Here is a 576,716-nt window from a genome sequence, read left to right as displayed (position 1 = left end):
TCACAACATTCTACATCCTAATCTATAATTTCTGATTACAGTGTGCTGCATGTGTAGTTGTTCTCGCTTTAGGCTTTTACAATTTAAAATGGCTATGTTAATAGTAAATACTTCTGTTTTATGAGTGTACTTTTCAGTGCTGCACAACAATATGTCATCCACATTGCCTTCGATTAGAAGAATTACGAGCAATGTTCAGTACCATTTTACCAAAATGGAAGAAAAAGGAAAATGTCATTACTGTCAGCAGATAATTGGCATGGTCCATGGCTCATCTTCAAATCTGAAGAGACATCTAAAATCGAAGTACCTCTGGAACGATGTGGTTCAGGAAACCGATCAAGATCGCCATCAGTCGATGTAGAAATTCGAGAAATCATTTCACTTAAACTATCCTCACTGACATCTGCTTCCACCTAAGGTGGAAAATGGTGTCTCAAGCTGTATCCAGCCTACCGGTGTTGTCTGGTTCTGGTTTATTTAATTTTGTGGTGCCCTCACCCTCAACTGCTTTTCATTTATGACAACCAAAAAGTAATAATTTTTTAATATTATAAAGCTGCCCATATTAAATAAAAGTATGGGTTTAGATGCACAGCTTTTAAAATGATTTGCGGAGAATAACATCATTTCTCTACAGTTGAAGAGACAGAATTTAATATATATATATATATAAAACATCATTTCTCTACAGTTGAAGAGACAGAATTTAATATATATATATATAAAACATCATTTCTCTACAGTTGAAGAGACAGAATTTTATATATATATATATATATATATATATATATATATATATATATATATATACATATATATACATATAACATCATTTCTCTACAGTTGAAGAGACAGAATATATATAATTCTGTCTCTTCAACTGTAGAGAAATGATGTTATTCTCTGCAAATCATTTTATACATGCACACACACACACACACACACATATATATACACACACACACACACACACACACACACACACACACACACACACACACATATATATATATATATATATATATATATATGTGTGTGTGTGTGTGTGTGTGTGTGTGTGTGTGTGTGTATGCTTTGCCCAAATTATAATTAACCAAGTTGAAAAACATTGTGAAACTCTCTAATGCCCAGTTCGCATCTTGAGGGTATTTGATAAAATTAAAAATGATTTGACCACTGCTAAGGCAGTCTGCCTTTTGTGTGATGTTTGTATGAGTGTAAATGTCATTAGTTTCTATATACTCACTGTACATTTCATATATGAGAAGAGTGAACTAAAGTCATACCTTCATGTTGCTCACAATTAGAAGACAGACTCACTGCAGAAACGATCTCAAACTGAGTAAAGTCTGTTATCCCAAATACAATATCTATTTTAAAATCACTTCCATAGTAACAGAAGATGCATCAAATATGAAATTAATCACCACTATTCTGAAACTTCCACATTCCTACACTTTGCACATTCTTACACACCTCACTGTGCAACACGCAATTCAGAAGTCCATACAGAAAATTGTTGAAGAAGTCAAATAAGGTGTTATCCTTCTTAAGGAGAGACCCTTTGTGCTTTAAGCAAACTTGCCGAAATGCAAGGAAATTAAAAAAAAAAGACCGACTGAAATTGAAACAAGATGTCCCAACAACATGGAATTCTACTTACGAAATGTTGGAAAGATTTACCTTAAATGAAGATCCCATAATTTCTTACCTCGCTATTTTAGGTGGAAAGTCGATGGCCCTAAACTTAAAAGGTACAGACAGGAGATAATGCAACAGGCTTTAAGAATTTTGAAAGTTTTAAATAAGACAACCAAATGAGTGTCCTCAGAGAAAACAGTGTCACTTTTAAGCATGAAAATTTTGTCAATATTAATGAAACAGCAAGTAAAATCTTTTAAAATACCAATAAAGATAATTTGCTTAAAGAGTTAACTGAGTGGTCTTGGATTATCTCCAGCAACGAACTGATTTCTTTAATTCTACATCACAGTGTACTTTACACAAGAATCTACTAAAGAGACTGCCTACTGTACGCTTGTCCACCCTCTTTTGGGGTGCTACAGTGCGGTGTGCGTTTCTTACCAGATAAGACTAATGAAGTACACTGAGAAAGTTCAAAGAGTGACATCACGTTTTGTACTATCGAGAAAGAGAGGAGAGAGTGTCACAGACATGATATAGGATTTGGGATGGATATTATTAAAACAAAGGCGTTTCTCGTTGTGGTGGGATCTTCTTACAGAATTTTAATCATGAAATTTCTCCTCCAAATGCGAAAATATTTTGTTGCCGATAACCTATTCAGGGGAAAACGATCATCGTAGTAAAATAATGGAAATTAGAGCTCATATGTGCAGATATAGGCGTTCGTTCTTTTCTGTGTGCTGTTTGAGAGTGGAATAACAGAGAATTATTGTGAAGGTGGTTTGATGAACCCTCTGACAGGCACTTAAGTGTGATTTACAGAGTAGCCATGTAGACATAGATGCAGATCTTAACACTTACTTCTGTTGAATGAACACTTTGCTTACTTCAAATACACTATACTAGAATACAGGTACACAAGATAACAGGCAGTGAAAAAGTTCAAAATACATAGGCCAACCACTTATCAAGACCAGCAACATGAGAGATGCTTCTAAGGCCGAAACATAATGAACTGAGATTTTTGATTACTATTTCTGATGAGTTGACTCTAATTTCATTTGCTATCGAACTGGGCTTCAGAGAATTTTACACAGCTTACTTTATTCAGCGTGTGGCCATTAACTTAACATTACTTCCACGATTAGCAGGTCAGTTTCTGTTCAAAAAATTTTCCAGTATGAGTTTTTACTAGATTCAAATGTGAACCAGCTGTAAAGAGTCTCTCATAAGAACCCCAGTTTGAAATGTCCGTTATTTTTATTTATTGTTATTGGAATAATTGTTTTTGCCTACTTTGTTATCAGTGAACATTGAGGTTGTGTTTTAGTGGTGTGCTTTTTTCTTCCAGGTCAACGTTTGTGGATTATCTGCATGGAAAGGTATAATATGGAAAAGTGAGTGCTGATTGTGAAAACTCACTAAAAGAATATAGAAAGTTTCTCAGAAATTGTTCAGGAACTCTGTACTATTTTTGGACACAACAATCCCCCAAATGAATCCACTGTTCAAGAGATTTGAAATAATAAACGGTGCAATGATGGACATCAAAACCCTGGACGCCTCCCAAGTGGCCAGAAAAGGAAAATTTGTTGATGTACGTGTTTCTGTTACAGTGAGTCTGGGAAGATCATGTCGCTGTCCTGCTCAAGAACTGTGCAAGTGTCCAGCAACAATTCACAGAAACTTAACAAAAGATTTACACTTATTGTTAGACCCATAGAGAGTTCGGTTAATACAGGAACCTAAACCAGCAGATCGTGGAAAACGGCGGTTGTTTGTGCAATGGATCCTGGAAAAGGAACAAGAGCGCCACGATTTCACAAGTACATCATTTTCTTATATAAAGCTCACTTCGATTTAAACAGCTTCATGGACAAACATAACTCCCGAATATGGGGATCAGAGAACCCAAGAGTAATTCACAAAACACATATGCACACTCAGGGAGTTATGGTTTGGCGTGCGATTTGGACTGTGGGTTTAATCAGTTCTTACTTCTTTGAAGATAAACTAGGAGGCATTCCCTGGCGAATGGAATTCGCTATTATGCGAAGCTCAATACTTCCCTTTGGTCCAATTTGAATCAAATGAACATCGAAAATTTATGGTTCCAACAAGCCAGTGCAACTTGCCACACATCACGACACACAATCGCTCTGTTAAGTGAAAAGTTATCAGACAGACTAATCTCGTTACAAGGAGACCAAACCTACCCCTCAATCTTGTGATCAGACACCTTGTGACTTTCCTCTATGAAGATACATCATTAGTTTACCACAACAAACCCTGTAATCTGTTGGAACTCAAACAAGAAATTCTATTTCCTTGAAGAAGTTGTTGGGGAAATGTGTAAATGGGCGATGGTTAATTTTATAGACCGAGCGGTTGTGTGTGGGAGGGGGGGGGGCAATTAGGGTGCGGGGGAGGGGTGTTATACGCCCAATGTAGTACTTCATGCTTAAACTTTAAGCTTCAACATCTCCTGAAAAGAATGGTGTTTTTTTTTTTTTTTTTGCTTATTTCAAATAAATAAATGTTTTACAGTAGCTTCAATTCCAGGGTTCTTTTTGAGAAACTCTTTAGATGTCGCATAGTATTTGCTGTTGCTGTTATGTAAAATAATTCGTTTGGTTTCGTGATTTACAGTAACATTTACATTTTTTATGTTCACGTATTTTACTACCAATTAGAGGATCGCATGAGCATTTATCTCTCTGTTGCCATCTCAGTTTCATTTGTCACCAAAGAAGAAAGAATAAGAAATTTGAAGATGATGTCAGAAAATCAAATCAATCTCTCTGTTGCTGGAAATGAGACTCAATGGAAATTTAGATCCTTGGAGGACACAACAGTTCTTAATTTGCAGGAACATACTATTTACAATAAGCTACACCTTCAATGTCCTACTATGTTATTCACCTAAACGTCACAGAGATCCATGGTCCATCACATTTCAAGAACACACTCGCTTTACACTGCCTGGTGTAATGTTCTCTTTGCCAGTGAGGCCAATACAACACATCAATACACACACTCAGTAAATGGAACAACATAATCTGGTAGGTTACACTGTGTACTTACAATAGGTTTGATTAGTTCGCCCCTTGGGCTCTGTCCAGATGCTAGAGATGGGAAAAACTGTTCTTTTCAGAGATTTGATCAGAACTGGTCTGTCACTGAAATGAACTAACTCTTTCTCATGACTCAACACTCACCATTCACTCACAAAAATAAGTAAAAGGAAGGTATATTGCCTTTTTAATTCAGGTTACTAAACTTGTGTTTTTATCTGATTTGGTCCTACTTTGAAAGAACGTATAAAAAGGAGTAATAATTTTTTGTTATGTCCCTAATAATTTTCTGATACAGAAGTTTTAAATTTCGTCTACCATAAAAATTACAAATATTACAACAAAACCATAAATATGTTTATGAACTGGAAAAATTTTAAGCATGAAGGCTTATTCTTGTTATACCTTAATACCTTTATTGAAACAATATAGTAATTATAACAACTGTAACTGAAGTGTATCTGTGGTCACCACTTACAGTCAATATTATCATATACATTTCCATAAAGGAAAACTTAATCAGTATTACCATTTATAAATAAAATTTGATCCATTTTAGTCGAAGTAAGTCTCTTTCTCTTCTTTGTGCACCGTTGCCCAGATTTTCAAAATATTCGTTCTCAGGCTACAGATGTTGCTGTGATACATAATACTTTTAGAATCAGTTGATACAGAGTTGGCCACAGCAATTTTCTGGTTTCCTACCAGTTTAAGCAAAATTCCTTCCACTAAATGTTTGTCTAGTTCGAAAATTGCCGCACTTTCTGGTCGTGACTTGCTTGAAGCTGCCAATAGTTCCATTGAACTCTTCCTAGATTGAAGAAGTCTCATGTGGCAGAGTGGTAACTGACTGAGAAGTGAGCTCTGTTTTTTTCTTGTTGAACAACCAACGTTTTGATTTCTGCAATATCCTTCATGTAGCAGTCCTGAAATGTTTTTTCGTCTGAAAATCCTTGCCTTTGAATCAGGGGTCCAACGTCACCATAGATGTGTCATCCTCTCAGCCACACATTTACCACCTTCTTATGACGACTCAACGATGGAGGTCGGAACCGTGACATCCGACGTTGAAACCACTCAGGGTCTTTTTGGTGGTCGAGGAGAAGATATCAGATATATCGCCGCTCAGAATCAGCACGAAAAGGCCTGAGAGTGTGGCATTAAGGACATCAATGAAACCATACCTTTTCCTGGGGCGTCGATTTCGCCGCATTTCGTGGTGGAGGAGGACAGTTCTCAGTGCGAAGAGCAACAGGACGAAGTTCTTGACAACCTTTGACGCTGCTCAAACCACTGGACGTTTCAACCCCTCTCTGAGGACATTGTGGAACTGAGTCTCCATTGAATGTGATCACACCACTTTGGAGTGCTGCGTGACGGAAATTTCTGCTCTCGTGTACAGGTTATAACCACTAGGGATTGTTCAAAATCATTCGACGAAAGTTGAACGAGATCCGAAGCAACAAAGAGTGCCTATGCTTTTTCAGTCCTCCTGTTTCATGCGCTCCTGTGGCGTGATCGCTGAGGGGTGCGACATTGACACATGTTTGGATACAGTGGCAAAGAGTCCGTCTAGGATCCCGCAATTCGACAATATCGTTGGTGGCCCCTGCCCACAATGATTGAGAACTAGTAGAGGAACCGGACTTTGCTCATGTATTTATTTATAGCTGTATGTCCACACCCGTACCAAGCAGCGACTGGTCTTGTGCTCAATTTTTTTGGCGTCATATGTTTTGAACTATATGCTGCAGAGTGATATAGCTTTGTAGGTACATTCAGCGGCATAATTTTGCAAAATGTGTTGCGAATGGAGTTAGTAGCAACGAAGTAATAAATTTAAACGTCATACTCAATGCGGCAGTTTTTCACGCATCTCACTGTCTAAGACGTCATTCCTCCTGAGCTATGTGCCACACAAGAATATAATATTGTAGGTACATTCAGCGACTTATGTGGATACTGTCTGCGAAATTTATTGCGATTTGAGTTAGTAGCAAATAAGTAACAAATTTAAACGTCATGCATGATGAAGCAATTTTTCACGTATCTTGTTGTTTGTTGTGTCATATCTGCACAACAATGTGTCGCACAATGACATAATTTTGTAGCCACATTCAGTGCTGTATGGGCATACTGTCAGCACAATGCGCCGCTAATAGAGTTAGTAGTAAAGAAATAACAAATCATAACTTCTTTCCTCATTATTAGTGTCGTGGGCTAGGCTTATTTTTCACACCCACCATTACCCCTTTGATAGTCAGTGCTTCTTACTTCCACAGCAGTATATATGTACCAAGTTTGGTTGAAATCAGTCTAGTGGCTTAGGAGGAGACATGGAGAAAATGTGCCTTTACAGAGAAAACGTGTGAAGTAGCCCCAGGCACTTGCAGGCAGGCAACCACTTGATGTCCCTGAGATGACAGTTGCCTGCCTACAGGCATATAGGGCTGTTTCGCATGTGCTCTCTGTAAAGGCAAATTTTTAAAATTCTCACTCATTGTTGGCGGGGACCACCAGCGATATTGTCGAACTGCACGATCTTAGACGGACTCTTTGCTATTGTATTCCCACATGTGTCAATATCGTATCCTTCAGCGATCACGCCACAGGAGGGTATGGAACAGGAGGACTGAAAAAGCATAAGCACTCTTAGCTGCTTCAGATCACGTTCAACTTTCGTAGAATGATTTTGAACAATCCCTAGTGGTTCTAACCTGTACACGAGAGCAGAAATTGCCATCACACAGCACTCCAAAGTGGTGTGATCACATCTAATTGGAACTCAGCTCCACTATGTCCTTAGAGAGGGGCTGAAACGTCTGGGGGTTTCAGCAGCATCAAAGGTTTTCAGGAACGTCGTCCTATTGCTCATCACACTGAGAACTGTCCTTCTCGGCCACGAAATGCGCCGAAATCGACGCCCCAAAAAAAGGCACGGTTTCATTGACACCCTTAATGCCATCTCCATAGGCCTTTTCTTGTCGATTCTGAGCGGTGATATATCTGATATCTTCTCCTCGGCCACCCATAAAAACCTGTTTGATTTGAACGTCGGATGTCACTGCTCCTATCTCCATCGAAGAGTGGTCAAAAGAAAGGGGGGAAATATGGTTGAGAGGGTGACATGTCCATAGTGGCATTGGGAATAATTGTAGTGAAATTTGGTGCCAATGCCGCATCATTAACCCACCTTACGTCACATGAACTTCTGAACTCTGACCTTTTTCCACATTTGTCGAGCCCAAGGGTGACATCGCAGGGCGCCATACCTTTGCACCATTACAGAGGAAGGTTGTAAGTAGCTTTGAGCCTAATTTCCAAGTTCTGCGTCGCAATAGAAGACAGTGGCGAAGTTTCAAAGAAGTGATTCTTTAATTCTGTTGTGGAGTGTGGAAAACCTCACATTTTGCAGAAGCGTTTTTTAATTCATACACTCATTCCCAATACATTGACACCTTAATGAATTTTATTGCTGATGATAAAAATCAGTTTCACCTTATCTGTGATCCACACAGCTACAGTAAAAGACACAAAAATAATTTTCAAGCCTCTTCATCTAGAATTTATAGTGGAGTTAGGTTCTCTGGCCAAAAGTATTGAACAAGCCCTGATCAAACATATAGAAAGAAATGTGGTCTAGTAACCAGTTCAAAAAAATAAGTAAATACATAAAAAAATACTTCATTAGCCACTCTTTCTGCAAATTATATGAATGTCTGGATTCACTGACTGACAGTGTCTGTTGTAAAGTTGTGTGACAAGTGGAAATATGCTGTAAACTAGGATTTTTATTTACAGATGTAGGTCAGCTTTTTCGTAGAAGGATATCTGTTTAGTCACCCAGATATTAAGCTACCAACACAGATAAACAGCAGCTGTTTAGTATGACTGGGTAGACAAAAGTTTTTTCAGGGTAGCAGCTTTGTTTCTTACTTACTTGGTTACATTGAGAAGGAAAAATCATAAACAAGATGAAGCAGTATGTATATGGTTTAGTGTTAGTACAATACAGAGATTAAAATTCTTTGATATGCATTTATTTTGTTAATGAGTACCTTGATTCATTCAATATCCCTGCAGGTTCTTCTTTTTTGAAAGACTTTAGATAACATGATGAATAAATGAAGAGGTGAGTGAATGTGAAATACATTCAAAAAGTGAGAGTTTCTCAGCAGGCAATGGAAGACGCATGTTGTACTTTCCTAGGAGAAATGGGAAAACTAAGAAATAGATCACAGAATAATTTAGAGTGGAAGGCATAATTATGACCATAAGGAAACTTGAAATGTAGGTGGATAGCAAGTGTATGGTTGGTGAACCAAGGAAATATTTTTTTTAGATTCAAAGAGAGAAGAAAAGACCATAAAGACAGCTTAATTGATGGTGGACAGATAGCATTTGGAAAGATTCAATATGGATGGATAGAGATAAGACAACAATGCTTGGAGAATTCTAGAGAAAGCCTTTATCCAACAGTGTATGCCAAAATGATGATGATAATGATGATTTAGATAATATGGAAGAAATTAAAAAAACTACATAGTTCACCCCCAAGAGCTGATAATAAATATGCTGATAATAAATATGTCGTTGTTACAACTAAGTCTTTATTATGACTAGCTACAACCTCCAGACCCTCAACAGACATTTAAAACAGCTTTCAAACTGACATGAAACTTATCGCATCTTAAAAGGTGGGTGTTTTAGCTGTTTGAGACATATTTTAGTCAAACTCATATATCAAGCTCATTTCGAGTAAGAGACTGCTGTGATGAACATACATTTTTAAGGAAATGCCTAGTTTTCGAGCAATAAGACTATGCATACATGAGCCAGGATTTCTATGCACCAGGGATTGCATGGCGACGACTTTGAACGTCGTGTACATTTCTGCCACTGAACACAAGAGAAATTACGGGACAGTGACAGATTTTTTGCACCCGTTCTATTTAGCGCCGAAGCGTCATTCAACAACAGCGGTAACGTAAACCGGTATAGTACGCACTATTGGGTAACGGAAAATCCACGATGTCTGCGGCAAGTGGAACATCAGCGACCTTGGCGAGTTAATGTATGGTGCGGCATTATGGGAGGAAGGATAATTAGTCCCCATTTTATCGATGGCAATCTAAATGGTGTAATGTATGCTGATTTCCTACGTAATATTCTACCGATGTTACTACAAGATGTTTCACTGCATGACAGAATGGCGATGTACTTCCAACATGATGGATGTCCGGCACATAGCTCGCGTGCGGTTGAAGCGGTATTGAATAGCATAATCATGACAGGTGGATGGTCGTCGAAGCACGATACCATGGCCCACACGTTCACCGGATCTGACGTCCCCAAATTTCTTTCTGTGGGGAAAGTTGAAGAATATTTGCTATCGTGATCCACCGACAACGCCTGACAACATGCGTCAGCGCAATGTCAATGCATGTGCGAACATTACGGAAGGCGAACTACTCGCTGTCGAGAGGAACGTCGTTACACGCATTGCCAAATGCATTGAGGTTGATGGACATCATTTTGAGCATTTATTGCATTAGTGTGGTATTTACAGGTAATCAAGCTGTAACAGCATGCGTTCTCAGAAATGATAAGTTTACAAAGGTACATGTACCACATTGGAACAACCGAAATAAAATGTTCAAACGTACCTACGTTCTGTATTTTAATTTAACAAACCTACCTGGATCCAACAGTTCGTCTAAAATTATGAGCCATACGTTTGTGACTATTACAAAGCCAAAAAATTGGTCCAACTAAAACATTCATATTTCCTTGCATACTACACGAATATTTTATAAAAAATGGGGGTTCCTATTTTAAAAAGCGCAGTTGATATCCGTTTGACCTTGTAACCTCCCCACAAAAATTTTAAATATAAAGACAATATTATTTAGAAATCCTAATGGACATTGCGCTAATTGTAACCTCGCCCACAATGAGAGGTACTGACAATGGCAACAAAAATGTGAAATTCGCAGTCTGACTCAAATATAAATTCCTCACAAAAAATTAAAGTCCATTCAGTGATAAGAAAATTCAATTAAACCGAAATATCGGTCTTTGGCCCTGTGTAAAACAATCAGAATTAAAGTCTTACCTCAGAATAACTGGATGTCAAATTTCTGCTCTTTTTCGTGCGAACGGCTTGGAGGAACTGCATTGCAAATAATAATATTCCTTTTTTTTCGTGATTTTACTGAAATTTTTCTTCAAAAGAAGTGGAATGAAATGGGAAGTGCAACGAAATTTTTAGTTCAATAAAAAATTAAATTTTTGAAAAAATGCTTTTGAAATAAAAATTATTATTGGGGCACTTGTTGGAGAATAATTACAATAAATAAATTTTTACATTATCTAATGATTATATTAATTAACAGTATACCTTATTCAGCATCTTGACCAGTGTTGCCGACCGCCTACATCACACAACCGCACTGGGCTGCTACTACTGACCGACCGCTCGCAACTAAACCGAGCTACCGACTGCCACGACTACAGACAGAGTACTGCTCTGCATAGTGACAACTAGCGAACTGCTCGCAACACTCGCGCGGTCAAGCGCATACCCTCTGGTCAGAGACGCTGCAATGTCTCGCCATCGCTGCTATGTTACATACGTGTTTCATAACCCTCCACTGGGGGGGCAAAAATTTGGCAGCGATGGTGAGTCATTTGGACTTGCCAATCGCGGCAAAATTTTTCTTTAATTAATAAACTTCTACAATTTACAGAATATTTAGATACATGAATTAAATGTTGTGCACACGCACTAAGTACAAAATATATCAGACAAAGACAAAATGTGAGTACAAAACATAGTAACAAATCAGAAAAATGTATATACAAATTATTTGATAGATAACAAAGTGCACACGCACTGAAAAAATTCTTTGGCATATTCAGAACAAATAAACAGACTGGCAAAAAATATTATGTTGACAAGTGACATGAGTGCAGATGCACTGGAGTTGAGAACATATCAGCAAACGATGAAATGTATATACAATTAGTAACAAATGACATAAGTGCAGACGCACTGAAGTATTGAATATACAGAATGAGTACAATCATATTGAAAAATGAAAAAAAACGCACAAGCACTGAAGTTCAGTAGAAAACATATTAACACCTAACATAAGTGCACATGTACTGTAGTTCAGAACATATCATTAAAATAAAAATGTATAAACAATATAAAAGACAAGAGTGTACATATACTGTACTTGAGAACAAATCGAAAAATGTCTTTAGCATTTTGGCAATAAATAAACATAATGGCAAAAAAAATCATGTCCAAAGTGCACACGCACTGAAAAAATGTCTTTAGCATTTTCAGAACAAATAAACATAATGGCAAAAAAAATCGTGTCCACCAGTGACATAAGTGTACTCGCACTGGAGTTCAGCGAATCGAAAAAAAATGTATAACCCACGAACATAAATGATGTTACCAAAAAATGATTTTCATTATGTGACAAGAATTAGGATAGGAAAGGGAAGGATTGCATCATGGTTGTAGCACTTTAGATTGCACACAGCTGCTCTGAAAGTCCATATCTTTCCACAGAAGTACAACACCAAGTGACACAACTTGAAGTCCTTTTCCCATCAGAATTTATCAGTGTAGCCAAGACACTGAACTGTCGTAGTAATGTTCCATGTTTTCATTTTGGCAGTACATTAGGTACACCAAACAGTGGGACCATAATAACGTCTTCATTGCTCATGGTGGTGGACAGCATGTCGTGTCAACACCACGCTCTTACAAGGCACACCAACGTAGAATTAGTGCAAAACCAAATATAGTGCTCCATGATCACTAGGATAAACAGGACAAATGGACATTGCAGTAATTCAGGGTAGTCAGCTTATGAGGTGAAGGACATCAAGTCACATAATATTGACAATTACAGACTTAATTAGCAGTTTGTGGCATTAATAGCCTAGTTATTGAACATTTCTGTACCAAGTATGTAGTATTACAGAAAAATGTTCATTAATTGTTTTACATAGAATCAGTAGCCTTCTTTTCCTAGTTACAAAGCATTATGAAATAATCGCATTCTTTTCCAGTTACAAAATATAGCATAATTAATTAATCATCAGTAGCCTTCTTTTCCTAGTTACAAAGCATTATGAAATAATCGCATTCTTTTCCAATAACAAAGTATGGCATCGTTAATTAATCATTTGTCATTTCAATAGTAATAATCATTAGCCTTCTCCTAATTACAAAGCATTATTAAACAGTCACATTCCTTTCCAGTTACAAAGTATGGCATCGTTAATTAATTATTTGTCATTCCAATAAGAATTATTACCCTTCTCCTAATTACAAAGCATTATTAAACAGTAATTAAGATTCATTAGCCTTCTAATTACAGAGCATAGCATCATTTGTCATTTCAATATAGTAAGAATCATATTCTCTTCCGGTTACAAAGTATAGCATAGTTAATTAATTATGTGTCAGTTAATTAATCCTTTGTCATTTCAATAGTAATAATCATTAGCCTTTTCCTAATTACAGTTAATTAATCATTTGTCATTTTAATAGTAATAATCATTAGCTTTTTTCTAATTACAGTTAATTAATCATTTGTCATTCTAATAGTAATAATCATTAGCTTTTTTCTAATTACAGTTAATTAATCATTTGTCATTCTAATAGTAATAATCATTAGCTTTCTCCTAATTACAGTTAATTAATCATTTGTCATTCTAATATAGTAAGAATCATTAGCCTTCTCCTAATTACATAGCATTATTAAACAGTAATTAAGGTTCATTAGCTTTCTAATTACAAAGTATGAACATTGAAAACAAGAGCTAATTAATGGCATAATTAATAACATAATTCGTTGATTGACATTAATTATTGGCACTCAGTGGCCAGCAAGTATTGAATAGAACAAAACATAGTTCATCATTCAGTATTATTCAGATCATTACGAAGTCATTATTAAAAATCAGTTAATTACAGTCATAGCATTAATAATCATGGGCATTACAAGTAGTCACATTACAATAAACAGTGTTTCTCCTTCAGTAGTATTCAGATCATTACAAAGTCATTATTAAAATCAGTTAATTACAGTCAAAGCATTAATAATCACGGGCATTATAAGTAGTCTCATTACAATAAACAGTGGCAGTTATTAACTAGTGACAAAGCATTATTAAATATATATACTTTTTTGTATCATTAAGAAGTCATTACTGAAGTGACATACTATTCAGAGTTGATCAGTATTATTCAGAATTTTCTCAAACTGGTGTCACTATTTGGGACTGGTACTACATTTTTTTTGTTAGCAATGCGTTGCATTGGGATCGATAATTAATTGCTGAGGCATAACACTATTTGTTTTTGACCTATTGCTGCAAATGAGGATAGGGAACGTCATTCGTCATGAGTCAGCTGTAGCAAGGTTATGCAACAAGGCAGTATATGTGATCACATTCATAAATGATAAACACAAATGGGTAAAAAAATAAAAATGCAAGTACTAGAACAGGTATAATAACTAACAGGTTTAGTAAGTATCATGAAAAACTTCTCCTGAAAAAATATACAAAATGGATTATTGACCTGAAAGAAGAAACGCACACTATGCTGAAAAGTAGTGAACTTCGAATTAACAGGTAGTGAAATGTGTATAAAAATGTGTTCCATAGCTGTTCTTTCCAAAACTTTCCGTCATCCTACTATGCAATATAACACCTGCTGTGAAAGCAAACTGCAACAAATACTTAAATAACTACATAGCATAAATACACAACTTCAACACTATCCTCATCTGTAAAGAAAAAACTTCATTATCCATCACTTCATTATCCACATTACCATAACTTCATTATTATCATCACCTACAAAGAAAAACTTCATTATTCATAATACCATTTCCTTCATCATTATTCATCAGTATTCATTATCATCTGCAAAAAATAACTTCATTACTCATTATACAACTATTCCTTATCTCTAGCATATTTCATCACTAAAACTAAGATGTGTAGTTCAGTCTGACAGCCTGCATCAATCACCTTGTATTCTGAAAGAAAAAATTAGTTAAGACTGCTATTCTATGATGAGTATAGTATATTCTTGTTAATGCTTGTTAATCCTGATCCATTTACTCTTCCTCATAAAGTTATTGCATCTTCTTTTGTTTATTCCGTAGGTGAAATTCCCCATTTCTGTTGAATTTATCTCTTACACGCATCATTTCTTTCTGAAATTGATGAACAAAGATTAATGTCTTGCATTTAAATCCTATACCCACTAAATAATGACTGGTTTATGGTGACACAATTAACCTTACAGCATAACATGACAGAAAACGTAATATGTCAAAGACATTGACAGTGTTCAGATGCAAAAATGTACACAGAATAATACGATGCAGCAGCAAAAATGTAAAACAGTCACGATGTTGAGATGTCATAAGGCAAAAGAAAAAATGTCAAAGTCAACTGCTGTGTGTTATATCTTAACTATTTCACAGTGCATATAAACAAAACTGGAATACAATCGTACATAAAAAAAACAAAACGTGACGTTCGTTGTGTTCAGCTTGTATAGTGTGTAGTTAATAGAGGCGAGAATTAAAGCCTTTAATGGAAAAAAAATGTAATAAAATTAACATGTCATTAGCTAACATTGCATAATTAGTCATAAAATACGTAAGTTCGTCTGGAAAAGTATGCACGGTCTGATGTGTAACGACAAGAAAAACGACCTGCTAACCTTACCTTGTCGGGCACTTGCCAAGAAAAAATACGATAATCATCAGTAATTAGTCAGGTGAAGTAATTGCATTAGTAAATGACATCATAGTGTGTTGAATCATACAGTGGTTTCACTCAATAAACGGTTTAATGTTTGAGATATGGTGATTGCCTTTCGATTTTCTGGTTCTCAAAGTTTCGACGTGTACAACATTGGGGTGAGGAATGCTGCAAATCCGATATGGACCTGCGTATAGAAGTTCAAATTTACTGCACTTACCTTTTAATTTGCTGGATAAGTAGTGTGTACGTACTAGTATCTTCTGTCCAACGTGAAAGTCGCGGCGTGTACAAACCTGTTTTTGCTGTCTTCTCCGGCGGTCTGCGGCACGTTTGATGTTGTTCAGCGCAATGTTAATTATTTCGTGGTGTCGGAATGCATAATAACCAATTGTTGCTGTCAGGATGAGAGCGGCGAAACAGAATGTCATTACGCACAGTGTAATGGTTTCTAATCGTAACATTATTCTTATCTTGCCAAAGGTGTTTAATTTCTTTCCACACATTGTCTTTATTTTGTTCTCGTGCTATGTCCTGTAATGACGATGAAATAAAGTTTTCAAATGCAACTTGCTGAATGTACATGACACTGAAATTTGTTTTGCAGAAGTTGGTTGCTACGTCTTGTTGATTGTTGCCGAGAGAACGCGATAGTGCGTCTGCTATAACATTTTGTGTGCCGGGAATGTGAACAATCGTAAAATTAAATTCTTGTAAATATAGTTTCCATCTGCTTAATCTGTCGTGAGTGAATTTAGCCGAAAGTAAAAATTGTATCGCTGTGTGGTCTGTGTAGACGGTGGTATGTCTGCCATAAAGAAAATGCCTAAATCTCGTAAAAGCCCATACAACACATAATGTTTCCAATTCTGTAACAGAGTAATTTCGTTCAGCAGATGACAAAATGCGGCTTGCAAATGCGATGTTTTTAATTACTATTGAACCATTTTCTTCAATTTCCTGGAAAATATGTACGCCTAAAGCGGTATTGGAACTGTCGGTGGCAATGGAAAAATTTCTAGTAAGATCTGGGTGCGATAAAAGTGGAGCATTCAACAGAGCATGTTTCAGGTTCATGAATTCAGAGTGTGCTTGCTTATCCCAAGACCAAATACTGTTTTTACCTGTTAATTGGTATAATCTAGGCGTGTCTAAAGCGGAGTGATGAATAAATTTACGAAAAAAGTTAATTAAGCCCAAAAAGCTGCGTAGTTATTTCTCCGGATCAGGTGCAATGCCTTCTGCTGAAATTACGTGTCCAAGAAATTTTGTAGAAGTTTTGCCAAAATGCGATTTACTGAGGTTAACTGTAAGTCCTTGTGCATGGAAAGTTTGTAACAGACGTTCAAGAATCATATTGTGTTCAGACCAGTTAGCTTCTGCGATAAGAATATCGTCTACGTACGTCGTAATTCTGTCCTTAATGCAAACGTGTGTCGGATGGCGTCAAAATTAATAACATCTTCGTGAAGAAGATTCTGCGTGTCAAAATTATTGCTTACGTTACTGGAATATGAAACCTGTACTGTGTCTGGTCAAATTCTGTCGTACGTGCTACTATTTACGGGAGAATACTGTGGCATATCCACTATGTGAACTGTTCTGTTATTTCTTACTGACGTGTTACGCTATGGATGACACCTATTGTCTGTTTCATTCATGATTATTTGTTGTTGCTGATGTTGTTGCTGCTCATAAGATCGACTGTTATTAAATGTACGCTGAAAATTGTGCTCGTTATTTTTTTTTTTTTTTTTTTTTTTTTTTTTACGTCTGTCATGATAGTAATTTCTATACTGCGCATTGCGATGCGAATTGAAATGGTGTGTTGTCTGTACGTAGTTATTTCTTTGCTGCTGTGCGTTACTATTTGTTGGAGCTGGGACTATACGTGCACGCGGCGAAACATTAAAGTTTAGTTGACCTTGTAGACTGCATTGTTGGTTAGGTATGCTAAGCGGTTGACTTTCATGCTGTTGCGGTGAAAAACGTCTATTGTTACAAAAAAAAATGCGTTTGCTGTTAATTTTACACATACTGATGATTACGATTTTATCTGTAATTAAAGTTACGGCGGTAGTTGTCATTACGGGAGTGCCTACTGAAAATTGTCACATTCGGTAAAGATTTGTCATATCGGGTTTTCATTACAATGTTTCTTAATACTAGGTAGAGCAATAGTTAAAGAGCAGTTTTGATAGATATAAAGGATAGTAGAAGAGAAGGCAGCAGTGCAGAAAACTAAAGATGAAACAGCACTACTACAGCTCGGGGCCCTATGCTCGCTACGGCACATATTCATTAAAGCGTAATGAATCCCCTGAGGTCTATTACGCACTGCAAATAATTTTTAGCTTTTGTGTTATAGGCAATGGCGGTAAAATTCCAAAAGTAAATCGCTGTATTCTTGCTAATTCCAGTTTCTGCATAATACGTAATGCTGATGAAAATACAATAGCAAATTGTTGCATCAGGTTCAAAGCTAGTTTCTCCATTACAGGTAATAGCGGTGAAAGTACAAAAATAAATTGTCGTATACTGTGCAAATCGTGTATCTGTGTTCTGCCATTATTAAATTCTTTACATTTTCTTGCGGATAAAAATTGCTCGTAATCTACGTTCTCGTCATTGAATTTGAAAACACGTTCGGGTTTGTGAGTGAATCTGTTCGTCTGTGTCATTTCATACTTCAAGTCGCGTAGCTTTTCAGATTTTAAGTCGCGTAGCTTTTCGGATTTTACGTCTCGTAGTCTCTTTAAATTGCTCACATAATACGCGCTGCGTAAGTCTGACAAATGTTCGCAAAGTGGCGGATTCTGTGACGTATTGGTGACTGAAATAGTTTTCAACTCTGTTACTGTAACACTTTCGTCAATTTGGTTGATCTGTCGTGCAAATTTCTCGTCAACTTCCGTATTCGGAGTGTGTGAAACTTCCACTGACTCTAAATTAAACTCGTCGCGTATCTGTACTGCGTTTTTAGGGCATTGTTCAGTGACTGCATTAATTTCGTCTTTATGTGATTTTGTTGTGCCTACACGTGTACTATTTAATTCTTGTGCAACAGTGCCAACCTTTTCATTACTGTTATTAGCACAAGTCTTAGTATTCACACGTAATTGTTCTTTAATGTCCTGGCATTGCACGGTAACAGCTGTATTCTGTTCACTAACTTGTCTGTTCCGTTCGTTAAGGTTGTCTTGTTTTTCGTTCGTCAGTTTAAAACTTTCATTAATTATTTCGCGAAATTGTTTGTTCCGTTTATCAAGTTTTTCATTAAGTTGTTTGTTATCTTCCCTAAGTTGTTTGACCTGTTCATTAAGTTGTTGTTTGAAATTGTTGTCTATTTTCTCACTTTGCTGTTGTAGCAAACTTTTCATAATTCGTACCAAGTCAAAACTAGCGTTTATATTCTCTGTGCTGTTTAGTGTTGGATCTGGAATTGTCTCGCTTTCCGTAACCATTTGGTTATTCTGAGATTCACCAAAAGGTTTGTCAGTCAAACATACACTGTCAGTCCCTATTTCGGAATTAAATAAATCCGTCGTACTTTCACTACACTGACCATTTTCATTCGAAAAATTTGTCTGTATGTTACTTGAATCTTCCAAACCGGTTGTGTTAAGCTGGGTAGCGCTCATTACAATAGAGCGTCCCGCGTCATCAATTGTCGTCAAATTAACAGAAGAGACAATTGAGTTCGTTTGTTCAACATTAAGGTAAAAGTCATCACTAGTGGTTGGAATGCATTGATTGTCAGTGAACGCAGGATTGTCATCATTACACTGCGTGTCACAATTACTATCGGTCACGCTGTTTAAGTCGGTAATTTCATTCAAAATACCTCGCGATACACTATTCACAGTCTTTCGCGGCATTTTTACAATAGTCACAAATATTCACAAAACAAATAAGCACAAATGCAAAAAGGCAACAAACAAATACAACAGAGCAACGAATTGCCGTTGACCTGTAGAAAGAAAGTCACAATATTAGTAAAAGCGTTGCGCCAAATCCTAATTATACTTAAGCAAATAAGAGCAGATATCTGACTGTTTTTCAAAAGATTCTCAACGAAATACGATCCTGGCAGGGTCGCCAAGTGTAACCTCCCCACAAAAATTTTAAATATAAAGACAATATTATTTAGAAATCCTAATGGACATTGCGCTAATTGTAACCTCGCCCACAATGAGAGGTACTGACAATGGCAACAAAAATGTGAAATTCGCAATCTGACTCAAATATAAATTCCTCACAAAAAATTAAAGTCCATTCAGTGATAAGAAAATTCAATTAAACCGAAATATCGGTCTTTGGCCCTGTGTAAAACAATCAGAATTAAAGTCTTACCTCAGAATAACTGGATGTCAAATTTCTGCTCTTTTTCGTGCGAACGGCTTGGAGGAACTGCATTGCAAATAATAATATTCCTTTTTTTTTCGTGATTTTACTGAAATTTTTCTTCAAAAGAAGTGGAATGAAATGGGAAGTGCAACGAAATTTTTAGTTCAATAAAAAATTAAATTTTTGAAAAAATGCTTTTGAAATAAAAATTATTATTGGGGCACTTGTTGGAGAATAATTACAATAAATAAATTTTTACATTATCTAATGATTATATTAATTAACAGTATACCTCATTCAGCATCTTGACCAGTGTTGCCGACCGCCTACATCACACAACCGCACTGGGCTGCTACTACTGACCGACCGCTCGCAACTAAACCGAGCTACCGACTGCCACGACTACAGACAGAGTACTGCTCTGCATAGCGACAACTAGCGAACTGCTCGCAACACTCGCGCGGTCAAGCGCATACCCTCTGGTCAGAGACGCTGCAATGTCTCGCCATCGCTGCTACGTTACATACGTGTTTCAACCTATGGCAGCGCCATCTACCGGGCCACCCATAGCGCTACCTGGTTTCCCCCTTCAGGCTAGCTTCGTTCTTTGCAGTTTTATTCGTTTGACGCTTATTTTGTGAGATATTTGGCCTGGTCACGATCAATGGACCACCCTGTATAAGTAGATAGCAGGCCCGTAATTTTAAATTTCTCTAATAATATTCAGATAGCTCTCTATGTATGACCCTTTTGCTTATTCTTGTTGCTTTCTTTTTTTAAATACATATAACTGATTCACCACCAGACGTTATTTGATAATATGCTATGCTTGAGTGCACAGTAGGTATGTAGCACTATTTCAATAATATTTGAATTTTTAAGCAGCCTTAGGACATGTCCATACTGATTCAATTTTTACCGTAACAATTCTGCATGTTTCTCCCATCTTAAATGTTCGTGAAGCTTCGCTGCTAACAATTTCTTGTTTAACATTTCCGTATGTTTTCTGACCATACATGTTTATCCTGCCACACTCGAAAATATAGAGTAGGTGGTGTTAGTTCCTTTTTACAATGCTCAAAATTTACTGTAAGGTTACTTCCTCGGTTGTTCGTCATATGGCTGAAGTTCATCCAGATTAGGTTTTGTTATTAAAAATCAATATGTTACCTTAGAATCATCTGTTTACTTGTTTTACACTGGTCGTATGTAAAATCCACCAGTGGCAAAAAACAGTCAATACAGTCACTGTGCGATAGTGATGGAAATGTTACCGATGATGGTGCCACTAAAGCGGAGTTACTAAATACAGTTTTCCGTAATTCCTTCACGAAAGAAGATGAAGTAAATAATCCAGAATTCGAAACCAGAACAGCTGTTAGCACGAGTGACGTAAAAGTAGATATCTTAGCTGTTGCGAAACAAATCAAATCGCTTAACAAAAGGCAAGTCTTCCGGTCCAGATGGTATATCAATCAGGTTCCTTTCAGAGAATGCAGACACAACAGCGCCTTTCCTAGCAATCATATACAACCGCTCACTTGACGTATGATCTGTTCCTAAAGACTGGAAAGTAGCACAGGTCACACCAATATTCAAGAAACGAAATAGGAGTAACACATTGAATTACAGACCCATATCAATGACCTCAATTTGCAGTAGGATTTTGGAGCATATACTGTACTCGAACATTATGAATCACCTTGAAGAAAATGACTTATTGATACATAAGCAACACGGATTCAGAAAATATCGTTCTTGTGCAACACAGTTAGCTCTTTATTCCGATGAAGTAATTAGTTCTGTCGACAAGGAATCTCAGATCGATTCTGTATTCTTAGATTTCCAGAAGGCTTTTGATACCGTTCCTCACAAGCGACTATTAATCAAATTGCGTGCATGTGGAGTATCGTCTCAGTTGTGTGGCTGGATTCGTGATTTCCCCTGAGAGAGGTCACAGTTCGTAGCGATAGACGGTAAATCATCGAGTAGAACAGGAGTGATATCTGGCGTTCCGCAAGGTAGTGTCACAGGCCTTCTGCTGTTCCTGATTTACATTAATGATCTAGGTGATAATCTGAGCAGCCCCCGTAGATTGTTTGCAGATGACGCTGTAATTTACCGTCTAGTAAAATCATCAGACGGTCAATTCCAATTAAAAAATGATCTAGAGAGAATTTCTGTATGGTGCCAAAAGTGGCAATTGGCACTAAACAAAGAAAAGTGCGAGGACATCCACTTGGGTACTAAAAAAAATCAGATAAATTTTGCGTATACGATAAATCACACAAATCTAAGGACTGTCATTTTGACTAAATACCTAGGAATTACAATTACGAGCAACTTAAATTGGGAAGACCACATAGGTAATATTGTGGGGAAGGCGAAACAAAGACTGAGCTTTGTTGGCAGAACACTAAAGAGACAGCCTACATTACACTTGTCCGTCCTCTGCTGGAATATTTCTGCGCGGTATGGGATCTTTACCAGATAGGATTGACGGAGGACATCGAAAAAGTGCAAAGAAGGGCAGCTCGTTTCTTGTTATCGCGCAATAGGGGTGAGAGTGTCACTGATATGATACGCGAGTTGGTGTGGGAGTCACCGAAACAAAGGCAGTTTTCTTTGCGGCGAGATCTATTTACGAAATTTCAATCGCTAAATTTCTCTTCCGAATGCGAAAATATTTTTTTGACACCCGTATACATAGGGAGACATGATCATCGTAATAAAATAAGAGAAATCAGAGCTCGAACGGAAAGATTTGGGTGTTCCTTTTTCCACGCGGCATTCGAGAGTGGAATGGTAGAGAAGTAGTATGAAATTGGTTCGATGAACCCTCTGCCAGGCTCTTAAGTGTGAATTGCAGAGTAACCGTGTAGATGTAGATGTAGATGAAGTACATCGAATGAAATTGGCAAAAATTTTACGCCCTCGTGTCGACATGTCACCTTTGCACTATCAGTGCCAGCTGGGAAGTGAAATTGCGCCGCAGCGTCACACATTTACCCGTCGGCTGTCGAAGTTTATAATTTTGCATTTTCCGTCGATACCTGAATGAATATCAATTTGTGACCAATTTGTATAACTCCTTCGTGGTGCGTCGTTTCTTTTGGTTCAAATGGCTCTGAGCACTATGGGACTTAATATCTGAGTTCATTAGTCCCCTAGAACTTAGAACTACTTAAACTTAACTAACCTAAGAACATCACACACATCCATGCCCGAGGCAGGATTCGAACCTGCGACCGTAGCGGTCGTGCGGCACCAGACTGTAGCGCCCAGAAGCGCTCGGCCACTCCGGCCGGCGTCGTTTCTTTTGTCTCAGAGCATATTATTCCACGTTACAACACTGATGACCCAAAACATTATAACAATCTACACTATTGGCCATTAAAATTGCTACACCACGAAGATGACGTGCTACAGACGCGAAATTTAACCGACAGGAAGAAGATGCTGTGATACGCAAATGATTAGCTTTTCAGAGCATTCACACAAGGTTGGCGCCGGTGGCGACGACACCTACAACGTGCTGACATGAGGAAAGTTTGCAACCGATTTCTCATACACAAACAGCAGTAGACCGGCGTTGCCTGGTGAAACTTTGTTGTGATGCCTCGTGTAAGGAGGAGAAATGCGTACCATCGTGTTTCCGACTTTGATAAAGGTCGGATTGTAGCCTATCACGATTGCGGTTTATCGTATCGCGACATTGCTGCTCGCGTTAGTCGATATCCAATGACTGTTAGCAGAATATGGAATCGGTGGGTTCAGGAAGGTAATACGGAACGCCGTGCTGGATCCTAACGGCCTCGTATCACTAGCAATCGAGATGACAGGCATCTTATCCGCATGGCTGTAACGGATCGTGCAGCCACGTATCGATCCCCTGAGTCAACAGATGGGGACGTTTACAAGACAACAACCATCTGCACAGTTCGATGACTTTTGCAGCAGCATGGATTATCAGCTCGGAGACCATGGCTGCGGTTACCCTTGACGCTGCATCATAGAGAGGAGCGCCTGTGATGGGGTACTCAACGACGAACCTGGGAGAACGAATAGCAAAGCTTCATTTTTTCGGATGAATCCAGGTTCTGTTTACAGCATCATGATGGTTGCATCCGTGTTTGATGACATCGCGGTGAACGCGCAATGGAAGTTTGTATTCGTCATCACCCGGCGTGATGGTATAGGGTGCCATTGGTTACACGTCTTGGTCACCTCTTGTTCCCATTGACGACACTTTGAACAGTGGACGTTACGTTTCAGATGTGTTACGACCCGTGGCTCTACCCTTCATTCGATCCCTGCGAAACCCTACATTTGAGCAGGATAATGCACGGCCGCATGTTGCAGGTCCTGTACGGGCCTTTCTGGATACAGAAAATGTTCGACTGCTGCCCTGGCCAGCACATTCTCCATATCTCTCAGCAATTGAAAACGTCTGGTCAATGGTGGCCGAGCAACTGGGTCGTCACAATACGCCAGTCACTACTCTTGATGGTGTGTGGTATCGTGTTGAAGCTGCATGGGCATCTGTACCTGTACACGCCATCCGAGCTCTGTTTGACTCCTATGCACTCAAATTGCGAGAGTGGTTTATTTAAAAATGTATCCTCATATTCAGTTTAGCCACGGAAACTCATCAAGGAGAAGTGAACAGTAGTGTCCCAGCAGGCATTTCGTTGTCTACCCTTTCTTGTTTAATGTCAACGAGAATGCTACACTGTGTGGCGGCCAGCACTACGAAAGGCACACATATGCCACCTGTGCTGTTGGTCTGCACAAGCAGTAGCAGGTACTCCATTTAACGCTCTGGCGTGAGTTACCTTCTTCCGTATTTCCTTTAATTAGTGTTGACACCAAGAAGCATTCCTATTGACAATGCCTTGACTGAGCGAGGTGGCGCAGTGGTTAGCGCACTGGACTCGCATTCGGGAGGACAACGGTTCAGACCCGCATCCGGCCGTCCTGTTTTAGGTTTTCTGTGTTATCCCTAAATCGCTTCAGGCAAATGCTGGGACGGTTCCTTTCAAAGGGCACAGCCGACTTCTTTCCCCATCTTCCCTAATCTGATGGGACCGATGACCTCGTGTTTGGTCCCCTACTCCAAATCAACCAACTTATTAACAATGCCTTAAGTTTTTTTTATGTTTGTAACTGACGCAGTGTTACACAGTGCAAGTAAACTGCTAATAGAAAGTGACTCGGGCGTTCCAATTGTGTACATCAGTTATTTGTGTAATGAAGTTTATTTCCTCTTCATCTAAGCTCTGCTTGCACTAATAGAAAACGTATTGCTCATTTTATTGTATGAGCTGCTCTCAAACTTTCTGTTAGGTTAATAGAAATAGGTCATATTAAGTGACTTGACGTCAGTGGAGCTTGATTTTGCAAGCCCATATTGGAATCGGTAGTCCTACATTTTGAGTTTGGGAAGTTCCAGAGCACCCATACCAAAATAGACAGGCTTCATGAACTCCACTGAAACCTTAGCCATCTCCACAGTGACTAGTCCTTCATTGAAGATCGTGAGCTACTTAAGGTTTGGCCTAGTGACGTTATTTCTTGCACTGTAATGCCCGTCCCAACAGTAAACTAAATGGGTTTCATGACTGTTTCTAACATTCTTCATCGTCTTGATGAAAACTGAGTTGTTCTTTAATCTGTAAAAATCGTTTTCAAAATCACATATTATGAGAGATCTCTTTTCCATATTAACATCAGCGTAATCCTTGATCCATGGATGCAGGTTGAAGAATATGCCCTGGGTGGTTCTAAGAAGTCACATTCCCAATCTGATACATTGCTGGAGGTTTCTATGGTGTAAAAAGTATCTCTGCTTATTCACCAGCATTGTCATCAGTTTGGGGGCAGAACCATTTCGTGGGACTAGGTGCTCTCGACACAGCGACAAGTAACTGTACTTGTTATGGGAATTGGGAGGATATTTCAGGCCTGCTTTCAGAACATATTCCCTATCACCATCAGCAGCCATAACCTGGACCTTATCCTTCAGTCTAATGATTTAACTTTTGGACAGCCATTGGCATACCATATATATTGTTTACAGCCAAGTAAAGGCTGTAGCTCAGCTCATCAGATGGCCTGTGCTCCTCCACGCTCAATCGCAGATTATTCGCCTTGGCTTACCTGTGGATGCACTGGCAAAGTCCCACGAAATACTACATTTGAAAAAGTGCAACATGTCAACGTCAGTCAATAGTCCAACGTTGAAATGTGTCTTTTTTAACATAGCGTCCCACAAAAGCCATGGTGTGGTGTAAAAGAAGGAAGGCTCCCGAGAGTATGTGCTCAGGCATATACTCTTGAGTTTCTCAAAAACGTCTGTGAGGAATCGCACATCGGTCTCCATGTACAATTTAACATATCCCTCTAAATGTGTGATGTTTAACTCCTGCCGAACATTCACCGCAAGTCTATGCTATGCATCTGTTATAGCAATGCCTGTGAGTTTGCTGGTGAGTGCAGCTATATCAGGCAATGTGGTTTTGCAGTGTCTCCATTGCATTCAATTATTCGTGAGGGATGACACACTTCTTCGTTACAAGCTGGAACTTGACATCATCAGCATATGCAGTTCTGGTGATATGCATATCCTCCTGACACATTGTCTCAGCAAGTTTCTGAATAGGTATCTGCCTACATCGTAAGGGATCCAGGAAATAAAACACTATTCTTGGCGCTATTTGCTTGGGCAATGAAATGTATTTTTCTACATTCTCAGGTATGATACTGACCTTGTTCTCCAAACCAATAACACCTAAGTGCTCAACAAGAAAGTGAGCATCATACCTTCTCAAATTATGGAAGAAGATGGGTATGTAGTGTGGCAATTTGTACCTCAAATTGCATGCGTTGTAAGCTGCATTACAGAACTTTCCCACTAGATGATAATGGTCTCTATGTGGCGTTCCCACTTTACAACCCAAAGGCAGCCTATAAGTATGACATTTCACTGTCTGCTTGTATAAGGTATCACCCTCCTGTGACTTATTCACTGGAATGCTTTTTCTGTAAAGAACATTAAAATCCCATGCAAGTTTCTCGAGTATAGAGAGCAACCATTTTGTAGAATTATCCCCGACATGTGAATTTGTTATGACTGGAATCATATGAGCATACAGCTTGATACACTGCTGCATATGGTACATGTATTTCCGTGAAAGTGCTGAGAGAGACTGGGAGGGGGGGTCACCTTCAAAATGCGCTATAGGGACTAGTAAGCATTAAAAATCAGTGTATACAAAAAAGGGAAAGTGTTCCTGGTGGTGAGTATTGTTAAAATTGAATAACTTTTTGTCCCTAGTAGGCATATCCCCATGTACCAGTTTCTGGATAAAGCAGTCAGAGATGTGTCTTTCAACATAGTCATGCATAGTAAAAGAGATGAGACATCTAAGAAAAAATGCAACTTACACTCAATTTTATTCAGTTGGAAGGAAAGTAGATGGGACATGTTCTTGATCCTGACATACTAATGCTATATGTGGCGAACAGCAGTAAATCTATGTGTTTAGGATCCTGATCAGTTGCTTTCTTCAACTACTTTATACTGCATATCTCATGGTTTACTTCTTTCCTCATCTACATGCAGGTCATGCATTGTAGTTGCTGTGGTCTTCAGTCCTGAGACTGGTTTGATGCAGCTCTCCATGCTACTCTATACTGTGCAAGCTTCTTCATCTCCCAGTACCTACTGCAGGCTACATCCTTCTGAATCTGCTTAGTGTATTCATCTCTTGGTCTCCCTCTACGATTTTTACCCTCCACGCTGCCCTCCAGTACAAAATTGGTGATCCCTTGAAGGTCATGCATATGAACTGAATAATTTGGTTTCTGCCATTCGAATTTTCGCAGGATTGAGATTTTGATGGGAAATGAGATGTATTTGAAGTTATAACACCTCAGACATCCCCACCACCAAATTCGACAATTCTTTTCTCTGCAGCATCATTACTGCCTTCTTTATGGGGTTTATCAGCGTATATAGATAAGTGTTTGCTCCTGATGGCAGTGAATGTTGATGATTTGAGGGAGATTGCTTTCGAACACTACTTGGCATGCACAAAGGAAGGTGGTTGGATCTTGACACCCTGAATTAGTGTTAACAACGTGGCAATGCAAGATCATATCCCTGAATGCACCAGCTATCACAGAGTAGTCTAATGTGGTTGTGTGATTTTGCTGGTGCTGGCGAACAAGACAGACTGTTTGGCTCCTACTGCTAGACTGCAGAGAAGGTGATGACACTGACATAGACATTGGTGGCCACGTAAATGAAGGTTCTGCCCTGCTACTACTAGGTTGAGGTTGTAGCCAGACAGGCCACATGAGATGACAATAACATAGATGTCAATGGCAACACCAGCATCCTATCTGGTGGGGGTGCTGTTGCTTGAGATGACTTGGCCTGCAGAAGTCAAAGTGAAGCAGAAAGCCTGGTCCTGGATACATCTTGCAAAGGTGGCTATACCAGGTTGTCAGGTAGTTCTGAAACACATACAACACAAAACAAACACACACTATATATATATATGCAAGTATTTACTATAAAACTTGACTGAATGCATCCTCTCCTAGTTTTCTTCTCACCTGAGAATCTCATTTGGGATGTTATGGGTAGAGGCAATAGAAGTGGTACTTCATATTTGTTAACCAGCTGTAGAAATGCTGCATGATCATTGCATATTTGAGACACTAGAACAAACAAACATGAATTTTTTCTAAGAACAACAGCTACAGTATTTGTCATCATATGCACACACATACACACACACACACACACACACACACACACACACACACACACACACACACACACACACACACACACACACACACAGGTTCATCCACTCATACACATATACTACATACACTAATCATTGATGGCAGGTATCTGGGATGGTGTGACTTAAATATTAATATATGGATTTACATCCACATGCCATCCGCTGAATCTGTGAATGGTGATGGTGGATGGAATCTGCAGTTAGAAAAAAGACACTGGGAATAAAAAATACAGACAGTCGTATATGTTTAGAGAGATATGTTACGTATCAAGATCAATTACATCTGGTCCCTGATTCATCGAAAAATTATCAATGAAATCTAAAAACGACATAATAGTCAATACATATTGTGGGAAAAAATAGACACACACATATAATAACTACTACTTGCATGCAATATCACCAATTTGCAATAATTCTACATATAATGTGTCATCAAGAATGGGTGTTTGTGGATCCCCACCATTCTCAAAGTGGGCATGTTTACTTGCTCCATCACCATCAGCATGTGCAGATCATTTCATGGCTGAGTCTGATTGGACTGAAATGAATAGGAGCTGTTCAGTGCTGGTTGCATATAGGGGGAGGGGGGTGGCCAAGGTGCAGGTGCGTCTGGTTACAGATACATGTGTACCAAGAGAAATCATTAGGCAACCTGCCACTTCTGTGGGGGAAAAATCGCTGTGCACTGCTTCTTTCTGGCATATGTCACTGCTCTTGCTGTGACCGACAGTTGTCACACAATCCCACAGCAAAATCACTGTTGTCATACATTTTCCTGTGAATGTGGTGTGACCAGGATCCATCATGCAAAGCGATTCTGGTAAATAAACAATGTTGCCACACGTTTTTCCTCGCACATCGCTGATCCTGGTGGGTCCAGGATCTGTCACTCATTCTCACAACCATGAATCTCATAAAAAAGATACACCCATTTTTTCCGCAATTGCTGTGCACTAAGTGTGGCTACTGTATTGAGACAACAGTGGAGGTGCCACGGTGAGGCTGTGGTAGAAAATGAGCGCAAGGCGACTGGGCAGGTTTCTTCTGGCTACCAACGACACTGTGCCTGCTAAGACCTGCTGTCACAACCTGAGAATGGCTGAGTCTGCAAGGTGTTCCTGGTTATTGTCCAAGGTTACACCGCAATGGCTGGCACACCACTGCAGTGCAATCTGGGAACTGATGAAGATTTGGTTATCACTGAAGGCTACAGCACGTCTGCAAGATACATGGGCACCAGAAAAAGCGTTCATTTTCCAGACAATAGATGTACATGAAGTCACGTATAGGATGATTAACGTTTCACCATATACAGAGAGGTTCACAAGGGCCTCTAGATGCAGTAGCAATTGACCGCTGCCGCTTCCATCATTGTAAAGACTACGTTTCTAAAATTATTTCTCGTATTCTTCAAGAGGGGCGCAGACAGTGTATGTTAAATACTTACCTGAGGCCTGCAAGTGAGGAGGCAAAAAAAAAAAAAAAAAAAAAAGTGAATACATAAACCAATTAAACAGTAGTTGTACATTTTCGGAAGCGTTCATAAACTCATGTTGTTCATATCTCTTCTTCAGCTACTTGAAGGCAAGAGACCATTGTGTTTACAGATACTGAAAATGGTTTAAATAGCTCTGAGCACTATGGGACTTAACATTTGAGGTCATCAGTCCCCTAGAACTTAGAACTACTTAAACCTAACTAACCTAAGGACATCATACACAGCCATACCCGAGGCAGGATTCGAACCTGCGACCGTAGCAGTAGCGCGGTTCCAGACTGAAGCGCGCGGAACCGCTCGGCCACACCGGCCGGCGATTAGTGGTTTATTGCATATCACGGTTTAGTCCATATCATTTCCTTGCCACTTTGAGATGTCTATCGAACAATTCGCCTCCATGTTTGGTTTGAATGTTGTCAAGACATCAATCGGTTCCAGTCTACAGCAGTTGTTCAAATACTTCCCCAACCTCCTTCTCTATCTCTACCTACAAAGGCGGAGACCAAGTGAATTTGGAATATGTGTCTATGATCATTAGGTTGCACTTGAAACAATTACTCAGTCATGAATATTCTCTCATATCTAAGAGATCAGCTTGCTGTAAATCGTCCAATTTTTGTATTCTCTTGTATGATCTGAAAGTCCAATAGCTGGAGCACATATGTTATTGGAAGTAATGATCCATTCTTCTTCTTCCAGTTGCCAGCATCATCACTGCAGGACCAGTCACTTACTAAAAGACCTTTGTGATGAGGCTGTTTCGTCCACTTAGCAGATAACACACCTATGGATCTTAAACTTTAATTGCAATTTATAAACACAAACATATACATGGGTATACAAACAAACTTCAGTTAGACTGTATTTCTGCGTTTGCACCTGGGAAAATTGAATCATGCATTTCCACCTCCATTGAAGCACAGCATGTTTTGTAGAGTTCAGCTGTGGTTTGTTCGTATGGGCAGAGAGTTTGGCGAGCTAACGCCAGCAGATTGCTCCACAATTTCACATGGAATCGGTGGAAATATGGCTGCCACCTCAGTTGGCACTCTGTCTCTTGCTGTATTGCATAGCTATTATATGTTAATCTCTTAAAAATCTGCTCCTGTAGACATATGCACTCATTGTTTTCAAATTTTTTAACTGTTACAGGGGAATTCCCTATAGAGGTAATATTGTTGTTCAGTATCACCTATGGAGAGTGAACGTTTCTGTTGGGCAAGGCTGAAATCTACACTGACACATCAATAGTTGGCATCATTTATCCATGGATAATATTACCCTGATATCACTAAATCGAGGGGGTTCAAGTGCTACCACAGGTAGAGCTCCCAATTTGATAGTATACTGACACTGATATGCTTACAGCCACTAGTGTTCAAAGAGTAGGTTTGATTGAACACCATTATTTTCATATCAGATGGCTGTTGCTGGAATGACTTCACTTTGCCTGGAAGGAAAAGAAACTGTTACTTAAGAATATATTTGATTTTTGGAATGACTTCACTTTGCCTGCAAGGAAAAGGAATTGTTACTTAGGAATATATTTGATTTTTTCACATAGATTCCTATTTCATCACCATCGGCTTTAATACTCTCATTGCCTCAAGGCAGGGAGTATTGATGTATATCTTGACAGTTTTACCCTTCGACAGTTCACTCACGACTGGGTAAACTACTTATCGATAGCTGGTACTGTACCTACTATTCATAACCTCTACTCTCAGTTCATCAAGGTTATTATTATCTTTGATACTAAATTAACAGTGATGGTGCTCGTTGTGAACTTATAATTTTTGAATGCAGTTACCCATGTCATGTATGAGTTGTTTAAACATTTAACGAAGTATTCTGGGCAGTTTGTGTGTGCTACAGTCGCAGCTGCAGCTGTCGTGATATATGCCGAATACTGAATATCACGCTGTGTGGCTGAACAGCAACTCACAGTCTGAGGTGGTGCATTCACACAGTGTGTCATGCTTGGTGCCGTACATCTAAAGTCATTGATACACCATCACAAGTGAGGTCTGGTGTGTGACTGATTGGATATATTTATTCATGTAGCAAAAATTTAGGATATACTTCTGATTGCACCCTATTGACGCTGCTGCACTGAACACCTCCATTTCCTGGTCCAGTTATAGCTCTGGTAGAGCCATACTAATAGCAAAAACTCCAAGTATAATAGCACACAAACACAATAATAATAATAATAATTGTTATTACTATTGTTGCTGGCACTTATTACATGGTTTGTGACTGGAAAGACATTTTGGGCAAAAAATTCAAACATAAGACCCATCACTATGTGTATGGAGCCAGGCAGGTAACACAACCTCTTGCCATTCTGGTGCATTGCTGTTACTTGTTGAACAGTATTTCTTCTCCTGTCTACAGTCATATGCTCCACTGCTATTATGATTTTCCATTCTTGATGCAGAATGTAGACCCTGGGGCTATCCTCCGTGATATGCTGCAGGATAGTTGTAAATTTGACAACCAGATCACAGTGCAGGGTGAATGTTCATTCCAGCTTTATGTCCACTAGATGTTCGCAACAAGTAGACTTTAAATTCTTCTTTGCTCAACGCAAGTATCTTGCCAATTGAACACATGAGACCCACTTACACAGACATTATGTGTTTTACATATTAAGTTACTCTTGCGACATCAGAACTGAAGGTTTCACAAGATCATAGCTTCTATACAATACTGTGATGGGAATACTGCACAACACAGAAAATTGCTTGGTCGGACTTGCAGGCAATTGGCTGACAACATGATGATATCAATGAGTGGAGGTGCAGAGGAAGGGCATGGGTGGATGGGCACATGGGGTTGTAGGAGTGGGGTAGGGGTGTACGGTAGTGGGGGCACAGGGGTTTGGGAGTGGGGGCAGATGCACAGGAGATGGAGGTGTGAGTGGTTGGAACACAGTTATTGGGGGTGGCATTAGTGATAAAAAATGTAGTGATGCTGGTGTCAGGGTTCCCAGAATGGCCTTGGGTGGGGGGGGGGGGGGGTATGTGGCCAGATGTGATGATAGCAGAATTCTGGGAACAGCCTTGATGATAAGAAGGTGCTTATGCTGATGTCAGAGCTATTAGCTAGAAATGACAGTGACCCACTACTTACCACTACACATCTGGCTGTAACAGACTGCTCATATATTATGTCTACACTTGCAGTGTACTGCACATCTAGCTGCAAAATTCAGACAACACACACTTTACATGTTCAAATGGGACAACCCTTCCTACGAAAAAAATGGTTCAAATGGCTCTGAGCATTATGGGACTTAACATCTGAGATCATCAGTCCCCTAGAACTTACAACTACTTAAACCTAACTAATCTAAGGACATCACACACATCCGTGCCCGAGGCAGGATTCGAACCTGCGACCGTAGCGGTCGTGCTGTTTCAGACTGAAGCGCCTAGAACCACTCGGCCACACCGGCCGGCCCTTCCCACGACTTTTGGCCACTTAGTTTAAATGCATTAATTTCAGTGAGGACATCTATTGAATTATATGTGGTGGCGTGTTAGGCAGTGGGGAATGCCAGGAGCTAAAAATTTTGTAGTCCCTGGGGGCTATCCTCTGTGATATGCTGCAGGACAGTCGTAAATTTGACAACCAGATCATAGTGCACAGTTTCAATCCACGAACTCTTTCAGACCACATTTAAAAGTGTGGAGCGAGCTGTTCGCCTGTGTGTTCTATTGTCTGTTTCTCTGCTCCACAGTCACACGAATTACTTTCTCAATAACTCCACTTCTTCAACATGTTGCTACTTTTTCCATGTCCCATTTGGATGTGGTGGAGTGTCAACCATTCCTGACAGGAAGGCCAAACCCTGCCACCTTCGTCGTTGGAGCTCGAATTATGTGGGCGTGCAGGGTGAATGTTCATTCTAGAGTTATTTCCACTTTTTGGTGACACTGGAAACTTTTGTGACCTGACCGAATCAAAATGTCTTTCGTGACTTCACGTGTATGGCAGGCGCATTCTGAAAAGTGCTACACTGTAGTAAATTCTTATGTGTCTCTATCTCGTTTAGAATTTGCTACATGCCAGAGGGCACGGCAAAGCCTCCCCAAAGATTGTCGAAACGAGAATTGGATATCCCATGGGCAGTGGTGTAATACTGACAAATTATTCTATGTGGGTGCTGCTGCGCAATATAGAGAATATGCAACAAATTTTGCCTTGACAACATTAGATGTGAGGGCGGGCTTATTTTCGTGGTGAAAGAGAACTTTTTCTTCACCATATGGGGTAGTTTCTTTAACAGTTTCTTATGAAACTGATCTAGTAATGTTGCCTAATATGAACTAGAGGTCGTTTAACTCTTTTTCCATGTAGTTTACAAAAATCACATCCTAGGAATGTCAAAAGACATTTCCTTTAGAGTACTTTTGCAGGGTGAAATTCACTACTCAGCTTGTTGTTTAATCTCAGACTGAAAGGAATGCAGCTGGTTCTCTTTATTGGAGCCATGGAGGCAACGTCACTGCTGGAGGACGTGCGGTGCTGATGGCAATAGACAGTGAGGCTCTAAGATTGATCACTAAAAACTTTTAAATGAGTTTAGAAATAGCGAGATTTGGACTCTCAAGGCTGAGGTCTTCTGGGAACCCAAAAGACTTTGCTAGTACCGGAGGCCGTAAATATGATGGTGTCAGTTCTAAAGTACAGACCTACTAAGAAAGGACGGAAATCTCAATCAGTAAAAACATGAGGTAGAATATAGATACAATTAGTCAGTTGGTAGAGTTATCGTAATAATTATGCAATGAACTGGAAATGCGTCCTCTGAAAATAGCCTCCAAATGAAATTATTAAATAATTCTTAGTGTAAACAATAAAATGTTATTAAACTAATCCTGATCATGTTGAGTACCGCAGATTAGGCGAGCTGTGCTAAAATCATGTCATAAATAGTCTGACTGTCATACGTAATGCAATGTCGTTCTTGAATTTGATCTTTAACATTGCATAGATCACCAGACCATTTGTGCCTTTATTTTAGTACAACATGCCTAATTTCCTGTACTGTTTTAACTGCAGACAACCTGAAGATGGTCTGCGAACGAAACAGGACAGAAAATGATGAATGTGTGACAATACAACTGAGGTAGTTTTCATTAAACGTTAACAATGTTATGAAATTTCCTGAGAGATTAAATCTGTGTGCTAGACCAGGAATCGAACGTGGGCCCTTTGCCTTTCGTTAGCAAGTGCTCTACCAACTGAACTATACAAGCACGACCCACCACCTGCCCTGACAGCTTCGCTCCCTCCAGTACCTCACCTCCGACGTTCCAAACTTCATAGAAGTTTTCTCACATACCTTATCGGACTACCACTCCTGGAAGAAAGGATAGTGTGAAGATATCCCTTAGCCACAACCTGGAGGACTGTTTCCAGAATGAATTTTCACTCTGCATCGGAGTGCCCGCTGGCAGATTAAAACTCACTGCAATGCCGTTTTCTTTAGGAGTGCTAATCTTACAGGGTCTGCGGGAGAACGTCTGTGAAGTCTGGAAAGTAAGAGATGAGTTACACGCGGAAGTAAAGCAGTGTGGACGGGTTGTGAGCCCTGTCTGGATAGTTCTTGTCGGCAATGGCCACCCTCTACAACAAAAAAACTAAGTGAAGCTCTTATCGACGAAATCTGAAACATATTCTGCGACATCCGTGCGGAACCACCAATGACAAATCGACGAAGAAACATATCGAGAAAAAAGTCATTAGAGCACATGGCCGAGATAGGCAAAGGTCCTGTAGTTGAGACAGCGTAGGAAGATCCTTGACACTTCGCCGCGCTGTTGCCAGCTTTCAATTGGGAAGCGCGACCGACTGCAGGAGAAAACAGTAACTGTCTGCAGAGATGTGACAACATGATGCGTTGTAATTTCCGTAAAACGTGCAATGAAGTGCTGGGTTGCTTCCTGTGAAAGGACATGGCCAGTTTCCTTCCCCAGCTTTAGAAACTTCCCAAAATTGTGCTCCATTCCTCATGGCCTCGATATCGGCGTGATGTTGAACCCTAATCTACTTTCCTTACTTTGCCGCCAATTTCGTGAAGTTCACAATATTTACAAATAAACTTAGTCCAAGACATATACACCTTTCTCACAATGAGTCCAGAAACGAACTACTACTTTGAAATTGCACATGGTGTCATCTTAAATGGTGAGTGAGAAATTATGAGTTTTACATTTAAATGGATTAAAGTAAAAAAGTAACAATCCAAAGCGTTGCGTATAATCATTGGATAACTCACTTATGTTCAGATAATTTTAATACAAATTTAATTTCATTTGGATTTCATTCTTTAAGACTTAAGTGGGCCTCGTGCCAACATTTTCACATGAAAGTAATCTATTTCAACAAATTTTAATTATTTTTTAACACAACTGTTTCCAAAATCTGCAAAAACATTGGTGATTACGTTATTTTACGTCTTAGTAACGAAATATGTGATTCAGAAAAGCATGAGGAAAAAAACTATGGGCTAATTTTTAAATAAGACAAAATTTTAAATACGAAATAGTAAACAAACGCAAACAGAGTATGTGATACTTATTACATCATGTTTATAACAGCCTTTAAATTTACTAGAAATGTTATTCTCACACATGTGTCCGCAAGGGGGGGGGGGGGTCAAGAGAGGCCACTTTTTACCTCCTGGAATCTGGGGTAGAAAAATTCTCACACTGGCTGTTCTGCCTGCCGCGGTGGCCGAGCGGTTCTAGGCGCTTCAGTCCGGAACCATGCGCCTGCTACAGTTGCAGGTTCGAATCCAGCCTCGGGTATGGATGTGTGTGTGATGTCCTTAGGTTAGTTAGGTTTAAGTAGTTTCTAAGTCTAGGGGACTGATGACCTCAGATGTTAAGTCCCATAGTGCTCAGAGACATTTGAACCAATTTTTTGAAGCTGTTCACAATAAAGTGCGCCTAATCTTTGGTGTGGCGGTGATTTCGGTATTGCCCTGCATTCAAGGTGGTTGTGAAGGAGAACACTGCCAACATAGTCCTCAGACTTATGTGTCCCATCCTTATACAGTCTTCACTGTGCTGCAGAAAGGGACACGCCGGCACATTTATTACGGTGCCTATTCCCAGCGTGAAGTTAACATGGTTGCAGTACACAGGGTGAGTAACTAACTATCGCCACTTAGAATAATTCCGAAAGTATGATAGTAGCTGAAAATTTTGTGGGAAAAATGTTGTATGAGACAACCAGGGCCATAATATGAATTTGGGTTTTTGTTGCTAGGTGGAGTGGCGTCAGAGATATGAAGGTCAACTTCGTTTTTTTAAATGGGATGCTATAGTTTGGTACTTGTTTTCTGATAGCGGCTATAGAGAGGAATCCATTGATGTGTAACAGTAAGATCTTTGAAGGTCAACGAAGGTCAAAAAGGTGGCATGAACATCCATTTATAGAAGGTGTCAATGCAGTGCTGCAATCTTCTTATCTTGAATTGAGTGGTATTCCTTGTCACTTTGGCACTTATCGAAGTACATCCTCCGATAATTGTCTCTCGTATATCGTACAAATAGTAAATATTCGCCGAATACGGCGTATCCATCCATTGACATGTAAACAACAAAAGACGGTTTCGCAATACAACACTAATAGGAACAGTAAGTCTAGTATCATCGAATCAAGCGAATGTGAATCATATGTTCCTTCGAGGAACAAGTCGATATGCTTCTCATTTACGGAGAATGCCAACGAAATTCAGTGGGCGCTAGAGATTTACACGCTGAAAGATATCCTCAACGTACTCACCCTACACGTCGTACATTTAAATATGTGTATGATAAATTGAGAACAACTGGGTCTTTAAAGCATCGGAAACGTATCTGGCAAAGGAAAGTTTCTAACGTGAAAACGGAAATTGTTACTCTAGCCACTGTGATTCGAGATCCTTGTGTTAGTTCGCGTCAAATCGCAAGGGAATCCGACATGAGCCAGAGTAGTGTTGTTCATGTTCTGCATCGACTTAAATACCATCCTTACCATATCAGTCTCCACCAAGAATTAACTGGTACGGATTGTACGCGTCGCATTGAATCCTGCCGATGGGCTCGACTTCAGATGCAGAGGGATGACACATTTATTAATTTGATTTTATTTACTAACGAGGCTACATTCACGAACCATGGAAATGTTTATTTGCATAACATGCGTTATAGGGCTACCGAAAATCCATGTTTGTTGCGGCAAGTTACACGTCAAAGACTGTGGTCGGTGAACGTATGGTGTGGGATTCTGGAGGACAGAATTATAGACCCCTATTTCATCGAAGGAAATCTTAATGGTAGGAAGTATACAACATTCCTGCAAGAAACATTATGTCTGTTACTGGAAGAAATACCTTTCGGAACAAGGAATAGTGTGTGGCATCATCACGATGGATGCCCGGCAAATTTTTCGCTGACGGCTAGAAATGAATTGCAGAGACAATTACCAAATCGTTGGGTTGGACGCGGAGGACATGTGTCGTGGCTGGCTCTTTCGCCAGGCTTGACGCCTCTGCATTTCTTCTTGTGGGGATTCGTAAAAGAAATTGTTTATAAGGACGTTCCAACTACATCTGAAGATATGCGAGAGAGAATTGTCAGAGCGTGTGTTTCGATAAGCGCCGATGTGGTAAGGAATACCACTTAATCCATGATGGTAAAATTGCAGCACTGCATTGCTACCAATTGTCATCACTTCGAACTCCTTCTATAAATGGATGTTCATGTCACCTTTTTGACCTTCGATGATCTTCAAAGAACTTACTGTTACTCGTCATTGGATTCGTCTCGATAGCCGCTATCAGAAAATAAGTACCAATCTACAGCATCCAATTAAAAAAAAAAAAGCAAAGTTGACCTTCATATCTCTGAAGCCACAAAAAAACCATCATATTATGGCCCCAGTTGTCCGATGCAGTCTTAGTCCCACAAACTTTTCAGCTCCTATCACACTTTCGGAGTTATTCTAGGTGACCAAAATTGTTAGTGGCCGGCCCTCGTGACCGAGCGGTTCTAGGAGCTTCAGTTCGGAACCGCGCTGCTGCTACGGTCGCAGGCTCGAATCCTGCCTCGTGCGTGGATGTGTGTGATGTCCTTAGGTTAGTTAGGTTTAAATAGTTCTAAGTCTAGGGGACTGATGACCTCAGATGTTAAGTCCCATAGTGCTTAGAGCCATCTGAACCATTTAAATAGTTAGTGAATTGCCCTGTATATGCTCAACATTTGTCCTCAATTCCCACAAAGATGAACCCTCCCCCAGCTGTAAAACCTATTCACATCAGTGATTCGCCTTTTGTTTGTAGTGAAAGAAGACCCAACAGGGCTTGTTGAGACCACAATCAGTTATAAAATCGCAGAGCTACTGTACTAGATTGTAAATGTCAACTTCTTTGCACTTGTTGCTGTGTTCATCTTTACCTCATCTATGGATCGAAACGAGAAAACTCCATTTTCGCGTCTAGAAGAGAGGGGAAAAACAGGAAAGTCAAGGTCGAAAAGATATACACTATAAGAAATGAAAAAAAAAATTGTGGTAAGATCCTAAGGGACCAAACTGCTGAGGTCATCGGCCCCTAAGCTTACACCCTACTTGATGTAACCTAAACTAACTTACGCTAAGGACAACACATACTCAACGATGCCCGAAGGAGGACTCGAACCTCCGACGGGGGGAGCCGCGCGGACCGAGAGAAGGCGCCCTAGACCGCGCGGCTTAAGAAATGGGTTCTTCCCAAACTTCACAGGGGTGGAACATAGTATAACAGGTAGTGATAGAGCTACGAAATCAGCAGACGAGTTGCAAACTAGCACAATAATGTGACAAGTTGGTGGGGACAAGGGTAATCTTGGTTCAAGTTCTTAAAGAGTTGATTGCAATGGCGAACTTGTGATTGTTTTGAGAGGTTTCAAACATTCACATCGTCGACTGCTGGCCTTAGTTAACTTTACCTAAACCACCTCAAAACGTAGCTTTCAAAACTTTTTTTAAATCATTAATTTTGCCGGTCAAATTAAAAAAATGGAAGGCTTGAAAATAATGCAGTAAGTCTAATAAAACGATGAGATGTGTAGTTTTGTAAGTAAACAGAAATTCCTACGTTGAATAAGAGTCTTTAATGTTTATTTCTTCTTACTTTGAGGTATGTTGATAAGTGGCAGTTTTGCTAGTTATTATTGTTGATATTCAACTGAAATTTCTCAAGGTTTCTAATATAAAAGAATGGCAACCTTAAAATGTTACCCCTCTTGTAATAAATTTCTACAGACCGCCATGTTCTCAGAATATGAATTATATAGTGTATAAGAAGTGCTAAACAGCATGTGAAAGCATTTTGTACAGAACAATTATTGTTGAAATATTAACAACGAAATGTGACTTAAATACAATTTTGGTCATAGATAAATAATGTAGATCTAAATAAATGAAAGAAACTAAACGAAACGTGCAAATAAAGAGTGTCACAGCACTCAGAAATTACAGACATATGATTTTAATGTAAATGATAAATTTGTGTCAGATTTCAGAAATTTAATATAAACTTCATATTTACATCTAAATTAAGATTCTAAATGGTCAGTGCCATTATATAGTTCACAACTGTACACGCTATCATGAGTAATCATTTCGTTGTCACTTTCCGCAACTATTTCAGAATTCCAAATGAGTGTTATCCATTCCTTCTGCCTTGTTCAAACACAAATCTGCCAAAGCTGTATCAGACTAACATTGTATCCCCTACGCCTTATCCATTTATTCTTTTATCACAAAGTGATAAATTTGGCTACTAATATATACTTGTTGTTTGTGGTTCAGCTCTCTCTGTGTGTTACTGGCTCCTTTAGGCCTAAAATTAAGGAAAATCAATGATGTAGTGAAATGAAACTTTATGGTTGCAGAGACTTTTTCAAGTCTCAAACATCTACGATGTATGTATGCAGACTGAAGGATCCCCCGTTTCTTTCGTCGTTGAGATGTAATCCCAGCACAGTTGGATAGCCTCTGCAATGCTGTTTGACTTTAGGGTGAACATCAAGTGCGCTAGGTGTGAATGGGAATTTGGATAGGGGAGGGAAGCGTTCTAGAGTCGTATGTGCAGTTGTGAAGCCCACTGTGCGGGGGCGGTACAGTGGTTAGCATATCTGCCTATAGAGCAGGAGACCCAGTTCGAATCCCAGCCTTGAGATCAATTTTCATTTGTCGCTTCAGTCTGCATATATACGAGTACATCGAAGGTGTAATAGCCGTGTTTGGTCTGATTGGAACACGAAGCTGCTTTCTGCTTTTTTACTATATGCTTTACTCCACTTTCTTATCCAAAGATTGTTGCTAACAACGAATGAAAGTCGTCACACAGTGATGAGACATGGGTCTTAAAGAACGGGTCAAGTGATATCTCCACTTATGGACCACAGAAATGTCGTTAGGAACGTAACTGAGAGTAGCGCATCGGCTTAACCAATGAGCCGCTTTCTTGGGAGCTATTTACGGCTCAGCAGACCCACAACGACGAAGGGGCTGCACCAGACATCGTCACACCATGGGCCAGCAAGCAGCGAGTCAGCAAGCAGCCACTACAAGCCCAGTCAACTGCCACCATCCTTTATGTCGCAGCACCAAGCCCTTCTCCTGGCACTTGGTGCCTCTCCACTGACAGGCCACTGCGAGGCTTACTCCCACAGCTGCTTGATGCCCACTCAGGGGCCAATGGGTCATGGCTGTGGCAGTACAGCCACTCTCCCTTCTGCACTGGTGCAGGCATTGTGATGCCTCGCAAACACCACTCATGGAAGTGGTACTTGCCAGTGGGTGTCTGGCATCCCCTGTACTTGTGACACCTCCTGTACTCAGTGTGGCATTCCTAACTGAAACTTTTGCTGCTGGTTCGTCACAGGCGTTAGCAACCCAGAGCGCTTACATCAAAGTCTACTGGCTGATTGCCAGTCATTACGTGCCATACTTGCCTACCACATCACGCACCTAGGAGGGCGTGGCAGCCACACCGCGACGTCAGAGTGTGATGAAAAGATTGTAATAAGATGACTGACTTATTAATGTAGTTTCACTAAGTTGTCATCGGCTTGTATCCTCGCCACAACTGTCCAGTCCTGCACAGAAGCAGCTCATCACCCATTGTTCGACTTCAGTAGATGCCACAAGTGAGATGAATTAGGAGAATGTTGATTTTACCTGTGTGTGGAACAGATGAGGTCTAGCTGGGAGAAACATTAAAACTTGAATGTTGTGTTAGTCAAACCAGCAGAACCAGCTGAGTGTCGCAGGTTCGTGGTGACAGTAGGGAACACTATTTGCAGATGGTGATACGTTCTCAATGCAAAATGCTAGGGTGTAGTTCACCATGTGCAGGCCAGTATCAGGACAATGTTTTATGTGTCACCATTGTGGCCATGCTGCTAGGCAGTGTACTGAAACTTGGTGGTTGATGGTAAGATGTAGATTAAACTTGACTGTAATTCTGAGTGTAAGAGTTGTTGAGATTACTACTATTTTGTACTTGTTTGTGAATAGGAGTTAAAGATTCACAATGGCAGAGCTGGAGACACAGGGTGTTTTCAAGCAGGAGTCGTTGCATGTGTTACTGGATAAGGTAGCACAGCAGACAAAATGGAGACACAAGGGCAAACAGCAATTATAGACGAGCAGTTAGCATCAATCTGGCCAGTCGAGCCTAAAGTAGATCCATTCGCCGCCAGTTTAATCACGCCCTTTTCTGGTAGGTCAGCTGAGGGTGTGGTGTATTTCTTGGGAAACCTCAAAAAGTCTGCAGGGATGGGAGGTTGGTCAGATAATCAGCTACTATGAGTGACGAAATCACTGTTGGTAGGCGAAATGAAAGTTTTTGTCAGGCGCACAGAGACATTAAAAAAAGCAAAGGTGTTTGAGGCATCTGAGCAATGCCAGCTACAATTACGCAGGAAACAAAACAGTGCGAAGTTTTTTCGTGAGCAATTAAGTGGGATCAAAAAGGAAGTTGACATGATAGTTGCAGCCATGTTTGTAGCGCACACATAGTTTGGCCAGAGATTTTGCCCTGCAAATGTATGTCCGTCATTGAGCTCTTTGTTCTGGTGGTGTCTTACGAGACTGCCATGATGGAGCTGAGAATGAAGGGAGGAGAGGGAGCTGGTAGTAGACAGGCTGTGATGGCAAAGAGTTCACACAGGGCAGACCTGGCTGCTCGAGCAGTGGCCGCGTGTTTGGAGCGGGTGGAGTCTTGGCGGAGTGTTGCAGGCAAATAGTGAGTCGGCCGCTGTGGCAGAGCCGTTCTAGGCGCTTCAGTCTGGAACCGCGCTGCTGCTACGGTCGCAGGTTCGAATCCTGCCTCGGGCATGGATGTATGTGATGTCCTTAGGTTAGTTAGGTTTAAGTAGTTCTGAGTTCTAGGGGACTGATGACCTCAGATGTTAAGTCTCATAGTACTCAGAGCCGTTTGAACCATTTGAGCAAATAGTGAGCTTGGGGTAGTCAGTTGCTGTTGAAGAACAACGCAGAAGCAGTGGACCGTATGGCTGAACTCGGTTTCGCTGTGGCAATGTGAACTGCCTTCAGTGTTCAATCCATGTGACCTATTGCACACTCCCACTGAGACGTCTGTGGTGCCGCCTCACCTTGCTTGAGTTTGGTTCGCCGCCCCACTGGCTACTGCTGTTTTTTTAGGTAGCTGCTTTATCCGAACATTACTGGCTCTTTATTGTAATTCGATTCTGACCATTAGTGGTTACCCTTAAAGCGACCCTGCCTGCAGTGTACTGCATTCTTACATATCTCGTCGGAGTGGGCTGTTATTTTGTTTGACTTTGTTGTGCCTGGGTTCTTCATCCCCATCAGCGAGTCAAGTTCTACGGAACTTCTTGCTTACTAATTGATAATATGGTGTTCGTAGTTCAGAAACCTGTGCCCCTGTACTATGGGCGATCTTTTAAAAGAGGTTTTGTTCACCTTTTAATGGTGGCTCGGTATAATTTTCTTTTTGCTATGGAGAATATTTGCCCAAAGTTTTGAAAAGTTTTAATTCACCTCTTAATGGTGGCTTAGTATAATAATTTTCATTGTGAACATTGGTTCAAAGTTAAGATTACACATTTCCCTCTGCATTCTTATTAGTGGTTGTGTTAAAGTCAAGTAACAGTCTTGTTTATTTGGTTCACACTGAGTTCTATATCTACATCTACATCTACATCTACATGACTACTCTGCAATTCACATTTAAGTGCTTGGCAGAGGGTTCATCGAACCACAATCATACTATCTCTCTACCATTCTACTCCCGAACAGCGCGCGGGAAAAACGAACACCTAAACCTTTCTGTTCGAGCTCTGATTTCTCTTATTTTATTTTGATGAACATTCCTACCTATGTAGGTTGGGCTCAACAAAATATTTTCGCATTCGGAAGAGAAAGTTAGTGACTGAAATTTCGTAAATAGATCTCGCCGCGACGAAAAACGTCTTTGCTTTAATGACTTCCATCCCAATTCGCGTATCATATCTGCCACACTCTCTCCCCTATTAAGTGATAATACGAAACGAGCTGCCCTTTTTTGCACCTTTTCGATGTCCTCCGTCAATCCCACCTGCTAAGGATCCCACACCGCGCAGCAATATTCTAACAGAAGACGAACGAGTGTAGTGTAAGCTGTCTCTTTAGTGGACTTGTTGCATCTTCTAAGTGTCCTGCCAATGAAACGCAACCTTTGGCTCGCCTTCCCCACAATATTATCTATGTGGTCTTTCCAACTGAAGTTGTTCATAATTTTAACACCCAGGTACTTAGTTGAATTGACAGCCTTGAGAATTGTACTATTTATCGAGTAATCTAATTCCAACGGATTTCTTTTGGAACTGATGTGGATCACCTCACACTTTTCGTTATTTAGCGTCAACTGCCACCTGCCACACCATACAGCAACCTTTTCTAAATCACTTTGCAACTGAGCCTGGTCTTCGGATGACCTTACTAGACGGTAAATTACAGAATCATCTGCGAACAACCTAAGAGAACTGCTCAGATTGTCACCCAGGTCATTTATATAGATCAGGAACAGCGTAGGTCTCAGGACGCTTCCCTGGGGAACACCTGATACCACTTCAGTTTTACTCGATGATTTACCGTCTATTACTACGAACTGCGACCTTCCTGACAGGAAATCACGAATCCAGTCGCACAACTGAGACGATACCCTATAGGCCCGCAGCTTGATTAGAAGTCGCTTGTGAGGAACGGTGTCAAAAGCTTTCCGGAAATCTAGAAATACGGAATCAACTTGAGATCCCCTGTCGATAGCGGCCATTACTTCGTGTTGTCTGTTAGCAGAAGCAAGAGAGTAATGTATTAATTGCAAGTTTGTGCATTTAGTCGAACAGACTAAGTAAGGCTTCTGGAAGCTACTACATGTGTAGTTGCATGCCTAGACCAGTTAAGAAGCGCGTGATGGCAATTCCATGCATTTAACACCCTAATAGAAATCTTTGTCTCTAATCATTGAAACAATAATTTATGGAAATCTGAAGCTTATTCTGTGGCAACTTGAGTCGTATGCATACAAAAGATTAGCTTTGTAAACGTGCCATACACTACTATGTGTTTCGTAAAACCCTAAGTAAGGTTATTTATCTTATATGCAAGTATATATTTTAAGTATCTAATTTTTCTGGAGGTTTTATTCTACTAAAATCTTTTTAGTGTTTTGTTGAATTTAAGTCCCATCGATTGTTACCTTTAATTAAAATCTGCCTAAGCATTTATTCTGGTTCTCTGTATTTTTTTTCTTTTTTTAATAACACCTGAAGTATGTGTTATCTGATAGTGATTCAGATTGCTGAATTTATTCTGCAGAAAATTTTTCACTCAGCTACTCTCTGCATGCTACCAGTGTATGTTGTTTGGAATATTTAGGTAAAATAAGAGCTATATTTTTGGTGTATCCTCTGCGGTGGAAAACTTTGCCGCTAAATTACGTAAAATTAATGCACAAACGTTTGCGTTAGGGAACAGCGACCAGGCAAATAAGATTATGCTGCAGGAATCCAAGCATAAGGAGCTTGATGCCTTCCCGAGAAGCCTGTTGCCCAATATGTCGAGTTGAGTTAGGACCGGTACCCCCAAAAGTCTATATTCTGCTTTCAGGTTGGCAACAGGATTTGAAGAGATTGATATGGCAGCAGGTACACGGTAAATGCGGAGTGTCTGTCACTAATGTGAGATGCTATAAGACTCAATGAATGGGGCATGTCCAGATGTAGTGTTGGCAGCCTTAGTGGGAAGCAAAGGGTGGATACCAGCAGTAGAGTGGTGGAAGCAATAATAATGGTAGACAAAGAAGAAATGGAAAAGAGTTAAATGCAAGAGGGGAACTCTAGGCGCTGCAGTCTGGAACCGCGAGACCGCTACGGTCGCAGGTTCGAATCCTGCCTCGGACATGGATGTGTGTGATGTCCCTAGGTCAGTTAGATTTAACTAGTTCTAAGTTCTAGGGGACTAATGACCTCAGAAGTTGAGTCCCATAGCGCTCAGAGCCATAGATGTTGTTTTCTCAGGCGGAGCATTGTACATGTACAGGAGAGAGACGGTGGGATAGTGGTACCATTGATCTGGATAATTTCGGTACCAATGGAGTAAGGCTAATAAATGGACTGTGTACTAGCAAATCTGGTCATCCTCGAGGAAAATGACAGGGCCACATTGGATATGAACCAATGAACTGATAAAACTGCATTAAGTAGAAAGGAAACAGAAAGGTATGAAATGAGGAATTACCACTGGAGTTCGAGGACTCGCTTCATTCTCAGAGTCCATTGCCAACGACATCTGTGATGCAGCGCTGAATTTCGACAGGAAATGAAGCACAAGTGTGTATCATGTACCTCACCGTTTACAGCCAGTTAAGGATTTCATAAATCAACAGTTAGCCAATGGAACAACAGAGAATAGCAGCAGTCCATGGGGTCCGTCTTTGTGGTCATGCCCAGAAAGTCAACAGAAAGGTTCCAAGAAAGATTCTGCTGTGACTATCGCCATCTTAATAACAAGAGGATAAGCGACGTGTACCGCCTGCCCTTATATCACGTAGGCCATCGATAACTTGGGTCAGTGCTGGTGTTTCTCTACAGTCGATTTAAGGAGTGGGTATCATCAGTTTGAGGTGATTCTGGAGAATAGACCGAAGACAGTGTCCTTGGTTCCTTGGGGTTATTATCAATACTGAAGGATGCCGTTCAGATTACAGAACGCACCGGCAAAATTTCGACAGTTGTTGTATAGTATACTAAGGGGATTAAACCTCAACAGCATTTGGTGTATCTTGATGATCTAATTATGTTTTCATAGGTTATGGAGGAACATATGCAACGACTGAGAAAGATTTTTAAAGGATTACAGGCCATACATCCATCTAGAGCGCGTAGTAGTGTTATTTTTCCTTAGCGGTAGTAGGTTACCTGAGACATGTAATTAGCAAGGAAGGGGAAAAGGTAGACCCAATGATTATACACGTAGTACTGGATTCTCTCGTTCCTAAGTTGAACAAAGAGTTACAGTCATTTTTAGGACTCTCAAATTATTACCAATATAGGAAATGTGTGATGGCGTTTGCGGATATGTCACTACCGCTCACACTACCATTGAAAAAGGACGCGAAGTTCGACGTGGACAGAGGAGCAGCAAGCCTCATTTGAAGGACTGCAGAAAGCTTTAACACAAAGCCCTGTTTTAATTTTCCAGACTATCAGAAGGAATTTGCGCTGTCCTGTGACGCATCCAATCAGGTGTCAGGGTGTGTTTTAAGTCAGGAAAACTGGGAGCAGCAAACCAGATGATAGCTGGAACTGCCAGTGTCTCACTAAACTAGATTGGTATCACACTTGAGTAAACATCAAAAATAAAAGTTAGTACTTCGAAAAATAAGGAAATGAGCAGAACTCGGAAGAGATATTTAGAAAATTGCTCTGGAAAAACAGAAACTGAACGTGCAATTGATATTTGTGAAATAGACGCTGCTCTGCAGTGTGAAAAATCATAAGGCCTCAGGTGTGGGTAACGTATTACTGGAATTATTACAAAATTTGGGACCAAAAGCCAAAATGTGGTTGACAAGATTCTTCATAGAAATAGCTGACACTGCAAAACTACCACAGATGTGAAAGGAGACAAAGGGGACTAAAATACTGAAACCAGGAAAAACAGCAGATTATCTGAAGAACTTAAGACCTACCGCTCTGTTGTGTGCAATTTACAAATTGTTTGAGTTGGTATTGGGCTCCAGATTAATGCCGCTTTTCGAAAAGGCGCTACCTATGTAACAGACTGGTTTCAGGAAAAATAACAGGTGCTGTGGAAAAGTACTGACGGAGACCACATACATAAAAAGAAGCTTTCAAAATTCAATGATGACAGGAGCAGTGCTGCTGCACCTACCATCAGTGTATGACACAATCTGGGTCAGAGGGCTTTTAGGTAAACTCGCAGAAGTCACAAAATGCATGCAAATGCTGAAGATAATGAAATATATGCTACTGGAGAGTACTTTCAGAGTCCACCTGAGAGATACGATAAGCAGTGTCATAGCACATCATGGTGGCCTACCTCAAGGCTCAGCACTCGCTCTCTTACTTTTTTCTTACATATTTTCAATTTACATCTTACATCAGATTTACACAACACACAGTGACACAAATTAGCCTGTGCCAACGATTTAGTAACTGCCACACAATGAAAGTAATTTGAACAGTTAGACGCTGTTCTGAACAGTGTTCTAATTTCTCTTCATGAGTATTATGCCAAACGGCACTCGAAACCAAATCCTCCAAATCTGTATCACTATGCATCTCAACAATAAAGAAGTTAACCGGAGCTGGACCTTAAACTCAATAGAGAGCCAAGTATACCTGAAAACATGCCTCTAAACTTAGGAGTTAAACTTGACCACACGCTTTTCTACAGGCATCACCTTAAAAAAGTGAACCAAAAACTGAAATTCAGAAACTCTATACGAACCAAAGTAGCAGGTAGTTCATGAGGAAGCAACGCAAACACATTGTGCACATCAGCATTGACATTAGTATATAGTACTGCAGCTCTGGACAAGATTAAACAGGTTAAGAACTGAAATGGATCGGTGTAGTAGCTTGACAACAAAGTGGGATCTTGCAGCTGATTCTTTCTATGGGTGTGGTGAACATCAAACTATGGATCATTTGTCAAACTGCGTAATTTGTGGTTACAAAAGAGGAGGAATTAAAGACATCACTATGTCTCTGAAGAAGCTCTCCAGTGGCTGAGTAGTCTTCAGTGCGCTATTTGATTCTAGTGTGTATAGTTTATATCTTATCTCATTAATAATTTTTTCAATATTTCTTTTACATTCAGAATACTTAGTACTTTTCAATTCATATCTGCTATTTGTTTGCAATGTGCTTAGCGTATTTTCCTATCTATTTATTACTTTTTTCTCGTATCTTATCTGGTTCGTTATGATTCGTGTCTTTTACATAGCGGTGTATTTTTAATTTCTGATATTGTTGTCTTGATCACGTCGAACGAATATATGAGTAACTGCTTTGTTTTAACGATTATTGATCACTTCGCACGATATGTGGAAATGGTCATCACCTCAGATCTGTGGGCCGCTACAGAGGGGCAGTGTCATTGCCAACAACTGGTTGTTTAAGTTTTGTGTGCTTGAAACGACGACAACGGTCCAAGAGAAGAGTTTCATGCCGGGGTTCGAAAATTAAGAACTAGTTCACTGCACACAAAGACTAATGGTAGTATGGAGCAAGTGCACCTTACTATTGGCAGAATGTTGAGTTACTATGTGAACACTCACCATAATCACTGGGATAAGTAACTGTCATTTGTGTGGAAGTTTGCAACTCGAGCATTCACACTAGTAATGGGCTATCCTCTATGAGGTGGTGTATGGGAGGAAGATGCTATTCTCATTTCATTATGGTTTGGTCAAAAACTGGCAAGGATGGAGACTCTATTCGAGAGTTTACCAAAAAAGTAAGAGAGTTATGGCGGCATTGGCGGAAAGCAAATATTAAGGCCCTGGAATGGCCAGATGGAGCAGGGAGATTACCATATTATAAGGTAGGACAGTGGATGATTTTGTCAAGCCTGTACACCCTAGAGGGTAGGATAAAATAGTTTGTCACGAGGTTCTCGGGACTGTGCGACGTGATAGAGATTATGACACCAGTCAACATCAAGCTGCAGTTACCAATGAGAACGAAAAGAACGATAATAATTCATGTTCAGTGTCTATGATCATTCCAAGGCACACCAGATTCGCTTCCACAGGTATCTGAACCCAACCCTGAGAAGAAGGCGAGAAGAAGTACGTTGAAGAGTGAGCGTAAGGATGTTGTGCAACCCATACGAGAGGTACCATATGGACCGAGGTCAAGAAAGCGTGGAGACGCGTTAGACACATTATTTTTTAATATATGTCAGTGTAATTGCACAGTAAGTTGACTTGAAGGTATTATGTTTAATTACTGGAAGGAAATATTTTGTTGTGATGTTGTGTAGGGAATACGTTTTGTTTGTCACAGTACTGTAACATTTAGATTAAAAGTTTATTGTCATTTCATGTGAGAGAAATATGGCCTGTGACAACAGACTTTTCTGAAGAGGATAAGGGACAGTAATTGCAGTTTCCGTACTCTGGTTGCCGTACACCAGGGATTAGAAAGAAGAGAGTTCTAACCGTGGTAGTGCTTCACCTGTTCGCTGAGGACAGAGAGAAGGAGCTGCAGGATCGGCGGCGGAGTGCTTTTCACCAGACAAGAACATGTGATGATCACCATCCATCGATGGACACTGAGGTGCAAGGGGATTGAGAAATGAGGTGAGGGTGTGTCTTCTGGATTATGATGGGCTACAAAGAGATGATGTGTACTTGGAGAAGTTCTGGGATACTACGATAAGTTGAATATGTTTAGGAGCATTTACAATGCAAATGGAGCATGCAATAGATATAGTGCTGCATGCTTTTTGATGGCATAAGAGGGGTTAGGTACTGGGAGGTACTATGTTCAGACGAGAGTGGCATTAGCGATCCGAACAGGACTATAGAAAAACTGAAGGAAATGGTAAAAGGCAGTAAGTCAGTAGCAAAAAAATGGTTCAAATGGCTCTGAGCATTATGGGACTTAACATCTGTGGTCATCAGTCCCCTAGAACTTGGAACTACTTAAACCTAACTAACCTAAGGACATCACACACATCCATGCCCGAGGCAGGATTCGAACCTGCGACCGTAGAAGTCAGTAGCAGAACTGCGTACCACACAGTTGACAAGTTTGAAACATGAGGTACCGAATAATGTGTGTATGGTACAGAAATTGAAAGGTATCGGTTGACACAGTGAGTAGGGATCTGGGAGTTATGCAGGCTCGAGTGGATGTGTTTGATGCAAGGGTCACAATTGCGAGGCTATTGCAATTACTAACAGACAGCATTTGAGATGCATGAGTGGTGCTGACGAGCTCGCAGGAAGCCGTTCACAATGCAGTACACTGGCAATTGAGTTAAATGCTACTAACACCAGAACAGTGTTTGATAGGGAAGCAGAAGGCGCCAGAGGAATTGCCACCTGAACTGAGGCCCATTGCAGAGCCTGACAGGCAAAATTTGCTGGTATACTATCATGTAGCATCGATAGAGGCTGTGAAGGGCCAGGAGCTGTACTGGTTCGGTTCCTGGTGGTGGATAGTGATTTAAGGTTCAAGTGTTTCACTGTTCACACTTACCTGTTAGAGTGAGGGATCCTAGGAAATTCTTGCAAGTGAGAACAGGCGAAATATTACTATTTTCGGAAGAGGTGGATGGGCTTATGGTAATGTCGGCAGAAGAACTCTGGAACTGTCAGAGGGAAAGGATTACGGTGTGCCCAAGCTGAGTAATCCAGATGGGTATCATGGAATCTAAACCCTGCTTCCAACAAGCAGGGCTACAGTGGACTTAGTCCATGTGTGACACCACAGGGGTGGTAGCGAACTGCTATGAAGAGAGTTGACACACACAGTGGTGAAATGGTTCGAATTGAACGGTAATAAGATATTAATTAATGGAATAGCGTGCATTATAATGAGGCCAACATTCCATGTGTCCCCTATGATTACAGGATTATCCACTAGAAATGCAGGGCCCACAACGAACCTGTTAGTCACACTAATCGGCTTGTCTACGACACTACGTGAACGCTCGGCTCTGTGGAGGGTCCACAGGAAATCAACATGTAATTGAAAAGGTATCCACTAAAGGTCTTAACTTTGCCGTGTGCTATCGAGACCTAGCGTGCATTGAAACACACAGCCAAGAATTTTTAAATTCGTCTCAAATAGTTCTGCTCCTCAATGGAGATGGCTGCTGGCACTCCTGAGACCTACAGTGTCACCTGCTGTGACGTACGCGCCATGCCCTGTCTTCCTGGTGGGCCTCGCCACAGTTGTACTGGACAGACGACCCTCAACAACACATTGAAACAATACCTGATCCACTCCCTGAAGCCGCCAGAAGCAATGTAAGAAGGGTGTGTACCAGTGGAAAAGGTGTGTGGCAATATCGGGAGAAATAGCATCGTACAGCCGTAATCTTACATGTCACTACACCAGATGTCATAGTAGCTATGACTCTGTTCTGTTCAGCTTTCATCTAACTAAGGCGGAAGTGCTCCTTGCCCCCCCCCCCCTTCCCCACTCCACAGTAATGCAGATCTTGGTCGACTGGAGCGCAAATCATGCTAAGTCATGCAAGATGGTGAGTGAGAACAAAAGTGATCGTATGCGGGCATTATAATGTATGTAGTAGTAAGAAATGTGTTTAAGGGGTTATATGGTTCCTGAACACGCCTTGAGGACCTTGAAGAATAAGCTGAGATGTCAACGGGCATACCCAATGTTTAACTGGATGTATAAGTAGAGGGATGCTAGTAGATGTTGTGTTATGCATATGCATGAGAACCAATGGGCTGTTGATTAGTGTGACACAGATGTAACCTTTTACTTGCGTTTAAGGATTTAATGGGCTAAGCATTGAAGTGTAAAATCACAGTCTCTGAACCTTGTGGTTCAAATCACCTAGTACTTACAAAGAGGATATTTTTGTAAATATTGTTCATTGGTAGCCATGCATGTCAACTTTTGTTGCAGATCGGTCCAGGGTAGAGATCCGAGGGCCCAGTCTTCAAGGAGAGGGGTAATGCAGCGCCATCACTGTTTTTGGCGAGTCTGCTTAAGGATAGCAATGCAACATTGCAGGAGCATTAGGCAGCTAGCGAACGCATTATGGTGGCATTCCGGTCACAGCAACAGGGCTGTTTACGCATTGCGCTGTTTTCACATTTGTAATCTATGTGGGAGGTACAAATGGTACTAGGAAAGTTTTGCAATACGACGCAACAATAAGTTGCAGGACGTTGATTGTTGCTGTGTCCTGAGAATACTTCATACTAGCATTGTAGCCGCTGTGTCAATTCTGTGGGCGCAGTCGGTCACTAGTGGGATTAGTTTGGAGTGCTTGCTATGACATCGTGGTCACTAAGTGAGATTCGGGCAGTTTTGCGGTACAACTTCGCTCGTGTTTTAAACATAGACCAGTGCTTTGAATAAATGACTCTTGCACTCGGCGATGTGTGTCCACATCGTACAAATATGTTGAAGTGATACAGAGAAATCCAAAGAGGAAATTTCACTCTGGAGGATGCTGAGAGGACGGGAAGGCCACGATTATCAGTTACCGAGGAAAACACTGTTTCTGTGAGGAAAGTGTTAGACGAAGACATGCGAGTGGCCTATAGGCAGATAGAGTATACCCTAGGGCTAAATGCACTAGCAATGCGTTCGACTCTGCATGATCATTTGGAAATAAAGAAACTTTGTTGTCTCTGGGTGCCGCATAGACTGACAGAAAAGCAGATGGCACGACGTGTGACTTGGTGCTGGGAGATGATAAAGAAGTTTTCTAAGAGACGTTCTCCATAAGTGAATAATATCGCGACAGGTGACGAGACTTGACTGTACTATTATGATGTGCCAGCTAAGAATCAAAACAAAGTTTGGGTCTTTGAGGATGACGACACACCCCTAGCTGTCAGAAAACCCCGACGTTTTTTTTTTTTTTTTTTTTTTTTTTTGGCGCACAAAAGCCAGCCAGTAACAGCTAAGTGGTATACTGAACAGTGCCTATCCAAAGTCATCCAATCTTTGATTTGAAAAACCTACTACCGAAGTCAAGGTTGGACACTTGATTTCCCCATCACGACAACAGTCCAGCTCACAGCGCCAAAGCATCCACCGAATATTTGCAGAGTACAGGACTGAAACTTCTTGAGCACTCTCCTCATAGTCCACACCTTGCTCCTTGTGACTTTGCACTGTCCCCGCACGTGAAAATGAAGCTGAAAGGAGTGTAGTTCTCAAGTGATGATGACCTCCTGAGGGCTTGGGACAACGCGTGTGCCTTGCTCCTTACAGAAACTTGGGAGAACTGGTTTAGGGATTGGTTTCAGAGGATGGATAGGTGTATTCAGTGTGGTGGAAATTACTTCGAAAAAACTGAATAAATGAAGTTGCAAAACTTTCTTAGTACGCTTTGTACTGTTAAAGATATTCTTTTTTTGGGGGGGGGGGGGGGGTGGTAGATTGGTGTCGTCCAGTCGCGGAATCCACGTGCACACTGAAGTTCTCTGTAGCCTCGAGAAAGCTCCTTATTGCGTGGATTACAGAATATCTAGTAGACGGGTTGTAGAAGCTCCGTTTCTAAAACTTCATTAGACTATCTTTGGGCTAGCTTTCCCATCGGCGGAGTAGACTTTGCGGTACTATAGTGGGAGATGCAGTAGCAGAGAGGACTGTAAAATTTTAAGAGAGACTTGTCCATGAAAAGCGGAGGAGGACACTCGATTGGATGATGCGGACTAGAGGTACAGACTTGCATTCGAGAATCAATTCGTCACTCTGACTGATGAGTTGCTGCCGTCAGCATGCCGCAGAAACCGCAGCTTTTGTCGCTCTGAACCGCCGACTCTGGTGACAATAGCTGGTAGCTTTGGACTGTCACGAGATGAGAATACTTAGGTGCTGCCGATTCGTTTCGTTTCAAATTGATTGGTCTATGTGACTTGATATCTCGTAGCAGAGGGCTCATCCATGATCGACGGGATTTAGATATTTCCTAGTGGAACCTATCTCGTTTTCTGGAATGATCGGAGCAATCGTTACGCACTCAGTAGTGGTTATGTATTTCAGGTGGATAACCTGATGAGATGATTGTCACTCTTGCCCTAAACGTTCCTTGCGGACTTGTTAAACAGATCTAAGAGTCTGTTGAAGTGTGCCGATGTTCACGACTCGCATTTGCAATTGTTTTTGAATTTTATTAATCTCATTAACTCTCCCACTACCATGAATTTATTGTTTCACGGAATACCATTGGGATCTTAAAGACCACATGTATTTTATACGGGATATATTGGCAGTCTTTTAATGAACTAACATAAAAACATAAATAACACTTGTTCAATGTAGCAGTCATCATTCTATTTCCGTAAGTACTAGATTCAAGAAACAAAAAGAAATTTAGATTGGTGTCATATTGAGCTGAGTGGTATTGTATTGTAAACCGGGGACCTAGAAACGACGCAATGGTCCACAACCCCACAACGACTACTGCAGTCCACTTCACCCCTCCGCTGCCTCACACCGAACACCGAACCCAGGGTTATTGTGTGGTTCGGCCCCCGGTGGACACCCCCCCCCCCCCCCCTCCAGGGAACGTCTCACACAAGACGAGTGTAGCCCCTATGTTTGCGTGGTAGAGTAATGGTACGTGGAGAACTTGTTTGCGCAGCAATCGCCGACATAGCGTAACTGAGGCGGAATAAGGGGAACCAGCCCGCACACGCCGAGGCAGATGGAAAACCGCTTAAAAACCATCCACAGACTGGCCGGTTCACCGGACCTCGACACTAATCCGCCGGGCGGATTCGTGCCGGGGAGCAGGCGCTCCTTCCCGCGTTGTAGACCGCACGACCAACCGGGCGGGAGAGCTGAGTGGTACTCAGTGCAAAACACCATGTAGAAATTTTAATATAACGTAAATGTAAAACTTAGCAAAACACCACTGGATACTATTGAGCATGAGGGAGAGAGTCATATATTTAAAAAATAATGCCTTTGAAAACAACGGTTGGTCCCGGCGGAGCTCCGAGTCCGCCCTTGGGCATGGGTGTATGTGTTTGTCCTTAGGATAGTTTATGTTAAGCAGTGTGTAAGCTTAGGGACTGATGACCTTAGCAGTTTAGTCCCATAAGATTTCACACACATTTGAACATATTTTGAAAACAGGGGAGATACTAATTCCATTGTGTTTATGGAATCATATTAACTGCAGTGGTACCAGGTAGGATACAACAACAGCTGAGGCAAGAAACACCAACAATGGGTGCAAAAACAAGTCGGAAATAATGTTTTCAAATTTGAAGCTGTTGAACGCAACACTTCTCAATCTATTTTCATAAATGTTACATTCATGAAACAAACAAACAATTTAAACTGGAGTCATATTGACCCCAATAGTACTAGGTACAAAAACAATTAATAAGTTTTAATGTGTTGTAAATACAAAAATGAACAAAACATCATGGGATATAACTGACTAAGCTGGAGGAAGTCATATAAAGGGTGATTCAGCTGCCTCTATCACTGATTTTATGCAACCCACAACGCCTTCAAATACACTACTGGCCATTAAAATTGCTACACCAAGAAGAAATGCAGATGATAAACGGATATTCATGAGAAAAATATATTATACTAGAACTGCCATGTGATTATACACTCCTGGAAATTGAAATAAGAACACCGTGAATTCATTGTCCCAGGAAGGGGAAACTTTATTGACACATTCCTGGGGTCAGATACATCACATGATCACACTGACAGAACCACAGGCACATAGACACAGGCAACAGAGCATGTACAATGTCGGCACTAGTACAGTGTATATCCACCTTTCGCAGCAATGCAGGCTGCTATTCTCCCATGGAGACGATCGTAGAGATGCTGGATGTAGTCCTGTGGAACGGCTTGCCATGCCATTTCCACCTGGCGCCTCAGTTGGACCAGCGTTCGTGCTGGACGTGCAGACCGCGTGAGACGACGCTTCATCCAGTCCCAAACATGCTCAATGGGGGACAGATCCGGAGATCTTGCTGGCCAGGGTAGTTGACTTACACCTTCTAGAGCACGTTGGGTGGCACGGGATACATGCGGACGTGCATTGTCCTGTTGGAACAGCAAGTTCCCTTGCCGGTCTAGGAATGGTAGAACGATGGGTTCGATGACGGTTTGGATGTACCGTGCACTATTCAGTGTCCCCTCGACGATCACCAGTGGTGTACGGCCAGTGTAGGAGATCGCTCCCCACACCATGATGCCGGGTGTTGGCCCTGTGTGCCTCGGTCGTATGCAGTCCTGATTGTGGCGTTCACCTGCACGGCGCCAAACACACATACGACCATCATTGGCACCAAGGCAGAAGCGACTCTCATCGCTGAAGACGACACGTCTCCATTCGTCCCTCCATTTACGCCTGTCGCGACACCACTGGAGGCGGGCTGCACGATGTTGGGGCGTGAGCGGAAGACGGCCTAACGGTGTGCGGGACCGTAGCCCAGCTTCATGGTGACGGTTGCGAATGGTCCTCGCCGATACCCCAGGAGCAACAGTGTCCCTAATTTGCTGGGAAGGGGCGGTGCGGTCCCCTACGGCACTGCGTAGGATCCTACGGTCTTGGCGTGCATCCGTGCGTCGCTGCGGTCCGGTCCCAGGTCGACGGGCACGTGCACCTTCCACCGACCACTGGCGACAACATCGATGTACTGTGGAGACCTCATGCCCCACGTGTTGAGCAATTCGGCGGTACGTCCACCCGGCCTCCCGCATGCCCACTATACGCCCTCGCTCAAAGTCCGTCAACTGCACATACGGTTCACGTCCACGCTGTCGCGGCATGCTACCAGTGTTAAAGACTGCGATGGAGCTCCGTATGCCACGGCAAACTGGCTGACACTGACGGCGGCGGTGCACAAATGCTGCGCAGCTAGCGCCATTCGACGGCCAACACCGCGGTTCCTGGTGTGTCTGCTGTGCCATGCGTGTGATAATTGCTTGTACAGCCCTCTCGCAGCGTCCGGAGCAAGTATGGTGGGTCTGACACACCGGTGTCAATGTGTTCTTTTTTCCATTTCCAGGAGTGTATTTTCACGCAATTTGGGTGCATACATCCTGAGAAATCAGTACCCAGAACAACCACCTCTGGCCGTAATAACGGGCTTGATACTCCTGGGCATTCAGTCAAACAGGGCTTGGATGGCGTGTACAGGTACAGATGTCCTTGCAGCTTCAACACGATACCACAGTTCATCAAGACTAGTGTCTGGCGTATTGTGACGAGCCAGTTGCTCGGCCACCATTGACCAGACGTTTTCAGTTGGTGAGAGATCTGGAGAATGTGCTGGCCAGGGCAGCAGTGGAACATTTTCTGCATCCGGAAGGGCCCGTACAGGACCTGCAACGTGCGGTCGTGCATTATACTGCTGAAATGTAGGGTTTCGCAGGGATCGAATGAAGGGTAGAGCCACGGGTCGTAACACATCTGAAATGTAATGTCCACTGTTCAAAGTGCAGTCAATGCGAACAAGAGGTCACCGAGAAGTGTAACAAATGGCACCCCATACCATCACGCCGGGTGATACGCCAGTATGGCGATGACGAATACACGCTTCCAATGTGCGTTCACCTAGATGTCGCCAAACACGGATGCGACCATCATGATGCTGTAAACAGAACCTGGATTCATCCGAAAAAATGACGTTTTGCCGTTCGTGACCCATGTTCGTCGTAGAGTACACCATCGCAGGCGCTCCTGTCTGTGATGCAGCATCAAGGGTAACCGCAGCCATGGTCTCCGAGCTGATACTCCATGCTGCTGCAAACGTCGTCGAACTGTTAGTGAAGACGGTTGTAGTCTTGCAAACGTCCCCATCTGTTGACTCAGGGATCGAGACGTGGCTGCACGATCCGTTACAGCCATACGGATAAGATGCCTGTCATCTCGACTAATAGTGATACGAGGCCTTTGGAATCCAGCACGGCGTTCCGTGTTACCCTCCTGAACCCACCGATTCCATATTCTGCTAACAGTAATTGGATCTCGACCAACGCGAGCAGCAATGCCACGATTTGATAAACCGCAATCGCGATAGTCTACAATCCGACCTTTATCAAAGTCGGAAACGTGGTGGTACGCATTTCTCCTCCTTAGACGAGGCATCACAACAACGTTTCACCAGGCAACGCCGGTCAGTTGCTGTTTGTGTATGAGAAATCGGTTGGAAACTTTCCTCATGTCAACACGTTGTAGGTGTCGCCACTGGCGCCAACCTTGTGTGAATGCTCTGAAAAGCTAATCATTTGCATATCACAGCATTTTCTTCCTGTCGATTAAATTTTGCGCTTGTAGCACGTCATCTTCGTGGTGTAGCAATTTTAATAGCCAGTAGCGTACAATGCACAAGGTTTTTGTATTCTTTCGCTCACTGTGAGCAATCTATTGGTCCTACAAAAAATGATCAGGACCTTTTTGTAGAAAATTTAATGTGTGAAATTTGGTAGTGGGATGCGGATTCGCTAGAGGCCCTAGTTTTCGAATTATTCAAGATAAACATACAGAAGTGAGCTTCAAATGCTTTTTTTTTAGTAACACTAAAACCGTGTCTCCATCGAAAACTTATGCCAGTACAAAATTTAACTGCATTAAATTTCCTAAAAAAGTTCCCATTCGTTTTTTCTGTAGGACTAAAAATTTTCGTTTTGTGATCGAGAGAAAATGAGAATCTTGCACGTGGTATTTGAAGGTGTCGCGAGGTCGCATACTTGTAAATATGTGCACTGAACTGTTGGCAGCACTGTCAGCATAAGTCACTTTCTAAAAGTGCTGTGCTGTGGGTACCAGTTCCCACTTTTTGTTGAAGATTTAATGAACATTTAAACTGAAAGTGAAAATGTTACATGTTTTACAGATTATTTGACAAAGAACTTAATAGAACAGTGGTAGTGAACCTGGTCCCTAATGCCCACTAGTGGGTGTTTCAGCTTTCATGGTGGGCAGGCGGTAGGCATTTTAAAAATATTTTCATTCGGTTTTCATAAAATTTTGACATTAAGCGTTTGGTAAGTAACTGTTATTATATGATTGGTTGGTTGGTTCGTTGGGGAAGGAGACCAGACAGCGTGGTCACCGGTCTCATCGGATTAGGGAAGGATGGGGAAGGAAGTCGGCCGTGCCCTTTCAGAGGAACCATCCCGGCATTTGCCTGGAGTGATTTAGGGAAATCACGGAACACCTAAATCAGGGTGGCCGGACCCGGGATTGAACCGTCGTCCTCCCGAATGTTATTATATGATTTAAAGTGCTGCAACTCTGTTTTATGAATTTTATGAAGCAAATTTAAGTTCTTGTTTTACAAATCACCATTAATATGGTCCGGGAGATTTACTTTCCTACTTCATAAATCGTTATTACTGTGGAACCCGTTAGAATATTTTACTACTAACAGAGATACAGAAGTGGGCGTTAAGTAAAAAAATGTCGACTACCGATGTCATAGAATGTGGTCTTCCAATACTAATAATTCTGAAAGAACAGCCAATGCTTGTAAGGCATTTCACAGGGCTTTAACGAATCCTGTTTAGCAGTCATAGAGAGCAGCACTAAGTCTCTGAAAATTGGAAGGAAAATGCAGTAGTACCAACTTAACTTGGCGTATCCTCAACACGGAGCTGACATGATTAAAAAACTGACCGCCACGCACAGATGACCTATTTCGAAAAGTGACCGCGCACATAGTTGACCATTCAAAGAGCAAGTAAAACTTTGGGTCTGCGCGCAGTCAGGAACACATGTATATTATTTCCTCCACACACTCTTTGCGACTTTTTTAATCACTGACTTCGTCGTCCTCTATTTTCTCGTTTCCAAGTGGGGAACATCCATGCTATCAATACAAGCCCGTGTCTTTAATGTCCTTTCAACTTCAGCAACAACAACAATTTCTCTTCCGCTCATAACTCTGCCACCACTGTCGCCACACATTTCACCGCCATTAAATAGCGTTAAAAATTTCATTTTGTCTGTTTATGTTAGTAGTGATACGGCGATTATAACTTGTTCTTTACGTTCAATGTTTTTTTTCCTATTTTGTGCACCACTTAGCTTTCTTGGACAGAGTATTTTTAAAAAAGACTAGTAGCTAACATGCGCTATGATAAAAACTGGCAACAAAAGCACTAATAAACGAATCTACGAGTGTCACAAAATTAACAATAGTCTCTGTTGATCCACCATGGACAGGCGACATTAGCTGTTGAAGTAATTATCAATGAAATTCACCCACAGACATGAAATTGAGATGTTATTTTATTTTATTTTGACTACCATTTCCGGCATTCCAATATGCCGTCTTCAGGTCCAATATGCATCTCTAAAAAATAAACGATATTGTCATACAGTGCCATATATTCTTCGATGCCTTGAATTCAAATCCGTATCCCATGTGCTTCATTCGAAGACTTGAATGCAACTCGCTTAGTGGCATAGCAGAATGCCGAAACTCGTTGTCAAAATAAAATAAAACAACATCTCAATTACATGGCTGTTGGAGAATTTCATTTATAATCAATAAATTAACATAACTTTTTCAGATAAACTCAACATTGAACCAAAACAGTATTCTAGCTCCACTGATTTTGATATTTTAGGATAACCACAATTTTTTTAACGATTTTAGTGTGGGCATTACTGTTTCAAATGTAGTGAGAGTCATATTCATATTACTGTGGTTATTTGTAATTGATAGTCTGAGATATTTCATGGAAGCATTTACTAAACCTGATAACCTCATCTTTTCAGTAAAAATTATGAAGGGTTTGTTTAAAAATTTTGCAACGTAGCACATATCTGTGTCATAAGCTGTTAAAGCTTTTTCCTCCTCGTCGTCTCTGATTCTACCACTCTATTCCATTACGACATTCCATAGTGCCTTTATTATGTTATACGTGATATGACCGTATTTTTCTCGTAATGCATTTCCTTCAACGCCTGAATTATTATCTGCAATATTTTGCAACACACCTTGTAATGAATTATAGTAACAACATCACAGCTACTTTTGACTAACAGATATAATTTCTTTTTCCTTATTCCTCGTGCAGTCGATGACTTTTTTTGTAGACTCTGGTCTAATATAGGTTATGTTTGGGGGATAACAGTTTTACAGTAATGTGAGGTCATCGTTAGTGAAGGCGTTGCATTTATAACATAAGCTGTATATACCACTACAGGCCATATCTTTGCGCAATTTCCTAAGATATCAATGTTTAGCTTACTGACAATGCTCCGGAAGTCAGATTTAGGACCAGTATCATCTTGTACTTATTTCATTCCAACGCTGGTAACAGCCGATTCCATCGGTAAGTTGTGATTGTTCTGGTAGTTATATTGTCGCATGCTGGCCCAGGTTACATTTTGTCCAAACATCCCAAAAATGTAGCTTTCAAAAAGCATTTTATGAAACTATAGTTACGCTAGTGAACTTTAAAAATCAGAAAGCATGAGAATAATACAATAAACCAATTACGTGATTGGATGTTTTGTTAATAAGCAGTTTCATAGGCGACATACGTTGAATAAGCGTTTTTAAAGTTTACGCCATGTTACGTAAAGTTTATTCCATGTGACGTTTTTGGAGAATGAACGTCTCCTTTATAAAAATCGACATGGATTCTGCAAAGATCCTGCGAAACTCAGCTCGCTCTGTTCGTCCATGAGATCCACAGTGCAGTGGACAAAGGCGCTCAGGTTGAGGCCGTCTTCCTTGATTTAAGTAAGGCATTTGACACCGCCCCGCATTGCCGTTTAATGAAAAAAAAAAAGAAGAAAACACGAGCTTACGAAGTATCGGAGCAGACTTGCGACAGGATTCGAGACTTTCTTGCAGATAGACCTCAACACGTCGCTCTTAACGGAACAAAATCGATAGATATCCGGAGTGCCACAGGGATGTGTGATAGGACCGTTGCTGTTTACAGTATATATAAATGATCTAGTAGAAAGCGTCGGATGCTCTTTTTGGCTATTCGCAGACGATGCAGTTGTCTATACAAAAGTAGCAACGCCAGAAAATAGTAAGAATTTGCAGCACGACGTGCAGACTCTGGCAGCTGACCCTGAACGTAAGTAAATTTAACATATGGCACATACATAGGAAAGGAAATCCACTACTGTGCAGCTACACTGTTGATGACAAACAGCTGGAGACAGCGTCTGTTGTAAAATATCTAAGCCTAACTATCCAGAGCGACTTTAAGTGGAATGACCACATAAAACAGATAATGGGAAAAGCAGACCCAAGACCCAGATTCATCGGAAGAATCTTAAGGAAATTTAACTCATCCACGAAAGAAGTGGCTTATAAGGCGCTTGTTCGCCCGATTCTTCAGTATTGTTCATCTGGGATCTCTATCAGGTAGGACTGATACAGGAGATAGAGAAGACCCAACGAAGAGCGGCGCGTTCCATCATGGGATCGTTTAGCTGGCTATTATGTAGAGTCTGTAAAAAAGGAAATAATCATTTTTCATTTTTGTGTTTGAGCAATATTTATGTATCTGTATTTTGCAGATAACGTCTGTGGTCGGCGAGTGTGGAAATCGAAGCAGACAATGATAACTGAAAAAAATTAAAAAAGGTATTTGCTAGCGTACTAAATTGATTATAAATAGTGGAGCCTTAAATGTTATTCTCTCCGTCTTCTTGTAGCCGTTAAAGCTGTAAGAGCCTGTGACGCTCCCTTGAACGCTTGGGCCGGCCGCGGTGGCCGAGCGGTTCTAGGCGCTTCAGTCTGGAACCGCGCGATTGCTACGGTCGCAGGTTCGAATCCCGCCTCGGGCATGGATGTGTGTGATGTCCTTAGGCTAGTTAGGTTTAAGTAGTTCTAAGTTCTAGGTGACTGATGACCTCAGATGTTATGTCCCGTAGTGCTCAGAGCCTTGAACGTTTGGTTAGCTTTCTTTTGTTCTTTGATCGAGAAAGGTGCCATTGGAGGCTGATGTATAAAAAAGGCGTGCACTTTGAATTTATGTTGATTTTTGAATATAGAAATTGTTAAAAATACTCATTCCACATTTTTAGCCGTTTTCAGCATATTCAGAATTTTTCATGAAGCAGAGCTGTGCAGCGATCGCGAGAGCCCCTGCCGCGGCAAATTCAAATTAAATTAAATGAAAGCAGTTTTCCCGCAATTAATCGGCCACGTAATGGTACATTAAAATTATTTCTTTCAGCTTCCCGGAGTCCTCAGAGGAGAATTGTGGACTTTATTATGTCATTTTTAGGTGGACATGGGCAACTACTATTACAATCTCAGTGACGCAGGTAATTTACGTCAATCAGACTGTTAAAAATTTACTTGTGTGATATCAAAGACTGTTGTGCTGAAACCTGTTCTGGCTAATAATAATATTAAAATCAAATTTCATTTTTTGTTTCATGATCTCGCGTTAGTCGTGGCAACCAATAGTGTTCATGTGTTAAAACATCCACTGCAGCTTTTGTATTTAACAAACATAGCATATTGTAACTCCTGCACGTGTAAATAAGAGTAATTTTCAGTGCATTACAGAGTAGAAAAGGACATGTTTAATTTCATAATTAGTTACAGTAATGATATCGTGTTCCATTTCTAACAGACCAGATCAGGGTTATATGAAAATAGATTGCAAATTAATGATCACACATTCACAGCAGGAAATCTGTTAGTGTTGTGCGTATCCACAAATAATAGGTCGAGGTGCACAAAGTTAAAGTTTTTTCAACTGCAGAAACTAGTAGTGAGAATCGCATATTATCTTTTGTGCTCGCAAGTTATGCAGGAAACTGCAAAACTGCGCGATGGGGAGACGTGACATAGGACAACATATTACTTCCCCCCACATACATCTCGAGTTTTAACCACGAGGAGAAAATTCGAGAAATTAGAGCCATCGCAGAGGCTTACCGACAATCATTCTTCCCACACACTATTCGCGAGTGGAAGGGTGTTGGAGGGACCAGATAGTGGTACCGAAAGTACTCTCCACCACACACCATTAGGTGGCTTGCGGAGAATGATGTAGATGTAGATATTACTTCACTTTGAGAAGAGTTAATTAATGGACCTGAACTGGTTACTTTTATCAATAGCAGGCAGTAATTTATAAAGGTTTCTGATATCAAATATGGCAATTTTACAGACTTGCTCCTCTTGTATAAACTTCTGAGACGCCCATGGTGCCATGCTGTGTGGTAAAGAGATATCTACATCTACTCCTCTAGCCACCAAGCGGTGTGTGGCGGAGGGCACAATTCGCGTCAAAGTCATATTTCCCCCCGTCTGTTCCACTCGCGGATCGCGCGAGGGAGAAACAACTGTTCAACGCCTCAGTACGAGCTCTAATTTCCCTTATCTTTGAATGGTGATTATTGCGCGATCTGAAAGTTGGTTTTTAATAATATATGCTTTACATCCTCGGCGAAGATCGTATTCGGAACTTAGTGAGCAGCGCCTTCCGCTTAGTGTGTCCCACTTCAAACTTTCTGTGAGATTTGTAACGCTCTCGCGATGGCTAAATGTACCAGTCATGAATCTTGTCGCTCTTCTTTAGACCTTCTCAATCTCTTAAATCACACCTAACTGGTAAGGGTCCCATAAGATGAACAATACTCTAAGACTGGACGAACTAACGCATTGTAAGCTATTTCCTTTGTTGAAGGACTGCATCGCTTCAGGATTCTACCAATAAACCGCAATCTAGAGTTAGCCTTGTCCGTTACTTGTGTAATCTGATAAATCCATTTGAGATCATTTCGAATAATCACACAAAGATACTTGACGGATGTTATCGCTTCCAAAGACTGGGCATTTATTTGGTATTCGTACATTAATATATATTTTCGCCTTGTTATACGCAGTAGGTTACACTTACCAATATTGAGAGATAAATAACAGTCATTACACCACCCGTTTACACTACTGGCCATTAAAATTGCTACACCAAGAAGAAATGCAGATGACAAACGGGTATTCATTGGACAAATATATTATACTAGAACAGACATGTGATTACATTTTCAAGCAATTTGGGTGCATAGATCCTGACAAATCAGTACCCAGAACAACCACCTCTAGCCGTAATAACGGCCTTGGTACGCCTGGGCATTGAGTCAAACAGAGCTTGGATGGCGTGTACAGATACAGCTGCCCATGCAGCTTCAACACGATACCACAATTCATCAAGAGTAGTGACTGGCGTATTGTGACGAGCCAGTTGTTTGGCCACCATTGACCAGACGTTTTCAATTGGTGAGAGATATGGAGAGTGTGCTGGCCAGGACAGCAGTCGAACATTTTCTGTATCCAGAAAAGCCCGTACAGGACCTGCAACATGCGGTCGTGCATTATCCTGCTGAAATGTAGGGTTTCGCAGGGATCGAATGAAGGGTAGAGCCACGGGTCGTAACACATCTGAAATGTAACGTCCACTGTTCAAAGTGCCGTCAATGCGAACAAGAGGTGACCGAGACGTGTAACCAATCGCAGCCCGTACCATCACGCCGGGTCATAAGCCAGTATGGCGATGACGTATACGCGCTTCCAATGTGCATTTACCGCGATGTCGCCAAACACGGATGCGACCATCATGATGCTGTAAACAGAACCTGGATTCATCCGAAAAAATGACGTTTTGCCATTCGTGCACCCAGGTTCGTCGTTGAGTACACCATCGCAGGCGCTCCTGTCTGTGATGCAGCGTGAAGGGTAACCGCAGCCATGGTCTCCGAGCTGATAGTCCATGATGCTGCAAACGTCGTCGAACTGTTCCTGCAGATGGTTGTGGTCTTGCAAACGTCCCCATCTGTTGACTCCGGGATCGAGACGTGGCTGCACGATCCGTTACAGGCATGCGGATAAGATGCCTGTCATCTCGACTGCTAGTGATACGAGGCCTTTGGGATCCATCACGGCGTTCCGTATTACCCTCCTGAACCCACCGATTCCATATTCTGCTAACAGTCATTGGATCTCGACCAACGCGAGCAGCAATGTCGTGATACGATAAACCGCAATCGCGAAAGGCCGTAATTCGACCTTTATCAAAGTCGGAAACGTGATGGTATGCATTTCTCCTCCTTACACGAGGCATCACAACAACGTTTCACCAGGCAATGCCGGTCAGTTGCTGTTTGTGTATGAGAAATCGGTTGGAAACTTTCCTCATGTCAGTACGTTGTAGGTGTCGCCACTGGCGCCAATCTTGTGTGAATGCTCTGAAAAGCTAATCATTTGCATATCACAGTACCTTCTTCCTGTTGGCTAAATATCGCGTCTGTAGCACGTCAACTTCGTGGTGTAGCAATTGTAATAGCCAGTAGTGTATTTTCTGCAAATCCTCACTGATTTGTTCACAACTTTCATGTGATACTACTTTCCTGTAGACTTCAGTATCATCGGCAAACAGTTAAATGCTGTTGGTAATACCATCAACTAGATCGTTTATGTAAATCGTAAAAAGCAGCGGACCTATTACATTGCCCTGGCTGGCCGGAGTGGCCGAGCGGTTCTAGGCACTTCAGTCTGGAACCGCGCGACCGCTGAGGTCGCAAGTTCGAATCCTTCCTCGGGCATGGATGTGTGTGATGTCCTTAGGTTAGTTAGGTTCAAGTAGTTCTAAGTTCTAGGGGACTGATGACCTCAGCAGTTAAGTCCCATAGTGCTCAGAGCCATTTGAACCATTTTTTAACACTGCCCTGGGGGAGAACGCTCGAAGTACGTCGTTCGGTAGGCGGCAGTCAGCTGAGGTGGCTGCGCCAAAGTAACAACGGGTTGGAATTGCCCAGTGCTCAGGGCGAGAATGGGTCCGCACAGGTGCCACGTTATTTTGCGCGAGCTGCACTCAGCGAGCCACGGGTCCGAGCTGACGCCTCGATTTTCAGCGATGAAGTCCTCACCGCGCCGTCATTCGTGGAGTGCTTCGATTGCCGTAAGGCATGTCCCGATAGCATCGTCTCCCAAGACCGTAGTGGGCCGTGAGTAGCCGGGATAGCCGAACCGGAAAGACGTGCGCGCGCTGACCTCCGCGGTGTGGCCAGCGGACTGAGCGGCAACAACGGCTGTGTGGCGCCGCGTCGTGCGAGCGTTGGGCAACGCGGCCCCGAAACGGCGACGGAGGGACGCCGGATCCATCTTGCGAGCCGTTAGGACCGCTCCGCCAGTTTCATCACTTTAGCAGAAAAGCAGACCGTCGTATCGCTTCCGGTAGCAGCGGCACGGTCACCTGGATGCTTCCCTAGGCCGCGGCGTAGTTTCGCTCATTTGTAGTCGATTTATAGCTGCAGTTGACGACCTCACCTACGACTGGACTGAGGTCTCTGGAACGCGTTTGCGCAATATACCGAGCGAGCTGTCCCAATCTGGTGCGGGATGCGCACACACGTCCTGCTTTCACATCTGTCTCTGTTGTTACTCAAATCGATCTGAAGACTGGTTTGATGCAGTTGTCCACCTTAGTCTATTGCCAGATATACTGAAGCGCCAAAGAAACTGGTATAGTCAACGTGTTCAAATACAGAGCTATGTGAACAGGCAGAATACGGCGCTACGGTTGGCAACGCCTACATATGACAAGTGTCTAGCGCAGTTGTTTAATCGGTTACTGCTGCTACAATGGCAGGTTATCAAGATTTAAGGGGAGTCGTACGGCCCTATCTCGACAATGTTAAATTGGCTATATAAACGCCCCGTTTTGGTTCAGATGGCTCTGCGCACTATGGGACTTAACATCTGTGGTCATCAGTCCCCTAGAACTTAGAACTACTTAAACCTAACTAACCTAAGGACGTCACACACATCCATGCACGAGGAAGGATTCGAACCTGCGACCGTAGCGGTCACGCGGTTCCAGACTGAAGCGCCTAGAACCGCACGGCCACACCGGCCGGCCGCCCAGTTTTCTCAGGAACAGTTGAGTACATAAATGTGGTGTTTTTATCACATGTGTAAGTAGGCTGTTTAGGTTTTTTTATTGGTAACGCCACCTCTGTATGAAAATCACTGGCTGTGCTGTGTGCAGTCTGTGGCTAGTTTGCATTGTTGTCTGCCATTGTAGTGTTGGGCAGCGGCAGCTGGCTGTGAACAGCGCGTAGCGTTGGGCAGTTGGAGGTGAGCCGCCAGCAGTGGTGAATGTGGGGAGAGAGATGGCGGAGATTTGTAATTTGTCATGAACTGATATATATATTAAGACTTGTGATGATATTAAGGTAAATACATTGTTTGTTCTCTATTAATATCTTTCATTTGCTAACTATCCCTATCAGTAGTTAGTGCCTTCCATAGTTCGAATCTTTTATTTAGCTGGCAGTAGTGGCGCTCGCTGTATTGCAGTAGCTTGAGCAGCGAAGATTTTTGTGAGGTAAGTGATTTGTGAAAGGTATAGTTTAATGTTAGTCATGGCCATTCTTTTGCAGGGATCTTTGATAGTCAGATTGCGTTGCGCTAAAAATATTGTGTGTCAGTTTAAGCACAGTCATGTATAATTGTTAAAAAGGGGACGTTTCATATGTCGACCCTTAGCCTAGGATACCTCACTGGAATCTTCTGATTTTTTTCTTGTAGTTTGTGCAATTAGTGTAGATTTTGTTTATTGCTAGCGCGTAATTATAGAGAGAATTTCCTTTGTAGTTGCAGTCTTTCATTGTGGTACAGTAAAACAGTTGTAGCATGCATGCAGTTTTACACCAAGTATTTCTCAGCAGCGCGTGCAATTAACTAGATATTTTTTCAGTGTTATGTTAATGTGTTCTCTTATTTTTGCTCTTCAAATTGTGCTTTTCTGTGTTGTCGTGTGAAATATTGTGACAATAATGGCGTGTGAAAAACGTAATACTAGGCTCCAAAGTAAACTGAGAAATGACGGTGAAGATGAAAGCAGTGTGTTAGCGCCGCAGAGTAATGAATTAACAGACATTCAAAGTAGTAATTTGGTAACTGTGCATAGGGAAATGGAGCGGGCGGCAAACAATGGCGTGGACAGTGAAACAATTAGTGAAGAGGGACGCATTATCGAACGATCGGTCGGCAACAGCTCGCCTCAGGAATCCGAAATGACAGGAAACAATCTCGCAAATACTGTAGATTCAGGTTTTGGTTCCTCACCGTTTTCTCAAATAAGTCAAGACACATTTTCTGCTTGTCAAAATGTGAATGTTGCCGGTGCAAATTCACTGCCGAAAAGCACTGAGGAACATGTTCCAGACACCAGTGCATTGTTATTACAATTAATACAGCAAATGGGACAAACACAGCAAAAGCTTCAAAAGTTAGACACAATGGAACAAAATCTTCGAAAGTTAGACACAGTGGAACAAAATCTCAAAAAGTTAGACACAGTGGAACAAAATCTTAAAAAGTTAGACTCATTGGAACAAACTCTTGAACAAACACGTGAAGACTTAACTACTGAGTTACATAACATTGAATCGAAATGTCAAAAAGTCTGTAATGACGTAAAAACACAAATTTGTGAGCATTTTCAACCTATTTTTTCGCGGCATGAAAATGCATTACAGAATCACGAAGCAGCCATAAAAGAACTGCAAATTATTGTTCATGAAAATCATGAGACCTTGCAAGCTAAATTTGACTCAGTTGCATCTACCGATTCGGTTACGCAACTTGCAAAAACTCAGGATAACTTAAAGGACACAGTAGATTCGATTTCAACACAAATGGACACTCTGAAACTTGGTTCAGAAAAACACACTGAGGAAATGTGTTCATTATCAGAGAAAGTAGTTCAACTTTCGGATCAGCTAAATAATTTATCTACGAAGGTAGATGATAATCTGAATGACGCAAAACCGGTAGTCTTTAATGACACAGAACAGAGCGAACAAATTAGGAAACTGAAACAAAATCTGAATCAAATTGATACGCAACACCAAAGAGAAATCCGGGAAGTACAAGATCAGCTGACACAGGTAATACAAGAATTACGTATTTCAGAAGACACTCGCGCTCCAACACGGGAAGAGGAACTTAGAAATACGCAAAAGCCACAAAATAATAACACAGGGCATTTCGGTAATTATGAAAGAAATTGGCAAGGTACACCGAATTTTGAGATGGAACCGCCGACACGACGTAACTATGACCGAGATGCTACTCGCAGACACGATGATTTTGACTATAAGCTGTTCATTACTACACGTAAATTCAAAACGTTTAAGAATTCTGCCAATGACATTCATCCACAAGCGTGGCTCCATCAATTCTCTCATTGTTTCCCTCCCAACTGGTCATTGGACACAGGTTAGAATTTATGTGTGGCTACTTAGAGAATGAACCAGGTGTAAGAATGCGATCGGTCATTCACGATTGTCACAGTGAAGGAGATTTTTATCATGCCTTCCTCTCAGCGTATTGGTCTCAAGCTACACAAGACCGTGTAAAACATAGCATCATGATGATGAAACACTTTGAACAATCTGAATTTTCCAGTCTTGTCAAATATTTTGAAGACATGTTGCATAAGAATCAATATCTATCAAACCCATACAGCCCCTCAGAACTCATCCGTATTTGCTTACTCAAATTGCCTGAACATTTACGACATATTATTTTAGCAGGACGCTGCAAAGATGACATTGAAGCATTTCAGGGTCTGTTACAAGAACTGGAAATTGACACTGACAATCGGGGAACGCGGAAACAGGAGCACAACAATTACAGGTCACATCTGTCACAATTCCACGATGAAAGAAATAATAACTGGACACGACAAGGCTATTCTCACAACACATATCGTGACCAAAACAGACACCACCCGTATGACAACCGTTGGCAGAGTAGTAATAATTACAGGGAAAGATCACCTCTCCGCAGTAATGACTATCACAGAGACAATCAGAGAAACAGACAATATGGGAACCAAAATAATTATTATCAAGGGAGACAGAATAACTTCAGACGCAATGGTCCAGCGCGCAGTTACGATTCAGGGAGAAATTCTCCACCACGTGACCGACAAGAAAGATACTATCAAATCTACCGACATGACGACAGACGATATGATCGTAACGACAGACCTGAATTGCATCAGAACTGGCGAGATTTAAACAGAGCAGGGCCCTCTCGAGGAGGTGAATTTGTAGAAGTTAGGTCTCCAAATCCCAATAACGACGCGCGCCAACAAAGAGACAATAGGCAATGACTCACACCGCTGGCAGCCACAAAACATACTTATGAACCTGACGACGCAGCTGCCGTAGCTAGTAATTACGTAAAAATGGAAGACATTAGGGACATCTTACTCCAGGAACACGACATAAAACATAACAACATTGCATATCCTGTGGTTCACATTACAGTAAATGACATAAAATTTACGGCAGTACTTGACTCTGGCAGTCCCATTTCAGTAATCAGTGAAACAGCCTTTAGCAAATGCAACAAATCGAACGATTGCCCCACACTTCCGTTACGTAAGATTAAATTACAAGGTGCAATCTTTGGAAAAAGTGTAGATGTACGCCAACAAACCAACTTAGAATTCTTTTGTCAAAGCCACAGCTTCTCTATGAACTTTCTTATTGTTCCATTATTGTCGACGGAAATTATACTGGGAGTAGACTTTTTAAATGAATACAAAGCAATCTTAAGCTTTCACGATGCTGAAATAAGTTTAGAAAAAGAAGGTAAGTCAGTAGCTTTGAAATTTGAAGATTGGCTCTCAAACCATGACGAGGAAATTAATCGGCTTTACCTTCCGTTAGACAACAGTTCGGAATTTTCGACGGAACTTGACACTAACAATAACTCTGCAAGTACTGACAGGGATGACATCGACGGCATATTTGAAATTAATGAGTTAATTCAGAATAAAATTCAAGCAATTGAGAATTGTAATGACACTGATAGGCAGGACCTTTTTGAAATTTTACAAGCACATTCCACAGTTTTTACTCACAAAACAGGAACAATCAAGGGATTTCAATACCAATTTCGTGTTCGTGAGCATACTAAATTTTGTGTTAGACCATACGTAATTCCAGCACATTATAGGGACCGTGTTAGAACAGAAATACAATCTATGCTTGACGAGGGCATTATTGAGCCTGCAGTAAGCTCATACAACAATCCGTTACATGTTGTTGAGAAGAAAAATGGATCGATCAGACTTGTCTTAGATTCGAGACAAATCAATACTATCATTATTCCTGAAACAGACAGGCCGCAGACGATGGAAGAACTTCTTCAAAATTTTAATGGTGTAAAAGTGTTGTCTTCCATTGATCTCAGATCCAGCTTTTATCAGATCGAACTTCATCCAGAATGCAGAAAATACACAGCTTTCCTTTGTTTCGGCGTTTGTTGTCAGTTTCGGAAACTTCCCTTTGGTTTGAACATTTCTTCGGCAGCATTCATTCGTGGGTTAAATTCCATATTACCTGAGTTCTTAAAACGTCACATCACCTTATATGTGGACGATATTCTGATAGCAGAAGCTTCATGGGAACAACATAATCGCATTCTCAACAGTTTGTTACATATTTTTGCAGAATCTGGAATTACAGTTAACTTGGAAAAGTCTGAATTCGGTAGGACAAAAGTGAAGTTTTTGGGACATATTATTTCTTCTGAAGGCATTCAGCCGGATCCTGAAAAGTTAGAAGCAATCAGAGCCATTCCAGTTCCATCTACAAAAAGACAAGTCCGCAGTTTTCTAGGTCTCGTAAATTTTTACCGTCGTTTTCTGAATATGCAAATTCTTGTTACACCAAAACTTTGTTCTCTCACTGGAAAAAATACTATTTGGAACTGGGACGAACAAGCACAATTGGAATTCAATTCTTTGAAAGAAGCGTTACTTCACGCGCCAATCTTAGCTCATCCAGATCTGTCACAAAATTTCTGCCTTAGCACGGATTCTTCTAAAGTCGGTCTTGGTGCCCATTTATTTCAAGAAGCCATAGAAAATGACACTACCGTTCAGAAAACCATTGCTTTTGCTAGCCGAGTGCTAACAAAATCTGAAAAAAATTATTCCGTTACTGAATTAGAAGCTTTAGCTATCGTTTGGGCATTTAACAAATTCCGTTTCTTTCTTTCTGGTAAGCACGTAAAAGTATACAGTGATCATCGTGCATTACAATTTCTTATGTCCTCAAAATTAAATCATGACAGGTTAAAACGTTGGGCATTGTTTCTGCAAGAATTCCGCTTCACAATAGTCTACATTCCCGGCAAGGAGAACATTGTTGCGGACGCACTGTCACGCGCACCGGCTGGGCTTGAGAAAAGTAACACAGAAGGCAACCTCGAGAAAAATTTCAGTATTCTTTACATTCAGAAAGTCGCCTTTGAAAACTTCATCACCACATCTTTAAAGGACATTGCTCATGAACAAGATAAAGATCCGATTTGGAAAGACATCAAGAGCAAATGGCATGAAAAGACACACACACAGATTCGGCATTATTATCTGGTTAGAAACAACATACTGTTCAAACGCTGCACTGTTGATGACAAGCTATGGGTACTTTGCATTCCTGACGATTTTGTTAATAAGCTCATTTGGTACAGTCATTTCAGCTACGCACATTTTGGTCCACGAAAATGTTATCATATTCTTGGAACGACTTGTTATTTTAACAATATGGAAAAAAGAATTCGAAGAGTCTTGTCTATTTGTAAACTTTGTCAAAAGGCGAAACCATCTACTGTCTCACATCATGCTCCGTTGTTTCCTATCATTCCTTCTAAATTAAAAGAATTTGCTGCTGTTGATCTCTTGGGACCGCTTGTCAGAACATCTAATGGATTTTCGTACGTTCTAGTCGCTGTTGAACTTACTTCAAAATTTGTTTCTTTCACACCGTTACGTAAAGCCACTGGACGGTCTGTATCCAACGCCTTTGTTAAAAATTTCTTACGTAAAGTTGGACACGTTAGTAAAGTCATTTCAGATAACGGACCGCAATTCAGATCTGCTGTTTGGTCACGCATGCTTCGCAACCATAAAATCAAACCTGTTTTTATTTCATTGTACTCACCACATTGTAACCCGTCTGAACGGATTATGAAAGAAATCAATAAGCTTTGCAGACTTTATTGTCACAGAAAGCATCAGCATTGGGACAGATATTTACACTTATTTCAAAATGTGCTGAATGAAATGCCTCATGATTCCACTGCTTTACCACCTACTCTTGTACTAAAGAATGAAGAACCACCGAACAGAATCAGAGAGCTTGTACCTTTCCCAAATACACGTAAACTTCGACACAAAGACATAATTGATTTGGCTCTTAAAAATATAAAATCTGCAGCAGACAAAAGGAGAAAACTACACGGTAAAGCAAATGCAAAGAAATTGTATATTGGTCAGAAAGTTCTCATTAAAGCTCATTCATTGTCACATAAGAAGAAACACTTGAGTCACAAATTCTTTCTAGTTTACAATGGACCTTACAGAATCCGACGTATACCACATGATAATTGTGTTGAAGTTGAAACTCTGCGTACTAGGAAGAGTAAAGGTTTACACCACATTTCACATGTAAAACCATTTATTGAGAGATAATCTGTCTTTTAACTTTGTCTTTGCCATAAAGCGTTTCACTTCACGTTACTAGTATGCTTTAGAAACTGTTACCATGCAACAATGTTTGAAGTTAAATATCCAGCCAAGAACCAAGAGAAATTATTTAAACAGAAATTACGAATGCGTTGTTATTGTGGACAGACGACACAGTGTTATTGTGTGTGTGCATTCTTGCTTGTTTGTTGCACGATTACGTAACGACTATAAAGCTCACATACTTAGAACATTTACCAGTACTGCTAATGAGATTTTAATGCAACATTTTGGTTTATTTGAAAATACATTCTGAATTTAAAGTGCTTTCTGAGAGATACCAGATGACACAGAGGTTAGTTTATGTGACAGCTACACGATTTTTATCACGACGCTGCTAATGAGTGACAATTTACAATGTTGCTTTTGCGGTGTTTCTGTTTTATATCTGCACAGTTTTCTGAATTCTTCTGGAAAGAAAAACATGTTTTAGTAGTAACTTTTGTGGTATAGCAACAATGAGACAGCCTTTTTCGTGGCACAACATTACGTTACTGTACAGTACTTTCTTCATCACGCCAATAAGCATAATAACTACGATATCTATACGCAAAGCATTTCACTTTTGTTTATCATGAGGTAAGTACATTGGCTTCTGCAGAACGTAGCTTTCGGAGGAAAATAACTACGACACTTCCACAGAGATTATCTTACAACAAGATGCACATTTAGCGCTACAGGACACGCATTTCAGTGATCAATTTTATACTTAAAACATTTATTTTTAAAGATTTTTGAATTACAAAGAAAGTTTTCCGTGATATATTTCATTTCATTGCTGTAATCTGTAACACCTGAGGGTATAATTACATTAATCCTCAGGGGGGTACATGCTTACTTTGTGTACCATGTGTGTGGCAACCACAAGGAACCCTAGCTAATATGGTATTTGCTTATACAACTTTACACATCGGTACCATATTTCTCTAACACACAATTTACACAGCTATCTGATCATTTAACTGAGAGAGACAAACATTTATTTTTACTACATCAGTGACACATGTTTACGTAATTACACCGTTGGATAACTTCACACTTACGAAATTGTATTTTGTCTGTACTGTGTGAACTCTTCATATTTTTTTGGAACCATCGTGATACTATGAGAGCTTTGAATGATGTATTTGGTAAAGGGATTATGATTTTTAAAGTACGTTTGAGGCAGATGACACTTTTGACATGAGCAGAGAATTTTTTTAATTATTGGAGGAAGCTACGACGATTTTGAGATTTGACCGAGGTGTTATGATGTTATTTTTACGACGACGATGTGTATTATGCTGCTGAGGTATGTTTACGATTAATAGGCTGAGGCTATATGAGTTATTTGATTATGCTTCATATTTATAATGACGAAATATTGACGAGTGTCGATGGATACGTATATGTGTAATAAGGTAAGGAGTAATGAATAGTGGGTAGGGACTCTTGACTTGTGAAAAAGGATGTTGGAAACCAAGAATCGTACTTTAAGAGTTATGACATGTGTGAATCATGTGTGAATGTATCACAATGCCACTGAACATTTTTTGGACACTGTTATATTCATAGGATTTTGTTTCTACAGATTTGCAACGCTAATTCTTGACCTGTGAAATATTTTTATGTGAGGCTGTCACTGTAGCGGTAAATATTTCCGTAAGAAAGTTAAGTGACCACCTGCACGTAATGCGTCGCGGGCACCCAGCTGTGTCAGACGCCTGGAGAAAAAGCCATTATTACGAGCCCTTTTCAGCGGCACAGGTAGAAAAAAAAAAAGGGGACGTGGGACGTGTCAAACACCTGGAGAACAAGCCATTAGGGTGTGCCTTTCATCACTAATGCGACACCCTCGTTACTTGAAAACATATGATTACTCGCACTTTGTGCTAATTACTGAAATGCTTATGAATTGATGGGAAATATTAGTACATCTGCACACCTGATTACGACAAGCTTCTTTCTACGAGAGTTGAGAGAATTTCTACTAACTTATGAAATGTCACATGACTATTGAATGATATTTTTATGCTTTGGTTTGCGTAACTGCTTATTTCATTTGATACCTGTTTTTCAGCTGTGTTGCAGCATTGCTTTTATAAAATGAAATGCATTTGCTAATGTGAACACTTTCTGTCAACAGATCTATTAAATAATTATTTTATGATCCACATTCTTTAAAAAAAAAGGAGCACTTGGAAAGGAAAGAACAATAAGAAGGAACTAATAACAGTAACACATAATTTTCTTTTCAAGTACTTGGTAATTTCTTTTGTAGAATAAATTGTGATGTATCACTCTAATGTTATGATGTGACATAGGTATTAGACATGGCCATTTTAGTGTAATATTTTTTCTGCTTGCGCTATGTCATGTTTAGGTATAAGTTGCTGCTGTTTGCCAGGCATAGTGTTATTGAATTTGACTTTTGCTCATTTATGCTGCTAGCTTTGCCAATTTGCATTTTTTGCATTGCTGTTTATAATAATTGTTTTACGTGCTGCTGCATTGCCTCGTCCCTTAGTTTAGCATCTGAGCTCAGTAGATTTAAGTTAGCTTAAGAGGGGGTAGACTATATGAGAAACTGACTATGGAGAATAGGTAAAGAATGCATTGCGAAGTTATATAAAAAGGATTTGGGCCCAAATGAGTATTGTACAATCAGAAATAATTATTTTGAAAGAAATATGAACAGAATACAGAAAGCATGCTTGGATAAGATTTTTTTGGGGGAAGCAAAGGTTGAAATAAGACGAAAGATCTATAGAATGAAGTTTTGGGTTGGACTGCAGTACCAAATGTTACACTGAAAACGAACCCTGTCCTTTCCTATTGGTGTTATCCCACTATGTGTTTGTGTACCCTTGTGTAGTTGTTTTCTTCCTGTCTCTGTGTAGTTTCATAGAATTTTTCCCTCTTTTAATATTAAGCTACATTCACTATGATGAGGAATACTGTTATCATCAAATATAATTGGCATTAATAATATGTTATTTACTTTGTAAAGATATTAGACATTATTCATTCTGTTTAAATGCTTATGTGTGAAGTTGATGTTTCGAAAGTTATTCTGATCTTTTATGTACGTACTCATGTCATAATTCCTGTAACACTGATGTCTATGTTAGTTCGATTCTTTTGTAAAGCCTGTACTACAAATGTTATCTGTATTGTTATGTTCTTTAATGATGTATTTTGTACCTTTGTTATTGTATTCTTCTGTTATAAAATTGTAATTGTCACCAGTTCATGATATTATTAACTTGTAAGTTACATTTCACTGCACACGTTTCTGTTGGTCATAGTATATGGACAATATGTGAGAAGTAGGGACTGATAGTGTTTGCACGTGTGTTAATGATTCAGTAAGGGACTGGATAACAGCATTGCTGGTTCTAAGGACAATTTCAAAAACTTTGTGAGTGCACAAGTGGTGGTTTATGGACTTGCTATATTATCCGCAAGACTCTTTAACGGTGATTGTGCACCTGCACAGTCACAACAGATGGCTGCTGGCTGTCTCTCCAAGGACTGCAGTGGGTCTGCATCTTTGATGACCCACCAGTACCATTATCTCTACAAGGACTACAGTGGGTCTGCATCTTTGATGGCCCACAATTACCATTATCTCTACAAGGACTACAGTGGGTCTGCACCTCTGGTGGCCCACCAATACCGTAATCTCTACCAGGACTACAGTGGGTCTGCTCTGTGATGACCTACCTACCAATACTCTTCAAAATTTCGACTGACTCTGCTGTGGGTTTGCTCTGTTGTGACCCAATACTTGTCTGCATGTCGAGAGTCAGCACTGTCTTTCCGTTGGAAGGACAACACTACTTCTTCAAGACTGCATGGAAATCCACTACTTCCGTGTGCATTTTCTTCTACTGCTCAGACTTTGAGAAAAACACTATATTCTACCGTAATGAATGATCAGGACTGTTTTTATGGACTGTGACAAAATTTAAGCTTTTGACCAACGTTGTATCAATAAGTGTGTGCATTTGATATCTTTGTTATTGTAATTATGAAAAATTTTTTCAAATCTGTATTGGCCACTGCCCAATCCAATTTATAAAATTTTTTGTGGGGAGCATGGGGGCTATGTAAGTAGGCTGTTTAGGTTTTTTTATTGGTAACGCCACCTCTGTATGAAAATCACTGGCTGTGCTGTGTGCAGTCTGTGGCTAGTTTGCATTGTTGTCTGCCATTGTAGTGTTGGGCAGCGGCAGCTGGCTGTGAACAGCGCGTAGCGTTGGGCAGTTGGAGGTGAGCCGCCAGCAGTGGTGAATGTGGGGAGAGAGATGGCGGAGATTTGTAATTTGTCATGAACTGATATATATATTAAGACTTGTGATGATATTAAGGTAAATACATTGTTTGTTCTCTATTAATATCTTTCATTTGCTAACTATCCCTATCAGTAGTTAGTGCCTTCCATAGTTCGAATCTTTTATTTAGCTGGCAGTAGTGGCGCTCGCTGTATTGCAGTAGCTTGAGCAGCGAAGATTTTTGTGAGGTAAGTGATTTGTGAAAGGTATAGTTTAATGTTAGTCAGGGCCATTCTTTTGCAGGGATCTTTGATAGTCAGAGTGCGTTGCGCTAAAAATATTGTGTGTCAGTTTAAGCACAGTCATGTATAATTGTTAAAAAGGGGACGTTTCACATGTTCTCCCATGTTTTGTGACTGTATTGCTCTACAATCACTTTAAAATAACGACTGGGAAAAAGTTATGATTTTTTCCCTAAACATATAACTTTTTGGGATAAATTTTCACAATTTTAATTTCTTGAATTTTAACTATTACAGTAAATACTACTAAAGTAGAGCTACAACATCATTTTACTATCTATGTTATGTGGTAAACAGTTCATTGATGTAGATTCAGATGTTTCTGAGAAAAAGGGGCTTTTATACTGAAAAAGTCATATTGAGAAAATTGCGTTGAAAGAAAAAAATTTAATATACAGCCAACTGATACATAAAAATTATGTTAGAATCCTCCAGGATGGTAGTCCTCATCTCCTCCTTCATCTTCCTCACCCAGTTCTGTCCTCCTTCTCTTGGATCTGGCTTCTTTTGACATATTGTTTGCTGCAATCTCTGCCTTCATGATTCGCAGTTGGTCTAAGTCCATCACACTTTTAGTGGTGTTGTAACCTTTATGAATGCCAAGATATTCCAAAACCTGTAGTCTTCCAGAATAGCCATCATTAAAAATAAGAACAGCATCCAAAACACCAAGTTCAAAGACTGACCTTCCAACAAACGCATTTTTTGGTATCCTTGACCATACAACATTGTTAAATGATTCATTCGCATTTTCTGTTTTGCCCTTGAGACATTTCTTCAACAGCTCTGGTTGGGAAAGATCTTGAAACACAGGTTTCATGGCAAGCATAACAGCATTTGGTATAGTAATTTTGTGTGAGAAAGTGTCTACTTTGCCCTCCTCTTTTGCCTTCAAGTATTTACACCATTCAGTGGAACAAAGGTTGTTTATTGGTTCTGCATCTGTAGACAGCTTGTGAAAATAAATTGCCCAAACAGCTCTCTTCATACCATCTAAATTATCTCTGTTCCTTCTAATAGCCATACCATAATATTGTGTAATCTCATCAATTTGTTTTATCAGTCAGTCGACGTCTTATACTTAGACCATCAGAAACCTTGATACTTCCCAACTGCTGTTTGAGCCTACTTAGTCTCGTGCCCATCCTCTTTTGCACATGATTAATGCACTCTAGTTTTGTAACTGACAAATCACCTTAGGGTTTACTCTCCACCACTGCCTTATACGATCGTGAGTCTCCATCCCCAAGAAAACTCATGTAGCGAACAGCACGGTCATACTGGGAACGTTGGAACATTTTCACTGCAGAAACAACCTCCATCCCTCCACTAGTTCCTTCATAGTTTCTCTGACAATTCATTTCATGCTTAGTTTGCTTTTCAATACTCTTGCCTGCTTTCCTACAAGCCTGATAGTACATGGTGAACACATCAACATCCAACACATTCCCATTGTCGATGTTGATAATAGATGCACATGAATTCTTTAACTGGAAACCTCTTTTTTGCCAGGATCCATCGAATGGTATTGCTATGTCAGAACTACAATTTTCTGCTACAGCCTGCTCTGCTGCTGTGGTCATTGACTCCATAGCACACGCCTTGACACTACTTCTTACTATGGAGTTGTATTTGACAGATTTTGTAGGGGGACTAGGGAGGTTCAGCAAGCCACAAACAACCTTACCAGCATAATGGCCTTTTCCTATGCGTCTAAGTCCGTAGAAGTACCTTAGATTAGTGTCATTCTTTACATTTATTTCTGAAGTCTTGAAAGTCTTTTCGCTTTTACAGTTCAAACACATTATTTGTAAAGTGCACACCAGACCATTGCGTTGAGATAGTTTTTCAGAAATTTCAATTTCCCCTCCACATACTGTTTCACACAAAGCTGAAATAAGTACATGGAGATTAATAATGGTATTGCAGTTTGTTTCACTATCTGAAGCTGCGTTGTATTTTACATCATTACCTAGCAGTTTTTTCTTGGAAGCACTCGGAGGAGTAGAAGGAATGTCACTATTTACAACCAAATTATCACGCCTTTCGGCGCTAACCACTCTTTTTACTCCTGCTATGTTTGTTCTGTAGTATCTGTTTCCTTTGTTTCGTATTTTTTTAAACACTCCTTTTGGTTTAGTCATGACGAAAACTATCACAGGAAACACAGAAACTAAAACGCGGCTAGTGGGTAACTGTTGTCAACACAAACAAATGTACAGTTCAAAGAGTTTACTGCGAAGTACCGCCAGTGTAGGCAACTTATGAAACGGACAGTTCTCTACAAAACAAAAGAAACCACAGCCTACTAGACTATATAGTTCCAGAGAAAAATGCCCAATATGCGAAATGATGGAAAACAAAACCCGGAAATGTCATTGCATGATTCTTTTCAAATATTTATTTAAAATAGTAACTAATCGAATATTTCAATAAAATTAAGCATAAACATCCATATTTTTATAATTTGCATAAAAGTAAAAATGTCGGATTTTGTCATTTTGGGCGGTACGACTTCCCTTAAGTGAGTTTGAACGTGGTCTTTTAGTCGGTGCACGAGCGATGGGACACACCATCTCCGGGGTAGCGATGAAGTGGGGATTTTCCCATATGACCATTACACGAATGTCCCGTGAATATCAAGAATCTGGTAAAACATAAAATCACCGACATCGGTGCAATCGGAAAAAGATCATGCAAGAACGGGACCAACGACGAATGACGAGAATCGTTCAGCGTGACAGAAGTGCAACCCTCTCGCAAATTGTTGCAGATTTCGACGCTGGGCCGTGAACAAGTGTCAGCGTGCGAGTCATTTAACGAAAATCATTGATATGGGCTTTCGGAGCAGAAGGCACACTCGTGTACCCTTGATGACTACACGACACAAAGCTTTACGCCTCGCCTGGGCCCGTCATCACCGACACTGGGCTGTTGATGACTGGAAACATGTTGCCAGGGAAGGACGAGTCTCGTTTCAAATTCTATCGAGCGGACGGACGTGTACGGGTATGGAGACAACCTCATGAATCCATGGACCCTGCTTGTCAGCAGGAGACTGTTCAAACTGGTGGAGCCTCTGTAATGGTCTAGGGCGTATTCTGTTAGAGTGATATGGGACCCCTGAAACGTCTAGATACGACTCTGACAGGTGACACGTTCGTAAGCATCGTGTCTGATCACCTGCATCCATTCGTGCCCATTCTGCATCCCGCCGGACTTGGGCAATTCTAGCAGGACAATGCAACATCCCACACGCCCAGAATTGCTACGGATTGGCTCCAGGAACACTCTTGTGAGTTTAAACACTTCCGCTGGCCACCAAACTCCCCAGACAGGAACATTATTGCGCATGTCTAGGATGTCTTGCAACGTGCTGTTCAGAAGAGATCTTCACCCCAGCTTTCTCCTACGGATTTACGGACAGCCCTGCAGGATTCATGGCGCCAGTTCCCTCCAGCGCTACTTCAGACATTAGTCGAGTCGATGACACGTCGTGTTGCGGTACTTCTGCGTGCTCGCCGGGCCCTGCACTATAATATACAGGTGTACCAGTTTCTTTGGTTCTTCAGTGTATATCCAATATTGTTCGGTGATCCTACTGGTGACAAATTACAAGGAATTAGTAACTACCGTAAAATATCTACGGGTAACCATCCAGAACGACTTAAGGCGGAATGACAACAAACGGTAGGAAAAGCGTATGTCAGACTGGCAAGCGGACTTTATGGTTCCGGAAATTCAGTTCGGCGTAAGACTTTGCAGGTCAGTTGCGTGCCCAAGTTCCACCCATAAATGTTGTATAGTGAATTATCCAGAAGATTCCGAGAAAAAGGGCTCAAAAGTCTTAAGTGCAGGTCATATGCCGGCCAGTTTATACGCTTTGGCAGCACAGCGAAACGTCTGCGCTTCTAGCGGACTTGTTTGCCACACGGGCGATCCAGGTCCGGTCCTAACTTCGGGTAATTTTTGTTTGTTTTAAAAATTATAACAAATTTTAAAAAAGTTAATGACTTAAATATCATCGATTAAATCATGAGAATTTTATTTTACTGATGAAGTGACTTACTATTGTCATTAAAATATTATTACAAATTTGACGATACTATAAACTGTAGAGAGGTTAAAAATATTCGTTATAAATTTGAAGAACCGCTTTCTACAGTATAGCTATTGTCCTATTATAGGTAAAAATAGACGGATGATCCGTAAGTGACAAGACCCACACTAGACTAACGACCAACGTTCCTTACATGCTACAGTATGTATATATATTGCATTTACCATTATTCCTTTACAAATTTGAACTAACGTGCCAGTTAATCCTTGGGTTTCCCAGAGATTTGGAGATTTGGATGGACAAGATAAGCTTGAACTGTATGAGGAAATCTTTCAGGAAGACGAAAAATGACCGACATTTACAATTAAAATGGTTCCTCCAAAATGTAAACCTCTTGTTCAACCCTATGATTCCTATTTTTACAGACAGATAAAAAATCTAAAAAGTGTATACAAAGAAGTGCTCATCTGATTGAAAACAATAGAGAAATAAATTCCCGGGAAAACTGTATAAACATACAATTAATAGTGCCTCATCAACTGTGATTGCCAAGTTTTAATGAACTGATCTGGTGTGCTTCTTACACTTCTAGGCTATCTGGTGACAGAAAAGTTTTCATGAATGCTAATGGAGTATGTTTTCGAACATACCTTTTAAAAAAGGTGGTTCGTGTAAACACTCGTCCCTTATAAACTCAGCAAGACGCCACAGATTTTTTGTTTTCATTGTTTTTATGATAATTATCAATCCGATGTTTGTATGTAAAATATGAAATTGACAAATAAAGACGATATTGTAAATTTTTTAAATATAAATAAAACCCTACACGAAATTTTGTTACAGTGATAATTAAAGCTTTAATTTACCTCCATTAAAACGCATTTGAAATCATTTAACTTTTTAAAAGAAAATATTAATTGTAATTCATGTTTTATGTTAATTAGATATTTTTAGATTTCCAGAAGACTTTCGACACCGTTCCTCACAAGCGTCTTCTAACCAAACTGCGTTCCTACGGAGTATCGCCTTAGTTGTGCGACTGGACTCGTGATTTCCTGTCAGAAAGGTCACAGTTCGTAGTAATAGACGGAAAGTCATCGAGTAAAGCAGAAGTAATATCCAGCGTTTCCCAAGGAAGTGTTATAGGCCCTCTATTGTTCTTGATCTATATTAACGACATAGGAGACAATATGAGCAGCCGTCTTAGATTGTTTGCAAATGATGCTTTCATTTACCGCCTTGTAAAGTCATCAGATGATCAAAACGACTTGCAAAATGATTTAGATAAGATATCTGTATGGTGCGAAAAGTGGCAATTGACCCTGAATAAAGAAAAGTGCGAAGTTATTCACATGAGTGCTAAAAGAAATCAGCTAAATTTTGATTACGCGATAAGTCACACAAACCTGAAGCCTGTAAATTCAAATAATTACAAATAACTTAAATTGGAACGATCACATAGATAATATTATGGGTAGAGCAAACCAAAGACAGCGATTCATTGGCAGAACACTTAGAAGGTGCAACAGGTCTACTAAAGAGACTGCTTACACCACGCTTGTCCGCCCTATTCTGCAGTGTTGCTGTGCAGTGTGGGACCGCATCAGGTGGAACTGACGGATGACATCGAAAAAGTACAAAGAAGGGCAGCTCGCTTTGTATTATCGCGAAATAAGGGAGATAGTGTCACAGACATGATACGTGATTTGGAGTGGTAATCATTAACACAAAGGCGTTTTTCGTTGCGACGGGCTCTTCTCATGAAATTTCAATCACCAGTTTTCTCCTCCGATTGTGATAACATTTTGTTGGCTCCCAGTTACACAGGGAGAAATGATCATCACGATAAAATAAGAGAAATCAGGGCTCGCACAGAAAAATTTAAGTGCTTGTTTTTCCGCCGTACCGTTCGAGAGTGGAACGGTGGGGAGACAGCTTGAAGGCGGTTCATTGAACCCTCTGCCAGGCACCTTATTGTGAATAGCAGAGTAATCACGTAGATGTAGATGTAGATGTAACTGTCAGTTCATAAATAAAATAAAATGCTGTGTGATTTAACTGATAATATTTTAGGTCATTAACTTTAATAAAAAATTGTCACAATTTTCAAAAAATGGCTCTGAGCACTATGGGACTTAACTATTGAGGTCATCAGTCCCCTAGAACTTAGAACTACTTAAACCTAACTAACCTAAGGACATCACACACATCCATGCCCGAGGCAGGATTCGAACCTGCGACCGTAGCGGTCACGCGGTTCCAAACTGACGCGCTTAGAACCGCACGGCCACACCGGCCTGCACACAATTTTCAAAACAATTAGGAAAACAAAATAAAAGTTAGCCGAAGGTAGAAAGGAGCCTCGATCGCTCGCGATACGTGTGAGTCAGCTACAGACGCAGCCATTTCGCTTTGCTGTCGGAGCATATACACTGACGTGGAAAAAGTCATAGGATAGCTCCTGATATCGTGTAGGACTTTCTTTTGCCGGAAGTAGTGCAGCAACTCGACGTCGCATGGACTCAAACTACTGGTTGGAAATCCGCTGCAGAAATATTGTGCCCTGCTGACTCTACAGCCATCCATAATTGCAAAATTGTTGCCGGTGGAGGATTTTGTGCACCAACTGACGTCTCGATTATGCTCCATCAATTTTCGATGGGTGGCCAAATCATTCGCTGGAAATGACCAGAATGTTCTTCAGACCAATCGCGGACAAATCTTGTTCGGTGACACAGCACATTTTCATCCATAAAAACTCCATCGTTGTTTGGGAACATCAAATCCTTGCATGGCTGCAAATGCCGAAAATATCATTCAAACATTATCACATGACTGTGGCCCAAGATATGAGAAGATTATCGAGCCATTAACGTTTGACTGGATTTCCCAAAACGTCGGATTAAAGGAAGACGCTGAAGCAAATCATAGTCATAGTGCTAGATTTGTCACGTGAGTATTACGAAAAATGTCTGTGAACTTCAATGGGAAGCCCTGGAGGGAAGATGACTTTCTATTAGCAAAACACTATTGAGAAAATTTAGAGATCTGGCATTTGCGGTTGAGTGCAGAATTCTATTGCCTTCAACGTAAATTTCACTTGACAGTGACGACAAGATAAGAGAAATTAGGGATCGCACGGAGGCATGCAGATAGTCTTTTTCCACTCGCTCCAATTGTGAGTGGAACGGGCAAAGAAATGTCTAGTAGTGGTAAAAGCTGCCTCAGTCACGCATCGAGTGGTGAACTAACGGAGAGTTGTTGTAGTGTACACTCGCACATAGAGTGGAATTACTGCCTAAGTCGTTGTGGATTTCGTTACGATTATCAGGCGACGCTACTTTCCTACAAACAACGGCATGCACGAGTGATAATGGTGTTGAGACATGTTTTGTGAATTGGGGACATTATAGTCTAACTTAAATTAGTTGGTACCCGCAGTTTAAAGTCGAAAGTTTCGACGTTGTCACGATGAGTACTGTCTGCGGGCAGTCCCCGCAGGGCTCTGCTCTTCTTAGCGATAGAAAATCGTTGTATAGACTGTATCTACTACAAATGTCACGTAAAAAAATATAAAATTCACGTGAGACATAAATCTATACAGGGCGTTTCAAAAATCGCGCCGAAAAACTGCGAGGAGGTGTAGAAGGTGTCTTGAGGAACAAAATGATGATATGACCGAGCGGTTCTAGGCGCTTCAATCTGGAACCGCTTGACCGCTACGGTCGCAGGTTCGAATCCTGCCTCGGCCATGGATGTGTGTGATGTCCTTAGGTTAGTCAGGTTTAAGTAGTTCTAAGTTCTAGGGGACTGATGATCTCAGATGTTAAGTCCCATAGTGCTCAGAATCATTTGAACAATTTTTGAAAATGAGGATACGAACCCCTGTACGGTAACGTAATTCAACAACGCTACAGAACATCGAAGTTACAGGCGCCGGGGCTTGTATATATTCGTGTATACAGGGAGATTCCGTGATGATGTTACAAATTTTCAGGGATGATAGAGAATATTAAATGTAACAATTTGAGGTAAGGTAACCTAGTCCGGAAGAAGAGCGAGTCGAAAGCTATAAGCGATAATCGTTCTGATACCTCTGACAGTGGAATATATGTACCGAAACTGATGTTGTGAAGACTGTAGCCGGCCGAAGTGGTCGTGCGGTTCTAGGCGCTGCAGTCTGGAACCGCGAGACCGCTACGGTCGCAGGTTCGAATCCTGCCTCGGACATGGATATGTGTGATGTCCTTAGGTTAGTTAGGTTTAACTAGTTCTAAGTTCTAGGGGACTAATGACCTGAGAAGTTGAGTCCCATAGTGCTCAGAGCCATTTGAACCATTTTTTGGAAGACTGTAGGGTAGGCAAGTTTCAGAGGTGGCAGTATGGACCAAAACAAGGAAAAAATATCTGGTAAACATGGTCTCTGAAATGCCTGCCTTAAGAGCTGTGAGCACTTAGTCAACAGAGGAGATGTGCTGGACAGAAGTGAGGATGAACAAGTGCTGATAACTCCTAAGATACGCATTTCAGAGTCCTTGTTGAATGGACATTTGTTTCTTGTTTTGATCTATACTACCACCTCTGAATCTACAACAGTACTGGTACATGCAGTGCACTGTCATAGATATCAGAAAGATTTTCGCTTATAACTTTCGACTCCTTCGTTTCCGGACCAGGGTCGGTTACTTCAAATTGATACTTTTGCCCTTCTCTATCGTCCCCGAAAGTTTGTAGCATCACCACGGAATCAGCCTGTATGTAGATGCATATACAGGCGCCCATGCCTGTAACTTCAACGCTCTGTATCGTCGTTGGATGACGTTACCGTATACGGATTCCTATCCTCAATTTGATCCTCAAGACACCTCCTGAATCCCCTCTAAGTTTGTCGGTGTAATTTTGAAACACCCTATATAGATCCATGTCTTACGTGAATTTTACATTTTTTTACGTGATATTTGTAGTAGATACAGTCTATACAACGATTTTCTATCGCTACGAAGAGCAGAGCCCTGTGGGGGCTGCCTGCAGACAGTATTCGTCGCAGCAACGTCGGAACTTTCGACTTTAAACTGCAGATGCCAACTAATTTAAGTTATACTATAATGTCCCCAATTCACAAAACATGTATCAACACCATTATCGTGGTATCGATAGCTACGATGCCACAACGTAGGTGCGGTCTGCTAGGTTGGCACTACGACACCGACGACAGCGCCCTCTGGCCAGTGCTGTGGAGCTCTACGAGCTCCGCTCCAGTTTCAGCCATTTGATCAAGAGCAGACGGCCGGGACACTTCGCTTGCTATTGAGACTATGTACTACTTACGACGGGTCTAAGGCTTCGCACCTCGATGTAAAGTTACGTAACCATGTATTAACTTCTTTTTTGACTATAGTAAACGTCTATAAGTTGATACGCAGTACCGACGTGTTTTACCTTTTCCTGAACCTACTCACTTCCAACATTTGGCCTACCCTTCAGTTTACAGGAGTAGACCCACGCGCTGCCTTCCAGGCGGGATACAAAAATTATCACTCGTACATGCCGTTGTCTGTAGGAAAGTAGCGTCGTCTGATAATCGTAACGAAATCCACAACGACTTAAGCAGTACTTCCACTCTATGTGCGAGTGTACATCTACAAAAACTCTCCGCTAGTTCACCACTCGATGCGTGACGTGGGTACCTTGTACCACTACTAGACATTTCGGTAACGAATCTTTCCGAAGTTGCCTATCGCTTTATATTTAGTGTGAATAACTTTCCGTGAACGGCGTTTTTTTTGGAACTTTGTTTATCTTTGACCTGTAACAAGTATGATGTTCAGTGTCTCTATCTACTACAAACAATCATATAAAAATTCTGAGATATAGACATCGTTTAAATCTCATTGGCCCTAAATCTGTTTTAATTTTTATTAGGGCAATAATTCCTTTTTTTTCTGAAACAGGCAAAATGTTCGCACCTACGAAAGCTTCCTACTTGAGAACTGACAGGCATAATGTTTTGTGCAGCGGGAATACCAACACAGCGCGAAGCGAGAGTGCGAGTTACGTATTGCTATACTGCTGACAGGAACAACCCACACCCATAGCAATAAGATGACGAGTAATTTAAATAGGCCTCTCTCTCTCTCTCTCTCTCTCTCTCTCCTCAGGTGGTTCCATGAACAAAAGCACACTAATTTCTTCTGTCCTGCATTATCTCCCGACGACTTTCCAGATAGGAATCTACTACTTCTATAATGCCATCACTGTATTTCATTTTTTGCCGTCCTCTTCTCTTCTTGCTTTCGATCTTGCCCTGAATTATGGTCTTTTCTAACAATCATGTCTTCTGATAAGGCGCCCAAAATAGGTCATTTTTGTTTCAGTGTAAACCTCCAAAGGAGGGCTCTGGTTTTATTTGCTGTAATACCGACCTATAGGCATGCATGCAACAGTATGCGCTACCAATATGTTCCAAAATGCCGCGCATAAAAACGGTTTATTTCAGGGGCTCATTCTTCGGGTTCTATTGGTGTTAGAAAGATAGGGTCAATCGTTTTCGATAGCCCTTGGGCCAGGGACCAGTTGTGTTCCCAACAGAAAGATCGTCATACTGTAACTATCTCACAGTACAGGGTCAGTTCTGAATATTATACACTTCTACATCTACATCTGCATCTACATCTACATCTACATTGATACTCCGCAAGCCACCCAACGGTGTGTGGCGGAGGGCACTTTACGTGCCACTGTCATTACCTCCCTTTCCTGTTCCAGTCGCGTATGGTTCGCGGGAAGAACGACTGTCTGAAAGCCTCCGTGCGCGCTCTAATCTCTCTAATTTTACATTCGTGATCTCCTCGGGAAGTATAAGTAGGGGGAAGCAATATATTCGATACCTCATCCAGAAACGCACCCTCTCGAAACCTGGCGAGCAAGCTACACCGCGATGCAGAGCGCCTCTCTTCCAGAGTCTGCCACTTGAGTTTATTAAACATCTCCGTAACGCTATCACGGTTACCAAATAACCCAGTGACGAAACGCGCCGCTCTTCTTTGGATCTTCTCTATCTCCTCCGTCAACCCGACCTGGTACGGATCCCACACTGATGAGCAATACTCTAGTATAGGTCGAACGAGTGTTTTGTAAGCCACCTCCTTTGTTGATGGACTACATTTTCTAAGCACTCTCCCAATGAATCTCAACCTGGTACCCGCCTTACCAACAATTAATTTTATATGATCATTCCACTTCAAATCGTTCCGTACGCATACTCCCAGATATTTTACAGAAGCAACTGCTACCAGTGTTTGCTCCGCTATCATATAATCATACAATAAAGGATCCTTCTTTCTATGTATTCGCAATACATTACATTTGTCTATGTTAAGGGTCAGTTGCCACTCCCTGCACCAAGTGCCTATCCGCTGCAGATCTTCCTGTATTTCGCTACAATTTTCTAATGCAGCAACTTCTCTGTATACTACAGCATCATCCGCGAAAAGCCGCATGGAACTTCCGACACTATCTACTAAGTCATTTATATATATTGTGAAGAGCAATGGTCCCATAACACTCCCCTGTGGCACGCCAGAGGTTACTTTAACGTCTGTAGACGTCTCTCCATTGATAACAACATGCTGTGTTCTGTTTGCTAAAAACTCTTCAATCCAGCCACACAGCTGGTCTGATATTCCGTAGGCTCTTACTTTGTTTATCAGGCGACAGTGCGGAACTGTATCGAACGCCTTCCGGAAGTCAAGAAAAATAGCATCTACCTGGGAGCCTGTATCTAATATTTTCTGGGTCTCATGAACAAATAAGGCGAGTTGGGTCTCACACGATCGCTGTTTCCGGAACCCATGTTGATTCCTACATAGTAGATTCTGGGTTTCCAGAAATGACATGATACGCGAGCAAAAAACATGTTCTAAAATTCTACAAGAGATCGACGTAAGAGATATAGGTCTATAGTTTTGCGCATCTGCTCGACGACCCTTCTTGAAGACTGGGACTATCTGTGCTCTTTTCCAATCATTTGGAACCCTCCGTTCCTCTAGAGACTTGCGGTACACGGCTGTTAGAAGGGGGGCAAGTTCTTTCGCGTACTCTGTGTAGAATCGAATTGGTATCCCGTCAGGTCCAGTGGACTTTCCTCTATTGAGTGATTCCAGTTGCTTTTCTATTCCTTGGACACTTATTTCGATGTCAGCCATTTTTTCGTTTGTGCGAGTATTTAGAGAAGGAACTGCAATGCGGTCTTCCTCTGTGAAACAGCTTTGGAAAAAGGTGTTTAGTATTTCAGCTTTACGCGTGTCATCCTCTGTTTCAATGCCATCATCATCCCGTAGTGTCTGGATATGCTGTTTCGAGCCACTTACTGATTTAACGTAAGACCAGAACTTCCTAGGATTTTCTGTCAAGTCGGTACATAGAATTTTACTTTCGAATTCAATGAACGCTTCACGCATAGCCCTCCTTACGCTAACTTTGACATCGATTAGCTTCTGTTTGTCTGAGAGGTTTTGGCTGCGTTTAAACTTGGAGTGGAGCTCTCTTTGCTTTCGCAGTAGTTTCCTAACTTTGTTGTTGTACCACGGTGGGTTTTTCCCGTCCCTCACAGTTTTACTCGGCACGTACCTGTCTAAAACGCATTTTACGATTGCCATGAACTTTTTCCATAAACACTCAACATTGTCAGTGTCGGAACAGAAATTTTCGTTTTGATTTGTTAGGTAGTCTGAAATCTGCCTTCTATTACTCTTGCTAAACAGATAAACCTTCCTCCCTTTTTTTATATTCCTATTAACTTCCATATTCAGGGATGCTGCAACGGCCTTATGATCACTGATTCCCTGTTCTGTACATACAGATTCGAAAAGTTCGGGTCTGTTTGTTATCAGTAGGTCCAATATGTTATCTCCACGAGTCGGTTCTCTGTTTAATTGCTCGAGGTAATTTTCGGATAGTGCACTCAGTATAATGTCACTCGATGCTCTGTCCCTACCACCCGTCCTAAACATCTGAGTGTCCCAGTCTATATCTGGTAAATTGAAGTCTCCACCTAAGACTATAACATGCTGAGAAAATTTATGTGAAATGTATTCCAAATTTTCTCTCAGTTGTTCTGCCACTAACGCTGCTGAGTCGGGAGGTCGGTAAAAGGAGCCAATTAATAACCTAGTTCGGTTGTTTAGTGTAACCTCCACCCATAATAATTCACAGGAACTATCCATTTCTACTTCACTACAGGATAAACTACTACTAACAGCGATGAACACTCCACCACCGGTTGCATGCAATCTATCCTTTCTAAACACCGTCTGTACCTTTGTAAAAATTTCGGCAGAATTTATCTCTGGCTTAAGCCAGCTTTCTGTACCTATAACGATTTCAGCTTCGGTGCTTTCTATCAGCACTTGAAGTTCCGGTACTTTACCAACGCAGCTTCGACAGTTGACAATTACAATACCGATTGCTGCTTGGTCCCCGCATGTCCTGACTTTGCCCCGCACCCGTTGAGGCTGTTGCCCTTTCTGTACTTGCCCAAGGCCATCTAACCTAAAAAACCGCCCAGCCCACGCCACACAACCCCTGCTACCCGTGTAGCCGCTTGTTGCGTGTAGTGGACTCCTGACCTATCCAGCGGAACCCGAAACCCCACCACCCTATGGCGCAAGTTGAGGAATCTGCAGCCCACACGGTCGCAGAACCGTCTCAGCCTCTGATTCAGACCCTCCACTCGGCTCTGTACCAAAGGTCCGCAGTCAGTCCTGTCGACGATGCTGCAGACGGTGAGCTCTGCTTTCATCCCGCTAGCGAGACTGGCAGTCTTCACCAAATCAGATAGCCGCCGAAAGCCAGAGAGGATTTCCTCCGATCCATAGCGACACACATCATTGGTGCCGACATGAGCGACCACCTGCAGATGGGTGCACCCTGTACCCTTCATGGCATCCGGAAGGACCCTTTCCACATCTGGAATGACTCCCCCCGGTATGCACACGGAGTGCACATTGGTTTTCTTCCCCTTTCTTGCTGCCATTTCCATAAGGGGCCCCATTACGCGCCTGACGTTGGAGCTCCCAACTACCAGTAAGCCCACCCTCTGCGACTGCCCGGATCTTGCAGACTGAGGGGCAACCTCTGGAACAGGACAAGCAGCCATGTCAGGCCAAAGATCAGTATCAGCCTGAGACAGAGCCTGAAACCGGTTCGTCAGACAAACTGGAGAGGCTTTCCGTTCAGCCCTCCGGAATGTCTTTCGCCCCCTGCCACACCTTGAAACGACCTCCCACTCTACCACAGGTGAGGGATCAGCCTCAATGCGGGCAGTATCCCGGGCAACCACAGTCGTAGTCCGATCAGGGGATGCATGGGACGAGCTGGCCGTCCCCGACAAACCCCCATCCCGACCCCCACAGTGATGCCCATTGGCAACAGCCTCAAGCTGTGTGACCGAAGCCAACACTGCCTGAAGCTGGGAGCGAAGGGATGCCAACTCAGCCTGCATCCGAACACAGCAGTTGCAGTCCCTATCCATGCTAAAAACTGTTTTGCAAAGAACGTCTGAACGAATCTACAGAGAGCACAAACAAATCGACAAAATTTACATGGTTATTAAAATACATGATTGCCTAGTAAATGTAGTAATGCTGCTACTTGCGCACTGCTGACACTGCTCGGCGGCGGAAGGAGACTAAGCGAAATTACACTATTCAGGTACTAAAACACGATGCTACACTCTCAAATACTATAATACGCCCGAAATTTATGAATTAAACAATGCAAGTACCAAAAACACGCAAAGAAATTAAGAATTAAACTATGTAACAAATGAGTGAGCTAGGGGTATACGACTTGCTGCTGCAGCTGCTTATCCAACGGCGGCAGGGAGCACACTGACTGCGACCAACCGACACTGGCCGTTCAAAACAAAACAGTAGACAAACGACTACGCGAATTTACACTATTCAGGTACTAAAACGCGATGCTACAACTCTCAAATACTATAATACGCCCGAAATTTATGAATTAAACAATGCAAGTACCAAAAACACGCAAAGAAATTAAGAATTAAACTATGTAACAAATGAGTGAGCTAGGGGTATACGACTTGCTGCTGCAGCTGCTTATCCAACGGCGGCAGGGAGCACACTCCAGATGAGGCAAATGGAACAAATCGGTTGCTCCATTTTGCATTAGATGTGGTCCACGGTGCATCTTAAGGTGGTTATGGAAGCACCATTTGGTTCATGGGCGGCTTCTGAGAAAACCATTTCTTCGTCGTCAGCAGAGGGTATAGAAATAATAACTAATAGCGGCAATTGTTCACATTTTAACAGCATATTCTCTAGGCATTTATCTAGAAGTACCGTATTGCCGTTTTAAAAAATCTTTATCCGTTATCGAGAAAAACTCCAAAAACGTAGTGTTTGATTACCAAAACCGAGCCGCGGACTCCAAGATGCCTATGCACAGAAAATGGTTGTAATTTTTACGATATATTCCTAAGATCCCGATCTTGGACAGTCTTAAAAAAATTTTGATATCTTTTCGAGTTACAGGGGTTCAAAGTTACCCTATTATTACAGTAAAATACACACGTAAACTCCGGTGTGAGGCGAAAATGTGGTTTACAAAGTGACGTAGCCCGGAGAAATATGCTATAAAGTGTCTCCGTTATCATCAGAATGGTTCTGGGAACACCATGTGGTATATAAGCACATGCAAAATTTTTGAGCATATAAAACCCGATCTGACATGTAATATTAGTTTTTCATTGTTTCAATTTCACGCGACTAAACTTTTCATATGAGTGAATTTCCCTGCAATAGCAGGGAAAAGAAGAGAATCAACGGAGAAACGCTCCTATCGGAGCATAGAAAAGCCGAATATGCTCCTTGCGCCGCTGTTTAAAAGACTCAGACTTAAAAGTAGGGTACCAGCTATCTCATCCTACCTTCCTCACCATCTTTCAAAATTTTTCCAAAAATTTTGATATACGAACATATTCGCCCTCTTTTTTAACATGAAACTAAACTCTCACTCCCACATGTTTCCCTAAGGAAAACCCTCCTTGCCCACTACTCAATCGCTGCAAGTCTCTCATACTCATTAACTACTTGGCCGTTATCACTCTCTCGTTCAGCGCAACTCATTGCCATTATCTCTTTGTATCTCCCTAACTGTCTCCTGTCTCACAGTCTCAGTCCCCTTCGTCCTGTCCTATTACTACAGTGTCCTCTCAGTGTCACTGTCTCCCTCTTGCTCTCTCTTATTGCTACTACCTCGTTCATTCCTTCTCACTGCTCCTGTCTCTATGTCTCTCTTCCTCGTCGTCATTGCCATACTGTGTTACTCATAACCACTGGCTGTCACCCATTTCCACTTTCTTCTCTTTATTCATCTCCCATTGGTGCTGTCTGCTTCACTCCCGCTCTAAGTTTCCTCCAACACCGCAATTCAAAGGAGTCTAGTCAGACTTTTTTATGGTCCAGGTGTCACATCTGTACAGCACAACTGGAAAGACCATAGACCTTGGTTTGTTGATGATTTAAGTCTCTACTCCTTAAAACATTGTCAACGTTGGACGTTGCTTTTCTACCAAGTAAGAAGTGTCTCTTGATACCATGGCTGTAGCGACCATCAGAAGAAATCTCTGAGTCAAGATTGTTAAACAGTGAAACTACCACCACTGTTTTTTCTCCGAAATGCCATGAAGTTATAGGTGCAGTGGACATAATTTACGTTTTATCTTTTTTTTTTACATTGAACATTATCGGACTATACACTGACGTGATAAAAGTCATGGGCTAGCGATATCCACATATACAGATGGCGGTAGTAAATGGTTCAAATGGCTCTGAGCACTATGGGACTTAACATCTGAAGTCATCAGTCCCCTAGAACTTAGAACTACTTTAACCTAACTAACCTAAGGACATCACACACATCCATGCCCAATGCAGGACTCGAACCTGTGACCGTAGCGGTCACGCGGTTCCAGACTGAAGCGCCTAGAACCGCTCGGCCACACCGGCCGGCAATAGCGGTAGTATCGCGTACGCAATGTATGAAGGGGTGGTTTGTTGGCGGAGCTGTCATTTCTACTCAGGTGATTCATATGAAAAGGTTTCCGACGTGATTATGGCCGCACGACGGGAAGTAACAGATTTGAATGCGGAATGGTAGTTGGAGCTAGACGCGTAGGACATTCCATTTCGGAAATTGTCAGAGAATTCAATATTTCGAGATCTACAGTGTCAAGATTGTTCCGAGAATACCAAATTTCAGGCATTATCTCTCATAGCGGACAACGCAATGGCTGACGGGGTTCTCTTAACGACCTAGAGCAGCGGCGTTTGCATAGAGTTGTCAGTGTTAACAGACAAGCACCAGTGCGGAAAATAACCGCAGATATCGATGTGGACTGTACGACGAACATATCTGTTAAGAGAGTGCAGCGAAATTGGCCTTTAATGGGCTATGGCAGCAGACGACCGACGCGAGTGCCTTTGCTAACAGCACCTCTCCGGGGCTCTTGACCATATCGGTTGGACCCTAGACGACTCGCAAACTGTGGTCTGGTCAGAGGAATCCCGATTTCAGTTGGTAAGAGCCGATGGAACGATTCGAGTGTGGCGCAGACTGCACGAAGCTATGGACCCAAGGCACTCAAGCTGGTAGTGGCCCATAATTGTGTGGGATGTGTTTGCATGAAATGGTCTAGGTTCTCTGGTCCAACTGAACCGATCATTGACTGGAAACGGTTATGTTCACCTACATGCACACTATTAGCTGCTATTCAACGGTGGCATTTTTATGAACGACAACGCCCATGTCACCGGATCACAATAATTTGCTATTGGTTTAAAGAACATTCTGGACATTTCGAGCGAATGATTTGGCTGTCGAGATGGCGAGACATGAATCGCATCAAACATTCGTGGGATATAATCGAAAGGTCTGTTCGTGCACAAAATCTTGCACCGGCAACGCTTTCGCAATTATGGACGGCTGTAGAGCAGCAACGCTCGATATTCCCGCAGGGGACTTCTAATGACTTGTTGAGCCCATGCCACGTCGGGCTAATGCACACGCCAGGAAAAAGGAGAACGGACACAATATTAGGAGGTATGGTTCAAATGGCTCTGAGCACTATGGGACTTAACATCTGAGGTCATCAGTCCCCTAGACTTAGAAACTACACTACTGGCCATTAAAATTGCTACACCAAGAAGAAATGCATATGATAAACGGGTATTCATTGGACAAATATATTACATTAGAACAGACATGTGATTACATTTTCAAGCAATTTGGGTGCATAGATCCTGACAAATCAGTACCCAGAACAACCACCTCTAGCCGTAATAACGGCCTTGGTACGCCTGGGCATTGAGTCAAACAGGGCTTGGATGGCGTGTACAGATACAGCTGTCCATGCAACTTCAACACGATACCACAGTTCATCAAGAGTAGTGACTGGCGCATTGTGACGAGCCAGTTGCTCGGCCACCATTGACCAGAAGTTTTCAACTGGTGAGAGAGCTGGAGAATGCGCTGGCCAGGGCAACAGTGGAACATTTTCTGTATCCAGAAAGGCCCGTACGGGACTTGCAACATGCGATCGTGCATTATCCTGCTGAAATGTATGGTTTCGCAGGGATCGAATGAAGGGTAGAGCCACACATCTGAAATGTAACGTCCACTGTTCAAAGTGCCGTCAATGCGAACAAGAGGTCACCGAGACGTGTAACCAATGGCACCCCATACCATCACGCCGGGACATACGCCAGTGTGGCGATGACGAATACACGCTTCCAATGTGCGTTCACCGCGATGTCGCCAAACACGGATGCGACCATCATGATGCTGTAAACAGAACCTGGATTCACCCGAAAAAATGACGTTTTGCCATTCGAGCACCCCGGTTCGTCGTTGAGTACACCATCGCAGGCACTCCTGTCTGTGATGCAGCTTCAAGGGAAACCGCAGCCATGGTCTCCGAGCTGATAGTCCATGCTGCTGCAGACGTCGTCGAGCTGTTCGTGCAGATAGTTGTTGTCTTGAAAACGTCCCCATCGACTCAGGGATCGAGACGTGGCTGCACGATCCGGTACAGCCATGTGGATAAGATGCCTTTCATCTCGACTGCTAGTGATACGAGGCCGTTGAGATCCAGCACGGCGTTCCGTATTACCTTCCTGAACCCACTGATTCCATATTCTGCTAACAGTCATTGGATCTCGACCAAAGCGAGCAGCAATGTCGTGATATGATATACCGCAATCGCGATAGGTTACAATCCGACCTTCATCAAAGTCGGAAACGTGATGGTATGCATTTCTCCTCCTTACACGAGGCATCACAGCAACGTTTCACCAGGCAACGCCGGTCAACTGCTGTATTTGTATGAGAAATCGGTTGGAAACTTTCCTCATGTCAGCACGTTGTAGGTGTCGCCACCGGCGCCAACCTTGTTTGAATGCTCTGAAAAGCTAATCATTTGCATATCGCAGCATCTTCATCCTGTTGGTTAAATTTCGCGTCCGTAGCACGCCATCTTCGTGGTGTAACAATTTTAATGGCCAGTAGTGTATTTAAACCGAACTAACCTAAGGACATCACACACACATCCGTGCCCGAGGCTGGATTCGAACCTGCGACCTTAGCAGGCGTGCTGTTCCGGAGTGAAGCGCCTAGAACCGCTCTGCCACAGCGGCCGGCTATTAGGAGATGACTTTTGACACATCAGTGTATAGGTCCCAGTAAGGGTTCTTGGGGCACACACGGTGTACTCTTCGTACCGAAGCACATTCGACCTCTAGTATAGCGTACTACGTTATGTTAGTCAAATACACTGAAGACTACAACAAGTGAACGACTCCCGTACAGGAGCAAAGTGGAACTAGTTTGGCCGGCCGCGGACTGCCTCGTGACGATGGACGCGGATGTTTTCGGCCGAAGCGCTGTCCCGGCTGCGGGTGAGTGAGACTCAATTAGGAGCCGTGTTCCTTGCTGGTCCGGCGCTTACGGTTTGGCAGCGCCCATTTGGAACTTCTGTATCTCCAGCCTCGTTCCCGACATTCCAAGTTACGTCTTCCCTCACATTCTTACAGACCTCGACTGCTTCTCTCTCACGTACAGCGAGCGTTTCGCCTGTTATTTTGTTTTACGGGGTGTCGCAGGGGTACAGGAAATATGTGAGTGTAGAAAGCACTCAAAATTTTTTTGATTAATAAATAAATGTATTGTCTGAGCTGCGCTGTTGTATGGTAGTAGTAGTCAGCGTGGGCCGTACTGGTTCTGTCGCCGCCGGAGTATTGATAATTCTTCGTGTTTTACTGTCACTGTTGATACACATCGATAAAACGACTTTCGAACTAGACTCATTTGCGACCACTCTATCGAATGGGTACACAAAACTCCGCTTCAAAAATCGTTTTGTTTGTACCTTGAAACCAGCCAATGTTTTCCGCAGACAATGAAAGACGTAATGAACAGTAGCCCCTGTTTGTTTGGGCTGACTCCAGCTACACCCCGCAAAAACGAATTTCCAAATATCTGATAAGACATAAAGAACAGTTAAGATGGTGGTTTCAATCCTGCAGCTTTGCAACACATTCTGTCCACCCACCCCCTCTTCGCCGCCGCCTCCCCGCCCCACTCGAGTACAATGCCAAAACGTTCATACAACCATGTGAAACTGTTGGAAAAGTTCATCTTTGGGAAGTTGTTTAAGAGGACCACACTGTGGTTCAGGTCGGAAAAAATCGACTTTCGGTTTTCATCATATTCCTATAGATTAAGGTTTTATTTAAGTACTCTGAAAAGGAATTTGCTGAATAATTTTTTTTTCGAGCATTTAAAGAGCATTTTCCTACCACGTGTGTTTATCTGTCACGCCCACTTTTCTGTCACCCACTTTTCTGCATATATTTTAGATCTTTATATCCCCTACATTGAACGTTGGGGATTTTTTTTTTTACTTCCGAGTGTGTTGGCTATCCTTGGAATGCAACGGTCAATATTCTTTGTTTCTGCTGTTTGTAAACAACACGCTTCCAAACACGCGGTTAGCTTTGTTGAAGTGTGATTGAGAGTAGCTGTTATACTTAACGTTTGCAGTGCTTGTTTACGTGTGTTTTGTTGTGTTTATTGAAGAAGACGAAACGTAAAGACAATTTCAAAAAACGACAATTTAGAGGAAACAAGTTTAGAAAGCTTTCTGTACAAGACGTGGTGCAAATACAACAGGTCTCAGGCAACAGGACGATCTTATTCTCACCAGCATTGTCTTCCTGCTCTTATTATTACAGCAATTAAACCTATTTTCAGAGACTTGACTCATCCTGACCTTCTAAGGAAATGTCTGCATGGGCAGACACAGAACCCAAATGAATGTTTCAACAGCATAATTTGAAACCGCCTTCCTAAAACTGTATTTGTAGGCATGCACACAATGAAACTAGGACTTCATGATGCTGTTATTACATTCAATTGTGGTAATGTTGGAAAGTGTTTGGTACTGAAAAAGCTGGGAACTAATCCTGGTGGAAATATGATCACTGGGCTGCAACATTGCTACAAACTGAGGATAGCCGATGCAGACAGGTCTGCATCTAATATGGCCAAGAAAGCAAGACAAACATCCAAAAGGTGAAAAAGAAGCTGGAAGACCTGCTAGAGGCCAAAGAAGGACCATCATATGCAGCAGGACAGTTTTAATTCATTGTAAGTAACAAATTTCAAAATTTTGTTCTTTAAAGTCAATGTCCCACCAACTAAATTTTCAGTACATGTGCCCTATTATATCAGAAACTACCACAGATAAATGAATGAAATTTTCAGACCCTGCAGAACATAAAAAGCAACCTCTGGTACTACATTCACTAATATTCCCCCATTAGGAAATTCATAAAAAAATATTTTCTGCAGAAAAACTTTAGTTTTTGTTAATAAATTTAAAAAAGGATTTTGTTAAAAACTTTAAAATGGATAAAGTAGATTTTAGTACAGTATAGTAAAAATATTAAGGTCCTGCATCAAATTGTTTTTTCAGAAATGGATCAAATACTTGACCAAATTAACATGGGTTAGATAGCCAGGGTGTGGTCCCCTTAACTCGCCTGGCACATTGGCCTGAATTTCGGTTTTGCGTTGATCTTTCAAGTCAATTTCTGTATGTTTGTCGTTTTTTGGTAGATTTGTATTGATAACACCAAGACTCACACCAGATGAATTCTTTCGGAAAAGAACTGTCCACATTTTGGATTTCAGTCAAGTCGCGGCAGGCATTCACGCATGGTTGTATTTGTTCGGGAATCAAGGTGAATGGGACAAACTTTGACCAGACTTCTCTCTTCTTTAAAACATTCTAAAGAATGTCTTCAACACTTGATTTAGAGATGTTGTTCCACTGTGATTTTTGACACAACAGTGTTGACGCACGATGGCCCCACGTGCACTACGTAACACTGCCTGCTCACAACTGACTGGTCGAATGCATACCTGTTGTTAGCAGTTGTTAGTTCAAGATCTCACCGTACGTACTGCGCTGATGTTGCTTATATGCCAGGAATAAAAGCAGTATCGCCTTTTTTGGACAGGGGGTATATATACTTTAAGACAAAAAAATAAAATAAAAAAAAGGGACGCACTACAGTGTAACTGTCCAAATGAGACGGAAACGGGTGGGGATTAGATACAGATACAGGCAAACAAATAATTACAATTAAAAAAAAGGATTTATTTAAGAGCGAGAGCTTTGAACAAATCAATAGCGCGTTGGACGACCTATGGCCAATATGTAAGCAGTTATTATGCTTGACTGAGTTGTTGGATATCCTATGGAGGGATATTGTAACAAATTTTGTCCAATTGGCGTTTAGATCGTCACAATTCGTAGCTGGTTGGAGCGCGCTGTGCATAATGCTGGCCGAGGTAGGGTTTGGCAAGCGCCAACGCAACCAGTAGAAACTGTCACCTATGCGGACGGGTGTAATCTTGCTGAAATCTAAGCTCAGGTTGGCCTGCCATGAAGGGTAACAAAAAGGGGCGTGGAATATTGTCGACGTATCGCTGCGCTGTAAGGACGCCGCAGATGATAACAAAAGGGGTCCTGTTATGAAAAGAAACAGCACCCCAGACCATCACCCCCGGCTGTAGGGCCGTAAGGTGGGCGACATTCACGTTGGTACCCCACAGTTGTCCGGGGCGTCTCCAGACACGTCTTCGCTGGCTATTGGGGTTCAGGTCGAAGTAGGACTCATCACTGACACCAATTCTACTCCATCCAATCAGATTACAGGTTAAAGATTGTCGCGGGATTGACCCTTGTTAATGAACATCGCAAAAGTTGCTGGAAATGGCCTCCATTAATGTCGAAGCAGGGCTGTGCTCGATTCAGCTTCTGATGTAAGGAAATATTATTATTATTAAGCATCAGACTGAGAAGGGGAAGCAACATTTACTTGCGTAGCTCCCTTTCCCGTTTAGAAAGTGCCGCGTACCATTGTGGAACAGCGACGCTTTGTGCGAGCGGTGTACGATTTGAGAAGTGAAATTTGCTAAGAAATTCCCGGACGTCACTCGCACTGAAAATGTACCTTAGGGCCAGTTCACAACAGAGTTTGAAGAATACTACGAGGGGGAGAATAAAAGTAGTACGTTAACGTCGGCCTCGACTGTTCTGCCCACACAATGACACCTCGGACACGGTTGGCTCTGTGAAAAAAACTTCGCACATAGAAAGTAAATGATTAAGGTTGTCCAACAACTAAAGCAAACACAAATTTAGAGTAATTGACACTATAATTACGAGCTTGGATTTGAAACACATATAACACGTTAACACTTACGTCAATAACAATGACAGAGCCTGAGTGGTTTATTATGTCCATGAAAGTTTATAAATCATGAAGAAATGTCCATTCATTAACCACTCTGTTTTTCACACATAGTAGTCTCGCAAGCAACAAAATAACAGTATTTCTCGATAGATTTAAACAAATTACAAATCTTATAATGACGCCTATGTTATGTTGCGTCCGTATTATACAGGAGATAGAAAGAGAGTGATATCGTCCAGCAGTGGGCGATGGGTTGCGCGCTTGTTTTTTTGTAATATTCAAATGTCTTCAGAGTCTGTCTTTAATATCGATGTTTTTACATGCGTGCTGAATTAGTCTGTAGTTTCTTTGGGGTGTCGGTAGCGCTGAATTCATTTCTCTTTGTAAATCGTCAAAATACATCATTACAATGCGTATTATATTATACATTGGCAAATATATGGTTCTAGGCCTCTTTCATTACTGAAATAAGTGTTTTATGTGACGAGATGTGGCAATGTGAAAATACAACATCTCAAGCTCTGCTTGAGGGATAACAAAAATAGCGTTTTCAGTGTAATGCTGTAGCTCTTCCATTGTGTGGGTATGTTTTCAGTACAAATGACCCTTCAATTTGCCCCACACATAAAAGTAACAGGGAGAGAGGTCAGGCAATATAGCCAGGAGATTACACTGCCTCTGCTAATTGTAGGGGCCGTGAGTGCTGTTGCTTCGTCTTACTGAGAATATCCACACAGCTGTTCATATTGTGTGAGCTGTGCCCCACATGGAGTAAACATTTCTTGACGTAAAGGCTACCATTAACACTTTGGTGAAACAATCGCATTACGATGCAGACACTAGACAGAGCGGAAAAAAAGCCGTCTTGAGATTACGTAACGCCTCTTCGTAGTAGTACTGACAGCGAGTCTCTGATGAATAATGGCGTATGTTCTATGAGTTTATATAACATGACTAGCTGAATCAAGCCTCATCTGAAACATGAAAAACTGGGGATCCAATGGTTCTGATTCCACTTCACTCAGAAACCATCGGCAGAACTCAAAACACGAAAGCTCGTCTGGGCGCTTCAACTTATGCACAAAGATAAATTTGTAAGATTCAGATACAGGTCCTTTTCGATAACGTTTCGACATGACCGTCTCTTAATTCCCAGTTGGACAGATAAACGGGGTTGAGATTTCGTCGGACTTTGTTCCAAGCTCTGCTGCACTCTTTTTGCGTAGTTACCGTTATTGTTAGCCACAGAGCCCGTTTCATGCCAATTGGCCATAAGTTTTGCATTCCAGACATTGCTGGAGGTTTTGTGAAAATACATACATCATTAAACTCCCGCACAAACAGTTCTGCACATGTTTTCCACGAATTGTGCTTCGCATAATACTCGACAGTGAACACACGCTGTTGAATCGTGAGCATTATTTCGTGTTTCATTCAGCTGGTCGCTAAACACTACTACTCTGACACACTCAAATGGAATGACGCAGTGAAGTACTTGGGACAGAGCATGGGGGACATGCACAAGTGCAGACAAGTGACAGCAGCTGATCGGTGCATCGAAATCACATTTTCCAGCATTATCTGCGATGAACAGCTCCCTGTTCATTAACAGGGGTCGGTTCCCCATCAGTACTCTACCAATATTTTCATTTATGATTGCAATGAAAATAATAATAACAATAATAATAATAATAATAATAATAATAATAATGACAGAAATAAAAATATTATAATAGTCTCACACACACACACACACACACACACACACACACACACACACACATATATATATATATATATATATATATCCTTACACTGTATATATACACTACTGGCCATTAAAATTGCTAGACCACGAAGATGACGTGGTACAGGCGCGAAATTTAACCGACAGGAAAAAAATGTTGTGATATGCGAATGATTAGCTTTTCAGAGCATTCACACAAGGTTGGCGCCGGTGGCGACACCTACAACGGACTGACATGAGGAAAGTTTCCAACCGATTTCTCGTACACAAACAGCAGTTGACCGGCGTTGTCTGGTGAAACGTTGTAGTGATGCCTCGTGTAAGGAGGAGAAAGGCGTACCATCACGTTTCCGACTTTGATAAAGGTCGGATAGTAGCCTAACGCGATTGCGGTTTGTCGTATCCCGACATTGCTGCTCGCGTTGGTCGAGATCCAATGACTGTTAGCAGAATATGGAATCGCTGGGTTCAGGAGGATAATATGGAACGCCGTGATGGATTCCAAAGGACTCGTATCACTAGCAGTCGAGATGACAGGCATCTTATCCGCATGGCTGTAACGGATCGTGCAGCCGCGTCTCGACCCCTGAGTCAACACATGGGGACGTTTGCAAGACAACAACCATCTGCACGAACAGTTCGACGTCGTTTGCAGCAACATGGACTATCAGCTCGGAGACCATGTCTGCGGTTACCCTTGACGCTGCATTACAGACAGGAGCGCCTGCGATGGTGTACTCAACGACGAACCTGGGTGCACGAATGGCAAAACGTCATTTTTGCGGATGAATCCAGGTTCTGTTTACCGCGTTTGGCGACATCGCGGTGAACGCACATTGGAAGCGTGTATTCGTCATCGCCAGACTCGCGTATGACCCGGCGTGATGTTATGGGGTGCCATTGGTTACACGTCTCGGCCACCTCTTGTTCGCACTGACGACACTTTGAACAGTGGACGTTATATTTCAGATGTGTTATGACCCGTGGCTCTACCCTTCATTCGCTCCCTGCGAAACCCTACATTTCAGCAGGATAATGCACGACCGCATGTTGCAGGTCGTGTACAGGCCTTTCTGGATACAGAAAATGTTCGATTGCTCCCCTGGCCAGCACATTCTCCAGACCTCTCACCAACTGAAAACGTCTGGTCAATGGTGACCGAGCAACTGGCTCGTCACAATACGCCAGTCACTACTCTTGATAAACTGTGGTATCGTGTTGAAGCTGCATGGGCAGCTGTACCTGTACACGCCTTCCAAGCTCTGTTTGACTCAATACCCAGGCCTTTGAAGGCCGTTATTACGGCCAGAAGTGGTTGTTCTGGGTACTGATTTCTCAGGATCTATGCACCCAAATTGCGTGAAAATGTAATCACATGTCAGTTCTAGTATAATATATTTGTGCAATGAATATCCGTTTATCATCTGCATTTCTTCTTGGTGTAGCAAGTTTAATGGCCAGTAGTGCATATCCTCCTTACGTTCTTACACCATATATATTCAGTTTTCAAATTTATACTGAATTTTGATCTCCCTATATATATATATATATATATATATATATATATATATGCAGAATATAGGGAGATTAAAATTCAGTATAAATTTGAAAACTGAATATATATGGTGTAAGAACGTAAGGAGGATATGCACTACTGGCCATTAAACTTGCTACACCAAGAAGAAATGCAGATGATAAACGGATATTCGTTGCACAAATATATTATACTAGAACTGCCTCTCTCTCTCTTTCTCTCTCTCTCTCTCTCTCTCTCTCTCTCTCTCTCTATATATATATATATATATATATATATATATATATATATATATATATATATAGGGAGATCAAAATTCAGTATAAATTTGAAAACTGAATAAATCATGGAATAATGTAGATAGATAGGTACAAATTGACGCATGCTTAGAATGACATGGGGTTTTATTAGAAAAAAAGTACAAACGTTCAAAAAATGTCCGACAGATGGCGCTTCATCTGATCAGAATAGCAATAATTAGCATAAGAAAGTCAGACAAAGCAAAGATGATGTTCTTTACAGGAAATGCTCAATATGTCCACCATCACTCCTCAGTAATAGCTGTAGTCGAGGAATAATGTTGTTAAGAGCACTGTAAAGCATGTCCGGAGTTAGGGTGAGTCATTGGCGTCGGATGTTGTCTTTCAGCATCCCTAGAGATGTCGGTCGATCACGATAGACTTGCGACTTCAGGTAACCCCAAAGCCAATAATCGCACGGACTGAGATCTGGAGACCTGGGAGGCCAAGCATGACAAAAGTGGCGGCTGAGCACACGATCATCACCAAACGACGCGCGCAAGAGATCTATCACGCGTCTAGCAATACTTCGTTGTTTTTTTTTTTTTGTTCTAATAAAACCCCATGTCATTCCAAGCATGTGTGTCAATTTTTGGCTCTCTATGTACATTATTCCGTGGTTTATTAAGTTTTCAAATTTATACTGACTTTTTGATCACCTGTGTAAGGATATAAGTGCAGATATTTTTGTATGTGGTACCTTAGGTTGTTTGTTCTTTACACCTACGCCTGTCAGTATAGACTAATTGCCTAGCATTCATGCATCCTCTTGTCAACAACTGATTTGCTGTCCAGGGGAAAATAAACATTAATGGCTGGCTCTTGCCACATGTACTTGGAGGTACTAACCAATCTAAAATCTAGTACTCCTAAAATATATAATTACTAGTCTTCAAATGACATAAATACTTATGTAATGTTTTTCAGTACATTTTACTCAGTTACTGAAGTATCTGCACTTATACCTGTTACACCCTGTATATATTCAGGATGTTAGGGGTAAAGGTACAGATATTGAGATAAGTGGTACCTTATATGTACCCACTTCAGTATATTAGCATTTTTTTCTGCATCTAACGGTATTTCTGCAAACACATAACATAATTTACTATCTGACATTTCCCACGCTGTCATAGCCGCACCACAAAATGGACTACACCTGTCATTGCAGACTATCCGTTCTGCGTCTATGTGTCCATACTTTGATACCTGACCAACTGCACAGGGAAAAACAGACGTTAGGGTCTTGTTTGTGACTAACCAACCTAAAAACATACAGCTCATAAAAGCTGTAATTATTAGTCAGTAAATGAAATAAATACTGCTGCAAAGTTTGTTCTGTATACTGTCCTCAGTCAAAATAGAAATAACTGCACTTATAGCCCTGACATGCTGTATATATGCGACACCACTAACACTATTACAGTGTGGCGGAGGTGAGGGGAAGTGACATTTAAAAATAATTGAAACCAAACTTCATTGTCGTCGAATCAATAGCTTTCTTGCTTACTGTGCTGAGTGATGAGGGATGAGGATGCCTGTATGATGAGGGATGAGGGTGCCTGTAGAACGGGATACACGTAAAACATAACTAGAACGCTTGAAGCCTTTTCAGTTCAACATAATACAAGTCTTTTAGTCTTGTAGTCTTTTTTTGTACATACGACTTAATATCCTGTCTTGTATATAAGAAGTCTGGTAGAGTTTATATCTCTTCGCCTCACCCCTAGCAGTGCTAGAACAGTCTTGCCTCAACAGCATTTTCCCACAGTCGTGTATGTACCTAGTCTGGTTAAAATTGATGGTTACAGGTTATGATATTCCTCCCCCCCTCCCCCCCCCCCCCCTTCACGAACAGGGTACAGGGGGTGCCTTACATCCACAGTACTTTATCCTAAATAGAAAGTCTGTAGTAAACACTAATGTATTTTGAGGGTGAGAGTATAACTGCTCTGCTTTGAGATCAGGAGAAAAAAAATGCACTATCAATATAAGGTTGATTAGTTATTGTCAGACCTGTTGGGGAACGAGATTTTCACTCTGCAGCGGAGTGTGCGCTGATATGAAACTTCCTGGCAGATTAAATCTGTGTGCCAGAAAGAGACTCGAACTCTGGACCTTTGCCTTTCGCGAGCAAGTGCTCTACCATCTGAGCTACCCAAGCACGACTCACGCTCTGTCCTCTCAGCTTTACTTCTGCCAGTACCTCGTCTCCCACCTTCCAAACTTTACAGAAGCTCTCCTGCGAACCTTGCAGACCTAGCAATATCCTTTCTTCCAGGAGTGCTAGTTCTGCAAGGTTCGCAGAAGAGCTTCTGTGAAGTTTGGAAGGTAGGAGACGAGGTACTTATAGAAGTACAGCTGTGAGGACGGGGCGTGAGTCGTGCTTGGGTAGCTCAGATGGTAGAGCACTTGCCTGTGAAAGGCAAAGGTCCCGAGTTCCAGTCTCGGTCCAGCACACAGTTTTGACCTGCCAGGAAGTTTCTGTTGGGGAATGTTTTTACTGTATCTGCCAATTGTATCTGCATTGTTGTCGTGAGTGAATTGTTAAATTTTCTTATTCGAGGAATGCTGCAGTGGAATGATCAGTCGCAATTGTTCAGCACAGAGGAAATTGGATAATTTTTTGTGTCGTCCGTTTCAGTTGTATTGACATAAAATTGCTGCAGTGGTTATCGGTTTTGGGCTGACACGCCTATTCTCCATCTACCCACCTAAAATAACACACCTACAATTACACACCTACAATTAGAAAGTACATATCGTACAATAATGTGCACTAAGAATATGGATGTCCGAGTTACAGGTGCTTACATGCTTACAGACATAGATTGTTATTAATCGTAACTACTCACATGCTATGGTGCCAAAAAGCACTAACAGATTTTGCACAGAAAGGTAAACTTTTGGCAATAAGTATCCTCAATGATATTAGCCCATGTGTCTTTTGCACCTAACTGACTTAACCAAACTGATATGTTACTAGTAGTAGTCAGGAGCAACTGACACACAGGCTAATATCACTGAGGATACTTATTGTCGAAAGTATAACTTTCTGTAAAGGTGCTATCCATGCATTCTGGCACTATATTGTGTAAATAGTCGCGATTAATAAAAAGTTATCTATAAGCATATAAGTACCTGTAATACAGACATGCATACTGTATGTACACATTACTGTACGACATTTACTTCGTAATCTTAGGTGTGTGGACTGAGAATGGGCGTGTCAGCCCGAAACCGGTAACCTCAGTAGCAATTTTATATCAAAGCACCAAAGACAGACGAAATAAAAAATTACCTTATTACCTCAAATTATTAAATATTTCACATGACAGTGCAGGAATTGAGTTGCTTTGAAATAAGCATTTCAAAATACTGGTTTCTCCAGTGAAATTGGTAGAGAGGAAATGTTCCTTATCATTCGGAAATGCACTTTTTGTTGCAATAGAGAAAAGATAACTGTTCTGACAGAGATTATGACTCACCTGCTTGGAGATGAGGCCAACAGAAGGTGCTCCACACATGGTCGATCTGTTATTTGAGACCTATCAGCAAATATTTTAGACCCACCTTGGATCCAGCTAACCTTGAGCTCTATCTAACTCGCGCCATCACTAGTATTGTATATCCACAACTCCTGTGCATATACTTACCTTGCAGTCTTTTGTGGTCCAGAGTGTAGGTCCACAGCTTCTTATGTATATCTGAGAAGATCTACAACCTTAATAAATAACTAGCTCATAACCCACACATTGTCTGGTTATTTATTTATTCCAATCTTTTATAAATCCATCTCCTCCTGTATCCTCTCTCTGTCCACCTCGTCCTCTCCCCTATTACAGTCCATTTCTCATCCCTCCTCTCTCTCTGGCCATCTTTTTTCCTTCTCTCTGTCCATCTCTCCTCTCCCTCTTCATTTGCACAGGTCCACTATGCCTCTCCATTTTCCACCTGCCTTCTACACCTCCCCATCTTTGCAGTCTCTCTGTATCACTCCTGCTCCCCTCTCTCTATCCATCCTCTCCTGCCACTTCTCCTGCCCATCTCCACCTCAGTGTTCTTTTCCATTTCCTCATCCCCCTTCACTTGGGCCATCTTCTCCGCCCCCACACCTTTGTACAGCTCCTCCTCTCCCTCTCTCTGTCTCATCCTCCCGATTCTCTCTCTGTCCATCCTCTCCTTCCCCTTTTCCCTGCTCACACCCACCTTTGTCCTCTTTGTCTATCTCATCTTCCCACTGCTATCTGTCCATCACTTCCCTCCACTTCCATCTCTCTGTTCATCTCTTATGCCAGTCTATACAGATACCCCCTGGAATATACTGTGATACTACCCACATAACATATCTGTTGCGCAGGGCAATGTAGATGTCAGAGGTTAACAATCCCTTTACATCCCCACTCCACCTGTATGGGAGCTAGATGGTCCTTACTGCTGCAGTACTTCATCCCAGATAATAAGGAGCATGTGTTCCCAGTTTGTTTGAAAAGATCTAATTGTTTAGAAGGATATGTGGAATGTACACACTCACAATCTCTCTTCCTCCCTCCCTCCCCCCTCTCTCTCTCACTCACACACACTGACATATACAAACACACAGAATAATCTTGGTTTAGTTCTGACTGTTCAGAACATGACATCGACGCACTAAACGACTTGTGAGTCAGTGCTGCTGCCTTCACCATATGCAAAAACAATGCACTGCCATCTTATAACCATATGCACATATTACAAATTATAGAGTGCAGCAATCAGTCGTCCTTTTTTAGATTTTATTACGCAAATCCAGATTTCGGCTAGTGGCTAGCCAATCTCAATGCACTATTTTCTGTTTTCGATGCATGCAAGTCGCTTTTGTTCGGGCTTCAGTCACATTTCTTTCTATACACAAACAGGGACTCATTTGGATCTAGAATAGAAAATAGTGCATTGAGAATGGCTAGCCACTAGACGAACTTGGGATTTGCGTAATAAAACCAAAAAAAAAAAGGACGACTGATTGCTACTGTCTATAATTTATAAGCCACATAACAGTCGCTGAGTGCACCAACTTTCCGAATGGAAGGTAACCTGATATGCACATCTGCTAAAACCCTCACAACGAGAACCTCTCACGTTAGTGCTACTGCCAAAAACAACCTCTCTTCTGCTAACGCTGCTGGTTTTATCCTACGGCCTAGTGACCTCGTCCCCATGGCGTCAGATAAACCCTACATCAGAATTACAAAATGTCTAATGTTTCAAATTATTAAATATGTAAATTGAACTATGTTGGTGGGTAACAACGCAGACAGATAAACGTATCCAGACGACGTCCCTCACAGACTGCATACAAATTGTGTTTACCATGTTTTGATGGAACTGTATTGAAGAGGGTTGAAAGAGCTAAAAACATCAAAAACAAGAATTGCTTGAAAAATGCTGAAATAAAAATCTAACAGTATGTTACTGTATGGTTAAATGATGATGGCGTCCTCTTGGGTAAAATATTCCGGAGGTAAAATAGTCCCCCATTCGGATCTCCGGGCAGGGAATACTCAAGAGGAAGTCGTTATCAGGAGAAAGAAAACTAGCGTTCTACGGCTCGGAGCGTGGAATGTCACATCCCTTAATCGGGCAGGTAGGTTAGAAAATTTAAAAAGGGAAATGGATAGGTTAAAGTTAGATATTGTGGGAATTAGTGAAGTTCGGTGGCAAGAGGAACAAGACTTCTGGTCAAGTGACTACAGGGTTATAAACACAAAATCAAATACGGATAACGCAGGAGTAGGTTTAATAATGAATAGGAAAATAGGAATGCGGGTAAACTACTACTAACAGCTTAGTGAACGCATTATTGTGGCAAAGATAGATACGAAGCCCACACCTACTACAGTAATACAAGTTTATATACCAACTAGCTCTGCAGATGACGAAGAAATTGAAAAATGTATGATGAAATAAAAGAAAATGGTGACGAAAATTTAATAGTCATGGGTGACTGGAATTCCCTAGTAGGAAAAGGGAGAGAAGTGGCTCTGAGCACTATGGGACTCAACATCTTAGGTCATAAGTCCCCTAGAACTTAGAGCTACTTAAACCTAACTAACCTAAGGACATCACACACATCCATGCCCGAGGCAGGATTCGAACCTGCGACCGTAGCAGTCCCGCGGTTCCGGACTGCAGCGCCAGAACCGCTAGACCACCGCGGCCGGCGTTGAGGGAGAGAAGGAAACATAGTCGGTGAATATGGATTGGGGCTAAGAAATGAAAGAGGAAGCTGCCTAGCAGAATTTTGCACAGAGCATAAGTTAATCATAGCTAACACTTGGTTCAACAATCATAAAAGAAGGTTGTATGCATGGGAGAATCCTGGAGTTACTAAAAGGTATCAGATAGATTATATAATGGTAAGACAGAGATTTAGGAACCAGGTTTTAAATTGTAAGACATTTCCAGGAGCAGATGTGGACTCTGGCCACAATCTATTGGTTATGATCTGTAGAAACTGCAAAAAGGTGGGAATTTAAGGAGATGGGACCTGGATAAACTGACTAAACCAAGGTTGTACAGAGTTTCAGGGAGAGCATAAGGGAACAATTGACAGGAATGGGGGAAAGAAACACAATAGAAGAAGAACGGGTAGCTCTGAGAGATAAAGTAGTGAAGGCAGCAGAGGATCAACTAGGTTAAAAGACGAGGGTTAGTAGAAATCCTTGGGTAACAGAAGATATATTGAATTTAATTGATGAAAGGAGAAAATATAAAAATGCAGTAAGTGAAGCAGGCAAAAAGGAATACAAACGTCTCAAAAATGAGATCGACAGGAAGTGCAAAATTGCTAAGCAGGGATGTCTAGAGGACAAATGTAAGGATGTAGAAGCGAGTATCACTAGGGGTGAGATAGATACTGCCTACAGGAAAATTAAAGAGACCTTTGGAGATAAGAGAACCACTTGCATGAACATCAAGAGCTCAGATGGAAACCCAGTTCTAAGCAAAGAAGGGAAAGCAGAAAGGTGGAAGGAGTATATAGAGGGTCTATACAAGGGCGATGTACTTGAGGACAATATTATGGAAATGGAAGAGGATGTAGATGAAGATGAAATGGGAGATACGATGCTGCGTGAAGAGTTTGACAGAGCACTGAAAGACCTGAGTCGAAACAAGGCCCCGGGAGTAGACAACATTCCATTAGAACTACTGACGGCCTTGGGAGAGCCAGTCCTGACAAAACTCTACCATCTGGTGAGCAAGATGTATGAAACAGGAGAAATACCCTCAGACTTCAAGAAGAATATAATAATTCCAATCCCAAAGAAAGCAGGTGTTGACAGATGTGAAAATTACCGAACTATCAGTTTAATAAGTCACAACTGCAAAATACTAACGCGAATTCTTTAGAGACGAATGGAAAAACTAGTAGAAGCCGACCTCGGGGAAGATCAGTTTGGATTCCTTAGAAATGTTGGAACACGTGAGGCAATACGGACCCTACGACTTATCTTAGAAGCTAGATTAAGGAAGGGCAAACCTACGTTTCTAACATTTGTAGACTTAGAGAAAGCTTTTGACAATGTTGACTGGAATACTCTCTTTCACATTCTGAAGGTGGCAGGGGTAAAATACAGGGAGCGAAAGGCTATTTACAATTTGTACAGAAACCAGATGGCGGTTATAAGAGTTGAGGAGCATGAAAGGGAAGCAGTGGTTGGGAAGGAAGTGAGACAGGGTTGTAGCCTCTCCCCGATGTTATTCAATCTGTATATTGAGCAAGCAGTGAAGGAAACAAAAGAAAAATTCGGAGTAAGTATTAAAATCCATGGAGAAGAAATAAAAACTTTGAGGTTCGCCGATGACATTGTAATTCTGTCAGAGACAGCAAAGGACTTGGAAGAGCAGTTGAACGGAATGGATGGTGTCTTGAAGGGAGCATATAAGATGAACATCAACAAAAGCAAAACGAGGTTAATGGAATGTAGTCGAATTAAATCGGGTGATGCTGAGGGAATTAGATTAGGAAATGAGACACTTAAAGTAGTAAAGGAGTTTTGCTATTTGGGGAGCAAAATAACTCATGAAGGTCGAAGTAGAGAGGATATAAAATGTAGACTGGCAACGGCAAGGAAAGCGTTTCTGAAGAAGAGAAATTTGTTAACATCGAGTATAGATTTAAGTGTCAGGAAGTCATTTTTGAAAGTATTTGTATGGAGTGTAGCCATGTATGGAAGTGAAACATGGACGATAAATAGTTTGGACAAGAAGCGAATAGAAGCTTTTGAAATGTGGTGCTACAGAAGAATGCTGAAGATTAGATGGGTAGATAACATAACTAATGAGGAAGTATTGAATAGGATTGGCGAGAAGAGAAGTTTGTGGCACAACTTGACTAGAAGAGGGGATCGGTTGGTAGGACATGTTCTGAGACATCAAGGGATCACCAATTTAGTATTGGAGGGCAGCGTGGAGGGTGAAAATCGTAGAGGGAGACCAAGAGATGAATACACTAAGCAGATTCAGAAGGATGTAGGTTGCGGTAGGTACTGGGAGATGAAGAAGCTTGCACGGGGTAGAGTAGCATGGAGAGCTGGATCAAACCAGTCTCAGGGCTGAAGACCACAGCAACAACAACATGTTACCATGACATACACCAAACGATTTCGTTTGATCATAGGATTACAAAATTGGTTCGCTGCCACCATACTGCTAAAATACTAGTAGACAGACAGAATTTTCCCACTTCTCTGGTGTGCTCCCATGTGTGCTTTCAATCGTTGAATCCTACACGGTCAAAGACCTTTTATATACACCTTCAAGCAGTTGTATTTTCCGTGGAAAGCATTTCTAGTCATACGTCCATATGACCCTTTTGCCCCTTAACTGGCTCAAATGGTTCAAATGGCTCTGAGCACTATGCGACTTAACTTCTGAGGTCATCAGTCACCTAGAACTTAGAACTAATTAAACCTAACTAACCTAAGGACATCACACACATCCATGCCCGAGAAAGGATTCGAACCTGCGACCGTAGCGGTCGCTCGGCTCCAGACTGTAGCGCCTAGAACCGCACGGCCACTCCGGCCGGCGCTCCTTAACTTCTCTGGTATTCTTTCCTTCAGTTTGTCCTCACTTAGCAAAATTACCCTGAATACAGATGGTCCCTCTTAGGCATTTTCAAGTCGTACACTGTTGATTAATAACCCTCAACGCAGAGGTTGAAAAAAATCAGCCAACGAGTTGCAAACCAAAGATTTACTTAGCCCTTGACCTAGGTTTCGATATTTCTAAAAATATGTTCTTCAGGAGTGGGCCCTAAAAATGTATGTAATCTGTAACAAAAATTATTTTTTACATACATAACAAAATATTAATAACAGAAAAATGTTTGTGAGGTAGGCGTACTCACTTGTTACATCACATGGTGGTAGATTACATTAGCTGAAGCCGAACGGCTCTCGTAATGTACAAAACTGATATGAAAACCAGAAACATCACATGCCATAGCTTAAGACAGCAGCCAGATTATATTCAGCGTACTTCAGAATAAACGCACAAATGCGTAGCTAACTTGTGGTGAGCACTCCCTATACGATTTACGATTGGGCGGATCGGATGCAGGTTCTTGTGAAGCTTGAACTGACTTCTTAAATGGAGTCTTTGGATTCACGTTCACTAACAATTTTTTCTAAGATTTCCCAAAGTAGTTTTCAGTGGTATTCAAACAGTTACGAATTTATTTTTGTAAATAGGGCTCTAGCGTCTGCACGCTTAATTTATGTCAGGTATTAGTGTAAGCAAATGTATTAGAAATTTTATACGTAATGTATACCTGTAAACTCATTGTATTTTTAGTAACCTTGTAGATGAAATTTCATTCTTACTTTGATGTAAAATGCCGTTATTTAACATAAGCAATGCGTAGTTCTTACGCGCATGCGTTTACCGCCCTCTGCAGCCCGATTTTTACAGGTCGGTTGAGCCGGTACCTTTGAACAGTTGGCCTTTGTCTCTGATATGTTGAATTCTTCGGTCTTGCAAGTATTTTATCCTTTGACGCTTGTTATAAAGTTACAGTGACAAGAGACTTTACGAGCTCTGAATGTAATCTGGGTGCTGTCTTAAGCCATGGCATGTGAAGTTTCTGATTTTTATATCAATTTTATATATGACAAGAGCCGTGTGGCTTCAGTTAATATAATCTACCACCATGTCATGTAACAAGTGAGTACAACTACCTCATAAATATCATCTATTATTAATACTTTGTTATGTCAGTAAAAAATAATTTTTGTAACCGGTTACATACAGTTTTAGGGCCCACTTCTCCTGAAGAAGATATTTTAGAAATATCGAAACCTAGGTCAGGGGCTAGATAAACCTTTGGTTTGCAATTAGTTGGCTGAGATTTTAACCTCTTCGGTTTATACAGTTGGTGATCCACAGCCATGTATAAGATTTTGAAACCCTCAACGTGCATTTATTTTTAAATGCGAACATTTTAGGTTAGGCTTTACCGTGATTGTTATTGACCTTAAATGAAACAACAAGTTTACTGTTACCAGTCACCGTTTTATTTATTTCCACGACGCGTTTCAAAGGTTTAAGCCTCCATCATAGGGTGGCAGCTAATATATGTAGCATGTAATCGTAAGCCCCTTGCCATGTAAAGTTTGCTCTCATACAATCACTCTTTCCAACCCCCCCCCCCCCCCTCTCTCTCTCTCTCTCTCTCTCTCTCTCTCTCACTCTCACACACACACACACACACACACACACACACACACACTTTCTCTCCCTCTTCCTCTCCTTCCGCCGCCAGCCTGCCACATCTGTCTATTAATCCCAATCAAATATTGTCATTTATGTATAATTTTACTGCTGTAGCCAATATGATTATTGTACTCAAAGTCTGTAACATTTCACCTGATTGTCATTAACAAGTATGAAGTTTAAGCCATTTTAACAATTCACCTGATTGTATGAAAAAGTATGAAGTTTAAGCCGTTTTAACTTGTCAAAATCGGATTTATATGCCACCTGAAGTACACACACATGTATTCGACACCTCAAAACAAACACCTCCAAATCCTTTAAATAATTATTCTGTAATAATATTGTTACGATGTATATTCTTTGTACTTTGCGATTATGTCTTCTCATCTGCTATACGAACCTTGCACCCAGAAGATTCCGGACGCCATGTTTGTTTACAAATACGACAGTATACATGTGATGTGTTACGACAGCGAAAGGAACCTGTGACCACTGGAGGTACTCTATTTTACTTATTTTATGTTTACTGTTAGATATCAGTTTAATTTTTGTCAGAAGAAACCCACTGTCCAATAGACAGTGCCACAAGTTCCTCCAAAAAATCGTAACACAACTCACACACAGATGTCATACTAACTTATGTAAATCCACACGATGATGGAGGTTTAAACCTTTGAAACGCGTTATGGAAATAAATAAAACGGTGACTGGTAACAGTAAACTTGTTGTTTGATTTAGTGCATTTATTTGTTCTGTAAGAAAGGCAATTTTCCTAATACAGCAAATTTCTAACAAGTTTTATATCTATAACACTGTTTTTTCGAGATTTACTTTGTCCTTCACAGAGTGTTTAAGTTCCCGCTCTGCAGCAGGCGATGGTATGCTCCACTTCGCTGTTTAATTGTACAAGCCTTGGAGACTAGACTTCACATTCAGCGACGCTACAAGTATCGTCTTCATTTTTCATCAGTTACAAGTGGAGTCGTCGAACTGGAAACTAGTGGTAGTCGCAGCAGCACAGCCATCACTCTCTGCAGTTCGTCTCTTACAAAAATAAAATTTGTGTGATTAAGGCCTGCTCATAGATGTTACGACTCAAACTCCACCCACACATGTTGCATGGACGATTCCTGTAAGAAAAACTCAATCTACGCTAAATGTACTTAACTGCAAATTCTATAAGTTATTTTCTAGGCTTCATAACCTATCTTACCAGTAACAATTTTTACTGACGCCTGATAAACTGTATTCCAATGCCCTTGAATTGCGAAAGTTAACTGTTGTCACCACATACTACAGTCAGATGCGAAATTAACTGGGTCTGTCGGAAAAATGGCTTCAAGTAAATTACAAATATTACTAATTTAAGTTGAATTAATAGCCAGCAGTGGTCCGTCAATGACTCAGAATGTGTCCTATCAACAGATCCCTTCTTTTAGGCTGTTGTGGCAAAAATTCGTTTCTTCCCCATTTCTATCAGTACCACCTCATTAGTTATTGATATACTCATCTGAAGTTCAGCGCTCTTCTTAAAAGTTACGTGTAAACGGAACTTCCAATTTTTATTACAGTTTTTTTCCTTTAACTAGCGATCAGGTGTTCGCAACCTTTCACGAGGATGTTCCGTAACCAGCATCAACATGAAGTGTAGACTCTTTATGTTGTACGATATTGGAGTGCGTGTGTTTTTCATAAATACGATGGAATACTCCTTCGGATAAGCATGCATGTCCGAAGGCACAGGTATTATGGCCACTGCAGCCGCTATGGAATACATGGTATGTATTCGCAGGTGCGAATGTGGACATCCATTAGCTGTACAATGGAATGACGGCTATGAAATTTTGTGCCTAACCGGCATGTATGCATGTATGTTCGAAGGAACATTGCATCGTATTTTTGAATAGCACACAAACTGCAGTCTGGTATTTACCCGCCGATACCGGGCAAGCGACATTCAACTGACATGACTCCCCTGTACGGGGTGTTGTTGTTATTGTTGGGGTCTTCAGTCCAAAGACTGGTTTGACGCAGCTCTCCATACTACTCTGTCCTATGCAAGCCTCTTCACCTCCGAGTAACTACTACAACCTACAGCCTTCTGAATCTGCTAACTGTATTCATCTCTTGGGCTCCTTTCTACGATTTTGACCCCCCCAAGCATCCCTTCAGTACTAAATTGGTGATCCCTTGATGCCTCAGAATGTGTCCCACCAAACTATGCCTTCTTCTAGTCAGGTAGTACCACAAATTTCTCTTCTCCCCAATACTATTCAGCAACTCCTCTTTAGTGACGTGATCTACCCATCTAATCTTCAGGATTTTTATGTAGCACCACATTTCAAAAGCTTCTGCTCTCTTTTTGTCTCAATTGTTTATAATCCATGTTTCACTTCATACATGACTTCACTCCTTAAAAATACTTTCACGGAAGACTTCCTAACACTTAAATCTACGTTCGATGTTAACAAATTTCTCCTCTTCGAAAATTATTTTCCTGCCATTGCCAGTTTACATTTTATGTATTCTGTACTGCAGCCATCATCAGTTGTTTTGCTGCCCAGATAACAAAACTCGTCTACTAGTTTAAGTGTCTCATTTCCTAATGTAATTCCCTCAGTAATTTCTGAATTAATTCTACTACATCCAATTACCCTCGTTTTGGTTTTGTTGATGTTCGTCGTATATCCTCCTTCCAAGGAACTGTCCATTCAATTCAACTGCCCTCCCAAGTCCTTTGCTGTCTCTGACAACGTCAAGGTTTTTATTTCTTCTCCCTGGACTTTAATTCAAAATTTTTATTTGGTTTACTTTACTGCTTGTTCAATATACAGACTGAGTAACATCGGGGATAGGCTACAACCCTGTTTGACTCCCTTCTCAACCAGTGTTTTCCTTTCTGCCCTTCGACTCTTATAACTGGCATCTGGTTTCTGCACAAATTGTAAATAGCCTTTTGCTCCTTGTATTTTACCCCTGCCACATTTAGAATCTGAGAGAAAGTATTCCAGTTAACATTGTAAAAGACTTTCTCTAAATCCACAAATGCTGGAAACGTAAGTCCGTCTTTCCTTAACCGATCTTCTATGATAAGTCGTAGGATCGATATGCCTTTCATATTCCTACCCAGACTGATATTCCCCGAGATCGGCTTCTACCAGTTTTTTATTCTTCTGTGAGGAGTTCGTGTTAGTATTTTGCAACCGTGGCTTATTAAACTGATAGTTCAGTAATTTTCACACCTGTCAGCACCAGCTTTATTTTTAATTGGAATTATTATATTAAGTCTGTGGGTATTTCACCTGTCTCAAACATCTTGCTCACCAAATGAAAGACTTTTGCCATGGCTGACTCTCCCAAAGCTATCAGTAGTTCTGACGAAATGCTGTCTACTGCTGGGACCCGGTTTTGAGTTAGGTCTTTCAATCGTCTGTCAAAGTCTTCACACACTATCGTATCTCCAAATCTCATCTTCATCAACGTGTTCAGATAGCCTATTGGAAGGCAACCGCTCGCGATAACCGGGAAAATCGTGTTCAAGTCCTGATCCGGCACAAATTTTCACTGTCGTCATTCCACTGCGCAGCTGATAGTTATCCATTTTCGCAGCTACGAATATATTTCATGTCCTTAATTGTGTCTCTCTGAGGCACTGAAGGGCACTGTGTATACCTGTGAAAGAGCTTGCAGTTAGTTTGGGCCATGTTTTGGAATAAGTTAAAAATACTTGCGTTCCTAGGCGCCGAGCGATGAGCTGTAACAGTTCAGAGGTGGCGGCAGCAGTTCTGAGGTTTGGTGAGAACGTTTCAGTTATTAACAGTGACAGGTAATACGAAAGATTTTGAATCATTTCATTTGTGTAATATTCGTATCTTATGTGATACTCATATGGCACGGTTTATTTTGATAACAGTCCCCGTGCAAAACTTGTGATGAATTTCGAAGGTAAACTGATGGCTAGGCGCGAGATATTACAGGGGTTCAGGGTCATTGTGCTTTGTATTAGTTGGGAGCTGGTTACTGAATCGTGTTGTAATCATTCTGTCCAAAGCGTTACGCGCTCAACTTATCATTCCCTCCTGCATTTAGATTGTTCTACGCCTTGGTGGGAATCGTGCACATGAAACTTGAATACTAGTGACTGCTAGAATTTCGATCTTTGTCTCACGTGTATAGTCAATCCCACATTGCCTGGGTCCACTGTTCTTTGATTTGAAGGCGATACTGACGCGTTCCACGGCCTTGGAGATTTGCCCCTAAATTTGGTCCTACGGAACTAGACGTGTAAAATAAAAACAAAAAATACAGATAATTCATTTGCTGCAGCTCATTTCTGCTTTCCTGCATTATTTACTACATATTTATACGTATTTATGGTGCATTTCTTGTTTGATGTCATCTTGTGCGCACCTGTTCCAAGCATTTACCACTTGCCCATTCAGTAAGAACTGACTGACTTCGAAACAGGAGGGCTGAAAAAGTATAAGTACCCTTTGCTGCTTCAGATCACGTTCAGATTTTTTCTGATGGTTCTGAACGGCCCAGAGCTGTATATCAGGCCAAAAATTGCCGTCGCACTGCTCTCCAAAGGGTTTAGGTCATTTTCGATGGGACTGCAGTTCTGCGACGTCCTGAGAATAGGATTCAAACCCTCAGGGGGGTGCCAGGAATGTTGCACGTTGTCAAGAATATCGTCCTATAGCTCATCGCACTCCAAACTGCCGTTTTCGATCGCAATATACGTGGGAATCGACGCCCTAAGGGAAGAAGGGCTTTCATTAAGGCCCTTTATGTCACCATCTGAGGACTTTTCGTGGCGATTCTGTGCAGCAGTGTGTCTGAAAAGTGCTGTGTGTCTGAAATGTTTTCCTCAGCCACCCATAACAAAATTGCGTGTTTTCAACGCTGGGTGTCACGGTTCTGACGCCCATCGCAGAGGAGGGATGAAATGTGGGTAAGAGAGGGTGGGACGACATTTTCATCTTGTTACCCGTCCACGATGGAGTTGGGAGAACTGTCGTGATATTTGGTGCCAATGTGGCGTCATTAACCTTGCAGCTCACACGAAGTTCTGCGCTGTGTCGATACTTTGCTGTTTCAAGCTTCGCCGAGCCCGAAGTCATACACATTTCTTTTAGGATTGTTACCAAAAGCACTCCGTGAATAACTTGTCACACATTTCAATTGTTTTTGTTTTCATTCTGTTTTCTTTAAAGGATTTCGATTCTGTATACTATTGACCTGCTACTCACAATTACATTTCTGTTCATGTATTGTTGTAAAGATGTTATGTTGTAATGATGTAATGTTAATAAATAAATAAATTACAAAAAAAAGCTTACGTCCCTGGGTACCATGTCTTTGCACCATTACAGAGGAAGGTTGTAGGCAGCTTTGAGCCAAATTTCAAACTTATGCGTCGAAATGGGAGACATGGGGTTTCGAAAAAGTAATCCCTAAATTGTGATGCGCAGTATATTTGAGGTCGCACGAGCGCTCTATGCAAGGTTATATTGCGGCGGGTAGCCTAAATGATGCGCGAATCCAGCCGCGACTACATATTTAAGCCTAGTTTACACTGGATCGAACACAAGCGAACGCTTGTCAGAGAAGGAGAATTCTCCCGGTGTAAAAGGTAGGCGAACGCAAGGGATCATCATTAGGTCGCGATCCGCAAGGATTCGCTGGTGGCTCTTTCCTGTTCCGCTGGTTGTCGATCTTTCAGCAAAACATCAAAGGAAGTTCACGTCATTTCCACCTCGGTGCAGAGAACAATTATCTCCTGTTTCCTGTGCGAACTTCTTTTGTTGTTGATATGATTTTCATGACCGAGGGAGTGGTCTGAAGAGAATGTTAATTGCCGAATCACTTTAACGTCCAACTGAGGGCGTGAAGAAGACGATAAGTTCATTAGCTGCTTCCGTCATGCAGTTACGGAGTGAATAAACAAAAAAAATGTATTTCTTTTTATTATAAAGGAACGGCACAGCGAATTTTTTTTAAGTAAACAAACACAAATATGTTTCTATTATGCTTACTAGAATTATATATGTGCGAAAAAACTGAGCATTCTCGCTCCTTACCTTCATTGTAGCCGTATCGACATGGCTGATGTAACATTATTTTACGGGTTCTTGATACAACAAAAGCTAAAGCTCCGGTTAATGACACTGCCATACAGTACCGACCGGCCGCCGCTTCGTCCTCTGCCAATGGCGTCATTCAGATCATGTATGGAGGGGTGTGGGGTCTGCACATTGCTACCCCGGCCGTTGTCAGTCACCCACACTTTGGAGCATCCTTTTCTCAGCTAGATAACTCCTCAATTGGTATCATGAGGCTTAGTGCACCCAATACCAGTTCTAGCAGCAAAGAAAAATCCCTGACAGTGCATAGACTCAAACCCCAGTCCTCCGCATAACAGTACACCCTGAGCACTTAGTTACAGAGAAGGACCTTGATGTAATCACCGAAAACATAAAAATCCTTTTCCCAAGATCACAATATGTGCCATCCAACAAATATATTGCAATTTTTTATATAACAGCTTACTTGGCGGGCTGCATGTGTATTCCACATTTCATTAATCATATTTTATTGATATTGTCTTGCTTACACATATATCAACAAAATATTTGAAATGCGTCGTCAATCTCGTTGCACACATCAAGATCCATTAGAGATATTGCAGCTGTTGAAATGTGAAAAATTACTGACACAAATATCTGCAGTCGCTAATAACTAGAGTGTAAATGTTAACTAGATTTTCTTCAAGGTATACAGCATGTCACCTAATTAGTGTCCTGCTTTTAAATTCCCCACTCAGATGCAATGAAGAACAAATGTCAAGCGATATGCATGCAAGATTATGGAATAATGTTAAAGATAGTTGGAGCTGAAATGCTGTGATAAGTTCATTAGCTCGACGCGTTTCACTCTTGCATAAAAATTGAGGCACCTATATTTTTATTTTCTGTCGAAATTATGCTTCCTTCGTCAAACAATGTTTGAAAAAAAAAGAAAAAAGTCTGTCAAATGTTATGTGAAGTGATTTGTCTAAAAGTAAGACATAAAATAGTTTAGAGAAACATTTGACGAGCCTTTGAATGGTGCTCGAAATCATGAACAGCTTTTCACGTGTGACAAATGTTTATTTTATCTATTTTATTTCTAACACTTAGAGAAATCATTTCAGGAAACGTTTGACCGATCGATTATCAATTTTTTTTTTATTTTCAAAATTTGTTCAGAAAACATGAAATATATTTAAATGTCACTCTGTATTCCTTTATTATTAAAGGTATATAGTTCAAGAGAAAAGAATTTTCAATTTTTTATGTGCAAAATAGTTAGGCCTAGAAGAAATGATCTTTTTCTTCATTGACATAGCCAGCAAGAACTGTTCGTGAAATATTGTAATTTACCCTCAAAACACTAATTAAACTTTTCTTAAGTATCCGAATTACTTTGATGCATTTTTTTTCAGAACTAGACCTCTTTCCGATCGGTTTGCTGCTTCATTTGTCCTTTTCCTACTCTCCATGACAATTCGGACAAAAATCTTGCTAAAAATCGATAACTGAGTTTTTCTAAATTCCCCAGATTACTTTCAAACAAATAAACTCTTTCGCCAAACTAATCCTCAAGCTGGTCAGTTTGATACCTTTTTTGTCCATTTCCTACTCTTCGTTCTGTCATGAAAATTGTGTAATTATTTCTCAAATACTAACTAATTTTTTCTTAATTATCCTGTGTACTTTCAATAAATTCTTTTTCGCAAAAGTAGACCTCAAGCTGGTCAATTTGAAACCCCATTTGCCTACTTCCCATTCTTCGTCTGGGTCTGCACAAAAATTTACTCTCAAATCACTAATTAATGTTTTCTTAATTACCTTGTGTACTTTAAAGAAATTAAACCTTGTTTTGTAAAACTACACTTCAAGCTGGTCGATTTGATAATCCATTTGTCGATTTGCCACTCTTCATTTGACTATGGAAATTCGGACAAAAATTTTTCCACACGTCACTGATGTTTGTTAATTAATCTGATTAATTTCAAGCAATTAAACCTTTCTTCGCAAAACCAGACCTCATGGCGGGCAATTTGTACACAATTTGTTGGTTCTCCACTATTCATCTGACTACGAAAATTCGGACAAAAATCCATTGCGTAATTTGCACAATCTTCTTCTCTCTCCACTCGAACATGTGACAAAAAACAGTGTATTCACCAGTGCAAAGTAAGCCTATCTGAATATGAGACTTGTGGAGTATGGCTATAGTTAATAGCGTTGCATCGATTGGAACCTATGAGCTAAATTATTAGCCCCGGAAGAACAATAGCGCACCTTTCGTAGGGTTGGTATGCTATGCTCTTTGTGTCTGTTCTTCCCGTTTCCACAATGTATAAAGTTGCTACAGGTACAGGCGTGGGGGGGGGGGGGGGGGGGGGGAGACATGGCGAATATTCTGCGAATACCCGTTCACATGTGTTCGCTTCCATTCGTTCCGATTTAAACGAGGCTTACGTTGCGGTGCGTACACGCTTGTGAGACGAGGGGTCCTCGTGTAAGGAGGAGAAATGCGTACCAACGGGTATATACATGCAGAATGTCATTCATATATAGTAATACCTTACGGCTGCAAGGACAAGACAAGTATAAACATTTCTGACCAAATAAATAACTAATTACACCTAACTAATTATAGGTCACAATCGTCAGTTTTGAACAAAGATGCGATCATTACGGCGTGTAATGGACATGACGCCACGCTTTAATAACGCGATAGCTATATCCGAACGTCAGAAAGAAATGAAAGCATATGAAACCACAGTGCTCTATCGGAATTTCGCAAGTTCAACGGTTCGACAGGGATGCACGTCTCAGTAAACTACATCAGTAATTTACGTCGATTAAAAGGATGTGTTTGAGGGACTCTGACACTCTACTCTACATATTCTGATACTCTATTTCGACATGTGTTACCTTCCACTTAGTTTTTGTTCAATGACCAGTGTCATGTCTGATTTGTTTCCTGCGAGCGGATCAGGAAGAGGGAGCTAGACACTAACCTGACTGAGGCGGAGTGGGCTCGTCCAAGTCGTAGTTCTCGAGCAGAATCTGTAAAGCTGGAATAACTTCAAAACAGGGAACTCGGTGTGATTGTAAATAAGCTTCTAACGAAGAAGACAGAGAGTTGGAGTAAACATACTCAAGCTTACGAGGCACTGACATCTGAGCTAAACTGTGGGACGTGTTACTAACATGTAACTACTACTCTTGCAACTAAGTGCCGCGAGAGTTTTAAGTCCCACCCCCTGAGCAGAGTAGCACAGCGACGACGTCGGAGGCTGAATACCATCGGAATCCCTGTCAGGCTGTTAAGCTGCCGCATGTATATAGTTTCCTGTGACGTTACTATCATCCTCGCCTTATTTGTACATTATCAGCCTCCTTTCACTATTTGTCCATCTCCTCCCCCCTCCCGTTTGTCTTCACCTCCTCTTTCCTCCTCTCTCTGCCCATTTCCTCTTTCCCCTCTCTATGTCCCTTTACTAAGCCCATTTCCTCTTTCTTCTTTTCGCTGATCTTGAGTCTTGTTTACTGTTATAGTCAACGAAATCCTCATTGGGACTGAAGTCCGCTTAAAATGAACGGATAAATCGGTTGCTATCATTGGTATATGGGGATATGAGAGATCTCTCCAGTTGTTGGACCTGTGTATAGTTTTAATCTGCAAACGGGTAGGATTACAAATTTTCGGACGATTCACTTTCCATAGTAGTATTATAATCACAAGACCGCAGTCAACAGACGAGGTCGGCCTGTACGGTTTTGTGGTGTACGTGTCCCTTCACGTTTCCACTTCACTATCACATCGGAAACAGTGGACCTAGGGATATATAGGAGTGAGGAAATCTCGAGTACAGACGTATGACAAAAGTGCCACCCAATCACCTGACCAAGTTCGAAGTCCGTGAGTTCCACGGAGCGCCCCATTCTGCTCTTTCACGATGTCTAATGACTGTTGAGGTCGCTGATACGGAGTACCTGGCAGCATAATGCACATAATATGAAACACGTATGTTTTTGGGGATGTCCGGGTACTTTTGATCACACAATGTACTATTGACAATTTGTTTATAGAAAATTTCGTGGAACGTACCTTGGAGTCGGTGGCTTTGAAACCTGCGTGTTTTTTTTTTTTTTTTTTTTTTTTCAGAATTGGAGACGATACTTTTGTTGTTTGGCCGCATGGCAGTGAGAATTCGAACGACTTTTCTGAACACGTGAATTCAATCCACCCGAATATTCGTTTGACGATTGAGGTGGAAAAGATGATGATGATGATGAATTGTGTTGAGAGGGCGCTCGACATCACGGTCATCAGCGCCCTGACGAAAAGTCAACATGAAATCTCACGGGTGGGGACGAAGGCTGTCCCCACATGCAGAGCAGTTTATAATGTACTAAAGCCTGCCGCCCTTCCCCACCAGTTTAGGGATGAGACCTGATAGTTCACTAAATTTCACCTCTATTAACACTGGTATCGGTATCTGCGAGGACGGTGGGCAGATCTCCAGCGAGACCAAGGGCTGCCCTAATATCAGTATACAGGACACACGTATCTACAATATGCTGAACTGAAAGCGGCACGCCACAGACCTCACTGAAAGGTGGATCCTCCCCCCGGTGGAGGAAGCCATGTGTGGAAGGGCTATGCCCGATGCGCAGTCTGGTAAGCAAAACCTCCTTCCAGCGGCGAGGCTGACACGAAGTCCGCCAAGCTTTTGTGGTCGGTTTGAGCGACCGCAGTTTGTTGTCCGACACCTCCAACCATTCAGTCTGCCACTGACGCGTGATGTATCTGTCAGGAAATGAGGTAATGGCGTGCAACGGGATGGGTCATTGATGGACAGCACCACCCCAACATGCTTCGTTGGCGGCTTTATCAGCCATGTCGTTACCCTGTATCCCAACGTGACCAGGTACCCATCAAAAGATCACCTCCTTGCCACGGCGTTGGAGCCGCTGTAAGCAGTCATGGATGAGCCGAATCAGCAGGTCTACCGGATACATTTGGTGAAGCGCTTGCAGTGAACTAAGAGAGTCGGAACAGGCAAGAAAACTCGTAGGGTGATGTCTGTGAACCCTCTCCAGTGCCATTAGAATGCCATATAACTTCGCATCATAATTTCTAAATTGTTCTGGAAGACCCACTTCAAAAACCCTATCAGGGAAAACCACAGAATAACCGAGAGCATTCCCCTGCTGGGATCCATCTGTATAAATAACGATAAAACTATGGTACATACTTAAAATAGACGAAAACAAAGTTGTAAAAACCATATCTGGAGTACAATTTTTCGGGTACTGCGTCAAGCTCAAGGTACAAAGAACACACTGTGATAGTAAACGGTGAGAGAACTTTCACAGCAATTGCTTGGATGGTCGTGGTAAGAGGGACAGGAGAGGAGTGGTATCTGTCATCAAGAAAAACAGCCACTCTACCTTTAGCCCTGCCTACAGTAGTATCGTCTTTCCTGTATATATGGCAGCCCCGTAATGTAGGTGTGTCTGTGACTTTAAGATGCGTTTCTTGTAACCAGATGCAGATATGTTTATCCTGTACCAGCAGCTGCAGTTCTTCCAAATGTAAGCGATATACATTCAAATTCCACTGCAACACAGAAGTCCATATGGAAGCCATTGGTTAGCGATGGTGGTTCTCCCCTTTCTCCCTCGGAGACGGTGATTTACCGGGAAGGTCGGGGGGGACGTTAGCCGGTTCCGCGTTCTCTAGTTCCTCCGATTGGAAGACCATATCTTCAAGAGCATATTCGCCATCAGAGACGGAGAGCGCTCGCCGATCCGAAGGCTTACGTACCGTTTTCTTGGACTTGGAACTACTTTTAGAAGGACGTTTTTCTTTACTTACAGGAGGAGGAGGCTGCCAGGGTTGCTGGGATGGCTCAGGTGGCTTTTGAAGTTGGGGAGTGGTATGTGGCTTAGGTGGTAAGTCTACTGCTGACGGCTTCCAAACGACATCAGCGGCAAGTGGAGCGTTTCCCCCACAGGTACAGCGACAAGTGCATGTGCTCGAACTTGAATCTATGGTCTGAGTTTGTGTGAAGGCATCACACTTAGCTATTGGTGTTTTAAGGGCTGATGCAAAAGAAGTTGCAAAAACCGGTAGCTGCATGGGTTTGTAAGCCTTTTTAGCTTCAGCATAGGGTATGCGTCTCTGCACTTTCAACTCTTGAATTTTCTTTTCCTCGTTGTAAACCCTACACTTTCTGCTCCACGCTGGGTGATGCCCAGAGCAGTTAACGTATTTCGTAGGAAGTATACAAGAAGTCCCTGACTCGTGAGCGAATCCTCCCCAGTTGCCACACGTAGCCTTCCCGTTACAACCCATAGTGGTATGGCCAAATCTTTGACATTTATAGCATCGCATGGCGTTAGGAACAAACGGGCGAACCATAAGGCGGATATAGGTGGCAAGGATATGTTCTCGTAATTCGGGAGTACTAAACGTTAGAATAAGCGTTGCCGATTTTTTCAATTTGCCATTGACTCTCCTCATATAATTCTGCATCTCCGTGACGCCAACATGCTTCCACTCTTCACGCAACTCCTCGGGGTCCATCTCCATTATATCGGAGCAGGTAATCACGCCCTTACTATAGTTAAGGGTGTTATGCAATTCAGCCTCGATTGCGTAGTCACCTAAGGCCTTACATCCCAGAAGCTTAGATGTTTGGGTGGAATTGGCAGTTTCAGCCAAAAGCGTTCCATTACGTAATCATTTGACACTTTTCAGAGACCCAGCAATACCCTCCAATGGCTTGTGAATATAGAAAGGGGATATCTTCTCAAAGCTTCCCCCGTTTTGCTTGATTACAATGAAAGTGTTATGGCACACTAATGCCCTGTTACTATTACTCGGAGACTTCTTTTCGGTAGGACTGACTAACCGAGCTCTCTTTGAGGAGTGGGTGTAGGTGTTGCCTGACGGTACACCCATCCTTTCAGGAGTAATAGTTTCATGAGACAGTTCCATAAGGATCCCACGAGACGCTAGGGAAGCAACCGTCGACCCAGGCAGACCCCTGCATGCCTGAGCAAGCCTGATTCAACTGGGGTGCTGCAGGTGCCCCAGAGGTTGCTCGCTAAAGACTGTTTCACCTCAACAGCCATTCACCTCCTCAGCACGTAGCACACCTTGAGGTTGAGAGTTTTCTTGATAGAGATGGGTACCTCCTCGCAGTCCAGGCGGTGAAGCCAAGACCCCCGTTCTCCGAAACACACAACATTCCACCGCTGTGCTGCACGGTGGTCGTTGAAGTATGACCAGAGCCTACGGTGACAGAGGACCGGTGGCTCTTACCAGTCCCCAGCTCAGGAACCCCGGGGTCGCCAAGCCCGTACTCAGCAAACGAATGCATAGCCCCTGAGGGGGGAGTTGGAAAAGGATGGCCATCTTCTAAGCGTGACGTGTTGTTGAGCAGGAAGGTGGATGGCACGTTGGGAGATGCTCTTAATAGGAAGCCTACTCACACTTATTTGTATCTGCAGGCTCATAGTTGTCACCATCCGCCTTAACGGGAAGGGGTGCTTCCTATCTTTGTTCAGATGGCCCATTTCATCTCGGACCCTGTCAATTTGTCAGCTGAATTAGCCCATGTCGAAGTCACTTTTCGTCAGATTGTTATAGTCAAAGAGCTGTTAGATATATTTGTTTTGTAAACAAAATCGCGTTTTCCTGATGCCACTTAATTTATTTGTCCCAGACGCGTTTCGCCTTTTTCATGTTCTAGGAAATCATCAGTGGGATCTATAACGATAAAGTTTTGTTATTTTTAGATTATTAAACCGTTCGCGCCGTTACGTTAAAAAGAAATTACTTACGATTTACTGATCTGTGTCTCCTCTCATCTGGGGATCCCATTGGTCCCGTTGTCCCCAGTTTCAGTAGCCTTATCAAATACTTTTGTAAACCACATGGAACAGATCATTTTCACAAAAATAGTAGCAAAAGAATACAACATATTATATGGTTTCAGGTATAAGGATGACATCCTTTGCTTAACAGATGATCCACAAACAAAAATTGAAAAACTACATACTGACATCAACAAGATACATAAAAATAAAAAATTCACAATTGAAAGAGAACAGAACAACCAAATTAACTTTCTGGATACAACAAGCGAAAAAACAAAACCATAAGCATGTGTTTGAAATCCACTGTAAACCCACAGCAATGGACATTACCATTCCTCAATCCTCTAACCACCCACACTCACAAAAGCAAGCAGCTCCATAGACTCAACACAGTGCCACTCAGCAAACAAAGCTACCAAAAAGAACTGGACATAATAATGCAGATAGCACAAAATAATGGTTACAATAATAACATGGTCTACATCTACATCCATACTCCGCAAGCCACCTGACGGTGTGTGGCGGAGGGTACCCTGAGTACCTCTATCGGTTATCCTTTCTATTCCAGTCTCGTATTGTTCGTGGAAAGAAGGATTGTCGGTATGCTTCTGTGTGGGCTCTAATCTCTCTGATTTTATCTTCATGGTCTCTTCGCGAGATATACGTAGGAGAGAGCAATATACTGCTTGACTCTTCGGTGAAGGTATGTTCTCGAAACTTTAACAAAAGCCCGTACCGAGCTACTGAGCGTCTCTCCTACAGAGTCTTCCACTGGGGTTTATCTGTCATCTCCGTAACGCTTTCGCGATTACTAAATGATCCTGTAACGAAGCGCGCTGCTCTCCGTTGGATCTTCTCTATCTCTTCTATCAACCCTATCTGGTACGGATCCCACACTGCTGAGCAGTATTCAAGCAGTGGGCGAACAAGCGTACTGTAACCTACTTCCTTTGTTTTCGGATTGCATTTCCTTAGGATTATTCCAATGAATCTCAGTCTGGCATCTGCTTTACCGACGATCAACTTTATATGATCATTCCATTTTAAATCACTCCTAATGCGTACTCCCAGATAATTTATGGAATTAACTGCTTCCAGTTGCTGACCTGCTATTTTGTAGCTAAATGATAAGGGATCTATCTTTCTATGTATTCGCAGCACATTACACTTGTCTACATTGAGATTCAATTGCCATTCCCTGCACCATGCGTCAATTTGCTGCAGATCCTCCTGCATTTCAGTACAATTTTCCATTGTTACAACCTCTCGATACACCACAGCATAATCTGCAAAAAGCCTCAGTGAACTTCCGATGTCATCCACCAGGTCATTTATGTATATTGTGAATAGCAACGGTCCTATGACACTTCCCTGCGGCACACCTGAAATCACTCTTACTTCGGAAGACTTCTCTCCATTGAGAATGACATGCTGCGTTCTGTTATCTAGGAACTCCTCAATCCAATCACACAATTGGTCTGATAGTCCATATGCTCTTACTTTGTTCATTAAACAACTGTGGGGAACTGTATCTAACGCCTTGCGGAAGTAAAGAAACACGGCATCTACCTGGGAACCCGTGTCTATGGCCCTCTGAGTCTCGTGGACGAATAGCGCGAGCTGGGTTTCACACGACCGTCTTTTTCGAAACCCATGCTGATTCCTACAGAGTAGATTTCTAGTCCCCAGAAAAGTCATTATACTCGAACATAATACGTGTTCCAAAATTCTACAACTGATCGACGTTAGAGATATAGGTCTATAGTTCTGGACATCTGTTCGACGTCCCTTCTTGAAAACGGGGATGACCTGTGCCCTTTTCCAATCCTTTGGAACGCTACGCTCTTCTAGAGACCTACGGTACACCGCTGCAAGAAGGGGGGCAAGTTTCTTCGCGTACTCTGTGTAAAATCGAACTGGTATCCCATCAGGTCCAGCGGCCTGATCACAAAACTAAACAACAAAATTAAAAATGAAATAAAGGCAGAAACCACCAAACCACAGACAACAACACAGCAGAACCAAACACAAACACTCAGTCCCATAACAACTACACAGGATGACTAGAAAAAGATGAAACTAAACACAAGATGGTACACAAAGACATACAAACACACTCACCCATAACATCACCAACATTTCAAAAGACAGGGAAAAACATAGCATACACAACGGACAATTCTATACAAAAATACACCCCAAAACTGACAAAAAATAGAAAAATATACCAGAAAGTAGGTATATGTCAACTACAGTGTAACACTTGTGAAGGCAGATACATAGGACAGACTGGTAGAACATTTGATGTCAGATACAAAGAACGTATGAAAGCCTGGAAAAATGGACAAAGACATTTGCAGAACACTTAAATGAACATGACCACAAACCAACCACTAGAAAAGATGACATGAAAATAATTAGAACCAACAATAAAAAACACCTAATCCTGCAAGAAAATTACCACATACAGAAAACCAAAGCAGAAAAGAAAACTCTGTTAAACGATCAAGTACATGTGCCAAGAAATTCATTATTTACACTAATAGATAACATAATAGCATAACGCTCCCAAAGAGGATTAACATAATAATACCATCCAATATAATAATAATAGTAGTAATGCCCAGCATCTTTACACTCACTTATCCAAGAACCCCACTAGAGAATATAGAAACGAAAAGTCAAATCATCAGCTGTCACCAAAGTTTTCAACCACTCGCTAAGAGCTAGTACAATCATATTCAACACGATACACATCAAACCACCAACATCTCGCCCCCCCCCCCCCCCCCAGAAACCACTCTTCAGCTTTCTCTCTCTCGCCCTCACACACACACACACATACACACACACACACACACACACACACACACACACACACGGACATCATGGATAGAAGTTAGTTGTGATTTAATTACGGGATATAATTCTATTTACAGTAGAATATTTGCTTCAAATGGCTCTGAGCACTATGGAACTTACATCTCAAATCATCAGTCCCCTAGAACTTAGAACTACTTAAACCTAACTAACCTAAGGACATCACACACATCCATGCCCGACGCAGGATTCGAACCTGCGACCGTAGCGGTAGCGCGGTTCCAGACTGAAGCGCCTAGAACTGCTCGACCACTAGCGGCCGGCGTAGAATATTTGTTTTGACATTTGTCTGGCTTTGAATTGCGTAGATACCTTTATTGAAGTCTTTTCGATTTTCACGTCAGAGGAAGGTGAGATGTAAGCGCCGTGTTTATTCCGTGGACAGAGGAGAGAGCGCTTTTGCTTTATTCTGTTTTGTTGGACGAAGACGTGTGCATGAATCAATAATTCGACTTTGTGATTGTCCGTATTATTTCTAGGGAAAAGTGCTGCACTGTGTAACTGGTACATTAATCCAGTTCTGTCGCGTGATAACGTCGACGAAAGTAGTTTAAAGTCATAGAAAGAACACAAATAACACTTTGGTATAGGACGCGCTCAGGTGCATTGTGTGCGATTGACTTTGCCGAATTAATTGAAAACACACAGATTTGAATAGGCGCGCGATAGACAATAGTGTGGCGCGTAAATAATTAGCGGAGATTTAGACTCACCCGTGCTAAGTATTAAAATACTGAATTTTGAAATAATCGGCAATACGGAGTAGCTTATTGATTCCGTTGATAGGTTGCACCAATCATTCAGCACAATTACACTATTTAAGATGAGTGGATGCAAAGTGACTGCAGTTTTATTTCAGAAGGATCAATAAACCGCAGTTCGACATATTCAATGTTGTTCGATTTTCTTAAAGTAAATCCAATCTTTTGAACTTTGAATGCCAGTACACTACATACCTGTCCGAATTTTGGTGAGGGTGAACAGACTTTCACTTCGAGAAGAAAAAAAAAATGAATTAAAAATACAAATCCACACTAGGACACTAAGTGAATAGTCACGCTTACCGAAACTCTACGTGCCGTTCTCCCTCGCTCCTTCCCTGAGACGAGTAAGCCGGAAGATAAGAAGACACGACACCAAACGGTTCAAGTGGTGATGCGAGAGAAGGAGGGGAAAAAACGGTGCAGTGTACCTGTTGTGCTCATCAAATCTATGAAAAAAACTACGAGCTTATGCATCATCCCAGTACACTGGTCCGTTTTTAAACAAGTGATACGGAGAGACAGCGGATTAATGAATAAAAAATATGGCGTGCTATTGTAAAAAAAAAAACATACTGATGTTCAGATCTCCGTAATAAACGAAGTTGCACCAAAAGCAGCCATGCTTGTTGGTGGACAGCTGGTAGCTACATTTGTTGATACTTACATCTTTTTTGCTTTTGTTTCTGGACAAAGTTAAAGCAAGTATTGTTCAGTATTATGTTTTCTTTCAATATAGGGCTGACAAAAGTCACGGGATAGCGATATGCACATATACAGATGGCGGTAGTGTCGCTTATACGAGATACGAAAGGGCAGAGTATTGGTGGAGTGTCATTTGTACTCAGGTGAATGTGGCGGCAAGGCGGGAATTAAAGGGCTTTGAACGCAGAATGATAGAGTTTGACGCACGCGATATTCCCTTTTGGAAATCGTTTGCCAATTCAGTATTCCGAGATTTACAATGTCAAGAGTGTGCCGAAAGCACCAAATTTCAGGCATTACTTGTGACCACAGACAATGCAGTGGCGACGACTTGCACTTCATGACCGAGAGCAGCGACGTTTGTGTAGAGTTGTCAGTGCTATCACACAAGCAACACTGCTTGAAATTACTGCAGAAATCAATGTGGGACGTAGAACGAACGTTAGCACAGTGCGGCGAAATTTGGCGTTCATGGGCTATGCTAGCAGACTATAGCAAGTTGAAAAAGAGGGAGTTAGAGGGAGATACACTCCTGGAAATGGAAAAAAGAACACATTGACACCGGTGTGTCAGACCCACCATACTTGCTCCGGACACTGCGAGAGGGCTGTACAAGCAATGATCACACGCACGGCACAGCGGACACACCAGGAACCGCGGTGTTGGCCGTCGAATGGCGCTAGCTGCGCAGCATTTGTGCACCGCCGCCGTCAGTGTCAGCCAGTTTGCCGTGGCATACGGAGCTCCATCGCAGTCTTTAACACTGGTAGCATGCCGCGACAGCGTGGACGTGAACCGTATGTGCAGTTGACGGACTTTGAGCGAGGGCGTATAGTGGGCATGCGGGAGGCCGGGTGGACGTACCGCTGAATTGCTCAACACGTGGTGCGTGAGGTCTCCACAGTACATCAATGTTGTCGCCAGTGGTCGGCGGAAGGTGCACGTGCCTGTCGACCTGGGACCGGACCGCAGCGACGCACGGATGCACGCCAAGACCGTAGGATCCTACGCAGTGCCGTAGGAAACCGCACCGCCACTTCTCAGCAAATTAGGGACACTGTTGCTCCTGGGGTATCGGCGACGACCATTCGCAACCGTCTCCATGAAGCTGGGCTACGGTCCCGCACACCGTTAGGCCGTCTTCCGCTCACGCCCCAACATCGTGCAGCCCGCCTCCAGTGGTGTCGCGACAGGCGTGAATGGAGGGACGAATGGAGACGTGTCGTCTTCAGCGATGAGAGTCGCTTCTGCCTTGGTGCCAATGATGGTCGTATGCGTGTTTGGCGCCGTGCAGGTGAGCGCCACAATCAGGACTGCATACGACTGAGGCACACAGGGCCAACACCTGGCATCATGGTGTGGGGAGCGATCTCCTACACTGGCCGTACACCACTGGTGATCGTCGAGGGGACACTGAATAGTGCACGGTACATCCAAACCGTCATCGAACCCATCGTTCTACCATTCCTAGACCGGCAAGGGAACTTGCTGTTCCAACAGGACAATGCACGTCCGCATGTATCCCGTGCCACCCAACGTGCTCTAGAAGGTGTAAGTCAACTACCCTGGCCAGCAAGATCTCCGGATCTGTCCCCCATTGAGCATGTTTGGGACTGGATGAAGCGTCGTCTCACGCGGTCTGCACGTCCAGCACGAACGCTGGTCCAACTGAGCGCCAGGTGGAAATGGCATGGCAAGCCGTTCCACAGGACTACATCCAGCATCTCTACGATCGTCTCCGTGGGAGAATAGCAGCCTGCATTGCTGCGAAAGGTGGATATACACTGTACTAGTGCCGACATTGTGCATGCTCTGTTGCCTGTGTCTATGTGCCTGTGGTTCTGTCAGTGTGATCATGTGATGTATCTGACCCCAGGAATGTGTCAATAAAGTTTCCCCTTCCTGGGACAATGAATTCACGGTGTTCTTATTTCAATTTCCAGGAGTGTATTTACGAAGGTAAGTCAATTATTATCTACAATTGAGTTATATTTTTGTTTATTTTGTTAGTGCTGTAGTTTTACCTTGATGATGCATTCTTAGCTTATTTGTTGTTATAGCTTTGCAATTTTCAAGCTGGCTAGGCTAGTTTCGTTATGGCTGCCGTGCTGTTAATCATGGCTGCTCCGCTGTCTGTTTGCACCAAAGAAGAGCAACGTTCAGTGATCCTTTTTTTTGTGGTCGGAAGGCGTATCAGGGCCGAAATTCATGGAAGACTTTCGGTGCAGTACAGGAACAGTGTTTTTTTGCCACAACGGAGTGTCTACGAATGGCCTGAAAAATTCCGAAATGTCGCACAAGTGTTACGCACGATAAAGGAGCCGGAGGCCCATTTTACCGCCACAAATGAAGAAACCATTGAGCGTTCACGTGAAATGATTCTCTTAGACAGACGATTAACTATTGACGAAGAGGCACATCGTCTGCAAATTAGTCACGGTTCTACCTACGAAATCATCCACAACAGACTTGGGTTTCATAAAGTTTGTGCAGGATGGGTCCCAAAACAACTCACACAGCTGCATAAACAAACGCGGTTGGACATCTGCGAAAAACATTTGGATCGCTATGGTAACGAAAGGGAGAACTTCGTAGACAGGATCATTACTGGTGACGAAACATGGATCCATAATTACGAGCCGGAGGGTAAACGGCAGTGTATGGAATGGAAACATCCAAATTCGCCGTGTAAGAAAAAGTTCAGGACCCATCCGCCCGCAGGAAAACTGATGCTTACGGTGTTTTGGGACGCACGAGGTCCAGTACTGGAACATTATGGGGAAAGGGGCACAACAATAAACAGTTTACGTTACACTGAGATGCTTACTGCGCGGCTGAAGCCTGCAATTCGAAGCAAACGCCGTGGATTGCTGTCAAAAAGGTGTTGTTGCACGACAATGCCCGTCCGCATACTGCTGCCCACACTGCTGAAACGCTCCAGAAACTCGAATTTGGAGTACTGGATCATCCTCCATATAGTCCCGACATTTACCGTTCTGACTATCACTTGTTTGGTCCACTCAAACAGGCATTAAGGGGCCGTCGATTTGCCTCGGACGAAGCAATGAAAGAAGGGGTGCATTCCTAGCTCGCAAATCAACTGAGAACCTTCTTTTATGAGGGCATCAGGATGCTTGTGGATCCGTGGACCAAGTGCGTTGAAACGCAAGGAAACTATGTCGTAAATGATGTTCTTGTAAGTTTCCTATTTGATTACAATAAAATTTTATAACTACTTTGCGGATAATAATTGACTTACCCTCGTACATGCGTGTATGATAAATCCCATCCCTCAAAAATATTTTACTTCTTCATACCTCCTCAGTGTTATCACAGATGACGTGTCACTGATGTCATTTGTGCTAAGATTGCAGTACACGAGTGGTGCCTATTGGCTTCCACCGCCCTGATTGGAATGCATAGGTTCTAATAATTGTTCACCAACCTGCAGTCTTCTACAGCTGTTCTCCCCTGCGCAGAAAGTCGTGAAACCGTTACCTTGAAGCTGTAAGAAATTCTGCACTCGCTTTTTATTGACAGAACACGAGAAACTGCACAATTAAATTCCATTTTAGTCACAAATGATTTTTATTCTTCAATTAATTAATGAACCGTATATTTCCGTAATTAGTATCACACTGTTCTCCATTGTATGTCTAAATAACCGTACATTTCTAATAAACCTTAACTAACACCGACCGCGGCAGGCAATATGTCTGTCCTCCGAGGCTTCCCAACCAGCTCTATTTTTACAAAATTTACTAATGAAATCTTAACGGACACTGACCGCGGCAGACAACATTCTCTCCTCCGACACTGCCGAATCAACTATTCACCAACTAGACATTGCAAATTAGGTTTTAAATAATACTGCAGCGTACAACATGTCCGTCCTCTGAACTGCCGAACCAGCTCTGATCTTACAGGCGAACCACTTCACCCGCCATCCAAGTTAGGCGCGATCCGAAGATCACCTAAGGGCTTCGTCTGCCTTTTCGTTTCGCAGTTGCTTATTATTCTGCTGGTTATTAATACTTGTGAAATAATGGAATATAGCACGCTACTGAGAGATACTTTAATTTGAAATTCAAGTAAATACGCTGTTTAAATTGTCTAATATTAATAGCAGAAGATCGTCATTTTGGTGCGCCAATACCGAACGCAGCAGCCAATCGCGGAGAAGGACCACAATTTAGGCGGTCTTTCTCACGATACCCGTACCGAACAAACCATCTGTCATCGGTACCTCACACCACATTACGTCATCTTGCTAGTGCTGCCTTCTCAACTGCTCTAAAAATAGCTTCTTGTAGACGAAAATGATGGCTGCAAAGACGACCAGTGCTAGGGCTTTTCTCAACAGCACATCGCCTGCAGAACTTCTCCTGTGCGCGTGATCATATCAGTTGCACAGCTGACGACTGGAAAACTATGGTCTGGTCTGGTGAGTCCCGATTTCATTTGGGAAGAGTTGATGGGAGGATTCAAGTGTGGTGCAAACTCGACGTAGCCATTGAGACGCTCTGCTTAGCCCGCACGATAGGACAGGTACTTTAAATTGTGGAAAGGGGCCAAAATAAGAGGCTGTCAGGTACACTCGAACATACAACTTTATTATTTGATCAGACATTACAAGAGCTCCAAAAAAATTTTTTAAACACACAGCTTTAATCTCTGGGACTTAATTACCGGCTGAAAGCCACTTTAATTTAAAAACGGCTGAAGGCCAATAACTTAAAACGCAAGCATAATCAGAAATTTAAAAGGCAAGCCTTACCTTACAACAGTTCTTTATTTAGGCTGAAGGCCCAAAGAATCTGAGATTTTTAGAGCAACAATTTGAATTCAAAATCGGCTGAAAACCCAACACTTATGGCTAGACAAGATTAATTAAAAAAAACAACAAAGGCCTTACGTAAAACAGTTCTTAATTAGGCAAAACTCAACCAAAACAGAAATTTAAAAGGCAAAGCCTTATTTTAAAACAGTTCCTTAGTTAGGCCGAAGGCCCAAAGAATCAGACACTTCAAACACGTTAAATTCAAATCGGCTGAAGGTCTAACACTTAAAACTCCATAACATTATTTTTTTTAATACCAAAGGCAGTACGTGAAACAGTTCTTACATTTAGGCTGAAGGCTTTAAGAGCAAAATAACTCCAACTCAAAATCGGCTGAAGGCCCAACACTTAACTTTCAACAACATTAAAATTTTTAAAATGCCAAAGGCCTCACGTGAAACAGTTCTTTGAACTAGGATGAGGGCCTTAAGAGGAAAACAACTCAAACTCAAAATCGGCTGAAGGCCCAACACTTAAAATTCAACAACATTAAAACCTTTAAAATGCCAAAGGTCTTACGTGAAACAGTTCTTTAAATTAGGCTGAATTCCTAAAGAATCTTACACCTTAAGGGCAAAACAACCTTAATTTTAAAAGAAATCGGCTAGAAGCCATACAAGTACAAACAACAAGAACAAATAAAAAAAGGCAGTACACCCAAGGGCGCTCAGATGTTCGAGGGTCGGCCTGGAATTCAAACACTAACGCTCGGCTAGGTGAGACAGGCAGTCGGGCCAACCTTTCACGATCCGACGACAACCCAACCGACCGACAGTCAACGGACCCACCGACAAGATAACTTCCACTTCACCCGATCAGGGCACAACATGGAGTTCAACGGAATAACGTAGATGATATAGCCAATCATACATGGAGGTGTCAAACTACACACCGTGCTGGACAGCAACAACACAATGAGGAAACTACACTGCCTGAAATTTACGTCAACGGCCACAGCAGCTAACCGGAACATTAACTGCCACAAGGCAGAAGATTCCGCTGGTGCACCTCAATTCAAATAACCAAATACAGTGAAACTCCACCGGAGGGTGGGTAGAATTTTCCAACTTGAAAACCACGTTGTTGCTCGCTGGAATATCCCAATAGCCGACAACGAGCTCCAAACGATACAGTGTAAACAGTCTTGACCTCCTGGTAGATTAAACCAAAACTCAACTTTCGTGTCCAGGCTCGGTGAGCCGCGTACCTCGTAGTAATGGGAACAGCCCCACACACTCCGTGTAGAGACCACCAGCAGCCCTGGCCAAACCACGTCCTGCGAAGAATTTCTCGCTGCTCCACGCCAACCGACCGACTGGTCGCACACCGCCCAGCCTGAAACTGTAAGCACCAGGTCAAAGATAGTCCAAGGTGCGAATGTCCGTACACACCACTGCTGCCGCCCGCGGAAGGGGAGGATAAGAGCATAATCGCGATAACCGCGGGAGACTAAACACAGAATCGCAACGAAGGTTTAATCCAGTGCATAGCATGAGCCAGCCACGGCTCAGCCATAGACCTAAGCTGTCAACAAGGCACTATGCAAGCAGGTCGTGGCTCCGTAATAACGTGGGCTGAGTTTACATGGAATGGATTGGTACCTCTGCTCCAGCTGAACCGATCATTGACTGGAAACGGTTATGTTCGGCTGCCTGGAGACCAATTGCAGCCATTCATGTACGTTATGTTCCCGAACAGCGTTGGAACTTTTATGGATGAACTGCGGCCTTGTCATCGGGCCACAACTGTTCGCAATAGATTTGGAGAACATTCTGGACCAGGACAATTCGAGGGAATGGCAGCATGACTCACCTATGATCTATTGGGTCATTGCAAATTTTGGTGGCAGAGCATGCACTGAATGAGACCGACCACGTAATAAAATTCGCCGACACGGAAGTTCTGGCTGTAGATTTATTTTATTTATTTAGCGTATGGCTATACATGCAACATTAATACATCAAGTGTTAGACATTAAAATCTTATAACAATCATAAATATAATTTATGTTTATATTGCTCAGTTAAAAGGTTATATCGAGGTTTGAGATCCATTCTAGCGCCGATGGGGATGCCTCCAGGAAGTCGGACCAGTTCCCTGCATATGCTCGCAAGGAGCATTCACCATGGATGTGTTGGATCGTCTGTCTAGGGGCACCGCAGTCGCATTGTGGTGACATCGCTCTTCCCCATTTGTGTAGTGAATCCGCACACCTGCCATGTCCAGTACGTATTCGATTTAATTCGGACCATGTTTTCCGTGTTAGTTCCATTCCAGAGATGTTGCAGTTATAGCTCTCAAACCAGGTCTGTAGTTGGTCATTTGTCTTTTGGTTCCAATCTAGTCTCCATTGTTTCATGTGGTCATAGTTATTATTTTGAAGCTGCTCAGCTGTGCGTATGGGTGGCTTTCTTGATTTCAATCGAGTGTGTCGCAGTTATGAGAATTCTTCTTTAATTGGTAGTTCTGGTTTTGTCTCAATCTTTCTGAATTCGTGCAGTAGGGCCGCTTTTCTACGCAGGTCCGGGGGAAGGATATTACATAGCACCGGTAACCAGTGCGTGGGCGTTGATTTAACAGTTCCAGAAATCAACCTCATTGTGTTATTTAATTGCCTGTCAATAAGTTTGGTGTGACAGCTATTAATCCAGACTGAAGCGCAGTACTCAGCCACAGAGAACACTAAGGCGATAGATGAAGTCCGTAATGTTTTTGCGTTAGCTCCACAAGTAGTACCGCTAAGTTTTTGGATGATGTTATTCCGTGTTCCAATTTTTGCAGTGGTGTTCTCCAGATGTTTTCGGTAAGAAAGAGTGCGATCCAATGTTATACCTAAGTACTTTGGAAACTTATTATGTTTGAGGTTGGTGTTTCCGAGTTTTATGTTAATAATTTCATTTGCCATTTTGTTATTAAGATGGATGTAGATACTTCAGTTTTGTTAGGGTTTGGCTTGAGTCTCCATTTCTTGAAATAATTGTATAGTATTTCAACGTCATTATTAAGGACTTCCTCTGTATTGAAGAGATACTTGTCTCTGGTAGCCAGTGCTATGTCATCCGCATAGCAAAATTTTCTTGACTTTGTGTTTGGGAGATCTGCTATATAGAGGTTAAACAGAAGAGGGGCCAATACGGAGCCTTACGGAAGCCCGTTGTTAATAAGTTTTGTTTTACTTGTCTTTCCGTTTAGGGTGACCTGGAAGGTTCTGTTACTCAGCATATTATGTATTAAGGATGTTAGAATCTGGCAAGGAGTCCCTCTTAAGAGTTTGTAAATTATTCCATCTCTCCAAACAGTATCATATGCAGATGTTAAGTCTAGAAATACAGCACTTGTTTTCAATTTCTGTTGAAAGCCAGCCTCAATGTAGGATGTTAATGCCAGAACTTGGTCACAGCAACTACGACCAGGTCTGAAGCCTGCCTGTTCTATAGGTAAGTTCTCCATAATAATGCCGCTAATTCGGTTATGGACAAGTCGTTCGAGAAGTTTGTATGTACAGCTAAGAAGTGCTATTGGTCTGTAGCTTAGCGGTTGGTCTGCTGGTTTCCCTGGTTTCAGCAAAGCTATTATTCTTGCCTTTTTGAATTCTCTAGGGAGATGGTTTGTAGTCAAAATGTTCGAAAAGAAGTTTGCCAACCATTTGACTACGTTCTTTCCAGCGTAGGTTAGAAATTCTGGATGTATGTTGTCAAAACCTGGGGCTTTGCCCGGTTTCATATCCTTGAGGGCAGTAATGACATCATCCTCAGTGAATGGTCTGGAAAGCTCTGATATATTTGGAGTATTCTTTTTTAGTGTTCTGAGTTCGCGCTTAATCATACTGGTATGTGGTTTGTCTCTCGGAGCTCTTGACATTTCGACAATGTTATTTGCAATTTTCTCTGGTGTTATGGTTGGATTTTTCTGGGCTGGTCTTGTCGTACCTCCGAGTTTACGTAACAAACTCCATGCATTCCTACTTGATTGAGTGAAATTCATTCTTTCAGTTGCTCCAGTCCATCGTTGTCTTCTTGCGGAATCTAGATTGTGGAGGAGGTCATCAGCTATATCTTGGTCACCACTACTAGTAAAATCCTCATATAGCTGATGGCATTTTGCATCCCATCCTGGGATGTATTCTTTTCGAAACCCCCTAGGGATGTGTTTTTTAGCTGTGGTAATTATAGCTTTCCTGAAACGATCGTAGCATTTAGGTAGTGACGGTATAAACCGGTTGCATTTGTCAAGGTCCTCTGAATACTTCTCCCAGTCAGCTTTTTGGAAATTCCATCTAGGTCGAGGGAAGGACCGTATCAGGGGTATAGTGACACCGATGTCTAAAATAACAGGCCTATGCTGGCTGTGTGGGAAATCTGTGGCAACCCTTCTATGTATAGGCACTGGTTTTCCCTCGTTATCGGTAGTTACAAAGCAGAGGTCCGGATTGTAGTCCCTGCGCCAGGCGGCCGAGTGGAATGTGCCCCTCTCCTTGGCATCGAATATAAGATGCAGATTGTTCTCGTCGGCTCATTCCACCAGCGCTTCTCCATGTTCATTATTTTGGGTGTATCGCCACATTTCATGATGGCTATTAAAATCACCGGCATATATCGTTGGGTGTTCATGTACGGGTAGTACAATACTTGGCCAAATTTGGTTTGGTGGTTTGTGGACATTTATAAGTCTTACGTTGTCTACTTTTATATCAACAACATGGATGTTGTTTTCTGTGCTTGTGGACAGCAGGTGTGCATGTTCAATATCGGATCGTGCATATGTGGCGGTGCCATAGGCGTGATGATATGTTGCGCCTATTTGTTGGAAGCCTTGAATACGTCCTCTTCTTTGTAAGTCTTCCTGCGAGTCGGTATGCGTTTCCTGAAGGAGTACCACATTGATGCTATTGTCCAATAGAAACTTTGAAAGATATTAAGATTTGGATCGACTAATTCCCTCAATATTTAGCTGGCAGATCCGGACTGATGGTCCCAATCTTCTAGTCGGATGGTTCCCAAAGGAATCGTTCGTTTGGTCACTTCGTTGCATGTTTGAATTACCAGGAGATCCCAAAGGATAGTCTGGTAGCCAAGTTTGTAGACTATTTAGCCGCGATATAATCACGTTGCCCGGGGTGCACCACGTGGAGGCTAGTCTACTACGCACCCCTCTGGCTGTAGAGAAGCACTATCACACGCGCTTGTTCAGAGAAGCTGTAGAAATCCAAAAACATGCGAACAGTTTCGACAAGAAAGAGGAAAGCCTTAAGGTAAACGGATCCTGGCTGCCCGTACTGAAGCGAACGACCGTCGCAGGTAGCAAGAGGAGAACCGCACCGGAAATGACCGCGGAGAAGCCCTCGGACGTTGGCGCGGCAGGTACATATAGTCTGCGGCCGCGAGCTCGCCTCCAGTTCACCACCGGCAATGGAGGGTGAAGCTTTGACAATGCCAGCCACTCGTGCTGGCGAAACGTCAGAAAAATCGTTAGGTGAACGTCGGCCGAAGAACCCGAGACAGAAGCCAATAGGCAGTTTGTCAAATTTTGGTGACATACATCTGAGTAAATTAGCTTACCACGCCTATTTTCATTCTCTGCTTTCCTATGGCATCATATTCTGGGGTAACTCATCATTGAGTAAAAGAGTGTTCATTGCACAAAAGCGTGTAATCAGAATAATTGCTGGAGCTGATCCAAGATCATCCTGTAGACACTTATTTAAAGAGCTAGAGATCTACACTGTAGCCTCACAATATATATATATATATATATATATATATATATATATATATATATATATATATATATATATATTCACTTATGAAATTTGTTGTTAACAATCCGAACGAATTCAAAAGTAATAGCAGTGTACACGGCTACAACACTAGGAGAAAGGATGATCTTCACTACTCAAGGTTAAATCTAACTTTGGCTCAGAAGGGGGTAAATTATGCTGCCATGAAAGTCTTTGGTCACTTACCTAATAGCATCAAAAGTCCGACAGATAGCCATATAGCATTTAAAAGGAAATTAAAAGAATTTCTTAATGGCAACTCCTTCTACTCATTAGATGAATTTTTGGATACTGTAAGTGGTTAAATTTCCCTACCCCCACAAAAAAATTAAAAATATTAAGTGTCACGTAATATTTTGTGTAATGTAATATCTTGTACAGACACCTTTTATTAACCTGACACGTTCCACATCATTACGAAGTGTCGTATTCATGATCTATGGGACAAGTACTAGTCTAATCTAATCTAATCTGGATGGGACTTCCAACGACTTGTTGAAACCATGCCACATCGAGTTGCTACACTATGCCGGGCTAAACGAGGTCCGACGAGATGTTTCTGTCTTCTCAGTGTATTAGCGCAACTATGATGTCACAGGCTACATGTCATTAGTCACGGGTCAGAGTCGACGTCCGGTATCGGTAGGTTCAATTGACCCGGAAGGACGTTGAGGGAAGAGGATAGCGCGCTATCCCGACGCGTTCTGCATTGGCACCTGCAGCTGTGCAGGTGCGACGGAGACAACGGGAGGCGGGTCGCGGTCCGCGTGTTAATCGGCGAGCAGAGTGGCAGTGTGGGGGGCGGGGCGGTCACGTGACCAGCTGCCGGCGCAGTCCGGCGGGCTGGTGTGGCGGCGGTGGCAGCGGCAGTGGCGCTCAGAGCTCGGCGCTCAGTCAGTCCGGCGCAGCGCGTCCCAGCGGCGCGCAAACACACGCTCCGCGCCCTCCACTGCAGCCGCCGACACGTACGAGACGCCGGCGCCGCCGCCCTTCGACGACCTCTCACCGCGACGCTGTCCCACAACAGGTAAGCCCGTCGCCCCTGTCGGTGTCTTCGAGTCTCCAAAGGAGTCGGATGCAGCTTTACACAATTACTTCGAAATCGCAATCTAGACTGATCGAGTGCAAGTGCTCTACTCTCTGGTCGAGGTCACTGGTTGCACACCCGTCTTCGGCATGGGCGCGAAGTCTAAATGAAGTGCTCTTGTGTTTCTATGTTGACTAGTTGCTGAAACAATGAGAAAAATGGATAATTTGTGACCTGTGAATTTCTGCCACTCTGAGCTTCGAGCCGGTGTTTCCTGTGCTTCGCGAGCTGTCGCTCTAACCTTTTCTTCTAACGGGATTTGTTTCAAGAATTCTTGCTTTTCGAACAGTGACCCCAACCACTTTTTTATTATAATTTTTTTGCTGTGGCTTGGTGAGTCGGTGGTAAAGTAATTATACTGGTCACTGGTTGCACACCTGTCCTCGGCATGGGGGTGAGGTCTAAATGACCCGCTACGGTCGCTGGTTCGAATCCTGCCTCTGGCATGGATGTGTGTGATGTCCTTAGGTTAGTTAGGTTTAAGTAGTTCTAAGTGTTTCTATGTTGACTAGTTGGCAAAACAATAAGAAAAATTGATAATTTGTGACCTGTGAATTTCTGCCACTCTGACCTTCGAACCGGTATTTTCTGTCCTTCGCGAGCTGTCGCTCTAACCTTTTCTTCTAACGGGATTTGTTTCAAGAATTCTTGAATTCTTGCTTTTCGAACAGTGCCCCCAACCACTTTTTTTATAATAATTGTTTTGCTGTGGCTCTGTGGGTAAGTGGTAAAGTAACTATACTAACGATTCAAAGATCTTGAGTTCGGCTCCCAGTCAGTTCCAGCATTTTTTATCTCCCACTTATCACTTCTTTCATCTCTGACAATGTTTATTGATGTGAAAAATGGCGTACAGAAACAACTGAAAGAGCTGAAAGAGAATAAGACGCCAGGTCCTGATGGAAACCCAATTCGATTGTACAAAGCATTGGCCCCTTACTTAGTAGTTGGAGCCTTAGTTAGCTTGCATTTATCGCGAATCTCTCACCCACCGCAGAATCTCAAGCGACTGGAACAAAGTACAAGGTAGGTTCGAACAATACGTAATTATTACGCAGATGATTCGGGAACTCAAACGGAAATCACTCGAGGGAGGGCAAAATTCTTTTCGAAGAGCACTGTTGACAAAATTTAGAGAACTGGCACTTGTCGCTGTCTACTGAACGATTCTACTTCTGCCAACGTACATTTCACCTAACAAGTACTAAGGTAAGATTGAAGAGATTAGGGCTCTTGCAGAGCCTTATAGATAGTCGTTTCTCCAGTCGAACAGGAAAGGAAATCAATAGAACGAAAAACCAGTCCAAGTTGTAAATATTTTATTTTTCATTCGATGACTAGTTTCGGGCTGAGACCCATTTTCAAATCAACTTGCAGGGCAGAAAACCAAATTTATGCTCATGCATAAGCCAGTTATTACCAAATTCTTAGGCATATGCCAAACATACAGAACATATCGTTTAACGCTTACATAACAAAGTCGAAAACGGCATTTCCGAAAAGTCATAAAATGTGTAATGTGCGTTTACAGTGAATACAGATAACTGAAGTTTACTTCTTCCTCTGTCGTAAGGAAACCTCGGGAAGGGGGGCGCCCTATCAGGATATAGGAAACCTTTTTATTTATGAAAATGTGTTCCAACTGTCAAGAATACAAAAATCCATACAATAACCGCATTAAGTTCACAACAAAATTAATACTTTTTAAAATTTTGACCAAAAAGAGTAAAATACTTAAAATCACTGACCAGTAATACACGGCAGTGCCACATACAGCACGTATTAGAAAGTTGTATGCCATATTGGTATGTAAAAATCATTAAATGTGAACAGCAACATTACCATTACAAGAAAACACAACAATAGGAGTATATTTTAGAATCTTTACCAAAAAGAGTCGAATATGTATAAGCACTGACCAATAATACTTAGCAGCGAGCCGGCTGCTGTGGCCGATCGGTTCTAGGCGCTTCAGTCCGGAATCGCGCTGCTGCTACGGTCGCAGGTTCGAATCCTGCCTCGGGCATGGCTGTGTGTGATGTCCTTAGGTTAGTTAGGTTCAAGTAGTTCTAAGTCTAGGCGACCGATGACCTCAGATGTTAAGTCCCATAATGCTTAGAGCCATTTGAACTCAGCAGCGCCACATACGATGCGTATTACAAAATTATATGCCATGTTGGCGCGTAATAATCATTAAGTGCGAAACCGTGAAAGTCAACAATAAAATTATTACTTTTCAATTACTTTGGTTTTTTGAACTGTAGGTTAATTTGAAAATGGGTCTCGGCCAGAAACTAGTCATCTAATGAAAAATAAAATGTTTTCAACTTGGAATGGTTTTCCTTTTATTGATTAACAGAAGTTGCCGACCGAAGCTACTCCAGCATGCTGGAAGTTCGTAGAAAAGGAAATGACTACTAGTGGTACAGGGTACCCTCCGCCACGCACTATACGACATGTAGATATGTAGAGTTGCAAAGTGGTTCAGAATACACTTTGATTTCTGTGTCCCTCTATAACTGGTTAGGTAAGGTAGCTAAATAGTCGGAGGACGACAAGGACATGATATCTGCAACATTACCATACCCACTAAAGCACTGTGGTATTACAAACAACATGCGCTTGATGACAGCTTTATCTTACCTTTATTTTTTTCAGACCATCGTCGGCGTAGGCTCTTTGGTCACTGAATGTTGGCGACCACCAGGGAAAACTAAGGCTTTTACTTTCAGCTAGTGGTTTTTAAAGGATTAAATCTTGAGATGAAAGGAAAATCTAAAGTGTATGGAGTTCTTAATTTGGCATAATTGCCTTTGAAATATAAACTTATTAATTAAAAAATACGCTATTCAGGAGAGCTAAGAAGAAATTTAAGGGAACTGAAAAAAACCTCATTACTTAACTCGACTCTAAGATTAAAATCTTTTTCTTCTGGAATGAAGTCCGTTAATTTTTAAAATTAAGAGCTAAAACGATGCCTCAAGGGCACTGGTTATCTAAAAATCAGGATTTGATTCAGTTCACATACTGCAAGTCTCTTTAGTTGAAAACTGAATCATTTGGAACATTAGGAGAAATCTGTCCTATGTTACCAATTTGTTGCTAGAACTTGTACGAGCATTAATTTTATAGTGGTAGGGGTATGAGCAGGAAATTTTGATATTTTTCTTTATATTTTGGATGCTTTTTACTTAGAAAATGCTGAATTATTACATAACAGTCACGGAGTGTAAAATTCTTATGGCTGAGCACATAGTACGCAAAATTTTGTGCCAGCCCTGAGGAGGCACTGCATTAGGATATTGGAAATACGCGCCAATAGGAGTGAAATATCTCTTGAGCGGTTACGTTGCCATCGACTGTTCTTCAGATGAGCGCGCTTTTCTCTCTTCCTTCAAAATTCTCTTCCTTTCAGTTAAAAGCAGCTAAGATGGTGTAGTAAGTGCAGAAGGACATCCATCGTAAAACAGTTTTGCGAAATCTCTCTCTGCAGCTGGAACGTCTCATCCATTAGGCTACCTGATCACGCCTACACGCATAAATCAAACTTCCATTTTCACTGATGTTTCCAGCTATTATTTACGAACATTGCAATCAGAGTTTCTCCCACGCAGTACCTGGGAATAGCTCCTCTAGGGGAACGGAGTGTGCCACCAAGGGATGTATAAATGAAACCCATTAATTTCACTGAAATAAGATTAAGACCGAGCGAGGTGGCGCAGTGGTTAGCATACTGCGCTCGCATTCGGAAGGACGACGGTTCAAACCCGCGTTAGGCCATCCTGATTTAGGTTTTCCGTGATGTCCTTACATCGCTTCAGGCAAATGCCGGGATGGTTTCTTTGAAAGTGCACGGCCGGCTTCCTTCCCCATCCTTCCCTAATCCGATGGGATCGATGACATCGCTGTTTGGTCCTCTCCCCCAAATCAACCAACAAAGATTAATTTTGAATTGTTAGTCGAATTCTCATTAAACTGTACTATGCACACTAACGACAATTTTGTTGATGTGACGTAATAACACGATTGCCAACCTAAGGTGGAACACTTATTCCTGAAACCAAGCGGTTGCAATCGAATTTACTTTCAGGTAATAAACAGTAACACGCGTATGGGTGACGTTGGTCATTAGTCAAGCGACAGCTAAGTTGTAAAATCCAAGTTCATAGTGAAAACTGCAGTCTTCTTTTAACAAATTATTGACAAAATTGGAAGTGACTGAAGTACTGCATTATGCTACGCGGAAATAATGACGCAGCGTAAATTCACTGTAATCTTTACTGTTACTAATTTGATTACTAACAAATCTTTCCAAATAATTACAATTCACTCTGAAGAATATTACAGGTAAATGTGAATGACTTCAAAACAACATCAACATCAAAATGCCATGGCAGCCTGAATACGACAGCCAAGACAACAATATGTCGATTTAAACGCATAAAATTGATTAGTGTAGTCGAGAAAAACGAAATATTTATTATGATTTGGCAGATTGGATGATTTAAGACATATCATAAAAACAATTCCAAAAATTATTCATGGTGGTTGCAGTTAAAAAATTAGGCAAAGCCTTTGATTAATTAACAAGAAATTAAATTTGAAATCGAGAGAAAAAATTAGTTATACTTTCAGGAAGAGTTGTGTTTCACGTTAATAGATCCTTTCATTCATAATGTGATGCTCGGAACATAGGGTAAGATGACATGGACGCTGTTGTAGGTGACAACGGTTTGGGTTAATGATGATAATGAATTTATCATTAAAATTAACACGAATGTTGTATTGTCATAATAACCAAACACGCTTGTAAGCCTGTTACAAAACAATAAGTGCTGCAGATGCGAAGTAGTGCCTCAGCAGCAAAAATTGCGATAATCAGGGCTCGTCTCCAAATGCAAATTTGTCTTATTCGTGCTCCGGCCCAACCACACACTCTATCGTCATGTCTCATCGGAGCTAAATAACTTACTGTCTCTCTACTCTCCGCACGCACTCCAAATCGTTTCTTGCATATAATCAGACATTATCACCGACTATGCAAAAAAAAAAAATATCTGTCATTGCCAGCTTGTCTACTATGCAAAAGTTGCAAAAATTGTTTTTAATCGTTTGTAACCAAATTATTTGTCATGGTTTATTTAACAAAATTTACACAGCATTGAAGCTGACAATATTTAAAGCAGAAATACAGAAAAACTACATTAGTGAAAAGGCATTGTCAATAATTCAAAAATAATGTTCTTTCATAGCGTGACATATTTAACTGTATTGTCACTAGCGGCAGATCTGAAAGGCCCTAGTCACACAACATTTACATTTTTATCTTCAAACTCATTTTATATCGAAACGGTCTTTATCCACTACTCCCCTTCTGCAACCTCTAGAAGCCTTTAAAAGGAATTGTGAAATACCTTGAATATCGATAAAAATCGGAAGTGCTGATATTACTAATGAACTCTTTGACCAGTCTTGATTAACTCTAGTGAGACATCAACGTATATCGCAGAGATGCATGACGAGAATTGCAAAGGGAGACAGGACAACAAACAATTGCATAAGGTTCGAACAGTCGAGATTAAACGGAGGTTACATGGTTGATGACGACGTATGACATGCCAGAGCTGTATAACTGAACGTCTACACGTAACACAGGCCGCTATCATTTTACCAGGCTTTGAGTGTCCTCCACTATTTCAGGATTGCGTTATCACAGCAGTGAGCCCACGTGTTCAAGTTCCTCTTGGACTATGGGTGTGGGTTTTAAATGCGCCGTTGTGTTAGTTTTGTGTGTGTGTGTGTGTGTGTGTGTGTGTGTGTGTGTGTGGAGAGAGAGAGAGAGAGAGAGAGAGAGAGAGAGAGAGGGTGAGAGAGAGAGAGAGAGAGAGAGAGAGTGAGAGAGAGAGTGTGTGTGTGAGAGAGAGAGTGAGAGAGAGAGAGAGACAGACAGAGAGAGAGGAAATGGGGGAAAGAGGCAGAAAGAGAGAGAGTGTGTTTCCGCCGTTCTTGGAAAAATCAGTGACACAAATGGGAAGATTTGCCTGTCATACACAGTGATGTATAGGCACACACAATCAGTTGTATTCTTTCGTAAATGATCCAAATACAGCTGATCAATTATTTTTCACGTACGCTCTTCATCAACAATCAGCAATTGTGCCATCAACTCTTGTTGTAAATTCTTCATACGAAATGTGAAGCACTTATTCTACTGACATGCCTGTGCCCTCAGCAGTCTAACACGGTTTCAACGGCTGATTTTTCCACTAAGATATTGTACATTTTCTCGATATTTATATCAATAGTTGCAGTTATAGGGTAGCCTAGATATCAATTATGTTGAGGAGAGGTACGGTCAAATTTGAATTGAATTGCTCGTTTATTAACTGTTGAAAACGAAGAAGCAGACCTATTGCCAACCTTCAACAACTTTAAATGTATTTTCTTTGGTGGCACTTCGGCAGAAACAAAGACATTTTAGACGAGACAGTGCAAAGTTCTCGACTTTTTACCGACTTCTGGTGAGCTTTATACATATGAAGGGCTTATTTCAATAGTGCTACAAGTCCATTTTTGTTCATTTTGAGATGTTGTTGTTGTTGTCTTCAGTCCTGAGACTGGTTTGATGCAGCTCTCCATGCTACTCTATCCTGCGCAAGCTTCTTCATCTCCCAGTACTTACTGCAACCTACATCCTTCTCAATCTGCTTAGTGTATTCATCTCTTGGTCTCCCTCTACGATTTTTACCCTCCACGCTGCCCTCCAATGCTAAATTTGTGATCCCTTGATGCCTCAGAACATGTCCTACCAACCGGTCCCTTCTTCTTGTCAAGTTGTGCCACAAACTCCTCTTCTCCCCAATTCTATTCAATACCTCCCCATTACTTCTGTGATCTACCCATCTAATCTTCAGCATTCTTCTGTAGCACCACATTTCGAAAGCTTCTATTCTCTTCTTGTCCAAACTATTATTTCACTTCCATACATGGCTACACTCCATACAAATACTTTCAGAAACGACTTTCTGACACTTAAATCTATACTCGATGTTAACAAATTTCTCTTCTTCAGAAAGCCTTTCCTTGCCATTGCCAGTCTACATTTTATATCCTCTCTACTTCGACCTTCATCAGTTATTTTGCTCCCCAAACAGCAAAACTCTTTTACTACTTTAAGTGTCTCATTTCCAAATCTAATTCCCTCAGCATCACTCGACTTAATTCGACTACATTCCATTATCCTCGTTTTGCTTTTGTTGATGTTCATCTTATATCCTCCTTTCAAGACACTGTCCATTCCGTTCAACTGCTCTTCCAAGTCCTTTGCTGTCTCTGGCACAATTTCAATGTCATCAGCGAACCTCAAAGATTTTATTTCTTCTCCATGGATTTTAATACCTACTCCAAACTTTTCTTTTGTTTCCTTTATTGCTTACTCAGTATACAGATTGAATAACATCGGGGACAGGCTACAACCGTGTCTCACTCCCTTCCCAACAGCTGCTTCCCTTTCATGCCCCTCGACTCTTATAACTCCTATCTGGTTTCTGTACAAATTGTAAATAGCCTTTCGCTCCCTGTATTTTACCCCTGCCACCTTCAGAATGTGAAAGAGAGTATTCCAGTCAACATTGTCAAAAGCTTTTTCCAAGTCTACAAATGCTAGAAACGTAGTTTTGTCTTTCCTTAATCTTTCTTCTAAGATAAGTCGTAGGGTCAGTATTGCCTCACGTGTTCCAACATTTCTACGGAATCCAAACTGATCTTCGCCGAGGTCGGCTTCTATCAGTTTTTCCATTCGTCTATAAAGAATTCGCGTTAGTATTTTGCAGCTGTGACTTACTAAACTGATAGTTCGGTAATTTTCACATCTGTCAACACCTGCTTTCTTTGGGACTGGAATTATTATATTCTTCTTGAAGTCTGAGGGTATTTCGCCTGTCTCATACATCTTGCTCACCAGATGGTAGAGTTTTATCAGGACTGGCTCTCCCAAGGCCGTCAGTAGTTCCAATGGAATGTTGTCTACTCCCGGGGCCTTGTTTCAACTCAGGTCTTCCAGTGCTCTGTCAAACCCTACACGCAGTATCGTATCTCCCATTTAATCTTCATCTACATCCTCTTCCATTTCCATAATATTGTCCTCAAGTACATCGCCCTTGTATAGACCCTCTATATACTCCTTCCACCTTTCTGCTTTCCCTTCTTTGCTTAGAACTGGGTTTCCATCTGAGCTCTTGATGTTCATGCAAGTGGTTCTCTTATCTCCAAAGGTCTCTTTAATTTTCCTGTAGGCAGTATCTATCTCACCCCTAGTGATACTCGCTTCTACATCCTTACATTTGTCCTCTAGACATCCCTGCTTAGCAATTTTGCACTTCCTGTCGATCTCATTTTTGAGACGTTTGTATTCCTTTTTGCCTGCTTCATTTACTGCGTTTTTATATTTTCTCCTTTCATCAATTAAATTCAATATATCTTCTGTTACCCAAGGATTTCTATTAGCCCTTGCCTTCTTACCTACTTGATCCTCTGCTGCCTTCACTACTTCATCCCTCAGAGCTACCCATTCTTCTTCTACTGTATTTCTTTCCCCCATTCCTGTCAATTGTTCCCTTATGCTCTCCCTGAATCTCTGCACATCCTCTGGTTTAGTCAGTTTATCCAGGCCCCATCTCCTTAAATTCCCCCCTTTTTTCAGTTTCTTCAGTTTTAATCTACAGTTCATAACCAATAAATTGTGGTCAGAGTCCACATCTGCCCCTGGAAATGACTTACAACATAAAACCTGGTTCCTAAATCTCTGTCTTACCATTATATAATCTATCTGATACCTTATAGTATCTCCAGGATTCTTCCATGTATACAACCTTTTTTTATGATTCTTGAACCAAGTGTTAGCTATGATTAAGTTATGCTCTGTGCAAAATTCTACCATACGGCTTCCTCTTTCATTTCTCTCCCCCAATTCATATTCACCCACTATGTTTCCTTCTCTCCCTTTTCCTACACTCGATTTCCAGTCACTCATGACTATTAAATTTTCGTCTCCCTTCACTACCTGAATAATTTCTTTTATCTCATTATATTTTTCATCAATTTCTTCATCTGCAGAGCTAGTTGGCATATAAACTTGTACCACTGTAGTAGGCATGGGCTTCTTTCTCCTGATAACGACGTCCTCCTGAGTAGTCCCCGCCCGGAGATCCGAATGGGGGACTATTTTACCTCCGGAATATTTTACCCAAGAGGACACCATCATCATTTATCCATACAGTAAAGCTGCATGCCCTCGGGAAACATTACGGCTGTAGTTTCCCCTTGCTTTCAGCCGTTCGCAGTACCAGCACAGCAAGGCCGTTTTGGTTAGTGTTGCAAGGCCAGATCAGTCAATCATCCAGACTGTCGCCCCTGCAACTACTGAAAAGGCTGCTGCCCCTCTTCAGGAACCACACGTTTGTCTGGCCTCTCAACAGATACCCCTCCGTTGTGGTTGCACCTACGGTACGGCTATTTGTATCGCTGAGGCACGAAAGCCTCCCCACCAACGTCAAGGTCCATGGTTCATGGGGGTGGCATTTTGAGATACAGAGTCCTAAAGTTAAATGAGCGCTGAAAAATCTGCAGTTGAGATACCAGAAATATTCAAGCACATGGCTTCTTGCTAGAGATGAACCTTTCTTACTGTTTGGATCATTAATTTCAGAAGCATTATAGGCAGAAAAGTGGAGGTAATGGACTTGTACCACTATTGAAATAAACCCTTCATATAAGACTGTTATTGAGTCACTTGCTGGAAGATTAAAGCTGTGTGCCGGGCCGAGATTCGAAATCGGAACCGTAGCCTTTTGCGGTCAAGTGTTCTACCGAGTGAGCTACGCAAAGACGACTCACAGCATTACATGGGATGTACCTCATCTCCTATCTTCCAAATTTCAAAGCATTTCTCATGTGAAACTTGCAGGACTAGCACTCCTGGTTAGCCACATCTAGAGGAATGCTTCCAGAATGAAGTTTCCACTCTGCAGCGGAGTGAAAATTTAATTCTGGAAACAACCCTAGGGTATAACTAAGCCATGTCTGTGCAATATGCTTTCTTCCTAGAGTGTTATTCCTGCAAGTTTCGCAGGAGAACGTCTATGAAGCTCGGAAGGTAGGAGGCTGTGAGGACGAGTCGTGAGTTTTCCTAGGGTAGCTCAGTCGGCAGAGCACTTGCACACGAAAAGCAAAAGTTCCGAGTTCGAGTCTCGGTCCGGCACGCAGATGTAACCTTCCTGGAAGTTTAATGTCAGCACACACTCCGCTGTAGAGGGAAAATTTCATTTTGGTATTGAGCCAGTCAGTTGATGGTAAAAATGCAGTATTAAGTGTCCACATCTTCAGAAACCTTCGATGTCACGTTGTATTTTTATTGAGTTGTGATTAAAACTTTTGTAAAGGTAAATTAATTTTTAAATTCACGCTGAACTCAAACCCAACTTTATGTAGCAGTTTGATGATAAAATCACCGGTAAGAAAAGAGAATTGTTTGGAGGAGTATTTTAATCATAGGTAAATCACGTAAAACTATGAGGTACAATCGGTGAAAGGCATAATGTGTGACGTAGGTGAGTTAAACTGCTGGGATGGACGGAAAGGCGGCGTCACAACATAAGAGAATGGCCTAGATCGCAGAGTGGTGGACGACGACGAATGATATGGGAGTGCTGTAGAAATATTGGGATAATTAACAATTTTCGATAGAATTCTGTGCACACAAGATAGATGTGACTATTCGAGCAGAAAATTGACTAATAAGTTATAATTTTAACGATGTGTTGAATATAGTGCAAAATGTGGTGCACTCAATGGTAATATTTTATGGTAATAGTTGTTGCCATAAAAGAAAGTGAAAGTAATAAATTTCATCCAAAGGTATAACGGTAGCTCCTTATTTCATTTAATCAATTAGCTACGAATCAATGTACAGGATGTCTGTATGAACTCAAGTGGAGCTAAACATCATCATGAAGGTAATTCAGAGCATATTATACTCATGTGAAGCAAGTATTTTCACAGTGTAGAAGATACATCGTAACACTGTTTCAAGATAAAGACGCGTGAATTTCAGTGGCCAAAATTAAAGTTGGCACGTCACCGATTCTCTCACTAACATTTCATTCCACTCAGATTACATAAAGTAAGAAATTAACCCTTAAAAGTTCAAAAACAGAAAAATTTAATAATTAGCACGTTACAGTAGTGCTTATAGACTCTGCTCTTAGTGCCCTCAGCTTACTCTTCTGGACTCAAAGTAAAGTTTGTACAAAGTGCTTTGACTTTAAGTATGGTAGCTAGCGGAGAACATGTCAAGCATGAATATAAAAGTTATCGACATGAGAGTTCACACCGTTGGTTAGAATGAAGAAACCTGACGTTGCTGAGTTGCTGCTTCAGTTATTTAGTTATTCAGACAACAGAAACTCTGAAATTGAGGCCTTGGCTAGACTGTCACATTTACGCAGCTCAGCGTCCGAGATTCAGGCCACTATGACATTAAGGAATTACGGAAAGCATGATGGATACGGTAAACGAGCGTGAAACCAGCTTGTCACACTCCACTAGTGACGTCTACAGCTGTGGCATGCTGCAGGTGATTGCTTTGCTCGTCCCATCCCTCGATTGAATGCTTCGGATACCAACTTCCAGGTACATACTTCTTCCTGCCTGTCTGGGTAGTGGCTTACACAGGGTGTAAATTTTAAGTTGAGAAACCAGAATAACTCGAAAAATAAGCTTCACACGAAAAAATGAGTAGAATAAAAAGTTGATTATTTTCGAGGGGGTCATCTGCTGGTGCTAAAATTAGCCCGCCACCCCCCAGCCCCCTGGGGGTGGGGCGGGAGGCAACTTAAAAATTTCATATGCAAACCCCCATTTTTTATTGAAGAATCAGATTCTACATAAAAAACTGCTCACATTTTCTCTTAAACATTTGTTTTGATCCTTGGTAGTTGGCACTGTAATTCAAGAAAATCCGTGTTTTCATTTTTGCGCGGAAAATGGTTAGTTTTTTAGTTAATGAGTTCACTCGTTAGTAAGTAGGATGTTTGGTTAGTTAGTTAGCTAGTCAGATGATTTGTTTGATAATTAAAAGTTGTGTGGCCTCATGACCACGAAACAAACAAAACTTATCCGACTCTGCGGGAAAAATTAATATTTGGGTCAACATTTGTAAAACTCTAATTCTTCTCTCTCAAACCCCACAGGGTAGTTGTGGGAAGACAGGGAGCGTTTTAGTTTTAGCGAATCAAAATTTACAAAGTAAATAAGTATTTTTTATTTATCCGTAACCATTTTCCACGCATAAATGAGAATATGGAGTTTTTTGTATTACAGCGCCAACTACCAAGAATCAAAACAAATGCTTAAGACAAAATGTACGTAGTTTTTTATGTAGAATCTGATCCTGCAATAAAAATGAGGGTTCTCATTTGAAATTTTAAAGTTGCCTCCCGCCCCACCCTCAGGATGCTGGGGTGGCGGGCTAATTTTAGCACCAGCAGATGTCCCCCTGGAAAATAATCAACTTCGCATTCTACAAATTTTTGCGTGTGAAGCTTATTTTGCGAGTTATTCTGGTTTGTCCACTTAAAATTTACACTCTGTATAGTCTCTCTGGCTCTGTATTCGTTCGCATTATTTTTCGTTTTCGTTTTGTATTTTTGTTTATTACTGTGTCCAAACTTTGCTGCTAGTGGGAATGATCTCTGGCATCCCAAAAATTAACATGTTTAGCATCACGATCATATCGTAATAAGGTGAAACCGATGAGACTATTTCAATGCAGGGTATTGTCTCGTCCGTGGCTCTGGCTCTGAGCACTATGGGACTTGACATTTTAGGTCATCAGTCCCCTAGAACTTAGAACTGCTTAAACCTAACCAACCTAAGGACATCACACACATCCATGCCCGAGGCAGGATTCGAATCTGCGACCGTATCAGTCCCGCGGTTCCGGACTGCAGCGCCTCGAACCGCACGGCCACCGCGACCGGCGTCTCGTTCGTCCCGGGGGATGTTTCGACAGATAAAGTTCACAGAATTTCTGTGTGTTTTGTATACGATATCTCTCTCCGTCTGTGAGCTTCAGAAAAAGGCTGCAGGACGTGAAACTAGCCATGCTGGTCTACTGTTTCCGTGTGCCATAGTACTTTAGATATGGTGAATAGGTAACCGCATGGAAGGTCCCACATTGTCCACTTTACTTTTTCGTGTCGGCAAAATTTCTGTTAAGATTTTTCAGCCAAAATTCGGGCCTCATCCAGTGCTTAATTTTTGTCAAACTCAAGCCAGTGGGCTGTTCTCATGCTACTTTCGGGGTAATCTGTGGAAAGTGGTCGCTGGACGGTGAAACCACGAAGAGGCGGCAAACTGTCTAATGTTAAGGAGTCATCCCAGAACGTTGAGATTGTAGGTTTAACCACTCTTTAAAGCAGAATAGGTGGCAATCTGTGGCACATCTGACGAAAGATATCAGTGATGGTATTGGCACAAGGGCTTTGAGCACGCCGTTCAGCCCACACTGTTGGGCATGGAGTTCTGCAGCAAACCACCCCTGCATGTTCCGTTGTTTACCGAACATAGGTACGATTTCACTTGGTACGTCGGCCGTTGTGGCCGAGCGGTTCTAGGCGCTTCAGTCCGGAACCGCGCTGCTGCTACAGTCACAGGTTCGAATCCTGCCTCGGGAATGGATGTGTGTAATGTCCTTTGGTTAGTTAGGATTAAGTAGTTCTAAGTCTAGGGAACTGATGACCTCAGATGTTAAATCCAATAGTGCTCAGAGCCATTTGAACCATTCACTTGGTACGGGATCACCGAGATTGGGACCTGGATTAATGGAAAGCGTTCGCCCGGTCGGATGAATCACGTTTCTTGCAACAGCAACTCAGATATCGCGTCCGGATACGCCGTCATCCAGGCGAACGGCTGTCCGAAACACGCAACACGCACCGACCTATGGATGCAGGCCGGAGGCCGCAGTATTACGACTACGGAGGACATTCAGCTGGGAGTCCATTGGACCCGTAGTAGCAATCTAGAGAATCATGATACATGTCTGCTAAGCGAACATTATTGCTCATTACCTGCACCGCTTCACGCATGATGAGGAAGGGATGTTCCACCAGGATAACTGTCGGTGTTAAAAGGCTAGAATCCTACAGTGGTTTGTGAGAAACCTGATAGTGAGCTCGCGTTATGTCTTGGCCACGAAATCGCCTTATCTGAACCTTATGGAAGTCGTCTGGTACCCTAAAGGCCACCAGCTCTGTTCCCACAGACCGCCGCCCCGTAATTCCCTGAAGCTGCGCGACCTGTTTGTAGACATCGTACACGGGGGCGTGCTGTAAAGTAATGCCTCGAAAAATTTTATGTGAAAACTCTTAAAGCGTTTTAAATCAAAACAATAGTTCTTAACCGTCTACATCTTTGTTCTTCATGTATGCATGTTTATTTCTCAACATAGTTGAGAGGCCCCGCTAATCTGCAGGACAGGACAGGTAGTTTAAATTGTGGGAAGGGGCCCAAATAAGGGGCTGTCAGTTACACTCGAACATACAACTTTATTATTTGATGAAACATTACAAGATGCCAATTAAAAAAAACACACACACACACATACACACAACTTTAATCTTTGGGACTTAGTTACCGACTGAAAGCCACTTTAATTAGAAACGGCTGAAGGCCAATAACTTAAAGCGCAAGCATAACCAGAAATTTAAAAGGCAAGCCTTATCTTAAAACAGTTCTTTAGTTAGGCAGAAGTAACAATTTAAATTCAAATAGGCTGAAAGCCTAACACTTAAAGCTGCATAACATTATTTTTTTTAAATACCAAAGACCTTACATGAAACCTTTCTTAATTTAGGCTGAAGGCCTTAGAAAAAACTCAACATCGGCTGAAGGCCCAAGACTTAAAATTCAACAACATTAAAATTTTTTAAATGCCAAAGGCTTTACGTGAAACAGTTCTTTGAACTTGGCTGAACGCCTTAAGAGCACAACAACTCAAACTAAATAATCGGCTGAAGGCCAACACTTATAATTTAAAAAGCCAATGTCTTAAGCGAAACAGTTCTTTAAACTAGGCTGAAGGTCTTAAGAGCAAAACAACGCTAATTTAAAACAAATCGGCTAGAAGCCATACAAGTACAAACAACAAGAATAAATTTTAAAAAAGGCAATACACTCAAGGGCGCTCAGACGTTCGAGGATCGGCCTGGAATTCAAACGCTCGCTTACGTGAGACAGGCAGTTGGGCCAACCATTGACGATCCGTCGAGAACCCAGCCGACCGACAGTCAACAGACCAATGATCAAGATCAGTTCCGCTCCACACTTGCACCGGAACTCTGTGGACTGTGGAACAACAAGAACGGATCACAGACAACCCATAAGCGGGGACGACCCAAATACACGTCGTCTAATCAGACGACCGACCAAACAGCCAAGCAAGGCCGTTGCCACTCAAATGTGTGTGTCGGCCATCGTCGGGCGAGTGATGGCTATCCTGTCCTTCCTCGCTACTCCACGCCAGCCGACCAACGCTGAGCCAGTACGCCGAGAACATTTAACTTGTCAGTCAGAATCACACAAACTACACACAGTTTCACGAGTACCTGCACGAAGAATTCGACGATGCTAACGGCAGTGACTGAGCAATAACAAGGACGAACCACGAGTCGACACACACAGCCAACCCATAAGCGATCGCCGGCCAAATACACGTCGTCCGACAAGACGACCGACCGACGATGAACCAAAGTCGTCCCCACTCAAATCATGTGTGTCGGCAATCATCGGGCGAGAGATGGCTATCCGCGCCTCCCTGGTGCTGCATGCCCCACTGGTGTTACGTCGCGACTGCGCCAACCGACCAAATACTACACATCAGCACGGCGACAGAACTAAAATAACTGGGCAGTCGACATCATAAGCTGCACACAATTTCACAAACACTTGGACAAAGAACGCGACCAATGCTAAAAGCAGTGACTGTGCAATCACAAGGACGAACCACGACTTGAGACACACACCGCCAACCCATAAGCGATCGGCGAGCAAATAGACGTCGTCCGGTAAGACGACCAACCGACGATCAGCCAAGACTGTCCCTAGCCATGTGTGCCGGCAACGGTCGGGCGAGCCATGGCTATCCGAACCTCACTGCTGCTCCAACCCGACCGAACCTCTGCCGCGTCCCAACTGTCCGACTGGCAGGTCCGAACTCCACTGCTGGCGCGTTCCAACTGACTTCATTGCCCGGTCCGAACTGCACTGCTGGCACGTTCCATCTCCTTGAACGACACACGACGACCAGCAAGTAATAGCAGTCGAACAAGGAGAACACGGCAGGGCCCATATCGATAAGCGCTGCTGTTGCCGCTCACGGGCAGTCAAGGCAGCAACTCAGTGACACCAGTAATTGACAATTAACATAACGAGGCGGCAGTACGGTAAAAACAGGGTGTTAAATAAAAGATGGCACGAACACAAGCCACGCACGACTCAATAGTCACCTTGGCAACGAACAACGAGAGACCAATTTGTTGTTACCGGCACTGTAGAATGTTTTTGTTGACGGAAACACAGCTTCACCTCTGCTTGCACTGCTTCATGGCTATAAAAGTGAAATTCTCGGTGTTATTTAAGTTTTGGGAACAGATGGAAATCGGATAGGGTGAAGTCAGCACGGTATGGAGGATAATCGATGACTCTCACCCCACTGAGTCGGATTGTTGCGAATGTCGCACCGCTCGCGTGTGGTCAGGCATTGTCATCCTGAATAAGAAGGTGCTCCATGTGTGAACGAACTCTTCGAATTCGAAACTCGATTACAGCACTCTGTTTCTCACGCACCGGCATAGTTACGGTACACACTGCAATTTTACACACTGCAATTCGGAGCCCTCTAGCGGCAGAGGTCTCCAAACCCGTAGAAATGAAGGGTAGTGATGTAGAACGTTAATAACATTTGTTTTTTAAAAAAACTTTACGAGTTTCCACATTAAAATTCGGAGACGTTACTTTTCAGCACAACCTCTCACCTCCAGAAATCTACTAAGAACTTTTTGAGTTTTGGATGATCAGTGTGTATGAAAACTACAAATGCAAAATGTGACTGCTGTCGACACCATCTCAGCGCCAGGTCGAGTATGTCTATTTACTACCGTATTTTCAAAATGGTTCAAATGGCTTTAAGCACTATGGGACTTAACATCTGAGGCCATCAGTGCCCTAGACTTAGAACTACTTAAACCTAACTAACCTAAGGACATCACACACATCCATGCCCGAGGCTGCAATCGTAGCAGCAGCGTGGTTCCGGACTGAAGCGCCTAGTACCGCTTAGCCACAGCGGCCGGTTACCGTATCTTAAAACTTAATGTATCCTGCATGCCAGAATGTACTTCGCAATGTACCAAGTTTTAATTTTGTTTTCATTCGCGTATAGCATACGCGAAGAATGACAGCTTAAATTCCTCTATGCGTGCTGAGAGTAGTCCACGAAAATGATACGTAGGGGGATGTTGTATATATCTGGGTTACTCGTTCCATTCTGGTTCTCAGAACTTAATAAGTATGCTTTTGTGAGGGAGTTGCCACACATCTTCAGGTTTCTGTCATTTTAAGTATTTCCATGAGTTTTCCCATGGGCCAGACGAACCTGTGTCCTTTCGTGCTTCCCTTGCTTTTTTACGTTGAATATTTTCTGTTAGTACGATTTAGTATGAGACCCACAGAGTTGAGCAATACGCTAGGATGTGTTGCACGATAGTTTCGTAAGCCATCTCCTATGTAGGCTAAATGCATTTTAGGGTTCCATACCTCAATCGGTAAAAACGGAACCCTCATAAATTCACTTCGCTGTCCTTGTGTCTGTCTGTCGGACTGTTAAGATTCATTTTTCTCAGGAAAAGGTACACGTATCAAGTTCAAATTTAAGTCACGTGCTAAGATCTACGGTTGCTTGACGGTTTAAAGAATGAAGCTTCTAAGTTAGTGCAGTGAAAAGATACGACCATGTATGTCACACATTTTTATACTCGCAATCTCATTCATCAAAGCCCCCCGTCGGAGATTCGAGTCCTCCATCGGGCATGGGTGCCTGCGTTGTCTGTGCCGTAAGTTAGTTTAAGTTAGATTAAGTAGTGTGTACGCCTAGGGACCGATGACCTCAGCAGTTTGGTCCCATTTACCACAAATTTCCAAAACTCATCAAAACCTATAAGGTACTACGTGTTGGTCTACAATCATGAAATTTGGCAGGAAGCAAGATTTCACTGTAAAAGTAAAGAAAAAAATCGGACACTTTGGATTTGTAATTATATGAAACGAAAAAAGTTGTCATTTGTTATCCGACTGTCTGTCTGTTCCCCCGTCAGTTAAGCCCCCTTTTTCTCAGGAACGGGTAGATGTATCATTTTCAGATTTATACCACATTCAAATTTATACCACATAGTCTATAGTTCTTTGGAGGAATTAAAACGTTAAACTTCTAAGTCAATGGAATCGAAAAATACGGCCATTTATGTTACATATTTTGTTATTTCCAAACTCACTCATTAAAAGCTATAGGGTACTTCCCTTGACGCAGAATCATGAAATTTGGCAAGAAGAACGATTTCACAGTACAAGTAAAGTAAAAAAAGAATGTTGTTAATTTGTAATTATATCGCACGAAAAAATCTTCTTTCGTTGTTTGTTGTCCGACTTCGAACTTGAAATTAAAACAGTATCGAAAGTCTTGGAATCCCTGGGACAAATCTCTTGACAGTATCAATGTCGATAACAGGCAAAAATCTTCAAAACCCTCGATTCCCGGAATAAATGAAGAGTCTACATACATAATCAAGTTTGTACGGAACCCACAGTGCGTGAGTCCTACTCACATCTGGCCGATTTTTCCAGTAGCCTATGAATGAACCGAAGTCTACATCTCGGGATACCTACTTCTGAACCTATCTAATCATTCCACTTCAGATCCCCGAAAATCTTCACACCCAAGTATTTTCATCAGCTGACTGCTCCCATTTGTGACTAGTTGATTTGTACCACTTTGAAATCCTACGACGTTCTGAACGTATATTTGTGCAGTTTTTTCCATATATTACTTCAGTATTCGTAACCGAATAAGGTACGAAAAGTGTGACGTTATTATTAATACTGTCTAATAGGTGACTGATACACAAATGAACTGTAAGAGCCCGCACTCATTTCCCTGTGACATTTCTGACATTACTTGTACATTTGTCGATGCCTCTCCATCCAAAATAACGTGCTGCATCTTCGCCAACAAGTAATCCACAATGCAATTACAAATTTCGTTTGGTACTCCATATGAGCAAACTTTCGTTAGTGAAATTTGCGGTGGTAGCGAGCCAAATGCTCTTTGGAAGTCAAGAAATACTGCATTCACTTGATTGTTTTCATGGAAAAAGCACATGGCACGTTTCGTATGACCGATGTTTCCGGAATCCTTGCTGCTTGGCAAGGAGGTGGTAATTCTGCCCAACATAACTCATTACGTTTGAGCTAATACTATGTTTTAAGATTCTACAACTTGGTGTCAATGACAGTGACCGAAGGTTTTGTCGATCATTTCTGGCCCTTTGTTGTAGTTGGGTATGGCCAGTACTTTATTCCAGATATTTAATGCTTCGTTGGGGGTTTAATCTTGCTCCTCCAAAAATTCAAGTCCAGTTCCTTATCTAATAGGTACTTGCTCGCCGTAATCACGAGCAAACTGGACAACGGAGCGTGGGTTCCATGTGCCCCTGCGTGGTTTACTTCCCTGCCTAGCAAGCTTAACTCAATGCGCTGTGTGTTATGCGAGCCGGCCGTTAAAGTAGTAAAAGGCGGGATCTTTGCAGTAGACGCCAGCCAGTTACATTACGAGAAGAGACTGCTACTTCTGCGCGATAAAGCTAGGCGGCAAGATCGCTGTACAAACGAAAAACCAGACAACAGGACTGTGGCAACGGGAAATGGATGCATCCACAGCGACACTTAAAATTCACAGTATACACTGCCGGACAAAAAATAGTACACCGCTTAACAGGTTTCCAGTACAGTCAGGGTTTATTGTTCCAACGGTGCATGTGGAGTACATAAAATGATTACCTTTATAGTTCAATAGAACAAGCGGTTCTGAGGTACCAGGTATCGACCCGTGCTGAAACACCCATATTAGTACGTTGTGTAGCCTCCAGGGGTGGCAATGCAGAATCTGACATTCAGTACATCGTACTGTTGGCGAATACTGTCCTGGGATACGTTTTGCCACGCCTGCTCGTCCTGTTTACACAGTTCTGTAAGAGGTGAAGGCTGACGAGTCGCACGAATCATTTCTCGTCCCATAATATTCTAAACGTGCTCGATTAGAGGCAAGTCTGGAGACCGTGACCGGCCGCGGTGGGTGGCCGAGCGCTTCTAGGCGATTCAGTCTGGAACCGCGCGACTGCTACGGTCGCAGGTTCGAATCCTGCCTCAGGCATGGATGTGTGTGATGTCTTTAGGTTAGTTAGGTTTAAGTAGTTCTAAGTTCTAGGGGACTGATGGTCTCAGATGTTAAGTCCCGTAGTGCTCAGAGCCATGTGAACCATATGGATACCGTGCTGGCCAGAGAAGTTGCTGCACGTTGTTCAGCGGTAGTACTTAGCATGGTTTTAATCTGCGAACGGGTAGGACTACAAAGTATCTGACGATTCAGATTCCGCAATGGCACTATAATCATAAAAGAAAACTTTCACATTCTGTTAAAATCAGCTGCGAGGAATAAAAGGAAACAGCACATTGTTGTGTAAGCAAACTTTGTTTAAATTTATATATAAGAGGTAAGAATGTATCTAGGAGAAAAATTTGGCCAACGGTTTAAACGCTCTGATATTGTTGTTAAAACTAACTGCAAAAAAGAAATCTAAAACAGCACTTTTTTCTTTCAGTCGATTTTAACAGAAAACGAGTACAGCGTTGTTTAAAAAAATGTATAGCATATGTCCATCTAAATGTTTATTGAGCATTGTGCAAAAATTTGCAGTAAATCGGTTTTAGACATTTTTGCCATCAACGTTTGCCTATTGTATCTTTTATATATATTTATATGCTACATATATTTAAACAATATATTGGCTATGATATCCAAATTTTATTTAGAGTACCGGTAAAAATGTGAAGTAAATAGATCAGGAACTTTTTTGAGATTTTTCGTAACAACATTAGACAACGACTTGTCTTTGTATTGCAGTCCGAGATTTTTCGTAACAATGTTTCCCCTATATATAAAGTGTAGATATTTATATATAATACATGAAAAAAGTTATGTCTATGTCTGTCCGAATCTGTATAAGAATATAGTGTCAAGATTTGAAGTAAATTGGTGAAAAATATACGTATATGTACCGAATACATTAAGAAAATATGTTGCCTATGTCGTTCAAACGTTTCTTGGAGTATCGTGTAAAAACTTCAAGTAAACCGCTCAAGAACTTTTCCAGATTTTTTACCAGCAACTTATCTCCTTTAAACAGTATATAAACATTGATATACCACATATACTGAAAAATATGTAGTCTGCGTCTCTCCGAAAGTATTTTACAGAATTGTGAAAAAATTTGAAGAAAATCAGTCAAAAACTTTTCGAGTGTTTTGCCAACAACGTTTCTCATGTATTTATATATATATATATGAGAGAGATCCACTTCAAGTTTCTACACGATACTCTCATAAACGATACGCTCTAATATATATATATATATATATATATATATATATATATATATATATATAAAATTAATGGTGTAAACGCACACAGTTGAAAGTACACGATACTAGAAGCAAAAAAGTCTCAGTAAACATAGGGTCGAATATGCATACCTTATGCATATTAGTAGTATGGACCAAAACAAGAAAAAATGTCCAGTAAACATTTGCTCTAAAATGCATACCTTAAAAGTTATGAGCAATTGTTCATTAGAAGAGTTGTGTTTCCAAGTAGCGAAGACGAGCACTTTCTCTTAGCTCTTAAGGTATGCATTTTAGAGCACATGTTTACTGTACATTTTTTTCCTGTCTTGGTCCACATTACCATTTCCCAAAATATGGAAAGCAAAGAGCTTGCAGTAGAAGAGATTTGCTTAACAGTATCGAAGATGAAAAATTGCTCATAGCTGTTAAGGTATGTATTTTCGATCCTATGTTTACTGAGACTTTTTTGCTTCTAGCATCCTGTACTTCTAACTGTATACGTTTACGCCATTAATTATATATATAGGCCTATATAATTTAGAGTATCGTTTATAAGAGTATCATGTAGAAATCTGAAGTGGACCTCTCTCATATATATAAATACAGACTGATATATATAAATACAGCCTGACTAGAAGAAGGAAAAGGTTGAAAGGACACATTATGAGACATCAAGGGATCACCAGTTTAGTGCTAGAGGGAAGTATGGGGGTGTAAAAATCATAGAAGGAGACCAAGAGAAGAATACAGCAATCAGAATCAGAAGGATGACTGTTGAAGTAGTTACTCGGAGGTGAAGAGGCTTGTACAGGATAGAGTAGCATGGAGAGCTGATTAAACCAGGCTTCGGACTGAAGGCCACACACGACAACAGGTACCTGAATTTACAGTCTTTAGATATGTGTGTTTTTTCACCCGCCAGGGTAGCTGAGAGAGCTAACGCGCTGCTTTATGGACTCGGGTAGGCGCGCTGGCCCCGGATCGAATCCGCCTGGCGGATAAATGGCGAGGGCCGGTGTGCTGGCCAGCCTCAATGAGGTTTTTAGGCGGTTTTCCACATCCTGTTAGATGAATACCGGGCTGGTCTCCACGTTCCGTCTCAGTTACACGGCTCACAGACACCTGAACACATTCACACTCTTCCATGGATTACACTAGATGCAGACAGTTGGGGTACACTTATTCCTTTCCGGGGGGTACGGGCTGGCGACAGAAAGGGCATCCCTTAAAAAAAAATTAACATGCCTCATCCGATTAATCAGCAGACCCCGCGAGTCGGGATAAATGCTTGGAAAGAGAGAGATACGTGTGTTTTATCCTTTAACTGAAGTTTAGCCGATTACTTCTAGCACTCACGTGGATGACTTCACACTTGTCATTGTTTAGAGTCAGTAGCACCATAAATACAGCCTGTCTAAATCATTTTACAGTTTATTTTATCATCTGATGACTTTAAAAGATGGTAAATGACAGCATCATCTGCAAAAATTGTAAGAGGACTTCTCAGATACAACCTAAATCATTTATGTAGATCAGCAAAGCAGAAGGCCAGTAACACTTCCTTGGTGAACGCCAAATAGTACGTCGGTTTTGCTTGATGACTTCCCATCAATCACTATGAACTGTGGCCTTTCTGACAAATGGCTCTGAGCACTATGGGACTTAACTCCTGAGGTCATCAGTCCCCTCCTTTCTGACAGGAAATCACGTAACTCTCACATCCAGAAAATAAAGTTACATCATTTAATTTTGCTTGTACAGAGTCCTGGTACACACAGAAATATAAGCACCACATTACCGCAGCACACAGGTAGGGACGTCAAAAAATAAAGTCAGAGATAAAATGGAAATATGTAAACTGAAGAGGGAGGGGACGGAAAGGAAATGAAAGGGAGGGAATTAATGACATCAGCTGAATCGGAACATTGTGCGGGACCAGCGGTGATAAGTGAAAACATGTGACAGACGGGTAATATATATATATATATATATATATATAGGGTGATCAAAAAGTCAGTATAAATATAAATTTGAAAACTGAATAAATCACAGAATAATGTAGATATAGAGGTACAAATTGACACACATGCTTGGAATGACATGGGGTTTTATTAGAACCAAAAAAATGCAAAGTTCAAAAAGTGATCGACAGATGGCGCTTCATCTGATCAGAATAGCAATAATTAGCTTAACAAAGTAAGACAAAGCAAAGATGGTGTTCTTTACAGGAAATGGTCAATATGTCCACCATCATTCCTCAACAATAGCTGTAGTCGAGGAATAATGGTGTGAACAGCACTGTAAAGTTATGGTGAGGATTGGCGTCGGATGTTGTCTTTCAGCATCCCTAGAGCTGTCGGTCGATCACGATACACTTGCGACTTCAGATAACCCCAAAGCCAGTAATCGCACGGACTGAGGTCTGAGGACCTGGGAGGCCAAGCATGGCGAAAGTGGCGGCTGAGCACACGATCATCACCAAACGACGCGCGCAAGAAATCTTTCACGCGTCTAGCAATATGGGGTGGAGCGCCATCCTGCATAAACATCGTACGTTCCAGCAGGTGTTTATCAGCCAGGCTGGGGATGATGCGATTCTGTAACATATCGGCGTACCTCTCACCCGTCACGGTAGCAGTTACCTGCTGTCCAGCGCCATCTGTCGGACATTTTGTGAACTTTTTTTTTTTTGTTCTAATAAAACCCCATGTCATTCCAAGCATGTGTGTCAGTTTTTACCTCTCTATCTACATTATTCCGTGGTTTATTAAATTTTCAAATTTATACTGACTTTTTTATCACCCGGTATATATATATGCATTTTGCTCTTGGTCGTAGCGGACGTCCATGGCATCCGTTGAAGTTCGTTGTTGATATCTTTACTCAGCCGGCGCTTTCTAGGCAGCTGCGTTAACCACTGCACCACCCGAACACAGTGTCTGTTGCAAATGCTCGGACTATTTTGGCATGCTCCCCGGCCGACGCACATTCTCACTCAGAGCCACCTGTCTGCAGTGCCCGCCCATATCCTCTATGCTCGCTAATTTTAAATTCCTACTGGAGGTCGAACGTAAATGTGTACCCGCACTGAAGATTGTGGATTCATTGCCAATCGGGGCGAATCAGTTGTATGAACGCGATGTGTCTGTTCTTTCGGACATATGCGAAAGGATAGACACCACGCATTCAAATAATGTGTGAAATGGAAATAGACTGCGCCGTTTTGGCGCCTCTAGCGGCGTACTGCGGTACTGTTGTGCGGGTATTTCCGTGTGCGTACGAGGACTGCATACAGGTACTTCAAGCCAAAAAAAAGTTGGTTACCTAACTTATTTTTTCCTGCTGATAATTAAGACTTTACGACTGCCCTGGTAATAAGGTAGCAAGCTATTACGCGTTTCAAGAATACAGGTGGCGTGTTGTGCGCGGACGGCGAGATGCTCCCGGCTTCGCAGCTTGGCTCGCAATTAGCTCTCGCGCGGCGAGGAAGGGCGTTGTTTGGCTGCTGGGGACCGGATTGCCTTTGCTGGCGTCACGGCAGGCACACTGGTGACCTAAAATATGCGTGCATGGCGATCAGCGCCCCAACCGGTCCCAGACTGCAACGGTTCTCCAACTAACGGGCGCCGCTTCGCTCCTTAACCCGCGGATCGCCGCGTCACCCGCAAAAAGACCGGCACAGACTTTCCTTGATTGCCGCGCGCGTAACTTTCAGTCGCCAGGAGAATCAATTCCTTCCTGTTGTGGAAAGCCTTCGTAACACCTATCAAACGGTAGAGATGACTGTTTAGCGCCTCTTTATGATCATTTCAGCATTCGAGGAAACTTTTTCTAACATATTTTGAGCTACGCAATTAGACTTTTCAACAGTAGCTGCTGCTAGCCTGTTAAATGGCTTATTTGTAGTTGTATCATATATTTATTGCAAAATATGAAGTGATTCTCTTTACCGATCGACTAAATTGGTATTAACAAATTCTTAATTAATTTTATTTCCTATCGTTATCAGAAAAAGAGGTCAGAAGACTATATGAAACTTACGGGAACAATGCTCTAAAAATTTTGGGCCAGTGATGAAAGGAGAAAAAATGTTCAAATGTGTGTGAAATCTTATGGGACAAACTGATAAGGTCATCAGTCCCTAAGCTTACAAACTACTTAACCTAAATTATAGCCGGCTTTGGTGGCCGAGCGGTTCTGGGCGCTACAGTCTGGGACCGCGCGACCGCTACGGTCGCAGGTTTGAATCCTGCCTCGGGCATGGATGTGTGTGATGTCCTTAGGTTAGTTAGGTTTAAGTAGTTCTGAGTTCTAGGGGACTGATGACCTCAGATGTTAAGTCCCATAGTGTTCACAGCCATTTGAACCATTTGAACCTAAATTATCCGAAGGACAAACACACACACCCATGCCCGAGGGATGACTCGAACCTCCGCCGGAACATGAAAGGAGATCTAGCTTACGAGGAGACCACCCGGAAATTCGACAAAAATATGGTTCAAATGGCGCTAAGCACTATGGGGCTTAGCATCTGAGGTCATCAGCCCCTAGACTTAAAACTGCTTAAACCTAACTAACCTAAGGACGTCACACACATCCATGCCCGAGGCAGGATTCGAACCTGCGACCGTAGCAGCCGTGTGGTTCCGGACTGAAGCGCCTAGAACCGCTCGGTCACAACGACCGGCGAAATTCGACAATTATAAAATTTTATATTTATGGCACGGGAAGTTCAGAACTCAATTTCTCATGGCATTTCGATACAACTTTCAAAAATTCTCTAGAAAATTAACATTGAAGTATACCGGGAACTTTAATTCACTAAAAATGAAGCGATCCTCGTGACGGACTGCGCAGTTCGCTCGGTAGTTTTGAAGAATGGTAATCGCTGGATCCCTGGTTTAAATCTTGCTAAGGTCTTTATTTACTTGTTTTTTTTTTGTTTTTTTTTCCTCGTTCAGTTCGATACCTACCTCATTTAAGTATAAAATCCTTTCTTCAAATGTAATGCTAATTAACACATATCGAATAATCCTTTTTTATGAAAAATGCATGTGTTTTGGTTTGCAATTACATACCGCATGCAAAATTCCGGCTCCCGTTGCAAATATAAATTCCAGTTATCGATATGTAATAAAATGGTCAATGAATTTGCGATTTATTAAAATTTAAGCTACCTTTTATAAAATGTTGGTAATTAATAATCACACTATGTGATCAAAAGTATCCAGACATCCCCAAAAACTTGCGTTTTTCATATTAGTTGCATTGTGCTGCCACCTACTGCCAGGTACTCCATATCAGCGACCTCAGTAGTCATTAGACATCGTGAGAGAGCAGAATGGGGCGCTCCGCGGATCTCACGGACATCGACCGTGGTCAGGTGATTGGGTGTCTCTTGTGTTATACGTGTGTACGCGAGATTTCCACACTCCTAAACATCCCTAGGTCCACTGTTTCCGATGTGATAGTGAAGTGGAAACGTGAAGGGATACGTACACCACAAAACCGTACAGGCCGACCTCGTCTGTTGACTGACAAAAGACCGCCGACAGTTGAAGAGGGTCGTGCTGTGTAATAGACAGACATCTATCCAGACCATCGCACAGGAATTTCAAACTGCACAAGGATCCACTGTAAGTACTATGACAGTTAGGTGGGAGGTGAGAAACTTGAATTTCATGGTCGAGCGGCTGCTCATAACCCACACATCACGCCGGTTAATGCCAAACGACGCCTTGCTTGTCGTAAGAAGCGTAAACATTGGACGATTGAACACTGGAAAAACGTTGTGTGAAGTAACGAATCACGGTACACAATGTGGCGATCCGATGGCAGGTTGTGGGTATGGCGAATGCCCGGTGAACGTCATCTGCCTGCATGCGTAGTGCCAACAGAAAAATTCGGAGGCGGTGGTGTTATGGTGTGGTCGTGTTTATCATGGAAGGGGCTTGCACCCCTTGTGGTTTTGCGTGGCGTTATCACAGCACAGGCCTACGATGATTTGTTAAGCACTTTCTTGCTTCCCAGTGTTGAAGAGCAATTCGGGGAAGGCGACTGCACCTTTCTACACGATCGAGCACCTGTTCATAATTCACGCCTTGTGGCGGAGTGATTACACGACAATGACATCCCTGTAATGGACTGGCCTGAACAGAGTCCTGACCCGAATCCTGTATAAAATCCTTTGGGATGTTTTGGAACGCCGACTTCGTGCTAGACCACACCGACCGACATCGATACCTCTCCTCAGTGCAGCACTCCGTGAATAGTGGCCTGCCATTCCTGAAGAAACTCTCCAGCACGTGATTGAGGGTGGAAGCTGTCATCAGGGCTAAGGGCGGGCCGACATCATATTGAATTCCAGTATTACCGATGGAGGGCGCCACGAATTGTAAGTCATTTTCAGCCAGGTGTCCTATACCTTTTATCACATAGTGTACATTTTCATTGTATGCAATATGTAATTAGAAAAATGAAAAAGTGCATTTTTTGAACAAATTGATGATCAGCTATGTGTTAACTATATGTCTGACGAATTTTATTTTTAAATTATGTAGGTATCCAAATTCAACGAAAAAAATAAAACAAAAGAAGACCTTCCCAAGTTCTGAACCAGTGATACACTGACTACCAGTTGTCATTCTCCGACGCTTCTGAAGGAGCCACACGGCGCATGAGAGTATTGCCTTCACTTTAGTGAATAAAGTCCCTCAGACTTTTTCGAAATCGATTTCCTTGAGAATTTTTGAGAGTTTGATCCGGTTTCAGATATTAATATTTTAGTTTTGAACTTCACGTATCATAAATATAAAAAATTACAAAAATCTAACTGCCGGCTGGTCTACTTATTAGACATAAAGAAGATTCTACCAGAAGGCGAGATGATTGGTAACAAAGATGAACAAAATGACTATAGTTTTACGAAGCTTTATTGAGCGTAGTCTGCTGCAAAACGTAAACTATTTGTATAGCTTCGCGCGCACTGCTCTATCTAGAGAGACAAGGAAGTAAGCTGGACTCGAATCAAACCCACGCGGTGGACTAACGACCATTGATCAGGTACGCTGGTTGGCCTAAGTTGCCGTTTACCACGCAGGTTCAGGAAATTACTGGACTGATTCTCAATGTCCATCTCAGAAAGCGCGATACACAAGCAGATCAAGTACGATAACACACGGGACAAAGTTTACATGATTCACAGACAGATGGCTCCCACCACTCCTCCTTCCTACATTACGTTAACTGACGACTGTTGTAAAAGATGCGCACCCAGAAACAAACTTAATAAAAAAAAAAAGCTTTCCAAATCATGAAAACGGCGAATCCGGTACAACGAGATAAACATTAGGTGGCATATACTGCTGCAAAAGCTGACTTTACTAAGAACTGAAGCGAGAGCTGATAATTACATTTTCTTGCAAACTAAGGGTACATACCGAAGTGTGTACCAACCTCTCATATAGACTTTCACGCCGAGGATAAGTCTTGATGGATCGCTTTATAGGAAAGAAATATGAGTGAGTTGGTCACCAAACCGCCATGTGGACAGTTCTGTGTATCTCATTCTCTTGTTGTTGTTATTGCTATAGTCTTCAGTCTGAAGACTAGTTTGATGTTGCTCTTCACGGTAGTCTATCCTATGCAAGCCTCTCCATCGCTGAATAACTACTGCTACCTACATTTATTTGTAATTGCTTTCTGCATTCATCCCTTGGTCTCCCTCTACACTTATTATCCCCCATTATCAAATTGACTGTTCATTGGTGCCTCTGGATGTATCCTATCAGCAGTTCCCTTCTTTCGGTCAATCTGTACATAAATTTGAATTTTCCCCAATTCGATTCAGTCCCTCTTCATTTTTGTTGCTCTGTCTACCCGTGCAATCTTCAGAATTCTTCTAGAGCACCACATATCAAAAGCTTCTATTCTCTTCTTGTCTGAACTGCTCATCGCCCACGTTACAGTTCCGCACAAAACTACCTCTATACAAATATCTTCAGAAAATGTTTCCCATCACTTAAATTTATGTTCTATGTGAGCAAATTTCCCTTCGTCAAAAACGCTATTCTTACTTGTGCCACTCTGTATTTTATACCCTCACTTCTCTGCTAGCATCAATTACTTTGCTGTCTAAACACGAAAAATCATCTTCTACTATTAGCGTCTCATTTATTATTCTAATTCCCTTGGTTTCGCTTAATTTATTTCGGCCACGTTCCATTAACCCTGTTTTAATTTTGTTGACGTTCATCTTACAACTTCTCTCCAAGACGATATCAGCTGTGTTCAACTGCTCTTCCAAGGCTTTAGCCGTCTCTCGCAGAATTAAAATGCCATTGCCAAACCCGAAGGAACGTATTTCTTATGCATAAACTTCCATTTCCTGCCCAAATTTCTCCTTGGTTTCCTTTACCGCTTGGTCATTGTACAGATTGTTTAACATCAGGGGCAGGCTACGACCTTGCCTCACTCCCTTCTCAACTTTCATGTCCTTCGACTTTTATAACTGTGGTCTGATTTCTGTACAAGTTGTAGATACACTCTCTCTTCTGTATTTTATTCCTGCTACCTTTCGAACTGCAAAAAGTGTATTTCAGTCAACAACTTCAAAAGGCTTCGCGAAATATACGAATGTTCTAAAAGTAGATTTCCCCTTCTTCAGATCATCTTGTAAGGTAAGTCGTAGAGTCAGTATTTTCTCAGATGTATTTACATTTCTCTCCTAAATGATCTTCCCTCGTGTCGGCTGTCTCCAGTTCTTCCATTCTTCTGTGTCAGTATTCTGCAGCAACGGCTTGTTAAAGCTACAGATCCGTAACATTCGCACTTGTCAGCACCTGGCGTCTTTGGAATTGCCATTATTACTGTCTGATATACGTCTGAGGGTATTTCACCTGTATCATATTTTGCGTACTTGGTTCAAGAGTTTTATTATGACAGATTCTTCCAAGGATCTGAATAATTATGTGGGAATGTTTTCTATCCCAAGGGTTTTCTTTCGGCTAACGTCTTTCAGTGCCTTGTCTAATTCTTCTCGCAGTATCAAATCTCCAATTTGATCGTCCTCTTCTATAATATTCCACAATTTCATTTCCCTTTTATATCCTTTTACATATACACCTTCCATCTTTAATATTTCTAATATTTAAAGAACTTCTCTCACACCGGCCTGATTTAGCTTCACTGATCAGGATAGTAAAAACATGCGTATATTAAGGTAATTTTCATTGACAAAGCAGACTTATCACATTCACACAGTTCAATACTGTTCTGTCCTGATTAAATTAAGCTTACCTTAAATTCCATAAGGCAGTGAAGCAATTTCGAAGTCTCGGTGCGACGAAATTTGTCAGTCGATCTCCTGGAAACATTTGTAATAATTATTAACTTTCGGTGATCACATGGGGAAGACCGGAGATCTGCTGGTAAGACCGTGTTAGCCTATTTATTTGAAGTAACTGGATATCTTGAGCATTCAAAACGGCAGGTTCGTCCAGTGTAAATCAGACGTTCCCCACTGATCCCGTGCAACACAACGTAGTAAGCAGACACTGTCAATAATAAAAATCCGTTAAATAATACGCGAACACACTTACTTTAGTTTAGTTCATGTATTAAATTCCTTCTCATACAGAATCTCATCAAGATGGCGACTCGCTCAGCAATACGTACATATACGAGGTGCGGCTAGAAAAAAACCGGACTGATGCTGGAAAAAACATTTATTTACAATTATTTACAATTTCATGTTATCTCCTTCAATGTACTCTCCTCCTCGGTCTCTACACCGCTCCATACGAATTTTTCACTGTTCATAGCAATGCTGCAGATCATTTTCGGTAAGTCCATACATTACTTCCGTCGCTTTTTCTTTTACTGCTTCAACAGTCTCAAATCTAGTTCCTTTCAAAGCTGACTTGACTTAAGGGAAAAGAAAAAAGTCACAGGGGGCCAAATCAGGTGAGTAGGGTGGATGATATAAGATGGGAATGTTGTGTTTTGCCAAAAACGTCTTCACTGACAACGCACTGTGAGCTGGGGCATTGTCTTGGTGAAGGATCTATGACTTTTTTCTCCACAAATCGTTCCGTTTTCTCCGTACTCGCTCACGTAGGGTAGCCAGGACGCTAATGTAGTAATGCTGATTTACTGTTTGTCCCTCTGGTACCCAATCAGTGTGCACAATCCCTTTGATGTCAAAAAAAAAAAAACAATCATCATTGCCTTGAATTTCGATTTTGACATTCGTGCTTTTTTTTGTCGTGGAGAACCAGGAGTTTTCCAATGCATCGATTGGCGTTTAGTTTCGGGATCGTAAGTAAAAAACCACGATTCATCGCAAGTAATAACATTTTGTAAGAAGGTGGGATCACTTTCAATGTTTTCCAGGATGTCAGAACAAATCATTCTTCGGCGTTCCTTCTGTTCAATTGTGAGACACTTTGGAACCATTTTTGAACACACTTTGTTCATGTTGAAACTTTCATGAAGAATCTGCCTAACACTTTCCTTGTCAACTCTTGTTAACTCAGACACTGTTCTGATTGTTAAACGGCGATCTTGTCGAACAAGTTTACCGATTTTTTCAATGTTTGCATCAGTTTTTGCTGACAATGGTCTGCCAGTGCGAGTGTCATCACTGGTGTCTTCGCGGCCATCTTTAAATCGTTTAAACCACTCAAACACTTGTGTTCGCGATAAACAATCATCGCCGTACACTTGTTGTAATTACAAACGTTTCACTTGCAGATTTTCCTAGTTTGAAACAAAATTTGATGTTAACACGCTGTTCTTTCTGTACACTCAACATTTTCCGACGCACAGACAAAACGTCAACTACTTAAAACAGACGCCACGGGCAGACTGAGTGCAGGAGGCAGATGAAACTCGAGCAGTAGGCGGAGCGAGAGTCACGTGACAGGCCACGCGACTTTCAGCCTTATTGCATTCGTTTTATTGTTTCACCAGTACTAGTCCGGTTTTTTTCTAGCCACACCTCGTAGATCCTTCTTTTACGACTCATCGGCAAGAAGTTCCTATTCTTTTCATAAGAGAAAACATAGATAGCAGAGAAGCTATTCCATGGAGTAAATGGACGCTCCAAGGAATAATTGGGCTTGAAACTACTTTGCATTGATAATCGGTAAGATAAGAAGAGATATTTCGAGATATGTACTGAGTTATATAATTTATAAAATTTCTGAAAATATCGTGGAGAGACCGCTGCAAGAGACATTACACATCTTTCAGCTTTCCCTTCTATGTTTGGTGCTGCCTTGCCATATGCGCTCTTAACATTCGTATCGCTGCTTCACTTTTTTCCAAAGGTCTCATTAGGAGGCGTTCATCTTTTTCAAAGCTGTGCCTAATTCTGCAGCCTTGCATTTGTCCTCTAACCATCATTCTTTGAATTTTTCATTTTATGTCAGTCTGTATACCAACTACCCTTCTGCCTGCTTCATCTGCTTCGTTTTCTATATTTTCCCTTTTCATTGGTTAAATTCAATATCTTGTTTGTAATTCATGGATACCTAATTGTATTTTTGCCTATTTGATCCTCTGCTCCCTTCAATAATTCAGCTCTGAAAGGTAACCATTAGTCCTGTACTGTGTTTCTCTCCCCTGTGTCAGTGACTCGTTGCTTAATGGTTCCTTTGGAACTCACGGCAACCTCTCGTTCTTTTAATTTACTACTTATAATGCCTACATATATGTGGTACTACGATATGTGCAAATGAACGTTCATTTCTGTTCGAGAACCTCTTCACCCTCTTACCACTCCTCCCGCCACCTCTAGCCACATCACAACACCCGCCCCATCCTACTCCCTGGCATGTGTACTGTCTAGCGTATGAGAACCTCTGTTATACGTAAGTCGACTCACTGCTGGATTTTACGTGACCGCGCCAACTTTCTCCTTCATCGGCTACGGTCTGCTTCTAATTCGCTTTCAACTGTGAGATGCAATTGCCAAAGTGCTAATCCTCCCTGGTATTTTTTTGTGATGATTCCCTTTGCTTTCCCACATAACCTGGACACATCTGTGCAGCTGACGTAAGCCATTGTAGAATCCGGTTGTACCCTTCATTGATGGCAACACTTCCAGACACAGAATGACGTGATTAGCTGCAAGCCATTACAGCTCATATACGGGGGATATGCCTGTTGTTGAGTAGCACAAGAAAACTTCTGCTACGGCAACCACTTCGAAGGCAAGGAATGTTGATTTGAAAAGTGATGAACATTAGAACATAGGGTCACCACTGGGCTACACTTCGAAAAAGAAAATGTTGATCTGAAGCTGAAATGAGGATCTATTATTTCGAACCTCTGGCACGCGAAACATAAGACTTTGAGAAATAGCAGTTCAATAAAGGGCTGCACAAAAATCCTATTTGCACCGTAAGTTATTCCACACAACCTCCCACAATCCATATACCACCGAGAGAAACTTATTACTCACGAATAATTAACAACAAAATTTATAAGCAATATGTATCAACCGATCCCATTCTCTGCAACGAGAACACGCCTTTACTATCAGAGCCCGGCAAGCAAGTGACAGAAGCTGCGATTCATTCTCCCTGAAATTCAGAAAGAAAGTTAAAATTTGCCAGTCAGCCGAAATTATTCTCCTTCCGGAAGTTTCTAAACATTTATGTGACTAACAAGCTGTAATGTAATGAAACTGATACTGCCGTCTTGTAATGGCTAACGAGGGAAGCGAGAATCGTATTTTCAACCAATATGATCTAATTTCATATACTGTATGTGTAGTGCTTCTCATTAAAACTACGATCCCATGAAGGCGACATGCAATAGACATGAAACTGGCTTGAACTTGGATATGCAAATGCTCAACATTTCAGCCCAACAGCACAAAAAAGGTCAGAGTAACATTATCTACAATCTGCATGTAAGGAAATACTAGACAGCTGGTTTCTCATTCAGAAATCGCGTTTGAATGTTATTTGTTTGTGAGATGACGGTGTTTTGCCTTTTGCAAGAAGGAGAAACGAGTACCACCATGTGTCGTAGTTCTGCAGGATCGTGGACCACCTACACAGCAGATAACAGTTTTCGAAACACATCAAGAAAAGTTTTGCATCACCCCGGTTCCCAGAACTCCTGAAGATAGACGTTGACTGTGGGTATTGTATCACAGACACAGTCCCTTTGACTGTTCAGAGATGTCACTAAAACCGCCCGAAGATGTAAACAACTATGCATGAGCAGCGCCTATTAGACGGAGGAGGGGCTGATGACTTCATAAGTTAAGCCCCATAGTGCTCAGAGCCAATACAGAGGAGGTCCGACAGCCGATCAGTTCCAGTCATTTCATCAGGAAGGAGGCACACGGCCCGTGTTGTCTGTAGTTCAACCATACCTAAACGGTCAATACCGCGATTCGATCGCGTCCGCAATGTTACTTTGTGCCAGGGAGGGCTCTCAACAAGGGAAGTGTCCATACGTCTCAGTGTAAACCATAGCGATGTTGTTCGGACATGGAGGAGATACAGAGAGACAGGAACTGTCTATGACATGCCTCATTCAGGCCACCCAAGGGATACTACTGCAGTGGATAACCGCTACCTACGGATTATGGCACCGAGGAAGCCTGACAGCAACGCCACCATGTTGAATAATGCTTTTCGTGCAGTCACAGGACGTCGTGTTACGACTCAAACTGTGCGCAATAGGCTGCATGATGCACAACTTCACTCCCGACGTCCATGGCGAGGTCCACTTTGCAATCGCGACACCATGCAGCGCGGTACAGGTGGGCCAAACAACATGCCGAATGGACCGCTCAGTGTGCTCCCTGCCGTCGTTGGATAAGCAGCTGCAGCAGAAAGTCGTATACTCCTAGCTTACTCATTTGTTACATAGTTTAATTCTTAATTTCTTTGCGTGTTTTTCGTACTTGCATTGTTTAATTCATAAATTTCTGGCGTATTATAGTAGTTGAGAGTTGTAGCATCGCGTTTTAGTACCTGAATAGTGTAAAATCGCGTAGTCTCCTTCCGCCGCCGAGCAGTGTGTCAGCAGTGCGCAAGTAGCAGCATTACTGCATTTACTAGGCAGTCTTGTATTTTAATAACCGTTTAAATTTTGTGTCGATTTGTTTGCGCTCTCTGTAGATTAGTTCAGACGTTCTTTGCACAACAGTTTTTAGCATGGATAGGGACTGCAATGCTGTGTTCGGATGCAGGCTGAGTTGGCATCCCTTCGCTCCCAGCTTCAGGCAGTGTTGGCTTCGGTCACACAGCTTGAGGCTGTTGCCAATGGGCATCACTGTGGGGTTCCGGATGGGAGTTTGTCGGGGACGGCCAACTCGTCCCACGCATCCCCCGATCGGACTACGACTATGGTTGCCCGGGATACTGCCCGCATTGAGGCTGATCCCTCACCTGTGGTAGAGTGGGAGGTCGTCTCAAGGTGTGGCAGGGGGCGAAAGACATTCCGGAGGGCTGAACGAAAGGCCTCTCCGGTTTGTCTGACGAACCGGTTTCAGGCTCTGTCTCAGGCTGATACTGATCTTCGGCCTGACATGGCTGCTTGTCCTGTTCCAGAGGTTGCCCCTCAGTTTGCAAGATCCGGGCGGTCGCAGAGGGTGGGCTTACTGGTAGTTGGGAGCTCCAACGTCAGGCGCGTAATGGGGCCCCTTAGGGATATGGCAGCAAGAGAGGGGAAGAAAACCAATGTGCACTCCGTGTGCATACCGGGGGGAGTCATTCCAGATGTGGAAAGGGTCCTTCCGGATGCCATGAAGGGTACAGGGTGCACCCATCTGCAGGTGGTCGCTCATGTCGGCACCAATTATGTGTGTCGCTATGGATCCGAGGAAATCCTCTCTGGCTTCCGGCGGATATCTGATTTGGTGAAGACTGCCAGTCTCGCTAGCGGGATGAAAGCAGAGCTCACCATCTGCAGCATCGTCGACAGGACTGACTGCGGACCTTTGGTACAGAGCCGAGTGGAGGGTCTGAATCAGAGGCTGAGACGGTTCTGCGACCGTGTGGGCTGCAGATTCCTCGACTTGCGCCATAGGGTGGTGGGGTTTCGGGTTCCGCTGGATAGGTCAGGAGTCCACTACACGCAACAAACGGCTACATGGGTAGCAGGGGTTGTGTGGCGTGGGCTGGGCGGTTTTTTAGGTTAGATGGCCTTGGGCAAGTACAGAAAGGGCAACAGCCTCAACGGGTGCAGGGCAAAGTCAGGACATGCAGGGACCAAGCAGCAATCGGTATTGTAATTGTAAACTGTCGAAGCTGCGTTGGTAAAGTACCGGAACTTCAAGCGCTGATAGAAAGCACCGAAGCCGAAATCGTTATAGGTACAGAAAGCTGGTTGAAGCCAGAGATAAATTCTGCCGAAATTTTTACAAAGGTACAGACGGTGTTTAGAAAGGATAGATTGCATGCAACCGGTGGTGGAGTGTTCGTCGCTGTTAGTAGTAGTTTATCCTGTAGTGAAATAGAAGTGGATAGTTCCTGTGAATTATTATGGGTGGAGGTTACACTCAACAACCGAGCTAGGTTAATAATTGGCTCCTTTTACCGACCTCCCGACTCAGCAGCATTAGTGGCAGAACAACTGAGAGAAAATTTGGAATACATTTCACACAAATTTTCTCAGCATGTTATAGTCTTAGGTGGAGATTTCAATTTACCAGATATAGACTGGGACACTCAGATGTTTAGGACGGGTGGTAGGGACAGAGCATCGAGTGACATTATACTGAGTGCACTATCCGAAAATTACCTCGAGCAATTAAACAGAGAACCGACTCGTGGAGATAACATCTTGGACCTACTGATAACAAACAGACCCGAACTTTTCGACTCTGTATGTACAGAACAGGGAATCAGTGATCATAAGGCCGTTGCAGCATCCCTGAATATGGAAGTTAGTAGGAATATAAAAAAAGGGAGGAAGGTTTATCTGTTTAGCAAGAGTAATAGAAGGCAGATTTCAGACTACCTAACAGATCAAAACGAAAATATCTGTTCCTACACTGACAATGTTGAGTGTTTATGGAAAAAGTTCAAGGCAATCGTAAAATGCGTTTTAGACAGGTACGTGCCGAGTAAAACTGTGAGGGACGGGAAAAACCCACCGTGGTACAACAACAAAGTTAGGAAACTACTGCGAAAGCAAAGAGAGCTTCACTCTAAGTTCAAACGCAGCCAAAACCTCTCAGACAAACAGAAGCTAAACGATGTCAAAGTTGGCGTAAGGAAGGCTATGCGTGAAGCGTTCAGTGAATTCGAAAGTAAAATTCTATGTACCGACTTGACAGAAAATCCTAGGAAGTTCTGGTCTTACGTTAAATCAGTAAGTGGCTCGAAACAGCATATCCAGACACTCCGGGATGATGATGGCATTGAAACAGAGGATGACACGCGTAAAGCTGAAATACTAAACAGCTTTTTCCAAAGCTTTTTCACAGAGGGAGACCGCACTGCAGTTCCTTCTCTAAATCCTCGCACAAACGAAAAAATGACTGACATCGAAATAAGTGTCCAAGGAATAGAAAAGCAACTGGAATCACTCAACAGAGGAAAGTCCACTGGACCTGACGGGATACCAATTCGATTCTACACAGAGTACGCGAAAGAACTTGCCCCCCTTCTAACAGCCGTGTACCGCAAGTCTCTAGAGGAACGGAAGGTTCCAAATGAGTGGAAAAGAGCACAGGTAGTCCCAGTCTTCAAGAAGGGTCGTCGAGCAGATGCGCAAAACTATAGACCTATATCTGTGACGTCGATCTGTTGTAGAATTTTAGAACATGTTTTTTGCTCGAATATCATGTCGCTTTTGGAAACCCAGAATCTACTATGTAGGAATCAACATGGATTCCGGAAACAGCGATCGTGTGAGACCCAACTCGCTTTATTTGTTCAAGAGACCCAGAAAATATTAGATACAGGCTCCCAGGTAGATGCTATTTTTCTTGACTTCCGGAAGGCGTTCGATACAGTTCCGCACTGTCGCCTGATAAACAAACTAAGAGCCTACGGAATATCAGACCAGCTGTGTGGCTGGATTGAAGAGTTTTTAGCAAACAGAACACAGCATGTTGTTATCAATGGAGAGACGTCTACAGACGTTAAAGTAACCTCTGGCGTGCCACAGGGGAGTGTTATGGGACCATTGCTTTTCACAATATATATAAATGACCTAGTAGATAGTGTCGGAAGCCCCATGCGGCTTTTCGCGGATGATGCTGTAGTATACAGAGAAGTTGCAGCATTAGAAAATTGTAGCGAAATGCAGGAAGATCTGAAGCGGATAGGCACTTGGTGCAGGGAGTGGCAACTGACCCTTAACATAGACAAATGTAATGTATTGCGAATACATAGAAAGAAGGATCCTTTATTGTATGATTATATGATAGCGGAACAAACACTGGTAGCAGTTACTTCTGTAAAATATCTGGGAGTATGCGTGCGGAACGATTTGAAATGGAATGATCATATAAAATTAATTGTTGGTAAGGCGGGTACCAGGTTGAGATTCATTGGGAGAGTCCTTAGAAAATGTAGTCCATCAACAAAGGAGGTGGCCTAACAAACACTCGTTCGACCTATACTTGAGTATTGCTCATCAGTGTGGGCTCCGTACCAGATCGGGTTGACAGAGGAGATAGAGAAGATCCAAAGAAGAGCGGCGCGTTTCGTCACAGGGTTATTTGGTAACCGTGATAGCGTTACGGAGATGTTTAACAAACTCAAGTGGCAGACTCTGCAAGAGAGGCGCTCTGCATCGCGGTGTAGCTTGCTCGCCAGGTTTCGAGAGGGTGCATTTCTGGATGAGGTATCGAATATATTGCTTCCCCCTACTTATACCTCCCGAGGAGATCACGAATGTAAAATTAGAGAGATTAGAGCGCGCACGGAGGCTTTCAGACAGTCGTTCTTCCCGCGAACCATACGCGACTGGAACAAGAAAGGGAGGTAAGGACAGTGGCACGTAAAGTGCCCTCCGCCACACACCGTTGGGTGGCTTGCGGAGTAGAAATGTAGATGTAGATGTAGATTGGCTTCATGTTCTCTTCACCGATGAGTGTCGCATATGCCTTCAACCATACAATCGTCGGAGTCGTGTTTGGAGGCAGCCCGGTCAGGCTAAACACCTTAGACACACTGTCCAGCGAGTGCAGCAAGGTGGAGGTTCCGTCATGTTTTGGGGTGGCATTATGTGGAGCCGACGTACGCCGCTAGTGGTCATGGAAGGTGCCGTAACGGCTGTATGATACGTGAATGCCATCCTCCGGCCGATAGTGCAACGATATCGCCAGCATATTCGCGAGGCATTCGTCTTCATGGACGACAATTCGCGCCCCCATCGTGCACATTTTGTGAATGACTTCCTTCAGGCTAACGACATCGCTCGACTAGAGTGGCAAGCATGTTCTACAAACATGAAACCTATCGAACATACCTGGTATAGATTGAAAAGGGCTGTTTATCGACGACGTGACCCACCAACCACTCTGAAGGATCTACGCCGAATCGCCGTTGGGGAGTGGGACAATGTGGACCAACAGTGCCTTGATGAACTTGTGGATAGTATGCCATGACGAATACAGGCATGCATCAATGCAAGAGGACGTTCTACTGGGTATTAGAGGTACCAGTGTGTACAGCAATGTGGACCACCACCTTTGAAGATCTCGTTGTATGGTGGTACAGTATGCAATGTGTGGTTTTCATGAGCAATAAAAAGGGCGGAAATGATGTTTATGTTTATCTCTATTCCATTTTTCTGTACAGGTTCCGGAACTCTCGGAACCGAGGTGATGCAAAACCTTTTTTGATATCCGTATATTGTTGTCGCGTTGGTCTAGGGTCCCACGTGTGTGATACGAATACGGAATCGGTGTGTTCAGGATGGGCTTACCCAACATCACGCGGACTAGTTCCTGGGAGGTCAGACATGGTGTTCGCTCAGTCGCGCAACCACGTAACTTACTTTGAGCCAGGAAATGGACTTGTTTGTAACGAGACAATTATCCACACGCACAGGCGACGACTTCTGGCTTACCACGGATTGTCGTCACGTCGACCATTTTGCGGCTTCCCTTGACACCGTTGCAGAGCCAGGTGTAGCGACAGTGGTGCAGCCAGCCGTAACACAGGACGCAGGAGAGACACCACATCGTTTTTTCACACGAGTCTCAGCTCTACGTACAGTTTCACGATGGACACACCTGTGTGTGGGGCTAGCTAGAATAACGAATGCCCGCATCTCGTGGTCGTGCGGTAGCGTTCTCGCTTCCCACGCCCGGGTTCCCGGGTTCGATTCCCGGCGGGGTCAGGGATTTTCTCTGCCTCGTGATGGCTGGGTGTTGTGTGATGTCCTTAGGTTAGTTAGGTTTAAGTAGTTCTAAGTTCTAGGGGACTGATGACCATAGATGTTAAGTCCCATAGTGCTCAGAGCCATTTGAACCAATAACGAATGTTGCCAGATTGCGATAGTCACCATCAAACACACCCAGCAGCTGAAGCAATGAGATACCATTACATATGTAACACGATCACCCCGGGTTGGCACATCCAGTAATTTGGACAACTGTCGTTACATACATTATTTTACGGGCTATAAGATGCTTAATTCTTAAGCAATCAATAAAACATTTTTACCGTTTTTATTGTTAGACTACAAAACCAGAGTAAAAAATCTTAGTTTGTAAAGCGGAAGTGACCTTTAAAATCCCTGAAAATCGTCTTCTGTAATTTTTTCTTCTTCTGTTTCTTCTTCCTTTCGTCATCGTCGTCTTCATATATACTTCACTGGTATCGACAGAGTTAGTTGTGCCGCACTTCTTGAAAGATTTAACAATAATGTCTTCTCTCACTAAGGCTCCGTTCGGTGTGAATTCATATCAGGTTTCATCCATCATCCATCTGCTCTATTCTACTCTCATATACTTATTTGTCGAGACATCAAGCGGTTGCAATTGTGAAGTAAATGTTGCTGGAATAACAGCAACCTCTGTATTTCCCTGTCACAATTTCCATTTCACAGAATTTTTCAGATGTCTACTAAACTGATCTAGCACAAGAAGAGAACTCTTCTTCAATAAAGCACCTTTCCTTCTCTCTCCCACTCTGTTAATCCATAATTTCATACCAACATCGTCCATCCAACCCTTGTCATGTTCGTGAACAACAACAACTGGCGGTATTTCGGAAGGTTTTGGCGTTATTTTGCGCTTGAAAAAGATCACTGGATTAAGTTTACTACCGTCAGCACAACATGAAAGGACAACAGCGCAGCGCATTTTTCCATGATCACTTATTTTTATTGTTACTCGGCACATCAAATGTCAGAGGAGTTTCGTCCACATTCGCTGCTTGGCTTAGTTCCACACTGGTTTTCTTTCGATGTTGAATAACGAAGCAATGGAAAGATAATATTTTCTCTTCATACTCTTGTGGAATTTTCTGACATATTTTGGTTTTGGTTCGCATGCTGAGTCCACAACGCTTTATAATTGTGTAGCACCAACCAACTCCACCTTAAAGTCTGTTAAGTTTCATTGCAGCACTAGCTTACGAGTGTGTATTTGAATCATTTTTGTATTAATTCCAACGCCATATTTGCGGTGTCTTTGAATCCATTTCAATACTTAACTTTGTAGTTTTGGCCATTTTGCGTTCAGTCCTCTATTTGCACTTTCAGTCTTCCTCATTTTTATCAGTTCTTTCTTACCCCGCCGTTCGCGAACGATATTTTATGTTTGGTGAAGGGCCGAAAGGCCACACAGCTGCTCTGTTTCCATGTTCTTCTGGATATGCTATCACTTTCAATTTATAGTCCGCCTCATATGAATACCTTTTATTTTTTCCATTACGAAACTAGCTACTAACAAAATTTGGAAATTTGTGGTAAGATCTTATGGGACTAAACTCCTGAGGTCATCGGCCCCTAAGCTTGCACACTACTTAACCTAACTTAAACTAATTTACTCTAAGGACAACTCACACGCACGCACACACACACACACACACACACACACACACACACACACACACACACACACACACACACACACACACACCCATGCACGATGGAGGACTCGAACCTCCGACGGGGGTGAGCCGCGCGGACTGTGACAAGACGCTTGAGACCGCGAGGCTACACCAGCGCGGCTACTAGCAAAAGTTTGTACTGTCACCGATAACAGAAATAACATTCAATTCAAATTTTCTGGCACCGTGAACTACAATTACGCATCAATAGGCTATAGACAGTGTTCTGGATTTGTGAGGGCGGGGAGGGAGGGAGAGAGTGTTAGCTTGTGGATCCCCGCAACTCATGTGTGTCGCATCGGTGCACTGCTGCTGCCAATTGAATCCAGTGTTACTAGATAGAAATAGATTTCCCGCGGCATCGAATATGTGGCCATTTTGTAAGACTGGGGGGATTTTAAATCAGACACTGGACATTTTTATATTAGCTTTGAATATAAGACGCACATGAATTTTGGAGGCCATCTCTCTAATAATACGGTATCAGACTTGTTAAGGCCGGTGTCTGTTCTCTAGCTTCGAAGTCTCCTCGACGTCATCTGTCAACAACATAACGCAAGATCGCATGTTGCCCCTACTCTCGTCATATACTTCCACACCGAGAGTGTTCGACTGTTACCCTGGCCAGCGCGTTCTCCAGATCTCTTGCCCTCTGAAAACATCTGGTCACGGGTTGCCGAGATAAATACATGCCACAACTCGCCAGTAACAACGACATATGAACTCTGGGACAGAACTGAAGCGGCGTGTGATGACAAACATGTATCTGTCAACCAAGCTCTGTTCGGCTCGCTGTCCAGCCGGGTTGGAACCACTGTTGCTGCCAGAGATGGCAAGTGTGTGTAGCAAATGTCACACCCTGTACAACCCCTATCACCTACAAATTTAATTATTTACTGAAACTTCCTGGCATATTATAACTGTGTGCCAGACCGTGACTCGAACCTGAGACCTCTGTCTTTCACGGGCAAGTGCTCGGCCGACTAAGCTATCCAAGCGCGACTGACGACCCGTCCTCACAACTTTACTTCGGACATTATCTCATCTCCCCTTATTTATGTACTTTTCCTACTACACTGTAAATGCACAATACGTAAAATTTCGCTGAAGCTGAAGTTAAAATCTTCTAGGTTGTTAGGTCAAATCATATTTTTTCAAACAATTGACTTTTCGACTTCTCTGCTGGGATCTTCTTCAGGATCGTTTGGGTCCACTGTAGATTGAGCACTGTATGAGGAAACAAACCCCGCGCGGGATTACCCGAGCGGTCAGGGGCGCTGCAGTCATGGACTGTGCGGCTGGTCCCGGCGGAGGTTCGAGTCCTTCCTCGGGCATGGGTGTGTGCGTTTGTCCTTAGAATAATTTAGGTTAAGTAGTGTGTAAGGTAAGGGACTGATAACCTTAGCAGTTAAGTCCCATAAAATTTCACACACATTTGGACATTTTTTTAAGGAAACAAACATTTAAAGAAGAAAAGTCCGAGAAGCGTTTGAAATTTCTAAGAACGCATGTAACTTCAATAGAGAGGACGGCTATAGGCTTCAGGCATCGTGGTTCCCCGCCATTAGCGAAATGAATATGCGGCTGTGACGTGCGATCAGTACAAACAACGCCCTGGATGCCAACTCTGCGGGCAATAACATTTTAGATAAACACTCCCCCTCTCATGCTCTGTCTGTTTCGCTTCTATCCAATGACGTGGGGCTATCAATAGCAGCAGGAGGAATTTTAATCAATAATTCTTCTACACCATAAATGCGGGAAAGATCCATTTCTGACCAGTGACTTTGACCCACAAGTGGCAGCCACAGGAGTTTCAGCCAATAACCCCCTTCTTCGGCATTAGCGGGAGAAAACTTATTTTACTATCCATTGACGATGGCCCACCAATTGTAGTCTAAGGCTATTTACCCAACAGTACGTCCTCTCCGACGCAAACGCGGGAGAACTTCCCTTTATAAGAGAAAGCGACACTGGCTCCTGACAGAACTCAGTCTACAAAGAAAAAAGTGTGTGAAATCTTATGGGACTTAACTGCTAAGGTCATCAGTCCCTAAGCTTACACACTACTTAATCTAAATTATCCTAAGCATAAACACACACACCCATGCCCGAGGGCGGACTCGAACCTCCGCTGGGACCAGCCGCACCGTCAATGACTGCAACGCCTCAGACCGCTCGGCTAGTTCCGCGCGGCCTCAGTCTACAGTGGACACCACAAGACCCTGAAGAAGATCCCAGTAGAGGGGTCGAAACATTGATTGCTTGAAGAAATATGACACGGCCTAACAACCTATAATATTTTAACCGCCAGGAAAGCCTGTAGACTTACATAAAATTTCGTTATTTGCAGTTCTTTATGGTGTGATTTTAAGGGCCAGTGGCGTATGTATTAATAGAGCTCTAAAATATGCAATTTTCTATCAGAGTTCACAGCTCGTGGTCCAGTGCTCAATGAACATCGCTTCACGTGCGTGTCCTTCCGGTGTTTGGTGACTGACGCAGAAGATCTTAGCTTGTTGCCTCCGTTTCTAACCTGATGTGATTGACTGTTTCTCCTGTGTCCAGATGATTCTTGCTTTCCCTTCGGCAAACACCATGCGCTTGAATGGTTCAAGGGAATGACAGTCGACTATATCTTCGGCGAAGGGGAGAAAGTGGAGCTTGATTACTGGTGGTACCGTACGCATTTTGTAAATTATTCAAGCAGTATTTTTGTATTCCCCTCCCCCCTTCTCCCTAGTTGGGGAGTGCCACGCAGAGTGTAACGTGCCGTGCAGTATCACATCTAAGACGCAATTACCTGAACTGCAAACAGTGCGAAAGGAAATCAATTGGCTGATTCAAGGAGCTCTGTGTTCATTCAGGCATTAGCAGTGGAGCATGAGTCTGTTGTAGATATTTTAGACAGCATTATTGAAAACAGAAAATGTCACCGGCAGTGAAAAAGAAAATTCCAATTGTACTATCTCTTGAAGAAAGATTCTTTTAACTGAAGTAGCGGAAATAATATACAAAGTTATTTTAGTTTACGCTTTGAATCATACTTTTATTGTAATGCTCTGTTTTACGAGTATAATATTTTCATTTCTGTAAATTAACTAATTATAATCATGTAATTAAAAAATAAATAAAAACAAATTATAGACCCGTGGAGCCTATCGCCTTGGAAGAATTTTTGGGAATAGTTAGGAGCAACGCCTGAAGAGGGTTGTTCACGTTTTTATGAAAGGGTTAAACGGGCGGTGCCAAGTAGGGGTAGATTTGATTTATGTTTCTTTTGTGTTTGGAGATTAAACTTAGGTAGGTGAGGAGATACGTCCACGATCCCCTAAAAAAAAGGGAGAAGGTGTAGCGTCTTTGATTTAAAAAAAATTACCGGGTCGGAGATTTTCATCGCTCGGGGTTTGTACGTTCGTTTTGTCCTCTTCATTTCATCTCATCGTCGTCGACTGGCAAGGCGCAGAAATGGCATCAAATAAAGATTTCCAGGCGGCTGAGCAACCATAGACGGGGTCTCCTGATCAATAATACCTTAAGCTCATTTCATTTTCCATCCAGACACAGGAAGTCAATGGCAGTTGTATTTGATCTCATATTTCTTCAAACAATCGACTTTTCGACTTCTTTGCTGCGATGGCGCGAAAGCGTTGTGGAGGTGATAGATAAACTCCAGTGGAATTTTCTGCAAGAGAGACGCTCAATAGCTCGGTACGGGCTTTTGTTGAAGTTTCGAAAACATACCTTCACCGAGGAGTCAAAAAAAAAAAAAAAAAAAGAAAGAAAGAAAGAAAATGGTTCAAATGGCTCTGAGCACTATTGGACTTCTGAGGTCATCAGTCCCCTAGAACTTAAAACAACTTAACCCTAACTAACATAAGGACATCACACACATCCATGACCGAGGCAGGATTCGGACCTGCGACCGTAGCAGTCGCGCGGTTCCAGACTGTAACGCCTAGAACAGCTCGGCCACCCCGGCCGGCTCACCGAGGAGTCAAGCAGTATATTGCTCTCTCCTACGTATATCTCGCGAAGAGACCATGAGGATAAAATCAGAGAGACTAGAGCCCACACAGAGGCATACCGACAATCTTTCTTTCCACGAACAATACGAGACAGGAATAGAAGGGAGAACCGATAGAGATACTCAAGGTACCCTCCGCCACACATCTTCAGGTGGCTTGCGGAGTATGGATGTAGATGTGTAGATGTAGATGTAGGCGTCTGTGCTTGGGACAGGAGAGCCCGCGTCATCCTGATGAGAAAAACTCGCTGTTTTCAACTACCACAGAGAAAAAATCTGACGGACGGTAGTGATACTGAACTCCCCTAAGCCAAATATTTGTTCCTACAACAAACTGTTACCAAAGTCAACTAAACAGTTCTCTTACCAGGATACAATTTCAAGTGATTCATCAACAAACGACATGCTCAACGGAGTATGACCAACGTCGAGTCCCACCGTTTTCCTCTACTGCTTCATTAATGATTTCAGATGACTGCTTGCTGGAAGAAAGTCGTAAATGTATAATTGCCATGTCCAATTGAACATGGAGCCGGCGATCCTCGCTGATATGCCAGTTATAGACATGACGTCCGAAGGAAGCGTATCCCGTGACTCAAGTTTACTGCTTTGCACAAGCCTCTGAAACATTCTAGTCAAAACATAGCGTTTACTGTTGGTTACTCTGGTACCTCCACATTCTTCGGGTTGTAAGCCATCGACTACCACAGGGATCAGCCACGTAACGTATTTCATACCACCTGCAGAACTTCTGCATTGACGGGTGTCTAGTCGGACGCAGGTCCGTTATGAGCAGTCTCGTTGTGCAGCAAGCAATCACCATTCGTCCTTATCTCACCGTCTATGTCAAAGTCGTCACGATTTACCAGTCACTCTGTCGTTTACTGCGCAATAAATTTGTCACCACTGTACTTCAAAGTCCCACTGAGCCAAGTAGTCGTAGTAGTGTTCAGTACGAAGACTGTGATATCTCGTGGAAATGTTTTAATAGCTGCATAACTACTCCACGCTACGTGAATTTGCACTTGCTCACTTTAATCAAGTCTTGGACTTCCTCTTCTATTTTTACGACCCACACTTCTCTCCATGGTCAAATTAACTGTTTCATGATGATTCAGGATATGTTCTATTAACGTATCACTTATGCCAGAAAAACTTACACCTCTTCATTATCTATCAGTCTAATCGTCAACCTTGTTCTGCAGCATCACATTTCAAAAGCTTCTGTCCTCTACTTATCTGTAATGTTTATTCGCCACGTCTCATTTCCACGTCAGCTTACACTTCAAGAAAAGGCTTCAAAACACTGAAACTTCCATTCAATGTTAACATGTTTTTTTTTTGTTTTTCAGTAATTTTTCGTTGGTTTTGCCGTTCTGCATTTATATTCTCTTTATTTCTGCCAACTGCAGTTATTTTCAGCCAACATACAAATACTCATCTACTGCTTTAGCGTCTCATTTCCTGATCTAATTCCCTCATTACCTCCTGATTTAATTAGACGATGCACCAATACCCTTTACTCATTTTTGTTTAAAGTTTATTTTTTAACAATATTTCAAGACACTGTATGCTCCTTTGAATTGATCGTTCAAGTTCTTTAACATCCCTGACAGTTTACTATGTCGTCAGTAAATCTTAAAAATTTTATGTCGTCTCCCTGAATTTTAATTCCATTTTCAAATTTCTCCTTACTGAAAAATTACTGTCTTCAGTGTAAATTTATCTAACTGTTTTATATTCAGCATCCGCAATTTCATGCTATTGTCTTTTCAGTAACCACTAAACTTAAACATGTTTTTACGGACTGGATGCGCTGTCCTCATTCATCTTGTGTTTCAGACGGTGCCTATACTGTCGTGGAATTTTTTTATAAATAGAATAAAATATCGTCTTCTCCAGACTTGCGTGTGTTAATTATTTTTCTTTTCTACAATTTTGTATGTCTATATTCGTCTACTCAATAGCTGACACCTCAGAAATTTTCATTAGTGCTTCTCATTCACCTGCACTACCGTCCAAGGAGATCGCAATCTTTCCTGCCCTCAATGCAGTATTATGTGAGGAAAAAGAAAAAAAGTCGATGATAGCAGCTGTTATAAGAACAGTTGTTGCTGTTATTTATAAATATAAAGTTTGTGACAGATGAAAATTGTATGCCGGATCGTGTCATCAACCCGGAACCATGCGTTTCACCGGCAGCGCTTTGCGGTCCGAGCTATCCACCCACGGCTCAAGACCCTCCCACAAACCCTCACTTCTGCCAGATCCTCTCTCCTATTATCCAAGCTGCTCAGGCCTCTCTCCATATCTTCCGGATAATCACTCCTGGAAGAAAAGATCGGGTGCGATGTGAGTCGTGCCTGTACAGTTCAAACACTAATAACATTAACAGCAAAAGCTAAGGTGCCGGGATCGAGTTCCGATCTTGCAAACAGTTTATTCTCTCAGAAAGTTCCAAAACTGCACACAGTCAGCTGCAGAGTGAAAGACTCGTAAGTGAATAATAGTATTTCTCTAAACGCATTATTAGGTGATATATACTCGCGAACGATTAAACCAGAGATAGTTGCCTGTTGAAGAGACAGAACTTTCATCGCCACGACAAATGGAGTAGTCACGTGACTGGAAGTCGTCCGATGACCGGCTGGCTGCCGAAGTGACAGTTGAAGGATGCACCACATCACGACATTCGATTGCGTCATTTGAGTGCATGGAGATCCAACGTAGCCCCCCGCCCCCCTCTCCTTTCGCCGAGAGACACTTTAACTCCATTCTGTGCAGCCACCGGTCGAATTGTAAATCATACGTATTTCTTGATTGATTGTAATATCGTACATATCTGGTCCACGGGGTGCAGGAAATTACACATCACTTGTATGTCGAAGAACAACAACCACAAGGACGTCCTTGTTATGACGTTCAGAAGTCACCACACCACACGTTTCCTCCGTTGACCGGAGGTCGGGAGGAAAAGGAATTAGCACAGGTGCAGAAATATCGTCACTGGACGATCGAAGTAGGAATAAATCGCCTGCCCTGATTAGTTGTAGCATCTGTCGTAGCACTCTTAAACTGATGCTGATGGCGAGGTAAGTTTCCGAAAAATACGAGATGATGAGTTTCGCTTGCCGACTGAGAAGGTGTTGGAGGAATTCTAGTGAGGGTGACATTCAAACGGGATGCAATGGGACCCTTAATGGTATCCAATACTTTCTGGGGCGAGAGATACATGGACCTACCGTCCAGACATGTGGATCCGTTTGTTTGCTTACAGCGATCTGCATCAACAGTAAGAAAATTCATTACAGCAGCTAAATCTACGTGACTTCCATGCAGTTCACGCTAAAGTGCCCGGCAGAGGTAAAATCGGTAAGCGGATCTAAATCCCCTATTCAGTCACTCGTTGACCACGATGGCACCGAAACAGAGGACGACCGAAGAAAGGCAGAAATACTGAATTCAGTGTTCCGAAACTGTTTCACTGCGGAAAATCGTAACACGGTCCCTGACTTCAGCCGTCGCACGGACGCCAAAATGGAAAATATTGAAATAAACGATATCGGAATTGAAAAACAACTGCTATCACTTAGTAGCGGAAAAGCATCCGGACCAGACGAGATACCCTTAAGATTCTACAGTGATTATGCTAAAGAACTTGCCCCCTTTCTATCAGCAATTTATCGTAGATCGCTGGAAGAACGTAAAGTACCTAGCGACTGGAAGAAAGCGCAGGTCGTTCCCATTTTCAAGAAGGGTCATAAATCAGATGCGAATAATTATAGGCCTATTTCGCTTACGTCAATCTGTTGTAGAATAATGGAACATGTTTTGTGTTCTCGTATTATGACGTTCTTAGATAATACAAATCTCCTTCATCATAACCAACATGGATTCCGCAAACAGAGATCATGTGAAACTCAGCTCGCCCTATTTGCCCAAGAAATTCACAGTGCCGTAGACACTGGCGAGCAGATTGATGCCGTATTCCTGGACTTCAGGAAGGCATTTGATACGGTTCCGCACTTACGTTTAGTGAAAAAAAAAAAAATACGAGCTTACGGAATATCGGACCAGGTTTGTGATTGGATTCAGGATTTCCTAGAAGAAAGAACACAACATGTCATTCTTAACGGTTCAAAATCTGCAGATGTAGAGGTAATTTCGGGAGTACCGCAAGGAAGCGTGATAGGACCTTTATTGTTTACAATATACATAAATGACTTAGTTGACAACATCGGTAGCTCCGTGAGGCTATTTGCAGATGACACGGTTGTCTACAAGAAAGTAGCAACATCAGAAGACTCGTACGTACTCCAGGAAGACCTGCAGAGGATTAATGCATGGTGCGACAGCTGGCAGCTTTCCCTAAACGTAGATAAATGTAATATAATGCGCATACATAGGGGCAGAAATCCATTCCAGTACGATTATGCCATAGGTGGTAAATCATTGGAAGCGGTAACGACCGTAAAATACTTAGGAGTTACTATCCGGAGCGATCTGAAGTGGAATGATCACATAAAACAAATAGTGGGAAAAGCAGGCGCCAGGTTGAGATTCATAGGAAGAATTCTAAGAAAATGTGACTCATCGACGAAAGAAGTAGCTTACAAAACGCTTGTTCGTCCGATTCTTGAGTATTGCTCATCAGTATGGGACCCTTACCAGGTTGGATTAATAGAAGAGATAGACATGATCCAGCGAAAAGCAGCGCGATTCGTCATGGGGACATTTAGTCAGCGCGAGAGCGTTACGGAGATGCTGAACAAGCTCCAGTGGCGGACACTTCAAGAAAGGCGTTACGCAATACGGAGAGGTTTATTATCGAAATTACGAGAGAGCACATTCCGGGAAGAGATGGGCAACATATTACTATCGCCCACATATATCTCGCGTAATGATCACAACGAAAAGATCCGAGAAATTAGAGCAAATACGGAGACTTACAAGCAGTCGTTCTTCCCACGCACAATTCGTGAATGGAACAGGGAAGGGGGGATCAGATAGTGATACAATAAGTACCCTCCGCCACACACCGTAAGGTGGCTCGCGGAGTATAGATGTAGTAGATAGATCTTCCAACCACCTTCAGATTATTTCTCTACTATTCCTCTCTCTAACAGCGTGTAGGCAAAATGAACACTTAAATGTTTCCGTACGAGCTCTGATTTCTCTTATTTATTGTAATGATCATTTGTCCCCGTATACATGTGTGTCATTCGAAGGAGAACATTGGAGATTGAAATCTCTGGAAAAGATCTTGCCTTAACGGAAAACGCCTTTGTTTTCATGACTGGCACTCCATCTCCCTTATCATATCTTTGATAATATCTACCCTATTTCGCAATGATACAAAACGAACTGCCCTTCTTTGGACTTTTTAGATGCCCTCCATCAGTCATATCTGATAAGGATCCCACAGAGCACAGCAGTACTCTAGCAGAGAATGAACAAGAGTAGTGTAGTCACTCTCTTTTAGTAGACCTGTCGCATCTTCTAAATGTTCTGGCAATAAAACACAGCCTTAGCTTTGCCTTCCTCACAACATTATTTAAGTTCAAATGGTTCAAATGGCTCTGAGCACTATGGGACTCAACATGTTAGATCATAAGTCCCCTAGAACTTAGAACTACTTAAACCTAATTAACCTAAGGACATCACACACACCCATGCCCGAGGCAGGATTCGAACCTGCGACCGTAGCAGTCCCGCGGTTCCGGACTGCAGCGCCAGAACCGCACGGCCACCGCGGCCGGCCATTACTTAAGTGATCGTTCCAGTTTAAGTTATTTGTGTTTGTAATTCCTAGGGACTTAGTCGAACTGACAGTTTTCAAATTTGTGTGATTTATCGTGTAATCGAAATTTAACGGATCTCTTTCCTTATTCATGAGAATGGCCTCACACTTTTCCTTATTTAGAGGCAATTGTCACTTCTCGTGCCACACAAATATCGTGTCTAAGTCATTTTGCAAATGGTTGTGATCTACTGATGACTTTACTAGACGGTAAATCACAGTATTATGTGTAGACAATGTAAGAGGGCTGCTCAGATTGTCTCCTAAATCATGTATGTAGATCAGGAACAGCAGAGCGTCTATAACACTTCCTTGGGAAACGCCACATATCACTTCTGTCTTACTCGATGATTTTCCGTCGATTACTAATTATGCGAATTTTGTGAAAGGAAACTGCAAATGGAGTCGCGCAACTGAAGCGATAATCCATAGGTACGAAAGCTGATCAGAAGTCTCTTGTGCGGAACGGTGTCCAAAGCCTTCTGGAAGGATGGAAATATGGAATCAATATGAGACCACCTGTCGATAGCACTCATTATTTCATGCGAATAAAGAGCTAGTTGTGATTCACAAGAACGATATTTTCCGGACTGTGATGACTGTGTGTCAATAGAACGTTGCCTCCGAGGTAATTCCCAATGTTCGAACACAAAAAATGGTTCAAATGGCTCTGAGCACTACGCGACTTAACTTCTGAGGTCATCAGTCGCCTAGAACTTAGAACTAATTAAACCTAACTAACCTAAGGACATCACACACATCCATGACCGAGGCAGGATTCGAACCTGCGACCGTAGCGGTCGCTCGGTTCCAGACTGTAGCGCCTAGAACCGCACGGCCAGTCCGGCCGGCTGTTCGAACACAGCACATGTTCCAAAATCCTCCTGCAAATAGACGTCAGTGATGTGGGCCTGTAATTCAGCAGATTACTCATATTTCTTTTCTTGAAAATTGATGTGACTTGTGGAACTTTCCAATCTTTTTGTACGGATTTTTCGTCGAGCGAGCTGTTGTGTCGGAATCCTCTGAAAGGAACCTAATTGGTATGCTGTCTGGACCTGAAGAATTGCCTTTATTAAGTGCTTTAAGCTGTGGACGTCACTCGCTCGCTATTTTGTTAAAATGACTCCAGAGACAAGATGTTGCTTGTGTTAATCTCTTAATTATCTAACTTCAGTCCTATTAAGCGTATCTAGAATGAAATGGAGCGAGATGAATGCGGCCTGTACTCAGTCCCTTGTCAACTCTCGTGTGTTGTGGGCGGCGGTTGAGCTGTAGTGGACCAGTATAGCTTCCCCTGCGACTGTTGTTTGCTTCAAGGACTCCGCTACTCGTGTTACGCATGAGCTCATGACATTTTCTTCTTATCGTGCTCCTCGCTGCCCTGACAGCCAACATCTCGTGATGCGACCGTAGTTTACACTGGTAAGCTAAAAACTTATGCCATCTACATAATACCGTTTTGGTCTACCTCTTAAACGATATACATCAGAGACTCTGTGTGTCATGGGTTCGACAAGTTCTTGATAGGTTTCCGGAGGTACGTGAAACCAGATATATATACACGTATGAAACAAAAAATTATGACCACCTGCTTAACAGCTTGTTTGTCCGTCCTTAGAACGGAATACATAACTGATTCTGCGTGTCAGGGATCCGACAGTTTGTTGGTGGGTCTGTGATGGTATGTGGCAGTAGATGTCTACGCACAGGTCGTGTAACTGGCTTAAATAACGGGCAGTTGATTTGTGTACGCGGTGATGGGGCCCGATAGCGACCCAGATGAGTTCCACAGAATTTACGTCAGACGAGTTTGGTCACCGAGACATCAACCTGAGTCCACTACATGGTGTCCTTAACCACTGTAGCACGGTTTTGGCTTCGAGACACGGACCGTTCTGAAAGATGACATCGCCGTTGGCGAAGACATAAAAAATGAAGGGATACACTTGTTTCGCAGGTGTCAGCGTGTCCCATGCAAGGGCAGGAAAGTGTCCCCTATAGAATAATACTGCTCCCGCGAGCCTGCGTCAGTGGCGCACTGCACCTTTCGAGCCGCCGTTCATTTTGACGATGGCGTTTGTGGATACAACCATCGAACTAGTGTAGCAAAAATGTGATTCACCCGAAGAGCCGATACGATCAAATCCCGATGGTCCATTCGTAATTGAAGATGTCGTGGGTCAACATGTGAACACGTAGAGATGGTCTGCTGAGGAGCTCAATGTTCAACAATCCACGATGAAAGATGTGCTCCGATACAGTTGTGTGTGTACCAGCATTGTACTCTTTCGGCAGAGATGCCACAGATCACCATCTATCCTACACTACTGGCCATTAAAATTGCTACACCACGAAGATGACTTGCTAGACGCGAAATTTAACCGACAGGAAGAAGGTGCTGTGATATGCAAATGATTAGCTTTTCACAGCATTCACACAAGGTTGGAGCCGGTGACGACACCCACAACGTGCTGACAAGAGGAAAGTTTCCAACCGATTTCTCATACACAAACAGCAGTTGACCGGCGTTGCCTGGTGAATCGTTGTTGTGATGCCTCGTGTAAGGAGGAGAAATGCGTACCATCACGTTTCCGACTTTGAAAAAGGTCGGATTGTAGCCTTTTGCGATTGCGGTTTTTCGTATCGCGACATTGATGCTCGCGTTGGTCGAGATCCAATGACTGTTAGCAGAATATGAAATCGGTGAGTTCAGGAGGATAATACGGAACGCCGTGCTGGATCCCAAAGGCCTCGTATCACTAGCAGTCGAGATGACAGGCATCTTATCCGCATGGCTGTAACGGATCGTGCAGCCACGTCTCGATCCCTGAGTCAGCAGATGGGGACGTTTGCAAGACAACAACCATCTGGACGGACAGTTCGACGACGTTTGCAGCACCATGGACTATCAGCTCGGAGACCATGGCTGCGGTTACCTTTGACGCTGCATCACAGACAGGAGAGCCTGCGATGGTGTACTCAACGACGAACCTGGGTGCACGAATGGCAAAACTTTATTTTTTCGGATGACTCCATGTTCTGTTTACAGCATCATGATGGTCGTATCCGTGTTTGGCGACATCGCGGTGAACGCACATTGGAAGCGTGTATTCGTCATCACCATACTGGCGTGCCATTGGTTACACGTCTCGTTCACCTCTTGTTCGAATTGACGGCACTTTGAACGGTGGACGTTACATTTCAAATGTGTTACGACCCGTTGCTCTACCCTTCATTCGATGCCTGCGAAACGCTACATTTCAGCAGGATAATGCACGACCGCATGTTGCAGGTCCTGTACGAGCCTTTCTGGATACAGAAAATATTCGACTGCTGTCCTGGCCAGCACATTCTCCAGATCTCTCACCAATTGAAAACGTCTGCTCAATGGTGGCCGAGCAACTGGCTCGTCACAATACGCCAGTCACTACTCTTGATGAACTGTGGTATCACGTTGAATCTTCATGGGCAGCTGTACCTGTACACGCCATACAAGCTCTGTTAAGACTCAATGCCCAGACGTATCAAGACCGTTATTACGGCCAGAGGTGGTTGTTCTGGGTAGTGATTTCTCAGGATCCATGCACCCAAATGGCGTGAAAATGTAATCACATGTCAGTTCTAGTATAATATATTTGTCCAATGAATACCCGTTTATCATCTGCATTTCTTCTCGGAGTAACAATTTTAATGGCCAGTAGTGTACTTTACATAGCAGACAAGCCTCCGAAGCCCACGTCCTGAGAAGAGACGTGGATGTCCAACCATTTAGCACCTAGTGGTAGTTTCGCTGTCCTTCTACCTCTTTCCGTAAATGCTCACGAGTGTAGCTTGTGAACATTCGACCAGCATCGCCGTTTTCGTGATACTGGTTCACAGACTCTGCTTAATAATAATCTGCCCTTTGTCAAAGTCGCTTGCTTTAATGGATATCACCATTTGCAGCCCAAATCTTCACTAGGGCGATCCCCCGTCCGTGTCTCCTCCGGTTACTTACTTTTGTTACCGCGTCACGTGCCCCCCCCCCCCCCCCCCAACGCCACCATACGGCATGCAGTGCCCGCGGTGGGCAGCGGTCATAATGTTTTGGCTTACCAGTCTACACACTGGCAATTCCCGTAAATTACGAGCCGGTGGTTTTTGGACGCGGAGCTGCCTCACGATAGTGTCCCAGATGTGTTCAATCAGGTTCAGATCAGGCGCATTTGGTGGCTAAGGGTTCTATCACTATTCTGGCCTTTTAAAACTGACATTTATCCTGCTGGCTGATGCCATCGGCTTCGGGGAAGAAATCAGGCACGAAAGAATGCAGGTAATCCACAATAATGTTGCTACCATAAGTTCCTTGGAAGCCGCGGTAGATACCCGCAACAGAATAATACATCCCTCACGGCCCTGCGTACATGGCGCGTCATGTTTCGAACAGCCTGGATGGCAGCCTGACCAGACACGACTATAGACCTGGTTTAACAAGAAACATGATTCATCCGACGAGCCAACATGTTTACATTTCATCTAGACATATACGTGATTACTCCGCTATTCACAATAAACTGCCTGGCAGAGGGTTCAATGAACCACCTTCAAGCTGTGTCTCTACCGTTCCACTCTCGATCGGCATGCGGGAAAAACGAACACTTAAATTTTTCTGTGCGAGCCCTGATTTCTCCTATTTTATCGTGATGATCATTTCTCCCTATGTAGGTGGGTGCCAAAAAAAAAAAAAAGAAAAAGAAAAGAAAGGTTCAAATGGCTCTGAGCACTATGCGACTTAGCTTCTGATGTCATCAGTCGCCTAGAACTTAGAACTAATTAAACCTAACTAACCTAATGACATCACACACGTCCATGCCCGAGGCAGGATTCGAACCTGCGACCGTAGCGGGGTGGGTGCCAACAGAATGTTTTCGCAATCAGACGAGAAAACTGGTGATTGAAATTTCATGAGAAGATCCCGTCACAACGAAAAACGTCTTTGTTTCAATGATTGCCACTCCAATTCACGTATCATGTCTGTGACACTATTTCCCCTATTTCGAGATGATACAAAATGAGCTACCCTTTTTTGTAATTTTTCAGTATCATCCGTCAGTCCCACCTGATGCGGATCACACACCGCACAGCAATACTCCAGAATAGGGCGTACAAGCGTGGTGTAATCAGTCTCTTTAGTAGACCTGTTGCACCTTCTAAGTGTTCTGCCAATGAATCGCTGTCCGTCGTTTGCTCTACCCACAATATTATCTATGTGATCGTTCCAATTTAGGTTATTTGTAATTGTAATCTCTAAGTATTTAGTTGAATTTACCACCTTCAGATTTGTGTGACTTATCGCGTAATCGAAATTTAGCTGATTTCTTTTAGTACTCATGTCAATTACTTCACACTTTTCCTTATTCAATGTCAATTGCCACTTTTTGCACCATACAGATATCTGACCTAAATCATTTTGCAAGTCGTTTTGATCATCTGATAACTTTACAAGTCGGTAAATGACAGCATCATCTGCAAACAATCTAAGACGGCTACTCAGATTGTCTCCTATGTCGTTAATATAGATCAGGAACAATAGAGGGCCTATAACACTTCCTTGGGGAACACCGGATATTACTTCTGTTTTACTCGATGGCTCTGAGCACTATGGGACTTAACATCTTAGGTCATCAGTCCCCTAGAACTTAGAACTACTTAAATCTAACTAACCTTAAGACATCACACACATCCATGCCCGAGACAGGATTCGAACCTGCGACCGTAGCGGTAGCGCGGTTCCAGACTGTAGTAGCGCGTAGAACCGCTCGGCCACCTCGGCCGGCTTTTACTCGATGACTTTCCGTCTGCTACTACGAACTGTGACCTTCCTGACAGGAAATCACGAATCCAGTCGCACAACTGAGGCGATATTCCGTAGGCACGCAGTATGGTTAGATGACACTTGTGAGGAAGATCCAAGGTCCAATCTTGATGATCCAGTACCCAACGCAATCGTAATTGGCGACGTCGTTGGGACAACACGGATATACGAAGCACCATGTTCAACACTGCGCGCTGAAAGATGTTATCCGGAACAGCGGTGTGTGCCGAGACACTTGTTCCTACACCAGCATTGTACTCAGTAGTCAGATCTACCACGGATCGTCACCTGTTCAAATGGTTCAAATGGCTCTGAGCACTATTGGACTTAACATCTCAGGTCATCAGTCCCCTAGAACTTAGAACTACTTAAACCTAACTAACCTAAGGACATCGCACACATCCATGCCCGAGGCAGGATTCGAACCTGCGACCGTAGCTGTCGCGCGGTTCCAGACTGCAGCGCCTGGAACCGCTCGGCCACTCCGGCCGGCGATCGTCACCTGTTCTACTTTACAGAGTGGACGAATGTCCTAGGTCCACGTTCCGTGATGGGACGTGAACGTCGAACACCTTGTCGCCTACTCGTGGTGTCACCGTCCTTCAACCACATTGAGTAGATTCACATATAGCAGTACGGAAACAGCTGACTAGCTTCGTCGTTTCCGAGATGTCCATTCGTAGGCACCCCGCCATAAGTGTCTGCCCTTTGTCAAAAGCGCTTGTGTAAGTGAATTTTCCCCCTTGAAGCCCTTAATGTCGCTAGAATCATTCCCCATTTGTCTCAGCTGCTCTGCTTTCCCTCTCGCGATCCTGCCCCAATGCCACCAGGTGGCATTCAGTTTCGAAGTGGACAGTGTCATAATGATCATCAGTGTAAGTGTACGAAGTTTGATTACAGACTCATATAAATTTAGTGTTGATTTTTTGATACGACGATAGAGGTCACAGTAACGGGAAACTGATGTCAGCTTAGACTCTTGCGCAAAGTGACTTGCCGGTCACGATACTGCTCATATGAGAAATATACGCTACTGGCCATTAAAATTGCTACACCACGAAGATGACGTGCTGCAGACGCGAAATTTAACCGACAGGAAGAAGATGCTGTGATATGCAAAAGATTAGCTTTTCAGAGCATTCACACATGGTTGCCGCCGGTGGCGACACCTACAACGTGCTGACATGAAAGTTTCCAACCGATTTCTCATACACAAACAGCAGTTGACCGGCGTTGCCTGGTGAAACGTTGTTGTGATGCCTCGTGTAAGGAGGAGAAATGCGTACCATCACGTTTCCGACTTTGATAGAGGTCGGATTGTAGCCTATCGCGATTGCGGTTTACCGTATCGCGACATTGATGCTCGCGTTGGTCGAGATCCAATGACTGTTAGAAGAATATGAAATCGGTGGGTTGAGGAGGGTAATACGGAACGCCGTGCTGGATCCCAACGGCCTCGTATCACTAACAGTCGAGATGAAAGGCATCTTATTCGCATGGCTGTAACGGATCGTGCAGCCACGTCTCAATCCCTGAGTCAACAGATGGGGACGTTTGCAAGACAACAACCATCTGCACGAACAGTTCGACGACGTTTGCAGCAGCGTGGACTATCAGCTCGAAGACCATGGCAGCGGTTACCGTTGACGCTACCTCACAGACAGGAGCGCCTGCGATGGTGTACTCAACGACAAACCTGGGTGCACGAACGGCAAAACGTCACTTGTCGGGTGAATCCAAGTTCTGTTTACAGCATCATGAAGGTCGAATCCGTGTTTGGCGACATAGTGGTGAACGCACATTGGAAGCGTGTATTCGTCATCGCCATATTGGCGTATCACCCGGCGTTATGGTACATAGTGCCATTGGTTACACGTCTCGGTCACCTCATGTTCGCATTGACGACACTTTGAACAGTGGACGTTACATTTCATATGTGTTACAACCCGTGGCTCTACCCTTCATTCGATCCCTGCGAAACCCTACATTTCAGCAGGATAATGCAACGACCGCATGTTGCAGGTCCTGTACGGGCCTTTCTGGATACAGAAAATGTTCGACTGCTGCCCTGGCCAGCACATTCTGCAGATCTCTTACCAACTGAAAACGTCTGGTCAATGGTGGCCGAGCAACTGGCTCGTCACAATACGCCAGTCACTACTCTTGATGAACTGTGGTATCGCGTTGAAGCTGCATGGGCAGCTGTACCTTTACACGCCATCCAAGCTCTGTTTGACTCAATGCTCAGGCGTATCAAGGCCGTTATTACGGCCAGAGGTGGTTGTTCTGGGTAGTGATTTCTCAGGATCTAGGCACCCAAATTGCGTGAAAGTGTAATCACATGTCAGTTCTAATATAATATATTTGTCCAATGAATACCCGTTTATCATCTGCATTTCTTCTTGGTGTAGCGATTTTAATGGCCAGTAGTGTAGATGATTTAGAGTGAGGTGACGAAGGTCGTGGGATACCGCCTAATATCGTGTCGGGCCACCTTTTGCCTGGAATAGTGCAGCAGCTCAACGTGGAATGGACTCGATAAGTTGTTGGAAGTCCCCTGCAAAAATATTGAGCCGTGCTGCCTCTATAGTCGTCCATAATTGCGAAAGTGTTGCCAGTACAGGATTTTGTGCACGAACTGATTTCTCGATTGTGTCCCATGAATGTTCGGTGGGGTTCATGTCGGGCGATCTGGGCGGCCAAATCAATCGCTCGAACTGTCCAGAATGTTCTGACGTGGCGCATTGTCAACCATAAAAATTTCATCGTTGTTTAGAAACATGAAATGAATGGCCGCAGATGGTCTCCAAGTAGCCGAACGTCCTTATTCTGCCCTTGAGTAATGTCTACCGCGTGTCCGATCCAAAAATCTCGTTTTACTATTTGCTTCAACTATCTATGTTTTTTTATTATCTAATCCACTTTCGTCCTATGTTTTCTTCGGATCATCTCGGTTTTTATCTCCAAACGATCGCTGTCATATTTTCCACATGATTCGTAACTACATCTACACTCATGCTCATAAATTAAGGATAATGCGGTGTACATGGTGAAACAACGATCTGGTGGGCGGTTTGCAGATTTAAATTACCTCGGGGTATGACCATGCAGTGCATTTGACCTGAGGTCGTGGCACGGTGGCGCTGGTAGCAGTCCAGTGTACGGTGCAGCGAATAAGTGTGCAGACGTTTTCAGACGTGCTAATGGTGACTGTACGTGGAAAATGGCTCACAAAACACATATTGATGACGTTTGACGGGTAGAATACTAGGGCCACTGCAGGCTGGTCAAACACAGCAGTTCGTCTGCCAAAAAGTGTGATCTCAAGTATATGGCAACTGCTCCAGCAGACAGGAATCGTGTCCAGGCGCTACAGTACGGGACGTCCACAGTGTACAACACCACAAGGACACCGATATCTCACCATCAGTGCCCACAGACAGCCACAGTAGTACTGCAGGTAGCCTTGTTCGGGACCTTACCGCAGCCACTGTCTCCAGACACACAGTCTACAGACGACTGAACAGGCATGGTTTATTCACCCGGAGACCTGCAAGGTGCATTCCACTGGCCCCTGGTCACAGGAGAGCCCGTAAAGCCTGGTGTCAAGAACACAGTACATGATCATTGGAACAGTGGTCCCAGGTTATGTTCACGGACGAGTCCAGGTATCTTCTGAACAGTGACTCTCGCCGGGTGTTCATCTGGCGTGAACCAGGAACCAGATACCAACCCATTAATGTCCTTGAAAGGGACCTGTATGGAGGTCGTGGTTTGATGGTGTGGCGTGGGATTGTGATTGGTGCACGTACACTCCTGCATGTCTTTGACAGAGGAACTGTAACAGGTGTATGGGGACGTCATTTCAGGGGTGCAGTGGTCCCACCGAGCTGCCATCGTGGAGGAGTACCTTGAAACAGAAGATATCAGGCGAATGGAGTGGCCTGCCTGTTCTCCAGACCTAAGCGCCATCGAGCACGTCTGGGATGCTCTCGGTCGAGATATTGCTGCACGTCTTCAAATCCCTACGACATTTCAGGATCTCCGACAGGCACTGGCACAAGAATGGGAGGCTATACCCCAGCAGCTGCTCGACCACCTGATCCAGAGTATGCCAACCCGTTATGCAGCTTGTGTACGTGTGCATGCTGATCATATCCCACACTGATGTCGGGGTACAGGCGCAGGAAACGTGGCGTATTGTAGCACATGTGTTTCGGGACGGTTTTCTTAACTTATCACCAATACCGTGGACTTACATATCTGTGTCGGGTGTGTTCCCAATTTGCCTATGCTATTAGCGCCAGTTTTGTGTAGTGCCACGTTGTGTGGCACCACATTCTGCAATTATCCGTAACTTACGGCCATGAGTGTATTTTATTATAGCAACATTGCTGACTACATATTGTTTTGTACATTTAATTAACACCATCTAAAACACTGATACCACGTTGTAGCTATACGATACCACTTGTGTTATGTCGAACTCTGCATTTACGTCGTATTTTGAAAGCGTAGGCGTTTCACGTCAGAAAAACGTGTGGCGAGCCGTCCGTCGGCAGGAAGCGGCCGTGAGTCGGCAGTCCGTGCCGAGTTCACGTGTCGGTCACGTATAGAGCGAGCCAGCCCTATGTGGGCTACCGGAGCGCGCTTTCACTTTCGGACGCCAAAGGAAGTGCTGGCGGAAGGACAGCCCACAAAGCATTTCTGTCCCGGATTCAGTTTACTACCGCCATTCCCGTGGCATTCTGCTGTTATTAAGTCTCACACCGTCATTGCTCTCCCCTTCCAGCAGCCGTACAAATAAAAGTTTGTCCTAAACATTTTAGGCCAAAGGACTGTGTAATGCTCCCACCTCGGCTGTTGCTTAATTAACAAGTATTTATTTTGCTGGGCTCGATTGTCCGATTTCGGCATATTACAGGCCGGTGTCAAATGCTAAGGGGTGCGGAAAACACGAGGTTCCGGGTCATGATAATAGAGATGATAGAGGAGCCACAATTCAGGATTTTTTCTATGAGGAGCAAATCGTCGGAAATGAATATTTCAGGCGGTGAGAGGTCTTGGATGTGCAATTCGTGTAAGGCACATGTTTCTGAGCAACTCATGTTTGACATCTCGCCTTCTACCTGTTGGTCGATGGTTCGTTAATGTTTGTTCTAACGTTTCTTCAGTACAAGTCAAAGATTCACCCTCCACTGCTGGTGCGAGATCAGATGCAGTTGGTTACGAAAAATACGAACAGGTTAATCGAGGCGTCCTCTCTTTCGGCGGATGTGAAGAGAAACGTGGACGACACATGCGCCATACCACTTCGGCTGTACGTGCTACATACGTAAATGAACGACCGTAAGCGCTCCCGGCTCTACGGCCGCACATACTGGAGTAAAACTTGGTTCCTCTGTTTCAGCCTCACTTGGGAAACAGCGACATATAAAGGACTCGGGAAATTTCTTCGAAAAGTTGAAGAAACTAAAACTTGTATAATGAATTCTACTCTGTAAATGATGAAAGTCTATGTGAATGCAGCTTGCCGCTAACTTGGTGTAATGTTTTGTCTGTACAGAAGTGTATCTGTCGCCTTTATCGCTCTTTCACCCTCACACATAAATCGGTACAATAAAGTCAGGGCTTCGTATTTTCTTATTAGGCTGATCTGTGAAAAGACAGACAAACAATTATGCTAATGGAGGATTCTGAGTAATTTCTCGAATTTCATTCGCTCTCTCTCTCTCTCTGTCCTTTATCTGTGTACAGTTTAAATATATTAATTACGTGAAATCAGCCTAGTAGAATCTCGGGTGGAGCCCTTCGTCTTAATGTTCAGCGGCTGGCTTGCTGGAAAAGATCTTTACATTTGTTATTATTATTAAGCGCTGCATTCAGTTGGGAAAATCGATCGTTTGAACAATTCGTTCAGTTTACGACAGATCTAAAATTTCAGATGTGGACGAAGACTTTTTGGACGATTTGTAAAAACTCAGAGATTGCAGGCTCTCTTCGTCACAGCTGAAACTTCCCAATTAATTACAGGACCCAGACAATCATCAATGGTTCAGACAGAGAACTCATTCGTCATTCACTCTAGAATAAAATGGTCACAAACCTTATTTCTGAGGAAAATTGTATATTGAATCCATTTCCGTACATGTTCCGTTTTGTGTTGGTTCCGAGTCTCATGTAATTTTCTTTTACAGGTTTTTTTTTTTCTTTTTATCTATCACGCTAGCGGCACGAACTTTCCTAGCTCGCTTTAGCGCGAAGAAGAGTAAATAAATCTCTTTTAGCAATCCGAAAATCTTCCAACCGATACTTCCAAAGCTGTTCCTCTCTCCCACTATAATAACCATGGAGCATACATTTCTGTACCTCTGTTGTTCCAAAGAATAAACGTACTAGAAAAATACCTTGGCGTCGACGAGCTGTCGGCGCATATATTACTAGAAAATCTGATCAGATACTTTTCAAACGTAAATACATGTGGATGATTTGGTTGACCATTATTAATTATTGCGTGGTAGAGGGTAATTTTCCGTGGGGAGATTACACTTGGACCAAATGATATTTTGGTCAGCTTTGATGTTGTTTCTTTCTTGATCAAATCGCCACTTAAAGACTCTCAGGAGGACAGCTGTTCCATTTTTCCGAAGGACATCACCAAGCTGTTTCATACACGCTATACGACAAGCTACTTGATATGTAATGGCAGTTCCTATGAACAGCTGAAAGCTGTCACCATGAGTAGACCACATAGCTCAGTGGTTGCATATTTCTTCACGAAGCATTTCGAAAGACAGGCACTGGACTTATTTCTTTGCAAACTAAGGTGTTGTACAGGTGCGTTGCCAACACCTTCGCCATGTGGAGTCATAGCGGGGAACTGCTTGGAGACCTCGTAAGACTTCTGACCAGTCTGCATTCCAGCATTAAATTTACTGTGGAAATAGAAAAGGATCAATTCTGGGTGAGCTGGTTATGAGGAATGCTGTGAAATTGGACCATAACATGAACTGGAAGCCGGCACACGCGGACCGATACCTGCAGCAACTTTGAAATCATTATCCGACTCAGAAAACAAGACTCATTAATACGTTCGCAAGGCAAGGGTGTTGTATATGTTAATCGCAGTATCTCTGACGTGAGATGCGGCATCAGGAATACGTTCTGCGAAACAATAGGTATTCCACCCTGGATATGTCGGGTGGATCGTTTGTGATGTAAGGTACAACAGTTGCGTTACAATGAAATGATATAATCCAAGTGACGGGACTGGAGAAATGCGTAAAACAAATTTTGGTATTCGTGGCGTAAACCATAAACATGTTTCGACATAGTGTAACATATCGCTTCCTTGCCGCACATGTGTGCCAGCCTTGTTCACTTTTGTAGTCTCCTGGGCCAGTACGCGACCACAGAGGGGAAGAGGGGTTTTTATTCGCCCTAGAGCTGATGGGCCAGTCTTTCTGTAATCCTCCGAAATGGGTTGTGACCGGAGCCTAAATCTCAGGCTGAAAGGGACAGCTATTTCCCCATGACACACCGTGGTTTGAACAGCCGTTGCAGAATAGATTTTTAAATTCCTGCCAGAAGGCAGCACGTTAAAGAAGCTCTGTTAGCAGGAGCAGGAAAATGGCCATTTCGTTCTTGATTCTGATTGGCTGGAAGCCCTATATATTAAATCATTTCGTCGAGCCAAACCGACGAAACCGAGGAGTCGGCTGGCAGCCCTCGTGGGGCTGAGGTGGCAACTCTAGAGTGGAGTTTGTGTTTGAACGTGGTTGTCATTTCAGAAGTAGGGACTTAGTGATCCATACTGACTAATGAGATTACTTTTCTGCTACGAAAAGCCTACAAACCATTCGAAAGTGCGTGGTCGTGCGCGGGCTCAGAATTCTGTTTAGGCACCTTTCTGTTCTTCTTGGCGATTGTGACAGATTGGCGAACATGGTAAGAGCACAGCAGAGTTTGGAGGCATTGCTACCAGGAGGTGGTGTCAGATAAAAGTGATAGACTTTGCTAGGGTTTATTAAATACCAATAAATTTCATTCGCTTCTGTGCAAATTTGAGTATAGTGTTTTTGTGTGAATTTTTTCCCTACTGACTCTGAACACCATTTCTTGTTTTGTTGTTGTGATTATCAGTGGGTGTTGCAAGTAATCTCTTGGAGGCGGTACACTGAACTGTTAGCGGTGGGATATTCCAGCCAGTAGTTCGATCTTGGAATATTTGTTGAAGATAGAGGGCTACAGGACTTTTAATGGTTGACTTTTGGTGGTGAAGTTAAACACTGCCTTGTAGGTTGAAGCGAGGCTGTTGATCCTTATCTACGCTGTGCAAAAGAATTAGTCATCTTTCAGCTGAGTGGCACTATGCTGTTGCTTAGTGCCTCCTTGAGAGGTGTCGCCTCACAGGCGCCTAGAGATTGATTGGTTGATTTCGGGTAAGGGACCAAACAGCGAGGTCATCGGTCCCATCGGATTAGGGAAGGCTAGGGAAGGACGCCGGTCGTGCCCTTTCAGAGGAACCATCCCGGAATTTGCCTGAAGCGATTCAGGGAAATCACGGAAAACCTAAATCAGTATGACCGGACGCGGGTTTGAACTGTCGTCCTCCCGAATGCGAGTCCAGTTTGCTAACCAGTGCGTCACCTCGCTCAGTACGCCTTGGGATCGGCCAAGGATTATCTTCGTACGTGAACATTTTAAAATGCTCAACAAAGGTGCATGACTGACAGCAAAGGTATTGCCAAACTGTGGGATATCTTAATGGGAATCTTTGCCATTTTATTGACGCAGGTGTCAATGTTGCGCATGACCACGCCACAGAACGGCACAGAACAGTTGAGAGATAGAATCGTAAATGGCGTTTGCCACATTGGATCACTTTCATATTTCGTGGAATGGGTTTTAACGGTCCCTAGAGGTTCCATTCTGTATTCCAGAGAAAAAACTATGGTCATACTACACTCCAAAGGGCTTAGGTCACATTCAGTGCGGTTGCAGGGCCACAATGTCCTTAGGAAAGCGTTTAATAATCTGCAAGGGTCCGCAGCTCGTGGTCTTGCGGTAGCGTTTTCGCTTCTCGGGTTCGATTCCCGTCGAGGTCATTGATTTTCTCTGCGTTGAGATGACTGGGTGTTGTTGTGTCGTCTTCATCATCATCATCATCATCATTCATCCCCATTACGGTCGGAGGAAGGCAATGGCAAACCACCTCCGCTAGGACCTTGCCTAGTACAGCGGTGCAGTTCTCCCGCATCGTCCCCTAAGCTCCTAGGAGTATGGGACCTCATCATCTTCATCATCAATCTGGAGGGTGTTGGCAGCGCGAAGGTTGTCAAGAACGTCGCTCCGTTGCTCATTGCAAGGCATACAGTATCGACAGCGAACTGTATGTACATGAAAGTCCAAAAGGAAGGGGTGGTTTTATTGACATCCTTTATGCCACATTCTGAGGCCTTTTCATGTCAATTCCGAGCAGCGATATGTCTGCAATGTTCTTCTCGGTCTCGCATAAGAAAACCGCATGATTTCAACACTGGACGTCACTGTTCTGACCTCCATTGCGGAGGCTTCAAGGGAAGGGGTGAGCTGTGGATAAGGTAGGCCAGGGGTTGTGACGACCTTACCAGCGTGTGACACGTACACGGTGGAATTGAGCAGAATTGTGGTGAAATTGTTAATGAACCCTGTAGCTCACGTGAACTTCTGAGACCTGGACTTATATTGTCATGTGTTGACACCTTACTGTCCGAAACATCGCTGAAATCGTGAGTGATGTCGCAGGGCGCCACGCTATTGCCTCGTCACAGAGTAAAGTTGTAGGCACCTTTGAGCCAAATTTAAAACTTCTGGGTCTTGGTGGGGGGAAATGACGGGCTTTAAAAAATGTGGCCCTATAATCACCTGATAATGTATCAGCGCAGACAACTAATCCGGGACCACTAATTAAAGCATGTAATTAAATTCGCGGAGCAGTACGTCCTCTCAGACGCTGCACATCGTCGAGAAAGCGTGGTTTCAGACCGCGGCCACGAATATAACTTGGCGCTTCGTCATGGAAGCTTCGAAGAACCGACGAAAGTAAAATTTCAGAACCGAATGTTTGAGAAAGAACACACTATAAATTTAATCTCGGCGTGTCTCACAAGATCGATAACGCACAATCCACTGTGGCGCAGTAACCTTCAGTATTAGCCAAATGAAATTATTTGATGCTAGCATTGTTCCTTAACCATGTAACCTATATCCAGTTCTTGTTTCTTGTTGTTTCAGGTAAGCCACCATGGATGATCAACGTGTCACACTACTACGCCATCATATGGTAAAAGAACTGTTCCACGAATCCAGGAGTAACTCACTGACATTGATTAACATGAAATTGATGGCAGTCTATATGGGCGGCGCATTGAATGTAAGTCAAATTTTCCGATGGCTTCTGAGGTTTCTGTAAGGCGATTGTAACATCCATGGGCAGTCACGTCCAAGTGGGAAACCTTTCAAGTAGTTTATTTGCTTGCGAGCAGATTTCAGCATTGACTTACTTTTTTAACTAATCCTAAGATTTCCCTTGACTCCTGCCTCTACGTGACGCTGTCGCAAACGGCTGAGCATGACAATCGTTTCAAGAATTCTTTATGCTGCATTTCACTGAGCACCTGACTCAAAACATTTCGCCTTCGTAGCCAAGGTGGCGAAAGCTCGCCACTGCAGTGGGGTTCCATAAGGACGTACTTGTTCGAATACTGGTTGCGAAAAAATAGAGCACTATCAGAGCTCTGCGGCGATTCGAAAAATGAGATCCGCGCCTGCGTATCAAAATATTGTAAACCAGCCGTGGCTCTCACGGTGAGATTGCCACTGGGCTAATTTTCACTTGCTGCATCCCAGCCTCGTAATCAGAAAGCCAGTGACTGAGGATGTAGAGGCCGATCCTGCCCATAGTTTAAGAGTTCATAGCGTGGCATGGTGTTGACACGTTCCGTAGGCTATAGCTTCCGTTGTAATTAGTGAAACGGATTTTGCGAATTTTTCTGAGGACCATTTCCACATCATTGCAAAGTCAAGTGAACTCACCTTCTTCTTTTTCTTCTTCTTCTTCTTCTTTGAGGGCCTCACTATCTCTTGCTCGGTCTTCCCACCTCTTCCTAATGAAATTGTATATAATGCTTGCCAGGGAAGTCCCTGAGGTGACGGACGTAGTGCATGCTCTTTCCAGTCCTGCTTTGGTTTGACTACTTTTTCAATTAATGGCTGTACCCCCAGCTCCTTCCATAGTTCTTCATTTCTTATTTCTCTAGTTCAACTTACTCAGATCTAAGGAGCTTCGTTTCTCATATTTCAAGGTGTCTTAGGTCTTTTGATCTTATATACAACTTTCTTCTCCATATAATACTGTGAATGGTGCCATGATTTTCTAACGCTCTTACTTGAGCTTATCTTCTCTTTTTATTCTTCTTACCGTACTATACATATTGTATGTTGATAGATGTCATTTTTCTTATTTATGATTTTCTTTTCTGGAAAAGTTATGTCACATCCTAGATTCTAGAAATGGGACACCTGTTCTATTAATATGTTGCTGATGATTATCTTAGCTCTTAAGAGTATTTTCCTGAAAAGGTCGTTGTTTTCCTTTTTGTTTGTGGATTCTTCAAGTTACAGTTTCGGCTTATATTGTGTAATTTGTGATTTGTAATTTGTTTAATTTGTAACTTGTCTTCACTACCCTGTGTGATTACTTGGTCGTCTGCAAAAAGCATCGTGTTTCAAAATTTTGTCTGTCGCAGTTCTTATACATTGTTCTGTTCTTCATCCATTCCCTAATAATGTCTTCGATGTGGGTGTTGAAAAGTGTTGGTGACATGCTACAGCCTTGCCTTACTGCCTGGTTTATCTCTACTAATATGTCAGTTCTTTGAGAGTATCTATTCAGATTTTAGTGTTTTTTTATAAACCTTGGCATACCATTATTAGGTGCAGGGGGAAACCTCTTTTCTCCATTACAGAGCAGAGCTTTTTTCAATGGATGTGCACAAATGCGCTTTCCTGGTCGATAAATGTCAGATGTGTGTCCAAATTGAATTATCATCTTTTGTGTATGATTTGTTTCAGAATGAGAACATCGTCGGCACAGGATCTTTCTTCACGGAAGCCTGCTTGGTGTTATGATAAAACTGAATCGGAAATGATTCGAAGCCTTTCATTAATTATTCTGCTGTAGATTTTATAAGAAGCGTTCAGAAGAATTATTTTCCTGTAATTATTTGTGTTACTGCTGTTACTTTTTTAAAAATTTATCGCATTTATCCCATACCAATCCCAAAGAAAGCAGGTGTTGACAAATGTGAAAATGATCGAACTATCAGCTTAATAAGACACGGCTGCAAAATACTAACACGAATTCTTTACAGACCAATGGAAAAACTGGTAGAAGCCGACCTCAGGGAAGATCAGTTTGGATTCCGTAGAAATGTTGGAAAACTGACACTACGACTTATCTTAGAAAATAGATCAAGGAAAGGCAAACCTACGTTTCTAGCATTTGTAGACTTAGAGAAAGCTTTTGACAATGTTGATTGGAATACTCTCTTTCAAATTCTGAAGGTGGCAGTGGTAAAATACAGGGAGCGAAAGCCTATTTACAATTTGTACAGAAACCAGATGGCAGCTATAAGAGTCGGGGGCCATAACAGGGAAGCAGTGGTTGGGAAGAGAGTGAGACAGGGTTGTAGCCTATCCCAGATGTAATTCAATCTATGTATTGAGCAAGCAGCAAAGGAAACAAAAGAAAGGCCGGCCGCGGTGGTCTAGCGGTTCTAGGCGCTCAGTCCGGAACCGCGCGACTGCTACGGTCGCAGGTTCGAATCCTGCCTCGTGCATGGATGTGTGTGATGTCCTTAGGTTAGTTAGGTTTAAGTAGTTCTAAGTTCTAGGGGACTGATGACCACAGATGTTAAGTCCCATAGTGCTCAGAGCCATTTGAACCATTTTTGAAACCAAAGAAAAGCTCGGAGTAGGTATTAAAATCCATGGAGAAGAAACAAAAACTTTGAGGTTCGCCGATGGCATTGTAATTCTGTCAGAAACAGCAAAGGACATGGAAGAGCAGCTGAACGGAATGGACAGTGCCTTGAAAAGAGGATATAAGATGAACATCAACAAAATCAAAACGAAGATAATGGAATGTAGTCGAATTAAATCGGGTGATGCTGAGGGAATTAGATTAGGAAATGAGACGCTTAAAGTAGTAAATGAGTTTTGCTATTTGGGGAGCAAAATAACTGATGATGGTCGAAGTAGGGAGGATATAAAATGTAGACTGGTAATGGCAAGGAAAGCGTTTCTGTAGAAGATAAATTTGTTAACGACGAGTATAGATTTAAATGTCAGGAAGTCGTTTCTGAAAGTATTTGTATGGAGTGTGTCATGTATGGAAGTGAAATGTGGACGATAAATAGTTTAGACAAGAAGAGAATAGAAGTTTTCGAAATGTGGTGCTACAGAAGAATGCTGGAGATTAGATGGGTAGATTACACAACTAATGAGGAGGTATTGAATAGAATTGGGGAGAAGAGAAGTTTGTGGCACAACTTCACTAGAAGAAGGGATCGGTTGGTAGGACATATTCTGAGGCATCAAGGGATCACCAATTTAGTATTGTAGGGCAGCGTGGAGGGTAAAAAACGTAGAAGGAGACCAAGAGATATATAATTCGTTTATCAAATGGTGTCAATTCACCACAATGTTCAATCATGTTCAAGTGTTACACTTCTTAACGTAGTAAGTGTTACCTTGTGAGCTTGTAAATTTACTTTATTTAAGAGAAACGCTGGAAGAATCATTGATTTTCAACCAAACTCTATTTACGTCGTATGTGACACACAGACGGGAGTGAGACCGTGAAGCGAAGTTTCCAAGTGATGGAGTATCACTGAAAGGCATGTCGCATAGCAGCAGTTTCCTGTAATTCCATAAGTGGCCTCTGTTATCACAGACAAAACAGGATGAACATAAGCCTGGTAGGACGGAAACAGGACGTAGGTATAAGTGTCCCAAAAACTAGAAAGAAGGGCGTGTCTCTGTCTTTAGCCCTTGCGGCATGTATCGTTTTCATGGCCTTGCATACAAGTCAATACAATGGCACCATGGCCCGAATGTGTAACAGCAGTGACTTAACACGTTGATAATTAATATCATCGTCGATCGCATTTACTGCAGAAAGACGTAAATCGTAATACTGTAATTTTTAACAATAAACAAATTATGATTGCGGACATCCGTAGATGTACCAGCGGATATTACCATCGGCGCAACCTTTTATCCGCAAAGGGGTTATTACTTCGGACATCGGATCCTCGCAGAATTTGACTAACGACGAGAGGACCCATGGGCTGAAAAGTTCTTTGTGAGTTCAACTGATCCAACTCGAATCCCCAGACACTATTATCTTTAGTCATGTTACCTCAATGCTTGGTGCTTGAAATAATATTCGTTATTCACTGTCACGACTGTCGATTTATATCTCACGATCATTTCTAAGCATGCCTGCACTGTCCGATATGTTTTTAGCCATAGCTGAAAATAACCATGTACTCTGAATCGGCCGATCGCGCTTTGGAACAAATAATTTTATTTTAATCAACACTCTATGCTAAACATGATTTGTTTTATTTGTTTTTCGTCAGAAGGCGATCCACCTATCGGAAGCTCCTCATTGCTTCTATCGATAGGAGTGGGCTAATTACAGGCGCCGTATTTCAAAAAATGGTTCAAATGGCTCTGAGCACTATGGGACTTAACTGCTGTGGTCATCAGTCCCCTAGAACTTAGAACTACTTAAACCTAACTAACCTAAGGACACACACATCCATGCCGGAGGCAGGATTCGAACCTGCGACCGTAGTGGTCACGCGGTTCCAGACTGTAGCGCCTAGAACCGCACGGCCACTCCGGCCGGCTCGCCGTATTTCATTCGCTCCCTTCCTTTCTGGTCATACTCATCCATAACACCATAAACATCACACTGCGCTATGCAACTACGTTTCCCTTGGCTGCGGGAACTTGCAATCCCCTCCAAGTTATACGAGGTGCGTCAAAAAAGTAATGAGACTGATGTGAAAAAAAATGTTGCTTACCGTTTTAGTCAAGTTTAGTGTTGTCTCCTTCAAAGTAGTTCCCTTCTGATGGCACACGCTTTTTCCAGCGCTTCTGCCATTGGTGGTAACATTTCTGCAACTCATCTTCTGTTATATTCTCCAATGCCCTCGTCACAGGTTTTTAGACATCTTGTGTTGTTAGAAAAAGGTGTCCCTTGACTGTCGTTTTGACTCTTGCAAATAGAAAAAAGTACTGAAATTTATTTTGAGGTTAAAAATTGCTGTACTGACAGAGCAGTAGGGGATGGCGCATTATCGTGATCCAGAATCTTCAGTTATTATTAGACGAACCGTTTCTCGATTGATGTTCAGTTCTTCTGCAATCATTTTCACGGATAATCTTCGATCAGATCGTAAGAGTTCACGCACATCTATCCGTGAGGTTGATGGTCGTCCACTGCAGTCTTCATCTTCAACATTCGTTCTGCCTTCACTAAACATTTTATGCCAACGAAAAACTTGAGTTCTTGACATAACCTCCTCTCCAATAGCCTTCTGAAGCTTACCATAAGTTGTCGTCGCGTTTTCACCCAATTTAACGCAAAAAGAAATGGCATACCATTGCGCAATATTATGCGGTTCCATTTCCGTGACGAGAGACACAAACACATGTTAATTTATTACAGCACAACTCACCACTGAGCAGTTGCATCGATATGCCACTTGGACTAGAAGCTGCTTATAAGATCAAGGTCAAAGATATTGTGCCTACGCAAGCCTTCTGGGTTGTCACATCTTGCAAAGAAAATCAGTCTCATTACTTTATTGTCGCATCTCGTATTAGATTGTTCGTTATCATTATACTGACTATAGGAAACAAAATTTAGTAAGAAGCATAATTCGGTTCAGCCACACAGTTTGTTAATGTACAAGGGGCGTTCAACAAGTAATGCAACACATTTTCTCTGAAAACATGTTGGTTTTATTTAGTTTTCCAATACATCATATTATTGCCCACTATTTTGGCTACAAAATCCTATTTTCCAACATAATCTGCGTTCAGTGCGACGGCCTTACGCCACGTTACTGGGAGGGCCCGTATGTCCGAATTGTACAACTCTTCTGGGCCAAACAGAAGGAAGTCGGAAGGTGCGATGTCCGGGGTGTAGAACAGATGAGGAAGAACAGTCCAGTGAAGTTTTGTGAGTTCCTCTGGGGTGCGAAGACTTGTGTGAAGCCTTGCGTTGTGAGAAGGAGAGGTTCGTTTGCATCTTTGTGGCGACGAACAGGCTGAAGTCGTTTCCTCCATTTCCTGACGGTAGCACAGCTATGTGCCGCCGGCAGGCACGCAGGAGATTGACAGGTTTGCTCGACCTTGTTGCGATGAAGACACAGGCCTCGCCCAACGACTCACCGTGCTTTTGTTCATTGCCAGGTCTCCGTAGACATTCTGCAAAATGGTTCAAATGGCTCTGAGCACTATGGGACTCAACATCTTAGGTCATAAGTCCCCTAGAACTTAGAACTACTTAAACCTAACTAACCTAAGGACATCACACACACCCATGCCCGAGGCATGATTCGAACCTGCGACCGTAGCAGTCCCGCGGTTCCGGACTGCAGCGCCAGAACCGCTAGACCACCGCGGCCGGCGACATTCTGCAAGAGTCTATGAATATCTGCGATGCTCTGATTTTCTGCCGAAGGAAACCCAATAACGGGTTTCTGATCGGAGCGCAGCTCCGTCACATATGCCTTTTTGGAGGTTACATATAGCACCACCATCTACCGGAACTTCATGAATCTATAGGGTACGAAGCGGGAATATTCCACGATATTACACAACAAATTCTGCATTTTTCAACCGAAACTGACCGAGAAAAAAGTGTTTCATTACTTATTGAGCGCTCCTTGTAATTCATAGTAATACCGACGTATTTCGAAGGACCTACTCCAATCGTTATGTAAACAAATTTGTAAGAAGATAAGTATATTATTCCAGTTAATACATTATGGACACAACAAGGCGGACGTAAGAAGCTAGCCAGTAACGGCAAAACGAGCATTCTTCGCTGAAATATGTTCACTAGTACCGAACATAGGTGTTAATTCGGGGAAAAAAATTCTGAGAATGTGCGTTTGGAACACACCGCCATAAGGAAACGAATCGTGGATTGTATGAAAGACGAAAGAGTCGAAGCACTGGAGATATTGAAAATTAAGTTATCTCATCTGATAAGGAATGTGGTAGTTCTCCCCGCTCAATTGACTAGGAAAAGACTATTTGGAAGTTAGAAGAAGGGGCTGGATGATAGAAAACATAAAATAATGGACATCAGGGAATACGTTACGTCGTACTAGAGGAGCTGTAGAGATCAAAAACTGTAGCTGAAGCCAGAGATTCAGCAACTAATTGATGGCGTTGCGTGTAAGCCAAGATTGTCCTGCCCATGTGGCCGAGCGGTTCTAGGCGCTTCAGTCTGGAACCGCGCTACCGCTACGGTCGCAGGTTCGAATCCTGCCTCGTGAATGGATGTGTGTGATGCCCTTAGGTTAGGTAGGTTTAAGTAGTTCTAAGTTCTAGAGGACTGATGACCTCAGAAGTTAAGTCCCATAGTGATCAGAGCATTTTTTTACGTGCCAAACTGGCATATAATTTTGTAATACGCGTAGTATGCGGCGCTGCTGAGTATTATTGGTCAGTGCTTATACGTATTTGACTCTTTTGCTAAAGTTTCTAAAATGTTCTCCTATTGTTTTGTTTTTAAAAAAATGGTTCAAAATTTTAATGTGAATGAACTGGTAAAGGACAGGAAATCGTGGAGAGACGCATCAAACAAGCCCGAAGAGACATGAACATAAAACTAAATGATTTAATAATGAGAATTAAAAATAGAAGTCACGTTAAAGAGTTAAATGAAAAAAAAATTCCAGCAACCAAGCAGGGGCAGCTGTCGTAGCATTCGGACAACGACGCTATAGCCTTGCCCTGTGCCGGCAATAACGGTTGACCTCGGCGCAATGAATGGAACAGTTTTGCGGCGGTGATCTAGACGGTGTGCTGCGACCCGCACACTTGGAGATGTGGTGGAATCCGGTTGTCTCCTGAAGCACGTGCGCCATTGCAGCCTCGTTCGGAGAACATAGCGGTTTGCCGAACGCCTGCCACTTCCCCAACACACCACCCGTGAAACAGATCTGTCAAAGCGGCGGCCAGCTGTCCAGGGAGGATGATAGCGTACTTGTGGCTAGAGTGGGTCTGCTGCCTCACGGAAGCATTGTCCTGCTGTCGTTTACAATGAAGGTCTTAGAGCGCATCAGAGGCAGCAGAATACGCAAGGTTGTCGATATTACTACCAGTAGGTGTGGTATTGTGGAAGGTCGTGGGACAATCAATACAGGGTGTTTCAAAAAGGGCTTTACGACTTTAAAAATTCATATACATTTATTGAAAAAAGATGTAGTGCTGGGTTTAGTGTTACTTTGTGAGGAAATACATAAAGTTTTTTTTTACCTTAAACTAAAGATGCTGTATGTGGCTTCTGTTGGCTACATGCACATATCTCATCGGAAGTCAATTTCTTCCCAAACTAGCTGTAGCATTGCAGGTGTAACTTGCTCAGTGACGGAGTAAATTCTTGCTCTAAGTTCAAGTAGAGAAGCCGGCACAGGAGGTAAAAACACGATATCCTTGATAATAACCGTAAAAGAAAGAAGAAACGAGTGGTGCATCTGGGGAACGTGGGGTCCATGCAATTGGCGCATCACGGCCAATCCATCGACTTGGAAAGCGGTCACTGAGAAAATCCCGGACGTCAGCCAGTAGTGGGGCGGTGCACCATACTGCATGAAGTAAGCATTTCGTTCTTGGTTATCCTCATCGATCTGTGGTATCAAAATTGTTGTAACTTATCCAGGTACACACTGTCCCGTTTATTGTTTTTTCACGGCAAAAAAGGGGCCATACATTTTGCTCTTGCTCAATCCATAAGAAACGTTCAGTTGAGAGCTATCACGAACATGTTGCAATGTTTGATGTGGATTTTCACTGCCCCAAATCCTACAGTTATGTATGTTAATATTGCCTCTTAAGTCAAAAGTCGACTCGTCAGGAAAAATGAGTTTTTCCAAGAAATGTTCGTCCTCATGTAATCGATTTAACATATCCGCACAGAAGTTCTTGCGAGAAGTTTTATCCGTGTCTCTTAATGCTTGTACGATCGTCAATCTGTACGGTTTCAAATGAAAACAGTTTGACAACACACGCCAAATAGTCAAATGTGGGATTTGCAGTTCGCAAGATGCACGCCGGGTCGATTTCGTAGAGCTGTTGACAAAACGTTGTCTCACTCGCTCAACGACGTCGTCAGATGTGCTTTGATGACATGATGATTTCCCGTGTCTTATCGAGCACCCTGTTTCTACTAAACATTTATGCCACTCATAAATTGTAGGCCTTCTAGGAGGATCTTTAGCGTACTTGGTATGGAAATTACTCTGAACTATTGCAACCAACTTCGATTCTTTAAACCAAAACACACAGCTAGTACGCTCGGGTCCAGTGAATGCAGCCATCTTTAACGGAACTGACGCAAGCGTTCCTTACGGTGCTATTCGGCACTAGGGTACTACGCGAGACAAAACTTGATGTATTTTCCTACAAATTGGCGCTACAGTCACCTCTGTAGATGCTATGAATTAATTTATATGAATTTTCAAAGTTGTAAAGTCCTTTTTGAAACACCCCATACTACCATACTATCTATGAAACTCACTTGCTTATTGAGAAACACTGTAAGAAGTCTACCTTCACTTCCCTATCCTGGAATTGGAAAAGGTTGTTGACTGAGTACCACGTGAGGTTATGGTTTGCTCTCTGACATGGTTAAAAAAATTGTGTATGTGTTTGTTAATGAAAATCTAATGCGTGCCGGTCGCGGTGGTCGGAAAGCAGAATTTTGCCGGCACGGTAGCTCAGCGTGTTCGGTCAGAGAGCACGTTGGCCTCTGTAATAAAAAACTGAGTCGATGGATCAGCGAATGTTATGTGACGTCCGCAACGACCAAACACAACGACAAATAAAAAAGCGGTTCCAGGCGCTTCAGTCCGGAACCGCGCGGCTGTTATGGTCGCAGGTTCGAATCCAGTCTCGGGCATGGATGTGTGTGATGTCATTAGGTTGGTTAGTTTTAAGTAGTTCTGAGTTCTAGGTGACTGATGACCTCCGATGTTAAGTCCCATAGTGCTTAGAGCCATTTCTTTTAATGCAATGCGTAATGTTTGTCTTACGCAAATTTACTGTGTGCTGTGTCGTTGAGCAAATTACTTAATCTGCAAAACCAATATGCAGTTTTCATAATGAAATCAATCCCTCTGAAATTTACCCAGTCTCGTGAGCACCGAGTTCTACGGCCCTGTACAATAAACTGACAAAATTCCCGGTGCAAATAAACAATGAAATAAATTTTTTTAGCTCGAGAGTCGAAACGGATGTAGTCTTGGTATTCTATTCTCTCCACAGTAGGCATAGAAAATATTCAATCGTGGCACAGCGAAGTGCAATGCCGGCCGTAAAATAGCTTCATACAAATAGTATCAGTTGATTAGTTGATAAATGAATAACCTCGCAAATGTTCAGTGAAAGTATTGGATACTGACTCAGCGCTGTGCAATGCTGCCCACATTGAAACTGTTAAAAACATTAATACTTTTGTGATTCTGATCATTAATATTTTTCTGAGTCTGATTGAAAAAAGATTTCTTTAAAAAATTTCCATTGGATTTAAATAAACACGACATGAAAGAGGATGAGGTACTGATATTGGGATATGCTAAGGCAGAATGCTTCAGTTTGAAAATTATATTCAAAATAAAGTTTCACCTTCACAAAATCGGATACGAAACTTTTACATTAACTTCAAAATAAGTGGACTTCTCAACTTTTCTACAATTCTCAATTTCTGTTGTAATTAAAAAACACTTGGATTGTTACATTAGAAAAAGTCTGACGTCGTTTGACAAATAGATTCCAAAATTTAACTTCTCTGTATCAGGATTACAAAACACACAAAATATTACCAATCGCGTATACCTAAACAACCTATGCATTAAATCTGATGCCAAATACTTGGTTCCTACATTCAAGGGTCAATACTGTAAAAATTAGCGAAATCCACATTGCGTTGCTGCATACTTAAAACTAAATATAGAGAATTTCATTACCTTGCAAATTTGTTCCAGTTGCTTTACCTTTGAGTTACTATATAAATTCATTACTCTTCTATAATTGCCATAGGCAATGCTCAGTACTTGTTAACGATCAGTATCACTTCAATTCCTGATAGTCTTGCAGCCTCACAAAATGTTGTTGTTGTGGTCTTCAGTCCTGAGACTGGTTTGATGCAGCTCTCCATGCTAATCTATCCTGTGCAAGCTTCTTCATCTCCCAGTACCTACTGCAACCTACATCCTTTTCAATCTGCTTAGTGTATTCATCTCTTGGTCTCCCTCTACGATTTTTACCGTCCACGCTGCCCTCCAATACTAAATTGGTGATCCCTTGATCCCTCAGAACATGTCCTACCAACTGACTCCTTCTTATAGTCAAGTTGTGCCACAAACTCATCTTCTCCCCAATTCTATTCAATACCTCCTCATTAGTTATGTGATCTAACCATCTACACTTTACACTTTTATAGAAATAACTACGACCTAACATTTACTGGCTCTGTATGAGCAAAAACAATATCATTGATCACTTCATTTTATAAAAACTGTATTATTCTGCGTCCAAAGACCAACAGCTAAATTCTCACAGCTAGCCACTAGCTTTAAGTCTTACATCCTACCTATAACAGAGTGCAACGGCAACTGCTACTGTGCTCCGTGCGCCCCTACTTACAATCGATTCTGCCACTTAGGCAACATCTTTGGTTCAGTTGTGTCAAAAATACAATCTCTTTTACACATGACAATCGTCTCAGGCCATTTTTCATGAATTATATTACAAAATCTGGCTCCACGAACAAGTAGACCCCTCACAAGCTGAAGAACTAATTGAATGGATCTGGCTGCTCTTCGGCAATGCTAAGAGTCGCTGTTGCTGGGACATAAGGTGACTTCCCTGCTTCCGTTGGTCTCCATCTGGGATCTGCCCCTTCTCCCCTTCTCTCCAACACACTGATCAGAGATATTCAGAAATCAACGTCTTGGACACTGCTGCACGCTGATGATGTTCTACTAGCTGTTGAAGACAAGAACGACTTTAGCGAAGAGTCCAAACATGAGTGAACAGTTTTGAGTACGCCCCAATATGAAGAAGACTGAATATCTGTCACAGATACAAGTAATGTGATGTCATCAAGATCAATAGTATACGTCAGCCAGAGACGAAAATATTTTCAAGTACCTTTACTCAACCACTGCTGGTTCACTTGTTCCCTGAATCGCAAACGGCGTGAGCAATGCAGGATTTAAGCGGTGGACAATGAATGGTGTGGATTATGATAAAAGGATTCCCTCTGGAATCTGCTTGGTTGTTCCCTAACAAAAGTATATGACGACTTGCTGTAATGGAAATCAAAGTGCTTCGGTGGACATCTGGCCTGACACTACGTGATCATATGATCAGCTATGAAAGTTGCAGGCGGTACGGATTTCCACCTGTCGTTGAGAAGAGGAGGGAATGATGTTTACGATAGTATGAACATGTACTTCGACCAAATCGAGATTCAATAGCAAACCACGAGTTCTTATTAAAAGCTGAATTTAATGACCAAGCACAAGATCTCGCCAAGTGAAGACAAGGCCAGAAGAGTAAACTGAGTTACAGCGCAGGACAAACGCTGAGGAAGAAGAATTTGGTCTGTAATTTATTTTCCTAATATTTTACTGTTGTGACTTGGCAAGACAGCCAAGCCACTAGGAGGTGAAGCCGAAAGGCACGCGTTTAAGCTCACGCAGGCTGGCGTGAGGTCTGGAACAGTTAAAGGATTTGAGTCTAGCAAATAAAGTACGTAGCTGTTGGAATACTTAACTTTAATCCATAACTGGTGAACATCGGTCTGACGGTACATGCATCACAAGATAAATAGCAAATGATAATGGCGCCTTGCTTGGTCGTAGCAAATGACGTAGCTGAAGGCTATGCTAACTATCGTCTCGGCAAATGAGAGCGTAATTTGTCAGTGAACCATTGCTAGCAAAGTCGGCTGTACAACTGGGGCGAGTGCTAGGAAGTCTCTCTAGACCTGCCGTGTAGCGGCGCTCGGTCTGCAATCACTGACAGTGGCGACACGCGGGTCCGACGTATACTAGCGGACCGCGGCCGATTTAAAGGCTACCACCTAGCAAGTGTGGTGTCTGGCGGTGACACCACATTTACTATACCACTTCTTCTTTCTTTTTTACTAAAGAAATGAGCTGATGATGACCTAGCAGTATCGTATGTGACGTGAAGCTGAAATGTACGTGTGAAAAAGAACTACATTTTTCTGCAGGTCTGTACATTAAAACTGCAACAGCATGAAGGCGGTATGCAACAAATTTCCAAGTTTCAGATTAGAATGAAGTGTCCACCATGGTTATATACGCAAATGATTAGCATTTCAGAGCAACCCCTCACAGCGGTTGGACAAAAATATAGAAACACCGGGACAGATGCATCCCTGAACACAAATGCAGATGCCAACTAAGCCTGCACATTGTCTGTTGTATTTGGCCACGAACGACACCTTGCTATGTCCACAATACGTTGCAAATGCCAGTCGTTCAGTGTTTTGTGAAGCAGTGAGTGCTTTAAGGGGGAGCTAAGTGAATTCGAACGTAGACAAACTGTTGATGTTGCTATGATGTGCGCTTCCCAAGAGGCGCCGTATCGATGATTTATGTTGCATGCAGGGAAAGCGGAAAAACATCCAGTTACAATGCGAACAAAAGTTGTGCCGAGTGATCGTAACAGACGGTCATAGATTGTGTTGGAAAAAAAAAAGAGGATGCCAGTTGCAAAAGTCACTGTATAACTGAATGTCGCACTCGCTAATCCTGTCAGCACTAAAACAACACGAAGGGAGCTCCATAGGCAGGGAATGCCAGGGCGCGCTCGAATTAAAAAACCATTCAGCAGTGATATAAGTGCTTGCAACAGGAAAACATGATGCCGAAGCCATGAAACCTGGACTGTGGAGCAAAGGAAGAAAGTTGTATGGTCGGATGAATTTTGTTTCACTCTGTTTCCGAAGTCTGGCGAGTTTACGTCACAAGAGTGAGATATGAAGGAAGGTCGATGATGGTTTGGGCAGCCATGTCCTGGTATTCCATGATCGTATTAACGCCAAGGATTATGTAACAAATTTGGTTGATCAGGTCCACCCCATGCTACAGTGTTTGTTCCCCAATGGTGATTCTGTGTTCCAAGACGATACAGGCCCTGTTCACACAGCTCGCATCGTCCACGACTGCTTTTATGAGCGCGATGACGAATTGCCATGTCTTTCCTGGCCAAATTAGTCACCAGATCGCAAAATTATCGAGCCTTCGCGGTCTACTTTGAAGAGAAGCCTCCACCATCGGTACCTGAAATTACCACTACACTGATGCTCGTAAATTAAGGATAATTGCAGAATGTAGTGCCACACAACGTGGCACTATACAAAACTGGCGCTAATATCATAGGCAAATAGGGAACACACACGACACAGATCTGTAAGTCCACGGTATTCGTGATAAGTGAGAAAACCGTCCTGAACCACATGTGTTACAAAACGCCGCTGTTTCCTGCGCATGTACCCCGATGTCAATATGGGATATGATCACCATGCACACGTATATAGGCTGCACAACGGGTTGGCATACTTTGGATCAGCTGCTGGGGTATAGCCTCCCATTCTTGCATCAGTGCCTGTCGAAGCTGCTGAAGTGTCGTAGGGGTTTGAAGACGTTCATTGATACGTCGACCGAGAGCATCCCAGACGTGCTCCCTGGGGTTTAGGTCTGGAGAACAGGCAGGCCACTCCATTTGCCTGATATCTTCTATTTCAAGGTACTCCTCCACGATGGCAGCTCGGTGGGGCCATGCGTTATCATCCATCAGGAGGAAGGTGGGACCCACTGCATCCCTGAAAAGGCGGACATACCGGTGCAAAATTACGTCCCGATACACCTGACCTGTTACAGTTCCTCTATCAAAGACATTTAGGGGTGTACGTGCACCAGTCATAATTCCACCCCACACCATCAAACCACGACCTCAATACAGGTCCCTTTCAAGGATATTAATGAGTTGGTATCTTGTTCCTGATTCACGCCAGATGAAAACCCGGCGAGAATCACTGTTCAGAGTATACCTAGACTCGTCCGTGAACATAACCTGGGACCACTGTTCCAATGACCGTGTCCTGTGTTCTTGCCACCAGGCTTTACGGGCTCTCCTGTGACCAGGGGTCAGTGGAATGTACCTTGCAGATCTCCGGGCGAGTAAACCATGTCTGTTCAGTCGTCTGTAGACCGTGTGTCTGGAGACAACTGTTCCAGTGGCTGCGGTAAGGTCCCGAGCAAGGCTACCTGCATTACTCTGTGGCCGTCTGCGGGCACTGATGGTGAGATACCGGTCTTCTTGTGGTGTTGTACACTGTGGACGTCCCGTACTGTAGCGCCTGGACACGTTTCCTGTCTGCTGGAATCGTTCCATAATCTTGAGCTCACACTTTGTGGCACACGGAGGGCCCGTGCTATGGCCTGTTGTGTTTGACCAGCCTGCAGTCGCCCTAGTATTCTACCCTCAAAACGTCATCAATATGTGCTCTTCGAGCCATTTTCAACACACAGTCGCCATTAGCACGTCTGAAAACGTCTGCACACTTACTCACTGCATCGTACTCTGACATGCACCAACACACCTCTGGGTATGTGGACTGCTGCCAGTGCCACCATGCGACGACCCCGATGTGATTTAAACCCACAAACCGCCCACCAGAGCGTTGTTTCACCATGTATTAGCTTTATCCTTAATTTTTGAGCACGAGTGTATTTTGCAGGAAGAATTGTAGAAGATTCCCTTGAATACCGTACAGGACGTGTATTTAACCATTCCGCCACAACTCGAAGTCGTGTTGAATGCCAGTGGGGTTACTGCACATTATTAATGGCGGTGATGTGTTGTGTTTTCGTTTTTCTTCTATATTTCTGCCCAACCCCTGTACACTCAACTTGTGAGGAAGGAATACGCAGCAGACTTCTATTTTGTTCGCTGGAACTGATCGTAACACGTGTGAAAGGTCTATGAAACGCTACGGACCGAATGAAGCCCCAGACATTCAGGAATTGATATGCTCGGCATAGCGTGGAAAGCGACGCTTTGCATTCCGTACAGTGGCGGGCAGCCTGCCCGGCGGATCCCCCTTTCCTTGGATCGCACGACGACCCAGTTGGCTAGCGTGGATACCGAGCCGACGTCTGCATCGCCACTTTGGAGGTTTCACTCTTGCAGATGCGGACAAACCATTCACTGTTACATCGGCGGGACATTTTCATATTTTCACAAGGCGCACTCGATGTCATCGTCTCAAAGCATCATTTACCCCCCAACGTCCTCCATTATTTTCTGCATATGTTCCAATCTATGTAGTCCCCTACAATTTTCTCTCTCTGCGTTTACCTGTAGTGACACTGAGCTATTCCCTGATGTCTTAACACATGTCCTATCATCTTTCTTCTTCTTCTTCTTCTTCTTTCTTTATTTCTTCGTTTGGCTTATCTAAGGACCACGCACCAATTTCAGTGCTTCCTTCTTTGTTGTTCTTTCTTTTTCCACCAGTATTCTTTCATCTTTTCACTATGTATCTTTTTTCTCTCCTCGCACCATACTGACCCTGTCTTCTTCTCCCTCCTGCCTTGGAATCCTTCCATTTTTAACACTTTCCTCTTGAAACTCTCTCTTTCTGTTGCATCATTTTCACTTATGTTGTTTCCTACTAAATCTTTCCTAACTTCTTGAATCCAGGCTATTGTTGACTTCTTGTCCCAAAGATATTTAAAACTCTGTGTGGTTAACCTGTTCCTTTTCATTCTGTATAAGTGTCCAAAAAATAGCAGTCGCCTCTTTCGTAGTGTTTATGTTTCCTGTGTTGCCATAAACTTCTTCATTGCTTCTTAATTCCCTTACCTCTGTATTTTTTGGTGGTCCAAGTATTTTTCGAATGATTTTTCTTTCTAGGACTTCAAGTTTGTGTAATTTGTAGTTCAGTACTAAACATTCGCTTACATAAAGACATTCTGGTTTTACTACTGTGTTGTAGTGCTGTATCTTCAAATTTTTAGACTGACACCTTTTGTTGTAGACATTCCTAGTTATTCCATAAGCTATCTCCATTTTACGTACTCTTTCTTCTATAGCGAAGTTTTCTAAGCCATTTTCTTGGATAGTTTCTCCCAAATATTTAAATTTATTTACCTTCTTCATCTGTTGCTAGGGATTCCGGAGCATTTTTTTTGTATTTTTCATAAATTTTGTTTTTTCTACAGATATTTTTAAAACTGCTTTGTTGGCTATTTCTTCTAAGAGATTGATTTGTATTCCAGCATTTGTTAGGTTTTCAGAAAGAATGACAAAATCATCCGCAAATGCTAAACAGTGAATTTCAATACCTTTGTTTTTAGTTCCCAGTCTGATTGGTGATAGCTTCTCTTCTTTTAGTTTTTGTTTACATTCTCTTACTATTTTCTCTAGTAAGCAGTTAAAGAGCAGTGGAGACAGACCACCACATTGCCTTACACCTGTTTTTATGTTGAATGCCTTCGATATTTCACCCTGAAACTTTAATTTTGGTTTGGTGTCGGTGAGCGTTTCACGAATAAGGTTTGCTAATTTAGATTTGATGCCAAAATCTCTGACCACTTTGTCTAGTGTCTATCTATCTTCTATCTATCTATCATTTTTCTACTTATTGTTTCATTAATATTCCTTTCCTCAGAGATTCTGCGGAGAAATTTCCCATTTCTTATCCCATCAGTCTAATTTATTCTCAGCGTCCAACTAACATCGCATTGCAAAGGTTTCAATTCTCATTACGGGTTTCCTACAGCCCTTGATTCACTGCATTACAGTGCTTTGCTATGGACGCCAATTACAAGAAATTTCATCTCCAAACTACGTTAGGTAAATATTCATTTTCATAAATTAAAATATAGTTTACTTGCTGCAGTATAATATTTATTTAATTTCTAGCCGGTTTTCTCCTTTTAATTTATAGGTATCTTCACTGAATGTATATGATACAGATTCGAAACAGTTCACATAATAATTTTTACATAAATAAACTTTTTCTTTCTTAAATAAACATAAATAATCTTTTGGTTCTCTTGTTGCAGCACTTCCTTTCTCGCTAGCTGAGTGATCCGAAGAAACACTTCAATGCTGATCAGACAAGAGCTTCAGATTTATAGTACGAGAACTGTTACACTTCTGTTCGCTTAGCGTCTCTTACGTTTGACTGCGCAAAATGTTATTCATGAAAAATCGTGGTGTGAACTGTTTCGAATCTACAAGTATCACACGTAAAATGAAAACTGCATTATTGCAGCAGAAACCTACTGAATGTGCCTTTAAATTAAACGGAGAAACGTGTCTGTAAAATATATAAATAGTAGATTGCAACAAGAAAGAGTCGTCTGAATTTATAAAAAGGAATATTCATGTGCTTCCTACAGAAAATTGTCACACTAATAAAATTGTTAAGGTTGACAGGAAGACTTGCTTTAATGGCTAATGCTCTTTTTGCCCGTTCTAGTATCCTTTTTTTTGTTCTTGCTTCATACGCCATGCGACGAGTTGCTCCCAAGACAACAGAATCTCTTCGCCTCGACTACTTAGTGGGATTCAGTCCTGATGTTAAGTTTGTCGCTAATCTAATTTCTGTTGATTCTCAATATTTTTTTATCTTCATTTGGTTTACTCTCAATCCGTAATCCAAACTTAGTACTCTCAGTCCGTAATACAAGCTCGGTAGACTGGTTATTCTATTTAACGGATCATCTTTTCCGTGGTGTGCCTAAATTAGTTTGTATTAATTCGAAATTTCTTTCTTTAGAACAATGCCACGCACCTTCCACGTGCTTACCAGAGACGAGTGCTTTTTTTCTCTCTCAGTGTCTACATGACGGTAAATCTCGTGCTCCTCAAAATGCTTGGCACTTGCTACGTGTAGAGAGGAAACAACACATTTGTTGGATTTGAGTTAGCTGATAGTGCAAATTATACGAGGTGTCCAACGTGAGTGTATAATATTCCATACATGCTGAAAAGAAATGAAAGAATTGAGAAAAAATTATTTTCAAGTATAAAACGCACTTACAGCATAAGTCTCGAAACGGTAAGCGCATCGTAAACACGACATTTACTTTATTATTTTCAGACTGTTAATTTACATCCTGAAACTTGCTGCAAAGAATTGGGTATGTCAGATGACAAACAGGATTTGTGGAGAATGATGAAGCATTATTCTCTTTATTATGACATTCCTTCATATTGCTGTATTTACTGTGGTTTATCAATCGGTATCTATTTCGAAGCGATGAAGCGTTTAACATCAGTCACACGTGGTGACCATCGACACACAGTGGAACCACAAAATATATTATTTCATGATCATTGATCGTTAACGAGTGTGACTCTAGTTAGGTAAAGTACGTCGATGGTTAAAAATAGGGCTGTTCATAAAATATCGATATATCGATACGTCTATATACCTCACGTAGAATATCGATGTATAAGGGCGTCGTCTTTCTCTTGGATGTATCGATGTATCGTATCAAAATAGCAATACAGGGTGCCGATGTTTTTATTTTGCATTACAATTTTTTTCAATTTTCGATCAATATTTGAAGTTGTTCCTTTGAAATTGTAATAGAACACAATGTTAATTTCACTGTGTGAAGGAGTCTTACTATTTTTCAGCTTTCATCACGTCCAATCTTTCTGTTTGACTGTGTGAAGCAATTATTAACGCAACCAGTGTGCTATTGCTTCACGTCGGCATTCTTCAAAAACGGTTGTTGAAAATGATGAACAAAACTCTAAATGACAAGATTGGTCTTTGCTGCGAGCGGAGATGTGTGAGGGAAAATGCTGACGAAACTGGCGCTCGGCGCTATCAACAGGAACTGCAACGTTTAACTTCAACACACAATTCTGACTCTACAACTGCCAGGTCGCTGGCGTTTGCAGAAATGAAAAAACAAGAAAGTCGACATGAAGTGTTCCAGACAAACCCGATACGAACGATGGACCCATCGGACACATTTTTATTGTGCCAGTTACCTCCAGTTAACATTGTTAGCAAAGTGGTTATCACCGAGCGTGAACGTGCGTCGTTTTTCTTTCTATTCTTGCTCTAAGGGGCACAAGCAGGCTGTTAGCTTGTTGATGTACAGAATGTCTAATAATAAATCAATACATAAATATACAGCTCTAAAATTGGCAGTATATTTACAATGTGCAGCTGTCTTTTTTTTTTGGCCGTACGTCGATATTTCGTCTATCGATATTTCGATTGTTTTTTCAATATTTCTAGGACCGGTAATGATAAATTTTAAAATATCGATACATCGGATTTCCGATATTTTAAAAAAAAATATATCAACAGTCCTAGTTACTACTTGTGGTTGACGATGAAGCCTTGAGCACTTCGCAAATACACAACGTTAAATACGGATGTATGAGGTCGACATCATAATAGAGAGAATACATAGTTCATTATTCTCCTCAATAACGTCAAATTGTTCTCAACAAGATCTGTACAAGTATTGTAAATGGTCAACATCTGTTATAAATAACGGATATGTTTTTGAATGTGTAATCAAACGGTACCACAATCTGTGTATCATAACTGCAGACAGCGGAGGATTCGTCTCACCGAAGGGTCAAATGGCAAAAAACCTTGCTCCCTTATAAAAGCTTTGGAAAATCCAGGACAAGTGGCGTACGTGTATGAGGTACGTTGGCTCGAGGAGGTGAAAAGAGAGCAAACGACAGGATACACCCAGCCACACGCGCGGTCCGAATATTGGCACACGTTGCACGGCTAGGTGTGCTGCGGACAATCATTAAGGGAAAACCGGAGCGGCCGACACCGTTAGCGTAACGAACACCCAATTTGACGGTAATAATACACGGCGCCACGCGCAACCTCGCAAGCGAGCCTGAGGTCGCGGAGCTACGTAGCTAGGCAGGTGGGAAGCGGCTCGCATCTTTCAATGGGCCGACATGACTCAGCGCTAGTCCAGAGTGAGGGCCATGAACACCTGCGGTACTTGAGGTAGATCCTGTCACCGGAACACAGGTCGCTAACACACGCTTGGACATTGACACTACGCTCCAAGGTAGCCAACTCGAATCCTCGCGTCTCCCCCAGTCCTCTTTCGGGCATGGGTGTGTGTGTGTGTGTGTTGTCTTTATCGTTAGTTTAAGTTCGATTAAGTAGTGTGTAAGCCTAGGGACCAATGACCTCAGCGAAACGCAACTCGCCCTTTTTTCACATGATATCTTGCGAACCACGGATGAAGGGTATCAGACGGATGCCATATTCCTTGACTTCCGGAAAGCGTTTGACTCGGTGCCCCACTGCAGACTCCTAACTGAGGTACGAGCATATGGGATTGGTTCCCAAATATGTGAGTGGCTCGAAGACTTCTTAAGTAATAGAACACAGTACGTTGTCCTCGATGGTGAGTGTTCATCGGAGGTGAGGATATCATCTGGAGTGCCCCAGGGAAGTGTGGTAGGTCCGCTGTTGTTTTCTATCTACATAAATGATTTTTTGGATAGGGTAGATAGCAATGTGCGGCTGTTTTCTGATGATGCTGTGGTGTACGGGAAGGTGTCGTCGTTGAGTGATTGTAGGAGGATACAAGATGACGTGGACACGATTTGTGACTGGTGTAAAGAATGCCAGCTAACTCTAAATATAGATAAATTTAAATTAATGCAGATGAATAGGAAAAAGAATACCGTAATGTTTGAATACTCCATTAGTAGTGTAGCGCTTGACACAGTCAGGTCGATTAAATATTTGGGCGTAACATTACAGAGCGATATGAAGTGGGACAAGCATGTAATGGCTGTTGTGGGGAAGGCCGATAGTCGTCTTCGGTTCATCGGTAGAATTTTGGGAAGATGTGGTTCATCTGTAAAGGAGACCGCTTATGAAACACTAACACGACGTATTCTTTTGTACTGCTCGAGCGTTTGGGATCCCTATCAGGTCGGATTGAGGGAGCACATTGAAGCAAATTCAAAGTGCGGGCTGCTAGATTTGTTCCTGGTAGGTTTGATCGTCACGCGAGTGTTGCAGAAATGCTTCAGGAACTCGGGTGAGAGTCTCTGGAGGAAAGGAGGCGTTCTTTTCGTGAATCGCTACTGAGGAAATTTAGAGAACCAGCATTTGAGGCTGACTGCAGTACGATTTTACTGCCGCCAACTTTCATTTCGCGGAAAGACCACAAAGATAAGATAAGAGAGATTAGGGCTAGAGGCATATAGGCAGTCATTTTTCCCTCGTTCTGTTTGGGAGTGGAAGAGGGAGAGAAGATGCTAGTTGTGGTACGAGGTACCCTCCGCCACGCACCGTATGGTGGATTGCGGAGTATGTATGTGTATGTAGATATAGATGTAGATGTAGTTTGGTCCCATAGGAACTTACCACAAATTTCTAAAAATTTCGAATCCTCTTGGGGGAGAGAAATTCCCACCACCAGCATTTGGTCGGCATACTGAGATCATAAGACTGCGTCAGTGTCCTGGGTTAAACTCCAGACCTCCTCACAGTGTCATATGGCTTGAGGACACATGGCACTATTGAAGGATTAATCTTCGCCTCTGTGCTATTTTGAAACTTACTGGCAGACTTTGTGCAAGCATTGCACAATAGCTTGTAAGTGCCTGAAAAAGGCGCATTTGAGACCGCTAAAAGCTGCTGATAAATAATTATTTACTACTGGTTTCAGTCTTCTCATCATCATCAGTTATCATAAATTTATTTACAACAGTTTACACAGAAATGGTCTCGCTGTGGCGCCAAAGAAGCGAGAAGCAACCCTGCGTCACTATCGTTAATAGTAAAATACATTACACGATCAATAGGGCAATGCACTAAAACCGTCAGTCAGTCTTTGTATAACGTCAAAATCAAGTTTCACCTCTTCGTATGAGTGCCTTTATCTTATATGACGCCACATTTTAAGCTGTTGTAAATAATTTTATGACATTTGAAGATGGGTTGGGTTGGGTTATTTTGGGGGAAGAGACCAAACTCCGAGGTCATGGGTCTCATCGGACTGGGGAAGGATGGGGAAGGAAGTCGGCCGTGCCCTTTCAAAGGAACCATCCCGGCATTTGCCTGGAGCGATTTAGGGAAAGCACGGAAAACCTAAATCAGGATGGCCGGACGCTGTATTGAACCGTCGTCCTCCCGAATGTGAGTCCATTGACATTTGAAGATGATCGGGTCAACACCGATACTAAACAACGAAGGATTTTATGTCGGTCAGAGAAATTTTGAAATATGATTTTTTCTGGCAAACTGAAACTGCTTGCTTGACTGAGACTTGAAGGAACATTACCTTTCGCAGTGAAAGATCTTACTGAACTATGCAGGATCAGCTCACGAATCGTCCTCAAAGCTCCATTTCCGAAATAAGCGAGAGAGCTACTATGAAGTTTAGAAAGTATGGGAGAGGTCGTGGTCCGACATAATGTTTTAATCTGCCAGATAGTTTCGTGTGATACTGTTCATGCTGATCCGTTGGATGTTAAGCTCGTCACATTGCTCAGAAGCTCAGTCACGTTTATTAAATGTAACAGGTATGAAATAAGTCTGCTATTAATTAGGAGAACCTAAAATATAAGTAACATCTAACCACAACACCTTTGTCGTAGGAAACATTACTGTGAATTTATCACGTTAAATTGAACCTCGCTGTGCAGTAATGGCAAGGAAGTAAATAATTGCAATTGATCGCTGTGAAGCCTTTATCTGTATACATACATCAAAAAAAGCTTTGTATTACCCCGATTCCCAGAACTCCTGAAGATAGACGTTGACTGTGGATATTGTATCACAGACACAGTCCCTTTGACTGTTCAGAATGTCACTAAACCCACTCAAAGATGTAAAACACTATGCATGAGCAGCACCTGTTAGGCCGAGGGGGTTCTATGCCCAGGGCTGGGTGTTTGTGTTGTCCTCATCATTTCATCATCATGATCATCATTATGAACATCATCATCACCCGGACGACGTGGCCGAGCGGTTCTATGCTCTACAGTCTGGAACCGCGCGACCGCTACGGCCGCAGGTTCGAATCCTGCCTCGGGAATGGATGTGTGTGATGTCCTTAGGTTGGTTACGTTTAAGTAGTTCTAAGTTCTAGGGGACTGATGACCACAGCAGTTAAGTCCCACAGTGCTCCGAGCTATTTTGAACCATCATCATCAATCGTGACAGTGGCTAGATTGGACTTGAAATATGGCTTCCTGGCTATTACACAAGTTGAAAATATGGTCACTATTTTTTATAAACTTAAATTTGCCATATTTCGTGACAGTACCTTTTCCATTAGACGTTTGCAAGCAAATATAAGTCTTGGCTTCAGTTGTCTAAGTATGATTCCACAATGCATTGTTGTCGGCTGCAGAAAATGACGTGGTTCAGCGTGTTTCTCTCATTTTGGTGTTTCAAATACAGTTTCTTCCAATGTAGTTTCTTCTTTTCAGATAATACAAAAATAATAGTTAACATAATTCAAAATTATTTATGACTGCGACCTTCACATTGTTCTTCCGTCAACACACACCAAGAGTTAGCTTCCGACTCGGACTGACTATAGTCAAAGACTACTCCAACGTCAAAGATATTTTACACAATCAGTTTCTTTGCTATTCTTCGATACATTTTCTAATAGTAATCAATACGCTTTTATTCTCAAAAACAGAAGTAAATTAACATATAATAAGACAAATTATAATAAATTCTGACAAAAATATAAGAAAACATTTTCAATTCAGTATCGACAAATACGGTAAAAAAATAACATCTCCCAGATCCATTACAACTGCTCCCCAGGGCTTTTGTTGTTATGGACATATACAACAAAATCCCGACAACACTCAGTGATGGATCTGTATTACACAATTAGTACATTAATGATGCAGTCTGATAACCTCTTCCAAATTTGGACTCTTTGAATCTGTGGACTTGTTACTGGCTGTTGTTGCAATGATACTTCCCCCTCAATCCCATACACAAAAATTTCAAGTAAAGAAATTATTTAACATGACAAATATACATGGTATAAAACATACATGAGAAATATTCTAACATACAGATTGAAAATAATAGGTAGGTAAAACTCATTTCCTAGAATAAGATTTAATTTTTTATTAAAAATTAATGTTAATTTCATTATGCTTACATATTGTACAGTAAAAATGATACTGGACATATATAGTGTAATGTGTTTTTCTCTATATTTGCCTTTTATATATATATATTTTTTAACTTCTGATTTTTTAATTTTTATATTTTTTTATTAGTCATGGTTTTTTTGTTTTTTTGTATATTTTTTTTGCTTATGATTTTCTTTTTAAATTTTTTTTTACTCATGGTTTTTTTGTATTTTTCTTCTTTTAGTACAGCTAAAGATACATCAGTATTATCTAAATTTTTTGCAATTATTTATGTACACTTTCCTCTCTACTACAATATTACTACAAGTCACATTCTTGTGAAGAGTTACTTTTGCTCCCCACAACACCAGTATAAACAACAATAAACTGCTCATATATCATGGGGCTTTATGTAAAATTGGTTTTGAAACTTATACCTTTGCATGCATGTCCTCACATGCATGCCTTCACCCTCAGGGAAGACTTAGCTTCCAAAATTAGAAAAATTCAGAAATGCTCACTAGGGAGACTTTTTTGTAAAAAAAGTAAAGATAAATCTTTCTCTCATTCTTTGTTACATCAGTGTTTTTTTCATCAGTTTCAATTAACATGTGACTTCAAATTATTAATTTATACATGCAAATATACATACTTGGTTGTACAGGTAGTTTTTTTTCTAACAAGCATATTCCAGTGGAGGACTTTTGTTTTAGATGATAATAGATTATTTAAATTTTGAAATTATGATTTCTGTTTATACAGTTTTAAAGAGACAACATTCCTAAGACCAAATAATTTCTTTGACTTAGGATACACCAAACGATAAGCATTAGGGTGTGGATTTTCTATGACTTCAAAAGGCCCAATATAGATATCAAAGAATTTTTTAATTTCTGAAGTTAACATTTTTGATTTTTCATGAGATTTGACCAGAACAAGATCCCCAATTTTAAAAGTGGTTAATCTTACCCTATTGTTATGTCTTTTATTCCTCTTTTCCCCTTGTTTCCTCATAGTTTCCCTGACAATATCTTCTCTCTCTTGCATAGTTAAAGGTGTACATTTAGGAAATTCAATAAGTTCTTATATAAGATTTGGAGGTCTAATATTAAACATAATCTCATATGGTGAAAATCCTGTGGAACTATGTTGTAGGCTATTCATAATATCTTCAAAATTTCGAATGTGCTCAAACCAAGTTGGATGTTTATGGCTACAATAGGTTCTACAAAGTCTCCCAATTTCCCTCATATATCTTTCTGCAGGATTGGTCGACGGAGAATAAACAGATATAAGTATATGCTTCAATTTTGATCTTTCAATAAAATTTTTCCAAATTTTTGAGGTGAACTGTGAACCATTATCTGATAATATAGCTTTTGGTTTACCCACCTGTGCGAAATAATCTCTTTCAATTTTTATTATAATTTCATGGGTAGTAGCTTTTTTCACTGGATATAGTTTAATTAATTTTGAAAATACATCTACTATAACAAATATGTAACAGTGACCACCTTTACTCTTTGGTAACATTCCATATAAGTCCACTGCGATAAGATCTAAAGGTTTTCCCGGAATAATGTTTTGCATCTCTCCACCACATCTTTGATTGCTCACTTTAACTCTCTGACATTTGCCAATTCTTTTCTTACCTTCTTTCCAATATTGTAAAAATAAACATTTTCTTGTATCTTTTGAATGCACTTCTGTATCCCACAACGACCAAAGCTTTCATGTATGTAAATGATCAGCTTTTCAGCATCTGCCTCTGGCCAACACAGTTTCCAATTATCAGAATCTACATCTGTTCTCCGAAATAAAATCCCCTTATGCAATTTGTAAAATTTATCAAGTTTCTCATACCCCTTCTTGCCTAAATATTCTTTGATTAATTTCCAACTCTGATCCAAATTTTGATTTTTTCTAATTTTGTTACACATAGCTCTAATTGTTTTTTCATTTTCCACCCCTTTAAAGTATCTAATTTTAAATTGCTTTTCCTCCTCTTGTTCAAAAATCTCCTTTTCTCCCCCAATTGGTAACCTTGAAAGTGAATCAGCTACTACATTCTCAGAACCTTTTATGTGTTTGATTTCAAAGTCAAACTGTTGCAGAAAAATTGCCCATCTGGTCAATCTACTGTGGTATAATTTGCACTCTTGTAAGTAACTCAAAGCTTTGTGATCCGAAAATACTATGGTTTTATGTCCAATAAGGTAAATTCTAAATTTTGTAAAAGCCCAATGAATTGCCAAAAGTTCCTTCTCTGTGACTGTATAATTTTTCTCATGCTTGAGCAACATCCTGCTTGCAAATGCTATGGTACAATGTATCTTAACTCCATTCTCTACTCTTTCTTGAAATAACTCTGCTCCAAGCCCATAATTACTGCTATCAGTGTTCAAACAAAATGGTAAATTAAAATCAGGTCTGTGTAATAAGTGTTGCTTCCTCAACTCTTGCTTAATTTTATCAAACTCTTCCTGACAACTTTTATCCCAAACCCAAACAGTGTTTTTCTTAAGTAACTGACTTAAACATGGTGCATTTAGACTCTGATCACTTATATGTTTTCGGTAATAACCGCATAACCCAAAGAACGACTTTAATTGTTTTTTAGTCTTAGGAATAGGAATTTCTGAAATTGCTTTAATTTTTTCTGGATCTGCCAAAATTCCCTTGTCTGTGACAACATGACCCAAAAATTTTAATTCAGAAACTGCAAATTTACATTTCTCTAATTTCAATGTCATCCCCCCTTTTCTAAGTTTTTCACAAACTGACTTCAAAATCAAAAAATGTTCCTCCCAATTTTTCCCTGTAACCAAAATGTCATCTACATAGATTATCAGTTTAGACGCAAGTTCTTGCCCCAGTACATGATCCAAAGCTCTTATAAATTCGGAAACAGAAGAATTTAACCCAAATGGCACAACACAATATTTGTAACTCTTACCATTGTACAAGAAAGCAGTATATTTTCTAGAATTAACCGAAAGTGGTACTTGATGAAAACCCGAAGTTTGATCCAAACTTGACGTATATTTTATATCTGTAAATTTATAGAGTAACTCATCAATATTTTCAGAATGGTCTGTCTGTCTGAACAAAATTTTGTTTAAGTGTCTAGAGTCCAAAACCAATCTTACTCCACCATCTTTTTTCGAAACTACTACTAGAGGATTATTATATGCACTGACACTCCTTTCTATTATATTACATCCTTCCATCTTTTTCAGCTCTTTCTCAACAGCAGGTCTTTTTGATATTTCAATACTGTATGGTTTTATGAAAAATGGTTCATGAGGTTTTACCTGAAGCTCACACTGGTAACCCTTTACCCTACCAGGTATGTCACTAAAAACATCACTGTATTCCCACAGCAGATTTTCTAACTGTTGTTTTTGCTCCCCAGATAAATTTTGTGTTTCTGAAATTTTCAAATTTACTAAATTCCCAAATTCAACTTCATCAGTATCAAATCTATGAGTTTCAACATTCTCCAATCTATTTTCTTTTAGTAAATTGATACTGTCAAAATTTCCATTACTCTGATCACCAAATGTGTTCACAAAATTTGTCTGAATGTATTCCCTTTCACTAGTTTCTATCAAAAGTTTTCTTCCAACCCAATCAAATGCTGCATTTACTTTTACTATCCAATTCATACCCAAAAGAAAATCCTCATTAAATTCCTGAATTACAAAACATCCATGTGTGAACAACTTGCCTTCAATTAAAAATGTCACTAAAGCCTGGCTTTTTACCAATTTACTGCTCTTCCCAGTAGCACCTTTTATCTTTATCCCAACAACTGGCATTTCAACATAATCTTTCCCCACTTTCAATTTTTTGCTTAATCTTTCAGATATTCCCGAGATCTCACTTCCTGTATCAATTAAACATTTACCAATCCATGACCCAATTTGAACTTTTATATAAGGACTGCAAAATTGATCACTTTTCTCAGAACCTGTATTCTCATGTAATAAATCACTTTCAATTTCCCCAAACCTATACTTATCAGAATCATATGGTATACCATTATATGTATTATTTGTCACAGTTATAAAATTTGAACAAGATACAAAATTGTCATTAGTACTCTCTATTATCTCAAATAGCCAAGAATTTTCATCCAAATCACAGTGTATACTATTGAAGTACTTATCCTTCAGCTTTTCAAAAATAAAATATCTCATCTTTTTCCACCACTCAGGACATACAGTTTCACATACATTAATAAGCATCTTTCTAAAGTTCTTGTCAAAAGAAATAGTTTCACTGTTCAGCCATATATTCATAAGAAATGTGTGTGTATCATTAGTATCTATAAAAGTTTCACTTAGGTAAGAAGTTATACATGTGTCATCGTTATTTGTGTAGTCAGATTCTTTACCAGCAACATCTAAATTCACACTTTTACATACACCCAGATTGCGAGTATTATTCATCCTGGTAACGTCCCTGGGAATTTCTATAATATTCTCACTATTTAATCCATTTTCAACCATGTGTATACCCAACTCCCTATTTAAACTAATGAAATACCTTTCCTCAACATCATCATCAATACCATTACCATCATTATCAACTTTATCAACAACATCATTATCATTACACATATTCAGGTCATACACATTCAAATTATTCCCCAAAATATTATTTCCCCTTTCTAAAGTTACCAGATCCCTTTCACCAACATTTTCATTCTCACAGCATGCACTCTCTTTCACTCACACACATCTCTGAACTACTGCAAATTACATCATCCGACAAAGTGTGTTTCTTTTCTGCCCAAGTGTAAAACTCTGTTAAATTAAATGAATCACAATTACTTTTATCTACTGTATGTTCTTGTGTATTGAAAATGTTATCTTTATCATTATTATTTTCCTCTTGAAATTTCTTCAATAAGTAACAACTAATGACCTCATGTGATAGCTTAGGTTTGGAACTGACCTGTTTGGGTTTATGATAGTCACATCCATTGGTCCTTTCATCATGCTCACCTTCTGCCTCAACCTTGTGGACATTCAAGGGGGCGTCTACTCGTTTTTTATTTCCGGTTCCTGTTTGAACTGCTGATTATGGTTCTGCCAATGTCTCTGATCAACATTTCTGATCCCATTCCTATGCCAAACATTACCTGATTGTTGATAGTTTCTATTGTACTGACCTCTATCAAAATTTCTGTGATTTTGATCCCTAAAGTGTTCTCTATTTTGTTGATTATTAACGCGAAAATGTTGTTCTTGTTTTGGATAAAAATTATGGTCCTTCTTTTCAAAATTGCTATATCCCCCTGAATTTTGACTGACACCATGATAATTGTTTTGTTCCCTTTTTTGAAAGTTGTCATTTCCCCAATTTTGACCATTACCTTTCTGAGTAAACCCACTGTGTGTTCTTGTTGTTACCCTATCCAACTTTTCAATATAATTGAGAAACTGCTCTACATTACTATCAGGACAATGAACTAAACTCAACTGCATTGCTGATGGCAATCTTCTCTTTAAGGTATCAATTTTGATCAAGTCATCCAAAGGTTTTGTTAAATGAATAAGTTTTTGAAGTTCACTTTTGCAAAATTGTTTCATGTTCCCATCTGATTCCCTATAGTTTCGCCCATTCAAAAATTCACTTTTGATTCTAGTTTGTTTAAGATCATCCCAAAATTTTTCCAAAAATTTTGATTCAAATTCTGAAAAGGTCATCCTCAAAGTTACAATCTGGTTTGCCCAAGTCAAAGCTTCCCCTTTTATCTCATTAAAATCAATTAAATTTCTTTCCCTATCTACCAGTAACTCATTTTTTACAGTATTAATTTCACCGCTCAATTTAACATCAATTTCATTTACTTTTGCTTCCACAGATTCAATTTTTTCCTCAACACTGCCAACTCTGTTCGAAAGCTCACCCACTTGGGTATTGACTGCTTGGACTTGCAACAAAATGTTATCTATTTTTTCATCCCAGTAAGTCTTATTGTCGTCAACTGATTGTTTAATTTCTTTCGTGAAATTTACAAGAAAACTTTTTAAATCAAATTGATCGGTTCTTTCTGTTTCATTTGACCTATCCTGATGTTCGAAGTCTATTAAATTACTACTTTCTACTTTAGGCACAATACTCTCGAAAATCTCATAAGTCATTGTGAAGAACAAAAATTTATACACAACAATACAAAACAAGATAAAAATATTGTTTTAACAAAATACGAGGGTTTCGTGACTTATCTGGAACACTCTTCTACTGTTGCAAAACCACGTTTTCCATCCATGTGATTGTTGACCAAAATTCTTGAAGTATTTTCTTCTGTCGAAAATTATATTTTTTGCCGAAAAATTTCTTCTCCAAAACTTTTACTTCCCGATGAACACAAACACTGTAACACACATTCTGAAGAAACTAGTATTAACACACAAAAATTTTCTTCCTCGTAGCACTGTTGAAGATCTCGTGAACACAATATCCCGGCTACAGTCCCCAGTTGAAATATGGCTTCCCGGCTATTACACAAGTTGAAAATATGGTCACTATTTTTTATAAACTTAAATTAGCCATATTTCGTGACAGTACCTTTTCCATTAGACGTTTGCAAGCAAATATAAGTCTTGGCTTCAGTTGTCTAAGTATGATTCCACAACGCATCGTTGTCGGCTGCAGAAAATGACGTGGTTCAGCGTGTTTCTCTCATTTTGGTGTTTCAAATACAGTTTCTTCCAATGTAGTTTCTTCTTTTCAGATAATACAAAAATAATAGTTAACATAATTCAAAATTATTTATGACTGCGACCTTCACATTGTTCTTCCGTCAACACACACCAAGAGTTAGCTTCCGACTCGGACTGACTATAGTCAAAGACTACTCCAACGTCAAAGATATTTTACACAATCAGTTTCTTTGCTATTCTTCGATACATTTTCTAATAGTAATCAATACGCTTTTATTCTCAAAAACAGAAGTAAATTAACATATAATAAGACAAATTATAATAAATTCTGACAAAAATATAAGAAAACATTTTCAATTCAGTATCGACAAATACGGTAAAAAAATAACATCTCCCAGATCCATTACAACTGCTCCCCAGGGCTTTTGTTGTTATGGACATATACAACAAAATCCCGACAACACTCAGTGATGGATCTGTATTACACAATTAGTACATTAATGATGCAGTCTGATAACCTCTTCCAAATTTGGACTCTTTGAATCTGTGGACTTGTTACTGGCTGTTGTTGCAATGATACTTCCCCCTCAATCCCATACACAAAAATTTCAAGTAAAGAAATTATTTAACATGACAAATATACATGGTATAAAACATACATGAGAAATATTCTAACATACAGATTGAAAATAATAGGTAGGTAAAACTCATTTCCTAGAATAAGATTTAATTTTTTATTAAAAATTAATGTTAATTTCATTATGCTTACATATTGTACAGTAAAAATGATACTGGACATATATAGTGTAATGTGTTTTTCTCTATATTTGCCTTTTATATATATATATTTTTTAACTTCTGATTTTTTAATTTTTATATTTTTTTATTAGTCATGGTTTTTTTGTTTTTTTGTATATTTTTTTTGCTTATGATTTTCTTTTTAAATTTTTTTTTACTCATGGTTTTTTTGTATTTTTCTTCTTTTAGTACAGCTAAAGATACATCAGTATTATCTAAATTTTTTGCAATTATTTATGTACACTTTCCTCTCTACTACAATATTACTACAAGTCACATTCTTGTGAAGAGTTACTTTTGCTCCCCACAACACCAGTATAAACAACAATAAACTGCTCATATATCATGGGGCTTTATGTAAAATTGGTTTTGAAACTTATACCTTTGCATGCATGTCCTCACATGCATGCCTTCACCCTCAGGGAAGACTTAGCTTCCAAAATTAGAAAAATTCAGAAATGCTCACTAGGGAGACTTTTTTTGTAAAAAAAGTAAAGATAAATCTTTCTCTCATTCTTTGTTACATCAGTGTTTTTTTCATCAGTTTCAATTAACATGTGACTTCAAATTATTAATTTATACATGCAAATATACATACTTGGTTGTACAGGTAGTTTTTTTTCTAACAAGCATATTCCAGTGGAGGACTTTTGTTTTAGATGATAATAGATTATTTAAATTTTGAAATTATGATTTCTGTTTATACAGTTTTAAAGAGACAACATTCCTAAGACCAAATAATTTCTTTGACTTAGGATACACCAAACGATAAGCATTAGGGTGTGGATTTTCTATGACTTCAAAAGGCCCAATATAGATATCAAAGAATTTTTTAATTTCTGAAGTTAACATTTTTGATTTTTCATGAGATTTGACCAGAACAAGATCCCCAATTTTAAAAGTGGTTAATCTTACCCTATTGTTATGTCTTTTATTCCTCTTTTCCCCTTGTTTCCTCATAGTTTCCCTGACAATATCTTCTCTCTCTTGCATAGTTAAAGGTGTACATTTAGGAAATTCAATAAGTTCTTATATAAGATTTGGAGGTCTAATATTAAACATAATCTCATATGGTGAAAATCCTGTGGAACTATGTTGTAGGCTATTCATAATATCTTCAAAATTTCGAATGTGCTCAAACCAAGTTGGATGTTTATGGCTACAATAGGTTCTACAAAGTCTCCCAATTTCCCTCATATATCTTTCTGCAGGATTGGTCGACGGAGAATAAACAGATATAAGTATATGCTTCAATTTTGATCTTTCAATAAAATTTTTCCAAATTTTTGAGGTGAACTGTGAACCATTATCTGATAATATAGCTTTTGGTTTACCCACCTGTGCGAAATAATCTCTTTCAATTTTTATTATAATTTCATGGGTAGTAGCTTTTTTCACTGGATATAGTTTAATTAATTTTGAAAATACATCTACTATAACAAATATGTAACAGTGACCACCTTTACTCTTTGGTAACATTCCATATAAGTCCACTGCGATAAGATCTAAAGGTTTTCCCGGAATAATGTTTTGCATCTCTCCACCACATCTTTGATTGCTCACTTTAACTCTCTGACATTTGCCAATTCTTTTCTTACCTTCTTTCCAATATTGTAAAAATAAACATTTTCTTGTATCTTTTGAATGCACTTCTGTATCCCACAACGACCAAAGCTTTCATGTATGTAAATGATCAGCTTTTCAGCATCTGCCTCTGGCCAACACAGTTTCCAATTATCAGAATCTACATCTGTTCTCCGAAATAAAATCCCCTTATGCAATTTGTAAAATTTATCAAGTTTCTCATACCCCTTCTTGCCTAAATATTCTTTGATTAATTTCCAACTCTGATCCAAATTTTGATTTTTTCTAATTTTGTTACACATAGCTCTAATTGTTTTTTCATTTTCCACCCCTTTAAAGTATCTAATTTTAAATTGCTTTTCCTCCTCTTGTTCAAAAATCTCCTTTTCTCCCCCAATTGGTAACCTTGAAAGTGAATCAGCTACTACATTCTCAGAACCTTTTATGTGTTTGATTTCAAAGTCAAACTGTTGCAGAAAAATTGCCCATCTGGTCAATCTACTGTGGTATAATTTGCACTCTTGTAAGTAACTCAAAGCTTTGTGATCCGAAAATACTATGGTTTTATGTCCAATAAGGTAAATTCTAAATTTTGTAAAAGCCCAATGAATTGCCAAAAGTTCCTTCTCTGTGACTGTATAATTTTTCTCATGCTTGAGCAACATCCTGCTTGCAAATGCTATGGTACAATGTATCTTAACTCCATTCTCTACTCTTTCTTGAAATAACTCTGCTCCAAGCCCATAATTACTGCTATCAGTGTTCAAACAAAATGGTAAATTAAAATCAGGTCTGTGTAATAAGTGTTGCTTCCTCAACTCTTGCTTAATTTTATCAAACTCTTCCTGACAACTTTTATCCCAAACCCAAACAGTGTTTTTCTTAAGTAACTGACTTAAACATGGTGCATTTAGACTCTGATCACTTATATGTTTTCGGTAATAACCGCATAACCCAAAGAACGACTTTAATTGTTTTTTAGTCTTAGGAATAGGAATTTCTGAAATTGCTTTAATTTTTTCTGGATCTGCCAAAATTCCCTTGTCTGTGACAACATGACCCAAAAATTTTAATTCAGAAACTGCAAATTTACATTTCTCTAATTTCAATGTCATCCCCCCTTTTCTAAGTTTTTCACAAACTGACTTCAAAATCAAAAAATGTTCCTCCCAATTTTTCCCTGTAACCAAAATGTCATCTACATAGATTATCAGTTTAGACGCAAGTTCTTGCCCCAGTACATGATCCAAAGCTCTTATAAATTCGGAAACAGAAGAATTTAACCCAAATGGCACAACACAATATTTGTAACTCTTACCATTGTACAAGAAAGCAGTATATTTTCTAGAATTAACCGAAAGTGGTACTTGATGAAAACCCGAAGTTTGATCCAAACTTGACGTATATTTTATATCTGTAAATTTATAGAGTAACTCATCAATATTTTCAGAATGGTCTGTCTGTCTGAACAAAATTTTGTTTAAGTGTCTAGAGTCCAAAACCAATCTTACTCCACCATCTTTTTTCGAAACTACTACTAGAGGATTATTATATGCACTGACACTCCTTTCTATTATATTACATCCTTCCATCTTTTTCAGCTCTTTCTCAACAGCAGGTCTTTTTGATATTTCAATACTGTATGGTTTTATGAAAAATGGTTCATGAGGTTTTACCTGAAGCTCACACTGGTAACCCTTTACCCTACCAGGTATGTCACTAAAAACATCACTGTATTCCCACAGCAGATTTTCTAACTGTTGTTTTTGCTCCCCAGATAAATTTTGTGTTTCTGAAATTTTCAAATTTACTAAATTCCCAAATTCAACTTCATCAGTATCAAATCTATGAGTTTCAACATTCTCCAATCTATTTTCTTTTAGTAAATTGATACTGTCAAAATTTCCATTACTCTGATCACCAAATGTGTTCACAAAATTTGTCTGAATGTATTCCCTTTCACTAGTTTCTATCAAAAGTTTTCTTCCAACCCAATCAAATGCTGCATTTACTTTTACTATCCAATTCATACCCAAAAGAAAATCCTCATTAAATTCCTGAATTACAAAACATCCATGTGTGAACAACTTGCCTTCAATTAAAAATGTCACTAAAGCCTGGCTTTTTACCAATTTACTGCTCTTCCCAGTAGCACCTTTTATCTTTATCCCAACAACTGGCATTTCAACATAATCTTTCCCCACTTTCAATTTTTTGCTTAATCTTTCAGATATTCCCGAGATCTCACTTCCTGTATCAATTAAACATTTACCAATCCATGACCCAATTTGAACTTTTATATAAGGACTGCAAAATTGATCACTTTTCTCAGAACCTGTATTCTCATGTAATAAATCACTTTCAATTTCCCCAAACCTATACTTATCAGAATCATATGGTATACCATTATATGTATTATTTGTCACAGTTATAAAATTTGAACAAGATACAAAATTGTCATTAGTACTCTCTATTATCTCAAATAGCCAAGAATTTTCATCCAAATCACAGTGTATACTATTGAAGTACTTATCCTTCAGCTTTTCAAAAATAAAATATCTCATCTTTTTCCACCACTCAGGACATACAGTTTCACATACATTAATAAGCATCTTTCTAAAGTTCTTGTCAAAAGAAATAGTTTCACTGTTCAGCCATATATTCATAAGAAATGTGTGTGTATCATTAGTATCTATAAAAGTTTCACTTAGGTAAGAAGTTATACATGTGTCATCGTTATTTGTGTAGTCAGATTCTTTACCAGCAACATCTAAATTCACACTTTTACATACACCCAGATTGCGAGTATTATTCATCCTGGTAACGTCCCTGGGAATTTCTATAATATTCTCACTATTTAATCCATTTTCAACCATGTGTATACCCAACTCCCTATTTAAACTAATGAAATACCTTTCCTCAACATCATCATCAATACCATTACCATCATTATCAACTTTATCAACAACATCATTATCATTACACATATTCAGGTCATACACATTCAAATTATTCCCCAAAATATTATTTCCCCTTTCTAAAGTTACCAGATCCCTTTCACCAACATTTTCATTCTCACAGCATGCACTCTCTTTCACTCACACACATCTCTGAACTACTGCAAATTACATCATCCGACAAAGTGTGTTTCTTTTCTGCCCAAGTGTAAAACTCTGTTAAATTAAATGAATCACAATTACTTTTATCTACTGTATGTTCTTGTGTATTGAAAATGTTATCTTTATCATTATTATTTTCCTCTTGAAATTTCTTCAATAAGTAACAACTAATGACCTCATGTGATAGCTTAGGTTTGGAACTGACCTGTTTGGGTTTATGATAGTCACATCCATTGGTCCTTTCATCATGCTCACCTTCTGCCTCAACCTTGTGGACATTCAAGGGGGCGTCTACTCGTTTTTTATTTCCGGTTCCTGTTTGAACTGCTGATTATGGTTCTGCCAATGTCTCTGATCAACATTTCTGATCCCATTCCTATGCCAAACATTACCTGATTGTTGATAGTTTCTATTGTACTGACCTCTATCAAAATTTCTGTGATTTTGATCCCTAAAGTGTTCTCTATTTTGTTGATTATTAACGCGAAAATGTTGTTCTTGTTTTGGATAAAAATTATGGTCCTTCTTTTCAAAATTGCTATATCCCCCTGAATTTTGACTGACACCATGATAATTGTTTTGTTCCCTTTTTTGAAAGTTGTCATTTCCCCAATTTTGACCATTACCTTTCTGAGTAAACCCACTGTGTGTTCTTGTTGTTACCCTATCCAACTTTTCAATATAATTGAGAAACTGCTCTACATTACTATCAGGACAATGAACTAAACTCAACTGCATTGCTGATGGCAATCTTCTCTTTAAGGTATCAATTTTGATCAAGTCATCCAAAGGTTTTGTTAAATGAATAAGTTTTTGAAGTTCACTTTTGCAAAATTGTTTCATGTTCCCATCTGATTCCCTATAGTTTCGCCCATTCAAAAATTCACTTTTGATTCTAGTTTGTTTAAGATCATCCCAAAATTTTTCCAAAAATTTTGATTCAAATTCTGAAAAGGTCATCCTCAAAGTTACAATCTGGTTTGCCCAAGTCAAAGCTTCCCCTTTTATCTCATTAAAATCAATTAAATTTCTTTCCCTATCTACCAGTAACTCATTTTTTACAGTATTAATTTCACCGCTCAATTTAACATCAATTTCATTTACTTTTGCTTCCACAGATTCAATTTTTTCCTCAACACTGCCAACTCTGTTCGAAAGCTCACCCACTTGGGTATTGACTGCTTGGACTTGCAACAAAATGTTATCTATTTTTTCATCCCAGTAAGTCTTATTGTCGTCAACTGATTGTTTAATTTCTTTCGTGAAATTTACAAGAAAACTTTTTAAATCAAATTGATCGGTTCTTTCTGTTTCATTTGACCTATCCTGATGTTCGAAGTCTATTAAATTACTACTTTCTACTTTAGGCACAATACTCTCGAAAATCTCATAAGTCATTGTGAAGAACAAAAATTTATACACAACAATACAAAACAAGATAAAAATATTGTTTTAACAAAATACGAGGGTTTCGTGACTTATCTGGAACACTCTTCTACTGTTGCAAAACCACGTTTTCCATCCATGTGATTGTTGACCAAAATTCTTGAAGTATTTTCTTCTGTCGAAAATTATATTTTTTGCCGAAAAATTTCTTCTCCAAAACTTTTACTTCCCGATGAACACAAACACTGTAACACACATTCTGAAGAAACTAGTATTAACACACAAAAATTTTCTTCCTCGTAGCACTGTTGAAGATCTCGTGAACACAATATCCCGGCTACAGTCCCCAGTTGAAATATGGCTTCCCGGCTATTACACAAGTTGAAAATATGGTCACTATTTTTTATAAACTTAAATTAGCCATATTTCGTGACAGTACCTTTTCCATTAGACGTTTGCAAGCAAATATAAGTCTTGGCTTCAGTTGTCTAAGTATGATTCCACAACGCATCGTTGTCGGCTGCAGAAAATGACGTGGTTCAGCGTGTTTCTCTCATTTTGGTGTTTCAAATACAGTTTCTTCCAATGTAGTTTCTTCTTTTCAGATAATACAAAAATAATAGTTAACATAATTCAAAATTATTTATGACTGCGACCTTCACTTTGTTCTTCCGGCAACACACACCAAGAGTTAGCTTCCGACTCGGACTGACTATAATCAAAGACTACACCAACGTCAAAGATATTTTACACCATCAGTTTCTTTGCTATTCTTCGATACATTTTCTAATAGTAATCAATATGCTTTTACTCTCAAAAACAGAAGTAAATTAACATATAATAAGACAAATTATAATAAATTCTGACAAAAATATAAGAAAACATTTTCAATTCAGTATCGACAAATACGGTAAAAAAATAACATCTCCCAGATCCATTACAGACTGTATAAAAATTGGACTGTGTATCAATTGGGACATTGTTCGGGCGACGATGACCGCACAGTTGAGCGCCCCACAGACAAAACATCATCATCATCATCATCACAGAGAATTGCAACTATAATAATTTACTTATGCGAAGATGGTGTGTGCGTGTATGAAGTTACATTGACATCCGACTATGTCTTCTGAGCGATTCTTTTTTTTAAATTTTATCTTGCACTGTACAAGCATTCATACTCATAAATCCACCGATGACATACACATTTACAAAATTTTAAACTTTGTTTGTGACAATAGACAACATTGCCCCAGAAATAAACCAAAATACAGAGGCTGCAATTCCCCAGTCTAGTACAGATATTCTCAAGGTTGCCCTCGGTCATCAGGAGGTTGTCGAACGTGTAATGCCCTCCTAAACAGTCCCAATTGAGATTCAGTCGGCCCCAAGCAGAGTACTTGGATATTTGGTTGCAAAAAGAATTTCTACAACAGCCCGTTCTGCTCTCACGTGTTGCCAATCAAAGCTATAAAAAAGAAATAAAGAACTACACTTAACTTACGTAATTGTTTCCACATAAATAACTCTTGCACTTCACGATACAAAGGTGTCATTGTATGTAAAGGAGACCAATTTTTGCGAATGTGCAGGCGAACCTATACTTGTGGGTCTCGTAGCCAAGAAAGCTATGTTTTTTTTTTTTTTAATATGGTTTAGGAGGCACTCACTAATGCAGTGTTGCTGCAGTCTCCTTACATTGCTCTTTAATAGCTGTTCTCATAGCTACGGCGTTATGAGCAGAGAATGAATTTCGTAAGGTGAAGTGGAATACTATAGGAAAATATCCTCCTAGGACAGTCATAAAGAAATGCAGAACCCACCACATAATTTAAATATTCAGGAGTATCGGTAAGAACCAATATGAAAAGAAACAAGAAGGTGAAGTAAGTAGCATGGAAGTGAAATGGAAAACTGATTAGAAGGCAGCTGCGTTAACCACTGTGCCACCCGCCTACAGTGTTTAGGGCACTGCGCAGACTACCACGGCACACCTCCCGGCCGACCCACACTCGCACCTAGCACCACTTATCGGCAGTCGCTGTCAATGTCTTCCATGCTCGCTACTTTAAGATTATCTATCCGAAAGAACAGACAACACACTTTGATATAATTTGATGAGCCTAACTGGGCAATGAATCCACCTTCTTCAGTCCGTATGCACAAATACGTCCGACCTCCTGTGGGAATCTCGTAAGAGCGAATATGGAGGAAATGGACAAGGGTTGAGGATAGATGGCATTCGATGGGAGTGTGGATCGGCCGGGAGGCGAGCTCAGATAGTCCGTTCAGCTGCCCTAAAACTGTGTCTCGGATGGCGCAGGGGTTACCGCACCTGCTAATAAGGAGGAGATCCCGGTTTAGAATCCTGGACCGGTACATATTTTCAATCATCGCCGCTGATACCGCGTGAAGTCCTGATGCAGGTTACTTCAATAGTCCCTTCGCTTTCCTTTCCTTTCCTTTCCTTTCTCTCTCTCCCCCCTCCCCCATCCACCTTCAATTTGCACACATCAAAAAAAGTATCTCATCACCCTGGTTCCCAGAACTCCTGAAGATAGACGTAAACTGTGGATACTGTATCACAGACACAGTGACTTTGATTGTTCAGAGATGTCACTAAACGCGCCGGCCGCTGTGACCGAGCAGTTCTAGGCGCCTCAGTCCCGAACAGCGCGACTGCTACGGTCGCAGGTTAGAATCCTACCTCGGGCATGGATGTGTGTGATGTCCTTAGGTTAGTTAGGTTTAAGTTGTTCTAAGTTCTAGGGGACTGATGACCTCAGATGTTAAGTCACATAGTGCTCAGAGCCATTTTTTTGACGCATGTTTATTAGTTCTTATATCGAGAGTATAGAGAGTATAGAGAATTGTTGTGTACATAGTTCCGCGTAGTCAGCGCGTACACAACTTTCCCACTAGAGCGCGCCCCGCTAAGCACAACAGCGCAGGCGCAGCGCTCGTCCCACTACGAGATGGCACTGCTTTAGAGACGGACCAAATTCTGCTTCCGCCGATTCGGGTATTAATATGTAAATCAGCCAATGAGATTGCTGCTAACGTAGATCCTTTTTTCCTCGCTAATCACACTCGCGCAGTGATACCTGAACGCGCGAGGTATATTAACGAGTGTACAGACCTCTGATTAGTCAGTATGTACGAATCTGCATTAGTCTGTACCCGTCTATAGTCAAGTTTCAGTCTGCGCCTAATAAGATTACCATATTCCTGTACATAGCCATGAAGATAAATGTATAGACACTTTTTTCAAGTATCAGAGATATATGTGAGGCTAAGATTAACGTACCAGTACCAAAGGAACTTCAGATTGTCAATTGTAAATAGCATCCAGAATCAAGTTAAGTAATTATATGCTTTTTATTATTTTATAAAAGTGTGTGAAAATTAATCAAGTTCTGTTTAAAGTTGGTCACCGTCAATCAGCTACTCTAGGCGTGCAAGTGGCATTTCTAGCGCCTGACCTAACGGCAGAAGATAAACACACCACGATAAGACCACGAGACATATTGCTGACACTCGCCTACTTCGTTAGAGCGACAAGTCAAATAATCTGATGGTGTGTGTACCGAAGATCTTACAGTACGCACACCACAAGAATACAGTTTATAGTACACTGTGCAGGACAGAATGGGCAACGGGCGACATCTTGTAGCTACAGGTTAAATCGAACGTGTAAACCAGCCTACAACCATGTATTCACTGAGCAATCTGAATGCTTGTTGGCTAGCTGACGCGCCAAGAATACGAGTAGTAATCAGTAGCGAGGTGTGGCGGTCCGCTCACTCGGTCCTGCCCTGTGTAAGATGGGCTTAACACAGCCACTTGATGTGCGCTGGAAGAAGGCCAAACGGTGTCATATGCAGACAATGGCGCTCGTGAGGGGAATGCGAGCGGCGGCAAGGCTGTGGATCCGGGTTGCCGAATCGTCGGCCACGTATCACACGTCGCTTTACTTGGCAGGCGAAGAGGACCCTGCCTTCAGAAAAAGGGGACGTCGCTTTCGCAAAGCTGAAACGCTTTATAGCTCCACTCCGTGTGGACTCCATATGCTATTCGACATATCCTCTAAAGCGTGAAATGAAGCACGACCGACCAGATTTACAACGAGAAATTATCACTTCTTGTATGTCCCGGGAAGATATCCCTGCGCTCCTGTCCTCTTCTTCAAAGCGAGAAGCCTTTCTAACTGCCACCACCGTCTTAATGGCCACCAGTAATTACCGTTTGAAAGGACTTTCATTGAAACTAACTTGGCGCAAAATTACTCCTGTACAGAGAGGACGATTATACAGGGTGTTACAAAAAGGTACGGCCAAACGTTCAGGAAACATTCTTTACACACAAATAAAGAAAAGATGTTATGTGTACATGTGCCCGGAAACGCTTAATTTCCATGTTACAGCTCATTTTAGTTTCGTCAGTATGTACTGTACTTCCTCGATTCACCGACAGTTGGCCCAATGGAAGGAAGATAATGTTGACTTCGGTGCTTGTGTTGACATGCGACTCATTGCTCTACAGTACTAGCATCAAGCACATCAGTTCGTAGCATCAACAGGTTAGTGTTCATCACGAACGTGGTTTTGCAGTCAGTGCAATGTTTACAAATGCGGAGTTGGCAGATGCCCATTTGATGTATGGATTAGCACGGGGCAATAGCCGTGGCGCGGTACGTTTGTATCGAGACAGATTTCCAGAACGAAGGTGTCCCGACAGGAAGACGTTCGAAGCATTTGATTGGCGTCTTAGGGAGCACGGAACATCCCAGCCTATGACTCGCAACTGGGGAAGACCTAGAACAACGAGGACACCTGCAATGGCAATTATTCGTGCAGTTGACGATAACCCTAATATCAGCGTCAGAGAAGTTGCTGCTGTACAAGGTAACGTTGACCACGTCACTGTATGGAGAGTGCTACGGGAGAACCAGTTGTTTCCGTACCATGTGCAGCGTGTGCAGGCACTATCGGCAGCTGATTGGCGTCCACGGGTACACTTCTGCGAATGGTTCATCCAACAATGTGTCAATCCTCATTTCAGTGCAAATGTTCTCTTTACGGATGAGGCTTCATTCAAACGTGATCAAATTGTACATTTTCACAATCAACATGTGTGGGCTGACGAGAATCCGCACGTAATTGTGCAATCACGTCATCAACACAGATTTTCTGTGAACGTTTGGGCAGGCATTGTTGGTGATGTCTTGATTGGGCCCCATGTTCTTCCACCTACGCTCAATGGAGCACGTTATCATGATTTCATACGGGATACTCTACCTGTGCTGCTAGAATATGTGCCTTTACAATTACGACACAACATGTGGTTCATGCACGATGGAGCTCCTGCACATTTCAGTCCAAGTGTTCGTACGCTTCTCAACAACAGATTCGGTGACCGATGGATTGGTAGAGGCGGACCAATTCCATGGCCTCCACGCTCTCCTGACCTCAACCCTCTTGAATTTCATTTTTGGGAGCATTTGAAAGCTCTTGTCTACGCAACCCCGGTACCAAATGTAGAGACTCTTCGTGCTCGTATTGTGGACGGCTGTGATACAATATGGCATTCTCCAGGGCTGCATCAGCGCATCAGAGATTCCATGCGACGGAGGGTGGATGCATGTATCCTCGCTTACGGAGGACACTTTGAACATTTCCTGTAACAAAGTGTTTGAAGTCACGCTGATACGTTCTGTTGCTGTGTGTTTCAATTCCATGATTAATGTGATTTGAAGAGAAGTAATAAAATGAGCTCTAACATGGACACATGTCCACATAACATATCTTCTTTCTTTGTGTGTGAGGAATGTTTCCTGAAAGTTTGGCCGTACCTTTTTGTAACACCCTGTATGTATTTCCCGTCTGTTGTCTTGGGGACACACATAAAATCAGGAATCACGGACCTTTTTTTAATTCTATTTGTAATTTATATGAATTCGCGGTGTCTATTCGGACATGTCCGAAAGAACAGACACCACGTGGATTACACAGTTGTGATACATTATATGTACACACATCACCTCAGTTCCGAGCGTACCGGAACCTGTATAGAAAATTGGAATAGACATCAACGTAAACATCATTTCTGTCCTTTTTATTGGCCATGAAAAACACACATTGCATGTTGTACCAAGATACATAGGTGGTGGTCCAGACTGCTGTACAAACCGGCACCTCCAATACCCACTGGCATGTCCTTCTGCATTGATGCTTACCTCTATTCGTCGTGGTATACTATACAAGTTCATCAAGGCACTGTTGGTACGGATTATTCCACTCCTCAACGGCGTTCGGAGTGGATCCCTCAGAGTGGTTGGTGGGTCACGGCGTCCATAAACAGCCCTTTCCAATCTATCCCAGACATGTTCAATAGGCTTCATTCCTGGAGGACATGCTGGCCACTCTAGTCGAGCGATGTCGTTATCCTAAAGAAAGTCATTCACAAGATGTGCACGATCGGGGCGCGAATTGTCGTCCATGAAGACGAATGCCTCGCCAATATGCTGCCGATATGGTTGCACTATTAGTCGGACGATGGCATTCACTTATCGTACAGCCGTTACAGCGCTTTCCATGACTACCAGCGGCGTACGTGGGCCCCACATGCTACCACCCCAAAACAACAGGGAACCTCCACCTTGCTGTACTCGCCTTACTGTGTGTCTAAGACGTTGTCTGACCGGGTTGCCTCCAACAAGTCTCCGACGATTGTCCGGTTGAAGGCATATCCGACACTCATCGGTGAAGACAACGTGATGCCAATCCTGAGTGGTCCATTCGGCATGTTGTTGGGCCCATCTGTACCGCGCTGCATGGTGTCGTGGCTGCGAAGATGGACCTCGCCATGGACGTGGGGAGTGAAGTTGCGCACCATGCAGCCTATTGCGCACAGTTTGAGTCGTAACACGACGTCCTGTGGCTGCACGAAAAGCATTATATCTCCTCCATGTCCGAACAACATCGCTTTGGTTCACTCCGAGACGCCTGGACATATCCCTTGTTGGCCGGCCGATGTGGCCGAGCGGTTCTAGGAGCTGCAATCCGGAACCGCGCGACTGCTACGGTCGCAGGTTCGAATCCTGCCTCGGGCATGGATGTGTGTGATGTCCTTAAGTTAGTTAGATTTAAGTAGTTCTAAGTTCTAGGGGATTGATGACCTCAGATGTTAAGTCCCATAGTGCTCAGAGCCATATGAACCATTTGAACTTACCTTGTTGACAGCCCTTTCTGGCACAAAGTAACAATGAGGACGCGATCGAACCGCGGTATTGACCGTCTAGACGTGGTTGAACTGTAGACAACACGAGCCTTTTACCTCCTTGCCGGTGGAATGACTGGAAGTGATCGGCTGTCGGACCCCCTCCGTTTTAATAGGCGCTACTCATGTATGCTTCTTTACATCTTTGGGTGGGTTTAGTGATTTCTCTGAACAGTCTGCGTCTGTGATACAATATCCACAGTCAACGTCTGTCTTCAGGAGTTCTGGGAGCTGGGGTGATGCAAAACGTTTTTTGATGTGTGTATTATGAATGGGCTTATACAGGTTCTCTGAATGTATTTTATTTTTTTCTCTCTCTTTGTAATCATGGCAGCATTTCACAAGATGATGCACTGCTATGCTGAAGGTTACGAATACGAGCTACTGTAGAGGGGGCGACGGAACAGATACTGGAAAAGACATGAGAGAAATTGAGCATCTTGTAGACGTTCTACGAGCAACAAACGGACGACATATGGCAACATGTCCATAAGTTAAGATACCGTTTGCAAGAAAACCGCATAACTGTATCTAGAATAGTTCCTTAGATATAAATTTTTGTTATCAGGAAAAGACTTTATGTTTCCCCTGCACATTTTGGGTAATGATCACGCAACAGAAGTTAGAGAAATTCGGGGTCCTATGGAGAGGTTCTGACAGTTTATGCTTTCTTGTAGCATACGCGAATGATGCAATAATTACCCACCACCATGTACACTACAGCGGCTTACGGCGTACAGAATGTACTGGTTTTGAGTGCATGTTCGGATTAGAGAACTCTACTTTCCACAAATATTTCTTTTTTATTTTATTGACATTTGGCCTATATAAACCTGTTAGGCTGCAAACAGCTGCACATTATAATTATCGCACTACCATGGGTCAAAACATTTTGAACACTACCCGCCGCTGGATTCAGTGCCGTCTGGTGGTGTTCGGGGTCAGTGAAGCGATAAGGAAAATATATAACGGGGCAGAGAAGTGAGGAATCATTCTTGCGACTATACAGGCCACAAATGGGGAAACCCACTAACATAAGCGGCTTTCTCAAAGGGAAGACTGCTATGGCTCTGAACTTGGAAACGAACATCTCTGTAACGGCAAAGTTGGTTCGCTGCTCGCATGTTACTACCGTGAGAATCTAGACAAAGTGGTTGAATGAATCCATGAGCAGACATGGTGTTGGACGTCGTAACGTAACAGGTGTATTGGGTCATGTGGAGTACCCGATACAGCAGTTTTCGTAGTATGGTTCAAATGGCTCGGAGCACTATGGGACTCAACTTCTGAGGTCATAAGTCCCCTAGAACTTAGAACTACTTAAACCTAACTAACCTAAGGAAATCACACACATCCATGCCCGAGGCAGGATTCGAACCTGCGACCGTAGCGGTCTTTCGTAGTATGCGATACACTTTAAAACAGATGTTGATAGTGTATAGGGACACTTATTCAATCAGGTCACTTAGTGCAACGGTGTGAAATAGTTGTAACGAAAAAGTTAAACTGTGTCACAGACCAATAAATGTATTTTCTTAATCAGGTAAAGTAATGTACAGTTAGGATAAGTCATTATCCCTTTGATATGAATTTCGGGATGTTTTGAAAGTGAAAGAACAAGTTCTTGAATCAGTGATAATAGTGTATAAATGTTAGTAACCTTTTTCATTCAGTTTTGTAATTATAATTCAATTAGTTAAATTCATTGTTTACCATAACGCAAATTAACAGTCTAAACCATTAATTTTGGAAAAGCTTAACATTTGTGTATCTGTAATTAAACTCTTAATTAATGTTTCTGGAACATTCTATAGAGAAATTCAGTGTAATGTTCACATATTACGAAAACTAGGGAAGATTCGTTTAAACTGGAGACATAACCTGATTCAGAAAGACAATTTGTATCATAAATAGTGTTAGAAGACCAATACATTAATTTTTTGTAACACGATTTAAAGATTTTGTGATTTACGTAATTATTCCGCATTTTAGCCTTCAAATGCTGTAAAAAGTCATTTTGAACGTTTGAATCGTAATTTTGATATTTTAGGAATATCACCAGCTCAAAATTGTTTCAAAAAATCGCATAATTGATTAAATTACGTAAAGATGCTCGAAATTGTTCTGGACTGAATAATAAGAACTTAATTGTTAGTTGCATGTATGTTTCAAAATTGCACTTGTGAAGGATCGTTAATTTCGGAAATATGCATTATCATTTTACTCGTTTCAATTTCTAGTAAAATTCTGTAATGTCAGTTTTTGCTAGGTTAACTTATTGCAATTGTAACATCAAACATGAAATAACACAATAATGTCAATTATTAAAAGATGTATGCCGGCCGCGGTGGCCGTGCGGTTCTAGGCACTTCAGTCCGGAACCGCGTGACTGCTACGGTCGCAGGTTCGAATCCTGCCTCGGGCATGGATGTGTGTGATGTCCGTAGGTTAGTTAGGTTTAAGTAGTTCTAAGTTCTAGGGGACTGATGACCTCAGATGTTGAGTCCCATAGTGCTCAGAGCCATTTGAGCCATTAAAAGATGTATAAATAAACTTTGTCCGAAGCCTTTGCGGAGTGCGGTTGGAGTACTACCTGGTGTGTTCTGGTTCCTGTAAAGTTGTGACAAATAAACAAGTGTGGTCAACAGATGAATTGGTGTACGCCTGGTAGCGACCTAAGAGTTTCTGCAGCGAAGTTATCACCTCGAAAAATGTAAAACATGTACTATGTTAAACCTGAATTGATGGGATTGCTACGTTAGATTTGATGAATGGAGCTGGTATGAGAAGTTACGTTAGATTTGACGTTGGAGTTGGTCTTCTGGACCTGGTTACGTTCTAACGCCCACGCCTCATCATAGAACGTGGATGTCGGAGGCTTGTGCGCTCAATAAAAAAGGATAGGCGTCAATCTGTGGCAGATCTGTCGTCAGAGTGAAGTGCTCGTGCAGCCCCAAGTATAGAAGTAAACTCGGTTCTGCTCACGTTGTTGAGAACTGGGCTGCGCAGCAGACGATTCCAACGGTTCCTGTGTTCACTAAACGTGACCCATCAGCATCAGTTACGATTTCAGTGAGCACGGTGAAACTCTTTTGGGTAATTATTTTAAAGGCTCTACGGAAATGTGTGACGTTGCATCTCTAAAAATAATAGAACTCTGATTGGGAATAAATAGAAGCAGAGAACAAATAAAAACAGAAATTTGAACAGAAAATTGTTTACTACTCTCACGGATTACAAAAAAATCAAATCTCAATCATCTGACTGCGAGTTTTAAGATAGCAGAGCGTCTTCTAACAACTGTTCTACAATGCTCCTGTACGCAACAGACAACTTACCTCGTCTTGCCACTGCAACTGCGTGTTCAGCAACATTCTAAAATATTTCAAAAAGCAGTACTGCGATCCATGCAGAGTGCAACGCATGTACTAATTGCAATAATTGCTGCCATACTTTTATACGTAGAAAATGAATGATCAGGAGGGGTTTGGTCAACTAAGCTTAAACGATAAAAAAAATGAAAGAAACCAATAAAAACATTTAATTTACTATATTCAGAAAATTGATGATTTAAATGCGGTCAAACTTTACACAGACTTTTAATTATTCCACATGTCTACACTCAATAAACACGCTTCTGGCCACAACAAAGATACTGTGATGTCCTCAGTCATACGACCACAGCGCAGCGTGAGAGATCGATCCACCGGATGCGATTCTCTGGATAAACGGAACAGAAGAACGGCTGTGCTAGCCAAAGAGTACACAGCCAGTCGCAGTACTTATGCTCGCCGCCAGGCCACTTGATGTGTAGCAGGAGAGTAGTGCAGTTGTGCCAGTCTAGACTTCGTAGCCGCGCTCAGCGGTCAGCCAGCGCCGATGTTAGACATCGTCTGCAGCTCAGTCATTGCTGCCATCAAGTCTTTGTAGCTCCGTTCCAAGTTATTCTTCAAATTCACCGGATTCGACATTCAAGATTACGAGATATTAATTCGTCACTGCAAGACTTGTGACTTGTAAATTATGTCATTCTACAGACGCTTAGTCTAGTCGTCTCTTCTATAATTCTCATCCAACCGATCATGGACTACAACAAAGTTAACTAATCAATACTTTCTTATTTTGTACTCCTGCTAATTAATTGTGTTTTCCTGTTGTAGCTACCAAGCAGTTTTGGCATAGCAGAACCCACGTTTCCACCTCCTTGGCTACCTAATATTTGCTTCCTCATGTTGATGGACTCGGTTATGCTGGAAGATCGAGAGCCATCAGATACGAACGTTACACTTAGTGTATGCATACGTAAATCTGACAAAATCCCTCCAGTGACAAGGAACCAACAGCCCTACATCCAGCCAAAAGGCAAATTACCAAGAAATCCTCAATTCATTCCAAAGTCCCCTCCGGCACTACTAGCACGATCACGGCAGGCTGCGTCCACTCAGATCGCGAGGCTTCTCTCCATAGCACCCTGGGTCCAACCACTTCCGACTCCCCTCGACAACTACTCGCTCGCTACTACTCGCAGTTGTAATATCTCAGACTCACAGTTCGTGCATGCACACGGCAGAATCATAGACGTCCAACTTTCAATGGGATACCGAGAGTGGAACATATGTCAACGGAAATGTTCTGCCTGCTCGGATAAAGGCGTTTCCTGTTACACCAGACCGACCGTCGTGTCTGGGTATGCCATCATAAAAGCGAACGGCTCCTCGAATCATGCAACGCACTACGGATGCAGGCCGGTAGGGGCATTATTGTGCTTTGAGCGACACTCACCTGGACTTCCACGGGACCTATGGCGGCAATCGAAGGCGCCAGGATAGCTATGGTCTACGTGAACTGTATTGCGGACCACCTGAATCCCTTCATGCTACATCTCCTCCCCGGGAGTGATGGTTACTTCTAGTAGAACAACTCTTCGTGTCACTAGGCCAGAATGATATTGCAGTGAGAACTACGAGGCTGAGTCAAATGAAAACCTTAAATTTGTAATAACAAATCGAAATTTCGCGCTGTTATCCTGTAAGTTGGTAAGCGTGCTACAAACAGCGTGCAGAAAGGCATGTAGGTGGCAGCATAGTGCAGATGCACACATACCGTCGCAGTATCAGCAAAAACATGGTCGCCCCACTTGCGACTTGCACCAGAGAAGAACAGCGTTCTGTTATTCGGTTTTTGGGTAGTGAAGGAGTGAAACCTATTGAAATTCATAGACGAATGAAGGTTCAGTGCAGAGATGGATGTTTGTCACGGGAGCAAGTCTACGAATGGAGTAGGAAGTTCGCAAATGGTGTGACTTCAGTGGAAGATGCTCCTCGTCCAGGTCAGGCACAACGCGTTGTGACTCCACAGAACATAGCAGCAGTTGAAGCCACAGTGAAGGAAAACCGCCGAGTAACACGGAATGACATTGCAACATGTTTACAGATTAGTCATGGGTCAGCACACCACATTGTGCATGATGTGCTCCAGTTTGACAAAATATCTGCAAGATGGGTGCCACGGCAGCTGACTCCTGAAATGAGAGAACGACGTGTTGATGCTTGTGAAGAACTTCTTCGGCGCTTTGAACGAGAAGATGATGGCTTCCTTGCAAGAATCGTAACTGGGGACGAAACCTGGGTTCACTTACACCAACCGGAAAAGAAAGGGCGCGAGCAAGGAATGGCGCCTTTCCTCATCACCGAAACGAAAGAAGTTTCGAACAGAACCATCAGCAGGGAAGGTTATGTTGACCCTCTTTTGAACGAAAAAGGAGTCATTTTGGAGCATTACATGCCTACAGGGACCACTGTCACCTGTGAATCATACACAGATCGCCTAAAAAATCATCTGCGGCCTGCAATCAAATCAAAGCGACGTGGATTGCTGTCAGCAGGTGACCTTTTGCAACATGACAATGCAAGGCCCTACACTGCCCGCACAAGAGTTGCAACAATAACAGACCTGCATTTTGAGTGTCTTGCTCATCCACCATACTTACCAGACCTTGCCCCATGTGATTTCCATATGTTTGGACCACTCAAAGACGCAATGAGAGGAAAGAAGTTCCGTTCTGATGAAGAGGTACGCCACGCGGTGAATGAGTGATTGCGCGGACTACCAAAAGAATTTTTTTCTAAAGGAATTTATACACTTTGTAAGCGCTGGGGGAGATTACTTTGAAAAGTGATACAGCTTTGTACCACTTCTGCACAATAAATAATATTTAAAAAAATATATAAGGTTTTCATTTGACTCAACTTCGTACAGCAGTGATCTCATGGTGATGTCTTGGCCATCTAATTCGCCTGATCTATCCCACTGGAACACATTTTGGACGCTATCGGACGCCAGCTCCAAACCCACAAACCACGGGAATTGCATGGCCTGGGCCACTTAACCCAGGAGACTTACGTAGGACTACTAGAAACCATGTCACACACAGAATCGCTGCTGTATTCCGTTCTGAAAGTGGACCAATACTTTAAGTACATAGTCATAATGTGTTGGTTCATCAGTGTATGTGACGAATATCATCTCCCACGATATTACAGCTGTAAATTAAGTTATACTCAAATTCAGATAATAAAGTTCCTTTGCGATGTGAATTCAGTGTCTGCTGTAAGAACTTCCGTGGTGTTCTTGCTGAAAAGTGATGTAACAGAGGACACGTAATAAACTACTCTATTTTTTTCTTGCAACTTTATACACTATCCAGTCCACATGTCCAAAGCCTGAATAAAAACCTTTTGCAGCGCGGACCACGGTGAGATGAGCTGGAAGAGAGCGAGGTTCTGGAAGGTGCTGGCAGGGATGTAGAGCCATGCCGACTCAGATGCCGTGGCCAACTGAATTAGATTTCTCTGTTGAGGATCCATGGAGCAGGCAGCCCGATAGAGGTGGTCCCACAGACTCATCCTGGTGCTCTTCAAACCACACAGTCGCACGTACGTTGTGAGTTGTGGGACACGTTGCATTGTTCTGCTGGAAGATGCACAACTGGCCATTAAAATTGCTACACCACGAAGATGACGTGCTACAGACGCGAAATTTAACCGATAGGCAGAAGATGCTGTGATATGCAAATGATTAGCTTTTCAGAGCATTCACAGAAGGTTGGCGCCGGTGGCGACACTTACAACGTGCTGACATGAGGAAAGTTTCCAACCGATTTCTCAAACACAAACAGTAGTTGACCTGCGTTGCCTGGTGAAACTTTGTTGTGATGCCTCGTGTAAGGAGGAGAAATGCGTACCATCACGTTTCCTACTTTCATAAAGGTCGGATTTTACTCGTAGCCTATCGCGATTGCGGTTTATCGTATCGCGACATTGCTGCTCGCGTTGGTCGAGATCCAATGACTGTTAGCAGAATATGGAATCGGTTGATCAGGAGGGTAATACGGAACGCCTTGCTGGGTCCCAACGGCCTCATATCACTAGCAGTCGATATAACAGACACCTTATCCGCATGGCTGTAACGGATCGTGCAGCCACGTCTCGATCCTTGAGTCAACAGATGGGGACGTTTGCAAGACAACAACCATCTGCACGAACAGTTCGACGACGTTCGCAGCAGCATGGACTATCAGCTCGGAGACCATGACTGCGGTTACTCTTGACGCTGCATCACAGACAGGAGCGCCTGCGATGGTGTACTCAACGACGAAGCTGAGTGCACGAACGGCAAAACGTCGTTTTTTCGGATGAATCCAGGTTCTGTTTACAACATCATGATGGTCGCATCCATGTTTGGTGACATGGCGGTGAACGCACATTGGAAGCGTGTATTCGTCATCGCCATACTGGCGTATCACCCGGCGTGATGCTATGCGGTGCCATTGGTTACACGTCTCGGCCACCTCTTGTTCGCATTGACGGCACTTTGAACAGTGGACACTACATTTTAGATGTGTTACGACTTGTGGCTCTACCCTTAATTCTATCCCTGCGAAACCCTACATTTCAGCAGGATAATGCACGAGCGCATGTTGCAGGTCCTGTACCGGCCTTTCTGTATACAGAAAATGTTCGACTGCTAACCCGGCCAGTACATTCTCCAGATCTCTCACCAGTTGAAAAGTCTGGTCAATGGTGGCCGAGCAACTGGCTCGTCACAATACGACAGTCACTACTCTTGATGAACAGTGGTATCGTGTTGAAGCTGCGTGGGCAGCTGTACCTGTACACGCCATCCAAGCTCTGTTTGACCCAATGCCCAGGCGTATCAAGGCCGTTATTACGGTCAAAGATGGTTGTTCTGGGTACTGATTTCTCAGGAATTATACACCCAAATTGCGTGAAAATGTAATCACATGTCAGTTCTAGTATAATATATTTGTCCAATGAATACCCGTTTATCATCTGCATTTCTTCTTGGTGTAGCAATTTTAATGGCCAGTAGTGTACTATCGTGGCGAGGAAAAACAAATTGCATATAGAGGTGGACAAGGGCCCCAAGGATCTGTGCACACTTGTGTTGATCCAGTGTGTCTTGCAGAATAACGAGATCACCCAGGGAACGCCACGAAAACATTCCTCAGATCATAACATTCCCTCCTCCGTTCTGCACCCTTCCTAAGATTGTTTCCGGGTGTTTGCTATTACACGTTTCACGGCGATGGAGCACAGAACGTGATTCATCTGAAAACGTCACTCAGTGGACGTCTAGTTGCAGTATAGGTGTGCAAATGCCAGCGTTCGTTGCCGATGAACAGCAGTCAGCATTGGTGCATGAACCAGCTGCCTGGTGCGGAGGCTCAAATTCAGCAACATTCACTAAACGTTCGTCGATGAGACACTATTGAGTACCCCTTTGGTTCATTTGGGCGGTCAGTTGCTCAAAAATTGCTCGTCTATTCGCCCGTACACATCTCCGGAGCCGTCGTTCGCCCCTGTCATCTATGGCTCAAGGTGCAACACAGTCGGTTTCCGACAGCGTCATTTGCCATACACGGTATACTTTACCCATGGTGGCTCGTCGAACAGCTTACAGACTTAGCCGTTTCGTAACTGCTTCCATCTTTGGCACTAAAACTGATGATCATGCCCTCTTGGACGTCAGAAACATCGCTCCTTTTCTGCCTTCCGACAACGGCTGCTCTGTTTTCAGCGTCCACCGACAGGCTCTATATATATCTTCCACTGCTAGTGCATCCACCTGCCATCTTTGAGTACTTATTGCACGCTGTGGTCACACTAATGTGACTGGACCGTGTACTTCCTGCCAGAAACAACAGCTTATTTAGATCTCCCACAAACTCATTGTTATTTACCAGATCACACTTAAGTTGATGTTCATTCTACACAAGTTAGACGCAGAACACTCATGTCCAAGAACTATCATCCTGCAATCGTAGTGATGGCTCGTCTTGACAAATCGCGATCTATAAACAGACTTCCGCTTAGTCTTTTCCCCGAACGTGTGTAGACGTGTTCCATTGTTCTTGCTACTCTATGTAAACAGCTATAAAGTTCCAGAATGGAGCAGGAGAGCTTCTGTAAAGTTTGAAAGGTAGGAGACGAGGTACTGGCAGAAGTAAAGCTGTGAGTATGGGGCGTGAGTCGTGCTTGGGTAGCTCAGTTGGTAGAGTACTTGCCCGCGAAAGGCAAAGGTCCCGAGTTCGAGTCTCGGTCCGGCACACAGTTTTAATCTGCCAGGAAGTTTCAGCTATAAAGCTCTTGATACGGAAGCTTAATTCTTGTGCTTGTGCCCTTTTCCCGCAATGACGCAGGGTCGGCATGGTTAATCGGATTTGGCAAGGTTAATTTAAGGGGTGGCCAGATGCCCTTCCTGCCGCCACCCCGTACTCACCCCCCCCCCCCCCCCCCCCCTCCCAGATGGAATTAGTGTACCCCAAATGTCCGTGACTAGTGTAATCCATGGAACAGTGCGAATGTGTTCAGATGTCTGCGAGCCGTGTAACTGAGGCGGGACGTGGGGACCAGCCCGGTATTCACCTAGTGGGATGTGGAAAACCGCCTAAAAACCACATCCAGGCTGGCCGGCACACCGGCCTCCGCCGTTAAGCCGCCGTGCGGATTCCATAGAACTATAGAACTCTCTCGCAGAATATGGCACAGGTAACAGACCGAAATCAGTGGACACGAAAGCACATCTAGTAGCAGAAAATCAGGGATGACGACTGTGATTAAAATTCTCCAACTTGCTCTGCAGATAGCTAGATAAAATATCTTACTGCGATTGGTACAAACTGTATACATGTAAAGCACTTCAGAAGTTTACTCATTTAAATTTTTTTCCTATTCAGACTCTTCAAAACACCACTTTCTTTTTGAAATCTGGCGATCAACATACAGGATGACTCCGTACATCGTTATGATACCTCTGCACTGGAGTGCATGCAATACTACGGTACTTTTGTTGCTAGGCCTGTAGGGTAGGCAGGCCCGGTGAGCACGTAGGTGTAGAGTTTGGGATGAAAACTAATCCAATGCAGATAGTGAATTGCGCACTGACATGAGCAGTCGTGGCGTAACACTGTAGTAGACTGCAGTCTGTGTTTACAAGGTGAAGTACTAATGTCTATCAGTCTTAATCGAGTGAAGTTGTATCCAGTTACGGAACTTGTAGATATGATTTTCGTGTACGAGCAATCAAATGGAAACAGCGGGGAATCAGAAAAGTTGTTCAGGATGAAATACTCGTGCAGAAGACACCCCGCTCAAGTCATGTTTCCAAGGCTGTTGCAACTACTAAGCGAAACAGGGTATTGGTACCACAGTACAGTGACCAAGAAGGAGGACGACGTAATACACGGACTTCCGACTTAACAAGGTACAGTGCTTGCTCGAGTAGATGAGGCGCCTGCAATTTGCACTCCAAGCATTGCACGCGTAATGAATGTTTCGCAAAGTCCTGTGTTCCGAGTATTACGGGAAATGCAGCTATACACCCACCATACAGACGAAGTGCATGCTTTGACTCCTGCTCACTTCAGGCCTCGTGTCATGTTCTGCTAATGGTTCTCGCAGTGCCTCGCAGTCGCTCCTCACTTTCCTGCGTATGTACTTTTTTAGGGATGAAGCCTGTTTCATCACACACGGATTGTTAAATAGTCGTGGTCGTCATGTTCAGCCGATGAAATCCCCAAAGCTACAGTTTTGAAGAGCCATCAACACAGATTATCCGTCAATTGGTCAGTCAGTCAGAGACTACATACTAGGCCCGTTTCTTTGTCCTCTCGCTTAAATGCATCATTGTACACAGTGGGAAACAACAGAATGTGCAACTTCCTTAATAAAAGTAATAGTTCTTCTGTTACAATAACGAACGGTACTTCCCAGGACTACACACGAGCGCTTCTCCAAGGAGAGATGGCCTTCGCCGCATTAGCAGATGGTGACCATGTACTCGACACAGCTCACTATTCGGCGGCGTCAAAATTCTCCTGATGAGCGCCATTTACATGAAAAGGCACAGAATACAGTTTTTTGTGGTTACAAAAGAAACATACGTCTACTTGAAAACAGAATAAGTCCTGTTAAAATGCGTAGTACATAAAATTGGTCAGCTGCCAGCGGCCTTGCCTCATTGAAGTCACCGGTTCTCGTCATATCACCAAAGTTAAGCAAGGTTGTGTGCGGGCAGTACTTGGATGGGTAACTGCCTGGGCAAGCCACAAGCTTTTCGCTGCTAACCCTTTGCTTTTACGGAAGAGGGGAGGAGGGGTGATGGTGTAAAGTACCTAATCGCCAAACTTTGCGCCAATGTCCTGCATTAAATTCCGAAACACTTCGCAGTGCCTCATGAAGAGAAGGTATGTGACCTCTTGACTGTGATCCGTCCATCGGATGGAGACGTCAAGCTCGGAGGTGCCTCTGGTGCTATTCTGGAGGTGAAAGCTACAGGGTGACAATTACTGAACTGTATGCAATAAAATCGTCATAAACAATGAACGGTTTGCGTTAGGACGTTCAAACTGCAGGGTTGCCGTGCGGCATGCTGGGAATTAGTAAGCGCACGCGCCTTTCGTTTATCGACGAAGTCTACTTTCATTTGGATGGGTTCGTCAATAAGCAAAATTGGCGCATTTGGGGGTGAGATAGAGAAGTCTCTCAGCGGGTGAATGTGTGGTGTGCAATGCAACGTCCAGTCACAGAATTATCGGTGCGATATTCCTTGATGGCACAGTGACTACCGAACGGTACGTGAAGGTCTTGGAAGATGGTTTCATCACCATTATCCAAAGGGACCTTGATTCCGACAAGATATGGTTCATGGAAGACGGAGCTAGAACCCATCGAAGCAAGACAGTGATGTCCTCGAGGAGAAATTTAGGGACCGCATTCTGGCTCTGAGGTAGCCAGAGGCCACTGGCACGCGGTCTCGATTGGCCGCCATATTCTCCGGATCTGAACACATGCGACTTCTATTGGTGTGCTATATTAAAGACAAGGTGTACACCAATAGCCCCAAAACCATTGCTGAGCTGAAAACAGCCATTTAGGACGCCATCGACAGCATCAGTGTTCCGTCACTTCAGCGGCTCCTGCAGAATTTCGCTACTCGTCTGCGCCACATCATCGCCAATGATGTCAGGCATATCGAACATGTCATAACCTAAATACAAATATCTATAGTGACGTTAACATGTTGAATAAAGTGTGTGCACCCCGTAGTTTGTAACTTGGTTCAAATGACTCTGAGCACTATGGGACTTAACATCTGTGGTCATCAGTCCCCTAGAACTTATAACTACTTAAACCTAACTAACCTAAGGACATCACACACATCCATGCCCGAGGCAGGATTCGAACCTGCGACCGTAGCGGTCACGCGGTTCCAGACTGAAGCGCCTAGAACCGCACGGCCACACCGGCCGGCCAGTTTGTAACTAATTTACGTTTTTTCATATAGTTTCACCCTCTACGTTCTCTCATCATCATCATCATCATTCAGCACAAATGTGACAGAAAACTACACACACACACCCATTACAGTCACCTACTCTTACTAGATAAACACAACTCCCAAACTTCTCGAAGGAAAGATGCCATTTGCGCGAAGAACAGAAAGACCTTTGCAGTTAGGGGGCTGAACTTGTCCTTCGGGTCCCCCTAGCCGACAATGCTATACGACTTTAGTTTTTTTACTTGGTCGGCTATTGCGGAAGCGAAGGTCGCAAATGATTTTGTGATAAAACTCTGTGTAAACTGGAAAATAGTCTGGAGCCTTAATTTGTAATGTTAGTGGATGACTGAATGTAACAGAGATATATTGAAATCCCTCCCTGTCTGTTGCCTACAGAAGCTGGAAATGCTGTTACAAAGTAAACACTTCCATATACTGAAGCAGAGCTCCATCAGACAGTTGATTCTAATGAATGGTTCCACGCCATTCAACTGTGATATGATGCTGGCGCTGAAAAATGCTAAGCCCTATATATGGGAGTAGATCTGACTTATATCTTGCCGACGGGCCATATATCAGCCGAGTCCCCCCCCCCCCCCCCCCCAGGGGCTCAGCATTCATTTGCTGAGTACGGGCTTGGCGACCCCGGGGTCCTGAGCTGGGGAATGGTTAGCGCCGCCAGTCTCCTGTCACCGTAAACCCCGGACATGCTTCAGCGACCACCGCATGGCGCAGCGGTGGAATGTTGTGTGCTGCGGGGAATGGTAATCTTGGCTTGAGCGCCTGGATTGCGAGGAAGGTAAACCTCTATAAAAACCCCTCAATCTTATGGTGTGCTGCGCGCCTATAAGATGCATGGCTGTTGGGGTGGAACAGTCGCAAGCGGGCAACCTCTGGGGCACCTGCCGCACCCCAGTTGTATACGGCTTACTCAGGCACGCGGGGCTCTGTCTGAGCGGACCTTTAGTTCCCTAGCTGCTCGTGGGACCACAATGGACCGTTCGACCTCTACGTTTCCCCCTACCAGTGGATTGGGTGGGCCACTGGTAGGAAAACACACCCAATCGAAAAAGCGACTTCGTGCTGGGAGTCCTCCAGCGCCTGGTGTTACTAGAGATTTATCAGACTGCCGTAACAGAGCACATGCTGATATCCAGAATGTGTTTTTGATTGTCAAACGGAAGGAAGGTAGCTTTGAGAGAGTTTCTCCCTTTTACATCCATAACGGTCTTGAGGGAATTGCAGGAACACTGAAATCTGTGAAGCGTCTGCGCAATGGGACTCTGTTAGTTGAAACTTCTAGTTCCCGTCAAGTCACTTCTCTTAGGAAAGCAACCTGTCTCGGAGAGTACGCTATCGAGACCGAGCTCCACTCCACTTTGAGCTATAGTAAGGGTGTTGTGACATGTAGGGACTTGGTGGATATCCCCAAGGACGAGTTGAAATCTGAGTGGGCCGACGAAGGTATTGTCGACGTGCAGCATATTATGAAACGAGTCGATGGGGACCTAGTCAAATCCGACTCGTTTATTCTCACGTTCAATTGCCCGAGACTCCCAGAGCATGTTAAAGCGGGTTTCTTACGTTTGCCAGTACGGCCATATTTCCCCAACCCAATGCGCTGTTTTAAATGTCAGCGCTTTGGGCATACTACGTTGGGGTGCAATGGGATAGCCACTTGTGGTAAATGTGGTCAGCCTGCCCATGAAGGAGCCGATTGTTCATCGCCTGTGAAGTGCGTGAATTGCTCTGGGAGTCACCCTGTCTGGAGCTGGGTCTGCCCCATCTATCTCGAGGAACGGAAGATACAGGAGATCATAACATCTAAGCGCATCCCCTATGGTGAGGCCAAGAAGCTCTTTAAGGCCATGCAGCCTCCTGTGCTTACAACATCTTTCGCTTCCACTCTGCAGAAACCGGTACAGTTGGCCACTGTTGTTACACAAACGGAGGTTGCTAGTGTCAGCACTAATACCTGCATTTGCCAGTGCACTTGTGCTGCTGCGGTTGTTTTGCAACCTGCAGCTCTCCCACAACGTCGGACAAGGCCGTGGTTGCTGACATTGGGGTACTTCCTGCACCTCCCCATATGGCACCTTCTGCCCAGGCGAGTAAAGCTCCAACTGTTGACAAGGTTCTGCATTCTAAGCCCCCCAAGACGAAGACGCCGAAGGTGAAGGTTTTGCCACCTGAGGAGACTAGCCAGGGTCAGTCCGATGACGATGCCATCGTACTATCTGACATCTCCCTTGGGTCGCCATCGGAGCTGATGGACATTGATGTCGACCGGGGGCGATCTTCTCGCCTCAGGAATAAATCTCCAGCCAGTATGGGCTCTCCTCCAAAGCACAGGAGCAGGGTGAAAATTCAGCCACCCTGATCACTGGCTCCCATATTACAGTGGAACCTGAATGGGTTCAGGAAGCATGTGACCGAATTACAACTCCCTGTACGAGAGCGCCCCTTGTGCTTGTGTCTCCAAGAGACACATTTCCGGGCCACTGATGCTCCTTCATTACGGGACTATGCCGCGTATAGAAAAGATGATCTGATGGGGGAAAGGGCAAAGGGTGGTGTTGCGGTTTTTGTCCATGACATGCACCACTCATCTGAGCTCCCTCTCGTTACGGACTTGCAAGCAGTTGACCTTCTTGTGGGGCGGACACTCACAATCTGTTCCGTTTACTTACCGCCTCAGGATGCAATAGACTCTGAGGCTCTCACAGACCTTATTACCCCACCTCCCCGCCCATTTGTCCTTCTGGGGGACTTCAATTCTCATAATGTCTTATGGGGCTCTACGACTACTTGCCCCAGGGGTCGCATTCTGGAAAGCCTCATGGCATCCGAAGAACTGTGCATCCTCAAATCTGGTGCTCCCACTCATTTCTGTACTGCTTCTGGGTCGTCGTCAGCTATTGACCTTTCCTTTTGCTCTGCAGCACTCGCGGAATCTGCTCTGTGGGAGGTTGCCGCTGACCTCCATTCTAGTGACCACTTCCCCCTTTGGATTCGCCTCCTGGATGAGACTGTGGCATTACCAGTGCCGCCCAGGTGGCACCTCTGCAGAGCTGACTGGACTCTTTTAAGCGATTTAGCTGTTTTGGAACACCATGCCAGCGTCCACGAATGGGTAGATCATGTTACAGCCGTGATCTCCCATGCTGCTGAATTGTCGATCCCACAGTCCTCAAGTCATCCCAAGAGGCGCCCTGTCCCTTGGTGGACCACTGAGTGCCGCTCAGCCATCCGAGCCCGCCGTGCAGCTCTGCGCCGCTTCAAGTGCCGTCCCTCAGCTGACAATCTTGCGGCCTTTCGGGTGGCAAGGGCCAAGGCGCGGCGAGTGATTAAAGAGAGCAAACGACGGTCATGGCAATCGTTCCTGAACTCCATCTCCCGCTCCACTAGTTCTACAAAAGTATGGGAAGCCATCAGGAGGATTTCCGGGAAACGCAGCCAACTACCTGTCACGGCATTGCTGCATAAGGATTGTCTACCCACGGCGCCGAGAGACATTGCCCAGACACTGGCCATGTATTTTACCGAATCTACTGCCACTATTAACTGTGATCCAGATTTCTGCCGCTACCGCACTGCCATCGAGAGGGATCACTTGGACTTTCGGTCTCCAAATTCTGAACCCTACAACTGCCCCTTCACAATGTGGGAACTGGATTCGGCGCTGTCTGTGGCTCATGATACTGCGCCAGGTGATGATCAAATCCTGTACAGCATGCTGCAGCACTTGTTGCTGCCATCCAAGGAAGTACTCCTGAATTGTTTTAATATGATATGGTCATCCGGCACGTTCCCTGACTCGTGGAGGGAGGCGATTTTGGTTCCCCTCCTCAAACCGGGAAAGGACCGAATGCATCCCAGTAGTTATCGGAGTACTGCTTTGACGAGCTGTGTCGGGAAGACATTGGAACGCATGGTCAACCGTCGCCTGGTTTGGCTGCTCGAGACCAGGCAGCTCCTTAGCCACTCTCAGTGTGGCTTTCAAAGATGTCGTTCAACTATAGACCCTGCTTGAGGCGGCCATCCAGCAGGCCTTCCTACGTAACCAGCATTGTCTAGGTGTATTCTTTGACATTAATAAGGCGTATGACACTACTTGGCGCCGCCTTATCCTCAATCAACTCCATCAGTGGGGCTTTCGTGGCCATCTCCCTATCTTCATTCGGTCCTTTCTTTCCCGCCGCCTCTTTCGATATCGGGTTGGTAATGTGCTATCTGATTTGTACGTGCAGGAGAATGGTGTTCCTCAGGGAAGCGTTTTAAGTGTCACCCTCTTTGCCGTCGCCATTAACAGTATCACGTCCACTATCCGGAGTCCTGCCCAGTGCTCCTTGTTTGTGGACGATTTTGCTGTTTTCTGTTCTTCCTCCAGTCTTGTCACTGCTAATCGGCAGCTGCAGCTTACGATAAAGCGATTAGAGGCATGGACCGCGAAGACGGGTTTTACCTTTTCTGCAGACAAATGTGTGTGTGTTCATTTTAATCGTTCTCGACGTGCTTTTACCTCCCCTGAATTGCGTCTGAGGGACACCATTCTTCCTTTTAGAGACACTGTGAGGTTCCTGGGCCTCACTTTTGATTCCAAGTTGTCGTGGTTGCCGCACCTTAAAGACCTCAAGGTGCGGGCCCTGAAGGCGCTGAATATTTTGAAGTGTCTGAGCCATCGGTCCTGGGGAGCAGATCGGGCGCGTCTGCTGCAGTTTTATAGGACTTTCGTCCGGTCGCGTCTTCACTATGGATGCACCGTGTATGGGTCAGCGAGGCCTTCGTATCTGAAGATTCTTGACGCAGTACACCATGAGGGTATCAGGCTGGCTACTGGTGCCTTCCGTACCAGTCCCATCCCCAGCCTGTGTGCTGAGGCAGGGGAACCGCCGCTCGCCATCCGGCGGAAACTCCTCATGGTGCGACGGGTGTGTCAATTCCTTGCCTGTCCTACCTCCCCTGCATACCCTACTGTTGCCCGACCGCCTATGGAACGTCTCTTTTCCAGTCGTTCAAGGGCAACGAGACCATTTGGGATTCGTGCCAAGCATTTGCTTGAGTTCCTTGGTGTGGAGCGTGTGGCACCCCAACGCCAGGGTTTTACCCGCCTGCCTCCCTGGTTGCTCCAGAGGCCCAGCGTCCTTTTAGACTTGTCAGAGTACCGGAGGAGCTGCATTCCTGCGTTTGTTTTTACCTCCTTATTTTACGATATTTTAAACCAGCATGCCGACCATGTACCAGTATTTACGGATGGCTCTAAACAGGGGGACTCTGTTGGTTGTGCTGTTGTTTTCCCTGATCGAGTCGTCAAGTTACGGCTTCCTGCAGCGTTTACCATCTTTGATGCCGAATTGTTTGCGATCTTGCGGGCATTGGAGCAGATGAGATGTGTTCCCAGTCTTAAGTTTCTCATCTGTTCTGACTCCCTGAGTGCCCTTCAGACCATGCAACACTTGTACCCAGTGGATACGGTCGTCCAGAACATCCATGATGCCCTACTCCACCTGCAACGGCAGGGGAAGGAGGTTTCCTTCTGCTGGGTGCCGGGGCACGTGGGTATTAGGGGAAACGAACTGGCGGATGTGGCTGCCAAAGATGCATGTTCCCTCCCTCAAGCTGTTGAATGTGCCGTCCCCCTACATGCTGTTACCTCCCTTTTGCGTTTTCGTGTTATGCGTCAATGGGAAGAGGAGTGGCTGGCAGTCGGTGAAAATAAGCTGCGTTTGGTCAAGGCCACCATGCGACCATGGCGTACGTCCTACCAGTCGTGCAGGCGGGATGAGGTCCTCCTCACTCGCCTCCGCATCGGGCACAGTCCCTTAACGCACGGTTTTTTACTTCGGCGGGAGGACCCCCCAATCGGCAGTGCTTGTGGCGTCCAGATTACTGTCCGCCACATTTTACTTGACTGTCCTTTATTCTCTGACCAGAGGGCGGTGGTTTCCTTGCCACCGGATTTGCCCTCTATTTTGCAAGACGACGCAACGACTGTGGTTAAGGTCTTACGGTTTTGTGTCCTGTCCAATTTGTTGCCTCGGATTTTAGGGAGAGGATTTTAATGTGCTGCTGGGTGACTGGCTCACCCAGTGTTTAGGTAAGAGGTCCGCCAGTCACGATTACCTACTTGTTTCACTTCGATTTCTGTTCTCTTTTCCTTGTGTTTCCTTTCCTTCTTTAGTGTGTTTCTTCTCCTCCTGTTTTGCCTCTGTATGTGAGGATTTGGAACTGCGTCAGGTCTGTGTCTTTTAGCCGTTCTCCTTGTTCGCTGTCCGTCTTCGTCCTTTCACTGCATGTGTTCCTGTTTCTATGCGTTTGGGCGCTGATGACCACGCTGTTTAGCGCCCGAAAACCTCAAACCACACACACACACACACACACACACACACACACACACACATCAGCCGAGTCCTGCTGCGATGATCTGACTCGTCACGCCAAACAAACGTAAACAAACTTCACGAACATATACCACACGTAGTTCCACTTACAGTCGTCTGTCTCGTTCCCCTTAAACAGAGCGCATTGGCGCAGTGGTCAGCACAATAGTCTCTCATTCACGAGGACGACAGTTCAGAACCGTGATCACCCAGCCAGATTTAGATTTTCCGTTCAAAAATGGTTCAAATGGCTCTAAGCACTATGGGACTTAATATCTGAGGTCTTCAGTCCCCTAGACTTAGAACTACTTAAACCTAACTAACCTAAGGACATTACACACACCCATGCCCGAGGCAGGGTTCCAACCTGCGACAGTAGCAGCAACGCGGTTCCGGACTGAAGCGCCCAGAACCGCTCGGCCACAGCGTCCGGCAGATTTTCCGTGATTTCTGTAAATCGTTCCAGGCAAATGCACGGATGATTCGTTTGAAAGAGCACAGCCGATTTCCTTGCACCACCCGTGCGTCATAGCATCGGAATCGCAAGTTTCCGTCTGGCGCCGACAGCGGAACCAGCGGAAGCAGCGGAACCAATCACGCGCGCGCAGATAGCCACACCTCCAGCAGATCCGTACCACGAGCGCGCTCTGCCCTGGCAATGTAGGTGGACCAATGGCAGCCGCTCGGGTTACTCGCGCTTGGAACCGCATCGCTGTAGGAAACTACACAGATGCCACCTAGTAGCGGCTCCGTCTCCATCATTGTTGTTGTTGTAATAGCTGGACTCTGTTCCTTGCTACGCTCTTTGTATTGAGTTTTCATACGTTTGCAGAAATACAATTTATGCAAAACTTCTGTCTGCTGTTTTACTTGTTCACTAATCATTTCTGCTCTTGTCCAGCTTTCCTACGAAAACAGTTGCAGGACTCCTCTGCAGCCCACCGCTCCTGAACATTGTGTACGAAGTTATGCACAACACAAACATTCTGAGCTTGTACTTCGTCTCTAATGACCTCGCTCTCGATGGGAGGTTAAACCATAGTCGTCGTTCTTTTCCTCGTTCCCTTTAATATGCATGCCAACAAACTTTTCAAACTGAAGAGCCAAAGAAACTGGTACATTTGCCTAATATCGTGTAGGACCCCCGCGAGCACGCACAAGAGCCGCAATACGACGTGGCGTGGACTCGACTACGTCTGAATTAGTGCTGGAGGGCATTGATACCATGAATCCTGCAGGGCTACCCGTAAATCCGTAAGAGTACGAGGGGATGAAAATCTCTTCTGAACAGTACGTTGCAAGGCATCTCAAATTTGCTCAATAATGTTCATGTCTGGGGAGTTTGGTGGCCAGCGGAAGTGTTTAAACTCAGAAGAGTGTTCCTGGAGCCACTCTAGCAATTCTGGACACGTGGCGTGTCGCAGTGTCTTGCTGGAACTGTCCAAGTCCGTCGGAATGTACAATGGACATGAATGGATGCAGGTGATCAGACAGGAAGCTTACGCACGCGTCATCTGTCAGAGTCGTATCCAGACGTATCAGGGGTCCCGTATCACTCCAACTGCACACGCCCCACACCGGTACAGAGCGTCCACCAGCTTGAATGGTCCACTGCTGACATGCAGGGTCCATGGATTCTTGAGGTTGTCCCCATACCCGTACACGTCCATCTGCTCGATACAATTTGAAACGAGACTCGTCCGACCAGACAACATGTTTCCAGTCATCAACCGTCCAATGTCGTTGTTGACGGGCCCAGGCGAGGCGTAGAGCTTTGTGTCGTGAAGTCATCGAGGGTACACGAGGGGGCCGTCGGTTCCGAAAGCCCATAACGATGATGTCTCGTTGAATAGTTCGCACGCTGACTCTTGTTGATGGCCCAACATTGAATCTGCAGCAATTTGCGGAAGGATTGCACTCCTGTCACATTGAGCGATTCTCTTCAGTCGTCGTTGGTCCCGTTCTTGTAGGATCTTTTTCCAGCCCCAGCGATGTTGGTGAGTTACCGAATTCCTAATATTCACGGTACACACGTGAAATGGTCTTACGGGAAAGTCCCCACTTCATCGCTACCTCAGAGATGCTGTTTCCCATTGCTCGAGCGCTGACTGTAACACCACGTTCAAACTCAGTTTAATCTTGAAAACCTGCAATTATAGCAGCAGTAAGCGGTCTAACAACTGCGACAGACACTTGTTGTCTTACATTATGTAGGCGTTGCCGACAAAAAAATGGTTCAAATGGCTCTGAGCACTATGGGACTTAATTGCTAAGGTCATCAGTCCCCTAGAACTTAGAACTACGTAAACCTAACTAACCTAAGGACATCACACACATCCATGCCCGAGGCAGGATTCGAATCTGCGACCATAGCGGTCGTGCGATTCCAGACTGTAGCGCATAGAACCGCTCGGCCATCCTGGTCGGCGATTGCCGACAGCAGCGTCGTATTCTGCCTGTTTACATATCTCCGTAGTCGAATAAGCATGCTTATACCAGTTTCTTTGGAGCTTCAGTGTACGTCGACCAGTTAACTCTTACTAGTATCTCGTCCCTGTATGTTCGAAAACAGTACGTTACAACGAGTTTTTTGCAGTACAGGTGCAGCCTTCACAGCTGACCTTAATCTGCCAACAGCTGCGGGCTCAGTGGGCCATCAACAGATTGGTGCCAACCACCTGTGGTTGTCGACAAATCGCATTTCGATTACCGAAGTGGCTAGTGGCCTGCTCCTGGACCCTTGTGGTGGGCGGTTACGCACCGTGTCACCAGGTCGGCGAGCGCGAAGTGTTGCATAATGGGCAGGCGCTCGTGCGTGTCGTGACGTCACAGGCGGCCTCCAAGGGCCTGGCTTCGGAACCTGTCGGCGGCGGCAGGCTGTGGCAGATCCCGTTACATCGCGAGGCCGCTTGCTGTCGCCTCCCGCCGTCTATGCTGCACGGACAGCTTCTCCGTAAACAGACTGACCTCATCCTGTTGGCCGTGTTTCGACACAAATTCCTCCTCCCCAACACGTGGCGAGGGGACGTTACGAGCACGCGATATCTTTCGGTGTCTTATTGGTCTATGGCGTACGTAAGCACACCACAAAAAAATAAACATCTACGTCTACATCTACGTGATTACTCTGCTATTCACGATAAAGTGCCTGGCAGAGGGTTCAATAAACCACCTTCAAGCTGTCTCTCGACCGTTCCACTCTCAGACGGCACGCGGGAAAAACGAGCACTTAAATTTTTCTGTGCGAGTCCTGATTTCTCTTATTTTATCGTGATGATCATTTCTCCCTATGTACGTGGGTGCCAACAGAATGTTTTCGCAATCGGAGGAGAAAACTGGTGATTGAAATTTCTTGAGAAGATCCCGTCGCAACGAAAAACACCTTTGTTTTAATAGAATGAAATTTTCACTCTACAGCGGAGTGTGCGCCGATATGAAACTTCCTGCCAGATTAAAACGGTGTGCCGGACAGAGACCAGAACTCGGGACCTTTGACTTTCGCGGGCAAGTGCTCTACCAACTGAGCTACCCAAGCACGACTCACGTCCCGTCCTCACAGCTTTAATTCAGCCAGTACCTCGTCTCTTCCAAACTTCACAGAAGCTCTCCGATGAACCTTGCAGAACTAGCACTCCTGGAAGAAAGGATACTGCGGAAACATGGCTTAGCCACAGTCTGGGGGATGTTTCTAGAATGACATTTTTACTCTACAGCTTAGTGTGCGCTGATATGAAACTTTCTGGCAGATTAAAACGGTAGTAGAGTGAAAATTTCATTCTAGAAACATCCCCCAGGCTGTGGCTAAGCCATGTCTCCGCAGTATCCTTTCTTCCAGGAGTACTAGTTCTGCAAGGTTCGCAGGAGAGCTACTGTCAAGTTTGGAAGGTAGGAGACGAGGTACTGGCGGAATTAAAGCTGTGAGGACGGGGCGTGAGTCGTGCTTGGGTAGCTCAGTTGGTAGAGCACTTGCCCGCGAAAGGAAAAGGTCCCGAGTTCGGGTCTCGGTCCGGCACACCGTTTTAATCTGCCAGGAAGTTTCACCTTTGTTTTAATGATTGCCACTCCAATTCACGTATCATGTCTGTGACCCTGTCTCCCCTATTTGGCCACAATACAAAACGAGCTGGCCTTCTTTGTACTTTTTCCATGTCATCCGTCAGTCCCACCTGATGCGGATCCCAAACCCCACAGCTATACGTATGGAGACGATATATCCGTGCACACCGCCTCAGTTCGGTGAAAAAATATGTATAGTAGTTCCTTTAGTTCTGCCGTACCCTGACGAAGGCACTAGTTCATGATTTAGATTCCAGTATCAATGACTCTGTAGATACGATAACAACGAAAGAGATGAAAAATGTGATCCAAAAAACAAGATAAAAAAAAAGTCGCCGGACTCTGGTAATATACTTCCAGGAAGAAAAATTTGTACTCGTGGAAAGACATCTACATCTACTTGGATGCTCTGAAAATCACATTTAAGCGCCTGGAAGACGTCGATTTTGATCCGATGACGGTATATGCCACCCGGGGATAGTAGATGTACTAATAATAGTTTCACTGTCGTCCGCCAACAGAGAGTGCAGAAGCATAGCTACCAGAGCGCCATCTGTGTCAACCCCTTAATACGAAATGCTCACAGCCAGGAGGCTCAGTGCAAGCAGGCAACCATGCCAAAGAGACGCACTCGTGCTTCCTACAGCCAACTGGGAAAGTTTGAAATGGGTCAACTTGTGGCCCTCCGAGTGGTGGGATACTCCTTTTGGAGAAATGCCACATAAGTTGGGCTTGCTGCGTCAGTTGTGCAACGATACTGGCATTGGTGCATCGGTGGTCACGTGATCATTCTCGTCCCCCCCCCCCCCCCTCCTTCCAGATCGTCGTATTGTAAGGACAGCAGTGGCAGATCGTGTACCTACCACAGCACAGGTAAGAGGGCTCGTGAACCCAGACGTGTCAACACGAATTTTGCTAACCGGTAATTAGCTGTGGGACACCGAGCATGCACACCTCTAGCCCCTCTCGCATTCACGTCACAGCATCAACGAACAAGGCTCTACAGGTGCCATCAGAGGATCCACGTAATGTGGAATGACGCGCCGTGGTCTTCAGCGATGAAAGCAGATTCTGCAGTTGCGCAAGCGACGCTCGTCTGCACGCACGTGGACCTGTTACGTTCGGTCTTGTAAAGTGTATTCATCCAAGACACACTGACGTCACACCACGCCTTATGGTCTGATATACGATAAGCTACAAATCTCGTTCACCTGTGGTGTTCCTGGAAGGGACACCAACCAGCGCTCAGTACGCACTGAATGTTGTCAGACTCGTCCTTTATCCGTTCTTGCAACAGGAAGGTGATGTTTTGTTCCAACACACTGCCCGTGAAACTCAATGTGCTCTGCTACATATGCAGAAATTTCCTGGCCAACATAATCTCCGGACCTGTCGCCGGTTGAGCACGTTTGGGATATGATGGACGAGAAGTGACTCTTGCAACTCGTCAACCAACAACTCCTACAGAAGTACCTGATTACGTGGAGGAGGCGTGGTATAACTTGAAAGTGTCCCAGGGCAGTGTTCACAATCTGTAGGATCGACCGGATGCCAGAGTCAATGCCTGCTTTGCCGCCCGTGGAGGATACGTGGCGTACTAGTATGAGTGATTCAGCATGCGTCGATACCTGGTACTTCAGAACCGCTTGTACTTTTGATCTATAAATGTAATCTTTTCATGTACTCCATATGTAACAATAGATCTTGAGTAAATTGGAAACCTTAAATGAGTGTACTAACTGTTTTCCAGCAGTGTCTAAACATAGTGTGAAGATAACGTTCCGTGTTCTGGCCCTAGAATGGTCAATTGGCCCCGACCGACGTCTGTGTCATCTGACGCCAATGGCGTCATCAGATGTGATACACAGGGGCATGCGGTCAGCACACCGCTATCCTAGATGTCGGGTTTCTTGATCTTGGAACTGCTACTAATCAGTGGAGTACCTCCTCAGCTGACCTGACGAGGCTGAGTACACTCCGCTTTAGTCCTCCCGCCAAGCAGAAATCCATGACAGTATTGGGAATCGAACTCGAGTCCTCAGCATGCCAGTCAGCTATGGAGGCAGGCAGTATAAATATGGAATTGATTAAATGTGCAGCCTGATAAAACTAAAGCATAGACTTTTAATTTTTTCGAAAGCTTGCTGCCTGAGGAGACATGTGCCAGGTGGATGGAAATGAAGCTTTCATGTGTCGTATTTACAAAAAAAATATTTAAATCACAATGTGCATACTACTGACAAATATGTCTGCTAAATTCCTATTACAAATTGTATGTTAAAATTTTCAATAAGTGATTTATACCAACAGTATAAGCACGTATGTTAGACGTACAACACGGGTTTGGCAAAGATACATCATATTTGGACTGTATTTTCGCTGTGGCACAACTAAATGAGGAAAGAGGAGCATTCAGACCACCAACGTATTACTTTCTTTCACCGATTATGAAACGTTGGTCGTCCATTAGATGGCGTGAACGGTTCTGAGGTACAACAGGCCGAAGCGCCTAATCGTTGACGACGACGAAGACGAAGATGATAACGATGACGATGATAACGTAGAGCTACGAAGTTTCGGAGATCATTTTGTATGTCGTTAAGACTGGGTGATTCAGCGGCCCAGACGAAGTGCTATAGGGTGTCTGAATGTTTATTTTATTTATTTATTTGTTTGACCTGATCTCATTAGGGCCATCAGGACCACTGTTACAGCAGACTAGGGATTCACACGTACAGTACCTTATTTTACATGACAGTTACCTAAGAAATAACGATTTTAATCTGATAACTAGTATAAAAATGAATTTTAATCAAACCAGAAACTTATGCATGATGGCTTGTGAACACAGTTGTTGTCATTTTTTTGTAATCGTAAAGCGCATGCCTGTCTAAACCAAAAGGTCGCAGGATTGACTACGAATCAGACTACATAATATTTAAGTCTGCCTTAAATATAAAGTTAAGCTCTCAACGATGCAGAGTATCACATGGAACGGTACTTGGTTCGGATTCCACATTAAACAGTAGCTCCCTTTTCTGAACAGGATTGGTAGGGTACGTTAGGGATTTGTAAGCTGCCAAATTGGCGTCTAATTGAAAGACATGGATGAGGCTGTTGAGCTACAGGGAGTTGTTAGCACTTTGGAAGTCAGGAGAGTCTGCATAAGTTGTTTGGTCAGCAAGCATATTGAAATAAACATCCTGATTGATGTTCACAGCAATATGAAAGAATAGGCTCAAGTAACCACACGAAACCTGCTCAAAACAACAAAGAATCGTCTATACCTTAAACTACTCCCTCAAAACTTTGTGGGTTACGAAAAAACAAAGAATCGTCTCCAGCTTGAAATGCACCTTCCACACACTGCAGGTTACGAGAAACACGCTCAAAACAACAAAGAACCATCTCCAGCTTGAGCTGCAGACTACACACACTGTGGTTTACAGAAACACGCTCAAAACAACAAAGAACCATCTACAGCTTGAAATGCAACCTCCACACCCAGCGGGTTACGAGAAACACGCTCTAAACAACAGAGAACCATCTCAAGCTTGATCTGCACCCTCCACGTACTGTGGGTTACAAAAACATAAGGAACCATCTCCAACTTGATCCAAACCCTTCACACACTGCGGGTTACGATTAACACGCTCAAAAAAAGAAAAGAACGTATTGTGAGTAGCGAGAAACACACTCAAAACAACAAAGAACCATCTCCAGCTCGAACTGCATCCTCCGCATACTGCAAGTTACGAAAAACACGTTGAAAACAACGAAGAACCATCTCCAGCTGGAAACGCACACTCTACACACTGCGTTTTATGAAAAACAGGCCGGCCGGGGTGACCGAGCGGTTCTAGGCGCTACAGTCTGGAACCGCGCGACCGCTACGGTCGCAGGTTCGAATCCTGCCTCGGGCATAGATGTGTGTGATGTATTTAGGTTAGTTAGGTTTAAGTAGTTCTAAGCTCTAGGGGACTGATGACCTCAGAAGTTGAGTCCCATAGTGCTCAGAGCCATTTGAATCATTTATGAAAAACGGGCTCAAAGCAACAAATAACCATCCCCAACTTGAACTGCACCCTCTCCACACTGCGGGCCAAACACCTCCTTTGGTCGTCAGGGAGAGTGGGCAACATCGGCACTCGAGTGACCATAGAACACGCCTCGAGTTAGCTACTGTCGTTTCTGTGTTGTTTGGCCTACTGTAGACGTGCAGATTTACGTGCTGCAGTGTGCAGTAGTCAACTACGGTTTATCCTACTCCACTGGATAATGTTCCCTGCGCAGTGTTTGCTCCGAAACTGTTCGAGACGGACCTGAATTCACTGAAAACAGCAATTCCTGTCAGTTTTGAAAACGATTGTCATTGACAAGAGGTGACGCTTCTCTATGGTCCCGGTCGGTTCAAATGGTTCAAAGTGCTCTAAGCACTATGGGACCTAACGTTTGAGGTCATCAGTCCCCTAGACTTAGAACTAAGTTAACCTAACTAACCTAATCACATCACACACATCCATGCCCGAGGCAGGATTCGAACCTGCGACCGTAGCAGCCGCGTAGTTCCGGACTGAAGCTCCTAGAACCGTTCGGCCACCAAGGCCGGCCCTGTCTGTTACATGCCATGTTATATGGCTGCGAATGGTACACTATCCCTTGTACACACGTAAGACAGTCGACGTTTAGACACTACAGTATCAGGTTACTTTCTTCACTTTATGGTCACGACCACTTCCAAACACGACAGCTATTTTCGACAATTCGTCTCGTCTCCACGTCAAAAGTATACCTCAGTCGCGAAACAGTCTCTTGTAACGCCATCGTTCAGTTGCGTTCTGAACAAATTGATTGGTGAACAGAAGATCCTACGGGTGGGACTCTCCGCAGTATATTGGAGGGTATATATTTCCTACAGAAGTGGCTACAAATGCAGAATTGCGTGATTATGTAGAAAAAAATACATTTGTTAGACTGCACTTCAGAATTCCATTTTTCCTGCATCGTCATGTCCGGTTGGGTAACTGAGTTACGAAAGACAGAGAAAGTGTTTAACAGGGTAAGTGAAGCTCTCGCCCAGAACACGGCGATGGTCGGTGAAGATGAAATTCCTCGCTGCGCTTCGAGCAGAGGCTGGCAGATGGTCTGATAACGAACCCGGTAACCAGGGCGTTGCCAAGCGAGCACTGCAAAATTACCTCTGACAAAGGTAGCTGCGAAACTAAATAAAAGGCATTTAAGTGTAAACAAGACGAACGAGTGAAGCTAATCCAACAAAGGCATCTATATCCTACTGACAGTTGTGTACGCCCAGTACTCATACTCTCTGTAGTTTTCGGAATCCTTTCGAGTCAGCACCGTAAAGCATCTTCGTTAAGAATTTTCTACACCACGACTGAAGATATTAAGGAAATTCACTTCCAGAGGCTGCTGCTGATGTAAAACGTTGAGTCACAGCCGAGTGAACAGCACGACGAGCTCAGAGTGGCAACGGAGCGGAAATAAGCAGTGCTTCGCAAGAACAACGGCGCCACAGTTCTGCCCTAGTTTCACAGCAGTGTTTTTGGCCACCTTCTCTTATGCAACGGGCTCTAGCTACTTGCGTTTCTCCAACAGTTTTCTTGCAGAACTGGAGCTCTTTCGCTGCTAGAAGGGGAGAAATGTGGACTGTAAGTGAAAGGCACCGCAAGAACCTACAGCACAACAGCTTGTTGAGTGTTTCGCCGTAGCTGTCAGTATGTTCCAAAGGTACTGTTTATGATGGGAACGAAATGAAATTTCTGATTTACGTAAGTTGTTTCCTTCTGCATTTTGAAATATGGCTACCATAACATGACTCTGTTTCAAGTCTCTTCAAGTCAGATCCTACACAACACCAATACTTACATACTTACGACTTTTCCACTCGAAAGCCTCATTTAATTAAAAATAGCATGTGAAGTTTCATCTCAGCTGTACATTTTCTATTGTATCATAGCAGGTTTCAAGTATATTGTCATATGGCATATAAAGAAATACATAGAAATGTAACCGATTTAAGACCATTGTAACATCCAGTTATCTGAAGACCTCGGTACATAAAATAAAAAATAATTCGACTGAAGTGTAGTTCAGTACTATTCCAAGATACTACTCCAGGCAGGTGTAAAATGAATGTGCGCAACAGAAAGAAATAAACGCTAGGTTTGGCCCTGTCTGACTACCCTCTGAAGCAGACCTTAGGATCTCTTAATTCTATAAATTACAATCTAAACATAAATGAACGATGAAGGCAACTAATCCTACTAAATGATAAACGTTGTTGCTGCTTATACATTTATTGTAGATTTAAAAAAACCTTTATATTACAAAGTTTACATTTCCTAACTAAAATTACTGATCAGTTGCTCAACTCTGTCCCTCATTATGACTGCGCGGTCTAATATCAATACAGCGAAACGACTGACATCACCTACCTACCAAACACTGGAAGACACTACTTTCAAAGATTATCTACGGTGGTGTGGAACCTCAGTGGAAATAAACTAATGTGATCACAGCTGTTTAGCTTTTATAGCCCTAATAAGCCGAAGCAATTTGCGGTATCACCGTATGTACTGCATCCGGTTCGTCGAAGTCATGGTTCTCGTACTCGTCTGCGACGATGGAAGAACTCCAGCCACAAAAATAAAAATTCTTTGAAGCACTAGGACGGCAGAAGGTGGTCCTCTGACTAATATACTCTAATACTGTCTTCTCCTCTCTGTGTTCTACGGACGAGAAACGCGAACTCCCAGCCACAAGGACGAAGTTCAGATAACGTCTCAACGTAAATATAGGCAGAGGAATTGCTCTCAATTACTGAACGCTGCGTACTCAATGACGACTTCCAACCCCGAGGTGAAGTCAATAATCGTATAGATTTGCAACAGTACGGTGCGTAACTGTTCTAACTATAAACTCTCCTGAGAGCAGAGACAGCAAGTCCGTCTGTACCAACAAAGCTGATATCGAGCTACCGTCACACACGGGCACTCACAACGGAACACCTCGTCTCTCCACCGCTGCCCTCCCAACAAGGCTCGGCTCCCCACCCTCGCAATTCCGAAAACGAATCATATTCCCGAAACCACGGAATATTCTCCCTCTCTACAGATTCTGCCGAACGCCGACCAACCATATTTTAGTATTGTGTCGTCCAGCGAGGAAAAACCTATACTCGTACAATGGTAAACTTCTGAGTAAAAATCCTTGGAAATAACCCAGCCTGCGTGGTTTGCGAGGTCATGCTTCCTCGTTCCTCTCAGCTGTGTCCAAGATTTTCGTAGTTTTCGAAGTATAATCCTTCCCGTCCGGCTACAACACTGGCCGGTCGCGACTCTATTGTGCACCAGCGCTCAGGTGTCACGACGTCCGTCTAGATTCTTCCTGTGTTTAAGCAAGACCAACTCACCTTTGTGGGCCTTCCACTCAGAGCTTGAGTTCTGCCGGCCGTTTCATTTCCACTGTCGTTCCAACCTCTACTAGTATGGTAATAAAGACACTCCGTCACCTTTCATGCAATAAGCGTTAACAATTATTTACAAGGTGTACGTGACAATGTCAGTCTCCTTTATATATTCATATATACGATGTGCAACCTATCACATGATACCTAATTGTGTTTGTAGATCACGGCAAAGTATGTGGATTGGATGCTTGTAAGGTGCGAAATTATAGCCACCTTACACTATTTACAACTCAACTGTACGAAAAGCACTGCATAACAAAATTAAAGGACCAGTTTTTCTAAACCTTGTAATTGCCTTCCATTATGATATTCAGGGTGTTACAAAAAGGTACGGCCAAACTTTCAGGAAACATTCCTCACACACAAAGAAAGAAGATATGTTATGTGGACATGTGTCCATGTTAGAGCTCATTTTATTACTTCTCTTCAAATCACATTAATCATGGAATGGAAACACACAGCAACAGAACGTACCAGCGTGACTTCAAACACTTTGTTACAGGAAATGTTCAAAGTGTCCTCCGTAAGCGAGGATACATGCATCCACCCTCCGTCGCATGGAATCCCTGATGCGCTGATGCAGCCCTGGAGAATGCCATATTGTATCACAGCCGTCCACAATACGAGCACGAAGAGTCTCTACATTTGGTACCGGGGTTGCGTAGACAAGAGCTTTCAAATGCTCCCAAAAATGAAAGTCAAGAGGGTTGAGGTCAGGAGAGCGTGGAGGCCATGGAATTGGTCCGCCTCTACCAATCCATCGGTCACCGAATCTGTTGTTGAGAAGCGTACGAACACTTCGACTGAAATGTGCAGGAGCTCCATCGTGCATGAACCACATGTTGTGTCGTACTTGTAAAGGCACATGTTCTAGCAGCACAGGTAGAGTATCCCATATGAAATCATGATAACGTGCTCCATTGAGCGTAGGTGGAAGAACATGGGGCCCAATCAAGACATCACCAACAATGCCTGCCCAAACGTTCACAGAAAATCTGTGTTGATGACGTGATTGCACAATTGCGTGCGGATTCTCGTCAGCCCATACATGCTGATTGTGAAAATTTACAATTTGATCACGTTGGAATGAAGCTTCATCCGTAAAGAGAACATTTGCACTGAAATGAGGTTTGACACATTGTTGGATGAACCATTCTCAGAAGTGTACCCGTGGAGGCCAATCAGCTGCTGATAGTGCCTGCACACGCTGTACATGGTACGGAAACAACTGGTTCTCCCGTAGCACTCTCCATACAGTGATGTGGTCAATGTTACTTTGTACAGCAGCAACTTCTCTGACGATGACATTAGGGTTATCGTCAACTGCACGAAGAAGTGCCTCGTCCATTGCAGGTGTCCTCGTCGTTCTAGGTCTTCCCCAGTCGCGAGTCATAGGCTGCAATGTTCTGTGCTCCCTAAGACGCCGATCAATTGCTTCGAACGTCTTCCTGTCGGGACACCTTCGTTCTGGAAATCTGTCTCGATACAAACGTACCGCGCCACGGCTATTGCCCCGTGCTAATCGATACATCAAATGGGAATCTGCCAACTCCGCATTTGTAAAAATTGCACTGACTGCAAAACCACGTTCGTGATGAACACTAACCTGTTGATGCTACGTACTGATGTGCTTGATGCTAGTACTGTAGAGCAATGAGTCGCATGTCAACACAAGCACCGAAGTCAACATTAACTTCCTTCAATTGGGCCAACTGGCGGTGAATCGAGGAAGTACAGTACATACTGACGAAACTAAAAGGAGCTCTAACATGGAAATTAAGCGTTTCCGGACACATATCTACATAACATCTTTTCTTTATTCGTGTGTGAGGAATGTTTCCTGAAAGTTTGGCCGTACCTTTTTGTAACACCCTGTATATGTTTGAAATTTGGCTCTAAGGTTCCTACAACCTAGTCTGTAATGGTTCAAAAGCAAGGATCGCTGCGACTTGAGCCTCCGGATCGGCGACGCTTCTAACAGCAAAGTGTCTACACTTCCGAAACAAAGGACACAGCTGAGAAGTCCGTGCGACCTGTAATGTAAGTTAATGATGTCAAATTAGGACCAATGTTCACCACAATTCTGCTAAACGCCACCGTGGATGTGTCACTCGACGGGAAAGTGCACACCCTCTCTTACCCTCACATCCCTCTTCTTTCCTCTATGAGGAAGGTCAGGAAGAAAATGGAAAGGACTATGGGACCAAATTGCTAAGGTCATCGGTCTCTAGACTTACACACTACTGAAACTAACTCATGCTAAGAACAACACACACACCCATTCCCGACGGATGACTCGAGCTTCCGATTGCGGGGTTGGGGGGCGGGGTGCCGCGCGAACTGTGACAAGACGCCTTAGACCGCACGGTTACCCAGCGCGGCGGTTCGGCTGCGACATCCAGCGTTGTAATCTCGAAGTTTTCGTACGGATGGCCGAGAAAAACATTTCAGAAACACCACCGCTCGAAATCTACACGAAAAGGCTTCAGGGGGTGGAATAGGAGGCGTCACTGAAGCGACCCCTTCCTTTGGCGCTCTGATTCCCACACATTTCATGGTCGGAAAAGGACAATTCGCAGTATAGTGAGCAACAGGACGAAGTTCTTGACAAATGTGGCGAATGGTGCCACATCGTGGAAGTTTCAACCCTACTCTATGGGAATTATGTCGCTGCACCGCCGCTGAACGTGATCTCACCCATTTGAAGTGTTATGTGACAGTAATTTTTGTCTGTGCCATGATGGGTGGAACCCCTAGGAACCGCTCAAGACCATTCGACGACATTTGGACGTGATCCAAAGCATAAATGTGTTTTTCTTCCCTTTTCATTCGTCCTTTTCCGCGCCCTTTTGTGGCGTGGTGACGGGAGGATTCAGCGTTGATACAAGATTGAATAAAATGACAAAGCGTCCCTCTAAGACCATCCAGTAACTTCCGACACTGTTGAGTCTCTAGCGCCTGAATGTTGCTCCAAAGGGTTGCATAACTATCAGGCGCCAGATCAACCGCCTGGCTTTATTTATTTAATCCTATGGCTAGGGCCCCCCGTCGGGCAGACCGTTCGCCGGGTGCTGGTCTTTCTATTTGACGCCACTTCGGCGACCTGCAGTCGATGAGGATGATGGGATGATGATGATGAGGAAAGCACAACACCCAGTCCCTGAGCGGAGAAAATTCCCCGACTCAGCCGGGAATCGAACCCGGGCCCAGAGGATTGACAATCCGTCACGCTGACCATTCAGCTACTGGGGGCGGACAACCGCCAGGCTGAGTTGGCGTCGAAGTTTCTGACACGTACATTTTTAACGTGCTCAAGACAGAAGTGTGTGTGGCACTGAGGGTGACCGTAGAGAGACGCTTTGCCTTTCTGTTCACGGATCTGTCAGTGTCGAACTCTCCCGTCATCCCGCCACAGGAGGATGTGTAAAAGGTGGGATGAGGAAGCATAAAAACGATTTACTGCTTCTGATCGCGTTCAGATTTCTTCGAATGGTTTTGGACGGTTCCTAGTGGTTCCAGCCAATGTGGCACAGCAAAAATTTCTGTCACGCTACACTCCACTGGGGTGAGATCAAGTGCTGTCCTTTATTGTAGGGTTGGAACGTCCTTGGGGTGGCAGCAGTGGCCATATTTGTCACGAACGTCATCCTGTTGTCCATCGCACTGCGAACTGTCTATCGAGCGCGAAATGTGTAGGAGTCTACGCGCCAAGGGAAGCCGAAGTCCCACTGACGTCCTTTATGCCACCGCTTGAGGCCTTTTCGTACCGGTTTCGAACGGCAGTGTTTCTAAAATGTTTTCTTCATCCACCCGTACCCAAAACCGGGTGTAATTTAATCCCTGGATGTTGCCGTTCTGGCCTCCAGTGCGACCGCATCGTAAGAAGTGAAATGAGGTTAAGAGAGGGTGTGACGACCTTCCCATCTTGTGACACTTAAACGCTGGCGTTGGGCAGAATTGTGGCGAAATGTGGTGCGTATTTAACATCATTAACCCACCTTACAGTTCACATGACCTTCTGAGCTGTGGCCTTTCCTTCGCACGTGTGGGAACCTCGTTGTTTAAAGTATCGCCGGGCGCCACGCTTTTGCGCCATTACAGAGGAAGTTCGTAGGCACCTTTGACCCAAATTTCAAACTCATGCGTTGCAATGGGAGACAATTACAGGGTTTCGATAAAGCTATCCTTTAATTTTGTTGTGCAATGTGGATTGAAAGGAGGTTACATTTGGAAATATATATGTCGGTAAATATCGTGACAGTATGTCCAACTGCTTAATAGCGTTGTAAGTAGGCTGTTTATGTTTTCTTATTGGCAACGTTACATAGCGCTCTGTATGAAAATCACTGGCTGTGTTGTGTGCAGTCTGTGGCTAGTTTGCATTTTTGTCTGCCATTGTATTGTTGGGCAGCGGCAGCTGGATGTGAACAGCGCGTAGCGTTGCGCAGTTGGAGGTGAGCCGCCAGCAGTGGTGGATGTGGGGAGAGAGATGGCGGAGTTTTGTAATTTGTCATGAACTGCTATATATATTATGACTATTAAGGTAAATACATTGTTTGTTCTCTATTAAAATCTTTCATTTGCTAACTATGCCTATCAGTAGTTAGTGCCTTCCTTAGTTTGAATCTTTTATTTAGCTGGCAGTAGTGGCGCTCGCTGTATTGCAGTAGCTTGAGTAACGAAGATTTTTGTGAGGTAAGTGATTTGTGAAAGGTACAGGTTAATGTTAGTAAGGGCCATTCTTTTGTAGGGATTTCCGAAAGTCAGATTGCGTTGCGCTAAAAAAATATTGTGTGTCAGTTTAAGCACAGTCGTGCATAATTGTTCAAAGGGGACGTTTCATAGCGTGTTGGTTCACTTTTGGACGCTGCATGATACGGAACAGACCGATCTTTCATAGGTTTTCGGACATATATGGAACCAGATCTCTATACACAGATCAAGCACTTTAGAAATTTGGTAAAGATCAGACGATCAATGCGAGTTAACTCTTATGATCCTCAAAGTACTGTCCCACGATGGTAGCTGAGCCTTGCGTGGCTCGTGTTCGTACCATATCTCATTTGACATCCTGTCTTTACCGTACTACCACCTCGTTATATTAATTTCAGTTACTGGTGTCACTGAGCTGCTGGCTTGCCTGCCCGTGAGCGGCAGCAGCGGCGCTTCTCGATATAAGCCTTGGCGTTTTATCTTTGCTGACTGCTATTACCTCCCGGTTGTCGTGTGTTCGGAGTTAGTTCGGATCTGCCAGGGAGTTGGGAGGCGATAGCAGTGCAGTTCTGACCTGACAGTGTTTGACTTAGGACGAGGCAGAAGTTCAGCCGGGGCCCGGCTGCAGTGAGGTCCGGACAGCCATGACTGGCCCGACCGTAGCCGGTACATATCACTTGGGTGCGGACCACCTTGGTTGGCCGTCGGTCGGTCGCCTTGTCGTACGGGGTGTATGTTGGCCGGTGATCGCTTATGGGTTGCCTTCGTGTGGCGACTCGTGATTCGTCCTTGTTATTGCACAGTCGCTGCCGTTAGTGTTGTCTAGTCCTTCGTGCAAGTGTGCGTGAAACTGTACGTAGCTTGTGATGTCGACTGCTCAGTTATTTTAGTGCTGTCTCCGTGCTGATGTGTGGCAGTCGGTCGGTTGGTGTGGATCAGCCAGGAAATCTCCGCGCGCTGCAGTGGGCCGGGCCCGCTGGCGGTCTCTATGCAGTGTCTGAGTGTGTGGGAGCTGTTCCGATTGCTACGAGGTTCGTGGCTCACCGACCCAGGACATCAAAGTTGAGTGGTGATTTAATTACCGAAGCCAGTCTGTTCACATAGTGCCGTTGGTTTTCATGGTTGGCTGTTGGGGGTATTCCCGTGAGCTACAGCGAGTGTTCGAGTCGGCGAAAGCTTGGCCACCATCCGGTGGAGTTTAACTGTATTTTGGTTATTTGAAGTCCAAGTGCGCGAGCGGAATTTTCTGCCTGTGGCCGTTAGCGTTCATGTTACCTGCCCTGGCCGCTAATGTAAAACTCAAGAAGTGTACTTTCCGCACCGTGTTGTCGCTGTCCAACACGTGTGTGTAGTTTTGACAGCTTATACGTACTTGGTTGTGGGCGGCTACGCCTATTACGTTTTGGTTTTGCAGTTCCTTGTGTCCTGGTCGGGTGGAAAGCAAGTCGTCTTGTCGGTGGGTCCGTTGACTGTCTCTTGGTTGGGTTACCGGCAGACCGGATATAGTCGGGCCGGCTACCTGTCTCCCTTAAGCGAACGTTAATATTTCAAGTGCAGACCGACCCCAGGAAACTTCTCAGCGCCGCTGGCTGTACTGCCTCTTCTTATTGGTGTTTGATTGAGTATTTTAATGGCTCATAGCCGATGGTTTGAATTTGTATGTTTTTAGTTGAGTTTTCAATAATGGGCTTTCGGCCGTTTTAAAATTGAAAGTTCCTTACTTGTCAAGTCTTGCATTGTTTGGGCCTTCAGCCTCATTTAAAATATGTTTTTGGATAAAGTTTTGGGCCTCCTGCCTTTTGAAAATTCGTTGTAGTTGTGTTTTCAATCATGGCTTTCAGCCGTCCTAAAATTAAAATTCCTTACTTGTCAAGTCTTAGATTGTTTGGGCCTTCAACCTCGTTTGAAATATTATTTAAGGACACAACCTTGCGCTTTCTGTCTTTTGAAAATTTATTGTAGTTGTTTTTTAAAAATTAAAAAGGTTGTGCCCTTAAGCCATAAGATTGTGTGACATATTCAGTAGATAGTAATGTTTGGGCAACTAAATAAAGTTATGTGTGTTCGAGTGTTACTGACAGCCGCTCATTTTTGAGCCCTTTCCACAATTCCAACTACCTGTTCCGTCCTGCGGATTTAACCAGGCGTTTCATTAGCCTAGTAGCACAGTCACACAAACAATTGTGCCTGCGTCAAGTCTCTGACCTTCACGTTGTGTGATGAGGAGCGGACGTTCAGCAACTTGTCACCTACTCGTGGTTTCACCATCCTTCAGCCAGTTTTCATAGATGCTCACGAAGGAAGCACTCGAACAGCCGACCAGATTCCCCGTTTTCGAGATGCTCTTTCACAGGCGCCTGCCCTTTTTCAAAGTCGCTTACGTCAGTCGATTTCCCCAAACCACTGTCACTCCATTGTATCCTTCTGACACGCGACACGGAGAGTTTTCCAAATATCTGTGCCTGCGTCAGCATTTTATTCTTCTGCCACAGATACCTGTTTTATAGGGGTGGCACACCTCGGACCTTCCCTTTCTGTGATGAGGCGTAGTCAGCCAACACCTTACTAATCCTTCTTACCCGCCCTTCGGTCACTTTCCATAGATGTTCACGGCTGTTGCACGGGAACAGCCGACCGGATTCCCCATTAACGATATTCTCGTCGACAGACAGCGTTGTGTAATGATCTGCCTTTTGTCGACGTCGCCTGTGTCGTTCGGTATCTGCATTCGCGGTGCCTGTGGTCTCGTGAACGATTCGTCCCTGTTTTGCTTATGTACGTTCTTTACGTCGTCACGTACTAGCAACGCCATCAGACAATGGTCATCGGTGTCTCTCTTGAAATGTCTCCTGGATAAATCCTGGCCGGCCGGGGTGGCCGAGTGGTTCTAGGCGCTACAGTCTGGAACCGCGGGACCACTACGGTCGCAGGTTCGAATCCTGCATCGGGCATGGATGTGTGTGACAGGTTAGTTAGGTTTAAGTAGTTCCAAGTTCTAGGGGACTGATGACCTCAGAAGTTAAGTCCCATAGTGCTCAGAGCCATTTTTGATAAATCCTGGAAACCCGATGTATCTACGCCAAGATATATGTTAGAGAGAGAGATGACATTTATACTGGACAAGGAAGCCGAAACAGGCCATCCAAAATTTGCCACGAACAGGTAAATAAACCGAGCAGCTGTTTCCGCCAATGTGGCGAATTTCAAGAAGTACGCAAATAATTGTTCTTGCATATAACTGCCTGTTTACGACTGTGATTTCGTTTTTGTAAAACCGAACTTGATAAAACCACAAAATTATATGAAAGCTGGATTGAATGGCGCCTTTCCGTGTCACTGTTTCACATTTGTTATTCGACAAAAATTGACCTCGCACAAGATGGCTTGGAAATTCTAAATTACAGGCACAGCATTGTTATAGATTCTCCTTTTATCATTTGCTTCATACACAAATTTGACTTCAAAATGCTAAGTACAAATGCGACTGGGTTCTGTCGGAAGCTAATTTTCTCATCTCTTCACAATAACCTATTTCTTCTTCAGTTGCTAGTTTTCCGATGGAAGTCTGGGTTAAAATAATGAATTCACTGATGCGTCTCTTTGGCTTAAAACGACGCAAGGTGCAGCGCAAGTGGCTGCGGAGTGGAAGCTGGACGAGGAAAACATACAAGGACAGCAGCATTCATAATTACACACACTGACTTTATTTTAAATCACATTACAATTAACAAACTTTCCAGTTGATTAGAAGGCAGCTTTTAAGAGCAAAGAATATTTATTTCCATCTCCAAGAGAATGAAATTTCGACCACAGCTATCAAACAAGTGACAGTAAGCCCTTTTAAATAGCCGAAGGCTATCCTCACGTAAATAGTGATCCTATCCCGCAACCTTAAACGACAAATCTTATTCACAACATTAGATTTTAAAGAGTTAAACAAATTTTATCCCAGAACAATAATAATGACAAAGCTGCACCTGAACAGCAGCGGTTCAAATAATTACTAATTTTTACCCCACACAATAACAATGGCCAAAACTTAGGCAAATGTTTTTAAAAGTTACAAATATTTTTGTCACAGAACAATAAAAATAACAAAGCTGCACCTGAACAGCAGTGCTACAATAATAAATGATCTCATCCCACAAATGAATAATGATAAAATGCAATAACAATTATGATAGACTGATTCACGTACTCACGTAAGTACGATATTGCAGTGGCTGTGTTATTCTGATTGCGATGCAAAGGAACACGCACTGCGGCGACTACAGCCGTTATCAAATACATGTAATGCATTCGCAGTTGCGAATAAGGCAGCCATCATCAGCTGTAGAATTGAATGACGGCAGTGAAAATTCGTGCCGGACCGGGACTCGATTCCGGATCTCCCGCTTATCGCGAGCGGTCGCCAACCATTTAACTATCCGTGAGCAACACCCAGCTCCTTTACACAAAAAGAAACACTGTTTCATCATGATTAATTTGCGTTTTGTTACGTGTTCTCAAAACAGTAGGCACACTAAATGTATAAGATGATTTGCCCATGTCCTTGTTATACACCTCACCATGAAAGGTACGACAGGCAATGACATCTCTAGTGCTTGCAATGTCCAGATGTGCAATTAATTTAATGTGTACGGCATGAAGCACCGCAACAGTAAACCATCCATTGGCCTGAGTATCCCTATTCTCTCTACTAAAATTTAAAAGAGCACCTACAAACACAGATGGAACGAATAGAACATATTGTGATCCACATGGCTTAGCGTTAATCTTAATATTGTCCACAGATTTGTAAGTGGTAGACGCAGCACGTGTTCTTCTATTTCTGTAACATGGCATCTCCTTGACTCCGTTCAACGCAACAGCCTATGCAGCCGCCCGACCCAGACTGAATGTAATTGCGAATACATTTAATGTCTAACGCGCTGCTTCCCGAGCGGGAAGGCATGCCGATCCTCGGCACGAATCCGCCCGGTGGATTAGTGTCGAGGTCCGGTGTGCCGGCCAGCCTGTGGATGGTGTTTAAGGCAGTTTTCCATCTGCCTCAGTGAATGCGGGCTGGTTGCCGTTATTCCGCTTCAGTTACACTATGTCGGCGATTGTTGCGCAAACACTGTCTCCACATATGCGTGCAGCATCTACATCTACATCTACGTGATTACTCTGCCATTTACAAAAAAGTGCCTGGCAGAGGGTTCAATGAACCATCTTCAAGCTGTCTCGCTACCGTTCCACTCTCGAACGGCACGCGGGAAAAACGAGCACTTAAATTTTTCTGTGCTAGCCCTCTACCACGCAAACATTTGGGGTTACAGTTGTCTGGTATGATACGTTTCTGGAGAGTGGAAGGGTACAGTGGGGGTCATAACCGCACAATAACCCTAAGTTCGGTGTGGGGCGGCGGTGGGGTGGGGGACTCTTGTGGCGTGAGGTTGTGGACCACTGCAGGCTACGGCGGGACGAAGCCTCTCCGTCGTTTCTAGGTCCCCGGTTCAGTACACTATACACAAGGTAAAACACGCAAAAGTTCTTTCTGAGCTGACGCATTAAACAAATTTGAAAGACCATAACAGACATTTTTGAAGAGTACTCGTTTGGCGTGAGAAATATTCGTAGTATCATTTCGACTAGAAATTCAGCAGTTGCTTATCTTACAAGATCACACCCGAACTCTCTCGCTTTCGAAACAACCGCAAAATGACCAGACAAACATGTCGGTCAGCAGTATAGCATGGCACCGCGGGGAACGCTAATTGACGTGCCTCCTCCTCTCTGTGAATATTCTCTCTCTCTCAGGGTATCTACAAAAACAGGAAGCGAGTGTTGCCGGATTCGGGAACAGCGAGAGCGGCGGCGGGTTCCGTGCGGGTTTGCGCAACGCTGCCGACCGCCGGCTGGGCAGGTGACCCTGGCAGTCGCTGCCCCAGTGGCCGCGTCCGGCGCCAGACACGCGCAGGCCCGCCACACCCTCTACGGAGCAGGCCACACCGCGACGCCGTTCCACACGCCTCGGCCTGCCATCCGGCCAGCGCGACCGCACGGTTTGGGTAGCGTCTTACAGCGCGGCCAAGACTGGGCATTGTTCGAGCTAACGCCGCTGCCGTGCGTGAATAACCGCACTCCAGCCAATCACGCTGTGTCTTTTCCATTAGTGTCCTGTAAGTGGGTATTGTGTGTGTGTGTGTGTGTGTGTGTGTGTACACACAATGAGGGAATACGGGACTGGTACCGGAAAATTATATTTCAAAAAACTGGGGCAACAGGTGCTGGGAGTATTCGCTACGCTGGTTTTTGTGCGTGTAGTGTGAATTGCTCCCTAAGGTGGTGTTTTTGTAGTTATCTTCTGTCCGAAGGCTAGTTTGATGCATTCTCCACACCTTGCGTAAGCCTCTCAACCTCTGCATAACTGCTGTAACCAACATCTATTTGAACCCGCCCAGTGCACTCATAGCTAGGCCTTTCTCCACCATTTTTTCCCCACGCTTTCCTCACTCGCCAAATTGATATTCCTTCATTGCACACAATATGCCCCATCAAGCAAACCATTTTAGTTGTGCAACGTATTTCTTTTTTCGGTGATTTCATTCATATTTTATTTCTTGACGCCACAGCAAACACGATACCCTTGTACGGAAGTGAAATGTGGAAGATAAGCAGCTCAGACAAGAAGAGAATAGAAGTTACTATGAAATGACAACCTTTAGCTGCTTACAGGCGTTCACATACGTCAACGGGGACAGATGAAAATGTGTGCCCCCGACCGGGACTCGAACACGTCGGAAAGAACAGATACTATCTTCTTATATACACTCCTGGAAATTGAAGTAAGAACACCGTGAATTCATTGTCCCAGGAAGGGGAAACTTTATTGACACATTCCTGGGGTCAGATACATCACATGATCACACTGACAGAACCACAGGCACATAGACACAGGCAACAGAGCACGCACAATGTCGGCACTAGTACAGTGTATATCCACCTTTCGCAGCAATGCAGGCTGCTATTCTCCCATGGAGACGATCATAGAGATGCTGGATGTAGTCCTGTGGAACGGCTTGCCATGACATTTCCACCTGGCGCCTCAGTTGGACCAGCGTTCGTGCTGGACGTGCTGACCGCGTGAGACGACGCTTCATCCAGTCCCAAACATGCTCAATGGGGGACAGATCCGGAGATCTTGCTGGCCAGGGTAGTTGACTTACACCTTCTAGAGCACGTTGGGTGGCACGGGATACATGCGGACGTGCATTGTCCTGTTGGAACAGCAAGTTCCCTTGCCGGTCTAGGAATGGTAGAACGATGGGTTCGATGACGGTTTGGATGTACCGTGCACTATTCAGTGTCCCCTTGACGATCACCAGTGGTGTACGGCCAGTGTAGGAGATCGCTCCCCACACCATGATGCCGGGTGTTGGCCCTGTGTGCCTCGGTCGTATGCAGTCCTGATTGTGGCGCTCACCTGCACGGCGCCAAACACGCATACGACCATCATTGGCACCAAGGCAGAAGCGACTCTCATCGCTGAAGACGACACGTCTCCATTCGTCCCTCCATTCACGCCTGTCGCGACACCACTGGAGGCGGGCTGCACGATGTTGGGGCGTGAGCGGAAGACGGCCTAACGGTGTTCGGGACCGTAGCCCAGCTTCATGGAGACGGTTGCAAATGGTCCTCGCCGATACCCCAGAAGCAACAGTGTCCCTAATTTGCTGGGAAGTGGCGGTGCGGTCCCCTACGGCACTGCGTAGGATCCTATGGTCTTGGCGTGCATCCGTGCGTCGCTGCGGTCCGGTCCCAGGTCGACGGGCACGTGCACCTTCCGCCGACCACTGGCGACAACATCGATGTACTGTGGAGACCTCACGCCCCACGTGTTGAGCAATTCGGCGGTACGTCCACCCGGCCTCCCGCATGCCCACTATACGCCCTCGCTCAAAGTCCGTCAACTGCACATACGGTTCACGTCCACGCTGTCGCGGCATGCTACCAGTGTTAAAGACTGCGATGGAGCTCCGTATGCCACGGCAAACTGGCTGACACTGACGGCGGCGGTGCACAAATGCTGCGCAGCTAGCGCCATTCGACGGCCAACACCGCGGTTCCTGGTGTGTCCGCTGTGCCGTGCGTGTGATCATTGCTTGTACATCCCTCCCGCAGTGTCCGGAGCAAGTATGGTGGGTCTGACACACCGGTGTCAATGTTTTCTTTTTTGCATTTCCAGGAGTGTATATATAGTTAAGGCTCACCAGCCATTTGACCAACTTCGTCTGTGCGGATGCACAAACAGTGCCCGAACTCTTACGGCAATCAGCAACGCGCCGCGAGTAAAGAGTATAATGGGCCGGGGTACTAGGAATGTAATGCGGCACAATACGTTGAGAGTGTGGATCTCGCGGGAGGCGTGGAAAAGATAAATCCCTGCAGTCGCACTCTCCTCTGTGTCCTCGGTGGCTCAGCTGGATAGAGCGTCTGCCATATAAGCACGAGATACCCGGTTTGAGTCCCGGTCGGGGCACATATTTTCATCTGTCCCCGTTGACGTATGTCAAGGTCCGTAAGCAGCTAAGGGTTGTCATTTCATAGTAGTTTCATTCTAATGATCTGCATGGTCATCGATGGTATCTGTTCTTTCGGACATGTCCGAAAGAACAGATACCATCTTCGTACATATATAGAGAACAGAAGCTTTTGAAATGTGGTACTATTGAACAATGCTAATGATTAGATATATGCATCGAGTAACTAAAGAGGTAATGCTGAATCAAATCGTTAAAAAAATATATGGCACAAATTGGCAAAAACGATTTCGATACAATTAAGGACTGTCTTTTGCTGAATAAAATACAACCATACTGGTGACTGTGTTAACGACTTCCTTCACAGAACACCCCGCAAAACCACCACTCCTGGAGCAAAAGATTATGCGGAGTGCTCACTCTAAGACGGCCCCTAGTTGGTGAGTATTATTGCACAACAATATTTTGCAGTATTGTTGAAGACCCCCCTAACTGCTCGACAAAACCGTGCAGTCATGTGCTACAACATTTCCTCAGGTTCGTAATACTGGAAGATCAACACATGGATAATTGTTCTTAGCCGGCCGCGGTGGTCTAGCGGTTCTAGGCGCTCAGTCCGGAACCGCGCGACTGCTACGGTCGCAGGTTCGAATCCTGCATCGGGCATGGATGTGTGTGATGTCCTTAGGTTAGTTAGGTTTAAGTAGTTCTAAGTTCTAGGGAACTGATGACCACAGATGTTAAGTCCCATAGTGCTCAGAGCCATTTGAACCATTTGAATTGTTCTTATTTGTGGCAAGCAAGGAAGAAACAGAGTGCGGGGGAATATTTAGTATAAGGAATGTCAAGGATTAGCTCATGAAAACTTATTGAATGAACTGAGGTGGAACGAAAAATCATCAAATCTTTTTACACGTCGGTAGTTCAGCATTTGATACAGTACTGAAAGTACACTGCAAAACAGAATTAAAATGCCACTTATTTTTTGAAACCCCGTCATTTTTCACCTTTGCGAAACGGAAGTTCAGAATTTGGGCCGAACGTGTCTACAACATTCCTTCATAATAGTGCAAAAGCACTGTGCCCTGGGGCATCATTCTCGTACTCTGTGACGCATCAAACAGCAAAGTGTCGACATGTTCAAGAAACGGCCAGAGCTCAGACGTTCATGTGAGGTGTAATGTGGTTTCATGGTGTCACATTAGCGCCAAATTTCACCACAGCTGTGCCCAGTGCAACGGTGAAAGTCGTTACACCCTTCTCGACTCTAGCGCCTGCTGGACAAATGCAAAATCTGAGGGGTGCCGAGAGGGTTGTCTACCCTGGTGACCGGTGTGGATCAGTAGATGGGTGCCTCTGTACAGAGACGTTTTCAGTGTTGAACAAAGGTGGGACCGAGGGTGTTGCCGAACTGGGGTTTTTAGAGGAACCATTTGCCGTTCTATTCACGCGTGTGTCAATGTCGCACTCCCCTCCCCCTCCGTGGAAACACCACAGGAAGGCGCATAAAAGGGGCGTTGAAAAAGCATAACACACTGTTCCGCTTCGGGTCACGTTCAGATTTCGTCGAATGGTTTTCCACCCTGTATACCAGAGCATAAATTACGGTCAGGCTACACTCCATATGGGTGACGACACGTTCACTGGGGTCGCAGCCCCGTAATGTACTTGGAGAAACATTCAATCGTTTGGAAGGCGTCAGAGACGTCAAATGTTGTCAAGAAAGCCGTTGCATATATAATTGAAAATTGTCGTTTTAGACCGCGAAATATGTGAAAATGAACGCCTCAAGAGAAGGGGTGATTTCATTCGCGCCATTTACGACACATCCGGAGGTCGTTTCGTGTCGATTCTGAGTACTGGTGAGTCGGAAATATTTTCCTCAGCCATCCATATACAAGCTGCGTGATTTCAACGCTGGGGGTCGCTGTTCTGACCCCCCAACGCGGGGGTGTCAAGATAATGGGCGAGATGTTGGCAAGTGGAGGTGCGTCACCTTCCACGGTGACGTTGAATGGAACTATAGTTAAATTTCTTCGTACATCCATATTTAAACTGGATGATGGTGGGATATCAACTGGTATAATTTTTATTAAAAATGAAACTCCTCCAGAAGAACTTAAGACTTCATATTTATTTGGCTACTAGTTTCGACGTTGCGTCAACGCCATCTTCAGGCCCGTACACTTTGACGAAATCAATTGTGTGTGGCTGAGTACTAGAAGTCCGCAGCGAGACCAATACGTGCTCCACATGGATGGCGGGCAGTAACTGCAGTATGTAGATATAGATGTGGATGTAGAAGAATAATAGGAGACGAAATTTTACCTATTGTGCACATATAGTGTGGTAAGAGTAATACGTGATTAAACTTGGGGTCGGCACATACCTTCCCAGCCCGTTGTCAGTCTCCCTGACCTTACAGCCGCTATTTGTCACTCAGGCAACTCCTCAAATGACGTCATGAAGCTGACAGCAGATACTTTCATTTCTCCCTTCAAGCAAAAATTCCTGGCAGTACCATAAATCGAACCTGCGTCCTCGGCATAACAGTCAGTAGCAGTCATACACGCTTTTATTGCAGCAACTTTTTTATTTCATGATTTTGCGTGTCATTCTTGCGCAGGATCCATGCTAATCTTCTCCGTATTTTTCCAGTTTTAGCATACGTACCTCCAAAGTCAGTATGCCACAGAGGCGGACCTTGCCTACATACAGGGTGGGAGATTCAGTGGACAGAGCTATCAAATGGTTCAAATGGCTCTGAGCACTATGGGACTTAACTGCTGTGGTCATCAGTCCCACAGAACTTAGAACTACTTAAACCTAACTAAACTAAGGACATCACACACATCCATGCCCGAGGCAGGATTCGAACCTGCGACCGTAGTGGTCGCGCGGTTCCAGATTGTAGCGCCTAGAACCGCTCGGCCACTCCGGCCGGCCCAGAGCTATCACCTCCGGTAGGAGCAACGGCTGTAACCTGGCTGTACATCGAGTCCAACTGCGCTTGCAAAACAGATACGTGGACATCATTCTATGCTGCTACAACTCTGTGACATTTTCGGCGAATCGTAGTGACAGAGCAGTGGCAATCTCTAGACAACCTATAGCCAAGTGTTTGGGTGAGGGGTATGGAGATTGTGATGACCGCGGCAACAGTCTAACACCCGCTGTATCGGGGTGTGTCAGAACAGTACCTCAATCATGTGGCCTTGCATTATCTTGTCGAAATGTAACGGAGACCTCGAAGACAGGGCACAGCCTCTGGCTGGCCTTAACACGTCAGAAATGTTAGGGCCACAGACTCTGAATATTTATTCTTATAGAAGCCACCGCCGGCCGCTGTGACCGAGCGGTTCTCAACGCTTCAGTCCGGAACCGCGCTGCTGCTACGGTCGCAGGTTCGAATCCTGCCTTGGGCATGGATGTGTGTGATGTACTTAGGTTACTTATGTTTAAGTATTTCTAAGTCTAGGGGACTGATGACCTCAGATGTTAAGTCCCATAGTGGTTCAAATGATTCAAATGGTTCTGAGCACTATGGGACTTAACATCTGAGGTCATCAGTCCCCTAGAACTTAGAATTACTTAAACCTACCTAACCTATGGACATCACACACATCCATGCCCGAGGCAGAATTCGAACCTGCGACCTTTGCGGTCGCGCGTTTCCAGACTGAAGCGCCTAGAACCGCTTGGCCACAGCGACCGGCTAAGTCCCATAGTGCTTTGAGCCTTTGAACCAATTTTTTCGAAGCCACGACACATCAATATGTCTTCAGTGGTGATGTAAACATACCCGGGACTCATGCGAAAAGATAATGTGACAGTACCCTTGTGTCTAGTGCAGTTTTCGATGTAGCACTGTAATGATAGGGAGTGATGTTCTGGACGTCGTTACATTGTCCATATGGATACTTGATTTGTCACAAGTTACGCCATTTCCTTGTTCAAGGCACGTGACATGGCTGTGTCGTCTTACGCGGCCGAGTGAATAACATGTCTGTTCTTTTGGGTGCTAGTCGCGTGTGGCCGTTGACAATATTGGTGGCGTTGAGTAATGCTCCTCTAATCTTTTTCATATTCGAACGACATTTGTATGATGCCGGCCAAGGCGAGCAGCATTGTCGCGGATCCTACAGGTGTCTAATTCCAACAGCTGTTGGTAAACGTTTCACCTTCTAATACCAGCCATAAAAAGTAACCACTATTCAATTGCGTCTACCTCATTTACAGGGTGAATCATCTAGATCTTGGACTACAAATACTGCGGAAATGAAAGGCGCTGTTGGTGTGAGGTTTTCAGAGAATGCATTAGTAGTAAGGGGTTCGTACTGTTAGCCAATAAACAGATTGTAATATACTTACAAAGTGTATTTTCTATGCAAACATACATTTTTTTAAAATAACGGTTCCTATTGACCTTAACAAACTAAAAGTAAGATAAATTAGAATGTCAGTGGAGTCTGTTGTAGGATTCTAGTGCCAGCCGTTTACGAGATGTGCTACTCGTATTTTGAAAAATTTCCGCACCGACACTTGTTGGTGCCGATCAATCTGAGTACTTTCTAGGTATGATGTAGTCATGTTTTCTTACAACGTGCTGGCTTTCCGTCAGGTCAATTATTACACAGAGAACAACAGCGGTCCTATCACACTTCCCTGGGACACTCCTGACGATATCCTCGTCTCTGATGAACACTTGCCGTCGAGGATTCAAGAAGTCTTCGAGCCACTCACATCTCTGGGAACTTATTCCGCATGATCATACCTTCGTCAACAATTTGTAGTGGCGTACCGTTAAAACGCTTTTAGGAAATCTATGAATATGGTATCTGCCTATTGCCCTTCATCCATAATTCGTAGTATATCACGTGAGAAAACGGTAAGCCAAGTTTCAAATGAGCGATTCTTCCTAAAATCGTGCTGGTTTGTGATTAGAAGCTTCAGGTCTCAAGAAAATTTGTTATAGTCGAACTGAGAATATGTTCAAATACTCTGCAGCAAACCGATGTCAGGGAGGCCACAGTTTCAATGAGCAACAATGTGCTTTGCGTTTTAAGCGACATTTTATCCGATCTTCAAGTTTTAAGCGATACTTTTACTCTGTATGTTTTAAGCAATATTTCTGCTCACCTTTATGTCTTAAGCGATATGTTAGTTTATGTTATGTTTTATTTACATGGTTTGCGGCTTAAAGGCTCTACGCCAATCCAAAACAAAAGATAAGAAAGCAATAACAGTATGTACGAGAAAAGGTACAAGGAAAGTTTTGCAGTATAGCTTTGTTTATTTAATTTTTTCGAAGTAATTTCTCTCACATTGAATACACCTCTCGATCCTGCGAAACCAATCCCTAAATTAGTTCCTCAAGTTTCTGTAGGGAGTAAGGCAATCTCGTTGTGCCAAACCTTCAGATTGTCCTCATCACTTGAAAACTGCACTCCTTTCAGCTTCATTTTCACGTGCGGGAACAGTGCAAAGTCACAAGGAGCAAGGTCTGGACTTAAAGAAGGGTACTCAAGAAGTTTAAGTCCTGTACCCCGCAAATAATCGGCGCATGCTTTAGTGCGGTGAGCTGGAGCGTTGTCGTGGTGGAGCAACCAAATGTCCATTCTTGACTTCAGTCGCAGGTTTTTCAAATATTGGATGACTTGGGGCAGGCACTGCTCAGTGTACTTTTTAGATGCCACTGTCTTCTGTGTGTCTAAAACAATACGCTCCACAATTCCACTCGATTTGAAAAAAAAAAAAAAACAAACAGCTATGATTTTCTTCTTTACTGATAGGGGTTTTCTGACAGCTACGGGTATGTCGTCATCTCCAAAAACCCAAACTTTGTTTTGAGTCTTAGTCGGCACGTCATAATACTACAGCCAACTCTCAACACCTGGCATGATTTTATTCACATACTGAGATTGTCCATTAGAAACTTTTAACATCTCCCAGCACCATGCCACACGTCGTGTCATCAGTCTATGCGGCACCCAGAGATAAAAGAGTTTCTTTACTTGCAAATGACCAGGCAGAATGGAACGAACTGCTGGTGAATTTAGCCCTAAGGTATCCTTTGTCTTCTTATAGGTCACTGGCCTGTCTTCGTCAAGCATTTTCCTCGCAGCATCAATGTTTTCCTCCTTAACTAATTATCGTGGCCTAACCGTCCTGTCAGCAACCTTCAGAGTGAAATTTCCTCTTCGGAATTCCATGTACCACCTGACTATAGTTGTACGATGTGGATATACATCACCGAGTGTAAGAGCCATTTCTTCAAAGCACTGGTCTATGTTTAAACTACTCGCGAAGTTGTACAGCAAAACTGCCCGAGTCTCACTTCGTGACCACGATGCCATGGCAAGCACTTCAAACTAACCCTGCTACTGAACGACTGTGCCCACAGACTTGGCACAGCGCTACAATGCAAATATGAAATATTCTCAGAACACAGCCACACTCAGTCTCCTGCGACTTAACTGCTGCGTCGTATTGCCAAACTTTCCTAGTACCCATTGCATAAAGGAATAGGACTCAGCCATTAGCCTAGCTCTCGTCATCGCCTGAGCTGAGGTGTCACGCCTAGGAGTCAGAGGTTGATTGACGCAGTCGTGCTGCCGGCGCAAGTGGCAGGGGGTCGTGAGGACTTTCGCTTGCCGTACTCTGCTCGTCTGCCGGGAGAAAGCTGCGCAAGGTCGCTGCCTTCACGGCCGCCGGCTCGGTACGCACGATCGGCCGACCACGCGGGTTGCTCTGCTGTTTAGGAGCCCGAAAATCACAGCCTCGGCTCCCAGCTCCGCCTCTTGGGCCTGGGGTCACCGCATAATGCGTGCGTTGGCGAATGCTGTTAGCCCGCTACAACTCCATCATAGGGGCTGTCCGCCACGTTTTAGGAATATGCTTGTGCCAGATCACTACACTCACAATTTTCTGGAGAATTGAAATCTTGCTAAGTGCTTTGTTGAGCGCTGAGTGGTGCACCATTGTATGCAAAACTGTAATTTAAGTGCGACGAATTGATATTGTAGTGACCAGCATATACCGACTGCTAGAATCGGACGCTCCGTGCTACGAACGCATCTCGGTGTCTTATCGAACCAAAGATTTTGTTTTAGGGACTCTTTGTGAAGGAAATGGAGAAATCGGACGTGTCAGAGGAGGAGAGAGATTGTATTGTTGTGAGACACCATTACGGTACATAGCAAATGTCCAAATCGTTTTTTGCACAAAATAAAATCCAATATCTAACATAAAGTATTTAAGGTGTGTATATCTCCATACCGAAATTATTATCACAGTGCAGATATTGCGAGACGTATATCGCTCGGAGGTGAAGTTTGGAACTATAGAGTGAACCTGCATTTTCCATGGTCATAAATCGCCGAGGGATTATCTCCGAATTAATAAAATTTCACTTGCTAAATTGTTGGATCTATCATCCACACTCATCAAACAATACAGCTTACAGTTGTGCCAAACGATCTGCGTAGCGAGTAAAGGTTTTACAGATTTCAAGTGGAGCGGATAACGACGAGTAATTTCCGCGAGATCGCTGCTGCGGAATACGTCTCTTGCTCTCCTGTAATATTTAAAACGAAATATTTTCCAGGTTTTCTGGAGAGTAAAGATAAAAGGAAATAAGGAACTAAACTAAACCAACTAAAACCAATAAATAAACCAATAAGCACACATTAAGAATGTTTATGTATAATAATAAATAAAGAATATTTTTAATTAACTAAATAATAATCATGTATTTAAATGATTACTTATCTGGCTGAGGCGCAGACACTATTAACTCAATGTACACTTTTTCTGACACTTATCCAGGCGCAGGTTAAAAAGAGTCGGGCTCTTGTGCTCATGATTACCCCCTCCCCCCCCCCCCAAAAAAAAACAGAGAAAAATTAGTAAAAGCGTTCTATAACTATTATGTGTGACTGCACACTACTGGGTCAAAGCTTGATCATTCCGTTTTCTGAGATTCCATGTGGCTATAATTTTTCCCCATAAATTCTTTCTTTCCTTAGTTCACTTTGTTTCTGTTTTCTTTGCAGTTTCGATCTCTGACTTCACTAACTATACGTTTGTATAAGTTTCTGACTGAAACTTCCGAGTAATTTATCTGGACTGGTTCTAGATCTTCTCTGACTTTTTCAATTCAGGGTATACACTGTCTGGTCAAAGGTACCGGGATACCTGTTAGTGGACGTCAATATGGCGTGTGACCAGCCTTCGACTTAATGACGGCTTGGACTGTGCTGGGAACACTCTTAATGAGGTGTCTGAATGTCTGTGGACGAATGGCAACCCATTCTACCTCAACAGCCGAAACCAGAGAACTTACTGATGTTGAACGCTGGGGTCTGGAGTCGAGGTTGGGACTCTGGGCAGGCCAGTTCATTCCAGGAATGTTATTGTCCACAGTCTATTGCTTCACAGTGTCTGCTTTGTGACAGGGTGCATTGTCATGCTAATACAATTGCTGTCTCCGAACTGTGCCTCTACTGAACGCAGTGTTTGTGTAAAATGTGTATATGTGATGTCGGTGATGTGACAGATTCCAAGTCATCCCTATAATTTACAACGTCAGCTAAGGTGTTTCTCATATCTAGAAAACCAGAAAACCTGTCTTCCACCTGTCTTTTACCTGCTAGATGCACACACTACAATCGATGTTCCCTCAAATAAATAAAGGCGCGATATGTGCAGAAGCAGTCAACCGAACAATTTACATGGGAGTTAATAACGGTCTAGTGCAAACACACGTTCATATTGAATCTTCTCAAATTTCCATGCGATCACGAAAGCTGTCCAACACATATTATTAGTTCGCTATTCGGCCGTCTAGAGAACGACACAGTTGACTCAGCTACATTCCTGCATTCCAACAGGCCTTTCCATTCGGGCGGCTCCTGCTGTAATGGGAAACGTGAATCATGCCCACCACAGACCACACATAGACAGAATCATCCTGCAAAATCGGTCACATATATATTTTATCGCTATACTTACTATAAAATGTTAGGATTGCCGTTTCAGTTGAATGACATTCGGCAATGAGCAAAGTATCGGAAATACACCCTGATGACTGCCGTGGCTCTGGAAATAGAAATATCTCTACCATTCTTATGATTTGACATACGCCTCCCTTCACCATCACAGTATTCCACGTCAAATCCATACCTTCCTTTGCACATGTCTGAACACAAACACATACTTTATAAGCCTGAAGCTCAAGGCGAACCTATCACACATCCCCTACTACAAAGTATAATACTTCGCCAATAACTGATTGCTGGCCATACGAAATAATACTGACTGAAAATCAACGATGGGTGGACATGTCTTACAAGTTTTCTTGCGAGTGGTACCACTATGTACTAGAAAGAGAGGCGTAATCGTTTTAAAAACAGTGAGATGTTAAAAAACACAACCGTATTACCATCACAAGCGGTCTTGGTTCTACAGGTGCATACAAGTATCCAAGTTAAAAGCTATACCCGCTTTACAAATCGAGGTACGACATTACCTCTGAATGAGGTTGTTATTTAGTCCAGACAAATACCGTAACACTGAATATAGACGGTGATCGCTGCAGTATATAGTATCAGACCAGCAGTGCGCTTACACGTCTCCGACAGTGCAACCTCGTAATAAAATTACCCAGTTTAGAGAGTGGTTCAGCTGAGGAACGTGATATGAAACCGGTATCTGCAACTCCCTCACGCCACCGCCGCTAGACATTTCTCCAGTATTTGTAACACATTCTGCCTCGATGCCATGTCAGAGGTTCGGTGATATATCAACTGGGCTATAGGCGGTGCTTGATTGAGAAGGATCAGAAACAGTGGATGGCATGCTGATTGAAGTCGTAAGAAATGTACACTAGCTTTTCAGATCTCTAGTGCTACGCTATCCGCTAGAAATGCTGTCTGGGATTTGGAATCAAGTCCTCCCATTCAAGCACATACCTGCGTTGGATCCTATGGACAAGTCCTTTATTGATGACAGCCACTAGTAATCATATTTCTGGCACTCTCATATCTCGAAACGCGTCACCTTTCTCGAACCTATCTGCTACAGTAAAATTCCAACCTCGTTTTAGGTAGCCCCCATGCATTTTGCAACTGCTGCTATTTCTTCAGCTTTATGCATGTGATCGTTCCAGATTAAGTCGGAACTGAGTAGGAGTCGGAGGGCAATATATCTATCACCTTCCACAACCCATTAGAAACAGGTTAAGCTGCAAAATAACTGATGATGTTCAAAGTAGAGAGGATATAAAATTGCAATCGAAAGGAAAGCTTTTCTGGAGAAGAGGAATTTGTTAACATCGAGTATAGATTTAAGTGTCAGGAAGTCGTTTCTGAAAGTATTTGTGTGGAGTGTAGCCATATATGGAAGTGAAACATGGACGACAACTAGTTTGGACAAGAAGAGAATAGAAGCTTTCGAAATGTGGAGCTAAAGAATAATGATGAAGATTAGATGGATAGATCTAAAGAGGAGGTATTGAATGGGATTGGGGAGAAGAGAAGTTTGTGGCACAACTTGACAAGAAGAAGGGATCGGTTGGTAGGACATGTTCTGAGGCATCAAGAGATCACCAATTTAGTATTGGAGGGCAGCGTGGAGGGTAAAAATCGTAGAAGGAGACCAAGAGATGAATACACTAAACAGATAGAGAAGGATGTAGGTTGCAGTAGGTACAGGGAGATGAAGCAGCTTGCACAGGATAGAGTAGCATGGAGAGCTGCATCAAACCAGTCTCAGGACTGAAGACCACAACAACAACAACAAAAAGCTGCGTTACTGCGACAGGACAGTGTTTTGGCCATTCGATGGAAACGGGAACTGAGACAAGGACAAGGATTTTTGCTACTGCACTGTGGTGCGTCCCCAAACTACATACAAGTACTACAGATCCACGTCCATTCACATCTATCTTCCCAACAGGCCTTCTTCGATATTCTGTACTATCTAATGGAGAAAAGTTATAAACTATGAAAACACCATTAACTTCACCCGATAGAGAACTTTATAAGATTTTTACTGCATCTCTCTCCTCCCACATATCGAAAACAAATCCGCATGCATGCAGGCATTGAGCACATGTGACGATCCTATTAAATATACGGGTATTGGTCAACTGCACAGACCAGTTTAAAGTTTCATCACCTGTACTGTAGGAGGATGATCGTATCCCGCGGACTATACCGTAAGTCGCAAGAGACGCATCCTGTGACCCTGTCATTTTGTATGAAACATTGTTCTTTTTCTGCTCTAACACGCTTTGTACACTGCCAAACATTTTGTTGTTTCGCCACGACTTCGAGGTCTGTGTCAGGTTATAAACTGGCATTAACATGGTCTGATCCACGACCTCTTGCAGAAAACTAGACGTCGCATGGTGTAAATCATGTTGTTACTGCTGTTACCATAACACACCACACACACTGGATGATTTTAAATAAAAGTCAGGAAATTGGAAGAGTTTTGCGGCGTTGTGGGGGGGGGGGGGGGTTTCCAAACTACAGTTCGAAGGTAATTCATGAGCTCTACATTTAATCTCATATGTCATAGTGACGGAATAGCTGATTGGTTTGCGTTCCATTTCGACTGATTCCTCATATTGCAGTCATGTAGGCGATCACTGTTTCTGTGCTAGCCATCCCAGAAGGTGCGACCCTCCACAAAACTCTTTCTCCAGCTCAAACAAGCGTTGTCAGTCAGTCATTATGCGGTAACCAACAGTGTGCCAGTGGATGGATAGGATGGAAAAGACACCGCCGATGTACTGAAATAATAAGCATTACAGTTGATAGTGTGAACAATTTTAGCAAGTCTACAGTAATTTCAACACTGACCAATGATGTGACAGCATGTTTCCCAATTTCGGTATCATAGCTAAACCACCCTTCTCCACTTCGCAAGTATCATCGCGAATATGGATAGATGACTGTGCAGTACATCCATTCAGTGTTAATTCTCGAACACATACATCATCAAAGTGTGTTAGACAGCACTCTACATATTTGTAACACCTCGAGCATAGTGCTTAATTTACGTTTATGATCTATCTCAATGCTGACTGGAGTCACAGAGCATTCTCACAGTCTTAGGGTAAAATTAGAGACTTAAATAGCCCTCCCCCCTCACACTGTCATTGACCAACCCGCCCTGCAGCACCGTCACCGATTTAATATGCAGCCGACCAGGAGTAGACCACTACATTCCGCGTCTCGTGAATGAATGGAGCTTGCCGAGTCCTCGCCCATCCAAGTGCACAAGATTTCTTGAGACGCGCACATGTCGAGGAGGTTAGCACTCCTTATCGATGTATAGTAACAGATTTGAAAGTGTTGTGATGTAATAGCAGACGGTTAAGAAGAACAAGAAACGGGTGATTCTTTTTGCGCGATGGAGCTCCAGACAGATAGAGTTAGAAGCATTTTTACGTAAATCAACCAATCTATCAATTTTAAAGTATTATTCCAGACTATAGGGTCAGTACCTGGAAGGTATTGGTAAGAGAGAACAGAAACACACGCATTCGTAAGGCTAAAACGTACTTCACTTGAAACGGGCTATAATGTTAGATCGCATGTGTTTCCGACCTATCAGTCGTATGGAATGTAGCGCTGTTAATATTCCAATGTAAGAAATATATTTCAAGAGCATGACATACATCCTTCTTCCTGGTTTCTCAATGATAAACTATGTTATCGAACAGTATATATTGTGCTCGTATCACACAGAGCGAATGTTGTAAGGAAGTAGTTTTTTCGTTTTTTACAGTTCCGACTTATTTCATATTTGCCAGCAAGTAATAAGATTTCAATGTTCACTCCTTGTGAGTCCGTTATTATTATTAAAACATTTAAATTATGTCAGGTGGGTAAATCTTTTTTTAATTTTTTTTTTAAATTTATAAAACACAAGAAGACACGTGCTGCATACACCTATTAGTTGACATGGCTTAAATATATTTATCTTTATATTATATCTCCCTTTATTAAAACATAACAAGTATATTTTTCATCATATTTACTAAATAGTTCATAGAGGGCGCCAACTGTCAGTCACAAGCATGGTTGGTGCGATTTGGCTATTCCACTATAGATATAGAGGGTGCTATCGGACGACAATGTAAGAATTTTACTTATGTTTCATTTTATGTAATTCTCATGTAAATTTGAAGTGGTTTACTTCCCTTGATGTTTATATACGTTGTTCACGTAGATTGCGCCATGTAACCAACCGATGTGTTCTCCATACAGCCTGCCTTCCGCAAACAGTAGTATTCAATGAACTGTGGATGAAGCCCGACAAACAGGCATTACATGAAACTTCCTGGCAGATTAAAACTGTGTGCCCGACCGAGACTCGAACTCGGGACCTTTGCCTTTCGCGGGCAAGTGCTCTACCAACTGAGCTACCGAAGCACGACTCACGCCCGGTCGTCACAGCTTTACTTCTGCCAGTATCTGGTCTCCTACCTTCCAGGAGAGCTTCTGTAAAGTTTGGAAGGTAGAAGACGAGATACTGGCAGAAGTAAAGCTGTGAGGACCGGACATGAGTCGTGCTTCGGTAACTCAGTTGGTAGAGCACTTGCCCGCGAAAGGCAAAGGTCCCGAGTTCGAGACTCGGTCGGGCACACAGTTTTAATCTGCCAGGAAGTTTCATATCAGCGCACACTCCGCTGCAGAGTGAAAATCTCATTCAGGCATTACATGCATTGAGCGAAAATAGTAGTGGTATGTAGTACACAAAACATATGAGTTAAGCCGTTACTTGTAACTTTTTATGACATCATCTAACCATGTACTTCTTGTACTCTTAGCATTGAGAATGGCTAGCTTCTAGCCGATATCTAGATCTGCACAATAAAATTTAAAAAGGACGACTGATCGCTGCAATCTATAATTTACAAGTCAATATAACAGTCGCTGAGTGCAACCGCTTTCAAATGGTTCAAATGGCTCTGAGCACTATGGGACTTAACTCCTGAGGTCATCAGTCCCCTAGAACTTAGAACTAATTAAACCTAACTAACCTATGGACATCACACACATCCATGCCCGAGGTAGGATTCGAACCTGCGACTGTAGCTGTCGCACGGTTCCAGACTGTAGCGCCTAGAACCGCTCGGCTACTCCGGCCGGCTGCAACAGCTTTCTAATGGAAGGTAACCTGATGAAATAAAATTCTACTTGATTACTCTACAATTCACAATTAACTGCCTGGCAGATGGTTAATTGAACAACTTTCGCACTATTTCTCTACCGTTCCACTCCTTAACAGAGCGCGGGAAAAACGAACACTTCAATCTTTCCTTGCGAGCTCTGATTTCGCTTATTTTATTATGATGATAATTCATCCCTATGTAGGTGGGCGCGAACAAAATATTTTCACACTCTGAGAAGAAAGTTGCTGATCGAAATTGCCATCCCACTCCATGTATCGTACCCGTGGCACTCTCTCCCTTATTTTGCGATAATACAAAACAATCTGTCCTTCTTTGAACTTCTTCGACGAGTCCCGTCAGTCCTGTCTGATGCAGATCTTATCCCGTACAGCATACTCCAGAAAAAGGCAGACAAGAACAATGTAAGCAGTCCCTCTAGTAGATCTGTTGCACCTTCTAAGTGCTCTGACAACCAACCAAAATCTTTATTTTGCTTTACCCACAACATTTCTATGTGATCTATCCACTTTGAGTTAAATGGTTCAAATGGCTCTGAGCACTATGGGACTTAACATCTATGGTCATCAGTCCCCTAGAACTTAGAACTACTTAAACCTAACTAACCTAAGGACAGCACACAACACCCAGCCATCACGAGGCAGAGAAAATCCCTGACCCCGCCGGGAATCGAACCCGGGAACCCGGGCGTGGGAAGCGAGAACGCTACCGCACGACCACGAGATGCGGGCCACTTTGAGTTATTCATAAGTATATAGTTGTATTTACAACCTTTAGATTTGTATGTTTTATCCTGTAACAGAAATGTAGCGGATTTCTTTTAGTTGACCTATATAAAAAAACGACTTTGCAGGCATTTATTGGTGGAGGAGGAAACCATTGACTTGGTTTCCAACCCATTTTAAGCAAACTAAGCGTCGAATTCCATGCTTTACTTAAACTGAAACCTCTGTCCGTGTTAATTAAATCGGTTTCATTATCATTTCATCATCATCGACCTGTAAGTCGTCTAGGTGCCATCAAAAAGTCTTGCACTGGGAGGGTGAACAACTACAGTTGGGATTTCTCGGCTAATAAAGTCATACGGTCATTTCATTTCACTTCCGTTAATGTCCAAGCCTCTAATCTCGACTGCCTATCTTATTACACTAGCGTCCCGAAAGTTCAGTGCCTGCACCTTTATATTTTTTCTTCAGCTCGTCGTGGTCGGAAGGAGGTAAGCCACGGTCGCATTGAGCCTCCCACCAACACACAGTCTTCCAGGTTATCTATGTGGTAACAGCCTGCTGGGGGACTGAACAATGGAAATGCCGTGTGGCTAGGGCCTCCCGTCGAGTAGACCGTTCGCCTAGCTCAAGTCTTTCGAGTTGACGCCACTTCGGAGACTTGTGTGTCAATGGGGATGAAATGATGATGATAAGGACAACACAACACACAGTCCCTGAACGGAGAAAATGTCCGGCCCACCCGGTAATCGAACCCAGGCCGTCAGGTATGACATTCCGTCGTGCTGACCACTCACGTACCAGGGGCGGACGGGTACTGAACAGTGAGCAGGAGATGGGCGGGAGCAAGCCTCCTCTGCAGCCGCATCAGCGAGTTCGTTTTCCAGGATTCCTGTGTGGCCTGGAACACAGCAGAAAATTATTTCCTTTTCTTGCCTTCTCAAGGAAACGTGAGCGTCCTGTACTTCTTATACCACCGGGCCTACTAGGTACATCTGACCAACAGCAAGGCCACTTTTGGATTCTGAGCAGATGAACAATTTCTTGCCACATATTTGTTTCCTTCACACTCAGGATAACAAACAATTCCACATAACAAAGTGAAAACTGTTCTGGGAGCCCCATTCTTAGGACAATGTCGGGGGGACACATCGGAGCAGCCTGTGAAATACCCTCGCTTAGATTCATCTGTGTAAACACTAATAAAATCCCAGTGGCGATTTAAAATCACGTAAAATTTAAGTTTAAAAATATAGCCTGGCGAACAATCCTTCCAGTATGCATTTAGTTCGAAAAGCAACCTGTGCCGTAACCAGTGGGATCCCTCACACCTCCCCTTGTTTTGGGCCCTCGCCCTGCACTTTCAGAAACACTCTCACGGATCCCAAAGGGCTCGTTGCCCGCGAACAGTTTCGAACCAAACGTTCCAGTGGCTGTCAGGACATGAATGCTGGCGATTTTGGAACAGTCAGGAGTCCTGTATTCTTGGCGTAACACGGAGGAGACGTGGAGGTTCACCAGCCTCTGCACGCAGGCTGGCAACTGGACTCGTGCGATAGACCCCTGTTGACAGCCTAATACCCTCGTGGTGAACCGCGTCCAGCACTTTGAGGTACAAATGCCTTGCAGATCTATAAATCTGTCATCCATATTCAAGCCGGTAACGCCCATACAAAGCTTAGAGTGGGACATTGGCTGTATTGACAAATGACTTTCTCTTAAGTCGCGAAAGGCCACCAGTGAGTTACAGATGTGGAATACAGTTGTCGATGCGACACGTTTTAACTGGGTGCTTTATATGACAACTTGAGGGCAGATCTGGGTCTCACACACGTTCTGCCCTCTTTTAGACTGATAACGAGGCGAGTTCTGTGTGAAGTCTCGACTTCTTTCCAAAAATCTGGGTTTGATATTTTAACGTGTCGCTGAGTAGCTACGTCACCCAGTATTTCTAAGTAGCACCCAGCCACAGTCATCTTTCCCTTTTATTCCTGTCTCTTTGCTATTTTATCCTCGATTTTATCTGGTTATCTGCAGTTTACTGTCTGCTTCTTACGGTTGATCTTTCTCACTCTCAAACAAAGAGAGTTATGTTCTCACTATTTGTGCGTGCACACCACTTTGATTTACATTTTAGTGTTGTGTTTCATTGTTTTTACCACACTCATCTGTATTTATTCAATGCAAGGGCGCTGATGACTTCGCTGGTTAGCAGCCTAAAACAACAAGTATCATCTTTTATACATCAACTGGGGCTCGATTTGCTTGAATCATTCCGAAAAATATATTAATGATCTCTCACTCTTTCGCTCCCTCTCTGTCCGCTCATGGCCTAGAAGATTTCTGGCAAATTAAAAAAAAAAACTTATTATCCTCTGTATTCTGTACACACAGACGATTCTTTGTGAAAGCACTCAAGTAATGAGTGCTATCGACAGGAGATATCAAGTTCATTCTGTATTTTTACATTTACAGAAGGCTTTTGACACCGTTCCTCACAAGCGACATCCAAGCAAATTGCGTGCCTGCTGAGTATCGTCTTAATTGTGCGACTGGATTTGGGATTTTCTTCTTCTGAAAGGTCGCTGTTCGCAGTAATTCACGGACAGCCATCGAGTAAAATAGAAGTAATATCTGGCGTTCCCCAAGGAAGTGTAATAGGCCCTTTGCTGTTCCTGATCTACATAAACGGTTAGGAGACAATCTGCGTAGCTCCCTTAGATTGGTTACAGATGATGCTGTCGTTTAACGTCTTATAAAGTAATCAGATGATCAAAACAAGTTGCAAAATTCTTTATACAAGATATCCGTATGGTGCAAAAAGCGGTAATTGACTCTAAATAACGAAAAGTGTGAAGTCATCCACATGAGTGCGACTATGGTCATGTGACATTGTCCTCACTTTTTTTTACGAAGTGACATAGATTTTGATTAGTCCTAAACTTCTGTGATGGCACCGGGAAATGTCCGATAGGTTGGCGTGCAGCGCGTCCTGTTCATAATTAGCAGGATACCAAGCAGCGAGCAACGAAATCTGCGCTCGATACGTGACGAAGACAAAACAGGAAGCTGTCGCAACAAAAGTAGACAAGTAACGGTACACACATTTCTATGGGTGGTACGCCAGGTGGCAGTAAAGACTTCTCGTGCGGTGTGACCGGCTGGTGGAAGGACAGCATTCAGACTTTCTTTGTGTGGCAGGTTGGCTGAGTTAACACTGTCATTATGTCCCATGACGTTGTGTCGTATGATGCACTTAGTGCTTAGTGACATGTTAAATGCAACATCGTGCACTTTAAACATGTGTGCCGGGTCGGGACTCGAACCCGGAACCAATCTTTTCGTGACCAGGGCTCTTACCCAATGAGCTATCCAAGCATGTTTCTCGATTGAGTCTCACAACTTTATTTCTGCCGGTATCTCCTTCCTGCCTTTGAAATTCCACTGAAGCTCTCTTCCATATCTTTCGGGGCTAGGAGGCGTATAACAAGGATATTATGAAGTGTCTTGGTCACAGCCTAAGGCAGTCGTGGGCAAAGCACAGATAAAATTGTTTCTCTTTCACCGGACAGGGTGAAAATTATGATCGGCGTAAAAAATAGGTTTGGTGCTTTTTGAACGAAAAGGAACAAGGTACGTTGATTGCAAGGAGGAAAGGTTTTGTAAAGTTTCGCTTCTTTATTAAGAAAAGTAAAAGCATTTGTCGTTGAAGTGTGTTCACTATCGAGAACTATCAAACGATCAGTCCAAAACTTTTATTTCATTATAGACGTTATGTCTCATCTAAATCAGCTAAACTTGGATTCGCTTTGCAAGCCTATTGGAATATTGCCAAGAAAATAATTCTGATACTGGCATTTGCTACTTCAAAATAACACATTTGTATATGAGGGAAGTTTTTATCAACAGGTTTTAGGAATACAGAACAGCAAAGCGATGTTAGACTTTGTTAAAAGAAACCTTAAGGCTACTGCAAAAGAATTAAATTTTTCTGCCATTTACAAGTTTCAAACGCAATTGCTAGATTTAAAAACAACGAATTACGGAATCTGAAATTAAAACGTCTTTATGATGATATATAAATAATGGAAAAAATGTCAACGTAGTTCACAGCACGAGTGGTCTGCTTTGAAAGACCTGGAGAAAGAAGGTTCTTTGGTTTGTAAACCTCGAATAGTAATCAAATGGTTCAAATGGCTCTAAGCACTATGGGACTTAACATCTGAGGTCACCAGTCCCCTAGACTTAGAACTACTTAAACCTAACTAACCTAAGCACATCACACACATCCATGCCCGAGGCAGGTTTCGAAACTGCGACCTTAGCAGTAGCGCGGTTTCGGAGTGAAGCGCCTAGAACCGCTCGGCCACAGTTGCCGGCAAAATAGTATTTCTGGCACATATAAACGCCTGAGGAAACTAAGAGTTGCTGTTCTTTGCTTATTGGCGTCTGCATGTTTATGTGAACAATCTTTTTCGTACATGAATCTTATCAATAGTAAACCGAGAAGTGTTATTGAAGAGAACAATAACATACAAACTTTACTTACCCAAATTTTCCAAGGAGATGCAAGACCATTGTTCACATTAGTGTTTGTCAGTCATTGTCATGATTTAATTTTATGAGTATGTTAAATGTAACTTCATCAACAAATAATATTTTTATTAAGCATGACATTAATTACTTTAAGTATATTTCATTAAGCTAATTTTAATTGGTGTTATGGAGTGAAAAAAGATATGTCAAGTGCTGAGAGAGATATCTTGAGATGGTTTGGACGTATAGAGAAGATGAACTCAAGGAAATGGACAAACAAGTATTCGAGCATTGATAAATGAATTGGAAGCGAACATACCTCAATCAAATTCAGCCCTTTTTTTCCAAAGGCCAGCCTAGGAGTACCCTAATCAAGTAAATAACAATTTAAATGCCAATATAGATTAAGTTCAAAAAAATCTGGCTCCCGAAAGAAATTTCAGTTGTTCTGCTACTGATGTTTGGCTCCGTTGACAAAGGAGTTTGCCGACCACTGACCTGCTCCCAGAATGGATCTTTCACCCCATATTTTGAAATTCGTCGCAAAAGGTACGGTCCCGGGTTCGCGTCGCGTTAATATGCCAGACAGTTTCGAAAAATGCATGCTACACTTCAGAATGAAACATTCATTCTGGTAGCATATTTTTTTCAAGTTGCGGTTATTTTAGCTGGTCCGTGACTGTATTTGTGCCTGAGCACGTTGCCGATATAACTGAATGACTAGCAGTCTGTTACAGACCGGTGAACTTGTCGCTTGTTACCGACTCTGAATGTGGAATGATAATCGTTGCAATATACGTGAGTTGTAGTATAATGGAGATTACATAAGAATTCGGGAACGTCACTCAGGAAGGCTACAAGTACGAACGTAACGTCGCCTCAGCAGAGCCGTCGATTTGAATGTGGACGTCAGAAAGCCATTTCTATCGGGACTGTACGGAGGCAATAGGACCGGCTAAACTTCACTAGCCGACAACTAACATCACGTTCAGAGCTTCCCGTGACTTTTGGCCACTCTGTGTGGTTTCCTGGTATGGGAAAGGTAGAGGAAAGAAAGTACAATTTCTTATAAGATAAAACTCAAAACTGTCGAAGAACTGCACTTATTACTACATCATCAATGTACACTCCTGGAAATGGAAAAAAGAACACATTGACACCGGTGTGTCAGACCCACCATTCTTACTCCGGACACTGCGAGAGGGCTGTACAAGCAATGATCACACGCACGGCACAGCGGACACACCAGGAACCGCGGTGTTGGCCGTCGAATGGCGCTAGCTGCGCAGCATTTGTGCACCGCCGCCGTCAGTGTCAGCCAGTTTGCCGTGGCATACGGAGCTCCATCGCAGTCTTTAACACTGGTAGCATGCCGCGACAGCGTGGACGTGAACCGTATGTGCAGTTGACGGACTTTGAGCGAGGGCGTATAGTGGGCATGCAGGAGGCCAGGTGGACGTACCGCCGAATTGCTCAACACGTGGGGCGTGAGGTCTCCACAGTACATCGATGTTGTCGCCAGTGGTCGGCGGAAGGTGCACGTGCCCGTCGACCTGGGACCGGACCGCAGCGACGCACGGATGCACGCCAAGACCGTAGGATCCTACGCAGTGCCGTAGGGGACCGCACCGCCACTTCCCAGCAAATTAGGGACACTGTTGCTCCTGGGGTATCGGCGAGGACCATTCGCAACCGTCTCCATGAAGCTGGGCTACGGTCCCGCACACCGTTAGGCCGTCTTCCGCTCACGCCCCAACATCGTGCAGCCCGCCTCCAGTGGTGTCGCGACAGGCGTGAATGGAGGGACGAATGGAGACGTGTCGTCTTCAGCGATGAGAGTCGCTTCTGCCTTGGTGCCAATGATGGTCGTATGCGTGTTTGGCGCCGTGCAGGTGAGCGCCACATTCAGGACTGCATACGATCGAGGCACACAGGGCCAACACCCGGCATCATGGTGTGGGGAGCGATCTCCTACACTGGCCGTACACCACTGGTGATCGTCGAGGGGACACTGAATAGTGCACGGTACATCCAAACCGTCATCGAACCCATCGTTCTGCCATTCCTAGACCGGCAAGGGAACTTGCTGTTCCAACAGGACAATGCACGTCCGCATGTATCCCGTGCCACCCAACGTGCTCTAGAAGGTGTAAGTCAACTACCCTGGCCAGGAAGATCTCCGGATCTGTCCCCCATTGAGCATGTTTGGGACTGGATGAAGCGTCGTCTCACGCGGTCTGCACGTCTAGCACGAACGCTGGTCCAACTGAGGCGCCAGGTGGAAATGTCATGGCAAGCCGTTCCACAGGACTACATCCAACATCTCTACGATCGTCTCCATGGGAGAATAGCAGCCTGCATTGCTGCGAAAGGTGGATATACACTGTACTAGTGCCGACATTGTGCATGCTCTGTTGCCTGTGTCTATGTGCCTGTGGTTCTGTCGGTGTGATCACGTGATGTATCTGACCCCAGGAATGTGTCAATAAAGTTTCCCCTTCCTGGGACAATGAATTCACGGTGTTCTTATTTCAATTTCCAGGAGTGTATTATGTTGATGCGTAAGTTCGTAACGATTTTCCGTAAGTTTAATAACAGAGACTTTAGTCATCAATAATACATTGTCCTTCACTATTTACAACAGTATGCCAACGCTGGAGTAACTTTTCGATTCCGCGTCTGTAGAGGCGAAGAACTCTTCGAGCCATATTCGGAGCGCATTTTCATCCGGAATGGAAGTATCTTGAAGGCTGTTCGATTGAGAGAGGAAAAAGCGAAAATCTGAGGAGCAAAACCAGCTCAATAAGGTGGTTGCAGAATGATTTCGCAGCGCAACATCTGAACGAGTATAGTGTTTTTTGTCTGTCTAGCAGATGCTGGCGGGCGATATCGTGAAGTAGAATCACTTCACACAACCTTCCAGGTCGTTGTCCTTAGAGTGCGTCCGAAAGACGTCACAGTTGTAGACAATAAATGTCAGTAGTGATGGTTACACTTCAGGGAAGCAATTCATAGTACTCCACACCGTCCCTATTCCACCAGATGCACATCATTATGTTTTTGTGGATGGGCACAAGTTCGTGCGGGGAGCTGCTGCTTTGTTTGGGCTCAACCATTACTTTCTTTTCCCTATGTTATCACAAAGATACAATTTCTCGTTACCAGTAACGATACAGGATGGGAATGGACGGTGTTGTTCACGAACCAATTGCAGACGAGCAAGCAGAGATGCCAATCTGGCCATCCGTTGATTTTTGTGATTTGCGCTAAGAGCATGCAGTACCCATACACCCGATTTTTTATCCTTCCCCATTTCATACAAATGTAGCACGATGCTAGAATGATCACAACCCTTCACATCTGCCATTTCGCGAGCACACTGACATGGATCATTGTGGATTAATGCGTTAAACGATCTTCATCAAACCCCAAGGTCTTCTTTAAACTGGAGAGTCACTAATGTCCAAACTACCCTGTCCTTAAAAGGAGTAAACCATTTTCTTGCCGTGCTCTGCCCAATGTAATTATCCCCCTACACGGCAAAAATGTTTCTGGCCGCCTCCTCTGCTGTCATCCCTTTACTGAACTCAAACAGAAGAATATGTTGGAAATGTTCCGATTCCTCCATTTTCTAGTGTCCACAGCTCCACTCTCTATCTCCACATGACAACATGGCAATATGTAAACTCAAACGGCAATAGTGAACTACAAATAAAAAATGACGATCGATAAATGAACCCATAGCAACCGAGATAGTAACACGCGAAACAAAAACGCTACGAATTATGCATCAGCATAGTACTTTAGAGAGACAGGCTAATGTATAAATGTTAGATATGTTATGGGAATTCAGGTCAACATATTACGATAACAACAGTTGTTTAAAAATGCCCAAACATGTTTCACCAACTTCGTGCCATTTTCATTAGGTGCCTTCTTTATTTAGTTCTATAAAATTCAGACATCTACAGCTAAACCTAAGAGGGACGTTTGGAAAGTAAGCTTCGTCATCGATTTTCACAAGGAAATGTTATTGCCGAAAACGAATACACAGCGGCATCGTGAACTATACGCCTTGCACTACTTTTCGACTTAGTCGACACCGACATTAAAGCATTTGTCGTAGCCTGCAATCAATTTGAAGAAACCGCTGGTAAAACTCGGTACCCCTGCGATGCAAGGAATTGTCGCACAATCTGCTCCTCCTCAGCATTTATTTGGTAGTGACATCCCGAGAGTGCGGATTTCAGTGCAGGAAACAGTTAGATGGGGCACGATCGGGACTGTAGGCTGGGTGATCCAGTCTGTCCATCCGAAGCGGAGAAGCTGATCCTGTGTGGTGCCTGCTCTGTGTGGTTTTGCGCTCACATCCAAGAGAACAACAGCTTCACTGAAGATCGCTTGTCCACTTCCATTTGCGACCACTTTGTTAGTACACGTCCATCTGCCATCGTGATATGTCCTCGAATAACTACGGCACGCCAGTCTGCTGCTACTCTCTCTTCTTCGGCGCCCAGCGCATGCGTTATTGCTCCTCCGCTGACGCCCCTTCCGTTGTTAAACCAGTGACAGGCGTGGATTCATATGTCATTTGTTTATGTCACCTGATGTATCATCTTGTATTTCAAAAACACTGGAGAGACTTACTTTTGGATCGTCGCTCGTGCATCTGTATCCATACTCTGCAACCCGTCGCGAAGTGCAAGCGCATGGCAAAGGTGATGTCCAGTCGTACCAAGGGCTTCTTCCCGTTCCATTCACGTATGGGGCGAAGGAAGAATGACTTCGTAAATGGCCCTGTGTGTGCTCTAACTAATCTTGCCTTAATGATACCTACGAGGCCGATATACAGGAAGCTGTAATATATTTCTAGATTCATCGCTTAACGTTGGTTCTAGACAGTTTCTAAGTAGGCTTTTACGGAATAATTTGCGTCTGCCTTCAACCGAAGACTCTTCCAGTTTAGTTCTTTCTGCATCTTCATGACTCTCTCGTGGGTCGTACAACCCTGTGACAGTTCGTATTGCCCTTCTTTGCATCCTTCAATATGCCCTGTTAGTCCTATTTGGTATGGCCGGCCGTTGTGGCCGAGCGGTTCTAGGCGCTTCAGTCTGGAACCGCGCTGCTGCTGCGGTCGCAGGTTCGAATCCTACAACGGGTGTGGATGTTGTGATGTCCTTAGGTTAGTTCGGTTTAAGTACTTCTAAGTCTAAGGGACTGATGATCTCAGATGTTGAGCCCCATAGTGCTTAGAGCCATTTGAACCATATTTGGTATGGGTCCCACACACTTGAGCAGTATTGAAGGGTGGGTCGCACGAGTGTTTTGTACGCACTGTCCTTTGTAGATTCATTGAACTTCCCTGGTATTCTACCAATGAACTGTCGTCAGTCAGCTGCTTTCTCTATGACTGAGACTACGTGACCGTTCCATTTCATATCCCAACAGTTTATTACACCCAGGTATTTATATGAGTTGACGGATTACAACTGTGACTTGTTGAAATTGTAGCCACAAATGATCTTCACATTTCTTAATGTTTTTGAATAAGCGAGTTGCTGATCAGCACAACTCTGAAATGTTATCAAGATCTAACAGAATACTTGTATATTTTTTCTTTCAGAGAGTGCTTCATTATAGGTAACTGCAACATCTGCGAAAAGTCTCAAGTCATTAATACACAACATGAACAGCAAAGGTCCCAGCACACTTCCGTGGGGGGGCACAGCCAAAGTTACTTCTGCATCTGTCGATGACAAAACTCGTTGCGTGCTCCCTACCAAAGAATCCTCAATCCAACCACAAACTTCGCTAGATACTTCATACGATTGTACTTTCGATATTAAACGTGGATGTAGTACTGAGTCAAATGTCTTTCGGAATTCAAGAAACACTGCATCTCTCTGATTGCCTTGACCCATGGCTTTCAGGATATCAGTGATACATGTGACGGGTCTCACATCATCGGTATGTTCAGAATCCATGCCGGATGACGTGGAGGAGGCCTTCTATTCAAGATATCTCGCTACATTTCATCTCAGAATGTGTTCTAAGAGTCTGCAACAAATCGATATCAAGATCATTGGGCAGTAGTTTTGTGGATCATTTCTGCTGCCCTTGTTGTACACATTTATGGCGTGTGCTTTTTCCTACTACTCAGCACAGGTTTTTATTCTAAGGGTCTTCGGTATACTGTGGTTAAAATAGGGGCTAACTCAGCCGCAAATCTGCAAGTATGGAAACTCATAGGTATTCCACCAGGCTCTGGAACATTGTTCAGTTATTAGAATGAAATTAGGCCTACAACAGTTTATGTCTGTTTTGCTTACTACTTTATTATTCTATGGAAAACAATGTCGAAAAAAGGTAAAACTACAACAGACAAATATCAATAATTATTACTTATGGCATGTTTGCATTTTACAGAAGTGAGTAAAGGTACCCGCTGATGATGGCCCGAAGGAACTGGGACGTTTCTGGGCATTTATAAGCAACAGTTCTTTGTACACTATGTGATCAAAAGTATCCGGACATCCCCAAAAGTATACGTTTTTCATATTAGGTGCATTGTGCTGCCACTTACTGCCAGGTACTCCATATCAGCGACCTCAATAGTCATTAGACATCGTGAGAGAGCAGAATGGGGCGCTCCGCGGATCTCACGGACTTCGACCTTGGTCAGGTGATTGGGTGTAACTTGTGTCATACGTCTGTACGCGACATTTCTATACTCCTAAACATCCCTAGGTCCACTGTTTCCGATGTGATAGTGAAGTGGAAACGTCAAGGGACACGTACAACACAAAAGCGTACAGGCCGACCTTGTCTGCTGACCGACAGAGACCACCGACAGTTGAAGAGGGTCGTAATGTGTAATAGGCAGACATCTATCTAGATCATCACACAGGAATTCAAAACCTGCATCAGAATCCACTGCAAATACTATGACAATTAGCCGGGAGGTGAGAAAACTTGGATTTCATGGTCGAGCGGCTGCTCATAAGCCATACATCACGCTGGTAAATGCCAAACAACGCCTCGCTTTCTGTAAGGAACGTAGACGTTGGACGATTGAACAGAGGAAAAACGTTGTGTGGAGTGACGAATCAGGGTACACAATGTGTCGCAAAGGCTATCTGAAGCTATTAAAAGGCGTTATAGTTATTTAGTCACATGCTACAAATGAACTCCCACTACACGAGATGATCAAAGTTTCGTTCACATACATCGAGACACGCCTGACATCGACGCTACATTGAACGGCGCACCCTTTCAAAGGTAACAGGTGTATCTCGAAGACATCCTGCTGCTCCAACAGTCCTGCCCACTAGGTCCTCTGGAGACGTAACAGGTGTTCCATACGCAAGGCCCCTCAGGTAACCCACAGGAAAAAATCGATCGAGGATAGATCTGGTGATCGTGGTAGCCATGCGACTGGCCCACCGTGACCAATCCAACGGCTGGGAATGGTTACCTGCAGATGTGCTCTCACTTGTCCGCTCAAAAATGCGGGGGCTCCGTCGTGTTGAAGTCGAATGCGGTAACGAATAGGTATGGGAACATCATTCAGCATGTCCGGCAACACTTCTCGCTGGAATATGGGTTACGTGCGGCCATCCCGTCTGTCCGGGAGAATGTACGGCCCAATTGAACCGTCTCCGACGATGTCAGCACACACGTTAAGAGTAAAGTTGCCTAGTGAGGCGTGAGTACGTATAGCATGTCTGTTGACACCCGTGCACGTATGCTTGAGACCCGTCCACGTATGCAGGCTCAAATACTCGAGTGAGAAACGGGCCTCACCGGTGAAAAGGATACTCGCTGTGAAGCTTCGGTCTGCACCGGATTCCTGCAGAAACTACCGCGCAAGTCCCTTGCTCTTGTTGTAGTTCCCCGGTTGCAATGCCTGGACGCGTTGGAAATGAAATGGATGCAGACCTTACTCTTACACAATGCGCAAGACGGAAGATTCGGGGATATCAGTGGCGTGGAACACATCGTGTTGACGGCGTACGCTGCACTCTTTCGAGAACGCTTTCTTCCACAGCAGCTGTCCGTGTTGGTCATTGGTGACCAGCATCCCGCTTGTGCACATGGAACGAACACAATCGGCGATGCAGGCTGTGTGTGAGACGGCACCTATCCATCGGAATATTTCGAACGGCTTCTCGTCCACTGAAGTTGGCCGCGCCATAAATCAAATGCACCTTAGCCATTTCGCGGTGTGTGTAGACGGTCATGTTACTTCCAACGCTTCCACGGTGTGAATGGTGAAGGTCTCTGTGGGCTTCGCCGGTGTTTGTTCAGCAACGCCCTCTCGTGACCGTTTGCGACCCCCGGTTCATACGTGATTACTGATCTCTATTGCATGCCCGATGTGACATGTCAGTTTGTAAACGTTTTTCTTGAATCACGCGGGACCTAAAATATGGGTCTCTTTGTTTTACTTGTGTCATGGGTGCGGGTAGTTTTCAGAAATATGTTGATACGTTAAACGTCATCTGCAAATTCCCGTCTATCTTTTTCAGGAGTGTGCAATATGGAATGTAGATGTGCTATGAAATTGATCGCGGCCAAGGGAAATTTTTAGATTGTCAGTTTCTGTGCAGGGATGTTTCCGCCATGTAAACTTATTATTCTACGTTGTATCATTGTTGTATTTAAAAAGGACTTCACGATAGGATGCCGAATTTGAGCCGTACTTTCGGCGTACCGGTACCAGATATTTACTGAGGATGGTCTTTTAAGCGCTTCCTGCAAACCACAGAACCTTATATCCGCTGGACCTCCGGCCGCGACTTAGCTGTACAGTGTGCAAAAACAAGCGCCGCGAATGACTGTAAATTTGCAAATGCTTACCGTTGGACAAAAAGTCCGTCATCCCGTACACGGAAGAGCGAGGAGGCTGTGCACGTTTCTGTTTTCTCAGCGGCAATGAGGGTCAGCGACGGTTCCTTTCCTGCCGGGATACCCCTAAGCCAGGATGGACGGTTTGATTTTCTGCGGACGAGGTGGAAAGTAATTTCGCAAGCTTGTATATCGTTTGGCGTTGCGGTCTGCGCACGAGAATTCCCAGCCAGCGACGCGTAACGGTCAGGAGAATAAAAACCTGTTGCCCGGCGACGCGGCTGTTGCCACACGGCTAGCATCTCTGGAGTGCGGCCGCTGACCTTGGCCTTGCGCTCGCCGTGGTCCAGTTAGTTCGCGCTTCCGCCACGCGCGGCGGCCCAGGCGGACCCACTGACTGAATTCCCGCGATGCTGACCGCGTTACGACATCCGCGCTGACCGAAACGGCGGTTAGGCCCACCGGCGGATTAAGCTGTTGCGTTGCTACGGGGCAAACGGCGCCAACTGCAGTGGGTGCACTTATCGGCCATCGTGCCTTCTCTCTGCTGATTTACTTACTACATAACGACTCGATCTGGTGCATTGTGGACGATGCAGCTCGATTCACACTTACTGCATGTACATGCAACGAAAACCGAATTTCGGAAACCGTTTTTCGTTGTCGTCTTTACGTGTTAAGGTCTGAATCGGATTTACTAGCCCAGTTAAATATGACGCCTGGAAAACAGCTGATACAGTTTGTGATTCAGTCAACACAATCGCTATTTCTCTTCAATTAGAAGAGGTGTAAACAGCTTCAGTCTAATATTTCTACTTATCCTTCACTGTACAAAAAACCACTTTGTCCATATGATCCGGAAATTCTTAATAACAGGACAAAACCTTACAGCCCAAGCACGTTTCAGAATCGGTTGTGTTTACAAGCGGGTGCGAAAATCGATTGGGGAATTACAAAACGGGCAACCGGAAGCGGATTTCCAGAATCGATTTTGAAGTGCTCACATGACCACGCAAAAGCGGTATTGCGAAATTAATTTACGAATCCGGTTTTGGGAGCCCCATGTAAAGTGGGTGACTGGAGGACAACGGAATAAAACGGTGGTGTTCACACTAGACAGAGTGTCAACACAGTGTTACTTTGCTAATCCCCGCACCGAGCGCTAGAAGTAAAGTTATGAGAAACCATTCATGACAGAATACATATGAATATACACGTCGCTCATAATAACAAAGTGATTGACAGTCGAGCATGCAGTTGGCAGTTTGCTTTGGCTACTGTGCACCATATGGCTGCGGCAACAATTTCTGTTTCTTCAGTTCTGGATACACTCTCAAGCTCCCTGTCAACGAGCAGTATTTGGTTTGCTTAGCGAGATGGTAATAAACTCTTTAATTTCCTGTGCGCTTTTGCCCATAATTTCAGACATTCAGTCGCATGAAATAAACGCGCCGAATAGAGTAAAGATACAAACAACGAAAACGAATCACTGTTACATTATCGTCTGCAGCTGACTGTAGTAACAACAACTGAGCTAGGAGGCTGGTATGAGAAAACTGGACAGAACATAAGATGTGGCCAAGCTTATCCCTGACTGATTGCTACAACGGCAGCTGTCTTTTAGAACAATGGTTTCCAAACTGACGGTAATTACCCTCACGGGGGTGCAATGTAATTCGTTGAGTAGCTAGGCCGGAAGACCCACCTGTAGGGAGCCCGGCCGCTTGGTAGGGATGCGAAAAACCGATTAGTTAAAACCGATGCCGTTTTTTTAGGTCTGGGTATTTTTCGGTGTTTGTTTGGTCTCAGTTGTAACAGGGTTTTTCATTTTTTTACCAATAATCAGGTAAAAAAACTGGCATATCATCTTGCCATAGCAGAAATACTAAACTTTTTGGTTTTTAGAATTTTTTGTTAAACCGAGTAATGTGTATATGTAAATCATTCATTCCTTTGAAATATTGGTTTGTTATAGAAATTGGGAAATGTGATCAGCACTATTGTTATAACAACGCCTACAGTTAGAAATTAGCGACAGACACCTAGCATAAGAATTTGCACAGTATTGCAGAGAGCATAACGTACCTATTAGACAGTAAGCGTGTATGTATAGTGTGCAAGACCTGCCCCCATCTGGTCTATGCGGTAGTTTCTTGCTGTCGCCCTCGGATATCAGCTGTATCGCAGAGTGGGACCATCCCTAGTTTGGAACTATTTTACGAAGTGCAGTGGCAGCGAAGTACAATGTTCCATTGGCTTTAAAAGATTAAAAACGAGAGGAAGCACAACAGACTTGTGACACCATACAGTATAAGAAGCAAACATCCACAATGTTCATTGGAAGAGAAGGTAAACATAATTAATATACCTGTATTTTATTGACATGCTATAAATTTGGGATAATAGCTGAACCCTTAATTTTTTGGTTGCTTGACACCATTCAAAAGTGACGATGCGGGGAAATCATCAACTTGTGACCCACCAGTCTCGCTGCCGCGCGCCCATCTCCTTCAAATTCTCAAGCTTTGCTGGAGATAATGAGAACGACCTCTGCCGCAGACTCAAACAAATATCGAACGTGATCTCCTATACCTTCACTTCCGTTAGAATTTTTCTATAACTGTTCGAAGTCTATGTTTATTACTGGAAGGAATAGCAATAAAAACTCGAAAATCGTTTATTTCAGAAACCGGTTTTTTGAGCGGTTTTAACTGTCAGGTTTAACTATAGAAGAAAATAATCGGTGTATCTGAAAACCGTTTGTTTCAGTAACAACCGTACAATGAAGGTTTACACGACCTTTCTCAACGGATTAGGGAAGGACAGGGAAGGAAATCGGCCGTGCCCTTTCAAAGGAACCATCCTGGCATTTGCCTGGAGCGATTTTTAGGGAAATCACGGAAAACCCAAAATAGGATGGCCGGACGCGGGATAGAACCGTCGTCCTCCCGAATGCGAGTCCAGTGTGCTAACCACAGCGCCACCTCGCTCGGTGGTGCATCTGGATATTAGTCGTGATTACGCTTTAGACCCAGTCATAGTTACGGACATACGAATAAAACTCATTGGCCTATACTAGATATTTCTGCTCTCAGTCAGTGCAGTGGTAATCGCGACACCGCGTCTTCGAGGGTAAGCTCTTACGGTGCAGCCAGGTCAAGATTCACATCGTCTGAGCAAATGTGGTCTGCCTATCGCTAGTCTAACTGAGAATTGGAAATACTGTAGAGCACGTTTGTCGACTACGTAACCGTTGATTTACTTTCTGGTTTGGTTCAGAATTGTCTTGGTAAATTCACTCGATATTTTCTTGTCTTTCAGACTAAATAAATATAAATAATTCTGAGTTAAGGGAGGACACAGACGTAGCAAATTATTGGTTTTGAGTCCAGGAAACTCATTCCAATACAAACTGCAGCTTACTTCCCCATTTACGTTACTAACCGTCTGTTTAGCCATCATTGGGACAACAAGGAGTGCCGTTTCATGCCGTCGTATGCTTGCTTCGAAGTAGAGTTTTCGCTCATCATACGGGAGACTAGGTTACTTCTCTCTGGAGGCGAGAATTTACCTTCGTCTGTGTAAGAACCACTAGAAGCAAATCGACCACATGTAAAGAAATCGAAGAACAGCTTCTCCTCCATAAGTTTTGTCGCTATCTTGATTCAGTCCCTCACAGATCTGAAGGTGGATAACATGCTGAATTGCACACTTTCTAGTGACTGCTTTCTTTAATTTTTTGTTATCTGCCCTAGGGCTATATCTGCATACTTTTATGGTAGTTCTGAACGCTACTTCAGTATGACTGTGAATTGACACTACCGTTTCTAAGCCAAAGTTCGTATCATCCGGCTAATTCGTGATAATATGGGATACTTTCTTTTACTTAAGAAGACTTTTTTCGTAACGTTATCATGCTAAGTTGTAATTTACACTACTGGCCATTAAAATTGCTACACCACGAAGATAACGTGCTACAGACACGAAATTTAACCCACAGGAAGAAGATGCTGTGATATGCAAATGATTAGCTTTTCAGAGCATTCACACAAGGTTAGCGCCGGTGGCGACACCTACAACGTGCTGACACGAGGAAAGTTTCCAACCGATTTCTCACACACAAACAGCAGTAGCCCGGCATTGCCTGGTGAAACGTTGTTGTGATGGCTCGTGTAAGGAGGACAAGTGCGTACCATCACGTTTCCGACTTTGATAAAGGTCGGATTGTAGCCTATCGCGATTGCGGTTTATCGTATCGTGACATTGCTGCTCGCGTTGGTCGAGATCCAATGACTGTTAGCAGAATATGGAATCGGTGGGTTCAGGAGAGTAATACGGAACACCGTGCTGGATTCCAACGACCTCGTATCACTAGCAGTCGAGATGACAGGCATCTTATCCGCATGACTGTAACAGATCGTGCATCCACGTCTCGATCCCTGAGTCAACAGATGGGGACGTTTCCAAGACAACCATCATCGGCACGAACAGTTTGACGATGTTTGCAGCAGCATGGACTATCAGCTCGGAGACCATGGCTGCGGTTACCCTTGACGCTGCATCACAGACAGGAGCGCCTGCGATGGTGTACTCAACGACGAACCTGGGTGCACGAATGTCAAAACGTCATTTTTTCGGACGAATCCAGGTTCTGTTTACAGCATCATGATGGTCGCATCCGTGTTTGGCGACATCGCGGTGAACGCACATTGGAAGCGTGTATTCGTCATCGCCATACTGGCGTATCACCCGGCGTGATGGTATGGGGTGCCATTGGTTACATGTCTGGGTCACCTCTCGTTCGCATTGACGGCACTTTGAACAGTGGTCGTTACATTTCAGATGTGATGCGATCCGTGGCTCTACCCTTCATTCGATCCCTGCGAAACGCTACATTTCAGCAGGATAATGCACGACTGCGTGTTGCAGGTCCTGTACGGGCCTTTCTGGATACAGAAAATGTTCGACTGCTGCCCTGGCCAGCACATTCTCTAGATCTGTCACCAATTAAAAACGTCTGGTCAATGGTGGCAGAGCAACCGGCTTGTCACAATACTCTGGATGAACTGTGGTATCATGTTGAAGCTGCAGGGGCAACTGTAGCTGTACACGCCATCCAAGCTCTGTTTGACTCAATGCCCAGGCGTATCAAGGCCGTTATTACGGCCAGAGGTGGTTGTTCTGGGTACTGATTTCTCAGGATCTATGCGCCCAAATTGAGTGAATATGTAATCACATGTCATTTCTAGTATAATATATTTGTCCAATGAATACCCGTTCATCATCTGCATTTATTTTTGGTGTAGCAATTTTAATGGCCAGTGGTGCATTTGAACTAGTAGAGTTCATACTAAGTAGCGTTTCTGATTTACTTTATAGAACACAAGAGATAAAGATGAGACATAAATAAATCAGTACCAATACAGTCTTCTACATTATCTAAAACAATGTCGCTATGTTTATATAGCTTTTCGATTTCACACCTGTAGACATTACGTTGGTAGCACTTAGGTTCCCTGCGTGTTATGCGGTGTTAACAGGCAGTAAAGCTGTGCAGTTTAGCATAACGGTGAGGCGAGGGGTCTCACGAACTCTGTCACTTACTGTACATAGTTGTTTTCTTTCATTATAAGCCGCGCGGAGTGGCCGCGAGATTTGAGGCGTCCTTGCCGGCCGCGGTGGCCGTGCGGTTCTAAGCGCTGCAGTCCGGAACCGCAGGACTGCTACGGTCGCAGGTTGGAATCCTGCCTCGGGCATGGGAGTGTGTGATGTCCTTAGGTTAGTCAGGTTTAAGTAGTTCTAAGTTCTAGGGGACTGATGACCTAAGATGTTAAGTCCCATAGTGCTCAAAGCCATTTTTTTTAGGCGTCCTTTCACGGGCTGCTCGGTCACTCCCGCCGGAGGTTCGAGTCCTCCCTCGGGCATGGGTGTGTGTGTTGTTCTTAACATAAGTTAAATTAAGTAGTGTGTAAGTCTAGGGACCGATGACCTATGCAGTTGGGTCCTTTAGGAATACACACACATTTGAACATTTTCTTCCATTATATCGCTGAAACATATCACATTCCGTTTGGAATGTACGGCATTTAACAAGGAATTATGATACCTGAGGCCGGCCCCTTCGAATGGAGCACACTTTTATTTTCTGTGTTTGGAATCTAAACTACCGAGTAAATACTTTTAAAATAGTGTTTCAAAAATGGTTCAAATGGCTCTAAGCACTATGGGACTTAACATCTGGGGTCATCAGTCCCCTAGAACTTAGAACTACCTAAACCTAACTAACCTAAGGACATCACACACATCCATACCCGAAGCAGGATTCGAACCTGCGACCGTAGCAGTGGCGTGGTTCCGGACTGAAGCGCTTAGAACCGCTCGGCCACATCACGGGCAAAATTGTGTTTATGTGGATGGACACTCAGCATACGTGGGCAGGCAACCTGTTCCTCATTTCTTCAAAAGCGTACCTTCCATTAGGTTCTATTTAATAACATGGAGTATAAAAACACAATCCTCTGTAATGTAACGATATTTGGACAGAAGTAACACGAGCCGGTAGTTAAAGAAACTTCAGCAATCTACTGGGACGGCAAATACTAGATACTACCCATCCCCGACAGCTAACAGGACGGTTTATTGTACCAAGACACGACGCAAATTATCATTAATTTGCCACTCCGCAGTTAGTTTCGTCGTAATAGCAACGTGCGTTTCTCATAAGACGGTGATGTCCCCACCTGAAATAACTGCGTTGTACAAAGTCGGATTAGCATTTAGAGGAAAGAGACATGGTATTCTGTAGCTGTTGCGCGGGATTAGCCGAGCGGTCTCAGGCGCTGCAGTCATGGACTGTGCGGCTGGTCCCGGTGGAGCTTCGAGTCCTCCCTCGGGCATGGCCTTAGCAGTTAATTCCCATAAGATTTCACACACATTTGAACATTTTTGAAATTAGGTTGGCGGATAAGTTAATCAACAGGGACAATGGGCTTCCTCTTAGCAAGACGTGGAGTCCTGTATTGTCTCGCATCAAAATTGAACATTCTTCGGTGCGGCCCTGAGTGCGATATATCGTTGCCAGTAGTGTTCTACTAAGGGCGGCGCCACCTCCCTGTCTTGGAGGGCAGCAACCGTGATGGGCGGCGCATGCACCGTGTACTGAACCGTGGCCTATATAGTACGTCGATTTGCAACATGGTGTCAGTTCTCAGAGGGTATCATCAGCAGAAGCAGCATTCTCCTGAAGATGACGACCAGTTGAATCGCTGAAATATCGAGTCAAGGTGATTTTAGGATCCGGCAGCAAACCCGAAGAGACTTCCAAGACATGCCCTACAGCTGAAGTCAAATCAGCTGTGAAAATGGGCCGTTAAAATTTAAACCAAAATGTGTGTGGAATTACAACGAGTCTATGGGTGCAGTGGACAAAGACGACATGCTACTTATCTCAACGGAATGTGTTCACACGACGCTGCAATGATACAAAAAATTGTTTTCTGTTTCCTCAGACATGTGCTCGCTAAATTCCCAGGTTATTTACAAGGTTCATACCAGAAAGGATACTTCAATCACGGAATTTAATCTCACATGCCACCAAGAAAAAGAAGCATCAAGAGGTCATCAATCAGACGCAGAAAATCCATTGCGGCTTCGGGCAAGGCACTTTCCGAAGACCGCGGAATCGTTAGTAAAACAATGCGGACCTGCAAGGAGATGCAACGTATGCAGCAAAAACAATAAGCGAAAGAAATGGCGTTACTGCTGTAAACAATCTAATTGGGATTGTGGGTTGTGCCTTGTTTCGAAATATATCACACAAAAAAGCTTTCTCAAATGTGCTTCTTTGTAATATTATGTAACTGTAGGAACTACAACAATAAAGAATGTTCAAAGTGTAATTTATTCCAATGACTTATTGGTGAGAATAAATATAGAAGAGCCTGCGATGAAAAAGACTCACGAGGAGAATACGCAAGTGTCATTACCCCGATTTCCCAGGAGCTTTCGCTAAGCAGACACGTGTCCCAGCTTATCTGTAGATACTCGACCGTTTCTTAAAAAAACGACGGCCATAGTTTTCGATGTATTTTCGAGGTATGTTATGTGCTTTTACCGGGTGATATCGTCACAGAAAATGATGGCTCAGTGTACTACAGTCTGTCTGCAGAGGCGGTCGGCGAGCTATTGTCGTCTGGTTTATATCCGCAGAGTAAGTAGCTCGCTTGCAGTAGTATTTACCGGGACTTCTGGCTGGTGTAGAATGATTTCAATATTGAGGAAAGACACAGTGAAATTAACATTCGACGATAATTTTGCACGACTAGTGACTTCGAAATCGAAGACTTCATTGAAGAAGTGATAAAAATTGGACCTGAAGAGGTTATTGGAATACCTCTGTCGATAGTAGCTAGCGTGGTGTATGTCAAGTTAAGAGATGCTGAATTTTGTGAAAAATCGTAGAATCTGGTGGGGGAATACTAAAGTTTAAACATAATGTAGACGAGGTTATTTATTTAGAGTATGGCAGTAACACAAATGACAATACAATTAGTTAAAATTTAAATAACTGTAGTTATAAACGAACATATAACATATTTACATAGGCTAATGCTTCTGGAGTCGCCATCAGGAAATCTTCAGATTTCCCTTCATAAGCTGTCTGGAGCGCATTCTTCTACGATGTGCATTATGGTTTGGATTTCATCACATTCGCGAAAGTCCGTCAATTTCTTGCCCCATTTATGCAGGAAATAGGCTCATCTACCATGCTCGGTCTGTATTATGTTCAGAGTTGACCCGGTTTTACGTGGTAACTCAAAACACGGAGGCTTTTGGGTAATACATGGCATTTCGTTACTCTGCTTTGTGACTCATTGTTGATGCTAGACTTTAGTCAAGCCGAATTTTTCCTCTGTGACTGTAATTGCCGTTTTGATAAGGGGCTTTCTGGGTCGAAGGCGGCTATGGGTGGCGTATTCAACGTCCTCATGTATTGGTAGGTTACTGTTGTTCAAGATCTTATACACTCTCGTGAGTGCATTAATACGACGCAAATTTTGTGGTCGTATTTGGCTCAGTACTGGAAGCCATTCCGTATGGGCGGATTTGATGACTCTTGGGATCATTCTCATTGTGTTACTGACAAGGGAACCTCCCCATCGCACCCCCCTCAGATTTAGTTATAAGTTTGCACAGTGGATAGTCCATGAAAAACTGAACACAGATCAATCGAGAAAACAGGAAGAAGTTGTGTGGAACTATGAAAAAAATAAGCAAAATATACAAACTGAGTAGTCCATGTGCAAGATATGCAACACCATGAAAAGGGTGAGCTCAGGAGCGCCGTGGTCCCGTGGTTAGCGTGAGCACCTGCGGAGTTAGAGGTCCTTGGTTCCGGTCTTCTCTCGAGTGAAAATTTTATTTTTTTTTATTTTGGCAAAGTTAAGATCTGTCCGTTCGTTCACTGACGTCTCTCTTCACTGTAATAAGTTTAGTGTCTGTGTTTTGCGACCGCACCGCAAAACCGTGCGATTAGTAGACGAAAGGACGTGCCTCTCCAATGGGAACTGAAAACATTTGATCGCAAGGTCATGGCTCAAAACCGATTCCTACACAGGGTAAACACCTCTGATATATTCTATACGACACTGGTGACTGCATGTGCGTCACAAGACAGGAATATGTTGTCGACCCACCTAACTTGTACACTTCGCGAATGGGTAAAAAGATTCTTCTACTTTGACCGATTTAGCTTTTCTTGTGGATGTGATGATCACTCGCAAAAAAGTGATGAAAAGATAAGAGTTTGTCAGATAACAATTGTCTGAAAATAAAACTTTTCACTCGAGGGAAGACTTGAAGCAAGGACCTCTCGTTCCGCAGCTACTCACGCTATCCACGGGACCACGGCGCTCCTGAGCTCAGACTTTTCATGTTGTTACCTATCTTGCCATGGACTACTCAGTTTGTATATTTTGCTTATTTTTTTCATAGTTCCACACAACTTCTTCCTGTTTTCTCGATTGATCTGTGTTCAGTTTTTCAAGTCCTATCCACTGTGCCAACTTATAACTAAATCTGAGGGGGGTGCGATGGGGAGGTTCCCTTGTGAGTTGAGCGTCGATTTTGTCAGTGTGAGGAGTGTTAAGCCACATTGGCGCACAGTATTTAGCAGTTGAGAAGACGACGCTCAGAGCTGATAAGCGTAGGAAGGCTGAAGCTCTCCATGTTGTTCCACAGAGTTTTCGTATAATTTTGTTCCTCGATTTTAATTTCTCTGCTGTTTTTGTTATATACCCTTTAAATGTGAGAGTTCTATCGAGTGACATACTTAGATATTTTCGTGTTTTATTGTCAGTAAGCCATGTGTTGTCAAACATTATTCGAAGCTCCCTTTTGGCATCTTCAGATGAAAGCATGTAATCTCTGTTTTGCTGGCGTTTCGTTGTAGGTTCCATTTTAGAAAATACATCTACATCTGCATGGATACTCTGCAAATCACATTTAAGTGTCTGGCAACAGGTTTATCGAACCACCTTCACAATTCTCTGTTGTTCCAATCTCGTATAGCGCGCAGAAAAAACGAAACCCTGTATCTTTCCAAGCGAGGTCTCATTTCCCTTATTTTATTATGATAATCGTTTCTCTCTATGTAGGTCGGCGTCAACAAAATATTTTCGCACTCGGAGGAGATGGTTGGTGATTGGAATTTCGTGAGAAGATTCTGCCGCAAAGAAAAACGTCTTTGTTTTAATTACGTCGATCCCAAATCCTGTATCATTTCAGTGGCACTCTCTCCCCTAATTCGCTATAATACAAAACGTGCTGCCATTCTTTGATCTTTTTCGATGTACTTCGTCAATCCTATCTGGTAAGGATCCCACACCGCGCAGCAGTATCCTAAGAGAGGACGGACAAGCGTAGTGTAGGCGGTCTCTTTAGTAGAACTGTACATTTTCTAAGTGTTCTGCCAATAAAGCGCAGTCTTTGGTTAGCTTTCCTCACAACAATTTTTATGTGTTCTTTCCAATTTAAGTTGTACCTTTCCAACTCCTCCAGATCGGCTGTAAGTACCTCCTCCGATTCTTCAAATGAATTACATCTTGTTGTAAATACTACCTCCTCCGATTCTTCAAATGAGCTACATCCTGTTGTAAATACCCAGTCATCGGCGTAGTCGTACTTTTTGGATCTGTTCTATAGTATGTCTGCGATATATAGACTGAATAGGAGTGCTCCAAGTACCGATCCATATGGCAGGCACACTTGAGTTTTCGTGGTGAGCTTACGTTGGACTCCATTATAACTTGAAATGTTCTGTCATTCAGCATGTCGTTTAGCAAACGAGCTGTTAGTTTGCATCGGTTCGCAGGAAGTAATTTATAGATCATGCCTTCTCGCCAGACAGTGTCGCAGGTAGCTGATAAATCAATGAATGCAGCAGTGGTTTTAAGCTTTCTTTGAAATGCTGCTTCAGTATAAGACACAAAACTGTAGCAGAGGTAATGCATGATTCGGCATTCGAACTACTCGGGTTTTCGAATTCCCCTTTGAAGTACCAGCACTTGCACTACAATGAAAATTTCTGTGCAACTTTGCTGAACGATGGTCTAATGCTCACAGATTTCCGGTGCTGAGTGCGGTTGACAGTTGAAAGTTGACTTGCAAAGCCACTTACAATCTTATTTAACTATTTGCGGGTACCGAGCGATAGCGTTTTACGATGGCCAACCAATGACATGTGCTCGTTGTAAATCTACGTGCCGTGTTCGATCGGAGTGCATACAGCGGCGTGTAGCTCAACTACCTCATGGAAAGGGCGCACAGCCCTTGACGATGTTCCATTTGCCGACGTCGTATGTCTCGGTAGTCTTCGGTGAGAAGCCGATGGACCCCACTCACGACACTGCTCCCAGTCCACGTCTCCAAGATAATGAGAAACCTATATAGACTCAGGTTACGTTAGAAGTGACGATTTCCGGAACGCAAAATGCAGATCACACCAGTAATGAATTTGTGGAACAGAGCCCGCAAAAATGCATTGGGATCCGATGTTCACTTGACTGTGGCAACCGTATCTGAACAAGACAGTAACCCGATGTCAATAAATGACTCCGTCCAAACAGCTGGTACTTCCCTAAAGAGACACAAAAAACGAAGGCTGGCCCACCAAGGAGCTGAGGAGACAGCACCAAGCTTGAGGGGAAAGGCGCAATTAACAGGGAAGGAATTAAAGGAGGGAACTACAGAAGATGGTGACTCGTCTCCATGTTCGGGAGATGAAAAGATAACTGTGGACAGCGCATCAGGATCTTCCACAAAAAATAACAAGATACCTCTTACGACTCAAAAAAAAAGATTGGATGAGTCGCAGGATAAAAATATTCCCGCTCGAGTTCCAGTAGTTTCAGTAACAGACTGCGTAGATGATACTGAACAAAACGACACTGACGTAGAGATGGTGGATACGTCAGGACTCCAGACAATGCAGGATGCAACCCTCGAAATAAGATGATAGAAATAGTGACGACGTGGTCTTAAGTCCGTGGCCTTTGAAAACAGACTGCTCCTCAAAATTCCAGTTGCATGAAGAATGCTAAATTTCGTCATTTTCGTGCCAAAGATATATGACCATCTTACAGGTTTATAAAATAGCAACTTAAATATCAATAAGATCTGCAGTGACTTGAATTTGAAAAACCTTCAAGATTTAATTTACACCGTTGACATCGATCCTGCAATGCTGCATAGTTTTAGAACGAACAGCGGGATATAATGTTTTCACCACACCGAGAAATGATGCAGAAATTGGGACTTCAATCCTCTTGAAAGAAGGAATCATTGTCAAAACTTGAAACGACTTGTGAACAGCAGAGGGATTTTCACAACACAAGGTTAATTAATATCTACGCTCCTTCTGGATCTGGTAACAGGCAACGCCGAGCGGATTTTTTTCGACATTAGATAATACACCTTTTCGGAACAAATTACGATGACATCATTTTCGCTGGTGATTTTAATCACGTGTTTCATCCTGCAGGTGATACTCCGAATTATAATAACTGCACTGAAGTAGATAAAATCACTCAAGAACTACGTTTAATTGACACATGGACGTTCACTCACGGTTCGATGAGTTGTTTTACACACGTAGCCAACCATTAAACTAGTCGACTGGATCGAAATTATGTACCTAGGAATTAAATGAACCAAGTATTGCACAATGAAAGATGGCCTACTAGCTATTCGGATGACGTGGCCCATATCTGTACCATAAACATGGCAAAACATGAAACGTACCGGAGTCGGGACCTATGGAAATTCAACGTAGCACATTTGCAAGATCCAGAATGCCAAGAAGTGTTTTTGTCAACATGGAAAGCATGCGAAATCAAATACAATACATACAATTCAGCGATAGAGTGGAGGCCACAGTACGCAGAACCTAAAATCAGAAACACATTGATATAATACTCTCGTGAGGAAAGTCTGTGGTACAAGAGAACGATTGAATTTTATTTTCAGTGCCTCCTGGACTTGTACAAACTTGACGCGACTGTGATAGGAAATTTTACGAGGATGAAAACAATCCAGGCGAAAATTTTATATCTAAAACGGAAACAGTTAGAAGATTTTAAAATTTGAGCGAGAGTTCCAGAAACAGCAACGGCAGAAGAGGCAGCTATGTATTATCTGGTACGTAAACGGGGCAGTCAAAAGTTTTGACAGCAATCAAAACCAACGTTGGAGTGACCACTGCCAAACGACGTACAATTAGGAACGCTATTCGGCAGGACCATGCCACTCTTATGGCAAATAAAATGATTGATGAGACTGTGCTCGCTGTGGACGAAAATCAGCTGATAACAAAAGTGAACGAAGACGAGTTAATAGATACTGTAGTGTAACGCCCGAAAAATAAATCTCACGGTTTTGACGGGTTGCCGGCAGGACTATACCAAACTTGCTGGCAAGAAAGTCTAAACTATTTACTGTATGCAATGAATTAATGAACCAAATACCACCATTCCACCAGAATTGTGACTTAGGATTGTAATCTTACTGCCTAGTCACGCGTGCAGTAACACCCTCGCGAACTTGAGACCCATTCCGCTGCTCAATAGCGATTGTAAAATATTCTCCCGTGTACCAAGGCAAAGGCTGAAGACTGCCATGACTGGACAATATCAAACAAGTGTTGCTAGAGACAGGTCAATCTACCACGCGCTAATGGACTATAGAGACATAATATCCGTAGCGGAGACAGACAGGATCAAATGTGCTATCGTACGTTAGACTTCGAAAAAGCCTTCGATAAGGTGAGCCATCAGTCCCTTTTTCACCTAATGCAGCAAATGGGGTTTCCGCACGAGTTCACCGGCATCATACAAAATATGTTCAGCGATAGTAGGTCAAGAATTTTAATTAATGGTCGCTTCGGTGGCGCTATTAACATTGAAATTTCTGTCAGACATGGTTACCCGTTTCCGACGGCACTGTTTGCCATTGCCTTCCAGCCACTGATTACTACGTTAACAAAACAACTACGCGGTTTGACAATCAATAGACAAAAGATTCTGTATCGCGAATACGCAGATGACGTCGGATTTCTTGTCATGAATACACAGAAATGGAGACTTCACTTCATATCATGCAAAAATATGAGACTGCATCTGGCGCGATATTGAAATGGAAAAGTCTGGGTTAATGAATATGGGACGTGGCATATCAGTGCAACGCCGCGCGCGATTGTAACAGAATAGCATTGAAACCAAACCAAGGAACAATGTACAAGAAAAGTGTAAGGATCGCAATTGGCGTACGGTATGGGTTAATATCCACACAAGAAACTTGCTGCCTCCCGTGAGATCATCGTAGAATAACGCTGTGAACAGAAAAATAAGGAAGATTGCCAAACTATGTTCCATCAAGTCAGCTGATTCTCACGTGTGCAACACATGTAACTTACGGCACCCTGAAGACCATAGGTTCGTTTGTGACATGTTCGGGAAGATATGGTGCATCATTAGGCAGATGTTGACAAGTACTACTCGAACAAAATGTTCAAATGTATGTGAAATCTTATGGGACTTAACTGCAAAGATCATCAGTCCCTAAGCTTACACACTAATTAACCTAAATTATCATGAGGACAAACACACACACACACACACCCATTCTCGAGGGAGGACTCGAACCTCCGCCGGTACCAGCCGCACAGTCCATGATTGCAGTGCCTAGACCGCTCGGCTAATCCCGCGCGGCTACTCGAACACCTCCCTTATACCTAATACCGGCAGATTACCTTACTCCATATACTGTGCCGCACCGTAAGACCAACTGAAAGTCGGTAAACCGGTTAAAGGGATATACGATTTACTATATCCTAAACGGCGAAGACAAAGTAAAGCAGGTTTCCTCGTGTATCTCAAGATACAACATCAAAAGCTAGAGGGGACAAAACACCATAAGGAGAACTTTGCAAATTTCTTAAGTAAAACGATAATATAATACTTAACATAGAAAGTAGTATAAAACGATGAATTCAGCAGACCAAATCAAATAGAAAGTGAATATTTTACGCTACAGAATGGGGACGAACCTCTACATTAGCAGAAGACAGTGAGCATGAAGATTCAATAGATAACACTTCTTGACTGGGCAATCATGACTAGTGTCATTAAGTGTAAATGTTGTTCGCCTTGATAGCCGAGTGGTCAGCGTGACGAAATGCCATGCAGATGGGGCCCGGGTTGAATTACTGGCTGGGTCGGATGTTTTCTCCGCTCAGGGACTGGGTGTTGTGTTGTCTTCATCATCATTTCATCCCAATCGACGCGCAAGTCGCCGAAGTGGCGTCAACTCAAAAGACTTGCACCAGGCGAGCGGTCTACCGACGGGAGGCCCTAGCCACACGACAATCCATTTCAGTGCAAATGTTTATCTGTGCACTGTTTAAGAAGAATGGGTTTCAGTTACATTAGCGGGAAAGTGTAGCCCTCGCCGGGAAAGGCAATTTTATTTTGTTTGGAGCAGAACTGGTAAAAGCCCATGTGAAGTCGGCCATGCAAGGCAATACTGAATCTACCGGGTGATCAAAAAGTCAGCATAAATTTGAAAACTGAATAAATCACGGAATAATGTAGATAGAGACGTACAAATTGACACACATGCTTGGAATGACATGGGGTTTTATTAGAACTAAAAAAAATACAAAGTTCAAAAAAAGTCCGACAGCTGGCGCTTTATCTGACCAAAATAGCAATAATTAGCATAACAAAGTAAGACAAAGCAAAGATGATATTCTTTACAGGAAATGCTCAATATGTCCACCATCATTCCTCAACAATAGCTGTAGTCGAGGGATAATGTTGTGAACAGCACTGTAAAACATATCCGGAGTTATGGTGAGACATTGGCGTCGGATGTTGTCTTTCAGCATCCATAGAGATGTCGGTCGATCACGATACACTTGCGACTTCAGGTAATCCCAAAGCCAATAATCACACAGACTGAGGTCTGGGGACCTGGGAGGCCAAGCATGACGAAAGTGGCGGCTGAGCACACGATCATCACCAAACGAAGCGCGGAAGAGATCTTTCACGCGTCTAGCAATATGGGGTGGTTCTAATAAAACCCCATGTCATTCGAAGCATGTGTGTCAATTTTTACCTCTCTATCTACATTATTCCGTGGTTTATTAAGTTTTCAAATTTATACTGAATTTTTGATCACCCGGTACAAATAAGACGGTCATGGCTTTACTTGAGGAGTGCATGGTTCTCAGGAGAGCCACTGGCGGAAGTAAAGCTGTGAGGACGGGGCGTGAGTCTTGCTTGGGTAGCTAATTTGGTAGAGCATTTGCCCGCGAAAGGCAAAGATCCCAAGTTCGAGTCTCGGTCCGGTACACAGTTTTAATCTGCCAGGAAGTTTCATATCAGCGCACACTCCGCTGCAGAGTGAAAATCTCATTCTGGTGTCTACTTCTGTTTGGAAATTCTGTTTTGACATTGGTATGGACGTGAGACGATGTATCATGGAAGACACACATGCCATGTAACCTCAGTTCGACTTGATGCTCAGCCGATCTAGAACCATCTGCCTGGGGGGGGGGGGGGGGCAGCTCTGTGTACTGAATTATGCACCCTCTGGACTCCCAAATCACCTACAAATTTAACCATGTGCTCGTCCCCCTGTGCAGTATATCTACAACACGCACAATTTCATAACTTCCTTTCCTTCCCGGTGCTACAGTTTCAATGTCCATCACTGGATATTAAACTAAAGTGCGCGTCACATATCTTGGCGGCCGAGTTTAGGTTCGTTCTGCGCATCTGACGTCACAAAACAGTCAGCCAATGAACGGAGAACGACGTTGCCAGATCTCGACTCCAGCGCAGTCTTCAGTTTTTAGAAACGTTCAGTCATAAATAAAGTAATAGAACAAAAGCAATGTCTTGATAGCAGACTTTCTTTTATAGAAAGTTTGGAAAAAGCATTCTTTATACCAATTGCTTCATATTCTATTAGTTAAACCAAACAAGCAATAAGACTCCTAATTCAGGCGATAGCAAGGAAAGGTGTTTGTTTCAATCTCACGAACTGCTTTTTCGCAATAAAGAACAGCGGTAATTGTTTATTTCCTATCGTACTTCGACAAAGTGTGAGTAATTCATAGTCATACCAACAGTGTTTATAAATAGTTGCGTGAGGTGTTAGAGTCCTTATGGAGTTACAGTTTTCGATGAGCTGAGGTATCGGAACTGTTAAGGTGTTGGGCTGCCAAGTGAAAGGTTATGAGTTCAAACCTAGTGCGGTGCTTAATATTTTCTTTATTTAAAAACAGTATTGGAGTGGCTTACTTCACGAATTTTATTCGTTTGAATGAAATTTCTAGTGCTTTGCCTCTTCATTAACTTTTTCGCTGCTGCAGACACGTGCTCCCCGCATTCTGCGCTGTGCGCGATTTTGTCTTCACTGCACTTCTCGCCTGTGCAGACACATGGTGTTCCCACTGCTTTGACACACTTATCATTCGATTTCCAAAAACTATTTGGCCAAAAAATTAGATTTTTACACGTCTTCTTGACTGATACCTTCCCCCCATAAATGACTTAATTTTGTTTTGATGTGCAGCATTAAATGTAGTAAACCATTGCACGAAATTTTGAAGAGTTTGCAGAGGTAAAAGTCCATAGCGTATACTTTCCGTATGGTCGATTTTAGTTACCACAATGTTGAGAATGAAATGTGGACAAGATACTTAAATTTCATATAATATTTACTGTATAACAATATCTCATTTAATTTAAGTACCACATAGGTGTAGTATGTAATATTGAGAAATATTCCGTCTTTCGCGACTGTAATAAAAGTTTTATATACACACGGCACATTTGGCTTTATTTTAAAGCACTTCCATCGGTGAAAGGTATGGCACATACACAATGGTATTCATGTTCTATTTCTTGTTTTTGTTCCACAGTCGCAGTTTTACCAATGGTATTGAAATATATCCCTCTTCTGCAACTGTAATAAGCGACTTATTTAGACCAGACGCGTTTCTCTCTTTTGAAGCATCATGTATTTTGTGTCCTCCATTGCCAAGTCACCTTTCGTAGTTTTGTGCTGCGGTAGCACAATATTCAACGTTTGTGTTGGCTCATCAGTGTTTTAGCAAATAAATGCTGTTTGTATGTACCACACACAAAATTATATTTGACAGACGGTATATTCAAGTCCTAATGTTTTTGTAAGTCCACAGTTTTGTTTAATGTATTTTGTCTACTTCCTTTTGATTGATTGAAGTGCTTTAAAATAAAGCCAAACGTGCCCAGTGTAAGTAAAACTTTTGTTACAGTCGCGAAAGGTGGAATATTTCTCAATATTACATACGACACTTATGTGGTACTTAAATTAAATGAAATATATAGGTATCTTGTCCACATTTCATTCTCAACATTGTGGCAACTAAAATCGACCATCCAGAAAGTATACCCTATGGACTTTTACCTCTGCAAACTCTTCAAAATTTCGTACAATGGTTTACTATATTTAATGCTGCATAATAACTGCGTTGAACATCGAAACAAAATTAAGTCATTTATGGGGGGAAGGTATCAGTCAAGAAGATAGGTAAAAATCTAATTTTTGAGGCTAATAGTTTTTGTGGAATCGAATGATAAAGAGTGTCAAAGTAGTCGGAACACAATGTGTCTGCACAGGCGAGCAGTGCAGTGAGAAAATCGCCCACAGCGCGAAATGCAGGGAGCACGTCTTTGTAGCAGCGAAAGCGTTAATGCGGCCGTGGTGGCTTTACTTCATGAACTGCGCGCTCCCTCCTAAACGTAAGCCTGCGAACTATGCTATACTATGGCGCTGCTTCTATTGGCGCGTGCGTCGTGTGCAACTGGCAACGCAGCAATCTCCCGCATCTAGGCGGGCATGCGCGAGCCGCCAAGATAAAAGAATTGAACTATAGTCAGTGGATAATAGCACAGTGACAGGTCGAGATACTGTTGCACAGTAATACGAGACGGCAGATAGTGTTTTTTTTTTCACTAATGCAAGCAGACACATCTCTTTCTGTGTTGTGTAAGCAAAAACGAGAAAGAGCCATACACTGTGGTACACGTTAAGATATATGCGGTGGCTAATTAGGAAGAATATCAGACACTTCTCCAATTTTAAATCTGTATTGAACTCATTTAATCGCCTTCTGAAATAGAGATCAAGTCCGTAGCAAAATGTAGGGTTTGCATCTTTATTTGGACGTCCGTTGCACGTTAGTCGTTCCGGATAATGTGTAAGTAGCCCCTTTAGGTTTTTATGTTAGTAATTCCACCTAGTGCTCTGTATGAAATTCGTTGACTGCGCTGTGTGCAGTCTGTGGCTGGTTGGACTCATTGCTGGAATATTCGCTAGTGTAGTGTTGGGCAGTTGGATGTGAACGAGAGTTGGGCAACACGATTCTTTTTCCCGATTCGATTCCTACGATTCAATCTCACATTACGTATCGATTCCTACGATTCGTCCACGATTCTTTCACGATTCATTCTAGTCTGCAATGGCACGATTCTTACGGAATGCAAAAAGTTCTACATCTTACTCAGAGATGGCAGGACATGTCTGAAATTGTCAATGGGGTTAGAATCGAACTGCACCATGATAAGATATGTCAGAAATAGTTTATCTATGAGTAAACATGCATATGACGTACAAGTGTGATTCTCGATTTATACATGTAATGCTTTAATTGATGAAGGGTCACGTTTGGTTTGGTTGCATCTATTGTTTTATTTCAGTATGCCAGAAAAGAGGAGTCGATTTGTGCGAAATGTGGTGCAAAATTACGTGGTATGCCAGTTTGGTTGTGTGGCTTGAACGTATGTAAGTACAGACGTCTGTTTTATAGCAACAAAATCTAGCAGTGAGGCAGACGTGGTTTGGCTCATATCACCCTATGTTTTTCTGTGCTAAGATGTCTTTCCAAGTCCACATCACCTTTGTAATTCATTGGGAGCTGTGTACTCGCCGTATTCATCTGGCGGTCGTTATCATTTGACACGACTCGGCATGATTCGGAAGTTGCCTTCGAAGCATAGCGTACTAAGAATCGATGAATCGTTGGAACTTGGAATCGTCACGACTCGGAAACACGCAATCGTTCTTACGATTATTTTGAACGACGATTCGTCCGTATCACGATTCGATTCTTACGATTCTTTATTTAGAGTCGTTCAAATGAACGACTCATTCACGAATCGCCACAACTCTAATGTGAATAGCTTGTAGCTTTGGGCAGTTGGAGGTGAGCCGCCAGCAGTGGTGGATGTGGGGAGAGAGATGCCAGAGTTTTGAGCGGACTATCTGGACGTGTGTCCGCCAGAAAAAGGAAGTTTGTTTAATTAGATGTCACAAAAGATATACATATATATATTATGACTTTTGAACGCTATTAAGGTAAATACATTGTTTCTTCTCTATCAAAATCTTTCATTTGCTAACTATGCCTATCAGTAGCTAGTGCCTTTAGTAGTTAGAATCTTTTATTTAGCTGGCAGTATTGGCGCTCGCTATATTGCAGTAGTTCGCACGGAGATTTTTGTAAGTGATTCATGAAAGGTATAGGTTATTGTTAGTCGGGGCCATTCTTTTGTAGGGATTATTGAAAGTCAGATTGCGTTGTGCTAAAAATATTGTGTGTCAATTTAGTGATGACCAGAATCAGTAGAGAGAGAAATGTCTGAGTACGTTCAGTTTTGCTCAGCTGTTTGAAAATCAAATAACGTAGAAGTTTACCAGCACAGCCATTCTTAATTTTCAAATGGGACGTTTCATCAAATGGGACGTTTCATAAATGATATGATTGGACTAGGTATGGATGCTTAGACGTCGCGTCTACGATGATAAAAGAAGGACAGCATTGGTTACGAAGTGCAGAATACAGGACAAGCGGCTGGAGTCAAATTCATGTGGGCTTATTAGATAAGAGATCAAGACTTGGATACATGTCAGCCGGAAGCGTATTTCGCCAGCAGGTGGCTCGCCATTCGCGATGAGTTGTGTCCCGCATTAGGGTGCCCTACTGGGCAGCGTGCAGCGACTTCTCCCGTGCTAAACGTCGCGGTCGCAGCGAATTGCCAACGAGGTCTGTCCGGGGCGGGGTCTCGGCAGAAATTCTCAGACCCTGTGGCCGCTATTCCTCCTGGGGATACCCATCATTTGTGGCTACCAGCCGCATTCGTTCTTATTCTGGACGCCACACTCTGTTCTTTCATTTAGCGGTAGGCTGCCTGTGGTATTTGCGTTTACCAGAACTGGGATGGCCACTGCGGTTTCAAAAGAGACACGAGGCAACAAGGAAGTCTGCCTTTCTTGCCCGGCCTAGCTTTGTTCTTCCAATGAGTCCAGTCATCACGTCAGTTGTCCCTCTCAAAAAATGCTTCTGGAACTTTGCGCTGTGTGAGTACTACTTCACTCTTAACATTAGGCAAATTTTTAACCGACTTCAGTGAGTGTTCTTGCTCAAATATTTCAATTTTTACACAAGGAAACACGTGTCCTGCATACGTTCCACAAAGCCGGCCGAAGTGGCCGTGCGGTTAAAGGCGCTGCAATCTAGAACCGCAAGACCGCTACGGTCGCAGGTTCGAATCCTGCCTCGGGCATGGATGTTTGTGATGTCCTTAGGTTAGTTAGGTTTAACTAGTTCTAAGTTCTAGGGGACTAATGACCTCAGAAGTTAAGTCCCATAGTGCTCAGAGCCAGCCATACGTTCCACAAATTTTTAATTTGCGTGCGCTAGGTTTCAGGTTACAAGCGCACGTTTTTGTGATGCTGTTTCTTTTCAGGTGGTGATTTGAAATACATAAAGATTTTGAAATAAAGAACAAAAATTAAGCGATTATGTAAGATACTGACAGTGTAATATCCAATAGATTACGCGGAAAATATGTTGTTTGTCACTATACGATACAGTCAGTGATGGTTGTGAGATATTCTACACGCGACCTCTAAACTGTTTCATTTAGTTTCATTTATTGCGTAATTAAAGACCCGTTACCTAGTATTTGTGAAACGGCTCGTACATTGTACAATTTTTAACATGTAATAAAATGAACTGTCGCATGTTGCACGTAAATATTGTTCTCAGAACAGAGAAACCAAATAATGATCAGTTACACAAAAAATCAAGCAAGCTATAATGTGACCTAAGAGGGATGATCAATATTCATGAATATGGCAGAAAAGATCATTTGAAGCAAGAAAGTCATGTAAGTATGGGCTCTAAAGAGCATACCATAAAAGCTATGATGACTCGTTCGTCTTTGCTACTGTGAAACACATCTCCTGTACTAAACAAGTGTTGGTAGCTCTTAAGGTGTGAGTTTTAGAGCCCAATTTACTAGACTTTTTTCTTATTTTGGTTCATACTACCGCCTTTCAAAACAGGGTGTAATTTGTGTTTGTTATTGTTGTGAGCTGAACCGAAGTGGTTTCCTATTCTTTAACTTTCGTGTATGTCTTGGCTGTAATCCTGAACAATGCAAGTGGTGTGAGTGATTACTTAAACGCTATTTGATAAAAACAGTTGCCAAGTCAGTCTGAAACTGTGAAACTGTACTGCAATTAACTTTTACCAAGAATAATTATAAATCGTAAAACTGTTTACGAAATGAGCTGTCTCATGATATACTGTACTGCGCAGAGCAGGGAACACAGCTACAATGTGTGAGGTACAATGCGTGACGTCGCAGTTTCAACTCAGAAGACTGACAGAATAAAAGTTCTGCATAAAGTTACAAAATGAATTTTGAAAGAGTAACTTTCCAAAATGCTTCTAGTTAAATCTCCTGGACATTAATGTACGCGAAGTTACTAAATAAAATTCCATACATTAAACGATACACGCAGTACTGTGACACTTCACTGTAAGAACAAGTCTGTCTGACAACGTAAAATGAAAACTGAACTAAACTTTACTGAACTGAACCTGGTAATAATTTTCAAATGTGATGTTTAACAGTGAATCTTTCAACTGTGGCTAGGCTGTAATTTTAAAGTGGCCCTAACAATTTTTCATGGCTTACCTTCTGTCAACGAAAACTTACTACTGCTCGGTCGTCGAAATGCAAATTCAGCGTAGCAGCAAACCTACTGAAAGAAAGATAGCCTTACGCAGTGCAGTGCAATAACGTGCAGCTATGGCAAGCGCACTAAGCTTGAGGTTTAGCCATTGTGTTCTACGAAGCGCAATGCGAAAAAACACACAATTAGAACAAAAAAACTATCGTGAGGAGACAGTGTAAGCCACTGCATTTACTAAATTACGGATAAAAGACTAGCATTCAAAACCACATTATGATTAACAAAACTCATTCCTTGACAGTTACGACAATCTTCTTGCTAAAAGTATGACCCTACCATAAAATTAGTTAATGGAATGGTAAAGGAGTGGTCAATCTCAACAAGACGTCCTTGGCGGTGGGATCGACTTTCTGAGACCATCTATGTGACGTGTAGATTAAGATCCCAGATATCACACTCTGCAGCCATTCAGCCTGGTTGTCCCTCGTTTGCAAGTAATCGACGGAAAAAAACCCAGAATTTTATGTGACTCTCAATAGCGTTAAAAGAGAACAATTTTGCAGACTGGTAACTGTGTATGTTATTATTGATAGGATGATTAAATTGATGGAACAACGGAATAGAAAAAAATCACAGTTAAACAAATTAATTGAACAAAACTAATGATCAAAGTAATTTCGATAAAAATTTAAAACCAAAAAAATTAAACTACCTGACGTGATTCTACAACCTTCTGTACCCATTACACCACGCAGCCAATCAATACGATACTGTTGTTTTAATGCTATTGAGCGAAATTTTTTCGGCAATAACTCGCAAACAAGGGCCTACTGGGGTGAATGGTCGCAGAGTGTAATACCTGGGACCTTAACCTATGTGACCATATATTTAGTTTCAAAAAGTCGATCCCACTGTTGGGGATCTCTCCTTGTAAGTCTGAATGCAAGATGTGTGAGCAGATAACTTAACTTAATCACGTCTCGAGAAATGAACTAACTGACTCGAACCAATAAAGGAAAATCCGAGTAAAAACTTTGGGTTTTTTAAACACATCATAAATTACTGCCAGACAAGCAATGCAGCGACAAATTGCCTGTATATCTTCACCCTTTTCAAGCAAATGTTCATCAAATCACATTTCCAAAAAGCAACATCCTCTGAATTTTATCTCTTTGCTCTACTAATGATTTCCAGACCGCTCAGTAGCATGACCAAGACTAAACTCTCTCACTTACTTCTCACAGAATGATACCGGCAACGACAATGCTACTGACAACAAGACACACAGTGCCTATATTCAGAACCCCTGTGCCATAACACATCGACTACTGAAGATATCTGTTTGAAAACTATTCAATGTACAAATACGAACTATGACATTTCGAATGAAATAAAGCTCATATCACTTTCACTGAGTACCAGATGTAAGCTAGACACCTTACAATGGAAAGCAAAGAAGAGATTTCTTTCACGCTATCGAAGACGAAAAAGTGTTCGTAGCTCTTAAGGTATGCATTTTAGAGTCCTTGTTTACTAGAATTTTAACTTCGAATGATCCTTCATGTTATATCTCTGGAAATTGACCATGGCTCCCGGGACACACAGCGAATTCCACAAGTACTTGTACAGTGCATGGCGGAGTTTACTCGGTACCAAAAATAGTGACTCACTGTCCTAACTCATTCACGTGTTAAGAGACGGAAAAATAACTATATATATAGCTGTGAACCACCCTTATCTCTTCGATCTTATTCTCACGCCAAATTCGCAATGTTTCTTGAATATCGGTCCTCTGAATTTACTGTTCAGAGGCTCGCCAGAACAACGTCGCTTTTCTTTCAGTGATTGCCAATTAAATTCCCTGAACATACCTGTACACCTTTGTGTGCGCCATACCGACCTGTTAAGGTTCTAGGAATCTGTCTTTAAATTCAGTGTCTGCTGTCATGCCTACATGATAAGAACTCTAAACGCTGAAGTGATACTGTAGAATTAGTCTAACACACTGTACACGATTTCTGTCATAGAAATACTAGCGACCCGCTCCAGCTACGTAATGGTATGGCTATTTACAGCTGCTCTACATGTGTGGCTTCGCAGTAATGAATTACGAGGGGTGACAATGAGACTGATTTTCTTTGCAACATGTGGCAACCCTGCAGGCTTGTGTAGGCACAATATCTTTGACCTTGGTCTATAAGCTGCTTCTAGTCCAAGCGGCACATCGATGCAACTGCTCAGTCGTGAGTTGCGCTGTAATAAGTTAACACATGTTTGTGTCTCTCGTCACGGACATGGAACCGCATAATATTGTGCAACGGTATGCCATTTCTTTTTGAATTAAATTGGGTGAAAACGCGAGACAACTTACGGTAAACTTCAGGAGGCTTTTGGAGAGGAGGTTATGTCAAGAGCTCAAGTTTTTCGTTGGCATAAAATGCTTAGTGAAAGCACAACGAATGTTGAAGTTGAAGACCGCAATGGACGACCATGCATGCTTGTGTGCGTCTTTGATTCCAAGGGAATTGTTCATAAAGAGTGGGTGCCTCCTGGACAAACAGTTGTTAACCAATATTACTACAAAGAAATTGTAGAAAGACTTCGTAAAAGAGTTCTTCATATCCGTGCCAACATTGCTGATAATTGGAATCTGCATCACGATAATGCACCATCCCATACTTCTCTGTCAGTACAGCAATTTTTAATCTAAAAAAAATGTCAATACTGCCACAACGATCTTATTCACCAGATATCGCTCCATGCGACTTTTTTCTATTTCCAAGAATCAAAACGGCGGTCAAGGGACACCGTTTTCAAACAACACAAGATGTCCAAAAAACTGTGACGAGGGTCTTGGAGGAAATTACAGAAGATGAGTTCCAGAAATGTTACCATCAATGGCAGAAGCGCTGGAAAAAGTGTGTGCAATCAGAAGGGAAATAGTTTGAAGAAGACAACACTAAACTTGACTGAGACGGTAAGCAACATTTTTTTTCAAATCAGTCTGTTTACTTTATTGTCGCACCTCGTATACAGGGTGGTCCATTGATAGTGACCGGGCCAAATATCTCACGAAATAAGCACTAAACGAAAAAACTACAAAGAACGAAACTCGTCTAGCTTGAAGGGGGAAACCAGATGGCGCTATGGTTGGCCCGCTAGATGGCTCTTCCATAGGTCAAACGGATATTAACTGCGTTTTTTCAAATAGGAACACCCCTTTCTTATTACATATTCGTGTAGTACGTAAAGAAATATGAATGTTTTAGTTGGACCACCTTTTTCGCTTTGTGATAGATGGCGCTGTAATAGTCACAAACGTATAAGCACGTGGAATCACGTAACATTCCTCCAGTGTGGACGGTATTTGCTTTGGGATACATTACCCGTGTTAAAGTGGACCGTTTACCAATTGCGGAAAAGGTCGATATGGTGTTGATGTATGGCTGTTGTGATCAAATTGCCGAACGGGCGTGTGCTATGTATGCTGCCCGGTATCCTGGACAACATCATCCAAGTGTCCGGACCGTTCGCCTGATAGTTACGTTATTTAAGGAAACAGGAAGTGTTCAGCAACATGTGAAACGTTAGCCACGACCTGCAACAAATGATGATGCCCAAGTAGGTGTCGCTACGGTCGCAGGTTCGAATCCTGCCTCGGGCATGGACGTGTGTGATGTCCTTAAGTTAGTTAGGTTTAAGTAGTTCTGAGTCTAGGGGACTAATGACCTCAGATGTTAAGTCCCATAGTGCTCAGAGCCATTTGAACCCAAGTAGGTGTTTTAGCTGCTGTCGTGGCTAATCCACCCATCAGTAGCAGACAAATTGGGCGAGAATCGGGAATCTCAAAAACGTCGGTGTTGAGAATGCTACATCAACATCGATTGCACCCATACCATATTTCTCTGCACCAGCAATTGCATGGAGACGACTTTGAACGTCGTGTACAGTTCTGCCACTGGACACAAGAGAAATTAAGGGACGATGACAGATTTTTTGCACGCGTTCTATTTAGCGACGAAGGTGATTCACCAACAGCGGTGACGTAAACCGGCAGAATATGCACTATTGGGCAACAGAAAATCCACGATGACTGCGACAAGTGGAACATCAGCGACCTTGGCGGGTTAATGTATGGTGCAACATTATGGGAGGAAGGATAATTGGCCCCCATTTCATCGATGGCAATCTAAATGGTACAATGTATGCTGATTTTCTACGTAATGTTCTGCCGATGTTACTACAAGATGTTTCACTGCACTACAGAATGGTGATATACCTTCAACATGACGGATGTCTGGCACATAGCTCGCGTGCGGTTGAAGCGGTATTGAATAGCATATTTCATTACAGGTGGATTGGTCGTCGAAGCACCATACCATGGCCCACACGTTCACCGCATCTGACGTCCCCGGATTTCTTTCTGTGGGGAAAGTTGAAGGATATTTGCTATCGTGATCCACCGTCAACGCCTGAAAACATGCGTCAGCACATTGTCAATGCATGTGCAAACATTACGGAAAGCGAACTACTCGCTGTTGAGAGGAATGTCGTTACACGTATTGCCAAATGCATTGAGGTTGATGGGCATCATTTTGAGCATTTATTGCATTAATGTGGTATTTACAGGTAATCACGCTGTAACAGCATGCGTTCTCAGAAATTATAAGTTCACGTTGGAACAACCAAAATAAAATGTTCAAACGTAACTACGTTCTGTATTTTACTTTAAAAACCTACCTGTTACCAACTGTTCGTCTAAAATTGTGAGCAATATGTTTGTGACTAAAATATCGCCATCTATCACAAAGCGAAAAAAGTGGTCCAACTAAAACATTCATATTTCTTTACGTACTACACGAATATGTAATAAAAAATGGGAGTTCCTATTTAAAGAAAAGCCGTTGATATTCATTTGACCTATGGCAGCGCCATCTAGTGGCCCAACCATAGCGCCATCTGATTTCCCCCTTCAAGCTAGACTAGTTTCGTTCTTTGCAGTTTTTTCGTTTCACGCTTATTTCGTGAGATATTTCGCCCGTTCACTATTAATGGACCACCCTGCATATGCATACTAAACCGACGAATGAAAATTTATGCCAAGGCTAGGACTGGAACCCCAGATGTCCTGCTCACTAGCAGGTGCACTAACCACTACACCACCGTGGCACAGTGGCTTTCAACAATTGCATGGACTACTCTAGCACACCTGTCTCCTCAGTCCAACTTCCCGTTCATGCCTCAGTCCACTTGGCATTCCTCCCAAAACTGGAATACCATTGCAGACTCTCTGAGACTGTATTTGAATAGCAACTCAGCATCGAACGAAATGAGAGATCCCAAGACAGGCCATGACCACACAATCAACATGTGGTGCTAAGCTAACTTTTTGAAAGCTATGCCATGAAGGTCTCAAAGGTAGGACACAATCATCGGCATTAACACAAAATATAGTGACTGCTGCCCAAACTAAAGATTATGTGAATCAGAGGTAATACTGTTGTATATGTAGTGGCACTACTACCACCGAATATAACAGCAACACCAAATGTAGCTGGAAGAGGTAGAAGGCACTGTATTAAGACTCATCTGAGCTTTCCAAGTGAATTATTGTTTCTAACTACAGTGCTCCCATTCCTCTCAATCTGCATCACTGGGTCTCACAATGCTGAGGACACCACTTTGCTGTCTGTGAAACAGCTTGGCGCAGAATGGCTGCCTCAGTGATCCATGCACCCACTGCTGTGAGTCGGTCTTGTACGGCAATGGAGTTGTGTCATCATCAGGATGCCAGCAGCTGACTCAGCAGTCTGCGACCCTGCTGACTCAGCGCCACTTGGTGTGAGCTGCAGGCGGCCAGCTCCGTGCTTATGTCCGGCGTGGCTAAGATCGCGGTAACAACAAGCACCCGCGTCCAGAGTCCAATCTGTGGCCCTCGCTTCAGAATGCCTCTGGTATCTGTTGGAAGCCAGGATGCCTCCCCACAGCAGCAAGCTGTCGATTGGCCCACCGCTGGCTGGCTGTGGACTCTGTGTCTGCCTCAGAGGATCGAACCAGCGACCTGCTGTGAACTGGAATGCTGACGCCCCATCTGCTGCTGCGTGTAGGTGGTGGTGTGACACGCTCTGCCATCCAGGAGGGCTGCCACACTTTAATGGACATCGTTAGAAACACAGACCTATTTATAAATGGCTGTGCACCTGTGTTTTGCCATACATGCTATTTCACGTCACGTACTCATAACATGCTAGGTTGGCCAGTGGGCCCCTTCTGTCTGTGATTTGCGACATGCAAACCGCTGCATATTTTCTTTCAGCAATTTGACGGTCCTGTGGCCTCTACTCTACTTCGAAACTGTTGGTATGCGTAACTCACTGCAGTCCAGCCTACACCTGGCTGTAAGTTGTGTTCAGAATATTGCACAAAACTAACTTTCCCTACCCTAAACGCTGGTGTTGCTACATATACCTCATGGCACCCGACAGACATTGATGAATGAAATCTGGCAATGATCGTTCTCCTCAGAGCCTCAACACATGGGTAAACCCATCATGGTGCTGTTCACGGAGCCAGGAATCTGATGAGAATACGATGTGGTGACACTCTTTTGACCAGTCTTGTTGTAGGACACACTGGTGTCGCTGTGTCTCTTTCTTGTCATCCCCAGAGAAACCATAGCAGTGGTTGCAGTGCTGACAGTCGGTGGTGCATAAAACGTCAGAAAGAAGATGCTGTGATATGCAAATGATTAGCTTTTCAGAGCATTCACACAAGGTTGGCGCTGGTGGCGACACCTACAATGTACTGACATGAGGAAAGTTTCCAACCGATTTCTCATACTCAAACATCAGTTGACCGGCGTTGCCTGGTGAAACGTTATTGTGATGCCTCGGGTAAGGAGGAGAAATGCGTACCATCCCGTTTCCGACTTTGATAAAGGTCGGATTGTAGCCTATCGCGATTGCGGTTTATCGTATCGCGACATTGCTGCTCGCGTTAGTTGATATCCAATGACTGTTAGCAGAATATGGAATCGATGGGTTCAAGAGGGTAATACGGAACGCCATACTGAATCCCAACGGCCTCGTATCACTAGCAGTTGAGATGACAGGCATCTTATCCACATTGCTGTAACGGATCGTGCAGACACGTCTCGATCCCTGAGTCAGCAGATGGGGATGTTTGCAAGCCAACAACCAACGGCACGAACAGTTCGAGGACGTTTGCAGCAGCATGGACAATCGGCTTGGAGACCATGGCTGCAGTTATCTTTGACGTTGCATCACAGGTAGGAGCGCCTGCGATGGTGTACTCAACGACGAACCTGGGTTCACGAATGGCAAAACGTCGTTTATTCGGATGAATCCAGGTTCTGTGTACAGCATCATGATGGTCGCATCCGTGTTTGGCGACATCGCGCTGAACGCACATTGGAAGCGTGTATCCGTCATCGCCATACTGGTGTATCACCCGACGTGATGATATGGGGTGCCATTGGTTACACGTCTTGGTCACCTCTCGTTCGCATTGACGGCACTTTGAACAGTGGATGTTACATTTCAGATGTGTTACGAGGTAGCCTTCATTCGATCCCTGTGAAGCCCTACACTTGTGCAGGATAATGCACGACCGCATGTTGCAAGTCCTGTACGGGCCTTTCTGTATACAGAAAATGTTCGACTGCTACCCTGGCCAGCACATTCTCCAGATCTCTCACCGATTGAAAACGTCTGGTCAATGGTGGCCGAATAACTGGCTCGTCACAATACACCATTCACTACTGTTGATGAAGTGTGGTATCGTGTTGAAGCTGTATGGGCAGCTGTACCTGTACACGCCATCCAAGCTCTGTTTGACTCAATGACCAGGCGTATCAAGGCCGTTATTACGGCCAGAGGTGGTTGTTCTGGGTACTGATTTCTCAGGATCTATACACCCAGATTGCATGAAGATGTAATCACATGTCAGTTCTAGTATAATATATTTGCCCAATGAATACCCGTTTACCATCTGCGTTTCTTCTTGGTGTAGCAATTCTAATGGCCAGTAGTGTACTTTGCCGCACTTAAACATCACATTCCTCCGACTATGCACATAAACAAGCATCTTATGCCATCTACATTTTAATTACCTCCCCCAAGCTGGTCACGAGATCTGGTTAGAGATCTGTTTTTCCTTCCAGACGGAACAGAATTCTAATTTTCCTCTTCGTGCTCAGATTGCTCCTACCCGCGCCCTCTCATTCCCTTTCCAAGAGATTTTGGTTTAATGTACTCCACTTACTCTCCCAAACAACTCTCCCAGAAAAAAACTCACATCGTCATCCAATTTCACCTCTAAAGCAACAAATTCTATCCAGTCCTGTCTCATGACAATTTAAAAAACTATGCAGTTACAACACAGCCAACAATACCTAAAAATCAATGAAAGAAATTCGTATGTATTTGTGGAGCCATCAAATTAAGCAGCATTTGAAGAAACTGAAAAAGAGTCACCTGCAATTTAATTTATGTAACACAAGTAATCTTTATCGTTTTTAAACAACTTTTTATATATTTGACATCAGTTTGGCTGAAGTGCAGATGTATTTATTATCAGTGGTGCAGTGGTAATGGGGATTAAATGTGATTATAAAAGTAGAAAAATGGTTCTGGAAGTTGCTGAATGGTCCGTCCTGAAGAACTCCGGCATTTTTGACATGCTGTGTCAGCTCTACATTGGTGTTGTTACTGTCCGTCCAAGGAAGATTCACATGTCTGTCATCTTGTCCGGCAGAAGTGGCCGAGCGGTTCTAGGCGCTGCAGTCTGGAACCGCGCGACCGCTACAGTCGCAGGTTCGAATCCTGCCTTGGGCATGGATGTGTGTGATGTCCTTAAGTTAGTTAGGTTTAAGCAGTTGTAAGTTCTAGGGGACTGATGACCTCAGAAGTTAAGTCCCATTGTGCTCAGAGCCATTTGAACCATTTTTTGCTCAGAGCCATTTGAACCATTTGTCATCTTGGCACCATACGGCGGCGATATACAGATCGGAAATGCGCCTCAGATAAGGAGTCAAATCTGGTAGCATAGGGCATCTGCACGAAATATTAGCATCAATTTTGCACCCCTAGTGGTACCAGAAACTATAATCTGGCTGTTAATTAGGCGCAGGACTGGCACTCTCCAAGCTCCCCCTTCACATCCCATCACTTAGCGTCCCAAAGGCGATGATGTAGCTACAAATTTATCAGACGAGTTACGTGGAGTAAAGTTCTGTTTAGTGATGAGAAACGATTCTGTCATAGCTTTAGTGAAGTTGATCAGTGCGTGCGATGTCGACCAGAGTTTATCAGGAGCAACATTCATGATTAACTCTAGACATCATATTATGTGAGTAAGAATCTACAGTGACTGTTCATCTCTGCTGTTTTTTGAACTAACACTCAGCATTGAGGTATACACCCATTTCATCATCCAGCTCATTTTGGCGCCTTTCCCATAGCGTCAGCGAGATGTACTCTTCTAACACAGCAGTGCCTATGTCATCGCTTCTAGTAATTCCCAATAAGCTTTCACCAATACTGATCAGCTCATCTGGCCAGCTTTATCACCAGATCTGAATATGAAATGGCTAAACGTCCTCTCGATGACGAGGCCATTACAAACTCGGTTTAGGGGAGGAAGGGGAATGAAATAATTCGTGTTTCGAAGTAATCACAAACTCGGTTTAGAGAAGGAAGGGGAATAAAATAATTCGTGTTTCGAAGTAATCACAAACTTGGTTTAGGGAAAGATGGGGAATAAAATAATTCGTGTTTCGAAGGAATCACGTTTGTGTTTTTCTTTGACGTTCCAAAGACATAATGGGAAACCTAAATGCGGATGGCAGAACCTCTATTGTTCCGAATGCGAGTCCACTGCCTTAGCACTGCTCCATCTCGCTCGACAGATTTCTGTATGCGTGGGACACAATGAGATGTTCGTTGACCCACAGCTGTTCCAACATGCTTGTAGTTCGTCTCACAAGGTACCAAGAGGCCGCATACCAAAACACGCCAGGAAACTACTATTGTCCTTCGTAGTGGACTCAACTCTCAAATTAAGAAATTCGGTTTCGTGTAGAGGGGTACCGACAATGTTCCTTCCATCTGCATATGGAAGAGAAAGGGAAAATGACGAAGGAAGGAGGCGAGGGAACAAGCACAAGCAAGCAAGCACTCCGTCTGCAGGCCACAAGCAGCCCATCAGGACCATCCGACCGCCATGTCATCCTCAGTTGAGGATGCGGATAGGAGGGGCGTGTGGTCAGCACACCGCTCTCCCGGTCGTTATGGTGGTTTTCTGTGACCAGAGCCGCTCTTATTCGATCCAGTAGCTCCTCAATTAGTATCACGAGGCTGAGTGCACCCCGAAAAATGGCAACAGCGCATGGCGGCCCGGATGATCACCCATCCAACTGCCGGCCACGCCCGACATCGCTTAACTTCGGTGATCTGACGGGAACCGGTGTATCCGCTGCGGCAAGGCCGTTGCCCAGGCGAGGGAAGGTACTGGTAAAAATGTAAATGTTGCGTGGCATTGTTGATTGTGACATCCCATGGGATATGTCTCCTGTCGGTGTTCTTCCTCTGTGCAAATTTGCCCCTCTGCTTGCTGTTATGTGAGAGTCATGTGGTATGTGTGTTTGTGGGTGAGTGTAATAAATGCCTTTACAGTCTGGTGTTACGTTTGTGATGTGCAATGACGAGAGAAGGGAGAGGGTGAAATCCGGTGCCGGCACATGGATTACTCTTCTCGAATAGTCCAAGGAGGCCCGCCGAGCTTAATGTTCCCATCCAACGGACGGGTCACTATTACTAATTTCACACGCCCTCACTTCATGAGACACTGTGAATAAGTTTGGAATTAAATTCAGGATATAGTTACAAAGACTGGTTATCAGAAACTTTACGCCACCATCTACCCTCCCCTTGCCGGCCAAGTACCAGGCGTGAAAATTACATCTGCCAGTAGGATTTGAATAGGCTTACTTTCGAGTCGAACGCCATCGCACAGCGTTGCATTAGTGACCTCGACTAAGGAGGCGGGTGTGATATCGGTACACTTCCGCGACATATCTTACTGTGGCTTGTCACGTACAACATACGCTGATGAGCAAAAGCATTACGGCCAAGTGCTTAGTAACTTGTTTGTATGTATTTGGAACGAAATACATAATTGATTCAGCGTATCAGGGATTCGACAGTATGTTGGTTGGTTTGTGGAGGTATGTGGCATTAGATGTCTACGCACAGGTCACGTAATTCGCGTAAATAACAGGCCGCTCATCTGCGTACGCAGTGATGGCACCCGAGAGCGAGCCAGACGGGCTGCATAGCATTTACATCAGGCAAATTTAGTCACCGAGACATCAACGTGAGTTCAGTATAAAGCTGCCGGCCGTTGTGGCCGAGCAGTTCTAGGCGCTTCAGTCCGGAACCATGCGGCTGCTACGGTTGCAGGTTCGAATCCTGCCTCGGACATGGATGTGCGTGATAACCTTAGGTTAGTTAGGTTTACTTAGTTCTAAGTATAGGGGACTGATGACCTCAAATGTTAAGTCCCATAGTGCTTGGAGCCATTTGAGCCTTTTTTTTCACTATAAAGCTCGTCAAACAACTGTAGCACGGTTCCGGATCCGGAACACGAACAATTATACTGCTGAAAAATTACTGCTACAGGTCCCATGCAGGCGTAGGAAATTGACTCCCATAGTATAATACTGCGCCCGTCAGTCTGCTTCCGTGGCGCGCAGAACGTTTCAAGCCATCGTTCACCTCGATGACGGCGTTTGGAGAGACGACCCTCGACCTAGTGTAGCAAAAATGTGATTCACCCGAAGAGCCTACACCTTTCCATTGATCGACAGTCGAACCTCGATGGTCCTGACTATTTCTATGGGTCAACATATGAACACGTAGGGGTGGCCTGCAAAGGAGCTTCATGTTCAACAGTGTACGATGAACGGTGTGCTCCGAAACAATTGTGTACGCACCAGCATTGCGGTCTTACAGCAGAGGTGCCACAGATCATCACCTGTCCAACTTTACAGAAGAGATAAGCCTTCGAACCCCACGTTCTGTGGAGAGTCGCGGACGTCCATCAATTTGGCACCTAGTGGTAGTTTCACTGTCCTACCTCCTTTCGTTGATGCTCACGACAGTAGCACGTGAACATTCGACCACCTGCATCGCTTTCGAGATAATTTTTCACAGACTCTGCGTAAAAACAGTCTGCTCTTTGTCAAAGTCGCTTATCTCAATGGATTTCCCAGCTTGCAGCCCATATCCTCGCTAGATTATCCCCCGTCCGTCTCTGCTTCGCTTACACACTTTTGTTACCGCGTCACGTGCCCGCAAAGCCACCAGATGACATCTAACGTTGCGATGGACAATGATCATAATGTTTTGGCTCATCATTGTAGATGTAGATGCTTGTCTTTTGCCTCATCATTGTAGATGTAGATGCCTGTAGCTCGAATGATTTTGCCACACCGTACAATGTACAACTGTAAAAAAGAGTTAACACTGCTTTCTAAAAATTATGATTGTCTGTAAAAAGTACGAACAGAGAAGGAGAGGGCTTTTCAGGAAACAAGGAACGAACAAATGTCTTAAAAATATAACTTCCAACATTATCGTAATGAAAATACGTTAATTATTAAAAGACTTGCCAAATGCGAGTAGGACTCGCGCACAGAGGGTTCTGTGTAAATTTAAATATGTATGTACATAATTATATATATTACGTCATCCATCCTGGGAATCGAGAATCTCAACACTTTTTGTCTGTTTTCAATGTAGACACTGGCAATATATGTTGTTGTTGTTGTGGTCTTCAGTCCTTTGACTGGTTTGATGCAGCTCTCCATGCTACTCTATCCTGTGCAAGCTTCTTCATCTCCCAGTACCTATTGCAAACTACATTCTTCTGAATCTGCTTAGTGTATTCATCTCTTGGTCTCCCTCTACGATTTCTACTCTCCACGCTGCCCTCCAATACTAAACTGGTGATCCCTTGATGCCTCAGCATATGTCCTACCAACCGATCCCTTCTTCTAGTCAAGTTGTGCCAAAAAATTCTCTTCTACCCATTTCTATTCAATACCTCCTCATTAGTTATGTGATCTACCCATCTAATCTTCAGCATTCTTCTGCAGCACCACATTTCGAAAGATTCTATTCTCTTCTTGTCTAAAATATTTATCGTCCACGTTTCACTTCCATACATGGCTACACTCCATAAAAATACTTTCAGAAACGACTTCCTGACACTTAAATCTACACTCAATGTTAATAAATTTCTCTTCTTCAGAAACGCTTTCCTTGGCATTGCCAGTCCTCATTTTACTCGTATATCCTCTCTACGTTGACCATCATCAGTTATTTCGCTCCCCAAAGAGCAAAACTTATTTATAGCTTTAAGCGTCTCATTTCCTAATCTAATTCCCTCAGCATCACCCGCTTTAATTCGACAGGCCCTTAGAATTCCAACAACATATCAAAATCTCTACAGTAGTTCCACATACAAACAAAAACGGCCAGGAGGGGACTTCTGTTTATATATTTAGATACAGAAGATTTTAAAAAAAATTATTTATTTACTAAAACATGGCTGCAACTTCCATTTTGTTTTTGCATGCAGTACTGTTCGTCTACTAAGCTTTTGACGGATGATCAATGCAATGTATGTTCTAACGGTAAAAAGATTTTTTTTTATGATGTAATTACACATTAAGAGCTTTCGTATTTTTTCCTGTACCTTGTATTGTGAAATCTTGCTTTTTGCCGAATTCCATGGTTTCAGGTCAACAGGAAGTATCCCACAGGATTTTGATGAGTGGGTTTGAGATTTTCAAAATTTGTGACATAAGTGGCCGAATCTTTTGACTGAATTGACTTGGAAGCTCAAATGTTTTATACCGCCAAGGGATCATAGACTTTAGTATGTCACGTAAATTTGAACTTGGCACGCCAACGTTTTCCAGAGAAAAAGGGGTCTTAACACACAGACAGACAGAAAGATGGATAAAAAATATTATCTTAGTGTGATATCATTACACACATTCTTCGGATGTTTTCATTTACTTGCAGTGTTAAACTGCGCGTCTATCCAAATTTCATGATTCCACGTCAACGGAAAGTGGCGTATAGGTTTTAATGAATGAGTTTTGGTGTTTCAAGATTTGTTACGTAAATGGCCAAGGGATCATAGACTTCAGTACGAGGGCGAGTCAAATGAAAACCTTAAATATTTTTTAAATATCATTTATTGTGCAGAAGTGGTCCAAAGCTGTATCACTTTTCAACATAATCTCCCCCACGCTCAATGCAAGTCCTCCAGCGCTTACAAACTGCATAAATTCCTTTAGAAAAGAAATTATTTTGGTAGTTCACAAAACCACTCACGCACCGCTTGGTGTACCTCTTCATCAGAACGGAACTTCTTTCCTCCCATTGAGTCTTTGAGTGCTCCAAACATATGGAAATCACTTGGGGCAAGGTCTGGTGAGTATGGTGGGTGAGGAAGACACCCAAAATCCAGGTCTGTGATTGTTGCAACTGTTGTACGGGCATTGTGGTGCCTTGCATTGTCATGTTGCAAAAGGACACCTGCTGACAGCAATCCACGTCGCTTTGATTTGATTGCTGGCTGCAGATGATTTTTTAGGAGATCTGTGTATGATGCACTGGTGACAGTCGTCCCTCTAGGCATGTAATGCCCCAAAATGACGCCTTTTTCGTCCCAAAAGAGAGTCAGCATAACCTTCCCTGCTGATGGTTCTGTTCGAAACTTCTTTGGTTTTGGAGATGTAGAATGGCACCATTCCTTGATCGCTCTCGTCGTTTCCGGTTGGTGGAAGTGAACCCAGGTTTCGTCCCCAGTAACGATTCTCGCAAGGAAGCCTTCACCTCCTCGTTCAAAGCGCCGAAGAAGTTCTTCACAAGCATCAACACGTCGTTCTCTCATTTCAGGAGTCAGCTGCCGTGGCACCCATCTTGCAGACACTTTGGCAAACTGGAGCACATCAAGCACAATGTGGGGTGCTGACCCATCACTAATCTGTAAACACGGTGCAATGTTCTGTGGAGTCACAACTCGTTGTGCCTGACCTGGACGAGGAACATCTTCCACTAAAGTCACACCATTTGTGAACTTCCTACTCCATTCGTAGACTTGCTGCTGTGACAAACATGCATCACCGAACTGAACCTTCATTTGTCGATGAATTTCAATAGGTTTCAGACCTTCACTACTCAATACCGAATAACAGAACGCTTTCTTCCCTTGTGCAAGTCGCAACTGGGGCGGCCATCTTTATACTGATACTGCGATGGTATGTGTGCCTCTGCACTATGCTGCCACCTACAGGCCATTCTGCACGCTGTTTATAGCACGCATACCAACTTACAGGATAACGGCGCGAAATTTCGATTCGTTATTACAAATTTAAGGTTTTCATTTGACTCAACCTCGTTTGTGGCATAAATTTGAATTTGATACATCAGACTGTTCAAGAGAAAAAGGGGGCTTAAGACACACACACACACACACACACACACACACACACACACACACACACAGATGGACAACAAAGTGGTCCTGTAAGGACTTCGATTTTACAGATTGAGGCACGGAACCCTAAAAAGATGGTTAGTTATGTTTCGAAGAGACCTCGGATAGCATGCTGCTAGGTCACACTGACAAAGAAAGGGTGCTGCAGTCTGCCAGCATTGGCGGACTAGCGGTAGCCACGCTTAATCGCATCACTGCGCTGCCTGGAAACGACCCGCCTTCCAAGACTCTGCAAGCTGCGCCACGGCCATGCTCGCCAGGCGGGCAGCGTGGGGTTTCCCTAAGCCTGTGGTCTCAGCTGTCTTGCTGCGCTCTCCTGCTGGGCGCCACAGCAATCTCCGGAGCCTCTGGTGACCCAGTAAACCCTAACAGGTTGCCCAACCCACTTGTCCGTGCGGCAAGGTGCAGCAAAATTTTATCCTCCATCAAATTTGTAGCCGCGCTCATACACTACTGGCCATTAAAATAGCTACACCAAGAAGAAATGCAGATGATAAACAGGTATTCACTGGACAAATATATTGTACTACAACTGAAAAGTGATTACATTTTCACCCAGTTTGGTTGCATAGATCCTGAGAAATCAGTACCCAGAACAGCCACCTCTGGCCATAGTAACGGCCTTGATACGCCTGGGCATTGAGTCAAACAGAGCTTGGATGGCGTGTACAGGTATAGCTGCCCATGCAGCTTCAACACGATACCACAGTTCATCATGAGTAGTGACTGGCGTATTGTGACGAGTCAGTTGCTCGGCCACCATTGACCAGATGTTTTCAATTGGTGAGAGATCTGGAGAATGTGCTGGCCAGGGCAGCAGTCGAACATTTTCTGTATGCATAAAGGCCCGTACAGGACCTGCAACGTCCGGTCGTCCACTATCCTGCTGAAATGTAGGGTTTCGCAGGGCTCGAATGAAGGGTAGAGCCACGCGTCGTAATGCATCTGAAATGTAACGTCCACTGTTCAAAGTGCCGTCAATGCGAACAAGAGGTGACAGAGACGTGTAACCAATGGCACCCCACACCATCAAGCCGTGTGATACGCCAGTATGGCGATGACGAATACATGGTTCCAATGTGCGTTCACCGCGATGTCGCCAAACACGGATGCGATCATCATGATGCTGTAAACAGAACCTGGATTCATCCGAAAAAATGACGTTTTGCCATTCGTGCACCCAGTTCGTCGTTGAGTACACCATCGCAGGCGCTTCTGTCAGTGATGCAGCGTCAAGGGTAACCGCAACCATGGTCTCCAAGCTGATAGTCCATGCTGCTGCAAACGTCGTCGAACTGTTCGTGCAGATGGTTGTTGTCTTGCAAACGTCCCCATCTGTTGACTCAGGGATCGTGACGTGTCTGCACGATCCGTTACAGCCATGCGGATAAGATGCCTGTCATCTCGACTGCTAGAGATACGAGGCCGTTATGATCCAGCACGGCGTTCGTATTACCCTCCTGAACCCACCGATTCCATATTCTGCTAATAGTCATTGGATTTCGACCAACGCGAGCAGCAATGTCGCGATACGATAAACCGCAATCGCGAGAGGCTACAATCCGACCTTTATCAAAGTCGGAAACGTCATGGTACGCATTTCTCCTCCTTACACGAGACATCACAACGTTTCACCAGGCAACGCCAGTCAACTGCTGTAGGTGTATGAGAAATCGGTTGGAAACTTTCCTCATGTCAGCACGTTGTAGGTGTCGCCACCGGCGCCAACCTTGTGTGAATGCTCTGAAAATCTAATCATTTGCATAACGCAGCATCTTCTTCCTGTCGGTTAAATTTCGCGTTTGTAGCACGTCATCTTCGTGGTTTAGCAATTTTAATGGCCAGTAGTGTATTATCCACGCACCTTTCCTCGGCTTCTAGGCTCTCCAGAATAAGTCGGAAGACTTAGGCAAAATATTGTAACTTAGTCCGAAACCGACTATCTTTACAAATCAAACAATTCTCTGACACAGCAGCACCTCCACTGTCGAATGTCTCTTTTGAGGGTTGTCTTAAAGTTATCATCATCTCCAGAAAAAAGTAGAATAGCGTTTTTAAAATTTTAATTTAGATTTATTTATTTATTTTCAAGGTACAGGGTGACAATTATTGAACTGTATGAAATAAAATAGCCACACATTCTGAACGGTTTGCGTTGGAACGTTCAAACTGCACTGTTTCCCACAGGGCATTATGGAAATCACTGAGCCATTTTCATTTGGATGGTTTTGTAAATAAGCAAAATTGGCGCATTTGGAGCACTGAGAATCCACGTTTCGCGATCGAGAAGTCTCTTCACCCTCAACGGGTGACTGTGGTGTGCAGTGTCCAGTCAGGAAATAAACGGTGCTTTATTCCTTGACGTCACGGTGATTACGCAACGGTACGTGAAGGTTTTGGAAGATGATTTCATCCCCTTTATCCAAAGTCGCCCTGATTTCGACGAGTGTGGTTCATGCAAGACGTAGCTCGACCCCATCGATGCAGGACAGTGTTCGATATCCTGGAGGAGCATTTTGGGGACCGTGTTCTCGCTCTGCGAGACCCAGAGGCCACTGGCATGGGCCTGGATTGGCCGCTATAATCTCCTGATCTGAACACATGGGACTCCTTTTTGTGCGGTTATACTAAAGACAATAATCCCAAAACCATTGCTAAGCTGAAAACAACCACTCAGGAGGTCATCAACAGCATTGATGTTCCGGCACTTCAGCAGGTCATGCAGAATTTCGTTATTTCTCTGAGTCACATCATCGTCAATGATCGCAGGCATATGAAACATGTCATTAGCTAAATCCGAATATCTGTAGTGACGTTTATATGTTGAACAGTGTGTGTGCATGCCGTACTTTGTAACTAATTTTCGTTTTTCTCATATCTCATTATGCACATGTCTGCGGTCCCGGTAGATACCGAAATTCCAGTGCTACAGCACCGTAAAACGTCGTTGGAGGGGCCAAAACGGTATAGCGTAGTCTATTTACGCTTTATCGAGAGTCTGAAACCAAACAAAACATCCATTGCGTATATTTATTTTTTGGTGTATTATTTAACACTTTAGGACTACCCCTCGTATATTTTAAGAGATCTCATACTTAAAAGTCCACACTCAGGGAAGAAATTTTGACGTACCCTTGACCTTGACCGAGAACTTCCGTCTACTGTCTCTGACAAAACAGGATCGAGACTGGTAATTCAGATTTGTGTACTTACCGAATAGGTTGAGTAGTGGTGGTTGCCTTCACAATAGGACCTACGGAACTCCACACAATCCTACATTTAGTCATTGCGGCGCTCAAAATATTCACGCAGCTTTCCGGTGGGCCACGCGAGAGGTCTGTCCGGAGCTGTACTGATGGTTTCTGGTGCCCCTGACAGAGCTGTCGAGGCTACGCTTTCCGAGGAATTTTCTGCTATTTCTGCTATTCACATTTCTAAAAAGTATTGCACACTGATCATTAAATGTATCATTGTACACTGCAGTAAATAAATTACAAGTTGTATAAACTTTCTAAAAACAAGGAAATAGTATCAATGGCAATTGAGAATTATATACCAAATAAATTAATAACAGTTGGTACTGATCCCCCATAGTACACAAAACAGGTTAGAATACTATTGCAGGAGAAACGAAATTTAAGAGAGCGCAAAATCCCCAATACTGGCGAAGTTTTACAGTAGCTCGAAAATTTGGCGCCAACTCCAATGCGAGACGCTTTTAATAGCGTCCACTATGAAACTCTGTCTCTAAGCCTGGCAGAAAACTCAAAGAGATTCTGGTCGTATATAAAGTACACCACTGGCAAAACGCGTCACTACCTGCAGCGGAGAAAACAATGGTGATGTTGCTGATGACAGCACCACTAAAGCAGAGTTACTAACCACGGTTTTCCGAAATTCCTTCACAATACAAGACGAAGTTAATATTCCGGAATTCGAATCAAGAACAACTGCCAACATGAGTAACATGGAAATAGGTATCCTTGGTGTAGCGAAACAGCATAAAACACTTAAGAAAGGCAAGGCCTCCGGAGCAGATTGTGTACCACTCAGGTTCCTTTCGAAGTATAGTGATACAATAGCATGTAGAAAGATCCGTATCCAGTTACTGGGAAGCTGCAAAAGTCACATCAATACCAAAGAAAGGAAACAAGAGTAATCCGCTGAATTACAGACTCATATCACTGCCATCGATTTGTTGCAGGATTTTGGAACATACATGTGATCGAACATTATGAATCACCTCGAAGAAAACGAGTTATTGACAAATAGCCAATACAACTAGCTGATTATTGTCATGAAGTAATGAGTGCTATCGACAGGGGACGTCAAATTGATTCTATATTTTTAGATTTCGTGAAGGCTTTTGCCGACTTCTAATTAAATTGCTTGCCTGTGGGGTATCGTTTCAGTTGTGTGACTGGATTTGTGATTCCCTGTCAGAAAGGTCATATTTCGGAATAACTGACGGAAAGTCATAGAGTATAACGGAAGCAATTTCTGACTTTCTCCAAGGAAGTGTTATTGGACCTGTGTTGTTGAGCTACATGAACGATTTAGGAGGCAATCTGAGCAGTCCTCTTAGATTGTTTGCAGATGATGCTGTCATTTACCGTGAAGCAGTGAAATCAGATGATTAAAACAAATTGCAATATGATTTAGATAAGATATTTGTACAGCACAAAAAGTGATAATTGACTAAATCATGAGAAGTCTGAAGTCATCCACATGAGCACTAAAAAGAACCCACTAAAGTTCAGTTACACGATAAATCACACAAATCTAAAGACTGTAAACTCAACTCATTGCTTGGGGATTACAATTAAGAATAACTTAAATTAGAACGATCGAATAGATAATGTTGCGGGAAACCAAACCAAAGGCCGTGAATTATTGGTGGAACACTAAAGAAAATGTAATACGTTTACTAAAGAGACTGCTCGTTCTATGCTTGTCCGCCCCCTTCTGGAGTATTGCTGGGCGGTGTGGCATCCGCATCACATAGGGTTGATGGAGGACATCGATAAAGTTCAAAGGAGGGCAGCTAGTTTTGTATTGTCGAGAAAAAGGGGAGAGAATGCCACGAATATTATACACGAACTGGGGTGACAATTACAATCACCAACTTTCTTCTCAGAGCGTGAAAATATTTTGTTGGTGCCCATCTACATAGGGAGAAATGATCATCATAATAAAATATGAGAAATCAGGATTCGCCAAGACAGATTTAATGTTCGTTTTTCCCGCGCGCTATTCGAGAGTGGTTCAATGAACCCTCTGGAAGGCACTTAATCGTGAATAACAGAGCAATCACGTGTATGTGGTTTGAAACTGGAGTAAAATAAATATATCGTACTGTTTATTGCACCTACTGTACACTGGATTTAGTGTGTTGTATAATAAAAACTTTTGTTTTGCTCCTGATATTTTATAAATAGCGCATAAACTGTTCAATTAGAAATAAAAGAAGGGATATCCATGATGGTTACAATGTCTGTTTTTATACAGTGTCCGTACCTTCACATTTAAACGTCCTTAAGACAAGTTGCATGTCTGAATAAGCAGATACGGTTCTGACATTGTAATTAGTACGAAATGGACTCGCATTTTGCTAATTCTGATTGTCGTCAGCCGTTTGTATCAAGCGAAAATTTTTGCCGGACCGGACTGGAGTCATTCAGCCCGTCCTTACGCTCGCCAATATTCTGCTTTCGCGGGCCGGCTCCAAAACGTTAATTTTCTTCTCTGGAACCGTAAAATAATGGGTTAAGTTCTTCACTCTTCAAATTGAAATGTAAAAAAAAATATTTTGTTAACAAAGAATCTAAATTCTTTAAGACAAAATAAATCAAGCACTTCTTGGATTTCTTTCTTTTTTTTGCCCGTTTTTGTTAGGGTACTTCCATATTGTGGCTTCTCCCGAAATTCGAGTTCTCCTGAGGCAACATGATATTTCAGAAACATGAATTTCTGTACCATATTAATTCTTCTGAGCAACTCTCTTAACTGATATGTGACAACCAAAAATTAACTCTTCTGTACGGTAGGTAAACTGTGAAGTAAAACTTTTCAACCAAAGCTCTGTATTTCAGACTCTTTTAAAGATTATGGTGCTCTTCCATTATACGTGTACATTGTTTCCACTCATCTATACTCGCTTTTTTGGTCACAGTTGCGAAATATTCTAACTGGCCGATAATCCAAGTGTAGTTATTGTTCTTTGTTTCCGGAAAGAAATGCCAGTCCGGCTGAAGTACTTCTTTGTCACAATGGTTTCTGTAGTTCTAATAATCGTTGCTAGCTTTTTCTAGTCCAGCTCCATATATGGAATTGGTCCCTACTGATTAGGGTGTGAGCCAGAGCGTCAACAATATGATCATGATTGCACTCTGAATTCTACTTCTATTTAATCTTGTGAAGTTTTCCAGAGGCTTTTCCAGTTGGCCGCTGGATATTTCTCTTCCACAGGGTTTGGCTTGTGGTGTCTTGTGAGTTGTCAATAGGTCCTTCTGGTGTCAAGTTGTCGTGGATTAATTTGAATATAGCTCATTTCCACGTAATAAGTGCGGGCGTATTCGAGTTGAGTTCTGATGCGGCCAATGTCGACTAGAGCGATCTTGCTCAAGGGAGCCATGCCGGTGAATATATTTTTGCGATAGTCGTACGGGGTGAGTGCTGTATTTTGCGTATACTCTTCATCTATGTTGCAGTGCCACGTTTTTGGACTTGTTTGACGTCCAAACCACCATCAATGGGGGTTAGTACTGTGGTTCCCACGATGACTTCAAGCATATATCTGCTCCAGATGAACCAACACGCTGCAGGTAGAACCTCGAGCACTGTACACTGGATGCGGGTAACACTACTGTGAGGCGATATATTTTGCTTATTGGATAACTGTTTATCTATACCATCCCGAGTTCTGAATACGTTGAGTTTATGGTCTGAGTTGGCAACTATAATCTCCAACTTATTAGAAGTTAAAATCATGCCTGTGTGGTTCATCTTCTCTCTCCTTTGTAGCCACGTTATTTGCGTGTTCTCAATTTGGGATCCAACAGGTAAAATCTTCGATCCGTATCCACTAAGCTTGGCGCCAGAATAAGTGACATAGGCATGAGGTATTCCTTAAGCTATTCAGATTTCGTGTTAACTATTACACTGTGCTCATCTGCATATTCACGACATGGGTTTTGTACCTAGCATCTGTAAATCTTGTATCCTGTGATGCAGATGTAACGGTAATTGTTCTACAGCAATCGCATACAGTAGAAAAGGGGCAGCCCTGTCGCAAAGATCGTTTAATCTGGGTGGGTGAACTTGTTTGGCCATTAATTTTAATTCTAGAGGAAGATCCGGCTATACACTTGAGTATGATAAATGATAAATGAATAAATGATCACTGAACCCCATCCCTTGCATCAGCGTTATAGAAAATGATGGTTGATACGGTCAAATGTCATATCAAAGTCTAAAAACACGAGACCAACATTGAATTTGCATAATCATGATAAATGTATAGTTTCCTTGTATTCACGATATTCATTTGTTATAGATCTCCCTGGGGCAGCACTCATTTGATAAGGACCAATTACGTTCGTAAACAACGACCTCATTCAACTGTTTATGAGACGAGAGAAGATTATATAGTCGGAGTTGATCGAAACTAGTGGCCAGAAAACCTTCAGCGTAAGGTTCAAAATGGTTCAAATGGCTCTGAGCACTATGGGACTTAACATTTGAGGTCATCAGTCGCCTAGAACTTAGAACTACTTAAACCTAACTAACATAAGGACATTACACACATCGATGCCCGAGGCAGGATTCGAACCTGGGACCGTAGCGGTCGCGCGGTTCCAGACTGAAGCGCCTAGAACCGCTCAGCCACACCGGCCGGCTCAGCGTAAGGCAACATTTTTTTTAGATTTGGGGGGGGGGGGGGTTTAAAGACAATCATTCACTCTGGAAACTGAGACCGGAACTGCACGTGCTCCAATAATTCGTTGTACATTTCAGTTAACTCTGTTCCTATGACACTCCAAAACCTAGCATAAAATTCTTTGGGCACGCCTTCTAAACTAGCCGAGCCCTTTAGACATTCTAACTTCAAATCGGAAACAAACCAGTTTACACTGAGCACTTGCGTAATTCAGTGGTACTACTAACCATACTCACTGTCATCATACCATGAATTCCCATATGAGGTTCATGGGGGTTCCTTGTTTCCATCGGCTCTTCAACTGATGGGGTTGTGTTCGTGTGTACCTCCCTATTCGCATTCGGAATGTCTTTATTCCAACCTCTACCAAGTCATCATGTTTTAGTCTTCGACATGTTTTAAGAATTTTCTTGTTCCGAGAGGTTTTTCATTCTAGTTCCTGAGTCACTTCAGGACTCCGTTTAAGCATTTGGCGATTAGGTATCACCGGCTGCTGCCTGAGACTGTCTTACTCAGTATTTTTCAGCTCTAATACGTGGGTGTTCCCAGTCAAATTTTCGCTCATGCTTTTATTGAAGGTCGGATTCATGACAGGTATCGGTTCGATTTAATGGTGCTCATTCAAAGATGTTTCTTGCATGTCATCAGTCTCGTCATTGGAAGAACTGATCGGTATCTCATTATCTTTCGGTATCTGTTGTGCTAAAGCCGTTACAGCTGTCAAGATTTCCTTATACTCGGGTAATCTCGATTCTTTTGCGTCATTCATTGGGCTCTGGGCTTCTTGTTGGGTCATGTGACTGTCCGTATTCATACTGGGGCTTTGGATCGGGAGTTGTCCTAGCGCAGCCGCAGCATAAGGCGTTGGAAGTGCAGACATAGCCGGCGGGCTCGACGCCTCGTCAGCATATGTGTCTGAAGGAAATTCTAATGTGAAGACACACTATGTAATCACAGATGTTGTGGCCATCAAATAAACATAAGGCTTTCGGTGGTTTAGCGTGTGCTAGAATATCATTCGAGCTACAGTAATAACAAAGTAACTAACGCATAAGTTGAGGTCTACTTTCTGTGATTTTACGACACCGGATGCTTCAGCAATGCAGCCGAAGATCAATGACAGAGCGTACATCGGCACGACTAACGAATCCTGCAATATCATTAACTTTCTACAGAATGTTTATTCTTGATTTTTTTAAATTTATATGGCACGTTATATAGGTGCGGCCGAGCGGTTCTAGGCGCTTCAGATTGGAACCGTGTGGCCGCTACGGTCGCAGGTTCGAATCCTGCCCCGGGCATGGATGTGTATGATGTCCTTAAGTTAGTTAGGTTTAAGTACCGGGTGATCAAAAAGTCAGTATAAAATTGAAAACTTAATAAACCACGGAATAATGTATATAGAGAGGTAAAAATTGACACGTATTCTTGGAATGATGTGGGGTTTTATTAGAACAAAAAAAAAGTTCACAAAATGTCCGACAGATGGCGCTGGACAGCAAAACGTCAGTGACTACGCATGACAATCGTGTATAAAAGGAGCTGTAATGAGAGAGAGAATCAGATGCGCCAGCAGTCGCAGCATGTTGGCGTTACCTGAAAAGGCGCTTTTAGTGAAGCTGTGTTATCAGAATGGGGAATGTGCTAGTTCAGCGTTACGATCCTATCGCCATAGGAAGGGGATTCGGACGGGTAAAGGTCCGTTGACAAATGTAGCTGTGGCGAGAATGATTTCGATGTTCGAAGCCACGGGTTGTTTAGACGATAGACCCCGTAGTGGCCGACCGACCACAAGGCGTAATGCTTTTGAGACAGTTCAGGAAGAAATGGAGACTGTAGCGGGTTCGTCTATGCACGGGGAAGTCAGCGCTCGTGCAGTCGCACGTCGCACCGGCATTCCACACACTACTGTTTGGTTGGCACTTAGGCTTACCTCCGATGCTATCCGTACAAAATCCATCGGCATCATGAACTGTTACCTGGCGATTTAGTGAAGCGGAGGGCATTTGCGGTGTGGGCGTTTCAAAAGATGGCGGATGATGACGATTGGTTGAGTAACGTGTTGTGGACCGACGAAGCTCATTTCAGGCTCCGAGGGTCTGTCAACGCCCACAACTGCAGAATTTGGGCTACCGAAAATCCTAGAACTGTCGTGGAAACTCCAATGCACGACGAGAAAGTCACAGTATTGTTTGGATTTACCACATCTATCGTTATCGGGCCTTTTCTCTTCGAGGAAATAAGTGATTCTGGTTTTGTAACTGCTACCATGACGGGTGAGAGGTACGCCGATATGTTACAGAATCTCATCATCTCCAGCCCTGCTGATAAACACCTGCTGGAACGTACGATGTTTATGCAGGATGGCGGTCCACCCCATATCGCTAGACGCGTGAAAGATCTCTTGCGCGCGTCGTTTGGTGATGATCGTGTGCTCGGCCACCACTTTCGTCATGCTTGGCCTCCCAGGTCCCCAGACCTCAATCCGTGCGATTATTGGCTTTGGGGTTACCTGAAGTCGCAAGCGTATCGTGATCGACCGACATCTGCAGGAATACTGAAAGACAACATCCGACGCCAATGCCTCACCATAACTCCGGACATGTTTTACAGTGCTGTTCACAAAATTATTCCTCGATTACAGCTATTGTTGAGGAATGGTGGTGGACATATTGAGCATTTCCTGTAAAGAACATCATCTTTGCTTTGTCTTACTTTGTTATGCTAATTATTGCTATTCTGATCAGATGAAGCGCCTTCTGTCGGACATTTTTTGAACTTTTGTATTTTTTTGGTTCTAATAAAACTCTATGTCATTCCAAGTATGTGTGTCAATTTGTACCTCTCTATCTACATTACTCCGTGATTTATTCAGTTTTCAAATTTATACTGTCTTTTTGATCACCCGGTAGTTCTAAGTTATAGGGGACTGATGGCCTCAGATGATAAGTCCCATAGTGCTCAGAGCCATTTGAACCATTTTTTGGCACGTTATACCAATCAAAAGGGTATAACGGAAGAGGACCCTAAATGTAGGATTTGTGATGAGGGTGAAGAAACTGCACCACACCTAATCTTCGAATGCATGGCATTGGAGAATAAAAGATACAGAATCTTCATGACAACTAGACCTGAAGAAATTGTGTCTAACAAAAAAGTGGTAGAGGGACCCCTTGCAATTTTTAAGGGCACTGGTTGGCTTTACTAGATATACAGGGAGCGATGCCGCACAATAAACCTAGTTTCGGTGCGGGCAGTGGCGGGTCAGACAAAGCTGCTTTAGCTTCCCTGTTAAAATCAATCAATCAATCAAAACTTGCGAGCAGCAAAAGTACTCAGTTGACAGAAGCTGGAAGTTTCGGCACCCGCTCACCGACCTTTGAGATCCTACAGTGCCGTAGCCAAATAGCTACAAGACCTATACAATTGAATATCAGAGACCTGTGTGAGCGGCAGGAATGTGAACCAAGAGCACTGTTAATACCCAAACCATGTTCTGGCTAGACATCTCTTCGGTAGTGGTATTTTCTGCATGATGCTGCTGTGGTCTTCAATCGAAAGACTGGTTTGATGTAGCTCTCAACGCTAGTCTATCCTGTACAGAAACATCCATGATGGAAAAATCGAGATATCTCGAGCTCGTCTTTTGGCTTACCAACTTTGCAAATGGAACGGAAGTGGAGAAATGACAGTGGTACCTGACGTATCATTCACAGCAAACCGTGAGCTGACTCCAGTGTAGATGCAGAAGAACTGTTTATGAAACTCGGTCAGAACATTATGCACTGAATCTTGCTAATGGTAATTGGCAATTAGATGGAATTTTGTAGATAAAAGCGTTGGTTCTTTACATCGATTTTGTATCTAATTTTTGTTTCCTTTTGTTTCAGGTAAGCTGAGATCGCCGTGTTGACTTACTACGCCGTGTTGACTTAGTACTACAAATCTAGAGGTAACATCATATAGTCACAGATATGGGAAAGGTAGGTGGATGTAATCTTTCAGCACATGTAAGTAGAGACACTATGGAGATAGGAGGAGTTGCCATGTATGTTAAAACTTATCACAGTGTGAAGATGTGAAGTAGGAAAAAGTTATATTGTGTAAAGAAAACTTATGTTAAGCGGACATGTTTCACATCATTACGAAATGTCGTATTCGTGATCTATGGAGGTGATGTAACTATGATACACAGACTCATAACAAGCTGTTGCCATGCGGGCAACACAAATACAGACGTAGTGAGATTAATTTACCCGTAAAGGATTGAAAACATCTTGGCTGTTTTCATAAACACCAGTGACTGAGAAACTGCGTCCAAACACAGTTGTTGATGAATGCTTCATTTCAGCTTTAGATACAGAAAACACATGGAAGCACTCGGGTTAAAAAATTTTTGCTGCTCACATGGTCCAAGAATAGAAACACAGAGAACAGCAGTCGAGAAAGCTCAGACATACTAATTTTTCCTGAGAAAAGAGAATAGACGGCTTTTTTGGAAGAAATAGGAATATGCAGCCGCTTTCACAACAAACCTGATCCTATCCTGAGTTACCAAATACAGCTATCCTTAGCAGATGTACCGACAAAATTTAATCCAACTTCTGTTGGGAACACGTACACTGCCACAGTTAGGCTAGTAAAAAAACTTTCCGATCTTCATTTTTGTAGCCATATTGTCTGTAGCTGCTTTATAATTATTGAAGATATTTCATTACTTGTTCGCAGCTACAAGAAAATGCATTTTTTGTCACCAAACGCGTTTAGGTTTGTTGAAGTAATACATCAGTGGCCTGTAATGAAAGATTGTTACAAATCGGCTTGCTTTCCAGCTCCAAATTCATATCGTTACCAAAGATGTTGATTTTACTTATGGTATTTTATGCCTGATTTTCGTTCAGAACTAATCATAAAATTTCATTATAAGCCACTGGTGTTGCTTTATTTCAATAAAGCATTTTCTTATAATTGCAGAGACGGAATTAAAATACATTGAATAAAATACATTCAGTTCACACTGCCATTATTTTTTATGAGTTAAGTGTATAGCGTCCATCGCGATCTTTACCGAAAAGAAAGAGAAAAAGAATCTTTGTTGTAATACACAGGGTGGTTATAATTAGCTACTTGAGAGGGTCGCCATGAAAAACAAGTGATCGTAGGACAACAAAACTTCGTGAAACATTTGTAGGGACAGGAAGACGCGAACTAACGAACAAGCCACTGAAAGAAATACATTTTTAATTGTCATATGATAGGGCAACATTTGTTAATTACATGCCGTCTTTACGTTCCAGGCAAAAATGTTGCTAGATGTGACTATCATCTGTATCCACGACAGCCTGGAACCGCACCAGAGATACCAAATGGTTCAAATGGCTCTAAACACTATGGAACTTAACATCTATGGTCATCAGTCCCCTAGACTTATAACTACTTAAACCTAACTAACCTAAGCACATAACAAACATCCATGGCCGAGGCAGGATTCGAACCTGCGACCGTACCAGCAGCGCGGTTCCGGACTGAAGCGCCTAGAACCGCTCGGCCTCAGCGGCCGGCTAGAGATACCATTTCACAAAGTTTCGCAGTAGTTTTCGAACGGTGGACCATTGAATGTTCAGTTCTCGTGACTCAGCTTGCGCACTGCTGTAAAATCGCTCAATATGTCCAGCTGTCTCAGCCGTGGCAACAGTAACTTCTTCAACAGTTTGTGGTGCAATTGGCCGTCAGGCACTCCCACCAGGAATTCCCGAATCGTAAATTAATTTGAACTTCTGAATCGTATTCTTCCTCCCCGGTGTGCACGGGATCTCTCCCTATCACTTGAATGTGTCGATACCAACTGTTGTGATAAAACAGCGCTGAGAGTCAAGATTTGCTCACCTTGTCAAGACTACTGTTGACTCCAGAATGAGATTTTCACTCTGCAGAGGAGTGTGCGCTGATATGAAATTTCGTGGCAGATTAAAACTGTGTGCCAGATGGGGACTTGAAGTTCCACTGTTGACTGTCTGCAGCTGTAATGCACACTATGTTTCAGCCCTGCGTCTCTGTACCAGTACCGTCGTCTACCGCCAACTCTTACACTAACTCTATTTACAACGTTAATACTGCAGCGCACAGTTTGGACATAGTCCCTACAAAGTTTGGTACTCCTACGGAAAATAGATTTCCGTCTAGATTGGCTCAAGTAGCGAATGTCTGATTATAACCCCACTGTGCTTAATAGCAATAGAAATATCCCATAACTACACCATCTTGCCACAACCAATCAATTCACAAGCTGACGTGACATCAGATGTGAACAAACATGTCCGCCATCTTGTCTTTAACCAAGCCGATATCCAGCAAGCTCCATATCACGCATGAAGATCACTATGCAGAAATGAATAAAGAAAAACTTTACCTCAAGGGTCGGTATCTACGCTTTAGCACGCGAGACAAAGATACAATGTTCAGAATTCCAATACCAATGCTAAATACCCTATCTCAGTCTAGCTGCATTCAGAAAAATTCTGAGAGCCCACCAGTGTACTGAACAAAGTAAATCGCTACAGTGGGTTGACCGCCTCTGAATGATAAGCATCTGCTCACCTCATAAAGCCAAAACAAGGTAAGAGTTCGAAGCCAAATGGATCAAGAGTCAAGACTAAAAACCTCAAGTTCCCACTGGAGTACATGCAAAAAATGGTTCAAATGGCTCTGAGCACTATGGGACTTAACATCGGTGATCATCAGTCCCCTAGAACTTAGAACTACTTAAACCTAACTAACCTAAGGACATCACACACATACATGCCCGAGGCAGGATTCGAACCTGCGACCGTAGCGGTCACGCGGTTGCAAACTGAAGTGCCTAGAACCGCACGGCCACAACGGCCGGCGAGTACATGCAGATTATTGGCTTTAATCAAACCTTTCCAAATACGTTTTTTAACTGAACCCCTTTTCCTGCCAATGAATAACTTCACGACGTATTATGAGGTTTCCTCCAACCACTTGCTCGACGGCTAGATCGCAAAATTCGCCCATAAAAGTATGAAAAAACTACTCGGAACTCGTAGCTCGCATGTGGAAGGGCGCTTGCGATTTTTTTGTGATGTTTCTCCTAAATCTGTCAGTGATTTGGATATCCCGACAGGCCGCTCTATCAGTACAGAGTCTGAGTTGTGAAGCTAGCAAGCACTCACAGTTTTTCGGTGCTTCGCATGCGGCACAAGCAGAGGGTACAATGTCCGCGTATTATGACCGAGATCTGCGCTTAGAGACGCGCGTGCTGTCACGTACTGTCACTTGCTACAAGCAATGATAGCCATACATAAGGAACAGACGTCAAACCACGCAAGAAACTTCAACGTAAAACAAAAAGTGTTAAAATTTCATGTTCAACTGGAAGTAAAGAATTTCTAGTACTGAAGCTCACACGTTGGTGTCGTCATCGTCTTACTTCCACTTGCGTGTTGTCCACAGGTGTCCGGAAGGCGTGGAAAGGGGAGGAGTGGGGAAAGGGGGCAGGAGCGCTTTCCCACTTCTGAAATCTGGAGTGCAGATCGTTTATTGATACTAGAATTTTCACCTATTTCTACCAATGATCGTCTGCGACTCTTTTAAACTGTGGATTTAACATTGCTGAGCATGGCAGGTAATTTTGTAACTTTAGGAATCAACATAAACCTTGGCTTATTATGATTGTTGCGCTGTTCAAATGGGAAACTGTAATTGCACGATGCTGTTCTGTAGCCAACGTGGATGCTAGCCTTTACAGAAAAAAGCCGGCACAGAGTTCTCAATTTTTTGTCTGTTGCTTCATCGCACAACCCATACCAATCTGTAGAAAAGGACTAGTCCAGCACCTTGGAGCGCTGGTTCAGATGTCAATTCATTTCACTTTCCACCAGGACTGCTACCATGTAGGCCTACCTTCAAATAAACAAAAAATGTAATTTCATAATTTATTTTTCGCGATGAAAATTAAAACTTTATCTCTCAAGTGATGTCCAGCTTAATGGTTCTGGGAGAAAGTTTGACGTCTAACCCTTTATGCACTTTATGCAAATTAGAAAAGATTCAAAAGGAATATAAGATCCTTGTAGCAATTAAAACCCAAATCTGACAATTCCTCCTTCGAACTTTCATCCCGACTGGCTCGTAAATGATACTACAATATCCCAGCTACATTTTGAAGACGGGTTACCTATTAAAGTACACTACTGGCCATTAAAATTGCTACACCACGAAGATGACGTGCTACGGATGCCAAATTTAACCGACAGGAAGAAAATACTGTGATATGCAAATGATTAGCTTTTCAGAGCATTCACACAAGGTTGGTGCCGGTGGCGACACCTACAACGTGCTGACATGAGGAAAGTTTCCAACCGATTTCTCATACACAAACAGCAGTTTACCGGAGGTGCCTGGTGAAACGTTGCTGTGATGCCTCGTCTAAGGAGGAGAAATGCGTACCATCACGTTTCCGACTTTGATAAAGGTCGGATTGTAGCCTATCGCGATTGTGGTTTATCGTATCGCGACATTGCTGCTCACGTTGGTCGAGATCCAATGACTGTTAGCAGAATATGGAATCGGTGGGTTCAGGAGGGTAATACGGAACGCCGAGCTGGACCCCAACGGCCTCGTATCACTGGCGGTCGAGATGGCAGGCATCTTATCCGCATGGCTGTAACGGATCATGCAGCCACGTCTCGATCCCTGAGTCAACAGATGGGGACGTTTGCAAGACAACAACCATCTGCACGAACAGTTCGACGACATTTGCAGCAGCATGGACTATCAGCTCAGAGAACGTGGCTGCGGTTACCCTTGACGCTGCATCACACACAGGAGCGCCTTCGATGGTGTACTTGACGACGAACCTGGGGGCACGAATGGCATAACGTCATTTTTTCGGATAAATCCAGGTTCTGTTTACAGCATCATGATGGTTGCATCCGTGTTTGGCGCCATCACGGTGAACGCATATTGGAAGCGTGTATTCGTCATCGCCATACTGGCGTATCATCCGGCGTGATGGTATGGGGTGCCATTGGATACACGTCTCGGTCACTTCTTGTTCGCATCGACGGCACTTTGAACAGTGGACGTTACATTTCAGATGTGTTACGACCAGTGGCTCTACCCTTCATTCGATCCCTGAGAAACCCTACATTTCAGAAGGATAACGCGCGACCGCATGTTGCAGGTCCTGTACGGGCCTTTCTGGACACAGAAAATGTTCGACTGCTGCCCTGGCCAGCACATTCTCCAGATCTCTCACCAATTGAAAACGTCTGGTCAATGGTGGCCGAGCAACTGGCTCGTCACAATGCGCCAGTCACTACGCTTGATGAACTGTGGTATCGTGTTGAAGCTACATGGGCAGCTGTATCTGTATACTCCATCCAAGCTCTGTTTGACTCAATGGACAGGCTTATGAAGGCCATTATTACGGCCGGAGGTGGTTGTTCTGGGTACTGATTTCTCAGGATCTATGCACCCAAATTGCGTGAAAATGTAATCACATGTCAGTTCTAGTATAACATATTTGTCCAATGAATACCCGTTTATAATCTGCATTTCTTATTGGTGTAGAAATTTTAATGGCCAGTAGTGTAGTTCCAAAATATCCCGTGAATTGTAAATGCTCTCTGATATATACTGACGGAAAAAATCGTTCCTCATATCAGTACACCGATCATATGGTGTGATATATGGGAAGTTCAGAGAACAAGGGAATCAAGTTGATTTTTGGTCATGTTGGACTTATTCCACTCTTATGTGCTATTTATGAAGCTGCTTCAAGAGCATAGAAAGTTCATGTCCACATAAGGTGAATAACTGCTCTAGAATTGGTAACACTGTTGAGCATGAAGGGAAACAGTCGTTTGTTCAGAGCAAAATGGGAAGATAGCTTCTGTCACCTTTTGCATAGTTTGTTTAGTCGCTGTGTGAGCCCTGATTAAAGAGGGCGGATTATTAAGGGCGATTCATCCGAAGAAATGGAAGACAACGCATCGGAACATCAGATTCTAACTCAGTTAATAATTGCTTTATAAATTTCATAAGTGAGAATTAACCTACGAGTCAGTAACCAAACTGAGGTGTTGGGCATAAATGTTTGATGAGAATATTTTGTGGTAGCTCCACAGTCAATGTATGTTATAGCCGCACACTTTTCTTTTAATGCTCAAGAGGACACAGTTGCTGACGAAGGTGGTGCTTCTCCAGCAGCTGACAATAACGTCTGCAATCAAGCTGGAGCAGCGAGCAGAGGAAATTGACGCTCTCGACATCCTGAGAAGTGGAAGAGGAGCATTACACACTGCAGCGGTACTGTGGGCTGAAGTTTACCACAAGGAAGGGCGTAAGAGTTCCAGCTAGAGGTCTTCATGCTAACGCTTCCTGCTGCGAGTTACAATGCCTTGACCAACTTAAAGAACAAGAAGGAGGAAACATATTTCATTGGTCCTGTAAACTTTTTGACTGCAGCCGGAAAAATGTATGCCGTTGGGGACTTCTTCAGACAGATCCGATTATGAGCTTCCAGAAGAAAGTTGGTTCAGAGATCCTATAGGCATGAGCTTCAAATATTTCTTAAGAACTGGAATAAAATCAGTAAGGGTGGATAACTTCTACGCATAATAAAATAATCGTATGGTCATACTACTGTACCAGTCAAAACAGAAACAACATGAACTGTCATTGTCTCTCATGAAGTTATGTCAAGATCTGAGCGCGAAGTCTCAACCACTATCACAGACTCTTGGTATCAGCACATTTTTACTTAGCTAATGATAGTGATTTTGGTTTAGTGGAGAAAGCCAGTAGGAAAAATTCGCGTAAAAGAATTGGATGGAAATCGTTAGACAAGCAAAGAAAACGTCCTGCAGAACTGAGGTCACTGAAATAAAATTCTCGCATTTCTTATCCTCCAGAAACTTAGAGAATTCAGTAACGAACAGGAAAAAGTGGTTGATGGTTGTAACATGAACTGGCTGACAGTTAAATTATGAAACAGTCCTCTCCTTTTTATCTTTATGCTTAAGTGGATTCTGAACCCTGATGCGCAATTCGACGAATATAAGAAATCCGGCTATCCGACGACATACTTTTGAAACATCCAGCGGGGCCCTCTTTATACCAAACGGCGACCAGAAACAAAAGTGAAGAAAAGGGAACGGAGCATTTACTGCTATACATTCCACCCATGCATCACACTTTTTTCACGAACTTTCCGTGTGACACTGCTACAAGAGCTTCCTCGGCTTTGCAAGAGCAAGCAGGCGAAAGTGGATACATTCTTCTTTGCATCTGAATTGCATTAGTTCTTGTGTGTAAACATTTGTTGTAATCAAATGCATTGCATAAAATAACAATCATATATTCAAGAAATATACTGTCTTTTCTCTTTCCTTAATAAAAGCTGAAGACTGGAACAAAGAGTAAGATTCAAATACAATTCATTGAGTGCACAAAAGAATCAAGTATAAAAATTACATTTTTCTATTTAAGGTGGCACCTAAGAGCACTTAAATCTACCCTTTTTCAATATGAAGATACATTATAGAAGATTACTATCTCTCGCTCAGACGTTTTAAAATGGTATGAACATTTGCCTGTAATTTATTATTCATCAAAACTTTTACATCTACTTTTCTCAGAACTTTCTTGTTGTGACTTGATTCCCTTGTACTCTGAGTGCCCCGTGTGTGCTACTCAACCTCTCTCCGGCTGTAGGAACAGTCTGCCTCTAAAAGTCCTGTAGCTACACTACTGGCCATTAAAACTGCTACACCAAGAAGAAATGCATATGATAAACAGGTATTCTTTGGACAAACATATTATATAATAGAACTGACATGTGGTACATTTTCACGCAATTGGGGGGCATAGATCCTGAGAAATCGGTACCCAGAACAACCACCTCTGGCCGTAATAACGGCCTTGATACACCTGGGCATTGAGTCAAACAGAGCTTGGATGGCGTGTACAGGTACAGCTGCCCATGCAGCTACAACACGATACCACAGTTCATAAAGAGTTGTGACTGGCGTATTGTGACGAGCCAGTTTCTCGGCCACCATTGACCAGACATTTTCAATTGGTGAGAGATCCTGAGAATGTACTGGCCAGGGCAGCAGTCGAACATTTTCTGTATCCAGAAAGGCCCGTACACGACCTGCAACATGCGGTCGTGCATTATCCTGCTGAAATGTAGGGTTTCGCAGGGATCTGAAATGTAACCTCCACTGCTCAAAGTGCCGTCAATGTGAACAAGATGTGACAGAGACGTGTAACCAATGGCACCCCATACTATCACGCCGGGTGATACGCCAGTATGGTGATGACGAACACACGCTTCCAATGTGCGTACACCGCGATGTCCCAAACACGGATGCGACGATCATGATGCTGTAAACTGAACCTGGATCCATCCGAAAAAATGAAGGTTCGTCGTTGGGTACACAATCGCAGGCTGTGATGCAGCGTCAAGGGTAACTGCGGCCATGGTCTCTGAGCTGATAGTCCATGCTGCTGCAAACGTCGTCGAACTGTTCGTGCAGATGGCTGTTGTCTTGCAAACGTCCCCATCTGTTGAGTCAGGGATCGAGACATGGCTGCACGATCCGTAACAGCCATGCGGATAAGATGCCTGTCATCTCGACTGCTAGTGATACGAGGCGTTCCGTATTATCCACCTGAACCCACCGATTCCATATTCTGTTAACAGTCATTGGATCTCGACCAACGCGAGCAGCAATGTCGCGATACAATAAACCTCAATCGCGACAGGCTACAATCCGACCTTTATCAAAGTCGGAAACATGATGTTACGCATTTCTCCTCCTTACAGGAGGCATCACAACAACGTTTCGCCAGGCAACGCCGGTCAAATGCTGTTTGTGTGTGAGAAATCGGTTGGAAACTTTCCTAATGTCAGCACGTTGTAGGTGTCGCTACCGGCACCAACCTTGTGTGAATGATCTGAAAAGATAATCATTTGCATATCACAGCATCTTCTTCCTGTGGGTTAAATTTCGCGTCTGTAGCACGTCATCTTCGTGGTGTAGTAAATTTAAGGCCAGTAGGGTATATAAGCTACTGCTCAAGAAAATATTATAACGTCTGAATCCCCATAATCATTTTGAGAAATAGAATTACAGAAGATGCGTGAAAGAGCCCATTTATGACAAACTAAGTCGCAAGGTCTGAAGCAATGGAGACATTGTTTTAGTTTCTTCATAATGATGGAGCAGCATAGCCAGACGAACTGCACTGAAGACGACCCCTGCGAAGGAGTTAGTGCTCCGTCACGTCTATAGTTGCAATCGGCAAACTTCCTCGGCTGGCCTAGCGGATGGAGTCAAAACGGGCTGTTCGCGTGGCCGCACCGCGCCGCGCCGACCGACCCCATCTGACGGGTGCCAGCCAGCCAACCTTGCCGTCTGGCAGCCCGGCTGCCTAACGGTGCCCCTGCGGTCACTGAGGACCCAGTATTAACTCTCCCCGGCGTACAAACGAGTCGCACACTTCTGCACGCCTTCCTAGAATGGGCCCCTGCGGTAATCCCCTGTGTTTCTTTTTTTATGCAGCAGGTAATAATGTTCGGAACTGGTTTTTGTGCGAGCGGCAGCTGAAGGAATGTCTCCATCCAATTAGGTTCTCGGGCCGCACTCGGAACTGGGCCACAGCTCAGCTGTATTCTGGATCATTTCAGTCTTCGAATGGAGCGCAGTCTGTAATAAAACAGGTGCACTGCGGCAGTCGAACAACTGTGCACAGACTTATTGTGTGTGAAACCGCGCGCACGGGTATGTTTTCTTACAGCCTTGTAACATTCAACTTAACTAATCTTCTTGTAACCTACACAAGAATAATACGTAGAATGTCGAGCTAGGAATCATCAGCTGCAGGAGAGAGGCCGTTTCCATAATCCTCTATAGTCTATACATTCTATTATTTCAGTTTTCGCTTCCAAGAAAATTCCTCCTTGTTTTCTGCCTATTTTCCATTACGTCGTCACTAGGTCGCTTTTATCCCCAGGAATGAACAGGAATCAGAGAATATCTGCAGCCCATCTTGTCTAAGTTGGTTTGGATGTGTGCAAGAGCCACATTCATTTAACAACATCCACTACGAAATCACTAAATTCCGTTTCTTCTATTGTCCGTCTATTTACCTTCTTGTCTTTTCTGCTGTTCTCTGCGTGCTTACTTTCATTGATCGTTGTGCGGTCTCCAAATTTTAAATTATTTCCTCATTTATAGTCCATGTCGACAGAGCATTCAGTTTGCTAAACGATTTTCAAACCATTTGTTGTTTCCCTGCTTATTTCTTTGTTTGCTTATACTCTTCCTTTACAACTGTCCTAAGGCCATCTGTTTCATAGCTAGATAAATAGTGCTATTGTTTATGTTCACCATCTTTCATTTAACACACTAACTGAACTTAATTTTTTTCTGGAATTCGTAAGCATTCTGTTTTCCTTTCAATTTCTAATTACATGCATATATGTATCCTGAAATATTTCCTGAACAAAATTCACTCCTCCATATAAAGATTACGCCCACGAAATTATATAATAACCCTTTATGACAACACGTTTTTAAAGGAAAAGGACAAGAAAAGAACAGGAGTAACTTGTTTTACGCATCGTAATAATAATGGGCATAAATAGACACCTGACTGGATTACATGATCGTACTCAGTTGTCATTAGCACATGAAGTAACATTAATAACGTGTAATAACGAAGTAACATTAATAAGGTGTAAATAATCAATTTCAGTACCATGGGCATGCCTGACCTAATCTATTAGCCAAACCTTTTTATTTAGAAATCTCAAACGTCAGAAAAACAAAGCCATGAAGTCATGTATAAAGTGATGTCCTGACAGCTACTTCTGCAACACCAATCGCTGACGTACAGTACCTTCTGCTCTCACTAAAATCTTAAAATTTATCTGTTAATTGGAATAAAGTTTGGGGAAACTGTTATCTCTGATTAAGTCGGAATTAACATTAACTGAAACAGTTTGATGGCCATTACAGAGTGTAGTTCAGTCTTACAGTTACCAGAATTTTAATATAGTGGCAATGGATCATGTACGAACTTCAGAATCGTTGAATAAGAAAATATGTAATTGTGTTTAAAGGATAATTATTGCCACCACAACGCACACAAAATACGTGCGTGAAACACGTGGTACAATGAATCACTACGTGTGAAATATTTAAACAAAATCAATTCTGCATGCGTCAGAAAATGATGAAAGAAGCTAACTAATCAGCAATAGTGATGACTTCAAATTCCCTAGCATTTAGATGAATTAATTTAAACTTGATTCTGTACCGTGCTTCAAAAGTTACATTATATGAAACGTACTGACTCAACGTGGTTACGTGTGTACTTAAGTACTGTAAATACTGTAACTACCTCTACGCCAAGCTCTGCGATACTAACCAGAAAATAGGCACAAATTTATAACACAAGGTCTGTTAAGAGACTCTACTTAAAATTTACTCAACTATAAAAGCGTCTTACCTCACCAGCTCCTGCCGAGCATCAACGTCTAGCTCTCAATCTTTTTGTGCATTCAAACCGAACGTTCTCCGGTAGACCAAGCGCTGTGCTCGCTTCTGATTGATCCGCTGGAACCGCGACGTCAGTTTGTTTCCTCATAGCATTCTACTGAGCACGTCAAATAAGTCTTGCTCTCACAGATCGATTGCTCCGCAGAGAATATATATTGGCGGAAAAAATTGTAGTACCAAGAAGGAATTCTGCGACGTAAATGAAAGTTGGTAGGCTCGTTTCTACATGTGGAACATGATGTCATCTCGTATTTTACACCAGTAGCATAACATTAGCGCTAATACCGCCATTAAGAGGATGCAGATCAGGTTTGCTTTTAATGCACACTGTAACGGTCATGAGCGTTAGTTACCTTTGAGACTGGATGCGCTGAGTTGATGTTAGTTGGGGAGTCTTGAAAGCAACAAAGATGCCATTATCAGCACCTCACTGAGTCTGAACGAGGTCCTGTAATAAGGCTACGAGAAGATGGACGTTCCCTATGTGATACTGTAGAAAGACTTTGTAGGAATGTAGCCACTGTACATCATTGCTGTCAGCGGCGCTCACAAGAATGTATGGTCGCAAGAAGACCGGGTACTGGACAGCCACTTGGCACTACCGAGAGGGAAGACCCTCGTGTTCAGCGCACGACTCTATGGCATCGTACTGCATCGGCAGCAGCAATTTGAGCAGCAGTTGACATCAGGTGACACAACGAACTGCTACAAATCGATTACTTCAAGGACACCTCTGAGCCAGATGTCCTGTAGCGAGCAATCCACTGACTCCAAACCACAGCCATTCGTGACTTCAGTGCTGTCGAGAGAGAGCTCATGGGACGGCAGGGTGGAGATCTGTTGTGTTTCTGACGGCCGGTGTAGCCGAGCGGTTCTAGGCGCTTCAGTCTACGGTCGCAGGTTCCAATCCTGCCTCGGGCATGGATGTGTGCGATGTCCTTAGGTTAGTTAGGTTTAAGTAGTTCTAAGTTCTAGGGGACTGATGACCTCAGATGTTAAGTCCCATAGTGCTCAGAGCCATTTGAACCATTTTTTGTTGTGTTTCTGATGTAAGCTGATTGTGCCTCGGCGCCAGGGATGGTCGTGTGTCGGTTAGAAGGAGGCCAGTTGAGGACCTGCAGTCAGTCTCTCTTCGAGCTAAACACGCTGGACTTACACCTGGAGTTATGGTCTGGGTTATGATTTCGTATGACAGTAGGAGCACTCACATGGTGATCCCAGGCACCCTGACTGCAAATTTGTACACTAGTTTGGTGATTTGACCTGTTGTACTGGCAATCATGAAGAACATTCCAGGGGGTGCTTTCCAATAGGAAAACGCTAGTCCACATACGCCGTTGTAACCCAACATGCTATCTACAGAGTGTTGACATGTTGGCTTAGCCCGCTCGAACACTAGATTTGTCTCCAATCGAGCACATGTGGGACATCTTAGGGCGACAACTCCAGCATCATCCACAAGAAGCATTAATCGTCCCTGTATTGACCGACATTGTGCAACAGGCGTGTAACTCCATCCTACCAACTGACATCTGGCAGCTGTACAACACAATTCATGTACTTTTGCTTAAGTGCATTCAATATTTTTGAGGTTATTGCGGTTATTAATGTAGTAGCATTTCACGTTTGCAATGACTTATCTCAAGCTTACATTAACCTGTGATCTTGCAATGTTAATCAGATAAATATCCTACTTAGACAAATGTATTCCAGAAATTTCATTACTCTAATTAATTAGTTATTGGTGTTGCATTTTTTTTCCTTCAGTGCACCTCTACAGAATGTCTGCAAAAGAAAATCAGTAGTGACTGCTGTAACTGTGCCGGTCAACTTTCAAATTAAAGCAACTATACAACAATCTCATATGATTGTCTAAGAGTTTCCAATATTCTTCCAATACTGCAAAGAAATACTTTATTGAATGGTCATTTTATTTTATTTTTTTCCGATTTTACATCTTCTGCTATCCAGATGTAACGTCATTTAAGCTGTAGTCTTAATGTTCATATTAAAACTTAATTTATGCTGATTCGATTCATTGTTTCTGAACACTTAAGCTGTAGTGGAGCTGGAGATGTTCTTGAAGTAACCGATTTTTAAGAGTTCGTTTTGTCTCTGTAGCGCCAACTGGTGCTCAAGTTGCTGCTGCAGATGTAGTACGATGCTCCAGAGCCATACGCCGAACACGATGGCCATTCCCCTCGATAGTGCACTGAATGAATTGACGTTTGTTGCTTCTCTTTGTAACGTAATGTAGAACTTGCAGGTCGTTCTCATTCCTAAAACAATGCTGTGCGTTACCATATTTAGGAACGATAGGTTTTTCCCTACATAGCTAGCGAGTACGTACTGGGAGACGAAGAAGCTTGCACAGGATAGAGTAGCATGGAGAGCTGCATCACACCAGTCTCAGGACAGATGACCACAACAACAACAACAGCTAGCGATAATGTTATTAGCCACTGACAACGTAATACAAATGCAATTCGCCATAACGCCTTGGGATATACGGCATATGCTCATCTGAAGAGGAGGCACCCATCTTCAGATCCCCTTAGCTTTCCCTAATCATATCTTGCGAACGACTGCATTAGTCATATGGAGCAGCATTTACAGTAAAATATTTAGGAGCACACGTCCGGAGCGACATGACGTGGAACGACCAGATAAAAAACAATAAATTGTTAAGTCATTAACATTTATAATGTCATCTCCCTCGGACGCCTGTGTGCTACTTACGACAATTTTGTAAGGCTTGCGTGTTACAGGCAACTATTAATAACACCATTGTTTGCCTTGATATTGTAACCTATATGTGTCCTAAGACCCGATGATGGCGACTTTAGTTTCTCCGAAACCGGTAATCGTGCAATAAAAAGAATTCCTGCGACCTTGGCTACCAGTTTATTGTTTTACAAGCATCTAGATCGCTCCCACGTAAGCACAATGTGCTCCCTACAAAAGACCAGATAGAAATAGCTATAGGGAAAAAGCAGGATACCAGATTGAGATTAACGGGAAGAATCCTAGGAGTAACTTCGCGATCAGGCCCAGAGGACTCCGTGATGCCGACCGACCGCCTTGTCATCCTCATACATATGGCGTTATTCGGATGCGATATGGAGAGGCACTGATTCCAATGCTATCCCGACCGTTGCCAGTTTTCCAGATGTTGGAGCCGCTACTTCACAATCAAACATTTGCTCAAATTCCATCATGAAGCTGGGTCGACCCCATTCCAGTTCACCCACCAAAGACGAATCTCGGTCAGTCCTTAGAATCAAGCCCGGGCATTATTATGGCAGTCGCTAATCGCACAGCTACGGAAGATTTCTAAGGAATTAATGTAACTTTCTCCTGTGAGGAAATACCTAGAGTTTATTTTTCCGAAAGAGTCAGGCGACACGTCATTTCCTTCCATAATCTCGCGAAACAACTATAATAGGAAAAATCCCAGGAATTCGAACAGATACTGCGCTTACCGACACTCATTCTTCATGCGCTCTATTCGGGAATGAAGCAGTAAAAAGAGGGATGAGGAGTTGGGGGGGGGGGGAGGATTTTAGTGGTACGCCATGTATCCTCGTCTACAAACTGTATGATAGTTTTCCTTTCCTACATACTGGCCTTGGTTCATAATTTCCTGCTTTACTGTCTTTTATAAAGACTTGTACAATGAAGTAATTTTTTACACTTTATTTTTACTGCTATTTATTTTCATTACTATATTCATTCTATTATTTCATATGAATTTTGTAAGGTGACTGCCAACAGCTGTTACTTATTTTATGAAATACATGACAAGCAACGCCCTGTACGATCTTTATTATCACTATCGGTTCGGTTAATAATCATAAACCGAGTATCTGCATACAGCAGAAACAGCATGAATCAATCATAAATGCCCAGTCATCTATATACAAGGTGGTAGAACCACATACTTACAAAATTTCACATATTATCTGTGTATCTTGTGCTGTGTACTACACCACCTGGCTTGCAAGATACGAGTATATGACAGTCGAGAAATACTCTCAGACTTGAATAAGAATGAAATAATTGAAATTACAAAGAAGGCGGGTAGTGATAGGTCAGTGCCCACAGATAAAGACTGATGTGCAGCTTAATCAAGCCATGAGAGTTATCACTTGTACTGTCAGATCCACTTGTCCACTGCTCCGGAGGATCTAAAGAGGAAAGCAGCTTAGTTAAATTTGCTTAAAAAGATTACCTTTCATAAGAACTATCCCTTGTAAGACGTCCTACAAGATCCACCAACAACTCGTCTGAAATCACACGGTTCTTTTGACGTGACCTCCAAATGGCGACTACGCTGGAACAAACATGCTGCCAACAAAACTCAGCTGGTTCAATATCCAACAAACAAGATCGAGGGATCCGAAGCAACACTCCAGATGTGGTCGAGGTTGAACCGCATTAAGACTGGCCAAGTAAGATGTGGTTACACCACGAAGAAGTGGGGTTTCCCTCCATCTACTGACTGTGACTGCTGAGTGGACGAGCAAACAATAGACCACATTGTTCAAGAGTGCACACTTCGTGCATTTGACGATGATCTGAGGACTTTACGTCAAGTGACTCAAAGTACTCTTGACTGGTTATCACATTTGGAAATTTCCATCTGATTATAGATACTTCTGTTTACTTGTAAAACCATAAAATTAATAAAACAGATAATAAGGTGACAGGCGTGCTATTACCGAACTATAAATTTAATAAGCTATGGTTGCAAAGTACTGACTCGAATTATTTACAAAAGAATGGAAAAACGGATACACCTCGACCCTGGGGAAGATCAGTTTGGGTTCGAGAGAAATGTAACAACACATGAGGAAATACTGACCCTAAAACTTATGTTATAAGATAGACTTAAGAATGGCTGACCTACATTTGTAGTATTTGCACTCTTAAAGAAAGCTCTCCGCATTTTTTGTTTGAATACGCTCGTCGAAATTCTTAAGAGAACAGAGCTAAAATATACAAAGTGAAAGGTTATTTACAACTTGTACAGAAAGCAAACTACAGTTATGAGAATTGAAGAATATAAAAGGAAAGCAGGGACTGAAAAGTGAGTGAGAAAAGGGTGTAGCCCCTCCCCAATGATCTGTATCCCGAACAAGCAGTAAGGGAAACCAAGGAGAAATTTGGAAACGGAATTCAAGTTAATGAAGAAAAAAATTTAAGGTTTACTGTTGACACTATAATTCTGTCTGGGACGGTAAGGAATTTGGAAGAACTATTGAACTGAATGGATAGTTTCTTAAAAAGATATTGTGAGATCAACTTCGACAAAAGTAAAACGAGTGTGATGTATTTTAGTTGAATTAAACCAGGCTGTTCTTGGGGAATTAGACTAGAAAATGAGAAACTAAAAGTAGTAGGTGAGTTTTACTATTTCGGTAGTAACATAATAAATAATGGTCGAAGTAGAAAAGATATAAAATGCAGACTTTAAATTAGTAAGAAAAGCATTTCTGAAAAAGAGAAGTTTGTTAATATGCAACATAAATTGAAGTGTTATGAATTTCTTCCGAAGGTATCTGCCCTGAGTGTAGGATTGTACGGAAGGGAAACGTGGACGACAAAAATTCAGACAAGAAGAATACAGAGGCTTTTGAAATGTTTGCTGTAGATTAGATAGTGAGATCGCGTAGATAATGAAGAGGTACTGAATCGAATTGAGGAGAAAAGAAATTTATGGCATAACTTGACTAGAAGAAAGGGATGGGTTGATAGGACACATCCTAATGTATCAAAGAATAATGAGTTTGGTAATAGAAGGAAGTACAGGGAGTAAAAATTGTAGAGGGAGACCAATGGATGAAATAAGTAAGCAGATTTAAATGGACGTTTGTTGCTATAGTTATTCGGAGATGAAGAGGTTGTTATAGAACAGAACAGCATGGAAAACTGCATCAAAACAGCCTTGCTGTCTCAAACACAAATTTGACAATTTGGAGCCTGTTTTATCAATATATGTTACAGAGTACGAAAAATGTTTGGACTGATTGCTTACTGAATGACGTCATAAACTGATCATATAAATCAATTTTACATCTTAATAGAATGGAGTCTTGTAAGAATTCCTTAAAACTTTTTATAAAAATTTTGTTGTTTTAAGACTACTATGATTTCTGATTTGCATTGTGTTTTATATATAAATAATGGTTTGTTGTAAGCTCTTTTTTCAGTTAGTATATTAACAATTACTTGATGTTGTATATTCATGCCTTTTCTTTAAGAAAACAATTGTAAAATATACTACCACAGTGCCACGTGGTGGACTTGTGGAATATCTGTTGCGTTTAGTCTGCATCTCAGTCTCTAGTCAGCTGTTGTGAGAGCAGGAACACTTGTACGCGGCACACTATTCTCATATTTGTACATATTATTACTTATCATATATCTGACATGGCGATTTCCAGTGATTTTCGTGATCTTCACATGCATATTCGTGATGTGACATAGTACAGATGGAGGAGACTGTGTGAATTTGTAGAGCGTTAGCTATGTTGCTTTTGCAAGTGGATGGACAATTAATCTTATACATTGTTATACTTGACTCGTAAACCTATTATCCTACCAACTTGGTTCTATACATTGCAGATCCAAGACAGTAACGCAGTCTTGCCGAAACGAGATATCGAAATAAATGCTTTACTAGCGATCTCGGCTGTTTGAAGCTTTAATTCTGAGTTTATTATACTGCAAATCGCCCCCTTCCCTGCTCGCATAATAACGGGAGTATATATTGATACTGATAATATTAAATTTTAGGTTCACATACTTTTCTTTTAGTTTTTATTTCAAAAGGCATTTTTGTCTGCTTCCCTTATCTGTCAATTGTATCCAATTGAGTCTCAACGTAAAGAGATGTAACCTATTGTGTTTACAGAGATAGGAAGATCCATTATTGTAGGTTTACAAGATGATAGAAAAGCTCCAGATTTAAAGTGTAACGATCAAATAAAAATTATGGCAGGTAGGCAGATGTCAGACTGAGATTCAGTGGAAGAACCTCAGGAAACGTAGCTCGTTAGCAAAGGAGGTAGCTTGCAAGTCTCTCGTTCGACCAATACTTTATTATTACTCGTCAGGTTAGCAACTGTACAATAGAAAATTGATACAGGAAATATAGAAGATCCAAAGAAGAGAAGAACGATTCGTTACTGTCTCCTTTAGTAAGCACGAAAGCGCCATGCAGTGGCAGACGCTACAAGAGGGGCTTTGTGCATCACGGTGTGCTTTATTGATGAAGTTTCGAGAGCGTAGAAGAGTCGATCAATATATTGCTTCCTCCTACGTATATCTCGTGAAAAGATCATGAAGATAAAGTTAGAGATTCGAGCCGACACGGAGGTTAACCGGCAACCGTTCTTCTCGCTAACCATTTTGGTTTGGAACAATAAATGGAGAAAGTGACAGTGGAACCCTCCGAGACATACCATAACGTGGATTGCGGACTATAGATGCAGGTGTAGACGTTGGTGTACGCTCTTTCTTGCCGCTATCTTGTCGAAAGCTTAAGTACTGAGGACCGCGACTGATTTGTAATTTAAACAGGAATCAGCCACAAGCATAGTTTTAAAAAAATTGTTTAAATCAGATAATTACTGGATTCGAATTTGTTATAAAGCCATCTTCATATGGTTCTTAAAGCAAGGAAATCTGGAAGAGCCTACTGAAGAGGGATTTGAAATAAATTCTAATGACCTGATTTACATAAACTTTTTTAAACTCTACTTGTGTCTTGTTGCTGATCAAATTATAAACTTTATAACTGCTTTTGTTTGATTTGCATAACGCATGCCTATCGTCGATTACTCTTTGATTGTTTTACAATCTGTGATCTGTTACAGTTGTGCTTTCACATTTGAAGCACCACGTGATTAGGGACACCTGTTTCTTTTTTTGATGTTCAGCATTTCTGATGGGCTCTACCGTATTAACGACGTTATCATTTTAATATGACATGATATGAAACACAAATAATGCATGTACTTTTGCAGGTGTTATATTACATCGCCTCATGTATAATTGAGTGTACTCTAGTTATTGCTGTATGCAGTTGCTATAATGACGATTGTTAGGGGAAACCGATAGCGACAATAAAGTACATACAGACAGCTCCATGTCAAGCATTTCATACGATATTTCATGGCTTGATATCTGATTATTCTTTTCCATTTTCTTTCGATGTGTTCAGCCTATGTTATGAGATACTGTATGACACCACTGATACAGAAATCTAATAAAAATTAAATAAATAAAACACCAATTTACTTAGAGTTTTTTTGCTGTATTATTTATTATTAATTCACTCTATGACTCAAGTAATTTCTTTCTACATTTTACGTAGAAATTCCATGAATAATTCTGTCAGTTTCGCTTTCATCACAGTTCTCCGTGCTTGTATTATCTCTACGAAAATTTAAAGAAATCCACGTAAATCGCAAGACGATCTTGGCAGATGGATTGTGATGCCTATCTATATATAGCAGATGCGGCTGTTTGGTTTCTTCCTCTACATTTCAATAGTCTAATTTTACCATTTTTACGTTCTTATCGTTCATCTCACTATACATTTTAACGGAAAAAACGACATCCTGTCAATGGAGTGAATGATTGGTTATTTTGTAAAAATTTTTGTTTACTTATAGACGCAATCACATTCGTATGACACAGTCATAACCGGTTTCGGCCATACAATGACCATATTCAGATTCTATAACAATACAAAAGAAAATTTATATTAAAATCTAAAAATAAGTGCAATATTTAACCAGGCTTATTAGTAATTTAACGGAATTTATGCGAAATACATATATGTATTTCGCATACATATATGTATTTTTCGCATACATATATGTATTTCGCATACATATATTTATTTCGCATAAATACATGTATTTTGCATAAATTCAGTTAGAATTTATGCGAAATATGTATTTCGCATAAATATATGTGTTTTGCACAAATTCAATTAGATTACTAATAAGCCTGGTTAAATATTGCACTTATTTTTAGGTTTTAATATAAATTTTCTTTTGTGTTGTTATAAAATCTGAAGATGGTCATTGTATTTCACATAAATATATGTATTTTGCATAAATTCCGTTAAATTACTAATAAGCCTGGTTAAATATTGCACTTATTTTTAGGTTTTGATATAAATTTTCTTTTGTGTTTTTATAGAATCTGAAGATGGTCATTGTATTTCACGTAAATATATGTATTTTGCATAAATTCACTTAGTTTACTAATAAGCCTGGTTAAATGTTGCACTTTTTTTTAGGTTTTAATATAAATTTTCTTTTGTTTTGTTTAGAATCTGAAGATGGTCATTGTATTCCGCATAAATATATGTATTTCGCATAAATTAATTTAGATTACTAATAATCTTGGTTAAATATTGCACTTGTTTTTAGGTTTTAATATAAATTTTCTTATGTATTGTTATAGAATCTGAAGATGGTCATTGCATGGCCGAAATGGGTTATGACTGGGTTTATTATGACAAATTTTAGTGCTCCTCTGTAAGAATGCATTCTCGATTCTCTTCTCCTTTTCATCAACCGTCTGCAGGTAATGAAGCATATATTCAGGCGAAAAAAATTATAAATAACAGACTATTAGCCGTGCATAATCTCAGTTTACGCTGTATTTAAAAAATTAATGATCACTTGGATTCTACACTGATCAGCCAGAACATTATGACCAACAATCTACCATCGATATAAGCCCGTCCCGGTGATAGAAGCGTTCCCTAATGGGGAATGATTGCAGACAGGGTGCGTGTGTAGAATGGGGAAGGCTCACGATCTATCCGGGTTTGACTGAGGGCAGACTGAGACGGTCCAGAGACTCGGCTCGAGCATTTCGGAAACTTCACGAATCTTCGGGTTTTCGAGGAGTGCTGTGGTGAGTGTTTTCAATATGTGGCAAAACCAAGGTAACATCACGTCCAGATGTCGTGGGGTAGGGTGGCCACTACTCATCACAGATGTCGGTCGTCGTAGGCTGGGCAGACTGGTAAAACAGGACAAGCAGCGAACTGTGGCGCAACTAACGTCAGACTTAAATGCTGGGCATAGTACAAGTGTGCCTGAAAATACAGTACATCGAACACTCGTGACGCTGGGCCTCCACAGCCGACGACCCGTGCAAGTGCCAATGTTAACACCACGACACCGGCAGCTACGACTGAAATGGGCACGTGACCATCGGCACTGGACATTGGCGCAGTGGTAGAGTGTTGCATGGTCTGATGTATCCCGATACCTTCTTCATCATGACGATGGGAGGATGGGAATGCGTCTTCTTGCAGGGCAACAGCTCCTTGACGCTTGTACTGCGGGACGGAGGCTAGCTGGCGGCGGCTCCATTATGCTCTGAGGAACATTCACTTGGGCAACCATGGGTCCACTGGAGCTCGTGCAGGGCACCATGACGACCAAGGAGTATCGTACATTGGTTGCAGACCACATATGCCCTTACATGACGATCATGTTTCCCGACGGCAGTGGCATTTTTCAGTAATACAATGCGGCATGTCACATGGCTAGGAGTGTAATGGAGTAGTTCGAGGAACACAGTGGCGAGTTTCGACTGTTGTGCTGCCCCCTCCCCCCCAACCCGCCAGATCTGAACCCGATCGAACAAATGCGGGATGTGATTGTAGGTGCCGTCATAGCTCATCGCCCCCTCCCCAGAATTTACGGGAATTAGGTGACTTGCGCGTGCAGATATGGTCGTAACTCCTTCCAACGACCTACCTAGGCCTCATTGCTTCCATGCCACGATCGCGTCGCCGCTGTTGAGATCTTCTTTGGAGATAGCCTATCTAATGGTTTTCAGGGGCAACCGAATTAAAAAAAGTAAATTGCTCTAATACACGCAACAACAAAAAGTTTGCATCACCTCAGTTCCAAGAGTTCCGAAACCTGTACAGGAAATTGAAATAGTGGTCAACATAAACGTCATTTCCGCCCTTTTTATTGCTCATGAAAACCATACATTGCATGTGGTATCACCATACAGCGGGACCTTCAGAGGTGGTGGACCAGATTGCTGTATACACCGGTAACTCTAATACCCAGTAGCACGTTATCTTGCATTGGTGCATGCCTGTATTCGTCGCGGCATACTATCCACAACTTCATCAAGGCACTGTTGGTCCAGATTGTCCCACTCCTCAACGGCGATTCGGCGTAGATCCCTCAGAGTGGTTGGTGGGTCACGTCGTCCTTCAATAGCCCTTTTCAATTTCCCAAGCATGTTCGACAGGGTTCATGTCTGGAGAACATTATCCTGAAGGAAGTCATTCACAAAATGTTTACGATGGGGGCGCGAATTGTCGTCCATGAAGGCGAATGCCTCGCCAATATGCTGCTGATATGGTTGCACTATAGGTCGGATGATGGCATTCACGTATCGTACAGCCGTTACGGCGTCTTCCATGGCCACCAGCGGCGTACGTCGGCCGCACATAATGCCACCCCAAAACAGCAGGGAACCTCCACCTAGCTGCACTCACTGGATAGTGTGTCTAAGGCGTTCAGCCAGAGCGGGTTGCCTTCAAACACGTCTCCGACGGTTGAAGGCATATGCGATACTCATCGGTGAAGAGTACGTGATGCCAATCCTGAGCGGTCCATTCGGCATATTGTTGGACCCATCTGTACCGCGCTGCGTGGTGGCATGGTTGCAAAGATGGACCTCGCTATGGACGTTGGGAGTGAAATTGCGCATCATGCAGCCTACTGAACACAGTTTGAGTCGTAAAACGACGTTCTGTGGCTGCAAGAAAAGCATTAATCAACGTGGTGGTGTTGCTGTCAGGGTTCCTCCGAGCCATGATCCGTAGGTAGCGATCATCCACTGCAGTAGTAGCCCTTGGGCAGCCTAAACGAGGCATGTCATCGACAGTTCCTGTCTCTTTGTATCTCCTCCATGTCCAAACAACATCGCTTTGATTCACTCCGCGAGGCCTGGACACTCCCCTTGTTGAGATCCCTTCCTGGCACAAAGTAACAATGCAGACACGATCGAATCGTGGTATTAACCGTCTAGGCATGGTTGAACTACAGACAACACGAGCCGTGTACCTCCTTCCTGGTGGAATGACTGGAACCGATCGGATGTCGGGTCCCCTCCGTCTAATAGACGCTGCTCGTGGATGGTTGTTTACGTCTTTGGGCGGGTTTAGTGACATCTCTGAACAGTCAAAGGGACTGTGTCTGTGATACAATATCCACAATCAACGTCTGTCTTCAGGAGTTCTTGAAACCAGGGTGATGCAAAACTTTTTTTGGTGTGTGTACTACTCATTAAGAGGTATAATCTCACTTTTAAAGTTTAACACATAAGACAAGTATTACAGTGTACATGTCCTAAGGCAGCATAATTCACAGCGCGCAAATTACTCAGACCATATTCATCCAGTATTTGGGGAAGAGAGCATTTCATGACCTACGATGAATTTTGCACATAATTTCAAGCTTTTTCTCACGGACACCCCGAAGAATGATGAAAGGAAAAAAGTATATCACCTACTATATTGTGGATGTTCTCGCAGTAAATTTCAGCATCAGGTATGATGCTTTGGTTTATTACTTCAGTAGTGCTAACTCTATTTGTAACACATTTTGCAGACAGTATACACCCTTACCGTACCTGAAAAATATCATTGTACGAGAGATGGTTCATGAGATAGGACATCATAAAGATTGAGATACGTGGAAAACTAGCTTTTGATTGGAGCGCAAATTATCCAGACTACACGTGTCCAGTGTTTGAAAGTGAGAGTATTTAGCCGGCCGTCGTGGCCGAGCGGTTCTAGGCGCTTCAGTCCGGAAGCACGTGACTGCTACGATCGCAGGTTCGAATCCTGCCTCGGGCATGGATGTGTGTGATGTCCTTAGGGTAGTTTAAGTAGTTCTAACTTCTAGGGGACTGATGACCTCAGATGTTAAGTCCCATAGTGCGCAGAGCCATTTGAACCATTTGAGAGCATTTGGCGATCTGCAACAAACTTGAAACATAATTTCAATTCATTTTTAAACTTTTTCTCGCTTTCATTCTTAACGTCAAATATTTAACATATTAACTCATTTGTAAAGTAGTCGGACGTCTGAAACGTTTCATTGCTTAAAGAATCAGAGATATACTATCTAACGCCACGGTATGGGTTGTTGCTGCAACCCTCCAAGTGAAAACAACTCGTAGATCTGGTCTTTTTTTTTTTTTTTGGAAATCTGCACGATTCCATGCTAGAAGAGGTTCAAATAGCTCTGAGCAAAAAAAAAAAAAAATGGCTCTGAGCACTATGGGACTCAACTGCTGAGGTCATTAGTCCCCTAGAACTTAGAACTAGTTAAACCTAACTAACCTAAGGACATCACAAACATCCATGCCCGAGGCAGGATTCGAACCTGCGACCGTAGCGGTCCTGCGGTTCCAGACTGCAGCGCCTTTAACCGCACGGCCACTTCGGCCGGCGTGGCTCTGAGCACTATGGGACTTAACTTCTAAGGTCATCAGTTCCCTAGAACTTAGAACTACTTAAACCTAACTAACCTAAGGACATCAGACACATCCATGCTCGAGGCAGGATTCGAACCTGCGACCGCAGCGGTCGCGCCGTTCCAGACTGTAGTGCCTACAACCGCTCGACCACCCCGGCCGGGGTTAGAGAAGGAAAGACTGCAAACACCATAACGAGGAGCCTGATCGACGACGGTATCCGGCCCTTTCCATCGTCGGTTTATAGCTTCTGATGGCCTTTGGCAGCAGATCACGTAGTGTGGGAGTTTTGTAGGTCCCCCTGGAGGATCCGTTAGCTGCGGGCCACGCCCGTTGCGCGTGGGTGGAGGGTGGCGAGTGTTGGGTGCGGCGGGTGGAAGCGAGGCCCGCCAGCTGGGATTGGGAGCACTTTCGTCTGGGCGCGCAGCGATTCGGGACAGGCGTGAGGTGACTGTATACTGCGTTGAGGGCGGTGTCGTTCGTAGCTGCAGACAGCCGCCGCGTGTCGTTACCGGCCGTAGCCAGCGAGATGGTCCCCGTGAGATGGCTCTTAAGCCCCACACTCCTTTATCTACATTACATCTACATCTACGTCATTACTCTGCAGTTCATAATTAAGTGCCTGGCAGAGGATTTGTCGAACCACCTTCAAGCTATTTCTCTACCGATCCACTCTCGAAGAGCGCGCTGGTAAAACGAACATTTAAATCTTTCTGTGCGAGCTCTGTCCGTTCTTATTTTACCGTGATGATCATTTCTTCCTACATAGGTTGGCGCCAACAAAATATTTTCGCTCTCTGAATAGGAAGTTGGTGATTAAAATTTCACGAGAAGAGCCTGCCGCGACGGAAAACGGCTTTGTTTTAATGATTGCCACCCCAGTTCATATCTGTGACGCTCTCTCCCCTATTTCGCGAAAGTACGAAACGAGCTGCCCTCTGAACTTTTTCGAAGTTCTCCATCAATCCAGTCTGGTGCGAACCACACACCGGACCGCAATACCGCAGAAGAGGACGTACAAGCCTGACGTAGGCAGTCTATTTTGTAGCCCTGTTGCATTTTCTCATTGTTCTGCCAATAAAACACATTTTTTTGTTTGCTTTACCCACAACATTATGTTCAAAAAATGTTCAAATGTGTGTGAAATCTTGTGGTACTTAACTACCAAGGTCATAAGTCCCTAAGCTTACACACTACTTAAGTTATCTTAAGGACACACACCCAAGCCCGATGGAGGACTCGAACCTCCGCCGGGACCAGCCGCACAGCCCATGACTGCAGCGGCCTAGACCGCTCGGATAATCCCGCGCGGCCACAACATTATGTATGTGATCGTTCCACCTTAAGTTATTCGAATTGTAATCCATAATATTTAGTTGAATTTACTGCCTTTACATTTGTGTGATTCATCGTATAACCGAAATTTAGCGGATCTCTTTCGGTACTCATGTAAATGACTTCACACGTTTTACTATTTACAGTCAACTGCCATACAGATATCTCGCCTAAATCGTTTTGCAATTTGTTTTGATCACCTGTTGACTTTATAAAACGGTAAATGACAGCTTCATCTGAAACAATCTAAGACTACTGAAATTGTCTCCAAATCATTTATGTAGTTCAGAACAGCAGAGAGCCTATAACACTTCCTTGGAGAACGCCAGATATTATTTATGTTTTACTCGATGACTTTCCGTCAGTTATTATGAAATGTGACCTTTCTGACAGGAAATCAAGAAATCCAGTGACTGAAATGAGACAATAGTCCACAGGCACGCAATATGTGTGTGTGTGTGTGTGTGTGTGTGTGTGTGTGTGTGTGTGTGTGTATGTGTGTGTAAGTACAATCTAACTTCTGCACCATTTCAGTGCAGTAATGTGTTCATTGGAAATAAGTATTATAGTAATTGTATTACATGTTTATTACCTTATAAATAAATAAAAGACATTTTAATTTTAAATGCAGTGCATTAGTATTTGTAAAATGACTCTTTCATAAAGTGTTCATTAAAAAATGACGATCATTCCACTTGGGACCTGTGGAATGGTACATTAGCTTATTTGTTTTAGTTGTAAATATTTGTCATGTATTGTAGTTTTTCTGACATGTTCCACATCCTGGACGACCTCCTCACTACGGATCAATTGGAATGAAAGTAAATCTAATGTAATCTATGATTAGCAGTCGCTTGTGAAGTACGGTGTCAAAAGCGTTCTGGGAGTCTAAAAATATGGAGTCAATTTGACGTCCCTTGTCAATAGCCTCATTACTTCGTGAGAAAAAAAGAGCTAGCCGTGTTTCAAAAGAACGATATTTTCTCAATCTCTTCGGGTTGACTGTCAATAAATCTTTTCTTCAAACTAACTTATAACATTCGAACACACTGTTCGTTCTAAAATCCCACTGCAAATCGACGTTAGCGATACGGGTGGGTAATTTAATGGATTACTTCTAGTTCCTTTCTTGGGTATTTGTGTGAATTGTGTAACTTTCAAGTTTTTAACCGAGGATCTTTCAACGAGCTGTCGGATGTAGCCGACATTTGTGACCGAGCGGTTCTAGGCACTTTAGTCTGGAACCGCACGACCGCTACGGTCGCAGGTTAGAATCCTGCCACGGGCGTAGGTGTGTGTGATGTCCGTGGGTTAGTTACGTTTAAGAAGTTCTAAGTTCTAGGGGACTGATGACCTCCGATGTTAAGTCCCATAGTGCTCAAAGCCATTTGAACGATTTGTCGGTTGTATATGATTGCTAAACATGGGGCTATTGTATCAGCATACTTCAGAGGAACCTGGCTGGTATAAATCAGGACCGGAGGCCTTACCTTTATTAAGTGATTTAAGATGCTTAGCTACACTGAGGATATCTACATCTAAGTTGCTCATGTTGCCAGTTGTTCTTGGTTCGAATTCTGGTATATTTGTTTCTTTGGTGAAGAAATTTCGGAAAACCGTATCTAGTAACTCTTAGTAACTCTGCTTTAGTGGCATTGCCATCAGTAACAACACTATTGTTATCGTGCATTGATTCTGTCTTTACGCTGATGTACTTTAGATACGACCACAATCTCTTTGGGTTTTATGTCAGATTTAGAGACAGAGTACGGTTGCGGAAAGTATTAAAAGCATCTTGCATTGAAGTTCGCGCTACAATTCGAGCTTCTCTAAAACTTCGCCAATCTTAAGGGTTTTGTGTTCTTTTAAATTTGGCATGTTTTCTTCGTTGCTTCTGCAACTGTGTTCTGACCTGTTTATTGTACCACCTGTTATTAATTTATTTGATATATGTCTCCGAATAGCCGTCAATACTATTTCCTGGAATTTAAACCACATCTGGTCTGCACTTACATATTCAAATTGGAATAAGTGGAGACCTTCCCTTAGGAAGGCCTCAAGCGAATTTTTTCTGCCTTTTTAAAAATATGTACTTTGCGTTTACTTGTACTGTGACTGGATATTACGGTATTCAGTCTCGCTACAACAACCTGTGGTCACTAATCTCTGTATCCGTCACGATGCTATCTATTTGCTCAGGATTATTTGTTGCTAAGAGGTCAAGTATGTTTTCGCAACTATTTACACTTCGAGTGGGCTCTTGAACTAACTGTTCAAAATGTTGTTGTTGTTGTTGTTGTTGTGGTCTTCAGTCCTGAGACTGGTTTGATGCAGCTCCCCATGCTACTCTGTCCTATGCAAGCTTCTTCATCTCCCGGTACCTACTGCAACCTACATCCTTCTGAATCTGCTTAGTGTATTCATCTCTTCGTCTCCCTCTACGATTTTTACCCTCCACTCTGCCCTCCAATACTAAATTGGTGATCCCTTGATGCCTCAGAACATGTCCTACTAACCGATCCCTTCTTCTAGTCAAGTTGAGCCACAAACTCCTCTTCTCCCCAATTCTATCCAAATCCCCCTCATTAGTTATGTGATCTACAAACCTAATCTTCAGCATTCTTCTATAGCACCACATTTCGAAAGCTTCTATTCTCTTCTTGTCTAAACTATTTATCGTCCACGTTTCACTTCTATACATGGCTACACTCCATACAGGTACTTTCAGAAACGACTTCCTGACGCTTAAATCTATACTCGATGTTAACAAATTTCTCTTCTTCAGAAACGCTTTCCTTGCCATTGCCAGTCTGTATTTTATATCCTCTCTACTTCGACCATCATCAGTTATTTCACTCCCCAAATAGCAAAACTTCTTTACTACTTTAAGTGTCTCATTTCCTAATCTAATTCCCTCAGCACTACCCGACTTAATTCGACTACATTCCATTATCCTCGTTTTTCTTTTGTAGATGTTCATCTTTTATCCTCCTTTCAAGACACTGTCCAATCCGTTCAACTGCTCTTGCTGTCTCTGACAGAATTACAATGTCATCGGCGAACCTCAAAGTTTTTATTTCTTCTCCATGGATTTTAATACCTACTCCGAATTTTTCTTATGTTTCCTTTACTGCTTGCTCAATATACAGATTGAATAACATCGAGGAGAGGCTACAACCCTGTCTCACTCCCTTCCCAACCACTTCTTCCCTTTCACGCCCCTCAACTATTATAACTGTCATCTGGTTTCTCTACACATTGTAAATAGCCTTTCGCTCCCTGTATTTGACCCCTGCCACCTTCAGAATTTGAAAGAGAGTATTCCAGTCAACATTGTCAAAAGCTTTCTCTGAGTCTACAGATGCTAGAATCGTAGGTTTGCCTTTCCTTAATCTATTTTCAATGATAAGTCGTAGGGTCAGTATTTCCTCACGTGTTCCAACATTTCTACGGAATCCAAACCGATCTTCCCCGAGGTCGGCTTCTATCAGGTTTTCCATTCGTCTATAAAGAATTTGTGTTAGTATTTTGCAGCCGTGACTTATTAAACTGATAGTTCTGTAATTTTCACATCTGTCAACACCTGCTTTCTTTGGGATTGGAATTATTATATTCTTCTTGAAGTCTGAGGGTATTTCGCCTGTCTCACACATCTTGCTCACCAGATGGTAGAGTTTTGTCAGGACTGGCTCTCCCAACGCTGTCAGTAGTTCTAATGGAATGTTGTCTACTTCCGGGGCCTTGTTTCAAAATAATTTTCTGAAAACGCATTCAGAACGATTTAGGACGACGTTTTATCTCTACCTCCGACTTTATATTTTCGACAACACATCGAGTGTAGACTATAAATGTATGAGTGAGGTACCTATTTGAAATGGACTCAAGTTTTCTTGGAACTGTTCAGCAACTGTATCACCTGGGGGGGGGGGGGGAGGGGGGGGAGGGGGAGGGGTCGGCAAAAGCAACCATTTATTAATTTATTCCGGTTGTTAAAATATTCACGATAATCCCCAATAGTGACACCAGGTCAACCGCTTGTCACATCATTTAGAAAAACCACTAAGACGGTAATATGGATGATTTACGGAATTTTTGGCAGTTTTCAGTTCATCTCTAGTAACCGATCTCTTCAGTACCTCATTTCCTCCAAATCACGACCCATTAAGCTTATTCTTCCGGTCGTCAGGTCCAGATTCTTGAACTCAGAACATCATCGGCGTGTTGTGCCCTCAGAGTTCGGTCACCACTGTTTAACAACCAGTGTCTTTTCACAAAATGTTCAAATGTGTGTGAAATCTTATGGGACTTAACTGCTAAGGACATCAGTCCCTGAGCTTACACACTACCTTGACCTAAATTATCCTAATGACAAACACATACACCCATGCCCCAGGGAGGACTCGAACCTCTCCGGGACCAGCCTAGTGTCTTTTAATTATGTAATACTATTCACATGTACACTCAGATCTTAGCTGTGGAATTCCTTACTGGGGAAAAAATGCGCAAAACATTAAAACATTTTTCAAACTAGAGAAAAAAGCCTTACAAGTAATAATCAAAAACAGTAGTCGAGCTCACTGAAGATCTGTTAAAAAGACTAACGCTTTTGATTGTACTATGTGAGTACATTTACTGGTCAGCTGTGGACATCAAAAATTACATTGCTAATTACTGCACAAACAGCTCTGTCCATTTACCTTAGAACTAGATCATTTTCTACCGGTGTATAAAACTGTACAATAAATTGTCCAAAGAGATCTGGCGGGGGATTTTTATGGTACCACTAATTGTTCCTCCCCATCCCTGTACCACTCGTGAATGGCACGTGGGAAGAATGGTCCTAGGTAAGCCTCTGTATTGGCTCTAATTTCTCGAATTTTCTCTTCGTGGTTATTTCGTGAGATGTATGTGGGAGGAAGTAATGTGTTGTCTATCTCTTCCCGAAGTTTCAGTGGTAAACTTCCCCATGATGCACTACGTCCGCTGTTGTAACATCTACCTCTACACTTCGTTGAGCAACTCTGTAACGCTCTCTTGCCGACTACACGATCCCGTGATGAAACGCGCCGCTTTCCGTTGGATCTTCTGTCTATGCCTTCTATCAGTCCTATCAGATACGGTAGTGGTTCCGTAAGAAATATGGCACAAATAAATAATAATAAGGATAGTTAAACATCTATCACTTCGCATAACACTGGGGTAGGGATTTACTAAGGAATGGTTCAAATGGCTCTGAGCAATATGCGACTTAACTTCTGAGGTCATCAGTCGCCTAGAACTTAGAACTAATTAAACCTAACTAACCTAAGGACATCACACACATCCATGCCCGAGGCAGGATTCGAACCTGCGACCGGAGCGGTCGCTCGGCTCCAGACTGTAGCGCCTAGAACCTCCCGGCCACTCCGGCCGGCATTTACTAAGAAATATGGCAGAAGTAAATAATAATAACTACGATTCTTCCTTTTTTTCTTTTCTGGAAACCATTACTCGCAAAGCTACGCAGTGTGTAATATTAACACCTTATCCTCTTTCTGAGCTCAGCAACCCACTCATTACAGAGGGATCCTGATTGTGTTTTTCAGGCGAAAAGAGAGAAGTTTCGGTAAATAAAATGGGAACCAATAATTGCCGCTATGGTCTTGACGTCATTGATATTGCGTATAGTGTTACGTTATGGAACATAGTGCGTGTAGTGTGTGCAATAACCGGGAGTGAGAAATGAGCGATCAGTGTTCCCCTAGGCTTTCACACTATTAAATAACTTCTTTGTAGAAAATTATTGTACATTAGGCCTAAACTGATTGAGGTACCACTGTTTTAAACAGAGTGAACTTACATTCTGGAGAGGCTACAATTTTCATCCAACCATCCTGATTTAGGTTTTCCGTGGTTTCCCTAAATTTCCAGGATTGTTCCTACTATAGGGCCCCGGCCGGGTACATGTCCCATACTTTTCAATCTAGGCCTGTGACTATTTAAATGTCTGTATATATGAATTACGTTATTTTTGTTGTTCTTAAACTATAATACTAAGACATGTCCAGTATCCTTCTAAAAGTGATCTACTGATGAATAAAACTTTTACTGCTATTACTTTAAAAACAGATTGAATTTTTTCCGCTTGACAACTCCTTGTAATCTGTAGATGAATATCTGTACAGAGAGTACCCATATGTGTTTGGGTTACATTCTTGTTGTAGATTAAGATTTTTCAAAAAAGTGAATTTGTATAAACAGCTAGTATATTTATGTGTTGAATATTTACGTAACTGAAGAAAATGTTTTTGACGCATTGTCTGTTAGCTTCTATTACTTTTGTTTAACAATTTTCCTGGCGTTTCGGCGATATGAGTGGGTAGCACTGTCAAAAGTTCGCCCTCCGTTGGTAGTGGAGCAATGAAATCGAGCCCGCGGCCGGAGATTACACTACTGCCCATTAAATTTGCTATACCAAGAAGAAATGTAGATGATAAACGGGTATTCATTGGAAAAATATATTCTACTAGAACTGACATGTGATTACATTTTCACATGGGCAGACGAAAACCTTCATGTCACATATGTGCAAGTATTTCAGCGCCGGTTCGGTATTAACACGTGGCCAGAAATTCTAGGCGGTCATGTGCTTGGACTATTCCTCCTTCCACTCAGGCTAACTGGTCCTGCATACTACATCTTCCAACAAAATGTATTGGACTGGTTCTTGGAAACTGTGCCTCTGAGTATCCTCAGGAAATGTGGTTTCAGCACGATGGTACATCACATCACTTCTCACGTGCGGTTCGGAGACATCTCAACAGATGATATTTTGAAAGAGATACAGGACGAAGTGGTCCAACCGCTTGGCCGCCTCAGCTGCCGGATTTAACTCCTATGGACTACTTCACATGGGACCGTATCCAAAGTTTAATTTACGGGACTCCTGTAGAGACAGAGGAAGATCTGCTGGCACGAATACTGGCTGCTGCACTAGAAATTGAGGAGATACCAGGTGGGCTGGAGAGTGTGTATCAGAACATGAATCGTAGGTATAACGTCTATAACGACGTTGGTGGTCACCACATGGAGCCGCTGTTATGCTTCAGTACTGTTCTGTACTTGCAGTATATTGGGTTCTTTCTGTTTTTGAGTAAGGTAAACACGTAATGTTTAAGTGTTAATACAAACAAATGTGCTTAAGTGACAAATAGATGTTTCGTTACGTTTTCTTTCGAATTGTTGCCAAATAACTGTACTAATTCAGCTCCTCAAGCAGAGGTGGATAAGTTCAACATATGAAATGAACCTGCCGTAGAAGGAAAACAGTACGCTTCCAGAAATGCGCTCCTGTTCAAAATATTTTGTATTCATCCCCTCTACACGTCCTCGAAGTTTGTAACGGGAATTTCGAGTTACTGTGTTGTGATAACCAGACAGCAGATTGAAGAAGGTGTATAGCGATGACACTGTTGATCGCAGTGCTGTTAGTCGCTGGGCAAGCAGATTATGTGGTGAGAGTGAGCACCCCAGTACTCTGGACCTTCCGCGCAGCGATAAGCCGGGCACTGCACAAACACCAACAATGTACAGCTGTTAACAAACTTATTTTGTCTGACAAACACGTAACACTGAACGAGCTGTCAATTTGAGTGGGAGTAGAACAAGCGAGTGTGTGCAGAATATTGAGACAGTTGAAGTTGAAAAAGATTTGCTCCACGTGACTTCCCAGAATATTGATGGATGCCCACAAAGAAACAGAAGACAGGGTATAAATAAGTTTTGGAACAGTATGAGAATTCTGAAAATAAATTCCTTGCAAGGATTGTGACGAATTACAAGACCTAGTTGCACCACTTTGAACAGCAGACGAAACCGCACACTCACTGAAGAAGAATCGAAAACTGTACCTTCACAGGACAGGTGACGGCTACTATCGTTTTTGGATAAAACGTTCTCGGTTTTCCAGCAACGTCAATTCGAATAAAATCCTCGAGCTTTCGATGGCCCTCTCCGCCATCGTCGTCAGGAGTTCACTGGCTGCCGAGGCTGTTACGGTCTCTCACTTATATAGGCATGATGACATCATCAGCAACCAATCAGATCGACCCAATGTGCCGCGCGCGCGTAAGTCGACCCGGACAGCTAGCGGAGCTATTGCCCGTGGCAGCACCGGTGACGTCAGGGGGCGCCAGGGGCAGTCGCCACGTTTGAGACTGCCGCTCCCGCGTCGCGCATCTGTCCGCTTTCTTTCGATGTCCAACGCCCGTCCCCATGCCCTGCTGAGTGTGTATCTCTGGTCTCTGTTGAAATTGTTGTTGTTTAAGCGAATCTCGGCCGCTTCCTTTATTACGGAGTCCCAATGTGTAGACGCATGAGCCAACACTTTTGTATTTTCGAACTGTATTTTATGTCTGTTTTCTAGGCAATGCTCCGCTATGGCCGACTTGTCAAGCTCCCTTTGTTTTATATGGCGCTTGTGCTCAGTACAACGCCCCGCAACCGTGCGCATTCACAGGATACACCATACACACCGGACACTCGAAGAGCAATGCCGTCTCTAACAGGGCGCAACATATCTTCTACCTTGGGGGCGGGCCGGAACACTGGTCTCAGCCCATGTTTCTGCAGCAGACGTTCTAACTTGCTGCTAGTTGCTCCACAGTATGGCAGGAATACAGTCCGTTTGGCATCTTCTACTGATTCACCAGGTGTCGGCGGCCCTTGACGGCGTTTGCGGTGTCTCTTTTGCTGTATCCATTTTCCCTGAAAACACATTTTAAGTTCTGCAATTCAGGCTGTAGGTGGTCGTCTTCAAAGATAATCTTGGCTCTATGAACCAACGTGTTCAGGACAGCTTTCCTGTGTACAGGGTGATGGAAACTATTGGCGTTCGAGTACCGGTCAGTGTGTGTTGATTTCCGGTACACTGAATGACCAAGCTGGCCTCCTGCCTTCCGCTCAACCAAAACATCCAAGAATGGTAGCTTGCCGTGCTTCTCCATCTCGACAGTAAATTTAATGTTGAGATGGACACCATTCATATGATCGACGAACTGCTGTAGTGTATCTTCACCATGAAGTCATATCAGGAAGATGTCATCAACGTATTGTAGAAAGCAAGATGGCCGTAATGTCGCAGTTTACAGATTCTGCTCCTCAAAGTGCGCTCCTGACGACAATGGCGGAGATGGCCATCGAAAGCTCGAGGATTTTATTCGAATTTACGCGGCTGGAAAACCGAGAACGTTTTATTCATGTATGCCGTCGCAGAAGACTCAGAGGATACTGTCGTTTTTGATTCAGATGCACTGTTGCGTGTGGACACTACGCCACGCAGAACTACTACCAGTTCTGATGCGTATGTGACATCACTTAAAAAAACTTCATTCTCGGATGTGTCCTATTCGACGACATCGGGAGAAATACGATGTTTTGCTGTTGCATGTTTATGTTTGCCTAATCTCAGTGAGAAAACCACCACCGACATCACGAAACTTGGGTTGGCCCCACTGAAACACTCACCCTACATCCATGATCTGGCACCGAGTAATTACCACCTCTTCAGTAAGCTGAAGGGATCCCTTCGTGGAAGTTGATTTGAATATGACGACTTCCTTGTGAAGGCTACCAAACAGTGACTCGGAAGTGCAGGTCCTGACTTGTAAATGGCTCTGAGCACTATGGGACTTAACTGCTGTGGTCATCAGTCTCCTAGAACTTAGAACTACTTACATCTAACTAACCTAAGGACATCACACACATTCATGTCCGAGGCAGGATTCGAACCTGCGACCGTAGTGGTCGCGCGGTTCCAGACTGTAGCGCCTAGAACCGCTCGGTCACTCCGGCCGGCGGTCCTGACTTGTAACGAGCAGGTACACGGGCCTTAGAATTTATCGTGAGGAAGTTGAAAGAGACAGAGGTTACATAGAAAATTGTATTGTGTCTCTCGAGACTGAATCAATATACTGTAAAAATGAGATGGGTACGGAAAATAAGTTGTATGTTTAAAAAAATTTTTGCATTTCTTTTGGAGTGATTTTGGTGATTGCCCATTTCATTGCTGTGAAAGTATTTTCGTAGAAACTGACGTAAGTGAAGTAACACATTAAGCCTTCAGTAAAGAGTTACCGAAGACCAAGGATTCGCCGCGCGGGATTAGCCGAGCGGTCTTGGGCGCTGCAGCCATGGACTGTGCGGCTGGTCCCGGCGGAGGTTCGAGTCCTCCCTCGGGCATTGGTGTGAGTGTTTGTCCTTAGGATAATTTAGGGTAAGTAGTGTATAAGATTAGGGACTAATGACCTTAGCAGTTAAGTCCCGTAAGATTTCACACACATTTGAACAGACCAAGGGTTCCTTGTACCAAAATATTCAGAAAATAGCCGAAATGAGTCGATGGAGTTCGGGTTGAACTTGTTGACTGGAACGGTGGCAAGGTCCCGGCAAGCTGGTCACTAGGTTGTTCCCGCAGCTCGTTTCCCAGAGGCGGAAGACTGGTGCATCAGCACAGGTGAACCAGCCGGTTCCCGGCGACCAGACCGCTAAGCTCTTGCGAAACCTATTTGGCTTACCGGATGCGGCGGCGTGGAGCTTATAGCCATAGACCGATAAGCGTGTTACCGCAACCACGTGCCATCAGCTACAGACCCATTACAACCGTCTTAATCCACTCGGAGATGGAATAAATCAGTACAAGAATATGTTCGGTAATGATTCGTATATTCAGTTGCGTACCGTGTTTTTTTTAATTTTTTTTTTAGCCAATACCTTTTTTACAGTAAAAAAGGCCGGTACCAGACTGAATCTTTCTCTCTGCAGTGAAGTGCGTGCTGTTTTGAAACTTCCTGCAAGATTACAACTGTGTACTGGACCAGAACCCGAAACCTTGCCTTTCATGGGAAATGCTTTTACCGATTTTTTAACAATTTTATGAGTATTTTGATATGTTAAAAATGTACTACAGACACTGCTCTAGAATTACACGCACTTTCCCAATCATTTATAATTAGCTTCAACCACTTTTCCATATTACCTATATTGTTCTGTATAAAGTATTTAAATGTGTATGGATTCCTATTCACCTTTTCCTTTCTATCTTCTTTAATTTCTTGTTTTTAGCAAACAGAACACAGCATATTGTTCTCAATGGAGAGACGTCTACAGACGTTAAAGTAACCTCTGGCGTGCCACAGGGGAGTGTTATCGGACCATTGCTTTTCACGATATATATAAATGACCTAATAGATAGTGTCGGAAGTTCCATGCGGCTTTTCGCAGATGATGCTGTAGTATACAGAGAAGTTGCAGCATTAGAAAATTGCAGCGAAATGCAGGAAGATCTGCAGCAGATAGGCACTTGGTGCAGGGAGTGGCAACTGACTCTTAACATAGACAAATGTAATGTATTGCGAATACATAGAAAGAAGGATCCTTCATTGTATTATTATATGATAGCAGAACAAACTCTGGTAGCAGTTACTTCTGTAAAATATCTGGGAGTATGCGTACGGAACGATTTGAAGTGGAATGATCATATAAAATTAATTATTGGTAAGGCGGGTGCCAGGTTGAGATTCATTGGGAGAGTACTTAGAAAATGTAGTCCATCAACAAAGGAGGTGGCTTACAAAACACTCGTTCGACCTATACTTGAGTATTGCTCATCAGTGTGGGATCCGTACCAGGTCGGGTTGACGGAGGAGATAGAGAAGATCCAATGAAGAGCGGCGCGTTTCGTCACAGGGTTATTTGGTAAGCGTGATAGCGTTACGGAGATGTTTAGCAAACTCAAGTGGAAGACTGCAAGAGAGGCGCTCTGCATCGCGGTGTAGCTTGCTGTCCAGGTTTCGAGAGGGTGCGTTTGTGGATGAGTGATCGAATATATTGCTTCCCCCGAGGAGATCACGAATGTAAAATTAGAGAGATTCGAGCGCGCACGGAGGCTTTCCGGCAGTCGTTCTTCCCGCGAAACATACGCGACTGGAACAGGAAAGGGAGGTAATGACAGTGCCACGTAAAGTGGCCCCCGCCACACACCGTTGGGTGGCTTGCGGAGTATAAATGTAGATGAATGTAGATGTAGATGTGGGTGGCTGGCCACTTGAGTATTACGAGTAAATGGCAGCTTTTTAGCTGTCATTTCCAGAAATACTTCAACTTCTACAGATTCACACTTTCCTTCTACTTCAAAAATCACAAACTCTGCTTTTACAGGTGTCACATAATGATCTATTGGACCTTTCCCAACTACCATTTGTTGTCCTGGACCCTTTTTCGTAACTGAATGGCATGGTGTATAATGTGTAACGTTCTCGAATCGTCCATCTTCCTCAGAATCCTTACACGTATCATTTCAAAGTGATACCGCTTAAGACGGCCACCACCTATTGCTGTTATCCTATACAGTCTATGAAGGAGTTCATTGCAGAAAGTTCTGGATCACACATAAAATATAGCCGTTTCATCATTTTTGGTGATAGAAACTTACATTACTTGATCAGTCGGAAAACTTGGGAGCGAGCCCACTTGTTACAAGGTTGTTCCGACTAACAAGTAAGTCGCAGATGTTTAGGTGGAAATCCGTTACACATCCTCGTTACAGTCCCCATCTCATCTCACTTTTGGCACGCTGAAGAAAGACAGTTGTAGCCATTTCGGGCGAAATGGTCCGCGCCTGGGTAAAATCGGTTTAGTAGTCAAACGCAAACATTTTTCCATGAAGGCATAGATGTGTTAACAGTTACATGTTTCTAAACAATTCCGTTAACGGATCTACAAGACGACTTGCCTGAGCTAAAATCTCGTCACCGTCATCGCGGGATTCTACCTCGGTAGCTGTTTGCTCAATATTTATATTCGTCTGATTGACAGTTTCTCGCGTCCGTCGGCCGTCGTAATTTAATATATTATTATTGTTATTATTATTTTTGATTGTTGCCGACTTACGTGGGCCTTAATAAAAATGATATTCCATTTAATTTTGATTTTACGATTAAATGCTTTCCTGAAGTTCTCCTTTTTAACAATATTAATCTCCAATTATTTGTTACGTTAATGAATGTTAGACTCGCTGCATCTTAAAACATGGGCATACAAGCTGAACAATGTAATAACCTTTTCATATTAATTTCCTCGGCTAGTCAGTTCACTTTAAAGCAAAAGATCTTTAGTTATTAATTACAATTGCGGCCCACACACGCGCGAGAGTATTTCTCTTACCTCCGTTAACCATTGTATTGTAATCGGAGTCCTGGCTCTGGGTCTCGGCTATGGTACTGAAAATAAGAATCTTAAAGCTACGTATTTTCTGCAACGTCGGGCGGCTGTGGGGAAAAATTAATATTATGTTAATAGCGGGCGAGTTTTCCGCTTCCGCTAATTTTTCATAAGTTAATATCGCCACGTAATGGCGTCGTTGGCTGCATCGGCCGCTGCGATTGTTGAACTGTAAATTACTTGAATGCAGGTTAATTCAAGGAAGGTGGACATGAAATCGGGATCACCTCTTACAAATTAAAAGTGCACAATAATATTAAATCAGTATATTATATGCTTAACTCATACAAATATGCGTACATTTGCCAGCACTCGCAAGATGTCCGTCTATACACAACAAACACAAGAGAAGAAGTGAAGTCGAGTAAAAAATTAACAAAAGAGCGTATCTTGTCGTCTCTTTAGATCACTTTGTTATATTTCTTTGCATTGCATTTCTTTGCATTTCTCGACAGAGAAATTATTGTTTTACGGTCACATGATAAAAATATATTATTCAATTTTTAAATGTCTCTTCTTTATAAATACTGTTTTTTAAGTCTTTTCGTAATATAGCACTGGGGACGCTATAAGTTCCGTCGCCATCAGCGTGCGAACCGACATCACTGTTTTGTAGTGATTCTATATTGATGTGCTTCGCTGTTTTTGCCACACAATGAAATAGTTAAAAGTAATATTTCACTAAAACACTTAGCCTCTTTTTTCCTTCAAAATGAAATTGCTTAAAAATACTATTATTCCTTAACATCTACAAAATTGAATCGCAATTTCACTAAAACACTTAACCTCTTTTTTTCTTCAAAATGCAATTGCTTAAAAATACTATTATTCCTGAACATCTACAAAATTGAATCGCACTAGTCTTGTGTGCATCATTGTCTTTAAATGTTACACTAAAATCTGAACATTTACTCAGAAAAAAATACACTATAAACTTAACCTACTACACACATATGTAAAAGTTACTCTACTGCGCTAACTTCTTTAAGTCTTTGTAAGTATTTTTTTTATTTCCTTCGGAACTGCCTCCTTCTTTGACCACGGGATGGTGTAGTTCGCGTGACAGAAAGTATCGTGAGGTACCACTTCGATGTTACAGGTGTAGCCCTCGATAACACCGGGTTTTTCCGAAAACACATTCTCATAATCTGTAAGTAGCTGAGTCAATTCGTTTTGTTGTGCTTCAGTCAAATGTTCTGACTCCCTGACTTTCATGGCTATCAGTTTCCTTTTTTCCTCTTTGTCTTCAGTAATAAATTCTTTATAATATGCTTGTCTTGTACTTAAGTCAGAATATAAATTCATTACCTGTATTCCTTCGAATGTAGACTGAAAGCTCCGGCAATATTTACCGTGCACTTCCCGTGACCTCAACAATGGCAAAACTACACGTGTACCCTCATTCATAAGGCTTACTTCCCCCCACAAGAGGTCGATTTTTGCGTCCCTCTGGCGTAAAAATTCCATCCCCAGGATGCAAGCAATACCTAATCCCTTAACTACTAGGAACGAGCTTTTCATTGCTTCATTTCCTACCGTAAACTCGACTTGCACCTGGTGCTTTATGATATGAGATTGTGCACCTATTGCACCTGTTACACGACAATTCTTCACTGGCAATACTGGTATTCTATTATTTTGACTCAAGTACCTCTGCGATACAGATAGCCGTACCGTAGGTGCAACCACAACGGAAGGGTATCTGTTGAGAGGCCAGACAAACGTGTGGTTCCTGAAGAGGGGCAGCAGCCTTTTCAGTAGTTGCAAGGGCAACAGTCTGGATGATTGACTGATCTGGCCTTGTAACAATAACCAAAACGGCCTTGCTGTGCTGGTACTGCGAACGGCTGAAAGCAAGGGGAAACTACAGCCGTAATTTTTCCCGAGGGCATGCAGCTTTACTGTGTGATTACATGATGATGGCGTCCTCTTGGGTAAAATATTCCGGAGGTAAAATAGTCCCCCATTCGGATCTCTGGGCGGGGACTACTCAAGAGGATGTCGTTATCAGGAGAAAGAAAACTGGCTTTCTACGGATCGGAGCGTGGAATGTCAGATCCCTTAATCGGGCAGGTAGGTTAGAAAATTTAAAAAGGGAAATGGATAGGTTGAAGTTAGATATAGTGGGAATTAGTGAAGTTCGGTGGGAGGAGGAACAAGACTTCTGGTCAGGTGACTACAGAGTTATAAACACAAAATCAAATAGGGGTAATGCAGGAGTAGGTTTAATAATGAATAGGAAAATAGGAATGCGGGTAAGCTACTACAAACAGCATAGTGAACGCATTATTGTGGCCAAGATAGATACGACGCCCACACCTACTACAGTAGTACAAGTTTATATGCCAACTAGCTCTGCAGATGACGAAGAAATTGAAGAAATGTATGATGAAATAAAAGAAATTATTCAGATTGTGAAGGCAGACGAAAATTTAATAGTCATGGGTGACTGGAATTCGAGTGTAGGAAAAGGGAGAGAAGGAAACATAGTAGGTGAATATGGACTGGGGGACAGAAATGAAAGAGGAAGCCGCCTGGTAGAATTTTGCACAGAGCACAACATAATCATAACTAACACTTGGTTTAAGAATCATGAAAGAAGGTTGTATACATGGAAGAACCCTGGAGATACTAAAAGGTATCAGATAGATTATATAATGGTAAGACAGAGATTTAGGAACCAGGTTTTAAATTGTAAGACATTTCCAGGGGCAGATGTGGACTCTGACCACAATCTATTGGCTATGACCTGTAGATTAAAACTGAAGAAACTGCAAAAAGGTGGGAATTTAAGAAGATGGGACCTGAATAAACTAGAAGAACCAGAGGTTGTACAGAGATTCAGGGAGAGCATAAGGGAGCAATTGACAGGAATGGGGGAAATAAATACAGTAGAAGAAGAATGGGTAGCTTTGAGGGATGAAGTAGTGAAGGCAGCAGAGGATCAAGTAGGTAAAAAGACGAGGGCTAGTAGAAATCCTTGGGTAACAGAAGAAATATTGAATTTAATTGATGAAAGGAGAAAATATAAAAATGCAGTAAGTGAAACAGGCAAAAAGGAATACAAACGTCTCAAAAATGAGATCGACAGGAAGTGCAAAATGGCTAAGCAGGGATGGCTAGAGGACAAATGTAAGGATGTAGAGGCCTATCTCACTAGGGGTAAGATAGATACCGCCTACAGGAAAATTAAAGAGACCTTTGGAGATAAGAGAACCACTTGTATGAATATCAAGAGCTCAGATGGAAATCCAGTTCTAAGCAAAGAAGGGAAAGCAGAAAGGTGGAAGGAGTATATAGAGGGTCTATACAAGGGCGATGTACTTGAGGACAATATTATGGAAATGGAGGAGGATGTAGATGAAGATGAAATGGGAGATACGATACTGCGTGAAGAGTTTGACAGAGCACTGAAAGACCTGAGTCGAAACAAGGCCCCTGGAGTAGACAATATTCCATTGGAACTACTGACGGCCGTGGGAGAGCCAGTCCTGACAAAACTCTACCATCTGGTGAGCAAGATGTATGAAACAGGCGAAATACCCTCAGACTTCAAGAAGAATATAATAATTCCAATCCCAAAGAAAGCAGGTGTTGACAGATGTGAAAATTACCGAACTATCAGCTTAATAAGTCACAGCTGCAAAATACTAACACGAATTCTTTACAGACGAATGGAAATACTAGTAGAAGCCAACCTCGGGGAAGATCAGTTTGGATTCCGTAGAAACACTGGAACACGTGAGGCAATACTGACCTTACGACTTATCTTAGAAGAAAGATTAAGGAAAGGCAAACCTACGTTTCTAGCATTTGTAGACTTAGAGAAAGCTTTTGACAATGTTGACTGGAATACTCTCTTTCAAATTCTAAAGGTGGCAGGGGTAAAATACAGGGAGCGAAAGGCTATTTACAATTTGTACAGAAACCAGATGGCAGTTATAAGAGTCGAGGGACATGAAAGGGAAGCAGTGGTTGGGAAGGGAGTAAGACAGGGTTGTAGCCTCTCCCCGATGTTGTTCAATCTGTATGTTGAGCAAGCAGTAAAGGAAACAAAAGAAAAATTCGGGGTAGGTATTAAAAATCATGGAGAAGAAATAAAAACTTTGAGGTTCGCCGATGACATTGTAATTCTGTCAGAGACAGCAAAGGACTTGGAAGAGCAGTTGAATGGAATGGACAGTGTCTTGAAAGGAGGATATAAGATGAACATCAACAAAAGCAAAACAAGGATAATGGAATGTAGTCTAATTAAGTCCGGTGATGCTGAGGGAATTAGATTAGGAAATGAGGCACTTAAAGTAGTAAAGGAGTTTTGCTATTTGGGGAGCAAAATAACTGATGATGGTCGAAGTAGAGAGGATATAAAATGTAGGCTGGCAATGGCAAGGAAAGCGTTTCTGAAGAAGAGAAATTTGTTAACATCCAGTATTGATTTAAGTGTCAGGAAGTCATTTCTGAAAGTATTCGTATGGAGTGTAGCCATGTATGGAAGTGAAACATGGACGATAAATAGTTTGGACAAGAAGAGAATAGAAGCTTTCGAAATGTGGTGCTACAGAAGAATGCTGAAGATTAGATGGGTAGATCACATAACTAATGAGGAGGTATTGAATAGGATTGGGGAGGAGAGAAGTTTGTGGCACAACTTGACCAGAAGAAGGGATCGGTTGGTAGGACATGTTCTGAGGCATCAAGGGATCACCAATTTAGTATTGGAGGGCAGCGTGGAGGGTAAAAATCGTAGAGGGAGACCAAGAGATGAATACACTAAGCAGATTCAGAAGGATGTAGGTTGCAGTAGGTACTGGGAGATGAAAAAGCTTGCACAGGATAGAGTAGCATGGAGAGCTGCATCAAACCAGTCTCAGGACTGAAGACCACAACAACAACAACCTCTAAAAATTTGCACTCATGACATTGGTTGACGCACCGGTATCGACTATTATCTGTATTGGTGCTCCGTACATATCTGCTTGCAATATAGCCAGCACAACACTTTTGTCGATTCGGTTACATTTCTGCGGTATGTCTACAAGTTCCTTTCCTATTTCTTTCCCTCATTGTATCTCAGCATACGAAGTTTATGGCTGTCATCCGTGAATGTGCCCTCACTACACCATCCTGCAGCCAACAACGGAGATCGTATTGTGGCTGCCTTTAGTTTAACGGATGAGCATTAGTGGGTTGACAGTTGTCTGTCACTTCCACTAACCTCACATTGTGGTTCTGCTTGGTGTTGTTGCTACTGTTGGGTTGGCCGCCCTGCCTCCCCGATGGTGTATTTTGATATTGTGTATGGCTCTGGTTTTGCGGTGGTCGGTTGTAACTTCCTGTCATGTTCTGTGATGGACCTGGGTTGGCGTTCCATTGTGGAGCTGTGTTTTGTTGCCACTGTGGTGTCGGTTCATTACTACCACGCCACTGGTTTCGGTTGTTCCGCCATTGCGGATTGCCGTTACCATTATATCCATTAGTCATGCGTCCATCATGATGTCTCTTTCGATTTTGACGATTACAACCGTTGCCGTTATAACCATTGCCATTGTTTGTGCCTCGATTCTGTTGCCGGTGCTCTTGCCTATTCCCGTTACCATTTGGTACTAAGTTACTACCGTTACTGTGGCTGCCATTGTAATCGGCTTTTTGTTGATTACAGCCTGCATGGTTCCACTTGTTTTCGGTTTTCATATCTTCGATCAATACGTCAACAGAATCCACTATTTCCATAAATTGTTCTATATCGTGTTCCGGCACATTGATGAAATATCTTTTAATTTCACTGGGCAACTTCATTTTTATTAATCTGATTATGTCACGATCGGACATTGGCTCGTCCCAGTACCTGGTTTTGTTCATATATTTTTCAAAATATTTGCGTAACGTTCCCACCTTAGGATTGTACATTTCTGGACTGTACAACTCCTTTCGTAGTCTTTCTTGGACGCTATCGGACCAGAATTTTTGTAAGAAGGCACCTTCAAACTGTTGCATCGTTAGACATTTTTCGGACACGTCGGTAGCCCACAGTGCCGCGTCACCTTGAAAAGAGGAGACCACGAACTGTAGTCTTTGTCTTTCCGTCCATGTCCTGGGAAACACATTCCTGAAGCTCTTAATAAATACCACAGGGTGGACATTACGTTTTTCACTATTGAAGGGTTGGAATGTCCTGTGTTTTATTACATTGTCCTCTTTTCTGCACATCTGATTGCTACATTCTGTGACCTTCATTACTTCGTGATGTGCGCTGTTGTTCGTGCTCATAATTCGCATTAGGTTGCGGTTGCGCACTCGCACCCTGCCTACCGTCAGCCTTATTATAGTAATCAGTACGCGGAGCCGGATTCATTATCTGTCCGCCACTGTTTACATTGCTTTCCAACACAGACAGTCTCCGCGCGACCTCCTGTTGCCAATTTGGCAACTCCGCTGTCACACGGGATTTGATCTGTGTTAATTCGGCACGTAGTGCGGCAGCACTAGCGTCAATATTTACACTCGCGGCCGCAGTCGCTTGTTCTACAGCTGTTTTTACGTCTCTTTCAATCTTTGCAGATATCTCGCGATCCTTTACTTCTAGCCATTCATTTAATTCTTTTTCTACCTTTTGAGCTTGCACTTCCAAATATGCGTCAATACTTTTCCGTGCATCTATCTCCACATTATCCACGCGGTTGGTTAAAGTCTGGACATTGTCTTCAAGCCTAGCCTGCGATATCTGTAGTTTTTGCATCTCGCCGGCTAAGCTTTGCACAAGATCGGGTATTTCTTTGCACGCGTCCCGCATCTCGTCAAGTTCGCTTCGGATACTATCTAGCTTCGCTTCATTGCGCTGCTCTTGCTCACGTAGCATCTGAGCCAGTTTTTCGTCTCTTTCTTTTTCCCTCTGTTTTAACATTCTTTCTTCTTCCCTTTCTTTCTGTTCTCTTTGTTGCTCTTGCTCATAGAGCATCTGAGCCAGTTTCTGATCTCTCTCCCTATCTCTTTCTTCTAACCTGCGCAGAAATTCTGCAAATGAATCTGCAATCGGTGAGCATACTGGTGCCCCGCTTAATCTAGCACTCGATTGGCCCCCTGCCCAGGCAGTGGAGTTGTTACTCTATTCCCATTCTGCTGTGGAGCGCCATTCACCGTCCACAGATCCTCGCCCCCCGCTCCCGAAATTATATTATCCGAAGCGGTGGCTTGGGATTCGTTAACGTATTGCAAATGACCCTCACTTTCCATATTAACAAAATTTTGTTCGTCTGGTACGGATGCTTTAGCTTGTCCTATCTTACCCATAATAAATTCACTTTAAGCCACTGACGAATCTTTAACACTGACACACACACGAATAATTATCCCCTCCAAAAAAAAAAAAAAAAAAAAAAAAAAAAAAAAAAAAAAAAAAAAAACATATAAATAAACAAAACGAATAATTATCCCCTCCAAAAATAAACACATAAATACACAAAACACCGAAGGTATCTCATGTGCACATGGGTTCGATATTCCGCACAGAGCTACACAGGATGCTTGCACAATAAGCCTTATCTTTATTTTTCTTTCTCGTAATCCCTTTTCTTTTCTACACTTTTTCTTCTCCAGCTCTCCTCAGGGTGTGGTTTTGTTGTTGTACATGTAAAAGAATTCATATAGGCATTAATATTTTACAGCAATTAGACACATACATAATTACATTCATTACAATAGAGTCAGATTTAGTAAATTTCGTATTTTCTTTGATCGGGCCCCAAAGTTGCGGCGCCAATCTCGCGTCCGTCGGCCGTCGTAATTTAATATATTATTATTGTTATTATTATTTTTGATTGTTGCCGACTTACGTGGTGGGCCTTAATAAAAATGATATTCCATTTAATTTTGATTTTACGATTAAATGCTTTCCTGAAGTTCTCCTTTTTAACAATATTAATCTCCAATTATTTGTTACGTTAATGAATGTTAGACTCGCTGCATCTTAAAACATGGGCATACAAGCTGAACAATGTAATAACCTTTTCATATTAATTTCCTCGGCTAGTCAGTTCACTTTAAAGCAAAAGATCTTTAGTTATTAATTACAATTGCGGCCCACACACGCGCGAGAGTATTTTTCTTACCTCCGTTAACCATTGTACTGTAGTCGGAGTCCTGGCTCTGGCTCTCGGCTATGGTACTGAAAATAAGAATCTTAAAGCTACGTATTTTCTGCAACGTCGGGCGGCTGTGGAGAAAAATTAATATTATGTTAATAGCGGGCGAGTTTTCCGCTTCCGCTAATTTTTCATAAGTTAATATCGCCACGTAATGGCGTCGTTGGCTGCATCGGCCGCTGCGATTGTTGAACTGTAAATTACGTGAATGCAGGTTAATTCAAGGAAGGCAGACATGAAATCGGGATCACCTCTTACAAATTAAAAGTGCACAATAATATTAAATCAGTATATTATATGCTTAACTCATACAAATATGCTTACATTTGCCAGCACTCGCACGATGTCCGTCTATACACAACAAACACAAGAGAAGAAGTGAAGTCGAGTAAAAAATTAACAAAAGAGCGTATCTTGTCGTCTCTTTAGATCACTTTGTTATATTTCTTTGCATTGCATTTCTTTGCATTTCTCGACAGAGAAATTATTGTTTTACGGTCACATGATAAAAATATATTATTCAATTTTTAAATGTCTCTTCTTTATAAATACTGTTTTTTAAGTCTTTTCGTAATATAGCACTGGGGACGCTATAAGTTCCGTCGCCATCAGCGTGCGAACCGACATCACTGTTTTGTAGTGATTCTATATTGATGTGCTTCGCTGTTTTTGCCACACAATGAAATAGTTAACAGTAATATTTCACTAAAACACTTAACCTCTTTTTCACAACAACGATTACAATAAACTATCGCTGCAACTTTTGTAAGTCAAAGTGCGAGAATTCAACAATAAAACGTCCGAGGATAAAAAACAATCTAGCGACGCTTGTCCATATTGCAAGCACAGCGCACTAAGTCAGCCATCTTGTTCACGATGTGTAAGTTAATTTCGTAATTAGCTAGTAGAATAAAACTAGACATAATTCTAGAAGTCGAATTTTGAAACAGCCTAGCAAAGCGGCGTAGTGTAACGAAAAAAAAAATAGTACAAGAATAAATAATGATATCTGACAATCATGCGCTCCAGTGCACCGACAAACGTCCTGTCCTCTCTTTCGTTTTAGTAGGTTTTTCCCTCAATTAGCTATCCTCCACGGACTTGATGGAGTAATCATTCCTGAAATATAAAACATAGGAAGTTGTAATTACCAATAATAATGTTGTGTTATAAATTGTACGTACACATACTGTATATCTACTTTACATGAACTTTCAAAAATGTTCGGTTCGTTTGAGCCAGAATTAAATATCTCTCTTTAACACAAAATCAAGTTTATTTTTATTTAATTATATTATACTTTATGAATGAACTAAGGAAGACAGCGGTTTAAAAAAACGAATATTAAGTGAAATATGGCACATTCTACTTTTAATTCTTACTTGCGTGAATTACTGACGCCAGTTCTGACCAGTGCAGTTAGATTCTGAAAGATTGCTTTTATTGCGATTTTCCCTTTGTGTCATGTCTAATGACGAGGATAATTAGAAAGTTCATTAGACAAATAATCACATGTATTCCCACTAAATGTAAATAGGACAACGTTACCAAATGACGCAGGTCCGACTTTGATAATGAGATGATCAGCAATAGAGCAGCTTGGACTCGATCGTTTCATCATCAAAACACTGAGCAAATCGTTAGTGGCAGCTCGTAGAGTTTAAGTTCTTTTGAAATACTGCTGGTGAGAAAGCAAACAAATTATTACATAGGGTGAATGCTAAAATGCAGAACAATCGTATTCAAATGGATCAAATGGCTCTGAGCACTATGGGACTTAACAGCTGTGGGCATCAGTCCCCTAGAACTTAGAACTACTTAAACCTAACTAACCTAAGGACATCACACACATCCATGCCCGAGGCAGGATTCGAACCTGCGACCGTAGCAGTCGCACGGTTCCGGACTGCGCGCCTAGAACCGCGAGACCACCGCGACCGGCAACAATCGTATTATTATTATTATTATTATTATTCAGCATGTAACTAATCTATATTCCCATCTACATACATACACCGCATGGCACCGTATGGTGCGTGGTGCGTGGCGGAGGGTACGCTGTACCACTAATAGTCATACAATGAATAATACAGTAACGCTAGTGTGCGCACTGATAACTTACATCCTTCATGTACGGATTCTGGAAGATGACAGAACAAAATCGGCGGTGTCTTTATATTTGTAATAAAGTAATTAGAAAGATAAGGTAACAATAGCATTACATAATACTCTTTCGATTGTCGTTGTGTCTCTGGAATGATCATAAAGAACAGTAAACTCCTATGTTTTTCATTTTATTCATGACATTCAATTTCTGTATACAGTGACATATACGCATATACATATATGGATATTACAATATCGGTAGTATTGTCTCAGACGTCAGAGCCGTTAATCTATCGAATTAATGAATGACTGCTTTAGGCAGCCGGATCCTGAGCTCACTTCTGGAGAACATATGCGGAAAATTGTGTTACTGCTGTTTTATCGATGCGTAAAGTCTTACTGACGGAAACTTCGTCGCGAGTGCGGTTATTTTCCCTGTTATTGCCTCTCTCGTCAACATGCATCTCGGTGTACATGTGACTTTAAATGGGAAGATTATAAGTTGTAGAATTTTAGCTTCTCTGCTTTGATCGGTACATCTGCCTCAAACTCTTACGGTGTGTGTGCTTAGTAATTAAATTTCTCTCTGTCAGTTGTTACCCGATGTGATCGTTACGAAACTTAAGAAGGAAAGGAGGTTAGGGTTTACCGAGCTTTGAACGACGTTGTAGTCCAGAGGCCACTTCCATTGCGTACGAGCACCTAATACCCGTTGCTAGCTTCTACGCCTTCGTATGGTGTGCGTCCTATTTGAAAGAGCAGCTCTCACACAGGGACTAGAGTGGTTGCTTGACCTGGAACGCAGTACGTTATACTGAATCGCGAATGTTTTATGGAATCGAAAGTAACACCCTATGTGCCTAAGGTTGATGTATGCTCCTTGAATTCCAGACGGCTACGGTTTCTCTCACGATCCTTTACACAATCAGTCCACCTACTTTGATAGGTTTTAGGTTGTCTGCCCTTCACTTTGTGATGGTAGACACTGGTTTAGCCGACAAAAGCAGCGATGAGGAATTTCGATTAAATATCTACGAAGCAAAGGCCATGTAACTCCAGTCGATAGGCAGTAGCTGAAGGAAGGTTAAACTATCGATCTTTCGGGATTCTCGCCTGACTCGTTTGAAAAAAATATATAATATTTCCTTTAAGATGGTTTATTGTCTTTAAAACACGGGAAATGGCTATCAAGTCCGTATGACTTCATTTCTCAATTGGATGCCGAGCGGTTCTAGGCGCTTCAGTCTGGAACCGCGCTACCGCTACGGTCGCAGCTTCGAATCCTGCCGCGGGCATGGATGTGTGTGATGTCCTTAGGTTAGTTAGGTTTAAATAGTTCTACGTTCTATGGGACTGATGACCTCAGATGTTAAGTCCCATAGTGCTCAGAGCCATTTGAACCCAATTGGATGGAGCTCCATCACACTGACACAACAACGTATGTCAGTTTCTCAACGACACTCTGCCTCAACACTGGACAGGGTGCACGGGAGCCCGAGACACTGCCCTGCATTCTTGTGTGTTCATCTCCCCTTTACCTTGTGACATAGAAGACGTGTAGAAAAAATAACAGCCGCCATAACTTATGTAAAAGCAGATACATTGTGTAGCTTATGACAAATTTAGCTATCGTCTTGACGTTGTTCGTGCTGCTGCTGGTGGACGTTTAGAGCATTTGTAATAGCACAGATAAAACTTTAAGATTTTTTGAGTACTTTGCAATACATCCCATATTTGTAGTATGTTTTTTATCAATAAATATGGAGTTTTGAAATCAGGTCATTCATACTGAAACACCCTATACTTACATTGAAGAGCCAAAGAAACTGGTACAGCTGCGTAATATCGTGTAGGGCCCCCGCGAACACGCAGATGGCATGGACGAGTCTGAAGTAGTGCTGGAGGTAACTGACACCATGAATCCTGCAGGGCTGTCCATAAATCCGTAAGAGTACGAGGGATTAGAGATCTCTTCTGAACAGCAGATTCCAAGACATCGCAGGTATGCTTCATAATGTTTATGTTTGGGGAGGTTGGTGGCCAGCGGAAGTGTTTAAACTCATAAGAGTGTTCCTGAAGCCATTCTGTAGCAATTCCGGACGTTTGGGGTGTCGGATTGTCCTGCTGGAATTGCGCAAGTTCGTCGGAATGCACAGAAGGACATTAATGGATGCAGGTAATCGAACAGGATGCTTATGAACGTGTCACCTGTCAGAGTCGTATCTAGACGTATCAGGCGTCCGATATCAATCCAAATGCACACGCCCCACGACATTAAATAGCCTCCACTAGCTTGAACAGTTCCCTGCTAACATGCAGTGTCCACGAATTCGTGACGTCTCCATACCTGTACACGTCCGTCAGCTGGATACAATTTGAAACGAGACTCGTCCGACCACGCAACATGTTTCCAGTCATCAACAGTCCAATGACGGTGTCGACGGGCCCAGGCGAGAAGTATAGCTTCGTGTCGTGTAGTCGTCAAGGGCACACAAGTGGGCCTTCGGCTCCGAAAGCCCATATCGGTGATATTTCGTTGAATGGTTCTCACGGTAACACTTGTTGATGCCCCAGCACTGAAATCTGCAGCAATTTGCGGAAGGGTTGCACTTCTGTCACGTTGAACGATTCTCTTCAGTCGCCGTTGGTCCCGTTCTTGCAGGATCTCTTCACGGCCGCAGCAGTGTCGGAGATTTGATGTTTTACCGTATTCCTGATATCCACGGTACACTCGTGAAATGGTCGTACGGGAAAATCCCCATTTCATCGCTACCTCGGAGATTTTGTGGCCCATCATTCGTGCGCCGACTATAACACCACGTTCACACTCACTTAAATGTTGATAACCTGCCATTGTAGCAGCAGTAACCGACCTAACAACTGCGCCAGACACGTGTTGTCTTATATAGGCGTTGCCGCATGCAGCGCCGTATTCAGCCAGTTCACATGTCTCTGTATTTGAATGCGCATGCCTATCCACGTTCTTTGGCGCTTTAGTGTGTAAGAAAGAGAAAAGAGCATTCCCTTCTTCTACTTTTGCCATTGCTCCGCATGTCCACATGGTCGCGCATCGCTATTAACGGATTTGGAGCGATTAGTTTAAGGGGTGGCCTTATGTCCTACCTGTCGCCACCCCGTTACCCCCGCGGCAGTAATACGTGTATACCAAACTGTCTACGTGTGGCATTATCCTTGTGAAAGAATGCGAACATTTTTAAATGGTTCTGAATCGTGTAACTGAGGTGGCACTTAGATACCAACCCGGTATTCTTCTAGTAGGACTTGGAAAACCTCCTAAAGCCCACTTGAAGCTGGTCGGTACACCAACCCCCTCGTCAATCCGCTGAGCAGATTGGATTCGTGGCCGGCGAATCCTGGAAGCCGCCTGGCAACAAGCGCGGCTATCCAGGCGAGTACAGTATGTCATTTTTAACTGAGAGACACCTCTAGACGTAAAAATAACTTCGGATGTATCCCAATGGAGTGTTATAGGACCATTATTTGTCACAACACATATAAACTATCTAGGATAATTTTGGAAGTTCCATGAGGTTCAGTAATTAAAACTTCCAGGCTAAGAGGCCGTGGTCCAATAGTAGAAATACTTCTCCCTGACGTTTCGTTGCCAGCTGCGGGCAACATCATCTGAGGTGAGTCTACGACTGGCTGCTAGGCCGTGGAGGTTCTGTTTATATACAGCGTGTAGAGGGTGCCACCACTCGTCAAGTGTTGTCAGCAGTAAAACTAACTCTGGCTGGCGTCATTACTCTCGATCGAAGGTAATCGATTGTCACATCTTTGGTGCAAAGTCGATCGCCATATCTTATCTAACTTCAAGCCTTCTTCTTTCCTGTTAAAATTATTGTGGTGTTTAAAAATCTCTACAGCCTCTCTATACATACGTGCATAATAATGCGATGTCTTAGCTAGCACGCTCGTCTCACTAAATTTCATTTCAAGGTCACCCGTTTCAAAAACATGTTCCGCTACAGCCGATTTGTCCGTGTGTCCTAGTCGACAGTTCCTTTTATGTTCAGTTAGGCGAGTATTGATACTTCTTTTTGTGGTTCCAATGTAAACATTCCCACAACTACACGGAATCTTATACACATCAGGAGTAACTAAAGGGTGTCGTGCATCTTTCGCCGATCTTAAGCATTCACTAATCTTCTTGGTGGGTCTGAAGATTGTTTCAACTCTGAACTTGGCCAGCACTTTCCCGATACGGTCCGTAATATTGTGGATGAATGGAAGAAAAACTTTCCCCACCGATGGTTGTTGTTGTTGCACGTTTTTGGACATTTTTCTTCTGGGATGGAGTGCTCGATCTATCTCCTTTCCAGCGTACCCATTTTTCTGGAAAGCGGTTCGCAAGTGATTTAGTTCCTCTTGCAAATAAGCTGGCTCACAGATTTTATTAGCCCTGTCCACCAATGTCTTGATACTACCTCTCTTCTGCCTGGGATGATGGTTTGAATCCTTATGAAGATAACGATCGGTATGCGTATCTTTTCTGTAGACTTTGTGACCCAGAGTCCCATCTGCTCGTTTAATCACTGAGACGTCCAAAAAATTAATCTGTCCATTACTTTCTGTCTCCATAGTGAATTGTATTTTTGAATTGATGCTATTCAAATGTTTCAAAAAACGGTTCAGTTCTTCTTCACCGTGATTCTATATGACAAAAGTGTCGTCCACATACCGATACCACTTCAAAGGCCTTTTTCTGGCTGACTGCAGTGCTTGCTGTTCAAAAAATTCCATAAAAATATTAGCAACGACTGGACTTAGAGGGCTACCCATTGCCACACCATTAATTTGTTCATAGAACTCATTATTGAACTGAAAATAAGTCGTGGAAAGGCAATGTCTAAACAAAGCTACTATATCAGTAGGAAATATGTCAGATATGCAAGCAAGAGCTTCGTTGACAGGAACCATGGTGAACAGAGACACCACATCAAAGCTGACAAGAATATCACTGGGGCTGACGGTAATCCCCTTCAATTTTTCGATGAAGTGCATAGAGTTTTTAATGTGATGATCAGTTTTTCCAATAAACGGTTGTAACAAGGTGGCAAGATGTCTAGCCAGCTCTTGAGTAGGGGATCCAATAGCACTTACTATCGGTCTCAGTGGGACATTAGGTTTATGCACCTTAGGTAGCCCATATAATCTAGGAGGATAAGCTTCTGTTTTGCAAAGATCTTTTTTATCCTCTGAAGAAATAGAAGACTTTTTTATTAATTGATTGGTAACTGTCAACACTTTCGTTGTAGGATCCATTTTCATCTTTTTATAAGTGATAAGATCCAAAAGGTCACTGATCCTCTTGTGGTAGTCTTCACTCTTCATCACCACGGTAGCATTTCCCTTGTCAGCAGAAAGTACAATAATACTCTTGTCCGCATTAATCTCCCGTAATGCTTTCTTTTCTCCTTGAGACAGATTACTGCTAGGTGGCTTAGCTTTACGCAGCTAGCTAAGACATCGCATTATTATGCACGTATGTATAGAGAGGCTGTAGATATTTTTAAACACCACAATAATTTTAACAGGAAAGAAGATGGCTTGAAGTTAGATAAGATGTGGCCATCGACTTTGTACCAAAGGTGTGACAATCGACTACCTTCGATCGAGAGTAATGACGCCAGCCAGAGATAGTTTTACTGTTGACAACACGTGACGAGTGGTGGCGCCCTCTACACGCTCTATATAAACAGGACCTCCACGGCCTAGCAGCCAGTCGTAGACTCACCTTAGATGATGTTGCCCGCAGCTGGCAACGAAACATCAGGGAGAAGTATTTCTACTATTGGACCACGGCCTCTTAGCCCGGAAGTTTTAATTACTGAAGACGCCGGCCGTGAAATCCTACACGCTATGATTATTCCATGAGGTTGTTTGCAGTTTATGCTGTCGTAACGCTAGAAGATTGTAGCGAAATATGCGAAACTTTGCAGAGTATTGACGCTTGGTGCAAACATTGGCAGTTGACTCTCAGCGTAAACAAAGTATCGTATTGCCAATAATGGAGACGAAAACACCTATTATTATGCGATGTACGATCGCTGAACAGTCACTGGAAGCAGTCCCATTCGTTAATTATCTGGAAATATACGTACGGAACGATTCAGAGTGGAATTACCACTTAAAACTAATCGTTGATAAGGTGGATGCCAAACTGAGATTCATTGGAAGGATTCTCAGGAAGTGTAGCCCGTACACAGAGGAAATGGAGAAGATCCAAAGAAAAGAACCGAGTCTCGTAACAAGTTCGCTTAGTAAGCCCGAAAGTGTCGCAGAGACGCTCAGTCAGCTCCAGAGGCAGACCCTGGAATGTGGCGTTGCCCACCAGGTTTGTGGTTTAAAGTTAAATTCCGACAGCGTGCATTTCTAGAACAATCAACCGATATATTGCTTCATTTATCTTGCGGAAAGACCTTGAAGGTAAAATAAGAGAGACTCGAGGTCATATAGAAGCCTACCAGCAGTCGTTCTTCCTACAGACTATTTGTGTCCGGAATGGGGAAAAGGTGACGTTACAGAGGTACACAGAGTATCCTCCGGTACCGTAAGGTGGCTTGCACCGAATAGATGTAGATGTAATAGGTGCTCTGTAGTAAATCTCAGTAAACGTAGACGGTTAGTCAGCGGCACTCTCTGCTTGTTTGCTTCACGATAGTGTTTTCCACAGGGAGGTATTGTCGATGGGTCATCGCAAGGAAGTGCAGAGAGACTTGCACAAAATTTGCACGTGTTTCAATGAATGGCAAGGTTCTCTGAAATAAGAGATAAAGCCTATTCAAAGAAACATTAGCAGACAGTGTGCGGTTACGATTTTAGTGATGAACATCTTGAGCACATCACATGTTACAAGTAGGGACCTATTTAGAGGTAATATGACGTTTGTTCAATAGGTAATACAAAACATATTTTTCTCGTTCTGTTTCGGTTGAAGGAATGCAGAATGTGTTGTGGGGCATTGTGAAATATTCCTGCTTCAAACCCTATGGTTTCATGAAGTTCCTATAGGTGGCAGCTCCATACGTAGCCTTCAAAAAGGCATCTATAACGGAGATTTTCAAGCAGAGAGTTGCCACTGACTTTCATTTGGTGGAAAAACAGACATTGATAAGTGCTTGCAGAATGTCTACAGAGTCCTAACACTGAACAAAAGCGCGGTGAGTCGTTGGGCGAGGCGTATGTCCTCACTGCAAAAAGATCTCGCAAACCTGTCCTCTCTCCCGCGTGCTGGCCGACTGTACACAGATGTGACTCCAATGATGGAAAGTGCAAACACTCCCATTCGAGGTGATCGACGGATCACAAACACCTTACTGCTCAACTGGACGTCTCTGTTGGCACTGCTGACACACTCGTCCACCAATTGCGGTCCTATGTGAAACGACCGCTAAACCCACTGGGCAGAACAGGTGATTAGGATTGTGGAAAGGACCAAATAAGGGTTCGGTCAGGTGCACACAAAATTGTAATTTATTGTAATTTAATAACACCTCTAAACCAGAACGGCACATAGCCGAACCTTTAGAAGTACGAGTTTCAAAAAGGAAATTATTTCACGGCTGAAGGCCTCCAAACAAGAAATCTTAAAGCAACAAGATAATTGTCAAGTGGTAAAAACATGCAGTTAAAACTGCAAAGAAAATAATTAACATATACATACACAGCGAGGCAGAGAGCCTCAAGGTAAGGGTGAATAGACAAACATAAGCAAGATGCAAAACAAATGGCTGAAGGCCCACAATAAAATTTTCAAGATTTTAAAATAAATTACCATAACCTTTCAAAGGCAGAAGGTTGCAATTTTTTTTTTCTCCAGGGAAAGGGTTTACGTGACTGAGGGCCCACAATTGAATTTCCAAAATTAAAAAATACATAAAATCCAGTAAAAGCAAGAAATTTTTCAAATCATTAGCTATGATAGATAATAGACAGACAATTAAACACCAGTGAGAAGGACAATTAAGAAAACGGCACTCAGAAGCCTCCAGGAAGGTCGGTCTGCCTTCATTCACTTAGGTGACACAGGGAGCGAGCCCAACTACACTTGATCCGTCGGAACCCAACCAGAGGACAGCCACGGACCGACCGACAAAACGACTTGCTACATGAGAACTCAAACACCAACAGTTACGAACGTGATTATCCACAAAGAAATATGTATTAGCTGTCAAAACTACACACCATGTTGGACAGCGACAACAGGCGAGGAAAGGACGCTGCCTGAAATTACGTTAGTGGCCAGAGCAGGTAACCAAAACACTAACGGCCACAAGGCAGAAGATTCCGCTGGTGCACTTGAATTGTAGTCAACCAATATAGTTAATTGCACCGCATGATGGCTAAATTTCAGCAGTAGAAACACTCGGTGTTGCTCACAGGAAAATCTCGTCAACAGCGAACCACCGAAACAAACCACACAACATGAATGGACGTGGCTGGGGTAGTTGAAACCGCTACTCAACTTTGACGTCCAGGGTCGGTGAACCACGAAGCTCGTAGCGATCGGACAGCTCCACACACGCTCCGACACTGTGCAGGGACTGCCAGCGGACCCAGCTGACTTCACCGCTCGGAGATAACTTACCTGGTCAACAGCAACCGACCGGCTCCTCAGAATGCCGACGACATCTAAAATAGTCGTCAGTGGAAATAGGGCCACTGCACACTCAACCTGCAAACATTTGCATGAAGACCTGAACGATACCCAACAGTAACTAAGCACGCCCGAAGACAAATAGGGAGTCGATGCACACACACACACACACACACACACACACACTCACAGCAGACTCATGAACGATCGGCGAGCCAAAACGGGTCGTCCGGTAGGACGACCGTCCGACGATCCAACAAGACCGTGGCCCAGTTCAAGTGATGCATGGCGGCAATGGTTGGGCGAGCCATGTCGACGCAGACCTCACTGCTGCTCCAACCCGACTGCACTAGTGCCGCATTGCAACTCCCCAACTGGCAGGTCTGGACTGCGCTCCAGACGCGTTCCAACTGACTGGCAGACCCCAACTGGCTTACGGCAGACAACGACCGGGAAGTAATAGCAGTAGAGCAAAGATACTACGAGAGGGGATATATAGATACGCACTGCTAGCGCCGGTCACGGGCAGGCAAAGCAGCAACTCAGTGACAGTAGTAATTTAAATCAACGTAGTGAGATGGAAGTACGTTAAAAACAGGGTGTAAAATACATGATGGTGTCGAATATATGTGTGTCGCATATAAATCCGATTTTGACAAGCTGAAACAGCTTAACCTTCGTACTCGTTTATACAAGCAGGTGAAATGTTAAAATGGCTTAAACTTCATACTTGTTAATAACAATCAGGTGAAATGTTACAGACTTCAAGTACAATAATCTTATTGGCCACAGCAGTAAAATTATACATAGATGACAATATTTGATTCGGATTAATAGACAGATGAGAGAGGCTGGAGGCAGAAGGAGAGGAAGAGAGAGAGAAAGTGAGTGAGTGAGTGAGTGAGAGAGAGAGAGAGAGAGGGTGGAAAGAGTTATTGTATGAGAGCAAACTTTACATGGCAAGGGATCTTAAGATTACATGTTACATATATTAGCTGCCTAAAGGTTGGGGTAATACATTGGTTAATACTTTAAAATATGCAGATAGATATACAATTTGTGCCAGCAGTTGATGTACATATAGTTTCAAGCTGACAAACTATATATACATTTCTTGAATACAGTATATCTTAAAGTTTCATTTAAAGATTTTTAATGAGGCTACCCTTTGTGACACGGCAGATGTCCCATCTCTACTCAGTTTCCTGCCAAGTTCTACGAAGCAAATCTAGATGTACGGTGGCAACTGCTTGTGTTATCACTTGTCGGAACTCGTTGACTCGCTTCCCGCGCCTGGGTTCCCGGGTTCGATTCCCGGCGGGGTCAGGGATTTTCTCTGCCTCGTGATGACTGGGTGTTGTGTGATGTCCTTAGGTTAGTTAGGTTTAAGTAGTTCTAAGTTGTAGGGGACTGATGACCATAGATGTTAAGTCCCATAGTGCTCAGAGCCATTTGAACTATTTGAACTCGTTGACGTTTCCCAAAAGCGGAGGATCAAACACTCTCTCTTTAATATAACCTCATTCGCAGAAGTGCATTGGGGTTAAAACGGGTAATCGTGGAGATCCACCATGTCCAATCCACGTTGGCACATTCCTACGAAGATAAGCGACACTACATGGTGATAAAGTCGTGGCGCGCCATTTTCTGGTAAATAAATTCTGTGCCCGTGTTCTGTTGTAATTGATGAATTAGATAATATTGAGCTATGTCCAGGTACGATACGCCAACTGCAATTGACTCGGCAAAACAAAGGACTAGTAAATATTCTTACATTTTACAGCGAGCCCTGTGCATTTTTGGTTACGTGACGTGGTTTCTGCCCACCTCGTATCCGAATATTATACTGATTCACTTTGCTGCAGGTCACCGAACACACTTTAGTCAGAAAATCATCTTCAGCAGCATTTTGTTAAACATTTCTACACACAATTCAGCTCGTTTTTCTTTGTCACTTTCTCTTAAAACTTGGAACGTCGCAATTTGTTGGATTTGAATGATAGGTGTTTCCATAACACCTTCCACACTGTAACACTAGGCATATTCAATTCTAAGCTCGCATGTCACTTTGATTTACCCGGAGTACGAATGTAAGACTGCCAAACTTCTTCAAGTACTGTATCCGAGACTGCTGGCCCATCCTCACCCGGCTTGCTATTTGATGCACAACCAGTTTCGCTGAAACGCTTGTATCAGTTAATAACAGTTTGTCTTTGAGGTGGTGGCTTGCGATATTTAGTCCCCAATTATGTTTGCACTGAAGTAGTGGAATGGATTCGTGAACCCGTATACAACACTGGACACGCTCTGCACCGTTATATTACTTCATGATGATTCTTGGAGTAAAGCATTCACGCATACCACGTAGCGGGAACGTCGGGAACTAACAGTGTTAGGGGGGGGGGATAAAACTTGAAGATATACTTTATTCATTGCTGTATCAAAATTTCTGTAAGTTACGTATTCTTTTCACAATTAAAGGTTACCTTTTTACAATTCATAAACAACGTATAATTTGGTGGTGGTGATGGTGGGGGGGGGGGGGAGGGGAGGGGAGGGGGAGGGCAACTACTGACAAACTACACTGAGCTGACATAATTCATGAGACAGCGATATGCACGTATACAGATGGCGGTAGTATCGCATACACAAGGTATAAAAGAGCAGTGCATTGACGGAGCAGTCATTTGTTCTTAGATGATCCATGACGTTATTATGGCCCTCCGACGGGGATTAACAGGCTTTGAACGCGGAATAGCCGGGCAGAGTGACCGAGATGTCCTAGGCGCTACAGTCTGGAACCGCGGGACCGCTACGGTCGCAGGTTCGAATCCTGCCTCGGGCATGGATGTGTGTGATGTCCTTAGGTTAGTTAGGTTTATGTAGTTCTAAGTTCTAGGGGACTGATGACCTTAAAAGTTAAGTCCCATAGTGCTCAGAGCCATTTGAACCATTTGAACGCGGAATAGTAGTTTAAGCTAGACACATGGGACATTCCATTTTGGAAATAGTTAGGGAATCCTATATTTCGCGATGAACAGTGTTAAGAGTCTGCCGAGAATACCTAATTTCAGCATTACCTTTCATCAGGGACAACTCAGTGGCTGACGGTCTTCACACAACGACCGAAATCAGCGACGTTTGCCTAGAGTTGTCAGTACTGACAGACAGGCAACACTGCGTGATATAACTACAGGAATCTATGTGGGACGTACGACGAACACATCCATTATGGCAGTGCGGCGAAATTTGGTGGCAATGAGCTACGGTGGCAGACGACCGACGCGAGTACCTTTGCTAACAGCAGACATCGCTTACAACGACTCTGCTGGGCTTGTTTCCACATCGGTTGGACCCTAGACGACTGGAAAATGTGACTGGTCAGATGAGTACCGATTTCAGCTGATCATGGTGTTCGAGTGTGGCGTAGACTCCGCGAAGGCATAGACCCAAGTTGTCGACAAGGTACTGCCCAAGCTGATTGTGGGTCAATAATGGCCAGGCTGGCCGGAGTGGCCAAGCGGTTAAAGGCGCTACAGTCTGGAACCGCACGACCGCTACGGTCGCAGGTTCGAATCCTGCCTCGGGCATGGATGTGTGTGATGTCCTTAGGTTATGAAACGTCCCCTTTGAACAATTATACGGGACTGTGCTTAAACTGACACACAATATTTTTTAGCGCAACGCAATCTGACTTTCAAAAATCCCTACAAAAGAATGGCCCTGACTAACATTAACCTATGCCTTTCACAAATCACTTACCTCACCAAAAATCTTCGTTACTCGAACTACTGCAATACAGCGAGCGCCACTACTGCCAGCTAAATAGAAGATTCAAACTACGGAAGGCACTAACTACTGATAGGCATAGTTAGCAAATGAAAGATTTTAATAGAGAACAAACAATGTATTTACCTTAATAGTCATACTATATATATAGCAGTTCATGACAAATTTCTAAACTCCGCCATCTCTCTCCCCACATCCATCACTGCTGGCGGCTCACCTCCAACTGCGCAACGCTACGCGCTGTTCACATCCAGCTGCCGCTGCCCAGCACTACAATGGCAGACAACAATGCAAACTAGCCACAGACTTCACACAGCACAGCCAGTGATTTTTATACAGAGGTGGCGTTACCAATTAAAAAACCTAAACAGCCTACTTACAAGGTTAGTTAGGTTTAAGTAGTTCTAAGTTCTAGGGGACTTATGACCACAGCAGTTGAGTCCCATAGTGCTCAGAGCCATTTGAACCAATAATGGCCAGGGTTTTGTTTACATCGATGGACTGTGTCTTCTGTCCAACTGAACCGATCAATGACTGGAAATGATTACGTCCGGTTACTTGCAGGCCATTTGCAGCCATTCATGGACTTCATGTTCCCAAACAACGATGATATTTTTATAGATGACGGTGCGCGATGTCACCAGGCCACAGTTATTCGCGACTAGTTTGAAGAACTTCGTGTACCCGATATGAATGCCATAGAACATTAATCGTGTATTATCGAGAGCTCCGTTCGTGCACAACATCCTGCATCGACAACACTTTCGCAATTATGGACGGCTTTAGGGGCAGCATGGCTGGATATTTCTGCTGTGGGTTCCAACAACTTTTGTCGCCTCAGTGTATGAGTACCCTCTCACCCCTGGACCTAACGCTGGATGGTTGCCTGCCGCGAGGCTGTTTGCAGGCCGCCTCCTCGGCGCGTGGCGCTGGGCACAGCTGGTCAGCTGGTCGGAATGCGGGGGCGAGCTCGCCAGCCGGAAGGCCGCAGCGCGGCAGGTGCCGGACTGGCCTGCGTGCGGTGTGCTATGTGGGGCGGCCGCAGTTGCGACACCGCGGCGCTGCACAGCAGCAGGACGGCCCGTTACTGGAGTCGGGGGCACGCCCAGGGCGCACCCATGCACCCCAGCGCTAAAAAATACACTGCCTGGCGAAAGAGGTGAAGCGCCCGGAAGACACGGTCGGGTGTCAATGTTACTTCGTACACGTACACACCGTCTATGGGGAGGTGAATAATTAGAGTTGCTAGTAGAAAAGCCCGAGAGTGCGTTACTGTTGTCCGTGTTTAGGTTGCTACCTGGCCTCGCAGGGTATATGAGGGGCATGAACAGCGTCTGGCTTTAAAGAACGAGATGCAGCATACTCGTCTGAGACAGCGTTATCAGCACGTGACAGACTTTGTAATAGGCGTCGTTGTGGGTCTCCATTAGGCTGGCTAGTCCAGTCATGCAATATCCATATTTGTGGGACAATTGGATGTGGCAGGAGCCCGATGTTGTATTGCATGAGAACGTGAGGAAAGACATTCTCATCGTCAAGTATGCGGTCTACCACCTCTGACCACAACAAGGAAGCACCGTCGTAATGTTCACCAAGCACATCGTAAGCCCTTCACACTTGCGCCACTCATCCACGACCAAGTAATGAACTCCTTGCAATATTCTCTGTCGTGCTGCGCTATTGATAGGAGACCAGTACCAGCCGCACTAGGGAATTACGGTCCTGTGTGTAAGCTGCTGTTAACACCGCGACACAAACGGCTGCATTTTTAGCGGTGTCGTGACGGGGACGCATGGACGGCTGATGAACGGCGTCGCATTGTGTTCATCGATTAAACTTGGTCCGGGAGTAGCTTGTTAGGACAGCAGAGCAGATAAAGTAGAACGTAGACATACCCATAGCAAACAAACACTCTCACATCCAGTAGCAAGGTAGAATGTAGAAAACTTATGATAATGCTGCAATACTAAAATGTAAACTTTCACGGCCGGAAATATCATGTCCATTATAATTATCCGGGCTGTTATGCCGTGGTCGGTTGATGAATTCTGAGGTGATTCCCAACGTTTCGTCTCCGACTGCGGGAGACATCTTCAAGGGGGTCCGTAGCTTGATGGAAGGTCCAAGCCAGTGTGTGTGTTGGACCTTCCATCAAGCTACGGACCCCCTTGAAGATGTCTCCCGCAGTCGGAGACGAAACGTTGGGAATCACCTCAGAATTCATCAACCGACCACGGCATAACAGCCCGGATAATTATAATGGACATAATGCTGCAATGTTAGTAACTGTATTGTGGTAATTAAGACCACCCACTAATGTATAAGGTGGTGGGTTATTATGTATGAATATCATTGGTTGAATAAAGATTTTTTTTAAAAAAAAGGAAAAAAACTTGGTCCAAGACAACCCCAAATGACCATCATCGGCGAGTATGGCGGCGACCTACCGAGAGGTCTCATCCTTCCGATCTTCTCAAATCGCCCGGTGGAATTACTCCTGGTGTCGTGGTATGGGGATCCATCGGGTATGACTTAAGATCTCGGCTGGTAGTGATTGACGGTACTTCACGGACATCCTGCGTCCTCTCCCCATGTGTTACCTCTCATGCTACAGTACTGTGACCCCATTTTTAACTGGACAATCAACGCCCACGTATGGCATGTGTCTCTATGAACTGTCTGCCTAATGCTGAGGTACTCCTGTGGTCAGCAAGATTTCTAGACCCGTTCCCGATATAACTCGTGTGAGACCAGCGCAGGCATCAGCCCCATCCTAATGCCAGAATCCAGGATATCGAGAATCAGTTACAACGGTTGACTCAGGAGAGCCCACAACGGCTTCCCAACCGAATCAGCGCATCCATCCAGGAGTGGAGGGGTGCAAAGCCATACTAATTAGTATTCTCATACTGCAATTTTTTTTTTTTTTTGTAAATTTGACTCGATTTTGTAATCACTGAAATAATATAGCATTTCCTCTCAGCCCACAAAATTTGTTTTCGCTTCCTATACATCCACATACAAGTAGATACTCCGCAAGCGACCGTAGGGTGCGTGGCTGAGGGTACCCTGTACCATTACTAGTCATTTACTTTCCTGTTCCACTTGCAAATAGACCGTATGAGCTCTAATTCCTAGTTTCTCATCGTCGTGGTCGTTACGCGTAATGTATGTTGGTGGCAGTAGAATCGTTCGGAGGTAAGTTTCAGATGCCGGTTCTCTAAATTTTCTCAATAGTGTTTCCTGAAGAGAACGTCGCCTTCCCTCCAAGGATTCCCATTTGAGTTCCCGAAGCATCTCCGTAATACTTTCGTGTTGTTGAAACTTACCGGTAACAAGTCCAGCAGCCTACCTCTGAGTTACTCCGATGTCTTCCTTCAGTCCCACTTGGTACGGATCCCAAACACTAGAGCAGTACTCAAGAACAGGTCGCACCAGCGTCCTATATTGTGTCCTTTCCTAAAATTCTCCTAACCAACCGAAGTCGACCATTCGCCTTCTCTACCACAGTTCTCAGATGCTCGTTCAATTTCATATCGCTTTGGAACGTTACACGCATGTATTTAAACAAAGTGACTGTTCCAAGCAGGACACTAGCAATACTGTATCCGAACATTACAGTTTTGATCTTCTTACTCATCTGCATCAACTTACATTTTTCCACATTTAGGATGACATTCATCTCACCAGCTGGAAGTTTTGTCTACGTCATTTTGTATCTACCTACAGCCACACCAATGCATCATCAGAAAACAACCGCAGACTGCTGCCCATCCTGTCCGCCAAATCATTTATGTATGTAGAGAACAATAGCGGTCCTACCACACTGCCCTGGAACATTCCTGACATACCCTTGTCTCTGATGGGTAACAGTACTTCACATTTGTCGTCAGTCAGTGCAAGTTTTGACAGATTTACACGGTCTACTGGACGAATGGTACCATGAATTTGAGAGCAAGTCTCATTTACTGTGTTCATGGTTCAAATGGCTCTGAGCACTATAGGACTTAACTTCTGAAGTCATCAGTCCCCTAGAACTTAGAACTACTTAAACGTAACTAACCTAAGGACACCATAAACATCCATGCCCGAGGCAGGATTCGAACCTGCGACCGAAGAGGTCGCGCGGTTCCAGACTGTAGTGCTAGAACCGTTCGGCCACTCCGGTCGGCTACTGTGTTCATGAAAACTGCATACCATCTACTTCTAGAAAGCAATCATCAAACAGAAGACTGTTTTCAACGTCACAGTTCTTTACTAGGCATGGTCCTGTTGGAGGTGGCATGCCGTTCCTTCCTCCGACCTTTGAACTGACTTACCCAGCCGGTTATAACGGGATCTATAGATTAAGGTGGCATTTTTCACACCAACAAACATTACCGGAGGTGAAAGAAGTGGTAAGTGACGATTAAAATCCTAGGATTGACCGGAGATCGAACCTGAGCTCTTTGGATTTTGAGTTTGGCACTTTTTTACAACTTTTTCAACTTTTACTTCTTTATTTATTTATTTAATTGCCTGCATCCACCCCTACAGCCAGTTCCCGCTGTCGTCAAATTAAGCACTCATCAGCTACATTCCTTCAGCTGTATTCAGTTTTCCTCAAGTAACTAAATTCTTCTTGTTTAAATTTAACTAAATTCTTCTATTTCTCTTAAAACCAAAACCTTCTTCACAAATGTATGTTATTATTTAATTCGTGGCATTTTAAAAGAATCGTTACTGAGCCACCTACCTACATCATTTACTCACATGCGTACGTAACGGGTAGGGCAATTGTGTGCAGCGAATAACCTTATGTGTTTAGTATTTGAAGCTTCCGATAAACGTGATGAACTGAGACTGCTGCTGCCCTCTTGTAATTGCTGTAAGTAATAAAAAGAAACAACAAATACAGGCACCAAATGGGCAGTTGAATGAGTGAGTGTGAGGCAAATAAAACGGACCAGTTTTCCGTTATTTTTAGAAGGCAGAAAACGAGGTGTACTTTTATCTGAATATGTTATTATAACCTGTCATTCATTGAGTCATTGCATGGATCTGCTTTCTAAATGTAACGATTTAACATTCAGAATCTGAACGCGTTGGTAAGTAATGACAGAATGGAGTAAAGGTGCACTGACAGAGAACAGGTGCGCGCTCCTGTGAAAGAGAAGCTGGAAGAAGCTGAAATGAAGAATAAAGTAAAGAGCGGAAAGAAACAATAGTCTGGGTTGAAGAAAAAGAATGAAAAGGCTATATGCAGACAAGAGGGAAAAGAAAACCAGAAGTAAGGATGGAATATCAAAGTCGTTTGAGGTGCCGGACGTTTCCAGCATTTCGTGTGATGATGATGATGATGAAGGTAATTACGATAATCAGTTTGATGGGGCATTGAAATCACTGTCTATAGATAGTGCATAAGCTTACGATTTATGTTGCATCTGTGGAAAATAAGTAAATACAAAGAATCGTGGTACGTGTGTGTTGTATGGTCTGCTTGGAATGGTGATGCTTCATGCACCTGACAAGACACCCCAAGGCTATGTTTCTGATGACTGCTTATCCAAGACACGAAGAGTCTAAAAACAGTTGATATGTGAAAATGAAAGTGATTAAACATTAATTATTACTTTTTAAATACTTTTGAATATTCTAATATCTTGATAGAAGCTGGCAGACAGTTTAAGTGGCGATTGTTTTCAATCGCGTATATTCAATATAAGCTTCCCTTCTGAAGCGGACAATCCCCCAAACAGTTGGGAGAATCATGCGCAGTGGCATCTTTGTGATATTTGCAGTTAAATTTGATTGTACTGTTTTAATTTTTAGGTTTAAATTGATTTAGCATACCAAAAGTAGAGAAACGAAGGCAGCCTTATGTACAGTTGGATTTAGTTTACTTATGAAAGTGTCGAAATAACAAATTTTCTTTAAGTACGCGTTATCCCTCGACTTTCCCTTATACTGACAAAATGGTAAGTGTTACGCCAACACAGCTTGACCGAACATTACCAACCTAACCCTCGTGGTATTTCCATGACTGTGGACATGTCCAATAAAGTTTTATCTTTCTGTGAGCGTATCTTCAGCAAGTTGCACATGTTCGTAGGGAGCGATCTGTCACTGGTGAATAAGAAAATCTTCTGCAGCCAAGATCTCTTGGTATTTTCAGTATCACACATACCGTACGATAGCTAACGCGGCAGCTCGTCACAGCTGTCTAATCACAACTTGCCATACGACGTGCAAAGCTGCGTGCGTTAATATACGAGTGTTGGAACTATAATAGTGTCAACTATTTATTTACAGCTCGTACAAAATAGATACGTGTTTTAAAGTTTTACTGACCTTCAAAGTAGTCACCGGCATTGTGTATAACTCGTTGCCAGCGATGTAGACGTCGTAGGATATTCTTAGCGGTGCTAGTTGTTTTGACAGTTTGAGCGGTGCGGTCTATTGTCCGACGAATTTGTAGCAGTTCTGAAGCGAATACCGTGAAGTGTTTCCTTCAGTTTAGAATTCTGGGGCTTAAGTCAGGGGAGTTCAGCAGGTGGTATAGCACTTAGCAGCCCGATCAGTCAAACAAATCAGTAACAGCTTGCAATGTACGTGCTTGAACATTGTCCTGCAAAATGATGGTCAGGTCCTGCAGAAAGTGTCATTACTTCTGTCTCTATGCTGTTCATTTTTGGAACACAACCTACTTGCCACTGTGCCGTATTGTTCGGTAAGAACGTCGAGGTAGAACCAAGACTGGACGGAGTCGGGTGATTTTTGCAGAAAAACATGCTTTAGTGTACAGAACGATTCTAGTTGGGCTCTTCTGGCGAATAGTGGCTAACTGGGACATTTAAGGGAATATCGTCGAAAGCGCAGAGTCTGAAAATGGTTAAATCCCGCAGAGGCGCAATGAAAACATTTCAATATGAAATTTCTTTGTTCGCTCCCAGTGACGTCTTTCTATTGTTTAGTATGAGAGTTTTGTCGTATGTATGTAGCTCGATTAGACTCAACTGAGATGACTGCGTGTAACTGTAGTGTCTTATTTATGTTGTTGGTGGTGCTGAGAGAGAAAAGGTGAGGGGAAACTCTGAGCTATCACAGGGTCCTACAGTCAAATAATATCAAGTTGGCAGAAAAACGTGATCGGTTCACCATCAAGACGTTTGTGGGAAGTTTTGATCACCACTTACGGAACAGTGTGCGTTGTTATTGGGCTTATTAGGATAAGTTTTATCACCTATGGATTAAGATCACAGTGTTTTCCAGTTTTATTATTTTGTTGAGCATCAACAGTATTAAAGTCCCTCTCTCAGTGATGCACTGTGAAGAGATTTAGACTTTTAATGAGGACATTAGTTCGAAGCCTGTTGATCAGCAATTGTACCCACCGCCTTTCCTACCTTTCCCAGTCAACTACTGACGATAATAATGCTCGTCTACCTTTCGAAAGTAATACAGCAGTGATGGCATGGAGCTAACGTGTCCTTCGTAGGTTTCCGGAGGCATGTGGAACCATCTGTCTACGTCTCGAAATTACCGTAAATTGCAGGCCGACGGTTTGAGGGTGCGGGGCTGATGACCACTAGCGTGCCAGGCATATTTCATCGGATTCAGATCGGGCGAATTTGGCAGCAAAGACATCCTGACATTCTCCTAAAACCTCAGTAGCACCCTTCTCGCCTCTTGACACGGGTAGTTATCTTGCTGGAAAATGCCGTCGTCGTCGGGGAAGGCGTCAACCACCTAAGGGATGCAGGTGCTCCGCAAAAATGTTCACATATTCCTCAGTTGTCATGGCACCCCCAATTACTATCACAACTTTCACTGAAGTCCAGCCGCGCGGGATTAGCCGAGCAGTCTAGGGCGCTGCAGTCATGGACTGTGCGGCTGGTCCCGGCGGAGGTTCGAGTCCTCCCTCGGGTATGGGTATGTGTGTTTGTCCTTAGGATAATTTAGGTTAAGTAGTGTGTAAGCTTAGGTACTGATGACCTTACCAGTTAAGTCCCATAAGATTTCACATACATTTGAACATTTTGAACTGAAGTCCAGGCTAATGTTCCTTTAACATGATACTTCCCTACCGGCCTCAGTCCGTTGCGGGGTGCATGTTGCGAGCAGTTGTCCTCCTAGATGACATAGTATCCAGACACGACCATCTTCCTGGTGCAATAAGAAACGTGATCCATCCCTCCAGGCATGTCTCCATTCATCCACGGTTCAGTCTCGATGTTACCATATCCGCTGTTGTTGTAACTGACTACATCGTGGGGTCAGCGAGTTAACAGGCATGGGTCGTCAGCTGCAAAGCCTAATGCGCAACAGAGTGCACTGAACGGTGTCCTCCGGTACACTTGTGCCTGCATTGGGATTATATTCTGTCGTCAGATCTGCGACAGATCGCTGCCTATTCTACTTTACGGAGCGGGCAAGCCTGCAACCTCCGCTTTCTGTGATAGGCCGTGGACGTCCAGCACCATGTTGTCTACCCGTGATCTCGCATTCCTTGAAACACTTTCCATAGATGCTCAAGGCAGCATCACGCCGACAGCTGACCATCCTCACCTTTCCCATACACTTTCCCGTGGTCGGGTCCTAACAATATGCCATTAATCAAACTCGCTAATGCCAGTGGATTTCTCCATTTGCGGCCCTTATCATCGCTAGAACGACACCCCATTCGTCTAAGCTCCGCATCGCCACCAGAACGTATTCCGTCCCGCATTTGGCAGTGGTCATAATATTTTGCCTTATCATAGTGTCCTCATCACGGACTACCAAGCAACATCTGCGTATCCGAATCCCACAGAGTATCAGTGGGATGGCTGGGACAGTCGAACCAAACTTATCAACTATCTTGAGTGACACGTCTCGAACTTCCCATACCCGAATAAAGTTTTCAGGTTTTCATGCTGTGACAGTTAATAAAAATCTATAGCCGTTACCGCTGTAGTTTTCGGAGTTGAAATACGAACAGTTTCGGTAATTGTAAATATTAAAATATTGTTAAATTTAAACTGTCAAAACGTTTAATAATTCCTTAATTAGCCAGCTTGTACAGCCTGTTCCAAATTATTAAGTTTTAAATTATGGAAACTTTACAAGATCTTGAAGTCACTATTTTGAAATAAGAAAACAACGGTCAGAAATGAATATTCCAGTGTCTACGAGGCACGTGTTTGTAAACAGCATATGCTCTGCATCGTTGACTGTGGAGCTAGTTTGAAAAGCCATATACAATCGTCTGTCATGTGTCCACGATGACATATTTATTGTTTGTTAGAGGTCTCTGACGCGTTAAGCCGGAGTAGAAACTAAAACTGGTTCGTAATGTCTTAGGTTCTTGTCTTACGTGATGCACATATTGAGACTGATGGTAATTTGTTGTGACACTTGCTATGGGCTTACGTTGTTGCTATAAGATCTAAGTGACTTATGTGAATGAGAACTTAATGATTAGGTTTCCATCCTCGGACTGTGCTCACTCCGCAGCTGTACGTATAGTTCAGTGTTCTGCGTCCCCTTTTTAAAGCGTTGCGAACAGAAACCAGATTGTCACTGTGCTTTTTTTTTAATTGTGCCTGTCTATTTCTAAGTGGTTTTAATCAGCATCACTGACCCCTTTTTTACGTTTTCTTCACAACCTTTTCGTCATGTGCCAGTTTTAAACAGTCACCGTTTTATCACCTCTTTTCCTTGTTATATCTCCTCATTATGTGTTTTTAACTTTATATGTAGGCTGCAGAGCGGTGTATTACGCTGCTACCAGCCCCCCCCCCCCCCCCACGAGGGGGTGAATCGAAATACAATAAAGGAATAAAAACACTTTGTATCATTTTGTGCAGGAAGGTTTGAGATACCCTGTATAAGTTTTCTTAAAAAGGCTTATTTCCGCATCATTTCGACATAAGTAGCGCAAATGGACTGTAGAAAATAGAATTAAGTAGCCAAGTAATCAATCCTGAAATAATTAATATTAACTGAGTAATGGATAATACGTTGTTCCAATGAAACAATAGTAACTCCTTTTAAGCTATCTGTACACATTTCATCACATACTGTAACGAAGTGCATAAAAATCAGAAAATAGTTGCTAGAAAAGCAATAATCTTACACCAGTCCAAACATCGCATTTAGATTCGGAGGAATGAACACGCGTCTTTAAATTTTAGTTATCCATACAGTCATCAGTACACGACGAATTTCCAAAATTTTCAGTAGTTTTACAGCTTCTAAAACGGATACTTTTTTCAAACAGTGCGTGCTGGTACTACAGTTTGATTGGTGAAAAATGTGCTGCAGTACGTATTTATTTATTTTGAAGGTAGTTGTCTTTAAATTAGTTACAAATCAGATTTGATGTGGCATAGAAGTTGCTTTCTTTAGGAAAAATTATTGCAACATCATAGAACGAACGGTTTTTCAAGACCGAAGATGAAAACATCAGTCTGCCTTGTCTCAAGCGATTTCAGAAGTTCCGTGTTTCATACGATTAGCATTTCAGGTACGAGTACTGACTAGTCTGGAAGACATCGTTCTATCAGAAGTCAGTAGATAAGAGATTAAAAAGTGTTTTTTGTCTTGGTGTCTTTGAACAAAGAGACGTTACTACTGTGGATCTGTAGTTTTGTGGATACTGTCTGCTATTTGCTTCGAGTCATCAGAGATAATATTTTCTGAGCAAGGGATTGCGATGACGTAACAAACGATTGTTTTTCACGGAAGTTTTCGCTCGTTATTTCATATTTTCTGCCACACTCTATTTTCGGGATCGGATTCGCCTAGCTACTTAGTCTACCCGCCGAGCCAATACTGACACAACTCGTTGCGGGATTATAATTCCGTACGCAAAATTCGACTTTTAATTTAATTACGTTAATTTAGCTTGTACCAGTGTTCTTTCAGTAAACGTCTTTCCGGTAGCCATCTTGTGCCCAATTAGTAATTTTACAACAATCATATTCATTGTTGCAAATTGTATAGTGTTGTGCTTGCAAGTTGGATATTTAGTGATACTCACTGCAGGGTATGTAGACGTATAGATAATATTTTAAATACCAGGAAGTACATTCTGTAGCATGTTGAACTGCTACGTTTACCAATTTTTGTACTTCATGTCAACGCAAATCTCAGATACGATCAGACCAATAGTCCGTGTTTGCAGTTTCTAAATTTTCTGGTATTTAATTGCACAAAAATAAAATTATAGCTAAAAAATAATGTATGAAGCTCATTCACTGTGATCAGACAGAGATGAGAAAAGAAATTTACCGTCTCGTCCTCGCCGTGGCCATTAGAGATGGAACACAAACTTTGAACGAGGTTGGACAAAGAAGGACATAGGCCGTGTCCTTTTCATAGGGACCGTGCCGGCAGTTGCTTAAAGCGATTTAGGGAAACGCGAAGTCTGGATTCCTGAACAGCCGTTCCCCCGAATGCGAGATGGATGATACATAAGAATCTTTCAGAACACATTATCTCTAACAAAATTACTATCTAAAATTCTTTCTGTTTAAAACCGTCATATGTCAAAGGGATTAATAATGCCCGAGTTACTGTATTATACGAACAACGACCCAACATGACATTTCTTTATAACTGACTTTGTCTCAAATGTTTCATTTTAAGTGGATCATTCTGTTCCAACAACAGACTGTCAGAAACTTGTTGCATACACAACTTGCTGTTGTAAAACTAAAGTATTTTCAATAATTTGCACATACTTGCAGCTTAGAAGCTATGCTAATATACGTTACATGCCTAGAGGCGTTAATGAAAAATTGCACTACACAGTACGTACAGACTTTGGGTTTAAACCACTATGCCACCTTACGTTTGAACATGGTGTTAAGTCGCACAAACGGATTCCAATGTAGTCCGTGTAGGACAAGTGAAATTTTCTCTATACAAATCCGCTTTGCGGGGATATGAGAAATTACTAAGATGGAGGATACTCTGCACGAAGCGTTTGTCGGTTCCGTCGCTGCTGACGTTTTAATTCTGGTTCCGCGCAGCGGGCAATGGCCGTGAGATGACGTCAGCTGGATTTCCCACGAATGTCTGCACAACACGGTGGCAAACTACTACGCTCAGCAACACAGTTTGCACGCTGCATGCAATCCGAGGTCAACTGAATGGAGTATGAATACGGGAACGGCGGTAAGCGCTACATAGGTGAAATCTGTGTTTGAGTGCAGAAACAGATGAAAGTCTTGTAACCTCCATTGTGATGGAAAACGGTGAAGACTGAAACTGAAAAAAAGAGAGAATACACTACTGGCCATTAAAATTGCTACACCACGAAGATACGTGCTACAGATGCGAAATTTAACCGACAGGAAGAAGATGCTGTGATATGCAAATGATTAGCTTTTCAGAGCATTCGAACAAGGTTGGCGCCGGTGGCAACACTTACAACGTGCTGGCATGAGGAACGTTTCCAACCGATTTCTCATACACAAACAGCAGTTGACCGACGTTGCCTAGTGAAACGTAACTGTGATGCCTCGTGTAAGGAGGAGAAATGCGTACCGTCACGTTTCCGACTTTGAAAAAGGCCGGATTGTAGCCTATCGCGATTGCGGTTTACCGTATCGCGACATTGCTGCTCGCGTTGGTCGAGATCCAATGACTGTCAGCAGAATATGGAATCGGTGAGTTCAGGAGGGTAATACGGAACGCCGTGCTGGAGATGACAGGCATCTTATCCGCATGGCTGTAACGGATCGTGCAGCCATGTCTCGATCCCTGAGTCAACAGATGGGGACGTTTGCAAGACAACAACCATCTGCACGAACAGTTCGACGACGTTTGCAGCAGCATGGACTATCAGCTAGGAGACCATGGCTGCGGTTATCCTTGACGCTGCATCACAGACAGAAGGGCCTGGGATGGTGTACTCAACGACGAACCTGGGTGCACGAATGGCAAAACATCATTTTTTCGGATGAATCCAGGTTCTGTTTACAGCATCATGATGGTCGCATCCGTGTTTGGCGACATCGCGGTGAACGCACATTGGAAGCGTGTATTCGTCATCGCCATACTGGCGTATTACCCGGCGTGATGGTATGGGGTGCCATTGGTTACACGTCTCGGTCACCTCTTGTTCGCATTGACGGCACTTTGAACAGTGGACGTTACATTTCAGATGTGTTACCACCCGTGGCTCTACCCTTCATTCGATCCCTGCGAAACCCTACATTTCAGCAGGATAATGCACGACCGCATGTTGCAGGTGTTGTACGGGCCTTTCCGGATACAGAAAATGTTCGACTGCTACCCTGGCCAGCACATTCTCCAGATCTCTCACCAATTGTAAACGTCTGGTCAATGGTGACCGAGCAACTGGCTCGTCACAATACGCCAGTCACTACTCTTGATGGACTGTGGTATCGTGTTGAAGCTGTATGGGCAGCTGTACCTGTACACGCTATCCAAGCTCTGTTTGACTCAATGCCCAGGCGTATCAAGGCCATTATTACGGCCAGAGGTGGTTGTTCTGGGTACTGATTTCTCAGGATCTATGCAGCCAAACTGCGTGAAAATGTAATCACATGTCAGTTCTATTATAATATATTTGTCCAATGAATACCAAAAATGCAACAGGAGCGTAATATGTAAGAAACTGTCTACGCAATCTGTAAGTACAGTTCAAAACATTACTACTTAATAGGAAATACCAACCACCAGAACTGTTTATAACCTATAGGCACAATGACAAAAATGTAAATAAAATAGCTAACATATGTACATATTCCAGGCCACTGATGATGCCTTGCAGAAAATAAAGGCGAAACGCGTATGGCACTAAGATCGTGTTTTATTCAGTTGCTGTCAGACGGTCCATAAGTAAAAAGTATCAGTATACTGTAATATTACTTAATTTTATTTGAATATTTGGAGATCCTTTTTCTGCTATTTTTTAAAACAGACGTTTTGAGACCGTGGCTGCATACAATATAAAGGTTCTTTCTTTCAAAGAAGACAGCGACGAGCCACTATTGGCAGCTTAGCTTTATTTATGTGCATAGCAAAAGTACTTTTAAGTTGAATGACCCAACGATGCAGCGCGCCGTTCGCCATGTGACCGACTTACTAGGTCTTTTTTTGGTACATCGGAATTTACAAATCAGTCTATCCTCTTTCTGCAATTATATGCAAAACACAAACTGTTTAGTTTCAATGATGCGCCGATGCAGCAGAGCATTCACCATCTGGCCAACTTACGCGTTTGTGTGCTCCTATATCCGTGATTACAACCGAAGTCAAGTTGGAAGTTTCTTATACTTTACGAAATGTCAGCAATATTAAGTCTTTAAACACAACAGACTTAGAAGTAGTTTCGGGGAATTTATAAGACATTTACGAAATTGCGATAGGTCAGCAATATCAACTTTATAAATACAATCGAGCTCAGAAGTTGTTTTACTATATGTAAGAAAACTGTAACTTGACTTTACTTGTAAATTCCGATGTACAAAAAAAGCCAGCTTAAGTTGCTCACATGACGAACGGCGTGGTGCATCGTAGGATCATTCAGCTTAAAAGTGCTTGTGCTGTACACATAACTGCGAAAAAATAAAACCAACCAAATTTAACTATTAGTTAAATGTAAACATACAACTTGTAAAACATCGTACATTCGTGAATTAAAAGTTTGCTCAGTGTGTCACAGTATGAAAAATTGGTAAAATCGTTATTCTGACAGGGATACGACGTATTATGTCAGCTGGAGATGAATGAAAGCCCGAAACGTGTTTTGGCACACATAAAGCAGTATAAAAAGTGCCTGGTTGATGTATTTATTCAAGTAACTCAATCCATAGCCACAGAACGCAATCACGATTACCGAGGATAAAGTAATGCAAATACTTTTTATTACCCTCGTTTCCTTTTCCTTTTTCCGTTCAGCTGCACTCATTGATATAAATGTTACATGTTATCAATGAAAGTGCTAGCCGTCATGACGTTTTGATTTCGGGTTCAGATTTCGAATGTAAGTAATTCTCGTTCCGTTGGAAATATCGTGCATGATGGATATTCTCGTCGTCTTAACATGGGTTGAACTGTGCTGCAGAGTCCACCAAAACATGAGGATACACCTACAGACAAGTATGTAGATACATTTTCTACATCAGTGTTACACTGTTGTCCATCTACGAAATGCTCAGGGACTACGTGCATCCTAAGTTCCACACTATCCATAGAACATACATTTTTTCTCTCATGTTTATGTTAAGCGTTATACGTAATTTACTCCCACTATCAGAGCAAGCATTTTGTGTATACAGACCGAAAGAAAATTTTTCAGCTAATGTATTATGTTCGTGTAGGGACGACATTGCTTGTTTTTTCTTTAAATTTCTGCTTAACTTCAACGTCAGTCGGCGTATTACTGCTAACTGCTTTGATACCAATGATGTAGAAAAATGTGTTAATTATCAGACGCATTCATTTCTTAGTTCCACTTCAGTGACTTTCGTGTTATCAGTTGGATAGCCTGCGGCCAACTGAGTGCAAAACTTCATTTCTTGCAATACCCAGCGGTACTACTGTACAACGCTGAGATACTATCTTCGTCGCAGATTATATCCAGTTTGTAGAAATTCAAATTCTCGTGCAAAACTAGAAATTAACTGTGGAATATTTTTAGAGGATCACTTTACGATTTTTCTACCATAGTAATTAGTGCTTTTGGTGGAAATACAGAGATGACAGCATTAGTTTTGGCAGGTTCCCATACTGATTTTCAAGGTTCGGAAGCATTTTTCTGATCGTGAAATTATTGCTTGGAAGACATTTGGTATAATCGAGACAAGAGTAATTTTTCACAAGTTCGGTAGACAAATCATTTACAGTCAGGACAGGGAGAAAGTGGTTCACTTCTTATGCACACTGCTGGAAAAAAAAATAGTACACCTCGAAAGACGATGTCGATTTGGATCCGATAACGGCACATGTGACCTGGGGGATAGTAGATGTACTGGTAATGGTCTCAAAGTCGTCTTCTAACAGATAACGTAGAGCTCCAACTGCGTCTACTTTTTAATAGGGGACACTCACAGCCCGAAGTCTCAGTGTGGTGCATACATGTGAACCAAGCAGGCAACCGTGCTGTCCTTCTACCAACAGCCAACTGAGCGCGTTTGAAAGGGAGGGATGGTCCTTTCGGAGAACAGCCACTTAAGTTGGACGTGCTGCGTCAGTTGTGCAATGATGCTGGTATCAGTGGTGACGTGAACATTCTCACACCTGTAGACGAGGTTCTGGATGTCCACGCAGCACAGGATTGTCGTATTGTAAGGGCAGCAGTGGCAGATCATACAGCTACCACAGCACACATAAGCGGGCTCATGAGCTCAAGCTGGCCCCATCATAGGCCCCCTGGGCTGAGGTACATAACCTACAACTTTCTTTCACAATTGATGTTACTGGAGAGGGACACCAACCAGCGCTCGGTACGTGCAGAATGTTGTTAGATTCATTCTTTCGTCTTTCTTGCAACAGGAAGGTGATGTGTTGTTCGAAAAGGATAATGCTCGCTCACAAACCGCCCATGAAACTCGGAGTGCTCTGCAAAACGTGCAGCAAGTTTCCTGGCCAGCACGATTTCCGGACTTGTCTCCAATCGACCACGTATGCGATATGATGGGACTAGAAGTGACTCGTGCGAGTTGTCAATCAGAAACTCTTACAGAACTACGTGGACGGGTCGAGCAGGCGTGGCGTAATGTATACCAGGATAGTATTCGCCATTCGTACGATCGACTGGATGCCAGAGTCAACATCTACATTGGCGCCCGTTAAAGTGTTGCAGCATGGGTCGATACCTGGTACCGCAGAACCTCTTGTGCTATTTATCTGTAAATGTGATCATTTCATGTACTCCGTATGCACTGTTGCAACAATAAATCTTGATTGAACTGGAAATCTCTAAAAGAGTGTACAATTTTTTTCCAGCAGTATATTAATTTTTAATTGGTATGAAGTTGGAAATAACAATTGTAAAAATGGTTCAAATGGCTCTGAGCACTATGGGACTTAACATCTATGGTCATCAGTCCCCTAGAACTTAGAACTACTTAAACCTAACTAACCTAAAGACATCACACAACACCCAGTCATCACGAGGCAGAGAAAATCCCTAACAATTGCAACATGAAGGGAACACACAGGGGAACATTGTTTAGAGAGAACTCGTAATGGATGCATATTAAAGAATTCGGTGCCTCATAAACATTAACTTTGAAAGACAAATGACGGCAATCTACGTCCAAGATTTAGGTAACAGTAGTTTTTTGGTCTTGCTTAAATAAGAGCACACCACTAGTTTTGTCTTCCACATTATTAATAAATGTGGAATTATGTATTTGCGTTTGTGACACAAGAGAAAAGTCAGTATTCAAATAACAAGACTGAATATTGTTTTGTTTTCTTGCTGTCGTGAGGCAAATGTTGTGCCGGAGATTCCAGTGCCGCACGTGATTTCGGATCCTTGCGGCCAGTACTCTGTCCTCCCGTTTCTGTTGTCCAGCTCTGAACAGGAGCCCAGCACTACGAAGTGAATGCGCCCGCTCTTTTTGGCTAGTGCCGCATCCTCGTGAATAGGACTCCAGTGTGGGACAGTTCTATTACCTTTTTCCAACTTACGCTGTACCTTCGTTCGCCAGAAGTTAGCCACTTTGTCTGTGTAACGGTCTTCTTGTTGCAGAACTCTGAAGAAAAGGAACATCGGGATATACTGCCCCCCCCCCCCCCCAAGCTGTGGTCATCAGACGCAGAGCATAAGCTCAGGTGGAGAATGATTTTACATCCATATCTGCATCTGCATACTCTACAACCCACTGTAGAGTGGATGGCGGTTCGTTATTTGTACCACTGCTAGTCATTATCTTTCCTGTTCTTTCCGAAAATGGAGCGTGGAAAAAATGACCCGCTGTATGCGTCTGTACGACTTCTAATCTCCCTTATTTTATCCTTAGGAGAGACAGGCGAGACGCAGTAGAATCGTTCTGCAGTCTGTTACTAACGCTGAATGAGATTTTCACTCTGCAGCGGAGTGTGCGCTGATATGAAACTTCCTGGGAGATTAAAACTGTGTGCCGAACCGAGACTCGAACTCGGCACCTTTGCCTTTCGCGGGCAAGTGCTCTACCATCTGAGCTCCCCAAGCACGACTCACGACCTGTCTTCACAGCTTCACTTCTGCCAGTACCTCGCCTCCTACCTTACAAACTTCACAGAAGCTCTTCTGTCACTAATGCTGATTCTGTAAACTCCCTCTATAGCATCTCGCGAAAAAAATCATATTTTCCTTACATGAATTGGCATCTAAGCCAACTCAGCATTTCTGAATCACTTTTGTACTGACCTAACAAATGGAAATGAGAGTTTGGCGTCATTGTCCGGAAGGCTCCTTACGGGGCAGGTCCGGTCGCCTTGGTGCAGGTCTTATTACATTCGACTCCACATTGGGCGACCTGCTCGCCGGATGGGTATGAAATGATGAAGACAACACAACACCCAGTCCCTGAGCAGAGAAAGTCCCCGACCCAGCCGGGAATCGAACCCGGGCCCGTAGGACGGCAATCCGTCACGCTGACCACTTTTTTTTTACACAAAAAAAGGTGTAGAGTGGTCAGTTACGAGCAGGCGGAGACAAGGCGGGCAGGGGTCGGAACCCGAGGCCTGGCCGCGATGCCTTCTCCCTCCCATCCGTGAATCACTACCTCAAAATAGCTGTTTGATTTATTTTATTTGTTTATTTATTTATTTAGTTTACCAGGAACAGGGTAAATGGACAAAATATCTGTATTGGTACAAGCTTAAATACAACAAAAATGTCATCCTTCCGGCGAAAATAACACGAGACATTACACTCGTACAAGGTGAGCAATTTTTTTTATTAACAAGGTGTAGGAAAAAAAGAATAATAATACTGATGTAAGCTAAGAGGTGTAACCACTCAGCTATCGGAGAGGACTACTGACCTAACAGACAGGTTATAAGTCTAGCAATAGGCTTCTGAATTGATTCAATGTCTTCTTTCAGGCCTGTCCGGTGGCGAATCCAAACACGCGACCACTTTTGCAATCGCTCACCTTTATAGCTCTGCAGTACCCTTTCCCGGAACTCTCTCATAAACCGTAGCCAGCCATTCACGTTCCCTACAACTGACATCACGTGCCTGTTCCTATGTTACACCCAAATTTGTAATCTATGTGACAGAGCCAAGCAGCATACCATTAATGCTGCACTCGAACATTATGGAAATGTTTCTCCTGTTCAGCCGCCTTAGCTTACATTTATTCTCCTTTAAAGCGAGCTGCAACTCACCACATTAAATATATATTCTATCCAATCCATCCCGAATCTCTCAGTAGTCACTGAAGGAAGAAGTTTTCCCGTACACGGCAGTAAACTGCATCAAATTGCTGCCCGCTCTATCCGAGAGACAGTTTATTTGCGTGAGGGATATGAACGGTGCGCTCACAATTCCCTTAATCCCGCGACAGTCAAATTTACGCAATGGAGAACAATTTTTATTTCTGCAAAATCATTAAAAAGGTGCTGTGAACTGAACATGAAGGCAATGTAATCTATTTTATCTAAGTGACTGTTGAGAAACATCGACACCCATACCTCACGTTACCTTTTACGTGGTAATTTCACAAAATGTCACTTAAAGCAAACTAAATACAATTTCAAGTAACCTGACTTCGTTTGTTTTGAAGTGCTAATTGAACTGAAGATTACTGGAAAGTTACGTAAAGCTGTCCTCAAGCAGTAGGTTGTTTTGAGCACTACACTGCATTACTGGCCATGGTCCTGTTGGATGTGGTACGCCCTTGCCTTTCCCCGACCTTGGAACTGAAGCAGCTACTTTCATAGAATGATCATTTACAGCTTTTTTTATGTAAAGATCCTGGAAGTATAAACGACACTTGCGACAATTTACTGACGCACCATTTCCGAGTAACTTATGCCTTAAAGGTACGACTTAATTATAGTTTTACCTTAGTGTCCTTTTACAACTATTGCGCACAATTTCCATTATCTTTTAGCATTATATTTATTCGCAACTGTGAATTTACAACTTCTGCACACAATTTCCATTATCCAGAATGAGATTTTCACTCTGCAGCGGAGTGTGCGCTGATATGAAACTTCCTGGCAGATTAAAACTGTGTGCCCGACCGAGACTCGAACTCGGGACGTTTGCCTTTCGCGGGCAAGTGCTCTACCAACAGACCTACCGAAGCACGACTCACGCCCGGTACTCACAGCTTTACTTCTGCCAGTACCTCGTCTCCTACCTTTCAAACTTTACAGAAGCTCTCCTGTAAAGTTTGGAAGGTAGGAGACGAGGTACTGGCAGAAGTAAAGCTGTGAGTACCGGGCGTGAGTCGTGCTTCGGTATCTCTGTTGGTAGAGCACTTGCCCGCGAAAGGCAAACGTCCCGAGTTCGAGTCTCGGTCGGGCACACAGTTTTAATCTGCCAGGAAGTTTCAATTTCCATTATTTTTTTACGTTAAATTTATTCACAAATGCGAATATTGACAACCATCAGCTGTTGAACGGAATGAGGTAATTTCCAAGAATGTTGGCCTGTCCAAGCCGCGGGCTCCAAACGATAGGTATCGAACGTGCGATTCTAAATTCATCATGTGACTGTAGTGGCGGACGTTATGAGCATGTTTATAGTGGTCACTACAGCAATGACAAAAGAAGAGCGTTACTGAAGTAGTTGTAATTACAAGGGAAACGACTTATCTCACTGGCCGGCCATGTGGCCGAGCGGTTCTAGGCGCCTCAGTCCGGAACCGCGCGACTGCTACGGTCGCAGGTTCGAATCCTGCCTCGGGCATGGATGTGTGTGATGTCCTTAGGTTAGTCAGGTTTAAGTAATTCTAAGTTCTAGGGGACTTATGATCTCAGATGTTAAGTCCCATAATGCTCAGAGCCATTGAACCATTTTTGAACTTATTTCACTCGTGGTCGACGTTGTCGTCACGAGAAAGTCCATTTTATGTGTATGCTACGAGACGCATTCCCTTTTTGCCGTAACCTGGGTAGACTCCGTCAATGTCACGCAAAAATATGGGTAGAGGGTCACATTTCCGACAAAAATTCAAACTATTTTCTACATTGGATAAGCATGGAATTTGATTCTTCCACGTGAAGCAATCGGCGAAAGAAAAGTCTACAATACCAGACATCCCACACACTACCGTCACAAATCATTGGGTTTTTTATGTAGAATCGCACATTCGATATCTATCGTTTGGAGCCCGCGGTTCCGATAGGCAAACATTCTTGGAAATAACCCGGAATAATGTCAATGACAATTTGTGCAAGATCGGGACTCGAGCCCATATTTCCCACTTACCGCTAGCGGCCACCTCACCATTATTTAACAACGGGAATTTATTGAGGAGGTGACTTGTACAGTTAACTCCCATTGAAAAAACGATCATAAACATTAACATGACACAGGTTAAATGTAGGAAATTAGAATTAATTAGGAAATTCTCAACAGAAGTATGTGAATATTCGTGCAAAAAGGAAACACATTTTACAGAAAGCTAGCAATAACGATCACAGCTAGCTCCAAGCTGGTGGAGACAAGGTGTGCAGGGGTCGAATACCCAGGCCTCCCCATCCCCTATCACTGACACAGCTGCTCCCTCACATAGTTTCATATCTTTTTTTTTTAATTCGCTGTTGTGGAAGTATCAAAAAGTTAAACCAGAAGCGCGAAAGGAAATGCAGAGACGAGAAAACAAAATTACAGCGAGGACAGCAGCTACTGCTGAACATATCCAACGTCCTGTCTTTGTAAGGTGAGATTCAGCATGTTGGCATAGAGTTCTCGAAATCGGGGCAATTGCAAGCATGACCAGTAAGCCGTAGACATGTTGTTGTTGTTGGGGTCTTCAGTCCTGAGAGTGGTTTGATGCAGCTCTCCATGCTACTCTACCCTGTGCAAGCTTCTTCATCTCCCAGTACCTACTGCAGCCTACATCCTTCTGAATGTGCTTAGTGTATTCATCTCTTGGTCTCCCTCTACGATTTTTACCCTTCACGCTTCCCTCCAATACTAAATTGGTGATCCCTCGATGTCTCAGAACATGTCCTACCAACCGATCCCTTCTTCTAGTCAAGTTGTGCCACAAGCTCCTCTTCTCCCCAATTCTGTTCAGTACCTCCTCATTAGTTATGTGATCTAACCATCTAATATTCAGAATTCTTCTGTAGCACCACATTTCGGAAGTTTCTATTCTCTTCTTGTCTAAACTATTTATCGTCCACGTTTCACTTCCATACATGACTACACTCCGTACAAATAATTTCAGAAACGACTTCCTTACACTTAAATCAATACTCGATGTTAACAAATTTCTCTTCTTCAGAAACGCTTTCCTTGCCATTGCCAGTCTACATTTTATATCCTCCCTACTTCGGCCATCATCAGTTATTTTTCTCCCTAAATAGCAAAACTCATTTACTACTTTAAGCGTCTCATTTCCTAATCTAATTCCCGCAGCATCACCCGGTTTAATTCGACTACATTCCATTATCTTCGTTTTGCTTTTGTTGATGTTCATCTTATATCCTCCCTTCAAGACACTGTCCATTCCGTTCAGCTGCTCTTCCAGGTCCTTTGCTGTTTCTGACAGAATTACAATGCCATCGGCGAACCTCAAAGTTTTTGTTTCTTCTCCATGGATTTTAATACCTACTCCGAGCTTTTCTTTCATTTCCTTTGCTGCTTGCTCAATACATAGATTGAATTACATCTGGGATAGGCTACAACCCTGTCTCACTCTCTTCCCAACCACTGCTTCCCTTTCATGTCCCCCGACTCTTATAACTGCCATCTGGTTTCTGTACAAATTGTAAATAGCCTTTCGCTCCCTGTATTTTACCCCTGCCACCTTTAGAATTTGAAAGAGTATTCCAGTCAACATTGTCAAAAGCTTTCTCTATGTCTACAAATGCTAGAAACGTAGGTTTGCCTTTCCTTAATCTATTTTATAAGATAAATCGTAGGGACAGTATTGCCTCACGTGTTCCAACGTGTAGACGTAAACTGGCGAAAAGCGAAATGGTCATCATCTCTATTGTATCCCGCGTGGGAGGCGGCGCATGGGTAGGAACGGGAGCAGGAAAATTACGTCGGTACTGCAGTGAGTTTAAAAATGGTTTACTGGTGCGAGAAAGAATACATAACTTTGTACAGATGCGAAGTCTTCGGCCCGACGTATGGAGAGCAAACCGAAGCGAAGTTTCCTGGCTGGCTGCACCTGATGAAAATGGGGCGAAGCAGTCGCGGAGCTCGTAGAACTCGACAGCACCGGTCAGAGGGCGCTGTCGTCTGTGTCTCGTGGTAGTGCCAACCTTTGAAACTATGCGTTGCTCTCGATACCACAATCTCACTCACCAGCAACTACAAAATGCACAATATGACCAACCAGCCAAATTGCATTATTAGTCTTTGTCCTCAGAAAAAAGAAGTAGCTGGCTGCAAAATATCAGTGGAATATGCCGCTTCAATACAACGAGTGAGAGAAGGTAATTGCTTCCTGAGCCAGGCCGAGTTTGCTGGGCGACCACGACATGTAAACCGGTACTGCAGCGTATCTGGGGATGCATAACTTACTCACCTGGCTGTCCGTGCACGATCTACGTCCTGATTCGAATTTCCATATGTCGTCAACCGTCTGCCTACAGTCGTACATTCATTATGTATATTCCCGTACAGGCAAGACACTTTACATGAAAGTCGCTTGCCCAGTGATGGCGGATAAATACGATACTTCAGTACCCCTGTTATTCTGAATTACGATGCAATGTACCTGCTGGTTGTCAGCCACAAATTTTCATTGTTGTCCTTCCGCTCTACAGCTGATGTTTGTCCATATTCACAACTGCAAATATCTTTAATGTAGTTCATAACGATTATAGTCGCCACAGTGCCTTTTTAGTGCAATTCGGGATAACACAGGCACTGCAATATGATATTATTTTTTATGTTGGTATACTCGTGTATTGTATGAACGCTGAAGTGCTAGAACGGTGGCAGTAGTTCCGTATGCAGTCTTCGAACTGAAAAGCACAACAAAAACAACAGAAGTTTCTCCATGTGTGGGTCCAGTCTCGACGTAATTTCTGAATGATAAAACCATTTTAAATGTCTACCATAAGTTGTCAATTTGTTTATACAAGTTCACCTTTATATCATCATTTATTACATTACAATAGTGGTCAGTTCTGGCCTGTGGCCACTTTCAGATGCAGTTGCGACGGTGATATAAGTGTTATATTTAAAAACTGTTGAGTGGCACATGGAATCATTTATGCAGATTTTCGACCTGTGCCTGTGAGAAGAAGTGTCTGTTCCCATGTAGCACTAAATAGAATGCACAACACAATTAAAGGATCGCTTTTTGAAACCCTGTACTTACGAAGCATAGCTTTGATATTTGGCTCAAAGGTGCCCACAGCGTTTCTCAGTAATGGCGCAAAAGCGCGCCACCCGGCGATGTGACCTTCCGGCTGCATGACACTTCTAACAGCAAGATGTCGACACATGCGGAAAAAACGCCAGAGCTCAGAATTTCAAGTGACTTGTAAGGTGGGATAATGATGTCACACTGACATGAAATTTCACCACAATTCTAACTAATGTCAACGTGTGCGATTTACATGAAGGGAAGGTCGTCACAGCTTCTCTTACTCACATTTCATCCCCTCTATTGACGCTTCTGTGATGGAAGCCAGAAAGCGACCCTCACTCAGAATCGGCACGAAGAGGCCTCCAATGATTGCATAAGGGGTGTCAATGAAATCACCTTTTCCTTGCGAGATTGATTCCTACATATTTCGTTGTCGAAAACGACATTTTGCAGTGCGATGAAGAGCAGGGAGAGATTCTTGACAATCGTCAATAGCGCTAATATCTCCGTGACGCTTCAAACATTCCCTGAGAATTATGAACTAGAAACCCCATTGAGACTGATCTCCCCCCTTTGGAGTGCAGTACGACCGCAGTTTGTACAGGGTGGAAACACTAGGGAGCGCAGAAAACCATTCGACGAAATGTGAGCGTGATCCGAAGCAGCAAAGGGTGCATATGTTTTTTAGTGCTCTTGTTTCACACCGTCTTGTGGCGCGATCATGGAGGGGTGCGATATTCACACATGCGTAAATACAATGGCAAAGTGTACCTGTAGCACATCCCCCCTCCCTCTAAGAACGTCTCGCCCCCTATTTTGGAAAAACCCTCGGTGGCACTTTAGCATTCAAGTAATGTGTTTGTGCAGAGAAAACTTGCAAAGTATACCTAGGCGCCTGCAGGTAGGCAATTACTTGACACTCTTCCGATGCAGTTGCATGCATGTAGGTGCCAGGGCTACTTCACACGTTTTCCCTGTGAAGGTACATATTCAAAATTCTCAGCAAAAATGGGCGAGTGCCAAACCACCGAGATATTGCCAAATTGGGAAGGGGAGGGGGAGGCTGAGAGGCACCCTTTGCCGTTATACGGGCTGTTCAAAAAGCCGCGCGTGCCATATGCCGCAGTGAATATACCGAAATGAAACTCCGTGAAATACAAGTTATTAAGTTATTGAATATTCATTTTTACTTACAAATTTTCACATTAAATGTTGAAAGTGTCATCCCTGTTGTTGAATACACAATTCACATTTCAATTCGTCTAATCATGTTTCCAAACACAAGCTGTAACATTTCTTCTGTCACAGAAGCAGTGAAAGTGGATATTGCAGTTTTCAGTTCATTGATGGACTTTGGACGGATTTTATAGACAGTTGCTTCCGCTGCACCCCAGAAGAAAAAGTCAGGTGGTGTTAGGTCAGGCGATCGTGGAGGCCACAAAGTTCCTGTGAAATTATGCTATCACCAAAAACATCAGCAAGTAGTGACATTGAAACGCGAGCTGTATGTGCGGTTGCACCAACTTGTTGAAAATAACCGTCAGTATTTCACTTAACACAAGTACTCCTATGAATGGGTACAGAATATCACTGCAGTATCGTTGTGCGTTTATTATTTCGTTGAAAAATATGGGACCCACAATCCGACATCTAGAAATTGCAATCCAAACTCCTATTTTCACAGAATGAAGTGGTTCCTCATGAATACACAATGGATTTGCAGTACTCTGCATATGCGAATTGTGCGAGTTCATGTAGCCAGATAAATGAAACCACGAATCATCAGTGAAAAACGTTTCACTAAGAATATCCCTTCCATTTTGTGGAAAGAAATTTTTGAACCATTGACAATAATGCAGTCTTTAGCCATGATCAGTATTTTTCAGTTCTTACACGATTGTCACTATGTATGGGAAAAGTTCTAATTTTTTCTTTACAGCTGTGTGGGCAGTTCCGACACTAATATCGATTTCCTGGGCGAGTTTTCATACTGACGTGTTCGGACTCATGGACATTTTATCGGAAATATCGAGTAGTTTATCCTCAGACAAAACGCTAGGACGACCACTTCTTGGTGCATGTGTCACTGAACCCGGACTTCGAAATTTGTTAATCACATCTCTCACATTATCGCGATGTGGAGTGTTGCCTCCGGGAAAACTGAATTAAATGTTTGACGAACTGAAACTGTGTATTTACCGCCAGCTTTGAACACTTGTTCGACTAAAAAGACACGTTTTTCAATGGTTAGCATTTTAACAGTGACAAAAACGAAACAAACGAACAAAGGTTCAAATCAAATGGCTCTGAGCACTATGGCACTTAACATCTGAGGTCATCAGTCCCCCAGAACTTAGAACTACTTAAACCTAACTAACCTAAGGACATCACACACATCCATGCCCGAGGCAGGCTTCGAACCTGAGACCGTAGTGGTATCGTGGTTCCAGACTGAAGCGCCTAGAACCGCTCGGTCAGACCGGCCGGCAAACGAACAAAGGAACTAAACTTAAACGTTCCCGTCAACACGTGACGACACATACCAACGATACTACTTGTTGCGACTGACAATTCGCATTTTGTCACAAACACAACTTTTATTTATGTAAGTTTACAAGGTTGATGACTGAACAACAAAAGAAAGGTAACAATAACGATGCCAGTAAAAGTCTCCTAATTGAGGCAAACAAAAGTTCACTTCTAATTTTCCACAAAGGTTCGTGGTAACACACACACACTAGTAAAAGTCCAATTCAAAGACGAAGACCTAATCTTCAGCGGTCGAAGTCCACGAGGTCGGCATCTGGAGTGAACTGAACTTCGGGGCTGGTTCTTACCCCCAAATAGCTGTCTCCATCCATTCAGGTTTTTGGCGTCGTGATACTTCCTGCAGACCGTGGCGCGAGATCCCACTGCAAGAAGTAGTGCTCGGTATACATAGACAACCCTGTCAAATGTGGCGTAATTTGGGTTGCCAGCCCTCAGGGGCTACCTTGGCTCCGGCATAACACTACTGACGCTGGCTGAGATAAACGAAACAGTGGAATGTTGGGAGAGTCCACTTGAAGGGAAGTTACCCAGGCAGGCGAACAGTCATACGGCACGCGCGGCTAACCATCACAGTGCACTGCGGAGAGACTTTTTGAACACCCCGTATTTTCGTATGTATCAATGTTGCACCCATGCGTGATCACACCACAGGAAGGCGCCAAACACAAGCACTGAAAAAGCATAAACACCCTTTCCTCTTTTGGATTGCGCTCAAATTTCGTCGAATGGTTTTCCAAGGTCCCTAGTGCTTCCACTCTGTGCACCAGAGCATAAATTGTGTTTACACTGAAATCCAAAGGTGTAAGACCACATTCAATAGGGTTGCTAGCCCACGATATTCTTAGTGAAGGCTTGAAGCGTCAGGGAGATGCCAGCAGTGTTAAAGACTCTGAAGAATGTCTTCCTGCTGCTCATCGCACTGTAAACTACCGTTCCCGGCTATGGAACGTGTGTGAAAGGAAAGGGTTAATTTCATTGAAGCCCTTTATATCTCCCCCTAAGGCCTTTTCGTGTCGATTGTAAGCGACGGTGTGTATGAAACGTTTTCCGCGGCCACTAATAAGGAAACCGGGTGATTTCAACGCCAGGCGGTGCTGTGCTGATGTCCATGATAGAGGCGACAAAAGAAGGTGCTAAATGTGGGTACCACAGGTATGGTGACCTTTCAAACGTGTGACACGTCCACAGTGGAGTTGGGCAGAATTTAGGTGTACTTTGGTGCTAATCTGACTTCATTAATCCGCTGTATACGTCACATGAAATTCTAACCACTGGCCTTTTTTCCACATGTGTCGACATACTGCTGTTCGAAGCATCGTTGAGCCTGACGGTGACATCGCAGAGCGCCACGCTTTTTCACCACTACAGAGGAAAGTTTAACCACCTTTGAAATAAATTTCAAAATTATGCGTTGCAATGAGAGACAATTACAGGGTTTTGTATGACTGATCCTTTACTTCCTTTGCGCAGTGCAGTTTTTAAATGTAACCACACATATCAATGACGCAAGTCCATTTGAAACTGGCTACGAATGTAATATAATAAACGAACCAAAAAGGTCATCTTTTATAAAGAATTGGACAGCCTAAAGAGGATATTGAAAGTGGTTTTATCGTTCAGAAATAGCAACAGTGTTAATATAAGTATCAAATGTGTACTAAGTAATACGTGTTTGACGTTTGCTTGAAATTGCTGCAGGCATTCCAGAGCTATGCTTAAATTAATAAACAAACAGACATGTATACATAATCATATAAATATCTAGAATTATTTCGTAGATCATTATTATCCATAATGATGTAGGAGTACTCCTACGGTAAGCCACAGATCACAAGTAATTTGTTTGTGGTTAGGCCACATACCATGTGGCCAGATCATTAAAATTCGTGTAAGTGAAACGTAGACAAGTTTCAACTTACTGTGATCAGAGAATTTCGACAACGGCAGGATTGTTTCACTTGATACGTGAATGTTACAGTGGAAAAACAATACGTGGGTGACGAATGTTTGATTGACGCCATACTCAAGAACATGATGCGTTAAGATGATAATCTTATTCCAGCCTCAGACAGATTGCAACATTATGTCCTGCCAGTACAATCGAGGACGAGATCTTACAGTACATCGAGCATTTATCTTACCTCATGACATGTCTCTCCTCAAATGCATTCGCCTATGCCGACAGTCAAGCAAGTAAGTTCAGCATCTTGCGGAATCCCCTCTTCATGGTTTAGTCTTCAAACCCAGAAATGTAAGTATGGGCAGGCCACTTCTATAAGACTTAACCTATAACTTTACATGTGCACAATCTGACGTGGATAACGCAATATTCGACCCTAGGTGTAGACACTAAAGTGGGGGTTTCGGGTATAAATATCATGTTACTGGAAGGTATCTGATGAAAACAATCTCTTGTTTATTACATTAAAAATCTGATTATGCTCACCCTTGAAAAACAGACAGTGAAACAATTGACTAACGCTAACTGTGTGAACTCACCAGCATTAGAGTATCATGGGAATCAGTGTTACTCCACTACCTAACAATGGTCGCATCCTGTTAACTCAAATCCCGATCTGAGACTCAGATTTAATCCCACAAAATCCCAATGGAAATAACCGTGATGGTAAGTTGGTGAGTGGTTAATCTGATCATGCAGGGTGTTTCAAAAATGACCGGTATATTTGAAACGGCAATAAAAACTAAACGAGCAGCGATAGAAATACACCGTTTGTTGCAATATGCTTGAGACAACAGTACATTTTCAGGCAGACAAACTTTCGAAATTACAGTAGTTACAATTTTCAACAACAGATGGCGCTGCGGTCTGGGAAACTCTATAGTACGATATTTTCCACATATCCACCATGCGTAGCAATAATATGGCGTAGTCTGTGAATGAAATTACCCGAAACCTTTGACAACGTGTCTGGCGGAATGGCTTCACATGCAGATGAGATGTACTGCTTCAGCTGTTCAATTGTTTCTGGATTCTGGCGGTACACCTGGTCTTTCAAGTGTCCCCACAGAAAGAAGTCACAGGGGTTCATGTCTGGCGAATAGGGAGGCCAATCCACGCCGCCTCCTGTATGTTTCGGATAGCCCAAAGCAATCACACGATCATCGAAATATTCATTCAGGAAATTAAAGACGTCGGCCGTGCGATGTGGCCGGGCACCATCTTGCATAAACCACGAGGTGTTCGCAGTGTCGTCTAAGGCAGTTTGTACCGCCACAAATTCACGAAGAATGTCCAGATAGCGTGATGCAGTAATCGTTTCGGATCTGAAAAATTGGCCAATGATTCCTTTGGAAGAAATGGCGGCCCAGACCAGTACTTTTTGAGGATGCAGGGACGATGGGACTGCAACATGGGGCTTTTCGGTTCCCCATATGCGCCAGTTCTGTTTATTGACGAAGCCGTCCAGGTAAAAATAAGCTTCGTCAGTAAACCAAATGCTGCCCACATGCATATCGCCGTCATCAATCCTGTGCACTATATCGTTAGCGAATGTCTCTCGTGCAGCAATGGTAGCGGCGCTGAGGGGTTGCCGCGTTTGAATTTTGTATGGATAGAGGTGTAAACTCTGGCGCATGAGACGATACGTGGACGTTGGCGTCATTTGGACCGCAGCTGCAACACGGCGAACGGAAACCCGAGGCCGCTGTTGGATCACCTGCTGCACTAGCTGCGCGTTGCCCTCTGTGGTTGCCATACGCGGTCGCCCTACCTTTCCAGCATGTTCATCCGTCACGTTCCCAGTCCGTTGAAATTTTTCAAACAGATCCTTTATTGTATCGCTTTTCGGTCCTTTGGTTACATTAAACCTCCGTTGAAAACTTCGTCTTGTTGCAACAACACTGTGTTCTAGGCGGTGGAATTCTAACACCAGAAAAATCCTCTGTTCTAAGGAATAAACCATGTTGTCTACAGCACACTTACATGTTGTGAACAGCACACGTTTACAGCAGAAAGACGACGTACAGAATGGCGCACCCACAGACTGCGTTGTCTTCTATATCTTTCACATCACTTGCAGCGCCATCTGTTGTTGAAAATTGTAACTACTGTAATTTAGAAAGTTTGTCCGCCTGAAAATGTACTGTTGTCCCAAGCATATTGCAACAAACGGTGTATTTCTATCGCTGCTCGTTTAGTTTTTATTGCCGTTTCAAATATACCGGTCATTTTTGAAAGACCCTGTACATTCAACGCATGAATGTTGAACCTGAGATGGCCAGTGGTATGATATTCCAGAATTCAGGAAAAAAATCAGTTAAACTGCTGGTGCCAATATTAATGCTCATCGTCAAGTTTCTAGTGTGCCGAGATGAACACCGCTGGCATGGAGATATCTCCCCAGAGTAGATGAGGGCATGTTTTGATATCAGCAACACCGTCCCCTGGTCCTCTGCTAAGCTGTACTACTCTCTGCTCTCAACCAAAGTCCGCGACAACCGTCAAATCCGGACCACTCTCTACCGGGATTCGTGATCAGATCTAGACTTTGCCTTTCCTTTACTCTCCTGTGCCATATTTCTTCCCGCCTAACAGTGTCTGTTGCCAATAGCAAATTTAGAAAACACTGTGGCCCAATACCGAGATTTCCTTCCAGAATGCAGAGTCCCACCAATACAGTGCGTCGCATTTAGATGCCAATCCTGTCTCAAAACTCCACCTTTCTAATGAAAAACGTCTGCACCAGCGCTGTACTCCTGATGTCTGACTTTGAAAAACCAACCTCGCATTTTCCCAACAAGAAGCATCAAGGCCTGCGAGGCAATCGCATTGTTTTGGCCGCCTTGTGTTTACAGAAACGGCTGATGGCTATCTTCAAAGCCGGTCTGCAAAGCATGCGAAAACTGCCTTCACTCACAGCTCATGGTACTTCTCTACACCCCGGTGCCCCTCTAGGTGGCATGGCATTGTAAACCGGACAATGGATCTGCAGCCCACAGGGACATCACGTCAGTCCAGTTCGACAAACTCAATGTCTGGGCCGCACCGAGCGCCTTTCCTCTATAGTCTTTCTGCTCGTTCTATTCAGCTCCACAACTGTGTCTTCTAAAGCATGCAAAAGCATTCAAAAACCAGAGAGTCCTTCACCATGTTAAATGAGGAAAATTACATAGCCACTGTACTATCAGTCACTGTGAACCAAGATCTTTGTAATAAATATTCTCAGTTCAATCGACTAACAAATTTATGCATTATCATTCTCCAAATTATTAAACCAGTATTAAATTTAATGTAAAATGTATGCAAATTTGTCTGCTACATTTCAATCTTTTGCTCTTCGTACAGGTGCTAAGTACTGGAAAATAAAGGAAATTGGTATGTTTCCACTCACTAGTGGTCTATGGATACATTCTGGAGTAATTTATGACTTACAGAGAAGGTATTTTACTGCACAAAAAGGAAGCTGTTGGAGTAATATGTGATGTTCACATTCAGCCACCTTGTAGAAGCTTCTTTAAGAACTTTGGTGTTTTATTATTGCTTCACAATAATTACATTCTCACGTGAATTTCGTCGTAAGCGACCACTCACAATTTGAGAAGAATAATCATTTTTCGCAGTTACAGCACTGGATTATAAAACGACCTATATTTTTCATTGCTAATACTGTCTGTGTCTCAGAAAGGAGATTAGTACGCAACCGCAATTCATTTGCTCAGTGCTACAAAATATCCTTCTGGTAGCAAAGTAAATTTTAAATTGACCTGAAACCAGTTATTCTGGACGATGCCTGTCCAACAGAAGAAGTTTCAGTTAAACATTGGTATTTTTGTGAAGCTAAATGAACTAAATTTAAGCACATCACTAGTTACGCAAGTAGTATTACAGGCCACTATTGCAATAAGTTAGAAAGCAAAGAGCTGGGAGTGGTAAGGTGCCAAACCATAAAAACATCACACTTTAGCCGGGAAAACACAAATTTATTTAAGTAAACAGTTATCATGATTTCTTTTAACTTTCACTTGTTGTTGAAATTTATCTGTACTCGGAGCAAACAATAATCTGACATCAACAAAGGAAAGGTGATTCAGGGCTGTTTTTGTGAAGCTAAATGAACTAAATTTAAGCACATCACTAGTTACGCAAGTAGTATTACAGGCCACTATTGCAATAAGTTAGAAAGTAAAGAGCTATGAGTGGTAAGGTGCCAAACCATAAAAACATAACAGTTTAGCCGGGAAAACACAAATTTATTTAAGTAAACAGTTATCATGATTTCTTTTAACTTTCACTTGTTGTTGAAATTTATCTGTACTCGTAGCAAACAATAACCTGACATCAACAAAGGAAAGGTGATCAGGGCTGTTTTATTACCACTAAGATAATCTCTTTCTCCAATTCAAGGCTCTCAAAGCTTTTTCCGCTACTGCTGACAATAGTTTTGGCAAGATGGAATCTCATTGCCTCCTTTTCCAATTCTGAGTTTCCCATAATACCGATGAAGACTGATACCAGCCATCGCATTAAGATTTGGGTTCTTCAGGGTACTAATATTCAGAGATAGTATGAATGCCTTGTCTTGTAAAGGTTACCTGTTAAAATAGGATTGTCACAAGTCACAACATTGATTCTTTGCGTGTTATTTTTGCTAAAACATTTTACATATGCTGTTATTTAATGCAGTTCCCCATTTTTCTTATTGTACCACTGTGCTGATAGAAATTTATACTTCACAGCACACAATGTACACAGCCCACACCTGTTGATAATTGGCCGGTGGTTGTGTTTGGTTTCATACACAGTTTTACAGACTTTCACACCTGGTTTAGCGCGACAAAATATAACATGTGCTTTTCCCTCATGTTGCTTGATTCTTTACTCAAATTTCCCTGGCGTAAGCTAATATGGTTGCGCAACGAAAGCGCGGTTGGATTACGCGCTTCTTTCCGCTCACCTGAACTCTTCTGTGTGACCACACTATTTGGTTTTAAGTAACCTGGCCTCGACTTTAACAACACGTCGTATCGACTACTCGCTCTTACAGTATCTCCGCTTTGGTCCTGCCTTGTGATCATTCTGATGGTATCTCTGCTAGTCGTATGTAGAGGATCTCGACAGTTTGCACTTTAAGTTTCAGACATAACTCCAATTATTAACCCAGCACGTATCCAAGGAGGCCAACGCACGCATGCGTTACTACATTCAATCCTTTGCTAGCTAGTTCGGGCTCTTGTGGTGGAAGAAACTTTCATCATGGGTATTTCAGCGCCTGAGAAGGAAGTGAGATTAGGATTTGTGGGTTCCCAGATGGCAGCTTATTCAGGATGCTCCAAATCTTTGGTATAAATATTACATAGTGGTACATGATCCTAAACTGAGCATTCACTGGGCTTGCTGGGTACTGGGTGCTACTGGATGATGCATTGAGTGTAATGATCCGTATTCGATAATAAGTCATGAAAAGTAACCCAGATCAACTCACATAATGCCCTAGACTTTCACGGAAGTTTCAGATCGTGTTAAAAGTTCTTGAGTATGCAGCCATTCCCAGAGAAATGCCTCATTACGAAGGCCTAAACGTCAGGTCAGAAGATCTACATCTACGTGATTGCTCTGCTATTCACAATAAAGTGCCTGGCAGGGGCTTCAATGAACCACCTTCAAGCTGTCTCTCTACAGTTCCACTCTCGAACGACAAGCGGGAAAAACGATCACTTACGTTTTTCTGTGCGAGCCCTGATTTATCTTATTTTATCGTGATGATCATTTCTCCCTATGTTGGTGGGTGCCAACAGAATGTTTACGCAATCGGAAGAGAAAACTGGTACTTGAAATTTCATGAGAAGATCCCGTCGCAACGAAAAACGCCTTTGTTTTAATGATTGCCACTCCAATTCACGTATCATGTCTGTGACACTATCTCTCCTATTTCGCGATAACACAAAGCGAGCTGCCCTTCTTTGTACTTTTTCGATGTCATCCGTCAGTCCCATCTGATTCGGATCCCACACCGCACAGCAATACTCCAGAATAGGGCGGACAAGCGTGGTGTAAGCAGTCTCTTTACTGGACCTGTTGCACATTCTAAGTGTTCAGCCAATGAATCGCAGTCTTTGCTACAAGAATGAACATCCAGGCCCAATTATGATGAAGGCTCAGATTCAGTCGTCGCCACGGAGAAGGACTTCGTATCGTTCGGCAATCTTATGACATCATCTGACTGACAGAGAAGATGTGGCACGCTTTCGACTTGCAATTTACCAGACTTCTACTTCGTGTTATTTGCGTGCTGCGACTTGGCTGTGGATTTCTGGGCTTTCTGGTTAAAAGTTCATGTTTTTTTTTTGGTTCTATTCGACTTCGACTCGGCATGGAAATGTTATGACGTTATTACATTGTACTTAGTTGTGCATAAATTAGTGTATACTAGCTGACAAACCCGGTATTTTCTTTTTGCAGATTTTCTATTAGAAACAAAAACCAAAAACGTAATGTGTCAGCAGTGAAGTAATTGAAAAAATTTATTTACCTGTACTAGCGAAAACACATTTGAAATGTAATGCGAATACAGTTAATAGCACAAAAGTAATAAATTTAAACGTCATATTGATGCGGCAGTTTTTCACGCATCACATTGTTTATGACATCATATCTCTTGGTTCTTATCCGACAGCGATTGTTGCCTGAGAGTAAGGGATATGTGAGTCAAGTTTGGATGAAATCAGTGCAGTGTTTTAAGAGGAGTTGTAGAACATACACGTACACAGATACGTACATTTGTTTTTATAATACGTGTGGAAGCCAAGTAGTTTCGAATACTTCAGTGGCAACCTGTGAAGTATTTCATGCAGCTTGGCGAATATTCTGATTTATTCAAAACTGAAACACGGTACAATTAGATCTTAACCAGTCCACGCTGAGTCGAAGTTGAAGAGAGCCAAAACAGAACAAGAGAGTTTACCAGAAAGCCTAGAAATCCACAGCCAAGTCGTCATACGTAAATAACTCAATCGTCCAAGCCTGATAAAATCCAACTCCAATCCATGGCGGGTCTTCTCTATCATATGACGTGACAATGCTGTTAGACGAATCTAAGTGCTTTGACATTGTCGATGCTGGTCGCTAAACAAAGGCGTCACGCCTTAGTTGAGGTCAGCATCGTAGAGATCCCGAGCGCAACGCCTGGGGCCGGCCACGGCGTCTGGCGAGAGCCCATCATCGCTAGTCAGCTTTTGTGCCGTGTCCGGGGTGACGTATGAGTCCGAGTCGGATTCGCCTAAAACGAAGAGCGAAGCTTCCATAAACTGTGATTTTGGCTAAGGATAATTCTGGGCCTCATGCAGCTGGATAATTCTGGGCCTCATGCAGCTGGGAAAACAATCCAGTGCATTCAAAATCTCGATTTTGAGTTGCCGGAGTACCCCCCGTATAGACCTGATCTAACACCAACTGATTTTCTCCGCTTTGATCCGATGTAGGAGGACATGGACGAATCCAAGTTGGCTTCTGATGAGAGGCTGCTGTGGCGCTGCAAGAGTGGATGTGCAAGATGCTATAAATCTCTTTCAGGTCGAATCTGGATGCTTGTCAAGAGATGAACCAAGTGCAAAGAGGCTGAAAGAGATAATGTAGAGAAATTATGTCACTTTCAATGTCTTCTTCTTCTTCTCTGGGATCCAGCAGTCGAGCTTTCTATTTCCTACGGCCCATTTTCAGCAGGTCGTTATGACTCCATCTCTCCGTCTGGTCCTTGGTCGATCTCATACATACATAGATTAACCCTTGTTCCATAGATCATGAATACGACATTTCGTAATGATGTGGAACGTGTCACTTTAACATAAGTTTTTTTACACAAAATAATATATATATATATATATATATATATATATATATATATATATATATATATATATATATATACACCTTACACTTACTTCCCCATATCTAAAAATTCATCTATTGAGTAGAAGGTATTGTCATTCAGAAATTCCTTTAATTCCCTTTTAAATATTGGTTGGCTATCCGTCAGACTTTTAATGCTATTTTGCAAATGACCAAAGGTTTTTGTGGCAGCATAATTCACCCCTTTCTGTGCCAAAGTGAGATTTAATCCAGAATAACGAAGATCATACTTTCTTCTGTTGTTGCAGCTATGCACTTCGCTGTTATTTTTAAATTGGGATGAGTTATTAATGACAGATCTCATAAGTGAATATATGTATTGCAAAGGTACTGTGAATATCCAGAGTTTCTTAAATAAATGTCTGCAAGTTGATCTTGGGTGGGCCCCAGCTATTATTCTGATTGCATGCTTTTGTGCTATGAATACTTTCTCTCATACTGACGAATTGCCCAAAATATGATGCTGTATGAAAGTAGTGAAGGAAAATAGGCATAGTAGGCTAATTTACAGATATATTTATCACCAAAATTTGCAGTAACCCTAATAACATAAGTAGCTGCCCTAACTGTTACAGCAGATCAGTGATGTGTTTCTTCCAATTCAAATATTCCATCAATGCACACACCCAGAAATTTGGAATATTCTGCCTCAGCAACCGACTGCTGTTCATAGTTTCTATTTATCAATGGTGTTACGCCATTTACTGTACAGAATTGTATAAACTGTGCTTCCTTACAATTTAATGAGAGTCCGTTTGCAGAGAACCACTTAATAATTTTCTGAAAGACATTATTTACAATTTCCTCAGCTGATTCTTGCTTGTTGGGTGTGATTACTATACTTGTAGCACCAGTAAATATAACTAGCTTTGCATCTTCAGGAATATAGAGTGGCAAGTCATTAATGTATATTAAGAACAATATGGGACCCAAGGCTGAACCCTGTAGGGCATCAAAAAATGGTTCAAATGGCTCTGAGCACTATGAGACTTAACATCTATGGTCATCAGTCCCCTAGAACTTAGAACTACTTAAACCTAACTAACCCAAGGACATCACACAACACCCAGTCTGTAGGGCATCATTCTTAGAGGACTCAGCTGATTTTTGAAGGCTATCTGTACTGTTAATTTCAACCTTCTGCATTCTTTCAGTTAAATATGAACTAAACCATTTCTGCACTGTCCCAGTCATACCACAATACTTAAGATTATCTAGAAGAATTTCATGATTCACACAATCAAAAGCCTTTGAGAGACCACAAAATATCCCATTGGGTGATGTTCAGTTATTCAGTGCATTTAATAATTGATCAGTGAAAACATATATAGCATTTCTGGTTGAAAAGCCTTTTTGAAAACCAAATTGACGTTTTGTTAGTACTTCATTTTTACAAATATGTGATGCTACTCTTGAGTATATTACTTTTTCAACAATTTTAGATAAAGCTGTTAGAAGTGAGATTGGGTAGTAGTTGTTAGCATCAGACCTATCCCCTTCTTTATGCAATGGTTTAACAATAACATATTTCAGTCTATCTGGAAAAATGCCCTGTTTCAGTGAGCTACTACATATGTGGCTGAGAATCCTACATACTTGTTGGGAACAAGCTTTTAGTACTCTGTTGTAAATGTCTTCAATTCCATGTGAGCTTTTACTTTTGAATATATTTATTATGTTCCTAATTTCATTAGGAGAGGTGGGTTGAATTGCAGTTTTACCAAATTGCATAAGTATTGTCTCTTCCATATACTGCCTTGCATTTTCTAATGAATATCTGGATCCTATTTTATCTACAACACTTAAAAAATGATTATTAAAAATGTTTTCTACTTCTGACTTCTTGTTAACAAACTTTTCATTGTATTTGATTGAAATACAGTCTTCCTGTGTTCTCAGTTGCCCTGTTTCCCTTTTAACAATGTTCCAAATTGTTTTAAATTTATTATCAGATGTGCTAATCTCAGACATAATGCACATACTTCTGGACTTCTTAATTACTTTTCTTAATACAGTGCAGTAGTTTTTACAATTTCTCGCTGCTTTGCTATCATTACTCCTCCTAGCTATAAGATACATTTCCCTTTTCTGCTTACAAGATATTTTTATCCGTTTAGTAAGACATGGCGTTTACATGGTTTCTTACAATTACATTTCACTGTTTTCTTAGGGAAACTGTTTTCAAATATACTGACAAAGATATCATGAAATAGGTTACATTTTAAGTTAGCATCATGTTCCCCATACGTCATCCCAGTCTCACTGTTGCAAGCTTTCCCTAAAATTTTCGGTTATTAAATCGTTTATTGAACACACTACTTTGGAGGACTATTTTGCCTTACTGTATGGAGCTATATCATACACTGTAACTGGCTGTGCAGCATGATCAGACAGACCATTCTTAACAGGAAAGGTTTTTATTTCATCTTTCTATCGGACTCTTTCAGAAAATTTACATTGAAATCCCCACAATCAACAATTTGCTTTCCTCTATCTGACAGACAGCACAACAAAGAATCTGAGTTTTTCAAAAATAGTTGAAAATTTCCCAATGGGAATCTATACAGAACTACAATTATAAAAGTGCCAGTTTTTAGTTTGAGTTCACATGCACTTGCTTCTGTATGTTGCTCTACAGTAAATTTTTTAGTTTCCAAATTTTTCACACTGTGACAGATTTTAACATATATGGCAACTCCTCCTCTCTTCATAGTGTCTCTACTTACATGTGCTGAAAGCTTATATCGACCTACATTTATCATTTCCATACCTGTGACTACTGATCGTCTTTGACCCTGTGGATTTACATTTAATATTCTTCTGGCCACTTCTGTAATACTCATCTGTGCAATGAACCCCGTCCATCTCAATTTGGCTGATTTCACTGTTCTTCTAATAGTGTACAAATCATGATTGTACGTCCTCCTCCATCTTCCACTTTCACAAGTTCAGCACTGGTCTTATGTTCTATGAATTTCTGATTTAGTGATATGAGTTAAGATCCGTGAATAAAATAGTTTAATAATACGAAATAAGCTCTGTTTGCTGCTATTAGTCTCTGTTTGATTAAATAAGAGGTTTCATTTGAGAGTGTGACTATCGATCCGAGATATTGAAACTACACAATTGTCTCAAAACATAATTGTCCGAAGTTATTGAGGTGGAGTGTTCTCTTTACGTGCTTTTATGTGTATTTCATGTTTTGTTATTTAATATTCAACCCCTTTTCCTGCCGGTCTATTTAAGTGCGATGAATGTCACCTCTGTTGCCCTCGGAGTTTTTACGACTATATCCATGCCATCGTCACAAGCGAGTGTTTGTACTGTGACCTGGAAGATAGTTCTCTTCAAAAAGTTTCATTCTTAAAAATTGCCTTTACATTATGTCTTGTCCTCGGACATCCTGTGAGGTGTCGGTTGAGCTATTTAGCATATCTTTAAGATACTAAAAGTTCGAACACTAGTGATTTGCAGAGAAGGGAAGCTCTCCAAAGATCACGAAAATTTAAAAAAGAGAATAATGTCATGCATCGGAAACACCTTATTGAAGGAAAATTGACAGGGGTGGCCGAATAATCTCGAAAATGCCAGTTTTCTGACTAAAATACGATCAATAAAACTCTGAGGGTACCGACTTCGAAAATCCTGACTAAGGGTCGATAAATTCCCATGTGAGGTGCTGCTGAGCTGCTTAACATACGCCCAAGATGCTGTAAGTCCAATCACTGGTGACCTACAGATAAGGGAAGCTCCTTATAAGATCAAGCAGATTTAAGAAGGAAAATAATGTCATGCAATGGAAACGTCTTTTTGACGGAATCCTGATACAATGGCCCACTCCATGGATATGTTGATGAAGGGCTCATTTGTCTACAACAGAAACAAGTGGTCACTACAACAATTTGAATTATTACCACAAAGCATCAGCATATGAACCACTCACAGAGATATGTATGTGAGCATTCAATAAATGGATAAGGGTTTGTGATTATGAAATCTAACCTTCGCATTGGTGGGAGAACACAACAAAAGCATAATTATGAAACCAAGTTCCGGTTATGCCCAGTGACTGTAAAAAGTGTTAGTGGTTAAAGAAAGAACCCGGAAAAATATGTACGAACGCCAGTAGAAACGTCAAAGTGCATGATGGCAGCAACTAGCTGGCTGTGAAAGTTAAAACTGTGCAATTAGCTCCTGATGAAAGTTAACTAGGATCGCATCCCCGTCGACTCGGTGACTGCATCGGCGGTTCATTCTTGCCGCTTGCATACAGCTTGAATGTGGAAGGCAGAAGCAGTAGTAACGGCTGGAAATTCTGAGTCCAGCTCACACTCTGTACTCAGTACTAAAGTAGAGACATCCTTCTGTGAGATAGTAAGTCTTGTCTCATCGGACGTCTTGCAGCAAGTGATCACTCTTCCGTCTCCCAGGAACAAGTTTCCTATTACTTACCCCCTGGACGTTTCTGCCAAGATAGGAATCTCGCCGGCCAATTGCAGCAGGCCTTGCAAAGTCTGTCCAATAATAATTTTGTAAATAACTTAAACAAACTTCTACTCCCCGCGAATTTTGTCATTGTTGACCAATGATAGCCTGGCATGGGAAGAAAGGCAGAAAACCTCTCTCACTCTATGGCAGGTTTCTAATCCAGGCCTGTCGAGCGGTATACTTGTAGGTACATGAGGGAAAGAACACATTATACAGAGATAATTATTGTGAGTCAATCAGAGAGACCGTTGCAAAAATTTTAAACTAAAATTCTTCCGTGCCGAGATCGCAGAGTAACAGCGGGTCCCCCTCACCCATTCTGGTGTCTGCACCTGGCTACACACTTTAACTTTCCCGAAGGATCTCTTTAGGAATCATACAACGGAGTTTCATGACAGATAGGCCAGCTTTTGGGACGTCCAGACTGCAGAGATGTGCAGAAGTGTTTTCTGCGCCCTCTACCTGCGCTGAAACACAACTTTCATCTTTGAACATCTTTCTGGACCCCCCCCCCCCTCCCTCTGGACCTCTCAAGTAAACTTTTATGTCGCCCGAGCCAGCTAGGAAGCTTTCGATGTTGCAGAAAATATCTGCCCCATCACCGTAATAAAAGACAAAGAACAGAAGAAGTACTTATCTGGGCAGTCAATGGTAGTACTGAATATTGTCTGCAGTTATGATGTAGTATAAAAGGGTTGACTACATTGACTGTGAGGATGGATGTGCACATAACAATATGAAATACGTTGCGTGACAGTTTCAGAGAAGCTGCCAGATAAATTCCCTTCAGCAATATTCCGAATGTCAAATACATTGTACACTCAGTAATATTGCACAATTGGCGAACATTACCTTGAAGAACCCCGTTCCTCATACTTACGTGTTCTGTAAATCCAAAAGTCGCATCTGTTTATGGAAAGTGTTACTCTAGAGCAGTGGTTCCAAACCTGGGGGTAATTTCATTTAACTCTGAAGAAAATGAAATTTCCTGAGGGGTAAAAGAAAAAACTATTCGACTGTATTTCGTCACGAATCTAAATTATTTTTAAAATTACAGAACTGTTATCACTATTTCGTTAGACTGTAAAACTGATTACGTAAGTTACAGTTAAGAACGTTCTTCTCAAGTGCCAGTATCCATACATGACACATCGTGGTGGGGGTTACAGCTTTTGAAAGAGTGCGTATGTAAATAAAATCTTCCTCACAAAGTCCTCTTATAGTTATACTTGCTCCCATACATCTATGAGAGGAAATTTGCGATGCGTGCTTTTAAGAATGTCATAAAAGTTACTTCTTTCAGCTGTAATCAGTTCCTAAAATGTACCAGAAGTTGCTTCATTATTCACATCACAACACATAAAGGAGCTAATTGATAATACAACGCAACGGTAAATATGTAATGGTTCCTACACTACTGTAGGGCTTGCTTATTAATAGTGGGTGGCCAGACACATAAGACTGGCAGCCTCAAGTCTTTCACTGTGTGCCAGTTCAGGAGTAAGGAGTCCAGGTGTCAAGTGATTCACGAACAGCTTGTCTAGTTCATGCATTTTAACTTGACTGTATATGGGGGTGCAGCGTGTGGGTGAACCAAGTATCACAGAGGAAGTTTGTTTTGTGACAAGTGTCTATCCTCAAAGTAGATAGTTCTGAGATGGAATTGTAGGTAGCACTTGTGATGCACCGAGAATTGCTTCACCATTCTATAAAAAAAAATGTTAGACATGAACAGTACCAACTGTCTGACTGATTCATTAGCTCGCGGTTTAAGAAAGTGCCGATAAAAGTAAATATTGTTTGAAGACCTGAGCTATAAACAATAATAAGAGACACGTTGGATGTTTTGAGAAACTGCTCAGTGAAGTTTCAATCAAATCTCATAAATAAGGTATTTCAAATACACGCAATGTGAGACTTTGATTCAGGTAAGTCAATGCATTCACATATATTAACGTAGAGTCATATTTTTAAACTGGCAAATCCTACCCAAACTGTTATTCTCAAAAATTCGTCAATGGTACTTAACACTATCTGCTTGCAAACATAACGCACTTAATGTGGGTTAGCACTGGCTTACCACTGTTCACTTGCTAGCCAAATTAACGAAATATTACTGTGAAACTTTTCAAGCATATAAATTTAAAGGGTCCAAATTGTTTCACTTTTTTAGAATAAGGTTTGCATTGACAGTTTTTGCAATGATAAAGTGTACCAACCTCAAAATTAATGTTTGATTCAGCATAATATAAAATTAATTTTAGCATGCATCTTACAACAGGGCGTAAACAATGTTAAGGATAGCCGGTAACATTTCTAACGTCATCATGTCGCGTGAATACCCGCAAAATACACTCCTGGAAATTGAAATAAGAACACCGTGAATTCATTGTCCCAACAAAGGGGAAACTTTATTGACACATTCCTGGGGTCAGATACATCACATGATCACACTGACAGAACCACAGGCACATAGACACAGGCAACAGAGCATGCACAATGTCGGCACTAGTACAGTGTATATCCACCTTTCGCAGCAATGCAGGCTGCTATTCTACCATGGAGACGATCGTAGAGATGCTGGATGTAGTCCTGTGGAACGGCTTGCCATGCCATTTCCACCTGGCGCCTCAGTTGGACCAGCGTTCGTGCTGGACGTGCAGACCGCGTGAGACGACGCTTCATCCAGTCCCAAACATGCTCAATGGGGGACAGATCCGGAGATCTTGCTGGCCAGGGTAGTTGACTTACACCTTCTAGAGCACGTTGGGTGGCACGGGATACATGCGGACGTGCATTGTCCTGTTGGAACAGCAAGTTCCCTTGCCGGTCTAGGAATGGTAGAACGATGGGTTCGATGACGGTTTGGATGTACCGTGCACTATTCAGTGTCCCATCGACGATCACCAGTGGTGTACGGCCAGTGTAGGAGATCGCTCCCCACACCATGATGCCGGGTGTTGGCCCTGTGTGCCTCGGTCGTATGCAGTCCTGATTGCGGCGCTCACCTGCACGGCGCCAAACACGCATACGACCATCATTGGCACCAAGGCAGAAGCGGCTCTCATCGCTGAAGACGACACGTCTCCATTCGTCCCTCCATTCACGCCTGTCGCGACACTACTGGAGGCGGGCTGCACGATGTTGGGGCGTGAGCGGAAGACGGCCTAACGGTGTGCGGGACCGTAGCCCAGCTTCATGGAGACGGTTGCGAATGGTCCTCGCCGATACCCCAGGAGCAACAGTGTCCCTAATTTGCTGGGAAGTGGCGGTGCGGTCCCCTACGGCACTGCGTAGGATCCTACGGTCTTGGCGTGCATCGTGCGTCGCTGCGGTCAGGTCCCAGGTCGACGGGCAAGTGCACCTTCCGCCGTCCACCCGGCCTCCCGCATGCCCACTATACGCCCTCGCTCAAAGTCCGTCAACTGCACATACGGTTCACGTCCACGCTGTCGCGGCATGCTACCAGTGTTAAAGACTGCGATGGAGCTCCGTATGCCACGGCAAACTGGCTGACACTGACGGCGGCGGTGCACAAATGCTGCGCAGCTAGCGCCATTCGACGGCCAACACCGCGGTTCCTGGTGTGTCCGCTGTGCCGTGCGTGTGATCATTGCTTGTACAGCCCTCTCGCAGTGTCCGGAGCAAGTATGGTAGGTCTGACACACCGGTGTCAATGTGTTCTTTTTTCCATTTCCAGGAGTGTATGTTACGGGACACAATTTAACGTTGTCGACTTGCTTAAATAAATGTTAACATTTACGTGGTTAGCAACAAATTTCGAAGCGCACTGGCGTTCAGGATCTTTATCTGAGTTGTAGCCATCCGCATCATCCTCAGATTCCTTGAAATCGTCCCCGAAAAGCGTTTTCCTGGTACGAACACCGGAAGCGCTGCTGCTACTGGCAGCCATGTTTTTGGCACTTATCACTGTTTACATGCACACTTCCTAACAAAGTTGCCATTTGCGAGGGTGTGAAATTAGGCAGAGCCGCCATTTCTCCGTTTATCGTAGAGCTGTCAACTAACATGAATAAACAAGATTGTCAACTAGGAGATACGCGATCTGTTGCAAAGTTTTTGGTTATGTTAGGGACTGAATGGCCATGAAGTGAAAATGAAGTGAAAATCACACTTGAAATCTTCTTTTTTTGGATTGATTACTAGTTTTGGCTAACAATGATTAGTGTTGATGGCATTACTGGTTCACACATCGTTAAAATCTTATGAGTTTCAGGCTGGATCCTCCATTTACTTTTGATGCTTAGGTGCTATTGCAGAATATGGAGAGCCTCAGCAATTTTGTTCGTGTGTAAGCGGGAATTTACAGTAGAATGGGGTAGCAGAGAGAATTTGTATCGAGGAACGAAACTTGCCACGCTAATCCGCGCAGGTCAGTGGACTGCAGTGCACAGGTGGCTTGGTGGTTAACACAACTGCCCAGTACACAAGCGCCCCGGGTTCGATTCCCGGCATTGGTACAAATTTTCACTCGCCGCTTCAGTGTGTGTACATAAAATCATATCTGAAGTTGTGTCATTTCATTCCTTAAAATCTTTCTTAAAATGACAACATCCACACATGACATGATTAATAATTGCTTTTCATTGTTCATGGAAAGTAGAATTGAACCCTTGTCACGAACGATGAAAAGCTGTCTTTCATCATGTGGCTTTTGTCATTTTAAGAAAGATTTTAACCATGTCTAAAGCTGAAATGGTACCAACACTAATCAAGAATGTCTTACGATCAGAGGATGGCTAAATTGTTAGCCGAAACTAGTAATCAACACAAACACAGAAGATTTCATGTAGGATCTTGACTTCATGGGATTTCAATCCCTAAACATAAATAATATCGATAAAGCACATCACAGATGTTTTACACACAGTAATTCTGTTTTTCTTTAGCTGTCCCTTACCATTTTTTTAAAGCTGAGCGATGCATTTACCTTTCGTCATTCAATTGTGAATGCATTTAATGTTTTCACGTAAGGTGAAACAGAGCCTGCCCTGCTAGCCGCGCCGTCTAAAGCGCTGCTTCCCGAGTGGGAAGGCTTGCCGGCCCTGGCACGAATCCGCCTGGTGGATTAGTGTCGAGATCCAATGTGGCGGACAGTCTGTGGATGGTTTTTAAGGCGGTTTTCCATCTGCCTCTGCGAATGCGGGCTGGTTCCCCTTATTCCGCCTCAGTTACACTATGTCGGCGGTTGATGCGCACACTTTCTCACGTACGCGTACACCATAATTACTCTACGACGCAAACATTGGGGCTACACTCGTCTGGTGTGAGAGTTCCCAGGGGGTCCACTGGGGGCGAACCGCACAATAACCCTGGGTTCCGTGTGGGGCGGAGGTGGGGGTGAGTGGACTGCTGTAACCTGTTGTGGGGTTGTGAACCACTGAGGGCTACGGCGGAGACGAAGCCTCTCCGTCGTTTCTAGGTCCCCAGTTGCATACAATACAATACAATGGCAAGGGGAGAAAAACGGGTAGTAGCTAATACCTGATTGTCCTCAGGGGTAACGGTCTCAGAGAGGTTGGGAGCGAGTGCTCTAGAGCGGGGCCGTTGTTGGGTGTTGCAGGTGGGCCATGTCCGCGCGCAGCGCCCCCTCGCTGCCGCTGCTCGTGCTGGTGTTGGGGACCGCGCTGTGGCAGGCGGTACCCTGCCACGCCTCCTCTGCGTCTCCAGACAGCCCGCGACCGTCGCGGACACTGTCCCGCCAGAAGAGGCTCCTCTGGGTCACCAACGACGGCCGCCTAGCCCTGCCGCCGGGCACCTCGCTCGTCATCACGCCGTCGCTGTCGCTTCCCTTCGTGCGGTACCCCCCAGACGGGTTCCTCTCCAACATGTCCATCAGCTTGCCCTTCACCAGTAAGTTACACTGCATTCATAACCTTATGGTAATAACGTATGTGGCTTGTGTGCGAAGAACCTGATTGGTTGCCTCTGTTTGTTGTTTTTTCCGTCTTCAGTTCAAGAAGGTGCACTTTCCACGCTTGTCTACCACGTGTAAAGCCGTTGACACATCGGACGAGATAGCGAACGCTGGTGTAGCGCTCTACGAGTTTTGTGACGTCACTTCCTGCAATTTCTCGCTGAGGAGCCATTTCGTCACGTGAAACACAAAATAAGTTCTACGATATTCTTGCCACGTGTCACGTAAAGTAGAACCAGTGTTAAGTAAGAACGCTCCCTACGTTAAAGAAGAGAGCTTGACCACTAAGAAAGCGAGACGCCGATATGTACTTGTGTTCAGTAGAACCCAATGTTCGGTGGGTTTTACAAAATGGTTCAAATGGTTCAAAAATGGTTCAAATGGCTCTGAGCTCTATGGGACTTAACATCTGAGGTCATCACTCCCCTACACTTACAAGGGGAGGCCACGACGTTTGCAACGCGGATTTACTGCAAACTTTGTACACTCGGAGTACTCCATGAGGACAACAAAATGTGCAAGCAGTAGCGCGTACTTCTCAAGCGTTATTGAGAAAATCGCAAGATAATTTCGGTCGTCAAATACACTCCTGGAAATGGAAAAAAGAACACATTGACACCGGTGTGTCAGACCCACCATACTTGCTCCGGACACTGCGAGAGGGCTGTACAAGCAATGATCACACGCACGGCACAGCGGACACACCAGGAACCGCGGTGTTGGCCGTCGAATGGCGCTAGCTGCGCAGCATTTGTGCACCGCCGCCGTCAGTGTCAGCCAGTTTGCCGTGGCATACGGAGCTCCATCGCAGTCTTTAACACTGGTAGCATGCCGCGACAGCGTGGACGTGAACCATATGTGCAGTTGACGGACTTTGAGCGAGGGCGTATAGTGGGCATGCGGGAGGCCGGGTGGACGTACCGCCGAATTGCTCAACACGTGGGTCGTGAGGTCTCCACAGTACATCGATGTTGTCGCCAGTGGTCGGCGGAAGGTGCACGTGCCCGTCGACCTGGGACCGGACCGCAGCGACGCACGGATGCACGCCAAGACCGTAGGATCCTACGCAGTGCCGTAGGGGACCGCACCGCCACTTCCCAGCAAATTAGGGACACTGTTGCTCCTGGGGTATCGGCGAGGACCATTCGCAACCGTCTCCATGAAGCTGGGCTACGGTCCCGCACACCGTTAGGCCGTCTTCCGCTCACGCCCCAACATCGTGCAGCCCGCCTCCAGTGGTGTCGCGACAGGCGTGAATGGAGGGACGAATGGAGACGTGTCGTCTTCAGCGATGAGAGTCGCTTCTGCCTTGGTGCCAATGATGGTCGTATGCGTGTTTGGCGCCGTGCAGGTGAGCGCCACAATCAGGACTGCATACGACCGAGGCACACAGGGCCAACACCCGGCATCATGGTGTGGGGAGCGATCTCCTACGCTGGCCGTACACCACTGGTGATCGTCGAGGGGACACTGAATAGTGCACGGTACATCCAAACCGTCATCGAACCCATCGTTCTACCATTCCTAGACCGGCAAGGGAACTTGCTGTTCCAACAGGACAATGCACGTCCGCATGTATCCCGTACCACCCAACGTGCTCTAGAAGGTGTAAGTCAACTACCCTGGCCAGCAAGATCTCCGGATCTGTCCCCCATTGAGCATGTTTGGGACTGGATGAAGCGTCGTCTCACGCGGTCTGCACGTCCAGCACGAACGCTGGTCCAACTGAGGCGCCAGGTGGAAATGGCATGGCAAGCCGTTCCACAGGACTACATCCAGCATCTCTACGATCGTCTCCATGGTAGAATAGCAGCCTGCATTGCTGCGAAAGGTGGATATACACTGTACTAGTGCCGACATTGTGCATGCTCTGTTGCCTGTGTCTATGTGCCTGTGGTTCTGTCAGTGTGATCATGTGATGTATCTGACCCCAGGAATGTGTCAATAAAGTTTCCCCTTCCTGGGACAATGAATTCACGGTGTTCTTATTTCAATTTCCAGGAGTGTATATACCTGCGCGTGGCCATTTTTACCAGCAACCGGCGGCAGCCGTGTGGTTACCGTTCAAGCCCTGTAATCGCTGGATCGATGAATCGAGTCCCGTTAGTCTGTTTCTTTTTTTATTTTCAACACAGTCATTTTCTTTACTATTTATATTACATTTGACATAATGGGAAAATACGTGTAACCGGATGAACTTTTATTAAATTTACAATGTTATTTGGCTGGCTACAAATTTTTATTATCACAAATAATATAATATTCATAACTATCGACTAGCAAACGACCAAACGCTTAAAGTGATACTGAAAATGTTTGCTTGTCCGTGATTTGAGAAATCCCTTATACCTGTAAGGAGCCCGAAAGTACCTGTTACCTCCAAGTTTTGACCGGCACAGACGGCTTTCGAAAGATGTACAATTAATCGTCGTTTTCGACATTACGAGTACAAGTTGCAGAATGGTATTTTTCGTCAAAACATGGAAAACATAAAGTTACGAATATTATATTATCTGTGATAGTAAAATTTTGTACACTGCCAAATAACAATGTAAATTTAATAAAAGTTTATACGATTACACGTATTTTTGCCATTATATCAATTGTAATATAAATAGTAAACAAAATTACTGTGTTGAAAATAAAAAAAAGCTGACGACCGGGACTCGAGCCATCTATACAGCGGTTACGGTGCTTGAACGCTACCCACTCGGCTACTGCAGCATTATGGTGAAAATGGCCACACGCAGGTATATATTTCACCACCGAAATTATCTTGCTATGTTCTCAATAACGCTTGAGAAGTACGCGCTACTGCTTACACATTTTGTTGTCCTCATGGAGTACTCCGAGTGTACAAAGTTTGCAGTAAATCCGCGTTCCAAACGTCGTGGCCTCCCCTTGTTAGAACTACTTAAACCTATCTAACCTAAGGACATCCCACACACCCATGCCCGAGGCAGGATTCGAACCTGCGACCGCAGCAGCAGCGCGGCTCCGGACTGAAGCGCCTAGAACCGCTCGGCCACAGCGGCCGGCTGGTGAGTTTTACACTGAGTTGACAAAAGTCATGGGATAGCAGTATGCACATAAACAGATGGCCGCAGTACCGCGTACGCAAGGTATGAAAGAGCAGTGCATTGGCAGAGCTGTAATTTCTACTCAGGTGATTCATGTGAAAGGTTCCAGACATTATTATGGACGCGCTGCGGGAATTAACAGGCTCTGAACGCTGAGTGATCGTCGGAGCTACACGCGTGGAACATTCCATTTCGGAAATCGTAAGGGAATCCAATTTTTAGCAACCCACAGCGTCAAGAGAGTGGTGAGAATACCAAATTTCAGGCATTACCTCTCACCAAGGACAACGCAGTGGCCGGCGGCCTTCACTTAAAGACCGACAGCAGCGGCGTTTGCGTAGAGTTGTCAGGGTTAACAGACAAGCAACACCGCTCGAAATAACCGCAGATATCAATGTGGGACGCGCAACGAATGTTTCCGTCAGGACAGTGCGGCAGAATTTGGCGTTGATGGGCTACGGCAGCAAATGACCGTCGCGAGTGCCTTTGCTAACAGCGTACAATCGCCCGTAGCATCTCTCCTGGCCTCTTGACCATCTCGATTGGACCCCAAACGACTGCAGAACCGTGGCCTGGTCAGATGAGCGTCGATTTCAGTTGCTAAGAGCTGATGGTAGGGTTAGAATGTGACGCAGAACCCACGAAGTGATGGATCCATGTTGTCAACAAGGTACTGTGCAAACTATTGGTGTCTCCATACTGATGTGCGCTGTGTTTACATGAAATGGACTGGTTTCTCTGACATTGAGTGAAAATGGTTATATTCGCCTTCTTGAGACCATTTGGCGCTATACGTGGTCTTTATGTTCCCAAACTACACTAGATCATCAAAAGTATCCGGAGACATACCTGAAAATGAATTACAAGTTCTAGGCGCCCTCCATCGGTAATGCTGGAATTCAATATTGTGTTGGCCTGCCCTTATCCTTGACGACAGCTTCCGCTCTCCGACGTATACATTCAATCACGTGCTGGAAGGTTTATTGGGGAAAGGCAGTCCATTCTTCACTGAGTGCTGCATTGAGAAGAGGTATCGATGTCGGTCGGTGAGGCCCGGCACGAAGTCGGCATTCCAAAACATCTCAGAGGTGTTCTATAGGATTCAGGTCAGGACTCTGTGCAAGCTATTCAATTACAAGGATGCTATTATCGTGTAACCACTCCGCCACAGGCCGTGCATAATGAACAGGTGCTCGATCGTGTTGAAAGATGCAATCACCATCCACGAATTGCTCTTCAACAGTGGGAAGCAAGAAGGTGCTTAAAACATCACTGTAGGCCTGTGCTGTGATATGCCACGTAAAACAACAAGGGGTGCAAGCCCCCTGCATGAAAAACAAGACCACATCATAACACCACCGCCTCCGAATTTTACTGTTGGCACTACACACGCTGGCAGATGACGTTCACCGGGCATTCGTCATACCCACACCCTGCCATCAGCTCGCCACATTGTGTACCGTGATTCGTCACTCCACACAACGTTTTTCCACTGTTCAATCGTCCAATGTTTAAGCTCCTTACACCAAGCGAGGCGTCGTTTGGCTTATGAGCAGCCGCTCGACGATGAAATCCAAGTTTTCTCACCTCGCGCGTAGCTGTCATAGTACTTGCAGTGGATCCTGATGCAGTTTGGAATTCCTGTGTGATGGTCTGGATGGATGTCTGCCTATTACACATTGCGACCCTATTCAACTGTCAGGGGTTTCTGTCAGTCAACAGGCGAGGTCGGCCTGTACGCTTTTGTGCTGTACGAGTCCCTTCACGTTTCCACTTCACTATCACATCGGAACAGTGGACCTAGGGATGTTTAGGAGTGTGGAAATCTCGCGTACAGACGTATGACACAAGTGACATCCAATCACCTGACCATGTTTGAAGTCCGTGAGTTCCGTGGAGCGCCCCATTCTGCTCTCTCAAGACATCTAATGACTACTGAGGTCGCTGATATGGAGTATCTGGCAGTAGGGTGGCAGCACAAAGCAGCTAATATAAAAAACGAATGTTTTTGGGTGTGTCCGGATACTTTTGATCACATAGTGTACGATATCATGTCATCTGGTCATAGCTGTTCGCGCTTGAGTTGAAGAACATTCTGAACAATTCGGACGAAAGATTTGGCCACACGGATCACCTGACATGAATCCCTTAGAACATTTATGGGTCATAATCGAGAGGTCAGTTCGTGCACAACATCCTACACCGACAACACTTTAGCAAATATGGAGGGTATAGAGACAGCATAGGTCAATATTTCTACTGGAGATGTCCAACGACTTGTTGAGTGCATGCCACGTCGAGTTTCCGCACAATGCCACGCTATATGCCTTTCATGAGCACCAGCACATTAAACGCCTAGAGAAAGAATTGATATTGGTACGGTTTGTTGCAATAAAATGACGGAAAACGTCATATTAGTGGTGAAAGAATACTCATATGTAGTTGTTATCGCGTTACAACCTGGATTTGTCAAGTTAAGCCATTTTAAGCTGCCAGCACATTGAAGATTCATGAAAAACTGTCGCTCTTGTTAGGATTTATTGTAATTAAATTAAACTAATCACGTTTCGGCAACTAAAGCGTGCAGAAAGCTATAATATGGAATTCAAAATCGCTCATAAGGAAGCTACAGGAGAAAAATCGTACTGTGTTGTGGGGTTTTCTTACGAAATTAATAAAGATAATTCTGTAATACTTGATGTTATGTAAATATAAGTGCATTCTCTTTCACGAGTGAGTTTGTTTGATTTGGTGAACTTCAACAAGCTGATATCTTTACTGACTGGACGTGTATCTTCCGTTTTTGTCTAATTACATGTTCACTGATATTGGCGTTTTTATTCATACATACTACAGACAGAACAGCATAATTAGCTTATGGACGACGGAGGAAATGTGCGTTAGAAAAGAGGTAACTTAGGAATTTTACGCCCGTAAAGCAGACAACTGCCGCTGGAGAGCGCTGAGAACGCAAAATCACGTTAACTACATTGTCCCGTGTGCTAACAGTGCTGCGTCTCGTGACGTTGGATGTTCTGTATGCGGTCAAGTCAATGTTAGCTGCCTCACGCCATGTGCTAATGGCTCAAGCCTCTTCGTCTGCAAACAACTACTACAATCTACATCTATTTGAAGTGGCTTAACTTATTCATCTGTTGGTCTCCTTCTACAATTTTTATCACTCATGCTTCCATCCATCACCAAACTGACGAGTTCTTGGTGCCACATAATGTGTCCTAGCACTGTTGATAATGTCCCTTCTTTTACTCAAGTTGAGGTATAAATTTCTTTTACTCAAGGTATAAATTTCTTTTTTCCCAGATTCGAAACAATAGCTCCTCATTAATTAATGTATCTACCAATTTAATTTTTGACGTTCTTGTGCAGATGAGGGGTGATATAGTCACTATGAAGGTGACAACGATGCAGTGTTATGAAATTTTGTAAATACCGCAAGAGTCTCTGATCGCAAATATTTGTTTGTTACGTTAATCGTTGCAATCATTGTATCATCTTAAAATTGATGTGTAAAGAAAAATGTACATACTTATGAAAAAATTTACGTAATAGTAGGCTATCAACTATTACACCTAGTATCGTAATAAACATAGTCCGGAAGGTTAGCAAACATACCTGTCTTCATGAAGTTAACAGAATAGGCAGATAAAATACGTAGTCACAAATGTCAACGTTACACAGAGTAAAATCATGATAAAATGGTAAACGCTCATGACCCATAATGTCGGGTCACGTCTGGCTTACAGTGCAAGCAGCTGAGAGGGTGTGGCCGGCCGGAGTGGCCGTGCGGTTCTAGGCGCTACAGTCTGGAACCGAGCGACCGCTACGGTCGCAGGTTCGAATCCTGCCTCGGGCATGGATGTGTTTGATGTCCTCAGGTTAGTTAGGTTTAATTAGTTCTAAGTTCTAGGCGACTGATGACCTCAGAAGTTAAGTCGCATAGTGCTCAGAGGCATTTGAACCATTTTTTGAGAGGGTGTGGCTGCAAGATGTCGCTGGCCGATGGCAGTTTTATACTGAATGTGTAAAATGATATATTCGACTTTGTATCACGCCGTTGATGTTATTGTTATATAAGAGTGAACAGTTGTGTTGTAGCTGTAGACGTGTGCTAAAGGCAATTGTCAGAACTGATTTTTCCAATTTTTAATGTCAGTGAGAGATCCAAAAATGGCAAACTGACATTTACAGAAAGCCTGTAACGACAGACTGGGTTGCTCATAAAGATGCATGTTACCCACTTAAGTATGCTGCTTTTCGAGCTATGCTGAATCGTATGAACGAAGTCCTCCTTTCAAAAGTGACCCAAAGTAAAAGAATAAGCTCTTAAACAGTACGTTGATTATCAAAATGGATATGATGAAGAGATTATTAATGCTGTAAATAAGAGTATGTTAAAAAAGAAAAAAAAAGATGTTGTCTCATAGATGGGATCTAGATGGGGCGACATAACGCTTCAACCGACTGGTCAGACCAATGAAGCGGTTTTTTTAGTAGACTACCGTATCTGGGTTCCATCTCGGAGAAAATTGGCCGTTGTATGAGATCCAAAAATACTGTCCCAGGGTATTTCATTTCTTCTAACCTGACTGAAAAACTTAGACATAGAGAGTGTGTTACAAAAGTAACACAGATGGTGTACAGTGCATCAAATGCAATAAGTACCCCAAAAAATAAAAAAATACACATGGTAAACGGGTAGGTCCTTCGGTAAAAAGGTTCCCAGAACATCTTCATTTAAAAAGTACGACATCTGCATTAACGTCGCATCAGCGGGAGATCGACGTATTACGACATGTCTTGCTGAAAATCTTGTAATCTTCCATAGAAAAGAAAAAGGCCAGGTTTTGACGTATTGGAGGAAGTGGAAATTTTTAGACACATAAAAGATAGAGTTTAGAACACGTTGAATGGTCAGTTGAATTTAAGGCATAATAATATTTGGCAAAATCAGATTATTTTTATGGCTAACTGTATTGCAAGGAAGCGACCCAGCGCTCTCAGTCACTAGCACATCGTGTCTCAGCGTCCGCGTGATAGGTACTACGAGTGTTTACCTACGCAGTTAGTGTTTCCTGGTGACCTGTGAAGGCAGATCCTACTGTTGCAAACTGCGCCTTCCGTCTGGTGTGAGATGGTAAGATAGAGGCTTGCCTAGTGTGTTCTACTATGTATCCAGGGTCTAACACTATTTCCACCGTTAACTGCGTCTGAGCTATATCTCCGAAATCGTTTTTAGCCTTCAGCACTGTTTCTTTTTCTTAGATACTTGGGCATGCAAAGAATTTAACCGCCTTCCCAGTTCCCTTATTGTCGAAATGTCAAGAGCTCCGAGAGAGAAACCACATACCAGGATGATTAAGCACGAACTCAGAACACTAAAAAAGAATACTCCAAATATATCAGAGCTTTCCAGACCATTCGCTGAGGATGATGTCATTACTGCCCTCAAGGATATGAAACCGGGCAAAGCCCCAGGTTTTGACAACATACATCCAGAATTTCTAACCTACGCTGGAAAGAACGTAGTCAAATGGCTGGCAAATTTCTTTTCGAACATTTTGACTACAAACCATCTCCCTAGAGAATTCAAAAAGGCAAGAAAAATAGCTTTGCCGAAACCAGGGAAACCAGCAGACCAACCGCTAAGCTACAGACCAATAGCACTTCTTAGCTGTACATACAAACTTCTCGAACGACTTGTCCATAATCGAATTAGCGGCATTATTATGGAGAACTTACCTATAGAACAGGCAGGCTTCAGACCTGGCCGTAGTTGCTGTGACCAAGTTCTGGCATTAACATCCTACATAGAGGCTGGCTTTCAACAGAAATTGAAAACAAGTGCTGTATTTCTAGACTTAACATCTGCATATGATACTGTTTGGAGAGATGGAATAATTTACAAACTCTTAAGAGGGATTCCTTGCCAGATTCTAACATCCTTAATACATATTATGCTGAGTAACAGAACCTTCCAGGTCACCCTAAACGGAAAGACAAGCAAAACAAAACTTATTAACAACGGGCTTCCGCAAGGCTCCGTATTGGCCCCTCTTCTGTTTAACCTCTATATAGCAGATCTCCCAAACACAAAGTCAAGAAAATTTTGCTATGCGGATGACATAGCACTGGCTACCAGAGACAAGTATCTCTTCAATACAGAGGAAGTCCTTAATAATGACGTTGAAATACTATACAATTATTTCAAGAAATGGAGACTCAAGCCAAACCCTAACAAAACTGAAGTATCTACATTCCATCTTAATAACAAAATGGCAAATGAAATTATTAACATAAAACTCGGTAACACCAACCTCAAACATAATAAGTTTCCAAAGTATTTAGGTATAACATTGGATCGCACTCTTTCTTACCGAAAACATCTGGAGAACACCACTGCAAAAATTGGAACACGGAATAACATCATCCAAAAACTTAGCGGTACTACTTGGGGAGCTAACGCAAAAACATTACGCACCTCATCTATCGCCTTAGTGTTCTCTGTGGCTGAGTACTGCGCTCCACTCTGGATTAATAGCTGTCACACCAAACTTTTTGACAGGCAATTAAATAACACAATGAGGTTGATTTCTGGAACTGTTAAATCAACGCCCACGTACTGGTTACCGGTGCTATGTAATATCCTGCCTCCGGACCTGCGTAGAAAAGCGGCCCTATTGCACGAATTCAGAAAGATTGAGACAAAACCAGAACTACCAATTAAAGAAGAATTCTCACAACTGCGACACACTCGATTGAAATCAAGAAAGCCACCCATACGCACAGCTGAGCAGCTTCAAAATAATAACTATGACCACATGAAACAATGGAGACTAGATTGGAACCAAAAGACAAATGACCAACTACAGACCTGGTTTGAGAGCTATAACTGCAACATCTTTGGAATGGAACTAACACGGAAAACATGGTTCGCATTAAATCGAATACGTACTGGACATGGCAGGTGTGCGGATTCACTACACAAATGGGGAAGAGCGATGTCACCAGAATGCGACTGCGGTGCCCCTAGACAGACGATCCAACACATCCATGGTGAATGCTCCTTGCGAGCATATGCAGGGAACTGGTCCGACTTCCTGGAGGCATCCCCATCGGCGCTAGAATGGATCTCAAACCTCGATATAACCTTTTAACTGACCAATATAAACATAAATTATATTTATGATTGTTATAAGATTTTAATGTCTAACACTTGATGTATTAATGTTGCATGTATAGCCATACGCTAAATAAAAATAAATAAAGTACCCTTATTTCGTCTAGTTTCTTTCAGTACTGACAATATTCTCTCAATGGCAATACCTTGGCTATTAACGTTAGGTTCACCTAGGTGCGATGGATTAATGTAGTAATTTTTGCGAATACACGCCTTCAAATATGTTTCCATATACTAGCACAAATTTTCAGTTCGTTTTATTTTATTTCGTTCATTGGGTTTCAATTCCCCCGCTGGCCGCGGCGGCCGAGCGGTTCTAGGCGCTTCAGTCCGGAACCGCGCGACTGCTACGGTCGCAGTTTCGAATCCTGCGTCGGGCATGGATGTGTGTGATATCCTTCGGTTAGTTAGGTTTAAGTAGTTCTAAGTTCTAGGGGACTGATTACCTCAGTTGTTAAGTCCCATAGTGCTCAGAGCCATTTGAACCATTCAATTCTCCCCCCTCCCCCTTCTTACTGCAGCCACAATGCAGCCTACAGAAAAGTTAAAAACAAAATTAGGAGCTATCATAAAAATAAAAACAGGCGATAAAACGGTAACTGATTAAAACTGGAACAAGGCGAAAAATTGCGAAGATAATATAAAAACAATGGGTCAGTAATGCTGATTAAAACACATAGTAAATAGACAGGCACAATTAAAAAACATGGCGGCAGTCTGGTTTCTGTTCGCAACATTTAAAAAACACACCCAACGACAATATGGTGTCAACACTGACAGGGGACGCACAACACTGAACACGCACTTAAACAGCACTATGCGCTATAGAAGAGACACGGCGGCAGAAGAGAGAGGGGGAGGGGAGGACCCGGAACGATGAGGGGGAAAAAGGGGGGAAGGAGAGGAAAGGAAAAAAGGGGGAGCCGATCGAGGGAGAGGACACAGGAAAAGGGAGACATGGTGGACGCGAGAAGGAGTGGGGAAGGCAGTGGAGGAGAAAGAATAAGGACCCAGGGGAGAGAATGGAGTCAAGGAGTGGGTAGATGGAGGAAAAAAAAACAGGATGGAAGGGGGAGAGGGAGCCCAGGAAAAGGACAGAGCGAGGAAGGGGCTCGTGAGGACCATAGTTGATAGGAGGATAAATGGAGGGAGAGAGGGCATCATCCTGGAGGGGCAGTTGATGGAAGCCACGTCGGGAAAGGAGGGTAGGGGGGATACAACAATGAAGGCATGGCAGTGGGTGAGGGTTGGAGAGGAGAGGAGCAACCAGCGGATGAGAGGAATCAAGTCGGCGGGAGGTGTAGAGGACACGGACATGTTCGAGGAAAAGGAGCAGGCGGGGGAAAGGAATCAGGTCATAGAGGATCCGTGTGGGGGCGGGAGGCATATACGTCCCCCCTTTGTGTGTGAAATCTTATGGGACTTAACTGCTGAGGTCATCAGTCCCTAAGCTTACACACTACTTCACCTAAATTATCCTAAGGACAAACACACACACCCATGCCCGAGGGAGGACTCGAAACTCCGCCGGGAGCAGCCGCACAGTCCAGGAGGCATATACGGAAGGTGAGGCGGAGTACTTGGAGCTCGAGGATCTGGAGGGACTTGCAGAGTTTGGGGGGAGTACATTTTTATATTATGTTTTAGTTCCTAAATATGTGAGTTGCACCTGTCGATACTGCTGTAGGCCGTGAAACCGGTATTGTAGTCAATTAAAACCAAGTTTTACTGGCTGTCAGAGGTATCTTCATTCATCATGACCTTCAGTAGCTTTGGGTGCCCTCATATAAAACATGCGGACTGTGGAAGGTAGTTCCTAGAAGCTATAGAGTGAGATGCGGTGTGTGATGATAGTGGCGCTGTTGCAGTCGACTTCGACAAGCTGGGGCTGACAGACAACCAGAACCCGTACGGCGTGCTGCCGCCGCTGCTGGCGCGCTAGCTGTAGAGTGAGATGCGGTGTGTGATGATAGTGGCGCTGTTGCAGTCGACTTCGACAAGCTGGGGCTGACGGACAACCAGAACCCGTACGGCGTGCTGCCGCCGCTGCTGGCGCGCTAGCTGTAGAGTGAGATGCGGTGTGTGATGATAGTGGCGCTGTTGCAGTCGACTTCGACAAGCTGGGGCTGACGGACAACCAGAACCCGTACGGCGTGCTGCCGCCGCTGCTGGCGCGCTCCATGGGCCGCATGACGGGCCAGCTGCTGGCTGACTACCTCTCCCAGCTGCTCTCCAGGAGGCGCTCCGGGCGCTCCCTGCCGCCGCCCAAGGCACCGCCCAACGCCAACTTCCACGGAGGCGAGAGGTAACTACGTATGTTCATACTCTAACAGAACAAAGACGAGCCTTTGCTGTTTTGTAACTTTCTAGTAGGCTAAAACGCGAAACCTTTGCCTTTCGCTGAGACGTATGCAACTTGGCGCCCTTCTACACTACTGGCCACTAAAATTGCTACACCACGAAGATGACGTGCTACAGACGCGAAATTTAACCTACAGGAAGAAGATGCTGTGATATGCGAATAATTAGATTTTCAGATCATTCACACAAGGTTGGCGCCGGTGGTGACACCTACAACGTGTTGACACGAGGAAAGTTTCCAACCGATTTCTCATACACAAACAGCAGTTGACCGGCGTTGCCTGGTGAAACGTTGTTGCGATGCCTCGTTTATGGAGGAGAAATGCGTACCATCTCGTTTCCGACTTTGATAAAGATCGGATTGTAGCCTATCGCGATCGGCGGTTTATCGTATCGCGAAATTGCTGCTCGCGTTGGTCGAGATCCAATGACTGTTAGCAGAATATGGAATCGGAGGGTAATACGGAACGCCGTGCTGGATCCCAACGGCCTCGTATCACTAGCAGTCGAGATGACAGTCATCTTATCCGCATGTCTGTAACGAATCGTGCAGCCACGTCTCGATCACTGAGTCAACAGATGCGGACGTTTGCAAGACAACAACCATCTGCACGAACAGTTCGACGACGTTTGCAGCAGCATGAACTATCAGCTCGGAGACCATGGCTGTGGTTACCCTTGATGCTGCATCACAGACAGGAGCGCCTGCGATGGTGTACTCAACGACGAACCTGGGTGCACGAATGGCAAAACGTCTTTTTTTGGGATGAATCCAGGTTCTGTTTACAGCATCATGATGGTCGCATCCGTGTTTGGCGACATCGCGGTGAATGCACATTGGAAGCGTGTATTCGTCATCGCCATGCTGGTGTATCACCCGGCGTGATGGTATGGGGTGCCATTGGTTACGCCTCGGTCACCTCTTGTTCGCATTGACGGCACTTTGAACAGTGGACGTTACATTTCAGATGTGTTACGACCTGTGGCTTTACCCTTCATTCGATCCCTGCGAAACCCTACATTTCAGCAGGATAATGCACGACCGCATGTTGTAGGTCCTGTACGGGCCTTTCTGGATACAGAAAATGTTCGACTGTTGCCCTGGCCAGCACATTCTCCAGATCTCTCACCAATTGAAAACGTCTGGTCAGTGGTGGCCGAGCAACTGGCTCGTCACAATAGGCCAGTCACTACTCTTGATGAACTGTGGTATCGTGTTGAAGCTGCGTTGGCAACTGTACCTGTACACCCCATCCAAGCTCTGTTTGACTCAAGGCCCAGGCGTATCAAGGCCGTTATTACGGCCAGAGGTGGTTGTTCTGGGTACTGATTTCCCAGGATCTATGCACCCAAACTGCGTGAAAATGTAATCACATGTCAGTACTAGTATAATACATCTGTCCAATGAATACCCGTTTATCCTCTGCATTTCTTCTTGGAGTAGCAATGTTAATGGCCAGTAGTGTATGTAGGCTCTATCCTGTATCTTCTGGAGCGCAGCACTGAACAACTAAATACATCAAGGTACGACTTTCACGAAGAGCTTACAGTTTGGCGTTTTTTGTGACGTATGCAAATAATTTTTGATCAAATTTACACGAATTGTCGCAGAAGTTTTATTCGAAAGGTCTTTACAATGCCACAAAAGAAAGAATATAGCCGGTGTCATAATTCAGTAGCTATAAATATTAAAAAGATCTAGACTATGTCATATAATTTGTCACACTGACCAGCTATAAATCAGCAAAAACTTTACCTTCGTAAAATATAAAGGACAGTCAAATGAAAACAAAGCAGATGGAAAAAAAGTAAGTAAACTGTTTGTTATTTCAAAAGTAATCGCCACAACAGTTAATACATTTATCACACTGTGAAACAAGACGGTCAGTGCCTTCATGGAGAAATGTTTGCGGTTGCCTATGGAACTACGATTCTACCTAGGCGAGTACTTCTTCGTCCGAAGTACGATGGTTGGAACTTTAATAGTGGCAACTATTTATTTACAGCTCGCTCAAAATCGATACTATTTCAAAGTTTTACTGGCCTTCAAAGTAGTCACCAGCATTGTGTATAACCCTTTGCCAGCGATGTGAATGTCGCAGGATACTCTTAGCAGTGCCAGTTGTGTTGACAGTTGGAGCGGCGCGGTCTATTGCCCGACGAATTTGTAGCAGTTCTGAAGTGAATGCCGGGAAGTGTTTCCTTCAGTTTAGAATTCGAGTTGAACTCACGGGTGCTTAAGTCAGGGGAGTGCAGTAAGTAGTATAGCACTTAGCATCCCCATCAGTTAAACAAATCAGCAACAGCTAGCACTGTAAGTGTTTGAGCATTGTCCTGCAAAATGATGGTCAGTTCCTGCAGAAAGTGTCATCACATCTGTCTCTAAGCTGGCCGTAGGTTCTGTTCCAAAAATGAACAGCATAGAGACAGAAGTAATGACACTTTTTTGCAGGACCTGACCATCATTTTGCAGGACAATGCTCCAGCACGTACAGTGCAAGCTGTTACTGATTTGTTTGACTGATGGGGATGCTAAGAGCTATACCACCTACTGCACTCCCCTGACTTAAGCCCTCTTGAGTTCAACTCGATTTCTAAACTGAAGGAAACATTTCACGACATTTGCTTCAGAAGTGCTACAAATTCGTCGGGCAATAGACCGCGCCGCTCGAACTCTCAACACAACTGGCACTGCTAAGAGTATCCTACGACTTCCACATCGTTGGCAACGGGTTATACACAATGCTGGTGACTACTTTGAAGGTCAGTAACACTTTGAAACACATACGTATTTTGTGCGAACTGTAATTAAATAGTTGCCATTATTAAAGTTCCAACACTCGTAAATCGACAGCGACAAATGTCTTTCTTCGGGAGACAGAAACATGGAAATCGCATGGGAAGGGATCAAGACAGTATGGGGGATGTGTAACTTCTGCGGTACACTTGAAACGACCTTGGCGACATCTGGGCGGGCATTATCCTGCAACAGAACAATACCGTCCGACAACATCGCTGAGCCTTTCGATTTGTTGATCTAGACACTTACCAAGAAAGTGAAGAGCGCCACCAAGTCCAAACGTCCAGGAATGTTGACGCTCGGCATCAACCTGTTGCCAGATAATGTCCACCCACAAGGCGCCGAGGTTGCAGAAGTTTCACTAGGAAGCCCTTACACATGTTTCATACAGTCCCGTTCTCTCCTCATGTGATTTCCACATTTTTGGAGCCCTGAAGAAAGACATGCGTGGTTTGCGCTGTTCACGTGTCTAGCCAAGCTCTTCGGGTCCGGGAAGGATGATGTACCCTGGGTACGATTGTCAGAGGCTGTATTGCCGCGTGTGACTTCCTGGAAAGGTAGTGTTCTGGCCTAATGAAATGGCACTGGAGTAACAGAGTGAGGGACCTCAGACTGTGACTCCTGTTCGTGGAGCACACCCAAGTATTTCTGCAACCGCATCTTGCTACACAATGTTACGCTAAAAACACAGTAAAATGGATAACAGAAGACCGAGACGACGACGTAACGGAAGATAGGAAGACGACATTAGAAAACGTACTGGAGCTATACATATAATTGGAGGACGCAATGCACGGAAAAGGAGGACTTTATCAAACAGTTGATGTTAAATGCCTGATGACGATTTTGATGTTGTTTATCTACATACATACTTGGCAATCCGCCGTGTGGTGTATGACTAATAGTCATTTCCTATCCTGTTCCACTCACAAATGGACGGAGGAAAAAACGACTATCTATATGCCATCTTGTGATCCCTAATTTCTCTAACCTCGTCTTCAGAATGTATGTTTGCGGCAGTAGAATCCATCAGCAGTCAACTGCAAATGTCGCTTCTACAATTTTTTCAAAAGTGTTTCGCTAACTGTACGTCGTTTTCCTTCCAGTCATTCCCAGTTGAGTTCACGAAGCATCTCCGTCAGTGAACAAGTGTTGATCAAACATACTGGTAACAAATCTGAGTTGCTTCGATGTCTTTCAGTCCGACCTGGTAGAGATCCCAAAAACTTGAGCATGACTCAAGAGCTAGTCGCACTAGTGTTATTTACGCGGCCTCCTTTATCGATGAGCTACATTTCCCTGGAATTCTTACGATAAACCGAAGTCGATCGTTCATCTTTCCTACTACTGTCCTTATGTGCTCGTATCGCTTTCCATCGTTACGCCTAAACATTTAATCGTCGTGACTATGTCAAGCAGCGCATTACTAACAGTGTATTGGAAAGTTACAGATTTGTTTCTCTTACTCAGCTGCGTTAACAAACATTTTTCTACATTTAAGGCATGCTGCCACTCGTCACAGAACATAGAAACTCTGTCTAAGGCATCCTGCATCCTCCTACTGTCACTCAACGACGTCACTTTGCAGTGCACTACAATGGCACCGGCAAACAGTCGCGGGTTACTGCTCACCATGTCCGTCAGGTTATTTATGCATACTGAGGACAAGAGCGGTCTTATCACACTTCCCTGGGCCACTCCCGACGATACCCTTGTATCCATTGAATACTCGCCATGGAGGACAACGTACTGGATTCTATTACTTGAAAAGCCTTCGAGGCAGTGACATATCTGGCAACCTATTCCGTACGCTCGGACTTTCATTAACAGTTTGCGGCGGGGGGGGGGGGGGGGGGGGGGGGGCAAAGTTTTAAGGAATATGGGATCCACATGTTGACCTCCATCGATGCCTCGCAGGATATCGTGTAAGAAAAGGGCAATCAGATTTTCGCACGAGCGTTGCTTTATACACTGAAGATCTAATGAAACTGGTACACCTGCCTAATATCTCAAAGGGCCCTCGCGAGCACGTAGAAGTGCCGCAACACGACGTGGCATGGACTCGAATAATGTTTGAAGTAGTGCTAAAGCGAACTGACACCACGGATCCTGCAGGCCTGTCCGTAAATCCGTAAGAGTACGGGGGGTTGGAGATCTCTTCTGAACATGACGTTGCAAGGCATCCCAGATATGCTCAATAATGTTCATATCTGTGGAGTTTGGTGGCCACCGGAAGTGTTTAAACTCAGAAGAGTATTCCTGGAGCCACTCTATAGCAATCCTGGGCGTGTGGGGTGTCTCATTATCCCGCTGGAATTTCCCAAGTCCGCACAATGGACATGAATGGATGCAGGTGATCAGACAGGATGCTTACGTACGTGTCACCTGGCAGAATCGTATCTAGACGTGTCAGTGGTCCCATATCACTCCAACTGCGCACGCCCACACCATTACGGAGCCTCCACCAACTTGAACAGTCCCCTGCTGATATGCAGCTTCCACGGACTCATGAGGTTGTCTCCATACCCGCTCGATACAATTTGAAACGAGACTCGTCCAACCAGTCAATATGTTTCCAGTCATCAACAGTCCAATGTTGGTGTTGACTGGGTCAGGCGAGGCGTAAAGCTTTGTGTCGTGCCGTCTTCAAGGGCACACGAGTGGGACTTCGGCTTCGAAAGCCCATATCGCTGATGTTTCGTTGAACGGGTCGCACGCTGACACTTGTTGATGGCTCAGCACTGAAACCTGAAGGAATTTGCGGAAGGGTTGCACTTCTGTCACGTTCTTGCAGGATCTTTTTCCGTCTGCAGCGATGGTGGAGATTTGATGTTTTACCGGATACCTGATATTCACGGAACACTCGTGGAATGGTCGTACGGGAAAATCCCTACTTCATCGCTACCTCGGAGATGCTGTGTCCCATCGCTCGTGCTACGACTACAACGCCACGTTCAAATTCAGTTGAATCTTGATAACCTGCCATAGTAGCAGCAGTAGCAGCAGTAACCGACCTAACAACAGCACCAGACACTTGTTGTCTATTCTGCTGTTTACATATCTCTGTATTTGAATACGCATGCCTATCCCAGTCTCTTTGGCGCTTCAGTATATATCCGTGCTGATTTATGGACAGAAGCTTTTTTGTCTCAAGAAAATTTATTATATTATAACTTAAAATTTTCTCAATAATTCAGCAGCAAACCCATGTTAAGGATATTGGTCTGTAGCTTTGTGGATTCGTTCTTTTACGCTTCTTATAGACAGGAGTAACCTGCCTTTTTTCCAGTGCCTGGGACTTTGCGCTGGGCGAGAGATTCGAGATAAATGCAAGCAAATTAAGGGATCATTTGCAAACAGTGCCCTCTGTAAAACTGAAGTAGGATTCCATCCGGATCTGGCGACTTATATATTTTCAACTCTCTCAACTTGTTGTACATGACAATCATGATATTGGTGACGAGGAGGATAATGGATGTGCTGGTATAATTGACATATATTCTGAGACCATTGTGAGCGATTTTGGCTAAACTAAAATCTGCATTATGATTGTGAACTACGCAAAAGCACATTTCTCACTTTAGACTTTATTTTTAATGTTCCTGACATTATTTATCCAAATTTTAATGAAGTGTCATTTACTTCAAGCTATGATAATGCTGTTTTATTTATTGTGCAATAAATTTTGCTGAGGGATGAGAAAGTAAGACTTTTAAAACTGTTTCCAGAGCTCTTCTTTATGCTGCTGTGGAGGATTTCCTTTCGAGTTTCGGGATGGATGGTCACGCTTGCCTTCTTAGAGCAATCTGTGAGGTCCACGGGCACTCTGTGGAACGCTTTGGCCTACTAGGAGAAATGCTGAAGCTTTTCTTCACGTAAGTAGCTATTTCTCACATATTTACCTGATTAAATATGTCATCATTGTATTTCCGCCAGGAACACGTACATTTTGAGAAAATGAGTTTTTGTATGTGTGTATGGGGGGGGATTTCTCTCCTGCGTCAAACTCTTCATCCCAGAGTAGCACTTTCACCCTACGCTCTAGTTATATGCTTGACGTATTCCCAGTCTCTGTCTTCCTCTACAGTTTTTACCCTCTACAGCTCCCTCTAGTACCATGAGAGTTATTCCCTGATGTCCTATCATCCTATTCCTTCTCCTTATCAGTGTTTTCCACGTATTCCTTTCCTCGCCGATTCTACAGCGAACCTCTTCATTACTTATCAGTCCACCTAATTTTCAACACTCTTCCGTTGCACCACATCTCAAATGCTTCGATTTTCTTCTGTTCCGGTTTTCACACGTCCATGTTTCACTACCCTACAATGTCGTGCTGCAAACGTACATCCTCAGAAATTTCTTCCTCAAATTAAGACCTATGGTTGATACTAGTAGACTTCTCTCGGTCAAGAATCCTCTTTTTGTCAGTGCTGGACTACTTTTTATGTCTGCCTTGCTCCGTCTATCTTGGATTATATTGCTGCCTAGGTAGCAGAGGTCGATAACTTCATCTATTGCTTCATCACCAGTCCTGATTTTAGTTTCTCGCTCTTCTCATTTCTGTTACTTCCCATTACCTTCGTCTTTCTTAGATTTGCTCTCGGTCCATATTCTGCACTCATTAATCTTTTCATTCCATTCAACAGATCCTGTAATTCTTCACGTTCACTGAGGAGAGCAATGTCATCAGCGAATCTTATCATTGATATCCTTTCACATTGAATTTTACTTCCACACACTTGAACTTTTCTTTATTTCCGTCATTGATTTGGAAATTTGTGGTAAGGACTATGGGATCAAACTGTTGAGGTCATCGGTCCCTAGGCTTACGCACTACTTAATCTAACTTAAACTAACTTACGCTAAGGACAGTACACACACCATTGCCCGAGGGAGGACTCGAACCTCCGACGGGGTCAGCTGCACGAACCGTGACAAGGCGCCAAAATTGATTCTTCGATGTATACATTGAGGACTAAGGGCGAAAGACTACATCTGTCTCTTAAACCCTGTTTAATCCGAACATTTCGTTCTTGGCCTTCCAGCCTTATTGTTACCTCTTGATTCTTGTACATATTGTATTACCCGCCTTTTCCTACAGCTTACCACTGGCTGCTGTGACCGAGCGGTTCTAGGCGCTTCAGTCTGGAACCGCGCTGTTGCTACGGTCGCAGATTCGAATCCTGTCTCGGGCATGTGTGTGCGATGTCCTTAGGTTAGATAGGTTTAAGTAGTTCTAAGTCTAGGGGACTGATGACTTCAGATGTTAAGTCCCATAGTGCTTAGAGCCATTTTGAACCTACAGCTTACCGCTAATTTTCTGCGAAACTAAAGACATGCACGAAAAAACGGGCTAGCCCTCAAATGTGAAAACTTGCAGATAAGTGTTGCCATCTGTTACTGGGTACGGGAACTATCAAAATTGGCATTGGTCTCACCCGTAAATATCACTTAGGGGTGAGGTCAACGTCGATTTTGATAGCTGCCATACCCAGCAACAGATGGCAACACTTATCTGTAAGCTTTTACATTCGAGGGCTAGCCTGTTTTTCCACGCATGTCTTCAATTCGCACATCTAGCACCATTTTATATTGTCTAACGCTTTTTTCAGGTCGAAAAATCATATGAACGTTCCCTGATTTTTGATCAGGCTTGCTTGCATTATCAACCGCAAAGTCAGAACAGCCTCTCTGGTGCCTTTACCTTTCCTAAAGCGAAACGGATCGTCATCTAAGAGTCCTCAATTTTCCTTTTCCATTCTCCTGTATATTATTCTTGTCAGCATCTTGGATGCATGAGTTCTAAAGCTGATTGTGCGATATTTCTCGCATTTGTCAGCTCTTGCCATCTTCGGAATTGTATGAGTGATGTTTTTCTGAAAGTATGATTGCATATCGCCATCTACACATCAACGTGAATAGCCGTTTTGTTGGGTCTTCCCCAGTGATTTTAGAAACTGCAATGTACTGTTATCCTTTCTTTCCGTCTTTTTTGATCTTAAGTCTTCCAAAGTTCTTCTAAATTCTGATTCTAATAGTGGATCCCCTAACCGTTCGCTATCAACTCCTGTTTCTTCTTCTGTCACGTCATCAGATAAGTGTTCTCCCTCACACAGGCCATCAATATACGCTTTCCACCTATCCACTCTCTCCTCTGCATTTAGCAGTGGAATTCCCATCGTAAATTGTTTTGACATTTTTATGATTTGAGTTTCAACTTACGACAATCATTTCCTTTTCAATTTCTTCACATTTTTCGTGCAGCCATTTCGCCTTAGATTCCTTGTACTTGCTGTTTATTTCATTCCTAAATGACTTGTATTTCTGTCTTCCTGAATTTTTCTGAACATATTTGTACTTCGTACTTTCGCCGATCAACTAAAGTATTTCCTCTGTTACCCATGGTTTCTTCACTGTTATCTTCCTGCTACCTATGTTTGTCTTTGAAACTTCTGTGATGGGCCTCTTTAGCGATGTCCATTCCTCTCCAACTGAACTGCCAACTGAGCTATTAATTATCACAGTATCTTTAGCCTGTTATCTCTTCATTCCTTAGTGTTTCCGTATCCCACTTCTTTGCACATTGATTCTTCGTGATTAGACTCTTAAACTTCAGCTTACTCGTCATCATTAGTAAATTGTGATCTGGGTCTACATCTGCTCCTGGATACGCCTTACACTCAAGTATCCGATTTCGTTATGTCTGCTCAAACAATTCCGGAACATCCATAATTTCGCGCCAATAGTGTGTTGGAGCAAAATGCGGTTGGTATCCATAAACACGCCTTTTTTAAATGTGTAACTTCAGGAAGTTTCATTGTTGTATGACTATTAGTTGTTCTTCAGTGCTGTATTGAATAGACCGTTGTGTTGCATGGTTTGCGAATTTCGAGATGGCGGGGCTAGAGGAGCAAAGCGCCCGCATTATATTTTGCGTGGAACTCAAGAAAACCTTGACAGAGATACACCAAATGATGCAGAAAGCCTACGGTGATGAGTGGTTAAGCAAGCCGTACTCGATGTTACGAATGGTTCACACGGTTTATAAATGACCGGTCGGAAGTTAAAGAAGACCTTCGTTCAGGACGCCCTTCGACATCTACCGACGACGCTTTGCCAAGTGCGTCAACGAAATTGTGCGTTCGAGAAGTTGAAGAAGACTGTAACATTTCAGTTGGACCAAGTCATGAAATCCTGACACAGCATCTTGGAATGCATCATCGTATTGCCGCCAAGTTCGTCCTGCGGCTCGAGAGTTAAGACTGGAAAGACGTTCCCCTCGCAGTCTATGAAGACCTTTTGGTTCACGCAAATGAGAACGAGATGTTCCTTAAGGGAATTATAATTGGTGTGGAGACGTGGCTCTACGGTTATGATGTTGAGATCAAGGTTCAGTCTTTACAATGGGTCGGGAAAGGTTCTGCAAGATCAAAAACATCTCGGCAGGGCAGGTCAAATGTCGAAGCCATATTGGCTGTTTTCTTTGACTTTAAAGAATTAGTTCATCATGAATTCGTTCCACAGCGACAAACTGTTAATCTATGGTACTATGGGGACGTGTTGCGACGCCTGCGACAAAATGTGAGAAGGAAACGGCCTGAAATGCGACGAGACAGTTCATGGCTCTTGCATCACGACAGCGCACCTACCCTGTTGGTGCGTGACCACTGCGCAAAAAACGATATCACTTTGGTGCCTCATCCTCCGCACTCTCTGTACCTGGCCCCTGCGGACTTTTCTTTATTTCCGAAGTTGAAAACGCCGTTGGGAGGATGGAGATTTGCAATGATCGACGAGATAAAAGAAAATTCGCGCGATCAAGCACGAGGCGTATCAAGACAGCTTCCGGAAGTGGAAACGGCGGTGTAAAAATTTTGGAGGAGAGTCTTTCGAAGGAGACCATGCAAAATACGTAGAAGGTAAGCGTAGAAAAATTTTGTGGTCGAAGTTCCGAAACTTTTTGAACAGACCTTGTACAATGGTTACCGGCTGAAACTTAAGGCTTATCACATCAATATAGTAGTTGCTCATCAAAAGCATTTCTTCCATCATTCCATCTATTCATTTACTATTTGGATACTGGATCGAAGTGTCTATGTGACTTCAAGACAGTCTTGCATTAAAGTGGAAAACTGCACGTACAAGTCATTTCCGCATCAAGATTTTTTACATGCTCAGCTTCGCCAAAGTAAGCAGCCTATATTCTACGAGGAGACTTCAAAAATCAAGTTACACATTATTATGCCTTACCAAGTAACTCTTATTAAATGCTGTACTACACTTTCCCCGAGATGTTTCTTCAACTTGCCGAAAAGATGGAATCCTCTAGGTGCAAAATCAGCATCACCCACGTCTGCGGCCTTGGTCAAATTGTTGGCAGCATTTCGCTACGGCTGGGCGTGACATTCCTTCTGGTCCATATACTGTCGGAATTTCAAGGTGAATCTGCGTACGAGTTTGCCCACAAGAATCTTACTGCCCCGCGTACTTCAGTTTTAGAGTACATTTCCAAATGCCGCGCCATTTCCCTCTCACAGTATGATGCGCCTGTTATGCGTACGCGACAGAACTGTGTCTTCAGAAACCGGGAACAATTACTGCCTTCCGACAATGCTCCACTCTTGTCGCGCTGTGTTCTTCGTCTGGGACAATTTCTGCAACTTACTTTCTTACGTCCCTACGCACGTAATAGTGAAGTGCAGTGCGTGGACGAAAGCAAATATTCAAATCTCCTGTCAAGTCTTATTCCCTCATTTTACTGTGTACAGACAAAACAAATCTGCGTATTTCTAACAAAAACTGGAAAAATGGCGTAATAATAACCTAAGATTTTTATATTAATAACGGTGACAGAAGTCCCCAAAAATTCACGCTTTCATCCTTATATGGATGTAAGTGTATCACCAACTGTCATCTCGAGTTGATAAAGTCAACTAAGCGAAGAAAAATTGTTGTTATTGTTGTGGTCTTCAGTCCTGAGATTGGTTTGATGCAGCTCTCCATGCTACTCTATCACGTGCAAGCTTCTTCATCTCCCACTACCGACTGCAGCCTACATCCTTCTGAATCTGCTTAGTGTATTCATCTCTTGGTCTCCCTCTACGATTTTTACCCTCCACGCTGCCCTCCAATACTAAATTGGTGATCGCTTGATGACTCAGAACATGTCCTACCAACCGATCCCTTCTTCTGGTCAAGTTGTGCCACAAACTTCTCTTCTCCCCAATCCTATTCAATACTTCCTCATTAGTTATGTGATCTACCCATCTAATCTTCAGCATTCTTCTGTAGCACCACATTCCGAAAGCTTCTATTCTCTTCTTGTCCAAACTATTTATCGTCCATGTACACTCCATACAAATACTTTCAGAAACGACTTCCTGACACTTAAATCTATACTCGATGTTAACAAAATTCTCTTCTTCACGAACTCTTTCCTTGCCATTGCCTCTCTACTTCAACCATCATCAGTTATTTTGCTCCCCAAATAGCAAAACTCCTTTACTACTTTAAGTGTCCCATTTCCTAATTAATTCCCTCAACATAACCCGACTTAATTCGACTACATTCCATTACCCTTGTTTTGCTTTTGTTGATGTTCATCTTATACCCTCCTTTCAAGACAATGCCCATTCCGTTTAACTGATCTTCGAAGTCCTTTGCTGTCTCTGACAGAATTACAATGTCATCGACGAACCTCAAAGTTTTTATTTCTTCTCCATGGATTTTAATACCTACTCCGAACTTTTCTTTTGTTTCCTTTACTGCTTGCTCAATATACAGATTGAATAGCATCGGGGAGAGGCTACAACCCTGTCTCTCTCCCTTCCCAATTACTGCTTCCCTTTCATGTCCCTCGACTCTTATAAATGCCATCTGCTTTCTTTACAAATTTTAAATAGCCTTTCGCTCCCTGTATTTTACCCCTGACACCTTCAGAATAGTAAAATAGATTATATTAATTAATTAAGAGACGGTAAATCTTCAAATGTCTGTGAGTCTTCGATGAAATTAATTCTAGAGCATGGGATGAGTAAAAATATTTTAGTTCTCATCGGATACATGACCCAATAATAGTACTGACAGGAAATGTGCACAAGAGGATGAGTTGTACTTAAATACGAGGGCAGTTCAATAAGTAATGCAACAAATTTTTTTTTCTGAAACAGGGGTTGTTTTATTCAGCATTGAAATACACCAGGTTATTCCCCAATCTTTTAGCTACACAACACTATTTTTCAACGTAATCTCCATTCAATGCTACGGCCTTACGCCACCTTGAAATGAGGGCCTGTATGCCTGCACGGTACCATTCCACTGGTCGATGTCGGAGCCAACGTCGTACTGCATCAATAACTTCTTCATCATCCGCGTAGTGCCTCCTACGGATTGCGTCCTTCAATGGGCCAAACATATGGAAATCCGACGGTGCGAGATCGGGCTGTAGGGTGCATGAGGGAGAACAGTCCACTGAAGTTTTGTGAGCTCCTCTCGGGTGCGAAGACTTGTGTGAGGTCTTGCGTTGTCGTGAAGAAGGAGAAGTTCGTTCAGATTTTTGTGCCTACGAACACGCTGAAGTCGTTTCTTCAATTTCTGAAGAGTAGCACAATACACTTCAGAGTTGATCGTTTGACCATGGGGAAGGACATCGAACAGAATAACCCCTTCAGCGACCCAGAAGACTGTAACCATGACTTTACCGGCTGAGGGTATGGCTTTAAACTTTTTCTTGGTAGGGGAGTGGGTGTGGCGCCACTCCATTGATTGCCGTTTTGTTTCAGGTTCGAAGTGATGAACCCATGTTTCATCGCCTGTAACAATCTTTGACAAGAAATTGTCACCCTCAGCCACATGACGAGCAAGCAATTCCGCACAGATGGTTCTCCTTTGCTCTTTATGGTGTTCGGTTAGACAACGAGGGACCGAGCGGGAACAAACCTTTGAATATCCCAACTGGTGAACAATTGTGACAGCACTACCAACAGAGATGTCAAGTTGAGCACTGAGTTGTTTGATGGTGATCCGTCGATCATCTCGAACGAGTGTGTTCGCACGCTCCGCCATTGCAGGAGTCATAGCTGTGCACGGCCGGCCCGCACGCGGGAGATCAGACAGTCTTGCTTGACCTTGCGGCGATGATGACACACGCTTTGCCCAACGACTCACAGTGCTTTTGTCCACTGCCAGATCACCGTAGACATTCTGCAAGCGCCTATAAATATCTGAGATGCCCTGGTTTTCCGCCAAAAGAAACTCGCTCACTGCCCGTTGTTTGCAACGCATATCCGTTACAGACGCCATTTTAACAGCTCTGTACAGCGCTGCCACTTGTCGGAAGTCAATGAAACTATACGAGACGAAGCGGGAATGTTTGAAAATATTCCACAAGAAATTTCCGGTTTTTTCAACCAAAATTGGCCGAGAAAAAAAATGTATTGCATTACTTATTGAACTGCCCTCGTAACTATATTTTCAATAAGTTATGCACCAAACTTCTTAAACATACAGGCAAAGAAAAACTATTTGCCTATTAGTTTTTGTTAGGTAATAGCTTCTCTTTGTGGTGATTTGGACACGAGTCTGCATCTGGCCTCAGATGTTTGTTATCAAATACAGCTTTGTCGTAAGAGCACGCTGCGTCGCAACAGCCCTAGGTGGACGTGCATTGTCATGCTGAAAAATTACATCATTCTTCTGTCAAACAAATGGCAGTTTTGCGGAGATAACAGCCTTGCAATGTAGCGGGCTCTGGTTACTTTATCCAGAAGGAACACCGTATGCCATCGCGAATTGTAACTCGTGGCCCCACTCCATGAAGCCTGGGATTGGACCTGTGTGTTGTGGACGAATACACTTTGGAGTAGGCAGTTCACTAGGTCTCCACCATACACATGTTTGCCCATCACTGGCAACACTGGCATACAGACAGATCACTGAACTCTTCTACGACGCCAGAGCAGCCATGCTTGACGGTGTCCTGATGTCAGTAGTTGCCTGGCCAGAGAGACATGTCATCTTAATCCTGCTACAGGCATAGGTTTCCAGTAGTTCTTGGTGACAGAGCAGATGCAAAATGTGCCTGGATTTTGTTCCTGGATGATATTCCGTTAGCCATCATTGTTCACACAATACGTCCATCCTGAAATGTATTTTTACTACTTAGACGTCCAGAACAAGGTTATGGTAACAGGTATGGGATTGTTAAGCAGACCACTTTCGAAATCCTGACACTGCGCCCATACATCATGCCCAACACGTGCAGCAAACCGTTTACATGTCTATCCAACTTCCCGCAGGCCCACAATGCGAACCCTGAAGTTGTTCAGAATGTACTCGTTGGCGGGGCGAGGTTGTACCCTACAGTGACTTGCACGATCAAATCATCTCTGAATTCAGCACAGTTACTGCCCGCAGAGTCAGAACACAGCGTTCACAGGTAGGCTTCCTGATCGCTATCTGATCGCCGACGACCGTGACAAATGAATGACTAACACTTCATCCCCTTAGTGTGCACATGTTACATCCTGGTGCTACTGAACCCAGTGCTTGAGAGCATGTGTATTGCCTCACACTACTAAAGATTAATTACGACTCCCTCCCACGATCCGCGAGCGTTCCCTTCTCTATTGGCTAGAACATATTTTTAGACAAGCTGCTTATAACTTTTCGTTGACAGTACGGTAATTCCCTTTCGCCACCAATCACCAACTCCGAATTCACTTTAATAATGTTCCAAACCCAGTTCATTCCGAAAATCAAATAAACTGAAAATAACCTTATTTTTAATGGTCCTAAGAACAATAGAAAAGATTTTGCTTCTAGAGTCTTTAAATCGGTTACTTTACATTAAGTTATATGTTACTCAGTTCTCATCTACACAATAAGATTCACGCACATTTTCATCATTTATTAATAAGAAATGTAAATGTTCGTACATCACACTCATGCTGTCTTCATCCCCTCACTCACTCAGACAACATAACAAATGAAAATAATAATGTCATACAACTGAAAAGAGCAATCTCTGTTTGGAAACTGAAATTTGACTTAACTTTCACTCTCATACACCGTATACTATTTAATTAATAATACAGGCTAACAACGAAGTGTTTAGTTTAAGCCATCCTCCGATGTATTTACAAAACCATACAAATATCTCAGGATGTTGCTGTTAAAGGGAAGGTATAAAACTTTGTTTTTAATTAATTTTAAATGTCTCTGAATATTTGGAATATGAAACCGAAACGCCCACAACAGTTACCTATTGTTGTACTGAAAGCCTACACGCTCTTTCGGTCACGAGGCCACTGAGACGAATTTTAGAGCATCCTAATCGCAAATGTACATCTCTACGCCACAGTCCCTTAGGTAGCCGTATGTCTGTTTGTCTTTCTTAGTTATTTTTTGATGCTTTATATGTTACCTGACCTAATATAAACATTTTGATTGTCTCCACAGATTCCACTATCACATAAATCATGAATTTAACATAACACTGAAGTGATATTAGTCATTTGTAGACCTCTCATCGATTGTCGATTCTCAGCTACAAGTAATCGGAAGCCAAATTATTTTCTCATTTGTTTGCAGAGCAAGCAGATCACCTTTTTCAAGCGTGTTAACAGAGTATGTGGATGCTGAAAGAGCCGGAGAAGAAGATGGTGAATGCTGGCGATACTACAAGGATTGTCCGAAGAGCCTCTTCCAAGCACCACCAAATAAATATTCGTGAGTAAACGCAATAATTTCTGGGAAAATATCATCACTATTCAAATTATGATCTAGTATTAGGAATTTAATAAGTGAAACGTATTGTCAATAACCCAGAAACTATAATTTATCAATTTTAAATCAAGTTTAGTGTTGTTTTCTTCGACGTAGTTCCCTTCTGATTGCACACACTTTTTCCAGCGCTTCTGCCATTGGTGATAACATTACTGGGACTCATCTTCTGTAATATCCTCCAAGAACCTCGTCACAGCTTTTTGGACATCTTGTGTTGTTTGAAAATGGTGTCCCTTGACCGCTGTTTTGACTCTTGGAAATAGAAAAAAGTCGCACGGAGCGATATCTGGTGAATAAAGTGGCTGTGGTAGGACTGAAACTTGTTTTGAGGTTAAAAATTGCTGTACTGACAGAGCAGTATGGGATGGCGCATTATCGTGATGCAGAATCCAATTATCAGCAATGTTGGCACGGACACAAAGAACTCTTTTACGAAGTCTTTCTAAAATTTCTTTGTAGTAATATTGGTTAACCGTTTGTCTAGAAGGCACCCACTCTCTATGAACGATTCCCTTGGAATCAAAGAGTCACACAAGCATGCATTTCACTTTTGACTTTGACATGCGAGCTTTTTTTGGTCTGGGTGATCCCTTTGAGCACCATTGCGAACTTTGGCGTTTTGTCTCTGGATCGTGCTGAAAAAACCAACTTTCATCACCAGTGATAACACAGCTCAGCAATTCTGGATTGATTTCTGTTTGTTCTAACAGATCGGCTGCCACATTTTTCCATGTTTCTCGCTGTTTTGGTGTGAGATTTTTCGGAACCATTTTTGCACCAATCTTTCTCATACCAAGATCTTCAGTTATTATTAGACGAACCGTTTCTAGGTTTATGTTCAGTTCTTCTGCAATCATTTTCACAGATAATCCTCGATCAGATCGTACGAGTTCACGCACTCTGGCCAAGTTGACATCCGTCCGTGAGGTTGATGGTCGTACATTGCAGTCTTCATCTTCAACATTCGTTCTGCCTTCGCTAAACATTTTATGCCAACGAAAAGCTTGAGCTCTTGACATAACCTCCTCTCCAAAAGCCTTCTGAAGCTTACTGTATGTTGTCGTCGTGTTTTCACCCAATTTGACACAAAAAGAAATGGCATACCGTTGCGCAATATTATGCTGTTCCATTTCCGTGACGAGAGACACAAACATCTGTTAATGTATTTCAGCAACTGAGCAGTTGCATCGATGTGCTGCTTGGACTAGAAGCAGCTTATAGACCAAGGTCAAAGATATTGTGCCTACGAAAGCCTGCAGGGTTGCCATATCTTGCAAAGAAAATCAGTCTCATTACTTTATTGTCACACCTCGTATGATGTAAATTGAATGTGATATGGGGAGGGGGATGAAAGGAAAATTTAGGAACTATTGATGTCAGTTGATCAGGGCTTTATGCAGAATCAGCGGAGACGAGTGAAAATACGTGCCGGACTGGGACTCGATCCCAGGATCTTCTACTTACTAGGCAGTTGTGTAAGTCACTGTGCCATCTGGACACAGTCCTTGCAGTTGCGATAAATGCTATGTCTCTACGGCGCACTTGTTAACGCAACTGCGTAGACAGTGGGAGATTCCCAGTTTGAGTTCCTCTCTGGCCCACGTTTTCTCTCGTCCCCGCTGATTCCACATAAAGTCCTGATGCATTTGATATCAATAGTTCCTTTTCTTTCTTTTCATTTCCCTCCCTCCTTTTCCCAACTTCAATTTACATTATATGCATCACAGATACGGATTCCGTGTGACATCCGTTCTTTCGGACATGCATTCACATAACTGATTCAGCTCGAAGGGCAATGAATCCACCATCTTCAGTGCGGATGCACAGTTACATTCGACCTCTTGCGAGAATTTCAAAGTAGCGAGCATTAAGGACATGGATGGGGACCGCGGATAGGTGGCGCTAAGTGGAAAAGTGGGTCTGCCAAGTGGTGCACCAAGACATCCTTTCAATTGTGATGAACACTGTGCAATGGTTAACATGACTGCCTAGTAAAGGGAACATCCCTGGTTCACTCGTTGCTGCTGATTCCTTATAAAGTCACGTTGCAGCTTACATCAATAGTTTCTTTCCTCTCTCCCCCTTTTACCCTCAATTTACATAACATAATTTATCAGTTCTTACATGTAACCCACCTGCTGCCCATCTTCACATTCTCCATACCCATGCCCAAAGTGGCTTCCGCCAACTTCCCCTACCTGATGATGTCCTTGTTCCCTCCATCTACCCCTCCTACCGGATCTAAACCCCCTCCCTGTCCCCCCTTTTTCCTCATGGGCTGCCTCTCCCCCCCCCCACATTCCTTACCCCCTCCTCTCTCCCTTGTCTCCCTCTTCCTTCCCTCCCCCTCCCCAGGCTTCTAACCCGTACCCTCTCCCCTCCCCCTTTTTTCTCCCACTGGCTCCTTCCCCCTTCTCCTCCCCCCTGCCTTTCCCCTACACCCAGTGGTAGCCCCCCCCCTCCTTCATCAGTGTGTTGGTTTCTGTTTCACCAATGATCATCACCACAGTAGTTCTGTGCGCCAGTGTTTCTTTGCTTTGTGCAACAGTGTTTTCATCGGTGTCCTTCTATGTTCGTGTATACAACTGGATGTCTACATTTGTTTGAACTGTTGACCTCTTATGTGTACCCAGTGCCTTCAGTCAAACAGCTTCATATCTATAATGTTGCGTTTAACATGCATTTTTTGTATTTTTTGTCTTCTATTGTATCTAACGTTGTACCTGTTCGCCAAAGTGCATCGTTTGTAGGCCACTGCCAGCCTGCCTCGTATGGCTAGCATTCTCAAACAAGAAAAGTTTCAAAATATATCTGTATTTTGTACACACACACACACACACACACACACACACACACACACACACACACACATTCCTTGTATGAGGAATGAATTTACAATAAAAAAATTCCTACATATACTGTAGAGACTAATTATAAACTATAATAATTTTCCTTATGTCACCGTTATAACTGAGATACACCCACAATTAACTGGCAGGTATATTTTGCAAATTGTAGTTTTCAGGTTTAGGGGAAGATATTACATAATATTATGCTCTATCTGTTTCCACTGGCCGAAAATTTTTTTCAGCTAAAATTTAAATACACATTAAGCAGTTGTAAGACAAACGTTACTGCTGCTACATTTACTTTCGTAAACATAATTAGTCTGCAGTAGCTTGTGAATGAAGACAAACTGTCTTAACCTTTGTTAAAGTTTTATCGAACTATATATACAGTATAAGTGATGTCATTCAGTGTTAAAATACCTGTAATTTTACATTTTTATCATCAAAGCTACTAAATAACTATATTCAATCCAGTACTCACCTTTTGCTTTCAGGAAGGATTTAGCAGACAAAACAGAAGACGAAGAAAACGAAATACAAACCAGAGACACTCATAAAGTAACGCTGGATAATCCAGGCAGCAAGTTCATGTGATTGTTGAGGATCAACAGATATTTTGTTGTCGAATTGTTTAACTAATAGATTTTCATGAAAATGTGTTTCTTAAACATTTGACAGCAGTTAAGTGACATATTTAAGCTCTCTCAGTTCAGAAGCTTTAAGTCTAGTCTGCATTGATGGTAGACACCATTCATTCATTACTCATTGAAGTACTATTTATTATTTATTCCATTTAACAACATTATGAAGTTCATCATCGTCATTGTTAATGTATATTGCTCAAGAAATTATCTGTTAAAGAAACTTTAATAATTATGTTTGTTGTCAATTGCTTTTAGCAGTCATATATGAAACAAAGTCAGATTAAGAAGTTCAGTGTTCTTATTGCCTTCTTTGCCTTGTAGCAGTGGAGTGCAAATCGCTAATGAAAAACACTGCTGCATCAGCCTGTAATGTAAATATAGTCTTAGAGTATTTACATGTTGTCTGGTTGTCACATGCCATTGTTCTGTGTATGTATGTGCAGATGTGTGTATGTATCTATGTGTGTGTGTGTGTGTGTGTGTGTGTGTGTGTGTGTGTGTGTGTGTGTGTACAAAATACAGATGTATTTTGAAACTTTTCTTGTTTGAGAATGGTAGCCATATTCCTGTTTTCCTTTACAATGCAAACAATAAATGACAGCAGTTGTTTTGCTGGTCATAGTACAGTTGTCATACTGACACAACCATGATTCATAAATTTGTGTTCTTGATATAATAATATTTATTTTGTAAATTTTGATATATCGATTAACATAATTTCAAAAGTTGTACATACATTATTTTTACAAAGAAAAATTCAGGTCCATATATATTGGTTAATGACAGCTACAAATTAATTCTGGCAATAAATGAACCAATTTCAAATAATACCTTTTTTATTTTTTGATATCACCTCTGCTGGTTGTAACAAAGACAGTGACTTTACCAAATTTAATTATGTTTAAAATATTCAATAATTTCAGTTAAACAAGTTACTGCATCAAGGTTTAACTTACTAGAACTGGACCTACAATTTACCCCACAATTTTTTTCCAAATTAAAAAATAATCCTATCCAGTTTGAGGTTCTGGTAAATTAAATCCTTTGTAATGAAAAGGCAGGTATGTATCAGTTTAAAAAAAATTCTTTGTGTGTGATTCAATCGTTGGGTTTCACAGTGATCCTATCCAAGTATGGATACAATGTAAAGAAATCTCCAGTTCAATATGTTCATCATAAATTTAACACAGCTGTTTATCTTGTACTATGTATTACGTTGAATTTTTCTTAACCCACTGGATAATCCTTCCCTGGAATGTAAACTGCATTCTGTTGAGTTCTGTTTAGTATAATTATAACAGCCACACAACAAAAAGTCAAATGCCATTCATCTGTGCCTTAAAAAAAATAACTGTCGTGGCTCTGCAAATGAGGGGCCAGTCAACAATAGTATCTACTAAGCCATCCAAGTTTCCTCTTCTTCTATACCAATAGGCAATTCTGCATCTTGTCAGTATTTGAGATATCCAATAGAGCTGCATACATAAATTTCTGTACATCTGACAGCTTGATAGTCGTATTGCTTCTAGCAACATAAAGACCCATAGTCTTTGCCATTTCATTAACCATGTACTGACATAGAGCACTATATTCAACCTGTTTAAGTAATTCGTGCGTTACTGCAGCGCAATCGATATTGGTCTCCATTTCTGCCAGCTTTCTCAAAGATTTTCGTGGCATAGATTAAGCCTTACGAATTTTGTACCTGTCTTCATCTTTAAAATAAAGTTGAAGAGTTTTCATTTGACAGAATATCATACAGTATCTTTGCAACAAATCGCAGTTTTTGTCTTCCCAATAAGTAATACTTTTTTTAGACTGGCACATCAACTGATCCTCTTCATAAATTTAAAGATTGCTGCCTGCACGTCTGTTAAATAACTTTTTACCTTTTCCTGTTGATTTCTTTGTGTCACAGATCTGTAAGAAAACTATGTCTCTTATCAGTCTCTATTTTGTTAATCAACACATTTTTATGATCACACCTGCTGTGATAACCCAAGTCTTATTAGTATAGTATCTTACAGTTCTCATGTCTTAATTCCTGAATCTGATGAGATAATACCTCTCCTCAAATAAACATTGTTCCATTCACAATTATAATAGATCTTTTATGTTTCTAGACTTTTTTTAGTTTATAGCAGCTATTCCGTTTGAATTCAGGCCAATAGTCGACATATTTTCCCACTTGAAGTAATTTGTTTCTTGAGAGTGATTCATTTCTGAGTAAAAAACACTTGCTCCATAGAGCAAAAAACGCTTTTCACATTTTACTACAACACAATTGTCTTCTGCTCCCTTTCCCAGAGTGAGCAGTTAATCCATCGTGTACTGATTTCCACATTCCACCACACTGTTGGCAATGAATGTTTTTTAACTTGTCAGAAATACTAGACAGAATAGGTTCATCGGTGCTTTTAATAGTTTGCCACTCGTGTACTTCACAGAGGTGGAAAGTAAAGCCTCTGAATTTTTTATGTGAAAACTCTTAAAGCTTTTTAAATAAAACTAACTTTATTAACATTCTAAACCTTTATTCTTCATGTCTATGTATTTACTTCTCAACACAATTATCATGCCGACGAATACATTTCTCCCAATTAGTTAACGCCGTCACTGTAGAATGTCTATCTTTGCTGACGGAGCCATTGCCTCACCTCTACTTGCACCGTCTTCGAAGATGTTCTTTAAGTTTTGGAAACAGAGGTTAATCTAATGTATGGAAAACGATCGATAACTATGAACCCAAGGTATCGGATCATTGCAGATGTCTTGGCGTATGTGTGTGGTCTGACATTGCCATAAAGAAGGAGAGGATGCTCCATGGGTGGACAAACTCTTAGAATTCGTACTTTCAGTTTTCTGAGGGTCTCGTAGTACCTTGCAGAGTTTACAGTAAGGTGTTAGAAGTCATTGGATAGCGATATGCGCACATACATATGGCGATGGTATAGCATATACAAGGTATAAAAGAGCAGTGCATTGGTGGATCTGTAATTTATACTCTGGTGATTCATGTGATAAGGTTTCCGACGTGATTATGGCGGCACTACACGAATTAACAGACTTCGAACGCCGAATGGTAGTTGGAGCGAGATGCATGGGACATTCAGTTTCGGAATCGTTAGAGAATACAGTTTTCCAGATCCACAGTGTCAAGAGGTGCCGAGAACACAAAATTTCAAATACGAGGGGTGTATAGAAAGTAAGTTCCGATCGGTCGCAAAATGGAAACGACTATGAAAATCCGATAAAGCTTTGCACAGATGTGTTGGGCAGTGTCTCTACTATGACCCTAGATAGCATCACGTCGCTTTTCTCATATCTGAGCTCAGAGTGAGCGCATGAAGATATCTAGAAAATAGTGTCTCCCACCAAGTACGAGGGCCTGGTGAGAAATTTCGCCTGAAGCTATGCAGCCAACATTACGTAACTGTCGTGAGGTTTCTTCTTCAAGACAATTCTCAACCGCATTCTGCAGGGGCAATCAAGATGCTCCTGCATCGTTTTCAATTCGAAATGTTTGATTACACACAATACAGCGCGTAATTGTCTCCCTCTGAGTTTCGTCTCTGCTCACATGAACCGCTGGCTATTAAGACAACACTTTGGCACAGAGAACGAGCTGTAGACCGGATAGAGAACAGGCGGAAAGCACTGGCGGCTGCCTTCTATGATGACGGTATTGGAAAGTTGGTACAACGCTACGGCAAATGTCTAACTCAGAACGGCGACTAAGTAGAGAAGTAGCTGGAAGGTATAGCTAACTGTTACAAATAAAACATTTCTGATTTTCACTGTGGTTTCCATTTCGCGATCAATCGGAACTTACTTTCTGGACAGCCCTCGTATTTTACCTCTCACCACGGACAGCATAATGGCCAACGGTCTTCACTTAACAAACCAAGAGCAGTTGTCAGTGCTAACAGACAAAGAGTATCACATGAAATAACCACAGAAGTGAATGTGGAATGTGGAACAACGACGAACGTATACGTTAGGACAGTGCTGCGGAATTTGACGTTAATAGGCTATGGCAGCAGGCAACCGACGCGAGTGCTTTTGCTAAGATTACGATACCGCCTGCAGCTCCTCTGAAGGACTCATGATCATACCGGTTGGATCTTGGAAAACCGTGGCCTGTCAGATGAGTCCCGATTTCAGTTGGTAAGTGCTGATAGTAGGGTTCGAGTGTAACGCAGAACCCACGAAGCCATGGATAGCAGTTGTCAACGAGGCACAGTACAAGCTCCATAATGGTGTGGGCTGTGTTTACATGGAACGCATTGGGCCCTCTGGGCCAACTGAGCTGCTCACTGGCTGGAAATGGTTATGATCACTTACCTGAAGACCACTTACAGCCATACACGGATTCCATGTTCCCAAACAACGATGGAATTTTTGTGGATGACACTTCGCCATGTCACTGGGATACAATTGTTTGTGATTCATTTGAAGAACATTCTGGACAAAAAAAAATGGTTCAAATGGCTCTGAGCACTATGCGACTTAACTTCTGAGGTCATCAGTCACCTAGAACTTAGAATTAATTAAATCTAACTAAGCTAAGGACATCACACACATCCATGCCCGAGGCAGGATTCGAACCTGCGACCGTAGCGGCCGCTCGGCTCTAGACTGTAGCGCCTAGAACCGCACGGCCACCCCAGCCGGCCATTCTGGACAGTTCGAGCGAATAATTCGTGCAAACACATAGCGCGACATGAAACACGTCTAACGATTGTGGGACGTAATCGAGAGGTCAGTTCGTGCACAGAATCCTGCACCAACAACACTTTTGCGATTGTGGACGGCTATAGAGTTAGCTTGGCTCAATATTTCTGCAGGGGACTTCCAACGACTTGTTGAATCTATACCACGTCGAGTTGCTGCACCATGCCGGGCAAAAGGAGATCAGACACGGTATTAAGAGGTATCCCATGACTTTTTGCACCTCAGTGTATGATGATGCCTTTAGGAATGAATGCTAAATGCACGACATGTTGAACGTCCATGTGTGCATGTTGATAGCGTGGTCTTGAACTTTTTTGGCGTCGGTGATTCTTTGTGGCGAAACTCAACTGATACTCTCTTGTTTTCGTGGTGAAAGTGATGCACCCAGCTTTCAACACGTGTCACAATGTTGTTAAAGAACCCATTACTCTCACGCTCAAAATGCAAAAGATATTGTTGACAGATGTCTGTTCTTCTCTGTTTCATGAAACTCGATTACTGCGTGCTGTTTGTCATACGACGACTTAGTCACGTTACACGCCGTCGTGTCACACCCCGCAATTTGGAATCCTTTAGCGGAAAGGGGTTACAATTTGCGTCAACGAAACGGGAAAGTCAACCGAGTGTACATGACAAGTCAAGCCTCAACGATGTTGAGAACAATATAAAAAATGCAGACGGGTTATTTTTCACCACACCCTCGTAGGAACTAAACCACGCATGTTCTCAACCACGTGGCCCTTAAAAAATTAAACTGTCCAGTAGGCAAATATAAGGAACTCACTCAAATGCCTTCGAGTAGTTACAAAGAATCAAGTGCCAGCTTCTAGAAAACTTCATAGACAATAAAGGCACGATGAGGCAGTTCTTCAAATGGTTCAAATGGCTCTAAGCGTTATGGGACTTAACAGCTGAGGTCACCAGTCCGCTAAACTTAGAACTACTTAAACCTAACTAACCTAAGGACATCACACACATACATGCCCGAGGCAGCCGCGTGGTCCCGGACTGAAGTGCCTAGAACCACTCGGCCACCGAGGCTGGCGAGGCAATTCTTAAAACATTTATTTGTTGCTAACACTTTTTACCTTGTGTGACAGAATACCAAAACGAAGTAACTCATATCAGGGGACAGCATTCTCTCTATATTTGCCGAAAACAATCTCAGAAGTATGTCACATAAAAAGTTTAAAAACTCTATGATATTCTTTTCAACAGTTGAAAAAACATCTCTTATCACATCACCAGTGGTAATAGATATATGTCTGTTAACATAATGCTACGTCAGGCCTGGTGGTGTAAAATAAAGTACGTGCGTGAAAACCGAAATGTTACACTTTAGAACCGTAGTTGAACCACTGAATATTTCAGACTACTTGTAAGCTAACCTTCATCACTCACCAAAGTAAAGACTCGTCAGGAATAGCACATGTTTCAGATTCCACATTAAACTGTAGGGCTCTTTGCCCCGTAGGATCACTAGGATAGGGTAGGGTAGGGTAGGGTAGAGCAGGGATGGTAGGGTTGAAGAGTATAGGGTATAGGGTCAATCGTATAGTTTATACAGAAAGGGATAGGGTACAGTAGGGTGTAGGGTATAGTGTAGGGTAGGAGACGGCAAAAAGTAGGGTAGGTAGCCAAAGTGGTGCGCCACACTATTGAGGCACACATAATTATTCTATAATACAGTGCTGAAAGACAAATGGTTTCATTACCTACACCAAAAGATATGTCTTCAGAATCTTCTTTTTTCATTCAATAACGGACTGTGGGAAAACTGGCACATCGGAGAATACAAGCATTTGAGATGTGGTGCAAGAGAAGAATGTTGAAAATTAGGTGGGTTGATAAGGTCAGAAATGAGGAGGTTCTTCGCCAAATTGGCGAGGACAGGAAAATGAGGAAAAAAATGACAAGAAGAAGGGACAGAGTGACAGGACATCTGTTAAGACATCAAGGAATAATTTCTATGGTTCTACAGGGCGTTGTAGAGGGTGAAATCTAGAGACGAAGACAGAAACTGGGATACATCGAGCAAATAATTGAGGATGTAGGTTGCAAATGCTACTATGAGATGAAAAGGTTGGCACAGAAGAGGATTTCGTGGCAGATTACATCAAACCAGTCAGAATGATGACTCAATGTTTCTTCATTTCGTACACCACAGGGGGAACATACTCCGGATATAATACACAAAGAGTTTCTCCATATTTTCAAATGAAGAGGTATTGTTAATTCACTTTACCTTTAACAGAATGTGAGGGAGAAAGTCTCTTCAGACACTTAACACAAATGATTTTGGAATGGAAAGAAGAAGTTATTGCCTGTGTAGGCAGTGAACGATGCATTAGTGGCTGAGTGGCACAGTTTGCCGCTGGTGATGGAGTGGCGAGGACGTTTGCTTAGTGTCCTGCTGGACTACTGCCATGTATGAGTTTATTTACTTCCCACAAGCACGAGTCACTACAAATTCATTGAAGTAACATGGCGAACCCCTATAGGAAGAGCACTATCAAGATTACATTCAAAGCCAAATATCAATGACCATGAGTGTATGAACTAGAAAACTTTTTACGTGATGAACTACGTCTAGATTCGCATGTCATCACTGGTATTCACTTTTGCATCACTGCCAATGCTGTCACTGTCAAGATGATCAACGAAGAAGCGAGTACGAAGATGGTTACTGGTGCTGCAGGCAAGCTCCAGTTCAGGCAATCAGATGAACTTATCAGCTCTGTTACCATTGAAAGCCCAGGCCCTCTGGATTGTCAAGCTACTTTTTGAGGTACTCGCCGATTCCATTGTCTCCGCTGTTAAGCCGTATAGGACTGTCATTAGCCATGTGGCTGAGAAGGGACTTTTACAGCGTATCCTATACTCACTGGAGTAAGGAAGGTCAAACTCGAACTAATGAAGCGCGTTCCTTCACACTTAAACATCACCAGTTGTCATGCATTTATCATTTCCAGTGGACAACTGCGCACATGCTCAGGATGTGGAGAGGGGTGTCATGTTTGGTGTGACAGTCTACAGCTTTGAATCACCGAGATTCCATCAGGCAAATCGGTGTAGCATGTTCCTCCTTCAATTTTTTTGTTCATCAGCCTTCTGACTGGTTTGATGCGGCAACTTCAACCTACGTCCTCAATTGTTTGCTGGATGTATAATAATCTCTGTCTTCCTCACAGTTTTTGACATCTGCAACTCCCTCTAGTATCATGGAAGTCATTCCCTGATGCCTTAACAGATGTCCTATCATCCTGTCCCTTCTCCTAGGGAGTGTTTTCCACATATTCCTTTCCTCTCCGATCCTGAGCAGAACATCTTCATTCCTTACCTTACCAATGCACCTAATTTTCAATATTCACCTGTAGTACCACATCTCAAATGCTTCGATTATTTTGTGTTCCGGTTTTCCCACAGTTCATGTTTCACTACCACACAATGCTGTGTTCCAAACATACATTCTCAGAAATTCCTTCCTCAAATTACGGCTTATATTTCATACTAGTATATTTCTCTTAACCAGGAATGCCCTTTTTGCCAGGGCTAGTCTGCTTTTGATGTTCACCTTGCTCCGGTCGTCATTCTTATTTTGCTGCCTAGGTAGCAGAATTACTTAACTTTCCCGCTGTTCTCATTTCTGCTACTTCTCATTACTTCTGTCTTTCTTCGATTTACTCTCAGTCAATATTCTGTACTCATTAGTGTGTTCATTCCATTCAGCATATTGTGTAATTCTTCTTCATTTGCAGTGAAGATAACAATGTCATCAGCGAATCCTATCATTGATATTCTTTCACCCTGAATTTTAATTCCACTCCTGATCCTTGCTTTTATTTCCACCATTGCTTCGTCGATGTACAGATTGTACAGTAGGGGGGGAAAGTCTACAGCCCTGTCTTACACCCTTTTTAATCCGAGCTCTTCGGTTTTGGTCGTTAACTCTTATTACTCCCTTTTGGCTCTTGTACATGTTGTATGTTACCAGTCTCTCCCTACTGCTTACTCCTATATTTCTCGGTATTTCAAAGATATTGCACCATTTTACATTGTCGAACGCTTTTTCCAGGTCGACAAACCTATGAATGTGTCTTGATTTTCCTTTAGCCCTGCTTCCATTATTAACCACAAATTTGGAATTGCCTCTCTGGTGCCTTTACCTTTTCTAAAGCCAGACTGATCGTCATCTAGCACTTCCTCAATTTTCTTTTCCATTCTTCTGTATATTATTCTTGTCAGCAACTTGGATGCATGTGCTGTTAAGCTTATTGTGCGATAATTCTCGCGCTTGTCCGATCTTGAAGTCTTCGGAACTGTGCGGATGATATTTTTCCGAAAGTCAGATGGTATGTCGCGAGACTCATACGTTCTACACACCAACGTGAATATTGTTTTGTTGCCACGTCTTCCAATGATTTCAGAAATTCTAATGCAATGTTACCCATCCCTTTTACCTTATTTAATCTTAAATTATGATTCTCATACTGGATCCCATATCTTTTCTAAATAGACTCCTGTTTCTTCCTCTATCACATCAGACAAATTTTCGCCCCTATAGAGGCCTTCAACGTCCTCTTTGCATCAATCCGCTCTCTCCTCTGCATTTAACAGTGGGATCCCCGTTGCGCCGGCCGTTGTGGCCGAGAGGCTCTAGGCGCTTCAGTCTGAAGCTGAGCTGCTGCTACGGTCCCAGGTTCGAATCCTACCTCGGGCATGGATGTGTGTGCTGTCCTTAGGTTAGTTATATTTAAGTAGTTCGAAGTCTAGGGGACTGATAACCTCAGATGTTAAGTCCCATAGTGTTTAGAACCATTTCAACCATTTGATTCCCGTTGCACTCTTAATGTTGCCACCCTTGCATTTAATGGCATCGAAGGTTATTCTGATTTTCCTGTATGCTGAGTCAGTCCTTCCGACAATCATTTGTTTTTCGGTTTCTTCACAGTTTTCATGGAGACATTTCGTCTTACCTTCTCTGCACTTCCTATTTATTTCATTCTTCAGCGACTTGTATTTCTGTATTCCTGAATTTCCGTGAACATTTTTGTACCTCCTTCTTTCATCGATCAACTGAAGTATTTCTTCTGTTACCCATGGTTTCTTCACAGTTATCTCTTTGTACGTATGTTTTTCTTTCCAACTTCTGTGATTGTCCTTTTTAGAAATGTCCTTTCCTCTTTATCTGTACTGCCTACTGAGCTATTCCCTATTACTGTATCTATAGCCTTAGAGGAGTTAAAACTTGTCTCGTCATCCCTGTATGCCACTTCTTTGGGTATTGATTCTTCCAGACCAATCTCTTGAACTTTAGCCTACTGCCGGCTGGTGTGGCCGTGCGGTTCTAGGCGCTTCAGTTTGGAAACGCGTGACCGCTACGGTCGCAGGTTCGAATCCAACCTAGGCCATGGAAGTGTGTGATGTCCTTAGGTTAGTTAGGTGTAAATAGTTCTAAGTCCTAGGGGACTGATGACCACAGATATTAAGTCCCATAGTGCTCAGAGACATTTTTTTAGCCTACTCTTCATACTACTACGTTGTGATCTGAGTCTATATATGCTGCTGGGTACGCCTTACAAGCCAGTATTTGATTTCGGAATCTCAGTCTGACCATGATGTAATCTGAAACTTCCTGGCACATTAAAACTGTGTGCCGGACCGAGACTCGAACTCGAGACCTTTGTCTTTCGCGGGCAAAGGTTCTACCAATTGAGCTACCCAAGCGCGACTCACGCCCCGTCCTCACAGCTTTAATTCCGCCAGTACCTCGTCTCCTACCTTCCAAACTTCACAGAAGCTCTCCTGTGAACCTTACAGAACTAGCACTCCTGGAAGAAAGGATATTGCGGAGACATGGGTTAGCCACAGCCTAGGGGTTTATTCTAGATTCATGATGTAATCTAACTGAAATCTTCCCACATCACACCGCCTTTTCCAAGTATACCTCCTTCTCTTGTGATTTTTAAACAGGTTATTCGCTATTACTACCTGAAATTCATTACAGAACTCAATTATCTTTCTCCTCTCTCATTCCTTGTCTCAAGCCCATATTCTCCTGTAACCTTTTCTTCTATTCCTTCCCCTACAACTGCATTCCAGTCCCCCGTGACTATTAGATTTTCATCTCCTTTTATGTACTGTATTACTATTTCAATATCCTCATATACTTTCTCTGTCTGTTCATCTTCAGCTTGCGACATCGGCATGTATACCTGGACTATCATTGTTGGTGTTGGTTTGCTGTCGATTCTGACAAGAACAACTCTATCACTGATCTGTTCACTGTAAAACATTCTTTTCCCTACTTTCCTATTCATAACCAATCCTACTCTCACTGTACCACTTGCCGCTGCTGTTCATATCACCTTATACTCATCTGATCAGAAATCTTTGTCTTCTTTCCATTTCACTTCACTGACCCCAAGTATAGGTAGATTGAGCCTTTGCATTTTCATTTTCAGATTTTCTAGTGTCCTTACCACATTCAAGCTTCTGACATTCCACGCCCCGACTCGTAGAACGTTGTCCTTTCGTTGGTCATTCAATCTATTCCTCTTCGTTTCTATCAAATACTTACGCACAAATGACGACAAATACGACATCTGTCGGTGCGGGTCGAGATAGGTTACCACTGCAGACAGATGGAGGCACCTACCGTCCACTCGCTGCAGATGGAGTCGACAGATAGCTCCAAACACCGGCTGCCACAGCAGGGAGATGACTCCAGACACAACGAGCCGATGGATGTTGATCCACGAGTAGTGCCAGTACAAGCTTTCCTCTCAGAAGGAGCAGAGGGGTCGGATCTTCCCACAAATTCTGACATGGAGACACATGTCCAGAAGCAGCGTCCACCCTGCAATCGCTAGAAACGCCAACAGACGCCATCTGATTACTCTATACACCTGCTACAGACGAGTCGACTGACATTGCTCCCTCTTTCGGAACAGAGAAGGTGCATTCTTCTTCTCCTGGACATCCGTTTGGAGATGGAGGGAGCGAACACGACAGGGATCTCTTTGGCAGTTGCTGTAACACACCGACAGCCTCTCTCCAGTGACTCGTGGACAGACGACGTGGAGGAGGACTCATTGGCGGGCGCAGCACTTGTAGAAGAAGGGGAGTACCCCTCCCCCTTCTCCCCATCTCGAACGAAAGGCATGATAAGAAAGACGACAGGGTGGCGTTGGGGTGACAAAACTCGTCGTCACTGCTCATACTGATGACCGTCACTGCCTTAGCGGGCAAACGACGGTCACAACGATTCGCGACTATCAACATCAACACTATCCGGTCGTGCTCGAAGTTGTCATTGTTATGCGAAACACTATGCGGCCGACATTGACGTGGCCTGTTGCAAAAGGTATACGTTCTTGGCGCAGCCTCAGCCCATGAAAATTCAAAACCACTCATCTGATCTCCCCGGAATGTCAGGCGGCGGTGGGCAACTTGTGAAGACTGTGCCTAAGACGAGAAGCAGAGTATACGTCTGTTTTACAGTGGAAGCTGGACTGTGCCAGGCCGAACCTTCGCCGCACCTTGAAAAAGTTTTGCAGGAAAGCTGTGGTTTGAAGGTGCAGCACTACAGAGTTTTACTACGCCATTCTCAGAGTGTTCCCTTATGCCCTCATCACCAGACCGTCAAATGATTGCCTACCAATCAAAAGCAAAGACTGTGACGTTGGTACGTCAACACTTGGAAGGGTCGATCATTCGTACATGTCAAACAGTCAAAATCGCCAAGAAACAGCCCTTCATGTACCTTATAGCCAAGGAGCGGAAGCGCAGACGCAGGATTTTGATACGTGAGGTGACGGCAGAAGATAGCGTACGTCACGTCCCGCAAAGAGACATAAGCAACGAATACTTTACCCATTATTCTCACCTGTACACGGAGAAGAGACCCGATCCAGAGGTCATTGCTGCTGTCACTGGCTTGATGCACGCCACGGTTACTCCGGACCTCCAACAGGAACTGCTAGAATTGGTGGCTGAAGAAGAAGTGTTGGGTGCCATAGGAAAAGGGGTACCCAGTAAGACACCAGGACCGGATGGATTACCCCTGGAATTTTATAGGATGTTCCGGAGGCTATTGGCACCCTACTGAACGACGGTAAGTCAAGAGCTCATGGCGACAAAAGTGCAATTTCTGGTTGCTTTTGTGGTAGGTGTCATCACTCCAATCCGAAAACCTCTGGTTTGTGTTCCACGGTCATTGTAATATCTGTTCCATCCAGAAACGCTGGCTTGATCCGTGTCATCGTGACTGTGGTGGGTATACCATTGATCATTGTGCGGAAAGTATTGCTACACCTACTGATTACCAGAGAGAGACTGTCATACGGTGGCTGCAGTGGCTTAAGCACTGCATCTTTGTATAAGAACATGCATGCACTTGTCTAGCTCCGCAAAAACGAACGAATGTTTTTGCAACTGGTTCACACTTTAAATGATGTTCGAAGACCTAAAAGCACAGCAGGAAGTATGTCTGTCCAAACAGATGTTGGGTGACGTTTCAGTGCTGCTTTTAACTGCCGATTAAGATGCTCAACTGTGCTGTTTGGTGCGGGATTGTATGCCCTGGTGCGTGTGTGCTTCGTACCTAATAACATGGCCAATGCTCTAAAGACGTAGGCCTCAAATTACCATCCGTGATCAGTGGTAATTTTCAGCGGGCTCTGGAACGGGTAGTCCAGCCACAAAAAAATATTTGGGATACAGTACTGCCATGATGTTCTTCACTGGAAACGCCCCAGGTCACCTGGTGAACCTGTCTTCTATCGTGAGGCATTAACGTAGCCTTCTAATGCTATGAGGGGGTCTACGATATCAGCATGCACTTGCTCAAAACGTTGATATAGTGGGGGAACATTGATGTGTCACATGATTATATTCCTCTCCCACAGGCTTTACGAATGTTCTGCAGTCTGTGTGAATACCTGGTCATACAAGGTTCCGTTTCACTAATCTGACAGTGCCCCTTACTCCCAAGTGTGCCAAATTGTGCATTAATGCTATTACCTGTATTCTAAATTGCTGTGGGACAAATGGGGGTATCTTTCCATCTGCTGCATCATAATATAACTCTACATTTGGTTCAGGTGATGTCACAAGCTGTAACCTCTATCATTTCGAATCCTGCCTCGGGCATGGGTCCTTAGGTTAGTTAGGTTTAAGTAGTTCTAAGTTCTAGGGGACTTATGACCTAAGATGTTGAGTCCCATAGTGCTCAGAGCCATTTGAACCATTTGAAATCACATAATTTATTATTATTTTGTTGTGCATATGCAAGGTCACCATAATCAATGGCATTTGTCACTATTTCCTCATGTATGGTGTCATCTGCTACCACATTCACTGTTTCTACAAGCTAAAGTGCATCAACTGGAACATTTAGCTTCCCTTCTATCTACACAATGCTGGCTAACATAATCTAAGTGTCGCAGCTTCCTATGCATTGCTTATTCTGGCTTTCCCGTAAAGGCGTGGGTAAGCGGCTTAAAATCCATATAGATAGTGAACTGCTGTCCTTCTAGCGTGTGTCTGAATTTTTTTACTGCAGCGTATGGGGCATAAAGCCCACAGTCATTTGTAATCCAGCGTAGCTGAGATAGCGACATCTTATGGCTATAGAATGCAGTGGCTGCCAAAACTGATCAATTTGTTGCTGAAGTGTAGCACCAGTGGTGGTGAATGAAGCATCAACCATGAGCCCTAGCAGGGCATGTGCGACCGGGTCTGCTAATTGGTTGCCGCCTGCCATAGCTATTTTCAGAGCCTGAAACGCCATGTCTACCTCACTAGTCCAATGCACTCTGTGGCGAGGCTTTGGTGCACACTCAAGGAGTTTGTTCAGTGGTGTGGATATCAGTGCGCAATTGCGAATGAACTGTTGGTAGAAATTTGCCACTTCTGGGAACCATCGTAGTTGAATTCTGAGCGTGATCAGCTGGGGTATTAGTTCGTGGCCTTTAGTTTTTTTGTGGCTGTCGAATACCCTGTGCATTCACCAAATATTCTAGAAAGTGCACCTCTTTCTCACCAACAACACGTTTGATGCGATTAATTACCAGACCCTGTGTGTGCATGCAGTCGTACACTAGTGTGCAAGCCTGCAAGTGCTATGTACACACAGCAAAAATGTAAATCTTTTGTCACCTTGCCACCTCGTCCAAAGAGTGCTGGAAGATCTGAGCTGTATTACACAGTCCGAATGGTATGCTGGTGAACTCACATAGGCCTAATGGCGTTGTAACTGCTGTTTTGGGAATGTCTTCCATAGCTACGGGGTTCAGATAGTATGCTCGGACTACATCAAAGGTAGAAAATATCGTCTTACCATAAACATTTGTGGAATAGTCTTCTATGTGTGACGTCGGGTACCAGTCTCGGATGGTCCTTGCACTGAGTTGATGATAGACATCGCAGGGGCGCCATCCATTCTTCTTTTTAAGCATGACTTGAATTAGGGCTCCCCAGCTGCTACTAGAAACTCTGCAGATACCCTGGGTTAGTATGCTGAGAAATTCCTGTTTTATTACTTTTAGCTTTTTAGGCCTCGAACATCGAGCCTGATCGTGAGTTGGCGGCCCTGGAGTGATCAAATGTGGTGACTGCATGACCAGTGGGAGAGTAAGCGATGGGTGAGTGATCTGGGAGTATCCTTTCAATAACCATATGTACGGTGTCTCCCCTATGAATGTGTGTGTGCTAGTGGGGTGACACAAAGGACTTTCCTTGGTGCATGCAGATTATTAGTCATATCTATTAGTTGCTGTTGTCATAGATCTGGCAGTAAATCGTGGAAGTGCAAAAAAATCTGCTCTGCTAACAGGCTGTGATGTATCCGCCACTGTAAATTGCCATTCAAACGCAAGGGGTAGCCCTAGGTTAAGGCACAATGCAACTCGACCGCACGTTCTAATCTTGGAATCATTAGTATCGAATAGACAGCAGTCGTCACAGCCCCAGCATGGTAGGCGGTTTGCTAGATATACTAGCACTTCTACAACTGTATCGACCACGTATTGTAATTTTGTATCACGGTCCATCACAAAAAAAGGCGGCGAGTGCTTGCGATAGACAATGTTGTCGCTGCTGCGGTGTCTGATTCATGGTTCCACTTCGTGCATCATTACCAAGCTTACTGTGGTACCAACAAAAGAGCTGTACTGACAGCGATCGATTACGACCTCGCGACTGTCTGTGGCGTGGCTGTTGAAGGCTGTGCATTGTTTGTCATGTGGTCTACTCTGCCAACTGCGATTCTACATCTACATCTACATTTATACTCCGCAAGCCACCCAACGGTGTGTGGCGGAGGGCAATTTACGTGTTACTGTCATTACCTCCCTTTCCTGTTCCAGTTGCGTATGGTTCGCGGGAAGAACGACTGCCGGAAAGCCTCCGTGCGCGCTCAAATCTCTCTGATTTTACATTCGTGATCTCCTCGGGAGGTATAAGTAGGGGGAAGCAATATATTCGATACCTCATCCAGAAACGCACCCTCTCGAAACCTGGACAGCAAGCTACACCGTGATGCAGAGTGCCTCTCTTGCAGAGTCTGCCACTTGAGTTTGCTAAACATCTCCGTAATGCTATCACGCTTATCAAATAACCCTGTGACGAAACGCGCCGCTCTTCTTTGGATCTTCTCTATCTCCTCCGTCAACCCGATCTGGTACAGATCCCACACTGATGAGCAATGCTCAAGTATAGGTCGAACGAGTGTTTTGTAAGTCACCTCCTTTGTTGATGGACTACATTTTCTAAGGACTCTCCCAATGAATCTCAAGCTGGCACCCGCCTTACCAACAATTAATTTTATATGATCATTCCACTTCAAATCGTTCCGTACGCATACTCCCAGATATTTTACAGAAGTAACTGCTACCAGTGTTTGTTCCGCTGTCATATAACCATAAAATAAAGGATCCTTCTTTCTATGTATTCGCAATACATTACATTTGTCTATGTTAAGGGTCAGTTGCCACCCCTGCACGAAGTGCCTATCCGCTGCAGATCTTCCTGCATTTCGCTGCAATTTTCTAATGCTGCAACTTCTCTGTATACTACAGCATCATCCTCGAAAAGCTGCATGGAACTTCCGACACTATCTACTAGGTCATTTATATATATTGTGAAAAGCAATGGTCCCATAATACTCCCCTGTGGCACGCCAGAGGTTACTTTAACGTATGTAGACGTCTCTCCATTGAGAACAACATGCTGTGTTCCGTTTGCCAAAAACTCTTCAATCCAGCCACACAGCTGGTCTGATATTCCATAGGCTCTTACATTGTTTATCAGGCGACAGTGCGGAACTGTATCGAACGCCTTCCCGAAGTCATGGAAAATGGCATCTACCTGGGAGCCTGAATCTAATATTTTCTGGGTCTCATGAACAAATAAAGCGAGTTGGGTCTCACACGATCGCTGTTTCCGGAATCCATGTTGATTCCTACAGAGTCGATTCTGTGTTTCCAGAAATGACATAATACGCGAGCAGCAAACATGTTCTAAAATTCTACAACAGATCAATCTCAGAGATATAGGCCTATAGTTTTGCGCATCTGCTCGACGACCCTTCTTGAAAACTGGAACTACCTGTGCTGTTTTCCAATCATTTGGGACCTACCTTTCCTCTAGAGACTTGCGGTAAACGGCTGTTAGAAGGGGGCAAGTTCTTTCGCGTACTCTGTGTACAATCGAATTGGTATCCCGGCAGGTCCAGTGGACTTTCCTCTGTTGAGAGATTTCAGTTGCTTCCTTGGACACTTATTTCGATGTCAGCCATTTTTTCGTTCGTGCGAGGATTTAGAGAAGGAACTGCAGTGCGTCTTCCTCTGTGAAACAGCTTTGGAGAAAGGTGTTTAGTATTTCAGCTTTACGCGTGTCATCCTCCGTTTCAATGCCATTGTCGTCTCAGAGTGTGTGAGGAAGGCTAGCGTCACTGTGGCTACGTTTTCTTGCCGCGGTGTCATTGTTGACATACTTGATGCAGGGTACATTTCCCATATCCTGCCATCCATTTGCGCCAATGTGTTTAAATTGCCCGCACACACCGTGAAACCTTTTGGGTGTCTTACGTCAATCGGGGCAACCATATATTCTGTAGCAAACGATCACTTACGATGTGTAACACTGTAAGTGATGACGCCAATGTGCCTAAATGTCTTAAGAGCTGTGACGGAGTGCGACATCTGAGCTTCTCAGTGCTCAAAAGCTTCTCTAGCCGTTTTGCTTCTGACTGTGACAAGCGTGTGATGAAAGAGTTTTTAATCGAGGCATACGTTTCGGTAACCGGTGGCGTAGCTAGAATATCCTGGACTGCTGCTGCTAGATTCTCCTGCAACCACAAAGCTGTATTTGTGTGAAAACGCATTGACTTTCTAGCTGGACAAACCATAATACAGGATTATGTTGCCAGAATGGTGGGGATTTTATCGGCGCCCAGTTAACTGCACTTCTGGCCACCGGTTCAGGTGCGACTGGTGATTCGTTCATGCTCTTATGGAAACGACCGCTGCCCTGCTGGTGCGATAGTTACAAGCGTCAGTGTAGCAAAACTGCATGAAACGCTGAAGTCGGTGCGGACGTATTGTAATCAGTTGGGGTCAACAAATGTGTGGTATTGGCGAAAACAAGATATTTATTCCTACAACTAACAGTCATACAAAGATGAATACATGCACAACAAAAGGTATGGAATAACAAACAGAAAATAAACCAAAGAAAACTAAATTAACACAGTAGTGCCCCCCCCCCCCCCCCCCGCGAACCGTAGATCTTGCAGTTAGTGAGGAGGCTTGCATGCCTCAGTGATACATATAGCTGTACTGCAAGTGCAACCGCAGCTAAGGCGTATCTGTTGAGAGCCGGAAAAATGTGTGGTTCCTGAAGAGGGGGGACATCTTTTACAGCAATTGCAGGGGAAAAAGTCTGGATGATTGACTGATCTGGCCTTCTAACATCAATCAAAATGGCCTTGCTGTGCTGGTACTGTGAACGGCTGAAAGCAAGGGGAAACTGGAGCTGTAATTTTTCCTGCGGACTTGCAGCTCTACTTTAGATGATGATGGTGGTCTCATGGATAAAATGTTCCAGAGATAAAATAGTTCTCAATTTGGAACTCCAGGAAGGGACTACTCATGAGGATCTCATCATCGGGAGAAACAAGACTGGCATTCTATGAACTGGAGCATGGAATGTTAGATCCCTTAATCAGACAAGTAGATTAGAAAATTTAAAAAGGGAACGGGATAGGTTGAAGTTAGATATATGGGAATTACTGACGTTCAGTGACAGGAGGAACAGGACAAATCGTCCGGTGAATGCAGACTTACAAATGCAAAGTCAAATAGAAGTAATGCAGGAGTGAGTTTAATAATGAATAAGAAAATAGGAATGAGGGTAAGCTACTATAAACAGCATAGCGAGCACATCATCATAACCAAGATATATACAAAGTCCACGCCTACCACAGTAGCACAAGTTTAGATGCCAACTAGCTATGCAGACAATGAAGAGAATGAAGAAATGTATGGTGAGATAATAGAAATTTTTCAGATAGTTAAGGGGATTTAGAAAGGAAAAACTTTTTTCACATCTTCATATTTTTATTTCATTATAAAATCTGCAATTTTCTGAATTATATATATATCACTTATAAACTCACATGGGAAATATTTTATTTTTTAAGTATAATCTACACTGGTTGAAAATGTTAAAATTTTTACATGCATTACTTCAAGATCTAATAAAATCGGTAATTTTTTATATAGAAGGATGTGGATTGCTGTGTTATAAAGATTAAATTACGGGTTTGTATTGGTAGCACTGTCAAAAACAGTATCGTATCACTTCATAGTATAAACAGGCGTTGTATCTCAAAGAGCTAACGTTTTTCCAAGGAAAAGTATCGAACAGATTGGTAAACCTCTCAAAAAGTAAAGTATGACGACAAAACCAATTTTTTTAAAGAAATATGGGTTTCATGGTAATAGATTTTCGAATAAAGGGTGATATTGTGTTCAACGTGTGGTGTTTGAAGTTACAGACAATGAAATACAAGCAAACTCGTCAGTATCTAGAGAAACACCCGACAGTGCTTCGAAGATTAAAATAAAACGTTGTGATACACAGGTTTCTCAGAACGAAAGTGGTGTAAACGGTAGGTTAGGTTATATTCTGATAGATTTACACATCCTAACACGGATGTTAAGTGAATGTGTGTGTTGTAAAATATGTGGAGTGCCAGTTAGTTTACATGAAGTCAGTATGGTATCAAATGGACTATCCAGGAAACTTATCATTAATTGTGTCAGTTGCAAATATATTCATTCATTTTGGAATTCTGATAAGTGTAAAGATAATTATTTTGAAGTAAATGTTTGGTGGTTTTATGGATAGAGAGCTATTGGCAAAGGACACAATGCAGCAGAAACAACGTGTGCTGCGATGAACATGCCATGCCCACCTTGTAAAATCGACAAGTATGGAGGATTTATTGTAGCTGCTGTGGAGTTTGTTGCATGTGAGTGAAAGAAGTGTGCTGCAAACGAAGCTGCTGAAATAAATGATGGTATGGTTTTTGATGGCACTTGGCAGAAGCGTGACTACAGATCTAAGAATTCTGTTACTACAGTGACCAGTGTGGACACTGTAAAGGTAATAGATTTCCAGATTTTAACCAAACATTGTTACAAGGGTAAATCAGGGAATGAAGAAGGGCATATCTGTGACAGAAATTATGAAGGAACAAGTGGCGGTAAGGAGGCCTCTGCAGCTATTGAAATTTTTAGTCGATCTGTGAATGAAAGGGAGTCTGTCACACTAAGTTCTTAGGTGATGGACACTCAAAAGCATATAACAGTATAGTAGCTGCTCAGAAGGTTATCATAAAACTGGAATGTGTTGGTCATGTCCAAAAGAGGATGGACACCACGTTCAGGAAATTGAAACAAAGTTTGAAAGACAAGAAACTTTCTGATGGTAAAACCATAAGAGGCAGTCTGAGAGACATAATGATTGATGAACTACGGCAGTATTATGGGATGGCCTTTAGAAATAATACCGAGGATTTGTTGAAAATGAAGCAAGCAGTATGGGCTACCTTCATCCACAGACTGTCAATTGATGAAAAACCGGCACACCACCTTTGCCCTCCTGGCAAATACTGCAATGCCCAGTACTCTAGCAGTTCATACAGCCATAAACAGCAGCAGTCATGGATATCATAAAACCTATTTGCAGAGACCTGGCAAATCTTGAATTACTGAAGAAGTGTCTGGATAGTCAGGCTCAAAATCCCAATGAGTCACTCAGTAATTTTATATGAACTCACTTACCAAAAAATGTTTTTGTTGGAATGAAGACACTAAAGTGGGGGTCAGTAAACCTGTTATTCCTTTTAATGATGGCAATATTGGTAGGGTGAAAGTGCTACAGTATATAGGAATTAATCAAAAATGGTTCAAATGGCTCTGAGCACTATGGGACTTAACATCTGTGGTCATCAGTCCCCTAGAACGTAGAACTACTTAAACCTAACTAACCTAAGGACATCACACACATCCATGACCTAGGCAGGATTCGAACCTGTGACCGTAGATGTCACGCAGTTCCAGACTGAAGCGCCTAGAACCGCAAGGCCACACCGGCCGGCAGGAATTAATCCTGGAGCAAACTGCATCAGAGAACTTGAACAGAAGGACACAAGGTTCGCATTGATAAAGCAGAGTATGGAGCAAAGTTGGCGACTAAGGAGTCCAGAAAGAAGAAAAAATTGCAATAGATCAAGAGGATGGTGCAAGGTGCTTCTGAGTGACTAAAATAAAAAAATAAACATATATTAAGTGAGTTAGAGTCCTTTGAAACCTTAGAAGCTGTTCCTGAAATTTGTATTTTCTGTTGCTTTTTTCCCTAAATCTAAGAAACCTCTTCCAGTAGAGTATTCAAATTTTCAGGGAGTAATAACATACATATCCTGAGTCTACTGGACTAAAAGAAGAACATAATATTATGTGTAATTAACATTACTTAGGATAAGGTACAAAAGGTACACAAAATTTTAATTGTGTAATTAAAAAAATGTATTGCCGAATTCAGTGGCTGGAATACAATTATTGTAGTTCAGTAGACTCAGAACATACAGTTTAATGTCATGTAAAAGTTTCATGTCAATGGCTACAGTGATTCCTGAAACACGGGGAAGCCAAGTCGCTAAATTTAACATTGCCAGGATAGGGCATTCCAACTCCCCTTGAAGGAGACGAAAATCTACTTGTGAAAGTGAAATGGGATTTGATAGTAGGAAAGGGAAGAAAAAAAACAGTACGTGGATATGGGCTGGAGGAAAAGAATGAAAGAGGAAGCAATCTGTTATCATTTTGCACATAGCATAAATTAATCACCACCAACACTCGGTTTAAGAATCATAACAGAAGGTTGTATAAGTGGAAGAGGCATGGTGACACTAGAAGGTTTCAGATTGATTATATAACAGAAAGATAGAGATTTAGGATTTATAAAACATTTCCAGAGGCAGACGTGGACTCTAACGACAATTTATTGGTTATGAACTGTAGAATAAAACTGAAGAAACTGGAGAAAGGTTGGAAATTAGGGAGATGGTACCTGGATAAGTTCAAAGAACTGGAGGTTGTTGAGAATTTCAGAGGGAGCATTAGGCAATGGTTGACTAGAACAGTGCAAAAGAATACAGTAGGAGACGAATGGCTAGCTTTAAGAGATGAAATGGTGAAGTCAGCAGAGTATCAAATTGGTAAAAAGATAAGACCTAGTAGAAATCTTTGGATAACATAAGAGATAAAGAGATACTGAATTTAATTTATTAAAGGAGAAAATTTAAAAATGCTGCAAATGAAGCAGGCTAAATGGAATACAAAGTTTAAAAATGAGACTGATAGGAAGTGGAAAACTGCTAAGCAGGAATGGTTGGAGGACAACTGTAATGATTTATAAGCATATTTCTCTAGAGGAAGGACAGATGCCACCTACAGGAAAATTAAAGAGGCCATTGGGGAAAAGAGAATAACCTGTGTTAATATCAAGAGCTCAGATGGTAAGTCAGTCCTCTGTGAATAAGGGAAAGCCAAAAGGTGGAAGGAGTACATACAGGGTCTATACAAGGGAGATGAACTTGAAAGCAATATTACAGAAAGGAAAGTGGACATAGAAAAAGATGAGGTGGGAGATATGGTGCTGTGAGGAGAATCTGACAAAGCTCTGAAAGATCTAGATCGAAACAAGGCCCCAGGAACAGATGATAGCCATGGAAGGGCCAGCCATGACAAAACACTTCTATCTGGTGTGCGAAATGTATAAGACAGGCGAACAGGAGAAATACTCTCAGACTTTAAGAAAAATGTAGTAATTCCAATTCTAAAGAAAGCAGTTGCTGACAGGTGTGAAAATTATCGAACAATCTGTACAATAAGTCATGGTTTGAAAGTAATAATACGAATTTCTTACAGAAGAATAGAAAAACTGGTAGAAGCCGACCTGAGGGAAGATCAAATTGGATTCTGGAGAATCATGGGAGCACATGAGGCAACACTGACAGTATGACTTATCTTAGAAGATAGATTAGGAAAAGCAATGCTACATTTGTACCCTTTTCAGAGTTACAGAAAGCTTTTGAGAATGTTGACTGGAATATTCTCTTCGATATTCGGAAAGTAACAGGAGTAAAATATAAGAAGTGAAACTCTATTTACAGCTTGTATTGAAACCAGTTGTTAGTTATAAGAGTCGAGTGGCATGCAGGGGAGGCAGCAGTTGAAAAGGGATCTGTGATACCGAATCTAGTATAGTTTGAATAGTAGGAGCTATTTGCTTACTGCAGTGAACACAAATTAAAAAATTACAAGTTATACTTCTTGAGCACTGTTATTGTAGTATGAAATAAAATCTGGGTCAACCATTAGCATGGGGACCCAGAAACTAGTCTGTCAACACATTCGGATCTAGGGTGAACATTTTAGTCATAACACAATAATAGAAAAACTATTAACTCTATAACACATCAAACAATAAGCACTGTTATTTCAATAAGAAGAAACTTTAAACTGAATACTTTGAATATTCACCTAGTAGTTGTACCTTTGTAGCGATGCAAGAGGTACCAAATTTGTTATAAAAGTCAGTAAATTACTCAACGCACAGTATTTTTCAGTATAGGTATTTCGTTCATTCCAAGGAAGTATCGATTTGTGACGTCATCGTCTAGACACAAGTTGACGGTAATCCTAATTTGCATTAGCAAACTAATAGTTTTCTTCAGGTGATGAAATTTTATTGATTATGAAATAAAAGTTATTGAAGTTTATTCAGAAAGGGCAATGTTAATTAGTAATTGCAGGCTGTAATTTATCTATTTAATATAAAGGTGTTTTGAATTTTGTGTGTATGCAAAAGTGTGAATTTATTTGTGGCTTTTAATCTGAGACGAGTTATCACTTAGAGTGAAAAAAGTGCACGTGTACAGTTTGCTGACCTGCACGGTGAATTTTATTTTTATTATTTTGACCCGAATGGAGACAAATCCAATTTCATTTAGACTTTACGTGAGATAGACACATCATGTTATTACAAAAGAGTCATTTAGTCCATTAGGGAAAACTGAAACCTGCGCTTTCGATTTTAAATATGTTAGACGCTAGTGCGTGGGCGAGCTATCCAGTGAATCATGTACAATAGTTACAAACGCACTTGGATTAATGCACGAAGTTGGAAATTAATTTTTAGACAAGTGCTGGCTTGACAAAAATGAACCTAAAGTTTGTTCAAAGTATCTAGGTTCTGTTTTAATTGAGACACATACCACCTTGTTGTTCACATTGCTTTCCAACACTGTAATACTGATTAATTAATTCATTAGAACGATTTGTGATGTAGTAAGTCCCGTTACACATACAAACTGTTACACGAAATTTGCTGACTGCATAAGAGTATGAGAGTGATTTTATTTCCAGAAATGGCAATAAACAGGCAGTTTCAAAAGGTTAATTACTGACTGGTGTAACTTCATTAATTGTCCTATGCCACTACTGAAGGTGTTGTATTGTGTCTCTTCACAAGAGATCTCAAGAAGCCAGAATAAACAAGAAACAAGAAGAAGAATAAAGAAGAGACATCAGTGTATACTTGGTGCACAACATGCGGCCTGAGCAGGATCAACTAACAATTCCAGGCCCAAGGCATGAACATCAACCCATTAGAAATGTGAGATATTCACAGGTATGAGTAGGATAGACGTAGTACAAAAGAACTGTTCTACGGTTGGTGAAAGTATATTTTGATTTTATCATAAACAATCATCTTTGAACAGAATACAGTTGTTCATATATGTTGTGAACAAACAAATAACTGTGTGTTTTATTGATATTAATATTTTAACTGTGTATAAAGATACTAGGAAAAATGTACACTCGAACAAGGAGAGTGCGATATGATGCAAGCCAGAGTTTGGAAGTGACGGGTGAGGGGAGTGAAAGTGGATTTAATCCTTATGAGGAGGTAACTAAGGAACCAATTATGGACCAGCAATCGCATAATTTGAGCGCGGAAAATCTTGGTGAAAGAGTCCCAAATGTAATAAATGTAGAACAGCAATCACATAATTTAAGTGATAGTAATATCATTGATGTATACAGTAGAAGCAGGCCTGAGTACACATAGAAATAGTAACACACAGGAGTCTATAAATACCAAAGTTACACAGGGAAGTGTGAATCTTACAAGTGTTAGAGAGCTTAAAGATGATATTATTATTAAATTCATGGCGAGTATGAAACGTCAGTTAATTGAGAATATGCAACGTTTAGATGAGAAGTTTTATGCTAAATTTGATTCCCAAAGTGAAAAATTCAACACTCAAATGGAAAATATGGGTTCAATAAATGAAAAATTTGACAACACGTTCGAGTCACTTGAAAAAAAATTGTCACTTTAAGATGATAATAGACAATTAAATGAGAAATTCGATAACTTAAAAGTAGAGTGGGAAGAACGAATTAGAAATAAAGGCTTCCATGGATATGACTAACCCACACACTGAATTTATGGGTAAAATTAATGAGATGGAGAATAAATAAAGGTGCATAGTGATTTGTTGGATAAAATCTGTAACTGTGAAAGTAGTTACTTGAAGACATATGTGTAAATTGAGGATCTGTCTAAAAAGATGTCAGAATGTGAAATAGACACTTGCAAGGGTGTAGATAAATATTTGAATGACCAAACTAAAAAATTAGATAATGGTCTTTCTGATTGGATAGAAGTTAAAAATAAGGAAATCGAAGCGAAAGTCAATACCACTCTGGAGTTGAAACAAGCTGAGGTAGTTAAGGAAAAACAGATGGGAACTGATGAACTTGTCAAGTTATTTACTACTGAGTTTCAGGCTATTAAAGATAAAGTAATTGAAGAATTACCTGAGTGGCAAAGTGAAACATATTGTAAATTATCAGAATCAGAACAAAAATCTTCACGAAATGTATTGACTAAAGACCACTATTCGGAAGACAGGCTTAGGAATAATATACCCTGTAGTGAAGCAAAATATAACTGTTGTGGGAATACACATGATAAATTTAGTGACTGTTATGGAAATGAAAATCACACTTTTGTCCAAAGAGAGTGCTTGTCATCTTTAAAGGTTGAGACAAGCATATTCATAAGCAAACAGTTTCCTACCTTTTCGACTGGAAAAGGTAAAATTCATCCAAAAAATTTTATCAACAATTTAAGGGTATTTTTCCTCACAGTTGGTCTGAACATGATAGACTTCAGTTTATTGTGTCAAAGATCACAGGTGAAGCAGCACAGTGCTCTGCAGAAGCGAGTGAGAATTGTAGCACACGTGTGGAGTTTGAACAACTTTTCTTAGCAAAATAATGGTCGAGAAGCAAACAAGAGAGGCTACGAAAGAAGGTGTATCAACCAGAGTTTTATAATAGTAAACGAAGTTCATTACGACAGTATTTTGAGAAATGCATTAATAAAACGAAGTACTAGAGTGATCCTATTTCCCATAGAGAAGTGATACGTATTTTGAAAGGAAGATTACTAATTCATATACGTGAGAAACTTATAAATGTCCCTGACTACGACGTGGAACAGTTTCTGTCTGTAGTCGATTCGATCGATATGATACTAGAAGATTCCCAAGTATGGAATAATAATCAAATGTCTACCTCACAACATAATAATAATAATAATAATAATGACAGCCAAGATATAAATACTAAACCTATAATACATAAAGGAGGACAAGCGACATCTTATGGCTATAGTAAAGTCAATAATGATAAACAATATAAACGTAACACCTATCATACTAAAGAAAACTATGGAAATAATAATAATCAGGTGAATCAGATTAGTATAGGAAAACCAAACCGTAAGTGCAGACATAATGATTCGAATGATCAGTGTGGTAATTCATGCAGACGTGATATATATCCAGAAAACAATCCTGATAGTATACAACCTTGGAAGACACTACGTCACCTGAAGTTTGATGGGTAAATAGAAATGTAACTCAACAAGGACCGATACAACTCGAAAACGGAGCAATAAAGTCGAAAAGGGAACAACTACCAAATTCCGACCATACTGTATGTCTTGTTGACGTACGTGAAACATCGAATATGACATCAACCAAAAGATTAAACTAGAACTGGTCACCGAAAGCCTTCCTAGGATGACTGGAGAGGATGAAGAGGGCAGGCATCATTTTAAAGTGAATAAACTGAGGTATAATGATGATTTGGACCTAAGGGAGGAACTGATTGAAGAAACACCTTATATTTCAAATAAGTGTGTATGAATTTTTCGGGCAGTAGTTCAAGCAGTAATAAATGGTATTGGTGTTGAAATTTTTATAGCAACCATTAGCGTCATGACGCAGGATTGTTTTAAACAAATTAGTCGAGAAGCGAAAGTGCTTACATTTCCTGTTACTGGATGAACTGTATATTGAGCATTTAGTGTGAAAGTGCAAAAGGTCTCAAAGCAGGCACGAGTCAACGTTATGATGTAGGAGGCTTCAATAGAAAGTACCTACTTAATTGTTTCAAGAATGACTGTATCATGTGTCTGGGGTCTAGATTTTTTGTGTGTTGCTGGAGCAGTTATCAATTTAAAAGAAGGAACATGTACCTTGGACTCTGAATGTGACAGTCTCTACGATAAAGGGCAAAATAATCCTGGATCAGTATTGCATGAACTTAATGGTTAGCTATATTGGTATTAACTGTAATTTAGTCGATGATATTTTATATATTGAATATATTGGATAAGAAATAAGTCAAGTTACACTTCAGGAGAAAATATCCAAATCCGAATACCTATATGCAGGTCAACGAAAACATTTGTGCTGCTTGTTAAGTAGTTATCTGCCCATATTTTGCAAATGTCCTGCAATAATCAAAGGTTTTGAATACGACATTAAGATGTATCCACATGAATCTTTTTGTTGCCCTTCCTACTCTGTTCCTTGGCCAAAGAGAGAGGCAGTCAAGAAAGAAATTAACAAAATGTTAGAGTGGGGAATTGTAGAGTCCTCTCATTCTGAATATTGAAGCACTCTTTTGGCGGTCCTCAAAGCGAAGTGTGATGTCAGATTAGTTCTAGATGCCAGAGAGATAAACAAGATAATCATATCGGTACCGACAAGACCTGAGAATTTGCATGAGTTAATTCAGAAATTCTGTGGTGCCCGCTTCCTGACATCCCTTGATATAAGTTTGTACTGGCAAACGAAAATCTCTATTGAATCTCGAAAGTATACTGCTTTTACTTTTCTGGGCAGAAGTTACCAATTCATTGTTATACCCTTTGGACTAAATATCAGTGGAAGTGTATTTATATCGGTGCTAGCCACTGTACTTGGACGAGATTTGCTCTATAGAGTTACCTTGTGTGTGGTCGACCTATTGATAACTACCAAAACATGGGAGGAGCATCTCGATCTGCATGAAAAACTTGCGAAATTCTTGGAGTATGGAGTAACAGTAAATTTAATGAAATCGACGATTTTTACCTAATCAATTAATCAGGCAAGAATGTTATTTACAGTTATTACGAAAGAACATCACGTGGAAATGTACCCCCTGAGTGTAGTCAAGCGTTTGACGAAACCCGAGATGCTGTAGTTGACGCCCAGTTGTTACATCATCCGAAACTTGAACAGGATTTTTACATCGCCACTGATGCTTCCGTAACAGGCCTAGTTGCTACGCTTTTCCAAATATATGATCCACAAGATATGAATACCGTTAAGGTTATAGGATTCGCAAGCAGAATGCTATCTAAATGTGAAAGGGCATACTGTACCACAGAGTTAGAGGTACTAGCGGTGGTATGGGCGCTTAAGAAGTTTAGATATTTTGCCTATGGAAAAAGAAAAACCATATTTTGTTACTATAAAGCTTTGTCTTATATTTTAATGGGAAGAATGTTAATCAGATGGATCTTGTTTCTTCAAGAATATAACATTTCAGTGCAATATATAGAAGGGAAAGACAACATTGTATCTGAAGTTCTATCTCGTTTGCCTAAAAGACAGGATCATGAAGAATTTGAGGAACAGACTTTAGATTTCAAAGTAATGAATCTGTCTATTGCATTTTGTGAGAAACAAATTTCAAAGTTGTGTCACAGTATGTCGCAGTTGCAAGAACAAGATCCTTATTGAAAACCTATTCGAGATGTAATCAGCCAAGGAGCTACGAGTCATTTGGGTAGTCTATATACTTTACAATCTAATATATTATTTCGAAGAAAAACTCATGCTATACCATGGAAAGTATACATTCCAAAGGAACACCTGGAATCTTTACTGTGCTATACACATCTGAAGTGGGGACGCTTTGGATCTTTAAAATGCAAAGCTATGTTTGCCCGATATTGCTACCATCTGAATTTAGAACGCTTGGCTAGTAACACCTTAAAGAAATGTAAGATTTCTAAGAAAACTAAAACCCTGAACTACTGCCAAAAAATTGAATTACATCCAATCATACGACACCAACGTTTAACACTGATATCTTGAGATGTGTCTCGACCACGTCCTACTACTCATGGCTGATTTAAATATATTCTGGCATTCTACAATATAAAAAAGTTTGGAAAACTGAAGACGATACTGACAGAAAATGCTGCCTATTACACCAGCAGAATCTGGAGAGAGACTACAAAGGAATACAATATTAAGCATATATATATATATATATATATATATATATATATATATATATATGTGTATGTATATATGTATATATCACGTTTTTATCCCTGTGGGAATCCAATCGCAGATTGTTCTGGAAATTAAATCGATTCCTATGTACATATACCACACATCAACATTACAAATGGATCGAGTGGTTATCAGAATTTGAAAGGATTTATAACCTCTTGCCTCATACTTCTACAGGATATTCGCCCAACCAAGTGATGTATGGCAAGGATGATTCTCAAGACTGGCTAAAGGTATGGCCACAAATTGAAGAAGACAATCTTACTAAGAAGGATATCTCGAAGAAAGTTTACTTAAATCTACAACATCAAGCTCAATGATTTTTATTAAACAAATTATGAAACACATTCGCTGAATAACTGTAAGAATTACGCATTCACTTCGTTTTCCTGTTGACAAAACAATATCAGGGGAAGACACAACACTTGCTCCAGAGAGAATCGTAAGACACGCTGTGGAGAAGCAGAGATGATGTTATCAACTGATATGTCATTCAACACTGTATGCAGCGCGTTTGAAGAGCAAGAAAGAAGAAGATGACCAAGCCGACTATAGCTGCGTACACGGCTCAATGAAGGTCGCAGCTCTATCCATTTTGTATCTGAACTGGCTGCAATCCCTGTCTTGTGCAGCCAGTTGAAAGAGCTTCTCACCAAATAGTAAAGTGTTTTGTGTTTGTTGTGTAGTGAGTGTGAAGTGCAGGGTGTCAAAAAGTGAAATTCGAACAAATTCATTGACTTTGGAAGATTCATTTAAATGGGCAATTTCTGTTAGGCCCCCACTTACAATTAATAATGTAAAAGTGACGTAAAGTGTATGTAACTACTTGTGGCACGAATCTTGGAATGACTGAAATAAAGTATAACAGCACAGTACACCACCCTAGCACACTCCAGTGAATCGTGTAACGTCTTCGATCTTATCGCGACATTACAGATTGGGGGCAGTGTAGCGATGCAAGGGGTACCAAATTTGTTATAAAAGTCAGTAAATTACTCAATGGACAGTATTTTTCAGTACAGGTATTTCGTTCATTCCAAGCAAGTATCGATTCGTGGCGTCATCATCTAGACACGAGTTGACTGTAAACTGAATCAACTTCAGAAAACTAATTCTTTCTTTCAGGCGATAAAATTTTATTGATTATGAAATACAAGTTCTTGAAGTTTATTCAGAATGGGAAATGTTAATTAGTAATTGCAGGCCATAATTTATCTGTTTAATGTAAAGGCGTTTTGAATTTTGTGTGCATGAAAAAGTTTGAATTTATTTGCGGCTTTTACTCTGAGACGAGTTATCACTTAGAGCATAAAAAGTGCGCATGTACAGTTCACTGACCCACACAGTGAATTTTATTTTAGTGATTTTGAGCTGAATGGAGACAAACCCAGTTTCATTTAGGCTTTACGTAAGACAGACACATCATGTTATTACAAAAGAGTCGTTTAGCCCATTAGGGAAAACTGAAACCTGCGCGCTCGATTTGAAATACGTTACACGCTAGTGCGTGATCGAGCTGTCCAGTGAAATGCGTACAATAGCTGCAAACGCGCTTGGACTTAATGCATGAAGTCGGAAATTAATTTTGTGACAAGTGCTGATATTGACAAAATGAACCTAAAGTTTATTCAAAATATCTAGGTTTTAATTGAGACACAAATCACCTTGTCGATCACATTGTTTAGCAACACTGTAATACAGATTAATTAATTCATTAGAACGATTTGCGACATAATAAGTCCCATTACAACATACAAACTTGCACGTAATTTGCTGATTGCGAGTGATTTTACTTCCAGAAATGCCAATAAACCAGCTGTTTCAAAAGTTAAATTACAATTATTGTGTAACTTCATTGATTGTCCCACGCCACTACTGAAGGTGTTGTACTGTGTCTCTTCACAAAAGCTCTCAAGAAGCTGGGATAAAAAAGAAACAAGAAGAAGACTACAGAAGAGGCATTGGTATACCTTGCCGAAACTTTAACATCCGACTACAGAAGAGGCATTGTTATACCTTGCTGAAACTTTAACATTCCATTTATGAAAATTATGTAGAGTGTTTCAGAACTTATGACCACTAAGTAATTATGTACTTTACAACTCCACAAAGTTTATTAACTTTCGTTGAGGAAGGTAATTAGTATTCAGTTTAGTAAAATAGGATTCTCGGAATTATCATAGCTCTTGAGATAGGACCCTGCCCAGGTAAAGGCCTAACAATAAAATACAGTGGTTCAACACGAAGTCTACAGAACACAAACTTATTATTGAAAAAGAAACTACATGACTGATCCATGCAATTATACAGTAATCAACTGATAATTTGAGATGAAGGTGGTGGCGATGTCGGTCTTATGGTTCTTCCTGTGGAATTGTCTCTCAAAATTCTCTTATTAGAGCTGGATGTTCGTAGTATAGAGCCAGCTATACTATGCCATAATAGTAAGCGAAATTACTCCCACATACAAGGCTTTATCATATAATCTTGCAGTTCTCACTTTGTTCGGTTTACAAGATGCACTCACTTTGCCTGCTAGCCACTGACTAATGCCACAAAGGAGCTTTGCTGTTCGACTGCCAGATCTACCTTTCCTATTCCCACCAAGCCAGTTTCGTTGCAGAAGGGCTTCCCTCCATGTTTCACAGCATTTCAAACCTACATGCCCTGTGCATGAACCTGTATCACAAGTAAAGTTATAACTTTTCCATTATTTTGCAGCACATTACTTTTAACATTACATCAATAGATCGATTACATAAATTATTGTAAATAATGAATCAAATATTTACATGGATGTTACATCAAAGAGCATGGCTATACTGAAGTCAAATTAACTGAAAACACACACTGAAGCTAGATAATACCATTATGGATAATATCGGTAATAGTGGTACAGACTGCCTTACTAGGAAATGATAAATGTATTAAAGCATTTTAAATGTATTAAAGCATTTTTTCACGCATCTTAGTGTTTATGACATCATATCTCTTGACCTATGTGTCGTTCAATGACATGTTTGTGTAAATACATTCAGTGGCTTATATGTGGTAACTGTATGCAAAATATGTTATGAACAGAGTTATTAGCAAAGAAGTAATAAATTTAAACTCCATGCATCATGTGGCTATTTTTCACACATCTCAGTGTTTATGATGTCATCCCTCCTGATCTATGTGTCACACAATGATATAATTTTGTTGATATATTCAGTGGCAAAATTGGATACTGTCTGCAAAATGTGTTTTGAATGAATTAGTAGCAAACACATAAAGAAGATAAACATCATGCTCAAGGTGGACATTTTTCACACAGCTCAGTGTTTCTGATGCCGTATCTCCTGAACTATGTGTGGTACCAAGATATAATTTTGTAGGTGCATTTAATGGCATATGTGACTACTGTCTGCGAAATTTATTGCAATCAGAGTTAGTAGCATGGACTTAATAATTTTAAACATCATGTGTGATGTGGCAGATTTTCACACAGCTAATTGTTTGTGATGTCATATCTCCTGAACTATGATGTGTAGGTGGTCTTGCGCCAACAGCAATTGTGGTCTGATGATAAGAGATATGTGTAACGAATTCGGTTGAAATCAGTCCAGTGGTTTAGGGGGAGATGTGACACACACACACACACACACACACACACACACACACACACACACACACACACACACATATATATATATATATATATATATATATATATATATATACAATTTTTATAACATGTATGGATGTCATCACCTCTCACTCACATAGAACAACATTATCCTCATGCCTTACCATCTCTCAAAGAACAGGGTGGGATCTTGATAGTGAGACTCTCAATAATTTCACATATTTAAAATGTTGAATTTGACCTGATGTGTTCTTTGATGGCAACACTCCGCTAGGAATACACTAGAAACTATTCATAAGAAGTATAATCACACATGATTAATGTCATTTGTGCAGTGGCCTCATCACATAAATGGCGACAGACAAATTGCATCTTGAGACGTAGAAGAAGATGTAAGTAGATCAATGAAGAATACTAACTTCACTTAACGAAGGTTTACTCAGCACTTGCACATACAAGAGCACAGAGCAAACTGCCCGCCATCCAGAACACATATCATACATATGCAGCTACAGAACACTCCAGTACAATGATTCTTGCCATTTGTGGATACTTCTAGAATGTACTCGAACCAAATATAGAAATTGAAATTTTACAGTCCAGGTGAGTTTTGAACTCATGACCCTCCATGTAACAATCTAGTATCATAACCGCTACACTATGGCGACTGTGCTACTCAGCTTCCGAGGTGGCGCAGTGGTTAGACACTGGACTCGCATTCGGGAGGACGACGGTTCAATCCCGCGTCCGGCCATCCTGATTTTTTTCCGTAATTTCCCTAAACCGCTCGAGGCAAATGCCGGGATGGTTCCTTTCAAAGTGCACGGCCGACTTCCTTCCCCGTCCTTCCCTAATCCGATGAGACCAATGACCTCGCTGTCTGGTCTCCTTCCCCAAACCAACCAGCCTACTCAGCTTCTTCTGTGACACTGCTCCCTCCTTAAGAGAACAGCATCTCGGTGTTATACCCTCCTAGTCCGGGAACGAGTCATTGGTCCTGCATACTCCGACTCTTGATGACTGATGTTCGCCCTGGCGATGATCTTCTTAGAACTTCCCTCAAAGCTACGATCATCGTCACCTTTCCACTTGTTGCCTGTCGCTGGAGCTTCGAATTTGCCCTGGGTTTCAGGCTCCTTATAGGGCTTCATTCAAAGGACATGGACCGTATCTCTGATCTTTCGTCGTCTTGTGTCGGGGTCGAAATCTTCAACTTCATAAGTAACATCAGACAACCGTCTTACAACCTTATAAGGTCCAAGGTAGCTCCTGAGGAGCTTCTCAGAGAGACCAACCTTCCGAACAGGGGTGAATATCCAGACTAGGTCACCAGGCTGGTAGACAACAGGGTGGTGGCTCGCATCATACCTTCAGCGATCGTTTTCTTGAGCCTGCAGTGTGCGGAGTCGAGCTAACTGCCGAGCATCCTCAGCTCTGGCTAAAACCTGGCCGATGTAGTCGTCGTCCACGTCATCAGGATGTAATGGAAACACAGTGTCCATCGTCGTAGTCGCCTCACGCCTATGCACCAGGATAAATGACGTAAATCCTGTGGTGTCTTGTTTGGCAGTGTTGTAGGCAAACGTCACGAAAGGTAGCACCTAATCCCAGTTGCTCTGCTCAACACTGAAGAACATTGATAGCGTGTCGGCCAAGGTCTTATTAAGGCATTCAGTAAGCCCATTAGTTTGCGGATGATAGGCAGTCGTCATGTGATGGATAATGTTGCACCGACGGTTTATCTCTGTCACAAGATTCGATTGAAAAACTTTCCCTCGATCCGTAATTAACGACGGCTACCTCGAATGACTCAGATGTTTTCACGGCTTTTTTAATGGCATAGCGTGTCAGATAATCAGTGGAAACAATAATCCATCTATTGCCACTAGCAGACGTTGGAAATCGCCCGAGGAGGTCAATCCCAACACGCCAGAAGGGACTTCGGCTGGTGGAATTGGTATGAGTCGGCTAGGTGGTTTCTAAGGTACTGCCTTTCTCCTCTGGCACTCCTGGCAGTGCGACACATAGTGACAGACACTCCTAAAAATACCTGGCCGGAAAAATCTCTTGCAGATCCTATCGTATGTCTTAATAAATCCTAAATGGAATTTCTGTAGAACATCTAAGTGCATGTGTTTAGGAATCACTGGCAGCCACCTCTTTCCAAACGGATCAAAGTTTCTCTTGCAAAGTAATCCATCAACTACCTTAAATTGTCCTTTCAGATCCTCTGACCGATTTAAGGCAAGCATAATTTGAGATATCCCTTCTTCTTCTCAGGAGAGAGATCCTGGAGTACAACGAAACAGTCACTATCTTCATTGAATTCTTACACATGGTTTCTTGAGACAGTCAGCATCTTGGTGTTTTCTTCCATTTTTGTACACTATGGTAATGTCATACTCTTGAAGACGTAGTGGCCACCTAGCAAGTCGTCCTGTTGGATCCTTAAGACCTGTAAACCAACACAGTGAATGATAGTCTGTAACAACTGTGAATGGCCTGTTGTTGAGTAGTTTCTCTCGGCTTTTGTAAGTGACCTAGAAGCATAGGCTATAACCTTCCCTTTTCCATCCGAAATTTGCACCGGAACAGCACCAATCCTATACCCACTGGCAATCTGTGTGTAGTTCTGTAGGTGCTCTCTCATCATACAGACCAAGTACAGGGTCAGTCGTCAGAGCTTTTCGCAGCACATCGAAAGAATCTTGTTGATCGCCACCCCACATAAATTTAGCATCAGCTTTTAACAACTCTTGGAGTGGTCTGGCTTTGATACAAAAATCTTCGATAAAACGACGGTAATAAGAACATAATCCGAGGAAGCATCTCACATCTCTAATACTTTTGGGAATAGGATATTCCGTTATAGATCTCAACTTTTCTCGGTCTGGCCGTACACCTTCGTATTTTGATTTCTTTTGTTCCAAAGATACACTTTCTTGGATTAAGTTTCAGTCTAGCTTATTGGAAACACTTAAGAACGGCCCTCAGTCTTTTTATGTGTTCATAAAATGTCTCTGAGAACACTATGATGTCATATGAATAACAAAGACACATTGTCCACTTCAGGTGACTTAGAAGATTCTACATCATCCGTTCAAAAGTTGCAGGTGTATTAGACAAACCAGACGGCGTTACCTCAAACTTATACAGGCCCTCAGGAGTGATCAATTCAGTTTGCTCACGATCAGCCTTATCTACTTCGATTTGCCAGTATCACGAGTACATGTCCATGGTTGAGAAAAACTTAGCCCCCATCAGACAGTCTAGTGTATCGTCAATTTGTGGAAGAGGGTAAACGTCGCTTTTAGTTATCTTATTAAGCTTCCTGTAATCAACACTAAAACGCCGACTGCCATCCTCCTTCCTGACAAGACCCACTCGTGACGACCATGGGCTCTGTGAAGGGTGAATGATGTCATTCTTCATCATTTTCTCTATCTCGTCGCGAATTATTCGACGTTCTGTTACTGACTCATGGTATGCTCTCTGGCTTATTGGTTGATGATCTCCAGTGCTAATCCAGTACTTCACCGTTGACTTGTCTAATTTGTTCTACACCTGTGGATTGAAACATTCAGAGAACTCTTAAAGAATGGCAAGTAGCTTCTTGTGTTGTTCCTTAGTGAGATATGCTGATAGTCGAGCTAGAAGATTTTGTCTCGTGGTGGTAGCGCTAATTTCGCCCACAGACTTGGCATGGGAGGTTTATATGATGCTCAGGTGTTCTGCAATTAGCGGCACAGCGGTTGCTATGCACATGTGTCTTGGGAGGATCTACAGTTCTTGGCGGCAGTTAACTATACATCATTCACCGAATCCGTTCTTAAACGAGACGACAGAGGCTGGGATGGCCAAGATATTCTTCAGTGGTATGCTTCTCTTACATTCCACTACAAGATCCATGGATTGATGCATGGCATGACATGTGACAGTTACCTTGCTAGTGCTGACTGCAGGAATGATCACTTCATCCAGCACACATAGTCTCCACACACTCAGATGCACATCTTCCTGACCACAGCACCTCATCTCGTCTAGCATGATCTTCGAGCGACCACAATCTATAATTGCCTGAGAAGCTTTCAAAAAGTCCCATCTGAGAATGACGTCATGACCACACTCTTGTAAGACGATGAATTATAAGAGCTGTGTATGGCATACATCCTGTAGGTTTTACATATTTCCCATTAGCCACTTTCAGCAGAGATGTTTTGCTGTCCACAAATACGGTTTTCTGCAACTGGCGACGGTTGTTGTTGTGGTCTTCAGTCCTGAGACTGGTTTGATGCAGCTCTCCATGCTACTCTATCCTGTGTAGGCTTCTTCATCTCCCAGTACCTACTGCAACCTACATCCGTCTGAATCTGCTTGGTGTATTCACTTGGTCTCCCTCTACGATTTTTACCCTCCACGCTGCCCTCCAATGCTAAATTGGTGATCCCTTGATGCCTCAGGACATGTCCTACCAACCGATCCCTTCTTCTTGTCAAGTTGTGCCACAAACTTCTCTTCTCCCCAATTCTATTCAATACTTCCTCATTAGTTATGTCATCTACCCACCTAATCTTCAACATTCTTCTGTAGCACCACATTTCGAAAGCTTATATTCTCTTCTTCTCCAAACTATTTATCGTCCATGTTTCACTTCCATACATGGCTACACTCCATACAAATACTTTCAGAAACGACTTCCTGACACTTAAATCTATACTCGATGTTAACAAATCTCTCTTCTTCAGAAACGCTTTCTTTGCCATTGCCAGTTTACATTTTATATCCTCTCTACTTCGACCATCATCAGTTATTTTGCTCCCCAAATAGCAAAACTCCTTTACTAATTTAAGTGTCTCATTTAATAATCTAATACTCTCAGCATCTCCCGACTTAATTCGACTACTTTCCATTATCCTCGTTTTGCTTTTGTTGATGTTCATCTTATATCCTCCTTTCAAGACTCTATCCATTCCGTTCAACTGCTCCTGCAAGTCCTTTGCTGTCTCTGACAGAATTACAATGTCATCGGCGAACCTCAAGGTTTTTATTTCTTCTCCATGGATTTTAATACCTACTCCGAATTTTTCTTTTGTTTCCTTTACTGCTTGCTCAATATACAGATTGAATAACATCGGGGAGAGGCTACAACCCTGTCTCACTCCCTTCCCAACCACTGCTTCCCTTTCATGTCCCTCAACTCTTATAACTGCCATTTGGTTTCTATACAAATTGTAAATAGACTTTCGTTCACTGTATTTTTCCCCTGCCACCTTCAGAATCTGAAAGTGAGTATTCCAGATTCCAGTCAACATTGTCAAAAGCGTTCTCTATGTCTACAAATGCTAGAAACGTAGGTTTGCCTTTCCTTCATCTAGCTTCCAAGATAAGTCACAGGGTCAGTATTGCCTCACGTGTTCCAATATTTCTACGGAATCCAAACTGATCTTCCCCGAGGTCGGCTTCTACTAGTTCTTCCATTCATCTGTAAAGAATTCGCATTAGTATTTTGCAGCCGTGACTTATTAAACTGATAGTTCGGTAATTTTCACATCTGTCAACACCTGCTTTCTTTGGGATTGGAATTATTATATTCTTCTTGAACTTTGAGAGTATTTCGCCTGTATCATACATCTTGCTCACCTGATGGTAGAGTTTTGTCAGGGCTGGCTCTCCCAAGGCTGTCAGTAGTTCTAATGGAATGTTATCTACTCCCGGGGCCTTGTTTCGACTCAGGTCTTTCAGTGCTCTGTCAAACTCTTCAAGCAGTATCGTATCTCCCATTTCATCTTCATCTACATCCTCTTCCATTTCCATAATAGTGTCCTCAAATACATCGGCCTTGTATAGACCCTCTATATACTCCTTCCACCTTTCTGCTTTCCCTTCTTCGTTCAGATCTGGGTTTCCATCTGAGCTCTTGATATTCATGCAAGTGGTTCTTTTTTCTCCAAAGGTCTCTTTAATTTTCCTGTAGGCAGTATCTATCTTACCACTAGTGAGATAAGCCTCTACATCCTTACATTTGTCCTCTAGCCATCCCTGCGTAGCCATTTTGCACTTTCTGTCGATCTCATTTTTGAGACATTTGCATTCCTTTTTGCCTGCTTCATTTACTGCATTTTTATATTTTCTCCTTTCATCAATTAAATTCAATATTTCTTCTGTTACCCATGGATTTCTACTAGCCCACGTCTTCTTACCTACTTGATCCTCTACTGCCTTCACTACTTCATCCCTCAAAGCTACCCATTCTTCTTCTACTGTATTTCTTTCCCCCATTCCTGTCAATTGTTCCCTTGTGCTCTTCCTGAAACTCTGTACAACCTCTGGTTTAGTCAGTTTATCCAGGTCCCATCTCCTTAAATGCCCCCTTTTTGCGGTTTCTTCAGTTTTAATCAACAGTTCATAACCAATAGATTGTGGTCAGAGTCCACATCTGCCCCTGGAAATGTCTTACAACTTAAAACTTGGTTCCTAAATCTCTGTCTTACGATTATATAATCTATCTGAAACCTGTCAGTATCTCCAGGCTTCTTCCATGTATACAACCTTCTTTTATGATTCTTAAACCAAGTGTTAGCTATGATTAAATTGTGCTCTGTGCAGAATTCTACCAGGCGGCTTCCTCTTTCATTTCTTACCCCCAATCCATATTCACCTACTACGTTTCCTTCTCTCCCTTTTCCTACTACCGAATTCCAGTCACCCAACACTATTAAATTTTCGTCTCCCTTCACTATCTGAATAATTTCTTTTATTTCATCATACATTTCTTCAATTTCTTCGTCATCTGCAGAGCTAGTTGGCATATAAACTTGTACTACTGTAGTAGGCGTGGGCTTTGTGTCTATCTTAGCCACAATAATGCGTTCACTATGCTGTTTGTAGTAGCTTACCCGCTTTCCTATTTTTTATTCATTATTAAACCTACTTCTGCATTACCCCTATTTGACTTTGTATTTATAACCCTGTATTCGCCTGACCAAAAGTCTTGTTCTTCCTGCCACCGAACTTCACTAATTCCCACTATATCTAACTTTAACCTACCCATTTCCCTTTTTAAATTTTCTAACCTACCTGCCTGATTAAGGGCTCTGACATTCCACACTCCGATCCATAGAACGCTAGTTTTCTTTCTCCTGATAATGATGTCCTCTTGAGTAGTCCCCACCCGGAGATACGAATGGGGGACTATTTTACCTCCGGAATATTTTACGCAAGAGGACGCCATCGTCATTAACCATACAGTAGAGCTGCATGTCCTCGGGAAAAATTACGGCTGTAGTTTCCCCTTGCTTTCAACCGTTCGCAGTACCAGCACAGCAAGGCCGTTTTGGTTAGTGTTACAAGGCCAGATCAGCCAATCATCCAGACTGTTGCCCATGCAACTACTGAAAAGGCTGCTGCCCCTCTTCAGGAACCACCTGTTTGTCTGGCCTCAACAGATACCCCTCCATTGTGGTTGCACCTATGGTACGGGTATCTGTATCGCTGAGGCACGCAAGCCTCCCCATCAACGGCAAGGTCCATGGTTCATGGGGGGGGGGCTGGCGACGGTACTTCTCCAAAATGACTGAACATGATGCTCCAGAGTCCAAAAGACCTTGGGCTGGTCGGTCATCCATGAGGATGTCGACGTAGTTTCCTATCATTTTTGTAGTGATCGATGGCAGAGGATTTTTCTCTTCGGCGGCCTCACCTCCAAGGAAGGTCGCACCCTTTAGTTTTCCAGGGCGTGGAAGCTAGGTGATCGGCTGGAGCTTCTAAACGGCGATGGAGACCTTGATCGGCGTGTTGGGGAGCGCCCTCTCCAGCTGCTAGCTTGTGGCGATGGTCACCTACGTCGTCCTGCACCCACATCTTCTTGTTCATCTTCGTCATCCCAGAGTTGGCGCCGGCTAAGATTGCTCTGCTGTCTTCTGGCGCGGGCGTCATCAAATATCCTCCGCCTTTCTCGACAATAGTGCACGACATGTCCCAGTCATCTGCAGTGGAAACATACTGGTTGGTTATCCTGGGTCCTCCAGACGTCAGTCTTCCTTGGTGCTCAAACAGGTTCCTCATGCGGCATTGTAGGAATGTAACTTCGCCTGGGTCTCGACTTTTTCACCATCTTAAAGGGAAATGAAGGACGAGAGATTGGGTTCAATGTCTGTTCCACTTCCTCCCTTATGACCTCTTGGAGCGTTTCGGTTTTTTGCTCGCTGTGCAATCCAAGTGCCTTCTGAACTTCCTCTCTACTATCTGACGAAGAACACTGGTGAAATCAGTTTCTTCCTCCATCACAGACATCAATACGACGTTTGGAAGCCGTTCAAACTTCTTGCATGTAATTCTTTTTTGATACATTGTCTCGATATACTGGCACCATTTTATGAAGTTGTCTGCTGTCGAAACCTCCTTCAGGAGTAGGGCTTGATACATGTCCTCAGCAACACCCTTCATGAGATGTGCAACCTTATCTTCCTCCTTCATTCTAGGATCCACTATTTTACACAGCTCCAAGTCGTCTTGAATGTAAGATGCAGTCGTTTCTCCTGGACGCTGTGCCCTGCACTTTAATTTATCTTCAGTCTTGCACTTTTGTCGTTGTGTGTCGCCGAAATACTTGCACTGTTCCACCTGGAATACTTCCCAGCTTGTGAACTTCTCCTCATTGTTTTCATACCATTGCTTGGCAGTGTCCTCCAAGTAAAAAAATACGTTAGCCAAACACACAGTGTCATCCCATTTGTTAAATTTGGCTGTATACTCATATACCTTCAGCCACTTGTTTGGATCTTGGCCATCATAACCAGAGAACCCGGAAGGATGTCTCATGTAGAGTCACACAGTTGCTGTCATGGTAACATACTCTTCTTTTTCTGTCTCCGATAGATTTCTATCTGTTGAATATGGCTCGAATTCAGGTTTCTCGCCACGTAAACGGTGGCTCTGTTGTGGCCTGATGGGGGCCACCAAGTCGTCGATAACGTGCGGTGTCACAAATTTCAATACCCAGCGCCTCCACCAGAAAAACGTCACGTAGAAGAAGGTGTAAGCAGATGAATGGCGAACACTAACTTCACTTAACGAAGGTTTATTCAGCACTTGCACATACAAGAGCGCGGATCAAGCTGCCTCTGGCCAGAACACATATGGTATATATACAGCTACAGAACATTCCAGTACAATGATTCTTGCCATTTGTGGACACTTGTAGAATGTATTCGAACCGAATATAAAAATTGAAGTTTTACAATTCAGGTGAGTTTTGAACTCACAACCCTTCGTGTAACAGTCTAGTATCATAACCACTACACTACAGTGACTGTGGTACTCAGCTTCTCCTGCGACAATATGCTCAATTTGTTCAATTCTTGCAAGTCGTTGGTGTTCGTTCATTGGATCCAGATAAATTACGTATTTTTGTACAGATATAAAGTGGTGCCTACTCTCATCATCATCCACTACAGCCATGTCGTATCTAACATCAGATATCATTTAAAATGGAATGATCGTTTAAAATGGAATGATCATATTAAGTTGATCGTCGGTAAAGCAGATGCCAGACTGAGATTCATTGGAAGAATCCTAAGGAAATGCAATCCGAAAACAAAGGAAGTAGGTTACAGTACGCTTGTTCGCCCACTGCTTGAATACTGCTCAGCAATGTGGGATCCGTACCAGATAGAGTTGATATAAGAGATAGAGAAGATCCAACGTTACAGGATCATTTAGTAATCGCGAAAGCGTACAGAGATGATAGATAAACTCCAGTGGAAGACTCTGCAGGAGAGACGCTCAGTAGCTCGGTACGGGCTTTTGTTAAAGTTTCGTGAACATACCTTCACCGAAGAGTCAAGCAGTATATTGATCCCTCCTACGTATATCTCGCGAAGAGACCATGAGGATAAAATCAGAGAGATTAGAGCCCACACAGAGGCATACCGACAATCCTTCTTTCCACGAACAATATGAGACTGGATTAGAAGGGAGAACCGATAGAGGTACTCAGGGTACCCTCCGCCACTCACCGTCAGGTGGCTTGCGGAGTATGGATGTAGATGTAGATGTAGATGTAGATATCACATGTGGGGAGACACCTCAGATGTTACACCATCAGTGATTGAGCTCCCATATCTCTTAATCTTCCATCCTCAATTTTTTATTGCAGTAGTCATCACAATCTGGAACCAGTGGAGTACATGAACTTGATTCACTATGTGGCTGCACCCTGCACCCCTTCGCCATTTCTTGCTTTCTGTAAATTAAGTAAAGCCTCACAGTTGCGTCAATTTATTTTTACTTGGTTGTGTTTGAATCTCAGGAGTGACTTCACGTCTTCACTGCTGCTTACAGCAATGGGCTGCATATAATCCGAGTCACTTTTGTTATGGAAAAACAATTGTTGGACAGCAGACATAAGGTCCTCCAGTCTGCTGATCGCCATATGAATTTCGTCCTCTTGCTGTGGATCTCGCTTGCACATGATTTCGAAGACCTTGGCCTCTGACTTACGCATTTCATTTGGATCTTTTATGTTTTTCATCCACTTTATTCGTAACTTCTGTTTCCCAGTGGTTCATTACCTCTACTTCAGTCCTGACTGCATCAATTTCTTGTTGAAGCAATTGTGTGGTGACCAGATTTTTCGCGATTATCACATCTATCCACTTTCCCTGTCCACCAAATCGTTTTTTGGAATTTTCCATTCGGCTCCCAGACTCCTTTCTTCTGTTCCAAAAATCTTTCCTGAAGTTTTTTGTCTTGCTCCTTACTTTGTTACTGGAGTGGCTCCTCAAATAATAGAAAGTGATATTGAGACTGGACTGTCTTCTGCAGTTGTTTCCATGACCTGCAGCATCTCTTGTACAACATCCTGGACTGATTACAATACCACCTGTAGATGAAGCTATTTCCCATGTATTTGAACTAATCTCCTCATCCATCACAACATTAATGTTATATCTCACACCACCTTGTGGCAAACTAATTTCATCTGAATCGAACATGACGGCTCAGCTACCTCATCTGTCATTCCAATCATGGTTGATCGAGCCCTTGACTTTGACAGCATGCTCACACTCATTTGTGCCAACCATGGTAGACATTGTGCTGTGCAATTAACCAAACCAAATTTCATTAACAGCAAGAATGGACACCTCACATTACCGCTATATCTATCAAACAGAAAAAAATCAAGCTCTTCACGCAGCCATCAACTACTACAGATTATTTGTGTACACTTCCGTCAATAGAGTACGAACTAATAGAATTCCTAAAAGTACAACGAAAAAGAAACATGAACAATAAACTTTTCGAACAGCAAACCAATGTCTTTAGGTAACTGTGATGAAAAACATGTACAGAAATGTCTGACACCTGAAATGAAAAACAAATTACAATAAGTAAATTATAAGAAGTAAGAAGGATTGATCACATGAAAGATGGCAGTATGAAACCTGTATTGGTCATGGTTAGGATCCCTTAGAGTTGACCAAAGTTTGCTCACATGCATCATATTCATCCCCCAGGTACCCTGCGGATAAATTATGTTCAGACAGCGAAAATCTGGCTCAGTGTATAAGGTGATCTTCCCTGTATTTCATGTGCAACGAGCAACTAGGATGAGTACCTTCTAAATACACGATAGGCATGTGAATGGAAGGAAGGCAATGTTACGAGCAGTGCAATACTTGTTTCATTATCAGATATCGTTTCACAAAACCACCCTTTCCTTATCTCAAGACACATCTAACTCTCAGATTTATACTTGTACTTTGGGGTCTCATATACCTTGGATGTGGGAGAGAGAACGTGGATTACTGGGATTCAATAAATTATCAGCACATTCATTGAGCACGAGATAAGTTTTCTTCATCTATTTTCATTCATCACAGAACATGAACAGAATCACAGAGTATGGTACCATCATAAATGAACACAATGAAAATAAAAGCGCTGTTATACCCTGATTCCTTAGTGAACTATCGTTTATGCGATACAAAGAACTTTACCATTTTAATTGAATCAACTGTGAGCTCTTGGTGCAACATTGTAAATTTTTTACTTCAATAAAGAATGTTACCTCATATAGTCTGCCTTTTAAGGATGGGAATACATTTAGCACAGAGCACCAAAGTATCGGAAGTACAAGGCCCATCTTACGATACAGGAATAGAGACTGATGGCAGTGTCCCTAGTGGGCTGGCAATGTACTTAGAATATGGGAAAATAGGCACAAGAACCTGTATTGTTCCTTTGCTAAATATGAGTGTTAGGTGATAATATTTTCATTTATATTTTATGGATCGGCCTCTTAGCCAGGTGGTACAATATGTATCAGGAAACGTTTTTGTTACTGTGCAAAGGAATATATTCGAGAAATCTCAATCAAAAACTAAGATTTACTTCTCATAGTTGGTGTTCACAGCAGTGTAAAATTTTGTAAATGACATTGTGGACTCCTTTAATTATTTATTTGTAAAATTCAGTATTGCAATTTCGACTGTGTAGCCATCATCAAGTGGAAATTATATTGCTGATTATGACCTTCTTGTGTGTATTGCATTCTACATACATTTCTCACATTATGCTTAATTTTTCCTCACACCTGTAATATTGGGTGGGGTAAATGATTCCATATTTGTTTTGTTTTTGTATTACTCCTTATGAATCCATGTGTCAACTGCTCAATTTAAATTCATGGTAAGTATATTGCTCTCATTCAATGCTATTTTTGTTCACATCCGTTTTTCATACTCTCACTTTTAATGGAGGGCACAGAAGTTTTCACTGACTTCTGCTAAAATGTATTGTATGTAGTACGGTACCTGTTAATAATGTGCAAATGTATTTGGGTAACTAGTGTCGCATTTTTAGAATTTGCTAGGAGGACTGCTGTAATCTACAAGACTACAAAGCATACTCATCTAAATACACAACCATACTGTGCAGGCAACTGCCAAATGCATGACAATTAATGGCAAGAAGCAAAACTTTCTGTCAAACACAGAGTTCTCCATGAAAGGCGATAAAGTACAGAAGACTGATGCAACCAAAAATAAAGTGGAATAATAGCAATCTCCTTACAATGCCTTTAAATCGAGTACTTCAGTAACATATAGACATAAGTCTACAGAACACAATTTGACGAAACCAGCTTCTGTTTTAAATGACACAAAAAAATGATGTGAGCAGAAATCTATTAGAATATAGCCGATGAGCTGCATCGCAGATAGGCACAACAGAAAAACTGTCACGGTATAATTTTTTGGCCAGCAAGGTCTTTGTCAAAAATAGACAACACACACACACACACACACACACACACACACACACACACACACACACACACAAGTAAACGCAACTCACACACACATGACCACAGTCACTGGCAGCTGAAGCCAGACTTCTAGCTTCAGCTGCCAGCTACTGTGGTCATTTGCATGTGTGAGTAGCATTTGCGCGCGCGCGCTCGTGTGTGTGTGT

The 576,716-nt window shown here is 42.7% G+C and overlaps 1 protein-coding gene, 1 non-coding gene and 1 pseudogene across 2 annotated transcripts; 1 reads left to right on the top strand and 2 right to left on the bottom strand.

Annotated features, from left to right (window-relative positions):
• Positions 1 to 148,676: 148,676 nt before the first annotated feature.
• On the top strand, positions 148,677 to 530,287 carry LOC124798613. The gene is made up of 6 exons (XM_047262090.1): positions 148,677 to 148,789; positions 496,523 to 496,812; positions 509,261 to 509,459; positions 516,044 to 516,190; positions 525,906 to 526,043; positions 529,444 to 530,287. Exons 2-6 carry the CDS (start codon positions 496,530 to 496,532, stop codon positions 529,541 to 529,543), a joined length of 867 nt encoding a protein of 288 aa, XP_047118046.1. The 5' UTR covers positions 148,677 to 148,789; positions 496,523 to 496,529; the 3' UTR covers positions 529,544 to 530,287.
• LOC124799728 lies at positions 310,352 to 310,458 on the bottom strand. Its single transcript, XR_007017076.1, has one exon. It is a non-coding gene; the product is annotated as a U6 spliceosomal RNA (small nuclear RNA).
• LOC124799667 lies at positions 370,069 to 370,186 on the bottom strand (annotated as a pseudogene).
• Positions 530,288 to 576,716: the final 46,429 nt, after the last annotated feature.

The sequence above is a fragment of the Schistocerca piceifrons genome, chromosome 5, assembly GCF_021461385.2.
Source record: "Schistocerca piceifrons isolate TAMUIC-IGC-003096 chromosome 5, iqSchPice1.1, whole genome shotgun sequence".
In the NCBI taxonomy this organism is placed as follows: domain Eukaryota; kingdom Metazoa; phylum Arthropoda; class Insecta; order Orthoptera; family Acrididae; genus Schistocerca; species Schistocerca piceifrons.
The sequence above is the reverse complement of the archived record's forward strand: the minus strand, read 5'-3'. Positions and strand labels throughout refer to the sequence as shown.

Excerpts from the sequence above, each read along its gene's own strand:
- LOC124798613 (XM_047262090.1), top strand. The coding sequence starts at position 496,530 with ATGTCCGCGCGCAGCGCCCCCTCGCTGCCGCTGCTCGTGCTGGTGTTG. Across the intron at positions 509,460-516,043 it reads AACTTCCACGGAGGCGAGAG|AGCTCTTCTTTATGCTGCTG; the intron begins GTAACTACGTAT and ends AACTGTTTCCAG. Across the intron at positions 516,191-525,905 it reads ATGCTGAAGCTTTTCTTCAC|AGCAAGCAGATCACCTTTTT; the intron begins GTAAGTAGCTAT and ends ATTTGTTTGCAG.